The sequence below is a fragment of the Lycorma delicatula genome, chromosome 11 (assembly GCF_047948215.1).
Source record: "Lycorma delicatula isolate Av1 chromosome 11, ASM4794821v1, whole genome shotgun sequence".
In the NCBI taxonomy this organism is placed as follows: Eukaryota; Metazoa; Arthropoda; class Insecta; order Hemiptera; family Fulgoridae; genus Lycorma; species Lycorma delicatula.
In genome coordinates this window covers 55,449,586-56,013,695 of record NC_134465.1, presented here as the reverse complement: position 1 = coordinate 56,013,695, position 564,110 = coordinate 55,449,586, and the positions used below count along the sequence as shown (strand labels likewise).

The 564,110-nt window shown below is 30.3% G+C and overlaps 6 protein-coding genes, 2 long non-coding RNA genes and 1 other non-coding gene across 15 annotated transcripts; 5 read left to right on the top strand and 4 right to left on the bottom strand.

Annotated features, from left to right (window-relative positions):
* The first annotated feature begins 13,122 nt into the window (after positions 1 to 13,122).
* crim (QVR superfamily protein crim) lies at positions 13,123 to 23,805 on the top strand. Its single transcript, XM_075378241.1, has 4 exons — positions 13,123 to 13,248; positions 13,984 to 14,139; positions 16,656 to 16,809; positions 19,084 to 23,805. Exons 1-4 carry the CDS (start codon positions 13,176 to 13,178, stop codon positions 19,220 to 19,222), a joined length of 522 nt encoding a protein of 173 aa, XP_075234356.1. The 5' UTR covers positions 13,123 to 13,175; the 3' UTR covers positions 19,223 to 23,805.
* Positions 23,806 to 92,835: 69,030 nt separating this feature from the next.
* Positions 92,836 to 92,954, bottom strand: LOC142332664 (5S ribosomal RNA). Its single transcript, XR_012758377.1, has one exon. It is a non-coding gene; the product is annotated as a 5S ribosomal RNA (ribosomal RNA).
* Positions 92,955 to 96,295: 3,341 nt separating this feature from the next.
* LOC142332619 (uncharacterized) lies at positions 96,296 to 143,859 on the bottom strand. 2 transcript variants are annotated; one of them, XR_012758355.1, is made up of 3 exons: positions 143,739 to 143,859; positions 118,455 to 118,592; positions 96,296 to 96,544 (listed from the first exon to the last, which is right to left on the bottom strand). It is a non-coding gene; the product is annotated as an uncharacterized LOC142332619 (long non-coding RNA). The 2 variants fall into 2 exon arrangements; XR_012758354.1 differs by lacking the exon at positions 96,296 to 96,544 and adding an exon at positions 98,533 to 98,772 and having other exon boundaries at positions 143,739 to 143,858.
* Positions 98,302 to 119,007, top strand: LOC142332617 (very long chain fatty acid elongase 4-like). The gene is made up of 6 exons (XM_075379158.1): positions 98,302 to 98,386; positions 99,737 to 99,924; positions 106,066 to 106,146; positions 110,804 to 111,103; positions 116,313 to 116,462; positions 118,726 to 119,007. Exons 1-6 carry the CDS (start codon positions 98,305 to 98,307, stop codon positions 118,843 to 118,845), a joined length of 921 nt encoding a protein of 306 aa, XP_075235273.1. The 5' UTR covers positions 98,302 to 98,304; the 3' UTR covers positions 118,846 to 119,007.
* Positions 143,860 to 143,967: 108 nt separating the features above from the next.
* Positions 143,968 to 193,901, top strand: LOC142332618 (uncharacterized). Its single transcript, XR_012758353.1, has 4 exons — positions 143,968 to 144,141; positions 155,605 to 155,693; positions 159,044 to 159,302; positions 193,460 to 193,901. It is a non-coding gene; the product is annotated as an uncharacterized LOC142332618 (long non-coding RNA).
* LOC142332616 (arylsulfatase B-like) lies at positions 145,136 to 191,191 on the bottom strand. Its single transcript, XM_075379157.1, has 9 exons — positions 190,848 to 191,191; positions 165,036 to 165,195; positions 161,808 to 161,875; positions 160,036 to 160,194; positions 157,422 to 157,680; positions 154,841 to 155,007; positions 151,587 to 151,722; positions 147,066 to 147,236; positions 145,136 to 145,694 (listed from the first exon to the last, which is right to left on the bottom strand). The coding sequence occupies exons 1-9, from the start codon at positions 190,998 to 191,000 to the stop codon at positions 145,144 to 145,146; spliced, it is 1,824 nt and encodes a 607-aa protein (XP_075235272.1). The 5' UTR covers positions 191,001 to 191,191; the 3' UTR covers positions 145,136 to 145,143.
* Positions 193,902 to 208,443: 14,542 nt separating the features above from the next.
* On the bottom strand, positions 208,444 to 224,309 carry ND-39 (NADH:ubiquinone oxidoreductase subunit 39). Its single transcript, XM_075378349.1, has 7 exons — positions 224,154 to 224,309; positions 223,003 to 223,226; positions 219,076 to 219,369; positions 215,535 to 215,668; positions 213,192 to 213,356; positions 211,738 to 211,927; positions 208,444 to 208,908 (listed from the first exon to the last, which is right to left on the bottom strand). Exons 1-7 carry the CDS (start codon positions 224,191 to 224,193, stop codon positions 208,735 to 208,737), a joined length of 1,221 nt encoding a protein of 406 aa, XP_075234464.1. The 5' UTR covers positions 224,194 to 224,309; the 3' UTR covers positions 208,444 to 208,734.
* Positions 224,310 to 233,441: 9,132 nt separating this feature from the next.
* On the top strand, positions 233,442 to 273,852 carry LOC142332148 (E3 ubiquitin ligase Rnf121). 2 transcript variants are annotated; one of them, XM_075378415.1, is made up of 8 exons: positions 233,442 to 233,607; positions 239,171 to 239,350; positions 243,938 to 244,092; positions 247,375 to 247,603; positions 252,365 to 252,600; positions 255,171 to 255,319; positions 257,847 to 257,933; positions 273,628 to 273,852. In XM_075378415.1, the coding sequence occupies exons 1-6, from the start codon at positions 233,581 to 233,583 to the stop codon at positions 255,289 to 255,291; spliced, it is 948 nt and encodes a 315-aa protein (XP_075234530.1). In that variant the 5' UTR covers positions 233,442 to 233,580; the 3' UTR covers positions 255,292 to 255,319; positions 257,847 to 257,933; positions 273,628 to 273,852. The 2 variants fall into 2 exon arrangements, with proteins under 2 accessions (XP_075234530.1, XP_075234529.1); XM_075378414.1 differs by lacking the exon at positions 273,628 to 273,852 and adding an exon at positions 258,965 to 259,097.
* Positions 273,853 to 295,335: 21,483 nt separating this feature from the next.
* Positions 295,336 to 560,700, top strand: Synd (protein kinase C and casein kinase substrate in neurons protein Synd). 5 transcript variants are annotated; one of them, XM_075379108.1, is made up of 12 exons: positions 295,336 to 295,581; positions 470,886 to 471,126; positions 499,599 to 499,747; positions 507,700 to 507,888; positions 515,016 to 515,027; positions 520,602 to 520,652; positions 533,576 to 533,802; positions 535,342 to 535,462; positions 548,917 to 549,024; positions 554,526 to 554,698; positions 555,566 to 555,729; positions 558,944 to 560,700. In XM_075379108.1, the coding sequence occupies exons 2-12, from the start codon at positions 470,913 to 470,915 to the stop codon at positions 559,051 to 559,053; spliced, it is 1,518 nt and encodes a 505-aa protein (XP_075235223.1). In that variant the 5' UTR covers positions 295,336 to 295,581; positions 470,886 to 470,912; the 3' UTR covers positions 559,054 to 560,700. The 5 variants fall into 5 exon arrangements, with proteins under 5 accessions (XP_075235223.1, XP_075235224.1, XP_075235228.1 ...); XM_075379109.1 differs by lacking the exon at positions 515,016 to 515,027; XM_075379113.1 differs by lacking the exon at positions 548,917 to 549,024.
* The last annotated feature ends 3,410 nt before the right edge of the window (positions 560,701 to 564,110 follow it).

The following is a 564,110-nucleotide window of genomic DNA, read 5'->3' as shown; positions in this document are numbered from 1 at the left end:
CATCATCTTGAAAAATTCTTTAAAAGTTGATAACATTATGCGTGTATTAAAAGCGAAAGCATTTTTATGGGAGGTTTGTTATAATGAATTTATATTAGATTTACCTGTACAGTAAGATTAAAAGCCTATTAATAAAATATAATCAATTTATAAAGTCATATTACAATTATGTTCTTGACAGTTCTTTTATTTGGAATTATTGTCCATTTTTATCTGCCAAACAAAATAAACCTAAAGATTTATAAAACATTTTCAAATCTGTGACACACATACCTACTGGATTACCTATAATTTCAGTTGATTGTAGATTCTCTTCGGTGACTTTGTATGAAATGCATTATAACAATACACTCTAATAATAATTTTAATTTATTAGTTTTGAAGTAAAAATGAACTAATAAGCTACATATAAGAAATAGAATCAGTGAAAAAAAATGTGGTAGATTTAGTAAGAGAATTAAAGTAGTAAATAAATTATTCTTATTGCAAAAAAATAAAAAAGTTTATTCTATTCTGAGAATCTGTTTGATCGATTTGAAAATTATTCAATATGTGGTTTACAGCTACACAATGTGGTTTGTTTGGGTTATATGCATAAATATATAGATAATATAGTATATTGCTTTATATATGTGCTGATATACAATGAATGTGATTTATATAGTTGAGCCTACTGGGCTGATCTGGTGGTTAACTTGTCATTGCAAATCAGCTGATTTCAAAGTCTAGAGTTCTAAGATTCAAATCCTAGTAAATGCAGTTACTTTAATATGAATTTAATACTAGATCGTAGATACTAGTGTTCTTTGATAGTTTTTTTTTACTTCTGGATCCAACGTTAGGCATTCTTCAGAGGATGAGATGAATGATTTGTAGCGTGTGTGAAAATGCCATGCCTGACCAGGATTCGAACCCAGGACCTCCGGATGAAAGACCGAGATGCTACCACTCATGCTACAGAGGCTGGCTCTTTGATAGTTTGGTTTCATTTAACCACACATCTCAGGAATGGTCGACCTGAGACTGTACAAGACTACTTCATTTACATTCATATATATTATACTCATTCATCCTCTGAAGTAATATCTTACGGTGGTCCTGAAGCCTAAACAGAAAGAAAGACAGACACTTATATTTGAAAATACAGAAGCACATCAAGTGTACATTGTATATTCAATGGATATGAATAATAGAAGTTATAAGTGCAAATGTTTAGGGTAAATTATTGTAAACAATGCTTGAGACTGGTTGAAATTTTTATTTCATTAGGATAAATACAAAAAAAATTGAGATGGATACTGCTAAATATATAATTTATAAAATAGGTATAATTTTTATATCTATTTAATAATATATCTATTTAATAAATCATATTTGTTATAGGATACAATATATATTTATTTTTTAATTGATATGTATATGCGGATACATTAACAATTATACTTCATACATTTATTGTATTAATAAATTTTTAAGTCAAGTCAGTTGATTTTTTGTTCTAGATTAAATTAGTTTATTATTTATTTAATTGTAAAATCTGATGAAAACATTTCTGAAATTCATAATGCCAATAAAAAATTATCAAATTAATACGTTATGTAGTGTGAAACCACGTATATAGTTTAGTATTTTTAGACACTGATAATAATGTTAGATGTTATATTATAAAAAAATATTGTACAGATTTTCACAACAAAGATTAATCATTATCAAATAACTCAGAAAATAATCTTCAAATATAGTTTGCCTCCTGAAATTTGTGTGTCTTCTAATGAAAGTTATTTATTAATTATCTCAGAACTGTATATTTCTTTAATTTTTACAATATGCACAGTTTGATTTAATTTTTTACTGAAGTTGTTCCTCTGTATGTATCCATAAATAAATTTCTTCCAAATGAAAGGTGTAAGGAGTGTTGAAATGAAAAGTCACAGTTTGTAAATAGTGTTTTAAATATATTTTTAAGTTCTTTTTCATCTTGCATTTGATTTTTTAAAAGTTTTGTCCTCAACCGCTATAGTCATTAGCCCAGATAGAAATTTGTAGCACGTGAAAAATGCCTTGCCTAACTGGGATTGAACCCAGGATCTTTGGATGAAAGGCAGAGATGCTACCACTCCGCCATGGAGATTGCCAGAGATATGCGAGCTTTGAAAAAGTTTGCATTTCTTGTGTATCTTCTTGCATTTGAAAAAGCATAAAATGTTAATGTGAAATTGTAAAGCTTTAATTGCAAGCTTTCTAAACTTGCATTTGAAGCTTTGTAAACTTGCATTTGAAGCTTTGATATATGTTTTACAACGCATCGCATTGTGTAGTATTTTACATTAGCAAACATTGATCATCATTTTAAAAGTAACTGTCTCATTATAAAATGTTTTGTTATAAATTTTTGTTATCTATGGTTCATGCACCAATCATTCTTTATTATCTTTAATTCACAGATTCTATTGATATTTTCAGTGCAAATCAAGGCACTGGGAATATTCCTCAATAATCATTTGACAGAAGCTTGTAAATTAATTAATTTTAAGCAACTGTACCTTCTGCTCAAGTTTTAGCTCTAACTTTTAATTACATTTTTTGTGTATTTTTAAGTTTAAAATAGAATCTTCAGCGTAGTTTTTATTAGCATTGGATATCACCTAAAAACATTTTTCAGTTCCACTGTTTCTTTACTGTACTATATACAGAATCTGGCAGAAACAACTCCCTGATTTCGTACCACTGCTGGTGGAGTGCTAATAATACAGGGTGGAGTGTCGGCATGCCATTTTGTAGCAGATATCTTGCCATTTTAGTTACAACCATGGCTTGGAGTGGTGAGCATCGAACGTTCGTTATTGGAATGTATTTTAAAAATGGTGATTCTATTATCAACATGCAGCGATTTATTTCATTCACACTTTTGGCTAGGTTGAAAAGCACATGGTACCTGATACGAAGACAATTCAGTTATTGGTGATCAATTTTACAGCTACCGGTTCAACTTGGAAGAAGAAACCACCAGGTAGGCCATTAAGCATTCGAATAACCAAAAATATTGAAGAAGTGAGACAAGCAGTTACACAATCTCCAGTCACTCTGCTCTTAAACATGCTGCTGTGTTACAAATCTCTGATTGGACTATAAGGAGAATTTTACATGCAGACTCACAGTTTCATCCTTACAAAGTGATGGTCATGCAGCAGCTAAATGTATGTTCTGTGAGTGTGTTAACAGTTGGCGCATGGTTGCTGAATTTAGGTCATACTTTTTTGAAGAAGAAAGGCAATTGGTAACAGGTAAAAATATTATGGGATTTCTTGCTACTAAGACTTAATGAACTCTGAAATCAAGCCGAAAATCTATGGTTTCAACAAGATGGGTCCGCTACTCACACAACAAGACAATCGATGAATTTCCTCAGAGAAATGTTTTCGGAGATCTTATTTCACAATGAGGACCCCCTATGACCTGCACGGTCATCTGATCTTGCAGCATGAGATTTTTTCTCTGGGGACATCTGAAGGCTGAAATCTTTAAGCAAAAGCCAAGAACCCTAGATTGTTTAAAAGTTGCTATCCAACAAATCACTGCAATACCATTGGAAATGACAAGAAAATTAGTCGGAATTTCAGAGAGAGGTTAAAGACCTGTATTATAGATAGTTAAGGTTGGCATGCAAATAACATAATTTTTTTAAAATTAATAAAAGATATGTGAAAATGAATGACAAACATTTTTCTTTTCAATACATTTAACTTTTTATAATTTTGTTGTAACGTCTATTTTATTTACATTACAAATCGGGGAGTTATTTCTGCCGGACTCTGTATAATATATTTTCAGCATTCTTTTTGCAGTTTGCAACTCATTTAGTATTATTTTCTCCATGACTGGACAAAAATTATCTGAAATTCTTGTCTTTTTTCTTTGATGTAGCATTAACTGATGTCATTTTCTAAAATGATTAAAAAATTATCATTTTTTAAAGTGAAGGAACACACTTGAGCACGTGTTAAAGTCAAAGCTCTGTTGTATTGGTATTTCTTCACTGTACAGATTAATTAACGCATAAAACAGTGAGTTCAAGGTGCAGTGGATGAAGCTTTGCTAATAGGTATATTTTCAGAAATTTTTGATTTGAATTAAATTCTAATTCATACAGTCAAATGTGAAATTTCTTGTCAACTTTGGATGATATTATGATTGGGCACAGTTGTTTGTAATAATGTTGGAAGGTGTAGGAAATCTTCAAATTTAAGTATGTAATGAAGATACATTACAAATGTTCTCATCTTATTGCTGAGATGTTTTTTATACACTTTAATTTACTAATTGAACTCTTCTTTATGTAAACTATGTTAATGATCATAAAAATTTTTATGTCAATCAGATGTTTTTTTCACATTTAGAGATCTTAATTGAATATCTTTATTAAAAAATTAGGGTCAAATATATTGACGATTCTTCAGCTTCAGGTTGCCCTTTTTTCATACCTCATGTCAATAAAAGGTTCATCAGATTGTTGACAAATTATATTCTAGCTATTGCATATTGTAAACTGGATACATATTGCATCTAGTAAACTGGATTATTTTCACTCTTATAACAGCACTTTATACTGCAACGTTAGGATCAAACTTAGTAATTTACTTCATAAAAACAAGATAAACACATACCCAAGTATTAAATACAATGGAAACTTTATGCATAACAATATTAAAGTTCATGAACTGATTAGTCAAGATGATAAAAAATACGTGTTAACAAACAACTACAACAAAGAATAAATATGTTATTTGATAGTATAAAAAAATTTATTTGTAAATTATCTAGTCTTTATATAAAGTACATAATTAAATGCCATTATGCACATAGATTGCCATAATTACACTTTTTTTTTTTTATGGTAAAATGTATAATAGTTGTATATGTTAATAGCAATAGTTCAAAATAAATGTTAAATAATAATTGTTATTAATAAAAATATAATCAATTGTAAATAGTTTACAATCAAATCGTGAACTACAATTTAATTGTGAATGTAAAAACTAATTATTAATTACTCTTACTTAATGTAATTTACTGGTAATGATAGTTATTTTCATTGTTGTTATTACAATTTTTTATTTTTTTTAGTACTAATTTTTCTAGTTGTGAATATTACTTCACTTCTTGTTGGAAATGCACTACTGATATTCATAACCAATTTTCTCTTTTCTGTTTTTTTTTTTCATGTTAGTAAATTTTAAAAACCTCTTTGATATTTTTATATTAATCAGCTAAATTTTGGGGGTTATGTATTAACAGAAATTCCGATTTGTAACTATTCAACTGATTTATTGGAGTTAAAAATTTTTACTTTAATAATTTTATTTGTGGAAACAAACATATTACTGAGTATATTAAGTTTAGAAACAGGATTGATTTTTAAAGGTATTTTGAATTAATAATCTTTAAAAGATCCTTCTGTTTGATTTAACAGTGCGCCACACTGTCCTCTGTAACTAAAAATTAGTATTGCTTGAAGATCCATGCCTGGATCAATAAGCACATATGTCAGATGAGGTAAAGTCTATGAAACGTAGTTAATACATTTTTTTAAATTGCGGGGAACAGTGCGCTACGCCTTTCCCTATAACCAAAAATTAGTAGCGCCTGAAGATCCATGCCTGGATCAACAGGTCAGACAAGGTAAAGTCTATGAAACATAATTAATACATTTTTTTAATTGACTGGAACAGTGCACCACGCTGTCCACCATAAAAAAAATTAGTAGTGCCTGAAGATCCACATATGGATAAACAAGCGCATGAAGTCAGACAAGGTAAAATCTATGAAATGTAGTTAATTCATTTTTTAAATTGCAGTGAACACCATGCCATGCCATCTCCCACAACCAAGAATTAGTAGCAATGAAGATCCACACCTGGATCAACAGCCACATACAGTCAGATGAGGTAAAGTCTATGAAACACAGTTAATACATTTTTTAAATTGTGCAGAACAGCACTCCACATTGTCTAACATAACCAAAAATTAGTAGCTTGAAGATCCATGACTGGATCAATAGGTGATTCAACAGGACAGACGAGGCAAAGTCTGTGAAACGTAGTTAATACATTTTTTAAATTGCAGGGAACAGCACACCATGTTGTTTCCCATAATGAAAAATTAGTAGTGCCTGAAGATACATGCCTGGATATACAAGTGCATGAAGTCAGACAAAGTAAAGTCTATAAAAAACATATTTAATACATTTTTTATTGTGAGGAATAGCACCCCACACCATCCCCCATAACCAAAAATTAGTAGTGCCTAAAGATCCATGCCTAGATCAACAGGTCAGACGAGGTAAAGTCTGTGAAACATAGTTAATAAATTTTTTAAATTGCGGGGAACAGCGCACCACACCGTTCCCTATAACCAAAAATTAGTAGCGCCTGAAGATCCATGCCTGGATGAACTGGTCAGACAAGGTAAAGTCTATGAAATGTAATTAATACATTTTTTAAATTGCTGGGAACAGCACGCCATGCCGTCCCCCTTAACCAAAAATTTATAGCAGGTTTTCAGTTAATTTGTAGCTGGTCAAGGGTGCTTTAAATAATACTTTATAATCCATATGTAAAGATAATGATATCTCTTTTCCTTCTTTCTTGCTTTTACTTTTATTACAGGATGTTGGGTTTTCTCAAGAACTGATTGTAACTGGTTTTTTTTTGTCTTCGACTGATCAATTAAATATGACTTCTACAGGAGACTGCTTAGCAGATGCTAAGTGAAAACACCATGCATCTGATTAGCATGGTGTTTTCATTGTCAAAATCAGCTGAGTAATATTTATAAAGTTTTGAAAGATTAGTTTATAAAGTAAGAAGAAAGATAAATTTATTTACTTATTAAGTAAAAAGTTAAGTTCAGGACAGAATGGGAATATGAAATCCATTGAAAACCTGTGATCCATTCATAAGGTCAAGTTCAGGGAAATGGATTTCTCCAATAAGGAGAAAATAACTTCATCACGTATTTATATTGCTTGATGACTCTGAGATTTGCAAAAAATGTAGATTGGTTTCAGTGCCTAATAGGATTAGGCACTAATATATTAACAATTAGAAATATATTAATATAAATTATTTTATTTATTTTGTCCCTGTAAAGAAATAAACTTTGTATTGAAAAAACAACCTTGCTTCAGTTAATTTGCTCAGGGGTGTTATTTGTGGATTTGTTATAGGATTTCCTTATTGAGTTTGGCAATTACAGATTAATCAAAGTATCAAAAAAGGTTTTGTATACCTTTTCAATAGAAGAGGTTTTTTTTAAATTTAAAAAGGCAGCCTATCACCGTTCAGTAATATAGTAATTTTATTTTTCATTGTCATTTGTCAATCCAATTTATTTTCTATTCATCATTATCATTGTCATTATCATCATCATTTATGATGTATAAATCATCAAGATCTGGTGTTCTGCCTGGCAACAAGTTCCTTACTCTACTTCTCTCTCTGTTTATTTCTGTCCCAATTTTTCTCCTTTATCTCCTGCAGTTTTCAGTCATCACCTTATCTATTAACTTCATCCTTCTTTCTCAGTTCCTTTCTCTTTTTATTGACCTTCCAGTATAGTTGTCAAGATTCCACTCCCTCTAATCTCATGTCCTAACTGATTCCTTTTCCTTTTCTTTTGTCAACTTCCCACATAAAATTTCTGTGGGAATGAGGAAGTAATTCTGTTCATTACTTCCTCATTTCTGTTCATTACTTCCTCATTTCTGACTTCATCCATTTTACATTCTCCATCCTTCTCCATATCCACATCTCAAAAGCCTCAGTTCTGCCCCTCTTCTTTCTCCCATCATCCTGATCACCCATGATTCACTCTCGTACGGCATTAGGCTAACCTCTTTCTTAACACTTAAGTTCAAACATTTACTACATTGTTATTCCCTCTTCTTACTGAAGGCTTCCTTCCACCATTGCTCTACTTCCTCTATTTACATTGCACTCTTCCAGTTCTCTCACTGTAGTTCCCAAATACCTTTTACCTAATTTTTTACCTTTTTATGTAATTTTCTACCTTTTCTATTCTTCTTCACTTGTCCTTATTACTAAATCCTCTTTGTTGTTTACTTCCATTAATTTAGTTTTCCTTTACTTAACTTCATTGCATACTCTTTAATTCCTTCCTCCAGGACATTTGGACTTTTGACAGTCTTAGAAGCACATTGTGTCATCAGCTACAATTACCAAAAAATCAGCGAACCTTATGCATTCTATTTTTCGTTTTCCTATTATTCCTTCATTTCTTTCTTACAATATATTCCTTATCATATCTTCAGTCTAAATGTTTACACTAACAGTGAGAGGTAGCACCTTGCGTAACACATCAACCTAAACTCACCCATTGAGTCATTCTTACTTATTTTCATTGCTGCTGTTTGATTGAAATTTATATAGCGTTATTTGGAAGAATTTTCAGTTCCAATTTTGTCCTTGTATCACTGACTATTGTAATCATTAACTTTTAATCAGCCTCTGTGCTCTTTATTTCATCTTCTGTTTTTTTCCTCATGGTTCTGTTTATTTATCAAGTAGAATGCAGAAAGGAGAAAATTTTAATATTGTTATTAGCTTAAACTATTTATAGTAAATGTAATCATGGAAGTTAACAGTAATGCATTTGTATAATTAATAAATACATAAGAATATGAGTATCATGTGTGTGAATGATATTACCCATAACTGTTATAAGATTTTCTTTTATTTTATTGAAATTATTTTTATGAATAAATTTAGTAAAATGTTTGTACAATTACGATTTAGTAATAAAAAAAATTATATTGTTACTTTAGGCCATTGGTCTGAAAGCTATAATTTACAGCTGGAAAATAGGCATAATGTTAGGTAGAGCATAAAAAAACCAGAGAAATAAAAGGCATATCAAAATTATACTATAAATTGAAATACCTGCTTCCATTTCTGCAGTTATAATTTGGTTCTGTATCATGACTCCACAAGCAAAAACAACATGAGATTTATTTGTTACAAATGAATTAACAGTACAATTTTTCTTAAAAATTTTACAATTATATTCAGTAATATTCTCTTAATTCTTTCAAAGTTTTTTTTTTTACAAGTCGAAGGGGAAGTTTTCCCTTTTATCAATAAAAATTAAAATTCAGTTTTTAACAAAAACTAACTTGAAAATTACGCTATTAAATGGTAAAATTTGATATCACAGTAGGCTCAAGCTCTGAGTATGTACTAGTAATAGTTGTAAAAGCTCTGAGTATGTACTAGTAATAGTTGTAGCTGGTGTTGTCTGGTTTTTTTTACAAACTGCAGTATGTCAGTTGTGACTTTACAGCTTACAGAGCCCTGGCCTTAAGTGTTAAATTATTCATATTGTTTATTCAGATTTGTTTGTACTGATCAACAAAAATCGCAATTTTGTTGTTATTGTTTGATAATATCTTTATTTGCCATATTTTTATAAGCTTTAACTTTGTTAAAATTTTTATTTTGTTTCTTGTTGATCATTTTAATTTAAATCAAAAATCTGTTAATTTTATATATAATGTATTATGGTAAAAATGTTTGTTACTAATGTATGTATAAAATATTAATATTGTAACAAAAAATAAATTATTTGTAAAGTATAAATGAATGTGGTTTTTCTTTTCTTTATGTTCTATATTGTACTCCTGGTACAATATAGCATTCTGGTATTCTGCTTTTCTTACAGCAGAATTGATTAAATGTTTACTCGTATAATATTATTTGATAAGAAAGCTGCAAATGACATTGTAGAACTTTCACAGGATCTACTGTAGTAGAATTTTACTCTTTCCTGACTAATAAAGTTAAATGCTGTTTTCATTTTTTATAAAGTAACTAAGTAATAAAACTAACAAAAAAAATAATGTAGTGAAAACCTTTACACCTGATGGTAGTTTGCAGTATTTTCACATAATTATTTTTTTTATTTAAGTTTTTGCCCCACATAAATATCATCAAGATAAGAACTGTTGTTTTAGCCAGGTAGGTTTTTTCTTAATCATTTTAAGATTTTTTTGTAATATTAGTAAGAATTGTTTATTTCACATGGGGAAAAATCAGGAATGCTGATACGTATCCAATTTTTTGGTAATTTGTTAATCAAGCATTATGAAATATTTTGCAAACATTTTAACTGTAATGTAAATTGTGGTATTTGTTCATGATTGTTAACAATGATAATCTAAAAATATTAATTTTTATGACAAACCAAATTTCTTAATATAATGGAAAACTAATTGCATTAGCCACTTTTGGAGATCATTGCACAAATTTTTTAAAACAAGGAAAAAACTTGTTTTAAAAAATATATTAACTTGTTTAACTTCTTTTAAATAAAACTTGTATATTCTACCAATATCTATTGGTAGAAGGTAATACTTGTCAGGATAATGATTGTAAATTATGTTAATTTTACACATACATGTGACTTGACCACTAGTGGTACTACAATTTAATTTTAGGTCAGTTATCACAAATATAAACAAAATTTGGGAATCACATAGGGTAGGTTTGAAACTAAACAAAAGACAACTTTTCTTGTTAATATGGTAGTTAAGCCATTATTTTATAAATAGTCTTTCTTAAAAAAAAAAACTTGTCAATTGTACAATCTAACAGTGACACTCTTAATAAGCAACCATGATAAAACTAATAGATATGGCATCCTGACTCTCCGCAGGGGAAGAATCTTGTGACAATCACGGTCTACCATCTCCTTCGTTCCTAGCTGTGCAGAGGTTGTCTTTTAGACCCTCTAAACTTGATAAAAGTCATTATTTTGGCCTCTGTCAGGATGCCACTTCGCATGAGTTGGCTAGATGACTGAATTGCCACAGTAGATAACAAACTTTGAAGTGCCAAAGATATTGCCATGGAATTCCTCCCACAGGAAAATTTGCTGAGAGGAAGTGGTCCTCTGCTGTTTGCAAATAGGACATACAAGAGGTACTCACGGGTATCTGATGTCAGCAGAAAATGCACCGATATGCATATGATGCAAATGCCGCTTGACTGTGGACCACATCCTCGTGGATTACGTATGTTATGTGACCTTGCGTTGTAATTTTAAACAGCTCAGGAATTTTCATCAAATCGTGGGCAATTTATGCCATAAATTGAACACCCAACATTTAACACCAAAAATTCTATCCTCATACCAACAAAACAAGTGTTGTTGATCTCAACGACGACAATTTTCCTAAAATTCAATTTACTCAAAGTCCTCTTGATTTACTTAAAAATCAAGAAATAAATCCACAAATTAATTAAGCCTCTAAAGGAAATTTACCCTATTAATCTGTTCTGGTGTGCTTTCGGGATGCTGTAAGCTATTACCATGGGATAATTGCAATTTTCTTATGCAGTAAATTGACCTCACCTTAATTCTTATCTGCTGGCAACAAGGCACATGTGGGGAAATTGCAGTATGCAAGTAAGGGAAAGACCATCAAATACACAAATATCAGTATGCAAGTAAGGGATTTTGGCTACAAATAAGGAGCACACAGATAGTAGTGGGGATCAGGCAATGGCAGTATCTGCTGTGAGTTAGGTAGTATCTGTGGAGAGTACAGTACACCTAAAAGTGTCAAAGCTGATAAGGATTCTGTGCTACAGGTGAGACCATCCACTTCAAAATAGGCCAGCATACCCCTCATGCCTTTGTGAGTTAAATGGCCATGCTATAAGAGCTACTGTAATTGGTTGGTGTATGTAGAGAGGCCAAACAAATAATTCCTTATATTGGCAGCAGCCCTTTCAGTTGTTGAGGCCGCTAAATAATTGATGTTTGTACAGCCTGAACAATGAACTTAAAGATTATTTATTTTAGAGTTTTTAGTATTGCATGACTGAAAGCAATGGAAAATTACACAACTCTATGTAAACAGTTTTTCTCCTTTTTTGTTAATAAAATGCTTATGATGGGTTCCTTAGGGGAAAATAATACTTCAGTCAAATTTCTGGGTGAGGAATAATCAAAAGCAATTCACATCTTTCAAGGGAGCATGTAATATTATAAATTTTAAACAAAAGTGGTAAGCTAGATAATTTAAAACAAGAAATATTTTGAATTAGTGAGGTGAAACAGAAAGACAAACAAAATTTTTGGTCAGGGATTATGTAATTAACAAAACCAATAAAAGAAAAAACGCAGTTGGAGGATTAGGATTAATAATAAAAAGGAAACTAGAATAAAGTGCATTAGCACAAGCAATGCTGAAAGAATTATTTGTTGGAAAAAATAAACTTTAACTGCAGATTTATACGAACCCTTAAGCAGAAGACAAAGAGATTTATGAAGAAACATGACAAAAAAATATATTACAAGAGTTGATAGTTTAATTATAATGGCAGACTGAATTGGAAAAGTAGTTAAAGATTATGAACCAAATCAAATAACTACGCTTTTGAAATTGTGCATTAAATATAGACTTGTGATTGTCAAATGCCCTTTTAAAAAATCATAGAAGAAAAACGATACTTTAAACGGACATGCCAAATTATGGATTCTAATGTAGTATAACAGGCGAGTAGTAAAATGGTTGTGACCATTTAAAACTTTTGGTGAATTTAAAACCTCCAGGTTTAATTAATTTGGTTTTCTCAGGTGAAAACTGTGGAAAAAGTTTTTAATATTTTCCATGTACGAAACCGATGACTGACGACAAAGGAATGTAGTCTTTTTTTAACTTTAGCATAGAACTCGAAGGAATGACGAACAGTAACAAACGAGTAACTGATTTCTAAAAAAAAAACTCTTTCGACATATGTACAATGAGAACAATTATCTTGATTATGGTTACTCAAAAAACACATTATTAAAAGCAGGTTTATTTGTAATATTTTGATGCAATTATATTTTTTTTTTATAACTGATATAATTTATTTTAGTTAATTTGGTAAAGGTAAATTTTGGATATTGTTATTACTTTTATTTTGTTAATGACTTCTACGTATAATTTATTAAAACCGTATACCAATTATTAAAAAAATAAATTAAAAAAGCAGTTAAAGTCTTGTCGATTTATTAATTTTACAATCCAAATAACTGACTGTTGCAAGCACTGATGTAGGTTAACGTTTATGTCAGTGGTGTGAGCAGTTATATGTAAACAAGCTAATTTTATGAAACTAAACGGTTATAAAATGAAAAAAACAATATTTTTCTTGATAACGTTAACAATCATATTTACAACAGGTACTACTAATTTTTTCCTGTTTCGAGTGAATTATTTTTAATAGTTATATATATATATATATATATATATTAGTCACACAGGAGGGCGTGTCTGTATTAATTGTAATTTATTTAAATCGAATTATATATTCCTGGATGTTTCTATTTTATCTTACTATTAGAAGTCAGTGTGCTTTTCTTTGATGTTAAAGAAAAATCTGAAATGGTCATCGATTTAAGTGTAATTATGAACTATCCCTGTAGCTTCTAGATTTTGTAGGTTATTAAATTTGACAGTAGAACAGTTTCGAACTTATTGTTATCTCACTTATTAACAATTTCTAAATACTTGAAATCAGACTACTTTACGAAGCGTAACATGAACGTTAAAGTCTAATGTCATACAGGTTATAAGAAGGGCGCCTGTTAAATAATTGTTACAGTGAAAGGTTTTTTTTTACGTTTTCTTCCCGATAAAAAGTTACATCTGTTAAGAGGATTAAAGATTATTCCTCATTTTGTATAGAAAGATGGTTAAATTGAAGTTTTTTGGAGTCTTACATTTTTGCCCTGCTGTAAGTTTGTAGTAATAAATATTTTAATGATGTAGTAATATTCATTTCTGTTGCTTTCTTTGATGGCATTTATTTTTCACTGCTGATAGAGGTCCTTGATTTTTTTGTGTATTTTTTGCTCCTCTCAAAGTGTAAAAAGAAAATGATGGATAATAAAAGCTGATGTTTTTATTTTTTGCAGAGGTGAGTTGTTTTGGTATTGGTTCAACGTTATATTGTTACCAATGTATATCAACGCATCCTGGTTGTGGTACACAGTTTAATTGGTGGTTATATTGGAGCCAAGCATGCCCAGAGGTTGATGATACATGTGTCAAGATTATTGAAAGAAAAGGAGGTAAATTAAATAAAAAAATTTTGTGCATATGCACTTAAACAGTTGTTACTGGATTTATTTTTTTGTTTCAAAGTAATAAACCCATTAACACATACTTTTGTATTATGCAGTCTTGAAGTTAAAATACTTTTGAAATGGACACAGATGAGAGATTCATCTACTTTATAATTTTTCTATCGTTTTAGGAAGCTGCAATTTATTCTGTGCAAGATAATAAAACATATTTTAAATCAGAAAAAAATAATGTAAAAGACCAATAGTTTGATCAAAGTAATATTGATAATAATTATGCAGTGTACAAGCTGAACTTAAATGATGTTCCTCTGATGTCAGATGTTATTCATTACCTAAAAAAGAAACTTAACTTTTGCAGAAATGCAAAGGAATATTTTCTGGGAGAATGTTTCCAATTTTGATTTAATTCTTATCTCTTGAAATCCTTAGTTAAGTCTCATTAATGACTTAATTAAAATTTATTACATTTAAATCATAAAAAAACTGTTTTCACAAATTGGAGAAGGGAACTTAAAAAAAAATTTGAACTTCAAAAACTGTACAATTTATATAACATTTTTAAAAATATATGGTATGGATTCATTATCACTTGTAAAATATTTTATCAGGTAATGAATGCATTGTCATCCCTGTACATATAGGTTGCAGTTAAGCTACCTAAATGGGTGTGCCAATTTAAATAAATTATTATGTTGCGATTAACCTGTACATTTAAAAATGTGTGTTTACATTTATATTTTTGTAAATATAATATTTTTCTAAACTATTAATTGATTTCTGCATAATTATCTACATGTGTTACAGAATGTAGTCAGATGATCAACAACTTTTAAAAAAATATTTCTTTTATTTATGTGCATGTAATATAAAAAGTTCTGTTTAAAGGTTTGTTTTACGAAGAAGAAGAGTTTTTACTAATGCATGAGGCATGTTTTTTATTTAAGCAAGGGCTGTTTAAAATGCTGATTCAAGTTTATACTATGGAAATGGATAGTGCTTGTGTAGCATGATTATTTGTATCAGTAGAAACTTTTTGGCAATAACAGCCAGCCATTGTATTTCTGTTAGTTGCCATGTATAAGCTAATTGAAATGAATGCTAAAATAAATAGTGCTGTGAAGTGTTAGGTTTGAACAGTATTCTGTTTTTTTAATGATGAAAAAGAAATGTGTACCTGAAATCCATAAAGAAATTTGCATTATATGGGTAGAGTTATTGTTATTGGAGAAAATAAAGTTTTAAAATCTGTTGTTTGTTTTGAGAAGGTAGGAGAAATATTCGTGATGAACATAGTAGTCATCTTCTATTACGTAATTGCATGCAAATCACATAAAATTGTTTTCACAAATTAGAAAAAAGAACCTGATTTAAATTTCAAAAACTTAACAATTTATATAGTAAGCTTATCAAATTATGAATTCAGCATTTATTATAAAATACTATATCAGGTAATGCATTATCATTGTTACATGTTAGACTGATTACTGATTATAACATGAATGAAAAAATTCATGAAAACAGATATTTTCACAGTTTCTCAATTGCCAAATGAGTTTCAAACAATTTGTGTTCAGTGATCTACAAAATTTAAACAGAAGAACTGGGTTACAGAAAGTTGTGCACCGTGTAGGTTTTAAAAATTTTGATAGATAAACAGTAGGAAAAAGTCTTTCTACCAAAGTGGAGAAGTGAATTGCTTAACCACATTAGCGACTGAAGATGAAGTACTGATATCATACTCCAACGTTGGCACAAAGCAGCATTTAATGCAGCAGTGGCATCTATCATCTATCATCTCCAGGGTTCAAGAAGTTTAAGACTGTTCAGACAAGAAGTTTATGGCAATTGCTCTTGGAACAACAAAGGAGTATTGCTTATTGCTTTTATTGATCATGAAAATGCTGTAAATGACCTATACAAATTTAAAGAATTTTGATGTGTTATTTAGGATAAAACTTGTGGGTAGCTATTCAGTGCGACTTTGTTTCTGTATTTCTATGATTGACTGACTGCATACTATGACTTTCAGATCCATATATTTCAAAAACCTAGTGATTATTATCTTCTTTTCATTTAAAACAGAGGTTTGAAAATGAGGAATTGAAAAATGAAGTATTAATTTCTTAAAAAAAAATTGAGACCTTTTTAAAAATGGAATAATAAAGCCAGTAAATCAATATGGTAAAAAATTTGTTGTAATGAGTAGTGACTATGTGGAAAAATATTACACATTTGTAAGTCTACTTTAATCTATTAAAGTTTTTTCCACTTTACTAAAATGTTTTCCTCTTTGAAGAATTTGAAGAAACTTAAGGCTATGAAAAAAAAGGTAGTATAGCTTTTCAGTTAGTTATGTACGTATGTACATTTAAAAATAAAATTTCTGTATTCTTGTATAGGTTTAATAATAATCATCTATTCTTTAAGTTTGTTGTCATTTCAGATAATAATAATAATAATAATAATAATAATAATAATACTGTTAATTATTACTGTTTAAGCTGAAGAAATCATAACGAGAGATTGTTTGAGTTCTTTAAGAGCAGTTAGAACTGATATACCAGCCGATCACTATGAAGGATGTCGTCCTGCCGCACATGATGTTAGACTTGCACATTATGTCAATAATTCAATTAAAGAACTTGATATTAAAAGGTATATTCATATATATTTTTCTTTGCTGTTTGTCTGCCTTTTACAATTAAAATTGATGCTGTCAGATTTGCATATTAGAATTATAGAGATTTTATTAATGGATGAATGCTTATTTGTGTAAGAATATTAATCAGCTAACATAATGATTTGAAAATACATCTTTTTTACTATAATTTCAAGTGTAAGTTCATTGATGGCTGCTTTTTCTACATGATACTATTTTCACTATAATTAACAATCTGTTTTTCTAAGTAGTTTTTTTCATATGTGCATAAAGCTTTTCAAATTACTATCATTGTTTAAAGAAAACCTTAAAGAATAAGTTTATATCTTTTGTTTGAATATTTTACTTTCTTTACAGTCTATGACAGGTGTCATTGCAAACTATGATAGAGAGTGTATGCGAGGTCTGTTTAGAAAATAAATTAACTTTATTTTTTTAATCTTTATTATTAATTTTACAGATTATTGGTCCTTGTTCCCTTCAAAGTACTCCCCTCCCCTATTAACACACTTTTCCCAGTGGTGTTTCCACTTCATGAAGCAGTCCTGGATAACTTCATTTGAAATGGCCTTTAAGGTCTGTGACAAATTTTCTTTAATGTCATCAATAGTCCCAAAATGGCGTTCCTTGATCCCGAAGCCAGTTTTGTACTATTTCTTTACATTTTTGTTGTTGAACTTAATGCCATGCAAAGCTCCTTTCATCGAACCAAACAGATAAAAATCCATAGGAACAAGGTCAGGGCTGTAAGGAGGATGAGGTAAGAGCTCCTAACTCACTTTGCCAATAGTTTCCATTGTCAGTTTTGCCATATGAAGTAAAGCATTGTCTTCAAGAAGTAGAATGCCTTTCCTCTGCCATCCCAGACATTCCTCTTCAATGCGGGCTTGACTTTGTTCTCAGTCATGGCTGAGTAGTATATGTTGTTGTTATATATGGCTGAGTTGCTTTTCAAAGTAATCACAGAAAATCAGACTATCGGGACTCTAAAAGATGATTAACATAATCTTACCAGCTGATGGTTGCATTTTGAATTTCTTATGAACAGGCGATTCAGAGTGTTTCTACTGCATGCTTTGACATTTGGACTCTGGCTGAAAATGATATATGTATCGAAAGTTTCATCACAGGTTAAAATCCTGTTCAAAAATATGTCACCTTTGTTACTGAAACAGTTTTTGAGTTTAGTGGAAATGTGAAATCTCTTGGCTTTTGATACGATAAGCTCCTTGAGAACTCACCTTGCACAAATTTTAGTAGTTCAGTTTGTTTCGAATGATGGATTGAGGTGTGCCAATAATTATTCAACATTTTTCAGCAATTTTTTCAACTGTAAGTCATTGGTCTTCTTGGATAAATGAAGCAATATGAGAATCTAAAGTCGAGGTCGACACTGTTACTAGACGCCCATAGCGGTGCTCGTTGGTCACGCTTTTACGACCACTTTTAAACTTTTCCACCCACGCATAAAAACTCGCATGGTTCATGCAACTACTGCCATATTGTTTGTTCATCTGAGAGAATATTTCTGAAAATAAAAATCGGATCACAGAACGCTGTTCTTCAAAAATACTTTCTTCGAACAGACACGCCATCATAACTAAGATTTTAGGGGTTATGTTTACATAAATATTAATTGAACAGCTGATTAACACTCTTCGCAGGGTTGCCAACTTCTCTTAAAAAAGTTTCAATTGCCTGCATTTAGCGTTTCTTTCACTAAAAATGTTTGTCTGTTTAATTATTGAATGACCCTCGTAATTCAAAGAGCTCCTGCTTTCATCTCTCTTTTATCATTTCTTCTAGTTTGATTTAATCAGCATTTTTAAAAAAAAATCATTGGATCATGTTTTTTTTTTTGCTTTTGATGGTCACTGATTTCCAGCCTGGCTTTGAAGTAACTAAGGATAAAATCTCTGGCCTCTAACATCTTAGTGAACTCATTTCTTTTTGGGATTGGATATGTCTTAACCTATCTCTGGATCGCTCAGCTTAACGTGGTCACTGTACATATTTAGAGTGGAAATGGGGAAGCTAAAATGATTCTTCTGATGAATCCTTATATTTTTAATTCTAATTAAAAAAGCATTGAAAATAAAGTCAGTTTCTGCATCGATGCATAAAGACGTCATTAGCTAAATGCAAACCTCTCCTTAACAGTAATTTCTAAGGCCTTTTTAAAATATCATAAATCTTCATGGATAATAACAAAATTTGTTGATGCCTGTACATTTTGTTAAACTTAATTAAATATTTTTGATTTGTTACAGAAATCATTACGATTCAGTGACTTGGTGTTTTTGTTATTTTGACAACAGGTGTAATTCTGCAACCTCCTTATTTGCAATGAATTCTGGATTAGTATTAACTATTATTTCTATTTTATTACCTTTAATTTTTATTTCTTAACATTAAGTATCATTCGGTTTTTTTAATTAGAGTTTTTTTTACTTGTATAGATCACATTACACTGCATTCCACTATATGGCTGTATTATATGTATTATAATAACGTTGTCTTATGCCATTCCTTAATACTTAAAAGTATTAAGGAATACTTTTAAAGTATTCCTTCATATTTTAATTACTGTATAAAGTATTAAGTCAATCATGTAGAGTTAAACATACTTCAGTTTTGATACTTATTTTTACAAACTTGGAATTTTTACAATTAGTTTTTAAGCTGTCCATGAAGTTAGTATTGTATAAGTATTTTTTTATATTCTATTTTTTTTTATTTTAATTTTTTGTAATATAAGAATAACTAAAGAAAAATAATTTAAGCTTGTTAAAACTTTAGTTTAAGTATTATTACACAAAAAAGATAAAATAGGAAATAATGATAGTTGCCTAGTTTAATTGCTCAGTTAATGGAATCACTCAGCTCATATATATATATATATATATATATATATATATATATATACATACACACACACACAGACACACATACATACACACACACACATATCCTAGATCTTAGGTTCTATTCTGTCTTTAAATATGTTATTTTCCAAATTATTTTACTTGTTTCTAATGCATTAAAAAATGTCTTTTAATTATGCGTTTTTAAAAGAAAGTAATCATATTTTGTGTGAAGATATGAATATAATTATTGTTACTGCAATTATTACCTAGCATAGTGAAAAATTATTCAGTACAAGAGCATCTTCAGTTACTTTTACCTACAACTAGGATTGGCTTTTACCTCTGTTTATTAGATTTGATATAACTTAGTGCAGTGGTATGGAGTACTCTACTATCAGTTTTTGTTCATTAGTTTTCATGGTTTTTTTTTTTCATATTTTGAATAATTTTGACTTTAATATCACGTCAAGATGTATGTTACCTGATTTCAGGCTTACCATTTTAGAGACTGCCATAATTTTTAATTGAATTGTAATATAATATACTTACTTTCTAATACTTGTCACAAAGGCATTCAGAACTATTCAAAAGTAGTTTTATCTTTTACTGGATTTGAAGTGGGGTCCACCAATACTGCTTATTGCATTAAAAAATAAGTGAGCTTAAATAATTTTGTAGTCTCTTAATCTGTAATTGTAATAAATTTTAATATTGCTTACATAAACAGTTTTACTATTGTTAAATTAAATTAGCCTTTGATACAAAATGTCTCTTATTTATTAAAATAATACAGAATTTTGCTGTTGGACAGATTTATGGATACAGTTCTACATAAATCAAAGATAATTTTTTTTTAGTTATCTTACAATTCACGTTATTTAAAATTAGGTAATTTAAAACAAAACTTGATTTATAAAAAAATTGAAGATAAACTTAAACTTTTTCACAGTAATTATTTTAAAATTATTTATTGAATTATCATAGTGAAGAAATGTAAATATTTATTAATTATTGGTTTGGCAATGTGGATTTGCTTACATTCTTTGTGTTTTCATGTAATTATAGTATATGTCTAACCAGGTAAAATTCATTTTAATGTTATATAAGATGAAATGAATTCTAAATGTGTTTATAACTACATCTAGCTTTTCATATTGCATTACAGGAGTTATATTTTACTTATTTTAAAATTTCAACGCAAAGTCAATAAAAAGTAGAACCATTAGATCTATTACATGTTTTGTTGATTATCTGTGAATTACTGTCGTCTGTTGATCTGTCTTGGAACTCTGTTTCTTGCTTATTTAACAGTAAGCCTAATTGTCAGAGATGCATGTTAGCATTCCAATGTCTCTGTATCTTATACACATTATATAACTGATAAATGTTCTCTCTATTTTATTAATATGGTTATTTACGAAAACCATTGAAGATGATAAGTATGAAAACGTTTACAGTTAACCTTGATGAATGTTTCTTTTACAAAATTTTTGATATGTGTATGTGACAGTGATAGTGTATGAGAACACTGATATTGGTATTACAAGCTGCATTATTGAGTTACCAGAATTAAATTACAATTAAATACAATTTGGGTCTGTTTGAATGAAGTTTTTTTTTTTTAAGTAATTAAATAGCTCTTGTTTGAGATTTTTACATTATGTAAGTGCTTCCAGTTAATTGATGTAAATTTTGCATCGTGTTTAGAAACACAAAGTATAAAGTTTGTGTTTGTTAATAATGGTTTGGTGTATTTAATGTAGAACAATTTGTACATTTTTAATAATATCTGATTTTATTGTGATTTCCAACCGAGCTTCATTATTATTAATCTATTATTATTATTTTTCTTTTTGCAGTAGTTATTTGTTTTTTAATCACTATTTCTGCCAGTAGAAATTCATTTATTTTTATAAACTAAAAGTTTTTTTTTATATAAGGACTCCTTTGTTTATTTTAAGTTTGGCATCATCTTATACTTTTCTAACATCAAATATACTAAACCTATGTTTTTCAATTCAGTTCTGTGGTTTTTGAAATATTGATTAAAAAATATATTTTTATTAAACCTTAGTCTTTTCAGTGTTAAGATCTCGAAAGAAGAAAAAGTGTTATTAAAAAAATATGTACCAGTTTTCAATACATAGTATTAGGTAGATATTATCATGTCATGTACTATATAAAAATATGCTCCAACTATTTAAAAAAAAAAGAAAAATAAGATCATAATGTATAGGAAGAGAGGACTTTAGGGAGTTAGGACTTTAGGGAGAAAGTGTTGAAATATATGAAAAAAAAATAAGTACAATACCAAAGGCAGGTATGTCGAAAGACCTGGATTCCATTTTAATTAATTTAGAAGGCATCCAAAAAGTATGTAAAAGTATGACTAAGATAATATTTCATAATTTGTTATGCCTCCTTGATCTGTGAACATTGGTGAAAAAGAAGAATCTCAGTACATGTGAGCGTGTGAAAGCGGTAGATCTGGGAATTGGGTGCAATGTCAATCAAGAGAAATGTCTTGAGTAGCGGCGTAAGTGGTAAAAAAAGAAATTCATCTGTGGAATGAAATGGTTATTGAACGTCACTCATGCTTAATTGCTTGATCTTCAAAAAGTTGGTAAATTATTTTTATTTTTGCCTTTTAATATTTGTGGATGTTCTAATTTATAAATTATTCGGTTTTGTGAACAAATTTCCATCAGTATTACTACAGAAAAGAAACTGTAAATATTTGTTGATATTTAAAATGTGGGCTGAATATTTTTCTTTGTTTTGATTTTATAGAACAACATGGGTTACTGCAATAATTTTACAGTACTGTAATAAATGTTGTTAATAGTTTTCAAGTATCAAAAGTAACAGTAATATGAAGTTTTGAATTAGTTATTGTTTTTGTTGCTTATAGTTAAACTAAAAATGATACAATGCTATAGAGTACATGTTATTTTTTTGAAAAAAAAAAGAAAGATTACTAAAAATAATTTATAACTGTGGATAATGTTAGAACTTTAACTAAACAGAATTACCTTATGGTTATTTAAAAGCAGTACTGTTAACGTTATAGTTATATCTATTTAACCCCAAGTTTTTTAAATTTCTCTCTTCAGACCATTGCAATTTTATTGATGCATTAGGATTTTTCTCTCTCTGTAATCAATAATATATTCAGTTTGCCAATCTGCACCTATTAGATTTATGTATAACTAATGTTGCCATAATCGAAGCTGATTAATGAACCAATGATTAGGTTTGTATACTAATTAAGAATAAAATAATTGGAGACTATCCTATAAATACTTATATACAGCATTCCTTTCTATAGCAGCTGATAAGTCATTTATATTTTGTTGGATAGGTCAGCTTTTTTTTTTGTGGTGACTTATTTAAATATTTCCATTTCTAAAAATTTATGTGATCTTTAGATGTTTATTTTTCTGATCTTTTGGTGTTTATTCTGTGATCTTTTGATATTTCTAATATTAATTGTATCAAATTTAATCATTTATTAACAAACATTGTTTAGTTTTGTAATATATTTAAATAGTATTATTTTTGTAGTCTTAAAGTGATAGTATGTGTACTATGTACAAATGTAACAATATATCCGTCCATTAAGTATTGACATATCTTTTTTTTTTATTGTACTACATAGAAGGGATAATTATGTTACTTAATGTATATAGATCTGTTGGATTTAATTATGTATTAGGGAATAGTATTTTGCTTAAGGATTAATAGTGTTAGTTTACATTAAAAAAATTAACTTACCACTGTTTAATTATGTATATAAATTGCATTAAAGATGCTTTTTTTATAGTATTTTATTTTATTATTAAAAAGAGGAGTAAAACTTGATTCCAATATGTTATTTTCCAAAAGTCATGTTATAAAGGAACGTTTTGTTAATTTTAGCATGGTTGAGGATTAAAATAACTACTAAAATACAGATTGTTATTTATAATCTTTAAAAAGTAAAGTGCCTATATTTATTTCTGCAATGTAAAAACTTATAAAAAAGTAACATGAATTTTAAAAATTTGCTAAGATGAAATTTTGTGGATACTGGTGTTCTTTGATGGTTGGGTTTTAATTAACCAAACATCTCGGGAATGATTGATCTGAGACTGTACAAGACTATACTTCATTTACATTATACATATCATGCTGATTCATCCTCTGAAGTAATACCTCACAGTGGTTCCAGAGGCTAAACGGTAAAAGAAAGATGAAATTTTAAGTAATATTGTTACTTCGGAACACGATTCATTCCTTTTTTTTTTTTTAGTTATTTTGCCGGTAAATTTTTCCATTACAAAAAAATAATAAACATTTTAAAATATTCTCTGCTAGAGAAAATGTATTACGCTGTATAAATAATAATCTTCATTAAAGATCTTAAAAATTTGATTTGCACATTGTTTGTAATAACTTTGTGTATGAATTTAGTATCGTTACAGTTGCTTTCATCTTTGCCCTTTTCATATCAATTGCAGTTGATCATTTGCAAGGTTTGTTTTGAAGTCATTCATATGCTATATTAATACAGTTTTTGTTACTGTAATCAAAAGAATGGATATATTACATTTTGTTTTGGTTTTGTTGCATATGATTGTATTAAATGCATAATTTGACATCTATTACACGATTTAAATAATGAACATGTATGTAAAATATAAAGGAAAGGAAGATTAAACAGCACATTTAAAATGTAATAACTAGTTTTTTATTACATAATAAATATTTTTTTTTAAATTGAATTTAAATAACAATATTCTAGGACTATATTTTACATTAATAAAAGGTTTTCATTAGATTGGAGATCTTTCTCTTTCCAAATTAGGTAAATTCAATTAAAATTAAGATCTCAGGGAAATAGTCGTCTTGTACTACTTTAACCAAAAAGTTAATAATTTGCCTGCTTATAGATTGCTAGTGGAAGAAGACAAAGTATTAGTATTACAGATAAAGGATAAATTAATACTCGTATTTAAATCCTTTTAATAATCAATATATCGACAAATTTAAAAATATTGTCCGATTGCTGATAAAAATTATGTTTGATAAGTACTATAATTATTAATTAATATGATGATAATTTATTATTATAGTAAATTTTTTTATTACATGTATTAATCAAAAATAAGTGCCTTTTTGTTTGAATTCTAAATAACTGCGACAAATTATAATTTATTCAGATTTAAGTGTGAAGTCTTTATGATGAAAATAATATCTGAATGGAATCCAATAATCAATCAAAAGAATAATTTTTATTACAATTTAAAAAAAAATTAATATATACATGTATGCATATCTATATGCATATATACTTTTGAATTATTTTTTTGTTATGTTTTACTCTATTATCTGAAAAATAATCTATTAAAAATATAATAAATCAAGTTTTTAATGTTTTATACATAGTAAAATATATTTGTATTTGTTTTTTTATTAATATTGTATTTTATATATTTTTACAAATTATGGAATTTTTAAATTTTGTTAAAGCACAGTATCTTTTAATAAAATTTTGAAAGCAATTATTTTATTTTATTTCATAACATTTTCTCTTCCTGATTCTTGACAAATGTTCGAGTATTTTCCAATTTCATTTTGTTTCCTGTTAAAATTGTTGATGTTCATGGCACTGTATTAGTTTTAATTCAACGATATTTATGGCCAAACTTGTTTATTACATTGCATTTGTTTATTTAAATTCTTATCAAGTTTAACATCGTAGTTATAAATTATCATAATGCATCTCTTGCACAAGTTTTTAGCTTTTTTATAAATTTAATTTTGTAAATTGATCATACTTAAAAAAAATTATAATGGAGAAACTAGGACAGTATGCGACAAATAAAGGGATATTAGGTATATTAAAAAAATAGAGTAGGAGAGAATAAGCAATGAATTTTTGTATAAAAGAAGGAAAAATTGATTGATTAAAAAATACAGATACTTAGGTACCATGTTAATGGAAGATTGCAGAATTAAAAATAATATAAAAATAAATAGCTGAAGAAGCTTAGTAGCAGTTAAGGAAATCTTATGTGAAGTGTTGTATTGTGAGTGTATTTCTGTATGGTTATGAAACATGAACGCTAAGAAAAAAGAAAGTCTGGAGGCATTTGAAATGTTGGCATGGAGGAAACTGGAGAAGATTAAATAGGCAAGGTGAAAAACAGACAAGTTACAAAAAATCTATTAATTAGTTGGGTGTACGATTAGAGGAGAAGTACCGACTAAAGTAGTATTAAAAGGATCGATAGAAGGTGTAAAAAGGGGAGGACAAAAAAGAGTAAATATATACATTCTAAAAGGTCCTTTGTGTAACGGACCTAACCAATGTGTATATAACATCTCATAGTGAGAATATGGGGCTCAGAAAATCTGTACTTTACCAGGGAAATAATTAGAGATTCTCCTAAAGTGAATGTGGTGCGGTTTGATGTACAACAGAATCATTGGTCCTTTTTTTTCATTGAGCAATCGATAACGGCTAACATTTACCTGGATATGCTGCAACACTGCTATACCTCAACTAAAGGGCGTCCCATATAAAACGCAACCCATCAATCACTTATCCATGACATTTCAAACGTCAAGCTTACTCTCCTACTCGTTACTGAAATAGATTCGCCCAACATCGCGGCGACACAGTAGAACACTACCGATAGTAACAACAATGCAATCATAACGTCCAGTGTATTGCTAGAGACAAGATGGTGTCTTTGCTAGATGAACGTGTTTTCATTGTTGAGTCGTACTTCAGTACGAAATCAGCGGTTGCAGTGCAAGATTTATTTCGTCATAAGTACCCAGATAAACCAGCTCCTAACAAAACATCAGTATTAAGGTTAGTCGCAAAATTTAGAGAGACCGGTTCTTCTAATAACAAGGAACACAAAACATCTGCGTCAGTGTTGAATACAGATACAGTCGCTGAAATCAAAGACCGATTACTCACCTCGCCAAATAAATCGATCAGACGTTTGTCTGCTGAAATTAATTTGTCTAAATCAACCGTTCATCGGGCGACCAAACGATTACAATTACGACCTTATCGCATTCAAACGGTTCATCGACTTCTTCAGCCCGACAAAGAAAAACGGCTACAATATTGTCAACGGTTCCGTCGATTTCTGCGTGAGGGAATTAACGTTATGGATTCGTTATTTTTCACAGATGAAGCACGGTTTCATTCGGATGGCTACATAAACAGCCAAACCAGTAGAATTTGGGGCGCTGAAAATCCCTACGTTTATCACGAAAAACAATTATACCCGCAGAAATTGGGCGTGTGGTGCGCGATATCGCGGAAGAAAATAATCGGTCCTATTTTTTTCGAGTACACCATTAATGCAGAACGATATCAGGATATTTTATTTCAGTTTATCGCACTCTTGGAAGAGGAAGACGGACACTGCTGGCTACAACATGACGATGCGACATCGCACTACGCAGGTTCAACTTCTGATGTCGTCGAGGAATTCTTTGGTAATCGTGTTATCGGTCGAGGCTTGTGGCCACCAAGATCTCCAGATTTGACTGCGGCGGATTTTTTTCTACGGGGTTACCTCAAAGAAAAAGCCTACAGCAACAAACCACGAACACTTGAACGATTGAAAGTCAATATTGAACAAGCTGTAATTAATATACAGCCACAAACTTTGAAAAAAGTTGCAAGAAACACTGTAAAAAGAATTGAAACTTGTATTCAAGAAGATGGCGGCCACTTCCAACATTTACTCTAAATGTAAGGTAATTGATGGTAATAACAAAAATTACATTTATGTTTACACATGCTTTTTTATTATTTCAATACCTACCAATATAAGATTGGGTTGCGTTTTATAAGGAACACCCTGTATATGACTTGCAACCTAGGGTGGTTTTCCAGCAGGATGGTGCACCACCACATTGGTGATTAATAGTTCAAGAGATTTTCTGAATGAATCTTTTCATGGCAGATGGATTGGGTGCAATGGTCCCACTGCCTGGCCACCATGATCACCAAACATAACTCCCTTAGACGTTTTCTTCTGGGGTTATAGGACAGAGTCTATGCAACACTCGTAGCTGATCTAGACACATTGAGATTGAGAATGACTGAAGCTGTTGCTAGTGTTACCGAAGAAATGTTACAACATATGGCGTGAAATTGATTATCGGTTGGACATTCTACGAGCGACAAAAGGCGCACATGTTGAAGTTTATTGGTAGAAAATAATTGAAAATTTTTTTATTTTTTTTTGCCACAAACTACACAGCTGTAACTGTAATAGTTTTTTTATAATACATTTTTGTAATCATGGAATGACTTTATGAACACAGTGTATTTTATATTTTGAATCTGAATATATATTCAGAAACAATCCATCGTGTAACATTCTTACGTTACAACCCTTTAAATTTATTTGTTCCATTATTTATGGAAAAAACAATACGAATAAGTTAGTACGTCTGCTTATTCACATCTGATTTATATTGTGATGCATGCTGTAGACCTGTATTCGATACATAACAGTCAAACGATGTCATTTAATGTAAAGCCGGTCGAGTAATGAGTAATTCAACATGATGAAATTTTCTTCAGTGTCAGTTCAGCTCTTTGTATGACTTGTGTTCTTTAGTTGTGGTAGTGGTTTTGTCATACACATATAAAGATTGTTTCATAAGTGATGCCGTAAATTAAGTAAAAAATTCTTATGACCGAACAACCTTTGGTATTATTTTATTGAACATCAAGATTTGTTAAGTTTGTATGTGTGTGTTTCATTACAATTCATGGTGAAACAATTTTATGAACTATTTTAAGTAATTAAGTATTAATAAATTAGAACTTAATTATTTTTATAATTAAGTATTTCTGTAATATTTCAGTTTACTTCCATTCATTAAAACATTTTAAATTTTACAATCAAATAGATCACTGAAAAGCTCTCAATGAGGGCTTATTACTGCAGTTAAGAAAAAGTCCAAAACCCAATTTTTTGGGTTTTTTTGACACTTTTGGTTTGATCGATTGCAACCAAAAGGGGAGGTGCACAACTAGATGTTGCAACAGTTGTAAATTCAAAATTTCAATATCCTACGGCTAATCGTTTTTGAGTTATGCGAGATACATACGTCTTGCCGAAACTAGTCGAAATGGATTCAGGGATGGTCAAAATAGATATTTATGTTGAAATCTGAAATTTTTCGCGATCACAATACATCCTTTACTTCGTACAAGGAATTTAAAAAAAAATTGAAAAATAGAAGTTATTAATGAAATAAAATTTTATGTGCTTTTCATTAAAAAAAATTGTATATGTAATATAATAGGCGTACAAGGAACCCATGTAATGTCTGCATCAGATTTTTTGATTTCATGAAAATAATAATCGATTAGTTAAGGACGTCCGTAAATATCTTTGGATAAGGTATGCTAAAAATGTAAATCATTAAGTTTTTCAGTAAAACCGTCTACTTTTTTCTGTAGCTGAAAACCAGATAGCTGTTTACTGTACCTGAGGAAATTTTTTAATAGAAAAAGAATGCATATTATATTTTAGGATAGAAATACTGAATTTAATCTAAGCAATATATCAGACTTTCAATTAAAAATTTTATATATAACAAACACATTACTTTGCTGCTACTAGACAAAACTTCTGTTTACTGATCAGCAAACTACATATTTTTTTTTAATATGATTAATGTGTATGCATGTATATATTTGAGGACAAAAATTGGTGCGGCCTAAATTATCTACATACAATAAAAACGGGTTTAGGATCGTGATATACAGACATGAATTTACATGCGCGTAGATAGACATAACGTGTAAAATATGCATCACTAATAACATTAATGTAAAGTAGGTCGAAAAGTGTTTATTATTTATATGTTAAGATGAAATGTTAAAGAGATGTAGAAAAGGTACACGAGGATAAAAACGATGACAAAAGAAGAATTCGTTAAGGATAGATATTGAATGGTTATATTGTGTCGAGTTGACATACAAAACCGTATGCTGATGATTACTCTTGTAGTTGTACGGTGCGGGATTATACAGTGTTCAGATATGGAAGAAGGATTTCCGTGATGATGAGATGAAAATATTATATTACTAACGTTAATGTACTACGGAATATAGAATAGAAAAAAAAAGATTGATTGCTCCTAGTTATGATTCACACCTCTCTTCGTGTAATTCTCCTTTTCACCCGCGCACAATACACGCCGTATACTTAAGTTAACACATATACTTCTGTGTACTGCTAGGTCGCCTATCTTGTTATACTGACCTTAAACTATGTCCTACGAGTAACACTCATCGCATTTTTTTTCCATTTTATTTTAGTATCAAGTATATATTTCAGAGCCTATAAGATGCAAAAGAGGTACTTGCTGTCTGACCGATTTACCGTTTATTAAAATCAACAATTCTAACACTACAAAATGTTTGTTCAGTTGACAGAATGAAAGTTTAAAACGACTGATTCATATCTGTTTTAAACTGATTATCGATACAGTAACGCTAATCTTTTTTATTAATCATAGCGTACATAATACCGTAAATATTTGTTTCTGTGAATTCGCCATAGAAACTTCTGAAGTCTTTCCGTGGAAGTATGGAAATAAAATTTTGTAGCATATGAAAAATGTTATGCCTGTTCGAAATTGGAACCTGGGATCCTTGGGTACCAGAATATATAAATTGTAAATGGAATCCAAAAAAAATTACAATGAAATTGTAAACCGTACGGTAAGAGACTCGCAGATATCATTTCTTCCGGTCAAAAAACAAAAATTTCTGAAATAAAAATATTTTTAATAAAAAGATACTAATATCAAAAAAGTTAAGACACTACATTTCTATTATCAAAATCTGTTATTAATTTAGAATTTTCTTTAAAAAAAAAAATACATGTTAAATATATGTACACAATATTAGATGATAAACAATGTTTAAGCGTTCCATATAATATGCAAAAAAAAATAAAAATTTGTTACAAAACTTACCGGTCCGATTTCATTTACTAAACAACGAATAATCATAAGAACTGTATTATTTCTGTAAATGTGATATGTATTATTCGTAAATTTTTCCTTTTTTTATGGAACGCTTAAACATTGTTTATTATCTATTATTGTATATCTATTGTCTATTACATATATTTAACATAAATTTTTTTAAAGAAAATTCTAAATTAATAACAAATTTTGATAATAGAAGTGAGTGTCATACCTTTTTTGATATCAGAATCGTTTTGTTAAAAACAGTTTTAAAAACAAAAAAGGTTTTGCTTTTTTGAGCGGGAGAAATATCTGCGAGACTAACCGTACGGTTTACAATTTCATGGTATTTTTTTTATATCACTGGGTTTTGTTAGATTATTCTTTTTCTTTTTTTTTATGAATTACTGATTGTTATCTTATGGATTTATTATTAAAACGTATTGCCTCTCTAGAGCAAAAAAAAAAAAATGAATTTCACGGTGAGTTTTTTTGTAGATAGTCATATCATTCACTTCATACCATATTTTCCCTTTTTTAATTAAAACTAGTATATGAACTTTACGAATCGAAGATCCGTGATGTAATATTGCACTTATTACTTTGCAAGTGTAACCTTCGATTTTTATCGTTAAATTCGATTTTACCATCGAATTTATTTCTGTTTTATTTATTCCTTTTTTAATAAACTAGTATAATATCTTGTAAACTAATACTTTTATTATTTTTTTAAAGAAGTGATGGGAATTAAAAAAATTGTTTCATCTTCGGTACTTTCATTTACATAAAAGCATTTACTATTAAAACAAGCCTGTAGTATATTTTTTTTAAATTTTATTATTTCAAGTACATTATCAAGTTTTCGTACGCTCCCTAGTACTATCAAATACTGCTATCTAGTGGTGCGATTCGTAGAGGTACATTAAAAAAATGAATAAAATGACATATTCGAGTTCCATCATCAAATGGCAAAAAAAGTTGTCTAACAAAATTCGAGGTATTTTTTAAAGTATTGTTTATTACTAATCTAATTGAACTGAAATATAATATTTTCCCGCTTATTTTATAATTTTTTCCCCATTTTCATTTCGTTTGGTTAGGTTATGTTTGGAACTGTAAACGTAGTTCGTTGACTTCGTCGCCTCCTACCGACGAAGTTCTAACGACATCCGTGATATCTATTTATCTTGTAAAAATTTCAGAGTAAAAAAAAAAAAAATGCTGGATAGTGTATTAATTACCCAGCTTTATATTAATAAATCTAAATAGTTGACGTTTTTAAATTAATAAAATTAAAAATGAAACGAAATCATATACTGTAACAGTTGGAGATAGCGAGTGTTATGTTAAACTTTCTATGATACATAATTCTAAGAATTTCCTCCACTGACGGAATTACACTTTCACTGACGGAAAATACTGTCTGTTAACAGAAAATATATAAAAAATAAAAAAATCGAAATATAACAATCTAGCTTCCATGATAGTGCAATTATTGTTTCATGAGATAATTATATAATTAATAGTTATATATTTATGTAGTAACAACTGACTTATGTCCAGTTACAGTTACCGATGGATGATAATGAATTTTTGTAGCGTGTAAAAAGTGCCATGCCTGACAAGATTCGAACCCGGGACTTCCGGATAAAAGGCAGAGACGCTAACATTCCGCCATGGTGATCGGCAATAATAATTCTAACAAAGGAGAATTTGCTGATTTTCTATAAATTTATCGAAATATCATACCATATTTAAAATATTATTACTAAACAGTACAACATTATGTTTGTAATTTTATAAATAATGTATTATAAATTGTAAAACAAGAAAGTGCTCCAAAAAACCTATGAAAAAGTTTACTTAAAATTCTAAAACTAGATCGTAGATGATCATTTGGATTGTTAAACAATCATCATTAGTAGATACGAGGAAACTGATAAGTGAAAAAAAAAAAAAACATTAATTAACAAATAAATAATAATTACGAAAGTGCATTAAATATAAAGAATGATATACATACAATATGTTTTAAAAAGAATGATCCGATTTCAAAACCATATATCTATGCAACTGTGTGTGGTAAATGAAAGAAATTTCCATCATTTTATAGTGCGCGTCCTAGAGTTTCAAATACCGGCCGCCAGATTGGAATAGTAGCGCTTAAACTTAGGCAACCACAGTCGTAAATTCCATATAATGGAAGATTTTTGTGTTCTACAACTTAACAAGACAGAATCCGTAATAACAATTCAGCGTGCCTTCGACAGCATTTCAGGATCGATCTACAAACGGGTAAGAACATTCGTCACTGATGAAACAATTTGAAGAATTTGGATGTGTTTACACCTCAGGGTGCTCGCATTTCAGAAGTGAATGTAAAATGAATTCAAGACTTTTCAGCGAAATCTGAAAAGTTCACTGTCGTATTAACCGAGAACTTGCGATTCCTCATATAATTGTTTGGCTTGTGTATAGCATATAGCAATACCCAATTTGAATTTTGAAATAAAATTTCCGAATAAACGTGATATTTTAGATCGAAAGTGTACCTGATGTATGCAAAAGTTAGCCTTCAGCCTGTTAACAAATACCCCGTTTGAATTTTAAAAGTCGGACGATTGTTTGCAGAGATATTATAAGAGCCCCCATCCCATTGCACCTTTCAAAACAGAGCCCCAGGGACACCTTATTTGCTAGCAATTGATGGTGATGATCGGTCTAGCCTCGTACGAGGTACTAGTATACCTCACCACTCACACACGCCCCAAAGGGAAGCCCATTATTGTTAAACGTAAAACATTATTTAACGTAAATTTTGTTTTATTATTTTTGTAAAATTATTCATTCGATTGATTCGAATCATTCATTTCAACCCCAGCTCACACAGTGAAAGAGACTCGCAGTTCATTAATTCAATTTATTAAAGTTTTGCTTCAATCGGAAAATCTCCACTACTGTATATATTTTATTTTTTTCGAAATTAAAAACCTTCTCAGTTATGCCAAGAAACATGGGTAGAAATTTGGTTGCGATTGATCGAGTAGATTTTTTGTTTATCCCAAACAAAAACCCTCTTCTACTTTATATAATAGTATAAATGTTTTTTCCAGTCAAAAGGGTAAATTTAACTTACTAACATACAAACCATTCAGATCTCCAACTGACGCTGTTCAATGTATGCTGCTCTTTTTATCCTATTTTTAGCGTGGCACTAATTTATATATTTACCTTGCTACCGCCATATCTTATCTTTTTCCTCTACTGTCACTTATAGTCAAGATTCTAGCTCTATTACACCTTCGAAGAACCTTTGGAACCCCCTAGTAGATCGATAAGCGGAATACATACTCGATAGATATTGAACTATTTGAAATGCGATTTGCACGCGAAAATAAATCGAACGTATGTTTGCGACGGTCTCATTTTCTTATCGTCTACTTTACGCGTGTTGTCTGCAACATTTGGATGAATTTAGACTCCCAAAGTATAAAAATAATTACTTATCGAAGATCGGGAAGATCCGAGATGACTATCATAGAAATGGTCATCTCTTTGTGTAGTCTAAATCGGTGCTTTGTGCTTAATCTATGATAAATTAATTGTTTACATATTTTATTGTGATTAAACGACTAATAGATCAATTAAAATAACCTGTTACGGCAGAAATTAAAGACGATCAATTCCAAAAACAAATAATTAATTATGAAGAAATAATTTTGTGCCTGACTTCGTTTCCTCCGCTGTTAACAGTAGGACATATTTTTTTTTTTACGATTGACCTCGTGTTCTTCAAAAGGATGAAATAAAATAATATTATTAAAAATATGTAGTACAAATATCAATAGTACAGAAAGCAATAAAGAAAGTTAGCATATTCACACTGTCATTTATTTATCATCACTGTATTTATTACTTTCTTCTTCTTTGTTGATCAAAAAGAATGATTAAACATAATTCTATTTTGTTTGTACGTCATCATCTCCGGTGATTGCAGCGTACATAAATAATCTATTTCTAAATACATTCACACACCAAATTCGGTACAACATATCTTTTAAGAAACTGTAGCGGCCTTAATCATACATTTCATCTTCGTTTATCCTGTTTAGTTTATTATTATGATTTTAATAATCTTCTTTTTTTAACCTCCGGGACCACCGTTAGGTATTGTTTCAGAGGATGAGATGAATGACAAATAGCGTGTGAAAGTGCCATACCTGACCGGGATTCGAACCCGGGACCTCCGAATGAAAGGCCGAGACGCTACCACTCGCACCACCGAGGCCGGCTAATAATCTTCATCTCTCTCTCTTTTTCCTGTTTAGCCTCCGGTAACTTAAGATAATTCTTCAGAGGATGATATGTATGAGTGTAAATGAAGTGTAGTCTTGTACATTCTCAGTTCGACCATTCCTGAGATGTGTGGTTAATTGAAACCCAACCACCAAAGAACACCGGTATCCACGATCTAGTATTCAAATCCGTGTAAAAAATCATTGAGTTTACTAGGACTTGAAAGCTGGAACTCTCGACTTCCAAATCAGGTGATTTGGGAAGACGCGTTCACCACTAGACCAACCCGGTGGGTATAATAATCTTCATCTATATAAATAAAATATCACGTCCTGACTGACTGATAATCAATACCGAGTAGACTGCTGAAGATAAATTGATGAAAATTTGTGTATTCTTCTTATGGTGTAAGAGAGGAATAAGAAAGGATTTTTTGAAATCCGAATATAAAGGCTAAAATGAAGTAACAATGAAATTTACTAATTTTTTTTAATTTCTCGGTAACAAATGAAGATATAAACTTGATTTTTGGTATGTGTAATCTTCATGTGAATATTTGAAAACCAATTTTTGTTTCAATTAAAAAATAATAAGTAGAAAAATAATGTCGTTCTAAATAAATGTTGCTATTTACGTTTGAATAGCTGGCTTGATTTTTCTCGTGTTTTAGGTCGATTTCATAAGCTACCTATTGTAATAGGTACCATGATTCGACTTTCGGAAGATTTCGACATATCTCCGCGTTTCACATCCTCCAGACCCCAAAACCACCATCGCTTCAATATATATATATATTTCACTTTCTTGTAGACGACATAACTGGCGTAATTTTCCGCCAATCACTTTAAATTTTATACATAAAATATAACGATCCAAAATCTCGGTTGAGTTCGTTAATGGAGAAAATCGGACCATGGGGGTGGAAATGGGCGGCTTTTTTGAAAAAACAAAATATTGCTGCTATAACTTTCCTATTAAGTAAAATATCGAATTCGTTTAAACTTTCTACTATTCTTTGGATAAGTGCCTAAAACTTATCTTAAGTAAAGTTTTTTGTTCTCACCAACCATTGGCTCAGGGGATGGAAAAAATGGGGTTTCGAGAAAAAATCATACCTCCCTTAATAGGCACAGTATCGAATCGGTTTAAAGTGGTTTTCGTTACTCCTATAAACATTACCTAAAACTTTTATTTAAAACAATTTTTGATATGACCAACCCTTACGGCAAGAGATGACTAAAATGTTGCTGGAATTGTAAGAAGATGGGGCTTGTCGTATGCTAAGCATGTAAAACTTTTTTCATATGTAACCATTGTCGTATTGAGTAAATTTGAAGTTTTTCTTAAGTTTAAGGTGGAAATCTTTTTTATCCCCTACTTAGCACCGGTGAAATCTACCTCCACCTTCCGGCGTGCCGAAAGGGATTTTTTCTAAACTAGTTATTTGTTGTATTTTGATAGTCCTGTGGCGAATGAACCTTAGTAATTTTAAAAATATATTTGTTTTCGGATTCGACAAACAACTTTATTTTTTTTTTTGAGGGGCTGTAAGTGTTCATACTGTAAGTGTTTTTGTTTACAAACTATAGGTATTAAATTAATAAACATCAAAAATTAATTTAAATGTCAGGAAAAGATTTTTTAAAGTGTATGTTTGGAGTGTCGCTTTATATGGAAGTGAAACTTGGATAATCGGAGTATCTGAGAAGAAAAGATTAGAAGCTTTTGAAATGTGGTGCTATAAGAGAATGTTAAAAATCAGATGGGTGGATAAAGTGACAAATGAAGAGGTATTGCGGCAAATAGATGAAGAAAGAAGCATTTGGAAAAATATAGTTAAAAGAAGAGACAGACTTATAGGCCACATACTAAGGCGTCCTGGAATAGTCGCTTTAATATTGGAAGGACAGGTAGAAGGGAAAAATTGTGTAGGCAGGCCACGTTTGGAATATGTAAAACAAATTGTTAGGGATGTAGGATGTAGAGGGTATACTGAAATGAAACGACTAGTACTAGATAGGGAATCTTGGAGAGCTGCATTAAACCAGTCAAATGACTAAAGACAAAAAAAAAAGGTATTAAATTTACGGTAATTTTAAACTTAAAAAAAATACCTAACTGAATTCTTTTGCATTTTTTGTATAATTCATGCTTGATTATGATCTATATAACGAGCTAACATTATGAGCTAACATTGTGATCTATATAATGTTATAGAAAGAAGTAAAATCGTTCACGTTTAAGAATCAAAGGAAATGCAACAACATAGAATGAGAATAGGTGGTGCTTGAGGCATCGATTTAAATTGGTGATGGGGGAGAAATGTAGCAGAGAAAGATGTTTTTATATTGAACAATGTGTAGCAGTAATAATGATTGTGTATTAGAAAGTTAAAACTACCATTGAATTAGTTCCGCGTGTTTTTATGAGTACGATTAAGGTGGCTGTGTTCTGTCAAAATAATAATGATGACAATAATAACAATATGATTATAAAAAAATGTTCCTTTCCGGTTATCAGTGGTAAATATGCAGATATTATTGTTATTGTGTTATTATTAGTGAAAAGGGAAATTTGTCGATCAGTTTAAGACATGCAGCCACACATACACACACAAAACTCTATCACTCTATTACTCTCTCTTTCTCTCTCTCACTCGTACACAGATACCGAATTAAATTGCAGATTAAAATTACTGTCAGATTTCTAATCCTATTTTTTATTTTTTTTTGTAAAGTTAACCCTAAAGAATTAAAAAATATCAAGGTAAGAGTAAAAAATGCAGCAAAAGAGTTGTATAACGTTCTCGGGGTTTAATGAATTAATACGCTATAGGGTTTTTAAATATTAATTTAATTACTTAATTAAACAATTTTCAGGGTACAATTGTGAAAAAGATCAAAATATTCAGTAAGAAAAAATTATGTCCGATTTGATTCCTTTAATCAAGTGATGGACGTTTTTGCTATAAAATATATAAAGTAGTAAAAATGTAATTGAGAAAAATCTGATGTGGACACAATATGACTTCCATGTACGCCTATTATATTACATATATTTTTTACATATTTATATTTTTTATTACATTTTTTTTTTTATGTTATTGAATTATTCACAGATTAATAGTTATTAAATCAATATATTTAAATTTAAAAAAAAGTTTAAAAAAAATGAAATGTTCAGTAAAAAAAATTATGTCTGATTTGATTCCCTTGATCAAGTGATGGATGTTTTTGCTATAAAAGATATAAATTAGTAGAAGTATAACTGAGAAAAAAATCTGATGTGAACACACATGATTTCTTTGTACGCCTATTAAATTAAATATATTTGTTATATGTTAAAATTTTTTATTACATTTTTTTTTAATTTTTTTTGTTATTTAATTAATATTTAGGTACTTACGTATTAACGCCACGCTACAGCTTTAATAAAAAACAAAAATAGTCAATCGGATTTCGGTGGAAAATGGGCCGTTATAGAGTTTAACATAGATTCAAAACAGTCTCTTTATTAATTTTAATAAATGGTTATTTATATTTATTTATTTTATAAATATAATTTAACCAAACTTAATCTAAGCTCGCTTCGCTCGCTAACCTTGACTAATTAACAGTAGTCTTTTGATTATTTAAATAATAAATAATTGCAATAATTACTGAATTTATTAAATAAATACTCAAAAAATTACGGTGTTAATTAGTCAAGGTTAGCGAGCGAAGTGAGCGTAGGTTAAGTTTGGTTAAATTATATTTATAAAATAAATAAATATAAATAACCATTTATTAAAATTAATAAAGAGTCTGTTCATTTTCCACCGAAATCCGATTGACTACTTTGTTTTTAAATAAAGCTGTAGCTGCGGTGGCGTTAATACGTAAGTACCAATATTTATTATAATTTTCTTCTTTACAATCATAGGTTAATAATTATTAATAAATCAATATATTTAAATTATAAAAAAAATTTTTAAATAAAAAAGGAAATGAAGTCGGATTTTCGCCGATGTACCTTCACCTTGTAAGATACAAATATTTCATTAATTAAAATTTTATTGGGTTATAATTCTGGAACCAATGAAAATAAGTACCACTTATGGTAAATCATTGAAAAGCTCTCAATGAGGACTTCAGTTAAGAAAAAGTTCAAAATCCAAATTTTATGGATTTTGGACATTTTTAGACACTTTTAGTTCAGTCGATTGCAATCAAAAGAGAAGGTGCACAACTAGATGTTACAACAGTCCTAAATCCAAAATTTCAACATCCTACGGCTAATCATTTTTGAGTTATGCGAGATACATACATACGTTCAGACGTCACGCTGCCACTTGTCAAAATGGATTCAGGGATGATAAAAACGGATTTTTCCGTTGAAATCTGAAAACCGAAATTTTTCGCGATCATAATACTTTCTTTACTTCGTACAAGGAAGTAAAAATTAGATCAGTGGATCTGTAAAATTGCGGGAACGGTTGTATATAATATGATAGTTTCATAAATCTTATTTTTCTTGATTTGGGAAGAGGCTCTATATCTGGGTAATGGATAATAAGTGATTACGTGGGGAGAAATGCCCTGTGTAAAATTCAGCCAGTATAATAATATCCAAACAGTTTATGTACATAGAGTAAAAAAAAAATAATAATTTCAATTCTTACTGCAGCAGAATAAAAAAATAAAAAATTATATATATATATATCCAACGAAATGTATGTCAGTGATCTCATTTCACTTCCACTGATTCTCCATACCCCTTCCCCTTACACTTACGTTAGCCTAAATGTTTTCCATCGGTGTTAGTACAATAAGAAAAGTAATGGCAAAGTAATTTAACTAGGCCGTTATAACGTTCCGATTCACAGACCACCGACTGATCAGATTTTTATTGTCAACTAACAACTACCTACAACAATACATCATCTGGAATCTTTGTAACTTGATTCAGTTGTTGATCATTTTTTAAATTCATTTTTTTTCTCTCTTTTTACTGAATATATATATATTTTTGAAGCACGCTACTTATTAACAATAAATTAATAATTTAAATGGTATTTTAAATAAAATTTTAGATTCAAAATTTTTTTTATATAATAAATAAAAGCAAATAAAATTGACTATTTAAAAATTAGACCTAAATAAATAATAGCAGTTGATAGACTTGACAATTATGCTACTGAGTTGCGTAACTTTACCGCTTTTTCTCTTTAAAAATTTTTATTTTAAATATATCATACAGTTTTTCAATATTAATGATTTAATTAGGCAATATTTAAAGACTGCAATTGTGTAAAACGAAGATCAAATTCTTTAATAAAAACATTTATATCCGATTTGACCACTTCTTGATCGAATTATGTGTTTACCTTAAAAATTATGCAGTATTAACAGAATAATTGAGGAAAAACCGAAGTTTTAGTAAAACTGTTTGGGTTCTAACCGATTACATTTTTTTTCTTTGTTTGTTTAACCTCCGGGACCACCGTTCGGTATTGCTTCAGAGGATGAGATGAATGATTTTTGGCGTATGTGGAAATGCCATGCCTGACCAGGATTCGAACCCGGGACCTCCGATGAAAAGCCGGGACGCTACCACTCGCTCTACGGAGGCCGGTAACCGACCACTTGCTCAAAAACTAGCTCACAAATCATTTTCTATAACAGCCACAACATGAAAAAATGTAATCTGGGCCCACACGATTTCCTTGTGTTAAATTACCTAAACATATTTTTTTAAATGAAAAGTACATAAAATTTTGTTTCATTAATAATTTCTGATATTTTTTCATACTTTTTTTTTATTGTTATTATTGAATAATTATTTATCGTAAAACTTTTTTTACAATCAGAAGTTAATAATTATTAATAAATCAATATATTTAAATTAAAAAAAAGTTAACAAAAAATAAAAAGAGATGAAGTCTGATTTGAACCGATGTGCCTTCCCCTTGTAAGATCCAAATATTTAATTAATAATTTAATCTGGTTATAACTCTGGAACCAGTGAAAATAAGTACCACTTATGAAATATAGTTGAAAAGCTCTCAATTGGAATAATTACTGCAGTTAAGAAAAAGTCCAAAATCCACTTTTTTTTTTTGATTTTGGGCTTTTTGGACACTTTTGCTATAGTCGATTGCAATCAAAAGGGAAGGTGCACAACTAGAAAAGGTCTGAATGAGGGTTTGTAACTGCATTAAGAAAAAGTCGAAAATCCAATTTTAACTAGATGTTACAACAATCCTAAATCCAAAATTTCAATATCCTATGGCTAATCATTTTTGAGCTATGTGAGATACATACATACATAAGTACAGACATCACGCTGAAACTAGTCAAATGGATTCAGGGATGGTCAGAATGGATATTTCTGTTGAAATCTGAAATTTTTCGTGATCACAATACTTCCTTTACTTCGTACAAGGAATTAAAAACATATAAAATATTAAGGGAGATTATAAAATAAAAAAGAAACCCAAGATATTAATATCCTGTTGTATGATCCCTTATAAGAAAACACTTTGTAATTTTCACTCTAATAAAAATTTTGTTTAATGAAAACAGAACAGAATTAATGAAATGTAAAATTGCCTTCCACCTTAATTGCTTGGTTGGTAACCAGCCACAAAAGAGTAATAATTAGTATTATTCTTAAAATCAGTACCACAAAAGAATAATAATAATTATTATTATTATAAACGAGGTTTATATTGCCGCTGATGTAAATGAGGCTAATACCAAGTTAACTGAGTGTGTTACGAGGAACGTACCAGAAAGAGTGATACGGCAAAATGTTCACTGTTTGTTTTTCCGTTGGACTAAAACAGTGTATTAAGAATAAACCTGTTACCCACAGAAATTTTAAAAAGATAGGTTAAACTACAGATTATTAGCTGTTCTCAGAGTTTAGAGGAAAAGTTAAGAGTCTGTTAAAAATTGATATCGCCAGAAGGGCCAGGACTAGGAGGAAGAACTAACTATATGCAGTCAAATAATTTCTATAAGTACATAGGAGTCCAAAAGAATTAGACCACTAAAAGTTGGGAACGATGTGATTATTGAAGCTGACAAGCTTTCGAATGAGTTCGGCAAATATTTTCAGTCTACCAACCTGCTAATAATAGTGACAATGAGGGAGAAGTAAACAGTTGATGAGTTGATTTCTAAATCTTTGTTTCACAATGATATAATCTATCTGATACCTTGTAATATTAACAGACTTTTTCTACATGTTTATTCTTCTATTATGATTTTTAGACTGGGTGTTGGCAATTACTAAATTATACTTTGTGCAGAACTCAATAAGTCGTCCACCCTTTCATTCCTTTTGCCCAGCCCGTATTCACCCACAATATTTCCTTCCTTGTCTTTTCCGATGCTTGTATTTCAAACTCCAACTGTTTTTAAATTTTCATCCCTTTTATGTGTTTAATTGCTTTATCATTTTTTTCGTATACACACTACATTATCCTCATGGGCACATGTAGGTAGATAGATGTTAAAAGTCATTGTCAGCTTAGGTTTTGATTTTACCCTTATTACAATGATTCTATCACTAAGCTTTTTGAAATACTCTACTCTCCTACTCTCTTCCTTATCTTCTTGTTTATTATGAAACCTACTCCTTTCTTTCTTTTTCCTGTTTAGCCTCTGGTAATTACCTTTCAGATAATACTTCAGAGGATGAGTGAGGATGATATGTATGAGTGTAAATGAAGTGTAGTCTTGTACAGTCTCAGTTCGACCATTCCTGAGATGTGTGGTTAATTGAAATCCAACCACCAAAGAACACCGGTATCCACAATCTAGTATTCAAATCCGTGTAAAAATAACTGGCTTTACTAGGACTTGAACGCTGTAACTCTCGACTTTCCAAATCAGCTGATTTGGGAAGACGCGTTCACCACTAAACCAACCCAGTGGGTTACGAGACCTACTTCTGCCTGCCTTTTATTTGACATTGAGTTAATTAATCTAAAATCACCAGACCAAAAGTCGTTTTCCTCTTCCCACTAAACCTCACTAATTCCTACTACATCTACATTTAACCTATCCATTTCCCTCTTTAAATTTTCTAATCTACCAACCTTTTTTAGACTTCTAACATCCCACGTTACGACTCCTAGAATGTTATTTTTTAATTTTCTGGTGATCTCTTCCTTAGTAGTCCCCACCCAGAGATCTGAACAGGGGTCTAATTTACATCCGGAATATTTTACCAAATAAGGGGCCTCCATCTTTGTTACATGAAAATGCAGAGAGCTACATTTTCTTGGAAAAAAAACTGCCATAGTTTTCCATTGCTTTCGTACTCAGAAGATTGAGTGATATTGATATGGCCGTTGAAGTCTTCTGAACTACGCCCTTAACAACTACTGAAAGAGTTACTGCTCTCTTTCAGAAATCATTCCTTATTCTGGCTCTCAACAGATACCTCTCTGATATGGTTCCACCATCTGTCCATCTACTCTGTATTACAGAGCATTCAAACCCCCTCACCCTCGGCTAGATCTCATCTAGGAAGGGTGAACCTAGGTGTTATATAATATTGATATAATTTTCTTTGACGAATTTTCATTAAGGATGAATTTTTAATAATTGCAGGATTAATACACCCATTTTGGTAGATATGATATTCTTTTAGAGATGGATGTTTGTTTTTAAGTGATAAGGACCATCTGTCATCTTGTGCTGTTTTAGGATTTTAATGTTCTATGACAAGTCTATTTCTGGATGAACTATCTGAAAAGACTAGTTTTCTTACACTAGATCGCTAATTATTTTAGCAGTTACAGAAAGACCTTTTTCTTTTTTTCTGTATGGAAAAAGAACTAATGACAACAGCAGTCGATGCCTGAAACCCATAAGAAAAAAATCATTAATGAGAAGTTAAACAGATGTTTTCAGTGGTATAAATATAACACAATCCTGAATGTAGAGTGAACTAGTGAAATCTATTTATATTAATGAATGAATTAATGAATGAATGGGTAATGACTACTATTACTATATCAGAAGACAGCATCAAACTTATCGATTTTTATTATATGTTTAGCATTCTATTATGCTAGAGTTTGTTGATGTAAGATTAATAAAGTTATATGTAGAACATAAATAACTTTTATTCAATGAAAATAACATAAACTCGGTCATGTATTTAATTATAATTAAATTATTTCTCTGCATAACATAACTGCAGGGTGTTCTATTCATCTTTTGTTTTTCATTTCTTTTTGTAACACTATTAAATAGATCAAAGATCAAATAATTATCCTGCACGTGTTACATTTTTGTCAATTAATTTGTAGCTTCGTAACATTCTTCTTAATAATGATGAAAAATTAAAGGTGGTTGTGCTTCACTCCTTAAATACCTTTACTTTAACCAATGTAATTTTATTTTATTATATTAACTAATCTTTAAAAAAAAATAAAGAAAAAACTATTTGCCAAAAAATGCCTAAAAAATTCGAAAAATAGAAGTATGATTGCCTTAAGACCTATACTTTTCTCTTTATCTTTGCTCAATTGGAGCGTTTTATGACAAAAGTTTCCAGATATCAACCAATTTTTACGTACACATAAGTGTTTTTGAAAGCACCGTATTACATTACTAATACCTGGAAAATACAGAAGCTAATTAAGGAATAGAGATTTCTGAGAGTAGTATTACACGAGAATAACGAAAATTATGTGGTTTGCAAAAACAAGAAACACGTCGAGAGGAGGTTTGCGAATAGGGCACGCTCATAATTATCTGGTAACTCAAATAGATGCACTAGTTTGTGCTCGCTGCGACTGCCGATTGAAATTGCACCACGTACTTGAAGGTTGTATCTGTTAAGCGGCATTGCGTCGTAAGTTTAAACTAGGGGCTAACATGTGAACTATTCAAGGGATAATGAAATGTTTTTATCTTAGGCTTTCTAACGGTCGTCTGTTTATACGCAATAATTGAAATTACTGTAGTATGTATCAGTTATTCATACCAATTGCCGTATAGCAGTTTGAAATTTTAGTATTTTAATTGAGACATAAAATGTGATATGTGTTTCTTTACAAACATCTCGTGGCCGGGCGATGATAACACCAAAGTGTTTTTCGCTCAGAAAAAAAAATTAGCTTTAAGATGAATTAAATAAAAGATACTCGAATCTTTTTTACTTCCTTGTACGAAGTAAAGGAAGTATTGTGATCGCGAAAAATTTTGGTTTTTAAATTTCAACGGAAATATTCATTTTGATCATTTATGAATCCATTTTGACTAGTTTCAGCACGACGTCTGTACGTACGTATGTACATATTTCGTATAACTCAAAAACGGTTAGATGTGGGATGTTGAAATTTTGGATTTAGGACAGTTGTAACATCTAGTTGTCCACCTCCCCTTTAGATTGCAATCAACTGTGCCAAAAGTGTCCAAAAAAGACCAAAATCCCCAAAAATATGGATTTTGGACTAATCCAAAAATAATAAGTCCTCATTGACAGCTTTTCAACGATATAATAAGTGGTATTTACTTTCATTAGTTTCAGAGTTATATCCAAATAAAATTTTAATTAATGAAATATTTGGATCTTACAAAGGGAAGGCACATCGGGAATCCGACTTCATCTCATTTTTTTTCTATTTATATATATTCATTTATTAATAATATTAACCTCTGATTGTAAGAAAATTGACAATGATCGAATGAAAGTTTAAACTTGACAGAATGTTTTTTGATTTCATTTTTTTGTATAGAATTGAAGCTGAAATTATCCATAGAGTTTCCACGTTAATAAAATCATACTTGCTCCTAAATAATCTTTTTTTTGTAAAAAAAAGATCGCTAATTTTGTTTAATACACCTATATCAATTTATTTTACATAAAAATTAAAATGTTTTCTTTTACACAAAAAATATTACTTTATCAATGAATCTTTAAATAACTGTAATAATTTTTTTTATAAAAAAAATTACTTCCCGTCGACGTATACAATAATATATATTCAAATAATTTTTATTAATGCCTTCTGAATATGAATTATCTTGTAATAACTTTTCTGTATTTATTGTCTTTATCTATTTACCTTATATTAATTTATGTGTTTATATTTTAAACGATTAATAGACTTTAATCACATAATTTTTTTTATTTTATAATTAACTGTTTAAATTCCGCATTACTACTCTTATTGATGTTTTACCACAGTTTCCCCTGATTCATCCAGGTAAATACTAGAATATTCCTTTATTTTCTTGGAGCAGCCATATCTATTCACACCCTACTTGATCTATATAATTTATTATTATGTACCTATAAGAAAAGAAGATTTATTTATTAATAGAAAGAGAGACGCGGCTGGTGGGGCTATAATAAATCATCAGTGATAAGTAATTTGGTTCTAGGAGGAATTCTAAAGGGTAAAAACAATAAATTAAAATATAGTAGAATTAAATGCATAATTATGAAAGAAACAGAAGGTTAAAAGTTTGCACATATTAGAAAAAAATGGAGAAACACATCAAATTATCTGGGATCAATATAAATAACACCTGTTATTTTATCCATTTATTTGTTTATTTATTTATTAAATATTATTTTATATATATACACACACACATATATATATATATATAAGTATATACACACACATTTAATAATTTATAGCTGTCTACATTTATTAGTATGATGAACAGAGATTAGTAAGCTGTAATAAATTATTTTGAAAGTTTAATTAAGTTGAAGATTAGCAACCGTTATCGTTTGTGGAGATAATAATAATAATAATTTTTATAACTATAATTAAAATAATAAATGATAACACATAATTATAAATTAGATGATTATTAACATGAAAAAAAATCATTGAATTTCAAATAATTTATCGACATTCATTAATGAAAAAGAAATGTAATTTACGTACTCGTATTAAAAAAAAAGAACAGCTATTTCATATCGAAGACTAACCGAAGAATTTCTTCTCACATTTATATTCGACGGCTGACATTTAGAATGTATTAAATTAATTTTATTGTTTTGTTTATTTGTAAACGTTCGTACCGACCTGTGAACAGATCAGCCCATTTTTGATAATTTATAATAATATCCTAAAAATTTTATTTTTATTAATTATTAAAAATATTTAAAGTTTTACGTATCGTTAATTTTTTTAAAAATTATTACTAGTGGTCCCTTGCTGATCCACACCGTTATTTATTTTAGATAATGGCTAATAATATATTCCATTTACATCACGAATCACCCCCAATCCACTTACTTTTCTCTATCCTTTCCTACTACAGGTAAAATGCGTGCTCAAAACCTATTTCAAGACAATCTACGGGACGAATCGGACTGATTTTATTATTCTCCTTAAAATAGCTCCTATATACGTTATCAAGCATTGACACATGACTTCAAAGTGATTTTCCTGAGAGTAATAACCTCGGAAATTCCTTCAATTAAGTAAAAAATGAGGATTTTTTGAGGGATTCTCAAAGAAAACAAAAATTTGGGGCCGATGATGCTTGATGAGATATCTGTGAATCATTCCGAGTAGAATAAAAAAAATCAGTCTGATCCGTCCAGTAGAACGCCCAGACGGACTGGAAATAAGTTTTCAGCCCATTTTTACAAATACGTAATATATTTCGTAAATAAGACGTAATCACGATGTAAATGGTGTCATACTTTAACAAAATAAATAGAAAATTATTTTTTAAATATTTTTAAGAACTCTTATTTTTGTTCAAATATTACTAAATATTATCATTAAAGTTTTTTTAAAGAGTTTATTATACCATAAGATTGATTATTATAGCACTATCAAATTTGTTTTAATTGATAATTTATCATGATTTTAAAAACTTCTCATTATGAAAATTATTTATTTTAATATAAAAGTGATGATAAGATTTAAAAGATCTACTTTTCGTTTCCGATGTCCTTACTATTTCGCGGTCAGAAATGCGCTGATTATCCATCAGAAACTTTGCAACCAAGAGGCTTAGAGAGACGAATAAAAAAAATTAAAGCTTGAATACTCTACTTTTTGGCAGTATACTTTACATTTAAAAAATTATCAAATTAAAAAAAAATTCGGTAAGAAAAAACTTTTAAAAATTTGAAAGTTTTTCTTCATGTTTGATCGAGCGCACGGGGGAAACGAAATTTTTCAGTAAACTGCATTAAAATTGTTTGAGAGCTTAAGACTTTAGTTCTAATTTCTTATGTCTCTACGATTTTTCTGAATCGAAATATTCCACTTTCAAGAGAAAAGGCCACTTTTGTCTTTAATACTGTACATCTCCCGATCTAAGCAACGGATTGATATAAATTTATATGAAAACTAAAGAGTTTTGATCTAGTTTTAATGAAAAATTATGAGGTCTTATATGTAGCGCTGTAGTTTTTGGAGTTTATTCATTTTGTGCCGAGGTATTGAAATCATTAATGATTGAGACTGTAGCATGATCTTAGGTTAAGCTGAGAGCGGGTGATGCATGTTGCAGTCCCATGAGAGCAATTAAATGTCATTTAAAATGTAAGTTTCAACTCAGAAATACGGTATGCCACGTTTAAAAAAAATAATTGCTGTTTTTAAGAAGCGCTCTTAAAAACAGCAATTATTATTTTTAACAGATAGTTAAAAATGTTGGGGGCGCTAGAAAATTTTTGATTTTCAATGTGGGCGGTGGGCGAAAAAGTTTGAGAATCAATGTTCTAGATAAACTAGTTGGACCCTAAAATATAAAGATTTGCAAAAAAACCGATAACCCATTTTTGACATGATCATCATACTTTCCTTTTTAATATAATCTTTCTAGCTATATTATCCGAAAAGTAAAATAAATACATATATTGTTATAAAATTAAGAAAGATACGAATAGAAATTTGGGACTTATAAAATCGGGAATTATTTATAAAATAAAATTACAAGAAATTTCGGGAAAGAGGGTTATCTACGAAGAAGAAGACAAAAAAGAGAAAACAAAAAAAAACAGTAGTAACATGAAATTCAATAAAAAGGCAGGGTTAAAAAATACTGGCAGAAAAGGAAGGAAAAAATCGCTAAAAAACTGTTAAACGTGATCTACAGTCGAAAAAATCTGATGTGAACACCACATAACTTCCTTGTACGCCTATTAAATTATTTACACATTTTTTTTTTGAAATGAAAAGTACATAAAATTTTATTTCATTAATAACTTCTGATATTTTTCCATTATTTTTTTATTTTGTAATTATTGAATTATTTATTGTAAATTATTTTTACAATCAGTAGTTAATAATAATTAATAAATCAACATATGTAAATTAAAAAAAAAATTAAAAAAAGAGATGAAGTCGGATTCGAACAGATTTGTCTCCTTGTAAGATCCAAATATTTCATTTATTAAAATTTTATTCGGATATAACTCTGGAACCAATAAAAAAATGTACCACTTATGTTATATTGTAGAAAATCTCTCAACGAGTGCTGTAGTTAAAAAAAAATCCCATTTTTTGGATTTAGGGCTTTTTTGGATACTTTTGGTCCAGTCGATTGCAATAAAAAGGGTAGGTGCACAACTAGATGTTACGACGGTCCTAAATGCAAAATTTCAACATTCTACGGCTAATCGATTTTGAGTTATGTGAGATACATACGTACATACAGACGTCACGCCGAAACTAGTCAAATTGGATTCAGGGATGGTTAAAACGGATATTTCCGTTGAAATCTGAAATTTTTCTCGATCACAATAGTTCCTTTACTTCGTACGAGGGAGTAAAAAACGTGGTTGTAATAGATTGTTCGTGTTTGATTTCTGTAAATTCATACTTTATAAGTTACTTACTGCAACAAATCTTGTAAGATTACTTATTATATACAGTATTAATATTTTCGGAGAAAATATTTCAATAATTTATTGGAATAATCGTATTTTTTCTTTTAATCTATATTCCTAAAAACGGATATTTTTACGACTTTGCTTTAAGATTTATAAATTTTATTCAATTAAAAGAAATATTATATAAATGGATATTTAATAAAACGGATTTTTGTTTTAATTTTTATCGGTGAATGTGCAGTTCAATCCGAATTGTTACTAACTGTACATATATATATGTATACAAAATATAGGTTACGGTGGCGCATGTACCATTCTTAACAATTCTATAATACAATATTGTTAAGTCATCTCTCTACTAGTTTAAGAAATGATTTGCAATAAAATTCATTTTCATTATAACTGAACTGCTTACAGTAGGCCACGTTATTTTCGTTTTGTGTTGTGTCTTCTATTCTATTTTTTTTTCTAACATCATAGTACCATCTGTGTTAAGTTGTCCCGTTGTATTATTATTATTATTATTATTCTTTAAAGAGAAAAAAAATTGGTAATAATAAATCAATCAATCAAAATGGTAAGACACGGATGTAAATACTTCTTAATGTACAGTATTACGTTTTCAGTGTCAAGTAAATAAATAAATAGTGGTAGAATGATAAATAGAATTATATGTATGTAGATACTAACCTTTCTGTTGTTAATTATTCTTTTAACCCTAATACCCTAATGATCAGACATTTATCAATTTTTTTTATATTTAAAAAAAAATAATACAAAGAACTTTTTTACGTCAAATCATATGTAAAGAGTGATTCACGTAATGTTACCGGGGTTTTCTGAGCACATTCTAGTAGAGAAAATAAAAGTATGTATAAACATGAGTCCAGAAATGCTCTGTTAGTGAGTTACGACTAGCGAAAGATTTCGCCATGATTCCTGGGAAAAAGTAAAAAAGAAACCACACTGAAATTCTAGAAACTAAAATTAAGTATTCCAGAACTATATCTTTAGTAATTTTTATAATATCCGATGTTAAAAAGAAAAAAGTGTTGTCTGAAAATACATTTTACGTGTCCAATACAAAAACTTTCTTAAACGACTAATAAATGCATAAAATCTAGTAACAAAATTGGTAGAGAGTTTTATTCTGAGAAAATTAATGTAAGTTGAAATTAAAATTTATAAACTTTTTTTATGCATTATTTATATCTATTTTTATTTCCATGTACGAAGTAAAGGAAGTATTTTGACCGCGAAAAATTTCAGATTTCAACGGAAATATCCATTTTGACCATCCCTGAATCCATTTTTACTAGTTTCAGAGTGACGTCTGTACGTATATACGTATGTACGTATCTCGCATAGCTAAAAAAACGATTAGCCGTAGGATGTTGAAATTTTAGATTTAGGACTGTTGTAACATCTAGTTACTTCCCCTTTTGATTGTAATAGACTGAACCAAAAGCCCAAAATTCGAAAAAAATGTGGATTTTCGACTTTTTCTTAACTGCAGTAATAAGCCCTCATTCAGACCTTTTCAAAGGTATATCATAATTGGTACTTCTTTTAACTGGTTCCAGATTATAACCAAATGAACTCTTTTAATTAATGAAATATTTTGATCTTGTTAGGGGAAAATACATCGGTTCGAATTCGACTTCGTTTCCTTTTCTTTTTTTTTTAACTTTTTTTTAATTTAAATATATTGATTTATTAATAATTATTAACCTGTGATTGTAAAACAAGTTTTACAATAATTAATAATTCAATAATAACAGTGTAAAAAAAAATCAGATGTTATTAGTGAAGTAAACTTTTATGTACTTTTCATTTTAAAAAATGTGTATATGTAATTTAATAGGCGTACAAGTAAGTGATGCGGTGTCCACATTAGATTTGGTGAAACATCTGATTATTCGTTTTTCTTTTCATTTTGTTGATGGTTACATCATAAAAATTAAAAAAACATAGTGTTAGATAGATATAAGACTTACATTTATTTAAAGAGTAATAAAGGGACTTTTACTCTATCGTAATATTTCAGGTAAGATTGTTGAATTAATAATTATATAAATATTTGATGTTAATAAAAACTAATATTTTAGCAATTGTGTAACTGTCCACTTTATTAAAGAATTGGAGGATCGTATCTCACTTTCAAATGAAATAAGTTTAAAAGAAGTGCAGCAAAGATGTTTATATGTAATTTAATAAGCGTATAAGGAAGTCATGTAGTGTCCACATCAAATGTTTTATTTTTGTGTAAAAATGTGATATATTCTGCGGTGCTGAATAATTAATTCAGTATTAATACGTTGCTGATTGATTAATAATTTATTTATTTATTCTCTAGTAAAAATAATAAATTTTAAAAAAATCAGTTAAAATATCTAGAAATTGATTTTATAATTTATTTTCAATTATTTTACTATACTAAATTTGTAAATTATCGTAAAAAAATGTTCACTGTTGAATGATAGTTATTTTAATTAAAATGGTTAATTTTAACGACGATAAAAATAAAAGAGAAGTATATATAGTTAAAATATAAAGAGACACACTAGTAAAAGAATCAAAGAGATAGTGAAAGAATTTTTTTAAAGAAAAATACAAAATAAAAAAAAGAAAGAAAAGAAAACAAACAATAAAAATAGTAAAGCAATTACAGAAATGAAATGATAACAAAAAAGAATAGCAGAAAAAGTAAAAATAGAAATTCTTACTATCCATTGTGTTTTTTTGTTCATAAAATAGCCTGTATCGATTTTTAAGAATAATTTCTCAAAGAACGAAAGAAAGAAAACGAAAAAAGATGTAATATAATACATAATGAAATGTAATGACGATCGGTGAGAGTAGATTTTTCTCGTATAAGAAAACAGAGAGAGAGAAGAGAGCGATACTCAAACGATTTCAGACAGAAAGTATTAAATACTTTAAGTTTTAAAAATAATAAAAATTATATTCATCTAATAGTAATAATATTCATATTCTATCTTTACTGATGCGTTTGAAACATAAATTATTCGTTTCATAATAAATGCAAAAAGTTTTATTTATTTTAAATCATTTTTCTCTTAATTTATGAAGTTTTATTCTGAAATTTTTCTTAAAAAAAAAAAAAATAAAGAAACCTAAAGAGAATTTCATTATTTTTTTTATTTTTTGGGTTTTACGCGATTGTGAACTCGTAAGAAATGAAAGATTGATCCTGTTATTAACTGCCTTTAGTTAATGAAATTACACAGAAGTTTTGAACCATGTACGTGTAACATGGAAATGGAATTTTGTTGCGTATGAAAAATGACCTGATTATTTATTATAAATAATATAAATATTATATATTATTTAATATATATATATATTTATTTCTCCAACCAGTTTTCCAGCTATTCCGGGTTCGGGAGTGTGTGTGTATGTATAGATAAATCCAATTACTGCTAGTGGCTTGCCAGGCCTGACGTAACAGAAGATGTAGTGCAATGTAGGTGTAAATGTACCAGTAAATATTTAATCTTGAAGATATTCAGGTCGACCGCTCCTGGGAGCTGTGGTTAATTGATTTAAAGCCATATAAGAGTAACTTAGAACTCTCCACTTTGAAGATCAGCTGATTTTGCGATGACAAGTTTAACCATTAGACTAACAATTGACTAATTTCATTTATTATTGTTATTATTCTTTCATTATTTATATTTTAAATTATTAACACACACCATAACCATTTTTACTTCCATGTACGAAGTAAAGGAAGTATTGTGATCGCGAAAAATTTCGGTTTTCATATTTCAACGGAAATATCCATTTTGACTAGTTTCACCGTGACGTATTTCTTTCTTTCTTTCTTTTTCCTGTTTAGCCTCCGGTAACTACCGTTTAGATAATTCCTCAGAGGATGAATGAGGATGATATGTATGAGTGTAAATGAAGTGTAGTCTTGTACATTCTCAGTACGACCATTCCTGAGATGTGTGGTTAATTGAAACCCAACCACCAAAGAACACCGGTATCCACGATCTAGTATTCAAATCCGTGTAAAAATGGCTGACTTTACTAGGATTTGAACGCTGGAACTCTCGACTTCCAAATCAGCTGATTTGGGAAGACGCGTTCACCACTAGACCAACCCGGTGGGTATTCACCGTGACGTCTGTACGTATGTATCTCACATAACTCAAAAACGATTAGCCGTAGGATGTTGAAATGGACTGTTGTAACATCTAGTTGTGTACCTCCCCTTTTGGTTGCAATCGATCGAACCAAAAGTGTCCAAAAAAGCCCAAAATCCAAAACATCTGGATTTTGGACTTTTTCTTAAGTGCAGTAATAAGCCCTCATTGAGAGCTTTTCAATAATCTATCATAAGTGTTATTTATTTTCATTTGTTCCAGAGTTATAGCCAAATAAAATTTTAATTAATGAAATATTTGGATCTTACAAGGATAAGACACATCGGTTCGAATTCGACTTCATTTCCTTTTTTTAACTTTTTTTTTAATTTAAATATACTGATTTATTAATAATTATTAACCTTTGTTTGTAAAAATATTTTTTACAATAAATAATAATTCAATCATAACAATAAGACAAAAAAAAAGAAAAAATCAGATGTTATTAATGAAGTAAAATTTTATGTATTTTTAAAAAAGGGTATATATAATTTAATAGGCGTAAAAGGAAGTCATGTGGTGTCAACATCAGATTTTTTAGTCAAGTATCTTAAAACAGGGGCAGCCAATCGCGTTGTACATACAGGTACAGTGGCAGCAGTTTTGTTGGTTGAACTATCAAAATTGTGTACAATGTCACACTTCTTAAAAAATCAAAATTTTTAAAAATCCGAAAATGATTTTTAGATATTTATATGAATAATATAAGCAAAATCTAAAGAATATCTCTTTTAGTATAGTCAAAAATGAGAATAATTTGCAATCATTGTTCAAATTTTTTATCTATTTTCTCATCCGTTTCAAAGACTTATTTCAAAAATTTAGAAATCGGTTTTTAGATATTCAGATGAAGATTACACACAACAAAAATCAAGTTGATATCTACATTTGTCACCGAGAAGTTAAAAAAATTTGTAAATTTCATTGATACTCCTTTTAACTCTTTTAAAAATCGGAATTCTTTCTTATTGTGTACGTACACCGTGAAAAGAATATGCATACAAATTCTCATCAATTTATTTTCGGTAGTTTTTGCTGGGCGTTGAGGAAGGCGTGATCAGCGTCAGTCAGGACAAGATATTACATTTTTTTTTTGTAAAATAAAATTTTCTTAGTCTTGTTGAATAACATAGCACCAAATCGGGCCGATTTTCGTATTAAATAATTTCGCCAAAAAATAAAGTTTTAAGCCGCAAAAAAAACCAAGGTTGCTGAACTAAACCTGTACTTAAAACATCAACTTTTAAACTCCAATTTTTGCGATTGAAAATCCCAACTATGTCAGGTAATAATGTAGATGATGTGAGAACTTCTTTAGAAAAAACCGGCCTCACCGTTCTCGATTTAAGAATTTAAAAATATGTTTTGAATTTTTTATAGTTTATTACATTTTATTTGTTTTAAAGTTGTGACTGTTATTAAATATGGCCGAGGAAATGGGTTTCCATGCAGCCGTAGGTGTAGCGGCGTTTTGAGGAGAACAATTTTGAATGAGCCCACGACACTGTCGGCGGGATGGCGACTGTACTGCCGAGGGCATGGATTCCATGCAGCCGTGAGGTGTAGCGTCATCTCGACGATGGTTGAAAGCAAGTAAATGTCACGCGGGACTCTGCGATGGAGCTGAGTGAGAGTAGTAGGTCTGTCCGCCTCTCTCTGGTAGACCGGTAGACCAGACCGGTAATTAACCTAACTCTGGGGGTATGAACTGAATTGAAGTTGAGTTCATTATGGAAATTAGGACTAAATTTCGTTGTTGCGAACAACATTTTTTGGTGGTATGTTGTAGTTAAATTGCCTCGAATTCGAGACATTACTAGAATTGGCTCAATAAAAGCAGAACTAGGCACGGGGTTCGTGCTTCTGGGGAAACGATGTAGGACATTCAAGATGTCCGGACGAGGTCTACAGAGAAGGCAAAAGCTGAGTTCAAAAATCACCGATGCAAATGTCTACCGAGGCGTTTACGTCGGTGGCGTCCCAATGAGGCCTGGCTTATTACTGTGAGATGTAAAAAGTTAGACGACTCCCGTTAAAGCCCATCAGGGCTATTAACGGAGGGGGGGGGGGTGGCGAGGTAACCGGAAGCGTCACAAGGCGGGTGTCTTCCTCTTCGGGGTTGGGATGTTATTAAATATGTTATATGAGGTAACTGTCAAACAAGAAAGATAAGCAATGGGACCCAAATATTTTGAACGTATAATTTTCATGATAAAAACGAAATCTGGTCAGAGGATCAAACTTTTACCAATAGATTTAATTTTTTTTCAATTACGCTTTTAATAAATTTTTAAGGTGAAAACGTTATTTGACAGGGTGGGTCAAATCGAATCGAATTTTTTTTTTTAATCTTTTTGCAATTGTACATATAAATATGTCATTAATATTTAAAATTTCTATTTCTATTAGAATTAATTTAAATTTCTATTAAAATTAATTTATTTCTAACCAATTATTATCATTGTTATTTTTTATTCCCTTTAATTTTATGAGCATAACATAATGTTCTATCCTCAAGAATTAATTCTAAATCTTCTTTCATCTACGTATACACAAAATTTAATTAAACAATACTTGTATATAACATAATTTTATGGTATCTGTTAATTAATTACTCTATTAATTAAAATATTAACGCTATTACAATTTAATTTTATCACTTTGTATATATGATGTATGGTTTCCTCCTCAGTACATTAATTAATAAATAAATAACTTTTTTCTTTCTTTCTTTTTCCTTTTAGCCTCCGGCAATTACCTTTCAGATAATACTTCAGAGGATGTATGAGTGTAAATGAAGTGTACAGTCTCAGTTCGACCATTCCTGAGATGTGTGGTTAATTGAAACCCAACCACCAAACAACACCGGTATCCACGATCTAGTAGTATTCAAATTCGTATAAAAATAACTGACTTTACTAGGACTTAAATAAATAATAAACATAAATAAATCTATATATATATAAATATTAAGTTCGTTTGTGTACGGCTTCAAAAAATGAAAATGTTCAGCACCAATTGAGCTCAAATTTTAGCACGATATATAACCCGCATCAAAGATTGTTCTCATCTATTTTTAATAAATCTATCTATTTTTAATTTGTACAGTTTTTTAATAAATAAGAGAGTAATAAATCAGATGGAAATGTAAACAAAGGAAAACCAATCAGATCAATGCAAGATGGCCGCTGTCAAACACAACGACCAATCACAAAGAGCCCGTATGGCCGTTGCCAATGCAAACAAAATCACAACTGATTAAGTAACAAATTTCTTTGAATTATATTTAACAGCTAAAATATCTGTATTTTATTAAAACAAAAAAAAAAACACCAAAACAAAAAGTAAAGCCACCAAGAAGGATGACTTACAGTAAATAAATTAAAACACCCAACTTTCTTACAGTCCAGATAGACTATGCAAACAAAAAAAGTCGAAATAACCAAATACACAGAAAATAATATCCCTACATAATGACCAAAAAATCCTTTGTTAGGTTATTTTTTTACATATATATGACCAAACAATCGTGTTTGTTTTTATGTATTTTTCGCATCAGTCACATACCCGCGACCGCGAGAAAACAGTTTTTTTAACGGTCAGCTGTGTACCAGTGACCGCGCCATCTGCCGGTAGCGTGGGGAACACTCGTCATACTAACTAACGACAACCGCAGTCACATGTGAAACAATACCTGTTCCCAATTACATTGTTGATTAACAAAAAAAAAAAAAAACCTATCCACTTGCATCTGATTCAGATTATTATACAATCTGAATTAAATATTCACTTTAATCGAGGTACTTTTGTGTGATCGTGTCGTGATTGAGCTGCGCCTTTTACCAAGCTCTGAATTTATTAGAAAACGACTAACAGTGGGATATGTGTATTAATGACGCGTGCAACACTGCACATCCAAACCAAATTCGCGCATTATTCGCAATTATATTGACCGCTTGCTTCCCTTCATCTCCCACAGAGTTATGGGAAAGATATCGATCGCATATGGCTGAGGATATTTTGCATAGAAAATACCAATATACCAATATGACCATGGAATTTACAGAAGGCATTTACAACGAAGCATTGATAAATATTGAAGACAAGTGCTTAGCTATTGCAAATAAAGTTCTTAGTCAATTGGCAATGCCAGCACCCACCCGAGCTGCGATTGCTTCATTTGATGTGGATTTACGCCGTGAACAGAGTTACAACATTGGTGTTCTTCAGTCATATGTCCAATCAAACATTCCCAAATTAACGCGTGAACAGAAAGGCATTTATGAACGCATAATGCAAATGATAAATGACGGAGTTGGTGGGACCTTCTTGGTTGCGCCAGGAGGAACTGGGAAAACATTCCTCATTAGATTGATTCTAGCAACGGTTCGATCAAAAAATAACAATTATCCTACTGCGGAATATTAATCAGCCAAAACTCTGCAACGGCACGCGACTTGCAGTTAAGAAATTGATGAATAACGTAGTGGAAGCAACGATTTTAACGGGGCCTTTCAAAGGTGAAGATGTCCTCATTCCTCGAATACCCATAATCCCGACCGATACACCATTTTAATTTAAAAGATTGCAATTCCCAATTCGATTGGCATTTGCAATCACAATCAATAAAGCTCAAAGTCAATCTTTAGAATTGTGTGGTTTACATTTAGATGCGGATTGCTTCTCACATGGGGAACTCTATGTTGCGTGTTTCCGAGTCGGCAAACCAGATAGCCTTTATATCTACGCAGACAGTGGCAAAATTAAACTTCTATGAAACGTATGCTTTGTTTTGTTTCTCATTTCTCATCCATGCAACCACAATGTGCCACAGCGAAGCGTGGCGGGTAGAACTAGTATATATATATATATATAACAACATGTCGTTAGTGTTTTGTAATCAACGCTCAGAAGATAAATGTAAACTTGTATACAACATATTCTTCTTATGGTGTAAATTCACACTCGGAAGAATTTTTTTGAAATTCCGAGGGTTAAAATGGAATAGCAATAATATTTACTATTTTTTATTTTATTTTTTTTAATTTCTCAGTAAGAAATGAAGATACCAACTTGATTTTTGGTGTAGCTAATCTTCATGTGAATATTAAAAATCAATTTCTAGATTTTTTAAAATTCGATTTGGAAAGGGATGAAGAAAGGTTAAATTAAAAAAATCCTGAAGAATGATTGATGATTTTCCCCATCTCTGAAAATACTAAATAAGATATTCACTAGATTTGAACTTGTAAATTAAAAATTCTCTCAAATAAATATCTAAAAACCATTTTCGGATTTTATTTTCAATTTCAATTCTTTAAGGGGTGCGATGTTGTACTACGCGGCGGCTAACCCAAAACAGAAACTGCCCCTGTTACTGTTTGCATGATGCGACTAACTGAACTTGCCTCCAGTTATTTGACTAAAAAACATAAAATAAAAAACTAAAAATTGACCGCTATGGGAAAACGAGTAAGCATTAGCGCGGGCGAAACCGCGAAGGGGATGCGCATATATATATATATATATATATATATATATATATATATATATATGTGTGTGTGTGTGTGTGTTTGCGCGCGAGTGTGTGTAATAATAACAAAATTAATTTTGAAGATTGGAAAATAAATTTTGTTTAATGCAAGTAAAATACAACATGCATGATGAACACATTTGTACAATGTGCTTAGTGGATAATAGGTTCAAGAGAAGATACATTTATTGTTCTATTACAATTTGTGTATATTCTTTATTTTGTGTGTGTATTCATATGTACATAATATGCATTTTAGTTCTTAACTGCTGCAACCAGCACAACACTTAGTGTATTAAAATCATATTAGTGTCACTGGGCCATCTTTTGTTATCCATGGATCATTTTATTTCTTACAGTTGCCCAACCTGTCTCATTTACCATCATTTTTTTTACTAGTCAATGTTGTGTACCAAAATAATAATAATAATACCGGCTATACATGGATTATGGTCAATTTAATATATTCAACACTGTTATGATCATATTTTTAATCTGATGTACGTATTGGAATGTGCAACTGTAAAACGTTTCTAATTTTAATACACTTTATTACTACGCATTCTACTTTTAAAATATATTTTTGACATAATATTAATATTAAATTCCAGAATCTAAATTCTGTCACATTTGATTGAATTTAATTTTATTCACAATTTAATACGCTCACACATACATACACATACACACACACACACACACACACACACACACACTCTCTCTCTCTCTCTCTCTCTCTCTCTCTCTCTCTCTCTCTCTCTCTCTCTCTCTCTCTCTCTCTCTCTCTCTCTCTATTTCTTACTTCCGTTTAGTTGGTTGAAATTAATACAAGTTCCATGTATTAACTTGAATAATTTTTGTATATTTTAACGGGTTTTTCAGAAGACTAGCTTGTTTGTTTTTTTTTATGCATGATACCCTCTCAAGACATTCTCTCTTTCGAACAATTACGGACAAATCCACACTATACGTGTATATTTTCTGAGTCCCATACTCTAAAATTACGGCGATTCACGACTACATGAACATGTAATATCGCTTCATCAGGAAATAAATGCGCTGCAGCCAGTTTTTATTATTAGCAGAAATTAAATCTAACATGGTCTTTACTAATTGAAATCTTTGTGGCTTATCGTTAGGTCTAATATCATAGAGTAGTTGCAGTTTGTAAGAGTGAAGTTACAATCGCTTGCGAAGAATATTATGGGCAGTGCTTTTAGAGATGTTTAATCGACGACTAAGCTACGCTTGGAATTGTGAACGTTTTGGACTTCGTTGAAAAGATAGTCAAACTCTTTCTAAGTTTTCGGGACTTATTTTAGGCTTACGCGGTGAGAGTCCTTTCAAAACGATTATGGAGGTAGAAGAATTTTGTTATTTGGGAAGTAGAATTACTAAAGATGGACGAAGCAGGAGCGATATAAAATCCCGAATAGCACAAGCTAAACGAGCCTTCAGTATGAAATATAATTTGTTTACATCAAATATTAATTTAAATGTCAGGAAAAGATTTTTGAAAGTGTATGTTTGGAGTGTCGCTTTATATGGAAGTGAAACTTGGACGATCGGAGTATCTGAGAAGAAAAGATGAGAAGCTTTTGAAATGTGGTGCTATAGGAGAATGTTAAAAATCAGATGGGGGGAAAAACTGACAAATGAAGAGGTATTGCGGCAAATAGATGAAGAAAGAAGCATTTGGAAAAATATAGTTAAAAGAAGAGACAGACGTATAGGCCACATACTAAGGCATCCTGGAATAGTCGCTTTAACATTGGAAGGACAGGTAGAAGGAAAAAATTGTGCAGGCAGGCCACGTTTGGAATATGTAAAACAAATTGTTAGGGATGTAGGATGTAGAGGGTATACTGAAATGAAACGACTAGCACTAGATAGGGAATCTTGGAGAGCTGCATCAAACCAGTCAAATGACTGAAGACAAAAAAAAAAAATGTGTATTTTAATTAGTTTTTTTATGGAATCAATGAGTAACGTGCCAATAAAACCAATAGTAACAAATATTTATAGAAATAACTTTATGTAATTATATTACATTCAGTAAACAGAAAAAACCGTCACTTGTCTGCTTAAGAATACAACGGTACAAAAGACTTTCAATTTAATGGGTCATTCCGTGAGAACAGTCAACCGATTTAAATAAATTAAATACTTTTAAAAAAAAATCAGTACTGGAAAGTAAAATAAGATAAATCTGATGGAATTTGACTAATATTTGGTGTTTGATACAATTAGTACAAGAGGAATAATGCTGTAAAACTATTCTCTCTCAGTTCAAGATTTACTGCGCATTAATTAATGCAGAAATATGGGTAATTTAACAGCTACATAAATTACGAAAAGTTCAATAAGAACTTTGGTAAAAGGATTAGTCAGATCGGCTGAACTATTCTTGAGACCTAAACGAAAATTTTTGTTTATAATTTTAACATCGATTTAATATTCAGATTGGGTTTAACTATGTAATACGTACGGAGCAATATGGTTGCCTTTTTTAAATTAATATACATGTGCACATTTGAAACGATATATTAGTTTTTCTTCTTATTTTGCTCGATGATCTCTTCACATAAACTTGAAGCCTGTGCGTTCCTACGCACAAGCGTATTTTCCTGGTGGAAATAGAATTTTGTAACATAGGAAAAATGTCATGCCTGACCGAGATTCGAACCCGAGACGCTACTATTTCGCCCGGAGAGTGGCGGAACATTTATAAATTTATAAACATTTATAGATATTATATTTAGAAATAATAAATAATAATAGCAGTATTTTAGTTTTTATGGGAGAACATAGACTGTCAGATTGGTTGGCATATACTGATAGCTATGAACTATAAAATGTTAAAGATAATGATAAACAATCTCTGTTGCAGCTAGATTTAATACACGAATTGTTTATCTTTCAAAGTATTATTGCAATTTCATTTTTATTCTTTTTATAGTGCAGTAGTATTTTTATAAACATTATTACGAGTGAGAAATTTCATTGCTTAGATTATATGTACGGATGAATTACTTTTTTTTATTTTATGCTACTTTATTATTCTTATGAGAATATTTACGGATACCGGAAAACATGTCAGATATAAGTAAAAGAATAATAATTTACGCCATTAAAATTCCTTATTGATTGTACATAAAAATATCTATGAAAAAAAATTAAGATATTAACAATAATGTTCAAAATCACGAAGATTTAATAGAAATATGACGACATTTTGTTCGTTTATAACAGCGAATTAATAAACACGAATAAAATGAAATATGACTAAATCTCGATGAATGTTTTCAATCTTCATAAAATCGAAACCGATTAATATTAACCAATGACAACACACATTCATCCTAGCCTATTGCAGATTCCTCCTAAGTTATACTGCTTCCAACGCGAAATCCTCCCGACTAATCCAATACTGATTCCCTCAGAATAATCAGTAATCGTTCAGGTTAATCTCTGTGGCAGAGTGGTAGCGTCACGACCTTCCATTCGGAGGTCCCGGGTTCGAATCCCGATCAAGTATGGCATTTTTCATACGCTACAAAATTCCATTTCCATATCCCACGCACAAGCTTCAAGATTATGTGGCAATATCATCAAGCAAAAAAAAATCTGATTACACCAATTTATAACCAATCAGAAAACCGTATCTTCTTAACCAATAGAAAACATGAATACATTTGACCAATCAAAAAATAGAAAATTTAGAGTTATCACACCATTTATTATTGTTATTATTATTCTCGTATGATTATTCAGAATTAAATTTTATACATACAAATAATCCAATACAATTTTCTGGATTATAGGCCCATTGGCAGCCGCATCCCTTTTTTGTGACGCGTTTGTGTAATGTAGTCTAGTACAGACTCAGGTTGATCATACCTGAGATATGTGGTTAATTGAAACCCAACCACCAAAGAACACCGGTATCCACTATCTAGTATTCAAATCGAAATAATGGGGATGGAAATGGGAGGGCTTTTTCGAAAAAACAAAATATTGCTATAACTTTCCTATTAAGTAAAATATCGAGTTTGTTTAAAGTTCCAACTATTCTTTGGATAACGGCCTAAAACTTATCTAAGTAAAGTTTTTTGTTATTACCAACCATTGGCCCAGTAGGTGGAAAAAATGGGATTTTGAAGACAAAAAATATCATACCTCCCTTAATAGTCACAGTATACGACCGACGCCGACCCTTGACTGCGGGGCTCTGGAGACCACTACTGCCACGGTGTAGTGGGGATCCAACTGCTGCTGAGGGGAAGCCCGGTCGGACTTCAATAGACGAGCCGCAACTCCCCGACTTCTCCGGAGACCAGCTTCCGAACCCAACAGCTCTTCTCAGAGCTAACGCAAAAAACGGCCCTTTTCAGGGCCACTACAAGGTGAATTACGTTTGAATTACGAACCATCGAAGCCATTTGACAGCAACAGCCCTTCTCAGGGCTACCATAAGGTTAGCAATTACAACGAGCTTTCGAAACCAATCGACGATAAAAACGGCCCTTTTCAGGGTTACCATAAGGTTAGTAAGTGCCACGTGCCGTCGAAGCCATTCGACGACAATATATATATATATAAAATTTTTTGGCACGAAAATCACCAAAAATATTAGATTAATTTCATTGAAATTTAGATTATGTTGTAGTAGTGTATTTGATGTTGTACATTTTCAATATTTTATGAAGATTGGTTGAGTCGTTCATGAGTTACGTTCAATTTAAGTTCGAAAGAAAATTGAGGTTATGTTGACTGTGAAGTCGTATATTTTTCATACGCGCTTACACAGTGAGTCACAATGGTGAATGAGCTTAAACGTGTGTTTTTTTATTGTAGTGCTTTTTTGACGTGTAACTATTTTTTTATGGATCAAAGATTTTTTTTTAAAATTGTGTATTAGAATGCCTGATAGGCTTCTTTTTTCAAAAGGTAACAAATCAAAATAACGAAGTCGATTTTCTTAACTTGTATAAAAAATAATTTTTTTTACATTTTTAAATTAAAAATCACCTTTCGAAATAATCTTCTTTCACTCAGGAGTACCTTTTCTATAAATATGTATAATTAAATATAAACTTTTTTCACGACTTATATTAATGAAATTCATGAAGTTTAATAATGTTCTTATAAAATTAGTATCTAATATACTCGAAATAAATAAAGTTAATAAAAAAAAAAAAAAACATGTAATAAATGAGCATGCGTAAACTGTTGAATGAAACGAACGTTTGCGCTGCAGTCATCTTTGACGTTAAGGCGTGGAACAGTGTTGGTGCAGCCGTGTTGAATCTAGAGTGCTGTGGTATATCAATACAGTCGTGTACACGGCCATTTGGTGTGTATAACCGGGTGGTACACAGGCTAAGTGCGCCGGCGGCCCGGTCTATCGATTCATCGTCACAGTAAGTGGTACAATGAACTGAACTAAAACATTGAACCGAGAACGTTGTGCGCTATTACTTATAATTTTATGCATTCTATGCTGGAATGCTATGATATTGATATGGCGGATAACGCCATCCGTCTTGATACATCGTTATCACCGATACGAACATCTAGTTACCTTCTCTTAATAACAGGTAAACTAAATTTCCCTATTCGTAATAAATGGGATAATAATTTCAATAATTGACTACGCTATCTCATGTACATATAAGGTCATTAGTCAGAAGGATAATTTGACCTATCCAATACTACCATAAGTGGTTACATAAAGCTTAGGTGTTCTAAATAGGTGTGATTGGGTAAATTTTATGAGATACTGGCCAGTTCCTTTCACTTTAAAAACATAAATAAAAATTAATAATTAATAAATTATTCACATAAGGTATATAATACTTTTTTTTTAAGCTAACATATGTTCTGACTAGCTAGTCAGATTGATGATATATATATATTACATTTTTATGTTTACAATCATAAAAACCAACACTTTTTTGTAATATATAGCAATTGATGTATGTTTATATATAATTGACTACGCTCTCTCATGTATATATGATCACCTTAGTCAGAAGGATATATATATATGTGTGTGTGTGTGTGTGTGTGTGTGTGTGTGTGTGTGTGTGTGTGTGTGTGTGTGTGTGTGTGTGTGTGTGTGTTTTACAGTGCTCGTAATCGTAGTAGTAATAAGACAGCTTTGACAATTAATGTAGAACTTATACGCAGTTCAAACAGCACTGTATAACAGTATTCTCTTCGATGAATATTATTCAACAAATTTCAATTGAATGTCCATTTTTCTTGGACCTAAGTATCCTCCTTCATTTCTTTATAGTTACATTCCTCCTCTTATAATTTCCATAACCATCCGTCTATAATCCTTTCTCTTCTTCTTTACCTTTTTCCACTTTTCCCTATTGTCATCCTTTATTGAAGATAATTAATTTGCAGATACAATATGCCCAGATGAAGATGTTTCCTCTTCATCAAATTTTATATTTTTATTGTTCTTTTCAGTACATTTCTCATTTTTATACTTATTTTTACTTTCGTCATAATCATATTTCAAAACTATCATAACTTTTTACAAAGCATTTTACAAACTTCTTCTTCAATTCACTCAAGATTCTTAATTCTGTTCGATATCATTTAACTTATTCAAAAGCTCTTTTTCCTAAATATTCTGTTTAATTCTTTATCCATAAAGCTTCCATTCTATGCTATCAAATTTACTTAAGTATTTACTCAAATTTTTAAACTATGTAATTAAATAAATAATTTCACTTTTAATGGTCTTTCTTTCCATCAAAATTGATTCTTTTTCTTACCGACTGTTATCAAAGTGTTTTAAGGCAAAAATTATGGAGTATTAGTCAACTCATAAAAAAGTAATTTTTTTTATTATTATTTATTTTTACTTCCTTGTACAAAGTAAAGGAAGTATTGCAATCGCGAAAAATTTCGGTTTTTAAATTTCAACGGAAATATCAATTTTGACAATCCCTGAATCCATTTTGAATAGTTTTGGCGTGACGTCTGCACGTACGTATGTATCTCGCACAACTCAAAAACGATTAGCCGTAGGATGTTGAAATTTTGTATTTAGGACTGTTGTAACATCTAGTTGTACACCTCATCTTTTGATTGCAATCGACTGGACCAAAAGTGTCCAAAAAAGCCCAAAATCCAAAAGAAATTGGATTTTGAACTTTTTCTTAACTGCAGTAATAAACCCTCATTGAGAGCTTTTCAACGATATATCATAAGTGGTACTTATTTTCATTAGTTCCAGAGTTATAGTAAAATAAAATTTTAATTAATGAAATATTTTGATCTTACAAGTGGAAGGCACATCGGTCGAATCCGACTTAATCTCCTTTTGTTTAATTTTTTTTTTAATTTAAATATATTGATTTATTAATAATTATTAACCTGTGATTGCAAAAAACGTTTAACAATAAATAATAATAATTCAATAACAAAAAAAAAAAAGAATATGAAAAAATATCAGAAGTTATTAATGAAATAAAATTTTATGTACTTTTCATTTAAAAGAAATGTGTATATGTAATTTAGTATGCATACAAGGAAGTCATGTGGTGTCCACATCAGGCTTTTTAATATCATCATGCTTTGATGATAATTCTGTACTATAGAGTCTTTATTAACTTTCGGATGATACAAATTTTAAAAATGTACGTGTAATTATATAAATTACCTATAAATATATTTATTGACAACTTTAATTTTTATCAGATTTATTTTTGAAATAATATGATAGTTTTTTGGACTATTAAATAATTATTGCAACAAGTTTTTTTAGTATTTTATTTTGTGTTTTACTTTTTCCCTATTTATTGTGTGTTATTGTGCGTTTTGTTTGTTAATTTTATATTTTTATTTTTTTGATATTTTGTTTATATATCTATTAGACTTTGCATGTGATGTTATAGAATTAGTTTGTTTATTATCGAATCATTGCTTCCCCGGGTACCAATAACGAATCTTCGTTGTGCCCACCCCCCCAAACAAAATAGTTTTTTTCATTGATTTTGACTGTGATTAAAACGGCTCCTCTGCTAAAATGAATCAGTGTTTATGATTGTGCATGATTTCATAATAGACTAAACTAATTTGTTACTTTGTTACTAAAATTAATTTGAGGTTGTAACATAAAAATTTGTGATAAAATTGTCACCGATCAAATTTTTTCTTGTTATATTTAGAATGCAAATAAATAAATAAATATGTTTCAAACTCATTTTGTATACACTTTTTTGTAGTCCAGTGCGGAAGGATAGCGGATACAACGAAGTGCATTTTGTTGTACTTGTGTGTGGGCCCACGAACATCCATACCCTGGTAAAATAATGAAGAACATTATAAATGATTTCTTTATGCGCTTTGGGAAATCTTTACCATCATGGCAAACGTGTAGAAGAAGGCTTTTGCAACGGGAAGTGTTCTTGATGCTCCACGCAGTGCTAGGTCAAGCGCTCGAGATGTGTGCTGCTGTGGAGGCATCGATTCCAACGATCACTGATCAAATCAATGCGCAAATGTTTGACAGAATTCGGAATTCCAAGAAATCGACAATGCGAGACCGCATGCGGAAGGATTTCAAAGTTAAATATTTTTGTCCAGCCACGGTTAATAGTTGAGTGACAATGACAACGTGTTTATGCATGTCAGTTACTGCATGAACGTTTTCTGAGAGCAAACGATAAAAAAGAACGTTATGTTCTGTGACCAGTGTACGATTTATCGAAGCTCTCGTAACGAAATGTCTTTTTTTTTTCTACTTTTGAGTACGAGAGAGGATGATACGTATGAAGTGTAGTCTTGTACAGTCTCAGGTAGACCATTCCTGAGATGTGTGGTTGATTGAAACCCAAACACCAAAGAACACCGGTATCCACGTTCTAGTATTCAAATCGGAATAAAGGTAACTGCCTTTACTAGGATTTGAACCTTAGAATTCTCGATTTCGAAATCACCTGATTTGTGAAGACCGGTTTAAACACTAGACCAACCAGGTGGGTCATTTCTTATAGGTATGCATCATACCTAAAAGAAATGTTGGTATAGATGGTAAAATTAAAAAAAAATGTGTTTTTTATTTCCTTGTACAAACTTGAAGGAAGTATTGTGATCGCGAAAAATGTCAGATTTCAACGGAAATATCCTTTTTTTGACCATCTGTGAATCCACTTTGACTAGTTTCGGCGTGACGTCTGTACGTATGTACGTACATACTTAATGCGAGATACATAGGTACGTGTGTATATCTCATACCTCAAAAACGATTAGCCGTAGGATGTAGAAATTTTAGATTTAGGACTGTTGTAACATCTCCCAGGATAGCTGTGCACCTCCCCTTTTGATTGCAATCGACTGAACCAAAAGTCTCCAAAAAAGCCCAAAATCCAAAAAAGATGTTGACCGGACTTTTTCTTAACTGCAGTAATAAGCTCTCATTGAAAGCTTTTGAACCATATGTAAGTGGTACTAACCATATAAATTTATATAAGTAGTACTTATTTTCATTGGCTCCAGAGTTATAGCCGAACGAAATTTTAATTAATGAAATATTTGGATCTTAGAAGAGGAAGGCACATCGGTTCGAATCAGACTTCATCATCGTTTTTTTGTACCTTTTTTTTTAATTTATATATATTGATTTATTAATAATTATTATCCTCTGATTGTAAAAAAAAAATATGATTAATAATAATTCAATAATAACAATAAAAAAATTAATAAATATGAAGAAATATTGAAAGTTATTAATGAAATAAAAATTTTAGTGCTTTTCATTTAAAAAAAAATGCATATATGTAATTTAATAGGCTTAAAAGGAAGTCAGGCCCTTTGTTGTCAGTACAGAACAAAAAATTGATATATTCTCTCCATCCAGTAGGGGAATCACGAGATAATTAATTAATTATCAAAAATTATTTAATTAATTTAACAGAAATGAATATTGTATTTTTCAGATTAAATGTGTTGCACTATAATATGCCATTTGCATGTTCTTACTAATGTTTATTATTGTTAATCAGCTAAGCCAATTGAAATCAGCTTCATCCCATAATTACATAGAATAAACAAACATACAAACATACCTTTCTAATAACTAATATGCAATATAAAATATAAAAAGTAAATATTAATTACAGAATCATAATTGCTATATTGATTTTATTAAAATTTATAGTATAAATAATTTAATCAATTTTAATTACGTAGTTGAAATTCATTAGAATATTAATACTCATATAAAAGGTGTGCCTTCCATCACGATAATAATTATTGAATAAAATCTTTAATTTAAATAATATTCTTTTTGCATTATAAAAATAATTATGTGTGCTATATAATAAAGTAATTTTTCCAATATTATGAAAATAATACTGAATTTAGGGTATATATCTTAGATATAGATGTCTTAACAAAAGACAAAGTCACTCCTGAAAAAGATATAACCATTCTTAAAGAGTAACAAGTATCCCATTCAAAGTTTATTAACAAGTAAAGAATGAAGTTTGCCATTACCTTTTTTATTAAACCAAGTACGCTTTGTACATCAGTGTAACAAGTCCACTTGTAATATTCAACCAGTAACTCTCATTTCACTTACTAAAGAAATTTGCTGCGTAATGAACATCATTACTCTAAGAGATAGAAGAAAAATTATGATTAGTACCTCAAATGCTTTATTATATGCATCATAGTCATAAAAAAAACTTTAACATGTTGTAAAGCCTTGTTATGTACCTCTTTCAGTGGAAAATAAATCATTATTTATGTACTCACTCAATATGTAGAATATTTTTTTACGTGATACTATTCTTTTTCAGTCAACTGAACGTAATATATATATATATAATTAGTTTTAAGTTAACCTGCTGGGGGTTACTCTTGTGGTTAAACTTGTCACCACAAAATCAGCTGATTTTTGAAGTTGAGATTTCTAAGGTTCAAGTCCTTTTAAAGGCAGTTGCTTATATTTGGATTTGAATGGTAGACTATGGATATCGGTATTCTTTGGTGGTTGGGTTTCAATTAACCATATGCCTCAGGATTGGTCGACCTGAGTCTATTGCAGATAATGTTTACCAATACATTTACACTTGCTTTGCACTATATCTAAAGCTACGACAGGCCTGGCAATTAGTTAGCAATAATTCCATTTACCTATACACACACCCAAACCTGGCAGTAACTGGTAAACTTGTTGGAAAAAATAAATATATTAGTTTTAATTAAAATTAACAAAGTATTTTGTATTATTATAATAAAAAATGTCTCATGGTATGAGGTAGTAATGGGTAGATGTAAAAAGTATTTGAAGTGGTGCCACAGGTAACAATTAGAGTTACCTTCTTTAAAATTAATTATATTCACAATAAACTCGGTCCCTATGGTGAAGAAAATGAAGGTATAATTTATAAAGATGAATATTAACAGGTTTCATTGGAATCGTCACACTGATGAGCTACAATATATTCGGTTCAGTAAAAATGGAAAAGCTAGGGAAGGATTTTTTCATACTGTTAAACCATTTTCAGAACTGACATACATTTCACATCAATTTTCTCATGTAACATAATAAAAAATTTATTTTTGTCTATTTGTTGACAATTTTTTATTGTTATAATTCTATTTTTCTAGTAGTTTTTTGTGATTTAGACGTGACTTAAACTATATTCAGTTTGTTCAAATTTTATGAAAAACTATTAGACTTAAACTGTATTTGTTATACAGAGTGTTTCATTTTAATCGCACCAGACGATTTTCTCGTAAACTACGCACAATAAAAAAAAATTACCTAAACAAAATTTACTCAGATTGTGGAGGGGAGCACCTCGTGGTGATCTTGGATTTGACCTTGACCTTATTTCAAGGTAACACGATTTTTAAAAAAATGGAATGACCATTTTTGACGTCACCAATGAAAAGAGGAGAAAATTTTATATTGGAATATGTGGTCACACATATGACCTTAGAACATTTTTGAAGGTCGTACGGCTAACCAATCAGAGATAACGTTATAGGGATGATAGTGTTATACGAGTTTCACGTTTTTGAAGGTCATATAATATTCCTGAAATATTTATATTCCAGGCCATTTATATCGAAAACTATGGGAAAGAGTATAAAAATGACTACACAAGTTATGTGGAAAGGCGGGGTTGACCGTATGATCTTCAAAAAAAAGTTCAAGGTCCTCTACGTCCGTCCCCACTACGAGGTCGAATGTTCACGAGCTCTTAGGAAATTTGAGAGAATACATTCCTTTCTGGATCTCCGTATTAACTGGATGATCCGCGAGAAATGGTCTATAGTGCCTGGTTTTCTTCGCGCCCTTGTGGTATATAGGTCTGCAGAAGGAGTTTAATCGAGGTACTCGATCGTGGTAGGATCCCGGGTGGCTTAGGCATTGGAATGGTTGGAGGTAGGCGCATTGGTATCGTGCCATGGTTATATCGGTATTGTTTTTGATTCGCTTTGGGACTCCCGCTGGTGGGGGTGGCCGCAACGCCGGGGTTGGTAACCCGTGCGACTAGGAGCGTGGCTTCCCTTCGCCTGTGGCGGTCCTGATCGGGACTTGGTAATGCCACGCGAGACATCGTAATTGGACCAGGTGGGGGTGCGGAGTTTGAATCCGGCTCTTGCGCGGACCGGAATGAGGTTACTTTCCCCTAGTTAGGTGACCTAAATTGGTCGACTTATTTGGATGTAGGTCTGAATTTCTGTGTTGCGTAACACATAATTTTGATTGGTATGAGTGTAGCACTGATTTAACTTTAAACTCGTTCGTTTTCTGAGGCAATCACAGTCACGAACGGTGCTGTCAAATCTGGACTAGACGTGGAGTTCGCGCTTCCGCGGTTTCGGTCAGTTAGCTTCAGGGAATCATGTTAAGTTGGATGTGAAGATGTCCGTTTGTGGCCTACGTGAAGGCGAAATTTGATTTGTATTTTACTGGTGCAAATGTCTACCGAGTCATTTATGTCGGTGGCACCCTGACCGAGACCTCGCTGATGACTGTGAGATGTAATCAGTTAGAGGGTCTAAAGACGACCTCCGGTAAAGCCCCTCAGGGCTTGGAACGGAGGGGGTGGTATGGCGACCGGTAACGTCACAAGGTGCCTATCTTCCCTCAACGGGGTTGGGATGGGCTGAGTTAACCAGTCTTAGTTTTGATTGAATATAGTTTTGATAAAATATTCGAGGAACAAAGAGGCCGTTATTAATTGTCTTTACACCATTTATTATTATTTTTTATTATTGATTTCTTTTTTTTTTGTCTTCAGTCATTTGACTGGTTTGATGCAGCTCTCCAAGATTCCCTATCTAGTGCTAGTCGTTTCATTTTAGTATACCCTCTACATCCTACATCCCTAACAATTTGTTTTACATATTTCAAACGTGGCCTGCCTACACAATTTTTCCCTTCTACCTGTCCTTCCAGTATTAAAGCGACTATTCCAGGATGCCTTAGTATGTGGCCTATAAGTCTGTCTCTTCTTTTAACTATATTTTTCCAAATGCTTCTTTCTTCATCTATTTGCCGCAATACCTCTTCATTTGTCACTTTATCCACCCATCTGATTTTTAACATTCTCCTATAGCACCGCATTTCAAAAGCTTCTAATCTTTTCATCTCAGATACTCCGATCGTCCAAGTTTCACTTCCATATAAAGCGACACTCCAAACATACACTTTCAAAAATCTTTTCCTGACATTTAAATTAATTTTTGATGTAAACAAATTATATTTGTTACTGAAGGCTCGTTTAGCTTGTGCTATTCGGCATTTTATATCGCTCCTGCTTCGTCCATCTTTAGTAATTCTACTTCCCAAATAACAAAATTCTTCTACCTCCATAATCTTTTCTCCTACTATTTTCACATTCAGTGGTCCATCTTTGTTATTTCTACTACATTTCATTACTTTTGTTTTGTTCTTGTTTATTTTCATGCGATAGTTCTTGCGTAGGACTTCATCTATGCCGTTCATTGTTTCTTCTAAATCCTTTTTACTCTCGGCTAGAATTACTATATCATCAGCAAATCGTAGCATCTTTATCTTTTCACCTTGTACTGTTACCCCGAATCTAAATTGTTCTTTAACATCATATACTTTTTTAAATATCTTTAATTTCTCTGATAATGATTTTTTTTAGAAAAAAAATTCAAAATTTTTCAGATTATAAATTGTTATATTGTTATTGTTATATTGTTATATTATAAAAAGTACTATGTAAATTGATTAATAATAATGTTTTTTTCGTTTTCCGTGGCCAATCGTAATTTTATTCGTATGAAATAGAATATGTTAAGTAAATATAAAACAAAATTGTTGTATAAAATAAAAATATTTCTTATTGTAAAATATTTATTTTTAAGTTATTTCCATCGGATAATAAGACAGAGCGACAGAATAAAATCAAATGTTTATTCTGTTCGGATTTTCCATTCTTAGTTTATTAGTGTTATTTTCCAATTATCCAGATTCGGCCTTCCAAAGGTCAATTCGGTTAATCGGCGTTTCAGTTAAAACTATTATTCAACTTTAAAAGTTCAGGTTTAATATTAATTTTATTGATTAAAACTAATTGTAGTACAAATGATAACCACCCATAATAATTATAGTTAATTTACTATCCTGGTAAACTTAAGCCTAACTCGTTAATAAATAAATTAATTAATAGATGCAAGTCTGTAACGTTATTATTTTATGATTAAAGTAATGACATATTATGGTATCATACAGAACGCTGTATGATCACATACTCAAGACATTATCCAATCGTATTTCAATAACGGTTCTTATAATATTAATTCTATATTTCCTTATTATAATACTTTAATGTTTTAATTTTTATATATTTAAACCAATCAGTAGTAATTAGATATTCTATATGTGTGTATTAAAATGGTAGACTTTTTGAGACGACGGTCAATTTAATGATCAATTTTATTTGTAATTTACAAAATTATTCCTGTTAAAACATTCTCATAATTCATTTATTTAATAAATAATTTATTGAACTAAATCGATGTTTGGAAAACGTAATAAATTTCTACATTTTTATATTTCATAGTAGAAATTTTTAGTGTTAGTTGGAAACGAACTTCTTCGAAGTAAAATTATTTAATAAGTTCAAATTTTAATTTTTAGATCCCAGGAAATATTTTATTAAAATTATATTCATAAAAAATATAAATTAAAAAAAAAAAAAAAAAAAAAAAAAAACAGATATAGCCGACTTAAAAAAATTGTTCATCTATTTTTACTTAAAATTTCGACCTTATATTTTCATTAGTTTATAAAAATAAACAATTATTATTACATTTGATGTCTACAATTTTATTTATTTATTTTTATTACTTTCCCGTCTAGCGCTATAGCAGAGCTTATAGTTTTAGTAGGGAAAGCATTTTAATCGGTCCAATTTGTGAATATGCGATTTCCACCGGATTTTTACGTTTTGACATCTAAGGAACTTAAAAAACCAGATGGAAATTTTCCGGATATTCGTATGTATGTTTATGGGTTCAGTGTCGTATTCCTTTTATCTCCAGAACTAGTGGACCGATTTTGACCAAACTTGGTCAGATTACTTCTATATATGGTATATTGATGTCATTAAATTGTCAACTTTAAGGTTAAAGGGGAGAGGCTGTAGTGCAAGGTCATCCCCAGTATCTCGAGATTTCGTCTAATTTAGGTCTTATTTTTTAGGTATATTTGTTAACAATTAAAAAATAATAATAATATTTGCAAAAAGATATTTTACAAAATCGTACCCCTACCCCTAAAAAAAATGCTCTAACTAAAACCTAGTGGATATACTGAGTCAATAGTTCTTTCTTTTACCACAAGGAGCGCTAGTGTAACATCGACGTGCAGCTTTTGTAGTAGTACTACTATGGTGTTACGTCACATGTGAGCGGTGGAATTAAATAAATGAATAATATTTAAAGTGTAAAAAAGTGTTTAAAGTGGCCACTAGTACCACAACACCCGCGCGAATAAAATACGATATGCGTGCACGCTTTACTTAGAATAATTGAGTTAAATAAACAAAAAAATATATTTAAATAAAATTATAAATATTTTTAATTAAGTTGTGTGTGTAAGTCGTGAATCGGAAAAAAGCCGCGAGACGGGAAATATCCTAAAACTGTGTTGTAAGCTTTTTTACTTTGTATCTATTTTCTTTAGAGTAATAGTCAAAAATTGGTGAAAAGAGAAACACCGACTAATCAAGATTTTGTATACGAATAAATTTTAGTGAAAGTTAATATTTTTTATTTTTAAAATAAATATATCTATTGTGCTAATAATATGAGAAATGAGAAATGTTTATTTTCACCTTTAATTTTATGCAATTTGCTTCTTTTTTTATTCTTAGTTACACACTGCGAAAATAAGCGCACGAAGCATGATTTAGCTATTATAAATTGAGTCTACAGGTTTTTAGATAGTCTAGCCAATGAGTAGATGAGATTTCACAAATAATAAAACATATTTCACCGTACGAACATTAAAATAAAAATTATTATCATATTTACTATTAGGAAAAAGAAGGGCGAATTGAGAAATAAAAGAAAAACATAATTTATTTTTAACGTAAAAAAAATTATTTTGTTACCAAATTATTTATTTTATTTTTTACATATAAAATACATTTAAATAACATCATGTAATTGAATTACATTATTTTCGGTTAGGTCAGTGACCTAATAGTTGCAGACGATTTAACGTAAAATACTAGTCACTCCCTAAAATAACTAAGCTCATTCTAACTACAACAATCATCCTACGTCAATCTTACCGCAGAAAGTGAAAAATAACATGATTTTTTCAATGCATTCTTCGGTGAATTGCATACAAAGAGTGATAAAGATCATAATGATATAGATCATCTATGATCTATAAAAATCATAGATCCTTAGCGAAGGATCTATGTATTATTTACGAAAAAAGAACGGAGTAAATATATTTAACCCCGTTATAAAAAAATAAGCGATTCCCAGTTCAAACCGTAAATCTTTATTTTTTTAATGTAAATTCAAGTGTTGCTTTTTAAAAAAATGCACGAATTTCGATTATTTTACTTTCCCAGCTATTATAGAATATATAACAAGAGAAATTATTGTTCTCGTGTCAAAAATGACCCGTCGAAGTATCAATTTATTTTCTATCTAAGGGGACTATGAAATGACGATCCGGTAAATGCTTCTTTTTACTTCCTTTTACAACGTAAAAGGAAGTAAAAAGTGATCGCGAAAAATTTCGGTTTTCAGATTTCAACGGAAATATCCATTTTGACAGGTTTCGGCGTGACGTTGTACGTACGTATGTATCTCGCATAACTCAAAAACGATTAGTCGTAATATGTTGAAATTCTGGATTCAGGACTGTTGTAACATCTAGTTTAGCACCTCCCCTTTTGATCAACTGTAACCAAAAGTGCCCAAAAAACCCCTAAATCCAGAAAAAGGTTTGGATTTTGGACTTTTCCTTAACTGCAGTAATGAGTCCTCAACGATGAGTTTTTCAACGATATAACTGGTAATTATTTTCATTGGTTCCAGAGATATAACCAAATGAAATTTTAATTAATTAAATATTTGGATCTTACAAGGAGAAGGCATATCGATTCGAATCAAACTTTTTTTTAAATTTAAATATATTTATTTATTAATAATTATTAACCTCTGACTGTAAAAGAGTATTACAGTAAACTATAATTCAATAGTAACAACAAAAAAAAAACTATGAAAAAATATCAGAAGTTATTAATTAAATAAAATTTTATGTACTATTAATTTAAAAAAAAAAACATGTGTATATGTGATTTAATAGACGTACAAGGAAGTCATATGGTGTCATCAGATTTTTTTTAATCAGTGTCTGTATGTTTTGGCCTCTATCCACTAATTTTTTAAGGAAAGGTTTGATTATGTTTCACATTTCAATCTTTTTCATCGTGTTTTTTTCTTCGTATAATCAATATATGTGAAATAATTTTTTTCAAAAAACCACCTCCTCAAAAAATTAAAAATATATGAATTTCCATGGAAGAAAGATCCAGAAAGTCGCGCACATCAATGTAATAAAAAAAATAAAACATTAGGTAATAATATTTTAATATTTATTTATTTTCACAACATATGCTCAAAATGGCTGCCCCCAGTAATGTATGTACGAACTTTTTTTACTATGTTTGAGACATCTTCGTGGAGAACGTGTATACTGGTGATATTAACTCCGATCACACTGGAGCTCCTCAAGTGTGTGTGGCCTGTTTTTATAGAACTTTCCTTTAAGATAACCCCACAGGAGGAAATCTGAGAACAAGAAATTAGGTGAATGGGGGACTATAATCCTTTAGAGATGATACGCTCGCCGAAAAACACGCAAGAAATGCATAATTTCATTAGATGCGTGATATATGGCACAGTCCTACTGGAACCAACAATCACGTTCATCATCTTCAAGAAGTGAAATGAACTGTGTATTGATGTCTTCGTACACAACACTTCGAACATATCTGATTTAGTTTCAAAGAAAATGGAGCCCACCATTCGACGACGTGATAGGGCACACCACACTCCCATTTTCTGAGAGTGTAAGAAGTTTTCATGTAATACATGTGGATTTTCCTCGACTAAATTCTAGTATTTTGACCGTTCACGTAGCCACTAAGTTGAAACCATGCCTCATCAGTGAAAAAAACACGGTAAAGTTCTGCAATTCCATGGTTGTGAAGAAACGGCCGAAACCATATAGAGTACACTACGCGCTTTTCTTTATCCGGCTCCTTCATTCCTGAACACTTTTTTTTTTGTCTTCAGTCATTTGACTGGTTTGATGCAGCTCTCCAAGATTCCCTATCTAGTGCTAGTCGTTTCATTTCAGTATACTCTCTACATCCTACATCCCTAACAATTTGTTTTACATATTCCAAACGTGGCCTGCCTACACAATTTTTCCCTTCTACCTGTCCTTCCAAAATTAAAGCGACTATTCCAGGATGCCTTAGTATGTGGCCTATAAGTCTGTCTCTTCTTTTAACTATATTTTTCCAAATGCTTCTTTCTTCATCTATTTGCCGCAATACCTCCTCATTTGTCACTTTATCCACCCATCTGATTTTTAACATTCTCCTATAGCACCACATTTCAAAAGCTTCTAACCTTTTCTTCTCAGATACTCCGATTGCCCAAGTTTCACTTCCATATAAAGCGACACTCCAAACATACACTTTCAAAAATCTTTTCCTGACATTTAAATTAATTTTTGATGTAAACAACTTATATTTCTTACTGAAGGCTCGTTTAGCTTGTGCTATTCGGCATTTTATATCGCTCCTGCTTCGTCCATCTTTAGTAATTCTACTTCCCAAATAACAAAATTCTTCTACCTCCATAATCTTTTCTCCTCCTATTTTCACATTCAGTGGTCCATCTTTGTTATTTCTACTACATTTCATTACTTTTGTTTTGTTCTTGTTTATTTTCATGCGATAGTTCTTGCGTAAGACTTCATCTATGCCGTTCATTGTTTCTTCTAAATCCTTTTTATTCTCGGCTAGAATTACTATATCATCAGCAAATCGTAGCATCTTTATCTTTTCACCTTGTACTGTTACTCCGAATCTAAATTGTTCTTTAACATCATTAACTGCTAGTTCCATGTAAAGATTAAAAAGTAACGGAGATAGAGAACATCCTTGTCGGACTCCCTTTCTTATTATGGCTTCTTTCTTATGTTCTTCAATTGCTACTGTTGCTGTTTGGTTCCTGTACATGTTAGCAATTGTTCTTCTATCTCTGTATTTGAACCCTAATTTTTTTAAAATGCTGAACATTTTATTCCAGTCTATGTTATCGAATGCCTTTTCTAGGTCTATAAACGCCAAGTATGTTGGTTTGTTTTTCTTTAATCTTCCTTCTACTATTAATCTGAGGCCTAAAATTGCTTCCCTTGTCCCTATACTTTTCCTGAAACCAAATTGGTCTTCTCCTAACACTTCCTCCACTCTCCTCTCAATTCTTCTGTATAGAATTCTAGTTAAGATTTTTGATGCATGACTAGTTAAACTAATTGTTCTGTATTCTTCACATTTATCTGCCCCTGATTTCTTTGGTATCATTACTATAAGACGTTTTTTGAAGTCTGACGGAAATTCCCCTTTTTCATAAATATTACACACCAGTTTGTATAATCTATCAATCGCCTCCTCCCCTGCACTGCGCAGTAATTCTACAGGTATTCCGTCTATTCCAGGAGCCTTTCTGCCATTTAAATCTTTTAATGCTCTCTTAAATTCAGATCTCAGTATTGTTTCTCCCATTTCATCCTCCTCAACTTCCTCTTCTTCCTCTATAAAACCATTTTCTAATTCATTTCCTCCGTATACTCTTCAATATATTCCACCCATCTATCGACTTTACCTTTCGTATTATATATAGGTGTACCATCTTTGTTTAACACATTATTAGATTTTAATTTATGTACCCCAAAATTTTCCTTAACTTTCCTGTATGCTCCGTCTATTTTACCAATGTTCATTTCTCTTTCCACTTCTGAACACTTTTCTTTAATCCACTCTTCTTTCGCCAGTTTGCACTTCCTGTTTATAGCATTTCTTAATTGCCGATTTCTTAATTCCTGAACACTGCGAACATGATATTCACGAAAGTGTAACCGCTTCATCGCTCTCTGAGCACTTACATATGAAAATTGAAAGTGCGCTGATAGTCTCCTTAAACCTTTTGAAGGAGAACACTGCATCACATTCTTAATTTGAGCCAGTTTAACATCAGTTAAAATGGCAATCTCCCGGATGTTTTCTTTTCTGCAACTGATCCCCATTCTTTAGAACGGGCGATTAATCTAGTTTTGGTGGAATTGTTAGCCAATAACATATACGGATATTTCCCTACAAAATTCGTCGTTACAACACGTGCATAAGAACGACTAGAAAAATAGTGTTCAACAATGAAAATTCGTTGCTCTTGTGAAAACGACATGTTTACCGAGCAATAAACAGCGCTACCGCAGGCGTTGTGTGTTCAATATGCATCACAATGGCGTCTAGGTTTGTTTTTGTTAATACCTATGATGCTAACCCACCGGGTTGTTCTAATGGTGAATGCGTCTTTGCAAATCAGCTGATTTCGAAGTCGAAAGTTCCAACGTTCAAGTCCTAGGAAAGGCAGTTACTTTTAAACGGATTTGAACACTAAATCTTGGATACCGGTGTTCTTTGGTGGTTGGGATTCAATAAACCACACATCTCGGAAATGGTTGACCTTCCTTCCTGTTTCCTGTTTAGCCTCCGGTAACTACCGTTTAGATAATTCTTCAGAGGATGAATGAGGATGATATGTATGAGTGTAAATGAAGTGTAGTCTTGTACATTCTCAGTTCGACCATTCCTGAGATGTGTGGTTAATTGAAACCCAACCACCAAAGAACACCGGTATCCACGATCTAGTAAGAAATGGTTGACCTGAGACTGTACACGATTACGCTTCACTTACAGTCATACATATCTTCCTCATTCATCCTCTTAAGTAACATCTGACGGTGATTTCCGGAGGCTAAACAAAAAAAAAATACCCATGATGCTATCTTGCGGTAGTCAATAGAACTTTTTTAACTATATTACTATTTATAGACACTTTAATTTTGATGTGCGCGCTCATTAGTATTCCCGTTGTAAGTTCTTCAACTTAAATTAAAATTTGTTTAAAGTAAAATTAGATAACTAATAATCAAACACATAATTCTTCTTTATCACAATTAAATACCTTCTACCTGTTCCTACAGAACAATGATAAGATAGATAAGATGAATATTTATAATTGATTTGAAGAGAAATCCTAATAACAATTAACTCTTCTATATATATTTCACTTATTCTGACTGACACTTTGTTACAATATTATTACAATAGATTAATTTTTTTGTAGCGTATGATAAAATGCCATGCCTAACCGGGACTTGAACCCAGAAATTTCCGGATGAAAGTCAAAGATGCCACCACTCCACTATGGAGATCGTTATATTCAATTTAAAGTTTTACTTTCTCGATGAGTATAATTAGAATAGATATATTAAAGGAAACAATACAGTGATTATAAAAAAATTGCGTATCGGGAGTTTTGTAAATTTTTACGTTTTATGGTCCAACTAGTTCGTCTAGTTAAAAAAAAAAATAAAAATATTTATGTACGTACTTATGTGTTTTGCTGCTTTTGGCCTTATATTTCAGAATTGACCGAACTTATTTTCTTCAAATTTGGTTCAGATATCTATATATCTTTGGGGGCATTGATCATATTTTTTCAAAATTCGTTAAAGAGATGGGAGGATATCGCGGAAAAACCAATTACGATTTTCTTCAGAGCATTTTAAAGGAAACTTTATAAAAGCAAATTCGATTTAAATATTTTTCAAAAATTTTTTGAAAGTTTATAGTTCTTCATAGAGCTATTAAGAAATTTTACATTTTTTAAAGTTAGGTTCGGAACCCGAACCTAAAAATCAGGAAACCTTTTTGAAAATTTTTTTTTCTTATTTTACCTTTAATGAAGGGGTTGTTAGATTTAGAGAAAACTTTACATAAGCAACTTTTTTTAGCTTAAGCTATATATGAATACTAGCTCCCCGTCACAGGTTCGCCTACGCTATATGGTTATTTACGTTTCAAGTAGCGGTCAATCTTTTTATTATATGTTTATTAGTCAAGCAACCAGAGGCAGGTGCACCAAGTCACACGTGCAGTAACGGTAGCAGTGGCTGTGGTGGTTCAGCCACAGCCTCGTATACCTTCGTACCCCTTAAAAAAGTCGGAATTCAAAAAAACCTGAAAATGATTTTTAAATATTTGTCTGAAAATTATTTGCAAGTCCTAATCTACTGAATATCTTGTTAGTATAGTCGGGATTGGGGAAAAATTTACAATCATTGTTCAACGTTTTGTTTTACCATTCTTTACTCCGTTTCAAGGTCGAATTTCAAAAATCTAGAAGTTGGTTTATTCAAATGAAGATTACACTCGTAAAAAATCAGGTTGATTTCTTCATTTGTTACCGAAAAATTAAAAAAATAGCAGGGTTTCAAAAAAATTCAAAAATCCATTTTAATTCGTGAAACTCGGACCTTCAAAAAATTTACAAATTTGTTTTTAGATATTCACATGAAGATTACACACAAAAAAACAATCAAGCCGATATCTTCATTTGTTACCGAGAAATTAAAAAAAAAAATAGTAAATTTCACTGTTACTCCATTTTACCTCTTTAAACTCGGAATTTCAATAAATCCTTTTTTAGTGTACAGTTACACCGTAAGAAAAACAAATTTTCATCAACAACAAATTTATCTTCAGTAGGTTTTACTTAGCGTTGATTATGAATCACTCACGGTTGTCTTCAATTATAATACAAAAAGTTATTAATGAAATAAAATTTTATGAACTTTTCATTTAAAAAAAAATGTGTATACGTAATTTAATAGGGGTACAAGTAAGTCATGTGATGTTCACACCAGATTTTTTAAAGTTTTCAGTAATCAATGAAGTTATCACCTTGATTCATAGTGTGTGTAATCTTCATATGAATATCTAAAAATAAATTTCTAGATTTTTTTTGAAATTCGACCTTCAAAGAGGCGAAAAAACATTTTCAACAACGATTTCCCAATTTCCGCTAAACGAGATATTCACTTGATTTAAGCTTGAAAATACGCTTCATATAAAATCTAGAAATCATACTGAGGTTTTTTGAATTTCAATTTTTTAAGGGACGCAACGGCGGCTCAAACAATACAGCCACTTCTTCTGTATGTGCGTCGTGACTGGCTGCAACTGCCTCCGGTTACTTGACTAAAAAAAAATTAAATTAAAAAAAATTGGTACTTGAGCATTAACCGGCACTTATATTTCTTGGTTATTTTTTAATATTATTACTCCGGTAATTATGCATAATTACCGGTGAATTTGATTAAAATGGATATTTCCGTTGAAATCTGAAAACCTAAATATTTCGGGATAATAATACTTGCTTTACTTCGTACAAAGAAGTAAAAAAATGAGAAACGAAGTACCTCCCAATAGTGTTTGTCGGGTAACGTTAGGAATAGTAAAAATTACATTTTTACCCGTACGAAGGACATATAATCAATTATAACTAATATTTTAAAGATCGAAACCGATTATGTTTAAATCCGCTTTCTTCAGATCACTCAAAGTTTCGAGTCATAAACTGACCAAGCTGTTGCTCTGGAGAAATTACTCAAAATATATACTGATTTTTTTTTTTTTTGTAAATTGAACAGGCTTTAATTTTTATTTATCATTATTATTTTCAAAAGCATGAGTTTAGTGAACAAAGAGGAGTCCAGGGGCAGAGCCCCCTTGCTAGATGGGAAAGATGAGATAAATGAACCTTGACCGATTAAATATCTCCTTTCTTTCTTTTACCTGTTTAACCTCCTGTAATTACCTTTCAGATAATACTTCAGAGGATGAATGAGGATGATATGTATGAGTGTAAATGAAGTGTAGTCTTTTTTGTATAGTCTCAGATCGACCATTTCTGAGATGTGTGGTTAATTGAAATCCAACCACTAAAGAACACCGGTATCCACGATCTAGTATTCAAATCCGTTTAAAAATAACTGACTCTACTAGGACTTGAACGCTAGAACTCTCGACTTCCAAATCAGCTGATTTGAGAAGACGCGTTCACCACTAGACCAACCCGGTAGGTTGGTTAAATATCCCTTAACCGCGGCAAACGCAACTATGAAGCGAGAGCTCAGCCGTGACGGGATGCTACTATATATACAATCGTATTGATAGAATAATTACAGTTAGAATGGAAGAGTAAGAATTAATAGTTATCGTTAGAATGATGTTTGTTTATATATATATATATATATATATATACAAGTGCGCGTGCGGACATGTGCGAATATACTTTTGGAAGAACCAATTGAATACAGACATAACAACGGTATAAGTTAAAATGAAATTTTTTTGATAGTAAAAAGTAGAAATGTATAGAAAAGTTAAAAATTGAGGTGGGGAATTAAAAGAAATAAAACAGCGAAAAATAGTAATAAATGGTGGGGAGGGGAAAGAAGAGATACCTAGTAGTACTATGTTATGATCGCTACCACCACTCGATCACTACTAGGAGGAGCAGGAGGCGTCAAGAGGAGGAGTGTTGAGAGATACACGACGATGGAGCATTAGTTTTTAGGACATCGTCCATCGCGAAATAACCTGTACATAAAATAACGGGCGAAGAACAAGAATAACATTAAGATAAGAATAATAACAAGGCTACGGGAATCGGTGTCTTTTTTTTTTACAAATAACAGTCGGCACCATTCGGTGGCCAATGTCGCAAATCAAATACGATTTTACTAAACTAATCGTTTCGTGTTCTAATATTAAACATAATAATAATTATACGAAAACGAAATATCGATAAAATATCATCTTCGAATTAAAAATTTACCGATATTTATTTTTTATTTTTTTCTCACTGTGGGTAACTTCTACACATGTACATCTAAAACGAAATTTAGGATTTTAATTTTACGAATAACAACCCTGATTATATTAAAACGACACACAGGTAAGTTAATCTATATTATTTATTTATTTCTTAATAAATAATCTTAAAAATGATAATTAATTGGTTGATAACATACATTTTTGAAATGTAAGAAAAATTAAACTAAATATGCATTTATATATTTAAAATATCATCATATTTTATTAAAAAAAATCTAACAATTTTTTTCTTTTTTGAGAGCGATAAAATGCTTTTGCGTTATCATCGCTCGGAAAAAGCCATAAATGGTCCGTCCATATTGAAATATAAAGTGTTATAGATTATATAAATTACCCTTTATCTTTAAACTAGGACTGTTCCTTCATAAAAAAAGTCGTTTTATTCTCTTATTAATTTTTATCTAATTTTATATAGTTATGCGTAGAATTTTTTTTATTTATTTCTTTTTATTTTATTACTTTCTTATACGAAGTACAGGAGGAAGTATTTTGATCGCAAAATATTTCGGTTTTCAGGTTTTAACGAAAATATCCATTTTAAATCATCCCTGAATCCATTTTGACTAGTTTCGGCGTGACGTCTGTACGTACGTATGTATCTCATATAACTCAAAAACGATTAGCCGTAGGATGTTGAAATTTTGGATTTAGGACTGTTGTAACATCTAGTTTCTTCCCCTTTGATTGCAATCGACTTGACTAAAAGTGTCCAAAAAAGCCCAAAATTCAAGGAAATTTGGATTTTGGACTGCAGTAATAAACCCCACCTTTGAGTGGTTTTTAACAGTATGTCGAGTGGTACTTATTTTCACTGATTCCAATTATAACCAAATGAAATTTTAATTAATAAAATATTTGTATCTTAGAAGGGAAAGGCACATCGGTTCGAATTAGACTTCTTCTTCTTTTTTAACTTTTTTTTTTTAATTTAAATGTATTGATAAATTAATAATTATTGACCTCTGATTGTAAAAATGTTTTATGATAAATAAAAATTCAATAATTACAATTTAAAAAAAATAAAAAAAAATATCAGAAGTTATTAATGAAATAAAATTTTATGTACTTTTCATTTAAAAAAAATGTGTATTTGTAATTTAACAGGCGTACAGGGAAGTCATGTGGTGTCCACTTCAAATTTTTTTTTAATCATTGCACTATTATTTTTGTTTAATTAATTCCTTTTCATCTATTAATTATTTAATGATCGAAATATAATGGAATGTTTTTAACTTTTTCATTAAAATAATTGTTTAGCATAGTATCACTTGTTTTTTATGTATGAATGTGTCATAAATTATGAATTATATGTTGTACAAAAATTTTTGACTAAAGTTAAAATTGATATTATTAAAAACAGAGTTTTCAATTCGAATCGTACGTATTTTATGTAATTATGTTCAAATCATTACTTTTTATCAAATCGATTGATTTTGATGATTCTCTTTTATTTAGTAAAAATTGATGAAGTGGTTCTACAATTAGTTTCCCCCAAATATATTTTCAGTGGAAACTACAAAAAAAATATGAAACGAAAAATTATATTCTATGCACGAATAATTTGTGTTATTTTTTACCAATATCGTTTAATTTTGAACCATTTTATCGTAATCGTTATTGTAATTTTGTTGGAATTTTCCGAGAAAAAGTTACGTTAAAGTATTTTGTACGTAAAATTTAAAAATATATTTGAAAGGTTTTTTTATTAAATTCATTCGTTATATCAGAAAGCTTTAATTTAGTTTCTCCTCATACCTTTATATTATTTTATGATAAAAATTATCAAAACCCAAATTTCTCGTCATTTCTTTTGAACACTATTTTCATTTAAACAACGATTTTGTAATTTTTAAGGAAAAAAACTAAAAAATTCCAAACAAATAAACTTCAAAAATAAAATATCAAAAAAGGTTTTATAAAATTTAAAAATCCGATGTGGACACCACATGACTTCCTTGTACGCCTATTAAATTACATATACACATTTTTAAAAGCACATAAAATTTTATTTCATAAATAACTTCTGATATTTTTTTCTTTTTTTTTATTGTTATTATTTATTGTTATTTTTTTACAATGGAGGTTAATAATTATTAATAAATCAATATATTTAAATTAAAAAAGAAAAAATAAACAAAAGGAGATGTCAGATTCGAACCGATGTGCCTTTCCCTTGTAAGATTCAAATATTTCTTTAATTAAAATTTTATTTGGCTATAACTCTGGAACCAATAAAGATAAGTATCACATATGATATATCGTTGAAAGGCACTCAATGAGGGCTTATTACTGAAGTTAAGAAAAAGTTCAATATTCAATTTCTTTGGATTTCGGGCTTTTTTTGACACTTTTGATCCAGTCGATTGGAATCAAAAGAGGAGGTGCACAACTAGATGTTACAACAGTCCTAAATGAAAAATTTCAACATCTTACGGTAATCGTTTTTGAGTTATGACAGATACATACGTATGTACGTACAAACGTCACGCCGAAACTAGTCAAAATGGATATTTCCGTTGAAATCTGAAAACCGAAATTTTTCGCGATCACAATATCCTTTACTTCGTACAAGGAAGTAAAAATAATAAATTATATTAATTCTCGTTAGATTCGAATTTTTAAAATCAGTGCTAATAATTTTTTTTTTTTTTGCTTCTAAAAGTCGTAATTTAAAGAATAAATAATTTTTTTTTAAATTTTATTTCTAAAACAATATTTCTGTCGTGATTTTTATTATTTATTTATTTTAAATTATATTTATTTCAATTTTACTTCTATTTAAAATATTATTAAAATTATGAAAATAAACGTTACCCGTGTAAAAATGAGTTTAAAAACAAGACCAGAAAGAAAAAAGAGAAATGACATTAACTAAAATACTACTCAATGTGAGCTAAGTTTGTTAGAAATTTTGAAATATATATTAAATTATATTTTTATCTCAAGTTTTCCGATTATTTTTCTTGAATTTTTTATTTTTTTTTAAGTACGAAGATTACAATGTTTTCTTTGGATTCAGAATTCTAATTAAGTATTGCAACCCTTAAATAACTTTTCAGCAGTTACATTTTTAAGTATAAAATATTTAATTTACCAAATTCTCCTACCTCGAAACGATATAAAACTATCACACCCGTAAACCGCGAGAGGAAAAATCAACTTATTTTTTTATATAAAAAAAATCCGATGTGGACACTGCATGACTTCCTTGTACGCCGATTAATATACGTATACACGTTGTTTTGTTTAAATGAAAAGTACATAAAATTTTATTTCATTAATAACTTCTGATATATTTTTTCATTTTTTATTTTTGAATTATTATTTATTGTATTTTTTTTTACAATTAGAAGTTAATAATTATTAATAAATCAATATTAAATCAATTAAATTTAAAAAAAATGTTTAAAAAAATAGATGAAGTCGGATTTGAACCGATGTTCCATCTCCTTGAAAGAACCAAATATATCATTAATTAAAATTCTATTTCGCTATAAATTAGAACCAATGAAAATAAGTACCACTTATGATATATCGTTGAAAAGCTCTCAATAAGAGATTATTACTGCAGTTAAAAAAAGTCCAAAATCCAATTTTTTGATTTTGGGCTTTTTTGGACACTTTTGGTACAGTCGATTGCAATCATAAGGAAAGGTGCACAACTAGATGTTACAACAGTCCTAAATACAAAATTTCAACATCCTATGTATGGCTAATCGTTTTTTTAGCTATGCGAGATACGTACATACGTATATACGTACAGGCGTCACGCCGAAACTAGTCAAAATGGATTCATGGATGGTCAAAGTGGATATTTCCGTTGAGATCTGAAAACCTTTACTTCGTACAAGGAAGTAAAAAAGTAGAGTTGTGACATAAGGCATTGTCAAAAAAAAATAATTGATGTAAAAAACTTCGGAGTATGACAAACCTACTGAAATAATGGTCATTTAACATTTTTCACAGATGGTTGCAGAAATGGTCCACACCATCTCTTAAATAAATGTTCCCAGTAAAACACAAAAAAAAAATTAACAAACGTTTCTAACTTAAAATTATTTATTTTTCGGTATGAAACAACCACAAATTGGTGTGTACAATAGGCTACATTTAAAAATAGATGTGAAAAATATAATTAAATGACCACCATTTTTGGTTAGGGTTATCATAACCCGTTGTTTTTACGTCAAATTTTTTGGTTTTTCTATGCCCTTTAAAAATGATGTCTCGTAACCACATTTTTGTCCATTTATAATTGTTTAATTACTCCCATAAGACATCCGCGATATGATGGTCTGATATTAAAATATGTATCGTTTCGAGATAAGGACATTTACTATATTTCATTATTACTTCCTTGTACAAGGAAGTATTGTAATCGCGAAAAATTTCGGTTTTCAAATTTCAACGGAAATATCAATTTTGATCATCCCTGAATCCATTTCGACTAGTTTCGGCGTGACGTTTGTACGTACGTACGTATATCGCAAACTCAAAAACGATTAGGCGTAGAATGTTGATATTTTGGATTTAAGACTGTTGTAACATCTAGTTGTACACCTCCCCTTTTGATTGCAATCGACTTTACCAAAAATGTCAAAAAAAAACAAAAATCCAAAAAATCTGGATTTTGGACTTTTTCTTAACTGCAGTAATAAGCTCTCCCTCAGATATTTTCAACGATATATCATAAGCGGTACTTATTTACATTGGTTCCAGAATTATAGCCCAATAAAGTTTTAATTTATGAAATATTTGGATCTTTCAAGGGGAAGGCACATCGGTTCGAATGCGACTTCACCTCCTTTTTTTAATTTAAATATATTGATTTATTAATAATTATTAACCTCTGATTGTAAAAAAAATTTACAATAAATAATAATTCAATAATAACAATAAAAAAAATATGAAAAAATCAGAGGTAGTAGTGAAATAAAATGTTGTGTACTTTTAAGAATGTGTAATGTAATTTAATAGGCGTTCAAGGAAGTGATATGATGTCCACATCAGATTTGGTGAAACATCAGATTTAATATTAACTGAAAATTATAATTTAGAATCGTATTAAAATTTTATATACTTTTCATTTTAAAAAAATGTGTATATGTAATTTAATAGGCGTACAAGGAAGTCATGTGGTGTACACATCAGATTTTTAAAATTATTTTTGTACGCATTGTAGGTGACAATTTTTTTTAATAAAGTTTTAATAAAATCCTTCTGAAGAAAATCTTAATTTGATTTTTCGGGAAATCTCCCCACCCATCAGAACGAATTAAAAAAAACCTAATACGATCACATTTGGATCTCAAGAAATAGAAAAAAATTTTGGAATCAAAAAACATTTGGATCTTTGACTTATTCTTAAGTGCAGTAATAAGCCCTTATAGAAAGCCTTTCAACGATATATCATAAGTGGTACTTATCATTTGTCCCAGAGTTATCACCTACTGGGTTGGTCTAGTGGTGAACGCGTCTTCCCAAATCACCTGATTTGGAAGTCGAGAGTTCCAGAATTCAAGTCTTAGTAAAGTCAGTTATTTTTACAAGGATTTAAATACTAGATCGTGGATACGGTGTTCTTTGGTGGTTGGGTTTCAATTAACCACACATCTCAGGAATGGTCGAACTGAGACTGTATAGGACTACACTTCATTTACACTCATACATATCATCCTCTGAAGTATTATCTGAAAGGTAATTACCGGAGGCTAAACAGGAAAAAGAAAAAAGGTCCAAGAGTTATAGCCAAATTTTTTTTTTGTCCTCAGTCATTTGACTGGTTTCATGCAGCTCTCCAAGATTCCCTATCTAATGCTGGTCGTTATAGCCAAATAAAATTTTAATTACAGAAATATTTGGATCTTATAAGGGGAAGGCACATCGGTACAAAAAAAGTACGAAAATATGATTCAATTAAATTGTGGTTTCTTATACAGATACGAGTATAGGTGCATTGGCATCTCTGCAGAGTACTGTTGTTACCATATCACTTGGTGTGTTACCCTATAAACTGGTAATAAAAAAAAACTAAAAACATACGAGTATGTATATATATATATATATATATATATCTTATATGTATAACTTTTGTAGATCGAAAATCTCCAAAACTAGATAAATTTCATTGAAATTTAGATATGCTGTAGTAAAGTATCTGCAGTTATACACTTGGAAATTTGGTGAAGATTGGTGAAGATCGAAAGAATTCAATCGACCAATCGATTCGAGTTGTAATCGAAAGAATTTGACCGGGACAAGATAGAAGCAACGTCGTTATGATGCTGTAAGGTGGAACGCTGACGTTTCTTTATGTGAAGTATCTATCAGCCACATTTACTCCTATTAAAAAATAAAAATAAAAAAAAAAATTAAAAGAACAAAAAGTCTTCTTGCCCAGAACTGTCAAGGAATTTTTAAATTTATTATCATGACTTAGGAATTATTGTCTTAAACATTACTTTTATCCGCATGCTTTGTGCTCAGTGCGGAAATCTCGAAATGAATTTTATTTTTTTGAAAATTTCATATTTTTAATGCTCTAACAATATTTTGTTAAAACAATAAAGTCACATATATAACTTAATAATACCCCATCGCTAATGAGAACGTAAAGATATATAAAAAAAATTCCATTTTTTTATTTTTTTATTTTGATTTTAATATATTAACATCAGTAAATTTAGGGAATATTTCCATCATTAAACTTCCCGCTGATCCATCACAAAGCTTTGAAACTGAACAATTTGAACAGCCGTTATACAAAGTACTACTACTATTACTCGTAATTCTGATTTTTAAAGTATTATTTCTTCTTGAATAGAAACTTCCATCACGGACCTTAGTTTAAATTATTACACTTTTAAATTATCAACATCCTTTTAAACTCAAAAAATGTATTATTTCGTAACGTATTGCGTTAAATCGAAATTAATTTACGGTACTTACGTATTAACGCCACCGCAGCTACAGCTTTATTTTAAAATAAAGTAGTCGAATAAAGTAAATCGGATTTCGGTGGAAAATGGACAGATATAGAGTTTAACATAGATTCAAAACAGTCTCTTTATTAATTTTAATAAATATTTATTAAGTATTTAAAATACTCACAAAATTACGGTGTTAATTAGTCAAGGTTAGCGAGCGAAGGGAGCGTAAGTTAGTTTGGTTAAATTATATTGACTATGTTTTTAAATAAAGCTGCAGCTGCGGTGGCGTTAATACGTAAGTACCTAATTTACCAGTACTTATTTAAAATATTTATACTTTACAGGATAATCCAATTCACAATAGGTACATACATATATACGGATTTATTCTTTTGTCAATTTTTAATTTGAGATTACATGACTGCAAATGGATTTTGTTTATTATAGTAGTTTCAGGTTGCTGGACTACTCACTCGTTCTTTTTTTCTGTATTCCTTAGGATTTGTTACTAAAATTAATTCTACTATGACCACTAAACTAAATCATTTCTCTTTATTAGTGATAAAAATAACATAAATTCGATGATCGGTAGGTATACAAACGTGTACGGCCGTTGACAAGAGGTTATCTGTCAACATGTTTCGTATAAAATCAAATTACGATCTTCTCTTTTTTCGTTTTACGAATTAAATTTATTAAAAATTAAGATTTTTTTATAGACTTTACGTAAAGTCTCTAAAGTTTCTACAGAAATAGTTTTTTAAACTTGTTCGACAAACAATGTAATTTACTGAACCAAAATAAAAAACTGCCAACAGCACGCGGTATTCCCAAGCGGTCACCCATCCAAGTACTAACCGCGCCCGACGTTGCTTAACTTCGGTGATCAGACGAGAACCGGTGTGTTCAACGTGGTATGGCCGTTGACATGAAAATAATCTGTTTGCCAACAACTTAACTTTTTCTAGGTTGTCTATTAATTCATATAACATTCGATCTCTATTTTCATTTAAAATTTCAAAAAACTACATATTTTAATTTTTCGGCAGCAGCAGCAACAACAATAGTAAAGTATATAGATCAGCGAAAAAAAGTCATTTTTAACGATTTCAGTAAAAGGAAAACTTAAAAAACACTAAAAGTAGAATTAAATGGATTGTAAAGATCTACGAAACAGAATGTTCCCCAGTCCAAAATTTCTATTTTTCTTATAATATACGTGTGTAGCAAATACGTATGTTGGTCTTATAATTCTGTAGTCCGTAGACATATTTTCTACAAACTTGTTAGACTGGTAACACCGTCGGGATGGGACTAATATATTAATTTTTTGAAAAATCTGAAAAAAGGATCGGAGTGCAATGGCCGATATAAAATTACTAAACTTTACTCGGGCAATTTGGGAAACTATTTTTCTTACTATAATTGATGTATATTATTATCAGAATGGGCCCAAATTACTAAAAAAAAATTATTTAATATTCACCACAACCAAAAAAAAATTATTTTTTCCCATCCCTCGGCAATAAAGAAAATTGCGATAATAAAATTTTTTTAATTAAAATCGTTTATTTTCAATTTGTTTTAAATTTTTAATTTATTTCGAAATTTACCATTTCCTGTAAAATCTAAAAATCTTAATTTGTTTATAGCCCTCAGTCTTTAGTATTTTTTGGGAAAAAGGAAACAGCCAAAGTATTCTTCCTATTCTTAGAAAATTACAACTTTGTTTGTTCTATATATATATACACCAACTGTTGCCCGCAGTTTCGCTCGCGTGGATTTTGGATTTTACTGAAAAATTTTTTTCAAAAAATTCAGTAGAATATTGTTAAAATCCTACAATAATTTAAAGGTTTCCGTTGATGTTTTAGTGGATATCTGATTTTAATGTTTTTACCAGCTATTTTGTAATGAATAAAAAAGTTGGTTTATTTTAAATTGATATTTTTATTTGAAAGCCGCCATTTTGTTTCTAAAATCCTGGAAGGTTGAAATTTTCATAGAACATTTTTAGAACTTTCGTTAAAAGGTCTGTAAAATTTCGGTCAGGGAATGGGCGACTAAAAAAGCGTATACCTGTTCGTGGGACAATCTGTATATGAATAGCTTGAACGTAAAAGGGGATAAATCGTTTATAAATGATATTTGAATAAAGACAATCGATTTAAATTTATGGTTGCACATTTTTTTGGAATATTCAGACGATTTAACAGTATCATGCCTTACGTAATTACAGTATTAAGGATTTCATTTTTTATGATTTACACGAATATTTTTAAACAATAGTATATACTACATTTAATAGAGTAATACTCTCTTAAATGTAATTTTACCGCCACTCAAAAATATTAAATAAGCAAATCGTAAATTTTAATTTACCTAAATTTAAATACGATTAATTTACAAGTAGATTTTTTTTTTTTGCTGGATAGATAATTCATGGGAACACTATTTTATTGTGCGAAGAAAAGATATCTTGTACTCACAATAATGTTAAACGCCTGTACCGTTATTACGTATTTATGCTAGAAAATAATTATATATTATTTAGATCAAACCAGGAATGAAAATAAGATGCTATTCAACGAATAATATAAAAGAAATGTTCTTTCAATCAACTGGAAAGACCAAGGAGAACTGTGAAAAAACCTTCATCAGAACAGAATGACAAAATAAAAATTATTTAATAAATAAAAAAATATTATTATGATCCAATAATCTATAAAATAATTACATAAATTTATATACATACAGATAGATTAAATAAATTTAAACTATTGAGTGTTTCTTTAATAATTTAATTGTTTTTGTGTCTATTTTAAATTTATAATATTTTAAATAAATACTTGTGATGTATGGAATTGTAGGCTGTGTGAAAATCTATAAACATTGTAATCAATTTTGGGTTTCTAATTTGCTTATGTTTTGTATGTAATCTTTTTTTCTACAAATTGTAAAAAATTAATGGTATTTTTTCAAATATTAATATTTTCACAGCTAGTTTCAAAAATAACTTTCGGTACGCACAAATTAGGGGTGTTATACCAAAAATTACATCGCTTTCATGGAGGAGGATTAACAAATTGTTATTTTTTTAGTGTTTCAGTATTGAGGGTATTTACAGTACCACTTACAAAGAGTATTTAAGAGGAACTATAATCACCTTGCGAACTAGTTTTGAAAAAGTTTTGTAGTTGCCATTTTAGTTATACTCCAAACTTTTCTTATGTAAAATTTTTGTTTTTAAATACCCTTTAAATTAATGTATTGTAATCCTACCCTTTCTGTCTAAAAGTTTGAGTTCTCCCCATATTTCTGTATAAACCCCCAAGTCATCTGCCCTTGGCCACTTGTGTGGTGATGGCCTCGCCAAAAAACTAAATCACTTCAAAGTAGGGGCATTTCCTAAATTTCATTTTTCTACAATTAATGGTTGAAAAATTATTTAAGATATCTCAGAGTACACACACATGAGTACATATAAAACATGTTTTTAATTTGTAGACTGCTGTTTGTTTTTAATATATTTTTATATAAAGAATTATTTTCTTTAAAATGTGTTAAATATTAATATACACAAACTTTATAGCATTTTCTTGGTTGAATTCCATACATAATATAATGAAGTATAAGAAATTAACATATCACTTTTATTGATTTGTAATTTGACCAACATATGTTGAACAATTAAAAATAAATACATAATTATTAACCTTCATAATGTTTCACTCATATAATTCTAAGCTTTTTCAAGTGAAACACTCACAAACCTATTTATTTTTCAGTAGCTTACCTTACGATTCAATTGTTTATCTTATGATGATGATTTCCGTTCACATTTCATTTAAAATTTCTCTAGTGAGCAGAGGCAGAGTGTCTGATGCTCAGTGTTTCTTTCTGAAATCTACATTAATTTTTTATTTTTCTTATAACTGTGACGCAACTGAGATACAAGTTGTATTCTCTGAGAGTAATGGTTTTCATTATATAGCCTATTCCTGTGATAAACAGTGATACTTGTACCACTGAATATCATTTGTAAAGAACAATATATGTTGATATGCAACAATGTGTTTGGTTCATTAAAGAAAATAATGGAAACATTCCTCACACTTCTTAAAATAAAACTTTTGTTCTATTGCTACTGCATTACGATGAATAAAACAGTAAAATCATAAATTGGTGAAACATCCTGCAATTTTAGTTACATTTGTCTTCAGCAGTTAAAAAAATGTGGCCCAATGGGCTGGTCTAGTGGTTAACTCATCATCGCAAATAAACTGATTTCAAAGTTGAGAGTTCTAAGATTCAAATCCTAGTAAAGGCTGTAATCAAATCCTTTATATGGATTTGAATACTAGATCATGGATACTGGTGTTCTTTGATGGTTGGGTTTCAATTAACCACACATCACAGGAATGGTCCACCTGAGTTTGTACAAGATTACACTTCATTTACATTCCTATATACATCCTCATTCATCCTCTGAAGTAATACCTTGTGCTGGGCCAGAGGCTAAACAAAAAAAGAAAGAGAGTTAAAAAATGTTTGAAAATCTCATCCCTGTTATAATTCATTTATATAATCATTGTAATTATTATTTAATAATTTATTAAATTTTTATTTAACAGTTATAATTAAAACTTAATAATTCTTTTCTTACCATAGTAAGAAAATAGTTTCTAAAATAATTTTTTGCATACAAGAAACATACATTTACGGCAAAGCCTGCCGGTCTACTGGAATGTAATTTTGTAACTTTGATATATCATCTTGTCATAATTTATATCATGTCGAATCTCAAACAATTATTATTTCTTTACCTGGCTTGCTTTTATATTTGAAGATGGTAAATTTCCCTCTCTAAATTTAAACAATTTCTCTTAAACAACAGATAAAGTTGTTATATTATACTTCTCAAGAAGTTTGGTTGCGTTTTTCATTGAGCTAGATACACTGTTGTATATCATAGGATGCCAAATCCAGTGAAATATATTAAAAATGTTAACTTCAGTCAGTTCTCCACAGTGATTGGCTGCATGACAAATATTATTAATTTATGAGCAAGTAATAGTGATTAGTTCCAATTGTGCCTCAGATGCTTTAAATCAATCAGTCATAAAAAAAACTAAGAAAGATGGTTTAAAGCAACAAATTATCTTATCTATTTCTATTGGAAACAATGCATTATGCAAACTGTGTCTAATCACTAGGGAAAATGATAAGGTTACAAGAAATAAAATAATAATTTGCTACACATCCATAGCCTTGATGATAATTAACACATAATTAACATGTTATATTTTACAACCAAGGAGTTAAATGAAAATATTAAAGATATAAGCATAGTATATAAAAAGTAAAACTGTCTGCATTTTTTCTTTATTTCACAACTAAAAGGCTTTCATTGGATAATGAAGAAATTTAATAACAATATCAAGAATGGTTTTCAATTTAAGAGACCCTAATGAGTTTCTGTTGACATAGTATACTGTCCTAAATCAAATGAAACATAAAACTTGTTGCATTAAAATGGAATATTTCAACAAAGGAAAAGCAGTGGATTCCTTGATTTGAACACAGCAGAACATTGGAGCTATTCTAAAGGACAAACAAAAACTCTTATTATGTAGAAATTAAATTAAAATAAATATTGCTAATGATCATTACTAGCTCATCTTGATAGTAACTTAAATGAATGAATTTCAATAATACCTATTGTTGTTAAGATTCTACTCCAAAAGAGAAATGGTGTGAGGAAGGCTGCTGAGCATTGATTATTGACATCATTGAAAACCAGTAGTTTAAGATTTTAAATAAATAAAGTTTTGGAAATACCAATAGACTATATAAGAACTCCTAGAAGATGATTATTTATTCTTATGTTAACATAATTTTGTAACCATAAATTTTCTAAGTCCATGCTTCCCTAGGAGATGACTTAAACATTATACACTGCTCGGTACATTATTAATTTTGTAGTGTATTGTCAGTTAGCAGATGCATTGTTCATTATCTCACATTTCCATATAAGGATGAGAGGAACTGGCCATAATTATTAGGTGAGTACTTGCCAAGTATATTAACGAATTCTAACTAATGGAATTATTAATGTTTGTTGACTCAGTGTTTAGAGTAACAACTAATGCTTTGCTATTATGTCTGTAACATTAAATACAATAATGAAACTTTAATTTGCAATAAAACACACCCATCAACATAGTACATGTTAATACAATTATATTTTTAGGATTCTTATTTTGTTACAGGGAAGGATGATGACAAATATAATAAATTCAACACAAACAGTGGTTGGACAAATTTATGATTATTATTTATGGACTTTATCATTAGCCGGTAAGTTTTAGTATTATTGGTTGTATTTACAACATGTAAGAAAAATAAAACGTAAAAAACTTTTATTAGAATGCAAATAAAGCATTTACTTCAAAAGACTTAAATCATAAAATAACAAGTTGTAAAATTAATTCTAATTTTGTAGTACAGCTTAATTTGATCAGGACCTTTAGAAAGCTGGATCAACTGTAAGAGATTTGAAGGAAAATCTCCAGCAATGTTAAAACAAGAATGTGTTAGATTTTATTTTTTGTGCTGGCCTCCGTGATAGAGTCTCAGCCTTTCATTCAGAGGTCCCAGGTTTCAATTTCAGGCATTTTCACACACTACAGAATTGCCATTTCATCTAATCCTCTGATGCAATACCTAACAGTGGTCCCAGAGGCCTTTAAAAAAAAAATTCAAAATATGGTGTCAATTACAATCTAACTACAACAAGCAAATAAAATAAAAAAGCAACTAAAAATGAATGGTTCAAGAAATAAAATAATAAACCATTAATAAAATAAAATTTATGTTGCATGGGAAGGCAAGTTATGGCAGATTTATGCCAAGTTAAGGCAAGTCTTTATGGCAGATAATTCCGGAATGAGTAAAGGTATTTCTTTAAGAACTCTGTATCCTTCTCAGGTAGATTCTTTAATTCCAGGAGGAAAATAAATTTTTGTTAATGCATGTATTTATGATATTTATAAAAAAATTCCAGTTTCCTGAAAAGATATGAGCAAAACAAATTATGTGATATTCAAATATGAACTGTTTACATAAGGAAATAATTTTTACCAGAACATAACATCATTAAATTTAATTTAAATAAAATTTAATATCAAACATGATATTTCTTTCCCTAATATAGTTTCTTAGTTGACTGAAAGAAAAAAGATAACTGTATACTAAAAATTACAATCATCTTGTACAAAAAATCAGCTTGTTTTCAGACATCTATTAATTTGTAATGTTTGAATCTCTTATTGGAAATATTTAATTTTTTTACTTATTTAATAATATATACTCAGATTCAAGACCAAAGAGACCAAAGACCAACAAAAAATTACAATAGGATCTCTGAATTCTGTTGAACAACCTAGAATTCAGTTTTATATTCTCTATTTTTCTAACTTTCTCATAGGATCAATGTTTTGCAACCAGAATTTATAGTGTATAAATTAGATATAAAGGTAATATAAATTTAAAAATGATAGTTTAAAATAAAGAAGTGCTTCGACAAAGATATGACCATCATCAGGATTAAAAAATATAAAAAAAATTTTTTATCAGTAATAAAATGTGTAAAAAATAGTTTGAAAACTCAAAGAAGTGAAATAAAAATATTTTGTATTTTATTTTTAGACAGCAGAACAAGAGGATGGCTTATGGTAGATTCGCCAATGCCAACACTACTATACACGCTCTTATATTTGATAATAGTATGCATTGGACCAAGGGTTATGCGTGATAGAAAACCGTTTAAGCTTACATGGATACTTCTACCGTACAATTTATCAATGGCCATACTCAATCTGTATATAGCTATAGAGGTAATTAATTATGTTCATTTATATTTTATTTTATTATTACTTATATAAAAGAAGATATTCAATTAGTAGGTAAAAATAAAAAAATAAAAATACTGTATTTTGTAACAGAGTTTTTAACAGTAAATTTTAATTTTTCTTTTTCATTTCATGGTATTAATTTTTAATATCACCTTGTCTTTTAGTTAATAATTACATCCACTGAATGTTCCTTGAATATGTAAATTTTCATTGCATCAGTCCGGTCATCATATAAGTATATACAAGTGCAGAGAAGTATTAAGTTGCATTACTAATTTTATGAATCGCAACCTATTACCACTATTCAAAATCAAAATCATGAAGAACTTACTGTTACTGTATAACTGTTATTTTAAATTGCTTTGTGACACCTAAAACATCAGTTTATGATTTTAATGAATAAAAATTGCAAATGAGATAACCGAATAAGTGTGATGGAAATGTGTTTGTCATAAAAAAAAACAACTAAAAAATGTTTATAACTGAACATTCCAAAGAATATACTTTTTGGACGATTTTAAAGAAGCTTCAGCAAGTTAAGAAATATAGATTATAGCTGTTAGAAATTGTCATCACACTGTCCCAAAGAAAATAACATAATTTTTTGTTGAAATTACTGACATAGAAGCAAATATTTTTTTTTATAAGTAGTGTTGCTTTCTGTTTAACTCAAGGTAAATTATATAACGTGACAATAGCAGGTACAGACAAACCATGTGAGATAGTGTAAAATCTATATGGTTTGGCAAAAGACAAATAGTTTTTCTTTTCCAAACATTTTTGTGCTTTAAGGTTTAACATTTTTTTTTTTTTTTTTGAGAAAACTGTAGCTATTATTAGCTGTATACATATGCTTGAATATAGATACAAGGAGATATGAAACAGAGAATTTATTTTTCAAAAGCAAACTGATATGACATGATATTTCTACTGTAAGGTAATTTCTTGCCTAAAATATTGTGCCATGATTGCTTGCACAGAATATTATAGAACATAGCGTGGTCAATAAATATATAAAGATATGGTCTAAGCTACACACTTTTACCTTAAAGAATTTTTATTCAGTGTCTTCTTTTAAGTCACTATAGCAACGGTTCAGATAACAGAAGCAGCTGCAGTGTAACCACAGATTGATTAATAAAATAAAATCACATAATTTTTTGTTTAAATAGGCCTTTTTTGTTAGAGACTTCAAAAAAAGGTATACAAAGAATCAAAGAAACTTGCAACTAAACTGCATTACTACAACCAGAATACCATTTTATGGTTAATACTTCTACCATCCCCAATTATAATATGAATAATACTGCGAAAGCAACTTCTGAACCAAGTTAGCATGAACTGCAGTTATTTGAGGTTACTTTTAACGTTGTTACCGTCATTGCTACTATTAGCGCCACTACTGGTTGTGTATGTTATTCTGTTGTCTGTTATTGTCAGTTGTAAACTGTTCATGCTTCAGTGTAGTCTAGTTTCATTCTTTGCAGATGTGTTTTTCAAGATGCCTTGTTTGATTGAGGAAAGGATTACTAAAATGGAAGCAATGTGCATGTTTGATTCTTTCAAGAAACGCATCAAATTTGGGGAAAAATTTCTGAATACCAGTATTCGAGCAAAGAGTGCATTCACAATTTGGCTAAAAAATGGAATCAGTTTCAACCCAGCCAATATTGCCAATATTAAGGAAGAATTTCTATTGGCTTGAAAAAATGTATACATAAGTTATCATGATAAGAAGTAAAATATATATCTTACCATAAGAGTCATCATGATTTAAATTTGAAACCATACCTGTAACAACTGTACAATTTAGGAGAACAGACAAACCCAAAGGTCTTTATTGCGACTGGCTTTACAAAATCATTGTTGATAGACAGATAGCCCAAGTATTGTATTTCATGTCAGACAAGGCGTGATTTCATTTATCTGGGCACGTTAATTCACACAACACCAGATATCGGGTGACTGAAAATCATTACTAGATAATTGAGCTAGGTTAGCTAACTAGATATCACGTTAGGTTGAGAAAATCAGTGTATGGTGTGCTGTTTCTGGTAATCATGTAAGGGACCAATATCTTTTGAACGGACTTTCACTGCACCGTACAATTTTTGAAGAATTCTACACTCAGTTAATAGATCGTGAAAAAGAGTTCAGCTTCCACCAACAAGACGAAGATATATGTACACATCGAACAATTCACTTACACATGTGGGTTTTATAGAAGAACCAATTGAGAGCACAGGGTGATGGTCTCCATGTGTCCAAGGTTTGTCTAGTTGCGATTTTTTCCTTCGGGACTCCTTACACTGTTGGAAGTACCAACAAACTAACACAGAAATAAAAGAATTTTTAGGTTTGATTTGATTTGATTGGATTGATAAAAAAATGGTTTATCTGCCAAATAAATTTTTTAATCTATTTATCACAGTAGATGAATTGATAATTTAGTTGTAGAAATAAATATGTTGTATGCAGAAAAATTCAAGAACAGACATTATCCTAAAATCTCGGATAGATAAGTGGTACAGTACAGATTTAACTGGAATTAAAATGTTTTTAGATATATTGATATGTATTGAAGTCTTTGCCTTCAATGGGACATTACTGAAGGAATGACAAATTTTCGAAACAGATGAACAAAAATAGATTCAAAATACTTTTAAGTATGTCCCATTGCTCAGATAATGAACCTGCAGAAGCCACAGAGAAGCTTTATAAAGTGCAAAGTGTAACTGATATGATGTTAGAAAATTACAGAAGGCAGGAACTCTAGAACAAAGTGTTGTATCAACGAAAATATGGTTCCATTCTTGGGGAGGATCTTTTTTCAGCAGTGTTTGAAAAACAAACTTCATTGTTATGACATTAAGATATCTAAATTACGGGTACAGAAACTCTGCCGCAGTGAGGAAAAACATACATAGATTTGTCAAATGGGATCCTATAACACTCCACTATGGTGACCATAAAATGATACCTTTAAGTTGTTTTGTATTTATTTTTAAAAACTATTTCTCTAAATGCATTATACATTTATTGTACAGTTACTGGTAATAAAAAAATTATAATTACAATGTTCAAAGAGTGGATTGTTATACCAACAAATAACACAAAATCCACAACCATTTCCAGAAAAATATATCCTGATAAAAACACAAAAACCTTCCAGGTGTGAAATATGTTATAAGAAAACAGTTTCTTCTGTAGTGCGAGCAGATGCCCAAAGAAATATTAAAAAAAGTGAAAAATTATTGTCCTAGGTGTATTACTCTCATGTATCTTGAGTGTTACTTTTACAATCATTCTATTAAAGCAAAATAAGTGCAGATTTGTAATGAAAATCGCATTAAAATTTTCAATTAATTTTGTGAACTTAGTTTTGTAAGCTTAATCTGAATTAATGTGTTTTACAACAAGTTTTACATTTTAATAACTGTTCAAACCCATGACATGTTACGCATATATGTTGAATGAAGTTGTCGTGTTTAGTTTTTTGATTCATCATTACAAACAACAAATGGAGATGAGTGAAATTTCTACTTTATTTATAATTAACATAATGTGTTAATTATTATTTATTAATGTCAAAAAAATTTAATTTTAGGAAGTTTTATTTATTTGATGGTCAAATTTAGGTCCATTATTTTTCATAATTTTTATTAATGATATTTCTACTTGTATAGAAATTTATTAGGGACTTCGGAATTATATTTTCATTGGACTGCACATAAGATCAGTAGTTAGCAAAGAACATAAAAATTTGGGATTTATTATTAGAAACACTAATGTTTTAAGTCAAATCTGACAATTATCAATTTATATTACTTATTTGTTAGGTCTCATTTAGGAGAATATCTCTCATTTGGAATACTTTAATTAAAAAAAAAGATAGTAGGCTAATTGAAAGTGTAGAGATAAAAATTTGTATTTTAGAAAACATAAGTCTCTTCTTCCATGATTCATCAAGTGAGTCTATTGGAGGAACTTCAATTGCCTTTTCTACAGTACAGATGAAATCTCACACGTTTAATGTATTTATTTAGAATCATTAATGGATTTGCGGATAACTCCTGGTTATTAAGTAAAATAGATTTATATGTACCTGCTGTTAAAATTTGCTCTAGGCAAATATTTAATATTCCTAGAGCTCATATCTTGCAGTACATGAATTCACCATTATTATTTATAATGAAAAACTTTAATGAAATTTGTACAGAAATGGACATTTTAAACTGTAATATCAATGAATTTTTAAATACTATCCCTACATATTATCATAGGTTAAATAAATATGCTGTATTGAGCTGAATTCCAGTGTATTATTGTATTTAATGTTTTATGTATATAATTTTCATCTTTTTTTTGTTTACTTTTAATTTTTAAATTTTTTGTGTATTATTAATATTATTGTTTGAGGTAAAACCTCTGTTCAATGATTTATACAAGATAGTAATATTAGTTTGCTATATATTAATGGTAAGATTATATTATTATGATTGTATATGTATGTGTAGGTGCACTGTAAATGAATTTGCTCTGTAGTATACCAATGAATGAATAAATAAATAAATATGCAAAATTATGTATCATTAAGTTTAATTAATTTTGAGACATAATTTATGTCTCAAATTTTTTTCACGGTCATCATCAAAATTTCTTATTATGTAAAATTTAAGTCATTATTTTATTGGTGCACATTATAAAGATCTAGGTGAGAAAAAAATTCAGCACTGGTGGTAAATTTTGTCATTTCTTGCTCAGCAGACAACTTACAGTTACAGAGACACAAATTTATGTTTCTAAATTAATAGCAATAAATTTAAGTTGTATTTTTTAAGCAGCAGCAACTTGTTAAATTTGTCTCTTCTTCAATAGTCATGGGTTGAGCGTAAACATATATATATCTACCTAAATAGATATATATAACCAGAATAACCTCTGAAATTAGTGAATGTAAACCTGAACAGACAATTAATGCATCAAATGCAAACTTTTGAAGCACTACTGTGCATTAAACTACTCCGTAGTTCATTCTGCAAAATAAAAATAAGATAAGATCTAATGTAGAGTCTTGTAGGAATCCCTTTAAATCCTGACATCCAGTTTTAGTTTCACTTTCAGTACCTATTATGTCTTTTACTTCATCACATTGTTTCTGTTAGATAAATAAGATTCAAATCATTTAAGAGCACCACCACCTGCATTTTCAAGAGCTCATGTGTTCTCTCTCAAGTCAAATGTTTGAGACAGCTAAAATGTTATAAAAACAGCCCCCACAAAATATTTGAAAAATAAAAATAAAATTGAAAATATAAAGCATTCATCAATAATAAAATTCTTTAAGCTTTTAATTTTGTTAATAATTGGATTAATTACAGGTTGGGCATGTTATAAAAACAGCCCCCACAAAATATTTGAAAAATAAAAATAAAATTGAAAATATAAAGCATTCATCAATAATAAAATTCTTTAAGCTTTTAATTTTGTTAATAATTGGATTAATTACAGGTTGGGCTGTTTTGATTTGTGTTTGTTACCGAATCTATTATAAGCCATTTTATCCAAATGTATGTGTTATTCTTTGCTGTAATATTGGGACTGGAAATTTTTCCACAAGTATTTGATATATTTCTTATAGGATCCAGAACACATGTAGCTTCCATTATAGTAACTGCCTTGATTAAATGAAGCATTTTAGAAAAATAGAACTTCAAAGAACAAAACTATACTGCGCTGAAGTGTTAATAGTTTACAACAATACACAAGAATAGTAACATACACAACTAATAGTGGCATTAGTAGTAGCTGCAATGGTAATAGAGTTAAAAGTGACCCTCAAGTAACAGCACTTCGTGCCAGCTCGATTTGGTTTTCAGTCGCTCATCTGGTATATAGCTGCAAATTAAAATATCCTTTCTGTGTTAAACAATATAACAATTAATTGTAAAGTCACCAATAGATCTCATTGCATACATAAAGAAGTATAATAAGAAACATAACTAAAGGCAACAAAAATTTTATAATTAAAATTTTACATGATTTTAACAAAAAAGAATGTATAATATTATAATATTCTACTATAATGAAATGAAATTAATATTAAACATATTTTTATTTCAGCTGCTAATAGCTTCCAGTCGTCTTCGTTACAGTTATGTTTGTCAACCAATTAAACAAATTAATCATAAAGAAGAACTCAGGGTATGTAAATTAAATATATATTTATTCTAAATCAACTTTCGTATTTGGTATTGTTTTTGAACTGTTTATTAAACAACTTTTTTTCACAGCCTCAGTAAATATGTTTTAATAGAAAATCAAATGTATCTTTATTTTATCATTTTGGTTTTATGTTTTTACTTATTAATGATTGCAAAATGTCAAACATACTCCATGCTACATTAAAGGTACCTCGCTAAAAATTTATTCATATATAAGAGTATTATTTTTTTTTAATACTTTAAAAATACTATGTGTTTTAATTTTTAATACAATAAATTTTTTAATGCAACACAAAGTATGAAAGGTCATCTGAATAAATAAATAAATTATGTAAAGTTTATAGACGCAAAGTAAAAATCACTTTACCAAACCGATTTATTAAGTGTTACATGTTTTGTGGTTAGTAAGTTTTCAAGTTTTAAATATTACTTGTTTCAGTTATATAATTTTTTTTGAACTTTTATAATAGCTAGATTATGCATTATTTTATGTTTCATATCACTAAATACATTTTACTGCCATATGAAACCTATCATAATTATTTCACATCATATTAAAACATTTTCTTAAAAAAACAAATTCTTGTTATTTTAATGATTATTGCATGCAATTTATTATAGCTTTGAAAATCTCAGCATTGTTCAAAATTTCATATCCAAGTTGTTATTAAGAAAAGATTTATCAACTTTTACAAAATTTGTAAACATCTTATTAGCTAATAGATCTCTAGTGTTATTTTATTAGAAACTGTGATAAAAATTATTTCATACTATAGTTTTTTAAATTTCAATAAAATGAAATTAATAAATGTGACATTTTCAAAAGTTATATAATAATTTTGCAACTCTGTAAGAGACAGTCACTGAAGATGATCGCAAGAATGACTGAAAATGTTATGATGTAAATTATGAAAATATTTCATTTTAGTTTAATATTTGTATGATGTTTAAAAAGTTTGTAATTTTAATTAACCTGATAAACATTTAATGATAAATCAATCATACTATTGCCACCAACTAATTAAAATGTTATCCTTTCTGATGTTTTAAAATTTACTATAAAAGTTTTTTTACTGGAAAAATTTTATTTCAGCTTAGGGAAAATGTTTTTATTTTTATTTTTTATTGAATACCTCAAAACAGCAAAAATAAGCAATAATAAACATTAAATATCTATTAAGAATTATCAGGTTAAGCTCCTAATTTATGCCAATCCCCATGTAGGAGTATCTACTGTCTGCTTTTTGTCCAGAAGTTCCAGGTTAGAACCCTGGCCAGATGCAACCATTTTTTACATCCTTTATCCTTTTTTTTAAACTTATTATTAACTATTATAGTGTCTCAGCCTATTCTTTTTACAAAAGTAAATAAATGAATATTAGTCATTGATAGATATTTTTTCTCATTGGTTATTACACTTATATTGTTTGGATTTTGAGGTCATTTTTCTCTCACTCGTGTTATCATCTAAGAAAAGCTTATATTTAAAAATATTTTATCATGATTTTCAATCACATGATGTACTACAAAACTCATAGATTACTGAGTGATGATCTGTTGATCACAGTTTCCAATGTAGTTGCTTTTAACTGGATTTTAATTCCTTCCATTATTATACGTGCACGTACATTAGTAGATTCAGTTATAGTACATTTTCAAGGAGTGGATTGTCTGAAATTGGATAAAGCCTGTGAAGGGCTAACAACAAAACATGAGGCTATCTAATCTCAAATTACAAAAGATTTAGTTATTGTATATCATTCATCCCAGGTAGAAACAAATCAACAAAAGTCATTAGCAGCCTTATGGCTGCTAATGACTTTAATCCATATATTATAACAGTAGTAGTGAATCTATTACAAAAATAATAGTTGATCATCCATATCTAATTATTGAAGATATCTTTATAATCCTTTTGATTTTAGGATGCTTCTTTTCTGTTTTTTTTATTATTAAACATTACGCATGCTAGAAAGCATTGTACAGTGTAGCAATCAGTATTTACTTATTGATTAAACAAAGTGAGATCATACTTTAACTTGACATTGGAACTTTGTTTATTAGTGTGAAGCAATTATGGAGAAATCCACCTTCTGATCCTTATTATATTTTCTAGAAAGGTTTATTGCTATTACATGTATTGTGACTTATGTAAACAATTTTTCATAAAATTTTCCTTATCAAAATGGTGGCTGCTTTCTTTCTTAAGCAGAGGTAATGGAGAAGTACACTTGGAGAGGATGTTTTCTATACCAAGCCATCTCGTTTAATTAACAAGTTAACCATAAAAAGGTGTCCTCCTCTTCTGATTCACCCACCATTTTGAGTCTGTCTCTAATAAGATACTTCATTCTTTCATGAATCAGTCTTAAGTCTAATGTTTATCTTTTAGATTATTCATTTACTACTTAGTTATTTTCTCAGTACATTATCAAATACATAATTTTACATTGGTTTTTAATAAAAAATTTTATTGTTTTTTTCTCCCCCTCACCTTGTTTGAAAAAAAAGAAAAGAGGTGATATTGTAGAAGTTCCTCCTTGACAATCATCAGTGATGTCCCATATCCCTGGGAACAGTGTATGATACTGATAATTATTATTTTTTACAATGATTAAACTTTCTACTATCTGACAATTCCGTTTTATTCTTTATTTTAATTTTCACTTTATTATTCCAATTTCATTGTAGATTTCTATTTGTTAAACTTAATAAAAAATTAGCATGAGTTACTGTTAATAGAACTAGTCATTATAAAAACCTAATTTATTTCTTTTTCAGTAGTTAATTATTAAATAATTATGAATAATTGTTTGCCTAACATCCCTAATTTTTCTTTTCAATGCAGATATCATCAATATTGATAACCCTTTGGTTATTTCAGTATACTATATGCACAGTCAAAGATAAGTGCAATTTGATAGAATGAAATAATGAATTTTCATTTAATAATGGTTTATATATATAATTTTTTGATGGGGTTATATAAAAAATAATAGGTGAAAAGATATTGGTCAAGCTATTTAATTTTCAAAGATTTACTTCAGTAGGGAAGAAATGGAATAAGACATACATACATATAATGTCTTATGGATTTGCAAATTAATTAATTTATATGGATGTAGATATATATATATATGGACTACAAAAGGTTTAATTAAAATAAATTAATAATAATATGTCTTATGTATATAAGTCAGTTTCCCCTGCATGAAGATTCTGTAACATTCGAAAACAATTAGAAAATTTTGCTCTTGCAGTTGGTAGTAATCAGTTGATACAGCTACTTCTATATTGTTGTTAATTTCATTTTTGTATTTGTACTGAGAATAATAATTTTTAAATACAGGAAACAAGAAAGAATTTTTATAGTTCAGTGTTGGTAGAAAAATATTAAGTATCATCTATGAAGAATTCTATGTGAGATTTCATGATTCTCTATCAACAAATCAAGATTTGGAAAGGCTAAACATAAAAATTTCAAAATACTGTTAGTATTGGAGACATTTCTCGATCAGATAGTCTAAAAATAGTAGCACTTTAGAGAATGAACAACTTATTGCAGAGACATGTAGTAGAGCCACAAACAACAATCAGAAACAAATCTGTTGGGATGGAAATACCCAGAACAAGTTTATGAAAAATTAAAAAAAATTGAAGTTAAGTGTGATCAGCCTCGATCATGAAGTTCATGAAAATGATTCCAAGAGATGGGTGGAATTTTGTGAATAATCCATTATTCATTCTGAAGCAGATCCTTACATTTCTAGCTCATTGACATGGTCTGATGAAGCATGTTTCAAATAAAATATCATAATAAACTGTCAAAATTGTGTTAGGTGGGATGAGAATCATAACGTAATTAAGGAGAAAGAACTTAATGTTATCAGGAATTCATGTTCAGTGTGAGATTACATAAAAAAAGGAAAATTGAGACATTCTTATTACAATGGAAGTGCAGATGTTCTATATCTTGAAATGTTATTTCCAACCTATTAAACAACCCTGTTTGATGCCATCTAACACTGTGTTTGGCAGCAAAGATTGGACACCTTCTCACTCTAATCTTCAACTTAAACTATCTAGACCAAAGCTTTCCTGAACTGATAGGATGTTGAAGAACCAATTTAATGGTCACAATTTTAATGTGATCTGATACCTTATTATTTTTCTAGAAAAACATCAGACATGATATTTTCTACAGGTATGAATGGCTTCAAGCTCTCAGTTTAAAACTAAGTTGATTTTATAAATTGAGACAAAAAATGTTTGGCAGAGATGTTTAATTTAAAGGTTAAATGCAGTCATGAATGTTTAAGGGTAGAACAACCCTTTGTTTGGTATGTATTAAATATTTAACAGTAAAAAACCTTTTTAAAAACTGTTTCTGTTTTGTTCCCAGTAACTGGGGAAATTGACTCAACCTACCTGCATATATGTATACACGCATTATATTTTACCGTTTTACATATGTAATCAATAGAAGACTTCATAAATAATACGCATACCAGTGACTATAATTTTATCTTTCCTCAATCTTCAATTTTTTCTTCAAGAACATTTGCTGTTAATTACTGGTAAGAATAGAGAACAAAGTTACTTTATGCTTACTTATTTAATGAATTTAATTTTTGCAGATAGCCAACGCAGTTTGGTGGTATTATTTTTCAAAACTATTAGAATTTTGTGATACATTTTTCTTTATACTACGTAAAAAAGATAAGCAATTAACATTTTTACACGTATATCATCATTCAACGATGTTTTCATTATGGTGGATCGGAATAAAATGGGTACCAAGTGGATCAACATTTTTACCAGCGATGGTGAATTCATTTATACATGTATTAATGTATTCCTACTATGGCCTATCATCATTAGGACCTAATATAGCTAAATATTTATGGTGGAAAAAGTACCTCACTATGTTGCAACTGGTAAGTTTTCATTTTTAAATACTAAAAATATTTATACATACACATACAAAAAGGAATTTATGCCAGACATAGATACAGTATTATTCTAACTATAAGTCACACGTAAACAAGTTATAAGGTGTGTATGTGCATATGCCTACATATCTACAGAATATGTTATTATTAAAATACTGTTATTGAAATGGATTTAAGCTTTATCATAACATTAAAAAACAATATAATAAACAGAATTAGAAGTATATTTACTTCATTGCAAAGAAGAAATACACAAAATTCTTTATTCAGCTTACACTATGAGGTCTGTTCAGAAAATAACCAAACTTTACTTTTTTAATCTTTATTATTATTTTGCAGATTACTGGTCCTTCACCTTTAATGTATTCACCTCCCCTATTCATGCACTTCTCCTAGTAGTGTTTCCACTTCGCAAAACAGTCCTTCATTTGAAATGGCATTTAAGATCCATGATGAATTTGTTTTATTGTTATCAATAGTCTCAAAATGGCATCTTTTCATCACTGATTTTAATTTTGAAAATAAGAAAAAATCACAAGGAGCCAGGTCTGGAGAGTAGGGAGGCCGAAGGAGAACAGTCATTTGACTTTTGGCACAATACTGACGAATCAATAAAGCTAAGTGTGCAGGCGCCTTGTGGTAATGAAGAAACCATGAGTTGTCTAGCTACAACTCTGGTCTCTTTTTGCAAAATTTTTCACGTAGCCATTGCAAAACACCTTGATAGTATGCACGATTCACTGTTTCATCTTGAGGCAAGAATTCAAAATGCATCATTTCATTAAAATTGAAAAAAAGAGAACAACACTTTGACATTAGATCAAGACTGACATGCTTTCTTGGGGCATGGAGATCCTTTGCCAATCCATTTATTGACTGAACTTTTGTTTCAATCTCATAGCCGTAAACCCAGCTTTCGACTCCCGTTATGATCCTTTGCATGAGTGTTTCATCGTCATTGGCTTTTCAAGAGGTTGTCGATAAACGTCCACTTGATATTCTTTCTGCTGTTTGGTAATCAAACGAGAAACAAACTTTGCTGCGACTCAATGCACATTCAATTTTTCCATCAAAATGTCATGGCATGATCAAATCGAGAGGCAACCTCTTCTGCAAGTTCTGTGACACTCAATCGGCAATTTGCACGCACCAGATCATTGATTTTCTGAATGCGGTGTCATCAGTTAAAGTCAAAAGCCTTCCTGGTCGAGGATCATCTTCAATTGACTGACAACCACTTTTAAATCGTGAAAACTATTCGTAACATTACGTACAACCCAGAGTATCATAGCATCATTTTCATAAGCTTGTTTGTTTCAAAAGTTGAATGTCTTTGTGAAAGTTTCAAGTAAAATTGTACGTTATGTGTTGCTCTTGAAAATAGCACATTACAAAAATTGCTAATAACACTTAAACACGTTGCACTCAAATAACAATAACATGAGAACTAATCAAGATACAAACAATACAAGAGCAAGTGATTACAGAGGAAGTTATGCGGAACACCATGCTAACCAAACCTCACTAAATATCAAAAATTAAAAAATTTTGTTATTTTCTGAACAGACCTCGTATAATTAAATAAATACAACCAACCATTTAAAAGATTGGGGTCAAGTACATCTACTTATTGTTGCAAGCTTTAAAAGAAAACTTGCATAAGAATTTTATATAATTTTATTAAGCCAGTTTTATATGTTGCAATTAATAACTACTAACAAAATTCTTCCATAAAGAACACATCAAATTAATAATAAGCTAAATGCAAAGTTACCAGTTTACATAAAAAGGATTTCATATCCATGGATTTATCATCAATTATTAAATTGCTATCTCTAGCAATCCATTACCTTAATTATATATTAAAACTGATAGTGATCATAATCAACTTGATTAAATATCAGTTACCATTAAAGCTAGCCATTAAGATAGGCGAATTCAAATAATTTATCAGCTTCACAATTTACCTTCATTTATAAGCATGTATTTATATTTGTAAGTGTAATATTTTTTTAAATATTCAATTTTATTATCTATTTGTATTATTTTTAGATAATTGTTATATGTATTATTGAATGTTTATGTGCAATAAGATCATCAACATTTGAATAATTCTTTTTATTTAAAAAACAGCTCTAAAAACTGAGTGGTTTTCGTTGGTAATTCTTGTTTGCATAATTGCAATACACTGTCCTGTAAATTTGTAAACTGTAATCTGTCCAGTATAATTATACTCATGCCAAACTTGGAAAAAAAAGTTGTACATTAATAATGTAATTTAAATTAAGTTAGTAAAATCTATACAGAAAAGATGGCTGAAATCTAATACACAATTACTCATAACTTGCAAACAAAACAAATGTGAGATAAAAATACATTTTATGTGTTGCAAAAACTTAAATTTATATTTCCATGCAGTCACAATTTACAGCAATACATATCTCCCGATGTTGTACCAGTTTCCTCATTCGGTTTTTGAGGAATGATGATAGTCTTTTTATAACCACGACCTCACTGCACTCTTCAGCTCAAATTCATGGTGATATGAATACCTGTAATATCCCTCTTTAATTGTGTAAAGAAGTGAAAACACTCAAATCTGGGCGGTATGGAAAGTGAGGAATAGAATCGAATTTCAACTTCACAAAATCAGTAGTTGCACGTGATGTATTGTTACTCACGGTACTTCAATCAACAGTTTTATTATCATACTAAATGGCTTTTAGATGGCAGTGAATGTCACTAACATTCACTTTTTCACTGTAAAAAATTCAATCAATGCATGTTGTTTTAGCAAATTGATAACTACTCCTTAACAATGACAGCTAACAGAAAATGAGACAAGTGTTAATGAGTTTAGGAATTTTAGTATTAAGGAAATGAAACAAGTTGGGAATATCTGTCATTTTGTGCAACATTTTGTTTTATTACATTTCAGCTACCCCTTGTAATTTACATTTCTTATTTTTGGCACATTTGGTTTATTAAATAACAGAAATAAAGTTCATTTTGAACAAAGTAGTTCAATAAATAACATTAATAAAATATCTGCAGATAACAAAAATAATAGATTAATTAATGACAAAAATCGACCTAGATGATTATGATAAGAATATTATCATAATCTAATGTATAAACACAAAAATTTTATCAAAGTGATGGAATTTAAAAATATGGAAAGTTGTTTAAAATGAAATCATTACTTACTTTTTTCTACACGTCTATTTTACTAAGTGTAACATGAATATTGAAATATTTTAAGAAAACATAACTGATGTAAATGAGCCTGAAAACCGAAATTAAAATGCTACCATATATTCTATTTCTTTGTTAGTGTGGATAACAATAATAATTAAATTGTGAAATAAGAGAAAAGGACTTCATCGATGAAGTATACCACAACAAAAAAGAAAACATGGATGAAAGGAAAGAAGGTACTGAAAATGGCAATAAAACAATTCTTTCAGCCTAATAAAAGTACTGGAACATGTTATGAAGCCAATAATTATTACCTTGTGGCTTAAGAAATCATTCACAGAGAATTTTTCATTAGAAACCTAGAAAAAGCCTGTAGAAAATATATCATAAATCAATAAACAAAACAAAAGTAATATACAGTGCATTTGGAAAGTCATTGTGCAGTAGGCTTTAGAATTATATGATGCATTTTGACATCAGTTTTTGAGTTATGATTGAACCGTGCTTCATTTTGTTTCATGTTGTTTTGTTTATCAAAATCAATAGTTGTGAGAAACATAATCGTTCTTTCGGTAGAGGAGTGCATTCTCTCTCTTCTTGAAGAAATCTTTCGTGAAGGTGACAAGTATTCTGATACAGTGAAGCACAAGTTTCCTGAAAAATTTTCAAATACTCCTGTTCTTCACTGCAATGGAGTTTAAACTTTTATCAAACATTTTTGGCAACAGTCTCTATTGAAGACGGTAATGGAAGTGGAAGACCACCTAAACTAAATGGACATAAGCTGCTTGCAGATGCTATGGCTAAAAGTCCATTAAAGTCAATCCCTAATTTAGTGCAGCAGAAAGATATCAGTCTTGCTACCACTTGTAAAGCTGTAAGAGAAGTGAAACTTTTCCCCTCTATAGTAACATGCGTTCAAGAACTGAAACCTATAGATCATGCCAAAACACTAAATTATTGTAATAGTTTAAATGTTTTATTGACCAAATTTCCATAGATATCCTCAATATTACATATTTTATAGATGAATTGTGGTTTCATCTGAGAGGATATATTAATTTACAAAATTCAGAACTGTCAACAACTAACCCGCATGAATTACACAAAGTGAAAAGTAGAGATTGGGTCAGTGTAAATAGAACATGCATTGCGGGCCCAGTCTTTTTTGAAATTACAGTTAATAGTAATTGTTATTATGCTGTTTTAACAAACTTCATTAGTCAGTTAACAGAAGGGGAAATCAGTCACGGTTGATTCACGGTTGATTTCCAACAAGATGATGTCATAGCACATACAGCTAACAGGTCAATTACTTTTTTATGAAATGTCTTTGGTGAACGAATCATTTTGAGGGGTTTATGGCCTGCATGATTACTCAATCTGACTCACACAGATTACTTTCTATGAGAGACAGCAAAACAAGCATTGTATCACAACACACCATGCATGATTGACGAACTAAAAACTGCAATTATGGCATACATACGAGACATTCCTGTACATCAGATGGTTAAACTGTTTGAAAACAAATTGAAATGTATGCAGTGTTGTATTGATGTTGGAAGAGGTCGTTTTCAATACCTTTTATAAACTATTCCTGTTATTGTAATATCCATTTCTATAAAAAATGAAATAAAAATATAAAGTAATAATTAAGAAAGTTTCATCATTACACTTGCATAATTCCAGTGCAGAGCAACTTTCCAAATGCACTGTAGTTATTTTGTTCATTAGTAATTATATATCTCTTTACATCAGATATACTATTTAAAGAATAATTATATGAATGAAGAAAAAACTTTTCAAAATGTTATTTAATTTCAGTAGTAAAATAGTTTTTATTGTGTGCATTATTTAAAAATAAAAGACACTTTCTGATAACTTAGCCACATATTGTAAAATTAATAACTCGAAATTGTATTAATTGGAGAGTTTTGCCAATCCTTTTAATTTTGAATTAATAATAATCAATTTTCAAAAATTTGCTTTTCAGATACAATTCACTACAGCCTTAATATTGGGTATAAATGGAATTAGATCTGGATGCGATTTCCCGTTATGGATGCAGTATGCATTAGTATTATATATGTTATCATTCATAGTATTATTTGGAAACTTTTACGCAAAAGCATATATTGAAAAGGTAACATATTAATTACAACAATTATTTATTTTGTTTTTAATATTTGTTTAAATATAGCACTTCTTATTTTCAATCATAGAATAAGTACTTCACACGTTTCAAGGTTTTGGTTGGTAATCCAGCAAAATTATTTTTCTGCATAAAAGCTCTCCATAATTGTACTCCTTCAATGGTCTTTGAATGTTAATCCTTTCCAATTTTACTGTGCTTTTGGTTGATACCAAAATCAACTTCAGTGATTTTGGTATACTGGGTTATCCTATCTTAATGTTTAATTCATTATCTTCCTTTCACTCACATTAAATTACATTTGCTCATTTTACTCTTGTCTACTTTCAAATTAAATTCATCAGTAACGAATCCATATTATTGATTACTTTTTTTTCTAGAAACCTTTACGAAAGTCATGAAATATGAATACAGATAACAGAAAACAAAGTGGATATAGCCAAAAAAGAAAAAACTAATGGAAGAATGATTTTTTAACTTCATTATTTTAATTCTTCCATTGAACATTCGGAAGATTCTGGGTTCAAATCCTGGTCAAGCTTGGCATTTTTTCACATGCCCAAAAATCTGATGTGGACACCACATGACTGCCTTGTATGTCTATTAGATTACAAATATTTTTCATTACATATTTTTTATTTTTTTTTTTTATTGGATTATTATTTATTGTAAAAATTTTCTACAATCAGAGGTTAATAATTATTAACAAATCAATATATTTAAATTAAAAAAAAAAAAAAAGTTAAAAGAAAGGAATTAAGTCGGATTCAAACCTATGTGCCTTACCTTGTAAGATTCAAATATTTCATTAATTAAAATTTTATTGGGCTGTAACTCTGAAACCAATGAAAATAAGTACCACTTATGATATATTGTTGAAAAGCTCTCAATCAGGGCTTATTGCTGCAGTTAAGAAAACATCCAAAATTCAATTTTTTTGGATTTTGGGTTTTTTTTGGACACTTTTGATCCAGTCAATTGTAATCAAAAGGGGAGATGCATAACTAGATGTTATAACAGTCCTAAAACCAAAATTTCAACACATTTATGACTAATCGTTTTTGAGTTATGCGAGATACATATGTATGCACAGTCATCACACCGAAACTAGTCAAAATGGATTCAGGGATGGTCAAAATTGATATTTCCATTGAAATCTGAAAATTGAAATTTTTTGCAATTACAATACTTCACTTCCTTGTACGTAAAAATTCACTTTTTTTATTTAAAAAAAAATTGATAAAATACAATAAGTATATAATCTAGGAATATTTAACAATTTCAATGTAGATATAAAACTGGTACTATGTAAAGGCAAATACATTTAATGGAGATGTTCCAAAATTACTCAGTATACTTGATTCTTTAGTATGAAAACATTATTATGAAGTTTTAACAATTGGCACTAATTTCTACCATGTAAAGTTGAATTTTTTAATATTATTTTACAGTAACACAAGCTATAATACACATTTTATGTGAGAGCTTTAGTGTTGTATATGGAGACATAAATCTATTTTTTACCTTTAAAAAAATTTAATGTGATTCCAAAACTACATTAATTCATAAGGTTAAAAAATAGGTATCATTAAAAAGTTATTATTTTTTGTCATACAAAAACATCAGCTTACCAAAATATTTTACATAATACCTTGCATGGAAAAATATTAATAAATAGACTAAAAAAATCCTAAAAATTAAAAATATTTTTTTTCTTGCAATTGTCTAAATTCTGATTTTTAGAAGTAGATACCAAATGAAAAATAATACCAACAACTTACTAACACTTAATTTGCATTGACTTAATAACATCAAATTTTTTTTTAAATATGACATTTTAATTTTTAGTGCAGTTTTTTAAATTGGTTTTATTTTTTCTCTAAATTTATTTATTTTTATTGATTTTTACTTAAAAGTTGAACAGGCATGAAAATTAGTCCATTTGGTGAGGATAGATTATACATAAAATCATAATATACTTACATATCAAATTGAGAAGCTTCAAAGTCCATTAAAAAAACAATCCTCCAATGATGATTTAGCTAATAATTTATAGGTTAGGTGAGTACTTCTTTCACATATCGAACCACTCCAGGGACACATACTGGTTTTTCTTAAAACCTGAAATATGTCTCATTAATCAGGTAATGTAGAGCTTATAAAATAAAACATCAAGTCCCATCAAAAAATTAAAAGTAAATATTTTAAAAACATATTATTGATTAACTTCTATTAATATTTATTATATTTACAGGGTAAACGTGCAGTTTATGGAAATGGAGAACAACAATGCAATGGACACTGCAATGAAGACATTACAGCAATACCTAGCACAAGTACTTCATTTACAATTTCAAGTAAAAAATGGGATTAGATAATTATGCCAATGAATACAAATAAGTACAATATATGTGAATTACTACATCATACTTATGTTACTACTACTACTAGGTAAATCTTAGATGATAAACATAATTTTAATATAAATAAGTATTTGCAAAATGAGTAACAATGTAATGTACTATACTACCATTTAACTTCCAAAAAAAGTTATAATAATAATAGTTATATCAGAAAAACAAATGTATGTAGGTAAAACTGTAATATATATATATATATATATATGTAATTATAATGAATTACGTACTATTGTAAATTTAAAAACAAATATTTTACGAAAAAAATAATTACAACAAATTTTTATAAAAAAAAAAAAAAATCATTGTTTATGAGCAGCACATATACTATTTATTTGTTACCTTTAAACTTTAGTTATAAAATTAAAAATACATACATGTAATTATACTGTTTACAAAATAAACAGAAAATATTCAATTTAAAAAAAATAATAAAACATATGCCATCTCACTTTTTAGAGTTAAAAAGCCTTATGTAGCAGACATAGTATTGTCATATTTTAAGCCTGATAGAAAACATTATTTGTAACAAACAAGAATAGTGCTTTTGTGGACAGTTAAATGAATACAGTTACAGGAAATTTTCATTAGAAAAATATAACTAACTCTAGATGAGATACCATTTACAATTTATTATGACGGTAACAAGATTATATTCTTTATCTTTACAACTGCTTCATGTTTTTATAATATATAAAATATTTATAGAATAAAACATACTATAGATTATAAATTAATAATAAAATAGAAATTTGCTTGTAAAAATTAAATACAGTAAACCCTCATTAATCTGAACCATCTGAAAAGAAGGAAAGAAAAAAATTATTGCTGATTAATTACACTTGGATTTAATTAGTGGCCCTGCTAATATGATTTATTATATTGCGTGTTGAGAGCAGCTGTTGGAGACCTAACAAAAGACAAGTCACTCATTATTATAGCACACAGCCATTACTAATTAAGATTAACAAACATTACATGCCAAACTTACTAAGGAAAATAAGCAGTGAAGTAGTTTCCCATTGCCTTCTTAATTAACCTAATAATATTTGCACAAACTGTGTGAAATGTAGATATCATTCATCCTTTAAGCAAATTCTTCATTCTGTTTATCATAGATACTTTATATATAGTATATAATGAACATCCTTACTCTGAAAGAAAGCAACTTAAAATAGACATCACTTGTATTAAGATGTTTTTATTTAAACCATAGATATAGAAAAAATAAATATAGATAGTATTAAACAACACATAACCTGGAAAGCAGTATATGTACTAAGACATGTGTCCACTCATTATGGAAAATCAATCTAAAAAATATAATTTAATGATTAATCAAAATTGTGCTAATGATATTACATGTCCTGGTCCTATTTTTCTGTAATGAGATAATATTGTCAGGAATGAATCCCTTTCATTCCTGTTTTTTCTGTCTAGCTTTAGTTGTATCATTAATGCATGTGCACTGCGCATATATGGTTTGATTTTAAGCTGATTTTAAATTGGTTTGACATGATTTCAATAGACTGTAATCTTTCAAATACGCAAACTGTAAATACTTTGATTAATTTTACTAATAAGTAGATAATATCATTTTATCTTTCTCTTACCGAGTACAGACAATATATATAATGCAATCGTAATTAATTTAATATATATATTTACAGTTGAACTTCTATATAACAAATCGAGAATCTCAGGGGAAAATTAGTTAGAGGTATTCCAAATTCCAAGGTTTTTTCTTTAATTAATATCCCAGGTAAGAGAAGCTTTTTTCGTACATCACTGTCATCCATTTTAAAATGGTTTCGTCGATATCATCATAGTCCTTCCTTTTTACTTTCTTCTCATTAGATTTTCTTTACACTGTTCTTGTAGTATCATGTCCTGATTTTTAAAAATTGTTGACATTGAACTTTGTGGGATTCCAAATTTTTGCACGATATTTTTTTTTAACACCTTAGTCTAAAATACTAATTTTAATGTCATTATTTTAAAAAAATATGACATAAAAATTATTGTATGTTACTACAAAATGTATTATGTTAATATGCAGTATGTCACATTTCATTATATAGAGGTATGAATATGTTAGATAGAGGTAAATTTGTGCGTAGTTTTATTAAAATGTTACAGTGCAGTAAAAAATTTGTAAAATTGAGGTTTGTTATGTATAGGTTCAACTGTGTGTAGATATATATATATATATATATATATATATATATATAAATGATCAAATCAAATAAGAAAGGAGATCTTTTACTTAATAGTGATACATATGTGGTACAAGAGGCTGTAGTCATAGTTGCACTTCCAATGAGAGTATTGTTGTTTAGTATACAGTCACATACCTTAGGATGAACGTAATGGATGAATGGATGAAGTCATAGAAAATTACTTGCATTTTGGTGGATTTAATCTAGTAAATCTGGTATCAGATTTACTAATGAGAGTACCACGTCTGGGAGTTGATTATAGTTTTCACGTCAGATCAAACAGAATCGTAAGGTTCTATATGTTCTGCTAATAGAAACTACATAAATTTTGTTAAAGAAAGTTTCTTTAATACATTACCAGTTTTAAATATAATTTGATTACTACTAACACTAATCAGTCCAAATTAATGAGGATTTATTATATTTAATTTCCTAGACAATAATCTATATATGTATAATCATATAAAAAAGTAGCTTCCATTACGTGAAAGAAAAATTTATACATCATTTTATTATAATAGTAGTAATAAATTGGCTTTTAAGTAACAGTTATCTGTTAAATACTAACTCTGTTAATATTTAGGTTTTGTAATTACTTTTTTTTTAGTTTCCTATAACATTAAACTGGTGATTAAGTTTAAGATCGAATAATAACTAGTTCAACTGAACTAACAAAATGTATACAATCACATTTATTATTTATAACATACTTGTAAATTCGGTCTGCAATGTAGATTAAAAAAAATACCAAAAGAATTTACTGAATTAATATATAATCATATATTTTACAATGCATGAAGCTGGAAATGCTTCTTTTAATGTATATATATATATATATTATACATATATATATATATAAACTCCTCTCAATGAACATATAACATATGTTTATAATTTAATTTTTTTTTAAAGAAATCTAAATTATCAAAAACTGCACTAAAATCTAAAAATTAATGTTTTTTTACTTCTAAAATTTTTACTGTTAGAAGTCTGCATTAAATTAAAAACAAACAGCTTACCAACTCATAATTTGTACCAAAATTAAAAAAAAAAAATTAATTTAAAGGATTTAAATTTTGAAGTCAGTTTTATGATTTTTTTTTTTTAATTTTATATTATTAAAAATATTTAGATTTTATTTTTATTTAAAACATTTGTTAATACACCAAAAAATGCTGCCCACATCATAAAAAAGCTGTTTGCAATAAATGCAAAAGCCAAGAAACCAGGGTCTAGATAATAAAAAGGAAAGAAATGGAGAGAAATAATGATGAAAATAATGCTAACAAGCTTGAATAAGGCTTTATAAAATGCAGAAATATAATATGCATTATTTTGTTATACCATAATTTTTCTGACTAATTTTCTAAAAGTTTTACATGAAATTAGTCTCAATCACATCAGTCTAAAATAAATACTTTATTCAGATCATAAAATAAATGTATAGCACATTATATAGATCGCATCAGGAATGCTAGGTTTACTACTTCACAGATAACTAAAGGAACTGCTCCAGAATTTGTCTGGAAGGGTTAAGAAAAGCAATTTAATTTAAATAAATTTAGTATAATTACACTGATAGACAAAAAAAAATATTTTTAATGTTTTTTTATGTGTGAAACCATTTCTTGAATTGCTTTTTTGTGTACATTACAGATCTGTAAATATAATTTTTCTATCAGCCTTAGTTTTAAATAAATATCACTTAAAAAAAAAAATTAAGGGAAAATGTAGTTAAAATCTGGAAAATTTATAATTTTGCATGGCCATACATGTGTTAGAATGATTTAGCTGATGCATTTCTTTTATAAATAGCTTCAGGCACATCCTGAATTAATGTCTAACAGTAATCAGCTACCATGTTAGTATTCCATTTCCCTTTATAGCGGCTTTCCATCACTGAAATGTCTTGGTGAAAACATTCACCGTGTTCGTCACTTAACGTCTCCAAGGTTGTCTGAGAATAAATCCAGATGTGAGCGTGGAGGAAATGTATTTTCAAAGACATATTACATCTCATAGCTCTGTATGAAGTAAAAAGTTGATTAACAATATCGTGGTAATTGTCGGATTTTTGATTGCCAAGAAAACTTTTCCAAACGACTTTAAATGAAGCCCAAGCTACATTTTCTACATTATTTAACACTGAGTTAAATACATCTTCTTTGACCAACTCTCTTATTTGAGGACAACAAATATTCCCTCTTTAATTTTCCCTTCACTTACATTTGGAAATTTCTGCCTGATGTACAAAAATCCGGGACTATATTTCTTTATTGCTTTTATAAAATTTTTCATTAGCCCCAGCTTGATTGGGAGAGGGGGTAAAAATATTTTTTTGGGTTCAACTAGGGCTCCTGAATAATATTTTTCCCATTTGGAGTTAAGTTGTCTTGTTTCTTCCACTCTTTGTTAACATAATGTTTATCCCTAGCTCGGCTGTCCCATTCACAAAGAAAACACATGTACTTAGTATAGCCTAACTGCATGCCTAACAAAATAGCTATAACTTTAAAATCACCACATTGTTCCATCTATGTTTTTTATAATTTATTTTTTAAAGAACGTCTTTCATCACATCATATATCTCTTTCAGATTATAAGCAATTGTATCGAAAAATATTTGTTACCATTGTGTAATAGAACCATTTTTAAACTATACTTGGATGAATCTATGAGGAGGCACCAGTCCTCAGGTTTATGAAGTTATCCTAAGTGCAACATAAATTCATCAATATTTGTACAATAAACCAAAGTTCTGAGAAAGTTCTGAAGTACTGAGAAAATTCTTTTTGTCAGCTTCAAAAGTCCGAAATTTTGTTATTTTTTTGAAGTAATTCCAACTTTGCAGTCTTGATCCTAACAGTTCAGCTTGATTTTTTGATAAATCTAAATCCCTATCTGAGTCACTTAATTCACCTTGTGAAATAAGATGTCACTTATTGGAAGATAATTCAAAATCAAAATCATTGTTGTCTTCTTCAGTACTGTCCTATTCTTCATCGCTGCTTTCGAAACATACATTATAATAAGTGTTTCAGGAACTGGAATAATTTCACTGTGAGATACAGACCTGATTGCAAATTGCAATGAAGGATATTTTACAGTATGCTTAGATTATTTAGAAATTCCAGACACACTTGTTAAACAAAAGTAACAATCGGTTACATGATCCTTTGAATCACGCCAAACCATAGGTACACCAAATGGCAAAGCCTTCCATGTACCTTTCAGCCATCCTCTTAAATGTACAGAAAAATTAGTGAATACTATATGAGGAGCCCACATCTTATCCTGATTACCAAACTGAAAGTTCAAATGATATATTTTATTAATTAAAGGTGTAATGTTTTTTCTATCTGATTTTATGGTAAACTCACCACATACATAACAAAAGGCATCCACATCATTTACAAAATTTTGAGGCATTATGACACTGCACTGTTTTAATAAACTTAAGACAGTAAAAAAACTGAACAAAATTAATTCATTCCTAAATCTAGTGCTTAATACAAACAACACAGCTACATGTTTTGACCTGCACAGACATGATTAATCTTGTCCATGAAGGCTCACTCTTTAGTATTAGATATAATGTCATAATATCTGAATATGATATGATTTAATTCTTTGTCTGGTATTGTTTATTTATAACTTACAAATTATGTTAACAAAGTTAAACAATAAAAAATGAGCTAACAAAATACAATATAGGAGCTTAAAATGCTAAATATACATTGAAAAAAGAAAAAAAAATTTTAATTGAAATTATAAAAATTTTCAAAAATGGTGGGTGATAGAAAGATTCCGAGTTTATATTCATTTTCAGCATAAAAAACAGATTAAAATCATGTGTCGCCTGTTAGGAAAAAAAATTATGTTTATCAGTGTTATCTGATACTAAGCAAATATGATGTAAAAAGAATTATAAATATCTTTAACTGTTACATACAGATAATGTATTTTTTCATTAAACATGTTTTCCATTTAAGATACATTAATACAACTTACAACAGGACCACCAGAGGCTTTTTTTTGTAAATTAAAAAAAGTTATTACTGAAATCAGTACATTTGATCATGAGTTAGGCTTTAACATACACAAAAAATCTAACAAGTTAAATAAGAAAGGCCTCCTTTTATTGAAGTGGTAAAAGAAAAATAAGACAAATAATTATTTTTTTTTTAGAAAACACGGTGATGGAGCAAATAGATAAAATAAATTGAAAATAAATAATAACATACATTAACTAAAGTCTAAATATAATAATTTTAATGAAAGTGGAAAACTGAAATAAGATTAAAGAAAACTCAGGATGGTTGTTAAAATCAAATCATGAAAGGGAAGTTGAATGTGATATATGATTAAATAGCTCAGCTTTACCCAAAGATAATAGTAGAAACTTGGATGTCATTCAATAAGTTATTAAACTAAATAAAAACTTGTCTAATTTTCAATTTTAGACAAAAGTACATTTTTTGTTTGACACCTGTAGTAGATACAAAACAGAAGTAGGCACAAATAAACCTCACGAAGACCTTTAAAATTATGCAATAATTCTAAATATTTTCAATTCTTAATACAAAACTAGTGACCATCTAGCCAAAACTGACATATAATATGGGAAGAAGGAATTAAGTTTAAAGGGAAAAGTGAGTAGTGAGGAAGGATCAATCTACTTGAGAGATTCCACAAAACAAAACAAAGGTCCCTTCCATGTAGTAGGTGTCCATCTCATTTAATATTTCACAGGTGTACAGAGTATCTTTATCAAGAAGGATGAAAGCAACATGTTACTGATCTGCTACTATAAATCAATCTATTCAAATACTTGCTGTAAAAAATTTGTTGATTCACCATAAAGTATAGAATCACTAAAATAAAGAGTCAAACTTCTCTATTGAAAATTCTTGCCACCCAAACAGTTCAGTATCCAAATATCAGAAATGAAATACTGTACTGCAGAGTTATTTAAAAACCATTAAAAATGTAATCTAGTTTAACTATAAGTATGTAAAACTAACAAAGAGAGATTGGGGGGAAAATGATGCTAAAATTTTATTCCCAAATTTTGCAAAGAAAATTTTTAAAAAATCTATAAGTGCACATACAAACAAAAATTTGATATTTGTTCATTAAAATTAAGTACAGTTTTTATAAGTACAAAGAGACTGTATAAAATTTCAAGAATAAATAATAAATAAATTAGATATACAAAAAAAAATTGTATCAAGTTAACAGTAAAACTGTATCAAATCATAACAAAAGAAAAAAATAATAAGAGAAATTTTCACATAGAAAACAGTAAAATGAAATTTGCAACAAAGCTGATGGCTGATGACATTAGATATCTGGTAAGTGAAAGTATATAAAAAATAATAATAGTACATCAAAAACTTCAATTATATGTGTATGTATATACACACACACACACATACAATTTCACAAGCAATAAATTAAAATTTCACAAGCAATTTCACAAATAAGAATATAAAATAAACAAGCATTAAAATATCAGCAATGATTTTACGTAGTCAAAATAAAGAATCCAGAAACTTAAAATGTAAATTTTTAATTTACTGTTCATACAAACTTGATAAATAGAAAATGTAATACAACCTTTTAATAAACTCCAAATGATTATTTAGATAAAAGTTTAAAAAAATTACACTGGTCAACAAAATTAAATTTTTTGTTTGTTAAATGAGAGTGAATGACTAATTTTTATAGTACTTTTTATGGTGAATTCATATATGTTAATAAAATTTTTCTATCAGGCTCATTTTTTTGTAATTGAAATTTCTTTTGAAACAAAAAGTGTATGGTGAATGTAATATGACAATACATTACATTCATTTTGTACTCACCTAAAATCTATTTCTTTTGGATTTTCTGCTGTAGGTAGATCCCTCTTTAGATTCCAATAGTAGTCAGCTAACACTTCTGGGTTCAATTTTCCCTGGAATTGTGTTTCCTTTGTAGATATCTGCTGGTGAAAGTGTTCTTCATGCACATCACTGATAACACCGAGATTGTTAGGGAAAAAAACCTAATGTGAATGTAAGAAATGGATTTTGAGTGACATGTTACAACCAAATTCTTTGTAGTTTTGAAGGAGTTCACTTAGAAGTTCTCTGTAGTTACTAGCCTTATAGTTTCCAAGGAAGTTGTTTACCACATTTTGAAATTATTTCCACGTAGCAACTTCCAACTCATTGAAACATTCTTTAAATGTTGGATCACTCATTTTCTTATTTGTGGTCCAACAAATATATCTTCTTTTATTTTAGCATTACTTATATTAGGGAATTTGTTTTTTAGAAACTGAAACCCTGCACCATTACGATCCATTGGTTTAACAAAATTTTTGAATAAAACTAGCTTAATGTGTAGTGGCAGATTTTTCTGATTTTGCTAATGTCTGAGTAACAACATTATTCTCTCTTACAGTCAGTACCTCTCTCTTTGATCACTTCTATGAAATGGTTTTTCCTATCCCTGTTGTCCTTCTCGCACAAAAAGCAACAGAAATTAGTGTACTGAAGTTGCAGTCCAAGTAAAAGTTCTATTACTTTCAGATCTCCACAAATATGCCATAAATATTTCTCATACTGAAGCCTTCTCAATATAAGTTTCATATTTTCTTAAGACTCCTTTATGTGAACAGCATATGCTAATGGTGTTGATGGTTATTAATTTCCAATGTGAAGTACAACCAGCTTTTAAAGCTTTGACAAATCAATAAAAGGTCAGGATGGTGCATATGTCCCAAAGCTTCCAGTAAAGAGTCCACATCATTACAGTAAACTAAATTTCCATACTGAGAGAAAAAATGTTCAAATTCAGACTGTCTGTCATGGAAAGCACTTATTTTAGTGTTTTTTTTATTGTAAAAGATGCCATCCTTTCAATCTTGATGCCAGTACTTATGTTTGATTCTTTGATAAATTTAGATTACAAATCAGATCATTTAATTCTGACTGATTAATTAAATGGGGTTCAGTTTATCTATTTTCTAAAAAGTTTGGATCTTTTTCTTCATCGCCTGATCAGTCAGCACAAGATTCGACATTTCCATTTTCATCTAAGTTCCATGTTTCTGGTGGAAATGGAATTGGAAGCTCTTAGCTATATGGCACTAGCCACATGACAGAGTGAATATCAAGATACTTAACAGTACGTCTAGTTTTAGCTGTTATCCCAGACATCTTTATTACACAAAAATAACAGTCTGTGGTGTGATCCTTCAGTTCTCTCCAAACAATTGGAATTGCACTCACTTTACTGAACAACATATACCCACAAATACAAAAGGCAGCTACAAAACTGAATGTTACACACACAAGAACTCACACTTGAATGAGAATTAAAAACATTTGTTTAGTCTGCATGACAGTTTATAAATAAATAACGCAATAGAAATAACTGAGTGGATGAAATGTTTGTAGTAAGATGAAAATAGTTAGAATGAGTCACATTCTTGTTTATTTTAATTAGTGTGTAAATAATAAACATAATGTCTAACAAATCAATGTGATAACAATTAAGGAACTGTAATAAATAAAAGCTATTTATTTGATAAATAATATAATAAAATACATTCACAAAATGCTGTGCTTATAGAGTTCATGCATGATATTACCTGAAAATAAGAATGGTAATTACAAAAACACTAAGCATGTTAGAAGAATTCTGATTCCATATTTGAAATCAGCATGAAAAATAGTATAAGAATCAATTATTCACTCTCATTTAACAAAATCATTGTTGATCAGTGTTATTAATTAAAGATAAATAAATTAAATAATATATTCATTGTAAGAAAATTATGCATGTATGGCAGAATCAACTGTAGGTTTACAGCCAAAGACTGCTTACTTGAGTATACTACTACTCAAGTCTAACTTGTGGAGTAAACAAACATTTTTTTTTCTCGGCCCACAACAAAGTGTCATTATCAGCACCCAAACACTTTTTATACCTGCTACTTGGAGTAGAGAAATATTTTATAAATAGATAAATTTTACATTAAACTGAGATATTTAAGAGAAAATGCTAATTAGGAATTTCACGACAATGAGATAAGCCTTATAGAAATTATATATGTGGCCTGACAGACATATTAACTGAGTATTCACTTTTTTTAAGATGTTCAAAAAAAAGCAAGCTGTTCCATCTCTATGTTTTATTTATATAAGTTCAAGATCAAATGGACATGTTTTGATGAATCATTACATTATTGGTTATAGCATTATTTACATCTAATTTCACATTATCACCAGTTCCTCTGGTGGAAAGTATTAGGTTTCTTCCAGAATCACACATTAAAGATTTTTAAATGAAGATAATTAAAGTCAGAAAATAGACTAGTACGCTAAAAATAAAAGTTTTGTTAAATTTATTTTAATAAGTCAACAAGAAATTAAAATATCAACCAACAAATATATTAACTCTTAATTAGAGATCATATCATACAGTATTCATTTAAAAAACATCTGAAGAAGCATTATTTATTAATTATTGGTGCAGTTTTTTAAAGTCAGTATTGTTTATATATTTTTAATCTACTTCATATTTTTTAATTTCTTTGTAAAAAAAAAGCATGGTGCGTAGGTTTGTTTGCTGTAGGTGCTCATATTTTCATTTTGAAGTGAAGCATAAACTTTAGTGAAGTGAATTAATGAACTGTGATCTCTACCTCTGTAAGAGCTGGGTTTGACTGAATGATTCAAATCAATAGAATTAATAATATTACAAAAATATCCTTTATTTTTTTTTTTAAATTTCCTTTTTTGTGTTGAAAAAAAAAAGCAAGTTTATTGCAATTCTTTTTATTATTTTTTCATTGCTGTTGCAATTTTTTTTTAAGGTGTAAGCTTCATTTTATCTATAATTATATTTGTGTTTTGGGGACAAAGAAGGATACCATTGGAGAATAGAACTGTGTGAAAAAAACCACAACTCAAGAAATAGCTAAAAATGTTCAAGATTTTGAAACGTTTCATTGTAAAAGTTTTTGTTGTTGTTAGTACAACAAATTTATGAATGTTTAGTTACAATTGGCAAAAACATTTAACAAGACTATGTGTAATGAAACATAAATCATATAAAATTTTTGTGGCGTCTTTTTACTAACATATATTAAGTGTGTAATATATGCTAGTAAATGCTAAGTAAATGAAGAGGTATTGCGGCAAATAGATGAAGAAAGAAGCATTTGGAAAAATATAGTTAAAAGAAGAGACAGACTTATAGGCCACATACTAAGGCATCCTGGAATAGTCGCTTTAATATTGGAAGGACAGGTAGAAGGAAAAAATTGTGTAGGCAGGCCACGTTTGGAATATGTAAAACAAATTGTTAGGGATGTAGGATGTAGAGGGTATACTGAAATGAAACGACTAGCACTGGATAGGGAATCTTGGATAGCTGCATCAAACCAGTCAAATGACTGAAAAAAAAAAAATTAAGTGTACACAAACAGAAAATTATTAACAAGAAACATAAAGGTAAGAAACTTGGGTCTTAGTAAAATTAAAAGATAAGTTCAGAGGTTGCCATTTGGAATGAGCTACTGCCTGATATGTTGAAATATATATATTTTTTTTTATTAACTTTTGCTGAATTTATGCGAAAATAATTTAAATATCCATATGACATCAGATTATACATCATTAAACAATAAAAATTCAATAATGAGTAATGATAATGATTAAAATAAAAAGGATCTACAAATTGTCTACATTGCAATGACTTTTTATTTTCCTGTCTAGCGCTACAGTTTTAGAAGGAAAAGTATTGTAATCAGTCCAATTTGGGCATATGCGGTTTAAACCAGATCTTGACATTTTGACACCTAAAGAACCCAAAAAACCAGATGGAAATTTTCCAGATGTTCATATGTACATGTGTATGTTAGGTGTCACACTCCTTATATCTCCAGAACTATTGAACCGATTTTGACCAAACTCGGTCAGATTATTTCTATATATGGGGCATTGATGCCATTAAACTAAAGGTCAAGAAGGTGAGGTCATCATCTCAAGATTTTGCCTAATTATGATCTTATTTTTCTTAAGCAAATTGTTAACAAGTAAATAATAATAATATTTGCAAAAAAATTTTGCAAAATTTCACCACCACCTCAAAAAATGCTGTACATAAACTAGTAGCTAAGTGGGTATACTGTGTCAATAGTAACCTCTCTCACCACAAGGAGTGATAGTATAGCATTGATGTAAGCTCTTTTAGTCATCTCGTATGTTGTGAATAATGTTGTGTATGTAAGTGGATAACATTTAAAGTGTAAAAAATTATTTAGTCATTAAATTAAATAAACAAAAAATATTGTATTTAAATAAAATGATAAATATTTAAAAATAAGTTGTGTTTCTAAGCAGTGCATCAGAAAAATGCCTCATGATGGAAAAGTCCTACAACTGTTGTCAGCTTTTTTTCTATATTAAAACGTTTTCCTCTTAATTATTGTGAAAAAATTTAAATAGAACTACTGGAGGAACTTCCTCTACAAATTACAAAGATAATTAACAAAACTGATCCATTTGGTGAAACATGAAGTTTGGATTTATGATAAAATGGTGGATTATTTTGAGAGCCTCCTTTCTTTAATTCTGTTAAAAAATACATATCACATAAACAGAGGATTTTTTTTTTTCATCTAAATACTGGATTGCTTAGAGTAATGAAATAAATAGCCTAAAATCATTATGATAATAAATGTATTTCTATATACAATAAATTTCAAGAAACTTACTGGGAAAACTTAAGGTGAAAACAATATGAGTTATTATTATTCTCTTATACCAGACAGCCTTGGCTTGCATTTATCTACTTAAAATTCTTATCTGTACATTTTCTTTATCAAGAAAATAAAAAAAAAATGGTTTCTAACTTTAATGGTTCAAATAAACAGCTTTTTTCTCATTTGGACATCAGTTTTTTTTATAGACCCACTTATATATTACATAAAAATAAAATAAATTAAATAGATTTTAAAAATATATACATAAAACAATACAAAGATAAAACATATTGAAAAAGATTTCCATTTGTTCTTTCGATTTCAATTTTTTGAGATAGACACCAAATTTAGGTTAAGATGTAGATAATTTTTTTTTTAATTTGACATTGATTTCAAACAGTTAAAATTTAAAAAAATTGAATAACATTATTTTTTACTCTTACAAATTATTCACTATAATAAAATAATTCCATTTTCTCATTTACCTGTAACATATTTATGTATCTGTTAGAATATCTGTTTTAATTGTAAGTGCAGTTTATTGATAATAATTAAATAAAAAAGTTACTTAAAAAAAAAAAAAACAATAAAAAAGAACTTTTACCTGAATTCATAAAAAAACAAAAAAAACAAGGCTAATATGTCTTACCACATGGTTTTAGACAGTCCAGATCAAAATCAAACAGTGTAACTCCACACTAGCATTAGTTCTGCTGTAACTGAAGGAATGCCAATTAATTCAGTTACACTGTGGCCAACATAGATTGCACCTATGTGTGTTGTTATATCTTTATAATTAAGTTAGAAAAAAAATTAATTTTTACACAGCTAAAACATGCTTTGTTGTATATTATTTTATTAAGAACTTATTAATCAAGAAACATGTAATTTACATGTGGAAAACTGAAAAAAAATATTTTCTTGCTTTTTTATATGTATGCAATCTGTATAACTGACAAAGTAATTCTCTAAAATATATAGTTACATATTTTAAAATAAAGACTTTAATCTTTATCTTCATTAAATTTCAGGTTGTTTCAATAATTATCTAAGTTACAGTGAACATTAAAATAAAATAGCTGTAATCGGATAGAAAATGTCCAATATTAGGGGCCCCCCACATCTAAGCAGAAGGTATGTAACAGGGGTGTTCTCAGAAGTGCTGTAGGAAGCACCAACTTGGTCTGTTGTGTTCAAAAAGGGAGAACCCAGGCAATTTTAATGTGTGTTTCTAGGGCTGCGTCCCTACAAGTATGCTGTGCCACAGGACAATATCAAGTGATCCCATCAAGGTATGCCCAGCCTTGCACCTCTTTCGAACAAGGAGGCCAAGAGGTGCCTCCTTGTTCGAAAGAGGGTAGTAATGTACCTAGAGGTAAGCAAGCGAAACAAGGATATCACTCCTTCGCAGCTGGCAGGAGAGATGGGATCAGTTGAACAAGATTAGGACCTCCTAGAATTCCAGACTATCTCATGAGGATTAGGGTTTGGGTTGATGCAGTTCCTCACAGGTCATGCATGGAAGCTTCAAGTCACACCTGTGCATAAAACCCTCCATTAAATGAGGGAAGACACCACAAACCACACAATGTTTATGTGTGGACAGGAAAGCTTGTCTAACAGAATTTGGATTTTAACACCTGAATCATCATGGGGACTATGTTGCAGAATGAGCAGGTGTGGAAGGCAGTATTGACAATCTTGCTTGCAATTATCTTATATTCTGAAAAAGTTAAGGGACAAGTACCTCCTCTGATTTTCCCTTGGGGGTTATGTTTATAATAAAATAAGGTCTAGGAGAAGTAACAATAAAAAGTTTTTTATTCACATAATGTTGTTGGTATCAGAGGACCTCCCTCTTATTATTTGTCTTGGTTGACATTTTTTTAATTAGAAATAAAAAGTTAAATTCAACAAGGTAGAGATTTAAAAATGCATCAAATTTATTTTGCTCTGCTGTAACCATAAGCGATTAATTTCTTTAAATATTTTTCAAATCATTATAATTTACTTTATCATTAAATATAAAATGTGTTCAAAAAATGATTGATAAATATGTTATAAATTGTGTTCAATACGGAAAAATCCCAGGCAATTTTGATACATGTTTCTACAGTTATAATTTGGCTACAGGACCATCTTGAGTGATGCCACAAGGGTATGCTCGGCCTAGCACCCCTGACCTTATATGAAAGAGAGTGGTAATGTACTTTGAGGTATAAATTTAGACTAATTTATAAAATTAGACAACTCAGCTTGTTACTTAACAAAGCAGTTGGACAAAAGAGAAATTGATTTGAGATTTAAATTAAACCAGTTATAATAATCACTAAGGCCAATATAATTCATCAAAAAGCATAAGTTAGTTCTCATTTGATATTGTTAAACAGTAAGTCACCTGCAACTAAATTCCCTAAAGTTTTGAAGTAAACTTGTAATAAGGAGGACAAAAAAGATATCCAATCAACATACCTGGATGATCTGTTACTAGAACTACTTTTTGAAATTCTACCTCAATTATTAGTTTATTAATCTATGCATTATAAGGCTGGCCCTACCTCTTTCTGATCTTAGGTCAAGAAAATGTGGGGTATATTCCCCACCTCTAATCTTAGATCGAGAAAAAATGAAATAAGATTACTGCAGTAAATATTAACTTCTGCTAGATCTGCAAACTATGTCTATGAAAGGAAAAAAGAGAAAGTTAAACCAATTTTCTTCTATTTAAAGTGACAACTCATTGCATTTGTGTTTAATGCTTACACATTATAATGAAGACAATATAACATTATAACAATTATTAAGACAATATAACTATTATTTTTTAAAAGTAAAGTATTTATTGTTTGAAGTGGCAGGCATTAATGCCTTAAAATAGTCAGAGGGTATATATATATATATATATATATATATATATATGTATATTTATATGTAATATAATTTACTGAAGGATTACAGTTGAGATTACAGCTGAAAAATTGCAAGTGAGGGTAGAGTTCATAACATTATCACTGACAAGCGCAAGTATGATAAAACAAACTCAATATAGATTCCAAAAGAACTAACAGATCACATAAGGTGACAATACTTTGTATGTGCACAATTTGCTTTGCATGGTATCAGTTAAGTTATCCTTTTGTTTATATGTAAAAACGTGCACTCAGTCTTTAGTAGAAAATAAAATTATTCTTTAAAAAAAAAACCCAATGTTAGTCTCTTCTAAACCGGACAATGCAACTCAACACAATACTTTGGCTTAACAGAAAGGTATTATTATGCCTTACTAAATTACTGAATCACTTAAAAAAACTTCCTACCAATTTATTTAAAAGATAGAAATATTTTCTTTTATAGAAACAATATTATTCTGTCCATGAATTTTTAAATAATATTAATGAAAGAAAAAAAAGTTTTGCATTTTTAAACCCTGAATTATCTTATCTGCATCCTGTTCAATTTGTATGTAAATATTTATTTAAAAACATCATTAACACTTCTGAATTGTTAATTATTTTATAGTAATTTTTTTAATTCACTTTTTTTCTTTTTTTATATGAATTAATTCATCCAGTAGCTCTGAAGTTCGTACATTGGAATATGAAAATAAAATTTTGTAGCATATGAAAAACAATATGCCTTAACAGGTTTTGAACCTGGAAACTCTGAAAGACTGAGACTCTGCCAAGGCGGCACTCTTCCTTGTTATTATTTCATGTGTTTATTTTTTTAAATATTTTTAGTATGGTCTTTAATCATAAATATTTTTATTCTATAATTATTTAATTTGTGATGCTGCTCTGATCAATGGTTTCCCTAGAACCATCCACGCAAATGCTAAGACAGTTACTTTTTTATACATAGAGTAGAATATCAATTCATTTCCACTGATATCTACGGAATATTACATAACAATCAGAATAAAAGATTTGTTTGTCTAGTTCTTTTTTTTACATATTAAAAACAAATAACTACGTTAAATTTTTAACATAACTCAAAAACCCGCAGAATGAAAAAAGGTCTGTTATCAATAATTTTAATGGAAAGTTCAGAGTGATAATAGAATGGTAAAAAAACTAGGTAAGTCAAATTAATTACGAATCAGAAAAATTTATGAGGCAAAGTGGTTGGCCATTTTAGCACAAATACATTAAACAAAAAAAATTCATTAGAACAGTCTTGTTTACTATGTCATTTTCTGTGATTTACATAAATTATAAGAACTGTTTCTATACAAAATTATAATATACTGTTTAAAAAACAAATATGACAAGAAAACTTTATCACAATACTTGGCTACATGCTGCTATATAAACTCTTAATAGTTCATTAAATCATTTGGCTGGGAACAAATTGGATTGTCTCTTGATAGATCAAATTTAGCACACAAAGCTATTTTCAGTACTTTCTTGTCAATTAACACTTTGACAAAGATAACAATGTCAAAAGAGCTGTACAACATAACTATTTTTAGACACAGTATCATTTTATGAAAATCTTCAAACTAGTTTCACTCCAAAATAAATACCTTAATCTTTAAGGAAAATATGTCAAGAAGTAGTTTAAGGTACAGCCTTTCTAATAATAAATTTTTTCAGAAGTAAATGACCTTTATTTTTTTTTAAATCAACTGTATGAGGGTGGTCCTAAAAGTAATGAGATTAATTTTTACAGAAAAACTTAAAGCGCACCAAATGTCAGCCCTGCATGCATAGAAGTACTACCCAGATGTGTTGTCTACTTTTCATGACATCATAATTCTAATGTTGTAGCCATTGAACGTCAGCGATCATTTATGTAAAGTGTGCTGGGTGTCAATAAAATATCAATCAACATTACATAATTCAGTCTTATGTTGAAAGATCAGCTTCCAAAAAGTACAAAATGTTGAAAGAAACATTCAATTTAGAGTGTATCATGTGTAATATGTTTTCATTGGAATGCTGAATTTTTGACCAGACAAGAGAGTATGGAAGACATGGCAAAAGTGAAAAAATACTTCTAAATATAGTGAAAGCTGCAGCCAGCATGAGTAAGGACATACTGATCATCTTTTTTTATCATGAAAGATTCATTTACCAATATCAGGTACCTACAGGAACAACTGTAAATGCTCTCTGATGCAGTGATGTGTTGAAAATAATAGACTCACTTAAAATAGAAAGCCCAGGAAAAAAATTAGAAAGAACTTTTGTTGCATCACAATAATGCATGCCCCCATATCGCTTAGTCTGTGCATTTTTTAATAGGAAAACAATTAAAACAGTTTCTCAGCCACCATACAGCCCAGTTCTAGCTCCATGCAACTTCTGGTGGCACCAAGAGGTGAAACAGGAACTGAAAAGGTAAAAACCTGAATCTAGAGGTTGTAAAAGCCATGAAGACAAAATGGTTTCAAAAGATGGCCTGGATTTTGTGTTTGAAAAGTGGATAAAATGCTGTAAGCAGTGTGTTGCATTTAAAGGAGACTATTTTGAAAAGTAACATGTAAATATAAATTCTGAATAGTTTTTGCAAACAGCTGTTGTGTCATTACTTTTTAGACCATCCCTTAATAATTCATTTCCAAATGTGCCTTGTACTATAAAATGCATGTTTTTGTAACACTTCAAATATTATTTTTGAGTCAAAAATGCTCTATCATGTCGCATTTTTTAGTTATCTTTGTTTAAAGATCCCTAACACGGCATATTTGAGATATAATATATTTTGTTGAAATATTTATATAATTATAAATTATAATTACAACTGCTACATCTGTATAACACATGTCACTGGGTTTTCTTCAAAAAATAAAAGTAATATTGTCTACCCAAATGTTCAATCGGCTATGAGACCAATAATTCCTCATGGAGTCAATTTACTCATTCCACACAGCCCCAGCTTCCAGACAGGAGATTTCAGATTCTGAAGAGGATTGTTCTAAGCAATCCTCAAGCACAAGCTTCAAGAGATGATTTCATACCAGAAAAATGAAATAGTGAATCACATCTCATTTCACAAGTGAAACTTAACGATTTGGTTCGCAAGTTGTATTTATCAAAACAGTAAGCAGAACTTCTTGCTTCATGCTTGAAAGAGTGAAATTTATTGAATAAATATACAAAAAATTTCATCTTTTAAAAACAGAAATAAAGACCTGATGAAATATTTCACTAAGAAATATTTGTTGTGTTCCTGTTGTGATATAGAAGGTTTGTGTCTGCTCTGAGTATTGCTTACAATGGTGACAATTGTCAGTTATTCATTGACTTGTCAAAAACAAGTTAAATGCAGTGCTACTCCATAATTCAAACAAGAATCCTTCTGTAGTTGTAGCATATGTTGTTGGAATGAAAGAGACATGAAAGTATGTCATTAATTTTAAAAGCTGTCAATTACGACACTCACTTATGGAGTGTCTGTGGCACCCTCAAAGTTACTACTAATCTTCTTCTCGGTCTGCAAGGTGGCTTTACAAAATACTGCTGTCTGTTATGTTTGTGGGATAGTCATGCAACAAGTAAATGTTATGTGATTATAAAGAGTGGCAAAAAAGAAACAGTTTCACTTCTAAACAAAACAATATTAAATATGTTCCTTTAGTCAACCCACAGCATTTTTTTGCTACTTTATTTGTAAAATTAGGCCTGAAGAAGAATTTTTTCAAAGCACTGAATATAGAACAGGAAGGATTTAAATATTTAAGACAAGTGTTTACTAAGTTAGGCGATGCCAAATTAAAAGAAGGAATATTCTTTGGACCTGAAATTAGAAAATTACTCTATAATGAAAATTTTGACAAAAAGTTGAATAATGTAGGGCTAGCAGCATGGAAGTCATTTAAGGATGTAGTTAATGGTTTTCTTGGAAATATCAAAGCAGAAAATACTAATCTTTTAGTACAAAATCTTTTGTTGAACTATAAAAATTTAGGATGCTGAATGACATTAAAAATTCATTTTTTGCATTCCCATCTTGACTTTTTCCCACTAAATTTGGGTGCTGTTAGTGATGAGCAGGAAAAATGCTTCCACCAAGATATACTGCAAATGGAACAGCATTAACAAGACAAATGGGATGAATCAATGATGAGTGACTACTGTTGGTACTTTATTAAAAAAAAAAACAAAAAGAAAAGCCCCCAAGAAGGATGACTTACAGTAAATAAATTAAAACACCCAACTTTCTTAGAGCCCAGATAAACTATGCAAACAAAAAAAGTCGAAATAACCAAATACACAGAAAATAATATCCCTACATAATGACCAAAAAATCCTTTGTTAGGCTATTTTTTTACATATATATGACCAAACAATCGTTTTTTGGTCATTTAGCGTTCTTTGCTATGTAAAAGCAAAGAACAAAATTCACAAATGCTAACACTGAAACCGTGTGGTTTCAGTGCTACTATTTGTGAATCTTGTTCTTTTTTTTGAACTAAGAATTCGTTTTTTTTTTTGTTTTTCTAACCTTCGAAACCGCCGTTATGCATTGCTTTAGATGATGATATGAATGATTTATAGCGTATGAAAATGCCATGCCTGACCGGGATTCCAACTCGGAACCACCTGATTAAAGTCAGAGACGTTACCACTCGCGCACGGAGGTCGGCAAACATATTCGTTAGGAGCCGAATAAAAATACGACTTACCAATATGGCGTTGTGTGTCAAACCAATTTTATACGGACTATAATTACTTTTAATACGCGAAACCCTTTGCAATGATTAACTTAAACCTCTTCAAAAATTATTACTTTTGAACTAAGCCACATTTTGATATCATTGTTTTTCTTTAACACGGCTGGAATTCTTTTCGTTTAATGATAAGAAGCGTTGTCGAAGACAATAACCGAATTCTCTTCCAAAGGACATAATACACCGCTAAACTATTTCTAAATAATTCAAATTTGTGTAATTTTTTACGAATCGCGTTTTTATCAAAATCTCACCTTTTTCTCAATTGACCTGCGGGGTTTTGTTTTCTTTGGAGACCGTAATTCATTAGTAGATTCATACTCGAGAATCACGTTGTACACTGAAGCAGCACAACTTCTACTTACGTTAGCAGTTTATTAACATCTGAAATCAACGCCGTTTGATTATTCTATAATTTGTAAGCATTACTCTGCTTTTGTAAGCATTTAAAATGATGTGTTTTTTCGCACGACTTAAGGGCTTTTTTTTCGCAGCCCAAAAATCTTTATATATAAAAATGTTAAGTTCGTTTGTGTACGCTTCAAAAACTCAAAATGTTGTGCACCGATTGAGCTCAAATTTTAGCACGATATATAACCCGCATCAAAGATTGTTTTTACCTATTTTTCGCATCAGTCACATACCCGCGACCGCGAGAAAACAGTTTTTTTAACGGTCAGCTGTGTACCAGTGACCGCGCCATCTGCCGGAAGCGAGGGGAACATTGTCATACTAGCTAACGACAACCGCAGTCACATGTGAAACAATACCTGTTCCCAATTACATTGTTTATTAACAAAAAAAAAAAACCTATCCACTTGCATCTGATTCAGATTATTATACAATCTGAATTAAATATTCACTTTAATCGAGGTAGTTTTGTGTGATCGTGTCGTGATTGAGCTGCGCCTTTTACCAAGCTCTGAATTTATTAGAAAACGACCAACAGTGGGATATATGTATTAATGACACGTGCAACACTGCACATCCAAACCAAATTCGCGCATTATTCGCAATTATATTGACCGCTTGCTTCCCTTCATCTCCCACAGAGTTATGGGAAAGATATCGATCGCATATGACTGAGGATATTTTGCATAGAGTACGCCTAGAAAATACCAATATGACCATGGAATTTACAGAAGGCATTTACAACGAAGCATTGATAAATGTTGAAGACAAGTGCTTAGCTATTGTCTTCAACATTTATCAATGCTTCGTTGTAAATAAATAAACAAATAAAGTTCTTAGTCAATTGACAATGCCAGCACCCACCCAAGCTGCAATTGCTTCATTTGATGTGGATTTACGCCGTGAACAGAGTTACAACATTGGTGATCTTCAGTCATATGTCCAATCAAACATTCCCAAATTAACGCGTGAACAGAAAGGCATTTATGATCGCATAATGCAAATGATAAATGACGGAGTTGGGGGGACCTTCTTCTTGGATGCGCCAGGAGGAACTGGGAAAACATTCCTTATTAGATTGATTCTAGCAACGGTTCGATCAAAAAATGACAATTATCCTGTTGCGGAATATTAATCACCCAAAACTCTGCAACAGCACGCGACTTGAAGTTAAGAAATTGATGAATAATGTAGTGGAAGCAACGATTTTAACGGGGTCTTTCAAAGGTGAAGATGTCCTCATTCATCGAATACCCATAATCTCGACCGATACACCATTTTAATTTAAAAGATTGCTATTCCCAATTCGATTGGCATTTGCAATCACAATCAATAAAGCTCAAGGTCAATCTTTAGAATTGTGTGGTTTAGATTTAGATGCGGATTGCTTCTCACATGGGCAACTGTATGTTGCGTGTTCCCGAGTCGGCAAGCCAGATAGTCTTTATATCTACGCAGACAGTGGAAAAACAAAGAATATTGTATATCCACAAGTATTGCAAAATTAAACTTCTATGAAACGTATGCTTTGTTTTTTTTCTCATTTCTCATCCATGCAACCACAATGTGCCACAGTGAAGCGTGGCGGGTACAGCTAGTGTATATATATATATATATATCACATATATATCACAAATGGGCAGATATGTCATTCCATATGTAAAAAAAGTAATGCTACAGCATTTAACTGAATGGATGAAGAGAAACCATGGTAAAACCTTGATCAGAGCAACATCATAAAATATACAATTAATTATAAAAAATAAATGTAATTAAACTTCACATTAATTAATTTAAAATATAAACATATTAAATAATGTTAAGGTAAGAAGATACTAAATAAATACAAAATAATTCACAATTCAGAAGGTGTTAATGAAGATTATTGGGCATATATTTAAGTACACATTTAACAGGATGTACAAAATTCTTTCTTATTTTTAATTTGTATTATTTATAAATTCATGGAAAGGGTAAATATTGTTTTTCTATAAAATAAAATCTTTAATTTTATTTAAAACGCAACGGAAACAAAATAAGGCACACATAGTGAAGTATTTTGTTGTTAACGCAAAAACACTGTTCTATTATAATCATAAACACTGTAATCATAGTGAACAATATAGCCATAAACACTCTTTACCACCAGCTGTAGCTCAAGTTATCAAATCAGTCTTTGAAAGCCTATCAAATAGAAACCTTTTATGGAAATGTTTACATGGCAGTACCCAAAATCCCAAGAAATCTTTTAATAGTGTCGTCTGGAACAGACTCTCAAAATGTTTTCATTGGAATACATTAATATAATATTAACATTATTATAACTCATTAATACATAATATTGGTTTTAATTAATCAGTCAGAATTAAATGAACTGGTTTGTGATCTAAATTTATCAAAGAATCAAGCAAAAATAATGGAACCAAGACTGAAAGGATAGCATTTTTTATAACCAAACACTAAAATAAGTGCTTTCCATGCAGACAGTTAAAATTTGAAAATTTCTTCTCTCAGTATGAAAACTTAGTATATTGTAATGATATGGAGTCTTTACTGGAAGCTTTGGAATGTGCACCATCATGACAAATGGCGACTTTTTATTGACTCATCAAAGCTTAATTTGAAAGCTGTTTACTTCATATTGGAAATAAATACCCATCAATACCTTTAGCATACGCTGTTCACATGGAGTCTTATGAAAATATAAAATTTGTATTGAGCAAGATTCAGACAAATATTTATGGGATATCTGTAGAGATCTGGAGGTAATAGTGCTTTTACTTGTACTGCAACTTGGATGCACTAAGTTCTGTAGCGTTTTGTGTGAGTGGGGCAGCAGGGATAGTAAAAACTAATAAAAGAGCAGTGTCAAAGAGAGGTACTGACTATAGGAGAGAAGAATGTTGTTAGTCAGGCATTAGTAAAACCAGAAATTTATCTTCTACCACTACACATAAAGCTACGTTTATTCAAAAAAAATTTCAAAGGAATTTTTAAAGGATTGCAATGGTGCAGTGTTTCAGTTTCTAAAAAACAAATTCCCTAATGTAGGCAATGGTAAAATAAAGGAATGTATATTTGTTGGACCACAAATAAGAAAACTAATGAATGATCTGGTGTTTGAAGAATGTTTGAATGACTTTGAGGTTGTTGCATGAAAATCCTTTCAAAATGTGGTAAACAACTTCCTTGGAAAGCCAGTAACTACAGAAAACTTGTGAGTGAACTCCTTCAAAATTATAAAGAACTTGGGTGTAACATGTCACTCAAAATCCATTTCTTTCATTCACATTTGGATTATTTTCCCTAACAATGTTGGCGCTATCAGTGATGAACATGGAGAACACTTTCACCGAGATATATCTACAATGAAAATACAATACCAGGGAAAATGGAACCCAAAAATGTTACAACTACTGTTGGAATCAAAAGAGAAAATTACTACCTACAGAAAATTACAGCAAAAAATCAAAAAGAAGTAGATTTTCGCGAGTACAAAATGCATGTAATGTATTATCATATTACGTTCACCATACATTTTTTGCTTAAAAAGAAATTTCAGTTACAAAAAACTAAGCCCGATAGAAAAATATCTATTAACGTATGTGAAATTAGCATAAAAAATAGTATAAGAATCAGTCATTCACTCTCATTTAACAAACAAAAAGTGATGTACAGGATTTAATAGGAATATAAAATAATTAGATGTAATGAATGTAAACTTTTATTGGTAAAAGTAACATATCTTTTAAAAAGAGATTTGTGGAATATTACAATACTTACACCAACGAAGGAGAGGTATGTCTATTATGGGCGACCATTTGTTGTGTAGCCGTAGTAGTACTGATTGTAAAAATCATTTAGAACTGTTGGAAATTTGTAAGAACAGTAATAAAATGGCTATACTTGAAAAATATTGTATTTATAAATTTAAACAAAAGTATGCAATGAGTAATCAACAGATCGTTTTTGAAGATGATTTAATTAAGGACATCGTTGGTTATAACAGTTGGTCACAGTGTTTACGAACGAAGATGATGCGTGACGTTTTAAATTTGTTTTAAGTTTTTCAGTTATTAGGATTTATGTTTTGCAAATTTTATTTTTGTTTGATGTAAATTTGTAATTTTGTGCCGACTGATGTTGCGAGATCCCGTGAACGTTGATTTTAGTATTCGTTTTTTAGGTTTGTTACTATGTTTGATGGTTATTTTGTTATTTGAGGTTATTTGGCACAGTGGTCAGTCATGTTGATAAATTATTTAAATTTTCACAAACATATTTATTATAGTTAAATATATTCCCATAAGAAGTATAATATTACCTATTGGAGCTCCCTTAAAAGATTAGAATAAGTTTTCAAAATACAAAAATCAGCTGTGAATTTCTTTTGCACACATGAATTATTTTCAATTTTTTTAAATTTCTAATATCAGAAAATAAAATTCATTATCATATCCTTGTGATTATATCTATGAGTGTAAAATATTTGCTACTAAAAAAATTTATTAATATCAATTTTGACTAAATTAGACAACCTGATTTAGTAAAAATGGATATTAGCATCAGTAAATGGCTGTTACTATTCATATGAATTATTTTCATATAACTCTACAACAAAATTTTTTGTCTTATAAGAAAATACTTTATTATGCTTTAAAAAATTGCCCACCACTTAAAGTTCAATTAATTTTTAAATGAATTATTTTGTAGATATTTAGTATGTTCATTTAGTTTATTTATATTTTAAACAATTAGCACAGGCTTTAATCACATATATTTGATCTTTTGTGCTGCTCTGACCAATGTTTTACCATAATTTCCCTTGATCCATCTGGGCAAATGCTGGGACATCTCTTTTTTAATACATATTTCTTATTTATTTATTCTTCACATTATCTATATTATTATTTACCAATCAGAATAAAAAGTTATTTTTTTTATTCTTTCTTTTTATTCCACCAAAATCCTATCACTGGCTTCTAAGAGTTTTCTTCTTTTTTGTGAAAAAAACAGTGTAAAGTTAAATTTTTTTATCATTCAAAATAGGAATACTAAAACCACAGTAATACTCTGCTTCATTAATTTACTAAACTTGCCCTATTTCTAAGTGTAATAATATAATGATCTGTTTGTTTAAGGAATTTTTAATGTTACAATTAAATGAATTATTACACAAATGGTATAATTATTTAAGATTTAATAATAAAAATATTGATAATAAAATTATTAAAAAATTTTTATTACAATTTTTATTTCCTGAATTATTTTCAGTCGTGTCATTTATCCATGGACTCCAATAATTATTCCAGTATTTCGGATGTGCATGTTCATCAAAGTTTTTCTTTTCAGATTTAACTATATCTTTGCGATAGTTATTTAATAAATCTCTTAATTCGTAGAACTTATTTTTCTCGTTATCTATCATATTGTGTGTTTCACATGGATCATTTTCTAAATTAAATAAACAATATGTGTTGTAACAGCTTTCTAGACTTACTGACTCTGTGTTTCTACATTCAATTGCATTTTCTTTTCGTAATTCTAAAAATCTATTTTCTTTATTGTAATTAATTTTGTTTTCAAAATTATTTTGTTTATTAACTGTCATTAAAGAATTTAATGATTTCCCTGTTGGACTTAACATAACATTTGTTATATTATATTCCGGTATACCTTCTCCCGTACCATTTGTTCCATAATAATTATTTGCAAATGATAGTAAACTTTTTTCGTTATCTAGAACAAAAACAGAAAAAAAAATTAAATTAAAAAATAATAATAACATTTTTTTAAGTGTACAATACCTTACACAGCCTTTTCATTACAAAACCTCTCCAGCTTCAGTGGGCAGGTCTTTGCAATTCATTCATTAAAAGTTTTATTTTTATTTTGATGATAAACATTTATAAAAAAAAAAAAACTTTCTTCATTTTTAAAAATATTGGGGCCTTCATATCAATTTTTGGGTTTTTTTTATTGATTATTATGATTACCAGTTTAAGATTTAAGCATCAAAATATTCCAATTCCAAATAAAAAAAGTTTTGATTTTGTGGGCTCCCTTACTCATTGGGAAAAATTTATTAATTTTTTTTTTTTTTTTTAAGAAAAGTGATCCATAATAGTGATCCATAAAGTGATGCCTGCAGGCATCTTCTTGAAAAGTACCGAGAATTTTTGATACCTCTATGTATGTTTTATGAAGTAGCAATAAAGTGTTATAAAATATTAAAACTGAAGTGAGATAAAGCGGAAGAACAAAAAAACATATATTTCAATTTTAAGAGGTGTGGTTGATTTTTTAGAAAAAAGTTTGGTTTTTTATATGTACAATGTAGGTAACAAATTTGTTTTAGTAAAGTTTTCTCAAAAATGACTAAAGAAAATCAAAATTGGATTTTTTGTGATGTCCCCCATGCCCCTTAATACATAGAACTAGCTTTGATAAATTAATTTGTATGATACAATGAAGTTATCCAGTTATTTAATGTAGCTTTTTCATTTGGGGTCAAATAGGCAGCTGCATAATTGTTATAAACCACTTAATATGAATTACAAGTCACTCTCAATTAGGAAATAGCCATCTTTAGTTGCTGAATTAAATAAATGATACATATTTTATAATTATGTGTAGTATTGCCGTGGGATGGATTTTTTTCCATGTATTATGAGTCACACATATTTTATATCTATTCATAAAATGCTGTAATGTCGTAGTATACAGAATGCTGTACTGTAATTTACATGAGTTTGTAGATATTAAGAATGTTTTAATTAGACAACATTTTTGAGTATGCTATACTGATTTGATGTGAAAAAGTTCCTTTTTTATATGCTATAATTTTTTCTAGGACTACTTATAGAGATGTTTTTTTTTTTTTTACAGAAACTTAGAAATAGTAGTTACTGTACACTGCAATGTTGTAAAGAATTCTCAACAGATGATGAAGTGTGATTAGAGAATGAACAATATTCAAATAATTAGATACTTAGAGAAGATACAAACTTTAAAATACTTAGAGAAAATATTTTAAATAAAATAAAATTTTGATTTTTTTTTTTTACCTAAAAATTTTTTTAACATTATTACACATATGCATAATCTTACTTCTTATTAGTTTCCAGTGATCACTTATTACTGCTTCATTATTACCAGTTATATCTAACAATAGATTTCTTTTCCCTTTATCTAAATTTTTCTCATTTAATTTCTGATTATTTACAAGACTCTCCCATTGGTTTACTCCATCAACTCCATTCAATTGAGATATGTCTCCACCTGAAAAAATATATTAAAATAATAACATTTATGATAAAATGTGAAATCAGTTTTTAATCAAGCTATCATAGTTGATCTATTGGTGGGGGAAGTAAAAACAGTATCAAAATGTAAGATTTATGTAGAAAAAAATAGCCTTCATTTAAAATGAAATTTGCTTGAGCGAATATTGAATTTTTAAGTTTGGTAATTTATCTTTATCCTTTTGAGCTCAAGAAAACATTTTGTAGTTGCAAATATACAATTTGTGTAGTCAAGTCAACTTAAAATTCAATCTGTGAATTGAATGTACAAGTAGTTAAAATTAGACGTTAAATTTTTCCACAGTATTTAAATTCTTTTTTATATTAGAATTATCTTTACATACATTACACAATATGTATTACAAATACCATAAATATGAAGGCTGAAGAACTGAAGTCAGTAAAATATCTTACACTATTTATGACCCACAAACATCTATTGACAGCATATTGCACAAAATACAAAATAAAAATACCCATCTAGTGATAGAAAACATACCAGACATCTTACTTCACAAATATACATAGAAAAATCTGCAACATTTTCTGGGAAAAAAAAAATTGTATCACTTTTAGAAACTTTTACTATAGATTAACAAAATACAATGATAAATACTGGAACATGTAAATTATTTTTTTGTATTATTGCACTAAATATCATGCAACAAGAGACTGAATACATGGAACTATACATAACAGAAACATTTTTTGTAAATCTCCCAAAACCAGATGCACATACACAACCACTAACCATAACATGGAAATTTTATAAATAATAAGCAGTAGATTGCATTCAGGTAAAAAGAAAAAAATATACTTTCACAAGTAATTCATAAATATTTATATTTCTACACACTTCGACAAAATAAAATTAAATATGAAACAAACTAAATGTATGAAAAACAATGCGTTAAACAAATCAATCATAAACGTTTGATAACATCACATTATCATAGTGAAGTAATTTGCGTAAATTATTTTTTAAATTATTTATTTTCCTAACCATTTTAGGATGGTCAATTGTAACAAGAAAATCTGCTAAAAATTGTGCTGATAATTAATTTTGAAAGTTCTATTAATTTAAAAATGAGTCAATTTAAATTTTTACATTCCCAGTTTGTAGTTGAACCGATTAGTTATGAAGTGTTACATAAGGGAAAGTGTGCCGAGTCAATTTAACAAGACAGAGTTTTTGCAGATCTTGACATTTCATAACCTTTTTCTTCTCTAACAAAAAACAATAATTTTAGATTGAATAATTCTGGAAGGATATATGTGTCTATGTTGGCTTGTTTTTTGCTTTAATTTTCCAGATTAAATGAGTCGATCTAAATGAAAATTTAGCACGGTAATTTCTGTTTATTTAGTATTGTTTCCCATTTAATTTTGATCACAATTGGACAAGGATACTCATGTGTACTATAGCTCAAAATTTTACTCAAAGAATAGGTAAATTACTTTCACATTATCTATTCTACTTAGCTGGAATATTTTCTAGAGGTATTCAATCTTATTCATTTCAAATTTTTTTTCATTTCTAGTTTCTAAGTCCAGAACTTCTTGTACTAATTACATAATTTCATTACATTATTATGTTACTTTGGTTATGTATTAGGGCAATTTCTTTGAGGGGGATAATAATCCTAATTTTTAGTTTCCTGTCTAGATAATGATATAGCAGAAAGCTAATGCTCTAGAAGGCAAAGTATTGTAATCGGTTCAGTTCAGGCATATGCGATTTTCACCAGATTTTAACGTTTTGACACCTAAGGAACCCAAAAAACCAGATGGAAATTTTCCAAATGTATTCATATGAATGTGTTTGGTGTAGGCCTTTAAATAACCTTATATCTTTAGAACTATTGGACTAATTTTAACCAAACTTGGTCAGTTTACTTCTGTGAATGGGGCATTGATGCCATTAAATGTTCAAATTAAAAGGTCAGGGGGGTGAGGCTGTACAGCAAGGTCTCCTTCAGAGTCTCAAGATTTCGACTAATTAAGATCTGGTTTTTCTTAGGCACATTTGTTAATTAAAAAATAACAATATTTGCAAAATTACACCTCCACCCCAAAAAATGCTGTTGTGTGACGTCACAGTTGAGCAGTAGAATTAAATAAATAAATAATATTTAAAGTGTAAAAAAGTAACTCAGTCTGGCTGTCTTGAACTCGATCGCTTCGTTGACTCGGTACCTAGTGCAATAAGCCTTGTGGCTACACCAGTCTGTCAACCATGCAAAATTTGTTCTATGTAAGTTGTGAAATTACATTAGTTTAGTTAGTGCCAGCCGTCGCTGTTAGTACCGCCACATCCATGTGGCGCACACGCTTTAGTTAGAATCATCTAATTAAATAAACAAAAAAAATATTATGTTTAAATAAAATGATAAATATTTCAAAATTAAGTTTGGGTATATGTGTGTGTCAGTTGTGCATCAGAAACAACCCATAGTTGTAGAACTTTCTTAGAACGTAGCTTTAACTGTGTGACAGGAAGATCCTACAACTGTATAGTCAGCTTATTTACTTTTTTTGTCAGTTATTTTGTTGGATCTTCAGACTTGATTAACCAATTTTTACAAAATTTTGTACAGTGACTTCCGAATACAGATTATTGAATGAATTCCATTTAATTTTGGTTGGAACTAGTCAAGGAAGTTGGGAGATTTTGTCATCTTGGATTACATACCTCAAAAGTTTATTAAAACAGTAGGATATTTTTTTTATTTTTTAATATAATTCTTTATTTTCATATTTATATTCTCTAAATGTTTCACTTAATTTTCTAGCAAAGCAAGTCTGTCAAGGTAAACCCTTTATAGCTTGAGTTGCATTTCTGGGGTTTGCCAGGAGAGTGATTTAGGTCTGCCAGTTTTTACTTAGAAATTGTTGGCTAACATATTTAGAAATAATTTAAATCTGTTCCCACATTATTTTGTTGAAAAACAGTAGAAATATTAACAAATAAACCTATATACCTACACATGAATCTTAAACAATGGTTTCCACAACCAGGGAATATAAACTTAGGAAAAGTCAGGAATTTTTAGGAAAAAAATCAGAAAAGTTTGGAAAAATTGCAGAAAATATCAGTGAATTGCATTTTCAGAGGTGGTTTTTCCATTAACAAACCTCTTTTTGTTGAGGATTTACATGAAGAGATAGTAATTTATCAAAGAAGAGTTTTTATGCGATTGCTAATGCTGAGGACAGGGAGATGTTTTCATTATTAAAAAATGCTGACTAGTGAGAAGCTCTAGAAGATGATATGAAGAAGAATATCTTGTAGAAAAAAGAAAAAACTTCTCCCAAAATGAACAAAATAGAGCCCTGAAAAGAAAAATGCAAGCAGAAATAAAAAAACTGGAAGAAGAAAGGAAAATGTTGAGAGCTACAATCTTGGTAGAAGATTAATAGATATCTGCTAAAATTAAACTTTTAGAAAAGGGCAAACCATTAGGAACCGAAAGATATTGAAGCAAACTTGCCCTGTGTTTTATACTTATATAATAATACATATATAATGAGATCTCATATTATTATTTTTTTTATTTTGTGTTAAAATAATAAAATATTTTTAAAGTAAATGTTAGTAACCTTTGTTTTCTGTATAAAATAAATGTTCTGTTTTAGTTTTCTTATCTGTATTACTTTTAGTCACAGTGACTTTAGTTTTCCTTTAAGTTGTGTCATACATATATTCTTTGTTAAAAGAAATCTTTGCTTCTTAGCATTTTTATGCAAACCAAGTTATTAAATATTGTTTTTTTGTTTACTTTGCAAATGTAGGCTACATTTTGTGAAAAAATGTTATGTTATCTTAGCTGTGAGCCAATTCTTTTTAAAAATTGCTTTAGTTAATTTTTATTTCATATCTATGTTACTTTTTTAGTTACTATGATGTTCATTTTTATGCAAGAAACTTATTAGATATTGATTTTTTTATATCTTGCAATGTAATTTACTAAAACAATTTTTCATAAAAAATAGCCCAATTTTAAATGTAAATTGTAAAAAAGTTAAAAAATCAACTTTAAAAATGAAAACAAAATAATAAGTAATAAAAAAAGGTGAATGGCCAGCTTTGGGGGTGTTGGAGGCTGCAAAAAAGTAGAACATCTATATATTTTGCCGAGTAAATGGCAATAGCATAACATTATGATTTAGGAAATTTTTACCAAATTGGTCAGAAAATTCAGGAAAAACGAATCTTATAATTCGGATTCTGAAACATAAAAATAATATTTCTTAAGATAAAAGACCACACTGGATATTTCACACCATCTTTGGTATTATATATTGAATAATTTCTTTTTTAGTTTACCTGCAGCTACAAATAATGTAGGAAGCCAGTCGACCATATGAAACAAATTTTTATATATAGAAGACGGTTTTAATAAACGTAGAGACCATATTGCAGCTACCGTTCGAACTCCACCATCATGTAAAGACCCTTTCTCCTAGAACAAGAAATTTTAATTTTTTCTAAGTTTACATTTACATAAAAGTAAATCTTTTATTCAGACTGGTACATAATAATACATTATATAGACCGCCATCTTGAATAGTGGTAAGCATGCTACTTCTTGGATAAAAAAAAGAAACTACCCCAGCATTTGTCTGGATGGATCAAAATATGATTTTAGCAAATTTACGCGTAATTAATTATAGAATAAAAAATGATGCATTTGATTAAAAAACATTTTAATCATTTAAAATAAAATGAAGTAAAATAATACTTGAAAATACTAAGTGTAAAAAATAACAATTCAAAATGTATTTATGAAAAATATTTGATAACATATTTATGTATACATTGAATAGGATGCAGAAAATTTTAGTTTTTTGAATTTGTATTAAGTATTATTAAAAAAGCTGGAAAAGTATTGCTCAACTTTCCTGGCTAGTAGTATTAAAAATTTAAAGAGTTTGAGCCAAAAAAAGAATACATAAATTTTTTATAGATGGGGAATAAATTTTAAGAAAGATTTTTTTAAAGATATTTCTATATAAGTTAAGTTTAAACAAACATGCTGAACTAAAGTTTTCTCTTAATCTAACAACTTCCCCCTAAAGTCTAAAATAAGAAAAAGAAAATTTTAAAAAAAACCTTTCTGAATTTTAGGTCAAGGGTCGATAAATTAAAAAAAAACGTAAACATTTTCAGTAGCTCTTTATATGAAGTACCTTTTAAAAATATTTTAACTGAAGAGTGAAAAAACAAAAAAATTATATTTTAATTACAAGAGGTAGGGTTAATTTTCAGAAAACCTTTTTTTGGATTATTTATATATACATGTTGGTAACAGATTTTTTTTTTAATAATGTTTTCTCTAAAGGCCTCTGAAAAAATTAAAATGTTTTTTTTGCAATATCCATCCCACCCCCTTTACAAACATTGGAAAAAAGTTAATACAATTAACATTCTGTTTGGCGCTCTATCTAGCTAGGACCTGGATTCTTGGGGCTCAAATCAGCCCAGGCAAATCCTGGAGCCAACCCAGGGGCTCCTTGGAGCCTCCCAAGGCCAAAGGGCTATCCCATGACTAGAGCTCCCTTTGCTTGCCATTTCTACAATTTGCCAGAGGGGCCAGCGCCCTGGACTTCCATAGAGCTTGTTTCAGTCATCATTTCCATCTTTTCAGAGGACTCCACATCCTGGAGTACCGCACTGTATGTTATCTTCATGGTTGTGAGAATAATACTGATAAATAATTATGGTATTCAGGCCTTATAAAAATTGCAAAAGATATAATAATAGTAACTAAAGTACACAAACCTTTGACGACAAAAAATTCATAACTTATTTCTTTGCCATGGTGGCAGAAATATAATAATGAAGTAAAAGGAATAATCTATTTTTTCCTAAATGAATATCTTTAATTTACAACTTCAACCTCCTTGGGGACGAAGAAATAATGAATATTTTTAATTTATATATATACACACATTTCCAAATAACCGAGATGTATTAGATCAAGAGTGTACCTGATGCATGCAAAGTTAGGCCTCAACCTACTAACATATACCCTGTTTGAATTTTGAAAATCAGATGATTGTTTGCAGAGCTATTAGAGCACACCATTGCACCTCCCACAACAGTGCCCCAGAGGCACCATGTTTGCTACCAGTCAATGGTAATGATCATTCATGATCATTCAGTCTAGCCTCCCTTAAGGTGCTCACATACCTCACCACTGTAGCCTCACAAGAATTCCCTGCGGGAAGCCCACTATTGTTAAACAGAATTTTTTAAATTTATTTAATATTTTATTTGACGTAAATTTAATGTTATTATTTTTGTAATATTATTCATTCGATTGATTTGAATCATTCAGTTAAGATAGAGACTCTCTTAGTTCACAGTTTATTAAGATTTGTGCGTCAGCCAGCAAATCTCCTCTACTACATATATATATATTTTTTTTGTTGATATGATATATTTATAAAAATCTTATCAGTTATGCCAAGAAACATGGGTAAAAATTTGGTTGCGATTGATCGAGTAGTTTTTTGTTTATCCTGAACAAACAAAAAACCTCTTCTTTATATAATAGTATAGGTAAAGATTTTATTTAACGTAAATTTAATTCTATTATTTTTTTAATATTATTCATTTGATTGTTAAAAAAAAAACAGTGACAGAGACTTACAGTTCATTAATTCAATTCAATCTTCATTACTACATATATTTATATTTTCAAGATGAAATATATCTAAAAACCTTCTCAGTTATGCCAAGAAATATGGGTAAAAATTTGGTTGCAACTGATCAAATAGTTTTTTGTTCATCTTGAATAAACAAAAACCCTCTTCCTCTTTATATAGTAGAGTATATTTATGTATATATATATATATATATATATATATATATATATATATACACACACACACACATAAGAGTGTCCCAGTAGGGATGTTAGTCAAACCTAAGGAATTGATTCAGTATATTAAAATAAATAAATAATTCATGCGCAAATGCCCTATTCTGCTTCATTTTCCTTTTGTTTGTCAGGTTGTTTTGTTCTTTTTTTTTCAATAAAAATGTGTATCTTAATAATGAATTGAGATATATTTATATTTCCAATTTGATGTATATTTCCCCGTCAACATCTTCTGCAGTTTAAATAAATTTGAAAATTTATTACCTTTGTTGGTTGCCATTAAAATTTTACATTGATATTGTGAATAAAATATCACCTTACTTGTTCAAATAACTCTGGATTGGTGTATTTTTTTTTTGATTTCCTGAGTCATTCCCTTAAATTTGGCCAACCGCTCCCAGATGTACACACACAGAGACAGAGAGAGAGAGTAATTAAAAATTAAAGACACAAATTGCTCCGGAACTAAAATGGTTTAATTAATCAATGTAACTTTTTTTTATTTTTCAACATAATCACCAGCAACATTAATACATTTGTCCCATCTTTTGTCAGCCTATTTGTGCCTGCTGCAGAGTGATTTTGTCTTTTGTGAACTACAAAAATATTGCAATATATTTGTTTAAATTAATTGTAAATCAATAAATTAATGTAAATTTCAAAATAATTTAAATATAAATAGATTAATACATACACCACGTAGAGGCCAGTTTGAGCCATAATTTGTCGTATCCCATAAAGGTTCATATGATGGTGCTCCATTATCTGACATAAACACAATAATAGAATTTTCTAACATATTATTTCTATCTAAGGCTGTTACTATATTTCCGACTGAATCATCTAGACCTTTTAACATACCTGAAAAAAAAATAGTTAATTTTTTTTATTTAGTAAATAAAAAACTTTGTCTTTATTATACTTTAGTGATGTTGAATTACTCCGTAATGTGTAACCCATAATCTATTTTATATTACCTCAAAATATACCTAGTGATGGCGAAGAAAGCCTCAATAAGAAGAAGAAAATGCTATGTAGTAAAAATCTGAAGAATTAAGGAAAAGGTTAGCCGAATGCTATGTGTGGAAGTGAAGCATGGACAATGATAAAGAGGGGAGAGGCTGGATTGAGCCTTTTGTTTATTAAAAAACAGTTTTCTAAAAAAAAAGCTACAGAATTTACAGTTTTCACTCATTTTTTTTTCACTTGTGAGATAGAATTTCATACAAAACAATCAAGTTAGCTTACAATTTTTGGGTCGCAAGAATTTCTTTTCGGCTTCATTTCACTGGAGGAGATGAAATCTGGGCAAATTTTTTGCCAGCCGTAACTAATTAATGAAGCATTTCCAGACCTATGTTCATATGTACTTTTTTCTTTATTTTTACATGTAGAATGTGCTGCCAGTGTATCTGCATAACCTTATAATGTTAAGGTAATTTTTTTTTTTGTTTTCAGTCATTTGACTGGTTTGATGCAGCTCTCCAAGGTTCCCTATCTGGTGCTAGTTGTTTCATTTCGGTATAGCAAAAGGTATAAAGGTTAAGGTAAATAATAATATTAAATTTTAAAAAATTACTACAAAATTATTCACAATTCAGAAACTGTTATTGAAAATTATTTTAAGCACATATTGAATGGGAGCAGATAAATTAGGGTGTTTTATTACTTTTATTTCAAAATTCATTGACAGATTACTAATGTTTTCAAAAAAGGAACCGTTTAGTTAAATTTTAAATAAATTGTATAAAGATTTTTAAAAATATTTGTTAATTTACTTAAGCTTAATAAGGATTTTCTTTTAGATCAAAGTATTTTATTAGTTGCACGAAACCAGTTTTATTATCAGTGGTTTGATAGAGGTGCTGGATATTGTGATTTTTTTAAGTTTTTTTTTCTGGGCCAAAAATGCTTTGATGTTATCATTGCCCAAACACAATATATGCATATAAAAAAAAATAACTAAATGTTAAAAATACAGAATTAAAAACAAAAACAGCTTTAAAAACCATTAAAATGCATCTTAAACAGAAAAAACTTGTAGTGTATGCTAAGATAAAAATAAAAACACAAAGATATATCACCTTATATATCTGATTAAAATAATAAAATTACCATCTGCTTTATGGCAAATGGGATAAATAGCTGAAACTCAGTAATTAAAATATTTTAATATAAACGGACAGCCTTAAGGAATCTAAAACATAAGATAACCATTTCATCATCCCCCTAGAACAGTTTGAATGTTAATCCCCAGCTTAAACTTGTGACATAAAGCCGCATAACAGATACAATCCACAAGAATGTGGTGCACTGCCAGTCGGCAGTCACAGCGAGCCAAACTGGTGCATCTGTTTGAATCATCAGATATCCATGAGTGAAACTAATGTGTCCTACTCAACAAAGAGTAAGCGACCATTCTTTTCAGCAAAAATTATACGTTTATAAACATAAACAAACAGTTAACATAATTTGCCATCTTTTAAATACAATGTATCTGCTCGATTTTCATTTATCTAGTTCATCGTTTAACTTTCAGTTTTATTTATAATTTGTAATTATTAATATAAATTGACTAATTTCCATAGCAGAGTGATAGTTGAACCCTACCGGGTTGGTCTAGTGGTGAACACATCATCGCAAATCAGCTGATTTCAAAGTACAGAGTTCTAAGGTTCAAATACTGGTAAATTACTTTTATGTGAATTTGAGTACTAGATCATGGATACCAGTGTTCTTTGCTGGTTGGGTTTCAATTAACCACGCATCTCAGGAATGGTCGACCTGAGACTGTACAAGACTACGCTTCATTTACATTCATACTCATCATCCTCTGAAGTAATAAAAAATTATTCTTATGGTGAAATAAAAACTTCTTATGGTGGTTCCGAAGGCTAAACAGTAAAAGAGAGCAGTGATAGCATTTCTCCTTTTCATCTCGGTTCTGATTCGAATACCAATAAAGTTTGACGTATTTTACAGACTACAAAGTTTATTTCTTACAGGAAAAAAGCAGTAAGTTAACTATAATTGGGTTGGCTGAGTCCTGTTTTTATTAAAGAGAGAATAATAATAAAATATGTCATTATAATTAAATTTTCAGAGATCCTGGGTTTGAATCCTGGTCAGGCATGGCAATTCATACACTACAAATTTCCATATTCATATTCTCAGTGCAAGGTTCTATGATGAGCTAATTCATCAGTAAAAAAAAAAAAAACAAAACAAAAAGAACAATGAGTAAATAACTCTTACCTTATAATAAATATTTTTACCTGCAAAAAGTCTACGATTCTCATCTTTTATGTATCCAAACTCTTTATTATTTATTTTGACATCGTTTACTTGTAATCTACCACCTATATTACCAGAATGTGGTGGAAGTTGAGCTAATTCCAAAAATAGTGGATGATTTTTATTATGCTTATTTATTATATTTATCGCTTCATCTGTAAATATGTTTGTTGCATATTTTCCAGCTAATTCTTCCCATGCTGGCTTTTCATTTCTTCTTACATCTAATCCAGCTACATTCTGAAATAAAATTTTAAATATATGTTATGTACATATAATTTTTTTGTTACTTTCCCAGCTAATATAGCTAGAAACATTATACTAAACTGAAAATATAGTATTTCAAAAAATTATCAAAAAATCACCCTTTTTTAAAATAGTGCCTCAAGAAGCATTTTAGAAAAACAAATTTTCACCAAAACAAGAAACTAACTTTTTATATTAGAATTACGAATAATTTTATTTTAAATGTTATCCATAAATCCAAATTATTAATTTTATAAGTGAATTTTTATTGAGCATATGTATGTTGGCTTGTTTGAAGTTTAATAACTCTACAATTCGGTAACCAATTTTCTTAAAATTTGATAGGAAGATACCATTCTCAGTGGGATTTATTATATTAAATTTTAAATTAGGATGAATTTGAATTTTAAATTAAATTAGGAAAAGAGGTAGGAGTTTTTTGCCAAAGTAGAATTTTAAAATTTTACTGGAGCATTTTACAAAAAAAAAAACTTTCTTACAAAAATTAAAACCTTTTCACCAGAATACTTAATTGTCCAAATTTTTTTTATATGGTCACTCATTGAAAATTGGTATAGAATCTGTTTAACTGGGAGTTTTGATGCATTCACTCTATAATCCTGATGTTGTGTTGTCAGACTATCATCTTTTTTTGGTCTTTTACATATCTCTATTCATGGTATAAAATATGCTTCAAAAAAAGATTGTGAGAACTACTTATCACAGATGTTTTGTCTAGAAAATATAGTAGTTCTGTAGTGATAGGATATGTTTTTCCCAAAAATGGCAGAAGGTGGTCAATCAAAACGGCACATACTTTATTTTCAGATACTTTATTTGAGATATAAAATATTGTTGTTTTATTTTTGCGTTAAAATGCAAAGAAATGTTTTCCAAATCCTTTATGATTCAATTTAATTTTTTACTGTTAGTTGACAATATTGCTAAAGATAGGTTACCAGTTTGAAAAAATATAATTCCTGGTTCAAAAGTTAAAGTAAAATATATTTTATGTATCCTTTACGTGAAAATTAGATTCGCATACTAATTGAAATACATGTATATGTAAAAACATTTTGGATATTTCATGGAATCTTAAGTTATTAAAAATTGAAATTTTATCACCGATTAATTTCTGGAAAAATGTGATAATACAGCCTATGCTTAAACTCATTTATCAGTTCTCACTTCTTCTCCCTAAACTACAGCTGATTTTATGAGAACAGCGATAACATATTAAAATATTTGTAATTTTATAAGATTTGTTAAATATATATATTTTTTTATTCATTTATCGATATATGAAATTTAGGTACGTAAAACCTAATGTTTATAGGTTTGTTTTATTTTATTACAGGGCTCAGGAATTATATTTGAGGAGGACTTTGGCTTGGGTCAAAGGCTAGTAAACAGCAGTGGCGAGAAAAAAGATGTTGGATGAATCCAACCATTAAATGGTGATTAATGCCTACAGTTTCTGTCAGATGTGTTAATTGGTCGTATTAGACAGTTAGTCTAATTAAATAAATGGAAACATTTAAAATGAAGAATGATGGAATTGGCTATGGTTTTGGCTACATGGAATGCAAGGACAATGTTGAGCCAGGAAAGATGAGGTAGGTAACGGATGAGATGTTGAATTTTAAAGGAAGCCAAGGCTTAGTTGTAGAGTCAACTAAAATAAAGTATCATTTTATTACCATTACTATACTGTAACTATAGTTCAACTTTTACAGCGTATGCATTATTTTCTACAACATTTTAATAATTGATAATGAATCTATAGATTAAAAACTTATTTCTATATTAAGCTTGCTACTTTAGTGTGTCTTCATAAGTGATGTTTGTTTATAATAATAACTGTAATTTTTTTTACTTAAAAAATGTATTATTATTATTATACATGCATTCAAAGGATTTATGTTTCACATAAATTCAATGAAACATAAAAAATTGAAAACCACTGTTTTTATGTGTGATTGATAACATAACCACAATAGTTTTACGTCATCTGAAATGAAGTGTAATGCTTTTGCAAAAATAAAATAGCCTTGCTCAAAATAACAAACATCTTATATAATAACACAAAGGAAAATAAGTGTTGAACTGATTTTTTTCACCATAATTTTCCTTAGTGAAAAAAAATATAGTCACCATATCATAATTAAAAAAATGTATTTGATGTTCAAAGAATTGACTGTTGCCAACTTTTTTTAACTAAAAAAAATAGACTGAAGCCTATTTAATAAATAAACTACACTTAAAAGTCGGTTAATTTCTATTTTTGATTTACTTGTAAACTTTTGTTAATTTGTTTAAAATGTTTAAATAAATGAACGTTAACTTTACCATCGTTGATATATGTAAACCATCAAAGTAACCTATGTAACCGCTATAATAACCAAAATGTGAATCAAATCCTCGATGTGTTGGTAAATGCTCATTAGAATATGAACCAACATGCCATTTACCTACAAGATGCGTTTTATAACCAAGACGTTTTAAATACTGTAAAAAAAAAAAGACAAATTAGTTGTTACAAAACATAAATACATAATTTAAATATATTAGTGCTATATTTAACTTATAACCAATAAAAAAACCAATAAATAAAAAAGTCACATTGTGCCAGATCAGGTGAATAAGGCAGATGGTCTAACAATGGGATGTTATACTTGGCTAGAAAATTCTTGACTTCAAAATTCTTGTGAGCCAGTGCATTGTCCTGATGAAGAACCCATGACTTATTCTTCCACAGTTCGGTTCGTTTTTTCTTATTTTTTCGCAGAATTGAGCAAGGACCTCAAGGTAGTAATGCAAATTAATAGTTTGACCTTCAGGAACCCAGTGAAAGTACACGATCCCATGAATATAAAAAAAAAACAATTATCATCGCTTTGAATTTTGATCATTTTGAAGTATAAGTAATAAAGTTGTGCAGCAGCACTCTTGAGATGTGTGTGCAGGCACATTATCATGGCAAAAGTGCCCTTTTGTCATGTTTTTTTTTTTTTTTTTTTGCCAGGATGTGGATGTGTAGTCTGGCTAGACAAACCAAATGACAAACCAAATCACAGTTTTTAATATAATGCTTTTAAAATCTTACTCTAAAATATTTGTGATTATCTTCAATAATCTATGCTGCTGCTTTCATACTGTATGAGGGTCATTTGGAAAGTTTTCAGTCTGACAAAGAAAACACAACTTTTTAAAAAAATTTTAACAAAGTTAACTTGCAATATGATTCATTTAGACATGACTTTTCTACTTTATAATAGTCTCAATGTAGTGTGATTTACCCAATTCTGCTAAGTAGGCGATTGTCTCAGCCTTGGGGGACCTCATTTTTTCAGTTCTTGAAAGAGGAAGTAATCACTGGAAGCTAAATACATAAATACAGCAGCCATAGAAGTACTTCAAAGTGCAGGTCATTGAATTTTACAGCAAAAACTCAAGAAATGTGTACAGATGCATTATTGCAGTGAAAAAAGCACTTTTTTATTGGTCAGATTGGAAGTTAAGCCACAGTAATACCTTTTAATCATCCAAGAAGTGAAATGTAATACTTAAATACTTAAGTACTACTTGATCTGAAAGACTTTTCATGCCCAAAACATCTTGTAAAATGTAGTGGACATGATCTAACAAGAAGTGTGCAATGTCAGTAAGCTCGTGTATCTTCAGTGGTGATCATTTAATAGGACTTTGTAGGTTGTTGTAATGATTTTGTCAGTTTTAACAGTTTTTACACGCCTTGAGCATTCCTCAGATTGAATGGTTTATAATCACATTTAAATTCAGCAGGCCACCTTTTACCATTAAAAGCAAAAAAAAAGCGTAACTCTTTGTATCTGTTGGAGTTACACCTTTTAAAAGAAAGTATATTATAACAGTTTGAACTTCAATTTTATCAATTTTTTTGAAAATATAAAAACTTGTTTGTCTTATTCAATCGCCACAAACAACGTAAATGCACGTTAACTTCACAGCACGCTATGTAAAGGATCGTACTTTACAAATTGATAGTCATTTGGTCATAGTTGTGCTATATCTGTGTCAGGCTGAGAACTTTACAAAAAAACCTGATATAAAGATAAATAAATTTTAATTATTTACTTTACCTGCGGTAGTAAAGTTTCATTTAAAGGAATCCCTTCTGCTGTACCAGCTGAAAGAGGGTGATGTAAATCTAAAAAAAAATTTTTTTAATAATTATTTTATGTAAATTAGAAAATCTTTGTAAAAACTTATGAAATAAAATATATATATAACGAAGTTATATTTCATTTAATTTCTATGTTGATTATAACCTAAAATTTTATTTGTGTAACTTAAGTGTAATCTATGTATAAATATACATAGATGACACCTATTTTATTATTTAATCTATGTATAAATATACATAGATTACACTTAAGTTACTTAAAAAATAAAAATGAAGTAAGTTGCAGATAATCATGAAAAAATGATCTACCATAATATGATAAAAAACATTTCTAGTTGGCATTTTTATTTTTTAACCGACTTCAAAAAAGGAGGAGGTTAATTCGACTGTATGTTTTATTTTATTTTTTTACTGTATGTTACACAATATCTCCAACATTAGTAAACATATTTTGATCGTATTTTTTTTTAATCGAAAAAGTATACTTTCAGAATAGTCCCATATAAATTTTATCTGATGAAATGGCGACACAACCATCAACATTTTTCATTCTAAGACCGATAGTCTTGTCATCAAATTTTATGTGAGTACAGCTTCCAATAACTCTTGTTCCTCATGTATCAAGCCGAGGCAGTGAGAATGTTGCTCTTGTATTTAGTTTGATGAACGTTTATGTATTAAGCTGACACAATGAACATGACTCATTCTGTAAGAATCGATCGTTGTACGTCTCATTTGCTAGAGTCTACATTCTTAGTTATTAAGAAGTTTCTGCGGAAATATTCTTGGCATTTCTTTTTTTATTTTTCTTTATCATTCTTTCTTGGCAAAGTTGTTATTCTTGTAAACATTGTTGTCTCATTTGAGCAGTTTGTTTAGTAGGGTTACCCGTATTTTAGTTATATAATAATATATATATTAATTAATTATAATATATTAAATAATATATGTATATATATATATATATGGGTGTTTCTAAAATGGTGGGCTGGCTATACTTTTTTGGATTCTACTTGTAGAACAAAAAAAATATCCTTAGGAAAAATGGCAATTTCTCCTTCGTTCTCCCCCTGGCCACCAATTCTTATTTTTATATAAAACTTTATATCTCAAGTTCGGATAGAGGAATCACATTAATATTTTGGAAGTGTCTTTGTAATAAAGTTTTAAAATAAGAAAAAGATCAGGACTTAAATACCTTCACAAATTACAAAATGGCGGCCATTTTTATTTTTCAATCCTTTATATCTCTATAAATATAAGTTTTATCAAAATATATGTTTGCTAAAATATTAAGCCTTTTATTTTGAACAAATTGACATTTTATTTTTTTAAATCGGTTAACAAATAGCCGAGTTATGGCAGAAAATTTATGTAATTTTGTGTGTTTTCATGTCCTCTCCACTTTACGTTCAATTCGATTAAATATTAATTGTTTTTATTTATTTTTAATTCTAATATTGTAAATTAGTATCAAATTAAGTAATAATTTTCTCACGGAACGGAACGCAAAAGTGGCGGGAGTTTCATTTCTCCCTTCGAAAACGCAGGGCCTGGACAGTGTGCCTTGCTGCTGTATCACTCTATTAATCGGGCGTGTTAGGGGATTATTTTAATATCGGGTATGAGTTTAAAAGTTTCTTTTAGTTTTATGGACGGATTTGTGTATAGCGTTCCATATCCGTATGAGTCCAGCATTCTCACACCCATTTCTGGGTCCGACCGCGGGAGGCTAGGCTTTTAAAACCCATGCTCCCGACGTGATTCCCCTTCAGACCGTCCACTGAAGTCCTTTCGGTGCTAACGCTTTATTGGCTAGCAGGAATACGCCACAAGGGGGCACTAGTTATTTGGAGGGAGCAATGCGGCGTCCCCTTCTCCGGAGGGAGTCGCAATTGCTGATTTAATTTAAGTTATTTGATTGTAAGTATTTTTAGGAATGGATAGGAGAAAATCTTCATCCACTTCTTTAATGGCTGCCCTTCACGATGCATCTTTGCTGGGCTCTTTTGCGGACTCCAGTCTATGACGGTGAGTCGCGTAGTGGGTCTTCTTTTTCTTCTTCTTCAGATGACCTTTTCGTTCTTCTTTGGCCTACACTTTCCGGGACTCGGCAGTAATTGAAATTACATGCCAATAACCTTGCTTTTCCCGTGGCCTTGAAGGGCTGAACGAGGGCAGGTTTCTTCTTTCTTCGTTCTTCTATGCTGTTGGTGGCTGCTGGGTTCGTTCCCTCTTCTTCTTTCTTGAAGGGAAAGAAAATAGGGAACTTACAATTTGATAAAACATATTCGCGATCGCCTTAATTTTCTTACAATAAGATTTAATATTACATGATAATAAAACAATTGATATTAATTTTTCACTTTTGAATAATTTTACACAGCAACTATTACCGCTGATCATGTTAATAATGTAAAAATGAAGCTTCTTTCAACAGGAATGGTATTCAAAACTATCACATCCAGCGTATCTGGAGTGACGAGTACCCTCATAGTGCCTTCCAAGATACATATAAGGTGTAGTATATAGAGTGTTACCATACAAAGTGTTTCTAAAATCGTGGACTGGCTATACTTTTCGGAGTCTACTTGTAAAACTAAACAAAAAATATTCTTAGGAAATATGGCAATTTCTCCTTCATTCTCTCCTTGTCCGCCATTTTATTATTTTTATATAAAATTTTATATCTCAAGATCGGATAGAGGAATCACATTAATATTTGGTACTTGGTAATAAAATTTTTAAATTAGCAAAAAATCAGGACTTAAATACCCTCTTACAGTACAAAATGGCGGCCATGTTTTTTTTCCATCCGTTATATCGAAAAACATACATCAGAAACGAAAAACATATATCTGGACCCTTAAGAGTAAAGATTTGCACACAAAAACTGATACCCCATTTTTGGCATGATTATGTCATACTTTTTCCTTTAAAATGGCTATTCTACTTTATTCACTGGGAAAATAAAAACAGAATATTCATCCATTAGAAAAGGAGGAGATTATGGATGTAGTAAGGAAATGATTATTACGTAAAGAATCCGTGATATGTTAAGTTTTCTGGTACTGCTAAACATGTATTCATCACAGTGAAATCGATGGGTTTTTTTAAATTTAAAAATTTGAAAAATCTTTTTAATAAAAATAATTATTTCAATAGATTTTTGTTTTATATTAACCTGTGCGTATAGGATATCTTCCAGTTAGAAGAGCTGTTCTTGAAGGTGAGCATGTCGGTAAAGCATAATGACGATGTATACTCAAACCATGATAAGCTAATGCATCTATATTCGGTGTTTGTACTTCATCACTTCCATGGAATCCAACATCCATCCAACCCTACCGACAGAAATTATTAAAATAAATCTTTTTAGTCAAATTGAAAAAATTATATTGTATAACTGGTGTACAAAAAAAGAATATCAGGACTTCAATTTTTTATATCTTTTGAATGAGTTGTGCTGTGTTGATTTAAGACTAGAATTAATAGCAAACAAGATAGTTTTAGTTGCGTACGCTTGATAGCACCACTAACAAAGATGGCGACTCGTGAACAGAAGGGTTTTGTGTTTTGCATTTTAGAGAATCGCAATTGAAGATTTCTACGGAACTACAATGTGCGGAAGTTTAATTGTGATCCTCTGAGCGACAATAACATTCGTCTATAGCTAATCGACTTGAAACGACCGGATGCTTTGTTTAAAGGGAAGAATACGGAACGTCTACATAACATATAAATGAACTTTTTATTCTGAACGTTATGTAACAATACATTATATTACATCAGAAATTTGTTGATATCCTACTCAACAACAGCTAAACAAAGAATTTGTCCCTGGATTTGCCTAGATTGATAAAAAATCACGGGCAAAATAAATTATAAAACAAAAAATAAAAATGAATTATATAAAAAATTAAAGATAAAGAATGAGAATAAATACGTGAATATACTAAATTTAAAAAAAAGAAGTAAAATAATTCACAATTCAGAAGGTATTTATTCAGAAGGTAGTTATTTGAGAATATATATGTATGAATATGTTCGAACAGAGATGCAGAAAACCTAAAAGTTTTTAACATGTTTAATTAGTATTAATTAAAAATCCATAGAGTAATTTTGTTTCAGTTGTATTTTAATTATATTTCGAATATAAATTGATGGGAATGATGAAAACTGACATAACGAAAGTTAAATTAGAAACTAAGGAATCGGGAATTTCGGCTAGTGATCGATACATTTCGGTGCCTACTTTTTGGTTATAGTTCATTATTTTATGAAGAAAAATAACACATAAATAAATAAAAAATGTGTAAAAAAAAATTTTAACGCGCACTAAAAGGTAAAAAATAATTTTATGATAGTATGTCAGAATGGATTTAACAAACAAGCTTGATGGTGATATGTAAGATTATGTGAAGTGTGAAGTGAGTGGAGTGCACTCGTACTCCACTCTTTAGGCGATACATCACTCATATGAAAAAACTGGCAAAAACATAACGTTTTTAATTTGAAGCTATGACTTTCACATAATCTTATATATCACCATCAAAGCTTGATGATGTCAAATCCATTCTGAGATACCGTCCTAAAATTATTTTTACCTTTTAGTGCGTTTAATTTAAGAGTGGTATTTTAAATTTGTTTTACATATTTTTTATTTTCTACTTTTTAATTCTCATAAGTTTATACTTTACAGTTGCACTAGCGCATAGGTTTGAGAGTATTTATCGAAAGATCGGATCGGTACTTGTTCGTTGGATGATTGCAATCAAAACATAGGACTAAACTATTTAATTTTCGGATAACCAAGATCCGGTCGATCAAGAGTGTACCCGATTTGTTAAAACAATTAGCGCTCTACCTGATGATACATACGCCGTTTGAATCGTAAAAATCGGACGAGCGGTTGCCGAGATATTACGGTGGCACCCCATCGCATCTCCTACGCGCCCCGGGGGCACTTGAAAATATTCATACGACGGGTACCACTGGAAGCGGATGGGGTATTATCGTAGAGGTCGAAAAAATTTTTCAGAGCGCTAGGATCGACCGTTTTCGAGATATTTGCGATTTTCGTTTGAAAATTCGGATCGGGTTAAAAAGTACTAAATTTTCCCAAAACTTCGATATATATATATATGCGAAATATATATCGATATATAATAATATAACAAGTATGCACCTGACCACCATGAGACATTTACTAACGAATCGGGATTTTCCGCTAGTGATCGGTACATTCTAAGCTTCTTGCTAAGCTAAAAGGGACGCGCGCGCACACTTACATACAAATGCCGTTTAATAGGGTAGGATAATAATATCCTTTCTTGTAAGCCGGAGTATTATATTTTTAAGTTTCATGAAAAAATTTTATTATTTAGTTTATTGAATTGTTATTTTAAGAGTAAGTGAGAATTCTCGTTAGCAAAGATTGCATATTCGTAAATATAAACGTACGTGAGAAAATAAAGTCCTGGGTACGATTTCTGGTCAAGGAAGATGTTTTTCATAGGTTAAAAGAAAAGCTGTGGCATCTGGATGAAGTATGCGCTACTAAGTAAAATTATTATATTCATCTTCAGTAGGGGTATTGTAAAATATTCTCCATTTGATAATATCTCTTTAATTGTCAGCATTTTTTAATTTTCTTTCGAGTATAACTAGAATAATTATACTTTCCATTAAAATGGAAAATATGGTGATCGATATCAAAAATTGTGTATCGCGTTTTTTCTTAATCTTTACGTTTTAGGGTCCAACTAGTTCACCTAGATCAAAAAATCCTAGTATGTATCTGTGTCGCATTGCTTTTACCCTTATATCTCAGGATAACCGAACAGATTTTCTTCAAATTTCGCTTATATTTTTCTTTTCATGTTGGATTGATCGTATTATTTTTTTTCAAAATTCGTTAAGGGGTGGGAGATATCGAAAAAAACCCCGGTTTCGATTTTCTTCTGAAGCATTTTAGAGAATACTTTATTAAAGTGAATTTGTTACCTATATTGCATATACAAATAGTCTCAAAAAATCAACCTCCACGTCTTAAAATTGAAATACGGGTCATTCACGGGAACCGGATGTTTTTGAACAGGGTTGTACTCGGGCGTTCGTGGTGGGAGGGGCACGTGGCTGGTGTCTGACGTTTCCTTTCTTCATAGCATTTACATTTTAGTCGTTGAGATGGAACCGTGGACGCTAGACCAACGCCTGTACGCGTATGACAGTTTTGTGCGAAATGACGAATCCGTAAACTGCTGTTCAGCGAGATTTCCGCCGTCAGTTTAATATCAATCGTAATGCAAGTGTCCCTTCTCGTAACACAATATTGCATTGGGTAAACAACCTTCGAACAAGCGGTTCAATATTGAAGAAAAAACCACCGGGTCCCCGACGAACTGCTAGAGCACTCCGGAGAACATCGAACGAGTAAGGGAAGCCATTGTCAGAAGCCCACGCCGCTCTATTCAGAGGCATTCAGCAGCGCTTCTAATGAGCACAAGTACGGTAAGACGAATTCTGCATACAGACCTGCATTTCCATCCTTACAAGATAGCCGTCGTGCAGCAGTTAAACGAACAAGATTTCACGCAGCGATTACAATTTTGTCGACAAATGCTTACCGTTTTTTAAGAAAATGAAAATTTGTTATTGTTAATGAGTGACGAAGCCCATTTTCATCTGAATGGCTTCGTCAACAAACAGAATTGCCGGTATCGGGCAGAAAGAAACTCGCATCGGCTTCACGAGAGACCACTTCATAGCCCAAAGGTGACTGTCTGGTGTGCAATAGGAAAGGTCGGTGTTATTGGACCATATTTTTTTGAAGAAAATGACGCTGCCGTAACTGTAACAGCTGATCGTTACATCGCGATGTTGAATACGTTTTTCATCCCTGAGTTACGAAACCGGGGAATCGATTTTCAAAATGTATTATTCCAGCAGGATGGAGCTACAGCGCACACAGCGAGGCCAACGATGGCTGTTCTCCGTAACTTGTTTCCGGGACGGATCGTTTCCAGATTCGGCGACATTCCTTGGCCCCCTCGGTCCTCCGACTTGAGTAGTTGTACATTTTGCTGTGGGGGTTTCTGAAATCGCGTGTGTACGGCAATAAACCGCGTACATTGGAGGACCTAAAGATCGCAATTCGTTATCACGTCACCCAGATTGATGTAGACATGCTGCAAAGAATTGAGGCCAGTTACCGTGGAAGGCTACAACAATGTATTGCCCAAAATGTACATCACTTGCCGGACATAATTTTTCGTTCAGTAACAAATGCTTTGATTTAACAAGTGTTTCAGTACCAATAAAACTTTTAAGTAAATATTCAACTTTTTATGATTATTTTAAAAACATCCGGTTCCCGTGAATGACTCTGTATATGTTGTTTTTTTTGTTCTTTCACTCTATACCTTCCTCGGTTTAAATATTTTAAAAATACTTTTGAAAGAATATACTTCATGTACAAAATGTATCACGGATTTCTCCCGAGATGAAAAATATTATATACCAAAAAAAAAACATTCTTGTGAGGAATTAATTGTCTGCATTATGGACACGGCTGACCAACGTAAGGACAACCCTGAAGAATTAAAAAGAGCAACAAAAGCAGTACAGAAATGTGTTGAAATTGGCGGGCTCATTTTTGAAATTTATTATAACTGGTACGTGTTTTGGTCTAACAAAATTCAGTTTTTTGTAATTTTTTCTTTGTCTTATTTAGCTTATCTTACACAGTTTTGTTCATAATTAAATATTTTACAAGTTTTGTTTAAAAGTTTTATGTGTTTATTATCCATTTAACAAAGTTATTGTACGTCAAATAGGGTTTTTTTACCTCACTTTATTAGTTTTAACCCCTGATTTCTCAAAAACTACTGCAGACATGGTTCTGGAACCTATTTTAATCGATTCTGATCAAAAACCATAAGACATCACTAATTTTGCCACTTAATTAACGTCCTCATTTCACCGGGTTAGTTGATATCCGAGCGAAATCTTTCGCTACCGGTAACTCGCTAACGAAGTTTTTTAGGATATATGCTTATATGAAATTTATTCATTATTTTCACGAGTAGAATAAGTTATGAAAGTCCCGGGAGAACTCGTGATATACTCTGCATAAAACTATCGAGAAATGTTTATAATTTTTTTTAAATTGCAGACCTAAAATGCAGAAACGTCTTTTGAATTTTTTCGTATTTTAATCTTTATTGAAGGGGGTGTTAGATTTAGAGAAAACTTTACTTAAGCTTAACCTGAAGATGAATATTTTTAGAATTTTTTTTGTAATTTATTCCCACCTCTAAAAAATATAACATTTTGTTTTTTTGTTCTAACTGTTTTAATTTTTATTGTTAATTTTTTTTTGTATTTTTCTTTATCACTTGAAGGGTTATTAAAATTAAATTACCTTTAGCACCTACGAGGTGTGATCAAAAAATACGGAGAATAATTTTTTATTAAAAAAAGTAATAAGGTTACATAGAATTCGATTTAATGTCTTTGGCTAGCAATCCACTTGTCCCAACGTTGACTCCATGACTGGAGGATTTCTGGAAGGCGTCTTTCGGAAGGGCTTTCAGCTGCTCGGTCGTGGCCCTCTCAATGTCAGCAATGGTGTCAAAATTTTTTCCTTTAATCACAGTTTTAATTTTTGGGAAGAGCCAAAAGTTGCATGGTGCTAAATGCCGGATGTGGACAGACAGGAACACCTTTTTCGGCCAAATACTCGCGAATGAGAAGCGAGGTGTGACACGGCGCGATGCCATGGTGAAGAAGAAACCAATTGGTCGCTTTCTTCGTACGTCGTTTCGCAAACGTTGCAGTACACCCTTATAAAATTCAGAGTTTACAGTTGTTCCCCTTGGAACGAACTGTGATCGCACTATGCCCTCGCTATCGAAAAAACAACGAGCATGACCTTGATGTTGGATTTTGACTGACGTGCCTTTTTAGGGCGAGGAGATGAACTGGTTTTCCATTGGGAACTGTGCATTCTGGTCTCAGGGTCATGGCCATAGACCCAAATTTCATCTCGAGTTACAATTTTGGCCATGAAGTCCGGATCTGCATGAAGACGACCCTTCAACTCCGTGCAAATTGACACACGATTTTCCTTCTGTTCATCACTCAAAAGTCTGGGAACAAATTTTGCATTCTCTCGTCTCATTTGCAATTCATTAGTTAAAATGCTTTGAACGGATCCGTTCGAGATGTTAAGGTCTTCCGATAGCTCTCGAATAGTCATTCGCCTGTTTGAACGAACTATTGTTTCCACTTTTTGCACATTTTCAACTGTTTTTGAGGTTACTGGATGTCCCGCACGCTGCTCGTCTTCACCAGACTCATTTCCGTTTTTAAATCGGCCATACCACTTGTACGCAGTCTTCAAAATTACCACATTATCGCTGTACACCGATTCTAACATTTCGTGAGCTTCTTTGGCACTCTTTTGCAACTTAAAACAAAACTTAATGTTAATGCGTTGTTCAAAATCCATGTTGCGCGACAGACACGATAAACACAACCTCACTCTAGCAGCTCTGGCAACTGACTGGCAAGCTCGAACCTGTTACAACTTGTCCCTGCCTGTCTCAGTTGATCACGCTATTGGACCAATCACAGTATATGGATGTAGCGTCGGCAGTTGCCGCTATAAAAATTCATTCACCGTATTTTTTGATCACACCTCGTATGTTATATTCCGATCATAAAATGAGATACAATTTATTTCATTACTTTCATAAAAGCTATACTATATTTGTTCAATATTTTTAAACAACTCTCTTTGAAATCAACTTTTCTTAAATTTTCCCAATAAAGTAAGTCAAAAATTTAATAGGTCTATAATGAAAAATTTGTTATTCGAAATTTGTGAATTTTGATGCTTCAATCTTATTTTGGTTTTCATGATACTTGGGCTCCCAAATTTTAATCCTTTCGTTCTCAACATTTATAAAACTACTTTTGATGAACATTAGCGCTATTAAAAGTTTTTTATACGGAAAAATTAACAATAATTTTTTTTAGACTATTTTATATTACAACTTTGTAGAATCTGTTACAATTTTATTTTTTTTAACTTTGTTTTATTTTACAATTTTGTAGAATTTTTAACATTTTGCACGATACGGTTTTTGTTTTTTTATTTTTCAGTATGCCTCTTTGCGAGTCTATATAATTGGAGGACTTAATTTTTCAGTGAAAAGAGAAATTGTTAAAATCTTTAAAAAAAATAATGCGTGTGGTTTGATGTTTTTAAAATTTAAAGTTTAACCACCGGGTTGGTCTAGTAGTGAACGCGTCTTCCCAAATCAGCTGATTTGCAAGTGGAGAGTTCCAGCGTTCAAGTCCTAGTAAAGAAAGTTAATTTTATACGGATTTGAATACTAGATCGTGTATACCGGTGTTATTTGTTGGTTGGGTTTCAGTTAACTACACATCTCAAAAATGTTCGAACTGACACTGTACAAGACCACACTTCATTTACACTCATACTGATCATCCTCTGAATTAATACCGGAACGGTAATTCCGGGAGGCTAAACAGGAAAAAGAAAACGAAAAAAAAATTAAAGTTTATATTTATTAATAAACATTTCTCTTTATTATTTTCAAATTATTTATTAATCAAAATTTCATTATAATTACATCCAGTTGAATTGTTTTTTAAATTATTATTTTATTTATTTTTAACCAAACATTTCAAACTGTTATTATTTTACAAATTATAATTTGTGGACATCATGTCTGTATAATTACAAAAACATAAGAATTCCGGTGAAAGTAAAATAAAAGTAAATATCATTAGCAAAACTAAAATTACATTCCTCACTGGCTACACAGTGAACTATTATTAGTAATTTACAAATACGTATGTAATTTTACAGTTATTTCTAAGATCCTTCCGTATCACTTTTAACTTTAGCAATATTTGGTTTTTTAGATAGGATTAATAATACATATTCCTTTTTTTAACTTTATATTTTCGTTTATAATTTATACGAAAATTGTAATTACAATTTTTTTGTAATTTGGACAACGTTTTACAATTTTTCTATTACCTTTTGGTTTTGTAGTTAAGCATCTCTAAATAATCGGTTTTTTGAGGGTCACTACACTCATACCGGTTTATATGTTTTGTTGTCTTTTAAAAATTTCAAGATTTGCAGATAATTTTGCCTGGTTCTGAGCCATCGATTTAGTTATAACGTATAGTTATAACACAATGTGACATATATATATATATATATATATAAATACCGGTTTTCTGTGAGACTGCTACCCTATCGCGCAAAGACTACTCAACCGATTTAGCTGACATTTTTTCATGAACATAGTTTTTATACCTGGAAAGAACATAACACATATAGCCTTTACGAAATATTTCACAGTTTCAAGATGGTAACCGTTTTAATGGTTTGCGATATCAACCGGATTATTTCCCTTGCCGATAATTCATTTTATTACGGAAAAACCGTTGGTCAAATCGAATTCATAGACCACTTTGTATAAAATAAAATTTTCTACAAAAAAATCTTTTTATATAATGAAAATTTCTGAGGGGAAATATTTTCTTTCCGGATGATGCTGCCGTAGAATGTAGCTGCAATAACTAAGAAGATATAAAAGTACAGATGGAATAAGATCTCATTATTATCGAGATCGATTCAAAAATAATAAATTAGTTCTTAGCACAAGTAAATCTAATTTTGTTAATTTTCTGGTAAGGGAAGAAGCGACCTTCTCTCTAATTATACGAGAGGTTATCTCTAAAATAAAGACCGTTTGATTGTAAAAATATTTATTCTGAAAACTTTATCGTAAATATTTTTTATTTCTCTTAAATTACGTACCTTATACTACTTCTGTATATAATAACCACAAGACTAAAATAAGAAAAAAAGATTTTTTTTAAACTTTTTCTACATTTTAGGACCGAAGTCTATAATGTAAAAAATTGTTACATTTTTTTGATAGCTTTGTATGTGACGTATAAACTTTAAATAATTTTTTGAAAAATATTTAAACCGAAGGAGAATAGAACGAAAGAACAAAAAAAGTATATTTTAATTTTAAAAGGAGGAATTATTTTTTTTTCAAATTTAAAAAAAAATTATTTATACATGCATTGTAGGTAAAAAAATTTGCTTTAATAAAATTTTCTTTAAATTTCCTCAATAGAAAATCGAAATTTATCGCGATATCTCCGCCCGCTTAGCATATTTTAAAAAATAAAACTAATATGATTAATGTACCATATATAGAAATATTTGAAGAAAATAGGTTCGGTCAATCCTGATATATGACTAAAAACAGGGCGCCACACATACCTACCTACATATGGTTTTTTTTTTTTTTTTATTTAGATGAACTAATTACACGATAAAACTTAATGAATGATTTGCCAATAAAAACCAGAAACCTTATTTTTGACATGATCATCGTACTTTTCTCTTAAATATAACCACAAAAATATCATTTTAAGATAAAAATCATTTGTTAAATTTTATCTTCTTACTATTTCACCGTTTAGCAGTTAACAGGTACTTTTCTTTTTCCTGTTTAGCCTCCGGTAATTACCTTTCAGATAATACTTCAAAGGATGATATGTATGAGTGTAAATAAAGTGTTAGTCTTGTACAGTTTCAGGTCGACCGATCCTGAGAAGTGTGGTTAATTGAAACCCAACCACCAAAGAACACCGGTATCCACGATCTAGTATTCAAATCCGTGTAAAAATAACCGACTTTACTAGTACTTGAACGCTGGAACTCTCGACTTCCAAATTAGCTGATTTGGGAAGACGCGTTCACCACTAGACCAACCCTTGGGTTAGTTAACAGGTACTGTAGACTAATTTTGTAACTTTTTATTAAAAAAAAAAAAAAAAAGTTGACAGCACAGTTATAGGACTTGGGTATACACACATAACTTAAAAGTATTTATAATTTTACTTCGACATAGCAGTGGACTACAATAGCTAGTGTACAGTGTAGCACTGTACACTAGCGTTCCTGGTGGCGATACGGAGTATTATTGACCCAGTATACCCACTTACCCGGTAGTTTAAAGCATCTTTTGGGGTTGGGTGCGATTTTGAATTTCTTTTTTTGCAAATATTATTTTTTAATCGTTAACAAATATGCTTAAGAACCTTAATAATGCTTAATTAGACCTTAATTAAGCGAAATCTCGAAATAATAAGGGTGACCTTGTTCTACAGCTTCACCCCCTTGACTTTTTAACTTGAAAATTTAATGGCATTAATGCCCCATATACAAAAGTAATATCACCGTGTTCGATCAAGTAGTTCTGAAGATATAAGGTGATTTAGAGGCCGAACACCGAACACACATACTACATACGAACATTAACATCCGGAAAATTTCCATCTGGTTTTTTGAAATCCTTAGGTGTGAAAACGTCAAGATCCGGTGAAAACCGCATACGCCCAAATTGGACCGATTTTAGTACTTTCTCTTATACAGCTATATAGATGGGAAAATAATATTAATTGGATATGGATAGAATTTTGATTAAGGGAATCAAAAGTAATCTGAAGTTTTTTGATTCATCAAAATTTTGGTTTTTCAATTTATTATGTCAGAACAATATAATTTTGATTAAATATTTTTGATTTGATCTCCCTGGGTGCTTAGGAAGGGGTACATAGATCGTTGTAAGTTTAGATCAGTTGTTAAATTTCATTTTTTCATGTTTAATTGTTGAAAAGTTATTTAAGGGTTTCTGTATTTTTTAACACGCTTTGTATATATATATATATATATATATATATATATATTTATACACACACACATACATCGTATAAAATTGTCGTATCTTTTTGAAATGGTGTGCAATGTGACATAATATCTAATCTTTTAATCTTTAAAGTACATAATATACTCGTATTTATTATATCATAATAAATGGATATTTTTAATCATTAATTCTAATACTGAGCACCAGTATTCATATTGCATGGGAATGAGATGGTCAATAGCTAAAAATTACATTTTCTGAAAAAAAAAGTACTGCCTAATTTTTTTTTTTTTTTTAATATACTGCCTCATCCTAAATGTCGTTTGATATTATTAATTTTACTTTACCGGAGAGTATACGTTGCTAGATTACCTGTATTAAAGGGAAATGTATGGTGATCGCGTCAAAAATAGTGTATCGAATTTTTGTAAATCTTAACGTTTTAGGATCCAATTAGTTAATATATATATATATATATATATATATATATATATATATATATATATATATATATTAAGACCTATATTCCTCTGTTCTATTATATAAATATAAATAAATAATACAGAATAAAACTAAATTAAGTAGGATGACATATCATTATATTTACACAAGACTACTTTCACGATTTTCTCGCATCTTCAGTTGATCTAATCTATTAATTATTCTCGTAAAATTACATATTATAAATGCACAACATTAACAAAATAAAATCTTTATAAATACAATAAAACAAAATTTGTTAAAACTTTAGATATAAAGTTTAAAATCAATTCTAATCAAAATTGGAATTAAAATTAAAAAAAATCTCGGGTATACTTATGTATGCACGTAAGAAGGTATACTTCTTTGGCGTGAATAAAAAAATTATTTTTTTACGAATTCACACAAATTTGAACTGAGTCAAACGATCGATAGACGACATTAAATACCATTAATAAATAATACTTAAATTAAATTAAATAATATTTATTTTATACAATTTAAAAAGTACTAAAGTATTCGTTGTCATATAAAACAAAGTTCGTCGAATATATTTCGATTAATTTAGTTCCATTAATTCTTCGGATGACGATTAAATAGGCACGAGGATTATGATATGAAAAATATGATACAAATAGTTTTATTTTATAATAGTGTATTTTATCAAAAATATTGTTTTTGGTAAATTTAAAATTATTTATGCAAAATCAAGATTTTATCTGATGTGTGTTATTTTATGTCATTAAAATATATAATTTTACTCATAAAAAATAATACTTACATAAATATAACCTCAAATCTTGATACACAATTTTAAGAAAAAATAAATATACTCTGCAATATAAGTAAAGTTTTATGAATATGAACAACAATATTCACAGTTTATAAAATATCCGTCTTAAGAAATCCGTGTATATAAATGAATTTTATTATGACTCAATATCTGTTATATTTACAACGCGTGCTAATCACTTAATTGCATTGAACGACTGACTGAATTACATATCACTACAGGAATGTGCGTGCAAACTTATCCACTTTAGACTGCGCAAATCTTCATGGTGTGTTACATCGGCGCGCGCAACTTACGTAACTTGCTGAAAATACATCCTGATCAGTTTCTCCTAACGCATCAGAAGAAGTATAACTTAGTTTTTTCTTCTTTCAGTTTAAAATTTAAGATTTAAAATCAAAATTAAAAGTTAAAAATTAAAAATCCCATGTATAAAAATGTCAAATAATAAAAATATTAATTAAAAGTTAAAATGATAAATATGTTAAAAAAGAATGAATTCACGTGTGTGGTTTGAGTAGCCAATATTATATTACTATAATGCGAGAAAATCGTGAAAGTACTCCGATGATGTAAGGTGTCATCCTACCTAATTTAATCTTATTCTGTACTTGTTAGATCAAGTTGTTTATATATATATATATATATATATATATATGTGTGTGTGTGTGTGTGCGGGTTGCATTGCTTTTGCCATTGTATCTCAGTATTGACCGAATCGATTATGTATTTACTCGTATTTCTATGTATGGAGAATTGATCGTATTAGTTTCTTTTCAAAATTCGTTAACGGGTGGACGTGATATCGAAAAAGAACAAAATTTTAATTTTCTTCAGAGACATTTTAGAAAAAACTGTATTAAAGTAAATTTGTTACCTACAATGCAGATATAAATAACCCAGAATTTGTTTTTCAATAAAATCAACCTTCACTTCTTAAATTGAAATTTATGTTTTTTTGTTCTTTTGCTCCATTGTTCTTTTCCCCCCATTGGGTTTTAATATTTTAAAAACTTTTTTTGGTATTTTATATATATCATATATAGGGCTATCCCAACCCCGTAGGGGGAAGACCCACCTTGTGGCGTTACCGGTCCCCACACCACTTCCTCCGTTCCAAGCCCTAGGGGCTTTACCGGAGGTTGTCTTTAGACCCTCTAACTGATTACATCTCACAGTCATCAGCCAGGCCTCGGTCGGGATGCCACCGATGTAAATACCTCGGCAGACATTTGCATCAGTAAATACATATCAAATTTCGCCTTCACGTAGGACTCAAACGGACATCTTCACATCCAACCTAACATGATTCCCTCAAACTAATTAACCGAAACCACGGAAGCGCGGACCCCGCGCCTAGTACAGATTTGACAACACCGTTCGTAACTGCGAATGCCTCAGAAAACGAACGAGTTTTAAAGTTAAATCAGTACTACACTCGTACCAATCAAAATTGTGTTTTACGCAACATAAAAATTCAGACCTACATCCAAATAAGTCAAACATTTTAAGTCACCTAACAAGGGGAACGCAACCTCATTCCGGTCCCCGCAGGAGCCGTGGACAAACCCCCTCACCGCCACCCGATCCCATCATGGTGTCTTGCGTGGCAATACCAAGTCACGATCAGGACCGCCACCGGCGGAGGGAAGCCACACCCCCGGTCGTACGAGTACCATACCTCGGTAGCGCAGCCACCCCTACCAGCGAGACCCCCAAATTGAATCACAAACAATACCAATATAAACGTGGCACGATAACAATGCGCCTACCTCCAACTAATCCAATGCCTAAGCGGATTGGCTTAACCAAAGGTCAAAAAATGTCTAATATTTTCCAAAATTATAACGGACATTAAACACAAATGTTTCTTTGAAAATGTTTAAGTTTTTATTTTAGCCGTTAGTAGAAGGGGGGGGGTTGATTTGGAGAAAACAGTATTTAAGAAAATTTGTTAAGCTTAACTTATATATGAAAATTTTTAGGAAAACATTTCTTAAATATTCGTCCACACCTCAAAAAATACATATTTGTTTTTTTGGCTCTATCTCTTTTTTAATTTTTATTATTAAAAAAACTTTTTTTGTGTTTATAAGGGCAAATTAAATTTAAGTAATTTTGGCCACTGGCTAATTTAATAATAATTACACTGGGGAGCCAAAATAAGAAGCAATGTTTTTTTTTCATTAATGTCATAAAAGTTAATCTTCATTTTTCAATATTTTTAAACAATCTGTTTTTTTTAGTTTTTTTATTGTAACTTCTCTATTAAAACATTTTTTACTAAATTGTCCCGATAGATTAAGAGAGCACCCAAAATCAATAATACTTTTATCTGAATTTCAGTTGTTTTAATCTTATTTTGGTAATCATAATCAATTTGGTTTCAGGAGAAGATCAATGTGGTTTCAGGAAAAGTATAGGGACAAGGGAAGCAATTTTAGGCCTCAGATTAATAGTAGAAGGAAGATTAAAGAAAAACAAACCAACATACTTGGAGTTTATAGACCTAGAAAAGGCATTCGATAACGTAGACTGGAATAAAATGTTCAGCATTTTAAAAAAATTAGGGTTCAAATACAGAGATAGAAGAACAATTGCTAACATGTACAGGAACCAAACAGCAACAGTAATAATTGAAGAACATAAAAAAGAAGCCGTAATAAGAAAGGGAGTCCGACAAGGATGTTCCCTATCTCCGTTACTTTTTAATCTTTACATGGATCTAGCAGTTAATGATGTTAAAGAACAATTTAGATTCGGAGTAACAGTACAAGGTGAAAAGATAAATATGCTACGATTTGCTAATGATATAGTAATTCTAGCCGACAGTAAAAAGGATTTAGATGAAACAATGAACGGCATAGATGAAGTCCTACGCAAGAACTATCGCATGAAAATAAACAAGAACAAAACAAAAGTAATGAAATGTAGTAGAAATAAGAAAGATGGACTACTGAATGTGAAAATAGGAGGAGAAAAGATTATGGAGGTAGAAGAATTTTGTTATTTGGGAAGTAGAATTACTAAAGATGTACGAAGCAGGAGCGATATAAAATGCCGAATAGCACAAGCGAAACGAGCCTTCAGTAAGAAATATAATTTGTTTACATCAAAAATTAATTTAAATGTCAGGAAAAGATTTTTAAAAGTATATGTTTGGAGTGTCGCTTTACATGGAAGTGAAACTTGGACGATCGGAGTATCTGAGAAGAATATATTAGAAGCTTTTGAAATGTGGTGCTATAGGAGAATGTTAAAAATCATGGGTGGATAAAGTGACAAATGAAGAGGTATTGCGACAAATAGATGAAGAAAGAAGCATTTGGAAAAATATAGTTAAAAGAAGAGACAGACTTATAGGCCACATACTAAGGCATCCTGGAATAGTCGCTTTAATATTGGAAGGACAGGAAGAGGGAAAAAAATTGTGTAGGCAGGCCACGTTTGGAATATGTAAAACAAATTGTTAGGGATGTAGGATGTAGAGGGTATACTAAAATGAAACGACTAGCACTAGATAGGGAATCTTGGAGAGCTGCATCAAACCAGTCAAATGACTGAAGACAAAAAAAAAAGAAATCAATAATAAAAAAACCCATTTAAACGGAACCCCAATTTTTTTTTGAACTTTTATTATATTAAAATAAAAATAAGGCTTTTACTGATTTAAATGAAAAGTCCGTTCAAAATATTGTGTGAATACTTTCCCACCTTTCATTACTTTACAATTAATTAGACTTACTGAGTAATAATTTATTACAATTGTAATAGTAGTAATTATAATAATATTGCAATTAACATTACATTGTTCATCATTTATATTATATTTGCTTATACAGTATTTTTTTTTTTTTTAGTGTGAAGGACCGTAAAAAAAATTATAAAGAAAAGTGGATTCTGTTTTGTGAAAACTGTTTAGAAGAGTAAATGTTAAATGTTTTTAGAACGGTTAATATAAAGTTTCGCGTCCGAAATTTATGTTTTAGACTTACAAAATTAATTTATAGTAATGGTATTACTTCGTAGATTTTATTTCTTTTTAAGGGAAAGGTCTCCGGCCTTTCATCCGGAGGTCCCGGGTTCGAATCCTGGTCAGGCATGGCGTTTTCATACGTTACAAAAAATTGTCATTCATCTCATCCTCTAAGGCAATACCTTAACGATAGCCCCGGAGGTAAGAAAAAAGGGAAACACAAGAGAAAGTTGTAGGTTCGAATCTCAGTCAGGTTTCTATTTTTTTTTTTTTTTTTTTTTTTTTTTTAACACCAAGTAAATATAATTAATTAGACTTAAACAAATTAATGATACTTAAGAAAATATTTGAATTAAATGAATTTTTCGATAAATAATCATATAACATTATAAATACCCGTTGAAATAAATTATAAATATAGGTGTTAAGTGTAATTTATTTCAATCAAAAAAATTAATTATATACAATAATAAAAAAACAACGTTACTCTGTAATTAATTACTTTTCATTACTTAATGTAATGAAAGCAGTGAATAAACCCGAAATAGGATGTAAAAGACCTTGAATTTTTTTACACTTATTTCCTTACAGAAATGTTTGTAGCGTTTGTTTTTTTATAATAATAAATCAACCAACAAAAACGTAAAAATAAATCCAGGGGACGGCCGGTCTGGACACTAGCAGAACTCGCTTCGGTCGCCATTCCGGTCCCCCCGCACCGTTCGTTATCCTCGTGTTTGTGAGAATAATACTGATAAACAACTATTAAAATATTCAGGCTTTATAGAAAATTGAAAAAGAAATTAAATTAAAAAAAGACAGATTTAGTAATAAATAAAATACCTTTGACGGCGAAAAATTCGTAACTTATTTCTTTTCATGGAGGAAAAATTATAATAATGAAGTAAAAAGATTTTTTTTTCTCGATGAATATTTTTAATTTACAACTTCACTCTCTTTGGGGGTGATGAAGTATATTTTTAATATTCATAGGGAGATAGGGCTTTTGTCTGTGGCTTAAAACCTTCAATGGCATAATACTCGTACGAATGTATCCTGAAATGAAAGCAATCTATCGGTTGGTTCTTTGAAATTTTTCGAGATAAAATATATCTAAAAACCTTATCAGTTACGTCAAAAAACATGATGTAAAAATTTTGTTGCGATTGATTTGGTAGTATTTTTGTTTATTCTGAATAAACAAAAACCTTCTTCTTCTTCTTCTTCTTCTTCCTTTTTATAATAGTATAGATATACAGGGTGATTACAAATTAAATATACACTTTCGATAGCTTATTAAAAATTTATTTTTTTAAGAATTGAAATGATTCCTTACATTATTATATAGAAGAATTCTGTATTAATGTTCAATTTGTGCACCGACAGTTAAGAACACAGTAGTCGAATTCGTCCTAAACATGTGCCGGTCAACGGTAGCAATAGCATTTGTGATCCGTTATTTTAAGTCTTCGATATCAACAGGAGGGGTGGTACAAAAACTTTGTCTTTTACATGACCCAATAAAAAGTAGTAGCATTGCGTTAAGTCTGGACTCCTTGGTGGCCAGCGCTTAAACACCACGTTTTCCTCACTTAAACGGCCGATTCATCAACTTCCATCCAGTCGTTTATCTAGATAATTTCTAGCCAGTGACGCGAACTCCATCTTGTACAAATACGAAGTTGTCTTCCTCGGGTTGAGACCTTAGCCATTCGCTTAACATGTCCAGATAAATTACTCCGGTTACTGTTACGTCATGGAAAAAGAACGGCCCGTACATTCTTTTATGAGATACAGCGCAAAACAAGTTCACTTTAGGGGAATCGCGTTTATGTTGTAAGCTTTCTCTTGGGTTTTCTGTAACCTGTATTCTTACATTTCGTCGACATTTAAACTCTGTACAGACTATAATTTACAAGACGTCATTTTCTAACGTTTCTGCAAAATTTTTAAACACATTCGGTGGAGCAATTTGCAATTCTAAACTTGACGATCTAATCGGTTTGCCTGGGCAACGTTAATACGAACACGATCGATTTGTTCTTCTGAAAAAGAAGGTCTTCCAGCACTTTTCTTTTTGATAAAGAAACGTTTTTGAAACTGTTTATTCCAGTAGTAGATTGATTTTCTTTTTTGTGTTTATTTACCATGTTTTTTTTTTGGAACGTCGCTGCACGACAGTATCCAAGTTTGTTTTGACTAATTCGAGCACATAAAAAGCTTTCTTTACTGCAGTAGCGGCCATCTTGCCAGACTGGTAACATGACTCATCAGTCAGTAACATTAGCAGCAGAGCAGACATACCAACATAAAGTTTAAAAAATTCCCTGTAAAACTATATCATTTACTTTATTCGCATACACCAGTTTAATTTTTTATGAGCTATTGAAAGTGTATATTTCATTTGTAATCACCCTGTATAGATAACTGTATGCAGTAGTAATAAAAGCATGTATACAGTAAATTAATGAAATTTAAAAATTAAATTACGTCATTAATTAGAATTAAAATTTTTTATTTAACCTCCGGGTCAACCGTTAGACATGCTTCAGAGGAAGAAATGAATGAGCCTGTGTGAAAATGCCATGCCTGACCGGGATTCGAACCCGGGACCTCCGGATGAAAGGCCGAGATGCTACCACTTGGGCCACGGAGGCCGGCTAGAATTACATTAAATTAACTAAAATTACACCGTGGTTATTACTTTATCGTAGATAAATTTTATAATAAAACTAACCGATTTCTCGTCTACCCGTTTCTTAACTCTCGTTATATTCATTATTCTCATGCTTGTGAAAATAATTATATTAAATAAAAATTAAAGCCTGTTCAATTTATAAAACCTATCAAAGTATTATAAATTCTTCAGAGTAACAGTTTGGTCAGCACAGGATTCGAAACTTTGAGTGATGAATGCGAGTTTCAGAACGGTCAGGCTCAATCTTAAAAGGAATAGTTGTAATTAATCGGTTATCTGACCTTCGTACGAGTAAAAATTTTTTTCACGGTTTTTAATGTAACGCGACAAGCATTACGATGAAACCGTACTTCTTTTTTTTTGTTTTTAATATTTTTTGTAAAACATTTTGTAAACATAATTTAAAAAATGGATTTGTATGAGGTGTGGCTATTAAATAACGAGACTAATGCTGCTACAGAAGAACTGCCCATGCGCCAAATTTGTTCGACTCACAGTTGTGTAGCGTGATGAAGCCTTCTCTTTCGATTTTTGCTACTCCAGTTTCTGTAGCCACATTAGTCTGGCCGTGGCCTTCGTTTGGATAACATCTATTTTTTTTTTTTTTTTTGTTTTGCCGAAAATATAATAAGTGTTTTATTAGAATAAAGAATTGTCGTGAAATTTCATATAAAACTGGGAAAAACCGCTACTGAATTTTATTAAAAAAAGTATATGGCAATGAATGTTTATCACGTGCACGGGTTTTTGAGTGGTTTAAGCGTTTCCAAGATGGTCGAGAAGACTTTGAAGATGATCAAAATTCGAAGCGATGATAATTGTTTTTTTTTTTATATTCATGGGATCGTGTACCTTCACTGGGTTCCTGGAGGTCAAAATATTAATCAGCATTACTACCTTAAGATCCTTGCTCAATTCCGTGAAAAATAAGAAAAAAACGAACCGAATTGTAGAAGAATAAGTCATGGATTATTTATCAGGACATCAGTGTGAGCCGGTGAGGCTCACACTCCTTTGTTTGTCAAGACTTTTCTAAACAAGTATAACATCCCAGTGTTAGACCATCTACCTTATTTGCCTGACCTGGCACCATGTGATTTTTATCTGTTCCCCCAAGGTCAAATCTGCATTAAAAGGAACAAGATTTCAGACCGTTGAAGCCGTGAAAGAAAAATCGGCACGAGTCATGAAAGAGCTTACAGAAGAAGACTTCTAGCGCTGTTTCGAACAATGGAAAATTCGCATGGAGCGTTGAAGGGATAGAGAAGGGATGTATATTGAAGGGAGTAATAACTAAATAAGTATAAATTTAAAATAAAATATTTTACAGCAGTAGTCTAGTTATTTAAAAACCACACTTCGTATACTATATTTACACCTTTTCTCTCTGGAATGCATACATACTGTTTGTTCCCAAAGGAGAGTTAAGAGCAAGCTAAATACAGTTGCCCACCCGAGAACTTTCGAGTCTGCAGGTAAACACCTACGACAGCCAACATAACACTGGTTTCTTCACTGCGGCCACGCGGTTCCCCCAAACCCTTCCCGGATACACGTATGTCTGGAAGATTAATTATTTGATGTGTTTGAGTAACCCGCTCTTACTTCTTCGACAAAAGGCGATTGCCACTCCCAAACCGCGAATCATGTTTTACCCCAATTGTAAGTTCCCTTTCTCCTTTCCTTTCAAGAACGAAGAAGAGGGAACGAGCCCAGCAGCCGTCAATAGCATAGAAGAAAGAAGAAACCTGCACTTTCCCCCGTTCAGCCCTTCAGGGCCACGGGAAAAGCAAGGTTATTGGCATGTAATTTCAATTACTGCCGAGTCTCGGAAAGTGTAGGCCAAAGAAGAACGAGAAGGCCATCTGAAGAAGAAGAAAAAGAAGACGGCGAGTTACGACTCGCCGTCATGGACTGGAGTCCGGAAAAAGAGCCCAGCAGAGAAGCAATGTGAAGGGCAGCCACGGAAGAAGTAGATGAAAATCTTCTCCTTTATCCATACCTTAAAAATTTTTTACTTACAATTAATTAAATCAGCAATTGCGACTCCCTCCGGAGAAGGAGGCGCATTACTCCCTCCAAACAACTAGGGCCCCGTTGTGGCGTATTCCTGCTAGCCTATGAAGCGCTAGCACCGAAAGGACTTCAGCGGATGGTCTGAAGGGGAATTACGTCGGGAGCACAGGTTTTAAAAATGCCTAGTCTCCAGCGGTCGGACCCAGTAATGGGTTTGAGAACGCTGGTCCAAAACTGATATGGAACGCTAATCACAAATCCGTCCATAAAATATAACAAAACTTATAACCGACATTAAAATAAACCCTTGAAACACGCCCGATTATAGAATCATACAGCAGCAAGGGACACTGTTCAGGCTCTGCGATTCGAAGGGAGAATTTGTGATACTCCCGCCACTTTTGCGTTCCGTTCCGTCCAAGTAAAGACTAGCCGCGTGAAACGTCTGCCCTTTGGATTTATTTATTGTCATCGAAAAAAGTAAATTTAATTCGAAACTAGAGACGCTTAAAAGTGAAGGGCAAGTCTAAAGGAATGTACATTGTAAACCGTCTCACCTTTAAAATTACTTTTATCGATAAGGGCATATAAATATAACCTTTTTTTGTAGAAAACCAAATTTCAAATACTGAAAGTTGTTTCCAAATTCGATTTGACCTACGGTTTGGCTATAGTAAAGTTGAATACCGACAAACAATGTGATTCGGTTGTTGCCGCAAGCAATTGAAAAGGTGTAACATTTCGTAAAGGTAATTTAAGATTTATTAAAGTAAATGTTTTTTATAAAACTAATTACAAAATTTTATTTTCTATGATAATTTTTTAACCATCATCAATTTAATCATTTTTTTTAATCATTTTACTTTCCCGTCTAGATAGCGCTATAGCAGAACTATAGCTCTAGATTTTAAAGTGATGTAATCGGTCCAGTTTGGGCATATACAGCTTTCACAGGATCTTGACATTTTGATACCAAGGACCCAAAAAAACCAAATGGAGATTTTCCGGATGTTAATGTTCGTATGTAGTATGTATGTTCGGTGTTAACCTCTAAATCACCTTTCCAGAACTAATTGACCGAACTTGGTCAGATTACATATATATATATCCGAAATTGATGCCATTAAATTTTCAAATTAAAAGATCAAGGAGGTGAGGCTGTAGAGCAAGATCACACCCTCAGTATCTCGAGATTTCGCCTAATTAAGGTCACATTTTTCTTAGGAATATTACATTAAAAAAAAAAAAAAAAATATTTGCAAACAAACGTTTGCAAAACCGTAGTCCCACTCCAAAAAATTGCTGTTGTAGTCTTCTGCTATGTTATGACGTCACAGGTGAGTTGTATAACTAAATAAATTAATAATATTTAAAGTGTAACTTTGTCTGGCTGGGTCTCGAACTCGATCGCCCGATCGACTACGCACCTGGTGCGTTAAGCCTCACTGCTACACCAGCTGTCTACCGTATAAGCGAAATTCGTTTTATGTAAGTTGTTAAATTTATTATTAAATTATTATTTACATCGAGTTTACATCAAAAGAACTGATAACTTTAGCTTTTTTTTGTTTGTTATTATTTAAAAGAAAACTCTTGAAGTGGTCGCATTGCAACTGTATTCATTTAGGAATAAAGTAGAGCATTCTCTAATTGAAATATGAAAATCTAAATTGTTATAAGTTTTCTAATAATTTTCTACGTGAAATCCCGATCTCCATAGCAGAGCGGGTAGTTATTGATTCGGAGGTTCCGAGTTCAAGTACCGGTTAGGTATAGCATTTTTTATAATTCTGTTTTGGTATATAGATAAATTGCAGAATCTATTTTGCATTTTTACTTAATAATAATTTCTATTAAAATGTCATTATTAGCACAGAGACCTGGTTTGTATTCAACCAGTTTTTCCAGCTTCTACCGGGTCTGGGTGTGTGTGTGTGTGTGTGTGTGTGTGCGCGCGCGCGTGTAGATTAGCAGCTGTAATCACCGATACCGGCTTGCCAGGCGTGACGTAGTTGAATACGTAGTACAGTGTAAAATATAAATGTACCAGTAAACATGTAATCTTGAACATACCTAAGTTGTTCATTCCTGAAACGTATGGTTAATTGAAACTCAACCACCAAAGAACACCGGTATCCAAAGTCTAGCATTCAAATCCATGTAAGAGAAACTTCTTTTACAAGGCTCGACTTCGAAAGTCAGCTGATTTTACCACGATGAATTTAATCAGTAGACTAATCCGGCGAGTTGTACTGTTACCTATTATTTTTTTAATATAAGTAAATTATCTTATAATGATAAAATTATTTCGTTTCCAGACGATACAGTGCTAATTTTTTTCAGAATATTCATCGGAGAAAGTCTATACTTCTATTAATAATCAAATATTAATAGTAATGATTTAGTTGAAGGGTAGAATTTGAAGAAAACAAAATACATTAGTTTTACTGGGGACAGGGCAGCCAAATTTAAATAAAATACCAAAAGTTGCACACTAATTGTATTAATTTCTTAGGTATAAACTTGTGTAATTTTCAGATATTAGAGAAATTAAAAAAAATAAAATATCTCTGGGATCTTATGTACTATACACCAACCCCCATTTCTCAATAATTCAAAATATAATATGAAACTACTGTATATATATATATATATATATATATGTTTCTATCAGTCTATTAATAAACAATATTGTAATACATTTTGACTAAAATTGTTGAAATCAATACCGATTGATTTTTCACGTAGAAAATATAAAGTAGGCCTTATTTTGCCGAACAGTAGGTTTTCAGCGGCACACGTAGGGTAGATAGACAGTATTTTCTGTACGTTGTTGAACGCCATTGAATCCTGGCATCTATACTACCCAGGAACAACAACAACAAAATGTTGAAAATAGTATCTCAATGCGGCCCGAATTCCTGGAGCGATTTATACTCACTATTAACTGAAAATTTTGTGGACCCATTTCCCGGGTCCATAAGCAAACAGTAAAAAGTATGTGGGCGTCAATTAAAATGCACAAATAAGCGTGAGTGTAGCACGCGCAGAGACATCTTTGATTCATACCTGTATGAATAATTTTGGAGAACATGGTGTCAGGGAAACGACTTGTTCGACCAGATATATAGAAATGATCAGTATTTTCTGGTCGCCGGAATCACAACACACACGATTTATTACGCTTTAACTATGGCAGGTGTTCTTTAGGTTGGGTTTCAATTAACCACACATCTCAGGAATGGTAACAAAAATCTACTTTTTTTATCTTCAATCATTTGACTGGTTTGATGCAGCTGTCCAAGATTCCTTATCTACTGCTGGTCGTTTCATTTCGGTATAATCCCTAACATTTTGTTTTACATATTCCAAACGTTGCATGCCTGTACAATTTTTTTCTTCTATCTGTCCCTTCAAAAGCGACTATTCCAGGATGCCTTAATATGTGGCCTATAAGTCTGTCTCTTCTTTTAGCTATAGAAAATCTCCTAATATGATTAAAACATTTTTTTTGTTCAAATTTTTTCAAGTTCTTAATTGGACATTATAATTTTAAATATAAAAAAGTTTTACATTGAAAAAAATGCCGGCTCCGTGGTGCGAGTGGTAGCGTCTCGGCCTTTCATCCGGAGGTCCCTGGGTTCGAATCCCGGACAGGCATGGCATTTTTCATACGCTACATTTCCGTATCCCACGCATAAGCTTCAAGCTTGTGTGATGATGTAATCAAACAAAACAAAAAAAAGTACTAACATATAAATAATTTAATTATTAATAAATAAAAAAATAAAAAAACAAAGAGAATATTTATTTTTTTTTAGAGGTTGAGAAATAAATTTATAAGATTTTTTTCTATAAATATTCATATATAGATTAATCTTTAAAAATTTTTTCTAAATCTATCGTCCCTCCCTCTTACCAAGGGGTAAAATAAAAAAATAAAATTTTTAAAAACTTATCTACATTTTACTTCCGGGTTTAACTTTTTTTTTTAAATTGTACTAATTTCTTGATAGCTTTTTATGTATGAACTCTAAACATTCATAAACTTTTTTTTTAAATATTTTAACCGATGGGAGATAAAACAAAAAATATATATATCTTTCAGTTTTAAGAGTTTGAGGTTGAATTTTTTGAAAAAAAAATTTTTAGATAATTTTTTATATGCATTGTAAGTAAAAATTTGATTTAGTAAAGTTTTCTCAAAAATATCTGCAGAAAATCAAATTCGGTCTTTTTGCGATATCCCCCACCCATTTAATACGATCAATACCCCATTTATAGAAATATTGGGCCAAATTTGAAGAAAATCGGTTTGGTTAATCCTGAGTTTTGGTTAAAACTGAAGTAGTGCAACATAAGTACGTACATAAATACAAACATACGTATATCTTTTTAGTCTTTTTTTTTCTGTTACAGAGGTGGGGAATCCCATTTACGGATCCCTAATCAGTGTCGGGCTCGCTAAAATGTGCCGTAAGATGTTATTAATATGCTTATGTAAACCTGCGCACTACCGACTAAACCGCCAATCCTGGCTACCACCCTTCCTGGAACCGCTAGCGAAGCATTCCTTCTGGAAGGGGGGTTACACGCCCACTCACACACCATACATCAAGATACAGAAAAAAGATTATGAAACTACATTCAAAGAAAAAATCACACAATATATACAAATACAAGAGAAGAAAATCTCAAGAAAACAACGAGTCTCACAATAATATAAGTATTATATAAAAAAAATCATCAAAACCAATACAGCAAGAATATAAAATTTAAAGATACATTCATATTAATGAATGTAATCGTGTAATATTAATTACACGATCACTGCAATAAAACAACACTAAAAATACATACGACAGTAGTAAAAATCTGCAGCCAAACAGCTAATCCCCACAAAATGCAGTAAATACAAAATATTACATACTACAATAAGGCCCCAAGAAACAGAAAATTTCCCAAGATCAAAAAACATAAAATACATCAAAAGCAAAATACTGAAATATATACGTAAAAAAAATAATAATTAAAAAAAAAATGCATCATAATATTTTTTTAATCTAGATGAACCATTTGGTCCCTAAAACATTTAAAAAATCCCGATACGTTATTTTTGACGTGATCATCATAATTTCCTCTTTAATATTCCAGCTGTATTCATCGTAAAATTAAATTGTGTGTGTGTGTGTGTGTGTGTGTGTGTGTGTGTTTAATGTTTAAAAATACGTAGTCTGTTACAGTTAATTACTTACAAGATCATCTGCTACGATAAGTATTATATTTGGTTGATTTTGATTCTTGATGTCTTTACTATTTTCACATCGTACATAAAAATATCTTATCAATGAAAAATAAACATTTGTCGCATAAATGTATATAATTATTTTTTTAATATCACTTTTCATTATAAACACTCAGAACTTTAATAATTAAATCTAATAATTTATATAAAATCACTTTAAATTTTAAATACAGTTTATCTACAACGTGCACTTTAATTATTAAATGTACGTACTATACTGTCCAGTAGCTTCTAGTGAGTTTTAAACTAATAACACGCATAGCCTTAAGCTTCTGGTTGGCAATGATAGTCGTTTTTGTTATTTTATTAAAAGGTTGTCTTTTACTAAATTTATCCCCACTCTTCTTAAAAACACAGTAATGTATTTATTATATTCTTCCTTTTCCATAACCTCTCTCTCCTTCAGGTACTATTCACTAATTGTTTTTTTTATGTTATACGACTCCTTCCATAAAAAAAATATTTTTTATTCTTTTAATAACAAATGCTATATATACATTTTTTTTATTTCGATCGATAATTTTTATTTATAAATTACATTAAAATATTTCAGAATTAAAAAAAAATTGACAGTTCAACGAGTAAAGTTTTTAACAAAAAAAAAATTGTTTTACAAAAAAAAAGAGAAAGGTAATCCTGTTTAAAATTCGTTTTTTTTTCTTTTTTAATAGTCGCATCAATAATTAAAGTCATAAACGATTAAAGATCTGGGTGAATATACCGGAAGACGTCTCCGGCCGACCATTCCTGAGATGGGTGGATAATTGAAACCCAACCACCAAAGAACACCGGTATCCACGATCTAGTATCTATAAATCCGTTCAATTTTAATTTTTTATTAATTTATATATATTTATATAAACTGGATGTTAACAAAATATGGTAATTCTGAAATATTTAATTGTTAAAAAAAAAAAATAGCAAATTCTACATAAAAAACGGATCCATTTATTTGATATGAGACCATTAATTTGAGTGTACTATAGCCCATTTCTAAAATTAATTTTGAAAAAATATTAAATAACTGCCATTTTGATTAGGGTAGTTGTTTCCTAAACTTTTTAACGACAAAATGTTTATTTTTCAATGCCTTTTAAAATAATTTATCAAAATAATTCTTTCCTTTTCATTTAAAATTTTTGAGTTCGCTCCTGGGGTTTTTGGGGTGTGATGGTTTCACAACTAAAAAATATTTATTTATTTTTTTTGAAATAGAATCATTTACATAATTTTATCAATTTTTTTTTTCTCAGTATTTTATTGTTTAGAGATTAATTTAAGAGGTACTACAGACTTTTTTTTGAAACTAGATGGGAAAAACAATTAAATAGTTTCCATTTTGATTAAAGATTTCGAAGCCAAATGTAATTCACGTCAATTCTTTTGTTTTTCACTGTTTTTAGATAGATTTCATAAGAAAGCTGCCTATTTTAATGAGTACCATGATTCGACTTCCGGAAAATTTCGACATATCTTCACATTTCAAATCTCCCAGACCACCGTCAGTTCCAAATATTATATATACTGTCGTCAAATGGCTTCGACGGCACGTGACACTTACTAACTATGGTAGCCCTGAAAAGGGCCGGTTTTGTCGTCGATGGGCTTCGACAGCTCATTATAATTACTAACTTTATGGTAGCCCCGAGAAGGGCTGTTGTCATCGAATGGCTTCGACGGCTCGTAATTCATAACCTTGTGGTGGCCCTGAAAAGGGCTGTTTTTTGCGTTAGCTCTGAAAAGAGCTGTTGGGTTCGGAAGCTGGTCTCCGGCGAAGTCGGGGAATTGCGGCTCGTACATTGAAGTCCAACCGAGCTTTCCCTCAGCGACAGTTAGGTCCCCACTACAGCGTGGCAGTGGCAGCCCCCAGAGCCCCGCAGTGTCAGGTCGGCGTCGGTCGTCCTTCGCCGGCGCGACCGAGGCGGTTCTCCCCGAACGATCCCACGCTGGGCCGGCTCTTGCTGCTGAGCCCGGCGAGCGGGAATGTAGCGTCCGCGTCCAGCGGCTCCCTCGGCGTGCCGGCCAGGCCTGCTGCTCCGATGGAGTTGTAGGCATCAAGTTACGGCCGACCCTTACTGCAAGGGATGACTAAACTGTTGCTAGAATTTTAAGAAGATGGGGCTTGTCATGTACTTAACATGTGAAACTTTTTTCTCATGCAACCATTGTCGTATTGAATAAATTTGAAGTTTTTCATAAGGTAGAAATCTTTTTTATCCCCTACTTAGCATTGTCGAAATCTATCTCCGCCTTCCGGCATGCCGAAAGGGATTTTTTTAAATTATACTTCCGTCTAGCTGGACTCCCACTAGTTCGTTATCCTTATTCCTGTGAGATTAATACTGATAAATAACAGTTAAAATCTGTTCAGTTTACTTCAGAGAAGTAGTTTGGTCAGCAAAGAACTTGAAACTTTCTGAATTATGCAGGTTTCAGAATAGTCGGCCCCAATCTTAAAAATAGTAATTAGAGGTGTTATCCGTTCTTCGTACCCGGCAAACACCACAAGCAGGCGACCGTGAAACTTCGTTTCTAATTTTTTGTTCTATGTTTTTTGTTTAGTTACAGGAGGAGCGGACGCAACCAGTAACGTTGCATACAGAATAACAGCAGTAGTAGCTGTGTTGTTTGAGCCGCCGCCCCAAACACCGTCTCACCTTTAAAGAGCTAATTTTATCGATAATCAATAGAGATATCAAAAAACCGAACAAATCTTTTTTTATAGAAGATTTAATCTCAAATGCTGCAAGCTGTTTCTGATTTCGATTTTATCAATAGTTTGTCCGTAGTAAAGTTAAATATCGGCAAATTGAAAGAATTTTTGAGCGGTAAGCGATTTGCGAGAACTGAAAAATTCTGTGGCTAAATGGAATGGCGGCAGAAGAATACGACGAGGGTGTATTGAAGCTGATGTACTGCTACGATAAATGTCTTAATTCATGTGGCGATTATATAGAGAAGTAGTATAAGGTATCTAGTTTAAGAGAAATAAAAAATATTTATAATGTTTACAGAATTTTTTTTTTACAATGAAACGGTCTTTACTTTTAATTTAACCTTTCCTTTTTTCCCTTCCCATCTTCCCTTTTTCGCAAGTTCCCTTTTTCCTTTTTCCCTTCTTGTCTTCTTCCCTTTCCCCTTTTTTCCTCCTTTTCTTTTTCTCCCTATTTCCATTTTCCTCTTTTTTGCAAAAATATATCTTTCCACGTAACTAATATATATATATATATACTGAATATGAGCCATATCGTACCATAAATACAATTTTTCAAAATATCTTGACCCCAGCGCCATCTAGCCATCCAAACTAATTCAGAAACCTTCGTAAGTGTGCGCACAACTCACCAAAGTTTCATCGCAATCACATGAATGGTGTAGGAATGCATACGGAACGGATGGAAAAACCACGCTAGTATGGTAAATAATATGGTAATGTAATGTTTATATATAAAGTATAGGTATATCAGATATCACAACCCTACTCTTCCTATTTAAAAGTTTTGAGTCGCCTCTCCTCCCAGATGGATGCACGGTGTCATAGGCACTCAGAGCGAAAAATAGATCGTTTCGACTACGTGGAACATTTGAAAAGATGCATGAGTGAGAGGAGGGGGAAGCCACAGCTAGGCAGTGAACAGGAGAGAGTGTGTGTTGGCAACAAGAGTAGTGTCTTAGTGTTAGTGTAAGAACGATTAGAGAGAACGTGTTGGAATTCGAGACCGAAGACATAACAAAAATAATTCTGAATACGCAAGTTGAAGAAATGACATCAGAGCCGACAAAGAGAAATAGACTTCTAGAAACTATGACAGTATTGAAACTGGTTGAGAATAAAAAAAACACTAAGCATAATATATACATTAAGATTAAACAACAATGAAAATAATGCGTGATAGAAATGAGCTAACACCATAACCTTAAATTCATTGGAATAAAACGACTTTACGCTAAACGGCGTAAACAATTATAGTACTTTCTCTTATACAGCTATATCACTATATAGACGGGAAAGTAATATTAATTGGATATGGATAGAATTTTGATTAAGGGGATCAAAAGTAATCTGAAGTTTTTTGATTCATCAAAATTTTGGTTTTTCAATTTATTATATCAGAACAATATAATTTTGATTAAATATTTTTGATTTGATCTCCCTGGGTGCTTAGGAAGGGTACATAGATCGTTGTAAGTTTGGATCAGTTGTTACATTTCATTTTTTCATGTTTAATTGTTGAAAAGTTTAAGGGTTTCTGTATTTTTTACAGAAAAAATTGATGCACGGTGTCAGGCATTCAGAGCGAAAAATAGATCGTTTCGACTACGTGGAACATTTACTAAATTTAATTTTTTTGTGGTTAACTGATGAAAAGTTGTTTGAGGCTTGCCGTACCTTTGTTAAAATTCTGTATATACTTGTATATGGTATATATTGTCACGTGTTCGCGGCTCGATCAGGATATTGAGAGACTAACAATTATAAATGTTTATATAATTACAATTGATTAGTTTAAGAACATAAATAAATTAAGATGAATCAATAGTAATAACGGCAATAATAATTATAATAATAAACAATAAATTACATACAAAATAGAATTTCAAGGACAGGATTTATTTACAGGTAGTTAAATCATAAAAACCAGAATTCAATTCAATTGATTAAAGACATTATAACGACCGCTAACATTAAATCTTTAACGACTAGTATTAACTGCCAGATAAGATAAAACAGCATAATATTCAATAACTGCAAATACCTGTAAAGATAAACCTACCTTAACTATATATATGAATGAGTATAATACTTTATCCCTTTCTCTAATTGTTTTTTTTGTTTTGTCTTCAGTCATTTGACTGGTTTGATGCTAGTCGTTTCATTTCAGTATACCCTCTACATCCTACATCCCTAACAATTTGTTTTACATATTCCAAACGTGGCCTGCCTACACAATTTTTTTCTTCTACCTGTCCTTCCAATATTAAAGCGACTATTCCAGGATGCCTTAGTATGTGGCCTATAAGTCTGTCTCTTCTTTTAAGTATATTTTTCCAAATGCTTCTTAATTCATCTATTTGCCGCAATACCTCTTCATTTGTCACTTTATCCACCCATTTGATTTTTAACATTCTCCTATAGCACCACATTTCAAAAGCTTCTAATATTTTCTTCTCAGATACTCCGATCGTCCAAGTTTCACTTCCATATAAAGCGACACTCCAAACATACACTTTTAAAAATCTTTTCCTGACATTTAAATTAATTTTTGATGTAAACAAATTATATTTCTTACTGAAGGCTCGTTTAGCTTGTGCTATTCGGCATTTCATATCGCTCCTGCTTCGTCCATCTTTATTAATTCTACTTCCCAAATAACAAAATTCTTCTACCTCCATAATCTTTTCTCCTGCTATTTTCACATTCAGTGGTCCATCTTTGTTATTTCTACTACATTTCATTACATTTGTTTTGTTCTTGTTTATTTTCATGCGATAGTTCTTGCGTAGGACTTCATCTATGCCGTTCATTGTTTCTTCTAAATCCTTTTTACTCTCGGCTAGAATTACTATATCATCAGCAAATCGTAGCATCTTTATCTTTTCACCTTGTACTGTTACTCCGAATCTAAATTTTTCTTTAACATCATTAATTGTTAGTTCCATGTAAATATTAAAAAGTAACGGAGATAAGGAACATCCTTGTCGGACTCCCTTTCTTATTACGGCTTCTTTCTTATGTTCTTCAGTTGTTACTGTTGATGTTTGGTTCCTGTACATGTTAGCAATTGTTCTTCTATCTCTGTATTTGAACCCTAATTTTTTTAAAATGCTGAACATTTTATTCCAGTCTACGTTATCAGTATTATCTAATTGTTTATCAGTAATTTACCGAACAACTTCCTGCCATCACTGTCCATACTAGAATGCCTGTGATGTCACGTTTAATCTCGATTCTTACTCATCGCTTAATACTGATTTTGTACCCTTTTTCGAGAATCCTTATATATCCTGCGGAAGAATTATCGTCCGCACCCTTACATTTTCCAATAAATGCCTATTCTCCGATGAGAAGGCTCCGTCAACCCTTCTCATCGAACAACTGCTGTTGGAAATGTGTAATTGACAGTATTGCAAAGAACGATTTTTAAACGCACCTATTTCCCTGATAAAATGATCCCTTCTGCATTCCTTTTATTCTAAGGAATCCATACCCAGTTCCGTTATACTGGTCTTCTTACAATATGTACCATATAAGGTGGTATATATGTAAAACTAAACAAAAAATATTCATAGAAAAAATTGTAATTTCTCCTTCGTTCTCCCATGTCCTCAGTTTTGTTATCTTTATACAAAAATTTATATCTCATATTCGAATAGACGAATCACATTAATATTTGGTAAGCGTCTTGGCAATAAAGTTGTAACATTAGTAAAAACTCAGGTCTTAAATACCTTCGCAAATTACAAAATGGCGGCCATGTTTATTTTTCAATCCGTTATATCTCCATAAATATTGGTTTTATCAAAATGTATGTTATTTATAAAATGTTAAGCATTTTGTTTTGAACATTTATGACATTTTTTAAAATCTGCTTACAAATAGTCAAGTTACGGGAGAAAATTGACGTTGTAATTTTGTATCACAATTATTATGTCTATTATTGTGACAAAATTATTACTTAATATGATACTATTTTACAATACCACAATTAACAGTAAATAAAAACAATTAATATTTAATCTAACTGAACGTAATGTGGAGGACATGAAAACAGATACAAAATTATATCAATTTTTGACCATAACTTGGCTGTGTTAACCGATTTAAAAAAATAAAATTTCATTCTGTTCAAAGTAAAAGGCTTAATATTTTTTTTCAAAAACATGCATTTTGGTAAAATTTATATTTATGGAGATATAACGGATTGAAAAATAAAGATAATTTGTGAAGATATTTAAATCCTAATTTTTTTTAATAATTTTAAAATTTTATTAACAAGACAAGCTTACCAAAAATTAATATTATTCGTCTCTCCGAACATAAAATATAAACTTTTATATAAAAATAACAAAATGGTGGACAGAAGGAGAACGAAGGAGAAATTGCCATTTTTCCCAAGGATATTTTTTGTTTAGTTTTACAAGTATAATATGAAAACGTATACCAGATTACCATTTTAGAAACATTCTGTATATTTAATACAGGGCGTCCCGTATAAAACGCAACCAATCATCAATCACTCATCCATGAAATTTCAAAAGTCAAGCTTACTCCCCTACTCGTTACTGAAATGGTCTCGGCCAACATCGCGGCGACGCAGTAGAACACTACCGATAGTAACAACAATGTAATCATAACGTTCAGTGTATTGCTAGAGACAAGATGCTGTTTTCGCTAGATGAACGTGTTTTCATTGTCCAGTCGTACTTCAGTACGAAATCAGTGGTTGCAGTGCAAGATTTGTTTCGCCATAAGTACCCAGATACACCAGCTCATAACAAAACATCAGTATTAAGGTTAGTCGCAAAATTTAGAGACCGGTTCTGTTAACAACAAGGAACACAAAAGATCTGCGACGGTGTTGAATACAGATACAGTCGCTGAAATCAAAGACCGATTACTCGCCTCGCCAAATAAATCGATCAGACGTTTGTCTGCTGAAATTAATTTTTCTAAATCAACTGTTCATCGGGCGACCAAACGATTACAATTACGACCTTATCGCATTCAAACGGTTCATAGACTTCTTGAGCTCGACAAAGAAAAACGGCTACAATATTGTCAACGGTTCCGTCGATTTCTGCGTGAGGGAATTAATGTTATGGATTCGTTATTTTTCACAGATGAAGCACGGTTTCATTTGGGCGGCTACGTAAACAGCCAAAACAGTAGAATTTGGAGCGCTGAAAATCCCCACGTTTATCACGAAAAACAATTACACCCGCAGAAGTCGGGCGTGTGGTGCGCGATATCGCGGAAGAAAATAATAGGTCCTATTTTTTTCGAGTACACCATTAATGCGGAACGATATCAGGATATTTTATTTCAGTTCATCGCACTCTTGGAAGAGGAAGACGGACACTGCTGGCTACAACATGACGGTGCAACATCGCACTGCGCAGGTTCAACTTCTGATTTCGTCGAGGAATTCTTTGGTAATCGTGTTATCGGTCGAGGCTTGTGGCTACCAAGATCTCCAGATTTGACTGCGGCGGATTTTTTTCTACGGGTTTACCTCAAAGAAAAAGCCTGCAGCAACAAATCACGAACACTTGAACGATTGAAAGTCAATATTGAACAAGCTGTATTAAATATCCAGGCACAAACTTTGAAACAAAGTTGCAAGAAACGCTGTAAAAAGAATTGAAATTGTATTCAAGAAGATGGCGGCCACTTCCAACATTTACTCTAAATATAAGGTAATGGATGGTAATAATAAAAATTACATTTACATTTACACATGCCTTTTTATTATTTCAATACCTACCAATATAAGGTTGGGTTGCGTTTTATATGGGACATCCTGTATCATACAATGCAAAAAAAAGATGAGAAAATTTGTAATTAAAATTAGAATTGTAATAAGACAGAAAATTTTCATAGTAATTGTTAAAATATTACAAGTAAAATACCGCTATACTCGACCATGGTGGAATAGTAGACGTTTCTATCTTTCATAGTAAAGGTTCTGGGTTCGAATTCCGGTCAGGCTTAACATATTTTTAATACGCTACAAAGTTTATCTTTCATAAATAACTGTAATTTAGACGGTTTATTGTATATGCTAAAAATGTTTAAAAAACGTTTTTTATTTACCTTTTTAGCCTTCTTTTACCTTTTTATTTTTTTTTTTTACCTGTTTAGCCTCCGGTAACTACCGTTTAGATAATTCTTCAGAGGATGATATGTATGACTGTAAATGAAGTGTTGTCTTGTACATTCTCAGTTCGACCATTCCTGAGATGTGTGGTTAATTGAAACCCAACCACCAAAGAACACCGGTATCCACAATCTAGTATTCAAATCCGTGTAAAGTTTTTTATTTACCGATTTACAACAACGGGTTGTTGTCCAGTTATTGATGGATGATATTGAATTTTATAACGTGTAAAAAATAACTTGCCTGACCCTGACTTGAACTTGGAAACGTAGAGTTAATTATAATTTTCTTCTAAAAGCCATTCTGATTTAATTAGCTTATAATTTTTTTTTGGTTTAGTTGTTAACACATTTTAATTTCCTGTTTGATGTATATAAAAATAAATTATCGATAATCTTAAGGACCGATTAATTCCGTATAATTCCATACTTGAATCTGTATTACAGATCTATTATATTAAATGTTCTCTAGGGGGTTTGTTAATAAAAAAAAGGCCGGAAAAGGGTTATATAACATTTACGACTTTCCATTAACATATTTTTATTTCAAATAGCCCATAGGTTTTTAAATATTAATTACTTAATTTTACAATAATTTAGAGTACAATTGTAACAAAACTCAAAATATTAAATAGTGATATTTACGTTCGATTTAATTCCATTGATAAATGAAGTTGTTAGCATAAAATTATTTTACGATAATAAAATTGAGAAAAAATCAATATTTTTACTAAAAAGATTTTTGGTCTTGATCGATCCCTTTCATGAAATGATGTTTTTATCATCAAAACTATACTGTATATGGAGTATAATTGTTCAAAAAAAATTTTATTAAAAAATTTCAGTTTCATTTGATAACTTTCTTGTTCATCGACTACCCGAATATAACATTTTTAATAACAATCATAACTCAAGAAATGGACAAAGTGTTAGAAATTATGAAAAATTAAAATTCTTAAGTTAAATATTATAATTTTTTTTTAATGTTTGGATGCGGTGATGTCCGTTTTTTTTGGTGGGTCAAAAATCAGGCTGAAGTAGGAATTTACCAAGGTGGTTTGGAAATTCCATGTAAAGTCCGAGAGCAGTCACCACCTGAGGAGATCTTTAGTTAGTATCATCTTTTGGAAGAATGATCACCAACTTTCGAACTGATTAAATTAATTTCTATATAAAAAGTATATCACGAAGTTTTCTCCCGACTTTCATAACCTATTCTACTCGTGAAAGTTAAGGAAGACGTTCATTTAAATATTTATCTTGAACTCTTCGTTTGTGAGTTACGGCTAATGAAAAATTTCGCTCGGATTCAGTTACCCCGGTGAAATGAGATCGTACCGAAATTTTTCATTCAAGCTGCAAAATTGATGATTTCTTATGGTTATTAACCTGATAAATCGAATGAAATTGGTCCCACAACCGTATCTGCAGTAGGTTTTAAGAAATCTAGGGTGAAAACCAGTAAATTGGTGTAAAACTCCGTTTTTTTTCTCTTTTTTTTTTTCTCCTTGTGTAAAGTAATTTTGAATTTAGGACTGCTTTAACATCTAGTTGTGCACCTCTCCTTTTCATTGCAATCGATAGAACGAAAAGTGTCACAAAAGTACATAAAATTTTATTTCATTAAAAACTTCTGATATTTTTTTATTATTGAATTCATCGTAAACATTTTTTATAATGAGTGGTTAATAATTATTAATAAACCAATATATTTAAATTAAAAAAAAAAGTTAAAACAAAAAAGGAGATGAATTCGAACCGATGTGCCTTTCCCTAAGATCCAAATATTTAATTAATTAAAATTTTATTTTGTTATAACTCAGGAACCAATGAAAATAAGTACCACTTCTGATATATCGTTGAAAATCTCCCAATAAGGACTTATTCCTGCAGTTAAGAAAAAGTCCCAAATCCAAATTTTATGAATTTTGGGCTTTATTGGATACTTTTGGTCCACTCGGTTGCAATAAAAAGGGGAGGTGCACAACTAGATGTTACAAAAGTTCTAAATCCAAAATTTCAACATCCCACGGCAAATTGTTTTTGAGTAATGCGAGATACATACGTATAGACGTCACGCCGCTTCGTTGAAATCTGAAAACAGAAATTTTTCGCTATCACAATACTTCCTTTACTTCGTACAAGGAAGTAAAATACAACAATTTTCAAGGAACAAGGTTACTGCGTTGATTTCAAAACAATAAAACGTATAATTTGTACATCATTGCAGGTGAGGAAGCGATTGATAGATTATACAAACTGGTGTGTAATATTTATGAAAAAGGGGAATTTCCGTCAGACTTCAAAAAAAGTGTTATAGTAATGATACCAAAGAAAGCAGGGGCAGATAAATGGCTTTATATGGAAGTGAAACTTGGACAATCGGAGTATCTAAGAAGAAAAGATTAGAAGCTTTTGAAATGTGGTTCTCTATAAGAGAATGTTAAAAATCAGATGGGTGGATAAAGTGACAAATGAAGAGGTATTGCGGCAAATAGATGAAGAAAGAAGCATTTGGAAAAATATACTTAAAAGAAGAGACAGACTTATAGGCCGCATACTAAGGCATCCTGGAATAGTCGTTTTAATATTGGAAGGACAGGTAGAAGGATAAAATTGTGTAGGCAGGCCACGTTTGGAATATGTAAAACAAATTGTTAGGAATGTAGGATGTAGAGGGTATATTGAAATGAAACGACCTGCACTAGATAGGGAATCTTGGAGAGCTGCATCAAACCAGTCAAATGACTGAAGACAAAAAAAAATTTGTACCTGAAAAACAAGTTCTGACTGACTGATAATAGACGTCCAGCAAAAACTACTGAAGGTTAAGTAATGAAAATTTGTATACACATTCTTTTTACTATGTAAGTGCACATAATGAAAGGATTTTTTAAATTTCGAGTTTAAAGGGTTAAATAGAATAACATTATTTTTTGAATTTCTCGATAAAAAATGAAAAAAAAATATCAACTTGATTTTTTATGTAATTTTCATGTAAATATTTAAAAACTAATTTCTAAATTTTTCGAAAATAGACGTTTAAGAGGTGAAGAAAGGTAAAAAAAAAAAAAAAAAAAATTATGATTGCAAGTTTTCCCCATTTCTGACTATTCTAAACGTGATAAGATGTGGGCTTGCAAATATTCTTCAGATAAATATTCATAACTAAATTAGTAAATACAGGTGGTTAGCTAATGTATATACAGAATGATTCAAAGAAACGGGAAATTTAAAAAATTAAATAACGTTAATGAAAAATTTTTTTTTGAAATTGAATTTTATTTTATGTAATTGTACAAATGTTGCCATTTTAGGATACATACATTTTAGTTTATTTTTTAAAGATGACATCTTGCAGGTGACCTCCTCTTCTACATAAACACTCACGAAGTCTCTTCGTTAAATTGTTCATGGTTTGACGTAATATCTCAACTGGAATTTCCGCAATTGCTTCTCGGATCTTTGCCTTCAGTTCTTCCGTTGTAGCAGGTCTACTGTGGAACACTTTGCTTTTAAGGTGACCCCACAAAAAGTAATCGCAAGCTGAGAGATCAGGCTATCTGGGAGGCCGTCTAATGTCACCATTTCGTGAAATGACACGTTGTCCAAACAATCGGCGTACAGCTGCCATCGATATTCGTGCAGTATGTGACCTTCTTGTTGAAACCAGGCTGTGAAAGAATCGGTAGAAATCTCTTTTGTTGTTCCACAACAAAGGTTTCAAGCACGGCTACGTAATGAGCCGACGTCACTGTAATCGCAAGACCGTTGTCATCCTCAAAAAAATAAGGACCTATGACATAGCACACCACACGGTCACTTTCTGGCTGTGCAACGGACGCTGGTGTAGCTGCGTAGGATTTTCTTGCGCCCGGTATCTGAAATTTTGCTTGTTAACAAATCCACTGAGGTGGAAATGCGCTTCGTCTGACATCCACAGTTCGTGAACAAACTCTTCGTTATCATTTATCTTCTGAAGCATTACATTACAGAATTGTACTCGCACAACTGCATCGTTCGGTTTCAGTTCCTGGACGATCTGCAACTTGTATGGATGGAATTGCAAGTCCTTCACTAACATTCTTCGAACACTTGAACTATGCAATTATAAAGATGCTGAGAGACGACGGATTGACCGATGTGGACTTCGTGTAACAGCATCTTGTAAAGCTTGAACATTCTGTGGTGTACGGACTGTTCGCTCACGGCCTGGAGGTTTCTTTTTCATTGCCAAACCGGTTTCCTCAAAATTGGATATCCATGTTTTAATTGCATGTGCTGATGGAACACGGTCGAGCCGTCCCAGATTAAAATGACGGCGAAATTCTCTACGCGCTCCCTCCACACTGTCATCTTTTTGTAAAACGCTTTGATAGCAAATGCACGTTGCGCACCACTCCAAGGATCCATGACAACTAAGTGGCAGGTTAGGTTAGAGAGGCTGGCGCCACTTAATAAGTGGTACCAATCGCCCACGGCTACCAACACAACTTTCAAAATTTCCAGTTTCTTTGAATCACTGTATTATTCAACTGTAATAGATAACAAAGTGCGTTTAATATTGTCAGCGTTAAATTTACATAGTATACAATTATGTGTACGTATTTTAGCTCCCCTTCACAGCTTCGCCCGCGCTATATGGTTACTTGCGATTCCCGTAGCGGACAATCTTTTTATTTTATGTTTTTTAGTCAAGTAAAGGCAGTTGCAGCCAGTCACACATATAGTAAAGGCGACAATGACTGTGTTTATTGAACCACAACGCCGTATATCTTCGCATTCTTTAAAAAAATCGGAATTTAAAAAAAATATATTTAACTAAAGAGTATTTGCAAGCCGAAATTTAGTGAATACTTTCTTCACTTTAGTCACGATTGGAAAAATGTATAATCATTGTTCAAAATATTTCTTACTTTCTTAATTTCCTTTCAAGGTCGAATTTAAAAAAATTAGAAATTAGTTTATTGACATGAAAATTACACTCACCAAAATTCAGATTGATTTCTTCATTTGTTACAGAGAAATAAAAGAAATAACAGGTTTTCAACAAAAAAATTAATTAACGCTTGAAACTTGCAATTTCAAAAAATCTATAAATTGGATTTTAGATATTCATAATCATTCAGTTCAAACCCAGCTCACGCAGTATTAACATTCACAGTTCACAATTCATTAAAGTTTGTGCTTCAACTGGCAGATCTCCTCAACTTCATATATTTTTTTTCTTAGAGAATTCTGGACATGAAATATATCTAAAAACCTTCTCAGTTATGCCAAGAAACATGGGTAAAAATTTGATTGCCATTGATCGGGAAGATTTTTTGTTTATTCCGAACAAACGAAAACCCTCTCCTCTTTATATAATAGAATACATAAATACATATTTGTATACTTTATACGTACAAAACATTATTTAAACTATATTATTCAAATTAAGAAAAAAAAGCAATAAGGAACTTAATTTAGTTGCATCATAAGTTATTTTTGATAAGACAGGAAATGTTACTCTGTATTTAAATATATTCAGCAAAAAATACACGTGTGTGTATATATACATATAAATTATTTGTTTGTATAAAGACGTTAATAAAACGTGAATAAAAAATGTTTCTCTGTATTTTCCTCTTTTAAAATAAAAAAAAATATATTTAAATACATATACTTAACCTTGTATAACCTTGTTTCTAATCAGGACCTGTTATCCTTGAAAAATGAATTAAAAGGTTATAATTATTTATATATTTTAATTAAACGATAATTTTTCAATTATAATACATTGTTTTTTTATCGTTAATTCAATATGTATGTATAATATAGTATAGGAAATTAACTTTTAAATTAACTAGTTTTTGACAAAATTTCAAAACTCAGTGTTCTATCTGGATGTTTTTTTTGTAATTTTTATTTTAAATTAATTTTATTAATTTCATCTCTTTAATAAAATATACGAGTATGTAAAACGTATATGTTTCGGAGTTATATAATAATATTAAAAATAAATAAATAAAAAATTAAATTCTTTATTAGAATTAAAAGTAAAAGAGTAAAACTTTATAAAATGTGTAATACCAACTATTACATTCCCGGCGAATATAGCTAGATTATTAAAGGGGATAGTACGGGAAAATGGGGTACCAAATTTTTTGAAAATCATGTGATCTCATCTCTCGAGGTCACATAGGATGACGACAATCGCGCTTCCATATCTTTCATGGCAGTTACTTCAACCTTTCTGGATTTCATCAGCGGTACGACTTGTTTAGACTGGCTTGTTGTAGGACCGAATATTTCCAAAGTCAGTTCTAGGTCTGAATCTACATCAAAGATTATTTAAACGATGTCAGGGCCATAGCCGCTTAGCCAGGGTTTGCAAGGAGAAACAACTCTGTTCCTTCTATGGCAAGGATGGGTATCTGGCAAAGGATTGTCATTTTGGCAAAGATAGAAAGGACAAAGGTCCTCCCTCTTATCTGCATAAACTGCTCTCGAGCCCGGAAGTCGGCGAATCACTATTACTGTTCCGCATAAAAATGTGCGCAGGAACTTTTGAGCGGTAGAATAGGTATATAGACGGTTAGTAGGGTTTAATGTTTTCCTGGCTTCTGGGTATTCATTTGGTTTTGCTGATTTACGCTTTGTGTTTTGTTTGTAGTTTTATGTTTTACGAATTAAGTTATTTTTGATGCTTTGATTATTCTGCAACATTTGTTATTTTTATTTTGTTTCGCTTAAGTTTTAGGATTATGATTGTTGATTTTAATGATATGAGTTACGGGAGAGGCGGTGACGTTCGACGTGTTGTCCATGTGACACAAGTGGTGACAATCGCTATACCTCCCATCCTTGCCGACAAGTTGTTGGCTGCTGGTCGTGTACGCACGGGATAGGTGGCCTGCAGGGTGGTAAGTTGTTCGCTGGAGGATTGCTGCTGGTGTCCAGAACACTGGGCGAAGTCTTTTAGTGGCCCGGACCGGAGCGGACAATGTTTTAATTGTGGAGAGGCCGGCCACATCAGGAAGGACAGGACTTTTGACAGGAGGCCAGTTGTACTTCCTGCAGCGTGCATGGACATGCCTCTGGAGGCCGAGGTTGCAAGATTTCCCCTGCAACTTGACGTTCAGGGCTACTTCTGCACCCAGAATCTAGGTGGTGCCAGCATGGGACAGTCCCGTAGGTAGAGTAGGTGGGATGCTCTGGTGTCGTCTCACTTTCGATGAACCGGCGGGGACTGATCGTGGTACCACTGAGGGTGAATTCAAGTCCAAAGTCCCAGTTAGGGATCCTTAGGGAGTTCCTCATTTGAGGCGAAGCACCTGAATTCCTCATAACTGAGAGAAGGTTTTTTTAAAACTTAACTGTAAAATATTTTATAATTTTGGATACTATTTTATTTATTTATTTTTTTTTTTTAGAATAGTCATGTTGTACAGGCCATATTGGTTATTTTCTTCAGTTATTTTGACAAAAAACTAATGAAAAAAGTACAATATTTTCACACTTGAATCAGTGAAATAATTTAATGATTATTTTTATTGTCTATTTATTTATTTATACGATATAATAAATATACTCATAATATAAATATATGATTAAAACAATGCATAAACAAATCAGATATAAATAAAACTGAGTACATGCTATTTACTCATTATTTTGAGTTCCTACTCCATTGTTGGTTTGCATATGTTGCTACTCAAACAAGACGCACCTACCTTCAATACATTTGTACCAGATGATGTGAATCCATATGATCAACAGATATCGCTTTTAGTTCAAATGGTATGTGTTGTAAATGATTTCATTTTTATTTATTTCTAATCATGGTAACTTTCAATATTAATAAAATTAATTTTGAAAGTTAGCTAGCACAACTTCTGCTAGCTAATTTGTGCTCTCTTTATGTAGAGAGCATATCCAGAATGATGACTGAATTTATGTTATTTTTATTTTTTTTTTTATAAATTTATACAATAAGAATTTGTTAATAAATAGTATATATAGCAAATTAGACAATAGTAGCAGAACATAACTATTTATAAAATCTATTTAATCTATTTAGAGAAATCTATTTATAAAGTGATTTCTCTCAGAGTTCAATACATTGATTATTAAATCTCAGAACAAATGAAAATTATTTCACATTTAATGGTAAGTATTATTTACAAGAAGACTTAACATTAAGCTTATTTTTTAATGTCACATACATAGAAGACAAATAATAGTTGACAATTGTAGAACTGTTTAATAGTTAAAACCCTAATTTTTTCATAATAATATTGCACTAATCGTAGAAATAGAAAATATATTTCATTTTTTTAGATATTATCAATACGAGGGATAACAATGTATCTATAACGCAATGCAATTGTTTCAGACTTTGGCATACCTTGAATGAACTTTTATCATCTTTAGTATTCTAACATTAATATTCAATGTACCTTCAATAGGTTTTTTTAAATGTATGGATTAACGTTTGTACACTTGCAAGCAATAGCAGAGTTTTGTTGATTAGGCAATGTAAGGTAGTTGGTAGGGAGGAGGGAGAAGCATGGGAATGTCTTTTTAGATGCTAGTACACTTCAGGAATTTTATTAAGTTATTTATGTACAAAAGAATGTGCTGATACAAATGCAGAAAAATCTATAACAAAATAGAAAGGAAAAACTTATTTTTTTCAACAACAATAAATTTATTTCGGTAATTACTACTACATTTTTCTTAGTACTATAATCAAGAATACACAGGATAAAATATGCAATCAGTTTTTCATAAAACAGAATATTACATGAAAATGAAAATATTTTATCAGTACATATAAAAAGAAATATTAAATTTTACAAAATTTTGGTTACTTTAATAATCCCAAAATGAATAAATAACAACGGTTTAACAAGTACTCACTCGACACTTAACTGTTATGATTTATAGTACACTACATAGTATCACTTGAAGCTAATTATATCGGTTGTGGTGGAACTGGTCTAGTGAATTCTTGTAGCTCTTCATCATGGTACATATATCTTCTGTAAGGCCTATATACCCATGATACATACTCTTCCATCGGTGTTAAAGCAATACCCAAATCTTCTAACGTCGGCAAATCTGGTTTAACTACATCAGTTATACTTTCCTGAAAACAATAATATATTATGACCTCATTATTAAAATTTTCAAGGGACTAGAAGCAATTTTTTAGGGGGAATTTTATCAATCATTTGACTGGCTTGATATTATTCTCCATTCATTTCTATTTTATACTAATTTTTAATGTTTATATATTTACTACATCAAGATTTTCTGTTGTCTGTTCTACGTAGTCCAACCTTTGCATTCTCAAAAGTTTATGTTCTTGACATCTGTTTGTTATTAAATTAACTAAACCTTAAAATATAGCCAAACAAATCAGTTCATTTTTCTTCAAGATTTTGCCACAAATTTCTTTCTTTTTAATTCATCATAAAGCCTCTTCATTATAAACTTTATCATTTTAACAACCTACATCATTTTTAATAACATTCTTTAATCCAAATTTTTAAGACCTCTTCTTTTTCTTACTGCTTTTCCTATTATCTATACTACTCCCCTACAAAGCACCAGATTCCATTCAAATATTTTAAGCAATGCCTTTCTAAACTTTACATACTTGAAATGAGCAAACTTCTTTTCTACTTGAAAATTCCAACTCTTCTTGTTCGAGTCAGTCTGCTTTTGATCTCCGTCTTACTTTATCCATTGTTTATAATTTTTCTACCCCAAAAAAATTTGCAATTTCTGGTATATATCATGTTTCTCCTTTTGCAAGATTCATTCATAATTTCCTTTGTTGTTACATTTCATTACCTTAATTTTATTCTTGTTTATTAAACTCAGAACTCTCTCATGATAATTCCATGTCGTTCAATATTTCTTCAAACTCATTTTCAATTTCTGCCAGAAAAATTTCATAACAAATTCTATTTCCTTTCTTTGGGCAGCTACTCTACTCTCAAATTGTTCCTTCAATTCCTGAATTCCTTCTACATACAGTTGTACAACTGCTAAAAAGCAGTTGAAACAACATTCTGAATCATACTTTCTGAACTTGCCTTCCTTTATATTTTAGTATGTACTGATTTTTTTACAGATTGTAAATAATTAATTTTCTCTTATTCATTTTATTCACTATTTAAAAAAAACCTTTGTTTTTATCCACAGATTTTAGTTTTTTGTTGTTTCATTTGACATTTTCATCAATTTTCAATTATGAAATACCTAATCTATAATGCTCATTCTAGAGTGCCTTATTTTTCTTAAACCTGCCATTTACCATTTTCTGAGGGCCAGAATGGCACCTCCAGTATCCATGGTTTTGTTATAAAAGATACTCATCCAATATACCTTCTACAATTATGTTCTTTTTATTTATAAAATATATTAAAATAATGGTCACAAAATATAAACCTCATTTTTGAATTGTACTATAAACTACTGTGTAAAACAATTCAATAAACAATGGGATGTTAAAAATCTGTAAAAGACAGAATAATTTCCATTAGATGAGGTGGTAAACACCACTAACTCCTAGGAAAGAGTAGAGTTATTTCATGTTAACATAAAAACAGTGCTTTCATTATAATTACACTAACTACTACACAGAGAGCAATTTGAGACAACTGTATTTCTAACAGAAAAAGACTGCAATTTTAATGAATACTATCATTTTGTCATACCATTGTTAACCAAGATCATGAAATTGTACTGAATTTGTACAGTGTATTTTTGCACTGAATTCAGTGAAAAAATGCCTATATTTAACAAGAATTGATGCAGATACTTTTTTTTTGGTGGTGGTGAAAAACGCTTTTGTGTTATCATCGCCTAGGTCAAAAAGTACCAAAAAGGCCCATCTTGGATATTAAAATATTATAAAATAAGATAAAAACTAACATAGTAGTAATATTAAAACTAAAATAATAAAAAAGCGTAACCACTAGAATAAAATATGTAACATTAATAACAAAATAAAATTTATGTTTGAATATCATTAAATGTTATAAAGTATATTGATTTTTCTTAGAATTAACATTACCCACTCTAGTATATAATCATTTCCTAGGATGCACAATGTCCCTTGGTAATTGAAATTTGTGACATAAGGCCGCATAACATATGCAGTCCAGTCAAGGAAGTGGCGCACAGTAAAGCAGCAGTCACATCATATGCATACTGGTGCGTTTTCTCCCAACATCAGTTATCTGTAAGTAGCTCTGGTATGTCCCAACCAAAATTTGCACAGGACCACTTCCTCTCAGCAAATTTTTCTGCATAGAGTCCCATGGTAACACCAGATCTTTGATGTGACAGGAGTTTATTATCCGCTGAAGCGATCCAATAACTTTCTTCTTCAAAGAGTATAATTAATGGAATTAATTAAATCGGTAGTTGTAACTCAAGTGGTGTAAGATGCTCGGCTATATGTATCTTTAGCAGCGGAATCCCCATGTTCGTTACCCAAACATTCCCACATGACTAGGGACCCAGCAGAAACTATCTTGTGTGTTGTGACAATTCAATTCAGTGATTCAAATGTAGGTACTGAGATTCATCTGGAGGTCCCAGGTATTCGTACCTGAGATCATCTGTTATTTGTTCTTGACAGGCTTGACATTTCTCATGCATTATAAACATTCATCTCTTACCAGTGCTATAATTGTATTGCCTGAAAAAGAAGTAAGTAATTTCCCAACAAACGAATAGCTGATTCTAAATGAGAATAAACAAATTAAAATTAAATTTAGTGTAATATACATCTAGGGTATATAGTGCTCAACATTCTTTTCATAAAACATAACCAATTTCGGGAACTTTTATAAAAAGGAAGATACAGATTATTAATGCTTTATGATAATTTTTTTAAAATATGATTTCAGTTAAATTTTTATATTTTTTTTAATTATGACTAAATGTTCAATTTACTAACCCGTTCAATAATTTCCCAATGAACTCCACCTACTGGCCAACCGAAAGTCAGTTTTTCATTTAGAGTAACTTGTAGTTTGAAAATGAAATCATAACTAATATCATGTCTCCAATAGTCCCATTTTTCTACACTCCTGCGTAGTTCTGCATGGAACCAGTCAACCAAATCCGATAACTTGTATCTCTTAGGCCTGAAAAAATTAGTAAGTAGTTTTGAAGAAAATCATTTGAATGACTACACCCACATACATACATACATTATATACTTCAAAATTAATGAAGAATTAATTAATTTTGGCAGGAGAAGCTCACTTACAAATTACTTTATAGTCTATTTAGGATTTAATGATTGAGTTTCTTGACAAAAAATCATAACATGATGCTTGTTTTTTTAAGGGCCATTTCAACTTTGCTGCTAATTAATACTATGACAATAGATAATGCACAGATAACACATTTATTTATATCAGTAAACATCTGTTGGCAACAATAATTCAGTCACACTCATATTAGGTAACGCATGGCCTAATTGAAATGAGTGCTAAAATAAACATTAACCATGAAATAATAATAATGTAATGTGAGGTCTGAGATCTGAGCAGTAATGTGTTTCTTAAAAGTAAAAAATAAATCAGCTGTTGAAATCCGCAAAGAAATTATAACAATGTTTATGGACTGATGTTTTGTGTGAAGGTAAAGTATGAAAACAGCCTAATTTGTTTTCAGAAGGCATGAAGAACAACAAAAGTAATATGTAAATAATAATAATAATGTAAAATATAGTATAGCAATTGCCTATCTGCGATCACAAATAATTTGTTGGAGTAAGTGAATGAAAAAATTCATGATAACAGAATTAGTTTACATTAACATTTTTTTATTCACAAAGTATTATTACATAACAATACTGTTTGTTTTTTCCAACCAGTTTTCTACATACTGCCAAGTTTCTGTATGTATGTATGTATGTGTGTGTGTGTGTGTGTGTGTGTCTTTCACTCACTCACTCTCCACTCCTCACTCACTCGATCTCCACTCACATACTCACTCACTCACTCACACTCACACACTCTCTCTCAATGCTGCCAACCACACATCACTAAATATCTCCGTTGGTGTGCAATTAAAATCTTTCAGATATTTTTTGAACAGACCTCATATACCTAAATTTAGATATTTTATTAAAAATGTTACAGATAATAATAGGTTCATTAACCTTCACTACATCAAGACGCCCAGTTATTTTCATTATCTCCACACTTTTTATGTTAAACCATTACATATGTTCCAAACTGCTCTTGATTTATTTTGAGTCTGTTCAATTTCATTAGAAAAATATTCTGAATTGTTTATATTAATTTACTAAAATATTCTTTTTTGTATAAAATCATATTTTACAACTTTTGTTCTAAAAAAAAAAAAAATCTTAAGTTAAATCACAGAAAACATACATACCCAACTGCTTGTATAGTTTTCCCAACACAATCTTTATCTCTAATTGTTTGTACAATAGCTGCTGCAACATCACTGACAAACACAGGTTGCTTAATAGTATGTTCACCTTTCTTATACATCGCTAATCCACTACCAGCAGTGTGCCTCATTATGGAAGTATAAATTCTAAAAAAATATTACAATACAATAAAAAAAAACTAACAACAAAAAATTGTGCATCTATTAAAAACAAATTTTTATTAAAAAAAAATTGATACAGCTTATCATTAACTAAAAAGAATGTACTGCAGTTACAATTTACTCATACTAATTTAAAAAGAAAATAAATAGTTAACACATGAACAAAGATAATCGACCAACATGTTAAGTTTTTATTCTAGTAAAAAAAAAAACCTCCTCAAATTACATACAATATTTCTGGATATTTGTAAAAAAATTATCATTAGTCAATTTTTAAATTTCCCCTCAACCTGTGTAATAAAGGTTGAAAACTATTTCTACTCTGAAATATTCCATTTAAAAAACTATAACCAGAGTGGTTTCCAGATAATATTCTTCAATAGTAAAAAGTAACTCCCACTTTTGTGGTAGGGAATTTATAATCATTAAAACTCTGAAAACTCTTCCTGACTTGATTACCATTCACTGAATGTACGTTTAGTGCTATAACTTACATGAAGGTTGTAGATGACCTGACAAGTCCATCTACTGAAAATACAGATACCTTCAAGAATAACAAATATACTATAACATATTAAGAAACCTGAGAAGCGAAATGGTTTCCTGTCGCCTTCTTCGAAGTTATATATTTATCAGTATGAAGGGGTATAGAAATGCAAGTAATCTTCAGCCAAATAAGCAACATCTTTCACTCTGTTTACTTGAAGTACGATGGATATTATTGCTTTCAGAAAATACAACTCTAATTGGTTTATATGCCTATAAGCTTCTATTGGCTATATATGCCTATACAGCCACAAGAAAAATTAGGGTAAAAATAAAAAATAGATTAATACATCCTTTAGGATAGGTGTTATACAGATTGTTCCAAGACATGTTCCCCAAACTTCAGCTACTGATTCAGGACACCAAAATGAGCAAATAAATTCATATTGGCATGTCCTATTTTGCTTTCTTTTCCTTCTGGACGCCATTTTGTGATTTTCAACAAAAAAATTATTTCTCAGGAACAGGTAAACCTACCTAATTTGGCAAATCAAAGACTAGTGTCTTATTCTGCAAAAAAATTTTGAAAATGTTACCTTCAAAAATTTCTAAATGGCAGCCATCTTAATTTTTTAATCTTCAGTATCTTTATAATTATTTGTTTGATCAAATTATTACTTATTACATAACTTAAGTATTTTATTTTGAACAAAACCCACACCTCATTTGTAAAAATCCGCTGACAAACGATCAAGTTATTGCAGACAATTAACACCGCAAAAGTTGATCATTTTTATCTATTTATTATTAATAATTTTTATTACATTTAGTGTAGGAAATAAAAACAGGCAAAGAATTATCAGCCTGTATTACAGTGTGCAAGCATACTGCCAGGATAATTTTCTGCAGTAACTTGATAGTTTGTCAATGGATTTTTACAAATTAGGTGTCACTTTGTTCAAAATAGAATGCTTAATAAATTTTGCAATAAGTAAAAATTTGATCACACAAATAATTACAAAGATAATGAAGATTAAAAAAAATTAAGATGACCGCCTAAAAAGCCATATAAAATTTTGAAGGTAACTTTTCAAAATTTTTTATTTTGTATTATAAGACACTAGACTTAGATTTGTCAAATTTAATTCAAGTAAGTTTACCCATTCCTGAGAAATTATTTTTTTGTTGAAAATCACAAAATGGTGTCAAGAAGGAAAGAGCAAAATAGGACTTATGTCGATATGAACTTCTTTACTCATTTTGGTGTCCTGAATCAGTACCTTAAGTTTGGGAAACATCCCAGAACATATATAATTCATCTCATTTTTGGAAATCTGAAATTAGAGATAAGTCACTTAAAAAAGATTTCAATTCATAAGTTTAAACACTAAAATATAATTTAATTTCTATTTTATCCTAAGAAAATGCAACGTCCTAAATCTCTAATAAGGAATAAAAGTTATTTCCATCTTAATAACATCTGATTTAACGAAATAAAATAATTTCATATGTTGAAACATCTAAATTTCATAAAAATCAAAAATTTTATATTTTAAAATTTTCCTTAAACACCAGAAACATATTTAATTAAAAAAAACACAGTATAACTAATTTTTAATGTGTCTCTAGAAAGAAAGTACATAAAGCAAAAGATAACATAATTTATGAAATTCTTACTTTAGGAATTTATCATTTTCACCACACATAAAGGATGGTTTAAAAATAATTGCTTCAGGAAAAACTTCACGAACAGCCTGTTCTCCTTCCCATTTTGTTGCTAAATATCTTGATCCTTTAGGTAACAAATGAGGCTATAAATAAATTTAAAAAATAAAAAAATACATTAAAATGATACATAATATAATAACAAAAATCCAATTAGAAATTTAAGTCACTTAATCTAATTCAAATTTTACAAATAACAAAATTCCAATAAAAATGTAGGTAGGATGTCTAGCATAAAACAGTACAGTCACTTCAATGTCTACTTTTGTGAGGATAGTCTCTGTCTAGCAGTGGTTGTGAAAGGACATGTTTTGTAGTACTCTGTGTTGTGTGTGTGTACCTGAATAACAGTTCCAGTGTCATCACAAACATACCATTAGGAAGCCCAGTCAGCCAGCGATAGCATTGTATCTTTTGTTTGATCTTCTGGTCAACCAGAGAAGTTTTAGCATAGTTTACTTTTATTTTATTTTATAGAAAATTCTTTTTTTTACCAGTGTCTAATTAGTTAAGTACGTAAATTTTATTTTTAGGCTTATGACAAAGTAATTCTATTACTTTCAAACTATTTTATAGATTGGAACTGGAAATTTCCGGTGGAAGTTTGTAACCTTGGAAGCACAGAAGAAAGCCAAGCACAACCGAAGGCTACCAATCGAGGTTGGTAGCTGTGGACACTGATCCTGTGGAGCCGACCACAACTGAAGGCAGTCCGGCAACAGCAGCCACCACCATAGAAGTTGCAGGGGAAACCCCCTCACAACCACTAGTTGAAAAGCAGGAGAAAATCCCACTCATAATGTTGGACTGCCCTAGGGAGTGAGACAAAAATTAAGTATCTAGGAGTGGTCCTGGATAAACAGCTTACCTTAGGGGAACATGTAAAATATGTGACCCAGAGGGCAAAGGCCACCAAGGCTTCCCTACACCCAGTGCTTAATCAAGCCAGTCCCATTTTGCTGGTGACTTAATACTCACTCATATACAGACTCTATGTCTTGCCAATTCTGACATACACCTACCCAGTACCCAGCATGGTGGGGATTCTGCTGTGCTCTACATTCCAGAAAAAGCTGGAGGCCACCCAAAACGTGGTGCTGTGGATGATTTTTGGAGTGCCATGGTTTGTCAGAAACGCTACACTTTGCTATGACACGGAGATAAAAATTGTGTTGGATGTGTGCATAGCACAGGCAAGTAGAATGTTCGGTAGAGCAGCCATGTTTGAAAACAGCCATCTCAGGAACATCTACCAAGAGGACCCTACACCACAAGGTGTAAGGAAAAGGCTTCATGCCGTGTTAGATGAACCACCGTAAAAAGGCGGGACGAGGGTTTGTGTATGATAAACCAGGTGAGCCAACAGGGAACTTCAAGAAATGATTGCAGGACTTTAAAAAAGGTCATTAAAAAGAGATGCGTGTGTAAAGTCTCATATTGCACATAAAGTTGTTTCAGTTCATAAATATATGGATATACGGTTTTTTGTTTTCTGTTTTGTTTTTTTTTTACTAAAATTAAATCAATTTTATTTACTTTATTTCAATATCATACAATACTAGAAAGATGGAAAATATAACACCCTAACTAATGCTTAACAAATAATTAAACATTTAGTTGTCTTGTATTTTATTCAAATTAAATGTAAAATAAAATAAATACTTGAACCAATAATAGTACCCTATTATAATATCCTACAATAGTATAAACATAGATATAGATAAAATCTAATGTCCTAATGAGTGCTTAATAATAACTGAACACATGATTTTGCTGTATTATGCTCGGTAGGTGTCCTCAATAGGTGAGACACTGCTACCTGGCCAGACACTTTTCAATGTCTACAGTCAAGTTAATGGAAGTCTTCAGCTAAATAAACAAAATAAAATAAAATATTTGTTAAAACTTTTATTCAAAATCCATTGACTTTGTATTAAATTGATTCCATCCTAATTTAATATTCACTATTACTAACGGAAATATTCCTTCCCTTACCAGTGTTAACTACTAGTAGGCCACTTAATTATTCAAAATAATAAATTAAATTGTTTTAACTTTTATTGAAAACATCTGAACCTAAGCCCATACTATGCTAATTAATATTTTTCAAAATTATTATGTTTTTTTTATTTTTCTGCCACGCTTCATAAAAAAAAAAAATAAGAAAAAAACAATTACATTTTATAAAAACTTAATACATAGATAGGTTGAAACATGAGAGGTCTGTCATATTGTCCTTAACGAGATCTGTTATATTTTTCTTGCAATATAGAATATGCCCCCTTTTTAATGTCTGTTTCAGGTGAACCAGCACAATGATGGTAGCCACACAATTCCCCCAAACCCTTTCTTTCTTCAAACACTAGGGCCCCCACAGAAGGCAAATTCCTGTAGACCGAAAGGCTCAAGCATCAAAAGGACTTCAGAGGTCAGACTGAAGAGGAATATTGCTGGAAGTACAAAGCACATACATGCTTAGTCTCCCCGATAAGCCTCAGTCAATTATTTCTCATTGGTCTAAAGGACCGGAAGCAAATACCAAATCCATCCATAAATAAAATAAAATGAATAAAATCTATAACCACCACAAAACAAATAATAACCCACCAGATAAAATAGAGAGCCACAGCAGCAAGGGACATTTGTCCAGGTTCTGCATTACGTAGAGAGAAAACAAAATCCCGCTACCCTTGCATTCCATTCCATTTTGTGAGGAATTTCTTATTCACTTCAATGATATGGTCTGATAAAACATTTTTTAGATTGGATGGTCTAGTAAACCACCATTAGTTATTGATATGATGAAAATCTTATGGAATTTAATATAACAGGAATTTATTTTTATATGGGATCATAAAAGAGTGTTGGGATCTTTCTTCTTTGAAAGTTTAATGGGTGATTAATAGTTTAGATTTTACAGGATATTTTTATTCCTGAGACAAGCCTGTGTTTGACATCAGTCATCCCTGTTTTACAGCCAGACAAGGCAAAAGGCAACTCCTCTCTATGCAATTCATGTTAAAAACTACCCCAAACAAAGTTTTCCTTAAATGAATCCCCATTTCATATGACTTCAGATCTTAAAATATTTTGTAAAAGGTCAATTCTGAGGAATTGCGAAAAATATGATATTTCTTCAAATCTAAATGACCTCTGATGTAGTACAGTAATAAAAAATTTGTTTTAATTTTTTTAAGCGTTTTCTTGCTAGTAATTGGAAAATAAGGGTTTTAACTCACTTGGAATTATTTTTTATCTTTATACTTTCCACTACCCACATTAACCAAAATTTGCAATTATATTTCAACCCACAGAAAATATCTTAATCTAATGAACCTGAAATAGACAATTTCATTAGCAATACTTTCTATTAACTGTTATGCTATTGATTTATCCTGTTACATTATACTTTATGATAAAAAATCATCAGTATTTAAAAAAGAGGCAATATATTTTAATGCAACTTTACCTATTATGATTAAAAATTAAATACCTTAGGATTCTGAGCAGCGTTTAAGTCTGATATATGAATTAGTTTTTCTACACCAGCTTGTTTTGCAATTTTAGCAATACGTACAGCACCATCAACATTGACATCTTTAAAAGAAAAATTCTTAGTTTCCCAATCACGACCAATTAAGTTAATGACAACATTTGAATATTTAACAGCATTATATATAGATTCTTCATCCCTTAAATTAAATGGGAGAAAAAGAACTTGACCCAAATCACCAACCAATCGCAATTTTATTAGTTCATATGCATCACCTCTGTATGGTACTATAATCTGAAACATTAATAAAAATCACATAAACACTCAATAAGACAAACTTATAAAGAGCAGTTTGTATAATCCAGATCAACTAGTACTTTCATTTAGTCTGGATCAATATAAACAGCTACATCCCTTCTTTATGAAGTAATACCTTTTTACCGCTTATAATATTAAAATTTTTAAAAATCTGAAAATGATTTTTAGATATTTATCTGAGGAGTATTTGCTAACCAAAATCTACTAGATATCTCGTTTAATATAGTCAGAAATGGGAAAAATTTTCAATCCCTGTTTAAAATTTTTTTACCTTCTTCACCACCCCTTTTAAGTTTGAATTACAAAAAATCTAGAAACTGGTTTTTAAATAACCATGCGAAGATTACATACACCAAAAAAAAAGTTGAAATTTTCATTTGTTACCTAGAAATTAAAAAAATAGTAAATTTCATTGTTACTTCATTTTAACCCTTTAAATTCAGAATTTCAAAAAATCCTTTCGTAGTATGCACTTACACTATAAAAAGAATGTGTATAGAAATTTTCATCAATTTTTATCTTCAGCGATTTGTAGTTTTGCTGAGCTTTGATCATAAATCAGTTCCAACATGTCCTATTGTATATGTAAATGTATATAAATGACAAAAATATAAAAACTATTTACCGCCAAGAGTACAGAATTTAATAATGCTTCTTACCTTATGCTTATTATTTTTTAATAGCACTTTTGAGTTATTAAACCTCAAAATTAATTTATTATTACTTAATAAAAAAATTAACTTAATATCTTATTTAATAAAAAATTATAGGGATAAGTTAAGAAGCATTATTAAATCCTGTACTCTTGACGGTAAACGGTTTTTATACTTTTGTCTTTGGGATATTAGTACAGAGGGGAATATGGACTAATACAATAACAAAAGAATTGAAGACAAAAGTAAACCTTAGTTTGCCACCAGCAGTACAGAATTTAACAATATTTCTTACCTTAGTATATTGTTTCTCCAATCTTTACATTAAAAGCACTTTCAAGGGTTTCCCTCACCATCAGTTAAAGCTTTTTTTTTTTAAATTACACATTAAAATTAAAATATTAAAATTGTCACATATATTGTAAAACATGTAGTCAAAAATTAAAATAAAATAAAAATATTACCTGTGGCCAGCCACATATACAGTAGTACTGTACTAATATTATATGAATTTTACTTAATAATTTATACAAATATACTGCCATTTACGGCGGTAATGATAAGAAAATCATTATCAATCTCTGTCTGGATAATAATCATGTTGAACTTTTGTCTATATTTGTATAAATAAAACTTTTCTAAAATGTCTAATTTTTTATTGTTATTGCCACGTTCTTTTGTAATTTCACATATTTTTAAATTTGTAGCTGTCAGTGATGGAATGTCTGTTAATTATTTAATGGTGAGCAAGATTAGAGAAATCTAACTTATTGTTTTTATAAAATCTAAAGTGTTCTGCAAATCTTGCCTTAAATGATATATTAGTTATCCCAAAATAAATTTTATTACAATCATTACATGTTATTTTACAGACATCACACAAATCATTAGAATCATTACTATCATTATGGAATTTAAAATATTTTATTATATGGTTGTATGTTTTATATGCTGGTTTATATTTTTCATCTCTATAAACAATCAAATTTTCAATAATATTATTAGTATAGGAATATTTTATATAAATATTGTCATTGCCATGTTTTTATATAAAATATTCCTATAAGAATATATTATTGAAAATTTGATTAATGTTTATAATGATGAAAAATATAAACCGTACAACCATATAATAAAATATTTATATAATATTAAATATAATTTTTTTTTTTGTCTTCAGTCATTTGACTGGTTTGATGCAGCTCTCCAAGATTCCCTATCTAGTGCTAGTCGTTTCATTTCAGTATACCCTCTACATCCTACATCCCTAACAATTTGTTTTACATATTCCAAACGTGACCTGCCTACACAATTTCCCTTCTACCTATCCTTCCAATATTAAAGTGATTATTCCAGGATGCCTTAGTATGTGGCCTATAAGTCTGTCTCTTCTTTTAACTATATTTTTCCAAATGCCTCTTTCTTCATATATTTGCCGCAATACCTCTTCATTTGTCACTTTATCCACCCATCTGATTTTTAACATTCTCCTATAGCACCACATTTCAAAAGCTTCTAATCTTTTCTTCTCAGATACTCCGATTGTCCAAGTTTCACTTCCATATAAAGCGACACTCCAAACATACACTTTCAGAAATCTTTTCCTGACATTTAAATTAATTTTTGATGTAAACAAATTATATTTCTTACTGAAGGCTCGTTTAGCTTGTGCTATTCAGCATTTTATATCGCTCCTGCTTCGTCCATCTTTAGAAATTCTACTTCCCAAATAACAAAATTCTTCTACCTCCATAATCTTTTCTCCTCCTATTTTCACATTCAGTGGTCCATCTTTGTTATTTCTACTACATTTCATTACTTTTGTTTTCTTCTTGTTTATTTTCATGCAATAGTTCTTGCGTAGGACTTCATCTATGCCGTTCATTGTTTCATCTAAATCCTTTTTACTCTCGGCTAGAATTACTATATCATCAGCAAATCGTAGCATCTTTATCTTTTCACCTTGTACTGTTACTCCGAATCTAAATTGTTCATTAACATCATTAACTGCTAGTTCCATGTAAAGATTAAAAAGTAACGGAGATAGGGAACATCCTTGTCGGACTCCCTTTCTTATTACGGCTTCTTTCTTATGTTCTTCAATTGTTACTGTAGCTGGTTTGGTTCCTGTACATGTTAGCAATTGTTCTTCTATCTCTTTATTTGAACCCTAATTTTTTTAAAATGCTGAACTTTTTATTCCAGTCTACGTTATCGAATGCCTTTTCTAGGTCTATAAACGCCAAGTATGTTGGTTTGTTTTTCTTTAATCTTCCTTCTACTATTAATCTGAGGCTTAAAATTGCTTCCCTTGTCCCTATACTTTTCCTGAAACCAAATTGGTCTTCTCCTAACACTTCCTCCACTCTCCTCTCAATTCTTCTGTATAGAATTCTAGTTAAGATTTTTGATGCATGACTAGTTAAACTAATTGTTCTGTATTCTTCACATTTATCTGCCCCTGCTTTCTTTGGTATCATTACTATAACACTTTTTTTGAAGTCTGACGGAAATTCCCCTTCATAAATATTACACACCAGTTTGTATAATCTATCAATCGCTTCCTCACTTGGACTGCACTGAGACTGATGAATTGCTTCATCAATCTCTTCGTATACACAGTCTACCTCATCATCATCATGGGCGCTTGTAGGCATATAGACGTTAACAATCATTGTCGGTTTAGGTTTTGATTTTATCCTTATTACAATGATTCTATCGCTATGCGTCTTGAAATACTCCACTCTCCTCCCTATCTTCTCGTTCATCACAAAACCTACTCCTGCCTGCCCATTATTTGACGCTGAATATTATATACAAACAAGTTTATTTATATATATATATATACTTCAAGCATAATGAAACTAGCATTAATATAGGAACACTAATATTTTTATCAGATTAAAATTATAAATATAAAAGTAATATAATACAATTAATAAAAAACTAATCTTACTTGTGATCCAATTTTTCCCAACCTATTGCAAACATGTTCACCAAGAAAACCATTCGCTCCAAACACAGTAGCAACAATACCACTAAAACTAGAACGACCACCAGTACCTCTTTTCATAGAAGAAAGTTTTGCTGTTTTTAAAGGTTTCACATCATCTGTAGAATAGTTACATTGTTGTATCCTATGAATAAGTGATGCGACTGCAGGTAAAGCCACCTGCAATTCTGTACAACAGAACAATCACAGATGTAGCTTAATTTGTATAAATAAATCAATTTAGAACAGACTGCCACACATTATTCTACAAAAATTGTAGTATTTAACCTTTAAAACAATATTATTTAAAAAATATATCTGTATATACAATTTTTAGTTTTTGACAAAATCAGGAAAATATTATCCATTTCCAATTCAATAATATTGCATTTGGTCGTAAATGTTTCTATCTCCAAATAAATAAATAAAATCTCACAGAATATTAATTAAAAATAAGTCAAGAACCACTACAAATGTGATTTAAGAAAATAATTTACACATTCTATGTCATTTTAACAGCAAACCAGACTTTTTTTCAGTTTCCTAGAACTTAATGTAAATATCCATAAACGTAAAAGATACATTAAAAACAGATATGTGTAAAATCTTACCAGTTACTAAGAATAACATTTTGTGACCTCTAGTCATTAGAAGAAATACATAGCATGCATATTGTTTTTGTTATACTTACAAAATAAATACGTTAAGTAATAGAAACTACTAAATGGTGTATCTCTTTCAATAAAAACCTATGATCCCCCTAAGCAAAAAAAATTAAACATTGGGTAAATGTCAACAAACAAAAATAGATATGACAGCCCATGAAATGTAGACGTGAACATAAACAAATTGGTCATTTAGTTGAAGTTTAGGTTTTAATTTTACTTCATTAAAATCCAGTTAAAAATGTGATCAAAATTTTAAGCATAAAACTAGAACAAACGTATTTAGCTTCAATTGGTAATGTTAAATCATAACCTGCATTATCAAAGCTCCATATAGTAAGACTGTCTTAAAATTATGGATTTTATTTAAAACATATATTGTTGTTTATTTCCGTAAAAAAAATAAATTTAAACATTAAAAATAAATTCTGATAAAATATTTATACTCACTGGCCGCTTGAATACCACTTGGAATTGCAAGGGCAACCATAATTTACAGCAAGGACTTCTTCAATGATTATTGACTCCGAAGAAAATCAGTCGAAAAAACTGAAAGAATCGTTTCACAACACAGCTGTTGCAAAGCGCACGAAACAGTAAATATGGATCAGATTTTATAAAATATTTAGTCCTATAATTTTTCGTTTTTAACTAGTCATGAAATATTTTTAGCTATAATAATACTGATTCGCGGTACTTTTAGTTGTTATATTTAGTACTGAACAGCGTAAAATGGAAAATGAAGCTTTGTACATCAAAAAAAGTTCATTGCTGATTAAAATGTTGGATAATAGGAAAAAATTTTATGTACTAAAAATAATTGTAAAATCGCATAATAGTTTACTTATTTTTTACAATTATCCAACCCAGCACTATAAATACCAATTACTAGGAGATCCCAAAATAATAACAGAAGTAATAAGATAAATTAAATCATACGATGGCAATTAAAATTTAAAACTTGGCTTAACTTAAAATTAGAAACATTATTTAACTAAAACAACCCACCATAAATTTTAAAAAAGATAACATGGATTAATAACCATGAAGATTAAAGTTATAACCTACAAATACACAAATTGTAAGATCTCTAAACAATAGCATTAGAGTATAGATACTACAACTCAGCATGAACAATGAATGATTTAAAGCTATTGTAATACAAATCTAACAAGGGACTTAGCCAAATTATAAACCCCAACTATCACATTCAATTGTGACTTTGCTTCCTCAATCGCCCTGAGTATGGGAAAAACCCAATTCATCCTAATATTAAAAGTTGAAACATGAAAATTTATATTTGATAAAAAAACGTTTGCCTTTGCGGCTGCCATTCAATTAACCAAATAGAACATTAAAATACTCTCTTTGCTTATTTACAAACTGTAAATTGTAATTATTTAGTCATATTTACATTATTAATCTTGCCAAGATTAGTGAAATTATTACAAACACCAGTTAACAGAGACTGAAAGAATCACAAGAATCTTTTCTGAATTTTACTAATATTTTATGATGTATAAGAAAATAGCAATCCCAAAACACTTCAAATGAGTACCATTTATAAAGTTTCAAAAGCGTTAAGTGAAGTGAATTGTAGCAATGTTATTCTCATAAAACCTAGTTTTGATACCACTTATTGACAATGCTATTATGATCATTGAAATTCAGTTTGTTGTTAAAATGAATATCTAAATCTGCTATTGAGTTTTCCATTCTAAGTTTATATTACAAGGAGAGTAATCATATAAAATTAATCGCCTGGTTCCAGGGAAATTAATGCCAAAATGCTTTGCAATATTAAAATTTAATTTACGCTTCCTCTTACCAGTACTGAAATATCAGATTGCTGTTGTTTACAGTCAAAAAAGGATGGATTTTTTAATAAAATCATTGTCATCTGCAAATAATAAATATTGAGAATGTTTAAGGTTCCTTCCAATATCATTTATAAACATTGAAAATAAAATAAAGCCCAACCAAATTTGCCCCTTGAGGAACATTTGAGCAACCCCGAATTGATCATACTTTAACCTGTTGTATGAAACCATGTTATCCTTTGTATTTTTAACAGGATGTCATGAATGATACCAGATTATTTGAAAAACTATAATAATGGATTTTACTTAAAAGTAATTTATGATCCACCTGATGAAACGCTTTTTGAAAATCAGTGTACACAGCATATTGTCACATATTTGCCATTCAACAAGGATATTGAGAGACTAATAAATGTAATAAATGTAAAAATGTCTTATAAATACAATTTATTACCCTAAAAATATATAAATATGTAAAATACATAATAATAAATTTATATAACATACAAAATAGTAATTCAATTAAAAAAAAGATAATTGATTTAATGACAATTAAACTATAAATATCAAAATGCAGTCTGATCTACTAAAAACTTATAATGACTAATAGAAACTAATACTGCATTAACAATTTGAAACTTGTAAAGTTCATACAATTTACTTTCTGCAAGTATTATTACTTTTACTGTTTACACAAGTTACTGTTGACACTCCTAATAATGTAAGGATTGCAATACGGGGCCATACATTTAAATCAGTTCAGCCATTGAGCTGCTACTGTGGGACATACAACCTAAATACATTACACTTTTTTTGGGCAGTCATGTAAAAAGAATTACTCCACACTTTACGAATGAAAAGAATAATGTCACTTCCACTCCTACTTACAAATAACTCACTGAATGAACAGCTTATTGTTTACAAGCACTGTCCAAAATGGAATATTCATGATGCACTCTTCATCATTTTTACCAAACACTTTCTGTTACTACTTTTATCGCACGCTGCATCAAAGTCGGACTTGCAAAACTACTGACTGTCTTTCTACTGGTACCCAGCAGTATTTATACCTCCTGTCCTGCAGAACCAGTATCTGAAATGTCCTTTTGATTGTTCAAGCCTAATAATTTTTTATTTTCTGCACATTCTATGCTTTTCTATAAGTCCTTTCCTAGAAAGAATCCCTTTGTCACTCCTTCTAGATTCTTCTTTCTTTACTTTCTCTCTTATTCTTTTTGGAAGAAACTTGTTACAGTGGCCTCATTACAATATACTGTATTTGATTACCTGATTCTATAGTAGGTATGAAATCCATAAAATTTAGTAGAATGAACATCACAGAACATTTGGAAAGAATCCCATGTTGCCTACTCAATAATTTTTTTTTAATTGAGGTAAGATTTTATTAGCAATTTTTCAAAAGATTTGCTAAAATAAGATAAAATTACAATTAGCCTATAATTAGATATTTTGGATTTTCTACCTTTTTTAAAGAGGAGTGTGACTGTTACTTTTTATTTATTCAGATACATACAAAGTTGAAGAGAATTATTAAATGTTATATAGAGAGGCTAAACAAGGGAATCTCTGCATCCTTTGACTATACATATATATATATATATCCCTTATATTCTATATTACATTGTCTTAGGTTTCAATTTCATCTAAATTAATATCTAAAATATCTCATTTAGGCATACCAAGTAGCTTAATCAAACCACTGAGATTTCCAATTTCTTCACTTGACTTATAAACCAAATTTAAAAATGCATTACTTCTGAACAAGTTTTTCAGATCTTTTTTATTATAATGTGTGCATCTTTAAATCTGGTTGTTGCTTAAAGCCTTAAATTTTACCCCCATAACATATTGCATTATTGCAATTTGCTTGCTCTGCATTTATTTTATAAATATTAAAATTGTTGTAGCTGAATTCTTAATAACAAATTTGTAAAATGTAAGATTCTGCAATCATTATTTCTCCAGTAGATTTATTTATTTTTATTTAAGTTGAGGGGTCTAGGAGGAATGAGTCCTTTGAGAAACAAGAAAGTGACACTTCATTTTCTCCTGCATGTAATAATTTGATTGAAGACTTAACAAATTTTATAAAATAAACGTCTGAATATTGCAGTACTTCAAATTTTACTAATTTAACAGGCTGAAGAGAGTAGAGGAGAAAGAGGTCTGGACCTATCCTTCTATAACATACGTTTTCTTTCTAAAGGTTGAATTTTGAAAAGGCATTTTGAAAAATAAATATTCTTATTTTACAGTATCTTCATCTTTGGATGGATAAATCAGGGGAAGTTATGAAGGGTTACAGAAATCTATACTTTTATAACCATAGTGACAGTATGCTTCTGGTTCCATAAAATTAGACAGCAAAGCTGGAGGATGTTTGATAAACAGTTTTCTTGCAATCAGGCTTTATTTTTTATCTCTATATTAATCTTATTACTACAAAATGTTACCAAATGCAACCAAATAATGAGGGTATGGGGGTTACATAATTATAATATAGCCTATAACACTTGGAAAGGAGAAACTTACAAGGGTTATTTTTTTTTCAAGGTCTGATCAGTCACGAAATTAAAAAAATTTTATTTGTAACAAGTACTTACATAGTTACGCTATTTCTCTACATAGTCGCCACTCCGATTTAGACATTTGTCGTAGCGTGGTACCAACTTTCCAATACCCTCATCATAGAACGGAGCCACCTGTGTTTTCAGCCATGTTTCTACGCTGGTCTGCAGCTCGATGTCTGTACCAAAATGTTGTCCTCCTAGCCAGCGTTTCATGTGAGCAAAGAGGTGAAAATCGGATGGAGCCAAGTCCGGGCCGTATGGTGGGTGATCAAACACTTCTCAACGAAAACGCTGCAGGAGCTTCTTTGTTACAGCTGCAGTGTGCGGCCGAGCATTGTCATTGAGAAAGACAATGCCTGATGACAACATTCCTCTCCGCTTATTCTGAATTGCCCTTCATAGACGTTGAAGAGTCACGCAGTATGAGGCTGCAGTGATGGTCGTGATGCTCCATGAATTCCACCAAGAGAACTCCATTCCAATCCCAGAACACAGTAGCCATATACTTTCTGTTGAAGAAGATTCGCTTGAACTTCTTTGGTTTACTGGGAGAATGAGAATGCATCCACTGTTTGGATTGTTCTTTTGTTTCTTCAGTTTCGAAATGGATCCATGTCTCGTTCCCTGTGACAATTTTGTTCAAAAAATCCTTCATTGTGATAGCAGTGGAGAAACGTTAGGGAGGCGTCCATTCTCATTGTTTTGTGATGGTTGGACAGCATCTCGGGAACCCATTTTGCACACAGTTTGAGGTACTGAAGTCTCTCACTCACAATGGTGTAGACAGCTGACCTTGAAATTTCAGGAAACGAATCACACAATACAGAAATTTTGAACCTCATCTTCTCAAATTGCCTCATCCATTCGCTCAATGAGATCATCGATTGACACTCGCTTCCTTCCCTGACCTCCTGCATCATGAACATCTGCACGTCCTGCTTTAAAGTTCCTGCACCATTGTCGACCTTTGCTGTCACTCATTGAAGTTTCACCATACACATTACTTATTCGTCGTTGAATTTCAGCTACATTACACCCCTCAGCCTGAAGAAATAGAATTACCGCACGCACTTCACACTTGACGGGAGATGCTATTGTTGTAGATATGTTTACGTGCTAGCTGCGTGTTCAGAACTAAATGAAGTGACGCGGCGTGATTGAAGGCCATACTAGAGACGCTGCGCAACACATATGTGCAAAGGTTCATCCGAATTTTGCATGGGTTTTATTTCGCGATCAATCGGACCTTGAAAAAAAACCCTCGTACTTTAAAGCAATGCAGTAATCTTTTTATGTTTCTTAGTTAATGATATTATACCTGACAAAGAAAAACTAAATACTCATATTTTGATGGATATAGTGCAAACAAAAATAGTAATGTTAGTAATTTATTTTATAAAACAAGCCTCTACGTAAAGTGAATACGAATTATTTACAATCAATTTTATTTTTTAAATAATATTAATATCAATCTATCAGCTAGTAATAAGGAATGTCTAATCAAAAAGATCTTTGGATCAGAAGATAATATATTTTACTATGATGGGTAAGAGTGATTGAAACTCCAGACCTTAATTAGTTCTGTACATCCCATGATTTATCTGTCTTTTGGAAACAAAATCAAATTGCACTGTTTTTTGTTTTACTTTGAAATGCCTTAATAAAATATCAGCTTGTCACTACTATAAATAATTATTTGCCAGCCTCCATGGTGCTAGTGGTAGCTTCTCGGCCTTTCATCTGCAGGTCCGGTTCAAATCCCAATCAGGTATGGTGTTTTCACACACACTACAAATCATTCATCTTATACTCTGAAGCAATATATAATGGTGGTCCTGGAGATTAACTAAAAAAAAGATTACTTAGATTTTAAATATATATTTCCATCTGAAGTATAAAAGTATAAAGAGCTCCTTTAAAAAATCAGAACAATTTTTAAAGATACAAAAATGGGTTTTCAGATCATTGCTTGCTGTACATAAATATGAATCATGACTAGAGTAGGAGCATTAGATTCAAAATATGAATGTAGGGGCAAATGTATCCTGTCAATCAGACCAAATGGAAAAGGTCCCTAAACATGCCTTAATTAACATACTTTTTTCCTGTTTAGCCTCTGGTTATCACTGTCAGGTATTACTTCAAGGGATGATATGTATGAGTATAAGTGAAGTGTTGTCTTGTACAGTCTCAGATCGACTATTTCTGAGATGTGTGGTTAATTGAAACCCAACCACCAAAGAACACCGGTATCCACGATCTAGTATCCAAATCCGTATAAAAATAATTGCCTTTACTAGGATTTAAACGTTGAAACTCTCGACTTCGAAATCAGCCGATTTGCGAAGACACGTTCACCACTAGACCAACCCAGTGGGTCTCAATTAACATATTAATCGTCGAGAGCCTCACTACCATTCCATCATTTGTTTATAAACTGAATAAAATTTTACAATCATGTTTTTTTTTTACTATTTTGGCTGTCGGTCATTAAATATTGATGATTTTACAGAAAAAAATCAATCTAGTCAAAAAAAGTAGAGTGGAAAATTAAACACAAAAAAGTCTACAGACACATTCCGATCAGATCAGAAATAAACAAGCTTGCGCAAAAAACAGTTGCGCTCTAAATACTGCCTATTTGGAGAGATGAGGTAGCCGGCGGCACCATTTCAACCACTGATCTCTATATAACTGGTTAGGGAATCCCATGTAATGGAATTGTTAAAATTTGAAGTATAAACTAGCGCTACTAAATGAGTGGTAGAACTAAATAATATGAAATGACACATGCGTAGAGATAAGTGTAAAAGTTGGGATAAAACCGCTTTTAAACTGATGCAGTAGAAGTGTTCTGATTTTGTATTTTGAACACTGACATCTATATAATTAAATATCTGATCTCTATATAAATTTATTTCTGCTTGTGTTGCAAAAATGACTGTTCTTTTGGTGTTTTTTTTTTTCTTTGTTTAACCTCTGGGACGACCGTTAGATATTGATTCAGAGGATGAGATGAATGATTTGTAGCGTCTGTGAAAATGCCATGCTTGACCGGGATTCGAATTCGGGATCTCCAGATGAAAGGCCGAGAAGCTACCACTCGTGCCACGGAGGCTGGCTATTTTGGTTATCTGACTTAAGAAAAATATGTTTATTTTACTTCAAAACAGGACAAAGAAAGAAGGATGTTTCCTTCTTTCTTTTTCCTGTTTAGCCTCCGGGAATTACTGAATATAATTAGTTAAATTATTTATTGCAAATAATAAACTGTACAAAGCTTGGAATAATAATTTAAATATATTAAAATTACAATAATCTTTATCTGCAATTATATGAACATTAGTACATACCAACAATAATAATAATAATAAATACTTTCATTAACAAAGAAATAAATACATACACTATTATAATAACTATAATTTTACATTTCAGTTCCTACAAACCAAAGCTAACTGGAAAAATATTGCAAGTGAATTTAAAAAAAAATAAGTGGAATTTTCCTCATTGTCTCGTTGACTAGATGGAAAACACACTGAGATAATCCCTCCAGCTAAAAGTGGCTCATATTTTTTTAACTACAAAAATACACACAGCATGGTATTAGTCGCCATTGCAGATGCTAAATATAGATTTATATTGTTTGATTTTGGTACAAATGGAAAGATATCTGATGGAGGTGTTCTTCAGAAGGCAGAGTTTTTCAGAAAACTACAGGAAAATTCATTAAAAATTTCGAGAGAAGCTGAAGTTATAAATAGTTCACGAAAACTGCCTTTCGTTTTTGTGCAGACGATGCTTTTCCATTAAGAAGTGACATCTTAAAACCATACAGGCAAGGTGATTTGGACTGCATCGAGAAAAAAATTTACAACTACCATTTATCAAGGGCACGACAAATTATTGAAAACATATTTGGAATTTTGACTACATGTTGTAGAATTTTCCACACCACTATAAACTTAGAATTAAATCATATTACTTTCGTTGTCAAAGCAATTTGGGCTCTATACAATTGTTTAATGGTAAACGCTAGTCAAACATATGCTCCTAAAGATTCTTTGGACGTGGAAGACATTGACAATGTCCAAAGACGAATAATCAGAGCCAGTTTCACAACTGAGAATTCAAATATTTACTACTGCAAAGATCTCATAACACTGGAAATATACCACTCAACGCATGACAAGTGAGAATAGAATTCATGAATTACTTTTCAAATGAGGGACAAGTGCCTTGGCAACACAATTTCGACAATAAGGGCTACTTGATTTGTGTTTTTAATAATAATCAAAAATGTAAGTAAACTTCATTGTAAAACATATTTAATTAAATGGGGGCATAAAATTAAATAAAAAATATAAATAAACTTCCCTCTGTTTCATTTAAATTAGAGACAGATTTCCTCAGAGTGTCTTAATCTAAAAAGTCCAATAAAGGATAATAAAAGGTAGTGTTGGTTTTTATAAAAGATCTGTACCACACCCTCAGCGATGTGATTCATCCTACTTTTTTTTCTCTCCGGTAATTGGTTCTTACGGTATTTATTTAATTTACAACGGTTTCCCTTATGGGTTGTGATCGATCAATTTGTATATTTGGAGTAATGTATCATATGCTGCCCGTCTCTTCGACCTATCTTTTTTTTGATAGGATTTAATAAAATCTTCAGGTAATTCGCGGTTACTAGCCATTGCGCAAGAGTAAATTAAACACGCTGAATTATTTAAACTGAAAGCGTGCGTGTAACTGGTTTGTGTATGAATGTACAAGCTAGAAGCGAGCTATACACGTTCAATCATGCTTGCACAAGCGTAGCTTGTTCGTTACGTGTGTATCCACCTTAAGGGCAGAGTGACAACAGCAACACCAGTCACTAGTGGTCGCAAAATATAAAATAGCTAAAGTGTCAAATAACCAAGTGTAAAGTTTTTGAAGTTATTAAAAAATTTTAATTTATAAATCTTGGTTTGATTTGCCGTTTCAAAGTTTTTATAGTTTTAAATAATTTTCATTTCTGAATACCATGGGCAAAAACACAATAAAAGAATAAGAAATTTACATTTTCTAACTTTGAATTTGTTAACTATAACTTCAATGTATTCAATCTTAAATATCCCATAGTTAGTAGATGTTACTTATCAAAAAATATGTTTATAAATTTCTTGCCTTCTGAGTCTAGTTAATGTGAATTAAGAAATTAATGAATCTGAAAAATAACTACATTGACCAGTAAAGAAAAACTACTTTATTTATTTTTTTTTATTATTATACTTGGCACGGGTCTCATTATATATATTTTACTACGATGTCGCATATAAGGTTGCATTATTTCGAATCAAGTCAACATTACTGCTGTTCGGGAGTTGGTGATTTTTGATCAGACGATAGTCTATTTAGTTATGATTGTGCTTTGAATTTTTGTTGTTATTGTAATTTGTTTTTAGTAATATATTAGACAGCATGGAACCCTTAATTGTAGAGAATAAGGTATGTATATTTAAAAAAAATATATTTGTATATATTCAGAAATAAGTGAAACCGCATCGTAGTCCTAACCTATATAGCAGCTATCAGTTCGTTTTTAATGTACTATTTTTAAACAAGTTATGAATATTTTAATTATTTTTTATTGTAATTTTATGGTGTACATGCTTGTATATTATTTAGAAAGGTATTTAATTACAGAATGACATTATCTATAACTGTACTGTTATATTTTTTTTGTGAATTACAAATAAATTTTCAATGTTTATTGATTTAACATCGTTATAGTAATTTATTAAGCCTACAGTTCTGAAAAACTGGGAATTAGGTTTTTTTACCTGAATTTTAAGTGTTTGAAAACACTACAATTTACTGTTATTTTTTTCATTTATATTTTTAAGAAAAACAATTTTTGTGTTGTGGCCTTGTAAGTACTTTTTTTTCAAGTTTCTTGTTATTAATAAAATAAATTATCACATTTTAAGGTTAAGAAATTTTAATTAAGCCAAATGTAGCTAAAGTGTCACATATATTAAGGAAGTAAACATTAGTTTGAATCTTTTAGAAAAGTATTTTAAAATATATGGAATTTTTCTTTTTAATATAATGAGATGCATTTTTATGTAAGATTTTATATAACTCACTGTTGTCATTAATTATTGGTTAAGTATTTTATAAAAGAAGTAACACTGTGTTATTATCAGGCCAGTTTTATTTTTACAATTTAGTCCATCTATTTCTATTTCAGTTATAAAGATATGTTATCAATTTTATTTCACCTGAAAAAGTGAGGTTTATATTTATCTTAAAGCATTCTTATTCCTGTTGGCTTGTTTTTTGTTTTGTTTATTTTGATATTTTTTGCTTAGCAAAAGATAATTCATCTATAATAAATAACCATCTTAAGTTTTGTAGACTAGTATAAGTTTTCTAGGGTTTTTGTGTATATTTATTTATTAAACTAGAGTATTTTAAATGTTTATAATATTTATAGATAGTATATCCAATAGAGAAAAATCACTTTGTTTTTACATAAACTTGGCTAAAATGCAAGAGCCTTAAATGAACACTAATTAACATTAATAATTTATAGTATGTATTGTTTTCTATGTTTTTGTTCTATTTATTTTTTTTTTCTTTATTAAAGCTTTCACCCTTTAATGCAAAATATCATTCTGTGAATTATTTACATATATCTCAATTACAATCCAGTCGAAAAGTAACTTATGGACCTATATAAACATGATTTTATGTTGAGGGATTGTATTCTGTGCTATGCAAATAATGTTTTCTGCAAAGGTTGATAATCTTGTGTTGTGTGGAGTTTGCTTCTGTGACCCAGTCAGGCTGATAACCTTGAGACAAGAAGGTGTGTATGGTTCATTGTGTTTTCGTCGCCTTTGAATTGTTGAATTTCTGTGTGTGCTCCAAATGGTGTTAATTTTAGAACGGTGAATATTTCTCGTTAAATACATCTTCTGTGAAAAACAAGTTTTCTGTTAGTTTCCAAATATACCAGTTCCTATTCAACATAGTGTAAGAGTGTTAATCAAGAAATTTAGGTAGACGTGATCCAACCCACCGGGTTAGTCTAGTGGCGTCTTCCCAAATCAGCTGATTTGGAAGTCGAGAGTTTCAGCGTTCGAGTCCTAGTAAAGCCAGATATTTTTACACGGATTTGAATACTAGATCATGGATACCGGTGTTCTTGGTGTTTGGGTTTCAATTAACCACACATCTCAGGAATGGTTGAACTGAGCATGTACAAGACTACACTTCATTTACACTCATTACACATCATCCTCATTCATCCTCTGAAGAATTATCTTAACGGTAGTTACCGAAGGCTAAACAGGAAAAGAGAGAGAGAGAGGTAGACGTGATTGGTTTGGTAAAGGGCTATAAACAAAGCAGTTAACCGTCAGTACTGAATGAAGAAAATCTGCTAGACATATCAGCCGCTATGTAACTTAGTCCCAGCTAGTCCATGCAAAAGTCGATATGACAGCAAAACAGGTGTTGCAACTCCATCAAGTTTACCTATGAACACAAGGCAGTTTGTAAGGAGCTCAGTCTCATGCCATTTAAAATGAAAGTGGTTCAAAAGTTATTGGCCACAGACTGTAGAAAGAGAATTCAATGCTGTGAATGGTTTCAACAGTTTCTAACCGACTAATGTGATGATATTTTGAACTGTTTTCTATGCCAATGAGGTGCAGTTCCATTTATCAGGATATGTGCACACACAGAATTCATGCTTATTGTCTATTAACAACCCACATGCTGTGGGTTGATGAAAGAAGATTGGGCTGTGGATTGCAATATCCAGGAGAAGAATGTTAAGCCCAATATGCTTTGCAGAACAATAAATTATTGTGAAATCATTCAGCAGTTTCACAGGAGCACTAACTGAGGAAGGAATTAATAATACTTAGATTTATTAAGACCACACTTCCAGCCAGGCAGTCTATGACATTACTGTTTTCAGAATTGAATCATTACTAAGGGCTTGTAGCCACCTCATTCTCCAGACTTAGCCCACCAGATTTTTTTTTTTTTGAGGTAATGAAAAAAGTAATGTTTATCAAAGAAATCAAATCCCCTCAGCCACCAGTAACTTAAAAACTGCTATTCATGATTTCATCAAGAACTCTCCACTTGATCAACTTGAATTCTTTGTAAGATAGAAGAAGAGTATGCAAATAAGTGTATGTAATGAGGATCATTCCCAACCACTACTGTAAGGCGGCAACATGATATTGCATGTTGCTCTAATGCAGACATGGCCTGCGGGCTGGATCTGGCCTGTGAAAAATTGTTCAATATTACTTTTTTTATAAGCAAGTGAATAATGGAAAATACAGATTTTTCAAAATCTTGCCAAGAAATATTTTGTAATCTTCACCTCAACTTATATTTGTTAATAACCTTTTTCTTTAATGAATCTAAATAAAAGTACAACAAATTACATAATAAAATTTTGTTTACTTAAATGTATTGTGTTTGTAATTTAACATTTTTTAATTTTAATATTTTGTTCGGCCCGTGAAAAAAGTTTTCTTTCCAATTTGGCTCTGAGGCAAAAACTGTTGGCCACGCCTCCTCTAATGCATGCACTTGTATAGATTTTTCAAATGCAACATGTTGTAGTCTTTCAGAAAATCCTTCCATCTATATTCAGTTACCATAGTTATATATTAAAAAAGAAGCATTTATCAGTTTCAATTTAACATCCAGTGAATAATAGGTTTACTTTTTCCTTATGCTTATTGTAGTATAATATTCCATAAATGATAACATTATGAAGTAAAGTATAATATATTAATAATTATTTAGTGAATTTTAGGAATATAAATGATAAATGCTTTGATTTAAATTATTTGTTATGTTCTGCTGGTTTATATTTTATTTCACCAATATTTAAATTAATATCAGATATAATATCTCTATATACTCTGTTCATGTAAAGTTTTATATATATATATGTTTATAATGTAGTTTTCCTTAAACTTTATTACAAAGTATTGCGATGCATTAAAATATTGAACGTATGTAAATATAGTTGAAAAAAATTAGCATTATAAAGAGTTTTTCTATGTATTACTTCAGTTTGAGTTCCGTTCCTTTAAAAATTACATATAAAATTATTCCATTATGAAAGATTGCTTCTTCTATAGCCTCTAGTCCCTTTGTAATATGAAATTATAATAATGCCATGAATATTAAGGGAATCGTAATTAGCAGCTTACTAAGTAAGAAGCTAAGATTCTTCTACTTAGGTGCAAGCCAACTTTTAGAATTATCGTGGCACTTTCTAAAGCTGCAGCAAAAGAATTGTTCTCTTAGGAAGTAAAGAAACAGTGGAGATCTTATGTTTTACTAGCTTCTCATCGAAGAATCCATTAAATATTTCTCTAAACAACTTATAAGACTATAGATTCAACAGTTGGTCATAGTTCAAAGTTTGCATTGATATGTCTTAGATGTACAAATGCATTTCAAATTGTGATCAGTTTCCTAATTTTGCTTGAGTGAGGAGTTGACTTACTTTGACAAAGCTCATCCTTGGGCATTTGAAAATTACTTCTCTAAATCCATTTAGTGTGCAACCCATGAGCATGGTTTTGATTGAACAACATTAAGATGGTTAAAATCCATGCTCTTGTTAGATCGCTCATTGTAATAAATTTGTAGAGAAACCAGATGTTAGAAGTACCATTTTAAGGAATGCTACAAAATGGTGAAATTACTATTCCTGTTTTGAAATATAATTGTAGACAAAGCTACATGCTCTGATATTTGCTTGTTATGCAGATAATTTATTCTGATGAGAGGTAAATTCTCTGACACAATAGCAGTCTTTAAGATTTATTTTCAGTCAGTGCAAGAAGAGAAATTTTTCAATTAATTTTGTGAAGAGTTTAGTAACATTCGATCCAAAAAGTAAACTGAAAGAAGAAATGTTACTCTGGATAGGAAATTGACCTGTAGCTGCCATTTAGATTCAGCAAATATGACTATTATTATTGGCTTTCAAATGCTTTGTTGACAAGTCATTAAACATTAGCCATCAATCAGTTTGTGGCTTTATGAAATTTTGGTTAAATCACTTTTTTTATCATAAAATGTGGACTTATTGTATGGTGCTGAAAGCCAACGAGTGGTAGGTGTAGAAAGATGTAGCATGTTTCCTGCCTCTGGATCTTTTAAAAGCATATGATAGTTTCACTTGAAAAATATTTTTACAACTAATTGAACTGGGCCTTGCATTTTAGGTGAGGTAAGGACTGTATCCTACCACATGTTTTATCCGAGGTTTAGTTAGTGGGTTTCATTAATAACGTTCATTCTTCCGTATAAATAAGATAATAATAATATTAACTCTTATTTTGAAAATTAATTCTGATCATATAGTACAAGGAATTTCATTTTAATAACCTTTCATTCTAACTGAATAGAATAAAAAAAGGTAGTTGAAATTGATGAAAAGAATTTATCCGAATCTTTACATAGTTGCCAAGATTACTCAATAGGTGAGCTGGAACTGAGATGTACTGCATGTACTGGTTATCTACCCAAATCAGGGAAGGTAACAAGAATATGTAAATAGATGGTTAGAAAGTGTTTAGGATGGAAGCAGTTGAAATGGTCGACCTGAGACTATACAAGACTAAACTTCACTTACACTCATACATAACATCCTCATTCATCCTCTGAAGTAAAACCTGATGGTGATTCCTGGAGACTGAACAGGAAAAAAAAAGATGGAAGCAGAAAATTTCTAAGAAATGGTTTTGCAAGCTAAAATTGCATATCACAATCTTTTACATGATATGTACAAATTGCTTTACCTTGTAGTGTCTTAAATACTAAAGAACCATGCAAGAATTGATTAGGTTTCTTTGAGCAATTCCCTTACTCATTCTTATAATTTTAGAGAATGTGGAAGTATATTAATGTGGTAAATCATTTAGTCAGGTCTATGTTGAAGGTATGTGTTTAGTATAAAATAAAATTATTCATGTAGCTAAATCTGTTCATAATTTATTATCTCTAATTGTTAAAGTCAATAGAAGAGCCAGTTCCAGCAAGTGTCCAAATGAAGTTAGAACACATGCGATTACATGAACAACATAGAGGGCATGATGCTATGCATTTTGAAATGATTATTATACTTCTGGTTACGCTTATTATAGCACAAGTCATACTAGTTGAATGGAAAAGACGACATCATAAATCTTATCAGGTAACTTAAAACATTTATTAACAGCATAAATCTTATCAGGTTACATAAATTATTTATTAAAATTTACTCAATGCATTTTTATGGTAATTAATATGAACTTAATATTTTTATCAATTTAAAGTTAGTATTGGTTCCAAAATTATGATAAGGTTTTTTTTCATCAGAGTTCTGTGTGTGCCTACCCGTTGTTCTCACCATTTAGCTCTACCTGTTTTTCCTTCCTGAAATTTGCTAAACTACTATTTTGTACCAAAGTTTATAGAGATAAAAAAATTAAAATGAAGATTACCACTGCTAAATTGCCTCTCTCACATTACTAAATTAACAAAAAATTTATAGAAAATTCTTTTTCCCCAAAATTTACCCTTATTTTTTTCTGTCTGCCATATTCTTTTTTTTCCAATTAATTTTAATCTAAATAATGGATTGAGAGATATTTCAATGAAATCTGGTTTTACTCGACAAAAGCTACAAAATATATATATTTGAAAATTCCAGTATGATTGCCATTGAACATTTTTAATCATTAATAGGTCTGAAAATATTAGTTTTATTGAATTGTGTTTTTTTTTTTTTTAGATAAAACATTAGCCTTTTATTGTAAAGAAAACGTCACCTCATTTGCTCAAATCAGTTGATAAATGACTAAGGTATGGTCGAAATTGTCAAAGTTGATTGAATGATTGAAACTTTGAAAGAGATAAATAATATTAAAAATTAAAAAATACGACTGCCAAAAAAAAAATATTACTGACAAACATTACTGTTTAATATAGGGTAATTAAAGAGCGTGCGGGTGAAAATTTTGTGTGCAGTATAATTTTTTTTAAATTTTTTGAATTTATTTATACATCCTATGACACTCCTGGTACTGTAAGGATTCCAACATGGGATCACACATCTTTTTTGGTCACTCCCAGAGTGACCGGTACAGCTTTAAAGTATTACCTCAATCGCTCCAGAGTGTCGTGGCAGCAGATTACTCCACCATGACTTGCTCCCCTCAAGAGGCCCCCATCGGGGTCTCCCTTGGATCATAGGAACTTCCGCTTCTGGATAGCCGAGACGCCCCTCTCTAGGAGAGCTGCCCTTCCTGGCCATAACCTACTAGTTTCCAGGCATGCATTTCGCATGCCCTTCCCCTTAACACGTCCTCTCATACCATTAGGGTCCTCCATGCCATCATCGGAAGCTCCTCGACTTCCCTGCTCTTGTGTGTGGGCAAGCCAAAGTGTCCTAGGCATAGAGGTGCCTACCTGGCCCTAGACATTGCCACACATCACACATGGAGGTCACAGGGTCACACATCTAAATTGGTTCAACGGTTGAGCTGCTACAATGGAGCAAACATACATACACTCTAAATACATTACACTCATTTTTGAGGAGTTGTGTAAAAATTATGCAGTCTGATAATTTTGTGCCTACTTTCCCCCTCCTTTACTTTGAATTATAAATAATTAATAATTCCTATTATTAGTAAAAGTAATACAGGTACAAAATTGTCCAGTCCAACTATATCTTAATTCCATTAAAATGCCTTAATCCACTTATAAAATTTAAACTTTTATTGAAAAAATACAATATAGCAGACAAAGGAAAAATGAAGCAAGAGTTTTCCACTTTGAAGTAAGATTTGTCATTTGTCTACATGAATGTTTCTGTTTATTTTGATTGTTCTGGATCAGTCCCTTAAGTTTGGCCAGCACTTCTCGGAATACGCTGCATATCAGTTCTGTAGTAGATGAATACACTGTGTATAATGCATTATTTCCTACTGAAAGGGGTACATTGTTTTGTTGATTTACCAACTTTAATATGTTTCTAACACAAATATAAAGCATTTTAGGTAAAGGTAGTACAAGCAAAGAAGAGTTGCTTCTTTTAAGTTATTCTTTAGTAAGCACGGTAAAGGAAGTTTGTTATTTTTAAAAAAGATCATTGCATTTTTGGGAATTTTTTTATCTTAAGTAAGTGAGATTGCCTATAATAATTACAATTCATCCATATTTAATAAACTGATATTTAGAAAGTGGTAAAACTCCTGATTGTGCTTGTGTCAATATATTATATACAAGTTTAAGTCGTGCTTTGTTTATGTAAGTAAATAATCGATGATGTGTTAATTTTAAATTTTATTTATGTTATGTTTAAAGTAATTTTAGATAAATTGTTCCTTTTAAATATATAAACATAATTTATAGTGTTATTTTGTCTTTAAATTACTATACTGTATATTAAATGCATTTGCATAGATGTTAATACATTTTTGTTCAGGTGATTATCTTATGCTGTTATTGATTTTAATTACACTATTGCAATATTTAATAAAAATCATTTCCTGTAATATATTTAATTTATTTGTTTCATAAAGTTATATTGTAACATATAATACATATGATTACTTATTTTCATATATATATATATATATATATATATACATACATGCAGGTTTCCCATAAGTTTCCTTATATATAGAATAAATAAAAATGATTTTCATAAAAAAGTGTTTTATTTTTCCTTGTATGGACACTCATATATATATATATATATATATATATATATCCACACACCAAATTATTCATAAAGGAGCAGATATTAAATATTTATTTCTAATGAATGACAATAGATGGAGACATATATGATACATCACTGAAGAGTAGCAGGCATAGGTGGTACATACACGCTGTGTTTTATGTATCCCCACAGATAAAAATTGCAAGGGGGTAAGATCTTGTTGGGACGGAGCTGCCTGACGCCTTAGACCAATCGGCTGCAGCAACTACATAAGGGGGTAAGATCTGGTGACCATGAAGTCCACTTAAGATAAACAAGATCATGTTGCCCACTTCCGATCCGTCGTCCTGGAATTGTGTCATTCAGATACTGCTGTATCTCATTTATGAAAATAAAATCATCCCAATTTTTTAACTACATGTCATACCATTGATTACGGAATTCCAAGTTTTTTGCTTCTTCTGCTTGTGGATTGCCTAGGGCTACATTCAAAAGCAGTTCGGATACGCTCATTTCATCTGACGTGTGAAGACGATCAGTGCTTTTTCCTTTGCATATGCAACCATCTTCCATGAATTTCTTGTACCAATTATAAATCTGTTTATGATCGAGGCAGCTGTTTGTTGAACTCACAAAATGCATGCTGCACTGAAACAATGGATTCACTCATTGCATACTACAGCACACAAAATGACTTATTGTGGCATCACCACAGGAAAAGTCATTTTGTGTGCTGGAGTCACAAACTACAGCGCCACTGTAGGTATGGAATGGAACTAATATTTAAAACTTTGAACTTTCCTCTATTCAGTGATGTATCATACGTGTCTTTGTCATTCATTAGAAATAAATATTAAAAATCTGCTCCTTCTTTTTGAATAACCCGTTATACACTCACTCATGCGCGCACACATACACATGTATGTTCACTTGAATTTATGTTTGTATCAGAGTGTGCTTAAAACTCAAGAACTGCAGAACCAATCTGAGTGATTATTTATCAATGTTTTTATTGAATGTTTTGATGGTTTAAGTTTAACTTTATCCCAATAATTCTGTTGTTGAATGAGCAGGAAAATTTTAAATGGAAGTTTATCATATTTTACAGCGTCTTTATAGTCAAGTAAAAGTTTTTGACTAAATTACATTTTGTAACAAATACATACATGCATTGCATAACTGAAATTCAGCAAAATCACTGATTTATTGTTTTTGTATATTATTTATAAAAATATAAAATATTCCTTATATATTAGCAGTTTAACAGAAGATTTTATTGTATCATCTATTTTCAAAAAAAGGTGAGCGAGGGTTATGCTTCAGTGACCTTGTGTATTTTAATTTGCCCTCATTGTTTTGTTTTACGTCTATTTTACAAGTGCAGAATTTCAAGTAATTACTAAATCTGTTCTAATGAAGCTGAAGAATGAATTGATTTAATTTTATAGATGTAGCAGTTTTATATGATTAAAATCTGCACAATATTTGTTATTATTTTACTTGAAATACACCACCTTACAAAACAAAATTCAAAGCCTTTCCTCACTCAGCATGCACGTAATAAAAAAAAGACACATGACAAAAAAATGGATGTTATTTGGTAAACAATTTTAAACAATAGAAATTAAAGAATGTAGAATTGTTTATTAGAAGTAGCTGTAAAAGTTTTGAAATATCAAACGAGTTCTTTTCTCATCATTTAGAGGAAACAGTTTTTATGGTTTATATTTGCGGATGAATTTTTATAAAAAAATTCATACATAAATTTGTAAATAACATTTAAAGTGATTTTCATATGAGATATATTTTGCATTTTAATGGAGTTTCCCTTCTGGATAATAAATAATTCCTGTGCAAAAAAGAAACCCAGATTTTAACTTTTTTTTTTATATTTTTATATTTACATATATTACTTTTATATTTACATATTTTATTTGATTAGTTTTTTTTACAAAGCTAGAAAATTTTAATATGTTTATATTCTCGTACAGGATTTTTTACCCCTTACGGATTTTATTATTTTTTAATTTATTATATTTATCTTTATATTATATTTCTTTTGATTTTCAGCTAGTCACTTTAGCCGGAATGTGGATAATTCCATTAGGTTGTTGTTTAAAAAATCAGTGGTGGAGATTTATATTTTTGTGGTTAATATTTTCATGTATTACTGGATTAGTTGTAAGAAAAGCATTAGAAAAACCTATACAGGGGACAACACCAAGGTAATTTTATTTATTTTACATTATTAAATTATATGAGCAGTGTTTTATTATGCTATTTTCTTCATTTCTTGTATGTAATGCTTTTAATAATGTTGTAATAATGCCCATTAAATTTTCCATTATAGAATTTGTCACAAAAATTTATAGAATTTGTCTTTGATGAGTTATGTCTTGCAAACTATCTAATTTAAGAAGTTGAATTGTATGTACTTTAAACCTTGTTCTTTTTTACTCTATTTTTAAAAGTTACAATTTATTTAAAGAGCAGATTATATATAAAGAGTATTCTCCTTTCCTTAAAAAAAAAAAACAACAACAACATTTAAAACAAAATGAGGTGTATAATTAAAAAACCAAGCTTCATGTTCTGTTTACCTTAGCACAGTTTAAACAGTAGATAAGACAGATATACTTCACTGTTTTACATCATGCTTACTTTTTTATAAAATAAACTAAATAAATAAAAAATTATACAGTGTATAATTTATTAATGATTTCTATTCAGTTCAATTTTTGTGATATTAGTTGTAAGGTTTTAGTGATATTACTTGTAAGTCTTTAATAATATTAGTTTTAATTTTTATTTTATTTTATTTTATTTTTGTTTTTAACTTAGTTTAAATTTTTATTATATAGTTTGTATTAGTTTTAAGTTTGAGTATTTACGTTTTTTAGTTTTCTTTTTAGTCTTTCTGTTATCCAAGAATGGGCCCTTTTACTCATCTTGGACTTCGTTAAATTCTATTTACTTTTGGTTTTATTTTAGTTTTTATCTGTGATATTAGTTTTAAGTTTTATTTATCTTTTAGGCTAGTCTTTCTTTATTTTTTTTATAAAAAAAAAATTCCGGATTATGATAATGCACGCGTAGGTGGTTTTTGCCCTCAAAAAAAAATCAGATCAAAATACAACACAAAAAGTTATGATGTATTTTGTATTTTAATAAGTTATATGAAAACCTGTAAGTAATTTAAAAACTATTTTAATTAGGTCTTGTAACAGACAAATTTTTTGTGATGTATTTTTTGCTGAATAGAATCACTAATAAAATTGCACTGTATAATTTTCTTTTTATATATTTTTCTTTAAAAAAAGAGATCTAGCATGACACAAAACTTAATGAAGTATATCTGTCTTATCTACTGTTTAACTGTGCTTTACCTTCTTTCAACAAAACATTATGCTTGGATTCTTTAATTATATACACAATTTTATTGTAAATATTTTTTTATTTAATTTGCTCATATAAAAGTCACTATAGAAAGTTATTAGGAAACTGCATATGTTAACAAACTGAAAACTTTTTTCAGTTAGAGGTCATCTTTGAGACTATGGTCTGGATGTAGTGCTTATAATTTTCAGAATAAAGCAATTGCTTTTTGAGCGAGATACTCCTGAATATATATTTTTTAATGATGTGAGCAAGGAACTTCATATTTAATTGTAACTAAATGAAAGTAGTTTCATTCAGTTCGAGAAACTTTAAAGAAAAGGACTATTCACATTGTCTAGATATATATAAAAAAGGTTTTTCATTAGTTCTTTTAGAAGTATGTACCTCCTGTTTATAAAGGGAAAACGTTCAAGTAATATAAGCCTGAAAATTCTTAATTTAATTTCTTTTTTTAAGAATTTGTATCTCAAAAACATATTAGGATTTGATATACATATTTATAGAAAGATTCTGTAATGAATAAAATAAAAATGATTTTAAAAAATGATGGTTTCATATTTAAAGTGGTAGTAAAATTAATTTGTACTACATTAATCTACTCTTCTACAGTTTTGTTAAATTTTTTGAACAAAATGAAACCTCAGTTTCTTTAAATAATATTTTAAAAAAACATTGTAGCCTAGAATAATTCAATCTGAAGAAATAATTCTTGAGGTTTTTAACCCGGGAAGCAGCAAATGTCAAAATTCAACACTTGTTCTAAAATATTTCTGTTACTTGGATTTTTGAAGAACTTCAGTAAATATCATGGCATATTCTTTGATATTTTTGTCTTCATTGAATTTATTATTACTGATGGAACTATATTTTTATGTTTGTTGATATTTTTAAATTTTACTGTAACATCTGTTGGTGCAATAAACTCTAACCACCACTTTGTGTTCAGAGTTGTGTTTATATCATAATAAATTAGGATTAATTTTATTTTTTTATATGTAAAATTGTGTGATGAGTCTTTAAAAAAGTGATTTTGCATTTATATTATGAAAATTTTGTGATAGTAAAAATAATAATAAATTTTCAACTTAGTGATTTGTGATGACTGAAATTATGATTTGAATATTACCTCTGAATGTATTTCAGGTGATTTATTAGAAAATAATTATGATTTAATAATGTTTTCTACTAACAAGTTGCCACAAAACTCCTCTTCTATGATTTTATGTTCCATATTTATACATTCTGAAATGTTTGGTTAATAATCACCAAAACATGTTTCCTAAAAAGAATTGTCTTCTCAAGTTGATAGTAAAATCATTTTCTGAATCAATCTGCATTCTTTAAAAGTCAAGGTTTTTTTGCAATTGTGATAACATGATAAATTTTTGTAAAGAAATTATTTATCCAGAAAAAAATTCAAAATTTAATAATTGAACCATGTTTTAATATGACATTTTTGGTTAAATCACAAATGAAATCTTATTTGATTAATATTAACATTATGCGAGTAATTTCATTAATAAACAATATAAATGATTCCTAAATTAGTAGATGTTTCTGTAAAAAAAAAAAAGATTTTGACTCTTTGACCAAACTGAATGTAAATCAAGTGACTGTGAAGGGTGAAAACAGCCTCCGAAAAACTAATTTGGTTTGAAATGATACAGGAAGCTTCAGTGTCAAAGATCTTAATATTCACATCACCAATATGGTAGACTGCCTTTTTTTATTATTATTTACATTACTATTTGATAAATTTAGGAGCTAGTAGTAATGGCATTACTTAAAATGTCATTTCTTTACTTTTACCTTTTAATATGTGAAGATAATGAAAAATAACAAAATTTTGTGAGATAATGAGTATTTTGATAGATTGTTGCAGTCTTTGTATATAGAACTTATCACTTATTTATTATGAGGTAGAAGGAACTGATTTTGTTTAAGATTAATGTGCTGTTATGAAGGTACTGGTTATAAATCACTTTTCAGTTACTTAGAAAACCACTTGAATTGTATAAGAAAACATTATTGGTCTTCAGCAATTTAATTAAATTATGTAATTTAATTAATTAATTCTGTAATTTAATTTTTTTGTCTTAATTTTTCAGATTAGTGTACAAATGGTTCTATTTTATTTATAAATTAAGTTACGCTTTAGGAATTATAGGTTATGTAATTATGATGGCTACATTTTTTGGTTTAAATATTGTATTTGATGCTAAACCACAATCTTGGATGGATGTTGCATTACTTTTCCTGTTTTATGGCTTATATTATGGCGTACTTGGACAAGATGTTGCTGAGATATCAAGTGATAAAATGGCATCTCATATAGGGGTCAGTTTATGGTTTTATATTATTACTATTGACTTCATGTATTAGTAGTATTTTATTTATTATTACTGTTAACTTTATTACCTGTTTACTGGATAATGTACAAAAACATTACCATCCTCTGATTTCTATTATAGAATAGTAGTAACTGCTTTTGTATGGGAAGTTTTCAAGTTCAAGTCGCAGTTAAACACAGCATTTTTTACTTGGTACAGAATTTTCGTATCGTATTCCATTGCGAAGCTTTTTTATTTATGTAGTAAATTAATCATCTAAAAAAATAAAATATTGTATGGAAGTGTTTTATTATTATTGAATATATAATAAATTTTATTTCCATTTTTTTTTTTTTTTTTATGTAAATAGTAAATGTTTTTATTTTATTAAAAAAAATGAAAAACTGAGGTTTTATCTCACTTGTGATCTGTAATCCTTATAAGTTAAATTTTATGTTAAGCATCAAACTTAAGTTTATGACTAACGAGACTGTTTGCAACCAATCCTTTATTTTGATTTGAATTGGCTTCTGCATTTAACAGGATAGTTGTGGCAGCACTTGTAATGGCATTAATATTTTTATCAGCGGATATGCTTTAGGTGTTGAGATCTTTATTTTTCTTGTTTAGCTTCCGGTAATATTACCATTCAGATAATACTTCAGAGGATGAATGAGGTTGATATGTATGAGTGTAAATGAGATGTTGTCTTGTACAGTCTCAGTTCGACCATTCCTGAGATGTGTGGTTAATTTAAACCCAACCACCAAAGAACAGTAGTATCCACGATCTAGCATTCAAATCCATGTAAAAAATAACTGGCTTTCGTAGGACTTGAACGCTGGAACTCTCGACTTTCAAATCTGCTGATTTTGGGAAGATCGTTCACCACTTGACCAAGTGGTTAGGAGTTGAGATCTAAAGAGAATTTATTTTATCTTCTCTTTAAATTTGCTTCAACTAGTTAGTTGAACTTTTGCTTTGTCAAACCTGATATTTTCATTTATTCTAATGGGTCTAAATAAAGTAGTCCAGTCAATGATGAATTTGTGGTTTGTAAAGAAGTTTTTATTTTTAGTGTGCATTATGAAACAAGTGTACTTATTGTTAAACTTTATGTCGCGATATTTACCGTAAATCCTTTAATGATATCTATTTTGTCACATTCGATTATTAAATTCAGTAATGTCTTTCTCTCTTATATATCCATAATATATCTTGTTTGATTCAGTAAGTGTTTTATTCACTTTTGTTCATATTTACAGTTCACCCAATTATTTCATATGTACACAAGACTATCTCCATTCTTAGTAACACCAATATGTATTTTCTGCCAACTAATAAACAAGTTGATTTTAGGCACTGAGCAAGCTTGAGAATAATTTACTTATTTATGCAATTTGTTTCAATTAATAGACTTATTGTAACATTGATAAAAGTGAAATTGTAAATTGACTGATTACCAATCACTATTTTACCTATCAAGATATATATTGACATTATGCAAATTAGTTAAATCTATTATATTTCAATTTAGCTCCTTTTCATTGATAATGTCACTCTACCACTACTCCCTTTCTAAACTCATCTACATTTTTGCTATATTGCTGGAATGCAGCTCTTGAAATTTTATTATTGTCAATTGTCTTTTCATTATCAAACACTGAGAACATTAACGTGATATATATGATCTGATTTATTCATTATTATCTATATTAGCTGGATTTTCAATTAAATTTGTAAAATATTTATTACTGTTGTGCTAGTTAGTTTATAACTAGTTTAATCCTGGACTGTAGTAATTTGAAGGTTTTTTGTTTTCAGTCATTTGACTGGTTTGATACAGCTCTCCAAGATTTTCTATCTAGTGCTAATTGTTTCATTTTGGTATACCCCTACATCCTGTATCTCTAACAATTTGTTTTCCATATTCTAAACATTGCCTGCCTGCTCTGTTTTTCCCATCTACTTGCCTTTTCAGTATCAAAGCGACTATTCCAGGATGCCGTAAGATGTGATCTATAACTCTATCTGTTCTTTTAGCTAGATTATTCCAAATACTTCTTTCATCTTCAGTTTTCCACAAACCTCTTCATTCGTCATTTCATCCAACCATCTGATTTTTAACATTCTCCTATAGTACCACATTTTAAAATCTAATCTTTTCTTCTCAGGTACTCCAGTTGTCCAAGTTTCACTTCCATGTAAAGCTATGCTCCAAATATATACTTTCAAAAACGTTTTCCTGGCTTTTAAGTTAATTTTTAATGTAAGCAAATTATATTTCTGATTGAAAGCTATTTCGCCTGTGCTATTCAGTATTTTATATCGCCTTGCTTGATCTATCTTTAGTAATTCTACTTCTCAAATATCAGAATTCTCTTCTACCTCCATAGTCTTTTCTTACCCTATTTTTATATTCTATAGTTCATCTGCTTTATGTCTACTACATTTCAAGGTTGAAGCTACATTTGAAGGTTATGCATGGTTAAATATTATGGAATTCCTTGCATAATACACCAGTATTTTTATATTAAAATCTCCTAAGACTCATATTCTGTTTGTCAGTGATCCTACCTAAATATTATGAAGTGTTCACCAATCTATTTTTTCCTTTTCCTAATTGTTTTACAAGTTCAATGTCCACTTCTGATACAAATTTACTCACATAATAAAATTAATACACTTTCCTTGTAATATATATAACCTAACTAGATACACTTCTAATTTTATGTGATCTCTTTCAATTGATGACATAACTAACCGATTGAGAGTTATGTCTTTCACTCCTTGGCCATATTTAATCAATAATAATCCATTATAATGTATGTTAAGAAATGATAAAGAATTAAATGCGGTGTAGTATATATTATAATTTATGATCTATACTGTAAGTTGTCAATTTTCCTGAGCTTGAAATGTAAAATAAATAAAACTAAATTAACAATTGAAATTTCTTTAATAAATTACTTATCTTTAATTGTTCTTTTTATAAATATGGTCTGTTCTATGTCTACATTATTTAATTTTTGTAATTCTAATCTTACATCTTACTTTTTTTTATATTTAGTCATGACCTTAAGGATCATTAGATTAGCAACAAAATAACTTTTTCTGGTAGTGTTATTTCTCCTTCTACTCATCTCAAGAGTATGTTTTTATCTTTATGATTTGTGTAGTTGACATAAATTGAACCATTATTTATTACTGTTAGATGTAGTAATTACTGTGGATTCATACAAACATACCACATTATGTGTGAGAATGAGAGAGAAAAGAAAAACTAGGTACAAGAACAGTGTAATGAAAACATTTTGTAAAAAAGACAATCAGATATTACATCTGGTTGATAATTTGAATAAAATTTGTGATAAGGCCATTGAAATGGAAAGTAAAGTGGCTGTGATATGTTAAAAAAAAAAAATTAGACCAATATTTCATTTTATTCTGAGAGAATGAGCCAAATGCTATGGATATCTTGTCAAAAAGCAAAGAGATTTTACAGCATGAAAAGATTACACATCATGAAGCAGTGATGAAGTAAAAACTGTTGCTCCTGATTTGGAATATACAGTAGAAAAATTACTGGATGGTGATTAAAATTGTTATCACCACATAGAAAAAACATAACAGCACCAACATATTTAAAAAATAATCATGTAAAATGTGTAAGCCTTAAAATTTATGTTTAAAGTCTTAGACAAATAAATTTCCAACACTATTTCATTAAACTCGTGACTTTAAGATGTTTGAAATACTGAGATTTCACTTTTATTGGTATTGCAATTGCCTGAAAATATCCACATAAGAGACAAAATTAGCTTTTGAGATCTATATAGACACATAGGTATATTTAAATTATTTTTTTACATTCGTTGCTGTATTATATTTGTTATTGTTGTTCCTGCACTAGATAATTTTGAATACGAAAATTTACTCTTTCATTTTCTGCCGAATAAGGTTGATATAGAAATATGCATTATTTTTATAAACTTGGGCTTTGAATGAACTCAAAGTAATTCTCTCAGCTGTACTGTTATTACTTACTTTCATCCTGTATTCTAAGTATATTATGCTTATTCTGTTTTATGTCTTATGATTTTGTATTTATATCCATTAATTCCCTGATCAAAAATCATGCTTATCTTGCCATCTTAATCGCTAATTCTTATTATCTTATGATACACATGATCACATGGAGTATCTTATTTTTTAAGCGACTTTTTTTTATGATTAACTTTTGAATATTTCTCACCCAAAGATAAAGCTGGAAGAATATTTAACCTAAGAGAATCCTATCATATTGCATAAAAAATGAAGAGAAATGCATAAGACACATAGCTATAATTGCTGTTTTAGTATGTCTGAGATAATTTTGAAACATTTTTAAAAGTGCTTAATTGTGCATTAGGTATATTCTAGGTTGTTTATCACTGTAGTGTATTTATTTAAAAAAAAAAGAACAGTATACTGTCTAAACCAAGTAAATTTAAATAAGTTTAGAAAAAAAACTTTGGCGAAGTAATAAAGTCTTAGAGAAAGGTTTAGTGAATTAAAAAAAGAATCGGTACATTATTACGGTGTTCTTAGGTAAAAGAAAGAATTATACATCAAGTGGCTGAAACGCATCTTAAAATCTTTCAAAAGGTTAAGTTCAGGAAGTTTCTTGTTGTTTTTCATTTTTATAAACTATTAATTATTAATTATTGTTATTATAAATTATTTATTATTTAAAATAATTTTTATTTGATAAAGTTTTTTTTTACAGTATTACACTGCACAGGGAATTCCAACTAGACATCTTGAGCCTGGTGTATGTGCAGTTTGCGGTAACAGGTTATTAGTTCAGGAAAATGAAGAAGGTGTTCTAGAGAACACATATAAATTAAGCTGTGATCATGTATTCCACGAATTTTGTATTAGAGGGTGGTGTATCGTTGGTAAAAAACAGACTTGTCCTTACTGTAGGGAAAAGGTTGACCTTAAAAAGATGTTTTGCAATCCGTATCCTTTTTTTTATTTTAATTATTAATTAATAATTAATTATTATAATTTTTATTATAATCATTATTATATTTGTATGCATGCGTATGTGATTAGGTGAGAGAAGGCATGTGTGATTGTAAAATTAATTCTTTTCACTTACAGTTTTTGTGTTTTCTTTAGCAGAGACCTGTTATTTCATCAGAATCTTTTTTTCTACAATAAATAAATATATATATATATATAGGTATTATATATAATTGACCAACCTAAGTACAGAATAATAAATAAAGTTGGATGACACTTACCTTATTCCATTATACATGTAAAAGCGCTTTCGTGAATTTCTCACATCATCAGATTCATTACATTTCGTTTACAAATTATTCACATCAAATTACATATTAAAATTAAAAATTATTTTTTTTTATGTAGTATATATAAAAATTTTAAATAAAAATTGACTTATAGTGTCACTGGAAACAGCTATTCAAAATGCTTTCCTATTCCACCAGCACCTTGTCGCTATCTTCTTTGATATCAAGAAAGCATACAATATGGCCTGGCAACTTTGTATTCTTAACACCCTTAAAGAATGGGGAGTCAGGGCTGTATGCTTGCATTTATCAGGGGGTTTCTTAAATGACCGAACCTTCCATGATCATGTTGGAGATTCCTTATTGGGTAGCGTCACCTTGGAGAATTGAGTACCTCAAGGAAGTGTTTTAAGTGCCACCTTGTTTGCTATAGCCATCAATGTGTCCCGTAAGTGTTCCTGTACCATTCAGCTATACCAATTATGATGAAACTTTGATGAGCTGTTGTGCTCACACCTGTGAAGTTTTCTGTTTATTATAATGAATCTCATTTGGTGTTGTGCCATTTACTTTCAAAAACCATATAACTGATGATGAACCATTAGTGGTTGACCTTATAGTCAAATTCTGAACTACGGTTTGGCTAAGAACTAATTCACTACTTGTAGTTTATACGAGGTGTGATCAAAAAATACGGTGAATAATTTTTTATTAAAAAAAGTAATAAGGTTACATAGAATTCAATTTAATCTCCTTCAAAGTACTGTCCTTGGCTAGCAATGCACTTATCCCAATGTTGACTCCATGACTGGAGGCATTTCTGGAAGGCATCTTTCGGAAGGGCGTTCAGCTGCTCGGTCGTGGCTCTCTCAATGTCAGCAATGGTGTCAAAACGTTTTCCTTTAATCACAGTTTTAATTTTTGGGAAGAGCCAAAAGTCACATGGTGCTAAATCCGGTGAGTATGGCGAATGTGGTCAGATAGGAACACTTTTTTGGTCAAAAACTCGCGAACAAGAAGTGAGGTGTGACACGGCGCGTTGTTGTGGTGAAGAAGGAAGCCATTGGTCCATTTTTGTGGTCACTTTCTTCGTATGTTGTTTCGCAAACGTTGCAGTACACCCTTATAAAATTCAGAGTTTACAGTTGTTCCCCTTGGAACGAACTCTGTTCGCACTATGCCCTCACTATCGAAAAAAACAACGAGCATGACCTTGATGTTGGATTTTGACTGACGTGCCTTTTTAGAGTGAGGAGATGAACTGGTTTTCCATTGGGAACTCTGCATTTTGGTCTCAGGGTCATAGCCATAGACCCAACTTTCATCTCCAGTTACAATTTTGGCCGTGAAGTCCGGATCTGCATGAAGACGACCGATTTTCCTTCTGTTCATCACTCAAAAGTCTGGGAACAAATTTTGCACTCACTCGTCTCATTTGCAATTCATTAGTTAAAATGCTTTGAACGGATCCGTACGAGATGTAAGGTCTTCCGATAGCTCTCGAATAGTCATTCGCCTGTTTGAATGAACTATTGTTTCCACTTTTTGCACATTTTCAACTGTTTTTGAGGTTACTGGATGTCCCGCACGCTGCTCGTCTTCACCAGACTCATTTCCGTTTTTAAATCGGTCATACCACTTGTATACAGTCTTCAAAGTTACCACATTATCGCCGTACACCGATTCTAACATTTCGTGAGCTTCTTTGGCACTCTTTTGCAACTTAAAACAAAACTTAATGTTAATGTGTTGTTCAAAATCCATGTTGCGCGACAGACATGATAAACACAACCTCACTCTAGCGGCTCTGGCAGCTGACTGGCAACCTCGAACGTGTTACAACTTGTCCATGCCTGTCTCAGTTGATCATGCTATTGGACAAATTACAGCATATGGGTGTAGCGTCAGCAGTTGCCGCTATAAAAATTCATTCACCGTATTTTTTGATCACACCTCGTATATGATTTATCATTGTCAATTTGGAATATGCAATTTTCTAACATACTTCCTTCACAAGTTTAGAAATATATAAAAGCTTTACTGTTCAGCTGTTAAAATAAAGTTACCTGCTGCTATAACAACCTGTACTTTTTTACATATCTGCTTTTTTACTACACCTAAAATAGATATTTTTACAAAAAATAGATTTTATTACCATACTATTGTAATCTTTTTCTTTCTGTCTGTTTATTATCAGTGGATTTATATTATTATTTTTTTATTTATAAATACAGTTAAGTAATGTGTATTCCTTGACTTTTTTTTAAAATTCAGCTGGGAAAAACCTCATGTTTTGTACGGTCAACTATTAGATTGGATAAGGTGGTTGGTCGCGTGGCAGCCAGTTATATTAGGTCTAGTACAAGGTATTAATTACGTTTTAGGGTTGGAGTGACATAACGATAAAGTTAATAATAAATAAGGTGAGTGGTTTTAATTATTTTAAAGATTTTTTTTATTATAGTAATGTTTTAAGCTATTTGTAAAAAATGTAAATCTCTAAAAATAAATTAAAGAATTAGAGGATTTTTTTCTTGTCCTTCTTATTGATGTTACATCATATCAACTATTTAATATTTATGTTTGCATTAAAAGCAGATCTTAAAGTTTATTCCAAATCTGACAGCAATTGTCCCATCATTAGTAAAAATCTGTTTGTATGTATTCTGCAATTTCTTTTTTTGGAATTATTCCTACACCATTTATTCCTTCATATTACGTGCATAATACTTTGTATCATTGTTTATGTTTTTTCCTTCCTATCTCCTTTCACTTAGTATAATTATGTACATTCTGTTTGTTCTCATCTCCCTTTTTTTAACTTTCTAACACCTGTTTGCTTAAGTACGAGGGTTATTCAAATATAAACTGCAATTTTTCTGGGAGGACTGAGGAAAGACAGTGAATGTTGTGTGATGCTGTGGGTAGTTAGTTGGATATGTGTGGAGGAGTGCAACTGTCCAGCCACACCTATAGGTCATGTTTACATGTCGGTAGCAGAATGTCTGTGCATGAGGTACATCCACTGCACAGTGAATTATAATTCGATTTCTCACCAACAAAGTTATCAAATCCTCTGAAATTTTTACTCGACTTCAGGCACAGCTGGAAAATGTTACCCTGTTAAAACACAAGTGTTTAATTGGGCTAAAAAAATTTGGAAGTGGCTGTGATGCAGTGTACAATAAAAGTTACGAATGTCATCTGCAGACTAGCATCAGTAATGTCAACATTCAGGCTGTTAATGACCTTGTGGAAGGTGACCATCACTGAAATTGCTTCAGAGGTGTGCATACAATGTCATCAAGTACTTTTGGATACAGCAAAGAGTCGGCAAGATAGATTCCATGTCTTCTCACTGACGCACAGAGAAATTTCAGGAAAAATATCTGTCAGCTGCTTCTGAACTGCTTTGAGGAAGAAGGAGAGACATTTTTGAAGCATATTGTGTTCTGCAATGAAACGTGGACCTACCACTACACCCTGGAAAGGAAGAGAACAAGTATGGTGTGGAGAAAACGTGGAGAGGGGGCAAAAGATTAAGAAATGTTTGTCAGTTGACAGTTCTGGCAACTGTGTTTTGGGACTCAAAAAGTGTGCTATTGATTGATTTCCTGCTTGAATGAAAGATGGTAAGTGCAGCATACTACTGCCAATTATTGGATGACATCAGGGCTGCTTATTGTAACAAATCCGCCAGCAACCGATTTGCAACATCATCCTTCTTCACGACAGAGCACTGCCACATACAACAGCTAAGAATCACGTTAAACTCACTACAATTCATTGGACACCTCTTGAACACCCACTGTACAGTCCAGACTTGTCACCATATGATTTCTATATGTTTGGTTTGCTGAAAGAAGTTTAAGTAGAGGAAAGATTTGAAGATGATGTCACAGCTGTGCAGTTGGTTGTTGGGGTGCCATCTTGTTTTTTTTATGAGAGAATCAGGAAGTGAAGAAAATGTATTTCTGTTGAAGGAAACTACTTAGAAAAGGATTTATAGGACTTAGGAAAGAATTTATTTGTAATTTTATCTACGTAATATCAGTAAAGCTATATAAACAAATTACAGTTGATATTTAAATGAACTTTGATTATTCCATACGCATATTCATATTTTTTTTCCCCATCTCTTGCAGACTACTTAACAGGTAACTGTTACAACAGCTTTCAGGATGAATGGTGCATGCAAGCCTCCACCATTATCATCATGAAATTTGTGTAGTTTCTTAGTATGGGAAGTTTTTAAATTGTAATTGGCTAAAGTTTATTTTAACTGATTACAGTTTTCATAATTAGTGGAATTATAGTTATTATATAGTTTTTAAAAAGTTTATTTAAGAAAAATTCTAGGCCCAAAAATAAAAGATGGGCTTCAATTAAATGATGAAAGAAAACAAGAAAATATATTATAAAGTATTAAAAATTTTTAAGAAAATATTTTCTTAATGAATAATAATAGATTAATTTTTGATTTCTACAGTAGAAACAAAATTACACTGATTCACAGAAACAGAAAAAGACTTAGAGGAATTTGATATGTTTGCCAAAAATATTTAAGAAAAAGGTTGTAATTTTGAATTCCAGAAAATTTAAATAAAGAAAAGAAAGATCTCAGAAGAACATTGTGAAAGATTGAGAATTAAAATGTCAGAAATTAGAGAAAAATTTAAAATAAGGAATCTTAAATGTGACTCCTACTTGGCTGTAAAAAAATAAAATTTGAAAAATGATTAAGGCAATGTACAGACATAAAACTGAGAGCTAAATTTTTTTGAATACTTATGAAAATTTGGTTGCCTATGTCTAAAATATTTTGTTAGGTAGAATAATAATAGGGGCGTATTATAATTTATATTTAAGTTGTGAAATTGCATCTCATGTCATCGTATGATTGGTTTTGTAATCTAGTGATTAATGGCAATAATATTTTGTTTGTTTCAGATATAGACTGAAGTTACACAATGACCACATATATTTAAATTGAATTTATGATATTTTTTTTTTGGTTGCTTCAGGTATAAAGAACAGGTACCTTAGTTTTTTTTTGTTTTTTTATTGTATGTTAATTGTTTTGTATTATTTATATTGTTTTTTTTAATATTTATTTTTTGGATGCAAAATATTGATAGGACTGGATTATTATTGCAGTGCAATGTGTTAATTTTTAATTAAAGAAAGGAAAAACCTGGGAAATATTGTACATATAGAAATATGTAAAAGTCATATTATTGTGTAACCTAGATAAGTTATTGTTATATATATATTTTTAATTGCCCAAATTATTTATTTAGCTATATTATTTTGATTACAATGAAATTAAGACAAAAATTTAATTCCTGTATAGCTCATCTTGTTTAGTACATTAGAAGAATAAATCTTGAAGTTTCAGGCATGCCTGAATCTGAAAGCAGTACTTGCATATTAGCTGAAAATTTAAATGAATTCCTAAATATTTTACCTTAATCACAAATATTTTGTGTAATGATGACAGAGGAAAAGTATGTTAACCAAAACAGATCTGTCATTGTACAATATATACATTGTGTATACTAGTTACAGGATGCTGTTATTGATAAGGTATGAAATAATGTAAGCAGTCTTAAAAGAAACATTAATAACGTATAAACTGGTCATTGATGCTTTTTATTAATATTGTTACTGTTATAACTTAATAATTGTGAGCGACTTGACATGTGATAAATTATACTTCTAAAATTTTTGTTGTCATCAAAAACAAAACCCCATGCCATGCATGCTAGAGAAGGTTGTTTATGATAAAATTATTCACATAACCAATTATAATATGATTACTAAAAAATTTCTTATTTATCTGCCTGAGTTAATTAGGCAGGTAGCGTTAATAAGGCACTGTTTGTTTATTTTTAAGTATGTTTTTAAAAAATGGGGAATATAGGTTGGATAGATAATGTTAATTTTTCATCATATAATACAATAGATAAATACATACTCTTGTTGGTGGTAAAATATTATCTTGATTTTTCATAATTTATAGATAAATTATCAATAAAAAAATTTAACATTAATTTTTTCTTCTTCAGGTAAATGCCTCCATTATCTCTCCTTCAGGGGAAAAAACATTTGAAATTTGTGATTTTATCTTAATTTTAATTTGATTTTTATATATATTTATTTGTTATCATACATTGTGTATGATAATAATATAATATTAATTTTTTTTATGCTCTTTATTTTATCATTTTTATAGTCATTTATATATAAATAAAGTGCATAATAAACATTTTTTATATAAGTATTATTTTTGTGTATTTTAAAAAAAAATTATTTATGGTTTATATTAAAGATTATTACTTTGTCTTTTATTGCTCCTTTATGAAATTTGCAAATAAAAATAATTCTTGTTTAACCTTATGTATCTTTTGTGTTATGTAATGAATTATATTTGTAGTTTATATATGGTTTTACAAGTGAAGCTATACTATGCTTTAATGTATTTTAAATTTGCTTAAAAATCAATATATATATTTCCATAGAATTATTCATTCATAGACCATGCTGGCACTATGCTATGCTGTACTTGAGCACATAACAATGCAATGCACACATATGCAATGCTGTCCTTGAGTGTACGTAATATATACTACTTAACTTTTCAATATTGTTTAAATAAAATGCACTGGATTTTTGAATCAATTAAGGTTGAGTGTTCTAGAAGATATGTATTTAAAGGGGTTTATGTTGTCAATGTTATAATGATGTACATGTGTGTTTTTAAAATGTTACATGAAATTAAAAAGTGGATAGATTTTGCTTATGATGAAATATACACTGTTTACTTGCTTGGATTAGATTATGTAATGGTAAATATTTATATATCATCTAATATTGAAATTAACATTTTTTTGAATCATTGGAATTGAATTATTTTGTTACCAGTAATAACGTAGTTCTTGACATTAATAACAGTAATAACACAAGTATTGACATTTAATTAGAGCTCTCTAAAAGTAATTTCTAAAGTATATGAAGAGGATTTAGTATATGTTCAGCAAATATTCTGCTCACAACAATCGTGTATTTATTATGTGATATAATTCTTTTACATAGAAATTATAAAAGTATTGAAAATGGAGTCATATATAGACCTTTTAATGTTGATTTATAAACACAATTTTATATTTTAGCATTTTAAGCAAAATGCAGCTTTTATTAAGATCATAACATAATTATTCATTGTGTAGATCACATCCAAAATGATTACAATGAAATTGTAAACCATACGGTAAGAGTCTCGCAGATAACAAAATGATACTGATATCAAAAAAGGTGAAAGACTACATTTCTGTTATAAAAATTGTTATTAATTTAGAATTTTTTGTAAAAAGAAATACATGTTTAATGTACAGACAATAGATATACAATAATAGATAATAAAAAATGTTTAAACTTTCCATATAATAGGCAAAAAAAATAAAAATTTGTTATAAAACTCTTACCGGCCCGATTTCATTTGTTAGACGAACTCATATAATTAGCATGGGTAATCAAAGTCATTACCACAGTTTTGATTAAATTTGACAATTATAAATTTACTGCCACAAATTTATCATCTATTAGCATTTATATTGCATGTTGACTTATTAGTGATTCAACATCTTTTCTTCACTTACATATTTGTTTTGAAAGTAATTTTCACCTTATATCTCACTATGATTCTTGTTGTCTTTATTTTAAGTATTCAACATTATTTCAAGTTTTTAACATTTCAACATGATGAAAATTTGATTTTTTCATTGAATGTATGTTTTAACACAATACTTTTACTAAAGGATATAAATAGAAGAAATCAAGTAAATGCGTTTTGAATTACTTTCTTTCATATTCTGATCTTTTTCTATAGCAACAAATGTATTGATTATTTATTTACCTAGCCTTACTTCATTAATTACCGTATTTTTTATGTATAAAAACAATAAAAATACAATTTTGTGTAGTTTCTTAAAAATGTACATATCACAGTTACAGAAATAATACAATTCATATCTATCTATTCATTGTTTAATAAATGAAACTGGGCCGGTAAGAGTTTTATAACAAATTTTTCTATTTTGTTTTTATGATATAGAACGTTTAAACATTTTTTATTATCTACTATTGTACATCTATTGTCTGTTTATATAGCATGTATTTCTTTCTAAACAAAATTCTAAATTAATAACAGATTCTGATAATAGAAATGTAGTTTCTCACCTTTTTTATCTGCAAGACTCAACCATACAATTTACAATTTCATTGTAATTTTGTTTGATATCACTGCGTTTTGTTAGATTGTTCTTTTATTTTTTTTTATGAATTACTGATTGTTATCTTACGAATTTATTATTAAAATTTATTGCCTTTCTAGAACAAACAAATATACATCTTTTTTTAATTTTTTGACCAATTTGTTAATAGTCATATCATTCACTTCATACCATATTTTTCCTTTTTATAATGTAACTAGTTTAATGACTTTCACAAATTAAAGATTCGTAAATGTGATATTGTAATGATCGTGATGTAATATTGCACTTTTTTTTCTGTTTAGCCTCCAGGAATTACCATTCAGGTATTACTTCAGAGGATGAATGAGGATGATATGTATGAGTGTAAATGAAGTGTAGTCTTGTACAGTCTCAGTTCGACCATTCCTGAGATGTGTGGTTAATTGAAACCCAATCACCAAAGAACACTGGTACCCACAGTCTAGTATTAAAATCGGTAAAAAAGTAATTGTCTTTACTAGAACTTGAACGCTGGAACTCTCAACTTCCAAATCAGATAATTTGGGAAGGCGTGTTCACCACTAGACCAACCCAGTGGGTTAAATATATAAATATTGCACTTATTACTTTGTAAGTGTAACCCTTGATTTTTATCGTATCCGTGGACACACTTTTTGTATTATTATTATTAAATGAACTTTTTTTTATTTCTCCATCAGTTCTAATTCTAGATAAAAAAGTTTTGTATGCTACCTAGCAGAGTGATTCGTATCACATTTTTGTAACACTTTCCTACTGTTCATGTTTTTTATGTTTTATTAGCAATTTAGCAGCTATAATCTCTTATAAACTAATATTTTTATGGTTTTTTTTAATGAAGTGACGGTAATTAAAAAAATTGTTTCATCTTCAGTATTTTCATTTACATAAGAGCATTTACTATTAAAACAAGCCGTAGTATATTTTCTTTTAAATTTTATTATTTCAAGTACATTGTCATTCAAGTTTTTGTATGCTATCTAGTACTATCAAGTACTGCTATCTAGTGGTGCGATTCATAAAGTTACTTTTTTGAGGAAAAGTGTGACATATTCGAGTCCCGCAGTTCATCGAATGGAAGAAAAAGACTTTTTGTAATAAAATTCGAGGTATTTTTTGAAAGTATTGTTTATTAAAAATCTAATTGAACTGAAATAAAATGTTTTCATGCTTATTTTTTTAATTTTTCCCCCATTTTAATTTCACTTTTAGGTTAGGTCATGTTTAGAATTATAAACATAGTTCGTTGACTTCGCCGTGCCGTCCAGTTCTTCTGCAGACTATTACTGGCGAAGTTCAAACAAACTTCTGAATTAGGGATGGTGGGTTTGCTATTTTAAATGTAACAAATAAAATTCTAGCATTTGCATTAGGGCAGATATTATAAAAGAATATAGTATGGTAGAATTCTTTGAAAATTTGTAAAATGATCATAAATTTAAATTATATAATTACTGCATAATATTGTATTTTAAAAATAATTTTATTTTATTATGAGTTATTGATTTTAGAGTTTTTATTATTTAGAAAAAAAAGAGCATTTGCACTGATGTTAAATTTTGCCCATCAAAATGTGTAAAAGAATTGTTTGCCATCGATATAATGGCATTTATTTTATTTTAACTACTGTAATTCTATGGTAAAATATTTTCTTTTATCTCTGCTTTACAAAGGTAACCATTCTAAATAAAATGTATAAAGGCCTTATAAATTTTGAAGAAACAAAATTTACATTTATTTTTCTTTTACACTGGTAAAAATAATTTTATTTTATTTTAACTGAAAAATGCTGGATGAAGTAGACCTTTGAAAGTGTTCCACCAAGTTGGTGATTTTAGCTTTTTAAAAATTTTTCTGGTGGATAATAATAATAATTGTATTGATTGTTTTGAAAACTGCTCGATTCCTAAATCTAACATTATTCTGGAGATCATAGTATAAAAGTGGCAATAAATATCCAGAATTTTCTTAGATGGTTATTATTAGATGATGATGATGATGATGATAATAATAATAAAGAATGAATTGATTTAATTTTTTTATTATTCATAATTTATTTTTTATAATGCAATGAAAAACTCTTTGGACTTAATCATTTTCAAAAGTAATGGTTATTCATCTTTGTAAAACAATTTAAATAAATAAATTTTAATTTAGACATTACATGTGAAACCCTTAGACACACCCAAAGCAATGGTCAATAAAAGTGTATTTTATTGATCATAAAAACAAAAATTTTTAATGATCAGCTGTTTGAAAAAAAGACATTACTATTCGTCATATAATGTTATCTCTAGTCACTTATTATTTTCATGTGAAACTCTAGACACAACAATAACAAAAAAAATAATATCACAAAAGTCAATAAAAGAAACAAAAATTTTATAACCAATCTTATAAAACAAAACAATAAAATTATTAAATCTTTGATGTGTTAATCGGCACTGCATTTATCACTGCTTCCTTTTTCATTTTCTGTTGCTTTCCATTATATCATCGTAAAAGTCTCTGTGTTCATGTAGTACATACTTTCAAAACATAAAAAAAGGAAGATAAAGCGAGATGAACTTTTTATCTTTCAAAAATTTCTTGCCATATATCTCAAAGACAAAGCATTGTGTTTATAAAATTTATGCCACCAGTTTCAGTAATTTTTTGAAAAGTTATTTTGTATATATTTAACTGTGAATCAACTATTTGACTCTGCAATGAGTTTAGCATACTGCTCTGGTGGATGGTACACTCTGTCACAACTTTTTACATTTTCTTTTTATTATTGTAAATTCCCTATTGCGTGGAAGAAAACTGTAACCACGGACAGGAAAGTATTGATGTATTTTCTTAAATTTGTTGGTTGCGGCCAAATTTAACAATAACCTTATGACAGTGTTGTTACGGTTCTGCAGAGTACATACTTCATTTGGACTTTTGCGAGCAACACTCTCATGATAAAGATAAAAAGATGACTCATCAGTTTTCATATTTTTAATACCAAATACATAAACCCACAGTTACCTGAAATAAAAAAACTTCCTGTATAGGAATTTTAGTTAATGTAGATTTTGCACGTAGTCAATTGTAATTCCCAAAACATTATCATATTCTTTAGATTTACTTTGAACTTCCTTCATGACAGAATAAAATTATTTACTTATTCTGATATGAACTAACTTTTCAGCAGTCGCTACTCTCTTAGCAACATCATTAAGTTACTGGTTTTTTTTATTGTTCAACTCAACAACTCACATTTTCCACATCTTCCAAAATGAAGATTAAAATGTTATTTAAATATTTTATAATAAAAGTATACTTAACATTTAAATCTGGATACTGTTGTTTAAAAAGGTGGTGCATTATTTTCAAATTTAAGTTTGAATTTAAACTGGAATTTTTTCCGATCAGAACTTTGAATATGCTCAACAACTTTGTCATATATACTACTGTCTAAAGTGCACCGACTCTCTCCTGTTTACCTCTTCCATCTACAGGGGTTTTACCAAGTGCAAGTAATTCACAAATCCACCTAACTTTACCAGCTGTTATACCTTGCAAGTTTATTAATGCTGTTTTACAAGTTCTCAGTCGCCCTGTTGATGTATTTACAAAATATTTATAAGAAATGTCAAGATTTTGGTTTGTCAGAAAGAGGAGGCCTCTTACATTCAACAACAAACTTTTCTATCAGTCCTTGGAGAAACATATCTTGAATATCTTCTGATTACATATTATTTAACTTAGCTATTATTTGTGCTTTTTCATTATCATGTAATTTACTGAATCATTTCAAAGAACACCTACAGTCATTATAGCAGGCAGTGAATTGCTGTGTATATAAGGTGATTACAATTATTTTATTTATTGCAGTAATTTTGATAGTCTCTGGCAGAGTGTAATACCTTTTACTAGCACAATTTGAAGTGAATAACAATGCCCTCATTTAGTCAAAACACTTTAGTCACATTTTACATAGATATAGTTTCATCTCAACAAAAGAATAGTTTTACAATGTATTTGTATTTTTGTGTTATCCAAAACACTAGATAAAGAAAATTATTAAAAAAAAAATAGTTTGCAATTAATAATAATCAGTGATAGCAATTTTCATTAAGTTGGCAAGTTGATTTGTTTCTATAATTAAAAATTATTGATTTTTTTTACTGTTTAATTTCTGCTTATCTAATAATTTTTTTGGTAATTATTTAGAAAGATGACTGGTATTCAGAAGTCAATCATTTTGGATTTTGTTGTTATGGTCATCATGTTAATCATCAATAAACAAGAAAAAAATGTCATTTTACCATATTTTTAAAAAAAGTATCAATATGACAATCAAAATCATAATCTCGGCAAAATAAAAAATTAAAAATTTCAAGATAATGTTCTTTTCTTGTGCCATAACAAGCTGTATTTGCATGTGTAATTCTTCATATTCTCTCGAAAGTCTGTGTGTGTGCACCTATGTCATGATGCATAAAATCATATCGGTGACTGACAGTCAAGACCTCATTTTCACCTCCCTAATGGCGTTGAATTCTTATCTACCCATGACATGTGTATCTCCTGACAAAAAGTTGTCCAATTGGTAATAATAGTGGAGGACATATCTTGCTTTAAAAAATTTTGCCAGTGGAGACAAATGATCAAATAAATAAGCGATGAATTTACACTGTATTCTAAGGATATGAGCATATTCTCAAACCAGGTAACCTTCAATACACTCATTTGTAAGTTGCAACACACTTTTATGCATTTGTGATGAGCATTCATGCGTACATGAACGTAAAAGCCTCTTTTGTTCGCCACATCATGGATCACTTTTTCCCTGTTAAATAACTCTGTAACAAATCTTTATTATTGCAGATTTTGAGCAACTTGTTTAATTTAATGTTAACATTTCATTACAGTCCAACAAACACATTTCATTACAATTTTAACTGAAATCAGTCGAAGTATATTTAAGAATGAAACAGTAAAAATTGTCTGTATTGAATGTTTATTATCCGGAAAAGTGATTATCTCTTTTCAGATATTATCATCTGAATGTTTTTTATTAAGTATTTTTAAAATAAATTGTTTTTTTGTAAACATTTTACAGAAAAATAAAAATTTTAACACAAGAGAATATTGATACAAATTCAAAACATTACCCTCGCCTTTACAGGAAGTGATTTTATGATTTTTCATTTTAAAATCTTTATAAGTCAAAAACTACTATAAAGTGACACTTTTTATTTATTTAGGCTGTATACAAAAAAGACAAATAATTGGTGTAAATACACAGATGTAGAGATAAAAAAAACACAAAAAGGTCTTTTAGGTTTGTACACAGGTTTAAAAACACAAAAAAAGAATCTGGGTTATTCAAGAAATTTATATCTAAAACTTGTATACTAAAAATATTGTTATCGTTGTTTATAACACTTATGTGATTTTGCTGTATTACATCATCAGATTTAGTTTGTTTTCTTTATTAAACTATTTTTTATTAACTCAATTTTATTCTTTTTTGCTTTATATATTCAAATCTTTTAATTTTCATGGTAGAATGTTTTGAATTTTAGTACTAATAAATTCAAAATTCTTTCGCCCAACCATTTTATAACATTTAGGTAATATTATATTTTTATATCTGTTGTTACTATGACTTTTCCTGAAATTAATTTTTAATTTCTCATACATGCTATTTAGACTAAAAAGGAATAGATTTTTTTTACTATAAAATATTTTCTTGTTTGTAAATTTTGTATACACCTTTATTTCTACAAAAAATTACTCTGATTATCCTTTTTCGTGTATATTTTGTTATTTTCTATTACCTTAGCATATGCTTCACCCAAGGTGTTAATTATATATCTTATTATTGATTCAAAGAGTGTATATAATATTTTAAGCTGATCAAGTTGTAGAGTGTTTCGTAATTTAGCTAAAATATATAAGTATACATTTTTTACAATATATTTTATATGCATTTACCATTTTAAGCTTACATGTGTGTGTGTGTGTGTGTGTATATATATATATATATATATATTCCCAAATATTTGATTTGCCTTGTGATACTACTGTATTTTATTATAGTTGGATTGTTTTCAATCTATTCATCTTTAATTTCTAGATATACATATAAAACATGTGCGATATTTAAACATAGATCTTAAATATTTTAAAAATAAATTGTTTATTACAAACATTTTTCCATCGGTGAAATTAATATTTGTGCACCCGTTTTATTATCTGTATTTGTTTAATCAAACTAAGCAAAATAGAATGAATTAGCGTGTTTAACCATAATGTGGTATATAATTCTTGTCAACCTTTAATAGTGTTAAATGAAAAATGTTTTCAATTATTTTCAGTAAAATTGATTTGTATATGAAAAAAAAGAGAATGTTAAGGGCTTATTTAGTGATGTAAATAAATAGAAGGTTTGGAATATATTAACACATGATTGTACTGTTTTAATTTGTTTCAGTATTTATTTAATAGTGTTATATGAATTAATCACTTTTTCAAAATAAGGGTGTTTCTAAAAGGATGCAACCCCTTTATTTTCAACATGAATTTATTACAAAAATATTAATGTTAATTAAATACTATAACAATATTCAAATTACCTTTAATAACTTTACAATAGATGTTCAAAATGATTTTCTCTGATCCCAATGCAGATTTGTACACATTTCATAATATTTGCAGCCACTTTTTATAATGTTTGAAATATCTTACTTTCAATCTTAGCCTTCAATTCATCAAGTATATAAGGATTGTTCTTAAGAAACTACACTTTTTAAATACCCAAAGGAAAAAGTCTGCTGGTGTAAGATCTGGGGATCTTCGAGGCAACAACCTATTTTGATATAAAATGATAACCAAAAAATTCCTGAAGCATACCCAGTGTTTCATTACCAGAATGACGTGTTGCGTTATCCTGCTGGAACCAATATTCTCATTCATGTAAATCTAATATGTCAATAAATCGTTTGATTAAGTTGTAATAAACCACACCATCTACAGATTTGTCAAAAAATAAAGGCCCTATTACACAACGCCGAGAGATTGCACACCAATTTTATGTGTGTGTAATGGTCATTCATTGAAAATGTGAGGATTTTCAGCGCTCCATATTCGGCAATTTTGGTTGTTAATGTAGCCATCCGAATAAAACTCTTGTCTTGTCACTGAAATAACACGATCCAAAATTTCAATACCACTCATCAACAAGAGAACGAAACCAATTACAATACTTTAATTATTTTCCGCAGTCTACTGCTTCCAGTTCTTGAATGACATCATTGCGACTGTAATTATTTACTAGCCCCGAAAGCTGTAGATAGCGAAAGCTCAGCCCATGAAGATAACTTTCTGATTGATTTTCTGGGCAACCAAGTCAAATGTTCTTTCACTTCCTCCAGAACTTCTGTTGTTAACAATGATATGGTCAACCTGTGCTTTTCCGATCATGTACACTGCTAGTCTCACAAAATTTATTAACCAAACACGATATTGTTGACATATTAGGAACTGAAGAATTGGGAAATTTTATCCAAAACTTGTCTTTCACTTGTTCGTAAGATTTATACACACAGTAAGTCTCAATAATAAACACATGTTCATCCTTGGAAAATTTCATAGTTAACACAATAGAGACAAATTTATACTGGTATAGCACTAGTGCATCATAAAAAGGACATTTTAACTGTTACAAGCTGCTAACCTTGAGTATAGTGTTACAAACTGACGTGTAGAGAGAAATAAACTTTACCTATGTATGTGTCTACCTTCTTAATCTTAGGGTTAAGTCCTTTTTGAAACACCTAATATAGTATATATAGCAGATTATAGTTTTAATGTAGAAACATAGAGTCAAAGTGCCGATCTCCATACCAGAGTGGTAGTATCTTGGTCTTTAATCAGGAGGTCCCAAGTTTACAATCAGGCATTCTTCATACACAACAAAATTCTCACCTTTTCATGCACAACCTTACGTGGTGGTTAATTCTTCAAGCAAAAATGAACATTACATTGCATAGCATGTCTTCACTTGTGAAACCAGTTCAGGAATTATTTTTAATTAATTCTTAGCGGTGGAATGTAATTATATATTTATTTTATACACAGTATTTTTGTAATTGGTTTTATACTTAATACAGTTTTTGTGTTTATTTAAAAAAATAATTATGTTCATTAAGATTAATCTTTATTAATAAAATATTTATTTGTTCTTATTTTTTTTATTTTACTTTACTTTTTTTTAATTCTTAATATTGAATATTTATAAAGTGCCTTATTAGGCATAACAGTTTTTACATCAGACAGTTTTTACTATAATTATTCTTTATATTATCTAATTTATACTTGTTTTAATAAATATTATATGTTAATTGCTGTCTTCTATTAAGTAATTAAATTTCTTGTTGTCATGTATCAGTTGTTTAGATTATATTATTATTAATTAATGTAGATATTTTGTGCATCCTTATATCAATTAGTAAAGTAATTCATTAGTAATTCAGTAATTGAACTACCTTGTAATTCATACCTAATCTGAACTGACCAGAAATTATTGTTAATATTCGTTCTTATTTACACCTACAGTATTGAATTTTCTTATTCCGTTGTTCTGTAATAGAGTATATTCTTAACCTCTTTGTGCGTGAATTATGAAATAGTTGAAATAAAAATTTTCTATGTGATTTTCTGATTGCTAGAGCCCACCTGGATACAAACAAATTTTTTTCAATTTTTGTACAAAATAACAGACAACGTTGTCATATGACACCTGCATGCAATAAGAAATATAAAAAAAATTCAAAAGTTATCTGGAAAAACGTATGTTTTTGGTAAAAAAAAATATTCACTTTTTATATAAAATTTCACTTTCCAAATCATCATCTGATGAACTGTATAGTTTGTTTTCCAATTCAGAAGGATTAAAATCACCTTCACTTCTGTTGCTCTCTTAGAAATGTATAGATGGCTGCATCATCCAAGATATTATCATCCATTTCTAAAATGAGAAAATAAACAAAAAGTAAAACAATAGTAACCGTATTATTTTAAACAGTGTACATATGCATATAAATCTATAACTGATTGTAATTTAACTATTCTAATATCATAAATGGCATCTGTGGAATATACAAATACAGAAAATAACTTTTCGTATCACATATGTAGTCTTATCTCTATAAAAAAAATCAGGAAATTTCAGGTAATCTATACTCAACAGCAGTGACTTGACAGGAATAAAAATTGGCAAGAAATAGGCAACATGGTTTAGGGTTTGTCTGATTGGTTAGACCTGCCATCTATGATCCTCTGAATATACTACGACGAGGTTCATCTGATCAGAGTACATTTACTAGTTACTAGTAGAAGATATATGAAATACTAGACCGTGTCAAATGACACAATCATGCATGAAGAGGTTATAAAAATTCTTATATAAAATTTTAATTTTTTTTTATCTTAAATTATTTATAGTAGTGAAATATTTTTGGAGAAGTAAATGAGTAAATTTTTTATATAAACTAATCACTCTCCAATAAAGTGTTATAGTTTTCCAAAATTTACAAATTAGCTTTTAATAATAAATTTGGTGTTTTAGTATCCACAAGAGAGTTGCTTTTTTATATTTCTGCTGAATATTTTCCATTAAACTTGTGTTACTTCAACCTAATCAGTTTAGCCTATTTGAGCTGGAGGAGATATCCCATCTGCCTCATTTGTCAATCTATGCAGGTTACAAGTTACACGTGTTAAATTATAAAGATTAACACATACTGGAATTCAATAAAGTAATGAAGATAGAAGAATTTGTTCCATGTAATTCAGCTAATTTGTAATTCTTTAGTAATTATTAAATTTTACTATAAACTAGCAAGGATATCTGTACTTTAGATATGATATTTTAAATCTAATTTTGACTTAACCGTATTTATACCGAAGATAAAAATGTATGTTTATGTGAAATAACAGGGGAAAACTTGTCAGATTATAAAGAAAATTCTTTTCTATTATATAATTAATAAAGAATCACCTACGAGCACATCAAAATAGCAAGTTTAATATAAAACTTACCAATTTATATAATAAACTTTTTTAACCTATGGATTGATAATCAGTTATTTTAAGTTATGCATTACCATCATTACATACAAAATCTTATAGTTTTCATGGCCAGTTGAATTAAATAGTAGTTACAGTTAAATAAGTATTAAACAAGTATGTTGATCTAAATAATTTACCCATTCACAATTTACTTGTTCATTCATAGATTTGTGTTTATTTTTATAAGTTTAACGTTTTTCCAAACATAATATTATTTAGTTTTAAAGGTACTGTTGAACAAAATGTGAACACAAACTTTGCAAATAATTTGTAATTTATGAACTATATCCATGTCCATCAACATACTGACCTTTGAGGTAGTATGTGGAGCAAAACCGTGTGTATGGATATAGGCATTCCTAAATAGCATGAATTCATGGAAGAATTTATCATCTGAGTAGGTTTATAAATTTTCTGTTTAGATTTTGAACATTGTTTAATACAATCTGATCATAGATTGCTAAACGAGACAAATTACAGAAAATCAGTTTTAAGTAATAGCGAGACTTGCTTGGTACCTTGCGTGCAAGTTTTGAAATCTCTGACTTTTATACAGCAGAAGCTGAAGTCTAGGCCTATAGTTTTGAATGACTTAAGTTTTTGTTTCTGCCATTTGTTCTGAGCAAAAATAATTTTCTATTTCCTCACTAGTGTGGTTTCACGGTCAAACATTTCATCTAATTTGACTTAGTCCTGTTTTTTATTGCAATTTTTATAATTTTGAATGATGAGAGCCCCTACATTGTTGGCTGAATTTCTGGTTTCTTTTATAAAATTGTAATTCACATTGCATTTAGAAAAATTTACTTCGATGAGTAAAGATTGCACAAAATTTGTTTGCCCTGGTGGCAGAATCTACACTGGAATGTATGAACAGTGTGTTCATAGAAGGTTGTCGCATCCATCAGATTGAAGAGTGTGAGCAAAATATTCTTTTTAGTTGCAGCACTGTCTGCTTAAGTCAGTGAAGAATTTGTGCATTCTCATTTTAAGTACAATACTTCAGAAGAAAGATTTTGTATACGCATTGTGACGACATACATCATCAGATCATTTTCATATTATTTTTAGATTACTCCATATTTGTTACTTTTTGTCAGTGTGTTACGAGGTTATAATCAATATTTGAAAAAGTTTTACTTTATTTTAATATAAAAGTTTAAAAAATCTTTGTTTAAAAACCTCTTAGTTTTATAAATACATTATTATAAAATTTACTGTACGATAAAGATTTATTATGATTTAAATATTTTGTTTAATTTTTTTGTCTGCTAATAGAACTTCAAGGACCTCATAAATATTATTTCATGTAGTATTTCTTTTTCTTCCAAAAGTTCTTTACTCTTTCAGACTGTTCGGCTCTCTTTATTCAGTCCTTTCCACCTATTATATAAAATGTTTAATTATTCATTTGTGAAAGATAATATTTTTATTTTATTAATGTATTTATGACCTACATATTTCTCTTGTTTATATTTCATATTTTTCTCAAATGATGTACTTATTTCTTTTATATCTTTTAAATGCATTTTAGTTATTTATTTTCTCTATTAAAAAAGAAACAAAATCCAATTTAGTTTGCTGTAGATTTATTTTTGTTTTTAATTCTTTGGCTAATATTGTTTTGTCATTCTGTGTATATTTGTATACTTTGTTTATCGATCTGTAATAATATGTATTTATTTTGTGACCAACGGTGAGATTAGATATTCTGTGGATAATGGAATTATTATATGTTGATTTTCTAAAAACTCATGTAATTATTTCATTAATATCTATTTTTACATCAATAAAATGCATTTGTCAATTATCAGTTCCTATAGTAAATTTTATTTTGTTTTTAAATGAATTTAATATGTTGTCATCTATGCATCTTGTCCTAAAAAAGAGTGTTATATGTGTGTGTGGTTTACACAATGTATTTTTCTCAAAATGCTTTACAGAATTATTATTTTTTACATTTTGTTGAACATCGTATTCTTTTAAACATATAAATAAATGTAGAAAATAAATATTTCTAGATTATTTTATAATTTATAATTATCAGTTATAATAATGAACATTTAATAAATATTAACAATTTATATAGTTTATATTGTAAATATAAACATAAACACCAACTTATAAATGAATGGATTATTTTTTATTATTTTTAATTACTGCACAATTGGTTGTATTATAAAAGATTATTGTATAATTTGGTAAGTGTTGTATTAAGGTTGTTAATTTTTTGTTACTTTTTTTTTATTAGATGATTAATTTATGATATAAGCCTGATCACGGAATATTAAACGTAATTAATTTTAGAATTACCAAAGTCTGATTTTCAGGTTTGAGGTTGCCAAATAGGATTAAAAATTTTGCTGTGAGTTGTAATCAGCTTACATTAACAGGCGAGGCAGGTGTTTGATGCATTTTCAGCCCATAAATATTATGTGTAATTATTACAATTGGCCAAGGTCGGTCTGAATCAGCAGGTTCACCTATGCATTATTTGACTTCCCCAAAAAGAAGAAGGGTTGTCCTAAGTTTGTCTTTCTCTCTCTCTCTCTCTCTCTCTCCCCCCCCCCCTCTCCCTCTTACTACTCTCCCCCCTCTCCCCCTCTCTCTCTCTCTCTCTCTCTCTCTCTCTCTCTCTCTCTCTCTCTCTCTCTCTCTCTCTCTCTCTCTCTCTCTCTCTCTCTCTCTCTCTCTCTCTCTCTCTCTCTCTCTCTCTCTCTCTCTCTCTCTCTTCTCTTTCTCTTTCTCTCACTCACTTTCTCTCTCGCTATTTCCTTCTTGTTTATTCAATTATATTTATAATATTTAAATTATATCTGTAAATACACTAAGTTGTTCATTATTAGAAACACTGTATTAATTATCTATACTTTATTATATAAAAAACTTCTCTAGAAATTTACTTTACTGTATTAAAAGTATTAATAGAAAAGTTAGTTACTATTAAAAAGTTTAATTTTGAAATTATAGTAAGTTTATCCATTTTTAGATGTTAAAAAAATTTTTTTAAGAAATCTGTCTAATTGTGTTGAATTAGTAGGTCATAATAACAGATCTAAAAATAAGTTTTTAATAATTAGTCAAATTAATATTTTTACTCTTACTTTTTCTTGAATCAAAATAAATTAATAAATGTTTTATTCCAATCTGTACATAATAATAAATTAAAAATATGTGATTAAAATCCATTTTAATTATTTCAAATTTAAAACATGAAATAATTTTAAGGTAAATACATTAAATTCTTGAAGATATTAAATATTAAAAATAACTATTAAATAATTTACAATTTAGAAGGCTTGTAGTAATTGACATATAGCAGTAAGACATAGTTCAATAATTGGTATTAATGTAGTAGGTGATCTACCCCTGTGGTTAGTTCTGAGATGGCGCCACTGAGAAGCTCTATTGAAATAAGACAATAAATATAAAAATTCATGAATAAATGGGCCAATTTAAGAATAAATGGAATTATTTTTATGTAATTAATACTGAAATCATGAATATAATCCAAGTTAATTTATTCTTAAATTTGTCCATTTATTCATTCTTTTTTGTATTTTCTTATTTCAGTGGCGCCATTTAAGAACTAACTAACTGCAGAGGTAGATCGTCTATTACATTAGTACCCAATAATTTGTAAAAAATGACAATGGAGAATAATAAGGCTCTTTTTTGTAAGTCAAAATATTGTGCTCAAGTAATTCAAAAACAGTTCTGTTATCTGGTTTAGTAGAAATGGATATTGTTATTTTTTAAGTATAAGTGGTAATTCTTTTTAGCAAAGCCTATCGCATTCATAGATTTAAATATTAGGGTAAGTTAACATATTTATTATTACTTTCACTCTCCTCTGTTTATTTATAATTCCATGTTTAGATCTCCAAGATACAGAATATATATTTGTCGCATTGACTTAAACAATTTTAAGAGTATACGTAACTCTTTTTTAAACATATGTCAGAAAAAATCAGTATAGATAAAGAGGAGTTAACAAATAAAAATATAATTAAAATTTCAGTTCTTCAACTGAAAGTATTAAGCAAAATTAAAAAACACAGTAATATTATAAAAATAGACTATATGGTAACAAGCAGGCAAATAACTCTGTGGTGATACATTTTTTATGGCTCTATTAGCTGTAAATTACTCCATGTACAGGTGACACTTTACAAGTAGATTTGGTTGCTAAAAAGAAGTGATTTTGGAGCAAATAGTGTTTGGAAGCAGGAATTTTCTGCTAGGTCATGCTTAGCTCCATGAGCTGTATGTTGTGTAAACAGTGTAGTGATAAAAATTATTTTGTAACAGTAATTGGTTGGTTTTAATTTTATAATTATAGTCAATAAAAAAAAGTTAAACTTAATTGTTTGACAACATTCCTAGATTAAAAAAAAAAACAAAAAAAACTGTAATTATGCAAATGAAAATAATTTAAAAAAATAAATAACCAGATTGTAATGAAAATTGGACCAGTATGGACTTGGTAGTTGTGCAGCGATTCTTATTGCCAGTACAACTTATAGTGAGTGAAGCCACTTCCATTTACTAATGCTGTGCCTAGTTCATGGAAGCCCAAGCCTTACTAATGATTTTTTAAACAATATAATTGACTTTACAATAGCATCTATTAAATAAACTCTTTATAGTCAAAAGATTGTTATTGGGTTTTACGTAATACAATAGTTTCATAATTATTCATGATTTGGTGGTAATAATGGCTACTATAATAATGATGTAAACGTTTATTCTTTTATCTGTGCATTTATCCAATTTTTTATAATCGTTACAATGTTTAAAGTAAAAAAAAAGGCAATGATTAGTTTGAGAGTTTCACATATTAGTATTATGTAGAGGAATCCAACAACAAATTAACATAATCTGCATGTAAACGTGATTTAGCTTCGGAGAATTTTGTTATGGGTAATGGTTGTGGACGTATTTTCAGACATTTTGTACAGAAAATAAATTCTTTTCGTATATAGTATATGGCTATAAATTTTATATCGTATAATGTTAATTAAAATTAAGAAATAATATATATTATATATGTTGATTTGGATATGTTTGTTTTAAATCTGAAAAACAATTTGACAATTCTATATGTATCTTTAATATTCATATGGAATTGGAATATACATATGTATATACCTTTTTAATGATGTATAGAGGCTCTCACCATGGACTATTCTGTAGTCCTCCACCTCTGCTACTAGTAAGCCGTAGGCTTCTGTTAGCAGTCCTCTTAAGCCCTCACACTTTGTTCATACAACACTGTACATGGTACTGTCTCCCTTCAGCCTTCCTTGGAACCTAAACTGACATACATATTTTTATCAGTTGCTGATTCTATGGCATTCTAAGGAATTTTTTTATACCTTTCTAATAATTACTCTATTTTGTGGCTAATTTGTTCTCTAATTACTAATTTCATTTTATATATTTTTCCTATTTGCTATCTTATTTTTTACTTTACTAACATGATCTATAGTCCTAATATGTAAAATGATATTCCTAACTGGGAATCTGACTCAGAAATCTTCCTTTACAGCAGACTAATCCAAGTTACACCCACAGACAATCTTCCTCAGAGACTATTATTTTCTTTCTTTGGTGGAATCTTCTTAATATATTTAGTGAACTTATACACTATCCTATTGCTGCAAATGCCTTTAATCTAAATTTTATATTTACCTCTTATAATTGCTGCATGAACTACCACCTTTCTTCTTCAATACCTTCAGATAGGTATGAATTTTAATAAATGGTGTCAAATATTTATAAAAAATTATAAAGAAAATATCTACACAAAATTTGTATAAACAAATTTCTGTTCCTTATTTTCATGAAGATTACATATATATATTTATGGCATGGTTTATACTTATATATGATAAAATTTTGTTTGACAATTTGTAATCATTTTATCAAATTTTTCATCTTTCATTAGATTATTTAAAATCTTAAAAGTATTTATTTCGTAAATAAAAAATGTTTTTAATACAGATATCAAGTAAAACATTTATATATTGTCTTTTTAAATTAGTGAATAAATTTATAAAATTTAATAAGTAAATATTAATGTAGTAATTCTGCTTATATGTTGTGTGTATTTATAATATTGTGACATTTATTATACAATATTTAAAAATAATTGTGAATTATTGTATTATATATTTTAGTATAATTTTTATATTAATTTATAACAATAATTATTTTTATTTTCACTAGTCCTTATAATTAAGTCAAACTAAACCAGGATTTGTATTCAGTTGGCAGTTTATTTCTGTTAGTTAATTAAGGAATTATTTTTAAATATTACCATGTTGCTTTCCTTTTTCCTATATGTTATTTCCTATTTTATTTTTATTTTTTTTTATGAATTTAATGCATATTGTAACGCTTATTTATTAAAAAAAGTACAATTATAGATTTTAGTTTTTAGTTAATATTTGATATATATTTAAATTTAATTATTCTGTTTTATTGATTGAAAATTTATAAAAAATTGTATTCTTATATTTATAAGTAATTTGTGCCAGTTGTCCACCATAAAATTTTTCTTTCTTCAAAAAGAAGAGCAAAGATTTAGAAAAAAATGATTTTATTTAAAATGTAATTATTGAAATATTATTATACCTTAGTTCCAGTTCTTTCTTTTTTATCAAATCTTTTTACATTCCCCTTGTTTTTTTGCAATATCATGCCTAGCTTACAATCTCCTGCCACTTTCCACAAATACTACCTATTTTCCAGATTATTTCATCTATATAATTTTTCAAAATCAATTCTTGTCATCATAATTTTATTCTAAAATCGAAACTTCATCCCACCACCAGTTTGGGTTCAGACAGCATACTAACTTCTTATTTGTACTGTTTTTCTTGTCTTAAAGAGGCCTTTAAAATATTGTATCGCATAAAGGGTTACCATTTAAAATATTTGAGTTGTAACCTCTCGGCAAAAGCTGAAATAGTTGACTGATACCTTATCATGAAAGTTACAGTATTCTATCTGGAATGGTTTTAAAGTTGTTGAGAGGTTTTCATACTTTTGACTCACTCTGTCAGAAGAATTCCTCAGATAAGTCAAATAAATAAATAGAGAGGAAGTAATAGTTAGGAGAGATTTAAATGCACAGGTAGGAAGGGAGAGGCACAATGAAGAGGGGCTAGTAGGATCTTTTGAGTATGGATACAAGAATGAAAAAGGAAGGTTATTGATCGAATTCTACAAGAGAAATAGCTTGTTTGTGGGCAACTCATGGATTCACAAGAAGAATTCAAATAAGATAACTAGGTATGGTTGGGGAAATGGAGAATGAAAATAATAAGTAATAGATTGATTTTTAATTGAGAAAGGACACTATAAAGCATTGTTAAATGTTACAGTCAGGCCCAACATTGCTTTTGAAAGGGACCATAGACTTATTTTATCAAAGATAAGATGTGGGAAGGTCATAAAGTTGACAGAAAGTAAGAGTAAATAGCATTAGTGTTTGGAAATTGAGGGAACCAAGTGCTAGTGGAGAGTTCCATGATGGTATTAAAAGAATGCTACTAACAGATGAAATAGGGGTGTGGAGGAAGAGTGGATAAGGTTCAAAGATGTTTTTGTGGACAATGCAGTGAGGGTGTGTGTGGAGTTATAAATGAAAAACCAGAGGAGAAGGTATCACCTTGGCGGAATGAAAGAGTAAAAGAGGCAGTTTTAAGGAAAAAGTAAGCATGGAATAAGTGGAGAGGAAACAAGGAGGGTGAGAAGAAGAAATTGTACCAGTCGTTAAAAAGGAGTGCCAAAGAATTGTTAAAAAGGAAAAATAAAGATGTTGATCAAAATTTGTAGAAGGGTGAGAGAAGGTGTAATTTTGGGAAATTTTACAAAAAATGACAGTCTCTAAGAGTTTAATGTTGTAATGGAATCATTTACCTTGTAAAGAAATACAGTTTTCTTATCTATGACTTAATATTTTGAATCAGAGCTATATTATTAAATGTTAGTTTGTAATTAATTAGTGGACTGTTATAATTAAGAAAAGGAGATTTGATTAATAGTAACCCCCAACCTCCTAGGCAGAATAATGAAGTTTTCATCTAGAAAAGTTCAGGGTGTAATCCTGGTCTGGCTTGACAGTTTAACAATTTTAATATCAGATTTCCTCTGGTATAAGTTGGTCTCAGAAAGGATTTTGTAAAAATCTTTTCCTTTTAAACAAACTTAATAAAAGTAATGATAAGTAATGACAAAAAAAAGTGTGTATTTTTTTGGGTGCTTAATAAGTTTGTATAATATAGAATTAAATGAAATGACCTCTCTTTTCGCTTATTCCTACATTACTACCAAGTTTACGTAATTTTATATTTTTTACAATTATTATGGCTTGGTTTCAGTAATTAAAATAATTTTTTTTCACAACATTTTATATTTCCACTAGGATTATCATAATATATTATTTTCTGCCCTTCTTATCATTGTTGCCCTTAACAATTATAATTGACATGTTTCAGAGTACCTTCATTCTCAAACTACTTTTAGTACTTAAGCACAGTGCTAAAAGTAGTTTTGAGAATGGAGGTACTCCAGAATACATCAACCATGAATAAGATTTTATTTATTTTTAAATACAGTGAAACTTTTTTTTTTGACTGTGATCGTAGCTAGCTGATCCAGGTAGTACATACTATATTTTATGATTTGATGGAATTTTTTCAATGCCATTGAAATAGTTAAAAAAAATAATACATTTATTATTGCAATTTAATAAAATCCATGACTTTTGTAAAAAATCAGCTGAAAAGAACTTTGCATATAAGGCAAAAATAGTTGGAAAAAATTCCTTTTATTTAATATATGTATATTTGTTTGTGTTTGTTATGTACATTTTTGTTCTGTTTGAGCAAGGAAGTGAGCTTCTTGCTCAAATAATCATGTTTAGATTCATCAGATTAGATCATTAGCAATACCTTGAATATTCATGTTTGACTCATCCAAAGTGTAGCATAATTTACATCAGACTTTACCGTTAAGATAAAAAGTAAACGTAGACAGTTACCTGTTTTGTCATGTTTATCATAACCATTTATAGATGCATTGTCCTGTTAAATCTCATGAAATATTTGATCTGGGTCATGTTATTCCATCTTGCCCTTACTGCATTCAACTGTATTGATCAACATTTTTCATTTGTAACTCCATATTAACATCTGTGTAACAAGTTACTGGATCTAATGATAAAGTTACCAAAGTGTAATATACTATATCCTAATTTGTTCATCATGAACTGTTATGTGACAAAAGTTCTGGTGATAAAGACCTACATTTACTATTTTAAATTGATATTTCCAGATAGAACTGTTTTCACCACTTGAAATAAAGCAATTAGATTTAATCACAATCAGAAATTTTCTTCAGAATTCAGTGACAATATTCCTATGTGTTGCTCTCTGCATCTTCAGTTCTTGTACAAATGTTACTCTATGTTAAATTTATAAAAATCTTATAACACAGTTCTACCTCTATGATTGCTGGACAGTTAATAGATATTAAAATAATTGAGGATTGGACCTTTGGCCTGCTGGTTTCAAATTGCTCATTTTCTACAAGAAAATGATCACGGAGCTCTTTTTATAGTATGATTTAATATTGAGCTGCTAGTAGTTCAAAATTAACTACACAGCTAGAAAAGGCAATGAGTACTAAATTTAATAGTTTTTAAATGATACTGGTCAATTATTATAATAACAGATATTGAATAAAGAATTAAACATCATCTGTTATTTTGGTTGACATTTTTATTTTTACTCATTTATTAAGATTCTAGTGTTGAATAGAGTTGTCTAAAAAGGGTTGGGAGAGGATGTAAAATGGGATTTTTTGGGGAGATATATAAAAGCTGTTGATTTTAGAAAAAATTATAAGAGCTCTGTGTTTTTGTTTTGCAACTATTTACAAAATTAATAAAGACAATTTTAAGTTTCTGCATTTTTTAAAAAACAAGATGCAATAATTTCTTTAAAATACTTTTCTCTAATAATTCTTTTAAATTAATTTATTAAAACAATTTATGTAACGTTTTTAAGTTTTTATTTATTAAAATTGATCAAGTGAACTATATGAATATAAAAATTTTGTATAATTTTTTTTTTATTTCGTTTAATTTTTGCACATATCCATATATTTTTGTAGAATGAAAATGCAAAACTTAAAAATGTCATTACACATTAATTTTTTTTTAATATACAAAACAAAATTAAAAACCAAATTTCAGAGAATTTAAGATTTAAAAAAATTGTTATAATATTTTTTTCTTCAAAATCAGTTGTTTTTGAATTGTTTATAAAAAATTTCATTTTACCCCCTTCCTTTTATCCTTCTCAAATCTCTTTACACTGTCATATTTTTCAATGTGTACAAAAGTCACTTTTTTATATATGTATTTATGACTTATGTATATCAGTAAGTACGATAGTAATATATAAAATACTATTATTATGATTGCGTAATGAGTTATTAAAAACTTATATGTTTAATATGTAATTCTTTGTGTTGGATGTGTAACACATGTCTTAATATGTTAATTATTTATGCGTTTGTGGAATACATATATGTTTTTGCACATCAGAATTTTAGTTACTTTGTATTATCATGAATAATAATATTATTCTAGATATACATAATGTTATTATTTTTTGTACATTTTAATGTGTTCATTATAAAGTGAAATAAAAAATAAAATTGCTATTATTATTGGTTTGTTTTATAAACTAGATGTGAATATTCACAGTTATGTCTATGTTTTGTTGTTGGGCCCTCCATAATTTCTCGGTTATTGGAAGAAGGTTTATCAAATTACTCTCAAATGTTTAAATTAACTATTACAAAATTCACAGAAAATTAAACAAAATATTAAATTTGCTGCTACAGTTCAATTTTTAAATAAAATTAAAAGGTTGACTTACTTGATATTACATTATCACTTTAAATAAATCTAGTTACAGTTATCAGAAAATAATTTGAATAGAAATTATTTGGCTTTTAGCAAGTGAACCATATTTTTTTTAACATTATAATTTAAAATTATAAACAATTTGAAGGTGCTAACATGGTATCAAGATATATATATATATATATATATACAAACCCTTATGAACATACAAATAATATATTTTATTTAAATCTAAAAATAAGATAATATTAAAAAAACCAGTTAACAAAAAAAGTTTACTTAAAATCTAAACCTGAACGGCAATTTAAATTTTGTTGAATAATCGTCAGTACACTCTGTAGAAAAAATAGTTAAAAAAACAATTACAAAAAACAGAAAATTGATAAAAATAAACAAAATTAATTACAAACTAAAACAGTATTTACAAAACACTATAAAACAAGTATTTGAATTTTTGAGTAAGAATAACAATTATAAATAACTGTTTTTGTTCTAGGCAGTGAAAATATAAAATGTAAACTTATTTTAAAAACACCTAAATTAAAATTCCAATCAGTCTGCCCACCATGATTTAATGCACTTCTCTTTTATAGATTCAGTAGTAAGGTGCCTAAAAAAAAAAAACACAGCAGGAACCTTAAAATAATCAAGAGATATTCCTGCTCATGTTCTTTGATTGAAAGTCTTCACAAAAGAGTTTTTAACAAATTTAAAATCCAAACAGATTATTGGACATTGGTCCCTTATTTATTTAATAGTGAGTTTCTGCTTTACTATTGATAAGGTAAGTTTCCCAGTTATATGATTACTATTTTTGTGTAAATTTTCTAAAACCCTAGTTTCAAATAAACTGATTTTGCAACCAGTTTCCTGTTACAGTTTGGCTACAGCTGATTTCTCTGATTTGTATTTATATAGAGCCAAATGCTTGTTTATTTTAGTTTGCCCTATGTACCGTAATTTGGAATTATTGTTTTTAGAAATCAATTGATAATTCCCCCATTCAATGGGTTTTATCTTTTGCATATCTGAGGACAGAAGCTAATTTCATAGAAAAAGTCACGGTAATGTTAAAGTTGTGATTTTCAAAGTGTTCTACCAACTTGATATGCATAATTAATGATACTGTTTCATTAGTAGTCATTTAAATCTGGACAAGACAAACTACTGAGATTTCATTGAGCTTCTAGAGAATTTTCATGTTTGATAACTGTAAATAACAAAGATGGACCACTGAATGTGAAAATAGGAGGAGAAAAGATTATGGAGGTAGAAGAATTTTGTTATTTGGGAAGTAGAATTATCAAAGATGGACGAAGCAGGAGCGATATAAAATGCTGAATAGCACAAGCGAAACAAGCCTTCAGTAAGAAATATAATTTGTTTACATCAAAAATTAATTTAAATGTCAGGAAAAGATTTTTGAAAGTATATGTTTGGAGTGTCGCTTTATATGGAAGTGAAACTTGGACAATCGGAGTATCTGAGAAGAAAAGATTAGAAGCTTTTGAAATGTGGTGCTATAGGAGAATGTTAAAAATCAGATGGGTGGATAAAGTGACAAATGAAGAGGTATTGCGACAAATAGATGAAGAAAGAAGCATTTGGAAAAATATAGTTAAAAGAAGAGACAGACTTATAGGCCACTTACTAAGGCATCCTGGAATAGTCGCTTTAATATTGGAAGGACAGGTAGAAGGAAAAAATTGTGTAGGCAGGCCACGTTTGGAATATGTAAAACAAATTGTTAGGGATGTAGGATGTAGAGGGTATACTGAAATGAAACGACTAGCACTAGATAGGGAATTTTGGAGAGTTGTATTAAGCCAGTCAAATGACTGAAGACAAAAAAAAAAAATAACTACCATTTTTTTTTTTTTTTTAGTGAAAAAGCCTAGTTTGTTACTTTATTTGTTTGACATCTTTTTTTAAATCTTAAGTGAGAGTTTTGTATGAAATAAAAAAAATTGTAAGAATTTTTGAATATTTTAGCATGTGAAATATCCTTTGGAAAGTCTAATTGGATTCAAACCCAGAACCTTTAGATGAAAAGCAGATATTTTTATTACTTCATATCAGAAGTATAATCTGTATTATTGATTATGTGTACAGTGTAGCATTAAAAGCACAAAAAATTTTTATAGATTAAAATTATTAACTTGGAAACAAATTTTCATTACTTTTTAAAAATTTTATTTATTTATTTTTTATTTTTTCTAATGATGGTCTTTCAGTGATGAAAATTATTTAAAACTATAAACTTATTAAGCTGCAAACTAAACCAGATTTAATGAAGTTAAAATCTGTTTTCAGAATTTATATCATAATACCGGGTGATTCAAAAAGGATTTTATAGCTTTAAAAGCATATAAAAATTTATTTAGATAATTTTATAGTTCGCTTGAAGTCTGATTTCATAGCAAAATACATCAAGTTTTGACTCATTTAGTACATTAGTACTGAATTTGGCCACCAGTGTTGTTAAAAATGGATAAACTGGTGCAAAACATGCTTGTATGTTTTGGTTTCATGATTTGCAGTCAATTTAAAGAATGGATGTAATCATGCAGTATAGCAATTCATAGAAATAACAAAACATTCCCTGTGTTCAGATTAATTTGCACATTAGTACAACTCTATTTAAAACTGCTTCCTGTTTGACCAGTATAGAACATTATGCAATATTGTACAGGTACTAAACAATCTAAGGAAGTTGTTAATTTGATTATTAATAGAGAAAAAATGAAACCATAGCTATCTAAGGGTTTATTAAAGGTAGTACAGATTTGAAATTACCTTTATTGAAAATTGAAAAGCAGCCATATAACAGGTAACTAAAAATCTGAGTTACTCCCTGAAAAATAAAATAATTCAAAAAAATAGAAATACTAAGAGACTTTGGGAGATGATTAATGAATTGACAAAGGTGAAATTCAAAAAAGAAAATAAGTACCACGTTACAGAAGGTAATAATGAAGTAACTAATTTTGAAAATTGAGCTTACAAATTTAACTCATATTTTACAAGTGTCTAGATTTTATAATACTTTCCACATGGAAGTAACTCCTAGACATGAATATATATATATAAATATATTAATATTTATAAAACATGTACAGTAAAACGTTTTGGGGTTCCTGTATTACCTATTCAGATTAAGAAGTTAATAGAATAAATACTTGCTGGAGAAAATCAGCACCATATAAATTTAAATGAATTTGCATTTAAAAATTTATCTGGTCCTTTCTTGATGTAAATTTATAAAGTTTTGTTGAAGAAGGTAGAAAATGCGGCTGTCTGAAGAATATCACTTTAGCTGGTTCATGTCATATCTTGAAACTAGTAAGCATTTTGTTATGATTAGTGTCATAAAAGAACTTTGGAAATATATTGAGGTGTTTCCCAGGAACTCTTTTGGAGCAAATCTTCCTTTTAATTTGTATTAATGGTTTACACCCACTTTGCTGATGACAATTGTTACTGATTAATGGATTAATTTACATGAAATATATCAACTGTCGGTTGAGCCTTCTGGGGAATCAGAAATTTCTTTACAAGAAACCGATCTTGATGTTCAATAAAATAGTACCAAAAGTCATTCTGTCAATCAGCTGATTTCAAAGTCGAGAGTTCTAAGGTTCAAATCCTAGTACAAGCTTACTTTTATACGGATTTGAACAGTAGATCATAGATATCTGTGTTCTTTGGTGGTTGGGTTTCAATTAACCACACATCTCAGGAACAGTCAACCTGAGACTGTACAAGACTTCATTTACATTCATGCATATCACCCTTATTCATTCTCTGAAGTAATACATCACCGGGAGTTCCAGAAGCTAAACAGAAAAAGAAAGGTCAACCATTCCAGAGATGTTGGTTAATTAAAATCCAACCACCAAAGAACACCGGTATCTATGATCTAGTATTCAAATCCATATAAAAGTAACTGTATTTACTAGGATTTGAACCTTAGAACTCTTGACTTTGAAATCAACTGATTTGTGATGACGAGTTTATCACTAGACACACCCATTGGGTTAATCTCCATAAACTGTCTACTTTTAAGGTCTTTGATTCGCAGACTACTAACACACCCATGTCATCTGAATTATCATATAGAACTCAGTAATATAAACCTAGTACACAAAAATATGTAGAACAGTACAGTCGATTGCGCACTTCTACACATAATAAATAAACGCAAAGATAAACAAATTAAAAACACATAGCAGAGGTCGCACATTTAAAATAAATTGTACTAAACACAGCATACAGTTTTTCACATATGCATTACCCAAGTATTCACAAACATACATGTTGTAGTGTAATTATTACTAGGTTATTCAGATTAATAAATGAATTTTAAAGGGTAAATTGATAAGGATTAAACTGGTTGTATAGCACATTTTTTAAAGTATATTTAAAAAAAAAACATTTTGTCTTTTTGTTGCAATATTTTGTTAAACATTTGATTACATTAGACACACCTTCAAACATTATTATATTTGAAAAAATGGACCAACAAGAACAAATGAATATCAGAAGATTACTATTTTAAAAGACAGATAATTATAGCAAAATGTGTATAATAACAAAATTTTCTCTAAATCTACATTATAAAGTAATAATGAGAAAAATGTTTTTCAAAAAAAAATTTCTGGAATTTGAAGTAATGTTGATTTATTGGACTTAAAAAATAAAATAAAATTCCAAGAATAACATTATAATTTTTAGTGGACATACAATCTTACTAACCTATAATATGTTTTGGTGATTAGCCCGACACCTTCTTTAAAGTAATATAGTAAAAAGGCCTGGTCTTAAATTCAGTAGGGATCATTATTTTTTAATATAAATTTATTAATATTATTATCCATTTTTCTGATAAAACGAGCTCCTGAGATGAAAGAGCTTTTAGCATCAGTGGGAGTGGTACCTCATGAATTTTCTTGGACACGGTGATTGTGAAAAATTACATCATCTTGAAGATGTGCAAAATTTGAGTGTAAAACTGGATTCTTCCTACTTTTGTGGATAAATTACTTTTAAATATAGACTTTTCAAAAAATAAAATAAGTAACGACTGCCTCAGTTATTGCAGAAATTTACCCACATACCAAATTGGTAAAACCATATAAGCAATAAATCTGCATAGATAGAGCAACATTTTCACAATAAATATTGTGAAAAAAACTTTTCTGGATTCAGGAATACCAAAAAATTGATTTTCCAGTTAAGCTCTCCAAATGTCTGTTTGTTGATTGATTGACTTTTTCTTCTGTCTTGATTTTTGTTTATGTTTTGTTTGATTGGATTCTTTCTAAACTCTTACTTACATGAACAAATATTTCTTTGCTTTTTACTACTTTTCTCCAAAAATTTTATAATTTATCTGGTTTTTCACTAATTTAAGAAAATTATTAAATAACATTCTGGACACAATACAGCATTCAGGTTAATGAACAAAATAATTCATTATAAATAAGACAATTGATGGGTAAACACAATACTCTTGGATTACATAAAGTTTACTGTTTTGAATACACAATGTTCTATATAGTTTGAATAGAATGCAACTTCAAATAAAGATGTAACAAATCACAAAAATATCAGCATTGACCACAACCTTTGTAGATATACAAAAAAATTGACATCTTAATACAGTCAAGCATTATAAAATATATAATTGCACAAAATTATTGGTGGTTCTCAGTTTTTTTTCTATGTACCACTCTTGTGTATTACAGATCAGTAACATACATGAACTATTAAATATGTAATATGTCATTAGGACAGTGATAGAGTTATATCCCAGTAGTAAAGCAACAAATATAACAAACTTTTTTGAAAGTATCTGTTTATTTATAGAAAAAAAATCATGTATTACAATTTTTCTATTTACTACACATATTGTAATCATTTCTTGCAAATAAATACATTTATTTACTTTACAAAGAAATCTTACATTACTGATTACAATATTTATGAAACTAAACATTCAGTGAGAAGGATGATGCTGCATGCATAAAACAAGGGAAGAGATATCTGGTTCAGTTGAACTTAATTTTAACACAAATTTTGGGTCAAGGTTAAGTTTATTGTAAAATTAATTTTTATTTTAGCAGGAAATCCGATTTCACAAAGAAATGTGTAGAAAATGGAATTAAAAATAACGGTGCTTTTCTGGACAGCAATAGATATATTCATTTTTAACCTTTAGTTAAAATTCATATAATATTAATTTAGTAAATTCCACTTTCAAATTTCCATACAAGATAGTTCTTTCAAAGATTTTGTTAAAGTTCCATGAATGATATCCAATATGAAAGGGTTATTATGTCCATAGGAATTCAGAATATTTTTTTTTTAAATATTCATCAAAGATTTAGGCAGTGACATCTTATGTTACTGATGCCATTATTATATTTCATTTCAATTCTGTGTACTGTCACAAAACTTTCCAAATTTATAAAAGGCTGCAGTTATTTGAAACACAGTTATTCATCATTTGACTTTTTTTTATCAATGCCTTTATTTTGTCTACTGAAAGTCGATTTCTTGTTTTACCTTAAAAACTTAAATTTAAGTCGGTGAGGTGATTGAAAATATTTACCAATCAGGTGGAAATAATAGAATTAGTTGCTGAAGGGGTTTTCAAGTATGACTGTTAAGATTTTTTTAAAACTATTACAGTTTGCTGTTTATTATTTATTTATTATTTTTTTTAAATAAATGTGTGTGAAAAAAATAATTTGCTAATAATTTAAGGTCATCACATATCTTGTTTACTCTTCTAAAGTTTTTTTAAGACTATAAAAATACAAATAGTAATTTTAGATTTTTTTGTATAGTATTATTTCAAGAATCTCCATTTTGTTATAAGCTGGATCCCTTGAATATCTGAAATATTAACATTTTACACAGGAAACTGGGTTTTATAGTGCTTTATACTCATAATCTGCCTGAAGTTTAGTTGAAATCCATGTAATGAAAAGCTGATTAAAAATGTGTAGTTGGCCAAGATTCATGAAATCCCTTTTTTCCAGAAGTATCAATTATGATTATTTTATTATTGTCTTTTATAACAATATAGGATCACTTTAGTCAGTCCATTATCCAAGTCTCTTCGATGGGACTATTTTGTACCTTGCAGTCCTCCCAATACTTTTTCATACATTCTGATCTTTGTGTCCTTTCTAGTGTAGAAAATGTTCATGTTGTGAGTTTTTTCCTGTAAATGTGAAGGAAGTGTTTTTGTTCTTAATTTTGTTGTTTGATTTTATCTTACCTGTGGTGTCTTCGGGTATAACACCATTGAATGGTCAAAGAATGATGTTGATGAAGGGCAATTTTGCTGATCTTCTTGAATGTTTCCAGATCTCTATAAAAGTATGATCTTCTCCCACTCCTTTGTAATACTTTATCTCACCCAGTGCTTGGTAAACTTTTATTGAGGTAGGGTTGATGTTTTCTGATGGTGTTGTTATTGGGGCATTGGTGTTGAAGTTTAGGATTTCTGTTGGTTCTTTGCAATTTAGGAGTATGTTGAAATATATAGCTAGGATTTCTGCCTTGTCTTTATTGTAATGGACCAAATTACCATTTTCATTCTTTATTAGTAGTAGGTTTGGGGGATTGTATTTTTGGAGCTGATTTCTGAAAGTTTTGTAGTAGTCTGTGTTTTATTCAGTACTTCTTCTATTGACTTCAGTATGTCTTTATGGTCTTGCCTTTAAAATTCTCCTTAGGGTATAATATAATATTGCATTATATTAATATTATTATTATGATTAATAAATTATTAATTGTTATAATATTATATTATGTTATTATGATTAATGGCTTAGTCATATAAAAATCTAACAATAATTTTTGTACCTACTTTTAGGTAGACTTTATAAGAAAGCTACCTGTTGTAATGGGTACCATGATTCAACTTCTGGAAAATTTTGACATATCTTAGCGTTTCACATTCACCAGACCCCAAAACCACCGTCATCTCAAAAGTTTATATATATACATTTGTATATATATATATTTTTTTTTTTTCACTTACCTGTGGATACAGTAACTGCCATAATTTTGCGCCAATCACTTTCAAATTGTTTCTTAAAAATAATTTGTTCCAAAATCCTGGTTAAGTTCCTTAACGGACAAAATCTATGGGGATAAAAATGGGGGGGCTTTTTCGAAAAAACAAAATATTGCTATAACTTTCTTATTAAGTAAAATATCAAATTCGTTTAAAGTTCCTACTATTCTTTGGATAAGGACCTAAAACTTATCCAAGTAAAGTTTTTTAATATTGCTGACCATTGGCCCAGAGTGTGGAAGAAATGGGATTTTGAAGACAAAAGAAATCATACCTCCCTTAATAGGCACAGTATCGAATCAGTTTAAAGTGGTTGTTAGTCCTCTAAACATTATCTAAAACTTTTGTCTGAAACAATTTTTGATATGACCAATCCTTATGGAAAGGATGGCCAAAATTTTTCTGGAATTGTAAGAAGATGGGGCTTGTCGTATTCTAAACATATGAAACTTTTTCTCATGCAACCATTGTTGTATTGAGTAAATTTGAAGTTTTTCTTAACTTTAAGGTGGAAATCTTTTTTATCTCCTACTTAGCACCAGTGAAATCTACCTCTTCCTTCCGGTGTGCCAAAAGGGATTTTCTTTTTTTTTCTTCAGTCATTTGACTGGTTTGATGCAGCTAGCTCTCCAAGATTTCCTACCTGGTGCCAGTCATTTCATTTCGTTATACCCCCTACATCCTACGTCTGTAACAATTTGTATTACATATTCCAAATGTTGCCTGCCTGCACAATTTTTCCCATCTTTCTTCCCTCCAATCCTCTATTACTCTCTGATCAAGCAACATTAATTAATTGATCAATAAAATTTATTGCTGCAAGTATATAGTATAGTAATAATTAGACATTAATGCAGTGTGCAGAGATACTGTAATATGAAAGCCATTTGGAACGTTCTTGTCCTGACAAGTAAAAAGATCTTTCAGAAATTTATTTATTTTTGAACATAGTCACCTTGCAATTTGATAATTTAGACCAGTGATTCTCAACCTTTTTAGCTCCAAGACACCCAAAAAGTAAAAAATATATATAATGAATATTTCATGATCCCCGCAACACCAACTCAATGAAACCTAATTAAAACTATTTAGCTGTATTGATAGCAATGGGTATGAGCATGCATGTATGAAGTGTAAAACATGAGTAATTTACAGGTTCAAACTTGATGTGTACGTTCTCCTTGCAATTTGGTCTGCTTGCATAATATTTATTGTGAGAGCATCATGTTCGAACATGCATATGATACGTTTAAATATGTAGCAGTATAAAAAAGGCATAAGGGATTGCAGAACGTCAGTTTAGTCTTCAATACAAAACGTAGTGCCTTTATTTAAGTTTTTAAAAGCATAGTTTCATTGAAAATGATAATTGAGGCTTTACTTTTTTAGTGAGTAGTCAAACGATGTAACTGTTTTGTTTTTTCAATTAGATTCTTATGTAAAATGGATAAATTTTTGGAAAAACAAATCTTCTATTCGTAAATCAAGTCGTACTGATAAATGTACACTTGAAACATCTTATCTCATAGCATTAAGAGTAGCTAAGATGTCCAAACCCCATACAATAGCAGAAAACCTCATATTGCCTGCTGCAATTGATATGGTCAGTATTTTAATAGGCATTGAAGAAGCAAAGAAATTTTGCTTTCTAATGAAACAGTATCAAGGCGAATAAATGACATGGCTGCCAATTTTCGCAATCAGATAATTCAACAAATGAGTTCAATTGAATTTTTTGGTATTCAATTTAATGAATTAACAGATGTGAAAAAATTTGTCAGTTGTTACATTTTGTGAGATATGAATGTGATACGTCAAAGAAAATAAATATGTTGTTTTGCAAATCAGTTCCTGGTCATAAAACAGGACAACCCTTTTTGATGTTTTTTATGATGCTACTAAAAATGTAATATAGAATGGAAAAATGTATTGCAGTATGTAGTGATGGTGCAAAGGCAATAACAGGAAAGAACAGTGAATTTCTGAAAAAATTATAAGATCATCTTATACCAAGGACAGAATGGATGCCTTGCTTCCTCTACAGACATGCTCTTACCACAAAAAATATATCAGAAAATCTCAAATAAATTCTTTGAAAAGCTGTAAAAATGTTTAATTTTACTAAAAGTCTACCACTACAGAATAGACTGTTTGCTAAACTGTAAAATGAAATGAGCAAAAAGAAAATCTTCTTTTCCATACAGAAGTCAGATGGTTATCGCGGAGAAAAGTGTTTACCTGTTTATTGGAATTGCAAGATGAATTTTTCCTGGATAAAAAACACCATTCTCCATGTTTTTACAGGATAATGAGTATATGTTGCTGTTGGCTTATTTAGGTGATCTACTTTTGCATTTAAATAATTTGAATGTGAATTTACAATGATGTGATAAAAACATTTTATTAATGACAAAATTTATGCTTTAATTATGAATCTTGATATCTGGGTTACTTGCCTTCAAAACAAAGATTATAGTATGTTTCCTCTCACTTCTGATTATATTGAGAAAAATTTGGGTGAAGAAGACACTATTATTAACCACAGTTTGGATAGCACGAAGATGAATTTGCATAAGCTAAAAATTCAGTTGGCATAGTATTTCCTGGAAGATAAAAATTATTTGTCGAAGAGATGGGTACTGAATCTATTTAGTAAAACATTTCTGCAGCTCCTAAGTTACCAGTTGAGATTCACAACTAGCTCATACAAATATTTGTCAATAAACTGTTACAACTACAATTTAAATTTGAAGATTTAGATACGTTTTGGTTTGCTCGATGAAGTGAATATGAAAATTTAGTCCAAAAGCATTGAAAATATTAATCCCTTTTGCCACATCTTATCTCTATGAAAAGGGTTTTTTGTGTATGGTTGCACTAAAAATTAATGTAGGAATTGTCTTTTATCAGATGAAAACAATTTGCTTTGTGTTTGAAACAAAGATTTACATAGAGAGAAACTTTTAAATGAAAAACAAATGCAACTATCTCATTAATTTATTTCCTTTACATGTGTACTTATAAATATAAGTAAAATGTTTACAATAGATGATTCTTTTCTTCTCAGAAAATGATTTCATTATTGTTTGTATGTAAAGTTATAGGTTAATTTTACGACCCCGAGATTGAGAAACTGTGATTAGACCAATGATTTTCAAACTTAAAAGACCATTCTTAAAATAAAAGTACTATGAGTATACTTTATTACTCAAGTAATACTTTACTTGAAAAGTAAGTATACTTTTTATTACTCAAGAATAATGTAGTTTGGACAGATTTGCAAAATATGCCGTTGTCTCAGCTTTGACCTCATCATTTGAAGAGAATTTTCATCTAGTGAGCCACTTCTTCATGTTTGGGAAGAGGAAGTAATCATTGTGAGCCAAATACAGTGCATGTGGAAGCACTTCAAAGTATAGGTCATGGAGTTTTGCTGCAGCAATCTGAGATATGTGAGCAAGCACATTCATTATCGTGGTAAAAGGACATTTTCTCTTTGGCCAAATGTGAATGTTTAATTGAATAGCACTCTTCAGTTTGTCCAATAGTAAAGCGTAATACTCCTTGGTGATGATTCCAGCACTTTCCAGATAGTCTACGATCATCATACCCAAAAATCCCACAAACCTTAGCTATAACTTTTCTTGCAGATGGAACTGTTTTTATTTTCTTTGGCACACCTTCACCTGCTCCCACCCACTGTTTGGTCTCTGGCACTCTGTCAAGAATCAGCGGAATCATGTTTAAATAAGTGTAAAACCTTGAAAAGTATTCATTGAATGAGTTTTTGGTTGGCTGTTAACAAATCTGACACCCACTAAGTGGAAAGCATTTTCATACTCAAAATATTGTGTAGAATGTAGTGGATACAGTCTATTGGAATACTTAAAAGTCAGCAAACTTCCGTAGCTTCAAATGATAATCTTTTTATATGGAATTGTGGATTTTTATGTCAATTTCATTGGTTGTAGCAATTCTCGGATGTTCTGTGCATTCATCATTGTCATAGTCTTGAATGGATATATGACCATATTTAAATTCAGCAGCCCATTTTTTTTTTATTGTCGAAAATGAAGGGCAGGAATACCTGTAAAGTGGAATCTAATTTTTTTGTATATTTGTTTGGATTAAATTGTTTAATACTAAATACTCTATAAGAGTTCAAAGTTTAATTTTATCCATTTTTCAGGAAATGTTAAAACTTGTTTTCTTTAATCTATCGCAACTAAACATATGAGTATGAAACTTCACAGCATGCTCTCAAAGGAATGTATTTGAAAAATATAGTAATTTGATTATAATTGCACCACCTCTGTGTTACCCTAGAATAAAATATTTATTGACGAACTAAATGTAGTCATTATTACAAATTATAAATTACTGAAACAATCAGTTTTGGTTAACAAAACTTTTTTTACATCTACATAAACCGAAAGAATTTCTTTTGCATTTATATTTAAATGCGGCGCCATAGGCTACTTTTCTAGAATTGCAGGCAGTTCAACTTTTCACCGTTAGAAGCGCCAACAATTAACATAAGTATAAATGAGAACTGAGAATTACTAATTAAAAAATATGAGAACTTGAATTTTCAATATTTTTCTTTTAAATAAACACTTTGTTACGTACAATTTTTATAATAAATAACGTTACTTTAAATTAACAAACCTTTTTAATATTTTCATAATTGTGTGGAATTATCTTTTTAATAATTACTAATTCACACTCAAAGCATGGTGTCTTAATTATAATTATTATTTATGTTTATAATACACTTACACGAAAACAACATTGTTATAACAGATAAAATACATGACAAATTTTTCATACAATACTTTACGTACATTGCATAATATTTTATTGTCACTAAACACACACTACATATAATTTAAAAAAAATATTACCATTGATTAAATTCAAGTTACATGATATACACAAACTTTTACCATTTTTATTTTTGGAAGAGAAATTTAGGTTAACATTCCATCTCGATCGAGGACTCAGTTGCTCATCGGAATTCTTGTCGTTCGTATGTCGTGGAGTGTCTTGATTGAAAATTATGACAATTTTGTGAATATTTTGTAGTTATAATATTGTGATATTATATTTAGTGAAAACAATTTTTAATTATTTAATTTTATGATTGTGGTTGTGATTTTATGAAGTTTTATCGTTATTTGTGTTGGTTTACAACAAAACGTTTTGGATTTTTGAGCTGGATTCTTTTATAAATTCTTCCTATTCAAGGTATAAATATTATAATTATTTTACCTTTTACAGTATGTCATTTTTATTTTCTAAAAGTCAGTAATAATTCCTCTTTTAATTATTAATAATGTGTATAGTTATTCATTTTGTTTTGCGTTTTTATATCATTAATTTAATTTCTAGTTATCTTAATACATTTAATATATACACTTAATTATGCGAGTGTGCTTTGGTCAGTTGTGCAACAGAAATTTATAAATATGAACCGTTTGTTACTTTGGACTTCGATTTTCGTTTATTTAGTTATGTTCGATTGTAGAGAAGCAAATTTGTTATAAACACATGTAGGGTGTTATGTTTTTGTAATACCATATATAGATTGTAACTGACGTATCGTATCCCGGGGTTTATTTTGATTGCACGGTTAGTATCAGAGTTACAAAATTAATTGACTATTAGTATAATTAATTTTACTTACTGTTGGTTTTATTAGTCTTTGCTATTATCCAGTAATTTTTAATTATTTTTATTTGTAGTTAATTTCTTATTCCTCATTTCATTGTTTTATCTTAATAATAATTTATCTTCTGCTCAAAATTTGGCTGCTTAAATTGATAGTGTCGTACTTTAAAAATGATTTGATTTATTTGAATACAATTTATGATTTAAACATTGGATTGGTTGACAGATTCATATAAATATTTTAGTTTTTCTGTTATGATGTGCACATCAAACTTTCTTCATGTTACACTTTATAAATTATAAACATTTTGTTACTTTTTGAATGCATCATAACATAATGTATTAGAAGTGCTTATATTTATTGTGTGAAAATTCATATGTGATATGAATTTTTTAAGTGTTATTTTTTTATTTTTATTTCATTGGTCATGATTTGTACAATATTCTGTAATATACATTTCTGTAAAACTAAACTGTAATAAAACTTTTTACATTTTTTTGTTGTACATGTTTAGTTTTATTTTTGCCTTTTTGAAGGAATTTTCATTGCCATTGGATTTTAAAGGGCTGATGTGTGAGTAGTACCACACCCATACTCTGAAATTTACTCCATTAATGATTTTGAAGTATCATTAATAATAGTTGGATTTTCTGTGAACTATCCATTAGATTATAAATTTTAAATGATCTGATCCATACTCATACTACCCTAGACAGCCAATGAATCCCCTTATCACTATACTCTCTTGATCTTTCACGTCAGTACAAGTCAGCAGCATGATTATAAATTAAATAATTTTTTCTACTTGACTCTTCTCTCTAACCATAAAATAGCTGCTGTACATTTTCCATTACACAGTTTAATAACAAGAATTCATTTTATGCCAAAATATTTATTATACTATATGATATAAAATATGCAGCTATTATATGGGTAAGTATAAGTGGTATTATTCATTATGTAGTACATGAATTGAGCCCATGTTATGCTGTAATCATTGTTTTTAATAAATTACAAAATGGTTTAAAAGATTTAAATAAACCAACAAAAATTTATTTTGAATATAAAACTACTATATTATAGGAGTTATAACGTGTTAAAATACTACTCTCTATCTGTTATGTACTTATTTTGTACAAAAATACCTTTCAATTAATGCATCTTTGTGATTCTGATTTTGTCACGTTTATTTATTCGTTATTTTTATTAATTTTCATTTGCAGTTACTTTGTATATTTATTTTGTCATGATCCTTATCCTGATCAAAGTTTTCCTGTGGTTACCCTTTTTTTCTTTCAGAAAAATGCTTGAGTGTGGTGTAATAGTAGCACTCTTTTTTTGGTGCATCTATATGATGTATAATGTTAATTTATCTAGAATAAAGTATTTATTTTTGAAATATCTGTACCTTTATTAATTTAACATATCTATTTCTCTTAATTGTATTGAATTCTATGTGAATTACTGTTTTGGTTATTGGTAATGTATAACTAGAAGTGGTTTTTATGCAATTTTTAAAAATAATCAAGTCATTAATTCAATCTCGTGTTGAGATGATTTGGATATTTTAATTTTACTGTAAAATTGCACTTGATAATGTTTGCATTGAAACACTAATTAATATATTTCTGATAGTTCCTCAACAAGACAGTGAACTTACCTGACTGGAAAAGGGAGATTTAATTTTACTGCAATCCTTTTATGGGTGTTTGTTCCCCTTTTTCACTGTTTTTTTAAACACTGATCTCTTTAAGATATCAAGTGATTCTTTTTTTCTTAATAAGCTTATTAAATTATTGGGTTGTAGCATTACCTATGGGCTTATTTTTGAATTTTAATAATGGTGTTTACTAAAAACTCCAATGAATGGGTTTTTATACCACTCTGGTTAACGTGGGCTAGTTTATCCTTTAATACTAAAAATAGTGCCTTGTATTCGACAGGTTAATTTATTTTTGATACTGGTCAGTCTGGAACTTTTTGTGTAAATATGCAAAAGAAACAAATATGTTTCCAATATATTTTGAAGCGATGCATGATTAAAATTTATATTTTTTATAGAATACTGCCATTAAAAGTTTATGAATAATTTTATCAAAAAATTGAACTTTAAAAAGATTGAAATTATGTTGAGTTTAAAGGTAAAAAAAGTGTATAAAAACTAGGAGAATTAATTTGAAATAAATCATAATACAAAAATTGTGTAAAAGGAGAAAAAAAATAAAATGAGTTGCTTCATAATTTTTTTGACTGTACCCCAGTGTATTAGAAACTAATTGTATGTATAAGGTTTTCACTAATGATGGATTTGGAGTTTTTAAATTTGTGCATCTTACTTTGTTCATTTTTTTTGTGTTAGGAGTAGAAATTTAAATATTTGTGCTTTTAATTTTTTTGTAATGAATTAATTTATTATTAATTCACCATATCAGCTTTTGAAGGTTGTATGTGGGAATATGGAAAATTGAATTTTGTAGCGTATGAAATGCTTGACCAGGATTCGAACCCAAGACCTCCGGTAAAAGGTTAAGACACTACCGCTCTTGCCATGGAAATCAGCAAAATTCTTTACAAAACACCAGAATCATGGATGTTAAACGGATTGTTTTTGAAAATTTTATCTTGATTAGGATGCTGAGTTAAAATAATTGGATAAATAAGTTCGATAATGTCAAATATATATGAAAGATGTTTTGGACAAATTTTTTAACCAAGGTCATCTTCAGATCAACAAATACCATGCATCATAGCGCTTTCTCTATGTTGGAACTCTCTGTGGTGATGACACTTTCATTTTAAATTTAAAAAAAATATTTATGTACGTTTCTTAATCCATATTATGATTTTTTATTAAATATTCATCGCAGCCATGTGTTCTTAGAACACATTCACTCATCAGAATTTTGCAACCTGGAGAAATTTTGCATATTAATTGTAAAATTACAGTGAAGTAAAAAATACATATCTGTTGATCATTGCACAGTTAACAACTTTAAACTATACTGCTGATACTGGTATATTTTCCTTAAAAATTACAAGTTATTGCCTGGCATGGCAATATTATTATTTAAATTTTTGCTACTAAAGGCGTAAGAATTTCAGCCCTAGGCTGAAATTTTATCTTGTCATTTAAATATTTAATAATCATTTTTATTTTCCTGGGCTACACTGTATACAGTTATAATTGTAGTACTATGCATGTATCTGTGTAGTACAACCATATAAGGAAAAGTATGGTAAACAGAATAGATTTTACATATCAGGATCTTAACGTATCATGACTATATATAATCAAAAAACATATTGTTGAAAAATTCTGTAAGTGTGTGTGTGTGTGTTTATACATATTTATGTATGTTGGCCTGTTTTTTTGCTTGATATCTCCAGACTGGATGGACCAATTTTGATGAAATTTACCTCAATTATTTCAATAGGACATTGTTATCATATAACTTTGATTAAAATTGATTCAGGAAGCAGAGAAATTATGGATCCCATATTTAAAAATTTTATTCAAAGGGTAGGTAAATTTTTTCACATAATTTAATGGCCATTAGTTAGCTAAGATACTTTTAAATTGTTATTGGTCTTATTCAAACCCTCGTAAAGGGGTGGGGCCTTTTTAATTTTTGTCTTTTCTGGACAAGGCTAAACAGGTAAAAAGAACGTCTCCATTGATCCCATAACACAAAAGGTTTCTCAAAGTAGAATAATGTTTTTACTTATTCCTTACTTGCATATTTACATTCATTAATGTTCCAGATAAGTTTTCTCCTGGTTAAGTTTTAACTCTATACCAGCTTTTTATTTTAATTATTATTATTAATATATTTAGGTCAGTGTAATTTTTGGAAGTATTTTATAACATTGTATTTAAAATGTTAAATATAGGCAGTGCATATATATAATATTAAATTTATTGTTAGTAGTGTTTTTGTAGTTAAAGTGTGAGGACCTTATAAAATCCTATAATTTTGTGTTATGACTGATTATAGAACATGAATTCCATAATGCATAAATGTATGTAAATCAAAATGTATAATATACTTGTATCTTTCATCGAAAGTCAGTCAGTGGATTAAGAGATCTGTGAAAAAATATTTTTATTTTCTAACATGACTTGCATTCTATAATTACGCTCTGATTAAGAAACTTGCAATTGTTTCGCTGGTAGTATATTGTTATTTTGTAGGCCTACTAAATATTAATTCACAACTTTTGGTTTTACGAATTGATTTTTTTTTTTTTTTTGAAAGAATTACATGCAAAATTATTTAATCCATTTTACAAGTATTTATTTAAAATAATACATTTATGAAAATATATCAACTGCCTCTTAAGTATTTCATTTATTTATCTTCTCAACTAATTTCTTTTACTTGAAATTTTAAAGTTTCTGTACAAGAACACTTAATTATGAGTTTATCATTTTAGATAAATACGTAAAATTTCAGCTGTGCAGTTAGTATAATTTTCAAGTTTTAGGATATATAGTGTTGATAATGTTATTTTATAGTAAGACTCATAGTGACTATTGTAATACTGTTGTTTTTTATGTATTAAATTTTTTTCCATTAACATTACCCTTTAAAGGCATCATTGTTTAAGAATGATGATAGTTTTTTGAATTAATAATTATGTTCAATCTTATGTTTTTTAAAGAATTTAAAAAAATGCATAATATTTTTTTATTCTTATTTCTTAATTAGTCATTGTTTATTGAGGTCAAAATAATTACATTTGCACTCAAATTATGAACATGTAAATGTTTTTTTGTATGAGAGAGTGTGCGCGCGTGTGCGATTGGTAGATTTATTGGCTTAATACAGTTCTTTATTTTATAATGTGAAAAAGATTTATTTTTAAAATACGAATAAATGTTTTAATTCATCTTTTGACATTTTTATTGCTTGTGTTATCAGTGATCCATTAATATTGCTTGTGTTATCATTAATATTTTATGCATAAGTTGATATGTTAATATATAGAAATAATTTTTATTTGTGAAAATTTATCATTACTATTAAATAATGATGTTCATAATCTAATCTGGAATGGTTTTATATATATATATATATATATATATATGTTTGTATGTATGATTACAAAAATGTCTACAAACACTTTTTTGGTGTAGGTCAAAAGTACTAGTAGGCGTATAGTACTTGTGATCATATTAAGTGTTTGCCTTCTAATATTGAGGGGATCTTGGGTTAAAATTTATTATCTGCGAGTTGTCTTACTACTTTGCATTTGTAATAGCATTGTAAGTGGTCATGTTTGCTTATTATCATTAGAGAGTTGTGTAATTGTGTACACTGTGATTGAAGATTATTATTGATATAAAAATTAGATTTTAACAAAAACTGATATTGCATTTTCTACTTTCATTTCATTCATATAAAATTTTCATAGATTTATTTTCTTATAGCTAATTGCTAAAAAAAACAGAGGTTTCAATTTGGCTCATTGTAGCTTATACATTTTTTTATTCTTCATTTTTTGCGTGATGAATTAATTCGCCACAGAGTGTCGATGAAGCTTGTTTGTGGGAATATCTAAATGGAATTTTGTACCATATGAAAAATGCCACGCCTGATTGGGATTCCAATCCGGGACATGTGGATTAAAGGTCGAGATGCTACCACTTCGCCACAGAGATCTTAGTTTGTGTTACTTCTTTATTATTTTTTTATTTACTTTACTACATCTTAGTACTTTTTTATTTATTTATTTTTTACTTTTCTGGCATCATAGCTGTAGAGCTATGCTGCAAGATGGAAGTATGGTAATCAGTCAAAAACTGGTGTGTATTTTTTTACATTTTTTATGTTTCATTACCCAGGGACCCAAAAAACAAAAAAAAAGTTGTAATGTTCGTAGGTACATGTGTTGGTATGTTTAAAGCTTAATAATTTTTGATTAGGATAAATGAATTTTGCTAAAATTATTGCCCAACTGGTGTTTATGTTGGGCAATCTATATGTAACATTTTGGTGTCAATATCTCCAAAGGATGGGTAGATAGTTTATTGGGGTCAATTTTCTTAAAATTTTGTAAATATTACTTCATTTTATATTAAGTTGTGTAAATGTGTGCATGCTTTTCTTACCAATAAGTTTACTTTTTTCTTTTTTTTTGAAAAAGCTGTTCTTTTATTTAACGGTTTTTTTTTTGTTATCCTAGATATAGTAAGTAGTGTGACTAAAAAGAAAAAAAAGGTTTGGGTCTGCATTGAGACTGGGGGAACCGATGAAAGTTTAAAAATATCGTTTTTAGCAGTTAAAAAATTTTTTTTTTAGATTTTTTATCAATAAAACTTCATCTTAATTCACCCCTCAGCTCCCCAAAAAAATGTCTGATAACTTTTTATTGGTTGTATCTTTACTCAGTGGAATTATTTGTTTCTTTCATTTAGCGTAGTAAACGTAGAAGAATAAGAATTCTTGAAAAGTCATTTTGGTGTTCGGAGCAAAAAAATGTTCGGTTTATTTAAATATTTAATAATAATAATTTTACAATAAAACTTCATCATAAATTAGTCCCACTCTAAAAAATAAATATTTGGTAAATTTTTTCATGTATAATTATTTTTCTTATATAGGAATAAACAACCAATAGTAGTAGGAAGGTAATACAAATTTGTTGTCAGTTTTTTTTTTATTGAATTTTTTAACATTCATAAAAAAATCAAGAAGTACTGGATTGTTACTTCTTGTTGCAGTCTGCATTGTTGTATTTTTTCTTCATCTTTTGCTGTTGCGTTTCTTTTCACTGGCCCTTTTTCATGTCCTTACATGTTTATTTTTTTTTTACCAGTTGTTATTTTCATTTAAAAAAATGAATCAAATAGAATAGCTGGAAGCAGGATAATAATCTATTTCTACACTTTATCGCATTCAAGAATATGGTACACGGTTTTTAAGCACAATACACGCGAAGTAAAAAAAAACTACCCTCCACCAGCACGTCAGGTTCAGCACTACGGGAGGGATAGTGATCTCTCTCTCACGCAGCATCGCGTGCAGCTTTCTATGTGCGCATACGCACAACACCGCTGGAACTGTGAAGCGTACAGTTCCATACAAAGATTTTTGTATTTTTTTTTTTTCATAAAATAGGGGATGGCTACTGACATTAAGCTTAAGGATTATAATATTTCATAATTATTGTACATTATATTGTACAAGTATAAAGAAAGAATTAAAGAAAAAAAGGACTCATTATATTAGATGTTACCGATAATATCAAGTGGAAATAGTGGTGCTGCAGTTCCACATTGCCTATACGCGAGCCGCCACTTTGTTGTTTGAAAAGTATGTATTAAGCATTGAGCCGGTCAGAAATGAAATGCCATTTGAAAGGAAAGGAAGATAATTTTCTCGGCTACCCTTTTGGTCGATTGATGAACGCTGAATGAAGAAAAACTAAAAAAATAATTAAATAAAAAGTTAATAAAATTAGAAAAAAGTAAGATTGAGTGCGATTACGGGATCGCCTCCTTAAGATGCATTCAGAAAACGGAAATTAAAGTAATAAAAGATAAGTAAATTAATGATAAATACTATTAAGTTAATTATTTAAATGTATATAATCGGAACAAAAATTTACAATAAGAGTTGAACAAATTGATGTGGACACCACATGACTTCCTTGAACTCTTATTAAATTACATATGCACATTTTTTTAAAATGAAAAGTACATAAAATTTTATTTCATTAATAACTTCAAAAATAAAACCATTTTTAAGGGGGGGGTGAAATTTAGCAAAAAGGTTTTTTACAAAAGTTGTCTATTAATATTCGCAAAATTATTAAAAAAAAAACATATATATATATAATAATAACCTTAGTTAACGTAAAATCTGGAGACGATTTCGTTTTTCCTTCCTGTATCTTCCATCCCATGACTTTATAAATTGAAAATTTAATAGCATCAATGCTCCTATTATAGAAATATTATAGCCAAATTTGGTGAAAATCGATCTAGTAATTCTGGATATATAAGGCGATTTACACGCAACATACATATATAAATACGTACGCACATTTTGTCGGGGAAATTTCGACGTCATTTTTTTGGTTTTCTAAGGTCCGAAGCGGTCAAGAGATTCGGTGAAAACCGGAATGATGATTGGGCATTCCGTTTCGTATGATTATTGGTCATTTTGAAGGATCATCACCCCCTTCTATATAGCTATAGCTAGCTGCTATGTAGAAAGTATAGTGACGGACAAAATGAAAAAAAAGATCATTTTTTTTTTTGTTCACCTTGTTAGATTGAGTAAAAATAGGTTAAGTAAACAAATCTTTGATCTGTTCTGTCATAGGAAAACAGAAATAAACTAAATTAAAGAAGTTAAAAAACAGAAAAAGAAGAACTTTAAAAATACGTATAATAGAAAAAGATATTAAAAATAGCAAAAAACTTTAAAACCAAAATTATTATGTAAAGGTTTCCTTTACAAGAACAAAAGGACAGAAAAGAAAATCCGAAAATGAAACGATCCGAAGAACGCAAAGAACAGCATGCAGAGAATGTAGAGGTTATAGGAAGAAAGAAAACTGCGAAGAACGAAGTGAAAGGAGTTCGGAATGTGGTGGTCCTTAACTGGTCAAATTCCAAAAGAAAAAAGAAAAAGATAAAGAAATTAATGAAATATAAAATAGTTTAATAGTAAAAAAAGTATTTTTAAATATTTAATATTTTAATTTGTAATAATACATGCTTAAAATTACCTTTTGAAAAATAACACTTGAAAACGTCAGTTTCAAATGACGGTATTCGGGTTAACAAACTTTCATTTTAGATAAATTTATAATCTGAAAAATGTGTGTGTATTACTGGCTAAAGACATTATTATAAATTTTTTTTAATAGATTCTTCATAATTATAAATACTCTAGAAAAAATTATTTTTCTTGGAAAATAAGTCGTATAAAAAATAATCATCTTTTTGAAATTATCCGATAAAATTAAAATGGTTATTAAATTATCGTTGTTATTATTATTATTGTAAAGATTTTTGCTTATTGATTTGAAAGAAAACAGATACATTTCATTAATATATATTATATATAAATATGGACAGTCAAATAAATAAATTTTAAGTTTTATTACTGTGTGTTAATTCAATTGAGTTCAACTGATAGAACAATACCACTAATGAAGATAAGATAAAGTTAAACCAATAAGTTTAAAAAATCGACTTAGTATTACAAAAGTATAATTATTTCAACAAAACAAATTAAAATAAAATTCCAAATATCCATTTATAGTAAAAGATAAATGTATTCTATAATTATAAGATAGATAAAACGGAATACGATCTTGAAAAACCAAATTAGGTCTATTCTTCGATTCTGGTATGTTTATTTGTAATAGTCACGATAGAAAAAAAACCTTGTCTTTTTAGAGTATTTTCTTTCTTACGAATCACGTGATAGAAAAAAATTGAATTTTATATTGTATTAACCTTTTTGTTATATTAGGCGTTATTCTTGAGCGTTTCAATTCATTAAAAAAAAAGACTGGAAAATACAGTAAATTACGAAAAAAGGATATTTGGTTTTTTAAAATGTTTTTTGTGGTACTGGAAATTGGACGTTCTTCATGGTCATTAAAAATATCTGATGTGGACACCACATGACTTCCTTGTACGCGTATTAAATTACATATACACATTTTTTGCTGCACTTTATTTAATCTTATTTCATTTGAAAGGGAGATACGATTCTTCAATTCTTTATTAAAGTGGATTATTACACAATTGCTAAAATATTAGTTTTTATTAACATCAAATTTGGCCGTAAAAATTTATATATTAATTTTGTCTCGCATCGTAAGTGAGAACTTGATGGATCTCGTATCATGCACACATCGGTTCTAAAGCGACTCTTATATACGTATTTTTTTTTTAACTTGTTTTTTATTTAAATATATTGATTTATTAATAATTATTAACCCTCTGGTAGTAAACATTTTTGAATTAAAATGAAAAATACATAACATTTTATTTCACTAATAACTTCTCTTTTTTTTGTATTTTATTATTGAATCATTATTTATTGTAATTTTTTTTGTTTGCAATTAGAGGTTAATAATTATTAATAAATCAATATATTTAAATTAAAAAAAATATATGTATATGAAGTCGGATTCGAACCGATGTGCCTTCCCCTTATAAGATCCAAACATTTCATTAATTAAAATTTTAATTTGGCTATAACTCTAGAACCAATGAAAGTAATTACTACTTATGAAGAGGTCTTATTACTTTATTTAGAGGTATTATTACTTTATTTACTTTATTTGAAGAGGTATTACTTTATTTAGAGGTCTGATTGTATACACATTTTTGGCCCCGTCGATTGCAATCAAAAGGTGTAGGTGCACAACTAGATGTTGCAGCAGTCCTAAATACAAAGTTTCAACATTCTACGGCTAATGATTTTTGAGTTTTGCTAGATACATACGTACAGACGTCACACCGAAACTAATCAAACTGGATTCAGGGATGGTAAAAATGGATATTTCCGTTGAAATATGAAAACTGAAATTTTTCGCGATTACAATACTTACTTCGTACAAGAAAGTAAAAAAAGTTATTAAAAAAATTAGTTTTTAACTGTTTGAACGGAGATTTCTATGTCGTTTCTCATTTTTAAAATTTTACCTTTTACGGAAAAAAATTATATTTCGGCTCTTTATAAAATTAGGAATTTTTTTCATTTACCTACGTTTTTAAAAATGCATTTACGGTACGTACATAGGGTCAGAATTTAAGTTAATGATGGGTGGACAAATCTTTGTGTAGGAAAAAAGTATTTTCTTTAAACCCCTGCCGGCAATCTCATTCTAGTCGCCTCGCATCACTATACACCCTAATAGCTATCAAGGAGGGGTCGGGTCCAGCCAGTATTGTGTTTCATTTTGCGGCAAATTACTCTATTCTTTCTTAACTTTTCAATTATTATTTGTTTTTTTGCTTACAGAATTTTTGTTTTGTTATTCTCTTTTAGACGAATAAATAAGTAATTGAGATTTAGACTTTAGGGTAGTATCAATAATTTTCAATTAAAAAATCATCTGAGAATTTTTTAATTTTTGAATATATACTGGTAAAAAAGTCAGGAGCAACTTGTTTATTTAAAAATGAGAACAATTTTAGTGACTACTTAATTAAAAATTTATCAGTATTTCGCAGTAAAAAATTCTAATGCGTATTGAGTTTTTTGTTATTGAGTCAAGGTTTTCATGTTTTTACTTCCTTTTACGAAGTAAAGGATGTATTGTGATCGCAGAAAATTTCGGTTTTCAGATTTCAACGGAAGTATCCACTTTGACCATCCCTGAATCCATTTTGACTAGTTTCAACGTTATGTTTGTACGTATGTATCTCGCATAAATAAAAAGCGATTAGCCGTAGGATGTTGAAACTTTGCTCTACACGGTTATTCTATGAGAATTTTTCATAAATTCAATATCAAAAAACTTTGACGAGGATATCACTCTTTCAATTTATATTCATAATATTATAGTGACTAATTTCTTCTTAACAAGCTTTAAAGAAGTCACTTTTAACGCCCAGCACCCAGATTCTTGTTTTCCAACATATATTTCCAGCTAACCGATTAAAGCAGCTGGAAACACCTCATTCCTTTTTCTTTTGTACATTTTTCACTTCTCAATTTTCCTATTAAATAGTATTAGATCGACTGCAACCTTTCAGTTACGGCACCTGACGCGGATGTTTTATGTTATTACCAACATCCACATATCTATTGCTCCCGAACTCGAGAGAAGTTTCCCCAATTTTCAAAATTTTCTTATTCTATTCTGCATCACGGTACTATAAAAGGTACCGTGATGAAAGAGACACACTGCAGTTATAGACCATATTTGGCCTCTGCTGCTCACGTCTGGTCATTTCCTTCTTTTTGCGATTTTTTAAGTTTATTTATTTATTTAAGGGCATCCGGTATCCTGTTTTTTCCAAAATTAAATTTTTTTTTTCATTTTCGGTTATTTTAAATGTTATTTTATGCGGATAAAACAATAAAATAAGCAAAACAATTTAGTGGCAAAATTGATTTTTTTTGCCACTATAACTGCACTGCACTGTCTAATTATTATGAAAGGGAAATCTTTAATGTATCACTATACTGTACATGAAACTGTGTTAAAAATCTGATTCTGATAAAAATATATCTGTTGGCGTTAATAGAAACATGGCAGCGATGTGCCCATAAAAGCCTGAATGGTGTTGTCTCAGCAACTCGTAAGGTCGTCAACATAGAAATTCTTAGTAAGTATTGCCAGATTTGTAATTATGTAAAACATACCCATAAAAAGAAAAACCATTTGGAAAATGGGTAATTGTGCTAAAAATTACTCAGATGTCGCCGGTGGAATGGAATCGGCAGGAACTGTAACCATAATTAAGCGTTCAGTTACCCAATTTGGAATAAAAGAATAGTAAAGGGTTTAAAAAATGAAACAGCTAACACCTTATGAGACAACAAATTAAATACGGGAACTAGAATATCTCGGGCATATTCAAAAGCGAATGGGCTCACGATTGAGAAAAGTTCGCAGAGACTTAAAGAACGTTGTATTAGAAGATGGTAAAAAAATTCTAGGAAAGGGTCGATTAAAAGATTAAGTTATCAGCGAAATTTAGGGCTGCTGTAGTGTTGCTATGAGAAAAATACACATAATGTAGAAGACTTGAAGCGTGTAATATTGGCTATTTATTTTCATAAAATCACGACAGATGAAAACCCTTCACACGGACTTTGAATAATGAAAATACGTGGTGCAGATATAACCTAGCTAAAATAAATAACCACCGGGTTGGTCTAGTGGTAAACGCGTCTTCCCAAATCAGCTGATTCGGAAGTCGAGCGTTCAAGTCCTAGTAAAGTCAGTTATTTTTACACGGATTTGAATACTAGATCGTGGATACCGGTGTTCTTTGGTGGTTGGGTTTCAATTAACCACACATCTCAGGAATGGTCGAACTGAGACTTTACAAGACTGCACTTCATTTACACTCATACATATCATCCTAATTTATCCACTGAAGTATTATAAGTCTTTCTGTTGTTATTCTTCTAGGAAAATATTTCCATAGTCTCACAAAGAACTCCAATGAATTTTACAACAATGTTTTACGTTCTAGAGTACCAAAACGTGTTTTTTTTCGGATTGAAAGCTTTATATTGTGATGCTTATGATGCTGCCTTAAGGTACAATGATGGGAATGCAGGACGTGTTTAAGTTATTCAAACGTTTGGAAGAACCAAGTGAAAACATGTTGTGCGCGTTAAAAACAGTGGATTATCATCGAATAAAAACTGCCGATGAGAGAGCAGAAATAGTTTATTCACATGCAACAAAGAAAAACAAAAAAATTACTCGACTAAAATATAAGGAGGATGAGGAAGAAAATCCAGAATATGGTGCTGAGATACATCCACCTGCGGTAAGCGATGTTTTTAATCGTTTTCCGAAAATTGCATGTTTTTTTAATTATAAGACCGATTATCTTATGAATCGCTTAAAGTAGGAAAACGAGATTTTTACAGTGTGTTTGTGTATGCAAGACATAGCTACTGAGTTTTTTTTAAAAATCTAATGATCTATATTTTCTAAGATACATAACTTTTTGTGCAAAAAATCTGCTTCAAAAATAGGAAAATTGAATAAAAATTATAAGTGAACAAAATTTTGTAGTAAAATGTTAAAAACAACACAGTAGCTGAAAAAAATACGTTAAAAGAACTGTACAAAATTTCCCTGTTGAATCCTTATTGTTTCCTTAGGTAATAGGTCTTAAAGTTAGAAAAATAGCATTACCGAGATACAAGGTACCAGGTGCTCTTAAAGAGTGAGAAGATGGTGTATCGTTACTCTCAGATAAAGCAATATTGCGTAGCGCCTCGTCTGTTGTATATCAGGTGAATTATATGCGTCACTGCGATAAGAAAGGTGTGGGTGTAATCTAAAAGATTCAAGTCGTAAATGGAAAATAGTTTACTTTACTGGTTGTTTTTGCCTTTTTTTCGACTATAAAAATACCTATTTAAAAAAAGCCTGTTACATGTTATTGAATTTGGAAAGAGGATCATAACAAAGTTGTTATTTAGACTAAGTAACGGGATTATAACCTACGGGTATGTTTCAGCGCGCAGGCGATCCTCACACAAACAAACAAAACACACACACACACAATGCCATTATAAATATAAATATCACTTTAGAATTATTCCCTTTATCAAAAGGAAAGAAAAAACAAACCCAAAGGCAAAATTCATTCATTATTCCGAATAATTATGAAGTGTAAAAAAGACGTAATGGAAAAGAAAAAACAAAGTAATGACAGAAGAGGATGTAAAAAAAGATAAGAAATCAGAAAATGTAAACGAGCGAACAAATAAAACGTAAGAATATTCAAGGGGTGGCTAAATCCGATCTATATACAAAAAAACAAAAAAAAAAAAAACAGCTAACACTCCTTGCTACTAGACAGAATAAAACTAAAATAAAAGAGAATAGAAATAAAGTAAAAGAGAGGTCCACGAGGAAACGGAAGACCGGGAGGGACAGAGAAAGAAGTATCGTTACAGATGTGTAAAGAGAGAACGAAATGTTTTAACAAAGGAGGGGTAAGAATGAAAAAAGACGGATTCCTCTTCCTAACCCTGCTCTATCTATAACATCTGATCCTCTTTAAGTAATCTGTAATATTTAGTAGCATCTGGAAGAACACAAAACTAAAAATAATTTTTTTTATATCATGCCTAATATAAATAATAATAAAAAAAAAAACTTATAGTTTGTTACATTATTAAATTTTTATTATTATAACTATTATTTATTTTATCCTAGCAGGAATTTCAGGGTCCTATATATCCTTTTCATTGACGTGACAGAAAATGAAACAGGATTTTTGAAATCGTATTTTTCTGATTTCTATCTATGTAAAGCCTTCGTGTTTGTATGTTCGCTTAAAACAAATCAACCGCCGCCTAGCTGATCCGAATGATTATTTTACAGTTTTTTTTTTTAACTCGTTCATATAATTCTATCAACGAATTATCAGTGAAGGTTTAAGCTCTTTATTTAACGAGACCGTGCTGTATTTTATTAAATAATTTTTTCTTAGTAATATTTTGTTTGACTAAAACACGTTCTCTAAAATAAATGCGTGTAGGTTCTGGTGAATGAAATTTAAAAAATGGAACGTTTTTGTTTTTCGTTAAATTTTTTTTTTTGAATCGCGCATCAGTGTTCTATATATATTTAGATCAGGTTTAATAATAGAACGTTTTATAGTTTCTCTACTTGTTATTGGCGGGTGACGTAATTTTACGTAGCAAACTCTACATACCGTTTATTTTAAACTACTTAAAAAAGGAATAGTAAAAACCAGTCGTTCTTAAAAATGATTTTGTTTAATTATCGATATTAATATATCGATATTAATTTCGATATTTTGATATGTTAGAAATTAAATTATTTTTTATGTTTTATGTATGATTTAAATGTTGGTAGACCTAGAAGAAAAAATCTGATTTGGACACCACATGACTTCCTATTAAATTACGTATACACATTTTTCTTAAAATGAAAAGTACATAAAATTTTATTTCATTAATAACTTCTGATATTTTTTCATATGTATATTTTTTTATTATTATTATTGAATTATTTTTTATTGTAAAAGTTTTTTTACAATCGGAAGTTAATAATTATTAATAAATTAATATATTTAAATTAAAAAAAAAAAGTTAAAAAAAAGGAAATGAAGTCTGATTCGAACCGATGTGCCTATCCATTGTAAATCCAAATATTTCATTAATTAAAATATTATTTGATATATAACTCTGGAACCGATGAAAATAAGTATCACTTATGATATGTCGTTGAAAAGCTCTCAATGAGGGCTTATTACTGCAGTTAAGAAAAAATTCAAAATCCAAATTTTTGGGGGTTTTTTTGGACACTTTTGGTCCAGTCGATTGCAATCAAAAGGAAAGGTGCACAATTAGATGTTACAACAGTCCTAAATCCAAAATTCCAACATTCTGCGGCTAATCGTTTTTGAGTTATGCGAGACGTATACGTACGTACGTACAGACATCACGCCGAATGTAATTAAAATGGATATTTCCATTGAAATTTGGAAACCGAAATTTTTCGCGATCGCAATACTTCATTTACTTCGTACAAGGAAGTAAAAAAATGCTGATGGTTAGAAAAATATCCGTAAACAAGAAATGCAAAAGCTAGTACCATATGTTTTGATAAAAATAAGAAAGTGAATTGAGAGTACGACGTAAAGAGATTGCTACCGAGCACGAGCTAAGGTTCTGAATAACGAAAATATTATGTTTTACATTAGCTTTTCTAAATTATTCGCCTGAAATTTCACCCGAAAACGATTACGCTGTATAGATATTCCTTTAGAAGAACTAAAAACAAAATCCTTCAGTTTTGTCGGTGAACTGTAAGCGTTGAACACTTACGTGAAGCTTCTTTCATTGAAACAAAAACCTATTATGTGTTCTAGTATTGCCGATTAGATTTCAGTAAGTATATGAATAGGATTTGTTGAGCATGTTATTATCTCTTAGAAAGTTAGTAACGATGGTGGATCTGTCCATTGACCGAATTTTTGCCAAGCATGTCGCGCCTGGTAACGTAAAATCTAAGTACAATACTCAGTCACAGATTCACTGTTGTCAGGTATAGTGCCATTAATTGAATTCCAAACGATCTAAGAATGTTGGGTTCAAATCCGATGGCGTTGCAACAGCTCTTTTAAAAGCTGATCTGCATGTTAATACTTAACGGCGGTAGGTTAATGTTCGGAAATAATACACGTTAGTATTTCAATTGAAGTTATAAAAATACGTATTCGAAACGATTTTATAAGATGATAACGTATGACATGTTGTACACTCGTGTTAAAAATTTATTACTGCGGTTCTCTTTTGAAGCGTAAACTTAAAATCGATGTTGTGATTTTTTTAAATTTTGGTTGTTTTCTATATTTATTATAAATATAAATTGAATTAAACCATACAAATTATTTTGAATCTTTTCTTATAAAATATTTTACATCGACGTTAATTTATAAATTTATGTAGCGACTAAATTCTTAAAAGTCTTGTTAATAATAGTTGCTTTTTACATTTCAAAACGTAAAAAGTGTTTATTTTATCAGTAAAGATTTGATATAATTTTATCTATAAATGTTGTATATATTACTTTTTTTTTTTAAAGTGGAGAACTCTTTTTTACTCGCTTACAACGTCGTATATTATTGAATTTATATGGGTACCATTGAGCTTTATCTAACGTAACTAATCTAATTATAATAAAAGAAAAGCCGTAAACTGGATTATTTATATATATGTGATCAATGGAATAATACTATCACGTAGTAAACGGATCTTAGTTGTAATCTCTGTACAAATGTACATTTGACAACTGTGCATTTTAGCGTCGTAGAACCGAATTGTCGTAGAAATATTTGTTATAGCATATTGTATTTATTGTAAAATTTTGATTTATCATTAATTACGTTTAAAATTGTATATCTATTAGTCCAATTACAGTTTCTGCAGATTAATTTTATGCTGTGAAAAATGCTAAACGTGACCATAACTTGAGCCCTGGTATGTATATGGTACTGCTTTGCTACGGAGATCGGCGTTTTTATTATTGTTATTGTATTTTTTCTGCTATTCCAGTTGTTCACCTTCAGTAACCTATAGATTGGGAGCCTAGTTACGGACTGTAGGATGCTTTCCCAGGTTGTGGATGGGGTAAAGGTTATGATGGTCAACTACGAATAAGGAGCGATCGGAAGAAAGAGCTGCAGATAGGCAGCGGCAGTGTCAGAGGTGATTTAGAGTATCGTCTAAGGATACAGCTAAAAACGTATATGAAGCCTATAACGATACTGTGCTAATGGCGATTCTCGGCTACCTGTAAACGATATAGCTTCTATCGAAGCTTTCATGTCTTTGAAAAATAGATGACCATAATGTACGTCGGTGCTACTATAAAATGGGTATTAGTGAAAGATGCCGCATCAAGAAAGCTTTCATTAGATAGGGCATCAAACTTTACGGAAGAGGGTCGACTGATGGTTGATAACAGAGATAAACAGCTTTTAGTTTTTCATTATAGTCCGGCTGATAGCTATGAAAATCTATTTTTTTAGTCAAAAAAAAAGAATGCAAAAAAACTTAGGAAAATACAAGCGTATATTGCCATTGCTGCACTTTAATGAAATATTGTTAAAGTGAACATTTTTAATATAAAGCCCTGTATAATCTTACCACTTGCCTAATATCAGTTTTCTGATCCCGGCCCCAAAAATTGAACCCACGTGTTGGTCTAGTGGTGAACGCATCTTCGCACAAATGAGCTGATTTGGAAGTCGAGAGTGCCAACGTTCAAGTCCAATAAATACTTTTATACGGATTTGAATACTGGATCGTGGATACCGGTGTTCTTTGGCGGTTGCGTTTCAATTAACCATACATTGGTCGACCTGAAACTGTACAAGACTACACTTCACTTACACTCATACATATTATCCTCATTCATCTCTGAAGTAATACCTGATGGTAATTCTCGGAGGCTAAACAGGAAAAAGGAAAAAATTGGCAGCTCAATGCTTACTAAAATTGTTAGCATATTAGTGGACCTCCCGTCTGCTCCACAGCGTTATTATATATTTTTAAAATTGGCTAAAATCCTGCTCCATTATTATACGTCTCACCCCCAACCCTCTTGTTGACACTTTCCTTCCCTACCACAGGTAAAATATGTTCTCAAAACCTATTTACAGACTGTTTGGGCGTTCTACTGGATGAATCGGGTTGATTTTGTTTTATTCTGCTCAGATGGTCTGTAGATATGTCATCAAGCATCTATGGACCTTCAAAGTGGTTTTCCTGTGAGTAATAACCTCGGAAAGTTCCTCAATTAAATAAAAAATGAGGATGTTTTGAGTAAGAGGTGATTCCAATTTTGGGCCTGATGACGCTTGATGACATATCTAAGGGTGATTCTGAGCAGAATTAAAAAAAAATCAGCCCGATCCGTCCAATAGACACCCACTGTAAATAGGTTTTCAGCCCATTTTTTTTAATATATAAGATGTAATTTTTGTTTAATATTAATTCTTTTTTTGTAATAGTAAAGCATAAATTAAATTTTTTTGTGGGGTCTTCACTCCAATATCAACTTCATCCTTATCCGCAATAGTCCTCCGCCATAATTTATTGTGTAAATTATGAAAGCGGGTAGACAACAATTAAAGTATTGTTTGAAGCAAAGATTTATGTTTCCTATAGTAATCAATGCATATTCGTAGGGTGATTAGATACGTCTTATTTCATCTGATTAAAAATGTTCCGCGTTCTTTCGAAGAATTTTGAGTGGTACGGATACAAACTGCTCTGAGAAAGCTTTCTTCTAGATTGGGTTGTTTTTGCGGTTTTTCCGAAAGGGTGCGCCCTTTTTCCTCATCCATCCATCTTCATCGAGCCCTTTATCTCAGTTTTCGGGTCAGTGTGTAAGAATCTACCTACTCCACCCATAGAACCTGCTTTTAATTCTTTCTTAGAGTGATTTGATTCTGTTGTGGGGCTGCCCGAGGTTGTGTTGTGAAATTTTGGTATGCTCCTAATTTATTTTGTAGAGGGAAATTATAGATATCACTCTCCTCCGTCGTTATATTAAATTACAATATCTTTAACGAGATGATTAATCTTGGATGGTGTCTGGGCGTCAGTTTTTACTTCCTTGTACGAAGTAAAGGAAGTATTGTGATCGCGAAAAATTTTAGTTTTCAGATTTCAACGGAAATATCCATTTTGACTATCCCTGAATCCATTTTGACTAGTTTCGGCGTGACGTCTGTACGTACGTACGTATCTAGCATAACTCAAAAACGATTAGCCGTAGAATGTTGGAATTTTGGATTTAGGACTGTTGTAACATCTAGTTGTGCACCTCCCTTTTTGATTGCAATCGACTGATCCAAAAGCGTCCAAAAAATCCCAAATTCCTAACAAATTTGGATTTTGAACTTTTTTTAACTGCAGTAATAAGTCCTCATTGAGAGCTTTTCAACGATATATCACAAGTAGTATTTATTTTCATTGGTTTCAGAGTTTTAACCAAATGAAATTTTAATTAGACATATTTGGATCTTAGAACGGGATGAATTTGTTCGAATCAGATTTCATCATCTTAAATATATTAAATTATATATTATAAATAAACAAGTAAATTTAAATATATTGATTTATTAATAATTTAAATTTATTGATTTATTAACCTCTGATTGAAAAAAATATGAAAAAAGCCAGATGTTATTAGTGAAATAAAATTTTATGTAATTTTAATCTTAATTCAATAATTTTACAGATAATAATAATTATTAATAAATCAATGTATTTACATTTAAAAAAAAGCTAAAAAAATATACGTACGAGTATATGAAATCGGATTCGAACCGATGTGTGCATGGTTACGGATCTGACACGTTCTCACTTAAACGTGAAACAAAATTAATATTTAAACTAATATAAAATGCCGATACGGACACTACAAAAAAGTGTGATTTAATGTGTTGTCCACCACAGTGCAATTGTGTAACTATCCACTTCATTAAAGAATTATTTATTTTTTTGGAACTCTTTTTCTATTTAGTCTCCGGAACCACTGTAAGGTATTACTTTAGAGGTTGAATGAGGATGATATGTATAAATGTAAATGAAGTGTAGTCTTGTAAAGTCTCAGGTCGACCAATCGTGAGATATGTGGTTAATTGAACCCCCCCCCCCCCCCCCCAAAGAACACCGGTATCCACGATCTATTATTAAAGAATTAGCGGATCGTATCTCATTTTCAAATTAAAAAAATTTAATTGAAATGCAGCAAAAATGTGTTTGTAATTTCATAGACGTATAAGGAAGTTATGTGATGTCCACATCAGATTTTTTAAGCTTGTAATATGGAATTTTTGAATCGAAGTAACTGTTGATCACGAAATATGTAATTTGCGGTTTGCTGAATTCATTGCGATCCCGTTTACTACTACGTACGTATAATTTATTTTGTTATTTGTTAATGTTTATGGCCGTGAAATGTTACGAGATATCGATGGTAATATGCGATGCGATGTGATGTCTTGTTCTTTTTAAATTTTATCTCTGATTGTATGGTACGGTATCCGTTAACACGTTAACGCATTCCATACATACCTGTACCTTACTCTTCTTCCTTTATCATTATATATTGTATTGCATTGCATTTCCTATATATATATATATATATATATATATATATATATATATATATGAATGTCTCTGTTCTTGTTGTGTTCTTTATGTTTTGTTGTTTTCGTCACGCGCACGACAATTTATATGGATGTGTTTGATGGTACATAGACTAAGGACACAGTGGTGTTTTGTACAGGTATTATCGCATCACATTCGTTGCACTCCCCACTCGTCCATTCTTTGGAGAGTCCACTGTCCAGTCTGTTTTTATCGGTATCTGTTATTACATTGTAATCAGTCACTGACACCGAACATGTCTTTGTATTTTTTATTGTTATTATTATGTATTGTTTTACGTTATTACATGTTTGTATGTATTTATTTTTATCTTTTTGTACACCGATCTTATAATGAAAGGAAAAATCTTTTAATCAAAACGTGATTGCATATTAATTTCTGTTCACTACAGGTAATGACCCGGCCGATTCGGTTGACCTAACATAAAATATTTACACTAATCATGTATCTTCCTCTTAACGATTATACTTTCGTCGAATGTACCTTTTATTCTTCTTTATTTCCGACGGGCGGTTTATATATTTCATTCAGATAGTTGGACACGCCAAACAGTCGTGAGGATGCATACGATTTTCCTTAACCAGTTGTTGTGATATTTTTTTAACGCATGTAATTTTCGTGCGGTACCAGGTCCCATTGTCCGGTGTTCGTGTTTCCACTGGAGCATTACGGGACACCCGTTTCTTTTAAGCTTTCGTTATCTCTTTCTTCTAATGCTATGTGTCAATCAGTGATAGAACTATTTATATTACTTAGCAGTGATATGAGCTGTTAATATCAAGTGTGTATTTATGTGTAATGAGCTGTTAAATGTATATTTTGTTTATGCCCCGACTGTACCTTTTTTTACCTTGTTTAGCCTCGGGGGAATCACCGTCAGGTATTACTTCCGAGGATGAATGAGGATGATATGTAAATGAGATCTTGTACAGTCTCAGGTCGACTGTTTCTGAGATGTTTAGTTAATTGAAACCCAACCACCAAAGAACACCGGTATCCGTGATCTAGTATTCAAATAAAAGTATTCAAAGTATTTATAAGTATTCAAATACTTATAAAAGTAAATGCCTTTACTAGGATTTGAACGTTGGAACTCTCGATTTCGAAATCAGCTGATCTACGAAGACGTGTTCACCACTAGACCAACCCGGTGGGTAAACTGTACCGATTCTATTACTCCGTTATAGCACCAAAGTGACAGTAAATTTGATCTCTTTTTCATCTAGGATCTGACCACAAAGAAGGAAAATCTTTCTTTTTCTTTCTTTGCACAGAAGGTAAATATAGAGGGGAGAATAGGATGCCTCATCATTAATGTTCGTAATGGACATACATAACTGTTCTGCACCCGACGTGCTTAAGAAATTTTCAGGTGTTTATATAATATTCGAAGAAAAGCTTTCCTCAGTTTGAGATTTCGGGTGGAGTGTTTTTATTGTTCTCTATATCTGTTTTAACCTTCATTTTCTTTTACGAAAATCTTTATAATGAAATAAAATTAATATTTTATTTCATAAAATATTAATGACAATATTAAATATTAATTTCATAAAATATTTTATGAGAAAACTGATTAGGGAATAATAAAGTAAAACCATCCTCCAGTTATTTATCTTCGTTACGGAGTTTTATGGGTAAAGATTAACGCGGTTAGTACAAGCATTCAAACCCACCGGGTTGCTCTAGTGGTGAACGTGTCTTTCCAAATCAGCTGATTTGGAAGTCGAGAGTTCCAGCGTTCATGTCCTAAAGCCATTTATTTTTAAACGGATTTGAAATACTAGATCGTGGATACCGGTTTTCTTTGGTGGTTGGGTTTCAATTAACCACACATCTCACGATTGGTCGAACTGAGACTGTACAAGACTACACTTCGTTTACATTAATACAAATCATCCTCTGAAGTATTATCTGAAAGATAATTACCGGAGGCTAAACAGAAAAAAGAAAGGGTACAAGCATTCAACTAAAAAAATCTCTTGTTTTTTAATTAATAAAATTTAGACGGGTATGATTTGCTTCTTAATAAAAAAGCTTTTCTTTGTTCGGTTGGTGCATGCGCGTGTTTTCAAGTACGCACCTCTGTTATTTTGTTGTAGTGATAAAAACCAAGATGATTCGTGTAAGGTTATTATCGCAGTATGTCGTTAATAAGATAAGGAGCAGAACTCACCAAAACAACTCTCTCTTTATTTGGTGATATACGCGTTTATATACACACAAAATCATACGACACATAGTTACATGTATTAGTTACATATCTACATAGAAAAAAAGACTAGAAGAAATCAAACCACATCCACATCTGTTGAAAAAAAACATCCGTGTTCCATTTTCTTTATAATTATAGAATATATATAACAATATTATTAATAAGCACTGTTATAATAATAGTTATAAAAGTAAAGTAGCACTATATATGACAATTAGATGTGAAATAAGACAATTTTTTTTATATATATATATTTTTTTTATATCTAACCTACTTTTTTGTTTGCTGATTGATGTTATCAAGCTAAAAAACAACAATAATAATAATAATAATAATAATAATTTTTATTACAAGACAATTGTATGGCATCTTTATAGCCCAGTTAAATCCCTTTGAAACAGTCTCCCTTGATTTGCCGTAACTAATGAGTGGCCCTTTTAGAAGATGACCAATTAAAATCTGACGGATTAATATTATTTAAAAAATTGGAGCTAAATATGCTCGTTCAAAGGTACAATACTGAGAGTTGATGTACAAAGCCTTAGCAGCACTAAAGAGGAATTCTTAACTTAAAGTTCTCTGTTAGAAATTCCTTATTCACTTCAGAAATGTTATAAATATCAGCTACTGTTGATATCAAATTTGGAGTAAAGAGACGTTATGTAAGTCATAGTTTCACGATTGGAAGATTTACATTATTAATTTGTTTTTTTCCCCACTCTTTGATCCGGTCTTTCTGATGGTTTTACGAACATAAAACATCTGATATTCGGGAAACGTTGGTCATTGTCGCTTTTTCTAAGAGTAATGATTTTAATTGTACAGTTACAGCTTGTACTGAACAAAATGAAATTGTTACTTTTATTGCTGAACATCTCTTCATATTTTTATTAGGAATAGCGAGATGATATACACCTATTTATTATTCGGAAAAGTGTACCGGGTGATTCAGAAAGGACTTCACAGTTATAAAAGCGTATAAAGATTTATTAAGATAACTTACAGATTCGGTTGAAGTCTCATTTCATAGCAAAACATCAAGTTTTATGTCGCTTAGTTCATTAGTACCGAATTCGGCCATCAGTATTGTTAAAAATAGACGTATTTACTGATGGGAAACGTGCTCGCTGTGTGTTTTCTTTTCACGATTTGCAGTCAGTAACTGGAGTTCAACGCAGTTTTCTTTGAGTGTTCGTTAGGGAGCCTCTTATTAGGAATACAATTTATTTTTGGCACCAAAACTTCATCGAAACAGGTTGTTGTTCTTCTAGACAGAATGGCCCGTTCTTCTTCCAGGAAGTAACCGTAAATGGTATCGTTTTTCTGGACATGCTTCAAAATTTTCTAATTCCTCAATTAGACGATGATAACCAAAATTGACGCCATTACTATCAGAAAGACTGAGCACCAACTCACTACTACTTAGAAGTCCGAAACTTTCTTACTACTAGATTCCCAGATGGGGGGATGGTCGTACAAGTCCAATCGCATGGTCATCTCGTTCCCCAGATTTGACACCGCTTGATTTTTCCCTTTTGGAGTTTCATTAAGATCCAGTTTATGCACCACCTTTGCTTACTGATTTTGTCGAGCCTAAGACTACGAATATTCGCGCCACACCTGGAGGGATAACGCCCGACTTGCTGGCTACAGTCTGGAATGAAATCTACTCCAGGTGGGTGGGATATTTGTTGCATTACAAATGGAAGCCGTATCGAACCAAACCAAATGTGTTTTTTTATGAAATGAAACCTCAACCGAATTTATGAGTTATTTTAATAAATTGTTTTTTTCTTTTAAAGTTGTGAAGTCCTTTTTGAATTACACGGTATATAAAATAGTTCAACTCATTTTATTTTTCACTCTTTATTACCGAACACGGCGTGGAATGCTTAATATATATTCGATTATGGCTGTTTTTTTTTTTTAGGAGTGACATTGCGTGTTGATTTCTTGCAATCGTGTCAGGTTTAATAAAAGGTACACTTATGTACTTTTAAACAAACAATAACTTTTTATGAAAATAGTGTGAATACTTGTTTTTTTTTTAAATTCATTTTTGAAATAATATGTATTGAGTATTTTTCAATAATTTAAAAAAACTTAATTTCAGAAGCTCAAAAGTATGTAAAAAAATAAAGTGTTAAATTTATTTATTAGGATTTCATGAGAACGAAATGTTAAACAATTTAGCTCTGCTAATTTTGCAATTTAAAATTGTTAGAATATTATAATTTAAAGTTAGATCTCTTGAAGAGAAATTTATTTTCTTAGGTTTGTAGGATCGCTCAAAATTACCAGAAATAGAATCCCTTAAAAATAACAAACTTAGAAATAATAAACTTAAAATCGATTTGAATTTAAACGAATCGTTAACGAACTTGGTCGATGTGTAAAAGTGTAGTGTATTTTTTTATAGATAAAAACTAGTGTTTCAGTTCTATAATTTTTTTAAGTATCTCTAATTGAAAAAACTACCAAAAACTTTGACGTCAACTTCAAAAAGTCGTAGGTTAAGAAAAAAAATTGAACAGTATTTTTTTCTGCAAGTCAATTTGTTTTTTTGTTGTTTTTTTTTTAAATATATTAATTTTGTTAAAAGTTGTTGTTTATGTTATGTTATGTGCATAATAATTGTATATTGTTCGGAGTTTCTAATGGTATTTTTTCTCCCAAAATAAAAAAACCATTGAAATAGGCGTATTTAATGAAATATAAGGCTTAATAAACAAAAAAAAAAAAAACGTACTGGTCGATTTGAGAAGTTTCTCTTTTTTGAAATCTGTTAGTGTAATATTCTGTATAGTAATAATTTGTGGTTGTATCTACTAATTAATTCTCGTTAAATTAATTAATTATCTGGCTCATTTAGATACTTTCATAGATCGCAAAATTCCGAGATGGATTTCCTTAAAAAAGCCAGATCCTAGTCTCATGTAACCGGTGAAAAACTATGTGTTACAGCATATGTTTAAATTTGGATACACAAAAACGTTGATAAATAACACGCTGTCCTCTTTCTGGGTAAAGTTATTCCAACCTTTTGAAGGATACGGGCGGGTATCCACTGCCTCATGGGGACATAATTCCTGTCTTTCGGGTGGAATAGTGATTTAGTTCCGCGGTGGGCAAACCTGTTTTACAAACTATATTTTTTCCTTATTTCTTATCCCTTTTACCCCATTTTGGATTATGTGATGGTAGATCCAACTCCTTTGGGTCCATACTACGGATGCCTGGCTCTATTTATCCGTTTAGTCCTCTTTTGTATTTTATTTGGAACGCCTACTGGCTGATCCTGGAAATCAGAATTCTAGTCTATGTAAATTTATTTTGCTGACTAATCAATTATTAAATCTATTAACTAACCAGGAAAAAGGCGGGCCCATGGCCCGCCGAGAAAATGTTACATGGTTTATTTTCATTACACATTATTTTCTTAAATGTTTTTACAAATTGAAATTAAATAACGTTCATGAATTTAGCGTACTAACAACAAAAAACTTTTACATCGAAATGGTTCAAAATCCTGAACATTCTCAGATGTTTCTTGAGTTTTGATTTTTTGACACGGTTCTAACTTCATTGTTTTCCTTTTTTATCCCCAAAATACAAATATAATTTTAGATAAATCGTTCGTATCAAGAAGTATAAATCGTTCGAACAAATGAATCGTTGGAGAAGTATAAATCGTTCATATAGAACGATTTTATACTACTTCTCGGCGCACCATCATTGGTCGCTCTGCGCCAATAACAGCTAAAATAAAAATTTTAGCACATACAACAAACAAACGAACAAACCCATGCACCATCCTTTTTTACTTCCTTGTACGAAGTAAAGGAAGTATTGTGATAGTGAAGTGTTTCGGTTTTCAAATTTTAACGGAAATAACCATTTTGACCTTCCCTGAATCCATTTTTACTAGTTTCGGCGTGACGTCTGTACGTACGTACATATCTCTCATAACTCAAAAACGATTGGTTGTATGTAGGATGTTAAAGTTTCAGCAATTATGTAAATTGCCTTACTTTATTAGGAGGATCTTATTTCACTTTCAAATGAAATAAGTTTAAATGAAGTGCAGCAAAAAATATGTATATGTAATTTAATATGCGTATAAGGAAGTCATGTGGTGCCCACATCAGATTTTTACGGAGATTGAAACCGGACGTTCTGATCCACCTTACGGTTAACATTATATGTATGGTTAGGATATATCCCTTTCTCCTTAGGGGGCGGATGAAGGAAATTCTTCCTATCCTGTTGTAGTAATATTTATTTTAATTCGTGGTGCTTTTTTTTTATTGTAGGTCACTATTTATCGTGATTCATCCTCTTCCCTTATCTTTTCTGAATTTGTCTTTTCAGTTTACTATTTATATATATTTTTTATTTTTGTTTCTAAACATCAGTTTAAAAAAAAAAAGTGACATTCACTTTGAGTTACTTCGTATTTGAACGGTCTTGTGCAGGCGGATTGTCTGTAGAATTTTTCGGACACTTTTTCCTGTTCAATAATTGTACGCAAAACCGAGATGAGGTTCTTGTCGCAATATAGAGGGGCTTTTTACCCCTCCTAATATATTACCTGTTATTCGAAAGTAGTAGCTTTTCCTTTAGTGTTTGTTTATCTTCATTACTTTTAATATAAATTAAATTCAAGGTCGTACAATAATTTTATTTTATTTTATTTTTTTTATAACGGTTATTGTAGCGTAATCCTAATTTAAATACTATTAGTGTTTTAATGTAGCGAATAATTCGTATTAAAATAAAACGGAAATAGAAAGTTTAATTATTATTGCTGATGTGTATTAGGATTAAAAGCGGCGATGTAGTGAAAGCTTGGCTTCTTTCCTTACTTTTGCTACCGTTCTTTTCGCTGTTAATATCTTTTCTACTGTCAGTTGTAATGAATTAATACTATGCCAAGTAGTAATACATACAATGGCGTCGTTTAATTACCGGTGTTGCTTAGAGGGGGGATGGTGAAGAAGCGGATTGACTTCTAGTTATGTTTTGGCGCTGTTTATCTATTTGGTATTCCGCGTTTATCTTTAGTTTTATACTGCTATTACAATTGACGATATTCGTATTAGAATTTTATTCGCTTCGTCGCGCTCTACTGTTTTTGCCTTTTCTTCTTTTGTAGCGTCCATTTATTTATTTGTACTTCCTCATAACTTGATAGACGGCATCGTTTTGTTACTGTATTGTACAAAATGTCTCTGTAGTAAGGTAGTAAATTACTCGATTTCACTCGCGAAACATGTTTACAACTTAATCCGTATTACATTTTATGTGCATAAAATTCCTGATTTACGGGTTTTGTTTAGTTCATAGTGTAGTATATTCGATCGGAAAAAAATTCTTTATTAAAGAATTGGAGAATCGTATCTAACTTTCAAATTAAATAAGTTTAAATGAAGTGCAGCAAAAAATGTGTATATGTAATTTAATAGATGTACAAGGAAGTTATGTGATGTCCATTCAAAATTTTTTAATTTAATTATCGCTCCAAAATTGCATGTATTTTTAAATATTTTAAACAAACGAACGTAATATAAGTATAGTGTAGTATAGTAATATATTATAAGTAGTTATTTTAGTTTAGAAAACAAACAAACCGTATTATCTGCTAAATAATATTCACTTGTTGTCCTCTAATAAAAGACGTGTTTGAGCTTTAGACTTACTAAAAGAAACTAAAAAATGTAATGAAAATCATGAGAAAAACGGGTATAATAAGGTTGACCTTGCTTCTTAAAATCAAATTTTTTCAAAAAATCAACCCTCACCTCTTAAAATTGAAATATATGTTGTTTTTTTTGTTTTATTATTCTATCTTCTTTCTGTGTAAATATTTTTCAACAATTTTTGAAACTCTATACTTTATATATAGAGCTATCAAGAAATGTCTATATAGAGCCTGAACCTAATTTGCAGAAAAGTTTTTTGAAAATTTTCTTTTTCTTATTTTAATCTTTATTGAAGGGGTTGTAAGATTTAGAGAACATTTTACTTAACTAAGTTTGTTAAGCTTAACATATATATGAATATTTTTAGAAAAAGTCCTCTTAAAATTTATTCCCTACTTCTAAAAAAATATATATATATATATTTTCTTCTTTGGCTGTAACTCAATTTTTATTATTAATTGCCGGGAAATTCATTCAATAATTTGCCAGCCTTTTTAATTTACATGAGGTTTAAAAAAAGTAAAAAAAAATTCCCTCTCTTTCTCATTGTCTATGTTGATGACGTAGCCTACTTATCTTTCGTATTAGAATATAATAGGGAAACTTAGTACATGAATATGTTGGGAAGAGCTCTTATCTATTCATATAAAGCAGTTATTGATTATTATCTCGAAAGAAAGAAAAAAAGAACCGACTTACTCTTGTACCTTGAAGGAGACATTTTTACTCTTTTTTTCTTACGTATTGTAATGGACGTAAGAAGACTTGTAATTCTGAAAGATTTAGTTTTATTTACTTTTAACTGTTTATACATCCTTGGCATTAATCGATTTATTTTAATCAATTTTGGAAAAAATTTGTTGTGTCGTAAATTATTATCCAGGATCGTTCGAGTGATATATGTTTTATAGGATACAAACATTTTTGGAAGAGAATTGATGTTGTAATTTTATGTCACAATTATTAGATCTATTATTGTGAGAAAATTATAACTAATTTGATACTAATGTACAATTCTAGAAGTAACAATAAATAAGAATAATTAATATTTAATCGAATTGAACGTAAAGTGGAGAACATGAAAACGGATACAAAATTATAACATCAATTTTCTGCCATAACACGGCTATGTTAACTGATTTAAAAAAAATTAAAATATCATTTTGTTCAAAATAAAAGGCTTAATATTTTAGAAAATAACATAAATTTTGATAAAACTAATATTTATGGAAATATAACGGATTGAAATATAAACATGGTCGCCATTTTGTAATTTGCGAAGATATTTAAGTTCTGATTTTTTTCTAATTTTAAAACTTTATTACCAAGAGGCTTACCAAATACGACGCTTACCAAATATCATAAAAGAATGGTGCGGTTTCAGTAATTCATAGGAAGATTGTAGGGAAATTTCTAGATGTTATATTGGGTCCCTGAAAGCCTACAACCCAAAAGTTTGTTTATCAGCAGTTGTAACCACAACACCCGTTCTAGTATTGTTGTTGCAGTGAGTTCAGTGAGTTACTATGTTCTCGGATAAAGACAAAGCAAAGTGTGTTTTATTGATGGCCGAATTAAAATCCGTAATTTTAGTTCAACGTGCGTTTCGATGTGAATTCGGAAGAGATCCACCACACAAAAATAACATAACACGTCGGTTCAAACGATTCGTAGAAACCGGATCGGTTAAGAAACTGAAATCAACCGGCAGACCAAGTGTACAAGACGAAACGGTTGAACTAATTAGACAATCGGCAATTAGAAGTCCTGAGAAGTCCATCCGCCGTCGAAGCGTCGAATTAGGTATTCCAAAATCAACAGTTCACAAAGTTTTACGTAAAAAACTGAAAATACACGCTTATAAAATACAGATACTGCAGGAATTGAAACCCGATGATGGTGTAAAACGTTACAATTTCGCTGTTGAAATGTCGGAGAGAATAAGTGAAAACGAATCATTTTTAGACGATATAATTTTTACAGACAAAGCTACATTCCATGTGAATGGATGCGTTAACAGACACGATTCACGAATATGGGGCTCTGTAAACCCACACACAATTATTGAGAAACAACGCGATTCGCCTAAAGTTAATGTTTGGTGTGGTGTGAATAAAACCCATAAACTGGATCGGAAAAGTGGTACGATTTTAAACAGAAAAATTTACTTACAAATGATAAAAAATTATAAATTTGAAAGGCATCCTTCTAAAACATATTAAAAAGATTTGTACAACGAGTATTTATAAGAACGTAAATCAATATATCAATAGCTTATAAAACCTCATGATGATAACAAACCTCTTACAATATAATATATTGAATATAGTTATCGACATATCCATCAATTTATACAACATAATAACAATTGACTATACATAAGAACGAAAAGTAACCTTTGTTAAATATTCGTAACCTTTGTTAAATATTAGAACTAAAAAATCGATTAGTAAAGCAAGGTTAGTAATAGATGAACGATTATAAATTCACACGATAAACATACATCCGTATTACATAAAAGTTCAAAATACAGCTAGTATAAGAAAAAATAAATCAAAGACGATGAATTATATACGATACTTCTTTTTAAACTGCAATAAAATTAATCAAACAACAATCCAGTTGTACTTTTCCGGCATTTAATAAAAAGTTACTAATACCCTAGACCTCACACTCCTTTCTTATATAGAAAAAAATAAAAATACTGATTCTTACAAAATTCTATAATAGAAAAGAACATCAAATCACCATCCATGTTAATACTATACAATAAACGAAAAAAACACACATATATATTCTCAAAAACACAGAGCCATGTCCCACACAGGAAATAGTAGGATTAAGGTAAATTGATGAGTTAGATATGTTTACATAATGTAACCGATAACGTCTTATAATAGACGAGTTAATAATTTTATCTTAATATTAGTAACTTTGTTTTATCGGTAATATTCACAATAGTACAAGCAATCTGTCATCAAAATAGTCATCAAAATTTGAAAATCCTTCCCTACCGATTGATCTTTTGTCCATGCGTTAGAGGTGATGAGGGAAGTTTAACTCCAGATTTTTAACATCCCCCCTCTCATAGATTTTTCGAAAAACTCAATATGTTTTTCTCTGAATCTATGCATTTTAGAGAAAAGTTTTACAAACAAAAAATGTACAGGACATTCTCCTCTACAATTAATGTCTTTGAAGTTATGCCGTAAAATTTGAAATTGAAATACTAGGCGGCGCTGAAGTTGTAAAAAATGTTGTAAACGAGTAGACCGGTTTCGAACACGTGCCCAATTAACAACATTTTTTTCACTTTCACAAGCTACAGCTCCAAAACGGTAAGACGTACAAGAAAATTGTTTAAATAAAATTTGTCTGGTTTTTTGAGATTAACAACTTTTCCAAATGAAATACAGATGAAAAAATATTTTTTCCCGTGAAAAAACCAAAAAAACACGTTTTTTACAACTTCAGCGCCACCTAGTATTTCAATTTTAAATTATACGGCATAATTTCAAAGACATTAATTGTAGAGGAGAATGTCCTCTACATTTTTTATTTGAAAAACTTTTCTCTAAAATGCATAGATTCAGAGGAAAACGCATTTCAAAAACTCGAGTTTTTCAAAAATCTATGGGAAGGGGGATGTTACAAATCTGGAGTTAAGCTTCCCTCATCACCCCTAACATATGGAAAAAATATCAATCGGTAGGTAAGGATTTTCAAATAAAAATACAAATTGACTGTACTATAAATAATTTGATGATTAAGCCCGTTCCGAAAATAACTAACAAAATGTTTTACTTGAATTCTTGAATTCTGTTAACATCACAATAGAATATAATAGTGGAGTTGATGTAGTAGTTTTGGAGATTTTCAAGCCACAAAACTTTATACATAAGCATATATATACAGAGTGCATTACAAAGTTCTCCCGAATCTTTCATAACCTATTCTACTTGTAAAAATAATGGAAAAAGTTCATGCTAGTGAAACCGGTGAAATGAGGTCATACTGAAATTTTTAGAACGTTAATCAAAGGGCAAAATTGGTGATTTCATATGGTTTTTGACCTGAAAATCGAATAAAATACGTCCTACAACCGTATCTGCAGTAGGTTTTGAGAAATCTGGGGTGAAAACCAATAAATTAGGGTATACAACCCTTTTCTTTTTCCTGTTTAGCCTCCGAAAATTACCGTTTAGATAATTCTTCAGAGGATGATATGTATGAGTGTAAATGAAGTGTTAGTCTTGTACATTCTCAGTTCGACCATTCCTGAGATGTGTGGTTAATTGAAACCCAACCACCAAAGAACACCGGTATCCACGATCTAGTATTCAAATCCGTGTAAAAATATCTGATTTGAACGCTGGAATTCTCCACTTCTAAATCAGGTGATTTACGATGACGAAATAACCACTAAACCAACCCGGTGGGTTAAGGGTAAACAACCATGTTTTTTTTTTATGTTTAACGTACAATAAGTTTGTTTAATGGATAATAGGCACATAAAACTTTAAAATAAAAGTTGTAGAGAATTTAATTCTAAATAAAATGCTGTAAGGTAAGTTGAATACAAAAAAAAGGTAAAAAAATTCTAATTTTATTTAGAAACGGTACGTTACTAAATTTGTCAGAAAATTACTTATTTAAAGTAAACAAAAACCAAATTCTTTTTTGGTGATGTGAAAAATTTGTAAAAACAGAATTTACAGTTAAAAAATTAAAAAAAGCTGGAAATTACACAAAAATTGTAAAATAAAAGTAAATAAATAAGAATTACTTAGATAATAATTTGTTTATTAATGACAGAAATACAATAATAAATTAATTATTTGAAAAATTATTATTTCAAAGTCGGCAATAAAATAATAACATCTGATCAACAATGCGCAATATTGTATTAGTGTTTAAATCATTCTGTAAGGTACATTAAGTATATCGGGTACTGTGAACTGTGCTGTTGTTAGCGAATGAATTTTAGTACGAATGTGATCGGTTTACCACTGAAATAATGCCGTACTTATTTACAAAATAGAAATAAGTTGATATGGTATTCATTTTGGGTATGTGTAACGATTATGTTACACCTGCTACATAGAATATGAAATACGTTTTACGAATCACAGGATTCCAGATCCAAAAACAATTAACACTACTTTCCGCAATCTTCGGGAAACAGGTTCACTTCCTAGTCGTATCAGCTATGAACTAACTATATGCCCAACACGACGCTGTTGATGATGAAATTATTATGGATGCAGTTTAGCGCAGTCTAGCCGTCAGTACACATCTTTTTAAGAGGATCAGAATTTCGCATTCAATGGTTTGGAGATCACTTAAACATAAACATTTTTATCCTTATCATAAACACCCACTTCAACATCTATACCCAGAAGACGATCCGCTTCGCTTGGAGTTCAGCAACTGGTTGAATACAAATAGACAATTCTAGAAGTATGGTTTATTTACCGACGAGGCAAATTTCACTCGAAACAGCATCAACACCGTATCCAAAAAGTATACATGGACAGAACTATAAATCCTTACGAATCGGTGGAAGGCAATTTTCAACACAGATTTACAATCAATGTATGCTGGAGTTACCTTCGCAATCAGCTGTTTGTACGGTTCGTATTACCTGGCCGGTTAAATGCTGATATCTACTTGCACTTTCTTCAAGAAGGATTGTCGCAGCTGCTTCAAAATGTTCCTCTAGCATTAAAACGCAAAGTATATCTACCAAAAAGATGGCGCGCCTCCCGACTTCTCTTTTCGTTTCCACTCACTTAAATCATCAATTCTCTGAAAAATGAATCGGTCCTAAAGATCCACATTACACCCAACAAATCGTCTAATAAAACACCTTTAAATTTTTGCGTCTGAGGATGGATGAAAATATTGTATACAAAAAAAAAATTCTCGTGAGGAATTAATTGTCCGTATTATCGATGCTGCTGAACTACTTAAGGACAGTCATGAAGAAATGAAAAGGGCAACAACAGCACTACAGAAGCGTGCCAAGAAATGTATTGAAAATGGCGGGCTCATTTTTGAACATTTATTTTAAATTGTTATTATAATACACTTGCGAACCGCTTCTATATCGGATTCGAATTTTTCTTACTTGTCTTTGTTTTATTCAACTCTTACACAATTTTGTTCAAAATTAAATTCTCTACAAGTTTTTTTTAAACATTTTATCTGTTTATTACAAGTTTAACAAAGGTATTGTATGTCAAACACAAAAAAAGGGTTTTTCACCCCAATTTATGCGACTTCACCCCAGACTTCTCAAATACTACTGCAGATACGGTTCTGAGACCTATTTTATTCGATTTTTCAGGTCAAAAAAATTCAGCAATTCTGCTCCTTAATTAATGTCCTGAAAATTTCCGTACGACCTAATTTCATCGGAGTAGCTGAAATCCTAGGCAAATCTTTCATTAGCCGTAACTCGCAAACGAAACATTTTAGAACATATGCTGATATGAACGTTTTCCATTATTTTCACGAGTAGAATAGATTAAGAAAGACTCGGGAGAATTTGGTGATACATTCTTTATATATAAAGAAACACCAATTTAAGGAAATTGTATTGTCGTACTTCTCATATCTCAAAACGTAAAGAAAATTCATTTTCACATCCCACTCCTACCAAGCGACCGTAAGTAAACCTAATTTTTCTTCGAAAAGCCGGTAAAAAATCATTTCTTCAGAATATGTCAAAAATTGATTTGTAGAATCGATATGGTGATCGATTATCCCAGATTCTGAGATAATACTAATTCGTGTATATCCGAGCAGAATAGAACGTAATCGATATTCACATAAAATGTACCTTATTTGAACACTGTTCACACTACACATATTTTGCAAATATACTGGATAATTAACAGCTTACTTTTTTTTTTTATTTGTATTCTGTTTCTTAAAAAATGTATTAATTACGGATGAATTAAAAAAAAAATTACAGCACACATGTTAAAAATCCTCTTTTAAGAATAAAAGAAATAATCCTATAACACAAAGGAGAAAAAACAAACAACCCGATACATAAAGAAAAAAAAGAACTTGAGATAAACTGATATACTAAAGTATGTCAGTACCAGAAGTTTACATCCTGATAGACCCTCCTCAAATCGTTTATTATTCATTCTTTTACAACATCGCGCACATATTCCAGCCTAATCGGAATATAAGAATATAACCTTCGATCATGATGCCATAAATTCCATTAAAGAAAAAAGTAGAAACCAATAAAACCCTAACTGATACAGTACGACTTTCTTTGATCTGTTATATTGTAAACAAAATGCAACTGAATTTATGGATTTTATCCATGTGTTACCTTTCTTAAAAAAAGAAAACAATTATTTAGTCCCAAAATAAAACATAACAACAATATTTACCGTTATCGAAGAATACAACGTAACATTTTTTCGCGTAAAACAGTATACTTCGACTTACCAGAAAGAGGTTTCTGCTGCTATTTATAATAAATACTAACCCATTTAAAAGACCTTCGCTCCAATTTACTCAAAACAAAATTAAGTCATTTTCTTTAACAAAACCAATCATATTTTGTTGCCAATGATTTGTTAATAATAATAATAAAAACACAATCCTGAATTCGATTAACGTGTAACAATAAAATTTATTTAATTTTATTTAATTTGGACTTTAAATGTGTACTATTTTCATACATATATATATATACACACACTAGCATCCCCGTTCCGTCGCGGCTTCGCCCACGCTATATGGTTACTTGCATTTCGCTTCGTTCACTCATCCCGTCTAGCCAGGGAACTCTGTCCACTGAACCCCCCTGAGTTCATTAAACTCATTCTTGTGAGAATAATAATGATAAATAAAAATTAAAGCCTGTAAAATTTAGAAAAGATATCGGTATATTGTAATTTCTTCAGAGCATCGGTTTGGTCAGTACACGACTCGAAAATCTGAGTGATCTGAAAAATACGGATTTCAAAATAGTCAGCCTCCAATCTTAAAAATGTATTTAGCCCGGTTATTAGCGTTACCCGACAAACATCAGTAAAAGGTGAGACCATAACTTATTTCTCATTTATTTTAATTTTATGTTTTTTAATAAAGTAATGGGAGGAAGGTGCTACCAGTCGCGTCGGACATAACAGTAACATTGTCAATAGCTGTTACTGGATGAATGAGGATGATATGTATGAGTGTAAATGAAGTGTTAGTCTTGTACATTCTCAGTTCGACCATTCCTGAGATGTGTGGTTAATTGAAACCCAACCACCGAAGATCATCGGTATCCACGATCTAGTATTCAAATCCATGTAAAAATATCTGGCTTTACTAGGACTTGAACGCTGTAACTCTCGACTTCCAAATCAGCTGATTTGGGAAGACGCGTTAACCACTAGACCAACCCGGTGGGTTCGATGTTTGATATATGTCCGGAGATTTCGTAACGGCCAGTTTTCAGATTCCTTTAAGCGATCGAATTATTGGGCTTATCTGTAGGAACATCTTGAACATAAATTCTTTAATATTGTCATTGCACTTCGATATCTTACTACTTAGAAAGCAAGTTGGGATCGCTAATTCGCACACTTAACGCGTATTCAAGGTGTTGCTTTGACTAAAGTAATAATAATTTTGTTTCTATGTTGTTCAACATAGTATTAGAGTAATACATTGATTATTATTTGAGGTATTTTAAAATAAAATATTGGACCGTTTTCCAATTACCATGAAAGATCATAAACAGTTCGGATGTCTGAATTGTTTCATGAGATAAGCAGCGGATTCATTTTGTGGTTTATACTATCTTTCATTTTCTTTTTTCTGTTTAGCTTCCGGTAACTACCTTTCAGATAATACTTCAGAGGATGAAATGTATGTAGTCTTGTACAGTCTCAGTTCGACCATATTGAAACCCAACCACCAAAGAACACCGGTATCCACGATCTAGTATTCAAATCCGTGTTAAAATAACTGACTTTACTAGGACTTGAACGCTGGAACTCTCGACTTCAAAATCAGCTGATTTGGGAACACACGTTCACCACTAGACCAACCCGGTCGGTTATGGTTTACACTATCTATCGTAGTCTATAGTCATGCGCATGTAATACACTTCAACTACAAATGCTAAATTTGGTTTCTCTAAGAGTAATGATGTTCATTTCTTATGTTGTACTGAATGAACATGTCATTTGAAAATGTTAATGGAACGTGGTATTTCGGTGAGCTTGGCGGAGGGAAGAAGACGAAAGGGAAAAAAATGATTCTTTAGATTACCTTATAAATTTGGGATCTAGCCTATTCTTGAAAATAATTACTTCATTTCCATGAGCATCTTGTATATTCTTTGAAGTCGCCTACAATCGTTTAGTAATTTCAAGTAACAGAGGTGTAGTTAATATATTAAGTATAAATACTATTTCTGTTTGTTATCGTGTCGGTTGGTTTGCGTGTAGGTTGACAGTTGGAAGTTAATGACTTTATTGTTATAAAACAAAATGACATATCAAACATTATTATTTTATTCTGATTATACATTATGCTTACTCATTATTATCAGTAGTTTGTAATATAAATATTATTTGTTTATTACTTTTTCATTCCATTTTCTTCATTTTTTTTTGTTACAGGTGAATAATTCAGGTTATTTAATGACGGTGCATACAATTAATTATTCATAGATCGGTAAGAAATTTAATTCATTATTAATATCCATCAAAATATTTTAATGGCCATACTTGGGTCAGAGTATTACGTTAGAAAAGGTTAATAGGGTTGTTATTATCCAATAAATACCTCAGCTCCGAGTCTAGCTTTTTATGCGGTCACCAGATTGGAAAAACAAGTTTTCGGACAGGTGTGTAAACAGATCTACCCCCCGTAATTAAACTTCACAAATACCCTGAGGATGCATTACCTGAAATAAATTTTAACGACGTTAACGTTGATATTAAGGGCATCTAACAAAATTACTTGGAAACCAGACGGGAAAGGATGAAAGATAAGTGAAAGGGCTGGTTGTTAATAAGGGACGATCTACTCGAGGGTTTACTAAACATTACGATTCCTACAAACAGTTACATCAGGTTTGTTCCAAGCAAGGGCATCAATTTCACCAGTAATTTTTCAGGAGATTGGATTATTTTTACTCAGGATGTGAACAGAACATTATTGATAACGATTTTGGTTTGACAGGGTCCTTTTTTTTTTACATGTCTAAGAGCCGCCTGAGAATAGGTTAAAAGTTTCTTCGAAACATTCGCAATACGAAACATTGTGTGGCGTGTGGAAATATCCGACGGAATTATCATTAAAGGTTATCAACATCAATAAGGTGGGTTATGTGCCATAATGAACTGTGCAGTTATTTTTTTACACCACAAATTGATTTTTTTTGTAAACGAATTAAGGCTACAACTTCGACGTAAAAAAACTAATTATTTTTGCAAATTTTAATTTTGATAATCAAATTTTTTCTTTGGATTTTGTAATTTTGCCGACTTGATAATCTAGATTGTGTACCCTTAATTCATTCTCGATAATTTTTTTATTTAACCTGTGTATTTTCATTTTATTATTGATATTAGTTAATAAAAAAACGGAACAAAAATGAAAGACAATACTTTTTTTTTTTTAACTCTAATTTACAATCAGGTGGAAAATTTTTTTTATATACTATGTTTTTCTCTCTGCCTGTCTAATTTGGGCGTTTTTACATCAAATTTTTTTTTTAGTTATTGGAAATTTTTCAATTAACCTATTCTTCTCGAAGAAGTGTGAAAAACTCGTTATTTTTCTTTTGATAATTTGATTAAAAATTACGTATTTAGTAAGCTAATGCAATCATTACAATAGAGGTGAAGCTGTTATTAGAGGAAGAATTGTTTAAAATAACAACTATAAAAGGGGACCATTTACGTGCGAGTGTGGAATGGCACGTGTCAAGCATGCGTAGAAGAACGGTGTGTTTATGTGATTTACATGCCGAATACTTGGAGCGTTTTTACTCGTATTTCTGAGACAGTTGAAGTGCAAACCTTTGAGTGTTCGTCCTTATAAGTTCCATTGACAAGTGCTTTATGTTATTTCTAAAACTTCTTTTTTATGTTACATTATTTTGTAATCGAATTGGTATTTAATATTTTATTTGTTGTAATTTTATACATTTTTTTTAGAACGATCTTAATATTCAAAATTTCGATATATAATTTTTATTACATCTATTCTTTAACAATATAATTAATAAATATGCAATTTCAAGTATGGATATGCGTTACTGGATTAAAACATTTATGACGTATTATAGAATTTTATAATTGTCATCCATGTTTATGGAAAATGGAGAGTAAAGATTAAACGAATCGTAGTATAAAAATGACAACTTACGAAGAATTGGTGGTCTTATGTAAAAAACGTATATGGAACGGAACGGATTGCAAGAATGGCGGGAGTTTCAATATTTCTCCCTACAGATGGCAGAGCCTGGACAATGTCCCTTGCTGCTGTATCTTTCTATTATAGGGCGGATTTCATCGGTTATTTAGTGGCGGTTATAAATTTCAAGTTTTATTTATGGACGGATTTGGTAATTTGCGTTCCTATCCGTATGGACCAGCGTGAAATTTATTTACTGGTTCTGACTGTGAGAGACTAAGCTTTTGAGCATAGTAATCCCGGCGCGTATATAAAAAGTAGATTAAAAGTTTGTTGTGAAAAAATTAAGATGATACGCAGCAGTTTTCGGTAAGAATTTAACAAGGGAAAGTCAATGTAAAATGGGCGTTCGCGTTGGTATTTGCTTGGCATTTCTCCCGCCACCACCTCATTCGGTCTTCTTAAACGACTGAATGTCTGTGCCAAAAACGGTTACTGAGCCTCGAAACAGTTTAGCGACCAGTGTCCTAACTAGCTCCTAGAGCTAACCTAAAAGCGTGAGCGGAATAAGAGTGGTACCATACACCTCTCGTTTGCATGTCCCACCGGCCACTTGTCATATATCATTAAAATGGGTAGGCGCACCACGTCAACTACTAAAACATATATGACTATCAATAATTAAATTTATCTCGTCAAAGACAGCAATTCGTTGCCACGCCTAGGCCGCTGAATGCCAGCAAGTATCTGTCCTCCATTAAAGCGCTTGGAGCCTTAATCTGGCTGGTAGTCAGGTATATCTCTCGGTTAGCTTCCTACAGCAGCGCGGTAGGAGTGTTTTTCCTTAGGAAAACTACTGATGTCGGTTGAACAAAGCAACCGCATCAGGGAACTCCCACACGATCCGACAATGCGGCTCTCGCCACGTTGAATCGCCGCTTGTGAGTGGCCAATTTTCCCCTTGACCTCTAAGTTCCAGGGCGGTTTGAGTTCTGGCCCTCCCCGCAGATGCACAGCTCTTCAGCTGCCAGGCGGAACCGAAACAATATTGGTTTAAATTTACATGGTTGGAGAGCACTCGGGCTCCCGTTGCTCTTCGCTTTGGTATAAAAAAAAAACCGGTCCAACTAAATTTAATTAATTAATCGTCAGAAACATCATGGTTTATTACTTTCCCATCTAGATAGCGGTAGTAGATCTATAACTCTAAAAGGGAAAGTATTGTAACCGGTCCAATTTGGGCATATGCGGTTTTCACCGGATCTTGACGTTTTGACACCTAAGAAACCCAAAAAACCGGATGGAAATTTTCGGGATGTACGTGCGTGTGTTCGGTGTCGCTCTCTAAATCACCTTATTTACCCAGAACTACTGGACCGATTTTGACAAAACTTGGTCAGATTACTTCTGTATATGGAAGATTGATGCCATTACATTTTGAGCTTAAAAGGTCAAGGGGATTGAGGCTGAAGAGCAAGGTCACCCTCCCTCAGTATTTCGAGATTTCGCCTAATTAAGGTCTTATTTTTCCTACGCACATTTGTTAATTAAAAAATAATATTTGCAAAAATGTTTTTGCAAAATCGCAGCCCCACCCCAAAAAATGTTCTAATCTAGTGGCTAAGTGGGTATACTGCATCAATAGTACCCCCTCTCATCACAAGGAGCGTGTACATCAGAAAAAAGCCGCGTGATGGGAAAGTCCTACAACTGTGTTGTCAGCTTTTGTTTAAGTAACGTTAAAATTTGCAGTATTACAATACAATTTTTCTTTTATTTGGTAATCTGCATATAACATTTTCTTTTGATTTACTTATTTTTGATGTTCACCATCTGACTAAAAATGCACAGCAAAGCTCGTTTGTTTTTACTACTAATATGGTCGCGGTATCATTTATCTTTATTTTTTACTACATAACCGAACCTACTATACGAAGAAAAATACAGAGCTAATAAAAATACCGCACTCCAAACATTTAGTATTTTAAATCGGATGAAATTCTTAACATGGACACTATTTGGAACATGTAAAATGTGATTTTTTTGCCCAAAAAACAATCGCGCAAGTATTTCCCGTTCCAGGCATGTCTATTTTATGATGAAATAACTACTACTATTTTTATGAAAACTACGTTTTGGAGCGACGAACTACCTGGAACGTCGCATTTCAAATCGTCCGCGAGTAGGTAGATGGCATTCCAAATATCTATGTTAGTGCTTTGTTTAAGTACTGTAAAGTTCACTTGCTAATATGAAGGCTAAAATCGTTATGGAATGCTGTTCATAAGAGAATATACCGGCTAATCATTTTCTTGGGAGTTATCGTTCGTCATTGACGTCATACTGGCGCTAAATATTTAATCATATTTTTACTTATGAAAATATCAATAAATCTGTGACGTAATTTATCGATTCTCTCCGTAAAATTATTATTTACATATTTTACTCGGGTTATCGGAACGAACATAACTATTTTTTTTTTCTTTTTAATCAATCATTGCTGACTAAAGTGGCTGTTAATTCCGTTACGGTCAATATTTGGAAAACCTTTATACCAGAAATCTCCAAATCGGGTAAAGACACTGAAAAGAAATTACGAATTTGATGAGGCATCTTTTTTAAGTTTTATATGGTAGTTTTGGTTGTGTAATAGTTATATATTTAAAAGGATTAAAATAAAGTATATTTCTTTAGTTTTTCTTATTTTTAAAAATAATTAAATGAAACTGAGAAAGACTGAGAATAAAATAAGATCATCATTAATTTTTTATTTCCTTTTATGAAGTAAAGGAAGTATTTTGAACGCGAAAAATTTCGGTGTTCAGATTTCCCTGAATCCATATTTAATTTCGACGTGACGTATGTGCGCACGTACGTGTCTGCATACAGAAGAGCGGGAAAGCGTAAAGACCGACTCCCGATCGGAGGTCCCCTGTTTGGGGTATTTCTGATTTGAGGCAGGCAAATAAAGACCGACACCCGGTTAGGGGACCCCTGATTTGAGGCAGGCGATTGAGATGACCTAGTCCTCCCGGCTGACCGGGTGTTACCCCATGCCGGCTCCGGCATGGTCGCCCGGAAGGTTAGAGGCAATGGCACCCCTAGGACCGAGTGTGCTTCCACGGCGGGTCCGAGACTAGGGGATGGGAAAAAAAATTATCTCGGATAACTCAAAAACGACTAGCCGTAGGATGTTGAAATTAGGACTGTTGTAATATCCAGTTATGCACCTCTTTTTTTGATTGCAATCGACTGAACCAGTAGTGTCCAAAAAAGTTAAGACTTCTTAACTGCAGTAATAAGCCCTCATTGAGAGCTTTTCAACGATATATCATAGAAGTGGTACTTTTCATTGGTTCCAAAGTTATAGCCAAATAAAATCTTAACGAAATATTTGGATTATACAAGGGGAAGGCACATCGGTTCGAATTCGACTTCATCTCCTTTTTTTAACTCTTTTTTTTTAATTTAAATATATTGATTTATTAATAATTGACCTCTGATTGTAAAAGAATTTTTAAAATAAATAATTATTCAATAATAACAATAAAATAAAAAAAAAAAAATAAAATATGAAAAAATATCAGAAGTTATTAATGGAATAAAATTTTGTACTTCTCATTAAAAAAAAAAAAATGTGTATATGTAATTTAATTAACGTACAAGGAAGTCATGTGGTGTCCACATCAGATTTTTACTATTATTATGAAACGAATTTTAAGCTTCAAATTCATTTAAAGATCTAACGTGATTAATAATTAAGTTAAAGTAGTTTTTTTACTTTTTTATTAAGCTGAATTGATTTTCTTTCATACTAAAACTTAGTATTATATTCGCAACTTTTTTTATATGCGATTTTATTCCTATTTATTTTGTTTGATTACATTTATTAATACTGAACTAAAATATAATACTGGAAAAAGAAATGGTTTTGACGTCATTTTAGTGCTGCACGAGTAAATTATATTTAGTTATGTTCTTAAGAGGTTAAATGAAATTAAAAATGTTATTGTATATCGGCTAATAATTTAAACAGACCTCATTTGTTATACAATTAATACTAGTATTTGTTAGTACTCGTAAATTAGATGTATTATTAAATTTCCTTGATTTTTACATATTTCTTTTTTTTTTTTTGTTTTTTAATTATGTAATATATCATCTGGTTACGTCACGTGTAACATGTATTACATACTTAATACGTAATTTTCGTTTGACATAAATAATCGCTGACATTCCCGATGTTTTTATCGTGCTTAGTTTTGTTTTTTTATTTCTAAAATTATCTTTATTTCGTTATTTTAGACGTAATTGATGTAATAAATTATATGCTAATGGTAATTTTTTCTTCGAATTTAAAATTCTTAACAGTTTTCTGATTACTGATTAATAAATAATTTTCGGCGAATAGTGAATTGAATTTTGTTTTATCGTCTGTGAAAATCGGAAAACTTTATTGAAAGTTATTCTGAACAGATTTTTTTTTTGTTTTTATCCTGCTCCCCGACTGTAAATAAAACATTTTGACATGTTAATTTTTTTATATTTAGTTCGATATGTCATCAAAATTAATACATTGTAGAATTCTTCTACTAATTAACTTACATCATTCCCGGAGGATAATGTTAAATATAGTTCCGTAGTACTCATAAATGACTTTCTTTAAATCTTGTTTCTCGTTACTATTCGTTAGAATGTGCTTCACCGGCCCAAATTACGATTTGCAAAATTAATAGTATAATTCCGTAATATTATAAAAACTGATCCGTTATTTGTTATTTAAGTTAACCAGATAATAACATTCCCAGACGTTTTGGTTAGGCGTTTTGATTCGTGTTTAAAAACTGGAGTCTATATGTTTTAACGACAAGGTCAGTTTTTTTTTGTATCTTTAAGTGCAAGAAAACTCAGTTACCAGACGGACATAAGATAAAAACATTACAAAGTAAAAGGTCGAAAATCTCATTAATTTCTGGCAAGTTTCTTCAAAAAATTAATTTCCGTTAAAGGTGTAATCGGCTTTTGGGTTAAAAAAAAAGTGTATTCAGATCGATCTAAACCAAATCCCTGAAAAAATTAAGCTACTTTTCCCGTTTTCAATTAATTTATATATTTTTAATCCTCGTTATTGGTTTTGCGGCTATGTATAATTTGCCAATCGATTCCTGGACCGCTTAAATGTGGTTGTACATATTTGGATATCTACTGTGAATTATTGATTTTCATATATTTACATATTTTAACCATTCATTACCAGTTTTGGTAATGAATGAAGATGCAGATAATGCCCGCTTTGCGAATTTTTTCAGTCTTGTAACGGTTTCTACGTGAAAAACGTTTCTTTTTACTGCCTTGTACGAAGGAAGTATTGTGATAGCGAAAAATTTCGGTTTTCAGATTTTAACGGAAATATCCATTTTGACACCATCCCTGAATCCATTTTGACTAGTTTTGGCTTGACCGTCTGTACGTACGTACGTATCTCGCATAACTCAAAAACGATTAGCCGTAGCATGTTGAAATTTTGGAATCCAAAAAATTTGGATTTTGGACTTTTTTTAACTGCAATAATAATAAACCCTCATTGAAAGCTTTTGAACGGTATCATAAGTGGTACTTATTTCATTGGTTCCAGAGTTATAGCCAAATAAAATCTTAATTAATGAAATATTTTGATCTTACAAGGGGTAGGCTTGTAAGATCTCAAGATCTTACAAGTTTAAAAAAGGAGACTTCATCTCCTTTTTCTTTAAACTTTTTTTTAAATTTATATTATTGATTTATTAATAATTAACCTCTGATTGTAAAACAATTTTTACAATAAATAATTCAATAATAACAATTAAAAAAAATAAAAAATAAAAAAAATATCAGAAGTTATTAATGAAATAAAATTTTATGTAATTTTCATTTTTTTAAAATGTGTATATGTAATTTAATAGGCGTACAAGGAAGTCATGTGATGTCCACATCAGATTTTTTTAATTTTAAGTCTGCCAAATTTAATAGATATTTTAAAAAATAACTTAAAATATTGATAGAATCTAAATTTCCTTATCTATGCAATATCAGTGTTTGAGGTTAAATCGTAGCAGTTTTTCTGCCTTTTTTCATTCATTTTTTAAAAGTATATATCGCATTATAAAACCTTTATTTTAATAAAATTAAAGATTTTTATTAATTAAGTTTAACCTTTTGTTGGTACAATTATACAATTAGTATTGAGTGTGCGTGTGCGTGCGCATAACAGTTTTATTGGTTTTTATTAATCTTTTATTCTTTTTTAAAATACTTATGCCTATTACGTATGTGTTATACATATTACACAATACGTATAATGATGGGTTATTAGCTACTATATTTATAGCAGGTGGTTTTTTTTATAAGGTTCACCTTCGTCAAGGTCATTCTATACAGCTTTTAATTTTTCACTTAATAACTACACTACCTTTAAATTATACTTTGTGGGTGTGTGTATATGCGCGCGTGCGTGTGTAATATTGTGTTTTCTGTGTTTAAATAATATTGTGATTTTATTAACGTATCACAATATTGATGTGATACATTAATGTTTAATTGATTTGATGATGGTACACATCAAAATAATTGATAAGGATTTACATCTCGTTCACATCTAAATGAGCGTTACACCAACCGGTTGACATTTATTTTTAAAACATTTTTAGGGTTGGATATTTTGTTACCCATAGTCGGTGTTGGCAACTCTTTGTTAAAATGTGGTTAATTCAAATTAATTTAAATCGACTGTGCTGTGCGGCAATATTTTTATTAATTATTTTAATCAAATTAAATCAGAATGCTTGGTGAGTTTATATACGAGGTGCGACAATAAAGTAATGAGACTGATGTGAAAAAAAATGTTGCTAACCGTTTTAGTCATGTTTAGTGTTGTCTCCTTCAAAGTAGTTTCCATCGGATTGCACACACTAATTCCAGCGCTTCTGCCATTGATGATAACATTTCTGAAACTCATCTTCTGTAATATCCACCAAGACCCTCGTCACAGCTTTTTGGATATCTTGTGTGTTTGAAAATGGTGTCCTTTGACCGCCATTTTGACTCTTGAAAATAGAAAAAAGTCGCACGGAGCGATATCTGGTGAATAAGGTGGCTATGGTAGTACTGAAATTTGTTTTGAGGTTAAAAATTGCTGTACTGACAGAGCAGTATGGGATGGCGCATTATCGTTATGCAGAATCCAGTTATCAGCAATGTTGGCACGGACACGAAGAACTCGTTTACGAAGTCTTTCTAAAATTTCTTTGTAGAAATATTGGTTAACTGTTTGTCCAGGAGGCACCCACTCTTTACGAACAATTCCCTTAGAATCGAAGAAGCACACAAGCATGCATTTCACTTTTGACTTCGACATGCGAGCTTTTTTTGGTCTGGGTGATCCCTTTGAGCACCATTGCGAACTTTGGCGTTTTGTCTCTGGATCGTATTGAAAAAACCAACCTTCATCACCAGCGATAACACGGCTCAACAAATCTGGATTGATTTCCGTTTGCTCTAACAGATCGGCTGCCACATTTTTCCGTGTTTCTCGCTGTTGTTGTGTGAGATTTTTGGGGACCATTTTTGCACAAATCTTTCTCATACCAAGATCTTCAGTTAATATTAGACGAACCGTTTCTCGATCGATGTTGAGTTCGTCTGCAATCATTTTCACGGATAATCTTCGATCAGATCGTACGATTTCACGTACCCTGGTGAAGTTGACATCTGTCCGTGGTTGATGGTCGTCCACTGCGGTCTTCTTCATCTTCAACATTCGTTCTGCCTTCACTAAAAATTTTATGCCACCGAAAAATTTGAGCTCGACATAACCTCCTCTCCAAAAGCCTTCTGAAGCTTACCATAAGTTGTCGTCGCGTTTTCACCCGATTTAACGCAAAAAGAAATGCCATACGTTAGGCAATATTTTGCGGTTTCATTTCTGTGATGAGAGACACAAACACGTGTTCACTTATTACAGCACAACTCATGACTGAGCAGTTGAATCAATGTGTGCCGCTTGGACTAGAAGTAGCTTATAGACCAAGGTCAAAGATGGTGTGCCTACGCAAGCTGCAGGGTTGCCACATCTTGCAAAGAAAAATCAGTCTCATTACTTTATTGTCGCACCTCGTATACTGTTTGTTATTCGTTTAAAACTATTGGATAGATGTAAATGGTTTTTTTTTTTACCATTTATTTATTGATTTATTTATATATATTCTCATAACTCAATTATTGGGTGACGAGTGACGCTTAAATCGATAGCTTTCGGATTTTTCACATAGTTTTTTTTTTGTTGCAATGCTTTAAATCATCATTATTAATTTATTCGCCCTGAAGCAACGTTCTAACACAATGTCCGTCTCCATTCTCTCCTATATTCTCAGCTAAATTTTTTAGATCCTAATGACTTCTCGTTTTTGCGCCTTCTAGCATTTTTCTGATATATTCGTCTTCTCTAATGATTTGTACCAGCCGGTTAGCGTTTCCTATTTTGAATTGTTTTGATTAGACTTCTATTCTTGATTACTTTCTACTTTATTTCTTCACTTTTCCCTTTTTCTTTCCGTTTAATTTTTCCGTTGCCCTTCATACCTCCAATCTCCAAATTCTTCCAGATTTTTTTCTTTCTTTTTTGCGTCCGTGTTTTACATTCGTAAAGAAGTGCATTTCAGACTTAACACTATACATTAAGTGCTTCATCATATATAATTTCACTTTATCTTGTATTTATGTTTGTTTGTGTGTCCCTATGCGTTCCTGTACCATTCATTCGATTTCTATGAAACTGTGGTGAGTTGTGTGCACACCCGTGAAGGTTTCTGATTCAGTTTGGACCCGTTAGGTGGCGCCGGGGGTCGAGATATTTCGAAAAATTGCATTTACGGTCCGATTTGGCTCATAATCAGAATATATTTTAGTTACGTGAAAATAAATAATTTTGCGAAAATATTGACCCGCTAGGTAGTGTTGGGGTTGAAATATTTAAAAAACTTTAATCACAACTGTCAGAGGAAGTCGATATTGACATAGACAACGATCGATATAGACCAGAGGTTCCCAAACTTATTTTTCTCATAGACAACTTTCAAAATTTTGCTGGTTCCGGTGGACCCCCTGCAGCTACTTTTCTACCATATTTCCAGTCGACGGAAAATGTGAAGATTAGATCTAACTATGAAAATTTGCGTTACGGCTGAGTTCCACGAACTAACAGCTTCCGAAAAAAAAGTAAGAATTGATTGGTTAATTTTTGATTGACTATGCTGTGAGTGGATGTCAAAAAACTAAAGTTGGCCGATCAAAAAAAATGCTTCCATCCAACTTTACATTTTTGACATCTACTCGAGAAAGCAATCGATTCTCACTTATTTTATTTAGAAAACTTCCCATTCAGAGTGGCAAAAAGCAAAAGAAAAATAGTATATTTTTTTTTGTTGCATTTATTCAAATATGTAATCATTACGCTATTAATTATTATTGTTATCATATTGCAATGTAATATAATAAAATTGTCGTAATATAATTAAAATTAAACATTAATAACGTAATGTAACTTCTACAATGACAATCAGGAAATAGTTACAATTTTAATGGGAGGGATGTACTTGATGGATTGACAGCGAATTATCAATATTTGGCTTCAGTTTTGTTAGGAATAAGCGCAAATCTCCCCGTTCTGTGATATTGAATCTGCTCCTTTTTTTTTGATAAAAGGTTTGTAACGACACTAAAACTTTTTTCGACAAGATATGACGAGGGAAACGCTATCAAAAGCTTTCTCGCAATTCCCCACAGTCCAGGATATTTTTCTGGTATTTCTGCCTGCAGCCAAAATGTTTGATAATTTCTCTTTTAAATTTCACCTTCAGCTCCTCATTAGTGCTAAGCTCGAGTAGCTCCTCTTGTAATATCACATTCTCCACTTCCGTTTCATCAAATGGATTTATGATCCGTGGTGGTATTTCCATCGTCAGAATATCTTCAAATTTTGAAGTCATCATGCAGGGCGATTAAATGTAGAACGTATGTCTGAATATCCTCATCAAGGCATTCTACCTGTGACAAGTTTGAAAACTGGGAAAATACGCGCCGACTAATATTTTGCTTCATAAATTTCAATTTTCCAAGAAAAGCTGAAATTACACCCTTTGTTTTTATTAAATTGAGACTGTCCCCTTGCAATTGTAAGTTACAGTCGCTGAGCTTCTCAAAACATTATCTGCCTAGATTGATACGCAAAGTCAAGCCAACATTTTAGTTCTTCACTATCGAAACCACATGAATTTTTGTGGACCCCGCTTACGAATTGTGAACCCCCATTTTTTTGTCACGCCAACGTAGACCCCAGTCGAGTCTCCCGTGGACCCCTGGGGGTCCACCTGGACCACTTTGGGAATCAATGATATAGACGATGACAATCGATATAGACTTTATCTTCTGATGTATAAAACTACATTAAATTTGGTAAAAGAAGTTTTACGTTATTTATTTATACGTTTTTTATGATTTTAATTTTTTATGAGTTATACTTTTTTTATGGTTTTTTAAATAAGTTTAATGAATACAGAGGGGCCCAGGGTGCAGAGCTCCCTGGTTAGACTGGAAGGGCAACGACGGAAGCAAGCCTTGATTGGTTAAACATCCCTGATCGCGACGGGAAATGCAAGTAACCATATAGTGCGGGCGAAGCTGCGACCGGTCTGCTAGTTACTTAATAAATGTTTCTTAGCTATAAGTATCCTTATTTTAATTTTGTTTTCACTTTTCCAATATTCTGTTAACATGGCACCTAAATATCTGTAACATTTTATTTAATCAGTTCTTTTTTTTTGTGTAGACAGACATTCATTATCTTATTGTCTTCTATCCTCATTAGATCAGTTTTCTAACATTAATTTTCATTCTAAATTCTATCATAATTTCTTTCTTCGACAATGGGTTTTTCTCTTAAAAGGAGCAATTGGTTGAAGCTGCGGTTAGACAATTTGCATCTCTAATCCTGGCAAACTATTGTTAGAAAATTATTATTTTTTTAAATATTAATATTTCATTTTTCCTTTTGTTACTGTGTGTATTATTGCATAGGTAACCTCATGGGTTACCTTTCAAAAGAAGTTACATTCAGAAATATGCCCTTCCTTCTTATTTGTGCTGGATACGCCCTTGTGATTGAAATAGGTATGTATTCTTTTCAAGGCTATTCACTTAGAATGTTTAATAGTTACTCGTTTCTCTTAAATAAAAGTACAGTTATTTTTTTTATTTTTTGTCATAGATCTATGATGTATTTTCCCAAATAAAATTAATGGAACTCAGTTCCTTTTAAAATAAAGGGAACTTTTTTCTTTTGGTATAAACATTTTTTTTTTTTTAATGTACACGTTGAGAATGCATTTTACTGGAAAAATTTTGACAAAAATAAAATTTAAAAGCTCATTTCCGCGTAGTTTTCTTTTTTGTTTCTAATAGATGATGAGGATACACACTTATTTTATCAATACAGTTTTTGGTATATTTGTACTTTGTAGCTAAGGATGATTTTTAGCAAAAGAGCTCTTAACATTTACGATTAAAATGATGAAGACTTTTAAATTAATTTTTCTCCCGTCTTGCAGGAACATCTATTTGTAATTTATTTCCTCGAAATAGTAAATGTTTTAAGGTGACAAAAATTAAGGCAAATTAGAAATAAATTTTAATAAAAAATGGTTTTTTAAGGAATTAATTTTTTGTATTTATATTTAATGTTCGGTTACGGTTAATATGTAAGTACGCAGAACAAATCAGCTTGTCCTGTCCGTATTTTTAAAATGTAGTTTCGATATTGACCTGTTATGAAATAATTCTTTTACCGATGTTACAGGAGACTGATGACGGGACTGCTTTCTTAAAGCCTACAAATTTGCACGATTTCCATCTCTCTCTCTCTCTCTCTCTCTCTCACACACTCTCTCTCCCCCCTCGCTGTCTCTCCAGCATTAAATAATCTGTTGTTATTTTGTACTTTTCATTCGGCTGACTTTTTACCGGTTCTTTCTAGAAGGACGAAATTTTGTTGTTGATAATAAATCGATTCAGGTTTTGAATTTTCGCATAAAAAAATTATAGAAGTGAATCGTGTAAAAAGTCATAAATACTAAAACATAGAGGAAAATATTTTTTTAATTTTCCTGAAAAATTTATTTTTCATGATTTGTATGGTGTTCTCTGCTTTTTTTTTTTAAAGAAGGTTCTGAATGGATATGTTGCATATAAGGTGCCTTAAGGCGCTTTGTAATCCGGGTTTCAAATAGATGTTAAACATCTGGTGTACTTATGCCACTAAATCAAGAGTCGCTTGCTCTGAGAGTAATGATGTACATTAAATTGCAATTCCTGCATTGAAAAAAAATGAGGTGTTCTTTGTGCAGTTTAAATACATTTGCATTTCGGAAGATATGATTTGCTGGTACTAAATGGTATGTTTGTCCTAGTACAGAAGGCTATGCGAAACCGCTTTACTTTTTTCGTAGTACCTAGAAAACCTGGCATACGATGATGGTTATTCTTCAGAATGCTAATGTCAGGGAGTGACATTGTTTTCACTCCTTGTATGTCGCCTGTAATTATTACAGGCGACATATGATAATGTCGCCTGTAATAATTATAATATTGATACCTATTATGTAGTCAGTTTAGCGCTTCTTCATAGGAGATTAATGTTTGTAAAAGTAACTTTAAAAAAATGAAAAACTTTATTTTTTATTTTAATTTTAATTAATATATTTAAATTTGTTATATATTTTCTTAAGAAAGTTGTTTTTTTTTTTTTTTTTAATACTGATTAAATTGAAGAAATATTGATTTAAATATTTATATTTCGATTTTTTTTAAAATATTGATATTGTCCTATATATCGTGAAGTTTTTTATACTTTTACCCTTAAAAAGAGTTAAAAGATAAAGCATAGCGTCTGTTTGATGCAAACCCTTGAGTTTAAAACGATCATATTTCTTGTTTAATTGCACACCATTCCTTTAAAATTAAAAAAAAATTTAACGAAAATATTTTGGAACAGAATTTAAGCAGAAAGAATTAAATTAACTAACTGTTAACAAAGAACAGTTATTTAATGCAAACAGATTTTTTGAATAGGTTTGATTTTACGTAAAGGTCGGAAACTGGGGTCAATATATAGGACTAACTGCGTTTGTCAGTCCCATTACTACTTCATAATGAATAATTAAACAATAAACTTAACTTGATGGATTAATAGTTCCATTACGTAGTAGTAATTTTCATCATAATCACATTAATGTCAGAAACATGCCGTAATATTCAGTCGCTCTGTTCGGTTGTATATTATGTTGAACATGACAAGCGCTTTCATCTAGTTTAATTTTACTCCCTTTGCTTTGTACTTCATATTTTATGGATATGAATTACATAGAAAATGTAAGTGGATTTAATAAATGAATCGATACAGAATATTTAAGTCGCTATTGTAATTAATCTATTTGTTGCGGTATGTAAATATCGATAAGATTGGAGTTCAAATAGGAACCAAGAACGAAAACAAAGAACTGTCGGGAACCCCGATAGGCTTGATCGAAACCGAAGGACATTAACTGGATTTCCCAAGACTACCGCAACGATAGAATCAAAGTAGAAAAATTATTAAAAATCATATTCGTTCGGCTCCATTTTTTAACTTTCTGTCCGTGGATCCGCAAAAAGAAATTTTGCTACACGAACTAATTATATTACCCAGAAATAATACCTTTCGTTTCAGCATCGTATGTCGAGTGATACCCTACCTTAGAATGTTAGGCTTTAGTCTCAGATAATAGTGCGATCTGTCGGGAATATTCCGACTCAGTCTTTTGTAGAAATCTTTCACCAATGGATAAATGAAAGCGGTATCTCGTTAACATTCACCCCCCCCCCCCACACGCGTAACTTACACGACGGTACTCGTGTTCCGCTAAGAGAGGCCTTTCTTATTTATTTTGGTATCCTCATTAAAATGAAGAATTTCAGAGGAATTTTGGAGCTTTGTTCAACATTTCTTAAAAATATAGGTCAGTGGTTTTCAAAAAATTCATTGGAAATTTTTATGAGTGGTATTACGGGTAACCCACCCGTAGGGTTGGTCTAGTGGTTAAATTCGTCATCGCAAATCAGCTGATTTCGATGTCGATAGTTCTAAGGTTCAAATCCTAGTAAACGCTAGGTTTATGTGGATTTGAATACTTGATGGTGGATACCGGTGTTCTTTGGTGGTTGGGTTTCAATTAACCACACATCTCAGGAAGGTCGACCTTAGGCTGTACAAGAATACACTTCATTTACATTCATACATATCATCTTCTGAAGTAATACCTTAACGGTGGTTCCGGAGGGTAAAAAGAAAAAAAGGAGTGAGAGAAAGTTATTACTGGTGATTATGTAGGGGGACTCTCAAGCCCTGTTCTACTAGTAAAAATAAAAGACATGGGTCGTCAAATATTTCGTTATTTAATTACAACTTGCGAAAAATTTCGCCCTGAATTTTGCTCCAATTGTAAAATAAAGCCGTACTGAAATTCATGGAATTTAAATTAAGAGCTAAATTTGACGGCTTCATATAGTTTTTGACCTGAATAAAATACTTCTCAAACTGCATCTTTAGTAATGTTTTAGAAAATTATTGTTAAAAAAAATTTTTTTAAATGAATTTAAATGTCAGGAAAAGATTTTTGAAAGTATATGTTTGGAGTGTCGCTTTATATGGAAGTGAAACTTGGACAATCGGAGTATCTGAGAAGAAAAGATTAGAAGCTTTTGAAATGCGGTGCTATATGAGAATGTTAAAAATCAGATGGGTGGATAAAGTGACAAATGAAGAGGTATTGCGGCAAATAGATGAAGAAAGAAGCATTTGGAAAAAATATAGTTAAACGAAGAGACAAACTTATAGGCCACATACTAAGACATCCTGGAATAGTCGCTTTAATATTGGAAGGACAGGTAGAAGGAAAAAATTGTGTAGGCAGGCCACTTTTGGAATATGTAAAACAAATTGTTACGGATGTAGGATGTAGAAAGTATACTGAAATGAAACGACTAGCACTAGATAGGGAATCTTGGAGAGGTGCATCAAACCAGTCAAATGACTGTAGACAAAAAAAAAGAAATTGTAAAACACAAAAAATTGGTGACCGATAATTCTTTTTTTTAAGTTTGTCGTGCAATAACTTTGTCCCAGTTAACAAAACAGTTTTGACAAAATTTGTAGAGAATTTAGTTTTAGAAAATCTATTTAATAAGTAACGTTAACGGAACTTGAAGTATTTCACAAAAAAATCTAAATTTGGCTGGAAATTGCTGTATTATTATTTTAAACCAAACATATGTTGTATGAACGTTTTTTTTTAATTTCCATTTTTAGAAGAAGAAATAAAATTTGTTCCAAATCCTAGTAAGATACCATGTATAACTTGTTTCTGAAATACGCGTAGAAACTTTTGTATTACATTCATATCAAAATAAGAAAAAAACTTTTTTCTAAGTGAAAACCGTTTAGTTTCACATCTATCCACCACTTTGTGTTTTTATTGTACGAATTCATATTTTGAACCGATTGAAATATTTTTATAAAATTTTGTTTAAGGGAATCGGTCCTTGAAATAAGACGATTTTTGTTTAATTTTTTAATTTATTCTCCAGGTTTTTCTCATTAATTTGATATACGTATAATTTATAGATATTACAAAATTATTTGCTGCAAAAAAATGAACCAATAAATAAATCTTAGTTAACGTTTTATTGGTTGTAAATTAGTGGAATTTTGGTTTCTTCCATTTAACAGTATACGTAGAAGAATAAAAAAAATACCGATTTTTTTCAATACTTACAATATTTTTTTAGTTTATTTAAACATATAATTATAATTTTACAGTAAAATTACATCTTAAATTAAACCCACCCCAAAAAATAAATATTAGATAAAGTTTTCTTTTATCATCATTTTTCAACTATATAATAATAATTAACCGATGCCAGGAAGTATTACAACTTTACGGTCAGTTTTTAAAATTATTTCTGATACTTTGTTTTTCACATTTTGGCTGTAATTAAAAAATGTTATATGACGTAGCTTTCGAGCAAGAGGATCAAACGAAAACCCATAATTTTTTAATTGTTTTAGAATTTCATTCTAATAAAGTAAAATTTTGATGATAAAACGTCATTTGGTCAAGAGGCCAAACTGTGGTTCAAATCTTTAGGGTAAACACATCTTTAGATCAAAAGGTCAAATCGGATCCCATTTTTTTACAAAACATTTTGATCTTTTTCGCATTTGTACTCTAAATATTGCATAATTAAATAATTAAAATTTATATACTCTATGGAATGTTGGAAATAAATATCTGTTAAGAGAGCACAGCCGGGAAAATTTTGCAACTTTTGGCTGGTTTTTTTAAAAAATAATAAAACAAAATTTTAAGAAAAATAAAAAGTACAGATATAAAGTTTTTTTTTGTCTTCAGTCGTTTGACTGGTTTGATGAAACTCTCCAAGATTCCCTATCTAGTGCCAGTCGTTTCATTTCGGCATACCCCGTACATCTACAACCGTAATAATTTTTTTTTACATATTCCAAACGTTACTTACAATTTTTCCCATCTACCTGTCCCTCCAATATCAATGCGACTATTCCAGGTTGCTTTAATATGTGGTCTATAAGTCTGTCTCTTCTTTTAACTATATTTTTCTAAATGCTTCTTTCTTCATCAATTTGCCGCAACACCTCTTCATTTGTCACGTATCTACCCATCTGATTCTTAATATTCTCCTATAGCACCACATTTCAAAAGCTTCTATTCTTTTCTTCTGAGATACTCCGATCTTTCAAGTTTCACTTTCATATAAAGCTTCGCTCCAAACATATACTTTCAAAAATCTTTTCCTGATATTTAAATTAATTTTTGGAGTAAGCAAATTATATTTCTGACTGAAAGTTCGTTTCGCCTGTTCTATTCGGCATTTTATATCGCTCCTGCTTCGTCCATCTTTAGTTATTCTAGTTTCCAAATAACAAAATTCTTCTACCTCCATAGTCTTTTCTCGTCCTATTTTTTGTACTCTGTGATCCATCTACTTTATTTCTACTACATTTCATTACTTTCGTTATGTTCTTGTTTATTTTCATGTGATAGTTCTTGTGTAGGACTTCTTCCATGCAAATCATTGTTTCCTTTAAATCTTTTTTACTCTCAGCTAGAATTACTATACCATCAGAAAATCGTACAATCTTTTATTTTTTACTCTACCCTGTTACTCAGGATCTAAACTGTTCTTTAACCTCATTAACTACTAGTTCTTGGTAAAAATAAAAAAGTAACGGTAATAGGGAACATCCTTGTCTGACTCCCTTTTTACTACTGCTTCTTTCTTATGCTGCAGTTTGGTTCCTGTAAATATTATCAATTGTTCTTCTATCTCTATACTTAACCCTAATTTTTTTAAAATGCTGAACATTTTATTCCAGTTTACGTTATCTTTATAATACCTTTTCTCAGTCTATTAATGCCATGTATATTTGTTTATTATTCTTTAAACTTTTTTCTACTATTAATTGGAGCGCTAAAATTGCTTCTCTTATCCCTATACTTTTCCTGAAACTAAATTGATTTTCTCCTAATACCTCTTCTACTCTCCTCTCAGTTCTTCTGTACAGAATTCTAGTTAAAATTTTGGATGCGTGAGTGGTTAACCTAATTATTCTGTATTCTTCACATTGCTTTCTTTTGTATCATGATAATAACACTGTATATAATACGAGGGTTATTTTTTTTTCTAGGTCCGATCGGCCATGAAATTAAAACCACAGTGAAAATAAATAAAAAAATATTTGTAACTAGTACTTAGATAGTTACGCTATTTCTCTACATAGTCGCCACTCCGATTTACACTTTTGTCATAGCGTGGTACCAACTTTCCAATACTCTCGTCATAGAACGGAGCCGCCTGTGTTTTCAGCCTTGTTTCTACGCCAGTCTGCAGCTCTTGGAATTAATGGAACGTGGCACGACCATCACTGCAGCCTCATACTGAGTGACTCTTCAACGTCTACGAAGGCCATTTCAGAATAAGCGAAGAGGAATTTTGTCATCAGGCATTGTCTTTCTCCATGACAATGCTCGGCCGCACACTGCAGCTGTAACAAAGAAGCTCCTGCAGCGTTTTCGTCGGGAAGTGTTTGATCACCCACCATACAGCCCGGACTTGGCTCCATCCGATTTTCACCTTTGCTCACATGAAACGCTGGCTAGTAGGACAACATTTTGGCACAGACATCCAGCTGCAAATTGGCGTAGAAACATGGCTGAAAACAAAGGCGACTCCGTTCTATGATGAGGGTATTGGAAAGATGGTACCACGCTGCGACAAATGTCTAAATCGAAGTGGCGACTATGTAAAGAAATAGCGTAACTATGTAAGTATTTATTACAAATTAAAAACTTTCTATTTTCACTGTGGTTTTAATTTCGTGACCGATCGGACCTTGAAAAAATAACCCTCGAATTATAAAGATTAATGATTAAAATTTTAAGGCCACCATGTTTAAATTTAATAGGAGGAAAAAATTTCCATTTTTTTTTTTTTTTGATAGATATTGACGATTTAATCACCAAATTTTATTTGAATATTTCACTCCGTACTTGAGATATGGATTTGTATTGCAAAACAAAAGTCAGACAAAAAACTGTTTACGGTTATATAATTAGAGAAAAATTAAAAAAAAAAAAGTTTTCTGAGGAATCGCCTGTCAAACTTTCTCCGGGTTATTTTAAGGATACTTCGTATATTTTCGGAAATTTTGGATTGTTTACTGTAGCCAGCGAGTTGAGTAGAATTACAAGCAGTCGGGGAATTTTCTTTTTAATCCTTTAATATTTTCTTGCAGCAACCTCCCGTTATGAATTGAACTAAAACACTCGTACGGACTTTTTAATATTGATAACCTTGCGTTCGCGTGCGTGTTTATATACTGATGAATCGCATTATTAAAAGTAGTAAACGGCGCACAGCATTCCATTATCTGTCATTAACTTTTTAGCCCGTTGCAGTATGGCAGTTCAGTGGACGTATGCAATTAAGTTATTGCTTGATGAATTGTTTCCCGTCAGCTTCAACCTCCGTCATCCTTTTATTGTACCCCCACCACCAGTACTTTCCATTTTATAATATCCTTGCCCAGTTATGAGTTATTATTATTATTGCTGGAACATATTTATAGATGTTGTTCATCTAAAGGGTATTACCTCCTTCCCTCCTTTTTGATTACTAGTATTATTGTTATTATATACTTTTTAATATAATCAAATGTTGAATTCGGTTCGGTTGCTGAACTTTCACCCTGAATTTATTTAATATTTATTGTACAAATATATCGTGATGTGAGATGTGCTTTTATGCATGCAATTTTTCAATTTGCTACTTGTTAGAAGAGAATATAGTGTCACAGGATATGCAGGACAATAGTTGTACACAATAATAATAGTTTGCTTTGCTATATCGTTTATTTATAATGGGATAACTTAAGGAGGATAGGCTACCTAATAGTAATAAAAAAAAGTTTTAACGATGTTAATGGTAACTGGTATATGTCTATTTTACCGGATTTTTAATAAATAATGTAAATTTGTTTCTGTATTTATTCTTTCACATTAAATACGTATTGTCGAAACGCCGATGAAAATTAAATATTAAATGATTAAAAATAAGATAGTGATCTAAAATTTTAGTAAGAAATAAATACAATTTGAAAAAGTCTTTTACCGCTTTGTCAATCTCCGAGGCGGAGTGGTAGCATGTCTTGATCTTGAATCTGTAAGGTCCCGGGTTCAAATCACAATCAGGCTTGGCATTTTTATACGCTACAAATATTTCATATCGTATTCCACGCTCAAGTCGTCCGACATAGTATTTTGGTGAATTATTTAAAAAACAGAATGTGTAATGAAGCAGACTTTTAAAACTCGCTGAAAATCAAGAAATACTTTTTACTTTCTCATCTAGATAGCGCTGTAGTAGAGTTATAGCTCTTGAAGGAAAAGTATTGCAATCGATCCAATTTGGGCATGTTTTTTTCACCGGATTTTGACGTTTTGACACCTAAGAAACCCAAAAAACCGGATGGAAATGTTTCGGATGTTTGTGTTTTGTGTCGCTCTTTAAATCACCTTATACATCCACAACTACTGGACCGATTTTGATCAAACTTGGTTAGATCTATATATGGGGCATATATGCCATTAAATTTTCAACTTAAAAGGTCAAGGGGGTGAAGCTGTAGAGCAAGATTACCCTCAGTATCTCGAGATTTCACCTAATTAAGGTCTTATTTTTCATAGGCACATTTGTTAACAATTAAAAAATAAAAATATTATTTTTATTAAAATAACATATGTACTTTCCATTATAAATTCTTCTGAATTATAAATTATTTTATATTTTTTTTAATGTAGTATCTTTATATATTTTCCTAAAATTATTTCATGTGTTTATATTTTAAATAATTATTAATTACATCTTTTATTTATTTTATTTTTGTATATTCTTTTTTTATAATTGTGTATTCCAGTGGCGGGTTTACCACCACTGGTTTTCTCTTATATATCCAAACAAATGCTGAAGCATATCTATCCATTCTTAACGTGATATATTATAATGTATTAGCATGTATCGATCAGATAAAAGTATTATTTATTTAGTGTAGGGAATTAAGGAATTTTTTATTTTTAAGTGTTAAGTCATGTTCTTAAAAAAGTTTAGATCAAAAATATATGTGATGTGATATACGAGAGATATCTCTAAAGCAAAGACCACTGGAATATTTCTCTCCTTAAGGATGGCGAACCTGTGTCGTTCATGGCCTCGCTAGTAATGTACACACTGCATTGTTGTCTGTAAGTTGTCGCGTTGTAGTAACCTTGATTACGTTATAAAATGACTGTGAAATATGTGGAGTCATACGTTTTTTAAACCATCAAAACGTTAAGCCGGCTGAAATTCATAGGCAGTTGGTTGCTGTGTACGGTGATAATGTAATGAATGAAAGACACGTCCGAAAGTGGTGTGAAATGTTGAGAAATAATAGAATTAATGTTCATGATGAAGAACGTTCGGGGAGGTCCGTGATAATCACCGAGGACTTGTTGAAACGCGTCGATGATGAAATCAGAAAGATCGTCGCTCATTGATTTCCGACCTGTCCCTTCTTTTTCTTGATGTTTCAAGAGCTGTTATTGGTCGCATTGTTCATGACCATTTAGGCTTCAGAAAGGTTTGTGCACGTCGGATGTCGCACGTCTTAACGGAACGTCACAAAAAAATCCAGATGGGATCTTCTTTGGAATTTTTCTATAATTACCGTTCAACGTGCTTTCCGCTTGAAATTCTGTTCTGATCCCTCGACTGAAATAACATTTGTAGATGGTATAAATAGTTTGAAACCACTAGCTGTATTTGTAAAACTAAATGTTTTTTGTGCCGTATTCCGACGGCAAGTTTACGGGCCGCCGGTTTTTTTCGCAGAAGTAATTGTGTCTGGAATGAACTATAATAATATGCTATAACTATGGTCCTTTCCTCGACTGCAGTACGAACCACATAACTTTATTTGGCAACAAGATGGTGCGCCTCTTTTAATGGCATAACGCTGTACGTGATCGGTTGAATGAATTCGCCCGGCCACTGGACTGGTCGCCAGGAATCAGATGACAGGGCTTGCTTGCCGTGAACTCCACGTTCGCCCGATTTGACCCCGTACGATTTTTTCTTTGAGGGTTTATAAAGGTTCAAACTTATGTGCTACCGTTACCAGCTGAATTATCGACTTGAGACAGAGGATTGAAGTAGCTGTCGCATCAGTTACTTTAGAAATGCTGATTAAAGTATGGGATGAAGTCTCCTATCGGCTGGTTGTGTGCCGTATGACAAATAGTGCTCACATTGAACTTATAGGAAAAACTAAGTTGCTCTTTGATTTCATGTATAATTTATCAATACGTGAAACTTGAGAAATATTACATAATTTTAAAATTCGGATATTCATTTTAAAACACGTTATCTGAGAGATATAACTTAATTAAAAATCTACGTATTGCACACATAGTTATTTGTATTTCTTGTAAATATATTTATGCTTTGTTTGCATCTATCTGAAATATTTCATTGTCAGCACTTGTAATTCGTTATATACATCTATCTACATATGTAAAAAATGTATTATTTTTATTATTAGTTCAGGCCATTTTTGGACCACGTTTACATAATATGGCTTTTCTATTTTCCTGAAACTTCGTCATTACCTAAGCAAGCTTGTTTTCCTTTTTTCTTCATTTATTTTCAGATTTCTTTTAGGATTTATTTTTTCTTGAAACTTAGATTCATCAACCGATTTCCTAAACGTGTTTCATATATAGAATTTTTGTTTATCTTTTGTTCCAAGATGTCTTTTTCTATCTGTTAGTACCGATTTGTTTTTGTCTTTTTTACTTAAAATATATTATTTGACAGTCTGTTATTGTTTATTCTGTTTAGATGCCTGTAGAAATTTATTCTTATTTTCCTCATTGTCGTTTCGATAAAGTTTAATTTTACTGAGGCTTATTTTTTTCCAAAAAATGAAAACAGTTTTACAGATATTTTCTTCCGGAATAGATAAACCTATTCGATTGCAGATAAGATAAAGACAGTATGTAAAATTGTAATTCTTTTTTATCCAGGATATTCCGTTTTTTTTTTGAAGGAAAGTTATGATATGATTCATAGTTTTGTGCGAATAAATTTGTTTATAAGTTCTTTTCGTCGGGGATTTTTTTCGACTGTTAAACCTAGTGGGATATTTTTTTTTTGTCTTCAGTCATTTGACTGGTTTGATGCAGCTCTCCAAGATTCCCTATCTAGTGCTAGTCGTTTCATTTCAGTATACCCCCTACATCCTACATCCCTAACAATTTGTTTTACATATACCAAACGTGTCCTGCCTACACAATTTTTTCCTTCTACCTGTCCTTCCAATATCAAAGCGACTATTCCAGGATGCCTTAGTATGTGGCCTATAAGTCTGTCTCTTCTTTTAACTATATTTTTCCAAATGCTTCTTTCTTCATCTATTTGCCGCAATACCTCTTCATTTGTCACTTTATCCACCCATCTGATTTTTAACATTTCTTCTATAGCACCGCATTTCAAAAGCTTCTAATCTTTTCTTCTCAGATACTTCGATTGTCCAAGTTTCATTTCCATATAAAGCGACACTCCAAACATACACTTTCAAAAATCTTTTCCTGACATTTAAATTAATTTTTGATGTAAACAAATTATATTTCTTACTGAAGGCTCGTTTAGCTTGTGCTATTCGGCATTTTTATATCGCTCCTGCTTCGTTCATCTTTAGTAATTCTACTTCACAAATAACAAAATTCTTCTATCTCCATAATCTTTTCTCCTCTTATTTTCACATTCAGTGGTCCATCTTTGTTATTTCTAAGTGGGATATTAATATCTCTGAACGACGGATAAACAGTTAAGCGTAATTCACATTATTCGCGTGTTGACGTAAAGAATTAGGGGTGAAAGTTATAAAGTTAATTTTCTTTTATTGAAAAACATCTCTTTATGATAAACGTACCTCGTTTTGTAACACGAGAAGACATTTATATTTGAATTAAGGAGTATGAGATAATATTGTCATGTAAAAAAAAAGAGATGGCTTTACGATTACAATTTGGAAATGAATGTTTGTTTAGTAGAATTAAAAATTATGTATGTGACAGAACAGTTTCCTGAAGATCTAAGAATAGGTTAGGTGTAAAATGATTAATTTTGAATGATGGATAAAGTTAATTTTCGGAATAATTTTTGAAAATGTAAATCGTGTAATACCTTTTTTTTCTTAATAAATGAGAAATGGATGAAAAATCAATTAGAATGACTTTTACTAAGCCCAGTGTCTTTTATTCGACTATGTTTTGCAGTATTGTAATAAAATCAATTGAGCACATTTTGTACATTTATTTGTGATCATAAACCGTATCAGTTTGCTTTAAATAAGTTATATTTATTCGGGAACTTAGTCGAATTACGCCGGGTTGATTTTTCAATTTACACGCCTTCTATTTAAACTAATCGGTCTATATTTTAATGGATTTACTAATTTAAAAAGCGTCTCGGCATTTTGAGTGGAAGTCACCGGTTCAAACCTCGGTTGGGGATGGTACTTTTCATTTGCGACCGATTTCCACCGGGCTAATGACCGTAATTATTGATGCTCGCTCTTTATTATGAAAGAGCGTTATTTCATAATAACTGTCGTAAGTTTTTTTAAAAAATGTTTGGGGAATTCGAATTTTCTTCTTTTTTACTTTCCCGTCTAAATACCGTTATAGCATAGCTATAGATTTAGAAAGGAAAGTATTGTAATCTGTCCAATTTGGGCATTTGCGGTTTTAACCGGATTTTGACGTTTTGACACTAAGGAACTCAAAAAACCGGATGGAAATTTTCCGGATGTTAATGTTCGTATGTACGCGCGCGCGTGTTCGGTGTTGGGTTCTAAATCACCTTATATCTCCAAAACTACTGGACCGATTTTGACCAAATTTGATCAGATTACTTCTATATATTGGGCATTGATGCTATTAAATTTTTAACTTAAAAGGTCAATGGAGTTAGATTGTAGAGCCAAGGTCAACCTCAGTATCTTGGGGTGTCGCCTAATGAAGGTCATATTTATCTAAGATAGACATATTTGTTAACGATTAAAAAATAAGAATATTTGCAAAATCGCACCCCCACCCGATAAAAATGCTCTAAACTACTGCTATGTAGTGAGCGGTAGAATTAAATAAATGAATATTATTTAAAGTTTAAAAAAGTATCTCGGTCCGAACTCGATCGCCAGCTTGATTCGGTACTTTAAGCCTCGCGGCTACACTAGTCTGCCGACTTACTAGCGAAATTTTTTCCACCTAAGTTGTGAAATTACATTAGTCTAGTTAGTACCGACCGTGGCCACTAGTACCGCCACACTCGCGCTAATTAAATACTCTATGTTCGCGCGCTTTCGTTAGAATAATTGAATTAAACGAAGAAATATTATATTTAATAAATTGTGCATTTTAATTTTGTGTAAGCCGTGCATCAGAAACTTCCTACAACTGTGTTGTTAGTTTTTTTTTTTGTGTAAAAGTGGTATGTGCGCTCGAGGACTTGATCGATAGTTTCGTTTGAGTCCAAAAGTATTTTTTAGTCGATCGATAGGACAAATAGCATTTAAAAAGAAATATTTAATTCATTATTTAACGTTTCTTCACTTTAAACGAATTTATTGAAATGTCACGAGAAATACTGCCATATGTCGCTTGAGAAAAACCGATTAGAAAAATAGTAGGGGAAGTAGTGACACCCAAATATAGTTTAAAGGTATTTTCATAATGATTAATTACTGTATTTAACACGTTTTTACGTTTTCCATTATTAGTTTTACGTTCAACTATTCTAATTATCCAGTAATACGTTTAGCGAGTGAAATTAAATCTGCCAAATTACTCCTAAGCATTCTGTAACCATTAATTTAATATTAAAAATTTATTTTTTTGATTTACTATCGTTACAACTTAGTACGTCTTGAAAATTGCCCCTTGTCCTTGGAAATACTAAAAATAAAACTATAAATGTAGTAATCGCGGGATTTATAGATTTATTTAAAAATTATTGATTTATTTAAAGACATAATTATAATTCGGGATACTTAGAAAGAACTAAACGAAAGATTGTAACTGGAATAAAGGAGAATTTGGCTTTTTATAAATATAGATCAGGGAAATTGGCTATAGCCCAGAATTTCCCGGAAAATGATACGAAAGTAGTTATTAGAAATAATTATTTTTAAAATCAAGTATTAGAAATTTATTTTATCAAGTGATGTAGAAACTTCATGGTTGAATAACTGTAGTCCTATATATAATTTTGAATTTCGTTAAAATATTTTTATGAGAACATTTAACGTATTTATCCCCTTACTTAAATTTTGTTATTGGAGGAGATATTTCTTTGATTGGTTGAGGTTCGTAATATCTCTTTCTTTTGATAAATTTTATCTTATCCACTACGGTCAAAAAATTACATTCTTATTTGGGATTGCATAAAACGACAATTTTTGTTCGTATTTTTTATTTTATTCTATGGACACTATCAGATTGATAAATATTGATTATTATTGATGAATTTCAAAATGGCGGTCGTTAAAATTTTTCAGTCTTAATTATCGTAGGAATTATTAGAGTTATCAAATTGTGTTGTATTATAAAAATTATGAAGCATTTTTTTTTGTGAAGAAAATGACACCGTAGTCGTTAAACTCCGACTACAATCAACAGAATTATTGCAAAAAGTAGACCTAAACCGATATGGCGGCCATCTTGTTTTTTTATTATCGTGGTTTATAAAAATTTTATTTAGTTATCAAGTGAGTCATGATAATAAAAAAACAAGATGGTCGCCATATCGGCTTAGGCCTACGTTTTGTAATAACTTTGTTGTTTGTCGTCGGAGTTTTACGACTAAGGTGTCGCTTTATTCACAAAAAAATGCTTCATAATTTTTATAATATAACACAATTCGATAAATCTAATATTTCCTAAGATATTTAAGATTGAAAAATTGAAACGATCGCCGTTTAAAAATGTGTCAACGAAGATTATCGTTATTTTCTTTCTATTAAAAAATCGCCAATCGTTCTTAAAAAAAAAAAAAAAAAAAACAGTTTTTCGTTTTTCTTCAGTATGTTATGTGAAATCAGTTCCTAGAGTGTGGCCTCGCCTTTAAAGGACACCTATATATAGGGTTATCATAAAAGAATGGTGCGGTTTCAGTAATTCATAGGAAGATTGTAGGGAAATTTCTAGATGTTATATTGGTATTCCTGAAAGACTCCAACCCAAAAGTTTGTTTATCAGCAGTTGTAACCACAACGTCAGTTCTTGTATTGTTGTTGCGGTGAGTTTAGCGAGTTACTATGTTCTCGGATAAAGACAAAGCAAAGTGTGTTTTATTGATGGCCGAATTAAAATCCGTAATTTTAGTTCAACGTGCGTTTCGACGTGAATTCAGAAGAGATCCGCCGCACAAAAATAACATAACACGTCGGTTCAAACGATTCGAAGAAACCGGATCGGTTAAGAAACAGAAATCAACCGGCAGACTAAGTGTACCGGACGAAACGGTTGAACTAATTAGACGATCGGCAATTAGAAGTCCTGGGAAGTCCATCTCCCGTCGAAGCGTCGAATTAGGTATTCCAAAATCAACAGTTCACTAAGTTTTACGTAAAAAACTGAAATTACACGCTTATAAAATCCAGATACTGCAGGAATTGAAACGCGATGATGGCGTAGAACGTTACAATTTCGCTGTTGAAATTTTGGACAGAATAAGTGAAAACTAATAATTTTTAGACGATATAATTTTTACAGACGATGCCACATTCCATGTGAATGGATGTGTTAACAGACACAATTCACGAATACGGGGCTGTGAAAACCCACACGCAATTATTGAGAAACAACGCGATTCGCCTAAGTTAATGTTTGGTGTCGTGTGATGAAAAATTGTGTAATTGGGCCTTTCTTCTTTGTTGAAAAAACAATTAATGGAGTTGTGTATCTTGACATATTAACCGATTATTACTTTCCTCGGCCGGATGAACTCGAAAACATTCATCGATTTCATTTCCAACAAGATGGTGCTCCCCCTCACTTCAATGCATCGGTCACGGACGCTTAGAACGAAAAACTTGGAGATCGATGGATAGGCCGGCAAGGACCCGTACTTTGGCCTCCAAGGAGTCCAGACCTGACACCTTGCGATTTTTTCTTGCGCGGGTACATCAAAAGCGTTGTTTATACGCAAAAAATTTGCGACCTAAACCGCTTAAAAAACAAGATTAATGAAGCAATGACAACCATTAACGAAGAAATGTTAACTAATGTTTGGAGGGAAGTTGAGTATCGTTTTGACATTTGTCGAGCGACTAAGGACGCACATATTGAAATTTATTAATTATGTAAAAAAATGTTTGAGTCAACAAATTTGAAAAATAAAAAAACATAAACTGTAATTAATTCTGTTTTAATTTAAACCATGTTCAAAACCGCACCATTCTTTTATGATAACCCTGTATATATAGGTGTCCTTTAAAGATCTTCTTCATTGACCAATGATGGTTTAACAATCGAGGAATGGTCATGTAGTTTTACATTTATTGAAAGTTAAAATTTGTAAACTATTTTTAGGCGTTTTCTTGGATTTCCATTCATTTATACAATTTTTATTTGTTTAAAAAAAAAAATATATATATATATATATATATATATATATATATATGTATATATAATAAAAAAGTTCGATTTAAAAAATTAAACTTTAATTAAAATTAACTAAACATTACGCTTGATTGCGGCCAAATATACATAAAAAACAGTACAGTCCAATTTAGTTGGATATTGATGTAGAGATAACGTTATCAAACGGCAGAAGCTAATTAAGATTTTAGAGTACCATTTATTATAATTTTATGATCGGTTAACAGATATCCGATTTTTTTTTTTTTAATAAATATGACAATAAAAATTTAAGATAAAACTACGCGTAATTGTACATTTATAATAAATATTAATTAGGATGTAGGATGTAGAGGGTATACTGAAATGAAACGACTAGCACTAGATAGGGAATCTTGGAGAGCTGCATCAAACTAGTCAAATGACTGAAGACAAAAAAAAAAAAATATTAATTATTTAAGTGTATTTGTGATGTGTGTTTTGTGTGTGTATATTTGTTGAATGTACGTATGTATTTGTATTGAATGTATGTAAGCCGACATGTTGCCTCGGCTTTTAAAGGTTAGACCTCTCTTCTATAGTGTCTTTCCAACCGTTTGGTCACGTTTGGGGCCCAACAATTTTCATTTTTGGCCCCCGAAATAAATAAATTTGAAAATTTTATGTTCGTAAATTTCCCGAAATGTTGTTATCTAAATCTTTCTTTTCGTTTAATATGTAATAGCGTTAAAAAATATTTGTTTATTACGTAAACTTTTAAGTATTTTATTACGAACAGAATTATAACTTGTTTTTTTTTTTTTACATCAAACAGCCGAGTTGTAAAGGAAGATGTTGTTATGTCTTTGCTCTTAAAACTATAAAAACATTTTACGCCAATTTATTCTTTCTCTCAACCTTTTCCTCTTCCTCCCACTCACTTCTCAATCTTTACTCGCTTTCTTTTTCTCAGTATCTATCCCTTCCTCTCTCTCTCTACACAATCGATTTTGCCAAAATCGATTCTGGGTATGTAAATCACAGTAAGCAGTGCATGTAGAAAGGGTAGAACCTATCTATTTTAAGGGGTAAAAGTTGTATCTATTAAAAAAGAAATTAACTCCCAATAAAAATTTAAATTTCTAATACTTCCTGAGCAAATTGATGGAAAAAAATCTGACAACAAATTGTAGGATTTTTCCTTCACACGGTTAAAGCCGAGATCCGGGAAAATCATAACTGTGGCTTATTTCTAATACACGACTTACACACACATACACAAATTAATGTGCAATATTTATTATTTTATTTAAATATAATATTTTTCGTTTATTTAATTCAATTATTCTAACTAAAGCGCGCGCGCGCTTACCGTATTATATTCACGCATTGTAACGATACTAGCGGTGACGGTCGGAACTAACTAAATTAATGTAATTTCACGACTTACATAGAACAAATTTCGCTTGTACGGTCGGTAGACTGATGTAACCGTAAGGCTTAAAGCATCAGGTACCGAGTAGACCGGGGATCGAGTTTCGAGACCTAGCCAGATCGAGATATTTTTTTACAATTTAATTATTATATATTTATTTAATTCTAGCGCCCGGTGACCTAACAACATAACAGTAGTTTAGGGTATTTTTTGGGGTGCGGGTGTGATTTTATAAAAAAAGCTTTTTGAAAATATTGTCATTTTTTAATTGTTAACATTTTTTAATGTGTGTAAGAAAAATATGACTGTAATTCGGCGATATCTCGAGATACTAGGGTGACTTTCTCTACAGCCTCACCTCCTTGATCTTTTAAGTTGAAAATTTAATGACATCAATGCCCCATATATAGAAGTAATCTGATCAGAATTAGTCAAAATCGGTCCAGTAGTTCATACGAACATTAACATCCGGAAAATTTCCGTCCGGTTTTTTGGGTTCCTAGGTGTCAAAAGGTAAAGATCCGGTGAAAATCGCATATGCCCAAATTGGACAGATTACAATACTTTCCCTTCTAAATCTATAGCTCTTCTGTAATGCAATGTCGTTGGAGAAAATAACTTTTCGTTAATAGGTGAACACAATGTGGACAGAAATTTTGGTTTAAGGCGTAGCATAGTTTGAAATCAGATTTTATTTAGCACGTTTCTAGCATTTTTCCGAGAATAAATGGACACATTTCAATTTATTTAAGAAGTCAATATGTTTTCGGATGAAGCTACATGATAATAGGATGTAAGGGAGATGTGAATGAAACAAAGTATATACAAAACTGAATATATATATATATAAGCTGTGAATAGCGATATTGAAAGTTAATACCATACGTAGAGCGATGTGATTTGTTTCAAGTTATCGGAAGTGAGTAGGCTTTTACGGTGGTGAAAACTGGAAAGTTATTATTGTGTTGTTTTCTGTAATACCAGTTTTGTACGTATATTATCTTAACGTAAGACAGTATGTAAATACGATGTATTTAACTGGTTTGAAAGTAATATTTCATTTCAAAATTGTTTTTATATAAAAATGACTCGATTAACTGGATAGCCTTGTTTTAATCATTTTATTAATACAGAATCTTCTTTTTTTTTCTGGATTCAAAATATGATTCAGAATTTATAAAATTTTAAGCGATAATATTACGGAAATGGAATAAGAAATTAATCAATCATAATTTAAACTGGTTTAATTAAAAACAAAATTTTTACTTTTTATAAGCATAGTTTTATTTATCTTCCGATTATCGGCTTTTTATTCCTGCGTGGTTTAATTTCTTTCTTTTTTTCGTTACTTAAATATGAGCGCGCGCTCTTGTGTATGTAATTAATATTGTATTCTGTTATTTAGCTTTTTAATTTTCCCTCTGAAATAGTCGAAAAATATTACTTTAAAAATTTATTGTGTTTTAACGTAGTATGTTTTTTAAAACTATTTTACTTAACACAAGGTGGTTGGCTTACCGGGTTCGAATCCCGGTTAGGCATGGAAAAAAAAAATCTCATCATCTAAAGCAGTATCTAACGTTAGTCCTGGAGATTAAAAAAAAGAAATAAAAAGGGTTGGTTTACAAAAAATAAACGCCTGCTCTTCTTATGAAAAATATCGTTGGGATGAATGTGCCAAAACTCCTTCCTTATAAATGGAAGTGAAAAATGTTTAGAAAATATTATTAAAAAATTGCGGATAATGTGAGCCAAGGCTTTGTAGAATGACTTTATAGAAATTAAAATAATTTTTATTTTAATAATTAAACATTTTTTTTACCTTCGGGATCACCGTTTCACACCATGCCTGGCCGGGATTCGAACCCGGGACCTCCGGCCTTCAGAGGATGATGATGTAAATGTTAAATGAAGTGTAGCCTTGTACAGTCTCAGGTCAACCATTCCTGAGATGTGCGGTTAATTGAAACCCAACTATCAACCACCAAAGAACACCGGTATCCACGATCTAATATTCAAATCCGTATAAAAGAGGCCCGCAGCTAGTTAGCGTTAGAGTGACGAGAAAAAACGATTCGATTTGTTTCAAGATCGTTAGTTGCAAGAAAGTTTTCATCGCTTCCGTTTAATATGCGTGAGTTATCAGACGAGTTATAAGGAAAATTTTCGATTGACAACCCACGGAACCGATAGTCGATCTTGTTTCGATACGGACGGCTTACAAAATACAAGAAACTAGCCTTTTAATAAAAAATGCTAAATTTGATAAGAAAAGGAGTGCAGAGAAACGATGTAAAAAGTCGAAAATCATATTATCGAGCTTCCAAACTAATTTTATCGGGAATATCGATAACAAGTTTAATTTTTTTACCCAAGTTTTCCGACAAATTTTCTGGACTTTTCTTGACGTGCTCGAATTTCAGAATGTCTCATCAGGTTATATATTATTTATCTATAACAATCCATTATTAAACAGTCATTAAAAAAACTTCAATTTCTTTTATGCAGATAATTAATTGTTATGTTTTTTAAAAAAATGCGTAAGTCGTATGAGAAAACGTTTTTACAATGAGACTATCGATGAAACCTTACAACAATGAAACCTAACGTCTCTGACTAAATCATGTTATGTAACGATTAAGGACATTCCTGAAGGTAGTTACTATATGCATCGTACATGTCACAACTTTTATTACTTGAGTTGCGCTTGCACTTTATTCGAGATAAATTTTGACTATTCCAGTTTTTTTTCTGTTAAAAGTAATGTTCATTATTCAGTCAGCCTGTGTTCATAACCCGTATAACAATTCGATTTGGCCTGCTGACATGTAACAGAAGATGAAGAATAAGAAGGCGGATTGATCAGTACTTTTCTTAGGAAGCCTGGATCGGGATGCTTGTTATTCTTAGGGATTTCTATCTTTTACGTCCTTGTACCTGGTGCTTTGTAGACGTAGCCAAAATAATATTATGATTCCAAGAATGAATTAATAAAAAATAAAATGTGTTTTGTATTGGCACATTTTTTTTTAATGAAAATTAGGTGAACTGTTCTCGCTATGTCACAGATTTAATTGGAATATTTTTTTAATTTTTACTATTTTTGTAGGTAGCCGAAAAGATTATTTTTCGTAACGGATTTCGCTTATGTTGAATAATTTTTTTCCTTTTGAGATGATTTTGTGTGACTTTTAAAAAGAAACTCCATGTTTCATCGCGTAGTATTATGTAATTAGGAATATTTTATTATTGGTTTTTTTCGTGTAATATTGTGAGTCGCCCATTAAACCGAGTTCTTAATTCAATTACAAAGCAGTATGGTTCTGGTGAGTGAAATTTAGGAAACTGTAAGAGTTTTCTTACAGGTTTTCCATTTATCAAAATCGGATATTCGATAAATAATTAATAGAGAATTTTTATTGTACCGAATTTTTAGTATGTAGACGAATGGTGTAATTTTTTGTAACGAGTGTTATCTGCGTATTTATCCTTGTTTATAATTAAAGTTCTGTCTAAGGATGCATTATATTTTCATGTTATTTTCTACATTTCTTACAAAAGACCTATTCATTACTTTTAGTTATATGTATTATTTCAATTTTTACCATTCTACTGGATTACAAAACTAGTGGAAAAGAACATGCAGAACAGAACTTCATTTTAATCAGTTCTTAATTTAAATTATTTACTAATCAACTGCTCCCCGCCCCCTTCTTAATGAAAAATAAATTTCTGGGATATACATGCACAAATATATTACTGTAGATTCCGGATAATCGGACCACTTCGAGACCGGGGCTAAAAAATGTCCCATAAGCGATATTAACGAAAAATTAGGAGCTATTTACAAATACGGTATACGGGTGTATTCGAATTATTAAACTCAAATTAGCGATTTACTATTCTGAATTTTATTTTTTATATTAAGATTACATGTTGTTATAAATTACAATATAATAAAAATTGAAATACTCTACCGTATAATACGTGTCTAATAAAATATATTTTCTATCTTTTACATTACATAGCTACGTATAATAACAGGCCTATTACATTTAAAAAGAAGTACTGTTCAACTTCAATGCATTACTAAATAGTTTTTGTAATCTTACATAATTAAAAAAAACAAAACGATTGATAAACAAATAGAGGTACAAAATACAGTAATGATACTATTTATGATCAGTAAAATAAAAAAATACTTTAATGTCTCTTACTTGTTTAAACTTTTTGAAAAAAAACCTTTTATTTTGCTTTGTCGTCTCCCTTTTAATACTTGGCGTTTTACAAATTTCGCACAGACTCGTAGTTCTTCTACCGGGCTTCCTTCACTGTCTTCTTGTATAAAATATTGTTGAAGTCCGTCAATGGATCTTTTTGCATCTTGCGTAGATACGAATTTGACGTCGGGTTCGTCATAATCTTCTTCAATATCATCCAGCTGTTGAGTACTAGTAAAGTTTTTAATTATTTCTTCATCTCCGGTTTCATTTTCATCATAGCATTGTATTTTTTTGGTTATATTCGAAAACTCATCAAAATTTTTAACCTGGTGCTGCAAAAAAACGTAATCATCGTCAGCAGTATCGATTGTTTCAGTATCATCATCGGGATTGACTTTTAAACCATTTTTGGCAAAGCACGTTTTTCATAGTGCTACTTTTCACTTCATCCCAACCATCGGCTACGAACTGAATTGAATGCAAAAAATTTACCCGTATACTAACATCTTTAGGTGCAGCCGAGGAAATCAACGTATTTCCTTTAATTTCTTGTAAAATGTAACTTACACAGTGAATAATAAACTTTTTTATTATTCCTATGTCAAGCGGTTGAATTAAACTCGTTGTAATCGGTGGCAGAAACATAATTTGAATGTTTGGTAAATCTACATTAGGATGGGCAGCAGACCTACCGGGTTGGTCTAGTGGTGAACGCGTCTTCCCAAATCAGCTGATTTGGAAGTCGAGAGTTCCTGCGTTCAAGTCATAGTAAAGTCACTTAATTTTACACGGATTTGAATACTAGATCGTGGATACCGGTGTTCTTTAGTGGTTGGGTTTCAATTAACCACATATCTCAGGAATGGTCGAAGTGAGACTGTACAAGACTACATTTCATTTGCACTCATACATATCATCCTCATTCATCTTCTGATCTGAACGGTAATTACCGGAGGCTAAACAGGGAAAAGAAAGAAGGATGGGCAGCATAGTTATAAATAAACAAGCAAATCTTTCTTGAAATTTTTTTTTGTAACTCGTTGTCCCAAGCAGTCAGCCAATCACGAAAAGTTAGTCTCGTTATCCAGGCTTTTTTTTATTAAAATACTAGTGTACAGGTAAACTTTCCATTCTATCCCGTTTAAAACATCGTGGTTTACTTCCTCTAACGATAACAAGAAGTTTTAATTTGTCACTGCTAAACGTATTCGTGCTATAAAGCACATTAGTTCGATCCATTGGTTTTTTTTTTTAGCCAGATAACGCGATGTGATTGGAACAGAGAAACCCATACGGCGTAGCGCGATAAAACAGAGACCCCCTTTCGTCTGCCTTATAGATGTCATCGGGTAAATATTTCTTCATTATTTCTGGAAGTTTAGAACTCTTCCATGATTCGTCACTGTCAATATCGGCGCTTGCCTTTTTACCGTGAGCTGTTTTAAGATTTTATTTCACGTCTCCATTTACAACGCAACAACAAACCGTCTGTTGCTTTGAAACCACAGTGTCCCATTTTTTTGCAAGCTCTTCTGCTTTTTGTTTCAGCATAGGATCACTGACACTCCTCGACTAGTAACGGTAGAAAACCATTCATTTAAAGCTTTCTCAACAAGTGGTTCCTGTCCTTCACGTTTTCTTCTTTTTTTTTTTGAGAAATTCCTTCTCCTTCACGTTTGTTAGACTTTTCATTTCTTGCTGTAAAATCCGAGCTATTGTAGTTTTTGATGCTCGCAGTAGTTCTGTAAGTTTACGCTGACCAATGTTTGGTGGATAGCTTTTTATTTTGTGTAGCAAAGTAATTCTTTCTGCCGATATCATGTCTTTACGCGGCATGGTGACGAATAGGATATAATTATGGAAACCGAATTTTAACTAAACTAACACTTCAAAGTAAAAAGATAAAAGTGATTAAAAATAATTACGGAAAAACGTAACGTTTGGACCGTTAAGCCGGCGTAATTTTACATGAATTATACCGACATGTTTCTGTTTTAACAAAAACGCCCCAATTAAACGGCTGCCTCGAATAACCGGTGGTCCTATTAACCAGAATTCACTGTATAGTAATAATCGTAATAAAACAAGAAAAATAAATTTGCTTTAATTTTATTAAAAGCTTCTTTTTTTAAATTTACATTCAGTATGTATTTAAACAAAAATGTTCAGTGGTAAAAATGAAATTTAAAACGTCTTTCCTAATATCTTTTTATTTCGATCGTAAGAAAAGAAAGGCTATTCGTAGGGTTATTCGAATGGTGTTTATTTTTCCATGTATTCCATTATTTTTTATTGTGGAAATTTATCGTGTGCGATAGCAAACAGTGTGGCAGTACGGATCGTTGATGTTACTACATAATATACCAGTGAGTTCTCTTCTTCGTCCGTCTTAAATAATACGAATAAAGAGAGATCCGAAAGTCGTGCACATCAAAATTAAAGTGTCTATAAATAGTTATATAGTTGAAAAAGTTCTATCGGCTACCGCAAGATACCACCATGGGTATTAACAACAACAAACCTAGACGCCATTTTGATGCGTATTGATCACACGACATTTATAATAGTGCTTTATTTATTGCTCGGTAAACATGTCGTTTTCCCAAGAGCAACGCGTTTTCATCGTTAAACATTATTCTTTTAGTCTTTTATGCACGTAGAGGAATTTCGTGGGAAATATCCGATGTGGCAGTACCTAACAATTTGACCAAAAAGAGATCAAAACAAGATTAATCGCCCGTTTTGGAGAATGCGGATCAGTTGTAGAAAAGAAAAGAACCGGGAGATGGCCGTTTTAACTGATGTTAAACTGGCCCAAATTAAGAATGTGATGCAGTGTTCGCCTTCAAAAGGCTTAGGAGACTGTCAGCGCACTCTCAGATTTCATATGGAAGTGTTCAGAGAGCGATGAAGCGGTTTCGTGAATATCATGTTCGCAGTGTTCAGGAATTGAAGGAGCCGGATAAAGAATAGCGCGTAGTGTACTCTACATGGTTTCGATGGTCATTTGTTGACAACCGTGGAATTGCAGAGCTTGACCGTGTTTTCTCTACTGCTGAGGCGTGGTTTTACCTTAGTGGCTACGTGAACAGTCAAAACACTAGAAATTGGTAGAGTGAAAATTACGTATGATACATAAAAACTAATTAAGCTCTCAGAAAATGGAAGTGTGGTGTAACCGTATCTCGTCGTCGAATAGTGGACCCCAATTTCTTTATAACTACAGTGAACAGTGTTGTGTACCGAAACAACATTATATATTTTATTGCGTTTCTTGAAGACGATGAACGCGATTGTTGGTTTCAGCAGGACAGTGCCAAATGTCACACGTCTAATGAAAATATGAAAAGCATATCCAGCATAAGATATCTTCTTGTGTGGTTATCTTAAAGAAAAGGTCTATAAAACAGGCCCCGTACACACTGGAGGAACTAAAGATAAACATAAACGGAGATTGATAACAGTATACACGTGCTCCACAAAGTGGCCTCAAACGTGCTAAAAAGAGTTCGTACATGCATTAGTGAACGGGGCAACCATTTTGAGCATATGTTGATAATAAATAAATTTTTGAATATTATTATTTAATTTATTATTATGAAAAAGGGGAATTTCCGTCAGACTTCAAAAAAAGTGTTATAGTAATGATACCAAAGAAATCCAGGGGCAGATAAATGTGAAGAATACAGAACAATTAGTTTAACTAGTCATGCATCAAAAATCTTAACTAGAATTCTATACAGAAGAATTGAGAGGAGAGTGGAGGAAGTGTTAGGAGAAGACCAATTTGGTTTCAGGAAAAGTATAGGGACAAGGGAAGCAATTTTAGGCCTCAGATTAATAGTAGAAGGAAGATTAAAGAAAAACAAACCAACATACTTGGCGTTTATAGACCTAGAAAAGGCATTCGATAACGTAGACTGGAATAAAATGTTCAGCATTTTAAAAAAATTAGGGTTCAAATACAGAGATAGAAGAACAATTGCTAACATGTACAGGAACCAAACAGCAACAGTAGCAATTGAAGAACATAAGAAAGAAGCCATAATAAGAAAGGGAGTCCGACAAGGATGTTCTCTATCTCCGTTACTTTTTAATCTTTACATGGAACTAGCAGTTAATGATGTTAAAGAACAATTTAGATTCGGAGTAACAGTACAAGGTGAAAAGATAAAGATGCTACGATTTGCTGATGATATAGTAATTCTAGCCGAGAATAAAAAGGATTTAGAAGAAACAATGAACGGCATAGATGAAGTCCTACGCAAGAACTATCGCATGAAAATAAACAAGAACAAAACAAAAGTAATGAAATGTAGTAGAAATAACAAAGATGGACCACTGAATGTGAAAATAGGAGGAGAAAAGATTATGGAGGTAGAAGAATTTTGTTATTTGGGAAGTAGAATTACTAAAGATGGACGAAGCAGGAGCGATATAAAATGCCGAATAGCACAAGCTAAACGAGCCTTCAGTAAGAAATATAAGTTGTTTACATCAAAAATTAATTTAAATGTCAGGAAAAGATTTTTGAAAGTGTATGTTTGGAGTGTCGCTTTATATGGAAGTGAAACTTGGACGATCGGAGTATCTGAGAAGAAAAGGTTAGAAGCTTTTGAAATGTGGTGCTATAGGAGAATGTTAAAAATCAGATGGGTAGATAAAGTGACAAATGAGGAGGTATTGCGGCAAATAGATGAAGAAAGAAGCATTTGGAAAAATATAGTTAAAAGAAGAGACAGACTTATAGGCCACATACTAAGGCATCCTGGAATAGTCGCTTTAATTTTGGATGGACAGGTAGAAGGGAAAAATTGTGTAGGCAGGCCACGTTTGGAATATGTAAAACAAATTGTTAGGGATGTAGGATGTAGAGGGTATACTGAAATGAAACGACTAGCACTAGATAGGGAATCTTGGAGAGCTGCATCAAACCAGTCAAATGACTGAAGACAAAAAAAAAAAAAAAATTATTTAATGTCTTATTTTTATTTCCTTGTACGAAGTAAAGGTTGTGATCCCGAAAAATTTCGGTTTTCAGCTTTCAACCGAAATATCCATCTTGACCATCCCTGAATACATTATGACTAGTTTCGGCTGACGTCTGTACGTACGTATGTATCTCGCGTAACTCAAAAACGATTAGCCGTAGGATGTTGAAATTTTGGATTTGGGCCTGTTAACATCTAGTTGTGCACCGCTCCCCTTTTGATTGCAATCGATTGAACCAAAAGTTTTCAAAAAAGCCCAAATTTTAAACAAATTTGGATTTTTTGTTAACTGCAGTAATATGTGCCCTTATTGAGAGCTTTTCAACGATATATCACAAGTGGTACTTATTTTTATTGGTTCCATAGTTATAGCAAAATAAAAGTTTAATTAATGAAATATTTAAATTTTACACGGGAAGGCACATCGGTTCGAATCATATTTAATCTCCTTTTTTTGCGTAACAAAAAAAAGTTTAGCCGTATGATCTTGAAATTTTGAAAAGAATGAAGGAAATGACCAGACGTGAGTAGCAGAGGCCAAATATGGTCTATAATTGCAGTGTGTCTCTTTTTCATCACTTTTTATAGTACCGTGATGCAGAATAGAATAAGAAAATTTTGAAAATTGGGGAAACTTCTCTCGAGTTCGGGAACAATAGAAATGTGGATGTTGGTAATAACATAAAACATTCGTGTCAGGTGCCGTAACTGAAAGGTTGTAGTCGATCTAATACTATTTAATAAGAAAATTGAGAAGTGAAAAATGTACAAAAGAAAAAGGAATGAGGTGTTTCCAGCTGCTTTAATCGGTTAACTGGAAATATATGTTGGAAAACAAGAATCCGGCTGCTGGGCGTTAAAAGTGACTTCTTTAAAGCTTGTTAGGAAGAAATTAGTAACTATAATATTATGAATATAAATTGAAAGAGTGATATCCTCGTCAAAGTTTTTTGGTATTGAATTTATGAAAAATTCTCATAGAATAACCGTGTAGAGCTACGTTTCAACATCCTACGGCTAATCGCTTTTTATTTCTGCGAGAAACATACGTACAAACGTAACGTCCAAACTAGTCAAAATGGATTCAGGGATGGTCAAAGTAAATACTTCCGTTGAAATCTGAAAACCGAAATTTTCTGCGATCACAATACTTCCTTTACTTCGTAAAAGAAAGTAAAAACATGAAAACTTTGACTCCATAAAAAAAACTCAATACGCATTACAATTTTTTACTGCGAAATACTGATAAATTTTAAATTAAGTAGTCACTAAAATTGTTCTCATTTTTAAACAAACAAGTTGCTCCTGACTTTTTTCCCAATATTTATTCAAAAATTAAAAAATTCTCAGATGATTTTTTAATTGAAAATCATTAATACTACCCTAAAGTTTAAAACTCAATTACTTATTTATTCGTCTAAAAGAGAATAACAAAACAAAAATTCTGTAAGCAAAAAAACAAATAATAATTGAAAAGTTAAGAAAGAATAGAGTAATTTGCCGCAAAATGAAACACAATACTGGCTGGACCCGACCCCTCCTTGATAGCTATTAGGGTGTATAGTGATGCGAGGCGACTAGAATGAGATTGCCGGCAGGGGTTTATAGAAAATACTTTTTTCCTACACAAAGATTTGTCCACCCGTCATTAACTTAAATTCTGACCCTATGTACGTACCGTAAGTGCATTTTTAAAAACGTAGGTAAATGAAAAAAATTCCTAATTTTATAAAGAGCCGAAATATAAATTTTTTCCGTAAAAGGTAAAATTTTAAAAATGAGAAACGACATAGAAATCTCCGTTCAAACAGTTAAAAACTATTTTTTTTAATAACTTTTTTACTTTCTTGTACGAAGTAAGCATTGTAATCGCGAAAAATTTCAGTTTTCATATTTCAACGGAAATATCCATTTTTACCATCCCTGAATCCAGTTTAATTAGTTTCGGTGTGACGTCTGTACGTATGTATCTAGCAAAACTCAAAAACCATTAGCCGTAGAATGTTGAAATTTTGTATTTAGGCCTTTTGTAACATCTGATTGTGCACCTCCCCTGTTGATTGCAATCGATTGAACCAAAAGTGTCCAAAAAAGCCCAAATTTCAAACAAATTTGGATTTTTTGTTAACTGCAGTAATATGCCCTCATTGAGAGCTTTTCACAAGTGGTACTTATTTTCATTGGTTCCACAGTTATAGCAAAATAAAAGTTTAATTAATGAAAAATTTGATATTTACACGGGAAGGCACATCGGTTCGAATCAGATTTAATCTCCTTTTTTTTAGTTTAATTATGTTGATTTTTTTTTAATAGCTATTAACCTCTGATTGTAAAAAAACTTTACGATAAATAATAATTCAGTAATAACAATAAAAAAAAAATATATATATATGAAAAAATATCAGAAGTTATATTAAAGAAATAAAATAAAAAAAATGTGTGTATTAAATTTAATAGGCGTACAAGGAAGTCATGTGATGTCTATATCAGATTTTTTTTATTACTCTGATGTGCGCGACTTTTAGATTACTTTGTATTTGTTAGAATCAGAGTGTCAACCGATCGGTGTCGGTTCGAGAAATATTCTTAAAAAATTTTTTTCTGGTTTTCAGTACTTCTGTTTCTGGTATTATGAGGATTGAATTTTTATTCCAAAAATAGAACATATAATTGCGTGATATTACGACATTAGTCGATTAAAAATGAAATGCAATTTATTTCTTTATAAATAGAAGAAAATAATTTTTTTTTAGGATTACGTTGAAGTATGCGATTGCGTTAATAAATAATGAACGCTTATTAATTATTAAACAGTTCATTATGTTAATGTTATATGTATTTTTTTTCTTTTCTGCTGATTACAGTGAACCGAGCTATATTAACATTGAAAAATACTCTAGAATAATTTAAACAATTTGTTACAATTAAAAGAATTGTGTAAATTTTTCATTGACGCTGTGGACTTAGTTTCATTATTCGTTGTTAAGTTTTAAAATTATTCTAGCGTAGACGAACCGAGGTCCTATTAATAATTATCGTTGGCCATCATTTTTTATTAAACAATTAAAATATGGTTCAAGTTATATTATTTAATCTTTGCATAAAAAAATTAAAATAATTTTTTTAAATTTTGTTATAAAATTGTTGTGGACACCACATGACTTCCTATACATAAAATTTTATTTCACTAATAACTTGTGATTATTTTTTCATTATTTTTTTTTATTGCTATTATTGAGTTATTATCTATTTGCAATTTTTTTTTTACAATCATAGGTTAATAATTACTAATAAATCAAAATTAAAAATACTAATATTAATAATATTTAAATTAAAAAAAGGTTAATAAAAAAAGGAGATTAAGTTTGATTCGAACCGATGTGCCTTCCCCGTGTAAGATCGAAGTATTTCATTAATTGAAATTTTATTTGACACTGACTCTAGAACCGATGAAAATAAGTACCACTTATATGATATATATCGTTTGAAAGCTCTCAATGAAGGCTTATTATTGCGGTTAAGAAAAAGTCAAAAATCAAAATGTTTTGGATTTTGCGATTTTTTTGGACACTTTTGGACATCTATTGCACACATTTTTTGCACATCTATTGCAAACAAAAGGAGAGGGAGGTGCACAGTTAGATGTTACAACAGGCCTAAATCCAAAATTTCAACTCCCTACGGCTAATCGTTTTTGTGTTATGCGAGATACATACGTACGTATAGACGTCACGCCGGAACTAGTCAAAATTGATATTTCCGTTGAAATCTGAAAACCGAAATTTTTCGCGATCACAATACTTCCTTTATTTCGAACAAGTAATAATTTTAATAAAACTGCATCAATTACTTTCCACTCTAGAAAACAAATTCTAGTTCACTGTTTTCATGATTAATAGTTGTTTTCCCACATTATAAGAAAAATGACCAATGCCAAAAAAATATTACAAATTTGTATATATATATATATATATTAAACTTAGGAATTCTCTTTTTCAGGAATTTGAGTCGTACTAATTTTTCTTTACTTTCCCTAAAGAACTTTCTAGGAATACCGTATTTCAGCTTTGTAACCTACCGGGAATAGAGTAAAACTAGTGGAAGGAAATAACTGCTACGTTAAACGTTTTCAATGGTCTCGAAACTCGTTAATCCGGTCGGTCTTATAACAAATTTATATACAGGTTGTTCTTTAAAGGTGAAGCCAAACTCTAGGAAGTGATTCTACTTAACATACTGAAAAAAAAATTCAGTGAACATAGGTCCGAAACGATATTTTTGCCTGTCCGTCATTTTGTGTTTCTTAGAAAAAAATTATTTTCCAAGAACGGTTGGAGATAACGCAATAAAATTTTGTAATTTATTTTAAATTAACGTTTTTTTAATAGGAAAAAATATAACGATACTTTTCATCGACAAATTTCAAAATAGCAGTCGTTTCTATTCTTCAATCTTAAATATTTTTATTATCGTGATTCATTGGTAACTAAATCAAATTTGCTGATTAAAATTGCTAATTTTAGCAATTTTAATAAGAAATCACGATAATAAAAAAAAACAAGATAATAAAAATAAGGTCGGTTTAGACCTACGTTTTGCAATAACTCTGTTTTTTGTCGTCGGATTTTTACGATTAAGGTGTTTTGTTCGCAAAAATATACTTCATAGTTTTTTTAATAAAACATAATTTGATAAATCTAATAATTCCTAAGGTATTTAAGATTGAAAATTTGAAACGACGCCCGCTCTGAAATTTGTCAACGAAGAATATTGTTATTATTTTTCTTATTAAAATATGTTAGTTTAAAAAAATAAAGTACAAAATTTTATTGCGTTACCTCCAACCGTTTTTGAAATAATTTTTTTCTTAAAAAACATAAAATGGCGGTCAGACAGAAAAATATGCATTTTTTGGATCTATGTTCACTTTTTTTCAATATGTTAAGTAGAATCACTTCCTAGAGTCTGGCTTCACCTTTTAAGGACACTGTATATTACTTCAGGTTGCTTGTTTATTTTGTTGCTGAAATCCATCTTCAGGTAATAAAAAGCTGAAAGAAAATTTTTTTATAAAAGGTAATCTCTGTTTTCTTAGAAAAAGGTAAATATTGCAGTATAGTTATTTAAACTGAAGTTAATTTTTCTTACATTCAATTTAGGGAGTAAATTATAAAAATTGTTTTGTGAAGTTGATTGTGGAGTCCGTCAGAAATTTAAATTAAACGTTTCTCGAGAAGACTGCTTGTATCGACTATTATTTTTTTACCGCAAGATACATTTACATGTGTCGAAAATATTTAATTATTATTTTTTTATCATTATACTTTATACGTGTAATTGTTATTTTATATAATTTTGACAGTTCTAGTTGTTTTTTATAAATTATATTGCACGTTTAATTTCATTTTTACAAAATAGGCGAGGTATAAATTTGTGCTGATGTCAGTGATATTTAAATATTTATCATGAATTCATTTATGTCAAAGTAGGCTTAATTATTGTAATAATTTTAGTTCATCGAATTCTATATGTGAAACAACCTACGTGAAAATAATTTATTCGAATCTTTATATCTGCATTAAAAATAAATTACAGATTTTGCTGTTAGTTCATTTACACGACTGTAATTCCTGGAGGCTAAACAGGAAAAAGAAAAGTTCTTTTACACGAATAGACTGACGTACTAAAGTCGATCCATTAACAATTAAGTTTATTGAATTATTTGTTCATTTTATTTTTATTATATCTATTAATTCCTTTGTTTGTTTGACAATTAATAAGTATTTTTTGTTTGTTTTTTTTCAGGTAAATAATTACTCGGAATTTTTGGCGTGGATTTTATTTACTGGATAGTGCTTTGATCGGTAAGAAATTTCATTCTTAATAATTGTCGGTTGTTAATCGTGTTGTATTAGGATGTCGGGCTTTACTCGGTCAGACTTTTTATACAAAAAAATTTCTTAGCATCTGGATAAGAAACATTCCTTCGGGTAGGATTCTTCGAATCACAAAAATATCCAAGAGATCGTCGATTTGCATCCGATGGGAAATTAGCAAAATTCTATGCAAAACTTCCGAGCAGGAAAAGATGATGAATAAAGCTGCAAATGTAAAGCGAGATCTATCGGGATATGGACCGGATAATTACTCGAAAGAGTATCTCGGGATCCCTCTCTTGTATGTTTGTACTGGAACCGGAAGCAGCGTTTTATCGGTCAAAGAATTTCTGTAGATAGGCTAAAATATATCCTGTAACAAATTGTTTTTCGTTCAAATATCCACCCGTTGCGAGGAGGTTTTACCTCATGGAAAATCCTGTCCTGCCCGTTCTCAGATCAGTGTCAAGTTTAAAAGAAATCTGATTAAATAAAGCTAGGCCGTAATGATAGTAATCTGTCTTTGCGAGTGTGTCGTATGGTAATCGAGAAGTCATTTTGATTTCTGATGTTGCTTTGTTTAATCGAATCCAATAAATAATAATTAAACGATACAGATAGCTGTATCGTCGCTAATGGATCAGCATACTTGTCACTTTTGCATCGTAGGATAAAAGCGACATGGTAAAGGATATGAAAAGTGTTCTATCGATCGATTCTACAGATTATGCGTTTACAATAATCGTCGGGAGGGTTTTCCTAATCGTTATCTGTGAATTTATTTCAGGAGCTTTTATTATATACAGGAGAAAAATCTGTTTGTCTTAGAATAAATAGCAGTTGATCAACACAAATCATTGGCCAATTAATGCTTAAACATGTTTAAATTAACTCGTTAATTTACCGATGTAACTCTCGACTTTCCAAATCAGCTGATTTGGGAAGACGCGTTAACCACTAGACCAACCCGATGGGTTTTACTCATTTGACTTAAAAACAATATATATAACTAATAACAAAATAATAAATTACATAACAAATATAATTTAGACAAACAAGGAAAATATAATCCAGGGTTGGTCTAGTGGTGAACGCGTCTTCGTAAATTAGTTGATTTCGAAGTCGAGCGTTCCAACGTTCAAATCCTAGTAAAGGCAGTTACTTTTATACGGATTTAAATACTAGATCGTGGATACCGGTGTTCTTTGGTGGTTGGGTTTCAATTAACCACATATCTCATAAATGGTCAACCTGAGACTGTACAAGACTACTCTTCACTTTCACTCATACATATCATCCTCATTCATCCTCTGAAGTAATACCTGACGGTAATTCCCGGAGGCTAACCAGGGAAAAAAAAACAAGGAGTATATAACTTAAATTGCAAAAACTGTGATTTAAAATGTATTGTATGACTAATAGATCCTTTTCAGTTAGAATCAAAGAGCACATTAACTGTATAAATAAAGATAATGAAGAGCGTTCCAACTTCACGAATGGGGTTGCCAGATTTTCGAAATTACATATCGAGATTTCAGAAAAAAAACAAATTAAAATTTTTAAATTTATTAAAATAATCAGTAATTCATTTCAAAGTCTTTTTTAATAATATAAAAAAACAACAAAAACATAAATGTAAAAAAAGGGTTGAAATTGGATTGAATGATGGAAATATACAGTTTTTTAAATTAAGGTAAAACTAGATCTTTTTAAAATATACTATCAAAACAAATGTCTTTTTCTCGAAAATAAACTATTTAGTGTGCGATTTGTGGACAATCGGGAATAGCTGATTACATATAGGGAATAGAGTTTCAATATCGGGAATATCCCGCCGAAATCGGGAAATCTGGCAACCATGTTTACGAACCATATCTTGGAATACAAACAATTATAATCCAAACGATTTTATTGATTTATTGAATATACTAATGATTTTTATAAAACTAATATGTTAGAGAAATTTTACGTTTATTTATACAATAACAAACTGATGAACGGACAAACTAAATTTGATAACGACATTCTATTTAAACAAATTATAAACAATAATTAATGATTATTAGGTTGGCCAACCTGTTTACATTTCATTTCCATAAACTGTTCTAATTTCATATTATCATAACAATTGAGATTCCTTTAATAACATGGCATGTTTTTACTTTGATTACTATGCCTTTAGTAATGAGATTTTTATACAATAAGAATCAATTGTTATGATATAAAACATTTAAACACTTTTAAAATTAACCAAGTGCATATTCCTGATAGTGGACGAAGGTCCGAAAGCGCTTGAATAAATTTAACACTTTATAATTGTTGGTAAGTTGTATTTTTTATTTATATTTTAAAATATTTTCTATATTGAAAATTCTCTATTTTTATGTAGCTAACAACTAATAATGTGAAGAGAATTGAAAAGTAAGGAAAATTTGTAAATAAATATGCTATCTACTATTACTACGAAGTCATTATTTTATTTATAAGACAGAAAAAAACATAATTTGGTCATAAATAATTTATAATAAACAGTAAAACGTTTCCTTCTTTTGAACTACATTTACGTATTTTTTTTCTTTTTATAAGCTCTTAAAGTTACGTATCTGGTGAAACAGAATCTAATTATGATTCATAATTAATTAATAAGTATTTGACCCCGTTCTATTTTATCGATTATAATTATCGATATTATTAAGTGACGTCTAACAGAGTATTAAATCAGATCGCGTTGGATCGAGAGATTTGTAGGAGTGATATAGATTGTTAGAGCTACCTTTCCCGTGCGGATGGTTGGTGGTCTGAGGTTCGGTCGAATCTGTTAAACGTAACCTGTGTCTAACAGCTTCTCGATTTGGTTCCACGTAGCCGTTCCTTTGTGGGGTTATTTTTAACAAAATATCCTAGCCTGGCGGTGTGTGGATGTAAAAGCGTGAAGGCAAACACATTGGAATATAAGGGATAATGTACCTATCTAGGGGCTCCGAATCAAGAGTCATGTGTACTATGTTCCGGAATTTATACGAATAGGTAAAAAAAAAGATGCGAAGTTACGTGTGGTTGTTATTGCTTGTATTGTTTAATTAGGTTTAGCTTTTCTAAACACGTTGGTCTGGTTGTGTGCGTGTGTGTTTTGACGATAACCTACATTGCGTAATGAGTGCAGAGTACTTTGATTGGCGATTAAATGAATTAAAATATCGTGCCTGTTGCATTTTTAGAACGGAAGGTGAATCGTGTAGATTCGTTTGTATATATTATGTTTTTTGTTGCACGTTTTGTCTTCTTCATAAGGTTGGCATGAGTTATATGTTTTTTTTTTTTTTTTAATTACTTTTGTATGTTATATTTTTTCTTTTTTAGTCTTTAAAATTTTAAATAAAATAAATTAAGCTTTTTTTTCTTTTTTGTAGAAAAGTTGAGGAAAATGCGAATGTAGGTAAATCAAAACTTGTTTAAAAAATATTCAAACAAAGTAATTAAGATTGCAATTATGCAAAATTTAAAAATATTAAAAAAAATTACCGTCCGAGTGAAGTCAGTCTCTGTTTATAATATATTTTTTCATGACAGAAAAGGGTCATTAATTCATTACTTTACATACCAAAAAAAACCGTTGCTAAGAAACCAGTGGATCGGGTTCAAAATTTTAAGCGAGCTTATTACCTACGAAATTTCAGATCGGTTTCATCACAAAGCTGACATGTAATACTTTTGTCATTGGCTATTTATTGTTATATAGTGGAAAAGTTATACATGAAAAAAATTACTTAAGATTTCTTTTTTTGGGGTGGGGGTAATCTATGATTAAGTTTTATTGTAAAATTATCATTATATTTGTTTAAATAAACCAAAACATTTTTTTAAAAATAAAAATAATCAATTTTTAAACTTTTATCGGGTCTCTAATCCTCACTATTGCACCCAAAGTATTTTTTTGGGGGGGGTGTCTTGCACTACTGCTATGCCTAGGGAAGACATAAAAAAATGTGCATAAATTCATATATAGAAAAATATTCGTCTGTCATAAAGTGACTGTAATCGGGAATAAGCCTGTTGTTGCTTTGAAATACGATAAAAAGATAGCTTTTTTCGATGTTTTGGGGAAGAGGGGAATTTTTTCGGGTAAAATACTTTAAAAAATGTTAAGATAGGCGTGCACGCATGTATTGAGCTTAATATAAAGTAGGGTTATGTTTGGAAAATTTTGAGAAAATCGATCCAAAGGAACTTATTTATTTTATAAAACACCCTGGACATATTAGCCCCATATTATATAATCTATGATGAAGTTTTATTGTAAAATTATCATTATATTTGTTTAAATAAACCAAAAGATTTTTTTTTAAATAAAAATAATCAATTTTTAAACTTTTATCGGGTCTCTAATCCTCACTATTGCACCCAAAGTATTTTTTTTTTTTGGGGGGGGGGGGTGTCTTGCACTACTGCTATGCCTAGGGAAGACATAAAAAAATGTGTATAAATTCATATATAGAAAAATATTCGTCTGTCATAAAGTGACTGTAATCGGGAATAAGCCTGTTGTTGCTTTGAAATACGATAAAAAGATAGCTTTTTTCGATGTTTTGGGGAAGAGGGGAATTTTTTCGGGTAAAATACTTTAAAAAATGTTAAGATAGGCGTGCACGCATGTATTGAGCTTAATATAAAGTAGGGTTATGTTTGGAAAATTTTGAGAAAATCGATCCAAAGGAACTTATTTATTTTATAAAACACCCTGGACATATTAGCCCCATATTTTTACCAATAAATTGCCTCACATACTCTAGTCTCTGTACAAAATTCCATCAAAATCGATTTATTCAGTCAAAATTTATTAAAGCTTCTCACTAGTTCAACACAGTACATACCTACGTAAATACGAACATTAATCCCCTTTTTTATTTTTTATTCTTTGGAGCTTCTGGGTCATGAGACATCTAGAAAAGCAAAAACTTCTTACCTCACATGTTAACTGATTACCATACTTTCCTTTTTGCAGCATGAAGGAAAGTCGTGCTAGAGGAAGGTCTTTCCTTTAGAGCTGTGGTGCCAGATCCATAACAAATACATTAACAGTAATAAATTTTAATTATATTAACTTAAAAATAATCATTTAAGTTAATCATATTAACTTAAAAATAAAGGAATATAATGAACATTTATTCGTGATTTGTACGTCATATGGATATCAGATAATAGGGTTTTACAAATTGAATAACAACTCAAAAACGGTTAAAGATATCGATCTGAAATTTCGTAGAATTGTACGATTTGAAATTTTTTCTGGTGGGATACTATTTTCGTTTATTATTTATAAAAATTACTATTTAATATTTCTAATTTAATTAAAGAGGACGAAGGAATAGGTTCAAAATTGTCAGTTGCATAATTTTTGCGTTCCAGTTTCAGCTACAATTCACCTGTTTATGAAAACATTTGAAGAAATGAGATGTCATTTTGTTAAAAATAAAAGGTTTTATGTAATAAAAACATAATTGAATAAAATTAATATTGACGAAACTATTAATTGATTAAAAAACTTTGTATCATATATGTTATTGAGCATACGAACACCAAATTTCATTAAAATATCCTAATCCATTCTTTAGATTTGAATTTTTATTAAACACAAAATGACGGATAGAGGGGAAAATGAAGCAAGGTAGGATATTCGTCCAAATGAATCTGGTTTGTTTATTTTCTTGTGTTGAATCAGTCCCCCAAGTTTGTCGTACACCTACTGGAAAACTGCTGTATATATTTTTTTCCTTACCTATCTTAATTTTGGTTTTTATTTAGAGGAAATGAATCCACGGAGAATCATATTTTTTCAATTTTGGAATTTCGCCAACTATGGTAGTATCACTGTTTATTGTATAAATGTAAAAATGTTTTCATTCTGATGGTAATACAAAATTATTATCGTGTATGAGTATTTATTATCGATTGTTACATAATTTTAATTTTCCACCTACCGGATGTACTTATCCGGTTTGTTATTCATTCTTTTAATGTTTAAATGCCTCTGTATGTGTGTATTTCCCATTTTATTATTAACGATAAAAGACTGTTTAGTGATATATATATCTATATATATATATTGCTTGGACGATTATTTCCATTTTTGGCTAGATTTCAATTCTCCGACGTTCTGTTCTATATATAAAAAAAATAAAATAAAAATTTCTTTACTTTTCTTTCAAATCGATGAAGTGTTCCGAGCCAAATTATCAACAATTTGCATTTCATTTTTTTTTTTTATTATTATTATTTAGTTAAGTAAACTCATGCAGTGTAGTTTTAAGTAGAATAAATTTAAAAATAAAAACGTAATTATACATCGATATTAATTGAGTCGATAATGCTATTTAATATGCTGTTCCACCTATAACAAAACGAAATTGCTCCATCATTTGCCTCTCTCTTTTTCTGTTTAGCCACCGTAACCACCGTAAGTTATTACTTCAGAGGATGAATAAGGGTGATATGTATGAATGTAAATGAAGTGTGGTGGTCTTATACGCTCTCAGGTCGACCGTTCCTGAGACGTGTGGTTAATTGAGACCCAACCACCAAAAAACACCGGTTTCCACGAACTAGTATTCAGATCCATATAAAAGTATTCAAAGCCTTCACTAGGATTTGAACCTTAGAACCTTCACTAGGATTTGACTTCGAAATCAGCTGATTTGCGATGACGAGTTCACCACTAGACCAATCCGGTGGGTTTCCATCATTTGACTGGTAGGATAATGGGAAACAATGATAAAACTTAATGGTGCAGATAAATATAAAATTAGAACTGAAAAGTAGAAATGATTATAATCCACATAAATAATAGTTATAATAAAGTGGAAAAAAATACTATTCTCTAATAACAAATATTAGGTAGATTTCATAAGAAAGCTGCCTTTGTAATGGGTCACATGATTCGACTTCCGGAAAAGTTCGAGATATCTTCGCGTTTCACATCCCGGTTTGGGATTTAAAAAATCACCCCAAAACCGGTGGTTTTGGACCCCAAAACCACCATCAGTTCGAAAGTTTATATATATATATATTTCACTTTCTTGTGGACACAATAACTGGCGTAATTTTGCGCCAATCACTTTCAAATTTATAACTACCCAAAATCTTGGTCGAGTTCGTAATGGGCAAAATCGGACCATGGGGTTGGAAAAAATGGGCTTTTCCGGAAAAACAAAATATCGCTATAACTTTCTTATTAAGTAAAATATTGAGTTTGTTTAAAGTTCGTACTATTCTTTGGATAAGGGCCTAAAACTTATCTAAGTAAAATTTTTTGATATCACCAACCATTGGCCCAGGGGGTGGAAAAAATCGGGTTTCGAAGACAAAAAAAAAAATCATACCTCCCTTAATAGGCATAGTATCGAATCGGTTCGGTTTAAAGTGATCGTTGCTTCACTAAACATTACTTAAAAAATTTGTCTGAAAGGATTTTTGATATGACCAACTCTTACGGCAAGGGATGACCAAAATATTGCTGGAATTGTAAGAAAATCGTATGCTAAAGGTTGTATGCTTGTCGTATGCTAAACATGTGAAACTTTTTTCACATGCAACCATTGTCGTATTGAGTAAATTTGAAGTTTTTCTTAACTTTAAGGTGGAAATCTTTTTTATCCTCTACTTAGCACCGGCGAAATCTATCTCTGCCTTCCGGCGTGCAGAAAGGGATTTTTTATTTGAAATCCAATACATCAAATATTTGATGTATATATATTGTATATATTGATGTATATATATTTAATACATCAAATATTTTTATCCTGTGCTTTCACGTATCCATCAAGTCGAAACCATGCCTTGTCCCTATCTCCCATTACAAAACCAGTTCTTCCACATCTGGCGTTACAGATGACATGAACCGCTGACATAAAGCAACACGTTTTCCAATGTCTGCAGGTAACAACTCTTGAACGACACGAATTCTGTACTGATGCATCTTTAAACACTTGTGCAAAGCCGTGTGGGCATTACCGATGGAGAGATTAGACTGGATAGATAGGCATCTTACAGATTTATTGGGATTAACAGAATGTGTAGCTTGCATGTCGATCAGCATCGGTGCTGTGGTGTTAGCAGTTTCGATCGGCCACTTTTGGCTGGGTCTGCCACATTTCCTGTCTCTTGGAACTTGTTCATCCGCTTGATGAAGGACTTCTTTGGTGCATCCACACCGTACTTTCCTGTGAAAGAATTCTGGGTCTGGGTATAACATCTAAAGTATTGGGAGACAATGAATATTCTCTACTGCATTGTGTTTTTCAATTTTCCTTAGTTAAACCAGCAACAAATGAAGGAAACATTCTTCCGTAACGTTACGTCAATTTTTGAACACTGTATTAGAGAATCATCAGTATACATTACGATAAAGTATGTATATTTAACAAAAAGAATAGATACTGATTGTGTTTTATTAACAGTTTTTTGAAATGTAAAGTAAAAATAAAAAATACTAATTTTATGCAAACCCTATGTAAAGTGTAAATTTAACTTAAAATCATGGAAACCAGTGAAACTTATACAGATTGCTCTTCATGACTGCACACCTCTTATGTGGGTTGGATAGATAAATGGTACCATGAATCTTTAACCGATGAAAGAAATATCTGCTCCCATGAAGAAAATGTATAGGAAGTTGTAACCGTTTATTGTTCTTATAATTAAAAAACTTCACGAGAAAATTCTGTAGTTCGTCCTAAGTATCCTAAATTTCAATTATTTATAAATCAATTTATTAATTGCCTGTCCTTCAACGGGTTTAATTTTATTGGAAGGTAAAGGCCAATTTTTTAAACTGTCGTGTAGGTAATGTAATTAAAGTTTTGAATTTTTTTTAAAAGTTTTGTGTTGTTATAGGAGGGCAATAATAGAAGGTTCTAATTGAAAAGTATTTGTTCATACATTTATAATTATTAAATGAGGATGCAAAAAATTAAGGATTAAAAAAAATAAATATTTAAAAACTCATCTATAAAATAATATTATTTCTATTAAAAAAGTGTATTTTTTTCTCTTTTTAATTTAATTTAAAATAAATGAAGGAAGGTGTAGAGGATTGTTAAATAATTCATTAAAGACTATAACGAAAGCGTAATGAGATCCTTTCTTGTCGGTCGAATCTGTGTAACAGAAAAAAAGTTCTGTGTTCTGTTTCGATTGAATGTACTAAATAGGATTTTTTTTTGCTCTACTTTTCTATTATTTAATAACTGCATCAAACGCAGAGAAGACCATTGTATATACTACCCTCAACTAGTTTTTCCTCTGTATTAGCACCAAGCTAGAATTTAACGTTTTAGATAGATCTATTTATTGAAGTAATAAATATTTAATAATAATAACGTGAACTCGGATCACGATTCGTGGTATATTTTAGGAAAGATTAAATTAGGCAACTCTGATTTAGTTTAGATAAATATTTCAAACGGTAAGCTTATTTTGCAGCTACTAGACGGGAAAAAGAATCCACAAATTGGCGATCGCACCGTTGTAGATTTTGTCCTATCCGTGTATCGACTCGATGTAGATCTACATGGTCCTCTAACTTATATTCATATGGGAAGTGAGAAAGGACGAATTATACTAAAAGGAATCACCACGCGAGTTAATCTTACTGAAAGGTTTACTTTAAATATTCTTTTGGCAATATACCAATCCTGCTTGCAATTCTTAGGTAAATTTTTACCCGTGAAAGGAGCAGCTTAGAGAAGTAAAGGAGAGGAAGAGGAGGCATCCTTAAGGAACATCCCTGCAACCGATCTATGTAATTGTATTAAGGTGGAAATCGAACGATTACATTGTTTTACATACATCTTTTCTTTAAATGATAAATATTAAAGTATTATTTAGCGTTGACGTCCGAGAAATGATTTTTCGTCAGGTCGTTTAAATCTGTATTGTTCTTAAACAATACATCTATATAAATAAAAATGTAAATGTTCGTTCGTTCAAAATCTTAAATCTCCGAAAGTTCTTCAACGATTGCTTTGAAATTTTGGCACAACGTTGACCCACGCGTGTTTTTATATAGCTACTATTTATATTTCTAAGGTGTCACACCTGTGACAGGTAAAAACGTTTTTTTTTAAAAACCAGCGCTATCTGTCTATAAGCAACACTGGATCTAAAAGCAACACACACTATACTAAATATTTTACGATTCCATTTCAGTGTTTCCGATGTGTGTGTCCGCTTATTTTTTTGTCTTCAATCATTTGACTGGTTTGATGCAGCTCTCCAAGATTCCCTATTTAGTGCTAGTCGTTTCATTTCAGTATACCCTCTACATCCTACATCCCTAACAATGTGTTTTACATATTCCAAACGTGGCCTGCCTACACAATTTTTCCCTTCTACCTGTCCTTCCAATATTAAAGCGACTATTTCAGGGTGCCTTAGTATGTGGCCTATAAGTCTGTCTCTTCTTTTAACTATATTTTTCCAAATGCTTACTCTACTCTCTTCCCTATCTTCTTGTTCATTATGAAACCTACTCCTGCCTGCCCATTATTTGAAGCTGAGTTAATTAATCTAAAATCACCTGACCAAAAGTCGCCTTCCTCTTCCCACCGAACTTCACTAATTCCTACTACATCTACATTTATCCTATCAATTTCCCTTTTTAAATTTTCTAGCCTACCAACCTTTTTTAAACTTCTAACATTCCACGCTCCGACTCGTAGAATATTATTTTTTAATTTTCTGGTGACCCCTTCCTTAGTAGTCCCCACCCGGAGATCCGAACGGGGGACTAGTTTACCTCCGGAATATTTTACCAAGGAAGGCGCCTCCATCATTGCTATATGAAAATGCAGAGAGCCACATTTTCTTGGAAAAAAAGCAGCTGTAGTTTTCCATTGTTTTCAGCTGCGCAGTACTCAGAGGACTGAGTGATGTTGATATGGCCGTTTAAGTCATTCTGACTCACGCCCCTAACAATTACTGAAAGAGCTGCTGCCCTCTTTCAGGAATCATTCCTTAGTCTGGCTCTCAACAGATACCTCTCCTATATGGTTGCACCTTCGGTGTGTCCGTTATAGACTAAAAAACTACTGGACCGATTCACGCGCGGGGAAAAAGGGAGAAAAGGAAAAATCGGAAAAGGGAAAAATAGAAAAAGTAGAAGGGAAAATGGAGAAAAGAATAATGGGGAAATCGGGGAAAAGGAAAACAATGGAAAGAACATGGGGGAAGGAGGGAGAGGGGAAAACGGGGTAAAGAGAAAGGGAATGTGGTAAAATGAAGATGGGGAAAACGGGAAAGGTTAAATTCCCTAATGTTCATTTTATTAATGTTTTATCAAACTTTCAATTGTGTTCATTTTATATATATATATATATATATATATATATATTTTGCTAGATTTGCGTATATGTATATATATTCAAATCTAGCAGTAGCGAAGCATTGCCGGGTCTGTTAGTAATTAATATTAATTAATTTTTAACGTATTTTAATATACGTATTTAATAATACAAAATTTAAGTAAATTAACCGGTCATTTTGATTTACGAGTATTTATTGAAATCACGAGTCAGTATGTTAACCTCTATTGATATTTAGATCTTACCTTTAAAATAACGTGGAAAATTAAATCACAGAAAGTTTCCGAACTTATCTGCGCATAAAAAAAATAGTTTCTCGGTGTTTTATTGGTCAATTATAATTAAAAAAAAGGAATCGAAATAAAAGCAACTTTACACATTTAGACTATTTTATATAAGAAAATAACATAAACATTTCTAAGAATAAGACCATCCGATGCTAGGTTCGTTAAAAAAAAAACTGGTGTAAATTGGTTTTCCGTTTGCTTCTTCAACCGGCTAGCCAGTTTTTTTGCAGACAATATTCAACTCTATTGTAATTTTCGTTTTTTTTTTACCACTTTTGGGATCGGGTGTAATAATTTGTTCATCATTACTCTCAGAGAAAACAAGTCTGACTAGCTGCAGCATATACTTTAAATGTTTTGCATGGGTTGCAACCAAAATAAAAATTGGGATTATCAGTGTTAAATGTAGTGTGTACCTTTCTGTTACAATACGATACACTTTCTAATCGCTAAGGTAAAAAGAAATTACGTAAATGTTTTACTATTTCGCCAGAAATTTTTCTTTTAATTTAATTGCACTCTTTTGTTAATTGCCAAGTACTGATAACTGGAGGTACACTAATTTAGCATTGAATTATTTACCGTTGGTATCATAAAGTGTTAATTGAATAATAAAAACAATGGCATAGTTGAACGTTTTCATAAGTGTCTCGATTGAACGAGTGACATATTTTATAATGGTAATTCAGTGTTGTATTTATTTTTTTTTCTTTTAATATGGTCGTTCGTCAGTCAATTGATCGATCGTTGGTTGTTTATTTAATTGATTTAGGATGTGTGCGTGTAGTTTCTTTTATTTTGTTGTCTACTCGGTATTTACTTCTGGTTATTATTTGCTCTGTAAATGGTATTAGCTTCATTTCTTTACTTTATTATTCTTGGCCTTGTATCGCCGTGCGTCTACCTTCTCTTCTCCCTCTACCGTCATTTCTCCATTCTACAATCTCATACTTCTTTTTCCCTCATTCTTGTACTATTTGAAGAGGCCATTTAAATGCTTTTTTTCGTTTTCTCTCTTGTCTATTTATTTATATACATTTCACTGTTTTAAACTTTAAATCCAATTACTGGGCTTAGCATTACCGTTGTAATTCGATATACGTCATCAGTTATTTGCTTGTCACGTGTGTTTTATATACTCTCGTGTGTATTTCTTGTTTTCTTTATCGTATTCTCTTTCAGTCGCTAGGACTTTAAATATGTATAATTTAATAGGTGAATTATCTTGTTCTTCTTTATTTATCGATTCTTCATTATCGTAGAGGACGGAATCGATTGTAAACTTACTTTTTATTTTATTAGAGCGCTATCCCTGCCAGTACTGCTTAATTGTGATGTCTGATAAAGCAGGGTAACATTTGATAAATATGATAAATAGCGACACACCGATATATATATATATATATATATATATATATATATATCTTAATCACTTATCGTATCAATTATTCTATTCAGGGTTATACATAACTGGTGTACTAGCTGTTTACTGTACTAGGCTTTCTATTTAGAAAGAGAAATATATAAAAATTTACAAAAGAAAAACATTTTTCCTTTATTTGTATAAGCATTACAATATAATGGTTTTTTTTTTTTTGGCTTGTAATGGATGAGTAAATGAGAAACGGGCGATTATAAAGACCGTTTTTCTCCTGCTAAGATTGGGACGTGTTTGACCTACTATCGGTAATAATAAATTCTTTATTATAACATTTAATTATGTTGGAGCGGTGGACTGGTGAAGAGCGTACATGTTCTACAAAACATTCCACAAAATTTGGTATAATTTACGACTGTACACCGGCTATTTCGTCCACATTTTTGTGTATATTGAACGATATACGCGGTATTCAGGGTACAGGAACGATAAGTGATTTAAGACATACAGGAGGTCTGTTTAGAAAGTAACCGAACTTATTTTTTTTAATCTTTATTATTAATTTTACAAATTATTGGTCCTTGTTCCCTTCAAGTATTCCCCTTCCCTATTCACACGCTTTTCCCAGCGGTTTTTCCACTTCGCGAAGCAGTCCTGGATAGCTTCATTTGAAAATGATTCGGCCTTTAAGGTCCGAGACGAATTCGCTTTAATATCATCAATAGTCTCAAAACGGCATTCTTTCTTCACTGATTTTAATTACGGAAATAAGAAAAAATCGTAAGGTGCCAGTTCTGGTGATAAGGAAGTCTGAGGGAAGACAGTCATCTGATTTTTGGCACAAAACTGACGAATTGATAAAGCTGATTGTGCGGGCGCATTGTTGTGGTAAAAGAACCACGAGTTGTCTCGCCACAACGGATTTGCGAATTTACGTGGCATTTGTGAAACGCCTTGATAGTACGCACGATTCACTGTTTCAACTTGAGGCAAGAATTCAAAATGCATAAGATAAGATATCGTTCTCCATCAATGGAGGACGTGTGACGTCTGGCGTTGTGGCCAGACATCATACGTCTCTTCTTTGGTGACCCATTCGAAAATTTAGAGAAATTGGTCGAAGAGAAGTTTTGGTGAATCCACCATATAGTTCTGGCTTTGCACCGTCAGACTATCATTTGTTTCGGTATAAAATTGGGTTCAAAAGATACCTATGAAAATCACTTATCGTAGTTTTTCATCCCTCTAACATAGAGGTTCTACCGTAATGGGATTTATAAGTTTACCTCAAAAATGGCAGTAGGTGATCTATCAAACGGCATATACGGCTTTAATAAACCTCATTTAAAATTTTTTAATTCTTGTAAATAATTTTGCATTAAAATACAAAGAGAAGTTTTCCCCGATCCTGTTTTCATAATGTAGCTGAATCTTTGTTTAAAATTAATGATAGGTTTTGGCTATACTGAAAGACCTTTGAACTGATCATTGTTTTTAATTACGAATATCATTATATTACATAGTTAAAATCGCTTCTGTTGGAATTAATGCCAATTTGTTCCGTTTTTTCATTTACTTTTTTTTGTGTGTTTTTGCGGGTCTGTTTTATACTAGTATGCAATTATAGTTCAATTATAACTGCCTTACGTAAAATGTTAATTTATAATAGTCATTGTTTACATAAGACTTGTCATTTGTCGGTATATTATCTTAATATGCCACATTTCCTTTCCGTTTATCAGTATTATTGCGAAGTTTTATTTGTCTTTATATTCCACTTCAAAGTTTCGTATAGAACATGTAAATTGCAAAAAAAAAGTAGACCTACCGAGCGTGGAGTCCCATACGAAATTTCACGATAAAAGAGGTTATGAAAGCAAGTTATTTAAATATTTGTTTTCTTTTCGTTATTTTCTTTAGCTAATTATCTTTTTATCTGATCAGTAAAAATATTCAGTTGAGAGGGGATGGCCCCAATTAATGAAAAGGATAATCGAGCGAATAATTATTTCATTTGTTATCAAACAAATTAAATAATTATTCGCTCATGTCTGCTAGATCACACTTTTATTCTACGTACTTTTCCGAACCTATTCTTGTAATTTATTTGCTGTACTGAAATGTTTGAGGTAAAGGCCTTTTTGAGTCTATATTGAGTCAGCTATATAATAATAATATATACGTCTAGCTAAGGTATGAATTTTTATTTTATTACAGATTAATTAAAATTAGATATTTCACTGTTGGAATTTCTTCCTTGTTTTTTATCTAAAGTATACTAATTTTATTACGTTCTTATAAACCAAATAGTTCTACACTCATTTTCTGTTTATACACATAATTTATTTATTTGTTAATAACGGATATTATTAGAATTATTTGATTATTTTTCTTTTTCTAATGGTTTTAACAAATCATCGTGTTACATTTTACATCAAAGTAGAAATGTATTAAAATATAAAAAGCTTATGTAGGTTAAAACGCTGAAGTGAAATAATGTAAATAATAATAATAATTTTCGTTTACTACCTATATGATATTGTTTATTCATACAATCTAATAAAAAAAAAAATTCATTTATTTGACGTCATTACTAAAGTTACGTTTACGTATGTGATTGTAATAGCCGCCTATTTTATTTCATTTATTGTTATTGTAATATTAATACCATTCTGGTATTGTTATTGGTAAATGATTGAATAGTAAACCACAACCTTATTATGTTGATAGATTTAGAAAAAAGTAATTTTCTTTTATAAAATGAAGATGAAAATTTTACGAAATATCTTATTTTTTGTGACTGTATGTAAAAAGAAAAAAATTATTCAAATAGTTGTTATACCGTGTTTCTGAAAATAAAACATGACTTCTAGTACGAAAATCTCGAAAAACTTTTTCTAAATAATTATTGAAAATTCTGTACGCTTATTTTTGAATCTCGTAACTGTTTTCGATGAGCTACGACCACTTGAGAGTTGTAATTTTACTTTTCAGACTATTGGAGGAAAAGTATTGCTGTAGTCAAAAAAGACCCGTGAAATATATTTATTTTCTGATTCAGAGGGTCATGAAATGTCGGCATCTGGCAAATAAGTGGTTAAAAACCAACTCCTGCCAAATCTGGATGGGTGTTTTAAGTAAGTAATATTTTGTCTAATATCTTTAGGAAGGGTTGAGATAAAAATTTGAGATTTGGCAGGATGACTTCTATATTTATGAGGCATTCATTTTATGAAATGTTTTATAAATGTCGTTGAGGAAATAGGAAGATACTATGGTAGATGATATCATAGATACGTAAAAATGTCGGGTGGGTAATTATTTTTTCTTATAATACCCTTTTAGTGGTACTAGTAATATCTACAAAAAATTCTTTACTTCTCTCTTTCGTTCAATAATTTTAAGCATATCTCAATCGATGATGAATTTTACTGATTTATTCAGATTTACTACTTAAACTACAGTTTGTCTACTGATGAACTCGTCATCGCAAGTCAGCTGATTTCGAAGCCGAGAGTTCTACGGTTCAAATTCTAGTAAAGGCAGTTACTTTTATACGGATTTGGATACTAGATCGTGGATACCGGTGTTCTTTAGGGGTTGGGTTTCAATTAACCTCACGTCTCAGGAACGGTCGACCTGAGACTGTACGAGACTACACTTCATTTCCATTCATACATATCATCCTCACTCATCCTCTGAAGTAATACGTTACGGTGTTCTAGATGCTAAACAGAAAAAGAGAGAGATTTACTAGTTAATTGTTGGTAAGAGGCTCGGCTGATAAATTTTGCACATATATGCGTAACGTGGAAATGAAAAGAGATATTGGAATGTAATAAAAAATGAATAAAAGTACAATACCTTAGCTACCTGTGCCTTTTTTGTATCAAAATAGAACCTTAAACCAGCCTCTTACCTCACGTACTATTATTCTATAAATTATATTGATTAACTTTCGTACGAAAAATGTTTTTACATTCTTTTTTAATTTGAGAGTTTGCGAATTGCACAATCCTTTTCTTTTGGCGAAATGTTACATACCGTGTAATTTTGCATTTTTATGATGCTAATGCGAAATTTTATTTAAAACTACAATCCTGATCGTTGTAAAAGTTACATTTTTCACATTTCAGTTTATTCCGTGTGAAAATGAAAATGAAGAATCGAAAACAACTAAAGTTTAATAAGATCTTAAGTCTTTTTTAAATATCAAACATTTTGAATATATATTTTTTTTAATATTACAGTATATAAGTTTACAGATTTGGCTGGGGAACATGATGACACTGAAATTTTGTAACTATCGAATACGGGAACTTCTTGGACCGAAGGTCCGTTACTCTTTCATTGTAGGTCGAGATTTTATGTGCTGCAATAAGAGTAAAAATGGTATTTTTTTATTTTTAATCTGTCTGAGACCAAAATTACAAAGAATGAATGGTAAAGATATATTTCGGTAATTTTTGAAAAAACTTTACCGTGTTTATTAGAAGCAACAGTTATTCTTCCTGTGATTTAAACCCAATTCGTTTAGTGTCACAGAACTTTTAATTTAATTTTCGCTAATTAATTAAAATTTTTTAATTAATTACATGGCGTGGTGTTTTTATTTGTTGTAAACGTGCAAATTCTTTTTAATTATGTTTCGTTAAATACGTAGATAAATAGCGAGCGGCCGTGGTGAGTCGATATGAGTTCCATCACCCGCTACATTACTTGGAAACGAGGGTGCTGTCGCCGCCTGAATTTAATTTCCGTTTTCAGTCGATATTACCGTACACGCGTATCGGCGATATTGGTGTACACATATTAGTTGCCCGTTAATCGGAACGATGTAATTTACTTCAAGTTAACCGTTGAATATCGTCGAGTAGTGGATGATGAGTTTCTGACCTCCAATTTGTTTAGCGGTTTTAAGTAATTAATTATAGTGTACAGATCGGAAATGTGTTTCACATATTTCGTTTAATTAAATTTTGTGATATTAATTTCTCAAACTCATTATCGTACTTGTTGCAATGTAGGCTTCCACGTATCATTTACTTTTTCATGTTAATTTACGTAAATCTGTCGTTTGTGTATTAAGCATTGTCTTATCGATACAGATCTTGTATCGATATATTACATTTAGATTATTCTTTTTTTTTTACTTTCCCATCTAGATAGCGCTATAGCAGAGTTACAGCTCTAGAAGGGAACGTATTGTAATCGGTCTAATTTGGGCACATGCGGTTTTTACCTTGACGTTTTGATACCCAAGGAACCCAAAAAACCGGATGGAAATTTTCCGGATGTTAATGTTCGTATGTGGATGTTCGGTGTTGGCCTCTAAATCATCTTATATATTCAGAATTATTGGACCGATTTTGACCAAACTTGGTCGGATTACTGCTATATATGGGACATTGATGCCATTAAATTTTCAACTTAAAAGGTCAAACGGCTGAGGCTGTAGAGCAAGGCCACCCTCAGTATTTCAATATTTCGCCTAAATTGAGATCATATTTTTCTTAGGCACATTTGTTAATTAAAAAATAACAATATTTGCAAAAAAAAATATATTTTTGAAAAATCGCATCCCTCGCCCCCAAAAAATGCTTTAAATTAGTGGCTAAATGGGCATACTGCGTTAAAAGTAATACTTGTCACCACAAGGAGCGCTAGTGTCGCAGTCCGCCATCTTGGAATTTCCCTTTTTCTCTGAGGGAGATTCCCTTTACTCTCGGCCTCTTGGACCGAAAAATGTGGAATTCCACAGGGTTGTCGACCAGATTATTTTTTACAATTGAAATATGTTAATTATTTATTTTATTTATTTAATATTTCAAAGGTTGGTAGCACTGACGTACAGATGTTGTAGTCGTTTAATTTGTTGTGACGTCACTGGTGAGCGGAATAATTAAATAAATGAATAATATTTAATGTGTAAAAAAAGTAACTCGGTCTGGATGGGTCTCGAACTCGATCGACCGGTCGGCTCGGTAGCTGGTGCGTTATGTCTCGCACGAGTCTGTCGATTGTACTAGCGAATTTTGTTCTGTGTAAGTTGTGAAATTATATTAGTTTAGTTACTATCGACTGTCGCCAGTAGTACCGCCACTCCCGCGCGAATTAAATACGGTATGCGTGCGCGCTTCAGTTAGTCATTGTATTAAATAAATGAAAAAATATTATATTTAAATAAAATGGTGAATATTTTAAATTAACTTGTGTATGTACGTGTGTATAAGGCGTGCATCAGAAACAATCCACAGTGGTAGGACTTTCTCGGAGCGCGGCTTTAGCCGCGTGACGGATAAGTCCCGTCAACTACAACTGCCTTCATATTTTTTTTAATTACTTAATGATCTGAATTAATCGCTTTTTATCCAGTTACGTTTATTATCTCTAAGGAAACCCCGGTAACAGTTAAAAAGAATTCTAACAAGGTTTTTTAGAAATAAAAAATATTTCAATTCCACTAACAGGGGACGCAGATCAGCTGTTAAGTAGATGACTTGCGACGACGAGTTTACCACTAGACCTGCCGATGAGTTGAGGACCCCCTCTTTGAAATCCAGAATAATGTTTTTCTTGGTACTGTTAATATTTTACTCAGAAATCCACCAAAATGCAGGTACATTTTGATATTATAACAAAATTCTCATGATGAAGACGATTTCATCTAATTTTTGTTAAAAGTTTTCCTGGTGGATTCTTGACGGATTAGCTAAGGAGCTAATTAATTGATAAAAATTGTTTCTATTACAGAGATCATGATGTATCTATTCAAATGTAAAATTTAAAAAAATGCTTTGGACATAAGTTATTGTTTATTTTTTTCTTTTTAAACGGTACATTTAAGTAAACGCAAAAAAACTAATTTTCATTTATATGTGGCCTTTTATGAATTTTTTACGAGCATATCCGATGGAATCTTTTCCTATGAATAGAGGAAGGGACAGAATTCTTATCGTAATTTTATACATTAAATTAATGCTTTATATGGGTGTAGTGATGTTTCACTATGGTCAGTCTCTTTGATGAATAAGAATGAAGATGGGATTTGTTAGGATGAATCATATTCCTTATCATTTCGTTGGACTTTGCGTCCTCAGGAAAAGTACAATCGAATTAGTGTTTCGTGTGGTATCGAGAAGGATTTCTAGACCCGGTTTTTATCGATTAGGGCTTCAGACATATCGTAAAATCGCCGGTTAAGAAATTCAGAGAATGTCGGTTCTGCTTTAATGAGGCGGCGCCCAGGTCTTGTAATTGATCAGGAGGCAAAAGTGTCTTCATTTATTTACCTAGGATCTGTTACGGGTTTCTTCCTGTTGGCAGAAAAGGATCAAGGTTGCGAAAGGAGTAGATATTATTATCTGCTATCCGCAAAATGATCGACAAAGAAGAACGAACTCGCCCGAAGGAGTACCGCACAGATCTTTGAACAGTGAGCACGCGTCCCGCTCATAATCCCTCATGAGATCGATCGCGGTATCGTTCGGATGTAAGCGACAAACTACCGGTGGATAATTTTTATCTTTTAATAAGAATCTACTTTTTTAATCTGACATCGTTATTAATTAACATCGTTTATCAAAATTTTCTTTTTCGAAAGGTTCATGGTGTAGTTACACGGTTTGTTATGCGTATATTTTTATGAACTAGTTGAATTTTATCAATTTTTTTTATTATTTCGGCTTAAATATCGTTGTTGTTTTTGTTTATCGCCTCATTGTGACACTTTATTAATGAATTTTTCTTGTTAATTAGTCGAGAATGTGCCACGTCTGAGTTTGTTTGTTACGTCGCCTGTATTATATACTTTCAAAGATATTTAGGCTTTTTTTATAAAATATGGGTTAGGTTGTTTTATAAATACGCAGTTGTTTATTAGTAATACTTTTATCTTAGCGGCTTGTATGATGTCTTTTTTAGGCCGGTTAAGAAATGTTTTTTGTTCTATTTATGTAGGTATAGATTTAAAAAAAATATATATATATTTTTGTGGCAAATTACACACCTAGTTTGTTATTTTTATAGATTACATTTACAGCCGGTGAATTTATTCCGATTGTTTTATAAATAGAGAACATCGTTATATACTTACGTTATATAAAAGGTAAATATTTTATCATCTTAATGTTTTATATGAATACTCAACTGAAGCACCCGGAGTTTGTTAATAACTTTACAGATGTATGTCATCTGTAACGTGGAGTCTAGATGATATAAATCTTCTATTTATTTAAGTTCGTCGAAATGATTTGCTGAATACATCCTAATCTTGTAAATTTTCGAACGGTTTGAAATAACTAACGAAATTTTTTACGGTTTTTTTTATTTGTGGTGTAGTCCGGTTTGAATTTTTAAAATGTTTTAAAGAAACCAAACAGTTTTTTCTTTCTTAAAAGGTTTTAACTTCCTCGTGATTGTAAAATTGAAGACGTAGCCAAAAATTGTATCACAGATAAGATAAGCAGTTAAAATTTTCATATAAATTAGTTTGGTGCCGGTATAAACCTGATAAATATTTCAGTAAAGAGCTGCTTGCTTCATTTTTCTATGAAATATTGCCTTACAAGTAAATATATTTTAATAACTTTACACACTACAATTTAAAAAAAAAATATATATATATACTGTTATTTCTTTAATGTTCCGAGACGGGAACCGTGTACAGAAAGATTAAGAAGACCGTATTTAGCTAATAAGCACTTCAGCTTGTCCTTCAAGGCGGGTTATTTATATAGCTACCGGATTTGGTCCTACGGCTACACAAAAAATTCCTTTCGGCACGCCGGATGGCGGAGATAGATTTCACCGGTTCTAAACAGAGGATAAAAAAGATTTCCACCTTAAAGTCAAGAAAAACTTCAAATTTATTACCCAATACGACAGTGGTTGTTCGTGAAAAAAAGTTTCACGTGTTTAGCATACGACTAGTCTCATCTTTTTACAATTCCAGCAACGTTTTGAATAATCCGTTGCCGTAAGAATTGATCATATCAAACATTGTTTCAGACAAAAGTTTTAAAATAATTTATAAAAAGCCACTTCCCAACAATTATTTTATATGTGTATACTTTCGGATACCATCTTCAGGAGCTTAAAAAACTTTTATATTATTCTTAAAATTAAAAACAAAACTAAAACTCATTTATTGTACGTAAGTCATTACGTAATAATGTATAACAGTGGTCGTCGCGTAAAAAAAAAAATTATGTCGACTTAGCTTCAGTCACAATAAAAGTTTCCACCTTTATAAAGTTGGAAACCGTTGGATAACGGTGGAAACTTTTATTGTGACTGGACGCTAAGTTGACATAACTTTTTAAAACATGACACCACTGTTGTACATTTTTACATTTTACATAACGACTTATATACGATGAATGAAATTTATTTTTTTATTTTAAGAATAATATAAGTTTTTGCAGTGCCTGAAGATGGATTTGGTATCCGAAAGTACTGAACACATATAAAAAAAATTGTTGGCAAGTGGTTTTTATAAATTATTTTATAATCATCCCAACGGGCCGTGTCTGATAAAATTATTAAAAGATTTAGGTAATGTTTAAAGGACTAACGACCACTTTTAACCGATTCTGTACTGTGCCTATTAAGGAAGGTATGATTTCGTTTGTCTTTGAAACTCCATTTTTTCATCCCCTGGGACAGTGGTTGGTGATATAAAAAAGCTTTACTTAGATAAGTTTTAGGACTTTATCCATAGAATAGTAGGTACTTTAAAGGAATTCGATATTTTACGTAATCAAGACATTTTTGGCGATATTTTGTTTTTTCGAAAAAGCCTCCTCCCCATTTCTAACCCCATGGTCCGAGTTTGGCCATTATCGAACTCGACCGAGATTTTGGGGCGTTACATTTTATGTATCAATTTGAAAGTGATTGGTGCAAAATTACGGCAGTTATCGTGTCCACAAGAAAGTGGAAAAAAATTATATATATAAAACATTTGAACTGACGGTGGTTTTGGGGTCTGGAGGATTTGAAACGCGAAGATATATCGAAATTTTCCGGAAGTCGATTCATGGTACCCATTACAATAGGTAGCTTTTTTATGAAATCTACCTAAATTTCTTGCACAGCGTACTAAGCAAGTACCACAAACAGTAACTCTATAGAACTTCTCGCTTTGTAAGCCCCGATCTGCTTGGTCTCTCGCTAAACCCGATAAACCTCTATCCTACGAAGAAGAGTTTGAGGGTAAGGTAAAAAGGTAAGGAAATTAAAACAGACATCCCACCTACAGAAGGACCGTATAACGGTTGTATGGATCGTATTAATGATTCGATGAGATCTGCCATTATCCAAGATTGCTATATGGAGAGGACGTTTACCTTGTTTAAATTTCCGAAATGTCACCATAAAAATTGTAAATATGATTTTAAATTAACTCCTTCTCATTCTTCTTTCCCTTTTTCTTATTCCTTGAATCTGAGCATTTTGTTTTTAAATAGCGATTGTGACAAGAGAATTAATGTTTATTAATATATTGACAAAGTTCTTCTCGTCACAGTATGGCCGGTATTACGTTCTTATTCATCTCCAACAGCAGCAGTGACTTTTTATTTGTATATGATGCGTGCGACTTTATTAGTTTCGTATCAGTTAAGTCACGGAATTGAGTGAAAACGTCAAGTTTTTTGTATCGTTTAAAAAAATCGCTAGCATACATAAACGTCACTTGTAAAAGCGTATGAGAAAATTGTAATTTAAAAAAAGTTTACAAGCATTTTTGGGGTAGTATTTTGACGGTGATAACGATAATATTCATAAAGGGTGTCCTTTTACCCCGGCAAATGACTAAAGATTGATTTTAGAAAGTATAATATCACAAATAAGAATTTCAGCGGGAAGTCGGTTTTCAAGTTCGTTTAGGTTTTTATCATTTTTTCGCCGTTGCAGTTTTTCTTACAACTAAGTTCGTCATTTTTTCTTTTGTCTTCAGTCATTTGACTGGTTTGATGCAGCTCTCCAAGATTCCCTATCTAGTGCTAGTCGTTTCATTTCAGTATACCCTCTACATCCTACATCCCTAACAATTTGTTCTACATATTCCAAACGTTGCCTGCCTGCACAATTTTTTCCTTCTACCTGTCCTTCCAATATTAAAGCGACTATTCCAGGATGCCTTAGTATGTGGCCTATAAGTCTCTCTTCTTTTAACTATATTTTTCCAAATGCTTCTTTCTTCATCTATTTGTCGCAATACCACTTCATTTGTCACTTTATCCACCCATCTGATTTTTAACATTCTCCTATAGCACCACATTTCAAAAGCTTCTAATCTTTTTTTCTCGGATACTCCGATCGTCCAAGTTTCACATCCATATAAAGCGACACTCCAAACATATACTTTCAAAAATCTTTTCCTGACATTTAAATTAATTTTTGATGTAAACAAATTATATTTCTTACTGAAGGCTCGTTTCGCTTGTGCTATTCGGCATTTTATATAGCTCTTGCTTCGTCCATCTTTAGTAATTCTACTTCCCAAATAACAAAATTCTTCTACCTCCATAATCTTTTCTCCTCCTATTTTCACATTCAGTGGTCCATCTTTGTTATTTCTACTTCATTTCATTACTTTTGTTTTGTTCTTGTTCATTTTCATGCGATAGTTCTTGCGTAGGACTTCATCTATGCCGTTCATTGTTTCTTTTAAATCCTTTTTACTCTCGACTAGAATTACTATATCATCAGCAAATCGTAGCGTCTTTATCTTTTCACCTTGTACTGTTACTCCGAATTAAGTTCGGTACTTGGAATATAATGCATGCAATACATTCATGAAGGTAATGTAATGTATTACTGTTAAAAAAAAATAATGCATTAGTGTTTAAAAATTGTTATATTTTCTTGTACTATATTTTGAAATTTTATTTTGTAATTTATGTCTTTTATAGCTTTGCCTCGATTTTATTGAACATTTTCATAATTTGAGACAGTGCGACATTTTATTGTTTTTCTCAAGCGATAGGAATTTAATATTTAAATCGATGGTAGGAAAGAAATGTTTTTGCGTTCACTGGTTTTGAAACTGGTTTTTTTTTTGTTCATTATTTCAACATTAATATTTTATTAAAGCATAGTTCTTTTCATTTATTTATTCTTTTATACAAAAAAATTTAGGGTAAAATGTTTTTTTTTTTTTTTTTTTTTTTTGTAAAGATTGTATTAAAGGTTTATAAAAAAGGGTATATAAGGGTTTTTTTTTATTCAAGGATATAATAGTTAAAAAGGTAAAAAAAATTATTTTCTAACAAAAAATGTATACACGCATGAATACTTATATAAATCTGCTTTAAATGCATTTATAAATGGTTACCAAACGTGGGTATTATAATACCGTAACGTAATGCCTGCATGTCTCGAGTTATGTTTATCATACCAATTGAAGCTGTGATGAAATTGTAACATCGCAATTAATACTTTAATAATAGTACGCATTGAAAAATAAATAATAGTATATTGAATAAAGTTAGTTAATAGCTGACGCGTTTCTATTACGTAATATATATTATGTAGAGTTGTTTTTTTATGTTCTTATAATATAATCCTTTTATTGCTTTTTAAGTCGACTTTTATTTACTTATTGTCAGAGTTTATTGGTTTAAATAATGTAATTAAATATAACTTGTTAATTTAATAAGTAGCGTAAAAGTTACCCATTAAGAAATTTTCAAATTATTTTTTTCCGGCTAATTGAAATTAAAAATCTCATGAAACATAATTATTGCAGGCTTATATATATATATATATATATATATATATATATATATACATCCTATCAGTAGGGGGATCTATAAACCTATGGTGGGGATAAAATATTGCTATCTAGGATGGGTAGATCAGTTAATTTCTTAGTATGCAAGAGAATTCTGTATGATGTGTGTATGCAAGTGTATTGTCACCTGAGGAAGCTTAGAGAATTCTAAGTGAAACGTAGTGTATTTAATTTATAAATTTGTTTAGTTGATTGGTTAGCCCAAGAGATTAATAACGGTAATATTTTAAAGTAAAATATGTTTTGTTTTTTTTAATTTAATTCTATCCAATCAAGAGGAAAGTAAACTTAAATAAATTACATTTAAGTTAATATATATATAGTGTTCAAAAAGTGACAGAACCTTATGAAAAAATGTTTCCATCTTTTGTTGCTGATTTAATTGAGGAAAAATGGGTTAACACAATGCAGCAAAGAATATTCATCGTTTACTAATACGTTAGATATGCCAGTTATGCCCAGACCCAGAATGGCTTTGCAGAAAAGTATGGTGTGGCTGCACAAAACAAGTTTTTCCTCAGCGGTTGTACGACAAGTTCCAAGAGACGTGGAATGTGGCAGATCCAACCGAAAGTGGTAACACCAAAAAAGTTGATGGACGTGCAAGCTGCATATTCTGTTAGTCCCAAGAAGTTCTGTGCGTCGCCTATCTAGCCAGTCTGGTTTATCCATCGGTAGTGCCCACATGGGATTGCGCAATTGTTTTAAGATGCATCCCTACAGAATTTGTGTTGTTCACGAGTTGTTACCTGCAAACACTGGAAAACGTGGTTTCTATCAGCGGTTCATGTCATCTGTAACGTCAGACGGGGAAAAACTGGTTCGGTAACGAAAAATGGTAATGAGACATGGTTCCACGTTGATGGATACGTGAATGCACAGAATTAACGCATTTGGTATACGGAAATCCACATCAGCTGCACGAGTCTCCTCTGCACGTACAAAAGCGGGTTTTTGGTATGCAGTTTCACGTAGGCGAATCTTCATGACATTCTTTCTGGGAACAGTGAACAGTGAGCGGTACATACAGATAGTGCAACAGTTTGTAAACATTATACCTGCAGACCGGCTAGAGTACATCTGGTTTCAGCAGGACATTGCTACGCCTTGACTTTGTTGGATCACTGTTTTCGTTGACAAGTGATTTCGAAGGGATTGCGGCCCCCTCGGTCTCCTTTTTTTATCTTCTCCTGACTTTTTCTTGTGGGGATACCTTAAGGATGCTGCATCCAAAGCTCATCCTCACACCATTCCCGAATTGTGGAGCGAAATTGAACGATGTATCGCAGCAGTTCCTCAACAAACGATTCAACCTGTGTTTAATAGCATGCAACGTCATATTCAATTATGTGGATCGCATAATGGAGGCCGCTTTCAACAACTATTGTAACTTACTCATTTTCCTATTAGGTTGCGTCACTATTTTAACACTGTGTGTATATATATATATATATATATATATATATATATATATATATATATATATATATACAGCCTGCATGTGTGTGTGTGCGCGTGCGCGTTCTCTAATAAAGAACAACCGTTGTTCATACTATTTTATTTTAACTACATGGATTTTCGTGATAGATTTATTTTACTTGAAATTTATTTCCAGCAAGTAAATCAGAAAAAAAAAACTTCTGCCGTATTGGACAGCAAAATCTGCTTGATTTGAAAAACCTTTTATAAAATATATTTAAGTTTTACTTCTAAAATTTTCATCTCTTAAAAAAATTTTATTAAAAAAAAAAAATTGGAATCCCCATTTCCGCTTCAATATAAAAAAAGCGGGCAAAGTATTTCATGAATTTTCTGGCTACGCCGGTCAGTTCATGCAATATCTTTTACAGTTCCTTTCCGACTTTGGCAGAAATCTTTTGCTATTCAAACAATAAGGGTCTGATTTTTATTTCTATAATAATATAATTTCATCTTTTTATAAAGCAATAACAAAAATCCCGGTCAGGCATGGCGTCTTTTTTTTCATACGCTACCAATTTCCATCGGGCTAATGAACTGTTGATACTCGCTCTTTCACAAAAAAAAAACAAACAAACACGATTAGAAAACGTTTTTGGTAATTAAAAATTAAATTTTTTAGTGTTCTTATTAGCATACTATTATAGTAAATGTAAAATTAAAAATTTATCCTTGGAATGGAACGGAACGCAAGGATAGCGTGGATAGATTTCCCTTGCTACTGTGTTTTTCATTTATCGTTAATTATTTATTTAATTGCGGTTATAATTATTTTGTTTTATTTATGGACGGATTTATTTGCTGCGTTCCGATCCTTTAGACCGGGGAGAAATATTTTGACCGGGACTGACCAAGGGAGACTGGCCGCATATGAGCTTCGTTCTCCCGGCGTGATTCCCACTTCAGTCCGTTCCCTGATGTTCTTTCGGTGCTATAGCTTTCCGGCCTAGCAGGAATGCGCCTTTCTGAGGCCCTAGTGTTTGGAGGATGCGCATTTCCGGAGGGAGTCGCATATGTTGACAGTAACGTAATTGGAAGAATTAGGGAAAGATGATGAGTGGTTTGTAAGATAGAGTTAGGGAACTTTCTTCACTCGTGCTGCCTTTTCAATACTGCATCTCGGCTGGATTCGGTCGGGTCGAATTCCTGTGATAAAGGGCCGGTCTGTAATTCTTCTTTCTCTTTTCTCCTTTAGCCTGCAAATTAACATTTAAACAAAAATAAAACACATTAGTAATTTAATTATTAATGCAAATTATTAATTTTTATTAATAGTTATTATTTTTTAGAGGTAGAATAAATTAAATAAAGTTTTTTCTAAAAATATTCATATATATAGGTTAACAAGTCCACTTAAATATAGTTTTCTCTAAATGTAGCACTTTCTTCAATTAAAACTAAAAAAGAAAAAGAAAATTTTCAAAAAAATGGTTTTGCAATCTAAGGCCCGGGTCCACAATTTTAAAAAATGAAGATATTTCTCGATAGTTCTGTATATGAAATATTATTTTCAAAATTTTTTGAAAAGTATTTAAACCTAAGGAAGGTAGAGCAAAAGAACAAAAACCGTATATTTCAGTTTTAAGAGACGGGTTGATTTAAGAATTTTTTTTGGTTGATTATTTATAGATGCATTGTAGGTTTAACATTTACTTAAGTTTTCTCTGAAGAGAAACCAATCGAAATTGTTTTTTTTTTTTGTTATATCCCCTACCCCTTAATTAATTTTGAAAAACTAATATGATCAATGCTTCATATATATAATTATTTGAGCCGAGTATTAAGAAAATCGGTTCGGTCAGTCCTGAGATATAAAGCCAAAAGCATTGCGTACATGTATATACATAAGTACATACATACATATGTTTCTTGGTCAAGATGAGCTAATTGAAATAAGGTCTAGTTTTGAACGAGATGAACTGAAATGTAAAGATATACAAAAAACCCAATTTTTTACACGTTCACTATACTTTCCCCTATAATTGCTGTTCCCCTGTTTTGATTGTATTCGCGGGAAAAGTAAAAGAAAACGTTTTTAGGAAAAGCTGGTTTTATTTTTGTCTCTGAGAAAACAAAGAGAAAACAAATAACATATATATTTTCAATATATATTATATATTTAAATAATTTAATTTAATAATTAATTTAATTAATTAATTAATAAAAATTATATTATTATAATTAATAATTATATTATTAATAATATTAATAATTATATTATTTAAATTAATTAATGTAATAATTTAATAATTATTATAAATAATTTTTTTATATTATTTATATTATATATTTAATATATATTATATATATATATACTACATGGCTGAGATTTTTGTTATGTAAATTACTATTTCTTAATTTAGATACCTTTTCGATAAACCATGGGTTTAAAAATGTGTATTCATCTATCCAAAAAAAATTGTAAAATGATTTTGTGAAGATTCTATTTAGCCGATTTTAATAAATGAAATAAAAAAAATAAACAAAAATTCCGTCTTTCTAAATTTCATTTTGGGGAATCGAATAGATTATCCTCTTACAGGACATGAATTTATAAAGGCAAAAAAATTTAACACGCGAAAAATTACAGAAAAATGCATCGCGTTTTAATTCTCGTGTTATCTCTACAAATTTACGCCCAAAATAATTCTCAAAAACTTATGTAAAAAATTCATTCGGATCGGTCCAGCAGTTGTTTAGTTTTGAAAGAATAGATAAAAAAGTGTATTCCGATTTTATATACATTTTATCTGGTACAGTATTGAATAAATTAATGGAACTTTGCACAAAAATTGAAGTAGACTGTGCGTAACTAATAAAAAACAACTGTGGCAATTACGTTTCAAAATTTTTCAGTCCCGTTAATAGTTAAAAATCTTAGAAAACTTCGGAACTTATTATGGAGTAAGTAATAACCATAGCATTTCAAATTTACTTTCTATAATATTAATTTTAATTGCAGTGCAGTTAGAAAAGAGATCTGCCGTTTTAAAGAAAATTAGAAGTATATTTCAATAAATAATTAGTCCTAATGGCTTTACGGGTAGGTTACTTCGGTTGCACACGATAAGCTCTTTAATTTCCATTAAAATTGCACATTGGGCAGAGGTTTGTGCGATTTATATTAGCGTTTATATAATATTATACAGCGTATTTAATGGTTTCCTGATGCCATCTGATGTCGAATAAAACAACTAACTAAATAACCGATTACTAAAAGGAGGAGGTTTTCAATTCATTCTGTATGTATAGTTTTTTCTGTTGGTTTTACCGATCAAATTAATTAAACTTTCTTTAAATGGTGTAGGATGATCCTCCGGTGATTCCGTTCTATTGCTGCATTAAATTGGCTTAATAGCAAAAACGAACTGGTTAAAAAGTTTTTTCTGCCATGTACAACACACTGCGTGCTCTATATGAGTACGTAAAAGATTTCGTAAGAGTTTTACGAAAGCGAGGGTCGCTTTCGTAAAAATCTTTTACACGGTGTCTATAGACATTTGAAAGTAGTGCAAGAACAAAAATTTTTACTCCTTAATGTAATTAATTAAGACAACTAGAATATAATTAATAGTAATAATATATATATGTGCAGGTTCCCGAAAAAATACAGTAGTAAATTTCCATTTTTAAAAAACATTTTGGTAAGATTTTACCTATTTTTGGAGTGCTCTTTCTCTTGGAACTCGCACTTTTGAAGTAAAAGCAGTGTTTTGTATACATACTTTTAATGATAAAAGTAAATAATTGACGTCAAAATAATGTATGATTTAAAATTTTTATTTTAATATATTTAAAACAGTTCATAGGTTTAATGGTTTGATAACGAATTCTTCTTTTCCCATCCCGTAAAAATCTGATGTGGATACTACGTCACTTCCTTGTACGCCTCTTAAATTACATATTCACATTTTTTTAAAATGAAACGTACATAAAATTTTATTTCATTAATAACTTCTATCTTTTCTTTTTTTTTTTTATTGAATTATCGTAACATTTTTTTTTTTTACAATCAGAGGTTAATTATTAATAAATCAATCTATTGAAATTAAAAAAAAAAAGGAGATGAAGTCTGATTCGAACGATGTGCCTTCCTCTAAGATTCATATATTTCATTAATTAAAATTATATTTGGCTATAACTCTGGAACCAATAAAAATAAATACCATATATAGTTGAAAAGCTCTCAATGACGGGGCTTATTACTGCAGTTAAGAAAAAGTCAAAAATCTAATTTCTTTTTGGATTTTGGGCTTTTTTGAACATTTTTGTCAAGTCGAATGCAATCAAAAGGGGAGGTGCACAACTAGATGAACAACAGTCCTAAATTCAAAATTTCAACATCCTACGGCTAATCGTTTTTGAGTTATGCAAGATACATACATACACACATACGTAGAATAAAAGAAGATGAGGCAAGACGACTGGGATACTGAGGGTTGTAGTTTATAGCAGGGCTGGGAGGACAGCCCCGTTCCTGATGGCTCACATGCCCTGGTGTGTGGGTTCCGAGATGGAGCGGGGACTCCTGGGTCCGTTAGGTGTGAATGAATGAAAAGACCGAGACCCTGCCGGCGATGTGGGTGCCCGGTTACGCTTTGGCGGCTTCGGCTCCTGCGCCGTCGGTTTGAGGCTGGCAAAGGGAAAGACCGAGACCCGGTCTCCGGTGAGGGGGGGCTGGGAACGGCATAGCCGGGCCTGGTTCATCCGTTGGAGATTAGAGGCAGGCAATTAAAAGATCCGGAAAGGACACGTCCCCGAGTCGAGTATACTTAATTGGATATCCGGCTCGGGATGTAGGGAATAAAAATACGTACGTACAGATGTCACACCGAAACTAGTCAAAATGGATATTTCCGTTGAAATCTGAATAGCGAAATTTATCGCGATCACAATACTTCCTTTACTTTGTACAAGGAAGTAAAAAGGATGGTGCGTGGGTTTGTTTGTTGTATGTGCTCACATTTTTATTGTAGCTGTTGTGTTCGCAGAGCGGACCAATGATGATGCGCCGGGCGGCTGCGCGCAGTGTACGAACGATTCATACTTCTCGAATGATTCATTCGTTCGAACGATTTGTAGTTAATGATACGAACGATTTATCTAAAATTATATTTGTGTTTCGGGCATAAAAAAGGAAAACATTGAGTCAAAGTTGTGTATAAAAATCACAGCTCAAGAAACAGCTAAAAATGTTCAGGATTTTGAAGCTTTCGTTGTAAATGATTTTGTTGTTGTTAGTACGCTAAATTAATGAACATTATTTAGTTACAAGTGGCAAAAATATTTAACAAAATCATGTGTAATGAAACATAAACCATGTAATATTTTCGCGGTGAATCGTATGCCCGCTTTTTTCCTAGTAAAGAATAAATATACTATACTTTCTCTAAGTATACACATTTTATTTCCCAAAGAGTAGAATAGATTTTAAGATTCTCACTTCGTAACGTATATATACAACGGAAATTTTAAATTAAATACGAATACAGGAGGTACTGATTTCGAAATTCGTTTGAAATTGGCGCAGATTTAAAAAATTGTATTGAGGGCGTAGTGGAAAAATTATTTTTACCTTTTCAGTGCTATATTTTTTATAGATTCCTTTCGATTTTTTTTTGTAATTATTTTGTCGTTAAATTTTATCCTTGATAATACGTATTCCCTTAGCTAAAAATTAGGGTACCAAATATGGTACTCGGGTAAGAATCTCCATTCAACATATTACTGTTGGGAGAAATTATGTCTAATCGTTCATTCATAAAAACTTAACCAATTTTAACTGAAAAACTGAACTTAATTCAGAACTTTATTTATTTATTGTTATGTGGATAATTATATTAATTTTTTTTTGAAAATTTATTAAATAAATTAATTTAAAAAAATCATTCAGATCTGGTCAGTCGATTCAAGTTGTAAATGAACATCGGTACAAATACTTTCAAGTTGTGATTTTTTTTTTTTTTAATTTTAGGTTCGTCTATATAATAGTATAATTTAAATTTTAAATGATTTGATTATGTTTAATAATAATTTGTAACGGATTTTGTTTTATATCTTTTTTTTGCCGGCAGTAGATTAATTTCAACGGCTCAATAATTAAATATGTTTGTGAAGGATATGTACCGTTTTAATTTACACACCGTCGCTAAAAAGCGATTCAATGTACGACCAATTAAAATTTATTAACAGGAAAACATTTTGTATAAATAGGAAATGATATTAGATCGTCTTAATTTATAATAGATAAATTGTTATTCGTTAATTTTAGGAAGACTGTCACGTGCTGGCGTATCCGATTTTTTGTTTTAAAAAATGAACAGTTTGGCGACGTCATGTGTCGTCGTGTAGTCGTTTGGGTTCAATATTACTGTTGTTGTTTCGATTAATAGTTAGTCCTTTAGCGGGTGATGACCTCATATAGACATGGGCAGCTTGAATTTAATTAAGAGGTGTGGTGGTGCGCGGTACACTGCTAAGGATCGGTTCTGTTGTGAAGAAAGAAGGATAGGATAGGTTGAATGAGTAAAGATCTGTCTATAGAACGGGTGGTACCGAACGGAACCCAAGGAGAACGAACGGTCGCTGACTGGAAATTCTTCTCTCTCTCACTCTCTCTCTCTCTCTCTCTCTTAACGGCTACTGATAGTATAAGAAAATTCGTTTTACCTTGAATTAGCCTGTTATCAGTTTTTCCTTCTGCTGAGCCGACAACTTAATTGCGAAAAAAAAAATTAAATTTTATTCGATTAAATTTTCTTCTCACAATAAGTAGATTAATTTTTTTTGTGTAAGACAGAATCATCAGAGATAATACGGCATATTTATGTTACAAGTTTTGTTATAATTCGCGCTTTCAATTTTTTTTAATTTTTTTATTATGCATGAACCGATGTACACACAAATTAACATGATCTGATAATTAGCTTTTGTTTTGATATTTATTTTTTTTCTTCAGTCATTTGACTGGTTTGATGCACCTCTCGAAGATTCCCTATCTAGTGTTAGTCGTTTCATTTCGGTATACCTCCTACATCCTACATCCGTAACAATTTGTTTTACATATTCCAAACGTTGCCTGCCTGCACAATTTTTCCCTTCTACCTGAACCTCCAATATTAAAGCGACTATTCCAGGATGCCTTAATATATGACTTATAAGTCTGTCTCTTCTTTTAACTATATTTTTCCAAATGCTTCTTTCTTCATCGATTTGCCGAAACGCCTCTTCATTTGTCACTTTATCCACCCATCTGATTTTTAACGGTGTGCGCGCCCGCTATAGTTAGAATCATTGAGTTAAATATTAATCAACGAGAAAATATTATATTTCAATAAAATGATAAATATTTTTAAGTTTTTTTGTGTAAGCCGTGCATCAGAAACAAGTTACAGTTGTAGGAATTTCCCGGAACGCAGCTTTTGCCGCATGACAGGAAAGTGCTACAACAGTGTTGATAGATTTTTTTTAATGTAACTCAAAAACAAATTTTAAGGCTATTTTAAAGTAATAGATTACACCTGATATTTGCTGTTTTAGATAATGAATTGTTATTTTTAAAAACTGAAAAAAGCTGGTGTGCTTGTTTCGATGAGGTGAATAGAAATCTACCGCTGTTTTTCGGAAACGAAACGGTATTTGAAATGATCGCTACAAGTAACTATTCAGAAGAGGAAACCAAGTAATAAATAGATTACTATAATTGTTGTTGTGTATTGCTGTTCGTAATACAAAGCTGATCATTTCCTTTTGTAAGTTACCATCTGTTACAGATGATACAGACCGGTAACAGCGAACAACCTAGAAGGACATCTTTTTCGGCTTGGCGGTCCCCCAAACTTTTCTAGGTGCACTTGTGCGTACAAGAAAATGAGAAAATAGTTTGTGGTTGAAAACTTCTTAGTAAATGAAATAACTGAAATATGAAATAAGGCGATCGCCGCATCCCCCTTCTCGAACATTGTTTTATCAAATGTAAGGCTAACCATCCAAAGGATAGCGTTAAAATTTATTTTTCTATGGATCGGTCTCGACCTGTCTATCTTCCACATAATAAGGTAGACTATTAACCCTTTAAAGTTAATGATGTTAAATTTTGATTTATTTTGTAGGTTAGTTAAACGCTTTCGTAGAAATAGCGTGTTTAATTCTTTTAAGACGATACACGCAGAACCGTAGAGTAAATAACGCTTACATTCCGGGCGAAGCTGAGTAAAATCACTAGTTGTTATCATATTTAGGTGGGGTTGATCTTCCTTTTTTTGCCTGCATAGGTTCTTTTCTCTATATTAGTCTGTGTATGTGTTTGTGTATGTGTGCGCGTTTGTGTTGTGTTGCATGAGGATAGACTCTCGAGGTCAAGGTAGCCTACAGTGTGTGTGTGTGTGTGTGTGTGTGTGTGTGTGTGTGTGTGTGTGTGTGTGTGTGTGTGTGTGTGTGTGTGTGTGTGTGTGTGTGTGTGTGTGTGTGTGTGTGTGTGTGTGTGTGTGTGTGTGTGTGTTGAATGAGCAAGCACCAACTCTATAAGATACCACACGCCACATTGTAATAAACAGGTTCTATATATTTTTTTTTCTCTCTTTTTTCTTGCTTTATTCCTTCTTCTGCTTCTTGGTTGGTCGGTCTGGTGGACGCCGGAAGCGATTCCACATTCCTCTCCCACACGGGGACACCTAACTAACAAAACAACTAACTGCATATTTTTATTATTATTAATAAGGATATAAAGGAAAATAAAAAGTTGAAATGGAAGAAGAAGAAACAGAATAAAAGGATTGTGACACATGGGGTACAAGATGGGTGGTGATTTTTTTTTTCAATAAAACTGATCAAATTTCTTTTGGAAATTATAAAAAAGGATTTCCTTTTTTTGTTGATAATATTGTGTAACGGTTATGGTGACCTGAGCTATGGTACTAGTCACTCCTGAAAATGGTATAACCATTTCCAAGAATAACAAACACTACAAGTTCACTACGAAATGCGAGGTCTATGTTTATGCCGTCGCCTTCTTCACCTAGCCGATTTACTTTTATGTATCGGCACCGAAATGGAGGTGTTTTTCAGCCCTTTATTTATTATCTTCATTTTGTTTGATGACACAGTGATTATTATTACTTTTAGAGCAAAACACTTTTGAGTTATGGCCTGTCGTATCGTAGATGATTTTTTACATAAGAAGTATTGGAAAAAACATACTATTCTACATATTAGTATTTCCACTGAGTAAGGTAAATCCTTGTTGTGATAGTTAATAAAAACAATTACTCAATCTTTATAGTCAGAACCGGTTTATTCAGTTTGATAATTTTTTATAATGGAAAAAAATGCATCTAAGTCATAAGATATGCTACAATTAATAATTATGAAGGTTACAAAACAGGTTATCAACGAAAATACCAACACTTACTGAATTGAGCTCTTTAATTTTAAATCGCACATCGATTTAGATTTTATGGCCGCAGAAGAATATTTTCGTTTAAAAACGGGTAAAATTTATAAAAAATTGAAATAAAATTCGGTCTTTTTTCATTTTTATCGTAGAGAAAAAAAATTAAAAAAAAAAATTTCTTGACTTGTTTTGATAAATCAATATATATATATATCTATTTTTTTTTTTTAGTTTTTTGGAAGAAAAGCAAAATATTTTTTACCCCTATTAGCTCCATTTAACTCCCGCTTTTAACAAGAAATGGTTATGTTATGACTTAACAGATTTTTTAAAAGTAATTTTGATCATAGAAAAAAAACACAAACGACTTTTTGTAATTTTCTTTTATATGTATATTTTGATTTTTTTTTTGCTGAAAAAAACTTTCATGTTCACAGTAGATCTTTAAATATACGATAAGTTCAAAATCCTTTCTTGTTAAAAGCGGTGTTAAATGAGGCTGATACAGGGTGTCCCATATAAAACGCAACCCATTAATCACTCATCCATGAAATTTCAAAAGTCAAGCTTACTCCCTTACTCGTTACTGAAATGGACTCGTCCAACATCTGAACATCGCGGCGACGCAGTAGAACACTACCGATAGTAACAACAATGCAATCATAACGTTCAGTGTATTGCTAGAGACAAGATGGTGTTTTCGGTAGATGAACGTGTTTTCATTGTCGAGTCGTACTTCAGTACGAAATCAGCGGTTGCAGTGCAAGATTTTTTTCGCCATATGTACCCAGATAAACCAGCTCCTAATAAAACATCAGTATTAAGGTTAGTCGCAAAATTTAGAGAGACCGGTTCTGTTAATAACAAGGAACACAAAAGATCTGCGTCAGTGTTGAATACAGATACGGTCACTGAAATCAAAGACCGATTACTCGCCTCGCCAAATAAATCGATCAGACGTTTGTCTGCTGAAATTAATTTGTCTAAATCGACTGTTCATCGGGCGACCAAACGATTACAATTACGACCTTATCGCATTCAAACGGTTCATCGACTTCTTCAGCCCGATAAAGAAAACCGGCTACAATATTGTCAACGGTTCCGTCGATTTCTGCGTGAGGGAATTAATGTTATGGAATCGTTATTTTTCACAGACGAAGCACGGTTTCATTTGGATGGCTACGTAAACAGCCAAAACAGTAGAATTTGGAGCGCTGAATATCCCCACGTTTATCACGAAAAACAATTACACCCGCAGAAGTTGGGCGTGTGGTGCGCGATATCGCGGAAGAAAATAATCGGTCCTATTTTTTTCGAGTACACCATTAATGCGGAACGATATCAGGATATTTTATTTCAGTTCATCGCACTCTTGGAAGAGGAAGACAGACACTGCTGGCTATAACATGACGGTGCGACATCGCACTACGCAGGTTCAACTTCTGATTTCGTCGGGGAATTCTTTGGTAATCGTGTTATCGGTCGAGTCTTGTGGCCACCAAGATCTCCAGATTTGACTGCGGCGGATTTTTTTCTATGGGATTTTTTACCTCAAAGAAAAAGCCTACAGCGACAAACCACGAACTCTTGAACAATTGAAAGTCAATATTGAACAGCTGTATTAAATATCCAGCCACAAACTTTGAAAAAGTTGCAAGAAACGCTGTAAAAAGAATTGAAGCTTGTATTCAAGAAGATGGCGGCCACTTCCAACATTTACTTTTCTAAATGTAAGGTAATGGATGGTAATAATAAAAATTACATTTACATTTACATATGCTTTTTTATTATTTCAATACCTGCCAATATAAGGTTGGGTTGCGTTTTGTATGGGACACTCTGTAGATGTATATTTTATTTGTTGAACATAAACCGAGATCAATTTTTTTTTAATTTTTGGTAAAATTACTCATATGAACCAAAAATCTTCTCTGCCCTTAGAAATAGCTGAGTGAATTTCAAATCATTCTTTACTCCATACTGATACATATATCACAATTCAATGTTGTCTTCGTAGGTAGTATTTTAATGTTTTCACTCAAAAGATTTGTAATTTTATACTCAAAAATATCTTCATTCATAGGATCGGATTGAATTTAAAAAAGGCACGTAAACATTTTTAAATCATGGTGTAGTAACTCTTGAACAATAAGCCAAAATATATTTCTATTATATATATATATATATATATATATATATATAAATTGTTTATCTTTTATCGATTTTATATAAGGATTCATGCTTTTATAAAGCCGTTCTTGTAATGCAAATCAGTTTACGTCTATCGTGTTTAGAAGAGATCGGTAACAGAGAGGTGTGAATATTAAGGTTGACGGCCTTCCTTCCCCTTGATGTTTTAAGGTCATTTTATGTGTGGTAGTCATAAAATTGGAATGCATATATTTATTTTTAATTAATAAATTTAATTCTTTATCATTTTATTTCATTCTTTTTACTGTTAAACATGTATTGATCAGTGTTTTATTGCGGATTATTACAATCTTCAAAGCTAGTAATATTTTCGGAATTTAAAATAAATATAATAAGTATTTTTACGTGCTTTTTTAAATTAATTCGTGTCTAATAGGTGAAAATATTTGTAGAGTATGGAAATTTGTGACAATACGTAGCATTTTAGAGGAAATTAAAATATCGGTACGAATTACGGTTTAAAATACGCATATATGTTAATGTATCATTCTGAAATTTAGTGTGGTTACTTGTTGTATGAAGCTATACCTGATAGTTCTAGAAGCGAGAGTGTGATCATGTTCAGCATAACAAGTGCTCATGAACGTCTTGGTGCCCATCTGCACCGAATAAATTTGTATCTTTCACCTAGATGTGTTATTTGAAGGCGAAAACAGTGTTATGAACTTAGAACATGTAGTGAATGAATGTGATTATTTTAAAAATTATAAAGGAATGTCTGTTGGCAAGATCTATTGGCGAGTACTGCAATTAATTACTGTATCAAACAGTGGTGGCTCGCGTATAGGCACTGTGGAACTGCAGCACGCCTTATTTCCACTTGATATTATCGATAACATTTAATTAAATGAGTCCGTTTTTCTTTAATTATTTCTTTATACTTGTACAATATTTAATCCTTAAGCTTAATGTCGGTAGCCATCCCCCAGTTTATGAAAAAGATACAAAAATCTTTGTATGTAACTGTGCTCTTCACAGTACCTGCGGAAAGGTGTTCAGCTGTTGTGGGCATGCGCACATAGGAAGTACAGTAAAAGAATGTATTTTACTTTTCACCAATACAAAATATGTTCATCATAATCTCACTTTAATTTTCTATCTATTATGCTGTTTCGTTATTAAGTCGAAACAGTGTGCACCATTTTTTTATGAGTTACAGTTACAGAGATATTACGGCTTAAAATAATTCAATTTTTTATTTATTTATTATATCCTTTTAACATTCTATGATAAATAATAATACTTCAAATTAAAAACGTAATAATATTTCAAATTTAATTAAAAATTAAGAATGTCACGATTTATAATTGGCCGAAGTAAAGTTTTCGGAATCAGATCTGTAAAAAAACAGTTTTTTTTTGCATTTGTTTATTCCTTTTGTGAGCAATTACACGTTGACCATCCAATTTATAATCGTAAATGAGCATTGAATTTTTGCAGCTCTGTAAAATGCCAAATCTGACTGTAATTTCAACCTTGGAATTCAGGAACACGAATCTACCGGGTTGGTCTAGTGGTGAACGCGTCTTCCCAAATCAGCTGATTTGGAAGTCGAGAGTTCCAGCATTCAAGTCCTAGTAAAGGCAGTTACTTCTATACGGATTTAAGTACTAGATCATGGATACCGTTGTTCTTTGGTGGTTGGGTTTCAATTAACCACACATCTCAGGAATGGTCGACCTGAGACTGTACAAGACTACCCTTCATTTACACTCATACCTTATCATCCTCTGAAATAATACCTGAAAGGTAATACCCGGAGGCTAAACAGGAAAAAGAAAGCCACGTAATTCAAACGTTATAATACAGCTATACAACTTTTTTTTTAACCATAAATAAATCTACAACCTAAATATTTATAAATAGCTTACAGTTATTTTCCGAGAAGAGATAATCCTAGAAGCTGATCGCAAGTAATTTGTATTCGGATAGTTAATACGGCATTTAACGATAAAAATTAAGTTTTTTTTTTCCATAATGTATTTAATTTGTCAAATTTTTTTATTATTAAAGAATAGATTTTTTTATCTCTAATATTGTATTATAAAAACAAGGAAGGACTGTTCCGTAAGAGATACTAGGTATGAGAGAAGTGAAATGGGTGTGTATTGCCAGGAGGGGGAAGTTGACATTCCATTAACCTGCTTTTCGGGTTCGGGAACTTTGTTAAAGCACTTGTTATCACCTGAAATAACTAACGCTTTGTAGTAAGAGTGAAGATTTTTTTTTTAAATTTTATTTCCATTTTTTAACGACGTGAATTGCACTTTACAAGCGGTGTACATTAAAGCAAGGTTAAAATTATGTTATGGTTAATAACGCTATTTTTATTAATATATTTTAACAAAAATAAAATCTTAACGTAATAAGGTATTTAAATTTTAAATGATATAAAAATAGTTTAGCCGTAGCTACAGACTGCACTAATGATCTATAACTATCCTTACCATTAAATTTAAACTACTTTATTATTTTAGAGTTTGTGAACCGATTTTAACTCAGATTTACGTGACTACTACGAATTATGTTTTAACTAAATTTGTTCCGAAGTCTGTTCGTTAAAAATAAGATTTTTTCAATGAAATCTAGTTCAGAATATATTTTAATAAAAAATATGTGATAATAGAAAAATTTGTTTGAGTTTAGAACGGAGCATCTATCTCTTATCTAGGAGATATATCTGGTCACCGATCTATTTTATGATATACAAATGAAGTGTACAAAAAAAAAAATCAGCAGAAATTAGAAAAATAGAATTTAATATTTTCTTCAAATTTCTTTCTTACTGTGATGATTCATCCTCGTAGGTTATAAAAAAAAAAAAAAAACATATTTAAAATTAGAAATTCGCTACGACATTTTTCATTCATCATCTTCAAATACGAGTATTTTAACCGTATGCTACAATAACTGATCAACGATTTAATTTTGAAGTATTGAACGGTATTGTATCGTTCAATACTTATTCGATACAAATAAAAAGAAAGAGAAATGTTCATAGATATGGAAACGTTTCGTATTCGATTTATAGCTTGCGAAAATTTTCGCCCTGATTTGTACTTAAATATAGTAATACTGAAACTTTTGACATTAAAATAAAGGAGTAAATTAGATGGTTTTATATGATTTTTTACCTGAAATATTGAATGAAATAGGTCCCTGAATTGTATCGCTAGTATTTAAGTAAAATTATTGTAAAAAAAACAAACAAAAAAATGGTGTCGGAGAAGACAATTTTTTTAGGTTTGTCGTACATTAACTTCGTTAGATTATCAGTAGATAAAATTTTGTAGACACAAAATTCGTAGAGAATTTAATTTTGAGAATATTGAAGTAACGTCAACTGAACATGAAGAAAGGGTTTAACAAAATTTACTTATTAAAAACAAAACAAAAACGTGGCAGAAAAATAGTGTCTTATAATTTTAAACAAAAATCATTTAAAATATTATTTAAATATGTATTTAAGTTTTTAGAATTTTATTATTTTTATTTATTAATTTGTTAAAAAAGTATTACAAACCAGTTGAACTATTTTTTTCCTTTTTTTTACCTCCGGGACCACCGTTAGGTATTGCTTCACAGGATGTGATGAACGATTTGTAGCGTGTGTGAAAATGCCATGCCTGACTGGGATTCGAACCCGGACTTCTGGATGAAATGCCGAGACGCTACCACTCGCGTCACCGATGCCGGCCAGTTAAACTGTTTGAGTTATCAATGCACCAGATATTATTTATTAGCCAAAGTGAATACTAATTAAAAATTCTAAAAAAAATTATTCTGTACAAAACTTATTTCAAATTTTTTTACCTGTAACATTTTGTCCCAAGGAATATTTTACAAATATATTCGCCATTGGTGTAAAAAAATTAAAAAATGCTGACTAAACAATTGTAGGACTTTCCTGTCATGCGGCTAAAGAATTCAAATTCAGTTACTTTTATGCGGATTTGAATACTAGATGGTGGATACCGGTGTTCTTTGGTGGTTGGGTTTTTAATTTACCACACATCTCAGCAATTGTCGACCTGAGATTGTACAATACTACACTTCATTTACATACATACATGTCATCCTCATTCATCCTCTGAATTATTATCTGAGTGGTAATTACCGGAGGCTAAACAAGAAAAAGAAAGAAATACCTTTTGAAAAATTAGGTTGGAAACAATAACTGCATGTTTCATAGTAATTTGAAAACTGCATTTAAAATTTTACTACATTTATTACACTATCTAATTTAATACATCTTGTAATTATTCATTAAACTTTTTATAACATCAGTTATATCTGTCATCTAAATACAGTGGCGGCAAGTAGCTAAAATTAGTGGAGGTGCCGCTTCAGAAAATTTTTTTCTGATTCTTTCCAAGGCCATGGTTAAAGATTTCTGTAAAATAAAAGAACCGAATATAAATGAATCAAATAGAATCGCTGTAAGCAGGATAATAATTTAATTCTACACTTATCACGACCAAGAATGTGGTACACGATTTTTAAGCACATTGTGCATAAACCGAATAAATAATAAAATGTTGATACATATAATATTTTTTTAGTATTATTAGATAAGAACTTAAATAAATGTCCGCTTAAAAACACTATAGCTCAGTGGTGCTTAATTGAAATTTCCATGTATACAGAAACAAATACATAAATTCGTTTTCACTAATTGCCTTCTCTTTCGTCTTCCATAATGTTTTTGGATAGATTTGGCAATCAAAGAGCCCTTGGCTTTCGCTTTCTTCTGATCGCTACTGAAAGAACAACTAAACCATTTTCATATTTCTTCGATTGACTAAATTAGAAAAGGGTACGAACAAGGGATGCTCCGTACAGACGCAGAGTAAAAAAAACTACCTTCCACCAGCATGCCAGGGTCGGCATTGCGGGAGCGACAATGCTCTTTTTCTCTCTCCCTCGCAGCCTTTAGCTTCCTATGTGCGCATGCGCAAACAACCAAACGCCACGCCTCAGGAACTGTGATACGCACAGTTCCATACAAAATTTTTTGTATCTTTTTCATAAACTAGGGTTTGGCTACTGATATATTAAGCTTATGGATTATATATTGTACAAGAATAAAGAAATAATTAAAGAAAAAAAGGACTCATATTAAATGTTATCGATAATATGAAGTGGAAATAGAGGGCGCTGCAGTTCCACAGTACCTGTACGCGAGCCCTCATTTTCTAAATCGGAGATTTATATGAAAGAAATAAAATAAAATTATGTTGTATTTCTGAATTTCATTTTTTTTTTGTGGGCGAAAAACGCCTGGGCGTTATCATCGCCCGGAATTTTATTAATAAAAGGGTAAAATAACTAAAAAATAATTTTGGAGTTATGAACATTTTTATGAACTGGTATAAGCTACCTCAACTGTATTTATTGTCAGCTACTCAATATTATCACACGAAAAATTACTTTAAAATATAACACGCTTTCGTTTTAAGCTTACTTTTCACCTAATTGTCGTGTTAATATTAAAACCACTATTTTTATTTATTTGAAAACCATTTTCAGAGTAATAAAAAATGAGTTAAAGGATCATTCGGATCGGCTCAGCGGTTGTTTAGTTTTAGAGATCACTACTAGTAACGTATATTCTGATTTTTATATTAATTTTACCTCTTATTTTGTAGGGTAATTTAACCGACCATTGTCAGACTACTAATTCACTGAACATAAAAAAACGGTTTTGTTAGCTGCGATACAAAGTTTTTTAATCTCGTTAATAGTTTTGATCCTGGAAAGCTTCGGGAGTTGATAGTATAAATGATGTAATAACTACAGCTTTTAAAATGCACTTTTTATATTGTTAATTTTAATTACATTGCAGTAAGAAAACAACGCCGCATTAACTTGTCATTATAAAGAAAATTGGAAATGTGTTTTTCAGTAAGTAACTCGTCCTAATTTCTTTTCAGATAGGTTGCGTCGGTTGTACACAATAAGCGCTTTAATTTTAATTAAAATTGCACATTGGCGGCAGGGGTTCTTATAATATTATATAGCGGTGTTAAAGATTCCTGATGACATCTGAAATCGAGTAAATCAACTAATTTTATTAATAACTGTCATTTTGTAATAAATCTAAGCTGAAAATTAGGATTCAACATTTTTTTCCTTTTGAAAATGATGTCGATACTGTTAACGGGCCCGATCGATTATTGTTGCTTTGAAAATGTGTACCCTTTATTATCCTTTTGTTTTCTCCTTATTTCACTAGAAATTATATGATTTTGTTTTATAAAAGTAATCCATCCATTTCTACTCTTACCCCCCGGGTAAGCAGATTAAAACCGAATTGCTTCATACTAAACACAGTTGTGATGAATAACTTTTTACTTCCTTGTACGAAGTAAAGGAAGTATTGTGATCGCGATAAATTTCGGTTTACAGATTTCAACGGAAATATCCATTTTGACTAGTTTCGGCGTGACATCTAGTAGGTACGTAGTACGTTTGTATCTCGCATAACTCAAAAACGATTAGCCGTAAGATGTTGAAATTTTTGATTTAGGACTGTTGTAACATCTAGTTGGGTACTTCTCCTTTTGATTGCAATCGACTGGACTAAAAGTGCTCAAAAAAGCTCAAAATCCAAAAGAAAAATGATTTTGGACTTCTTCTTAACTGCAGTAATAAGCCCTGTCATTGAGAGCTTTTCAACGATATATTATTAGTGGTATTTATTTTTATTGGTTCCAGAGTTATAGCCAAATAAAAATCTTAATTAATGAAATATTTGGATCTTACAAGGGATCCAAATATATCCAGTAAGATCCAAGGGATCTTAACGTATGATTGTAAAAAAATGTTAACGATGAATAATAATTCAATAATAAGAAAAAAAATATCAGAAGTTATTTATGAAATGAAATTCTATGCACTTTTCATTTTAATAAAGTGTGTATATGTAATTTAATAGGCGTACAACTAAGTCATGTGGTGTCCACATCACATTTTTTAACGAAATGAAAAAATGAAAACCTAAAGTAAATTAAATTCTGTTTTTTCATTACCAAAATTTTAAATATCTTATTTTTACAAAAGATTTTCGTAGTGACCGCCATGCGCATCTATGCACTTTTGTGCTTCAGTGATCATATCCGGAGTTACCTGTCTCAAAACATTGTTGTCAATGCCGTCGATTTCTTGTCGAATGTTCGTATTCAGTTCATCGGTAGTCTGTGGATTTGATTCGGAAATTGTATCGTGAACTAGATGCGTACACATCTGATTAGGATTTTCAGTCATCCGATACCTGGTGTTATGCGAATTAATGCCCAGATAAATGAAATGTAACGACATTATCCGTCGACAATGTTTTTGAGAAGCCAGAAGCAAGAATTACGACATTTCGATTTGTCTATTCTATTAAGTTGTTGCATGATGTGGTTTCAAATTTAAATCAGGAAGAATCTTACCGGTAGATAATCATAATACAGTAAATAAACCAATCAGAATTCACAATCATCCCAGCATATCGCAGTTCACACTTAAATAGCGTCGCCCCACCTGATTAGTTTAATACTTAACCAATCAGAATACAGTAAATAAACCAATTTGCCTTCTTGTGTTAACTTATCTCTTGATATATACGAATATTTGATGCTTTCTTTTAAAAGGATCCAAAACTTATATAAGCTTCCGCTAGTACAACCCTTTCCTTAATCGAATAAGGGATTAAAAAAACAACGCAATTGCTAAGAATGAAACTACACTGCACTGAAGCCATGTACATTTTTTAAATAACCAACGATAGGCGAGAGAACTGACATACACAACCAATTGACAGCGTTACAGATGTCACTTAAAAACTTTGGTTGTGTTTAAAGTTGCTCATCCCACATGTTTAAGATAGTCTAAATTATTGATCAGTAATGTGAATTTCCCACATTTGGTAAATATCCTCGATCTCATAAAGAAATTTTTGAGAGGACGGTTATCCGCCATCGGAAAGGTCATAAGGAATTTGAGTGGGTTTTTCCATATACCGAGCCGGGGTCGAACTGGAGTAAGCAGTTCTATATTTATGTGTCGAGTAGTGATGATTGATTCCAACGTGGTGTTGTTCTGTTGTCAGGAGTTTTCTTCTTTTTTTTAACAGTTTGTTTAGTATTTTTGTAAAATTGGTCAAGTGAAAAAGTAGACTTTTTGCAAATATTTTAAGTGGAGATACAGTTTCCAGTTCGCACAGGATTATAGTAAATTCATCGATCGAGTTAATTAGGATGGAATGGTCGGTCATATTTACGCGCGATGTATTTGCACAAATACAAATACAGACTACCGCCTAAGTCGTTCGAGTTTTTTTATGAAAAAAAAGAAAGTATTAATTCAAGTGGAAATTTTCTTCAGCCTGTAGTACCAACTGTATACTAATATATAAATTCTAAATCGAAGAGAATTGCTCGTTAAAGTTCGTCAATGGAAATTTGATTGCATCTTGTTGTTATTGTTTATATTGAATTGCAGTTAATGAAATATAGTCGTAACGGACCCCTGTCGGTATTTAGTGGCCTAAAAACCTTTTAATGGTGTTACATAGACCATTTAGACCCTCTGGCAACAGTTTAAATAATTTAACCTATCCTAATTCATAAAAAAGTTTTGTTAATTTACTATTCTATATATTTAACTGCATTTTTAACTAATTATTTTTAAAAAAATAATAAATACAGTGTCAAAATTATTTTGCCTTCACTTATTTTTTCTTAATTACTTTTTTAAATAACTAATAAGCCTACAGCTATTACTCTTAAATTAGTTAAAAAATTTAAAATTATTCTCCTGTTTATACAAAATGACTGATTTTGTAAATAAAAAATAGATCGTGTTCTGCTTGTCTTAATTTGGTTTTTTTCACTGTATGACCCGGTCTTTCTTGCGATTATTCCGCATGCCAAACATCTGTATACAAATGATATTTATCACAGTCGCTTTCTCTAAGCGTAATCATGTTCTTCCTGTTTCTTTGAAGAATATAGTGAAGTGCCATTTAAAGGGAGGACTATCGTGCATTTCAGTGAAATTGGCTTACTGGTATGCAATAGTAATTCGACTCTGTGATGTATGCAACGGGACATCCCCCCCCCCCACCATTATGTTAGAAAATTTTTTTTACAGCAAAAAAGTGAAGTGATAAAAATTAAAATACTCGTAAATATTAACATGAACTTTTTAACGGAATAATAAATTGACAAATCCCTCCGATATCTTTTCAAAAATACTTCGTTTTCATGCATTTTTCCTTGTAATTTATTTTGGGAAAAAGCATTTTATTAAACACCTCTACAGGCTGAAATTAATGCAAAATATCTGATGTGGACACCACATAGATTTAAAAGTACACAAAATTAAACACATTTTTAAAAGTACATAAAATTTTATTTCACTAATAACTTCGATATTTTTTTCATACATTTGTTTTATTGTTATTGAATTATTATTTATTTCACTTTTTTTTTACAGTCAGAGGTTAATAATTGTTAATAAACAATATATTTAGGTTAAAAAAAAGTTAAAAAAAAAAGTCGGATGAGAACCGATGTGCCTTCCGCTTGTAAGATCCAAATATTTCATTAATTAAAATTTAATTTGGTTATAACTCTGGAACCAACGAGTACCACTTATGATATATCGTTAAAAAGCTCTCGATGAGGGCTTATTACTACAATTAAGAAAAAGTCAAATTCCAATTTTTTTGGACGCTTTTGTTCAAGTCGATTGTAATCAAAAGAGGAGGTGAAATCCAAAATTTCAACATTCTACGGCTAATCGTTTAGAGTTGACGTCTGTACGTATGAACAGACGTCACGCCGAAACTAGTCAAAATGGATTCAGGGATGGTCAAAATGCATATTTCCGTTGAAACCTGAAAACCGAAATTTTTCGCGATCACAATACTTCTTTGTATTTCTAAGGAAGTAAAAATTAATGAAAAGTTTAGAATAATTGTGTTTTCGTGAATTTTGAGACTCGTAGAAATTTCCGATAGGTTAGCTATTAGCGAAACAAAAGTATGAACGTATATTTAAAAATATTTTAATTAAGTAGGGTGCATGAATTCTCTGTAACATGAAATAATTTTGTACAATATTTTCTGTCATATTATATACTTTCTCACATTCATAGGTAATGAAATATTTGTGGTCATAAATGATCTTTTGATTTTATTAGGTTGTATACAAAACACAGTATTGTAAAATTTTTATTTACAAATTTACAGTAGAATCTGTATAATTGACTTGTATAATTGACTCAAGTATTGTGACTGCGAAAAATTTCCGTTTCGAGATTTCAACGGAAATATCCATTTTGACCATCCCTAAATCCATTTTGAAAAAAATCCAAAAGATTTGGATTTTGGACTTTTCTTATCTGCAGTACTAAGCTTTCATCAAGAGCTTTTCAACAATATATGTATATGTATAATGCATAATGATTAAGCAATGAAAATTAAAAAAAAGATAATAAATTTAGAGATGTTACGATAAATAATATTGTAGATAAAGTTGTTACGATCCCTGGCTGTAGGAAGGTTGAAATGTTGTAGTTATATCAGCGTTGCCGGAAGACCCAATTTGTTGATTCCTGAATGACGTTGTTTTTTAAATTGATATCAGTTCTCGTAGATTAAAATATAGACGTATCGGTTGATTAGATTAAGAGGGACGGTTTAAAAATCATTGAGAGCTTTTCAACGGTATATCATAAGAGGTATTTATTTTCAATGGTTCTACAGTTCTAGCCAAATAAAATTTTAATTTATGAAATATTTGGATCTTACAAGGGGAAGGCACATCGGTTCGAATCAGACTTAATCTCCTTTTTTTAATTTAAATATGTTGATTTACTGATAATTTTAATCTGTGATTGTAAAAAAAAATTAGGATTAAATAATATTCAATAATAACAATAAAAAATTCAAAAGTTATTAATGAAATAAAATTTTATGTACTTTTAAAAATGTGTATATGTAATTTAATAGGCGTACAAGGAAGTCATGTGATGTCCACATTATATTTTTTATAGTTGTTATTTTCAATGTAATCAACCATTCCTAATTAATACGTACTCTGCGGTAAGATTTGTGCAACGGTTTTTTAAACAGTTTTGGGTTTAAAACTCTGTGGGGTCGTTATTTTTTAATTTATTTTTGATAGATTTCATAAGAAAGCTATCTATTTTAATGGGTACCATGATTCGATTTCCGGGAAATTTCGACATATTCTCGCGTTTCACATCCCCCAGATCCCAAAACCACCGTCAGCTCAAAGGTTTATTTATATATATATATATATATATATATATATATATATATATATTTCACTCTTGCGGACACGATAAATGCCATAATTTTGCAACATAACAGTCACTTTTTAACAGTGACAAATTGTTCCTTAAAAATAACTCGTCCCAAAATTTCGGTCGAGTTCGTTAACGGCCAAAATCGGACCATGGGGATGGAAATGGGGTGTTTTTTCGAAAAAAAAATATAACTTTCTTAAGTAAAATATCGGATTCATTTAAAGTTTTTACTATTCTTTGGATAAGGGTCTAAAAATTACGTGAGTAAATTTTTTTTATATTACCAACCACTGGCCAAGGGGGTGGAAAAAATCTGGTTTCGAAGACAAAAAGAATCATACCTTCCTTAATATGCACAGTATCGAATCGGCGTAAAGTGGTCGTTAGTTATCAAAAAGTTTTGTCTGAAACAATTTTTGATATGATTAACCCTTACCGCAAGGGGTGATTAAAATGTTGCTGGAATTGTAAGAAGATGGGGCTTGTCGTATGCTAAACATGTGAAACTTTTTTCACATGCAGCCATTGTATTGAGTAAATTTGCAAGTTTTCTTAACTTTAAGGTGGAAATCTTTTTTATCTCCTACCTAGCACCGGTGAAGTCTACCTCCCCGCCTTCCGGTGTGCCAAAAGGGATTTTCTTTATTACATATATTGTTGTTTTTTTATTACATATATTGTGTGTACAGCTGTTCACTAAATAGGGGACAGTATATTTAGTCAAAACGTTAAATTTTTATTTTCTTATAAACTTTACCGTTAATAAGAACAAAGTTATACGGGTTTATTTACGCGGTTTAATATTCATTATTTCTCTTTTTTCTTTTATACGAGTAATATGCATCCGTAAGCCGAGCATTACGAAAACAGTCGTTTTTATATGAAGGGGAAGGGAACCTCACGAATTTTCTGACAGCGCGATTATGCTTTCATGAAAGGAAAAATTTTAATAAAATTGTTAGAACCGTTTGTAAGAAAATAATTTTTTTACATTTGTAAAATTGTACCCTAAATTTGGGAAGTAAGATTTTGTTCGGGTGGTAATAAAAATGGTCTGGAATTTTAAGGAAGAAGAAAAGAAAAATAAGTTGATAGGCGGGGAAGGGGAAAAACAAAATATCGTTTCATTTATTGGGAATTCTACTAGAAATAAATTATTTAAAAGCTAATTTATGAATTCACCGATCGGCCAATCATTGTTTGTTATCGGAAAGTTTACCGACAGTACTACATGTTGTGGTGCATTTTTTGTGTACGGACATTTTTTTGGCTTATTATATTACGTTTTAGTTTCTAGTATATTATAATATACAGTTTTTTTTGTTTCCTTTTTGTGATTCTGGGTGGGGTTATTGCTTACAGCTATAACATACCGGCAATAATTGGAGCATGCTCTTCTGCGGTCAGTAGGTAATATTGCAGGAAAAATCTGAGTACATTCACACATCGAGCGAGTGAGGTATGCAGTGTACGCAATTTATAATAGGTTATGTGTAAGATTCTGTATTCGTTTTCTTATTATAATTATTACTATCATTACGTGTTAATTAATAGAAATAATTTAATTATACTATTTTGCCGTTTCATTATCATTTATACTACGGTATAAATCTAATTTTATGTTTTTAGCCTTTACAAGAGAGAATTTTTTTTTGTGTTCAATTTTTCCATTAGCGAATACAAAAGTATTACCGATTATATTTTAACATTATTCAATGGATCCCAAAATTTTGGCTATTTCAAAGTTTTATTTTTCTATTAAATAATATATATTTTCTTTTTCGTTTGTTTCCCGGTAACCGCGAAAACTACTGAACCAATCTTTACGAAATTTTAACTACAGCTTTTTAATTACCCCCCCGCCTCGGAATGTTTACCACACTTCAAACCTCATAAGTCTCGCTACTATATAAATCATAAATAAAGAAAATCTGATGTGGACACCACATGACTTTGTTCTAAGTCTATTAAATTACATATACAATTTTTTTTTTTAAAGTGAAAAGTACATAAAATTTTATTTCATTAATAACTTCTGATATTTTTACATTTATTATTGTTATTGAATTATTATTTATCGAAAAAGTTTTTTTTACAATCAGAGGTTAATAATTATTATTAATAAATCAATTTATTTAAATTAAAAAAAATGAAAAAAGGAAGAAAATGTTGCAAAAAAGAAAAAATAAAAATATTAAGAGAAGATGATAAATATGAAGAGGAAGAAAACGTTAAGACCCATAAAAGAATAAAAAGATTAGAGAGGTGATGAATATAAACAGAAAAAAATTTGAAAACTAGAGAAGAACATGTATACAAATTAAGATCAGAAAAATTGTATCAAACCACATTGAGCGATTAAATGATTGGCGACAAAAAACAAACGAAATGATGATCAACTCCGACTTATGGAGAATATTGCCCGACATTAAAATAGGATTAATGAATTAAATTATAAGAAGTTTTCGCAATTTACTAAAGATCGGCAATGTACGCCTCTGTGTATATGTTATTTTTGTGAGGGCCTATTTTTCAATCACTCTGTAAACTTTTGTGGTGATAAAATTAAACAGAAATTAAACTAGAAAATCCAAAAATAATACGATTTTAAATTGTAATTTTCAATTAATATTAAAAAATCACATGTTTCACCAAATTTCTTCATATACACATGTAAGAATGCCTATTAAATTATATATACACATTTTTAAAAGTACATAAAATGTTATTTCACTAATAACTTCTGATTTTTTTCATATATATTTTTTTTATCGTTATTATTGAATAATTATTGTAAAAAGGTTTTTACAATCACGGGTTAATTGATTTATTAATAAATCAATATATTAAAAAAAAATAAATAAATAAATTAACAAAAGAGGTAAAAAAAAAAATAAGGAGATGTTGTCTGATTCGAACCGATGTGCCTTCCCTTGTAAGATAAAAATATTTCATTAATTAGATTTTTATTTCCCTATAACTCTGGAACCAATGAAAATAAGTACCACTTAAGATATATCGTTGAAAAGCTCTCAATGAGGGATTATTACTGCAGTTAAGAAAAGTCCAAAATCTCTCGTTTGGATTTTAGGCTTTTTTGAGCACTTTTAGACCAGTCGATTGCAATCAAAAGGAGAAGTGCCCAAATAGATGTTACAACAGTCCTAAATCCAAAATTTCAACATCTTACGGCTAATCGTTTTTGAGTTATGCGAGATACAAACGTATGTACCAGACGTCACGCCGAAACTAATCAAAACTGATATTTCCGTTGAAATCTGTAAACCGAAATTTATCGCGATCACAATACTTCCTTTACTTCGTACAAGGAAGTAAAAAGGTGTTCATCACAACTATGTTTAGTATGAAGCAATTCGGTTTTAATTTTCTTACCTGGTGGGTAAGAGTAGAAATGAATGGATTATTTTTATCCGGTCAGATCCATCATTCGTGTATAGCCTCCTTAAACTTTTTTTTTTAATCTTCCTCACCACTACCCGAAAAAAATATTCCAAATAATCGGGGTTTTTATTGTTTTGTCCCAATAGAATGGCAATTTCTCTATCTCTGCCCGGTCGGCAGTGGTGTGGACGTTGACTTTAATTTCTCCTTTCATCTTTTTCAGATTTGATGTGATTTAATCCCCTCTTTACTCACTGCTCGAGTATTTTTATTTTATTCGCATGGCTTTTTATTATTATAATTATTGCACCATTATTTTCTGATTCATCGTTATCTATTTAGTAATAAAAAAAATCAACGTAATGAATTTTCTATTTATATAAATGGATGTGTGTTTGTTCCAGCATAACTCTAAAATGCCTGGAACAATTTCAACCATACACATATGACTACTAGCTGGAAAAAAATACTGTGGTGACATCCCTAGTATGGTGGTTGTGAAGGGGGGACATGTTAAAATAATCGAAAATGACCAATATTAGCATCGAATCCAAAGTTCTGGGATCTTAGGTTGATTGGTGACAGTCCGGATGATGTTTAAGTCTAAGTTTAGTCGAATAGAACTCTGTAGAACCTTCTAGAAGGTTGCGAAAACGAATAGAACTTGGTGTCGGAGAACCTTCTGGAATTATTTTAGAAATCCTTGCGTCCCGGTCTTGGACTCATGTGATGTTCGAGGAAATTCCAGCGTCCATTCGAATCTTTAGATGGTCGTATTTAAGGGAACTAACTCGGCAAGTGTTCCAGTTTATCGTTATTCAGTGGATGTGACAGTTTCATTTCGCTCTTTTAGTTGATTATTTAAGTATTTCCTATTTTGTTTGTTAGTGATTTTATACTATAGATAGATTCCTTTTCCTTTCTAATAGAAGATTGGAATAAATAAAAATTCTGGCTTCGCCGGGTAATCAGCTAATTAATTTTTTTTTAGTAGATATATTTATGGGATAAAATTATATATAAATAAATGAAATTACTGTTATTTGCTTCTCGTTAATTCCAGAACCCAGTATATATTATTTTCTTCACTTTTTCCGAATTACCCACCTTAGTTAATCCAGTTACATGTTACGCGTTGTGGCTTATTTTCTTTTTTTCCTGTAAGCTTTCATTTTTTCAGACATGTCTTTCTTTTCTTTTTCTGTTTTGATGTGTTGTCCACGTTTTTTGACTTCAGGTACTCCTGCACTCTTTGATTTTAACTTTTTAATATTTTCTTTAATTTGTTTCTGTCTAGTGGTGGTTTATTTGTTATGCTTAATTCTAATAAATCTTCTTGAACCATTTGCTCATTGTTTTTCTAGAATCAAGGAATTAAAGATTTCTTTTTTAAATCTGTTATTTACTTGTTTTGAAGAGATGGCTGTAGGAATTTAAATCTTCTCTTTCTTATTGTGTTTGAAAGTCTTTCTATCTTATTGTGCAAATGTTATTGGGAATTAGTTTTTTTTTTGTGGGGGGAATTTCGGACGTAATATTTCCTAATGATTTTTTTCTAGATTATCCATTATTACATTATTAACGTATACGCTACGTACAAGTTTGTGGTTTACTATAATGTTATGTTATATTTTAACGTTGCAAAAATGATTTTTTGATCGTATTTGTTTTTAGTCAATTGGAATGCGAGTTCCATCGTTTGGCTTCTGGATTCGATTATGAGCTTTTGCAGTGCGTTCAAAATAACTTTTCCAGTGCGAATAATTATAAAACAACTTTTAATTGGCGAAATTCTGTATTTTTGTTTTTAATAACTTGGTATGTTGTTTGTACTTTCTGTTCCACTGAAAATTAACAGGCAATTTTCCTACATAGATTCCTATTACATAACATGTATTATTTTCAATAAATCAAAATATAACTTAAAAACGCAATTTTGGTAAAAATATCTTTATTTATTATTACTATTTTTAAATATTTGATTATTATAATTTATTTGTTTTATTTTAGTTTAAAATGGTTTTAAGTGTTTAGCCGAGCCGTACTTAGCAGTTGATTTTGGCAGTTGCATAGGTTTCATGAGGTCATGATACCTATGCGCGCGCGCTAAGTCCGCGAAATCAACTTCTTTGGCAAGACTTATTTTATATTTGTTTCTTCTGTAAATATTATTTTCTTGTTTAAGATAATTTATATATATGCAAAGACAAAAAGTATGCGCGCGCGCTAAGTCCGCGAAGTCAACTTCTTTGGCAAGACTTATTTTATATTTGTTTCTTCTGTAAATATTATTTTCTTGTTTAAAATAATTTATATATATGCAAAGACAAAAAGTATTTTAAGCATCTAAATTTTTTAAATTTGTCTACACACGAAAATGTATAATTATATTTAAAAAAAGAACTATTATGTATTTTTAATAATTAGTCAGTATTAAAATAACTTTTAAAAATGAATATCAGTCCTGATATGTTTAATTAACGGCCTTTTTCCTTTTTTTTCCAAATTATTATCTTCATTATTGTGTACGTTATGCAAAAATTTTGAAAATTTCGGCGAAGATTCTCAGTTAAATGCCACTGGGAAGTTTCGCAGTGATATCAACTGTTTTACTCCTCAAATAGTTCTACATGTATTGTCAGTTGATTCGTTCTTAGTTTCATTTTGTTTTAGCTTAGAGTAGAATTAATACCGTAGCAAACTATTGAAACTGTTTAAATTTTAAATATTTAAACAAATGGAATAACAATTTTTTTCTTTTTCTTTAGATTATTGTCTGTGATTATAATTAAATAGATAAAAATGAAAATTGTTAAACTCTTTATTTTATTACAAATGTACAGTTGAGGAATCAGCTTTTAATCTGTCCGCAAATAACGGGAAAGTTCAGTAGCAGCATACCGCTATATATGCTTTAAAATTAAGTTAACGGTGGGAGATATTTACCCAAAGATCTTTTCTCACAAAAATTTTTCATTAGTTATTGTGAATGACAATAAAATAATGAGACCTACTTTATTAAAAAAAAATCTGATGTGGAAACCACATGACTTCCTTTTACGTTTTTAAATTACATTTATAAATTTTTTGCTGCACTTTATATGAACTTATTTCATTTAAAAGTGAGATTCGATTCTTTAATAAACAATTTTTTTTTGTTATTGAATATTATTTATTGTAAATTTTTTTTTACAACCACAGGTTAATAATTATTAATAAATCAATATATATTTAAATTAAAAAAAAAAAAGTTAAAGATCTAAAGATCCAAATATTTCATTAATTAAAATTTCATTTGGCTATAACTCTGGAATCAATGAAAATAAGTACCACTTTGATAAGTCGTTGAAAAGCTCTCAACGAGGGTTTATTACTGCAATTAAGAAAATGCCCAAATTTTTTTTTTATTTTGAGCTTTTTAGGACTAACAGTCCTAAATTTAAAATTTCAACATCCTATGGCTAATCGTTTTTGAATTATACAAGATACATAACGTACGTACGTACAGATGTCACGCCGAAACTTGTCAAAATGGATATTGCTTTAAAATTTGAAAACCGAAATTTCTTGCGATTACAATACTTCCTTTACTTCGTACAAAGAAATAAAAAAAAAAAATAAATAAATAAAATAAAAATAAACCGGTCGACAAAACGTATTCAATTGTTTAAATGTTGACTTTCTAAACTTAAATTAAATAATATAAAAATAAACGGCTGACGAACCCTTAATTTGCGTCAACTTCAAAAACTCAAAATTTAAAAAAGAAAAGTATATATATATTTTAATGCGGTTTTTCAGAATCTATTTAATTTTTGTTTATTTTATTTTATATCCTCAAATCTTCATTTTACTTCAAATAAGGCTACAAAAATACGTTGCTTGTATTATCTGTATAAATAAAAGCCGTTGTAAAGAAATTCGAAAGTGGAGAGATTTGTAATTTGGTAAAAGAAGAAAAGATTGCAAAGTACAGGCAGATGAGGGGATTGTTCGAGCGTTTAGTAATAATCTCCGAAATGCGAGTATTTCTTGTTTCTTTTTCTTAGGTTTCCGCAATTAAAATTTAATTTATTTTTAATTTTTGCACTAAAATATTTTGTAATAATTATTGGTTGTTTCAGTAGGTTGGGGGTTCTAAGCAGGACGATTCCGTTGGGTGTTGTTTTTTTGTGGTCGTTGACAGAATTTGTATGCGATATATACGCAAAATGGATTTGTATGCGTCGGTGTACGTCGTATTAGTGGTCCGTTCAGCACTCCCAGATGAATTCCGCTGTTTTTTTTATCGTGTTTAATTTATAAACCCCTTTATAAACTTAATTCTTATTACGTTCCTGTTTATTGTTCCTTTACTTGTTTTCCGAAAATTTAAATTTAAAATTTAATCATGATTTGTGTTCAGTTGTGTTTTATCGATCTTTTTTTTTTTTAATATTTGTCAGTTTGATGATATACAATTTATTTTAAATGGTTTTTCTCGATAATTTTTTTTTTTAATGAAAATGTAATTTTAATTTTATACTAAAGTTTTTGTTTTTTGCTTGATGATATCGCTACATAAAATAGAAGCGTGTGGGTGGGATATAGAAGTGGAATGTAGTAGCGTATGAAAAATTTTAGAGCCATGGCTTACCGGGATTCGAACCCGGAACCTCCGGATGAAAGGACGATTCCGTCATAATTACATTTGGATATAGGTTATGTATTTTTCGAAATAAATTTTTTCCGTTGAATTTTTCATCGGGGAAGAAATATTTACGAAATCTAAACAAATGCCGCGCGCGCGCGTATCGTTAAATACGTCATTGGATACTTTCTACTTGTTTAATTAATGTTTTGTTAAATATATATATATTGTGAGAATTTTGTTATTATTTATTTTCTACAAATTGCTGCGTACAGTATTTCAAATAAATACTACTTACACTGTGATTCACTTTATTGATACTATCATTAGGATATTTTCCCAGATGATTAAGCCTGCTTGACGATATGTTAGTCTCTATTTCTCCGTTAGGAAAATCACTTAAATATTTAACCGAGAAAAGGCGTAATTGGAAAATGTATTATACAGTTTTATTAATGCATAATTAAATATTATACTCGGATGAGTTCGAGGATGAATATTTCGGAAATGTGTGTATATATATATATATATATATATATATATATATATATATATATATATATACACACCGGGTTATTAAAAAAGAAGGAGTAGATTTTATATTTATTTCTAATAGACGAAAATAGATAGACACATATGGACCCACCGGCTTGGTCTAGTGGTGAATGCGTCTTCCCAAATCAGCTAATTTGGAAATCGAGAGTTCATACATACATATACCACCTTAAATGCATTACACTCCTTTTTGGACAGTCGTGTATTAACCGTGATATATTAGATCGAACGTGTTCCTGATGCGTGCAAAAGTTAGCCTTCAACCTACTAACAAATAACCCATTTGAATTTTGAAAATCGGACGATTGTTTGCAGAGATATTATAAGAGCATCCCCATTGTACCTTACAAAACAGCACCCCAGGGGCACCCCGTTTGTTAGCAGTTTATGGTGATGATCGGTCTTGTCTCCCACGAAGTGCTCGCATCATGTCACCACCCTAGTTTCACACTCATTCCTTACGGGAAGCCCATTATTATTAAACAGATTTTTTTTCAATTTATTTAATAGTATTTTATTTAACGTAAATTTAATTTTATTATTTTTATAATATTATTCATTCGATTGATTTGAATCATTTAGTTCAAATCCAGCTCAAACGGTGGTAGAAGCTTATAGTTCATTAATTCAATTCATTAAAGTTTGTGTTTCAACCAACAATTCACCACTACTACATATATTTATGTAACCTATGACACTCCCGGTAACGTAAGGATTCCAACGCTGGGGTCATACATATAAATCGGTTCAGCCGTTGAGCTGCTACAGTTGAACATACATAAGTACACCCTAAATACATTAAATTCCTTTTTTGGGCAGTTGTGTAAAAATAAAATTTGTTTTAAAAATTGTTTTTATTGAAATTAATCTTAATTTTCTTGATGCTTATTGAGAAGATAAAAGAATGTAAGAAACGGTAATAAAGAATGGAAGAAGTAGTTCACAATAAAAAAAATTACCAAGATGCATTTGATGAAATCAAAACTTGTAAAAAATAAGTCTTGTTAGAAAAGAAAACAAAAAAAAGTCTAGTTAGTGATTCAAATTTAAAGAAGTTTAGCTTTCCGGAATAAGTAATGGTTCATACTAAGAAATTATTTCTAGAATTTGGTTTGGTGATTTAAACAGTTTTGGGAATAAAAATGATGTTTCGGTGTCCGGTTAACTTAGTTTGACACTCTACGGACACTCATCGGCAGAAGTGCTTCTACTGGTTTCATATAGACGGAAAAATTTTTTATTTCTAATTATTCTGTAATAAATTGTTAACTCAGAAACTGAACTTAGTGAAATAAAATAAAATGGTGAACTCAATGGCGGCTCGTAGATAAAATTAATGGGGGTGCTGCTCCAGAAAATTTTTTTCTGGGCCTTTTCAAGGCCATAGTTAAAGTTTTCTGTAAAATAAAAAACCGAAAAAAATGAATGAAATAGAATAGCTGGAAGCAGGATAATCTAATTCTACACTTTATAATATTCAAGAATACGCTACACTGTTCCTAAAATTCGTATTTGGTTTAACCGAATAAATAATAAAATGTCGATACAGGTAATATTTTTTAGTATTATTAGATAGTAACTTAATAAAATGACCGCTTAAAAACACTATACTTCAACGGTACTTAATTAAAATTTTTATGTACACAGAAACAAACACATAATCAGTTTTTATTATTACGTTCTCTTTCGCCCTTTCAGCTTGTTTTTGGACAGATTTGGCAATCAAAGAGCCCTTGCTTTCCGCCATCTTCTGATCACTACCGAAAAAACAACTAAACTGCTTTCATAATCCTTCCAACGATTAAACTAGAAAGGAGAACGAACAAGGAACGTTCCATATGCACGCAGAGTAAAAAAAAAACTACCTTCCACCAGTGGTCGGCACTGCGGGGGCGATAGTTCTCTCTCTCCCTCCCTCGCAGCCTCACGTGCAGTTTCCTATGTGCGCATGCGCACAACAGCCAACCACCACGCCACAGGAACTGTGAAACGCACAGTTCCACACAACGATTTTTCTATCTGTTCCTTAAACTGGGGGATAGCTATTGACATTAAGCTTAAGTATTATATATTGTACAAGTATAAAGATAGAATTAAATAAAAAATGATTCTTTATATTAAATGTTATCGATAATAATATAAAGTGGAAATAAAGGGTTCTGCACTTCCACAGTGCCTTACGCGAGCCGCTACTTGTTGTACTCAAAAGTTCTACATTACAGAAAATGAATTGTATAGATAGAAAAAATGCAGAAAAAAATTTAATTAAAGATTCATATAGGTGTAAAAGAAAAACTCAACAAAGTAGAACGGATTGAAGAAAGAAGTGCTGAAAAGTCGGAAAGTATGAAAACTTTCTGGAAGAAAAGGAAAGAAACTACATGAAATAATATTTGTGATCTATCCGCGGAGAAAAACGGTAAAATTTGACCAATTTACCTCTTTTTGATTTTTTTCTTTAGTTACTACTTTTTTTTTAATTTTACGGTTTAAGATGTCGGCAGATCATTTAAAATATGGTGAATTATGCTTAAAAATGTTAAATCTATCTATGGATTTCATAATTTATAATTAACCGAAATATGGTTTCGGAAAGTTTTAAAACAGATTTGTTTTTGATTTACCTAAAAAATTCATCTTTATAAAACTATTATAAAGAATTTTATAGTCCGTTTTCGAGATTTATTTTCTTAATTCGACCCTAAATAGTGATGGATCGTCCTACTATTACAAATTTTTTATAGCTTTCTTGGATAGATCGATCTGGGAAATAAAATATTAAGAAAAATATTAAACGTTCTTTGTCAGCCATATAAATTGTTAAAAGAATTATTTTTCTTAAGTTGGTACACAGTCCGTTGTGTAAACTAATAAGATTTGTGAGAAAATTTTCATTTTTATTTTAAAACAGTAATAAAAGAAAGAGTAGGAAAGTGTAGACTAACTCTTATTATATTAGCATATTATTATTATTATTAAAATAGAAGTGTGTTTGTATGGTTCGGGAATATCTAACATTAGACGATCGGAGTGGGGAAGTAGTTGTAAGAAGAAGAAGAATTTACTGGAATGGGTATTTGTGAATAATATAAGTGTGGGAATTAGTCTGCCTGTAGAGAGTGAATGAATTAGAGAATGAGAGACGAGAAACAGAAACGACTAACTCACCTAATGTTGAGCCGAGTAGAAATAAACTGAACTTCAGGTGGTGTGGAATAAATAAAAATTAAACGCTCACTATCTGCGTGTTTCACAAACACGAATACAATAACCTAGCTTCAACCTGTGCATACGCTTTCTCTGCATTACCGTATTATTATTATAATATTAGTATAGATTTAAATAATTTACTTTATTTCTTTATGCCCTCTCCCCCCGCTTCTGCTAAGTATTTTTCTTCCATCTTTTCCCCCTACTCGTGCCTGTACCTGGCTATTGCTGTTTACGGTAAATCATCCCTTTCTCTCATATTATTATAATCGAGTGGGATCTGCTAGTTTATTTATCAATAATTATGTACGGGCTTCGACAGATTTCTTAGAGTAAATCTATACCGTTCATCTTCGTGTAAACCATATACACCGATAAACTGCATAACTTTGAGGTTGTTTCGGGGCGATAAAATAAGAAAAAAAAGCGGAATCGAATAGCATAAGTATCCGCTTAGTGGGAGAATTTTCCTACCTTCCAAAAAATATTATTTTATTTAAAAAAAGTACTGGTGTTATAAACCACGTTTGCAAAAGTTACATGCTGTTATTTGATATTGTTTTCGTATAAGTGAACTGTTCTTTCGTCCAAATAAAATAACGGTTCGAAGATATAAACAATAATTGAAATTTATAATACCTTCCCCAGTTTTGAAATATTCATCTAATTAAGATTTTAGCGTAATAAATATTTTTATATTAATGATTAAATATTTTCAGGAAAGTATAGGGACAAGGGAAGCAACTTTGGCGCTCAGATTAATAGTAGAAGGAAGATTAAAGAAAAACAAACAGATATACTTGGCGTTTCTAGACTTGACTTACAAAAGGCATTTGATAACGTAGATTGGAATAAAATGTACAGAATTTTTTAAAATTTAGGATTGAAGTACATAGTTAGAAGAACAACTGCTAACGTTTTACAGAAACCAAACTGCAATTCGAATAACATAAGAAAGAAACCGTAATAAAAAAGGATGTCCGACAAGGATGTTCCCTATCCCCGTTACTTTTTAATCTTTACATAGAACTAGCAGTTAATGATGTTAAAGAACAATTTAGATCTGGAGTAACAGTGCAAAGTGAAAAGATAAAGATGCTACGATTTTCTGATGATATACTAGTTCTAGCCGAGAGTATGGAAGATTTAGAAGAAACCATGAACGGCATGGATGAAATTACTTTGCTTCTTCTTCCCGAAAGAATACGAGAACAGGGGTTCAGGTTAGAACCCCTACCGGGGGTTAGACTTGTTCATGTCTACCGTTTTGTGGTTTGTGTGAAAATAATCGAATAAACCATAAAGCATTCAGTTAGATTCCCATTGGGAATCAGCGGTTTAGTTCTAATAAAAGCCAAAATCACTATAGATACGCGAGGAATAGATTTATTTTGAAAATTAATAATATTAAAAGATATTTTTAATTAATAAAATTGTTTATTGCAGTAATTAATTATAAAGGCGTTTCCGACTTATCTACCCGTTATTTTATTATAATTCTTTTTTTACTTACGAATATTCACATATTCGTTTAATACTGTTTTAAAAGCCATTATGAAAATAAGTGTTAATTTTCGTTGCTCTTTTTAATTGGTCGGTTAGTTTCTTAGCATAGAATAGCGTGACATTGTTAATTAGTATCTCATTGTACTTAAGATTAGCACATTAATTAACGCCAGCACTTATTAAAGTGTTTAGAATGTTTTTTTACTGTTGAGAATTCTGAAATCTTTCTTATCATATTCTGATTAACTGTAGACGGTTTTAAAATGAAGAAAGTTAAAGGAAGATTTTTCACATTTACCATTATTAAGAAATACAGACTGCCCCGTAATATTTCATACATAGACGAATAAACATTTTTTTTCCGAGAACCATTTTTATTTATGCAATATTCTTTACTATTACCGTTGTTTTGAAAAAATTTCGATGCGTTTCGAAATGAACTGAACAACACGTTACCCCGCAAGATTCCAAACAGTAAGAATTTTTTTTTATGAAGACCCTGGTGTATCAAGAAAGGATACAAAACATAAATCATCTCAAGGAATGTATTATCAATACCATTACAATCATAGCACTATGGCCTTCATAAAAAAAGTTTATTTTTCTTATGTACGGAAACTTATGGGAGACTCTGTATTATGTTTTAAGTCTGGAGAAAAGTAGTTTCCATGTGAATTAGTGATATAACACCTCCCCCTCCATTACAGGAATTAAAGTTAATTTTTATTTATATATTTTTCTTTAAGTTTAGCTTAGCTTTATGATTTGCAATTTTTTAACCGTTAAGAATAAGGTCCTATTTTTGTAAAACGTTTCTGACACGATTAATATAATGAAGAAAAATATGTGTACAAATTGCTTTGACGAATTAAATTGTATAGAAAATGTACTTCTTATGAGTCTGTTGTTGTTTATCACCTTGTAAATTATTTGCTTCGAAGCGTTCTTATAAAATGTTAAGCTTGTATTCATTATTAAGATTTATTCCGCTTATATATATTATATATTCCCGTCAGAAATATAATAGCATTTCCTAGACCTGTATGAGAAAGTCAGAACAAGTTTTCCAGTTAAAAAAATTTATACTCTGAAACTATTATTTTTGCCGCCGATCATTTAGACCGATATTTTATATATATATATATATATATATATATACACATGTACACGAGGTCTGAGGATAAACTAATGAGATTGGTTAAGAAAAACGTTTTATTTACAATCCAGTTACACATGCGCTCTTATCACCTTTCAAATAGTTCCCTTGAGAAGCCACGCTTCAAACGGTTCTTCCACTCTTCACAGAAGTGTTGGAACTCAGAATATCCTTTTGATGATCGGTTACATTTTTCGTTATGTTTTCTACTGTTCCAAAATTGTGTCCTTTGAGGTGCGTTTTTAAAGTCGGGAACAGGAAAATTCTCAGGGACTCAAGTTAGGTGAATAAGGTGGTTGAGGAACTAAAGGATAGTTCTTCTTTGTCAAAAACTCATTAATTGAGAGTGCAGTGTGACAAGGTGCTTTGTCATGATGCAGCATCCACTTATCTGTGATGACTAGCTCAAGCGAGCGACTCTTTTCCGCAGTCTTTCAAGAATTTCTTGGCAAAAACTACTTATGGACAATGCCATTACTATCGAAGAAACAAATTAGCACGGTTTTGATTGGATTCATGATACTGCATCGTGACAGTGTACCTTGTTACACTGCACTTTCAATTAATGAGTTTTTGGCAAAGTGCGTCCGCTAGAACGAGCAATAAAATCTTATACATACTTACGTATGTACCGATTATACAGGGTCATTCACGGGAACCGGATGTTTTTGAAGTGGGTTGTACTCGGGCGTTCGCGGTGGGAGGGGCACGTGGCTGGTTGGTGTCTGACGTTTCCTTTGTTCATAGCATTTACATTTTAGTCATTGAGATGCAGCCGTGGACGCTAGACCAACGCCTGTACGCGTATGACAGTTTTGTGCGAAATGACGAATCCGTAAACTGCTGTTCAGCGAGATTTCCGCCGTCAGTTTAATATCCATCGTAATGCAAGTGTCCCTTCTCGTAACACAATATTGCGACGGGTAAACCTTCGAACAAGCGGTTCAATATTGAAGAAAAAACCACCGGGGTCCCCGACGAACTGCTAGCACTCCGGAGAACATCGAACGAGTAAGGGAAGCTATTGTCAGAAGCCCACGCCGCTCTACTCAGAGGCATTCAGCAGCGCTTCAAATGAGCACAAGTACGGTAAGACGATTTCTAAATACAGACCTGCATTTCCATCCTTACAAGATAGCCGTCGTGCAGCAGTTAGACGAGCAAGATTTCACGCAGCGATTACAATTTTGTCGACAAATGCTTACCGTTTTTGAAGAAAATGAAAATTTGTTATTGTTAATGGATGACGAAGCCCATTTTCATCTGAATGGCTTCGTCAACAAACAGAATTGCCGGTATCGGGCAGAAAGAAACTCGCATCGGCTTCACGAGAGACCACTTCATAGCCCAAAGGCTATGAAGTGGTCTCTCGTGGTCTGGTGTGCAATAGGAAAGGTCGGTGTTATTGGACCATATTTTTTTGAAGAAAATGACGCTGCCGTAACTGTAACAGCTGATCGTTACATCGTGATGTTGAATACGTTTTTCATCCCTGAGTTACGAAACCGGGGAATCGATTTTCAAAATTTGTTATTCCAGCAGGATGGAGCTACAGCGCACACAGCGAGGACAACGATGGCTGTTCTTTGTAACTTGTTTCCGGGACGGATCGTTTCCAAATTCGGCGACATTGCTTGGCCCCCTCGGTCCCCCGACTTGAGTAGTTGTGATATTTTTCTGTGGGGGTTTCTGAAATCGCGTGTGTACGGCGATAAACCGCGTACATTGGAGGACCTAAAGATCGCAATTCGTCATCACGTCACCCAGATTGATGTAGACATGCTGCAAAGAATTGAGGCCAGTTACCGTGAAAGGCTACAACAATGTATTGCCTAAAATGGACATCACTTGCCGGACATAATTTTTCGTTCACGAGTAAGTAACAAAATGTTTTGATTTAACAAGTGTTTCAGTACCAATAAAACTTTTTTAAAGTAAATATTTAATTTTTTTTGATTATTTTAAAAACATCCGGTTCCCGTGAATGACCCTGTATAAACATTGCAGAATCTGTGTTCAGGATACTCCCAATACGTAAAGAAAAATTCTTCTACCTCCTTCAGACACCCGCTTATAAAATATGATAGGGCGCAGTAGCGATTTTTTGGAAATTCGCTAAAAAAGTATTTTTTGTATTATTTTATATATTTATTGTATTAGTTTCTCTGTTAATATATCAAAACTTAATCAAAAAAAATCTCTAGTGGGAGAGATATATTATCATTTATTTAAATATTAGTTATGTCAGTAAAATAAAAGTATTTGGTATGCTTCATCAGTGCTACATAGGATTTGTATAGAACAGTTTATAAACATCAGACCAGTCTTATCTTTTAAAAAAGTTTATTCTTAAGAAATTAAGAGGAATAAAACAACTTGCTCCCGGTAAAACGAAAAAAAAAACAAATATTACCTAAAAACCTCGTTTTTTTGGTTCTAACTCCGGTTCTTTTAAATTTGCTTGAAAATCAATAGAGCTCTATTTCCGATAGGTTTATATAATCTCACCAAATTTCGTCAAAATCTGTTTACGTCCGGTAGAACCGACAAAAAGATCTTATATATACATATATAATAAATATGTATATAAACATTACCGGGCGAAATAGCGATTTCCAGATTCTTATCTAAAAATTAATACGGACTTTAACCACATCTACTTTATATCTTTTAATTTTGTATCGTGTCTGCGGTCAAGGTTTGTTTCAGTTTTCTATATGATCTGGCTAAATGCTGGGTAGTTACTTTTTCTTTTACCTATGGAGTAACACACTTACCTATCACAATAAATACGTTAATAAGTATTTATTTTCGGTATATTTGGGATAGTGATGAGTTCGAAGGTTAATAATTTGTTTCATAATAAACTAGTAATAAATTTAAGGTTTCTCAACTTATCCTTCAATCATCTTTCTTTTAATTTACGCGATTATTTTATTTCTAAAAGTGAAGAAAAGAAACTGGTTTTTTTTTACTGCTTTTCTTCAATCTAACTCGACTTCATGCCAGTCTAAGAAGCATGAAAAAGTCTAAAATTAGACGTCGAATAATTAACCTTTTCTCATAATCAAATTTTTAGTTTTTAACTCTATTCTCGTTTCCATGTAATGCCGATTTAGGTCAAGAATGGTTATTATTAAAAAAAAGTTTGTAATTTTAATTAAAATGAATCATCATTCGTTGAACAAAGTTATTTTATTTTTAATGACACTTTTTTGTACATTAAATCGTCTACTTTTGTACAGAATTGAATTTGTGCTTAGTTTTATAAGTTCTTAATGTTTAAAATTAGAAAGTAAGTAAATTATTGGGATGAACTTATAAGTTACTTTAACGATTTGTTATGTCACTGCCTTCTTTATATTTTTAATTTATTTAATTTTATTAAGCTATTTGCAAATTATGAAAAAGTTGAAGAACATGCTTGCACTCTTTTCCAGAAAATAATGTTTATTTACTCGTATTAAAAAAAATTTGATTTGGACATCACATGACTTCCTTGTACGCCTATTAAATTACATGTACACATTTTTTTTGCTGCTCTTCATTTAAACTTATTTCGTTTGCGAGTGAGATACTATCCTCCAATTCTTTAATGAAGTGGACAGTTACACAATTGCATTGTGGTGGATACCATATTGCATCACATTTTTTTGTGGTGTCCGTATCAGCATTTTATATTAGTTTATATAATAATTTTGTTTCACGTCGCTCAACTAGTCATGTGGTGTAAGTGAGAACGTGTCGTATCTGTAACCATGGACCCCATCGGTTCGAATCCGTCTTCATATACATATATATAAAATGAAAAAGACAAAATTTTATTTCACCAATATCTTATGATTTTTTTTTTTCATTTATTTCATTTTTTTTTATTGTTATTGAATTATTATTTATTGTAAAACTATTTTTACAATCAGAGGTTAATAATTATTAATAAATCAATAAATTTAAATTATAAAAAAGGAAACGGCGTTCTTTAGTAATAAATCAAGACATCAGTTCAGTTGTGATTGAACGTGTTTCGTTTCGTTTGTCTGAATCAGTAGTTGCGAACCCACCGGATTAGTCTGGTGGTGATCGCGTCTTCCTAAATCTGCTATTTGGAAGTAGAAAATTCCAGCGTTCATGTCCTAGTAAAGCCAGCTATTTTTACACGGATTTGAATACTAGATCGTGTATACCGGTGTTCTTTGGTGGTTGGGTTTCAATTAACCACACATCTCAGGAATGGTCGAACTGAGACTGTACAAGACTACACTTCATTTACACTCGTACTTATCATCCTCATTCATCCTCTGAAGTAATAACTGAACGGTAATTACCGGAGGCTAAACAGGAAAAAGAGAGAATCAGTAGTTGCGAGAACGGTTCTTTCGTTCGAGGAACGCTTTTTTTTCGTTCAGAAACCGTCTTTCGTGAAGGTGGTAAGTATACTGATTTAGTGAAAAACAGGTTTTCTGAAAAGTTTCCAAGTACTCTTGTTCCTCACCGCAATGCAGTTCGAACTCTTATCGGAAACATTCGGACAAAGGCTCTGTTAAAGACGCTGATCGAAGAGGAAGATCACCTAAACTAAACGAACAGAAGTTCTTGATATTTCGAATGCTATCGTCGAAAGTCCATCAAAGTCAACGCGCAAATTAGCTAACCAGCAAGATATCGGATTTATTACTGTACATAAAGCTGTAAGAAAAAACTGAATTATTTCCCTTACAAATTAATGTGTGTTCATGTACTGAAACCTACAGATAATGCCGAAAGATTAAATTATTGTCAATGGTTTAAAAGTTTTATTGATCAAAATTCCGTAGGAATCCTTGACATTACGTTTTTTTTTTGTTTTTTTTTACATATGAAGCGTGGTTTCATGTGGGAGGATGTATGTATTAATTCACAAAATACGCGTCTGTGGTCGACAAATAACCCCCGTGGTCGACACGAACAATCTTTACACGAAGGGAAAATTGGAGTCTGAGTCGGTATGAGTAGAACGCGCATTGTGGGTCCAGTCTTTTTTAAATATACAGTTAACAGTGATCGTTATTGGGCTGTTTTAACAAACTTCATCGGTTTGTTAACAGAAGTGGAAATCAACTACGATTTGTTTCAATAAGATGGCGCCACTGTGCACACAGCTTACGCAGGTCATTGGTTTTTTTTACGAAATATCTTTGGTGAACGAATCATTTCGAGAAGTTTGTGGCCTGGACGATCGCTTGATCTGCCTCCTCCCGATTACTTTCTGTGGGTGGCAGCGAAACAAGCAGTGTATTCGCAACAGATCACGCACTACTTACGAACTAAAATCGCAGTAATGGCATACGTAAGAGACATTCCAGTACATAAGCCGGTTATAAAGTGTTTGTAAGCAAACTGAAACGTGTGCAGTGTTGTATTGATATTTGAGATGGCCACTTTCAACACTTTTTATAAACGATTTCAGTTATTGTAATATTCGTTTCTATTAAATAATGAAATAAAAATACAAGTAATAATTAAGAAAGTTTCATCATTACGCTTCCATAATCCAGTGCAACAACTTTCCGAACACTCTGTATTTGTGTTTGTATAATGCCTTCATTGTAAGGAAAAAAAAATCACGTACATATTTACTAGCTTTCCTTCCTTTTAACTGTACGATAAACTTTTATCAGATTCATAGTCTATTTCGTTTTTATCAAAACCTTATACAAACTATTAGGAAATTATAAACAGAAGTCATTATGTAGTCATGTACGCTCCTATTATCTATTCTGATAATATGACTGTATTTCCTATACGTCTTATCTAATCGAATAAAGTAAAGACATCTTGTAATATCGACATTGACATAAGGTTAGGATATGATCATATTGTATTCAAAATCATAAATACCGAAAAGAAATTTAGGTTGGTTTAAAACGACTGGTCTTCGGATGCGTTTTACTTAAAAACTGTAATTTCGAAAACAGTAGAAAAAACATTTTCTTTATGTTCAACGTATACTTTCATCATACGGTCTCAATTTTTACTTCATAATTTTATTTTTAAAAATAAAATGAAAAACTAGTGAAATATAATTTTGTTGCCAAACATATCCTTGGAAGTATTGCAATTTCTATTTATATTAACGCAGATAAAATTTAGCGGGTTTTAATTTTTTTGTGAGCTTGTTCCCAAAATGTTACTTACGGACCGGACTAATTTAGAGAGAAAACTTCTGGAAGAATTTTGTAAAGAGTAAAACTAGTTTTTACCGACATTTCGAATAAAAGTACGGTATTATTTTCGGTCGCACAGTGGGATTGAAGGTTGAAAATGAATTTTCTTTATATTTTGCGAAATGAGGAGTATGAGATTACCATTTCTATATAAAATTCTGTGGCTCAAAAATTTCCAAAATACCTTTCATGTATAATATTTTGTAGCTCGAAAGTTTCAAAAACTACTAAATTAATTTCATTTAAATATAATCATGTTCTATAGTCTATCTGTACTTGTGCGTGTGAAAATTTGACGAAGATCGGTTGAGTCGCACGCCCAATTTAAGGTCGACAACAGACCTCAATTTGAGGTTATGGTGATTTGTTGGTGTATTTTTCATGCGTGCTTATGCAGTTATTCATGGGGGTGAGTGAGTTTAAACTTAATGCTTGTATATAGGTGTACTCACTCGTTAATCGAACGTTTGTATGCGTTGTACTCTGAAAATCAGTGCTTACTGAAAATCAAAACTTACAAAATCATTTGTTAAATCAGTGGTTCCCGAACTTTTCCGAGTCGCGGCGCCCTTTTTCAATTAAAATTTTTCCATGGCGCCCTATCCTGAATAAAAGTACGACTACTCGTAAGAGATAAAAATAAATAAAACTTGTGTAACTTCATTATTTTTTTACTTTATTAACATTAAATTAATAATCATAAATGTCTTGGTTTTATTAATTATGAAGCTTTTACAATATTTCGCGGTATCCCTATGAAGAGGCCGCAGCTCCCCGGGGCGCCGCGGCTGTTTGGGAATCATTGTGTTAAGTAATATATTGTTCTTACTATTCATCCTACTGGAAATTTTGATATGAAAAAAATACACTAAATATAAAACGTAATTCTTTAACACAACACCTCTAATTAAATGAAAAATATTAAATTAAACTATATTAAGAATAAATATCACCCAATCCAATATCGTTCTGTTATTAATAGCATTTTTACATTGAAAAATATGAATCATTTTCAATACTAACCTCTTTGTATTATTAATATCATAGTCTAAACTTTCACTTGTTTAAAGTTAAAACTATGTTTATGTTCTTTCTTATGTTTCGACAAGCCCGTAACTCTTCATATTTTCTATATTTGTGGACTTCAACCGCTTTTTTTTAAATGTTAAGAGGTTTGTCCGATATACTGTTCTGGGCAATCATTGCACTGAACACTATATATCAAATTGAATTGTTTAAGTTTGTCAATAGGTGATTTTAATTTTGAAAAAAGATAGTTCAAAATTGTTAATTACAACTTTGAATTCTTTCTTTAAAATATTTCTGAGGTTTTCGGACAAATTTTGATATCTACCAGAGTATGATATTAATACAAGAAGGTAAGTATTAGAAATTATTCATATTTTCCAATGTAAAAATGCCATTAATAACAGAACTGATATTGGTGGATTGAATGACTTTTTTTCTAATATAATTTAATTAATTATTTTTCATTTAATTATAGATATTGTGTTAAAGAATTACGTTTTACATTTAATGTTTTTTTTTTTTTTTGGTTTATCAGACTTTACAGTTGGATGAATAATAAGAACAATATATTATTTAACATAATTTTGTAAGTTTTGGTTTAGTTTTACGTGAAAAAGCGTCGGATATGAAGCGAAACGTTGTTGAATCATTTTTTATATTATTATTTTTTTTTTGTATTTTTTGTTATTTATTAATTAATATTTAATAGTTGTATAACCTAAAGAATTTTTAAAATAAAATATTTATCATCTACATAAAACAACCAAGAGGTTTCTATATATATATATATATATATATATATATATATATATATATATATATTTTATGCAACACATTCTTGACTCTTGCGCGAGACCTGAGAAGACTTTTAAGTCGTTGAACATGCTGCTTTCTACTCAATCTGCTCCTAGAGCTTCCAAGAGAAGATTAATAGTGTCTACAGTTATATCTTCTGTTGTGTATTCTGCACCGGTTTGGGGCACCGCCTTAGATGTTAAAAGAAATTTAACTCGTCTTCAAAGTTTACATCGCCGTACGCTGTTGGCCGTGATATGATTTGGATATCGGACCGTTTCATATGACGCAGCCTGTTTGCTCGCCAATTTAGCTGCAAGTGAAAGAACGAATAAAGCGATATGAAGGTGTGGGGAAACGTGATGCGATGGAGGCTACGAGAAATTCCTGGAAAATGAAATGGACGACAGTTGGAAGTTCTAATTAGATCAGGCGGCTAATTACAGACATAGATTTTTGGGTAAATAGGGGTCATGACGAAATTAATTTCTTCATGACGCAAATGTTAACAGGTCATGGGACTTTCAGGTATTATTTGCATAGGTTCGGCAGACTTAGTTCTTCCACCTGCATGTATTGTAGTAGGGTGGATACTGCGGAATATACAATCTTCGAGTGTGAGGAATGACGCGTTTTACGTAAGCAGCCAGAGAATTTAATGCGTTTTATTTTGGCATCACATGAAAATTGGAGGGCTTTTAATTCGTTTGCCACTAAGGTGTTACGCAACAAAGTCGAGGAAGAGCGCCGGCATGGAGTTTAGAGTTAGGGAAGTGGCGGATAGCCCCGGTCGTGAGGGCCGGCATGCCGAGGTGTGTCGGTTACGATGATCGACCGGCGACTCTGGAGTCCTTAGGCTGGGACGGGGCAAAATAAAAGACCCAGACCCGGCTGATGGATTGGTGGGCCGGGGGCGTATTGGTCAAGTCCGGTTCTCCCTGCTCAGTGGTTAGAGGCGTGAGGCATTAAAAAATATAGACCGAGACCCGGGAACGACATAGTCGGGTCCGGTACACCTCTTCTCGGAGATTAGATGCAGTCGATAAAAAAGATCCACCAGGGGGAGCAGAACTGCCATGCCGGACGTACTGCCGGTAGGTGGGGAGGCCCTCTTAAGAGTTGAAGGACGCTCTCTTGGGCTGAGCTTTACTTGATTGTATGTCCGGCCCAGGGGAGTAAGGGATATTGAAAAAAATAGAAGTGAATTGTTAAATTGTTTTAACAAACACGTATTTAAGTTTAATATACATAACTTTGTGGTTTATAATACCTTGAAATAGATTACCTTATCATCAAATTTTAATTTGCGTTAATATCTAAATAATGTTTTTTCTATTTAAAAAAATAATTTCTCGGAAATTTTTTTTTTGTAATATTATTCAAAATCATCAAAACCATCAAAAATTAATTTAAATGTCAGGAAAGGATTTTTGAAAGTGTATGTTTGGAGTGTCGCTTTATATGGAAGTGAAACTTGGACAATCGGAATATCTGAGAAGAAAAGATTAGAAGCTTTTGAAATGTGGTGCTATAGGAGAATGTTAAAAATCAGATGGGTGGATAAAGTGACAAATGAAGAGGTATTGCGGCAAATAGATGAAGAAAGAAGCATTTGGAAAAATATACTTAAAAGAAGAGACAGACTTATAGGCCACATACTAAGGCATCCTGGAATAGTCGCTTTAATATTGGAAGGACAGGTAGAAGGGTAAAATTGTGTAGGCAGGCCACGTTTGGAGTATGTAAAACAAATTGTTGGGGATGTAGGATGTAGAGGGTATACTGAAATGAAACGACTAGCACTAGATAGGGAATCTTGGAGAGCTGCATCAAACCAGTCAAATGACTGAAGACAAAAAAAAAGTAATATTATTATTATTAATAATAAAATTTGGAAATAAATTAAGGTATAATTATGGCAATATTTTCTATTTTATCTTTGATTAAAATTATGTATTTAATTGTATTATCCAAATATCCGTACTAGCCAGATATTTCTGCGACATTTTTTTCCCCACCGTTTTGTAAATAAGTTCTTGTTCTTTTTTCTAGAGTTAAAATAAGTTCGCTTAGTTTTTCGTCTGTTAAAAATCTAGTAAAAGTAATTATAAAATACATTTTTATTGTTGGATATTAATACTAGTAATTTCTTGTGTTTGGAGAAAATGGTGTATACCGAAAAATGATAAAAAGAATATTTTTATGAAGTTGATTTTTCGTTAGGTAAATGCTTAAATTAGGTTATAAGAGGTGTTCTTTGGTGGTTGAGTTTCAATTAACTACACTTCTCAGGAATGGTTGACCTGAGACCGTACAAGACTACTCTTCATTTACATTCATACATATCATTCTCTGAAATAATATCTTACGGTGGTTCCGAAGGGTAAAAAGATAAGTCTGAATCGCAGTTTATTTTCCGGATCCTATTATTTATAATTGTAAAAAATGTAATTACGAATTTTTTATTCTGTACGAATCGTTTATCAAAAGAAAAAATTAGTATAATTTTTTAATACTTTAAAGCGTAGTAATTTGTTTAAAATGTATTTATTTGGACTATTATTACTTAGTACAAGGTGTGTTTCTTTTGTATTATTCGTAATGTTTTGTTAAAATGTTATGTATTAATCAAGAATGATAAATATGCAGTAGTTATTTTTAAAATATATAAATTTCTTACGTAAAACACTGTCAGTAATGACAGTTTACCTTAATTGTCCTATTTAAAGTATGACCTTGGTTGACAATTATTATTATTCTTACTCTTCTATAATCGGTGTGTTTTTTTTTCATTTTTTATTTGTGTAGCTGTATATTTATCTGTTTTAAATGTTTTTACAAAGTTTTACCGGGCGAAATGTCAACCGAATTAGAGAATTCTCATTACTACTAATAATATTATGTGCCTTATTGTATGGTTACTTACGCAATAAGCTCGTAACATTATTACGTAAACTAATAAAAATTAACCGTATTTTATATTTTTTTTTAATCTTGTAGGAAGTTAAAAATAATTTATTTTTTCCGCATGATAACATTGCCATAATTGATATCGGGAACTGATTAAACTACAATTTTACTTTTTTGAGATATAATATCGGCTCTGTATTACCATTATAATTAATTTGTCGTCAGTTTTTTTTTTTTTTAAATTATTAATACTGTTAAAATTTTGCGCTCTGTTTTTTATTACAGTAAAATTTCAACGTATAAATTTAGTAGTTAAATTTATTTGGGAATTTGTTAACATTTTGATTTTGTAAAAAAAAAAGATTCATTCTAATCTTAATTATTGCTAAATTAGTCGACAGAAAATCTGAAATTTCCTGCCTAAATGGGGTTAGTAGTAGTTAGCACACATTCAATCCTATAATTGTGTCGTACTAAACAGAGTGATTCAGTAGGAAAGGGAAATAATTTGGCAACCGATTCTAAAGCTTGAAATAAGTAAATAAGTTCATAAAACAAACGTCCGAAAACGCTTTGTTATCAAGTTTCGGTTAGCGATATAGTTTGCTCGGATTTCAGTTCTTCCGGTGAAATGAGGTCATACTACGATTTTTAAGACCTTGATGATTTCTAAAGATTTTTGATCTGAAAAATCGAATAAAATAGTTCCTAGAACTGTAGTTTTCGTGATATCCAATGTAAAACAGAAAAATTCGGCTACGTTTTCACATTTTTTTAAGGTTTAAAATACAATAACGTTTTTAAATGATTAATAAATTGCATTAATTTTATTATCAAAACTTGTAGAGAATTTAATTCTGAGAAAATTGATGTAATCAAATGTATGAAAAACCAAAAAAAGAAAACTGTTTTTGTTAAAATAACAGAAAAATATTATGAATTTGTAAAAATTAAACAGCTGTTGTTAAATTATATTTTCGTTATTAGGTTCGCGACAGAGAATGTAAGGAAACGAGTTGAAAAATGTATGGATGTCAATGAGAGAATTTTTGAATTGTAAATTAATACAATATAAACCACAGTGATAATATAAACCACTTCCTTGTACGAAGCAAAGGAAGTGATCGCGAAAAATTTCGGTTTTCAGATTTCAACGGAAATATCCATTTTGACTAGTTTCGGCGTGACGTCTGTACGTACGTATGTATCTCGCATAACTCAAAAACGACTAGCCGTAGGATGTTGAAATTAGGACTGTTGTAATATGCAGTTATGCGCCTCCTTTTTTTATTGCAATCGACTGAACCAGTAGTGTCCAAAAAAGTTAAGACTTCTTCTTAACTGCAGTAATAAGCCCTTATTGAGAGGTTTTCAACGATATATCACAAGTGGTACTTATTTTTTTTGGTTCCAGTGTTACAGCCAAATAAAAATGTAATTAATGAAATATTTGGATCAAGGGGAAGGCACGTCGGTTCAATTTCGACTGTATCTACCACCTTATCTTATCATCTTCATTACCACCGAACTGTTAAAACAATTTCCTCTACCTAAATAGAATTAAAAAATTTTATTTTACCGAAACTCTGTCGATGAATTTAAAAAAAAGAACGGAATTTTTTATATCTCGCACATATACTTAAATACAGAATGAGCAATATAAAACCGAACTCATAATGAAACCGCTACCCAACACTATTTATGAAAGACTCTCACACAACTAGCGCGACTAGTGGATGTATATGTTACTACTGGTTGTTGCTGCCGTTTGTCAGGTGGTTTCGTGTCAGTGCAGTATACGTTTTGTTGCAGTGTAGTTGTGTTTGTGTAAAATGCCTTATTCAATCCAAGATAGGATAGCTATAGTGGAGACGGCCTATATTCGTTCTCGATCGTTTGAGGAATCACGTCAAATATTCTTCAAACGAAATATTTCCGAGTGCCTGCATCCCAGCGAAGAGTAGCATACACGATTTTGTTAAAACAATGGCGTACAACAGATTCGGTTTCAAGTGCAAAACGAAATAGGCAATCTTACGTTAGGACTCCACAGGCCATTTCCGATATTGAAAGGAGAATTACTGCCGGTCCAAAAAAATCGCCACGCAAGATAGCCCAAAAATCTGGCGTTAAATACACATCTTGTCGTAAAATTCTTCATGAATTTTATGAAACCGTACCGTGTTACAACTGAAGGAGAAAGACAAACCGAAACGACTTGATTATTGCAACTGGCTTCTCAAAAACATTGTTGGTGGATAGATAGACCCGATGTCGTATTTCATGTCAGACGAGGCACGGTTTCATTTATCCGGTCATGTCAATTCGCAGAACACCAGGTATTTGATGGCGAGGAATCCTTACGAAATATTCAAGCGTCCACTTTACGATAAGAAAATTGCTTTTTGGTGTGCAGTTTCTAGTAATCATATAATGGGACCAATATTTTTTGACCGTACTGTCAATACACAAGTTTACCTCACAATTTTCGAAAAATTCTATGCGCAGTTTACTGATAATGAAAAAGAATACAGCTTTTTCCACAAGACGGAACAACGTGTCACACATCAAACGTATCGCGTTCATGCAGCTTTCACAAATGAACGAGCTGTCAGCAGAGGACGGTGGCCTCCACGTTGCCCAGAGTTGACTACTTGCAATTTTTTCCCTTGGGGAAAAGAAATCAACGCAATTGACAACAACATTTTGCGTCAGACGACTCTCAATATGATCAGTCGAGCACAAAAGTGCATCGATGTCCAGAGTGGTCATTTTGAACATCTTTTGTAAGAAAAAAGGTAAATAAATGCAACGTTTAGATTACGTTTTATGTTTTCCTTATTTAATTTATCCGTATCATTCATAAAATTTCATTCCAACATAACTACTGATTCTGCAGCGGTTTTGTTATGGGTTCGGTTTCATGTTGCTCACTGTGTATGTAGTAAAATACTTTTCTTTAAATTCTGAATTGCAGACTTTTGTTTGTATTTGGTATCTTCGTGTACTTGACATAATATTTCATGTGCTTATATTTTAAATATTTAATATTGATTATAACCGCATCTATGTTATGTTTAATTGCTTCTCTTATCAAATTTTTACCACTGTTTCCCAAGATTCACCTAGATCTGGGTTCACCTTAGAACTGGACCCACAAAAGTTTTTTTATTTATAACTGAAATATCAATTATACCTATATCTGGCGTCATAATCTACTTAATGCATTTATTATGTACCGATCAAAATAAAATATTTGTTCAATAAATGTCGAGCTGAAAGAAAATTCACATTGCGATAAAATGTTTGGTCATAGATAATTTATTTTTATATTTATGTTAAGACATAAAATAAAAAAAAGATTGAATTTATTTTTGGTGAAAAGATTATTTAAATTCATTAAACCGAACAGCGATAATGAAATTACAAATGTGGATATTGAAATATTTCTACTGATTGATCGACGCAAAACCGTTCGAAAATGAATCGGTATTCGGTTCTAAAATTAGCATAAACACAATCATATACTGCTGTTCTCTGTCTTTAAGTATCATAAAACGTAGTTGGATGAAATTCTGTTACATTATTTTTACCCAAAACCTTTTAATTTTCTTTACATGCAAGATAAAGTCGGTACAAATTTCCTCTCAGGTTCGCGTAGTTTAAAGAAAAAACAAAAAAAAAAAATATATAGATTTCACTCTTTTTTTTTTTTTTTTTATTTATTTTGTCTTCAGTCATTTGACTGGTTTGATGCAGCTCTCCAAGATTCCCTATCTAGTGCTAGTCGTTTCATTTCAGTATACCCTCTACATCCTACATCCCCAACAATTTGTTTTACATACTCCAAACATTTCAATTTCACTCTTAATGACAATCATTTTGAGAAAAATAATAAAATCGTAATTTGAGTTGTTACGTTTAAAAAATTAAAACGTTATTAAAATAATATTTTATGTGGTGGCTGTTTCAAAAAATTCTAAGAGTTGGCCAAAGGAAAAGCTACTTCGCTAGCCTTGCCCGTTGCAACACCCTTCTGTTTCAGATTCACCATTGGGTTTTTAAATATTAATGATTTTATTATTTTTACTTAAAATAAATTATGAGATACAAGTAGGAAACTATTGTTGAAATCGATTTTAGATAATAAAATTAAGGAAATAAAAAATTGTAATTGTTATGGAGCTAGCATTGTTACTAATGTAAAAATTATTAACCCTTTATATATTTACCTTTAAAGAAAAGTTTTAATTAAATTTCGTGTGTTAATATAAAATCTGTTTAATAGTATTAGAAAAAATTAATAAATGTGAAATCTGGTATCACTTTACCCACTTTTCTGCGCGGCTGCAGATAGGAAATTAAGTAGTCAGACAATTTGATTGGTTATATTTTAATTTTCGCACATAATTTTTGCATTCCACTTTAAAAAGTTGTCATATCATCGCAGCTGTTTACTAACCAATTTTAACAAATGAAGTGTCATTTTGTTAACAATAAAAGACTTTATCTAATAAAACTGATATTTACAGAACTATTAATGATTAAAATTTTAAATAGCTGCAATTTTGAAAATTGCAAAGGTAAATTTTTCAAACTTATAATTTTGTAGCAGATGTTGTTTTCCAGTTATATACCAAATTTCATTAAAATATTTTAATTGGTTCGTAAGATAAACAATTGTTATTGATGAAATATAAATGCAAATAGCGGAAAAATAAAGCGAGATTGGCATTTATCTACATGAAGGTTTTTTTGTTCATCTTAATGCATTGAATCAATCCCTTAAGTTTGGCCAACTCATCCAGGGACATCCTAACGGGATAAAAAAATATGAGTATCATGATGCCTCCTTGTCTGATGAGTTTGTAATCAGGCCAAACCTGGGGTATAATTAATGTATAACCAAATTTCAAATTTTTTCTCTCGTTTTTAATAAGAATTGACTTAAAATTTTGGAATTTTAAATAACTTAAATACTTTTATTGCCTTAAATCTCAATTTTCTACAAACACCTTACAAAAAGTAAAAAAAAAAGAAGAAAACTACCTTTCCCCTTTTTTAATTTTAGCCAAGTTTAATGCATCATCGTGACACTCGTAGAGGAAGACACCCATCTTGTGACGATCACTGTCAACACACCACCCCTTCTGTTCCTAGCCCTAATGGTCTTTACCCTAGATGTTGTGTTTTAGACCCTCTAAACTTGATAATACAACAGTCATTTGGCCTCTATCAGGACACTACTGATGCAGATTCCTTGGCAGACATTTCCATCAGTGTATTTACACAACCTACTATTGCCTTCATATGGCCTCTTCCAACCACGACCACCTACCATAACTTACAATCTTCAGCTACCAAATTAACCAATTCGCAGAACCGTGATTGCTGTGCCTTCCTCTAACACCGAAGGACTTCACACAAAAACTCTTCCTACATTGAAATTCAGTTAGCTCTGCACTCGGATCATATTTGATTGAGACTTTAAACACCAAAAATACTATCCTCATACCAGCAAAACAAGTGTTAATTGCAACAACAACAATTTGTTGTTGTCTTCTTGATTTACTTAAAAATCAAGAAACAGATTCACACATTTAATAAGCCTCTAACGAAAATATATCCTTATTACTCTCTGCTCTGGTCCACTTTCAGGAGCATGCCTACACTCCCTCCACATTGTAGCTCCATCACAGAGTTCTCCACATATTCATTCTCATCCTAAGAGCGGATATCCCAGCTAACTGGGGCTTGATGCCAAAACGCCTATCTTCACTATCTCGGTTTTTGTTCTACCCTTACAACTATCAAACCTCATCAGCTATCTTCTGCAGGGCTAAAAATTTAAAGAAGCCAGCTACTATGTTGCATTCCCTTCCGGTTTTCCGATTAACTTGCAGATCAAACCACAATTGATCCTCACAAGCTCTCTAGCTACTTTGGTATGTTCAGCTTCGTACCTGGAGCAGACATATAAGACATGACGCACATCATCAATGGTACTGGACACCCGACACAAGCCTGAATTAATCAACTAAATCTGGTCAACCTCTTTAACAGCACCATGTCCAGAAAGAAACTGTAATATACCGATTGTGGGAAATCAACCTAACTACCTCCATACTTCTCACATCAAAAAAAAAAACTGTAATGTAAGAAAAATACTGTGTAATGGCTGTCAAATAATTCACTCCACCTGACCTGTCATATATAGAAACCTTGGTCATCTGTTTTTTTTTATGCGCCCAGAAGTAAGTTGGCCTTTCCTTTTCTGTTTAGCCTCCAGAACCACTGTAAGGTATTATTTCAGAGGATGACATGTATGAATGTAAATGAAGCGTAGTCTTGTACAATCTCAGGTCGACAACTCATGAGATGTGTGGATAATTGAAACTCAACCCCAAAGAACACTGGTGTCCAAAATCTAGTATTCAAAAGGTAAGTTGGCTTACCTTCTTAGCATCATAACATAATTGGTGCTCAGTCACAAAATATCAGTGGGTTTAATACCAGAATTTTGGATCAATCTATGTACTTTGCTGTTGTAGCTATTAGCTGCTATATATAGCAGCAATGGAGCTATAGTCGGGAAAGTAAAAAGTTTTTTTTTTTTTATTAGCTAAGATAAATGTACGATGAAAATTTTCATGAAATTCCCCTCTGCTAAAGCACCATATTTAATGGTTTTAAGTTGAACTACTGCATGATATGAGTTGAGCAGAGTCCAAATCTAAGTATATAGTGGATATACTAATGATTTATACATAGAATATTGTTATAAAGATTTTATTACTTTTGCGTTTAAAAACATTGAGAATGTAAAAATTTGGGAGGTGGATTACATTATATCTGTAAGCTGTTTAGTACAGCAGTGTTATATATGTCTGATGTAGCTACTTTTGACTGCAGTTGTGTTGTGTTTAAGCGGTCTGTTTACATAACATTTTACAACTGTTATATTCTACATTTTGTATAGTTTAATTTACATATAGATGTGTATTGTAAAGTGGTACAGTATTAACTTGTTAACTACCTTCTCTTTAACGTCACTTGGTGTTTTTGATATCTGTTTTATTACATTAGTATTATTTATTTATTATTTTAATTCTTTAAAGCAAATCCTCTTAGTGTGCTATAGTATCATATAATTTATGTGAGGAAAATATAATGTTTAATATTCTCTGTTCAGTCAAACATACCGAACAGATTTTTTTGCGACTAATAATAATTGCTCTAACACATTTTTTCAAAGTTAAAAATTCTTTCACATTATCTAGTAGTTTTCATAATAATTTAGTGCATGTTTTGATACTTTGAAATAACTTGAAATTATGTTTTTTTAATGTAAATATCAATGTTTTTTTTTATATTATCATTATAAATTAATAAATAATTTATTCTGAGTGGTATATAATAGTACAATTTATAAAACACATCAAGAATGAATAGATATGCTACTCCAAGGATAGAAAAGGCACTGCCTTAGCATTCAACTAGATAAATCAAGGGAAATTGTTGTAAAACCTTGAACAGAGCAGTTCAATTTGTTAATCACAGAATAAAAAATAAATATAACTAACTGGTTTATGACCATATTAATAGTTTAAAAAATATAAAGCCATGATAAAAAAATATTAAAGAAAATACATGAAGATATTAATTATAAAAATACTAAATATAAAAATTGACTACAAAATAAATCACAATTCAAAGAGCAGTAATGATAGTTATATGAGTACATATTTAAGCTGAAATAATCTAACACTGAATGCTCAGTTGTTATATGTTGAACATATTCAGAAAGTTCAAGTTTATTTTTTATAAATTTTTAAACTGTTTAATAAATTATTTAGTTGGTGAAGCAGTTAAAGACAACCACAAAGTGCTACTCTACAGTAAAGATGCTATATACGTTCAAAAAATATTGAACAATTAGCATATCTACAAGAAACGTTCAATAAATTAACAAGACAAATTAATGTAGAGAATAAAATTATTTATTGAATGACAATGAAACTTACGTTACTTTTCAACATAGTCTCCAGCAACATCTAGACACTTGTATCACCATTCTTTGAGCTTTCTGATTCCTGCAGTGTAGAAGTCTTTTCCTGCTGTTTGAACCATTCAAGTACCACTTTTTTGACCACCTCATTGTTGTCGAAGTTATTGTCATGTAAAAAGTCTTTGAATAGGTCGAATGTAGAAAATCACCTTCCGCTTCAAACCGTTCTTTAAGGTCAGATGAAATGCAAATCCGGATCTTTTAATGGGCCTGAGTCAACTATAATTGTCTTGGAACCCATCTTGAATGTGTTTTGCAATAATTTAGGATGTCATGAATGATTGAATGCACAGTTCCAATACTAATATTATGCAAACTAACAATTTGGGAAATTTGACTCGGCTATCTTCGCAAGTAAGATCATTTATGCGATTTTGCAGTGTGGTAGTTTAAACTCAAGCTGGTCATCCAGAGTGATTGAGATTAGTCATACTTGTTCTGTTTGAATTAAAGTGTTCCACCCACTTATACATGTTACTGCTGTTTAAACACTTTTTGCCATAGTGTTACAACATTCTTGAGTAAATTACGCTGGTTTCACACCTTCTGATAGCAAAAATCCTATCACTGAACGTTGCTCTTCTGATGTGCACCAATTCAAGCGGAGCTGACATTCTGAAATCAACAAAAGAGGTTATATTTAGAATAATTATGATCGAACAGCTGATTAAATGTGTTCCGAAGGTTTCCAACTTGACCCTCAAAAAGTCCCATTATCATTGAATTAGTTGTTTTATCTCTATATCAGTTTGTCTTGTTAATTATTGAATGTCCCTTGTACCAAAACATGTTTTTTTGATTGTTTAGTTACCATGTTAACTAAGATGGACTTTAAATTTTAAACTTAGTCTAGTGTTTAAAAACATTACAAATTAGAACATGATGAAGTACCTCATAAAAAAATTTCATATCTAGAATGTCACCGGCAGATAGTACTGAAGTACTTTATTCAGGAAAAAATCATGGAGTTTGAAAATGTCAGGCTGTTATTTTATTGCATAATTCATTGTATTTTACGAGGAATTAGGAAGATCAAGTTTTATTTTGTTGACGTCTATTAGTGAAACGTTATATCCATTATACAGACAAGTGAGCCACAACTTCATTCTGCTGGCAAACTCATGAAATCACAATGAGATTAAACTGATTGTACTGTCTGGCTGTTATCCTAGGCATGATCTAGCAAGATCTGATATATTCCCTCAGAACCGTAAATTGGATCGGGTATCACGAAAAAGAATATACTTAAGAAAGGATGATATTCCCACAAAATACTACAGTACAAGATAATAAATATCATATAAAAGACAGTGCCATAATCCCTTTGAATGGATACTTCTCTTTCTCAGGAAATCAGGAATTTTTATCCATGGTGGGAACAGTACATTATTGATTGATAATTATATATTAATTTGGTTAAATATTTACTGTGACTAAAGTTGATTTTCCTCAAGAAAATGAAGAAACATTCAAGAACATTATGTTCAGGTTACTTAAGAAACAACCAGCAATCTGAATTTCAAATCATTCAGGCAAATTCTCTGAACAGTTACTGCAATATTGTACATCACATGTATCATTTATCATTTTGTCTCTAAGATAGATAGATGTTTGTATTCCTGTACTGCTCAGAAGTAGTTACATAATGGTCTGGGAAGGGAACCAACTAATATCTATTGTAGCAAAGTAAAATAAAAATTTTTCTTTTATCTTATTGTACTATGTTGAAAAGAATGATCTCTTTTTTCATTTTTTGATCAAAAGTATTGCAATTATAGTGATAAAGCTTTTCAAAAGGGTTTTTTTTTGTTGTAGTTGGAAGAAAGTATTCTTTCTATATAGGAATTTTGATTTGTGTATCATGAGCTATATCAGAAACTGGTCCTTTGTAAATACAAGAGATTTTTTTTTTAGTTACAGTGAAATGAAACTTTTTTCATATTCAAAGGAAATTGTTATGTGAATGTTACCTTCACCATTGTTATATTTTACAGTTTGTTTTAATAAAGTGTTGATTCATTGTATTCAGTGCTTATTACCAGTACTTATTATTTTTTAACATGGCTTCAAACAAACATACAGTCTAATTAAAATTCATAAGTGTGTGTTTTTAGTAGCAGAGATTAAGAGGAATGGTTGACTTTATCTAATAAGTGCCTCACTTCCAGGTGCAGTCAGTGAGTAGGAAACAGAACCTCCTCTGGATAGATCTATGATCAGAGATGCCCTTCGAAATTATTCAAATAACTAACATGAAGTAATTCTACATATATTCATATACATATATGAATATATATATTCATTCCTTGTAGATTAGGAAGAGAAAAGCTTCCAAGAACATTTCCGGGAAGGGGAGCAGACTGTGTACAAGGATAACGGATTGGTAATGAGACATTTTTAAATCTGTCCAGAGTTTCCAATAACAGGAAGGTCCAACAGAACAGTGTATAGTTAAGTTGGACAGATTTATCTACATAGAGTTTTCCTTGAAAAATTATATCACTCATCTAATTATGTGAAACAGTATAGTTTTCTGTTATCTTGAGAAAAACTTACCCACTCTTTTAAAATGAAATATTAGCTAAAATTTTGCTCACTTCATGTGTGTAATCGGTATTCATATTGTTACTTCTTACATAGTGTTATTTAGTTAGTGATACAAAACATTACAAACTGAGAAATAATATAAAAAAAATTGAATTGATTAGTTGATCAATTAAAGTTTTATTATTATTGTGAAGTTCTCTGGATAAGTTAACTTTATGAGATAGTTATTAGGAAGTTATTTGGATCAAATTATTTAGTAAGTTATGAAATTAATTATGAGAACATATCAAATATAAACGAGTTTATATTTTTTTAAAGTTTTATTTTGTGCAATTTAATAGTCAATCGTACATAATTTTTTAACGTAATGATGAATCATATTATTGTGAAGAGGTACCAGAAGGGGAATTAGAATTGTATGCGTATGGGTAAAATAATTTACTATATATAACCTTGAAAATTGGAAGAAAAGTAATCTTATGAATTTTTCATATTGGTTCCTAAAATTTCTCAGAACAAACAAAAATCAAACATTGATATAAAAATACATTTTATATTCTCTTTTTTATTTTATAATAGTGTAGTTTAAGATATACATTGTATGCAATTAAAAAGCTATATTCTATATTTTATTTTTACTTTAGGTTGGACTATAACAGAACTATTTAAATAATTCATTAACCCATCCTTAGGCTACTATTGTTTTAACATTCAAATTATTTATATTGATTATGTGTGTGTGTGTGTGTGTGTGTGTGTGTTTGCGCGCGTATGGGCACTTATAAAGGTAGTGTTGTTCTGATAGATCAATTACCTTGTTTATATGCAGCCATGCATAACAGATTTTTACTTAAAGCAATGGGACTTCTCAAGGCCAAGGAATTTTCACATAGTTTATTTCTAACAATAATGAGTATTATTATAACCAACGATGAATGATCATGGGTGAATGATTTTTTTTTTGTAATTAAGATATTCAAATATAATATATAGAGTGAATTCATCATTTGATGGTTGCACTTAAATTTTATTTGTTAATTTTCATTTTATTGTTTTATTATGATAGTACACTACTTAATTAATGACTGAAAACCCAATCTCAGTGATGTCAATTTAATTCCAATGACCAAGCAGTGTAGACGTTGAGATCTGGGTAAAAATAAATATTTCCCTTTACATAGACGTGAATTCAGGTGGCATTGTAGAAAATCTGATATGGATACAAGGCTACATTCTAGGAAGAGTAGTTGTTATATTGGTTTTAATCAATATGCAACTCTGCCTCAAACTTTCAAAACTCTCACTGATCTGAGATCCTAGAGAGGAATTTGCTTTCAACAATCCCACAGGTAGTGCTGTAACCCACTTCAGAGCAGTAAAAAAATGCCTTGATAGCTCCTAAAATGTGTCAGATTGGACTTTGGGTAAAGTCAGAGTGGCTGCTGACACAAGCCGCCATGTTACCTGAGAAAAGAATCGAAAAGTGTTGTAAAAGAGAATGATGATGAATTAATAGATGGCCTAACTTACTTGTAATTGGAATAGAGATTCTATGCTGTGATTGATTTCTATACATCACACTGTCAACCTCTGTGGCAGAGTAGTATTGTCTCTGCCTTATTTGGTAGGTTTTAGGCTCAAATCTCAATGGGTATAGAATTTTCCATTTTCTGAAAACCTCTATTTTTCATTTCTTCTAGTAATTTTAACATCAAGAGGAGCACATCACTATAATAATTTGTTTAACCCAAGAAAAGACTGAAAAAATCGGTGTTTAAAAAAGTTTTACAAATCACATTGTATTGTCGAATTTTCTTAATTTTGGGTGAAATCTAAGAAGTTATTTAATGATTTTCTTTTGTGTGACATCACAGATAAAAAAGTATGAAATGCAGCTTATGTTTAAATATTGCTGGAGTAAAAAGAAAATTGATTGTATCTTATTTGTAAGTTGTAGAGTATATTTAGGGATTTCTTGGTTTTAAAATTTAACTATTTATTAGCGACTTTGATGTTCTAATAGGTTTTTAGAATCAGCTCTAATACATCTTGTTAATCAATTTACGGGGTATGATTCTAAAGTAAGGGCTGATGAGTTACTAATAACGATTGGCAATACTGATTGGTTCGCGCATACACAATAGCTTGGTTGGGCATGTTAACCACCAAGTTGCTGTCAATTGATTGTTGTTTGCTTTTGTGAGAAAGTGTGCTAAAATAAGCGTGGTAATGACAAATCCCACCTTGTGAAGTTCGATAAGTGTTTTAGTTCTCTAAATCCAAGGGGACAAGATGCTGTTAAAATTCTCTATGTATTCATTATGAGAAATGTATGGACCTACCGAAATGAGCAAAGGAATAGTAGGCAATGGTGTCATGAGTTTAAGGAAGGCCATTCAAATGTTCACAATGGACAAATAAGTGACAGGCCTGGTGCTCGGACAGATGATCCATCACATCACAAGTCTATTGTGAAACAGGAACGTGTGTTGTACTATTCAAAACCGCTACAGGGAATGCTGAGATCAGGTTGTTCTTCATGGTAACGCACATCTACACATGGCTACAGAAACAATTAAAAAATTCAGGTTGGAGACATTTGATCATCCCCTTACAGATCAGGGCCATATCTTCCTTCATCTCAAAAACTAGCTTGTGTCTCAATGATTTGAGGAATGTGAAGAGTTGAAGATCTCTGTCCAAAAGTGGTCACAATTCCAGCTGGCAGAATTTTATGTAGTGGGTTTGAAGAAGCTTGTTTCACAGTATCAAAATTGTTTGTAATGAAATGTGATAATGTAGAAAAAGAAAATGTTAATATCTGAAATCATTAATAAATTTTTTATTTTTCAACTGTTCTCATTTTCTTACCGATCACCCTTATTTTCGAAATGTACCTTGTATATATTTACAAGTTTATTTACATAAAATTAGAAGGCTATTTTATGAAAGTGCAATATTATTTAAATATTAAATTAATAGTTAATAATGGGCAAATTTATTACATAATTTTATTAATAAATTAATTTCTTTGTTTGTTGCAGGTGGAGTGGGTGCCGTAGCAATAAACAATGTCTCACCATAGTGATGACATGATGCTTATTGCATCCAGCGACTCTTTTTGGGAGCCTGGTAATTATAAACGTACAACAAAACGAATTGAAGACGGTTATAAACTTTGTAATGATTTAATAACATTAATACAAGAACGTGCTGATATAGAAAAAGCGTATGCTAAAAGTTTAAAAGGTTGGGCTAAAAAATGGAATGAACTTATAGAAAAAGGTCAGCTATTAATTTTTTGTTTCAGTTTATTAGCTTATTGTGTCATGTTTTTAATTTAATAACTTTTTAATAGTTCTGTTTACTGAATCATTATTTTTTTTTAGGTTTCTGTTGTTTATATTTTACACCAGATGTCCGGTAAAAGTACTTGATTAAGTTATAAATAATCTAGTTTTTTTATGTCTGGTTTGCCGTCACTTATCCGGTATACTTTATTCTGTGTTAATTTCTTTCTCTCTTCAAACCTGTGCCATTACACATTCTAAATTATCTCTTTTGTATGTTCTATTCTTCTCCCTCTCAATAGAGGCAATGTATGTGATGTATTGTTTCATGACAGAAATGTATTGTTTCAATTATTAATGTTTCATTAATAATTGTTGCCCAGTCGACTTGTTGTTGTGCAACATTATATTTGGTTTGGTGATGAAGACAACACAAAAGCATTTTATTCCTCTTTTATTCAATAGTAAGCGTGTTTTAAAAATGCTTATTATTATTTAGGATAAGATGTATCTCTTACCTCAGTGAGGGATGGCTTGTTTCTCAATTCTTGTTGTGTCCAACTATTCAGTGTAATGCCTAATATACACATTGTGATCTTAATCTTATGTTTTATTTTATTAACTTTTTACTATGATCAAATTGATTGGCTGCTACCCACCATTCTCATTCTCTATTTATGAATTATGTAAACTTCCTTCTTTTCCATACTGGAAGCTCAGTGTGTGATGGAGGAGATGCCTATAAGTTAGCTTTTGCCTGAATGCTTTTCTATATATAGTGTAGACAGTTTAAAGCTTGGCTGGACCAGATATATTTTAATGCAACAAGCTATTCAATGCTTCTTCCAGCCACCATTCTAATATATGGATTATAATTTACTGCATATACCAGCCTGGAGATCCAGAGATGTAACAACAATCAGCTCAGTCCATTACGCGAGTAAGGATGTACAAGACCCCCAAATCAACAAAGCTGCACTATATATCTAGAGACTTCCAGAATATCATACAAATCAATCGTGCTTAATAAATCTAATACAATATCACATTTCAGAAGCCTCTAATTTTTTCCTTGTTGATTTATTATTGTTATAAAAATTGTTAAGAATTACTATTTTGATTGTTACCTCTATATTTATTATTACCAAACTCTTCTACATTATATTGAAAAGAAAGTTTTAGAAAACTGTAAAATATTAAAAAAACAATTTTTTCGAAATAGTGTTTAAATAGTGTGAAATAAATTAAAAAAGAATCTGATATTTACAAATTTAATTTTATTCTAATTTTATAATTCTAGTAAATACTCTTCTTAAAAATTATGTCTTATTTAATTCCCCACAACTAATCCCTTTATAATTGTCACCTAGTTTACTTGCTGCATGTTTTGTTTCCTATATAATAGAACCTGACAAAGGGACATTTAAAATTCTTATTTTTGAAGAAATTAAATTTAAACATATTACTTCAGCATTTACAATCAATGTTTATTAGTTTACAGTTTGATAAATCATTTAATTTTATAAAGAATTTTAATTATTGTTTGTTTGTTTTTTTTTTTAACTTTTTATTCATTCTTAAATAGTTGGTGTTCAAACATATTAAATTGGCTGGAAAAGTGCACAATAATTCACCTTCTTTAATTCTTGTAATTTCTTTATCTTATTTACTTTTTGGTTGTGTTTTTTTTAATGACAATAATAATATAATAGCTAATTTAATAAACAAATACAGTATTCCATGTAAAATTACCTAAAGCTTGTTTCGAGTACCAGGCAATCTGTGAAATGAGTAAGAGATGGGTGGATTTATATGTATACAAATCTTAGGGTATATTCTAAACATTATACATACAATCTGTTTTGCTTTCGATTAAAAAATACTTATTCTACATATTACAAAAGTTATATGTACATAGAGATTTACTCAGTTTATTGTATAAAAGATTTAAAAAAACTTTATTTTGTTCACTGAATCATTATTCACTAGTAAAGTTTTTATGAATTTATTCATTGAATGCGGGTATGTTTTTCAAGTTTTTGCTTTGCAAATAGAGTAGGTCATAGTATTCAAGTAACTATTTTTTTTATTCTCTCTAATGGCCCCTTGTCTCATCAATCCATCTTCTTTTTAGTTATTGGAAAATTTGATTGATCATTGTACTGAATACGACAGCGGATTGGAGCACAAGAACATATTTCCGACCACAGTCTCACTGAATTGTGAGTTACTTTAATACAGCAGTGAGAAAGATATAGAAATTGATTGATTATTTTGTTGGGAGGATTCTTTTAGAAAAGTATTGCCGTTAGACGTAAAGTAAAATACAAAAAAATATTTTTCATACTAGTAAAACAAATTAGAAAGTTTTAATATACAGCTTCCACATTCAAGTAGATTTTTTTATGCTAATGTGGTCAATGTGCAGTTTATTTTTAATAATTAATTTTAATGTATTTGTAAATTGTATAAACTCTTCCCAGATTTACCTGAATTCTTTTTAAAGCAGGTTGTGAGGGTTTGAATTTCAAATAAATGTATACTGTTACTGAGCATGATTGTAATCTGTACTCATTGCAAGTTATATCTTTTTTGTGTTTGGACAGGAGATTAAATAACAGCTCTTGCTCTCTCTTGCCCCTCTCCCTCTCACTCTCTCTCCCCACAACTTTCTGTTAGTTATTGTACGGTCACTATCCACGGTAAATGAGTAAAATCTCAGCTGAGCCCTAACAATTTATATGGATGCACTAACTCTGCAGAATTTTTGGTTCTTCAAAATGTATGTTATTGAAAAGTGTACAGATATCATATCAACAGTTTTTTATTTCATGTCAAAAATAATGTGAGATAAATTATTTTTTTTTAACAAAGCATGGCCACATAAAAAAGAATTAATAAGTGGAATCTGTTGAAGAATAGCATCAAAAGTTGAAATTTCAATGGGAAATTCCGATTGCATGCGGCTGACTGTCACCTTACACCATTCGGTTACATCAGCTTCATTAGGGAAAGCTTCAAAGGGAAATTGCTACTGTAGTAACTGTCTTAGAGGTCTGAAGATGTATCATGTTTATTCCAAAAATATTGTTAGCAAATCGATCTGTGTAGACCAGGAGTACCTTATGTAGTATAACATAATGGTCAGGATCTGCCAACTCGAAACCGAGTTTCATTCGTTTCTAATCTTGAAATTGACTCTTAAGAGAAGAAAATTGATACAAGGTGCATATAACTGGTGGAAGAAATTTTTATAAAAAAATTCCAAGAATGTTTCTGTAAATTTCTGGAATTTTGGCAAAGCGATGATAAGACTTCTTTGAAAAAAGACAAATGTAAAAAATTTTTAATGTTCACAGTTGTAGACAAATTGTATTGCAGGAACCTTTTTAATGCCACCTTGTATTTTAATGTTTATAATTTTTTTTAAATTTATTTGTTTAATTTTTGTTTGTAGGGATATGCAACAATTATTTCATTCATGTAGCTTAACACACTAAACAAATTATTCTATTTAATTACAAAATAAAACATACATTTTTCAAGTTAAACCATTTTGAAGGCATTTTCCAAAAAAATCAACAAATTATGCTGCAAGACCAAAATAATCCATTGATGTAAAATGTCAGAAGCAGGATTAAACAATATTATTATATAGACGTCAACAGAACAAAATCTAACAGAAAAATTATGATGTATCACTGGTAAATTACTCCTCTAAACGGTAGAAGTCGTTTTTTAGTTAAGAATGATTTTAAGGTTGTTTTCTCAGTTATGAACATTTTTCTTTCATCATGTACGAAATATGATACTTTATTTGATACAGAAGGTCCTATATTAATTACATTTTATTTACCTGTATTTTTATGGGCAGATAAGTATACATCTTCATTGCCAGGTAAATAATAATTAACCCACCGGGTTGGTCTAGTGGTTAACGCGTCTTCCCAAATCAACTGATTTGGAAGTCGAGAGTTACAGTGTTCAAGTCCTAGTAAAGCCAGATATTTTTACATGGATTTGAATACTAGAACGTGTATACCGGTGTTCTTTGGTGGTTGGGTTTCAATTAATCACACATCTCAGGAATGGTCGAACTGAGAATGTACAAGACTACACTTCATTTACACTCATACATATCATCCTCTGAAGAATTATCTAAATGGTAGTTACCGGAGGCTAAACAGGAAAAAGAAAAAAAAAGGTAAATAATAATTACTATATCATTTTGACTTTTTTATTTTTGGAATAATTTTGATTAAAGTTCTCCCACTGAACGCAAAAATTAAAGTCTTTCCTATTCATAACTACAACTGACAGCTGGTAAATTATTATTTTTCTTAGTAGAGTTAAATTGATTTAAAATTTTTCCTTATAGAGTACATAATACAAATTTATACTCTATAAGTAAATGGCACTCTTGGGATGTAAAAATATTCTGTAAATTTTTATTATTTAACAGATAGTTGCTAGATAAAAAATACCATTATCAGATAAAACCTCAAATTCCATAAAATTAAAAAAATGTTTCATTTAGAATCTTATCACCTAAATAAAACAATAATAATTTTAAAAAATAATCTTTTATGACGACAAACTAAACTGAATTATATAATGTTTTTTTTTAAATCTTACTTCGAAATATTTTCAATATCTTTGTGATTATCCTTAGTCAACAAGGTTTTTAAAAGTGTTTTATTATACCTGATTGTTACCTGTTGTACTTAATTTCATTTCTTGGTAAATCCATCTTTTAAAAAGTTTCAACTCTACCAAAAATCCCTCACGTTTTATTGATTTTTCAAAGAAAAATATGGTATTACTTTCGGTCAGAGGTGGGAATGGGAAATTCACTTAAAATTTAATTCCCTTTTATATATATTATACTGCACTTTTCTTCAAAAGGTCAGTAAAAAATTGATTGAGATATATATATATATGTACAGATATATATATATATATGTACGTATAAAATTTGTGGTTCAGTATCCCCAAAATTGCTAAATCAATTTCATTGAATTTTAGATATGCTGTAATAATGTATCTGAAGTTATGCATGTGAAAATTTGATAAGATTGGTTGAGTCGTTCTTTAGTTACGCTGAATTTTAAGTCGACAACAAACTATTATTTGTATTTGTATTATTTGTTTTTGTGGGTTATGTTACCAGTGGATCAGTGTTATCATATTGTACTATACATTCAAAGTCAACATAACCTCAAGATTATGAAGTTATGTTGACTTAGTATAATTCTCATACTTGCGTTTGCAGTGAGTCACAGTGGTGAGCGAGTTTAAACTTTATGCTTGTGTGCAGTACAGGGTCTACTCTTTATTTTTAATTATTTCGTCAAATTTAATGTTCTTATAAACAGGAAATATATTTTAATATTAAATTAAAAAAAATATATATAACCCTTTTAGTTTTGTTGTGTAATATATGTTTTGTATATTTCTTGCGAAAAAAATTACAGTCTTCTTGCACAGAATTTTTTTTTGGTCCTTAGCGTCTTGCTTTATCTCCTTACAGCGTCTTTTGTAATATCTTTATGTATCCTGGTCCTTTTTCCTATATTTCTTTCATTTCCCTCTAATCCTTAACCGAAAATAATTTCTTTATCGTATATTATATGTGACCAAGTATGCTTTTCTCTTTCTAATCGTCTTTATATTCTGCTCCTTTTCTAAATAATTTCTTCTGAATACTTTTTTTAATTTCTGATTTTTTTTCAGTCTGTTTCATTTTCTCCATTTTTAGTGATATCCAAATTTAAAATTATAAAGTACATTTCTTCTTTCTTTTTAATTGTCAGTGGATTTATATCAATGTGATAACACACATTACGTGAACTGTGTTATCTGTTAGTTGTAGTTGTACATGGACTGATTATCTAACTACAGGTTTTCTGTTGCATCACTTTAAATTATGAATGTAAAGAATTCATATATCATATATTAAATACTGAAAATGCAGAATAATTACGTATAATAGTTTTGGTGCTATATTTATATGATATTTCGTAAGAAAAAATTAAGTAAGAAGAGAATAATAAATAGGTATTAGGGTGGAGCAGTTATTATATTTTTAAACGTAATAATGACGTTTCCTTATTGCAGTTCAATTTTTTGAACTGATAATAATACTCTTTCCTATGGAATGTAAGCTTAATGTGTTACAAACGATAGAAAAGGAATGAATGAGGAAGAAGGAATAAGATGGAAAAGAATCTTTGTGAGCATTTTAAAAGAAACAAATTCATTTAATTATTATATTTAATATTGTTGTGACTAAAGTGTTAAAAATCAAATTTTAACTGTAATTTTAATACTTTGAGTCGACTTGGACATTTGACGTAATGGATGGTAAGATGATAATAGTAACAATAATCATGTCGAGCTACGTTCAGGTACAGTAACCACATTACCTTTAAATGATACAATAAATACAAATAATATAAAAAAGTTTTTTTTTTTTTTAGAGTCTTTTATGATTTTATTATGTATTATACCGTAACAGACTTTTTTTTCCTTTTTTTTACTTATTGTGGTAATTAAGTTCTTCAGGTAATTTTGTATAAAATGATAATTGATTAAATACAGACTACAAAGATTTGTGATCTATATTCGTTGCATTATATCATTTTACCTTCTGTTGTAAAATTTTCTTAATGGAGATTATGGTCTTATATTTTTACCTTTTATTGTAAAAAATGATATTTGTGAAGGATTTTATTTTGTATCGGCCAGATGTTATGGGATTACAGATTATTCTTTTCCATCTAAGAAAAATACACAGTCGGCCGATAAATGGTAGCGTATTTTATTCCTAAAAAAAATTGTGAGAAAATGTTCATTTTAAATGGAATTGTAAACAAAATTATAAATTGTATTTTTACTTGACAAGTCTAGAATATTTGATGTAGTAACATCCTAGAATATGAAAAATATGAAGTAAGGAACTCAGTGTCGTCGGTTGAATCCACATTTAATGAAGCGGTTCCGGTCTGTTTAATAATAAATTCGAATTAATAATAGAATTTAACTACAAATCTCTCGACCAGTTAAACATACGATTTAAAATGTAAAAAATTACTAATGTAAGAATTTACATTTAATATGTTGAGCAAAGGCTTCACAAAATAATCTATGTGGTCTGTTCAGAAAATGACCGAAAATGTTTAATTACGCGCCAGAGGAGATATTTAGTGACGTGCGATTGGCAGCATTGTGTTCCGCATAACCTCTGTTACCACATTTTCTTCGATTGATGATATCTCGCTTAGTTTTCGTGCTATTGTTATTTGAGTTCAACGTGTTCAAGTGTTAGTGTTAGCTATTTTTGTAATGTGCGATTTTCGGGAGCAACGGTAAAACATAAAACTTTGCCTGAAACTGGGAATAACTTTCACAGGAACGTTTCAACTTTTGAAACAAGCTTACGGAGATGATGTTCTGGTCGTACGCAATGTTACAAATGGTTTTCACTATTTAAAAGTGGTCGCAGTCGATTGAAGATGACCCTCGACCAGGAAAGCCTTCGATTTCAACCGATGATGCCTACGTTCAGAAAATCAACGGCCTGGCAAGTACAAATCGCCGATTGACTGTCAGGAACCTTGCAGAGGATGTTAGCATCAGTGCTGTGACATTTTGATTGAAAAACTGAACCCGTATCGAGTCGCAAAGTTTGTACCCTGATGACCGAACAGCAAAAAGAACATCGAGTGGACGTTTGTCGGCATCTTTTTGAACAAGCCGATGACGATGAAACATTCACGCAAAGGATCATAACGGGAGACGAAAGCCGGGTTTACGGCTACGACATCGAGACAAAATTCAATCATCACAACGGATTGGCAAAGGATCTCAACGCCACAAGAAAGCTCGTCAGTCTTGATCCGATGTCAAAGTAATGCTCTCTGTTTTTTTCGATTTTAATGGAATTGTGCATTTTGAATTCTTGCCTCGAGATGGAACAGTGAAACGTGCGTACTATCAAGGCGTTTTACAACGGTTACGTGAAAAAATCCGCAAAAAGAGATCGGAGTTGTTGCAAGACAACTCATGGTTCCTTCACTACGACAATTCGCCCGCTCACTCGGCTTTGTCAATTCGTCATTTTTGTGCCACAAATCAAATTACTGTCCTCCGTCAGCCTCCTTATTAGCCAGACCTGGCTCCTTAGGATTTTTTCTTATTTCCGAAATTAAAATCTGCGATGAAAGGACGCCGTTTTGAGACTATTGATGACATTAAAGCGAATTTGTCACGGACCTTAAAGGTCATTTCAAATGAAGTTATACAGGACTGCTTCGCGAAGTGGAAACACCGCTGGGAAAATTGCGTGAATAGGGGAATGGAGTACTTTTAATGGGACAAAACCCAATAATCTGTAAAATTAATAATAAAGATGAAAAAAATAAACTTTTTTTATTTTTTGAACAAACCACGTATAGACTTAAAAAAATTATGATATATTCATAGACTGTGAGATTTAATTTAATTTTCTTGTATCTTTTTTTATCCGTATAACAACTGTTTTATCTTTGTATTGAAAATATTATAGCATTTATAAATTATTTACAAACTGTTATACATTTATATGAAACGTTTAGTTTTACCCAGATTATCATTTTGTCTTGATATTTTTTAATTTCGTTCAGAGCCGAGTAAAACAAATTAATCTGTTAATTAGCCTTCTCTATCTGGCTTTTTTTATTCAAGGGTTGTGCAGAAATAATTAGTTTTTCACGTACCGACCTGATGTACTAGTGCCTTTTGAAAGTGGCAAAGCAATTGTTAACATTAGTTGGCATCCCATGTCATACTTATTAAAAACTGAGGAGTTTAGTGTTCTTCCGTTGCTTTCTGTAACTAGTCCAGCCTAAATTTAAATATAATTTTTATATAAAATATTATTTAAAATTTTAATTTTGCATCTTCATCTTTTTAACAAAAGAGTATTTTTATAGTTTTTAAGCAAAATATTAAAAAAAAAGTATTAATAAAAATAAAACACCTTTTTCAATGAATAGAACACATTTTTATTTTTTGTTGTCCAGTTAGGAAGTAAAAAAAAACTTGTTGCGCAACTTTTTTTGTACTAATCTTGTGACTTTGAAGAACCATTTACTAGAGTAAAGATTTGGAAAGATATCTTCTATCGTTAAACTTAACAGAATAATTACATAATTATCGTTTCACATTAACACAAAAATAAAAAAAAAACACACCTTAGAAAAAATACAATACAGTGACGCGTTTCGAAACATATCTTCCATCATTAGACTTAACAGAGTTATTGCGTCATCGTTATCTCATATTAAGTTTAATTAAAACGTATTTTAAAGGTGTCAAGAGTTCACTGACCCGGTTATGTTATTGTATAAATTTTTGTCCGACTAAGACAAAAGAGATCTACACTCAACAGAAGAAAAAAAAACTGAATTTGTGAAATAATAACTGCATTGGTGTACGTATTACATAGGTCAAGACGGGAGAAATCTCTTAAAACAGTTTCATACTACATACACCCATATTTAATGTAGAAAATTCCACTAATACAATACATAAAATAAAATTAAATTACGCTCGCCAGTTAATTTTAAAGAAACGTAATCGCACCGATTTCAACATGATTTTATACCGGTGCTATTGTTATTTTTTGTAGGAATAAATTACTACTTTTTTCAATAAAGGTTACTCATTTCTAAGCGATGGATGAGTCATTACTAAAAAGAATAGTTTTTTATTCTTCTAAAATACAACATCAAATCGGACCACAGAACTGTTGTCGTGTAATTTGACACAATACTTTGGTTTAAAAAGAGCGCTTCATTATGCTTCTATTTATATTTTTTATAAACTAACGAGCCATTTAATAAACAATCTTCCCGCTAATTTATTTAAAGGTTAATTAAAAGATATTCTTTTACAGAAGCATTACTCTGTCGACGGGTTATAAAATAATACAAATTTAAAAAAAAAAATTGAATTTTCTGCATTCCGTTCTAAGTGTTCATAAATATGTGTTCAAATAACTTTTTCATTACGTTACATTTATTTATTTTTTATATTTTGTAGGTCCTCACTTATTTATTTTAATATTATTTCACGAGTTTATATATTTTAAATAATTGATAAGGATTTCAGTCATCTTTTTTTTATTTTATAATGTCTATTTTTTTATGCTAGTTTAATCAAGGCTTTATCACAATTTCCCTTGAAATTGTGGCATATGTTGCCACAACAGCAGGTATATGTTGGGACAGTTCCTTTTTATAGCCATAGAGTTTTATACCTGACTACTTGCGCGCCCGCGTGTGTGTGTGTGTGAGAGTGAGTGGGCGCGTGTTATAAAAAGATCAGAATAAAATATTTGTTTGATAATAAACAATTTTTTTATTTTCGGTAAAATTACGCAACAACGGATGCTCGTTCTACTGTATTTAATTATGACGGATCATTGGACGGGTGAAGACCGTGCGATTCTGATTAAAATATTTTACCAAAATGGTGATAGTTTAATACCTTTACAAGAGTCGTTTCAACGCCACTTAAATATTCATTGAAACGATGCGATCCCGCCAGCTTCTGCTATTAAGATCTGGGTGTAGAATTTTTAAGAATTCGATTCAGCATCGAACAAGAAACTTCTTGTTAAACAAAACGATCTGTCCGTTCGTCATTCAGTACTAATGTTTGAAAATTCTTTGTAAATATTTTCACATGCATCCAGTATAAAATTAAAATAAACATCAAATAACGCGATCGAGTTAATCGTTACGATTTTTTCCGCCAATTTTTGAAGATGTTATTCACAATATGTTAGCGAGCGATGAATTATATTTCCTCTTATATAGATTAGTAAATAAACAAAACTTCCGGTATTGAAAACGAAGGATCTTAATAAAGTGCATCGAGATCTGTACTGTTCAAAACCCACAGTATGATGTGTAACAGCATCCTTAGGAATAATCGACAAGTTTTTGTATGAGAACAATGACGGGAATGCTGTTCCCGTCATATCAGAGCGGTTTGTTCGAGTGATTGAAAAATTGTTTTCTTCTCAAATAGCGGAAAAACTCTTTAAATCAATAAAAGACTTGTGGTTTCAACAGCATTTGACGACGTCCGGTGCCACAAATAAGCGATCAATGTTTATCGTTAAACTCTTGTTTCCTATAGTAAAACGGCGATATTACCTGGTCTCTGAGATCGCCGGATCTCATATCATACGAATTTTTTAGCGAAGTTATTTCAGCGAAACGTGAAAAAACAAAGAAGATAATCGCCAATAATCACCTCAATTTCTATGGATATAACTGGTATGATGGTAAACTCAACTTGAAGAATGTTTAAATCGATTAATTTAGGTAAAATTGATTAAAACCCACCGGGTTGGTCTAGTGGTGAACGCGTCTTCCCAAATCAGCTGATTTGGAAGAGACTGACTGACAGCTGAGACTGTACAAGACTACACTTTATTTACACTCATATATATCATCCTCATTCATACTCTGAAGTAATACCGTAACGGTAATTCCCGGAGGCTAGAGGAAAAAAGAAAGGTAAAATTGATTAAAGGTAGAGTTAAATGATGTTAAATAAATTACAGATTTATAATAAAAATTTTTTTAATGTGTAAATAAATTTAAAAAAATTGTTTAAATGGTATGTTTTATTGGCTCACTCATTACCGTAAATTCATCGAAATTATAGAATTTTAGTTGTTAATTCAATGTTTGGAGGAGAAGCAGGTTTTTATTACGGCTTTTAATCTTGGGAAGAAATGAAAAAAATCTTAGAGGCTCGTAAAGTATGGGATCTGAGAAAATATTGGAGAAATTTAATATATATATTTATATACAGGTCATCAAAAAAGGTTGCGTCAATTTAAAAAAATCGTATCTCAGAAACTACTAGAGATAATTCAAACGAATATTTTTTTCGTAAATTCAACAACTCGGAAAGTTTTTTTTAAATATCTTAGAATGTTTCAACATGATCTCCGTCGATCACAGGCGTAACTGTGTCAATAGCAACGGCAATCCGTTGTCTATGTTTTGGCATAATTTTAGGATATGGGTATCTCAGAGCAATCCAATGAAATTATTGAGTAAGTCAGAGAATCCCCAAAAATAAACGTTTGGTGAAGGTTTGATGTTCTGTCGTGTGATCGGCCCGTTCTTTTTTCATGAGCCTAATATCACACGTATATATGTATATATTTATTTAGTCGTGCTGCAACTGTACGTTTTCCCGCAAGTTGACCAAACTGAACGTGAAAGTAACGTTGCTTTATTGTTTCAACAAGATGGTGCGCCTCCACTCTTTGGCCTTGGCGTTCGACGCACTCTCAGATTCCCTAATCGTTGATTGGTAGGGCGGGTCCTGTACTTTGGCCTCCAAGAAGCCCAGATTTCACATCCACAGACGTTTTCCTATGGAGATACGTTAAAAACATTGTCTACAGTAAAAAGATCAGTACTGTATGACATTTAAGACGACGTAACATCGCTGCTATTGCCACAGTTAGGCCTGCGATGATCCAGCGGACCTGAGCAGAAGTCGATTATAGGCTGGATGTTTGCAGAGCGACCAACGGAGCTCATATTGAAACATTCTGATGTATCTAGTAAACCTTTTCAGTTGGAGATTTAAAAAAAAAAAATTACTCTGATATAGTTTACTCTCAAATAGTTTCCTGAGATACGATTTTTTAAATTGTTGCAACCTTTTTTGATGATCCTGTGTGTGTAAATTATAAAAAAAATTATAATGTAAAAAATAGATTTTTTTTGAAGTCCATATTAATTATTTGAATACAAACTAAACAGTATTAAGGTAAATACAAAAAAAAATACTACAAATTATTAATTCACTATCAGAAGCCGCTATTACTTATGTCCGTGTATTTATGTATACGTTGAACGGATGCAGATATTTTTTTTGTTTAATTAGTATTTTTTATTATTATTAATTTTTTGGTTGATGAAATTACACAGAAGCTTTAAAGCTTGTACGACGAATATGGAAGTGGAATTTTTTAGCGTATGAAAAATGCCTGCTTGACCGGGATTCAAACTCCGGATGTAAGGCCGAGACGCTACCATGTTTTTAATTATGTTTTAAATAAATTTGTGAGAAGATTTTTCAAATGTTCCGGCAATTTATTGAAAATGGCAAAGGGTGCATTATAAGGCCATATTGTGAACCGAAGTATTTTTTGTGTTGAGTTTTACGAAAACATTGTCTGGTTTGGTAAAGGTGGGTAATGTTATTTTTTATCAGTAAGTGACTATTCTTTTTAGCAAAACATTGGATACTCATAAATATAAATACCAGGATAAATATCATACTTATGGACGCCAGATAATGATCCGACGTTACAATTTTGAACTTAAAAAAACTCGCCCTATCTTTTTGAGCGTGCTCCAAGATATTTGATTATAATTTGTACGAGAATATATGTAGGCATAATAAAGGCCTGGAATTTTTGTTAAGGCGCCTCAGTGCAAAACAGTACGACTTGTTTACAACGAAATCTACTATCTTGTGCAAATTAATGTGAAGAGGTAATTTTTAGTTAGTTATGTTGTATCACTGATTCCATATTTAGTACAGCTGTTTCCTTCCATTTCACATACTACCTGAAAACATCTTGTTTGTTAACTACTCAGAAAAGAAGCAAAATAATAACACTCAATTAACATACTCGTATGATTCAAAGGTTGATAGCAACGGACTGTAAGGTTAGTGTAGGTGTAGTTAATAAGATAATTAGACAAAATCTTGAGACTGGTGCAATTTTACCTCGGCTAAAAGGTCGCTGTGGAAGCACCTTAAAAGATGATGTTATTTTACGTAGAATAAGCAAAATTAAACCTCAGAAAAATAATTTCGATTTACAAAAATTCTCAGATTCAGTCTGTGTGAAAATTCGCGATTCTACTGTACGCAGAAGACTTTTGGAAAGTGGTCGCAAGGCACGAAGACCTATAAGAAAATAACTTACGAACGCCGTGAAGGTGAAAAGGCTTCTTTGGGAAACTGGAGAGCTGAGACTTTGAGAAAAATCCTTTTCTCTGATAAGAGTCATTTTCTAGTTCAGAGCGTAACTGTCACATGTACGAAGAAGCGATGATGAGCGGGTTTCGCCAAAACATATCAAATAAGTTGTAAAGCATCCTTTAAAGATGTTTTGCCGTTCAACTACTTTGGATATAAAACTTTAGTACCCATCTCTGGAATGATGAACAGTGAAACGTACATCCCATTATTGGAAAACAGGGCTCTCTACTAGAACTTCAAAAACTTGCAGATTGACTTGGAGTCGTAAACGCTGTTTTCAACTAGATTTGGTTCCCTGTCACTCATCAAAGAAAGTTAAGGTTTTCATGTCTCAAAAAGGGATTCAGTGTTTAGACAGGTCTGGAAATTCACCAGACCTGAACCCAATTGAAAATTTGTGGGCAATTGTGAAGAAAATACAGAAGGATGGACGCACTACCAAAGAGAAGATGATTTGTACTGTGATAAAGGGGTGGTTTCACGATCAAGAAATTGAAGAAATATTTAAAAAACTTATAGATTCAATACCTAAAAGAATTGAAAGGGTTATTAAATGAGCGAGGAGGACATATTGAATACTAAAAAAACATCTGTAATAATCACTGTACATTCTTTATATATAATAAATTTAATTATTTTTGAAAATATACTTTTATTCACATTAATTTGCGGAAGACTATTTAATCATCCCACGAGAAGTTGTGATTTCTTAAACACCCAGATATTTCCCTTTGTTAGCAATAGAAGTGCTAATGTTATCATTAATGATAATTTTAACTATTAATAGAAACGTAAACTAATATTTCAGACTGTGGTCGAACATAGATCGCTCTTAATGTTGGCTAGATTTCCTGGAAATTTTTGCGACGGACATGGTGATATAGTTACTGAATACGCGTTATTTATCTACGATTTATTTCTGCTTGTTCGTTTATCCGAATTTCCTTTTCCATTGCCGTGTAAAAAGTATTGGCTTGTGGCGGCTGAGATTCTAATCGGATAATTTCAGATTTCTTAATTGTTTCTTACAGATGGTATTCATACGTACAATGATGAATGTATTTTTTACCATAAATTAAATATATAAAGGTATTCTAATTTCTTTTTTTTTTTAGACATGATCAATTTCTATATTAATGAAAGTTACAGTTTTTTCTTTTAAATAAATTGTGTTAATATCTACTATAACCTGTTATAAAAGTGAATGTATCGATCGGAATGGTACGTAGTTGAGTAAAATCCCATAACAATGATAGAGAGTTGCGACTGAATGATTGTGAACGGTAGGAATGTTAAGTTCCAAGGAAAAGGAAGATACAGGTTAATAGTTTAGAAGTAATATTAATCTGATGATTCTGTCGAATGGCTATTTGACTGAAGTATTAAGCAAGCCGGACTACTATTCTTAGTTAACTCGGTCGTGAAACAGTATTGTGTATTTATATATCGGTTCACGCACAATGAATGAATCGCTTGTTTGAGTAAGTTATTGAAATGAGAAAGTTTTTGTACATACCATACTCTGTAGTTTACATATAAAATTAATTTTCTAGGCACATATTTTTATATTTTTATTATTCTAAAGTTTTGTTAACTTACATTCCTTCATTTCATTTATATGCATTATTTAGTATCTTTAAACGCAAATTGACTATTTGTCGACGTTATTATTTCTATTATTATTATCGTGATTCTTTTAATATTTATAATGTATACTTTTGTTTGTTTCATTTAAGAGAAAGTGCATTCGTTACCGGTTGTTTGGCATTATATTGGCAGATTTAGAATACAATATTTAATGTATATATGCGACGGCACGTACAAAGTATTTATGATGCGTACTAATTAATCGTTTAATTTTTATTTTTAACATCTCTTATATCTCTGCCTCCCTATCTCTTTTCAGTCTTTCTCTTTTTCCCCTCTTTGTACGCGCATATCCCCTATTAAAAAAAAAAAAACTAATAATTTTTATAGAATTTTATATTCTTCTATCAAAAATAGACCGGATGATATTTTTAAGTTTTATTTTTTTCATTTAAACGACATTTCTGCTTTCATGTACAAAGATTGTTTGTAATATTCGGTTATGTTTAAGGAATAATTTTGTTTTTCTTTGTTGACGTAACCACAAACGGTTGCAGATACTTAAGAGGCTCCGGTCTTCTTCCTTCAAAAAAAAGATAATTAATAAAAGTAACAAGCATCCTATGCCAGATTTATTAAAATAAAGTAGCATTGAAGTCTTTTAACTTATTTACTGAGCGGATTAAGCTAATACAGCACAGCCAAAAAAATACTAAACCCAATAATTAATATTCTTAAAAAAATCTCTTCGTTGACATAATATACTTGGCTGTATTTTGTAGGTGAACAAAAACTATATTTATATTTATTTATTTTTTCCACTATAGATGCTGGAAATGTCCTCCATCTGCTGCTACACATTCCTCAACACGTTTCTTCATGTTAGTTGCTACTTTTCGGATGGTCGCTGGACTTATAAAGGATATTTCGTCTTTGATATTGTGCTTGAGTCGGTCGATTGTATGAGTGTTGTTCTTATAGACATTATCCTTCAGATGTCCTCAAAGAAAATAGTCGGGGGGAGTTAAATATGGCGATCTAGACGGCCATATTCCACGAGATATGATGTGTTCCCCAAAGAATTCGCGCAACGTTATCGTTATGCTGTTCGCAGCATCATCAGCCATTAACAGTGCTGCGTATCGCATGATAATGTCGTGGTAATGTTCAACTATTATTGTTTCCGTGAAAAAGATTGAGCTTACAATTATTTTCACGAAATCGCACACCAAACTCCAACCTCCTGTGAATGTAACGGGGTCTCATAGAAAACGCGTGAGGGTTTTCTGAATTCCAGTATCTGTTCTGGCTTTTTATGTAGTAAACCGTGAAACCGTACTTAATCAAATTAGAAAACGTAATCCAAACCCGAAGAGTGCTGGGAATAAAAAGCAAAAACCATTGACAATAATGTAATCTTTTTCCCCTAACAGATTTGGAAGTTCATGTAAAACATGAATACGATATGGACGGAGTTTCTGCTTTTTTGTGGCTCTGCGAATACTCCCGTAAGACATTCCAGTTTGTTGACTACAGTTTCCGTACCGACTTTCTTGGTGAACGTAGCAAGGATACGCAGATACTTTCCAAGAACGCATCGCTTAAAACCGTAGGTCGGCCGGACTGTTTACATTTATTCACACCACCCGTCTCTATAAAACGAGCGACTACGCGTAAAATCGTTGATTTATTAGACACCCGTGATTCAGGAAAAACTACCCTAAGTCTTCTTGACGTTTTAACAATGACTGCGATTTAAAGTAACTATCAACAATGAATACACGTTGAGCCTGGGAGCATGTTTGTCCCCAGGGAATACATGTTTGTCCGCTCATAGCTTACTCACCATTGTCATCAAAAAGGAGGGAAATTGCTTGGCTATCGTGTACTACTCTTGTATCACACGATCACCCGTTGTCGTCACATACATTCCCGCCAGCAAAAAATTAAATTTTCCTTCGCAATATGTTTTCGAATTTAGGCTTGCATATGTTTTGGCTCGCTCTGTATAATAGGTCATTCTCGATATACGAAACCGCATTTGTTACTTACTATACTTTTTTTCCAGTGCTAGAACTTGCATCTTCATTCAGTTGATGTCTGGGATTGGCTATATGATGAACATTATCAACTCTTACGAGAAAGCAGAATTGTCTGGCTATGTGTGTATCAGTTATTTTTCAATAATAAAAAAGCGTGTGACATTTCGTGTATACCAATAATAAATTAACATATTCCTGAGTAATGATTTACTTTTACTATTGTCTTCACTCGGTGGAGAAAATTGAAAGTGAGAATTACATATTTTAGAAACATATCTTTGATTGGAAGGTTAACTTCTATGCGTATTTTAGCGATTAAGATGTAACGGGTAAAATGATCGGTGGAATGAAAATTTGTGGAAATGAAAAAGAGATCAGCTTAGGATTACTTGAATCTACTCTTGAGTGGCGCACAGTATGTGAAAGAAAAATAATTTATTGAAGCATTTATTTGATGAGCTGTAAAGATATTTTTTTTAGCGGATTTTTATAAATTTACCTTACCATTTTGGGTACATAATTCCTTCATGAGTAATCATTCCTTTCTTATATCCTTAATGGCTCATCCGTTCCAGTATGGTCTCAATGGTAGGCCATGCTTGATGAAAGAGTCCTTTGAAAGGATCTTTAAAGTTGTTGAGTTCTTATTATTTAGTTGGTTCTCAATTTCTTATGATTTATACATAATTATGGATTTTCACCTTGAGAATCTTATTCTAAATTAAATGTGTTAATTTAATATGTACACATCAAACGGCACAGATCGAAAGTAATAGGTTTAATGAATATGTTACATCATTAACCCGTATTTTTCCGCGCTCTGATGCACTGGTCGTAAAATGATTTCTTATGTTTGTAGATTCTTCTGAATCATAAATGATTGTTGACCCTCAGGAATGTTTATTTACGACTGAAATATTGCGGAAACGCAACTTTAACAGGAAAGGGTGTCCAAATTAACACAAACTGATTAAGTTTACTATATTTTTACCAATCTAAATAAAAACTAAACAGAACAGAAATTAGAATACAATATAAATGAAATATTTACAATTTATTTCATTATGCATTGAATATATCAAGTTTATTTTTTATGGTAATCAATAAAACATTTTGGGCGAAGTCCAATTTTACCTTATTACACAAAAATACTGTTGTACTTTTACACTTTGGGCAGCAGATTCTTCTGTTATTTACATTTTTTTTTCAAGAAGATGCTTGTCAACTGAGTGTCACTGAGTTGTTGCAGTTGAAAACCCTGTTGGTCTCTGAAGTTGTGGAATAGCGATTTCTTCCGTGTTATTTGACTTTTGACAATAATAATGCGATAACTACAGGTCAATGAAATTTGAGTCGATCAAGTTGTTCTTTGTGGACTAATTGATAAATCTTCCACGAATTTATTAAAGCTACAGCAAGAAAGTTGGAAAAGAAAAGGCCACCACCATTTTTTTCCTTTTCATTGTTATTCGATAGTTGCTGTCACCTTTGTGAATCAACCCCACCTGTATAGCGATTGCATTGCTTGATGAGATCTGGCTGTTGGATTAAAATATTCATTTTTTCACCTTAGAATATTTTGACATTTTTTAGAAATTCAGTGGACTGAAAATTTGTAGTTAGAACAGCAGGAAAGTTGTCATTTTCTAATAAAAATTGAATCGGTGGTATCAGATTGATAATTGTACGTCCCATGAGGTTCCTTACACAAAAAACGAGAATCTTAAGGGCAGTTTTGAATTCTATTTTCATTAACTGGTTCCAGTTACGAAAAAGCACCGTCCTTCAGTAAACTTAGAAATTTATACGAACTAAAAAATCTATCAAAATAAATGCTGTGCTTTCCATGATTTTCTACAATGTGCAATAAATTTTGAACAGCTGAAGCACCTAATCCAAGGCCTAGAATCTGTTTCTGCTTCTTTTCCTTGATGAAGAGAAAAGTTGAAAGTGTATCCTTGCAAAGAACATAAACACCACACTTTCTAGCCAAAACACACAGTTTTTCCTTTACACGAATGGCGACCAAATTATGTTATCATCTGTTGAAAGGTGGTGAACCAAAACACCATACTTGCCAAAGTTTGTATTCAAAAGATCAATGTAAGTTTGCACTTTAGAGAACTTGTTTTTAATATTTAACATATCATTGTCAGCCAAATTTAAATTTCTTTTTATATCTCTATACTGCTGGCAGCTCATGGCTTTCCTTATGAATATTCATCGCTGCTGAAATTGCGAAAATGCAACATTAATTTTTTTCAGTCTAAATATAGACGTAATGAATAACTGATAAGATAAGTTTACATAGAAAAACTACCGCTATTTTTGAGTACGTAATCATCAATTAAAATAATATTTTACATCTGAGTTTATTCTTATATAAATTATTTATAGGTCATCTCAGAAGAAGCAAAAAATGATGAACAATAACATAAAAACACTTAATTACAAACAAAAACGTTTTTCTATTGTTTAAAAATATGCAAAATTTTTATCAAAACAGGCTACTTAAATACAGTAAATAAACATTATTTCATATAATAATTATGCAAAACAAATTACATTGCGTTATCCAACTTAAGCTGTATATTAGTTAAAATGATTTGGCTTCTTATTTCATTTACCCTTTGTCCATTAGTGTTAAAAGGTTATAGGTGATGAGGAGTGACCTCGATGGTCGCCTTTCATATTTCTTACTGTATCACCTGGAACTTAATATCGAAGAAAACTCCCATCTGCAGGTGCCAATTGACGTAAGAGATTGTGAGACTGAAATGTAGCTAGCTAGTTGCAAACCTGTCAAGCCGTCTAACAGAGATAATTCATACCATGGTATTTTATAATTAATAGCATTAAATATTAATTTAAGACTGCATATTTTATAACAAAAATGTCTGATTTGACATGTAGACAATATCAACGTGGTTATCTATTTTATACTATCACTTTGTATAAGAGCTTAGTTTCAATTCTGATGTTTAAGTGGATGCTCAGTTTCTTATTGCAGATTTTTTCTTTGGATAAAGTCAGTTGATCAATTTTACCAGTTATAAATAGATATTTATATTAATATTGTTAAGCACGCGCGCTTAACACACACAAGATTTAAAATTCATTATACATTTGATAAGTACTCAAGTGACTTGTCAGCATAAATAAAACTATACTCAATCAATGGTAACAAATATTTATGCAATAAAACTGACTTATTAATATGTTTATGTTTATATAATTCAAACATTTCAAATTAAGATGTTTTGTTGAATGACGTTAAAGAAATTTGACATTATTCGTACAAAAAATTTGGTAATAAAAAAAAAATTAAGGAAATAATGTCTGGTTATTTTAATTTAACAACTTTCTTACTTGATGATAATTAACTATAGTATGATATCATTGCTTAAGGAGTGATATCATACAACAAAAATTACGTTGAAGTGTACAGATGTAATTTAAAAAATGTGAAGGTCGCTGAATATCATCAATAAATAAATACCTGCTTATTTGTAAACAGCAGTATCTATATGAATATCTTTACTTGGTCAGAAGATTTTTGTTGACTGCAGTAATGCGTTAATGTATTATGGATGTATTCATATTATAAATTTCTGCAAATAACAGAAGGAATTTGTCATGACTAGAGCACTTATCCTTTTGAATTTGTAATTTACAAAATGAAATGGGAGTATAAATAGTATTCTGTTGTATCCAAATATAAACAATTGAATAATCATTTTTTATATATATATATATATATATATATATATATATATATTTATATTATATTTTGTATTGAATATCATTCTTTTTAATTTAATTGTAACATCAAATATTTAAAAATTAATATATTAAAAAAGAAGTAAATCTACTTAAGCAAAATTAAAATAAAAAATAGTAAAAAATAATTTTGTATTTACAAAACTGAAAGATTAAGATGATTTCTGTTGAAGTCAGTCGTCTGCATTTTGTCGAAAAAATAAAAAATTAAGTTTATTTTAATAAAATGTTCAGTACTTATGTGTTAATGTGCGGTGAGGTGTGTTTGTTGAAGTGTATTTTTATGTTGTTTCCATTAATTTTATTTATAGTTAAATTATTAATTGTCAACAATCAGTTTACTTCAGCCAGAAGTCATTGGTAGAAAGGGTTGTCCTTTTGATTTGTTGTTTGGGGTGATTTTGTTCCTGTAATCTTTTGATATTTCGCTTATGTGCTTCAATCTCTGAGTCCACATGTTACCTTGGTTAGGCTTTTACATGTTAGAACCTAGATGCTTGGATTTTGTGATATGATTTACTTTGATGAATTGGAATAAATGATGATGGATCCCTTCTTAATGGTGGTTTTGAAAGCATTCGATATTTCGCTAAGGGATCTGTTGGAAATAATTTACAGGAAGGATTTTTTTTTTGTCTGTAAGGTCCACCGAATATTCACTTTACAGTGGATTATGTTATTCAATAGAAATTTCATTTCCGGTTGTAATTTGCCATTTGGTGTAGATGCTAAATCGATAAATACGTTACAGTATTGTAATAGTCAATCAATAAGTTGTCATGAAGGATCAATTATGCCTGTTGGAGATATACACTTTGTGAGTTCAAAACTGGTCATCAGAGATTAGAATTCATAACAAAATTTTTCCTGTTTGCATAAGTTCCAACCAAAAAAGAAAACAAACATCAATAATTAAAACATTATGCTCATTTGCTACCTTGCTACCTCTGAAGAATTATTGTTATTATGGTCTTTGTAGCGCATTAGTGAAATTGCATTAAAAAAATATTTTTATTAACCTTGTCATTTGACCATTGAGTAAATCATGTCTTCTACAATATTTACTGATCTGTTTGGAGTTTAAAAAACAGAAATAATTGAAGGTTGCCTTATTCTATTTCCCAGTCACTTTTCTCGTAATTGGGTAATTTCATTTCATTATTAAAATTTATCTTACAAAAATCCCGTTTTGATTAATTTCCAACACAAAAAAAAATTTCTAAAAAAGTCTCCTAATTACTAATCTTTTCTCACTGTTCTCTTCAAATTTGGGCCTTTATACCTACAATTTCTCATTTGAGTCCGCCATTTCAAATAATAGTTATTTCAGACAGAAAAGTTTTTGCAGTTATAAATAAATCTGTATATGTAATGCTTTGTCAGTATACAGTAATTTCCATCTTTCTTTTGTTTTTCTCTAATTGTCTCAGAATATATATATATTTATATTTTTTTTCAATTTATGGAAGACCATTCTGTCTTTAGGTTAATTGATCCTTAGCATTTTCAAGAGCATTTCCCTGATACAATCGTAGTTATGCTAAAATTAATTCTTTTTTAAGTAATTTTTTATCTAGTAACTCTAGAATGGACAATATTCAGTTCTTGTTTTATTAGTTTGTTGTATTCAGTTCTTGTTTTTGTATTATTCCAAAGTAAAATTGTTTTACTGTTGTTTTTGAATTTGTGCAGTTCTATTTCATGTGGTATCAGTGGTCAAAAGAATGATTTCATCAGTTGGGGGACAGGTCCCTCTTGTGTGAAAATGTAATGCAAAATTTCCATTATGCTAGTTTTGTAAAACTTGGTTCAACCCTTACTACATATGTTGCAGGCAAATGGACTCATATGGAGATAATTCATAATTATGAATAATTTGCTTTCATAAATAAATTATTTTGCCTTTCATAATTTTCTTTAATCTTTAAGTGAAATTTGAAGATCTTATGAAATATAATATTTTGAGCAGTATTCAGCAAAATTTAAATTATAAATGTAATATTGGATATATGTATGCAGCATCGTTGGATATATGTGTTGGCTGCATATATGTTTCACATAAATTAAAATTATATAAATGATTCAAGGTTTTTTCATGATGCTTGTTGAATTTTAAATGTATTTATCATGGCCAGTTTCTATTTAATAACATCTAGCATGGTTTCTCTTAATACATTTTTTTATATACCTACTTATTTATAAATGAAAGCAATCAATCCATTAAGTACTATTTAAATTTTTTATTAGAGCTATTATTTATTTTATTATTATTTTTTTTTACTTCATTATTTATCAAATTGTTAATTATTTGAATGTATTTTTAATTTTATTTTAGTTAAACATTACTGCTTTTCAGCAAAAATTCTAGCCTTTATAACATTAAAATAATTTATGCTCTCCATACTTGCTGCTACATCATAATACATGTATCTATTTCATTTATTTTACACAGCAAGTAAAACTAGTAATTAAATTATCATGCCATGTCATGATTGGACTGTAAATTTGCTTTTAAGCAGAATTATCTTTTCCCTTTGTTGACCTTAAGTGAATGATTGATCAAATATGTGACATTTGCATAGAAAATGATTCCTTCTTCAGTGCCTCTCTAATTTAATAACTGGTACGCCCTTCCTCCTCCTTTATATCTTGTATATATTCAGTGTAAACTATTTTTTTAAATCATCTAAATTTTTTTAAATGTTTATAATTCTTGAATCACTTTCTCAAAATTGGTAGACGTATGTATGAAGGAGTTTGGCTTTACTCTATTATTAGTAAGAAAGTATCACAGAGAGAGCTTCTCTTACAGAACTGTACTAAAATAAATGATAAAACAAGTCTCTTTTATCTTAGCACAGATCCACTGTGCATATTATCTTTTGTAGTAGAGCTTCAAATTTTCACAAGAATATGCAGCAGCATTCGGGATGTGTAAATGGAGATTTCTGCGTATTCTTTTGGTTTTACTCATAAGGTACAAATGTCAGTTATTACCGCATGCTGTGCTGACATGAAGCAACATTAAACAACAACATTCAGTCGTAAAGAACATGGTGTCCATTGTGGTGAATGGATATATGGAACAGTGCATTGTAATGAAATTTTGTTTAAATGAAGGTGTAAACTCAGTGAGATTTATTCGCAACTCCTTGCATAGTATGTGTAATGAGACTCGTAGTTGCAGTAACATATTTGAGTGGTGCAAACGTTTTAATGACGGCTGTACATCAATGAGTGATGATCCCAGTTGAAGTGGTTCGGAACCTACTGTAATCATTCCCATGAACATTCACTGAGTGAAAGAAATGATCCTTGGTAATCGATGGCTAACTTGTCAACAAATTGCAGAAACAATAAATGTGAAAAAAATGCCCTGATGCAATCACTAAAAGTGTTCTGTTTCTGCAGTACAATATACGACCACATACAACCCACCGCATGACATGCACACTGCAAGATCTTGGCTGGTAGTCATTGCCAAACCCCCTTTCTTTTAAATGAAATGTACAGTCTCAGTCCCTTTCTTTCTTGTACAGTCTCAGTTCGACCATTCCTGAAATATGGTTAATTGAAACTCGACCACCAAAGAATACCGGTATTGACGATCTAGTATTCAAAGCCGTATAAAAGTAATTGCCTTTACTAGGACTTGAACGCTGGAACTCATGTCTTCCAGTTGCCATACCCCCCCCCCCAGACAGTCCAGACCTCACTACCAGCAATTTTCACCTGTTCAGGCCATTAATATTGTTCCTGGGAAGCTGGGCATTTCAATAGCAATGATGAGTTGAAGCAATCGGTCCTATCTGGGTTTTGATATAATGACAAATCTTTCTACACTATTGAGTATCCAGGCATTAGTGAAACGCTGGGATAAATGTATAAATGTAGCAGGGGATTACATCAAGAAATAAAAGTATTTAAAAAAAATACTATTATTTGTATTATTACTTATTAGTATTTAAATATATGTCATAAGTGTGTTCTATGTTTATTTAAAGCCCCTCATACAAGTGGAATCTCTGATCTTAATGAGTCGGGCATTTTTTTTTAATACTTTCTTGAAAATCTATTAATTCATCCTGTAAATTGTAATAAAAACTTCAACCTCTGTGCTGGCAGTAGCTATTGCTGTTATACTAACCAGGCGGTTTTCAAAAATATTTATATATGTTTAATGAGTTTAATTGACCTACTTCATGTTGTAGTTGCTCATTAATTATCCATTAGTTATTCTAATTTAATACAAATTTATAAGTACATAATACATCGTATTTTATTCATGTATTCTTGTAGATGTCATTAAATTTATTTTTATTATATCTCTTGCACTCATATACTACAAATGATATGAATTTGAATAATGGTGATACAAGTTGTGTGGGATTTATTTCTATGTATTTACATTATGTTATATTTAATTTGATGAATTTATTAAAAAAATTCTATTTATCTCATCAATGTGTTAATAGTTAAAATTAAGTATATTTTTGTTTTATTTTTATTTATATAAATGATGTAAGTGTTTAACATTTTTTATGTGTTCATAAATTATTTATTTATGATTATTTTTTGTTTTTTAATATTTATGGGTGAGTAATTATGTCATCTTCATTATTAATATTGTTGCAGCAGACTACAACACCATAATTTTAATATTTAAATTATATAAGGAAATATGTTGATCAATTTTTATTCAGTGTTCACTATTATAATCTTTGAAGTAATATTTTGGTTGGAATTTATTGAATTTTGCTAAATTAGATAGTATGTTTTACAGATTTTTGAAATGTGACATTGTGTAAATTAAAGTGCATCGTATAAAGCCTAATTTAATAAGATAAAAAAAATTAAATATAAAATTAATTTTTTTAAAGGAAATTAAATAATGACAGCTTAGTTTCCAAATCAGATTTTATCTAACTTTAAATAAATCAAATTAGTTCTTGTACATTGTACTGATTGTCAGGAATGGATTGGGGTGTTTTCCGCAAATAATAAAATGAACTGGTTCAGCTTTTTCGTGAAAGAGTGAAGGAAAAGTGTGAAAATATTCGAGTAGAATTACATCCAAAATTAATTAATAAATAAGAGCTCATTTTTGCTCATTTAATGCATTATAGTTTTATGAAATAATAATGAAGAATGTATGTTATAGTAAAAAAGTTTTTTAAAATTAATTTATCTTTTGATTTTAATTAGTTTAAGAATTATTGTAAAGTACAGGTGTCGTTGCCTTCTGCATTTCTTCCTTGCAATATTTGAGTTAATTTCTCTCCTTTTACTACTTTTACAAATGTTGTTTTTTTTCTGATTCAGTTATCTGTTTTCTTTATTATTTAAAAAATTCTTTTTTACTTTTATTTCTGCTTCCAGAAGTATATGTTTCCTATTAATATTAGCTCTTGGCAACTTATGTGCCTTTTTTGTTGCGTTCTGCATCTTTCTTCCACGAGTATATTGTCCTTGTAATAACTGTTTTGACCTCTTGGTACGAAGGAGAGTCTACACATTTCCATACAGACTCTTTTGTTAATGGTTTTTAAACAAAAAAAAAAAAATTATTCGTAAAAAAACTAAAATCTTTTTCTCATTTAGCCTATGTACTCGGTCCATGAGATGCTAACCATTGCTAACCAACATGAGATGCTAATCATTCCTGAAAGTGGCAGAGGAAAAGTAAAAAGTAAAATATTTATCTATTGTTTTCTTCACCGAGCTGAAATTCATCTTAATTCTGTTCACTACAGGGATTGTTTATTTAGTGATGATCATTACTTTTAAAGAAAGCAACTCGTATCTATTAGTGCTGTTTGTACTTCAGGTGTACTATAGCTTAGCATTACATACATTGTCTCTCCCCACTAGAAGTGAAAGAAATACTACTAGAGATAGTACTTCCTTGTATTTACAAAGTAAATTTTACTACACTTTTTTAAAATTAAAATTATAATAGTGTTGACAAGTTCTCTACATCATTACATTTAATATACATAAATAAGGTTGTATAAACTCCTCCCAAATTATTTAATCTTTTAGCTGCTGTATTTGGAGCTTCTCTAAAAGCAAAATTTAAAAACAACTCAATATGTGCTGTGGCTTTAACTGTGTTGTCTGTGGTGTAACCTTTCTTATTCTATTGATAACATTTTAATTGTGTAGTTCCTGTTATATCCTGGAATAACTGTTTCATATATCAAATATATTTAATGCATTCAAATATTTCATTTATTCAAATCATCATCGTAATTTACAAATTATTTTATCTTATACACTTTTCACCATGGGGGAACAGATTTTATTTTCTGTACTTTTGTGTTCTAAGTCTTTTAAGTTAACTTATTGTTCTTTCCTTTTCTGTATACACTGCTACTAGCACAACATCTTTGGTAAAATTGTTTATCTCCACCTATACATTTTTCAAAAAAGTATGATTTGTAGTGCAGAATTTTGTTCTTAATTTTCAACAATAACTCTGGATACTAGAAAGGTACCATCTTGATATCTCAAATTGAAACAGAGCTGTGGTTGACAAAATTCTTTTGATATCTATTCTTTCTTTTAAGGAAACCAAGAGAATGGAAGAAAGAATTGATTAACTCGTAGAGGATATGTTTCTGATTGGGTTAGTTTACAGAATTACCTTAGACCAGTATCTTATCTGAATACAGTTGTTATAAAACTTATATTGACTAAAAAATATGTATTGCATCACAATCTATCTATCTGTTTGTTTAATCATTACATAAGATCATTTTATTATTATTTTTTTATTTTAAATCTCCAACTACTAAATTGAGGGTCCTGGAGTTGATTTGTAACAATAATCTATATTTTCATGGAAGTAGTTTTTGAGGTCTACCTTGAAAAAAATACACGATAAAAAAAATATTGATTTAATTTTTTTTTTGTTTAAATATATTTGTAATTGTATGTTTATTGTATCTACTTTATTAATTATTTTTGTAAATTTGTTTTGTAGGTCCAGAATATGGTACAACAGAGGCTGCGTGGAAGGGTGTTCTCGTAGAATCAGACAGATTATGTGATTTACACTTGAAAGTTAAAGATAATTTAACAAATGATGTAATACAACAGGTTAAAACATGGCAAAAAGACACATACCACAAGGTAAAAAGTCTATCACATATTTATTCAATGTGTATTATTAGTATATTTTTTATGTATTGTTCTTTAATATTTTCCTTCATTTATACTTTGTGAGAGTAAACCTTAACTTAAAATTATTGCAGTTGAAAGGAAATTATAATTGAATAAAAAAATGTTAATAGCTACTTAATAATTTTTCCGGCTGAAGGTTTCTCTGTCCTTCTCTTGTAACTTTTGCGCTTGGCCAAGGTAGCATTTTAGAGGTGTAGTGTGAGTAATAGGTAGCTCATTCCACTTATGGGTTTGAAATTTAAACATATATATTTAAATACAGTGATTGATTTCAATTAAGAAAATTATAAAATTAATACATCTACAACAAATACTGTCCATTTCTATCAATTTGTCTCTAATTTTTTTTCTCATAAGGCATTATTCAACACATACTATGCAATTATTGTATCTGAATGGCAGATATAAATATGATTTTGAATCCAAAATAATTAGTATATTTTATTGATTTATGTAAATAAATTAATCAAATATTAATTTATTTAAATAAATCAATCAAATATTAATTTATTTAAATAAATCAATCAAATATTAAAATATTTGGGAACATGTATTTCATACATGCATTTTAAATAATATAAGTGTTTTGATATTGGTATTGAGTTTTGATATGCTTTATTGATTTTAATATTTGTTTTCACAAAATTCTTGTTTTGGTAGGGATTCCTTTTTTCTCATTATAATTCTGTTACTTCCATTATGGTTGCCAGAGACCAGTGGATACTGTGAGTGTATCAGGAACGAGTAAATATCCAATATCCTGGACCTACTTTGGATTTACCACAACATTTATCTTGCATAAATCTTTTAAGTATATAAGGAAATTACATTCTTGGGACGTATTTGTTTTGCTTATATATATAAAACACATGTTGTGAGTGATTCATAATCAGCACTCAAAAAAAACTACTGAAGATAAATTTGTATACACATACATTTTTTTTAGATTGGAGGAGGGGAAAGCTTTGCGAGCCACCACCCGCTTGTAAAGATGGTAGTGTCAACTCTCACCGGCTAAAATCCCTCCCCCTTAATACAGCATGCCCTGATACCCACCCATCGACATTACTCAGAGGCATGTTGCACTTACCATAGGACTTCAGACTAGCTCAGGGAGTCCTTGATACCTCAACAGTAGCTGACTACTACTGAGGGCACCCAATCACCTCTTTGTCCGGGCTATCCCCTCTCTATTCCTACCCAACAGCATATACTTTTTCATTTTTAGTCCTTCGCCACACGTTACTCTTGTATCTTTGCATGTAGGACTGTTGTGATTTTAAAATATTTTTAAAATGAATTTTTCAATTTTATTTGAAACCATACAATTTTTTAAAATTTATTGGTAACAAATGAAGATATCAACTTGATTTTTGCTGTGTGTAATATCTTTATGTGATTATCTAAAAACCTGTTTCTTGAGTTTTAAAAATTTGACCTTGAAAAAGGTGAAGGGCAAACAATTTTGAACAATGATTGCATATTTTTCCCATTTCATATGATTATACTAAACGAGATATTCACTAGATTTGGGCTTGCAGATACTCTTCAGATAAATATCTGAAAACCATTTTTGGGTTTTTTGAATTTCAATTTTTTAAGAGGTGTGACAGGTGCATGGTGCAGTGGCTCACCCAACACAGTCACTGCTATTGTTACTATATGTGCAGTGCAACTGGCAGCACTTGCCTCTGGTTACTTGACTAAAAGACATTAATTAAAAAAAAGAAAGAGAAATGAAGTGCATTCACCTGATAGTGGTGTTTGTTGGGTAACGCTAAGAACCCAGGCATTTTTACCCGTACGAAGGTAACCAGCTATAAGTAATATTTTTCAGATGGAGGCTGACTGTTTTGAAACCTATATTCTTCAGATCTTTCAAAGTTTCAGGTCCTGTACTGACCAAACTGTTGCTCTGAAGAAATTACAGTACACTGATATTTTTTACATATTGAACAGACTTTAATTTTTATTTATCATTATTTATTTTTATTTATCACAAGCATGAGTTTAATGAACACAGAAGGACGTCCAGGGCTCAGAGCCCCCTGACTGTTATGGGAAAAACAAATAACCATGTAGAGCAGCTGAAGCTATGGCAGGGATGCAAATACGTAAATATATATATGTGACATATCCATAGACCATGATGCCCTTTTAAATTTTTGTTAATTTTTAAAAGGAAAAAGTGGTGATGAAGGCCAATGAAAAAAAAGCCAAATTAAAGAGAAACATTTAAGAATTTCACCTTAAGTCAATGACCAATGTAAGCTCTTCAGTCATCTCCCTGAACATCAGTACAGTTCAATTCAATTTTCACCATTCTCTGCTGAGAAAATCCAATATGAAATTACCCCTATGAGCCACTGTTTTAATTGGTAAGTGACATTAACAAATACATGTTCATATTTTGCTCCACAAATCCCTAAAAGTAAAAATCTAGAAGAGTAAGACTAGGGATTGTAGGAAGCCATTGTTTGCCATTCTATCTGTTACTGGGGCAGCGACTCACTGAGGAAATTACAAACACATTTAATGTAGTGTGAAGAAGCATTACCCTGTTAAAATGTTATACTATAATTTTCCATGCAAGGGTTCAAGTATGACATCTCACAACATAAAGTGTTCCATAAAATAGTCTGCTTATTTGGTTTCGGTTAGGAGCACAAAAACTTTAATTTTTAGGAAATTGCATTATGATCAGTTGATTCATGTAGATTTCTGGCCCTGACATTTTGTCTGTGAACATTTCTAGAAAAATGAAAAGTGACTTCAAAGCGACTTCTGTACAGTCGTCATTTCCAGTATAAGGAATGGCAGCTTTATGAAGCTAATTTTAAGAATATTTACTGAAATTTTGTAGTCATTATTTCTAAAAAAAAAATAAACATAATTTTGAGATTTTTGTCTGACTCCTTTTATATATAACACTCAGAATGTTGAAAAAATACAAAAAAAATATATTTATATATATATATATATATATTTTATTTTATTTTTGAACTAATTATTTGATGGCATTTTTGCATTTTCTATTCATGCATTTGTATTTTTTTTTATTCTACATTAATATTTTTAATTTTCAAAAGTATTCTTTACAGCAATTCTCTTTTTATTTGCTTTAATGTACTGTAATCATTATTTTCATATAGGTTTGTCATCTATATTTCCTTTTCATCATATAAGTAGTGTTCATTACATACAATATTCATACATTATAGGTAATAATCCTTATAGTTCTTTTACAGAAAATTTAACAAAGGCTTCTTTTCTCTTGTTCGTTTGAAATCTGTACTTATGAAACTGAACCCACTTCATTTTTTAATGTTAAACTTTAAAAGAATTTCTTTTTTCCACATTCCAATTGCCCAAGTTTCAACACAATAATGTTCAGTACTCTGTACAAATACTTTGCCAAGTGCACCTGTTTTATGGAGAAGTTATATGTGTTTTCTTTTTTATCTAACTGTATTATTATCAGAAGATATCAAAAGATGATATAAATTGGGGAAAATTAAATATAATGCAGTTGAATATTGTTTTGTCTTCTGACTGCATGTATAAATTTTCATCATTGTCAAAAGCAAACACTACATGTATTATGTATTAGATTGAACAGGATCATATCACCCTCTGTCTCTGTTACATTTGTATGTACTCATATAAATACAGGAAAGTTTAGAACATGCTGTCATCAACACCAGATAATGCTTACAATTCATAACATAACAGGAATTCAGAGATGCAAAATAATATTATTCAATTACTTCAATACAGATTCATGGTATACAGCTTCATTTTTTGTTTTTTTTCTTTTTCATTTATGTCTACTTCAATAACTTTCAATTTTAAACTAATCAAAAATATTAGATGTTTATATTTCCCTCAATATATCACTTCAAAAAGTAAAACATTATAAATAAAAATATCTAACATTCAGTTGAAGTGATGTCATCAGTTGAAAACATTAAATTGTGTAGTTTTGTATACAGATAAAATAATATGTAAAAAATCATTTTATTGGAATGTTATAATAATACATGTGTAAGTATGTATTATTATTTTATTATAAAATAAATTAATGTAGGATTTGTCAGGTAAAATGTTTTGATAATATTCTACAAAAGAAAATCTAATTGTCTGTATAAGTATTAATCTGGTATTGTGAAAACTTCTATTATTTCATTAAATAATAAATAAAGGTTGTACATAAAATTTTTCTTGGTTGGTGTTACAAATGTTTACTTTTTCTTTCATAATGCCTATCTATTGTAAGTAGTTGTGATAAGTAGTTTTGTCACACAAGGAATAATTAGTTTGCAACAATTTAACAATACAATAAATTTACAATACAGATTATAATAACAATATAAAGACAATCACATTTTGTAAAATTTAATAATTTTTGTAATTACAAGGGACATTTAACAATTAATGAGACAAATTGATGTAGAGAAAAATAATTTATTCAATTACAATGAAACGTACACTACTTTTCAACATAATCTCCAACAACATTTAGACACTTCTTACCGTTCTGTGAGCTCTCAGATTCCCGCAGCATAGAAGTCTTTATCTTGCTATTTGAACCATTCATGTACAGTTTTTTTGTCTGCTTTGTTGTCGTCAAACTTCTTGCTTCGTAAAAAGTCTTTGAGTGAGCCAAACAAATGAAAATCGGACAGGATGAGGTCTGGGCTGTAAGGAGGATATGACAACACCTCCCAATCGAAATTCTTGAGCATTTCTCTTTTTCTCTAAGTGATGTGGGAGGGTGTGTGTTGTCATACAAGAGAATCACACATTTTGAGAAAGCACCCTGAAATTTTTGCCGTATCGCGGGTCTTACTTTCTGTTGGAGCATGTTAGAATAGTACTGTTCACAGTACATTGTTCTTCTAAATAGTCATAAAAAATTGAGCCTTGCTAGTCCCAGAAGACCATTAACATCACTTTACTGGCTGACATGTGAGTTGAATTTTTTTTTGGTGGGGAAATCCGAATGTCTCCATTCAAGACTTTGCCATTTGGAGTCAGGCTCGTATTGTGTATCCACATTTCTTACATAGAAAGTCCTTCAAACCACTTGTTTCTTACCTTCTGCTTCAAACCGTTCTTTGAGCGCAGAACAAATTCGAATCCAGGTGTCTTTATGGGCTTGAGTCAACTGTTTTGGAACCCATCCTGAACACGTTTTATGATAATTCAGCTCATCATGAATGATTGAATGCGCAGTTCCAACACTAATATTACACAAACTAGCAATTTGGGAAATTTTGATTCGCCTGTATTTGCAAATAAGATCATTTGTGCGATTTTGCAGCGTGGTAGTCAAACTTCAACTGATCCTCCAGAGTGATTGAGATCAATATCACTTGTTCTGCCTGAATTAAACTGTTCTCCCCATTTACACAAATTCCTGTGATTTAAATCCTTTTCATCATACTGTTTCAACATTCTTGAGTAAATTTCCGATGGTTTCACACTTTCTAATAGCAAAAATCTTATCACTGAATGTTGCTCTTTTGGTATATACAAGGCTCGGCTGATAAATTTTGCACATACATGCGTAGCATGGGAATGAAAAGAGATATTAGAATGAATTAAAAAATGTATGAAAGTACAATATCTTAGCTACAATTTATTTTTCTGTTATTTTGCTACTATTTATTTTTCGATATAATCCCTATTTACACTGATACACTTTTCCCAACATGTGACAAGTTTTTGCATTCCATCACTGAAAATTCTGGTGGTCTTTCTCGGTTCCAAGTGGCCACAGCTTCCTCACCTCATCATCAGTGATTTAATGATTACACCAGAGATGAGATCCCTCTTGAGATGAGGGAAGAAGTGGAAGTCGCACAGAGCCAAATCCGGCGAGTGTGGTGGATGTGAAATAGGCTCAAACTTCAACTTGCAAAGAGCCTCTGTAGTGGTGTGCGATGTGTGAGGCCGCACATTGTCATGTTGCAAGTTTATGGGCTTGGTGGTCTTTAAAAAAAGAACGCGACATTCTTGTCATCTGAGGTGTCTTTAACGTCTCAATTTACCGTTCGGAGTTCACATTTGTCCCATATTCCAGATATTCAGTAACATAAATGTGTTTGGTGTCCCAAAACACCGTCAAATTGTATTTCTTCACTGAGGCTTGAGTTTGAATTTTTTGGTTTTTGGCGATTTGTAATATCTGTATTCCATGCTTTGCCTTTCTTCTTCCAGGTCATAATGATGTATCCAACTCTCATCCCTGGTCAGAATATTGAAAAGGAAGTCATTTCCTTCAGCACGATAGTGCTGTAAAAGTTCTTCGCAACATTTGACACAACGCTGCTTGTGTTCTACCTCAGTTTGTGCGGTACCCATCGTGCACAGATTTTACGGTAACCCAGTTGCTCAATAATGTGGCCTACTTGTTTTTTAGATATGCCTAACTGAATAGCGATGTGTTGCTGGGTGATTACCTGGTTACTTTGAAGCAAATCGTCCACCTCTTTATGATGTTTTTCGTCAATCGCAGAAACTGGTCGTCCGTTGCGAGGTGTGTCCTCAATTGTTGTTTTACCAGCTTCACATTCGCGAAATTTCAACGCCCACCTATTCATAGTACTCCTGTCAACAATTTCACTACCAAAAACTGCTTTTAAACGATGAAAAATATTCGTAGGATTCACATTTTCTGCTATTAAAGATTTGATCACTGCGTGCTGTTTTAACTGTGTTGACGTATTGATTGTACTAGACTCCAATTTAACTGCTATTGAAAACAAACCAGTAAACGGATTTCACCGCATTATTACAGGTTTGTAGAGGGAGATTTTAGCTATTATGTGCTGCCACACGCAACTCAATAGTACCTTTTATCTCCATGTAGCACACTAGTGTGCAAAATTTATCATCTGAGCCTCATACGTTGCTGACATTCTGAAATCAACAAAAGAATTTATCTTTAGATTAATTGTGATTTAACAGCTGATTAAATATGTTCTCAAGTTTGTCAACTTGACCCTTAAAAAGTTTCATTATCATTGAATGAACCATTTTTTCTCTACATCAATTTCTCTTGTTAATTATTGAACATTCCTAGAATTATTAAATCTTTAAAAATATAATTATTTAAATTATTCATTTTCACCACTTAAACCAGTGTTTTTGGTGACAGTGTTTTTCGATTCTGACATCATATGAGTTTCATCATATAATTGCTATGCCTTGAACCTTATAATGAAGATTTTTTCTGGTCAGATGTTTATTTAACTTCATAGAAAACTGATAATCACTTGTTGTGAGGTCTGGGATGTGTGAATAAATGGTCAAACTTTTATTTGAAATATTGAAGAATGTTAATTTGTCACAAAATATTTCTATGTATGGAAGAAAAAGTGTGTAAGGATGGGTTTTATTATGTAGTGTGTGAATTCTCACTTTAACGTACCATATTACTTGTTTTTTTGTCATCCGATGTAGTTTTTCAGGATCTCTCAGTACCATTGAAGGTGATTCTTCAAGGCAGAAAGTCAGTGATTACCTTCCCGATCCCATAAGACAGTTGCTGTGGTATAATTTATAATCAGTAAAAGGAAAAAGAGTTCGTGATGAATATAAATTGTTTTATCTTTTTCTTAAAGGAATTCAATAATTAAATATTAAAAAAATGATTAAATACTTGGAATAATTTAGAGTTGTTGCAATCATTTTAAACAAATATTACAAGTGCAACGTTATTGTGATTAGGACCAGTAAATTCAACATATTCTGTAGGCCCTACAGGCACTTCAGTACTCCCAATTGCCAAAAAGATTCCTCTTACATTTTTAATTAGTATTGTCATCTTTACAATCTGAATACCACAGTATTCCTTTTTCTTTAATTATTAATGTTTTTATGTATTTTTATTACAGTCAATGATTCAAATAAAAGAAAGAAAAGAAATGGAGGATGCATTTAAAAAGGCTCAGAAACCATGGGGGAAGTTATTGGCGAAAGTAAATAAAGCAAAGAGTGATTACCATGCGGCATGTAAAACTGAAAAATCAGCATCTAACCAAGAAAGAAATGCTACAGGGGATAGTTCTTTATCAATGGATCAGGTAATTACATTATTATAAATATTTCTGGGTTTTCCTGAAAACATAGACTGAAGTAATATTGAATACATAAGACTTCTTAGAGAAAATATTGCTAAGTTCCGAAATTACTTTCTTAATTCTGATGTCACTTTATTTGTAATAAGCTGTAACGTCATGAAAATAGAATACTAATTTCATTTTCTTGATTATCTCCCATTTTTAATCAATTCTGGATCAGATGCTTCTGTTTTTCAGATTTTCTGCATCTACTTATTAATAAACTTGCTAATATTATGCCCTTTATTCCACATGTTGTGAAACATTCTACTCAGCTGCTCTGTAAAAGGTATATCATTATTTACCTTCATTGAATGTTTTAATTGGGTAAGGCAACATTTTCCTTGGATTAAACATTATGTCATTGCTATTCATCAATTTAATTTTGTTGCACTACCATTTTAAAATCAGAAGCCCTTCCATCATTTCCTTGTTTCTTACTTATTCCTTATTTTTTCCAGTACATTCTACAGTAATTTTAGTTGGAGCCTTGTAAAATTCTGTTCTGATATGGCCATTTCACTTGGTCTGTTGCTTGTGAGGAATAATTACACAGTGAAGCTATGCATGCCTCTGTCCCCTCTCTTCATGCCAGATAGATTGTTTATTGTTATTTTCTGATTCATATCATACTTTTAAAACTGATATCTTAAGATCCTGTGTTCAATTCTTTTCTTGGATGTTTCATTTTACATTATTATGATATAATTGAACGAAATGCTGCTAAGTAAGCTTATAAAGGTTTAATTAAAATGGCAACACTTTTCCAGAGATTTTATGGTATTTGAAGAACTTAAAATTAAAACTCCTCTTGCCTATGATAAAGTGAAAAAATATTTTTACCCATTTAATATTATTTTTGTTTTACTTGCTTTTTTTTTTAAACAAAGAGAGATTATACACAACAATCTAGAATAATTTGTTGAACTAGTAGAATGTTATTGAAAATTCGAGAAATTTAACCTTACATTAACTTTCTTTTCCCTAAGATATCTTAAAATATAGTTAACCTGCACACTTAATGATTTTTTTTTTTGATTGGTATAAAAAAACTTTTTAATTTAAAAAATTTACCTAACTTTTATTAATAGATACAATACTTTGTTTTTCTGTAAATAGAAATTCATTTAATTTGTTGCTGTTATGTATATGTCTCAATCTTTGGTGGCGATGCATTTAAAGCACCTGAGGTACGACCAACAATAATTACAGTTGCTTTCATTGAGAGCTTTTCATTAAACAGTTTTGGTGGTAACAGAATCCACATGTACTGATTAAAATCCTCCAATTCAGCAGACTTCTCATGTGATACGCAGAATTATATTCAGTTCTGTGAAGAATGTGTCAAAAATCATCTAATTCCTCATTTTGCCTACTAAGGTGGTATGCTTGTTAATCCTAATACAGGCAATTTCAGGGTTGACTTGTATAAGGTTGCTTATACAATCATTTCATTCGTGTATTTATCATACATATCCTTTTGATAAAAGATGAAAACTGTTCTCACCCTGATAACAAAACGTCATTCAGATGAAGTATTTCAGGTTTTTAGAATTAAATTCAAATTTTAGAACTAAGTGCTTGTACTAAGTAAGTGCAGTTCTCTACTTTTCATATAGCACCTCCTACGATTTCACTACCTAAAATAATTTATAAAAAAAATTTATCAGCCCATGTAGTATACAACCTAACTATAAAATTGCTGTAGATTATGTGTTCTTGATATATGGTACAAAATACACTATGCTTACAGATATATGGTGCATATTATCTGTAAGCAAAACTTTATATACCAAATCTTAGTATTATTGGATGCAGTGACTTAACAAATAATTGAGAAGTTCTAAAATGTAGTTGGCTGTATTTTTTCTAACAGCAATATCTTCCTTGTATTAAATATTATACAACTTGGAAAGCTGGAAAACAATAGTTGTATAGCTGCTATTTGCGTTAGATTATATCCCTTTTCGTATAACCTCTCTATTTTAACTCTGTCTTTTTATTTTTATTTTTTATTCTTATTTACATCTGATCTTGTTCATAAATCTGATTTACTACAATCATCACGTAATATGAAACACAAGTTCTCATGTTTAATTTTAAATCTCATTTGTCTCTTAGAATAAGAAGTACAGAGGAGAAAATTCCTATCAAGCTTGTTAAAGTATAAACCTGGAAATTTTTAATGTTGAATTAAGTTATATTATCACCTGGATCAGTTTAATCAATTATACTGGTACATTTTTTAGCTTTTAATACCGTGCACTTGTTTATCATAGTGTTAATAACAAAAGTGAATTATAATTTCAAGGTGACGTGTACAGTAATAATTGACTTTGGCATTTTGGTTTCTGTTTTTATTGTTGATTTTTTGGTATTCATAATTATAAATCCTTGGGATCGTAAATATTTTTTTTTTTTTGTAGGGAAACTATTTACTTGACAATCATTTTGAATTGGTCAGTTATAGTTTAGCACTGATAATATAATGTTTGTTTTCCACTTACAGGATTTTACTCATTATACAGTCTTCAACCACCAGGTAAACTAATCCTGGATATTATAAAATATATTTCACCACTAAAACTACCATTTTTTTCTTCATTTTTTTAAAAATCACAAATTTAATTTTTCTGTTTTGTAGCATAATTTTTTTTTATCAGCAATTTTCTTCTTTGTAAGTTTGTTTTTTTTTTAAACAGTTGTTTATTACATATAAAAGCAAATACAAAGTGCTTCTTTTAAGTTAATTTTTTGATAATTCATTATGAAATGTTCTGTACAGTTCACTGCAGTAAAATATATTACTATAATATCTTACACAAAACAAATATATTAAAAATTGTTATTAGATCTGTTTTATTACCAGTAACAATAACCAAGTACAATTAATTAGTTTTTGTTCAGTATAGTGTCATATAATTTTATGACCATAAGTTATAGTTTTATAAAACACATTTTGCATATTCTGTTTATTCACACTCGTGCACTTGTGTATGTGTTCACTATGTTACTGTGTAAAATTGTAAATGATTATTTTATTTCAAAATAACTGGAAAAAAAATTATTAATAAAATTTGATGTGAAGCATATAGTTACTACATATAAATAATTTTAGTTTCTGATACACATTTTGAAGCATATGCTTCTGCCATCACTTAGCTATAAAAGTTAATTTATAAAAATATGTATCTATTAAAGATAACTTCATCTTTAAAATCAATAATCAATGTTTTTGGCGTTTTATTAGACCTCAAATTCTGTTTTGTTGTTTGGATTAGGAAAACGCATCAGACCTGGCTCTTTCTGTATGATAAGCTAAATTTTTTTCTAGCTAACTTTTGCATTCTTTTCAAATCTCTTGTCAGGAGTCAATTTAAGTATAATCACTGTCTTTAGCATTGGTCAAGGTAGGAAGTAAATCTTAAAAAAGAAAAAGTAATAGTAATAATAATGTGGGCTAAATATCATGATTTTCACTGTAAAGCTAAACAATACCATACTGGAAAATTTGTTATTGAACCTATTTCTTAAGTACATTTTATTTCTGTGAATTTGAATATTTTAGTTTTATTTATCATGATGGTGGTTAAATGCATTATCTTAATGCATAACCTTGTAACATTGCAGTATAAAAATACATCTAATGAATTCTATATTTACTGCTGCTTACCTTTCTTAGCTTCATTTTTATTATCTGTTGTTGACGTGTTTCGGAACCACTCCATTGTCAAAACTTATATCAATTTTTGTCATTGTCAAATCTATAATAAGTTTTGACTGTGGAGTGGTTTCGAAACACATCAACAAGAGATAAGAGGATTAAGCTAAGAAAGTTAAGCAGTACTAAACATAGAAACTTTAGTGTTCATAGCAGAGAAGATAATAGTAATTTTCTTAACAATAACAATTTTAAGGAGTAATTCCTTTGGTTGAAACCATGTTTAATAAACTTATTCCCCTAGCTTATAAAAGTTACATAATTCCTGTTGTATTTTTTTATGAAAGATGTCAATTTTAGTTGATACCATGGCAAGATGCTGTTTTATAAGCTTTTGATACTAAAAAGTAAATTTCCTCTGACATCTCTCACAGCTGTATCACATCAAACTTGCCATTTGCCAAACAGACCTTTTGACACTAGAAGATTGTTTCCTTTAGGGATTTCAGGTTAACACTTTCTCCACATTATTTTCAGTTAAATCGGTTCAGGGCCTCTGTTTCTTGTTCATTGAGCATAGCAAATTCAATGACTGAAATCTCTGCCTGTTAAAATCAAGCTTCCTGATTGCTTCTTAATTAAATGTAAGTAGTTATATATCAAAGAAGTATCATAAACTATGGTGCAATTTTTTCTAACATAGTGAGACACTAATAAAACTATGTAGGTATATAGCATATCAAATTGTTTGCTGTTATATAAGTAGATATTTATATAATCTAAATTAAGTTAATAAAGAGATGAAACTTCTTATTTGTTGAAAAGTTACATTTTTTGTACAATACATTAAATATGTTTTGCCTCACTAAACTAATATTACCTTAATTATTCCTTAAAGCAGATAGTTTATTATTTTAATGCAGACAATTGATATCCTGCAGTACCTTCCGAAACTCAGTATTGCATTCTCTTCAGTATAAAAATTTAGGATAACTTAGTGATAAAAATTATGAGTGTTTTTAATCCAAGAGTTGCTGGTTTGCATCCAACTCCTACAGGTTAAATTTTGTAACCTATTGATTGATTCTTTAGAAAATCCAGCTGTAGTCTACTTCATTTAAGTGGTTCGCTGATGAAATAAGTTAGAGGTTTAATGTTCCCATACAGAAAGGCAAATTTCTGTTGCCTTTTATCCAGAATTAACACTTTGTTTTCTCTTTCTCCTACTCTCTGTTTAGACGCTGATTAAATATTACACCTGTTTATGATTTTTACAGTAATCTGGTTAAAATTTATAATAATTACATTTAATTGAATTTGAATTTCCATATTGTTAGTATATTTTGATTACTGGGTTTCAAATGATTTGTACTTTGAATGGTTTTATTATTACTGTTAATAAAGAACAGGGTTTTTTTTAACTGACTGATGAATTAATTCACCACAGAAGCTTACAAAGAAGGTTGTATATGGGAATATGAAAATGGCATTTGTAGTGTATGAAAAATACCATGCCTGATTGGGATTTGAATCCGGGACCTCTGGATGAAAGGCCGAGACACTTCCACTCCAGCACAAAAATTGACAGTTTTGATATTGATGACTGTAAACAGCATCCACTTACAAACTGAAGGTTTGTAATACCTGGAGAACATTTGATGGAGTAACTTTCTGTTATTTGAGGAATGTGAAATTAGGATAATGTCGATTCCAATTTCTGTTGGCATGTTTATTAAATCAATTTCTGATAATCACCAAAGTTAAAATTGTATATGAGGGTTGTTTGAAAAGTTTTCAGCTTAACATGAAGATGGCAGCACTCATCAACAAAAGTTAGGGAATGTATTTGCGCATGCGTTGAAATATACCCACTAAAATTTCAGCCATTTTGGATGCTCAGTTGTTGTTTGATAATCATTTGAGTAAGTCATTGTGAGTGTTTTGAAAATTGAAAAAATTTAATATTGTACCATGATTAAATACTTGTATTTGAAAGGCAATACGCCTATGCAAATTAAAACCAAGTTGGACACTGTTTACAGGGACTCTGTCCCATTATTTGCCACTTTGAAAAGATGGGCAGCTGAATTTAAACACGTTCATACCAGCTTGGTTGATGATGAGCGTTCAGGACAGCCAGAAACTGCAACCACCACCAATATCATCGAAAAATTCACCAATGGTACTGGACGACTGACAAATTATGGTTAGAGAGATAGCAGAGGCTATGGGTATATTGAAAGAACTTTCTTGTCATATATTAACTGAAGAATTGGACATGCATAGGCTATTCGCATGTTGGATGCCGTGTTTGCTCACTTTGGACCAAAAACACATTCAAATGAACATTTCCAAGGCCCTGCTGGAGCAGTTAAAGCAAAATAAGCAGATTTTTTACGTTGATTCATAACTGTAGATGAAATGTGGATCCACCACTACACTCCTGAGATGAAACAACAGTCAAAACAGTGGACTGCAAAGGATGAACCTGCTCCAAAAAAGGCGAAGACGGTTCCATCGGCCGGGAAGGTGATGATGGCAACTGTTTTTTGGGATAGTAATGGAATTTTGTTTATCGATTATCCTCAAAAAGTTAAAACAATAACGGGACAGTGTTAACGCATCATTACTTGATAAGCTGAAGGCAGAAATTGCAAAAAAACGACTACATTTGAAGAAGAAGAAAGTGTTTTTCCATCAGGACAATGCGCCTGCTCACATTTCGATGGTCACCGTGGCTAAAATTTACAAATTGCACTTTGAATTGGTTGACCACTGCTATTCACTAGATCTGTCCCCAAATGACTTTTTCTTGTTTCCTAAGCTTTGCTTGGAGGAAAGAGGTTTTTATCAGGAGGTTATTGCATATGTAAATGCCTATTTTGCGGAGAAAGACGCCAGCTACTATTTGGAAAGTTAAAGAGGTTAGACCATTGCTTTAAAAAGTGTATCAACTTGAACTGTTGAAAAATAATACTATATTTGACAGAAAAAATATGTCTCCTATGTTAGGCGCAAAACTTTTCAGACAACTTTCATACATTATCTTTTTGTATAGTGTTGGCATTTAATAGTGCAAAATAAAGAATTTTTTTTAAATTGTGAATAATTTTTGTATTCGTCAGTAGTTTAATCATTCTAAATATGAAAATCTAGTACATGAAAATAATCTCTTTCAGATCAACTCAAGTAATTAATCCTTTTTTGCATTTCTCTGTGATAAATATTTTAAATAAATTATAATCAACTTTTTAAAGAGCTATCTACGTTGTCAGTTTATCCATGTAGTTTTTTTTTAACATCTATTAATTTTAATGTATTTTAAATTTAATTTTAAAAAAGCAATATGCTGTTAATAATTTATGTTATTTTATATCAGTTCATTACAAACTTAATGATTCTTAAAAATATTTTTTGTTTCTTTTTTCAGAGAGCTATATTGGTAAGATTTAATCAGTTATGGATTTCAGAAATAACGGTCAATTAACTTTCTTTTTTTTTAAGTTGGTACTTTAATTATTTAATATTTCTGTAATCATTGTAACTGATTTGGCTTTTTAACCGTATAGGCAGTTATTTATTTTTTGCTTTTTAATTTATTAATGTGGTAAATTAAATAATGTGTACTTGTTCTTAATATTAGAGTGCATAGTAACGTAGTTGATTTCATTGGGTTTCATTTCCCTAAATATTAATGTAATTAATAATTTTATATATTGTCCTAATCATTAATTCAGGGTGAAAATAACAATCATTATCATATCAGGTGTATACAAAGAAATTGAAATGTATACAATGGTGTATCATTGAAACAACATACATTTTTCCTGCTAGTAGTGTAGTCTTAACAGCCTAATGATTTCTTCAAAGTTATTTACTGACACCTGCATCATTCTGTATATTTTATTCTTTGGTATATTTTTCCCATGGTAGGTAATAAGAGAAGTGGTCAACTTTAGAAAATGAATATGCTGTAACCAATGATGCAGTTATTTACGGTTATAATCTAAATTTAAGCTAATGAAAGGATGAAACTTCCAAATCATTGAAAAATTGCATATTTTTTTAATATACTGAATTCATTTTTACCATACTAAACTAATATTACATTATTTATAACTTAAATCAAGCCTAATTTAATTATAACTTACATTTATTACTTTACTACATAAACATTTAATTATTTTAAACTTAGCTATTTATTTATGGAATTTAAGTGATTCGAGATACCACCCAAAGTTAGGGTTACATCACGTCACATGTTTGACTAAAAATCTGTATTTAGTCTATTTACATATTTTTCTCTTAGTAATTTACAATAAGATAAGGTAGTAATGATATTGTATTACATTTTTAATTAAATATACAATAATAAAAAAAGAACATCTTTTTGATATTTCATCCATTGATACAAATTATAAGAAACTGATTATAAGCTTACTATCCTGAAGTATTGGAAAAATCTTCTATATTGATAAATCCAAATAACCGTTTTTTAAAGAACTTCAGGAAATGGTTGAACATCCTACTTTTGTTTATGTGCACAGGTTACCTGTTATACCTTCACAGAAAAATAGGATTGTGATCCTTAAAACATTTCAATTCATGTTTTAGTTAATAAAAAATATTTTTAGAGCACAAATTTGTTCTACTATCATTCATTTTATTTCTCTCATTAGTTATGTAAGTGTCCTCAAACCTTCCCATGCATAAATTATTAATATATATGTATGTGTACAAAAAATAAAATTGCCCCTCTCCATACATACCACAAGGCTGTATGTTACCTGTCAGTAACTCCAAACATACTTTCTGATAAATAATCCTTAAACCTGGAGTGAGCGATTCTTTGTATTCCAGCTTTTCATAAGATGTTTAATAAACATTTTATGGTCTACAATGTCAGATAGCTTTGTAATATCAGTAAATAATGTCACAGTTGTTTTATATTTATTAAGAATATTATAAAAAGGTAAAATTAAGCAGAGCATCTTCAGAACTCTTTCCTTCCCTAAATCTAGATGTACTTGCTAAGTTTTCATTCATGTTGTAAATCAGTTGAAAATAAAATTTATTTTCTTTTATTTTCCAAAATTTATCAAGATTCTTTTTATAGAAGTTATTATAATTAATTGATTTTCTTTTTCATCACATTTGAGATCGGTTAGAAAATCATTGTTAATTTATCCATTCATTTGCAGTTTTGTTGCAGCGTATTTTTCGTTTGACCCTATAGGTGTTTGCATTAATTCTCAAACTGTAAATAAAAATTATTCTATAAAATTAACTAATGGAAAATATGTTAATATTTCTCATTAGTTAATTTAAAAAGATCTCTGTTGATGTAAGACATCTCAACTAGTTAATGCTAGTTTTTTGACATATGGTATATACCAGATTAAATTTTTCAAAACTATTAATAAAATTGCCAGTATTTGAATTATCTACAGTTAATGTGATAGATTTCAATGCTTGTTTTATCACTAAATTATAGTGATATAAGTCATATTGAATTACAGTGAATTGCAATGTTTTGAGTCTGGATTATTACTAGGAAGATATAACCCTATTTTTCAGTAGCTATTCATACCAGCTGTATGTTTATACAAGCTGTTGTTTATAGTAGTTAATATATCTGTTGTTATAAAAAATAAATCTCAGAAATAGGATTAATTAGCCAAGATAATATTGGAATGATGCAGTTAAAGTGAAAATAATTTTCAAAAGTCTTTATTAGACCAGCCAGGAAGTTTAGGCGTCATTAATGGCATGCTATTTTTTTTTTGTTCTGTTATTTTATAAACATACATCATATAATTTGGTTTAACTCTGGGTTTTAGCTGATAGGTTCATTAATATCTAATTGCATCAGGAATAGATCGAGGAGTTTTTCTGTGAAAAGTGTAAATGTAAATGAAATAGGAACGAATCGGTGTGAATGCAATGATTCATTCAATGAACATTGGGATGAATAATTTTTTAGTAAACTGTTCTTTAGTAATTCTTTTTTCTCACTGACCCTGTTTTATCATTTTTGAATGATTTAGTCTTGTCATTATACTTAAAAAATAAGTTTTTTTCTGAAAAATCTCCTATTTTGATATTCTTCTATTTTTGTTTTCCCCGTTACAAACTTTGTTTCCTCTGGTAAGTAAAATGTCATGTTTATCAGGTTATTAAGGATCTGTAAAGAAAGTAAGCCAATATTATTCTGATTTGTAAATAACTTCTATTTACTCTTAAAACACAAGCAGGAGTGAATTTACATCATTTGTTCCAGTTGGCTAAAAAATTGTGAAACGAGAGTCCTTTGGAAATATTTCTTTTTAATTTATGTTTAAATGTCTATTGATTTTTTTTTTTATATAATTTTCCATCTTTAAGAATGTCAAAGTGAACATGACTCACAAAATTAAGTTGTCAGCTTTTCCTGGTCACAGAGTTATTTCCTTTTGAAAATTTTAAGTTTAACAGTAAAAAACCAAGTTACCACCCTGGTTACATTCATCCACACTCATATAAATTGTATCTTACATAAAAACATAGCAAGTTATAAAGTCAAGTTTTTCCACTTTTAGGTATCCTTGCTTGCATCAAACAAGTTTAATGGTATAAAGATACTTAATGAGCTATTTAAAGCTGAACTGAGCCGGTTTGAACTGCAGTAATTTGAGTATCACCTTTAACACTGGCTACTGTTGTTGCTGCTATTAAAGCAACTACTGGTTGTGTACTACTGTACTCGTTTATTTTTGTCAGTTGTAAACTGTTCATGTTTCAGTGCAGTATTGATTCATTCTTTGCAGTTGTGTTTTTTAAAATGCCTTTGGTAGGAAAGGGTCATGATAATGGAAAGGTATGTGCATCTTGGATCTTTTTAAGAAACAACAATAATTCACAAAAAAATATTGAATACCAGTATCCCAGCAAAGAGTAGCTTACATGATTTAATGATTGTTAAAAAACAGTGTACAATGGGGGGTCAGTTTCATTAGCAAAATGAAATAGGCAACCTTCCATTTGGACTTACAGGTCGTTGCTGACCTTCAAAGAAGAATTTTTACCAATCAGAGAAAATCTATGTGTAAGTAATCACAAAGATTGGTGTAAAATGCACATGTTGCCGAAAAAATCCTTCATGATTTAAATTTTAAACATATAGTGTTATATCTGTGCACCAACTTAAAGAGAACAAACAAACTGAAACATCTTAATTATCATGTCTTGCTTCTCAGAAACATTGTCAATGGACAGATAGATCTATTTCATGTCAAATGAGGCATGATTTCATTTATGTGGGCATGTTAATTCACACAACACCAGGTATTGGATTATTGAAAATTGTAATTGTATCACAGATGCCCACTTCACGATAGAATCCATGAATCAAATTCCCATATTACCAATGAACTGAATGTAAACATTCAACAAGATATTGACAGCATTGACTATAATATTTTTGTCACATGACTGTCAATATGATCACTTGAGAAAAAAAGTGCATTGCTGCATATGTCATTCACTTTGTACATCTTTTGTAAAAATATGGTAATTATTAAAATTTTTGTTAATGTAAATGCAAAATTTAATTTATGTTTTCATTTCATTCATAAAATGTTATGTGTCAAGTGTATATTTAATCCATTGCGGTTCGGTTTTAAGTTGCTCATCCAATATTTAACTTAATAAAAATTGATTACTTTGGTAGTTTCCACTTGTTAATCAGCTTTTTTAATTCTTTCTGTAATCTTCTATAAGATCTAATAAAAATAATAGCGTTCCTAGTGTGGTTTACTTGCTCTGTTGGGAAATCTGCCCCTGCTCTTTAGCTTATTAGATGAATACTTTTCATTAATTAGATCAAGTGTATATATTACATACAAAATTCTCTTTTTTACATGGTTATGTATGTAAATTTAACAGTTCTTAGCAACTGGGTGTTCTATTTAAACAACACGAGATACAATTATAATTCAAATAAGGTATACTACCTGATGACATATAATATAATTTACTGTTTACTTTCAGTTTTATAATTCCTAAGAAATCTTGATGAGAACCTAATTATGCTTGTTAACAGTGTTGCATTGAATTGCTATTTTAGCATAATTTTTACTTAATATCACATTTTCAATTTTCATTAGCACTCTTTATTAAAATGAAGTTTTGTTTGTTTTACATTACTACTTATATAGGTTAACTATTCAGTTATCAGTTACATAATAAGCTGCTTATTCCAATAACAATAACTGTCAGTTACTTTGATAGATTCATCACAATTAAATATACACATAGATTGTTCTGGACTCAGAACTTAATTTGCCCATTTTTTCAAGACAGATACAATGTGGAGGATTGTTTTTATTTTATTGACTGGATTCAGTGATATCCTATAAAAAAACAGGTGATCTGGAATAAATATTTGCTGTAGGATGGATTATATATATATATATAGACAAAACAGTCAATGGCATATGTAAAAAACTAAATACTTGTAAGAGGTGAATAATTCTGAAATTTTGACATTACTATTGTTCAGTAATAGTAAGTTGGAGCTTTATTAAGTGTTAGAAAGTTAGTAATTATTTATGAAATCTCTATTCCCCCTTGTTTACAGGAAGATATTCATTTATATATATTTAGAGTAATTTACATAAATTTTTTTATTGAAGTTGATATTTGTAGATTATAATTTTTCTATTAAATAAATAATGTAGTGTTAGAAAAATTATCATTAGTATTCTTATGTGTAATAAATTGATTGATGTAAAACTTGTTTTGTTAGATTAGTTTTAAATTTATTATAACTGAAGTAGTTTTTCGTATTCATTCCCGTCATTGAACTTATATTATATTTTTAATGAATTTTCTATTCTAAATTGGTTTAGTGATAGATTTCTGTTGTTTCATAATAAAAAATTATTGTAGTACTTTAATTTCAAAATTTATTGAATTTATAATTCCATGAACTATATTATAATAACTTTCTTTTTTATTCATGTTTTTAATTCCATAGGATAAGGACGTTCAGGTACAGAAAGAAACAAGTACAAGTAGTGGCAAAGTGGTAAGTGCTTGTATGGCAAACCAAAAAAAAATAAAATGTTTTTCTTTTGGTCATATAAATTTATTACATTGCTAGCCAGAGCTGTAGCTAGCTTTTTCTGCAGCAAATTAATCATTTGTACTTCAGCCTCTTTCTTAAAGCAGAAATAAATTTATTGTGTTAGTTTCAGAGATCTTTTTTTAGCTCGAATTAGATAATTCATTGTTTTCTCTCTGTTCAAAGTCTTGTCTGTGCTTTACACTTCATATTTTGTGTTTTCATCCCTCTTTCTTTCATTGTTCTATTATTTCTTCATATAATCTCTGTAAACCCATCATTATATTTTTTTCTTGTTTTGCCTCTTTATTATATCTGTATTTATTATTTAAACTTTCTTTGTTCTTTTTATTTTTAATTTATGAGGCTTTTTTGCAAAGTAAAATAAGTAATATATCATAAAAGTTCTATGATTTTTAAATTCAACAGTTGTTAGTTTAAATCTCGTTTGGCCTACTTAAGATTTTTATTCTAACTGATGACTTCTTGAGTAGTCATAATTAATTTTTTTTATGGATAAGCTTGTTGAAAGTTAGTAGGATATACTTTTATACAGGGCTGTTGATGAGATTTTTGTGCAAGTTATTGGGCGAAAGTTAATGCAAACATTCTTCATCAGCCCTTGAATCCACTAGACTACTTTATTCTGTTATCATGTATAGTTATAAATAAATAAGTTTTGAATTGTGTGCTGCTTGTTTATATTGCTAAATAAATATGTTAAATATATGTAAATTTTGTTTAGATAAATACAAACTTGAAAACATATAGATTATTTCTCTGTTTTTATGATATTTTATCAGAAGTTCTTGTTAAAAGAGTTTGTTTAGATAGTTGTTTGTTTGATTAGGTAAAGCTATCATGTTTTACTTCATTTAGGTTTTATTATATTTATATTGGCTGTATTAATAAACATGATAAAACTAACCCTCACAAACACAGCCAAAGGTAAAATTTAGAGGCAAACTCTCAGAACCATTTGAAATCAAAACAGGACTGCGCCAAGGTGATGGGCTCTCACTTCTATTATTCAACTGCACTCTAGAAACGATATTGAGGGAATGGCTCAAAAGATGCCTTCAAAAGTAAAAATAGGCCATAAAATCAAAACAAAAACTATCTTGGTTATGCCAATGACTTGGCACTGCTAGCAAACATTATGGACCCAGCTAAATCACAGATATTAGAACTTCAAAACACTGCAGATAAAATTGGCCTCAAAATATCATTTGGAAACATAGAAATTTTGCCCCAAAAACCAACATGATTAAAAGAAGTAAACATAAACAGTAACGAAATCAAAATACACGGGTGAATCAAATGTATAAAGTAATTTTTTTTTAAATAAATTTATTGATTAATAATATACACAATTCATACAATCATCATTTTTCTATATAGTCTGCACAATCTATATACTTTTGTCAAAGATTTGGAAGCTTGAATATTCCCTGTTCATAAAATGTTTGAAGATGAGTCATCAACCAATTGCACACGCGTTCCTCGATGGCTTCATTGTTTTCGATTCGTTCCCCTCCAAGCAATTTTTTCAGTGCATTTTTCCCCAATTAATCGCTTGTCAAAATTGCAGTGTGCAGCCTGGTATTGTCATGGAGAAGGATGACATCTCTAATGGGGTACCCCATCTTTTGTTTTGGTAGGCGGCTTTTGTTGATTGTAGCAGCTGGCAAAATAGTAAACCGCATTCACCGTTCGTTGATTGAGAAAATGGAGAAAATCAGTGAGTAAAACTCCCCTTGAGTCAAAAAAAATTGTTGCAAGAATTTTTCCGGCTGATAGACGAGTTTTGGCCTTCACTGGGCAGCTCTCATTCTTCCTTCACCACTTCTTACTCGCCATTTCTGACTTCGAGTGTAATGATGGACCAATGTCTCATCACATGTAATGATGAGCCTCTAAAATCATTCCCTTCTTGCCAAAATCGATTCAGAGGTCTCGCAGATCTCCAACCTTTCATGTTTTTGATTTTTGGTCAACAACCTTGGAACTCATCAAGCATTAATTTTTCTAAAGCCAAGATTTTCAGTGATTATGGATTCAGCACTCCTTCAGTGCTAACAGCCACTTCTGATGCAATTTCTTCAAAAGTGAATCTGCAATAAGCTCTTGAACGGCACAGATGTTGTCAGCTATGAGACTTGACCGTGGGTGTTGATCATGAATTTTGTTTTCTACACTTTCTCACTCACTCTTAAATTGTCTGACCCACGTATACTCTTGGTTCTGGGACAATTTCGTGCCCCCAAACTGTACCTTTAAACAAATTAAAATTTTTTGCGGGTTTAACGTCTTCATTAGTTAAAAAGGTTTTGATTATACGTTGTGCCACAGACAATGGAACCTCTTTCTCACTCATGGCTGTACTGATGATAGAGGAACCCCCCTCCTCTGAAACACACCAAACATTAACACACCCCCTACTTTACTATCAAGCTTGAAACTGCTTACTGTGTAGAATAGCAAAATTACTGTATAAATTTGATTCACCCTTGTTATAGCGCAGTTTAAATACCTTGGAGAAATAATAACAAACAACCTAAACAACAAAAACCCTGATCCAAATAACAAGAAACAAACTAGCTAAAACTCAAAAATTAACCTGGTACACTAATAAAAAGAGCCTATCAATAAACGCAAAAATAAGACACTACAATAGTTTTAAAACCAGAAACCACTTATACAGCAGAAACACTGTTCCACCAAACGAACAATCAAAGACAGACAGACTCCACAAAATTGAAAGAAGAATTGGAAGAACCTGCATCAATAAAAACTACCAGAAAAACAGGCAGTGGTGAGTTGTGCCCAACAAAGTCGTGTACAAAGATCTAGAATCAATCACTAATACCATGCATAAGAGGAGAATAGGATTCTTTGGATGTATCATGAGGATGCAAGATTTAAGACTTCTGAAACAGCTAGTATAGTACAGTCTCGACTCAACAAACACCAAGACAGGATACTGATAGATCAGAGAAATAAGAGAAGATCTGAAGGAAATTGGCCTTACACCAAAAGGCACCACAGATAAGATAAAATTAAACAAGAAAATCAAGAACAAAAACTCTCACTTCACACTCACTACATGAAAATTTTCAATACTAGAAAGGACACAAAGATTGGAACATATGGAAAAGTACTGGGAGGATCGCAAGGCCCAAACAATCCCATCAAAGAGACTTGGATAATTGACCGACTAAAGTGATCCTTTATGGTATAAAAGATAATAATACTAATTAGCTTTATTTATAGTTTTAGTAAGCACTTATTCTAAGTATCCAATGATAAATGGATGTCATTTTATATAATAATTAATAGTAATTAGCTATAGTAATGTTATAACAATGTTCCCAAAACTACTAAAGTTTTTGTATAAATTAGAAAATCAGATTTTACTCCAAAAAGTTTAGTCTGTTATATAAAAAAATGTTTATGTGCTCCCAAAAATTTTAGTCTAGCATCATTTTACCTTTGGAGAAGAAGTCAAGTGAAATTTTTCAATAATTGTAACTTGAAACTAAAGTGTTCAGACTTTTTTTTCAAGTAGTTCATTTTCTCTACTAAAAAAGACTCTTTGATAGCCAAGTTGCTTTATCCCATTAATGTACGAGAGGAATCTGAATTGTAATTCATACTGGAAAATATGGGAGTACAAAATGTTATACAGTGACAGGTGCTGCCATTTTGTAGTTTCTTTTCCTTCTTTCAAAGGACTACTTGTAACCCTGCTATGTAAAGAATCTCCCTACTTAGCTGTCATTTTACGAAATAGAGGTTTAGAGAAAATGATTTTAAGTTATTGTAAATTTCTTTTAATATCTTTGAACTAAATAAAGGAAAGATGTAAAATGTTTAGTCTCATATTTCTAGTGCAATTTTTATTTAAGCCATGTACAATTAGTTTTCCATTAGAGTTATTACGATTTTAGTATTTTTAAACTGGATAAGTATTTCTTTATTTGTTTGATCAGTATTTACTTGCTACTCAAACTTCTTGCTGCTTTTGCTTTTAGTTTTTTATTACTTTCAGCCTATGATATAGATTTGTTAATAATTTTATTAAACATTCTTCATACCTTGAAATTTCCAATATTGCAATTAATGAAACCTCCAGTACAAAGTATAAATATTTTACGTATCAACAAAAGTTAATTAACATTTTATGATGTGTTAATTTAATGTGATGTGTCAATTTAATCACGTAAAAACTATTACATCAAAATTTAAAAAAGTCTTGTTTTATAATAATTGTCAATAATAAAAACTGTTCAGTTCATAGATTTTAAAACAGTTACATGATTATAAAATTCACTATACTTGTAATTCTAACAGTTACCAACCTAAAATAATTCTTGATATTAGAAAAGTAAATTTTATATTCATCTTGCTATTCTGCTAGCTATGAATAGAACAGAATTTTTATTTTTGACAATTGTTATATAAAAATGTTTTTAGCAATTTTGATATATTAGTTTATAACAGTGATCCTTTAATGATGATGTGATGTCAAACAAACAGTGAATATTTGATAAGTAAACAATCTATACTTTCTATCGTTGTGGTTTCATTATTCTCGATGTAGAATTAATTGTTAATATATTTGAATGTTTAGTGGTAATTTTTGTATTTTATTACACCATTAAATTTTATTTATTTTTTACTTGTAAAAAATGTTTTTCTTGTGTCTGCTTTAAGTAGGCAAGGTTCAAAATTGGGTAGAAAGACTTGAAATTGTGGCATTGTACACCCCATAAAAGTAATGTAATATCTGAAAATTAACTTTATTAATAAGGAAATATAAATTTTGTGTTAGGAGGTATACATGACTTGTTTGCCCCTGATTGGAAAGAAGATTGTGTATTATGCATAGTTTTTTTATATTCAAAAAACTGTTTTCCTGATATATTCTGATGAGAATGGAAGCAATTAAATTTTTTATCAGTAATATTAATTTGATGTTTGATGTATAGTTTCACAAGATATTAATGATAATGTTGTAGAGTTAAGAATAATGAATAAATTACCTACTACTAGTGTTCTGAATTAATTCTTTAAACTTATTGGTCGATGTATATTGTTGTCATCATATATTATGTTCATGTTGGAGTTGTATTTGAAGAATTTGCAAATTCCTAATGCTTTGATTTTAAATAAAATTGTATATTTTTGAATATTATTAATTTCGTTTGCTACTTTGTAGGTTTCAATGTAACTTTTAGTTATTTTTTTGGTTTATTATATGATTTATTATTACATACTTCAAATTTGAGGATAAATATCTGAGGAATGAATGTTAAATTTTCATAAATAGTATACGAGGCTCGGCTGATAAAATTTTTAACATGTATGCGTAGCATAGGAATGAAAGAGATATTGGAATGAAATAAAAAATGAATAAAAGTACAATACCTTAGCTACAAAATATTTATTTTTCAATATAATCCCCATTTACACTGATACACTTTTCCCAAAGTCTAACAAGTTTTTGCATTCTGTTATTGAAAAATTCTGGTGGTGTTTCTTTTTGGAAACAAGTGGCTACAGCTTCTTTCACTTCATCATCGGTGGTGTATCGATTACCACTGAGATTCCTCTTGAGATGAGAGAAGAAGTGGAAGTCGCACGGAGCCAAATCCTACAAGTATGGTGGATGCAGAATAGGCTCAAACTTCAGCTTGCAGAGAGCTATCAAAGAGTTCCACAGTATCTATTGTGCCAGATTTTACGGTATCCCAATTGCTTGATAATATGGCCTACTTGTTCTTTAGATATGTCTAACTGAATAACATTGCGTTGCTGAGTGATTCGCCGGTCACTTTGAAGCAAATCATCCACCTCCTTTTGATGTTTCTTGTCAGTCTCAGAAACTGATCGTCTGCTGTGAGGTGTATCCTCAACGGTCACTTTACCAGCTTTATATTCATGAAATTTTAACGCCCACCTATTCACAGTACTCCTGTCAATAGTTCCACTACCGTAAACTGCTTTTAAATGATGATATATATTTGTACGACTCACATTTTCTGCTGTTAAAAAATCAATCACTGTGGACTGTTTTAACTGTGTTGACATATTGGCTGTACTCTACTCCATTTTAATTGCAACTGAAAACAAACCGGTAAATGGATTTCGACGCACTATCACAGGTATGTAGAGTGTAGAGAGGGATTTTAGCTATCATGTGCTGCCACACCCAACTCGATAGTACCTTTTGCACACCTTTTGTACCTTGTGCAAAATTTATCAGCCGAGCCTCATAAAAAATTTTACCTGTTATTTAATATGTATGTGTTGATAACTGAAAAATGTTTCTGACACTTTAGAGAGTTTTTTTTTTTGTAGATCTGAGGGTCAGTCAAATATAAACCAGACTTGTGTTTTTAACATTTATTAGTACAGAATAAAAACACAAAACATTTATTGCTTTTCTAATTAGTCTCCCTGAAGTTCTACACATTTTTCCAAATGTGTGGGAAGGTTGTGGATCCCTTCTTCATAAAATGTTTAAGGACATATCACAAGCTGATTGCTCACAAAATCCTTTTCTTTGTTGTCGATCTGAAATTGATGTCTTTCCAGTGCTTCTTTCAATGGTTCAATTAAAGATAAATTTCAGCGGGATAAATCTGGATTTTACAGATGTTCTAAGGTTTCCCTCTCTCTTTTTCTGTTTAGCCTGTGGAACCACTGTAACATACTACTTCAGAGGATGAATGAGGATGATATGTATGAATGTAAATGAAGTGTAATCTTGTATAGTCTCACGCTGACCATTACTGAGATGTGTGGTTAATTGAAACCCAATCACCAAAGAACACCAGTATCCACGATGTAGTATTCAAATCCGTATAAAAGTAACTGCCTTTAGTAGGATTTGAAACTTAGAACTCTTGATTTTGAAATCAGCTGATTTGTGATGATGAGTTAACTAGTCTAGCCCAGTGGGCTTCTAAGATTTCCCTGTTAATTTTGTACAGTTCATGTTGAGTGCTAATATCTGTGTAAAGCTGACATCAACTTAAAGGAGAATCACATCTCTAATTGGCTGATGGCACCACTTTGAAAAAGAAAGCTTTCACTTTGTCTGAGGGTGCACAACATTCATAGTTTCCAGCTGACAATAATTTTTGCCTGTGTAGGACAAGTCTATCGTGCTGCTGGGCTACTTCATACTCACAGATTTCACTCAGGAGTGTAATAATGAACCCATATCTCATCACATTTGATTATTCAATGAAAAAAATTATTTTCATCGTTGAAATTGATTCAGGAGCTTCTGGAAAATTTCCTGTTGATTTTGTGTCAAAAGTTTTGGAACCCACCTTGCACAAACTTTACAGAACCCAAGGTTCAGCCATTTGATTTCAATAAGTTCATGCATGAATTGATTGAATGTTATTAACTGTTGCACATTTCCTTGAATGCCTATTGCGACTCTCATTTTGTATAGCTTCATGCCCTTTTTAAATTTTCTGGCAAAGTCATAGAGTTCAAAATTACTTAATTTCTTTCAGTTATTAAAAAAAAAGATTCCTAGAAGTGAAGTTAATCGATCATAAAAATAATTCTCAACAACACAATTTTCTAACTTGTCCTAAGTGAAATTTTGAAAGAAATAATGATTCTGGGAGAGGATGCTGTTGACATCCTAAATGTTGAAAATGTGAAAAAATAAAATTTTCTTGGAGTAATGTTCAATAATTATTACAGACAATAATATCTGTATATTAGTTTTCAATAGACTTAAATAATTTTGGGCTTACTATAAAAATTGTTTCATATACAAAATAATTCCAGAAGAGATAGAGACTAAAAGCTGAAAGTGGATTGAGACAAAGAAATTGAGTTTAAAGAATCATTAATACAGTACAATAACTGGGGTTATTGGAATTCAATTTCTTCATCATTACCATCAGGATAGGTGAATAATTAGTAGCAGTGTTTAATTATAGCAACTCAAGACCGTTTTAATTTACAAAATAATATTTTAAAGAATAATTGAGAACAGATGAAGGCAGAGCTTTCACATAATGATAAGAGTGTATATTGGCTGTGTAATTGGCATATGGCAGTGAAATGCCACTAGAATGCATAATTCTACCAACCTACATGAAAATAATTTTTATGTGGCTACAATATGATTATTAGAATCAGTTGTCATAATTGTTATTTCTTCATAAAATAATATTAACTTAAATAGTACCGTATTACCTACCTGCTCCTTTGTGCTCTTGTATTATATCTATAGAAAAGTGTTGATCTTTAGTGGTAAAACATTGTCAAAATAATGTCGTTTGATACAAACAAAGAGGAACACAATAATGTGTTAGATTGTTGGAGGAGGAGAAAAACTATTGTAAGAATCTGATGGAAATTTTAGGATAAAGTTAGCACCTACTAAAATAAAATAACCTTTACAATATTTAGATCATGTTTATAGAATTTTGCTTTCATAACCCTTTGATTATTTTAATTTTGATATGTTTTGGTCAGGTTTTAGGTAAAGTACATCCATGTTAAATCTAATCATTTTAAAAATTGAAATTTTCTTTTTTTTCTTTCTAATTTATAAAACACATTTTTTTGGCTAATGTACATTGAGAAAATATCAAGGCAATAATGTTATACTTTTAATTTTTTTATCACTATTATAAGCACTGAAAAAAGAAAGTGTCAGTTTCATGAAAAATATTACTACCTTGATTTTGATATTAAAGTGAGTTTCGAAACAGTTCCCTTTAATAAGCCTTTGTTTCATCATGATTTTAAGGAGAGGGCTATAAAAATATCAGCTTTAAAAGTATTATACTTTACTACCAGAAGATCTTGTTCATTTAAATTTTCTTATTTATATCACTATCCCAAGTGAAATAAATTCAGTATTAATTGATGTGAAATTTGGACATTAATTAGTGAATAGCTCAAGGAACAAAAGTTATACAGGTGATTCAAAGAAACGGGAAATTTTGAAAGTTGTGTTGGTAGCCGTGGGCGATTGGTATCACTTGATAAGTGGCTCCAGCCTCTCTAACCTAACCTGCCATTTAGTTGTCATGGATTCTTGGAGTGGTGCGCAACGTGCATTTGCTATCAAATGACGGTGTAAAAAACACTGTCATTGTTTTTTACAAAAGCAATGACAGTGTGGAGGGAGCGCGTAGAGAATTTTGCAGTCATTTTAATCTGGGACGGCACGACCGTGTTCCATCAGCACATGCAATTAAAACATGGAAATCTAATTTTGAGGAAACTGGTTCGGCAATGAAAAAGAAACCTCCAGGCCGTGAGCGAACCGTCCGTACACCACAGAATGTTCAAACTTTACAACATGCTGTCACACGAAGTCCACATTGGTCAATCCGTCGTCTCTCAGCATCTTTGCAATTGCATAGTTCAAGTGTTCGAAGAATGTTAGTGAAGGACTTGCAATTCCATCCATACAAGTTGCAGATTGTCCAGGAACTGAAACCGAACGATGCAGTTGTGCGAGCACAATTCTGTAATGTAATGCTTCAAAAGATAAATGATAACAAAGCGTTTGTTCATGAACTGTGGATGTCCGACGAAGTGCATTTCCACCTCGGTGGATTTGTTAACAAGCAAAATTTCAGATACTGGGCACAAGAAAACCCTACGCAGCTACACCAGCGTCCGTTGCACAGCCAGAAAGTGATCGTGTGGTGTGCTATGTCATCTTAGTGTGTTATAGGCCCTTATTTTTTTGAAAATGACAACGGTCTTGCGATTACAGTGATGTTGGCTCGTTACGTAGCCGTGCTTGAAACCTTTGTTGTTGAACAACAAAAGAGATTTCCACCAATTCTTAACACAGCCTGGTTTCAACAAGACGGAGCAACGTCACATACTGCACGAATATCGATGGCAGCTGTACGCCGATTGTTTGGACAAAGTGTCATTTCACGAAATGGTGACATTAGATGGCCTCCCAGATCGCCTGATCTCTCAGCTTGCGATTACTTTTTGTGTAAAGCAAAGTGTTCCACAGTAGACCTGCTACAACGGAAGAACTGAAGGCAAAGATCCGGGCGGAAATTCCAGTTGAGATGTTACGTCAAACCATGAACAATTTAACGAAGAGACTTCGTGAGTGTTTACGTAGAAGAGGAGGTCACCTGCAAGATGTCATCTTTAAAAAATAAACTAAAATGTATGTATCCTAAAATGGCAACATTTGTACAATTGCATGAAATAAAATTCATTATGTAAAAAAAAATTTCATTAATGTTATTTAATTTTTTTAAATTTCCCGTTTCTTTGAATCATTCTGTATAATGCTGATGTGTGCTTTTACCCTAGGGGTGGATGCCACCTCTTCTCAAGGGTGGAAATTATTACATTCAAAATAACTGCAGAAATCAATGGAGGAATAAATTCTAAGCAAAAAATGTTCAATAAAAATTTTTTGTAGAGTTAATACTTTCCAAGTTATTTGTGATTAAAAATGTTGATATTTCATCCAGCCATTTAACAATTTTTCATGAATAACTCAAAAATCTTACATTTTATCAAAAAATTAGTTTAGCAAAAATGAAGCTTACAAAATAATGAGGAGATTGTTTTTTTTTTCTATTTCTGTAGATTCAATTCGAACCGAGTTATGTCTCGTAGAAAGTAAATTTTTGTTCGCCGAAAACTGAAGTCAAACGTTTCAAAGTTAAATAACAGAATAATGAAACATTTTGCAAGGAAAGCTTATAGGATATTTTTCAAATTACTTGAAAAGACCTTTAAAATTAGCTGTGATAAAAGTCATTAGCATGAAAACTAACGGAGTTATGATGAAAATAAAATTTTGTCTTGCTTTTTCAGAGAAAAGATCAGCAATGAAACAAATGACTTTTCCGCAATAATTGAAATTGAACGTTATCCTTTTACAGTTTACTTTATCTAAATACTAACAATATATTCTAGAAGTTTAATCAGTTTGAAATGCCTAAATTTGAAAAAAAATAAGGTTGATTTAAATGTGAAAACGTTTTTGAAATTTCTTAAAAATTTATTTTTTTCACAATGATTCAAAAACTAAAGAAAATGTGTAAAAAACGCTAGAGTACAAAAATTTAGTTTTTTTTTTACTGAAAATTTTGGTTTTTTTTTAATTTCTGTAGAATAAAAATTGTTGATTGAGATGTCACTGTTAGAAGTTTGTATTTGAGTGTGAGGATCACCTTCCATAAGCCTTTTGAACTAAAAAATTTTAAAAACGAAGTGCTCAAGAAATCTGAACTTTACATGCCTTGCTTTACAAGGCATGTAAAGTTTCCTTGAAATTTCCTGTAAAATGTTTTTTGAGTGATTTGGTAGCTTAAAAATTAAGGAAGGTAGTGTTTAAAAACCAATTGCATTTTTTCGGTGAAATTTTCGAAGCATGTAAATTTTTATATTCTCGACAGTTTTGAAGCATTTATGAATACATGGTTTGGAATATTGCAATAACTTATGAATTACATTAACAACTGTAAATTTATAATTCATTATAAATGCACCATTAAAACATTTTAAACTGTTGAAAACGAAGTTTTTTTTTGTCATTAAGGGTGGATTCTAAGAGTTGCAATGTTGTAACACATCATAAATTATGTTTCAGAATATGGAACAATGTTTATTCTACACATTTAAATGATTTTGAACTACAAAACACATCTATAATTTTAACAATTTTTTTCATAAGGGATGGTTATTAAGGGTTGAAACGTTGCAATAAATCATACATTGTTTATAAACAGTAAAGGGATTTTAATTCATTATAAATGTACATTAAAACAGTTGAAAACTATTTTTTTTTTAATTTCTTCATAAGGGAGAGGGGTGGTTTCTAAGGGTTGAAATGTAGTAAAACATCATAAATTATATTCCAAAACATAAAAGAATGTTTATTCTACATATTTAAACATGATTTCAATCTATGTTTTTTTTTAATAAGGGGTAGTTTTCACCCCAAAAAACAAAAAGCACACATCAGGAAGATATAACTTTTGAAGCAGAAGGTTAGATAAGTTTAATTACAAATTTTTATAAAATCAATGTTGTCTGAAAGAATTCTGAAGTAATACTCTATTTTTACCATCAAATACTGGACTATACTATTAGTCTTTTAATTATACTAAGTCTAATAGATAAAAATTAAGTTTTGTTATAAGAAACGGTTACTAGAAAGAAATGCCTTATTTAAAAACAAATCATTATAAAAATTATACAAGAGGTAGATTTGCCAAATACTGCCAAAAAAGAACTATACTTGATTTTAAAATTATTTTAAAAAAAAAGTTTAGTTATATGAAAAGTTGAAATATTCTATACAATTATTCTTATACATGGATTTAACAAATCTAGTTTGGTTTGATGGATTAGATGAAATATAAACAAATAATTAAATTTTTTGTTTAGCAGTTCAGTATGGTTGGCCACAAATGAGAGAAGTGAAAGCTACTTAAAAATAATACTTGATTACTTTTCTTATTTTCCTACATGTGATTTTCTTAATCGAGTGATTGTATTTTTCACTGTATACATTCTTAAGAAAAATAAAAGTTGAAAACAATTTAGTGTTATTTGGAAAATTTACCTTCGGTGAGATTTTAGTTTTTGTTATTTGCACATTATATTTAGTCTTAATCTATAACTGTCAGTCGCATCCCAAAATAAAGTATTCATTCTGCTAATATTTCTTGTATTAGTCCTTTTATTTTATTAAGAAATAAAAAAAGTTGTAAATATTCTTTTGTAAATTAATTGATTTTTACTGTTTACTGTTTCATATTTTTTCTTCTTCCAAAGCATTTATAATATTAATTTTTTTAATTAGACTATATATCACTTTATCTTTTAACCTTTTTGTTTTTTAGGTTAAAAAGATGCAAGATCGTGTACAGAAAACAAAAGAAGAAGTTCAGCGTGGTAAAGAAAAATATGAAGTCGCACTACAGGAGTTGAACAGTTATAATCCTAAATATATGGAAGATATGACTGTTGTATTTACTAAATGTCAAGAGATGGAAGCCCAGAGGTTACAGTTCTTTAAAGAAGTATTATTTAGTATACATAAATGTCTTAATATTTCGCAGGATCCTGTGTAAGTATTCTTTTTAAGTATATATTTATTTGTAATTAAAAAAAAAAAAATTGTATTGATTACATTATTTTATAAACCATAAGTGGAGTGCTTTTTTCTTCACAATATAATTGTTAATCATAACAGCTTGATTATTTTATTTAATTTGAAGAATTTTAATATAAAACTACACTCATTTTTTTATTGTATTTTTTTTTATTTAACCCTTAAAAAATACTCATTGTCATTTATTTATCTAACAGTCCCTTACAGCATGTTTGTCTCTTCTATTTGCAGTTGAATTTTTAAGATCCTAACAGCTTCCTTATCCGGTTTCTCATTTTTGCATCTCCTGTCCCATTTGATATTCTCCTGTCTCCTCCGTGCTCAAATTTAAAATGCCTCCAGCTTTATAATGTTCATTTTTCACATCTATATCGAAGAAGGCTAAAGATGACATTTCTCAAGATTTTCAACTCAAATTCCATCATACTACGTAGTAACTGTTTCTTTCTGTTAAATGCTTCCTTAGTGATCGAAATTCTTATTTTTATTTCATTTTCACTTTTACAGCCTTCTGTTAACATGGTATTGTAGTATCTGTATTCTTTTATTGTTAAATTCTTTCTTTTGACAAATATTTATTGTCTTACTGTAATATTTTACTTTTCCTAATATTTATTTTTTATTCTATATTCTATCATAATTCACCTAATTTTGAAATCGTCTCTTTTTCTATTTTTGTTTCATTTTCTTAAAAAAAAAAAAAGTGAACCTTGCATAGCTTCTTCTCCTTCTTACTAAACTCTTACAGAATTATTAATCACATTTTCAATATAAATATTAAACAAAGTTGGTGATAGACAATTCCTTTAACGTACTTCTTTTCTAGGTCAAACCAATCAATTTGAGTATCCCTATTTTTTTACAGACATTTCCTGATTCACATACAGTTAATTTTCTTCTCTTTTCCTAATTTATTTTCTTGCCTATTAATCTTTCAGTTAGTGTGTCCTAATCGATTGCAGTTGAATGGTTTTCATCTGTATAAAATACAACTTGATTCTGTACTTCTTTCTGTATACCTCTTATAAATGTTTTTTATAAACCTAACTTTACATGTCTTATTTTCCTTCCCTTTATGGATCCATACTATTCTTCTGTAAGCATTTGCTCTATTTTTTTAATTCTTCTGATACCATGAATGTTGATTGTTTTCTAAAATAAATTTTAATAATAAAACATGCTATTGTGATGTGAGCATTAAAGATATGAATAATATATCGTACACAGTATCACCTAGTAATATTTAACTCTGGTGACGTAAGGGAATTGGCTTATAAATTTCAAGATGCCATTTCATTAGCTTTTACAGGTCAGGTTATTAGAGATGTAGTTTATTATTCTGTCCTGAAAATAATTGTAATGATGAAATTAATTAAAAAACTTTGATAATTAATTTACATTTATTATTTTATTTTTAATATTTTTAAATAAATTGATTAAGAATTCTATTTTATTTTACGTTAATTAATAATTTTTAAAACTTTGTCATTGTAGTCTTCCACAAATCTACGAAGAGTTTTACCATACGATTAATAATGCCGATCATGAAAAAGACTTGAAATGGTGGTCTAATAACCATGGTGTTAATATGGCTATGAATTGGCCACAATTTGAGGTAAGTTAATTGCAGTCTAATGTGTGTTATTTTATGGAATGGAAGTTTTTTAAATGTTTTCATATTATTGGTGTTGTTTTAATGTGTTTGATAATTTTTTTTCATTTTATTTTATTTTTAAAAGTAGTAGTATTAAACCTTTTAAGGATTATTTTGTTTTCCCTAAGCAGTGGGCAATTGACTAGTGAATGCTTGATTTTAATTAAATGTGATTAATAATTATTTTGTGAAATTTTTCTTAAATTTCAGTAAAATATTTTGCCGCACATTTTCTGTTTTTTTTTTTTGTCTTACTTTTTCCATTCATTGTTTGATAACTTTAATATAATTGTTTGTTTCTTTCTGTTCTGTGGAATTGTTCTTTAATGCTGTGTTTCATTAGTTTTATTTATTTAAAAATAGTTTTAATTACATAAAAGGTTCTGGAATACCATGATCAGAAACGTTCTATAAGCTGATCTTTCGTTTTCTCCTCACTTCCCTTACCTCTTATTTTGTGGATGTATGCCTGAAAGTTGGATCAGCAGCCATCCTGGTTCTACCTGTGTTGACCCTCTCAATAGCCAGTATGGCAGCTGATTCTTAATTGGGATTCAGTAGGATGGTGATTGTTTATTTTTTTTTTATGTTTGTCCAATTAGCTTATTGTTACAAATAATTTTGGGGAGTGGAAATTATCCTAGTACTCTTGGACAGTTCCACCGTTTCCTATCCAGGGGTTACCGAAAGACCCAGACTAACAGCAGAGTTGCCTCTGAGTAAAACCTGGCCTCAATCTTCATAAAATCCAATCTAAGTATGTAAAATTAGTAATGAATCGAAGAATCCATGATGTTAATTATTTATTTTTATGTAACTATAAATAGTGAAATAACACATGTCATCAGCAGATATCTGTTTTCTCTTCTGGAATTCTTATTTTATCTTAAATTTTTTCTTCACCTTTTCAGTTGCACCCTCTACATATGAATTAAAATAAGAGTGTAGGAAAGATTATGTCCTCCGTCTTGTTATTTTTTTTTTACTTATTTTTCTTAGTTTTTACTTTTTATACAGAAAAGCAAATTGGTTGCATTGTGTATTTTTGCAGTATTCAACAAAAAAATGATTTATCAGTGAAATGTTAATTCCATCCTGCTGAAGTTAAGAGATGATTTACAAGATTTATGGCCATGCATGTTAGGGGTCTTAAAGTATTTATATGGATGGTGTTTTTCTTATTTTTGACCCCTATATGGGTTGATTTTCTGTTTCTTTTCTGTTATCCTAAATCATTTCTTCCCTGGATATTCTCTGGATTTATTTCTAAATGTTCACTAAATCTGTGCTAAGGATATGAAGACCGTAATAGGTTGTTCATGTGTCCTTGGTATTTTTTTGTGGTTTGGTGAAAGGGTCCTACCTATGATGACCTGCCCAAAAAAGTATTTATTAAATAAAGCCAGGTCTCATAATCACTTGTACTTATTATACTATATCTGAGCATTACACAGATTTAAATTATTCTTTCTTTTTGTTTCAAATTGGGTTTTCTTAACATTTTTGTAGATCTTGTGCCATTGAAAACATATCATTCTAAAACATCTCATTGTATTAAAATCAATTAACCTTTTTAGGATATCAATTCTCTTTCATGAATCACAGATGCCTGGCATTTGTAATACTGACAGTTTTTTGAAGATGACTCAAGACTCAAAATTTTTCACTGAGAAGGAAATTTGGTTAAGAATCAGTTTTTACGCCATTTTATTACAGGGTTTATTGTACTTTAGCTTTAGCTAGTGTCATTGTTATTTTTCAGCAGAAAATCAGTCCGCTCTCATTACCTTCAATCTTTGAATGAGTCCATAATCTTTTTTTTTTTGGAAAAATGAGACTAAAAGCCTCATAATCTACTCCTAAACTAGTGAAAACAAAACTAATTTGAATTAAGAGCTTTAGTTGGTAACTGACCTAGAGTATAATTAATCACATGTTTTATCAGCAACTTCATTTCTGGATGAAAGGTATATTAATTTAAGAATAATAAAAATTTTAAACTAAAAAACAGTAATTTATTCCTCTTGGCTGAAATTTAGGTATACGTACGGGATTTGGTTAAAACATTAAAATAGGAGCCAGCTGCATAAAATATCAGATAGGTTTTGTCTTATATTATGAATTCCTTTAGTATTTAGTGTCTTAATTTATTAAACCACAGAAATAATGAAATCTATGTAAAGTAAACAATCATATTTCTTTGATATTAACAAAACAACTTTTACTTTCACCCTGTTTTGTATTAACATATTGCAACAAAGCAATTATTTGTACATATATTTTCCATGTCGAAGTGATTTTTTTCTCACCTAGTTAACCCTGCACTACATATATATATATTAATTTTTTATGGAAACAATTCCGGCAAAGAAAATTAATGCCTGGTACTGGTATGATTGACGTAATCAATCAAGTCTTTTTGAGTAGTATAATTCACCAATATACTGATTGTTACACGTGTGTTCTTATAGTCCAGAGGTATTTTTTTTTAAATATTCCAATGATTTATCTATTTTACGATACAATTTTCTCTTAAAGCATAGGAATCATCTTAAAACTCAAAAAAGATTATTATGTGCATCTGAATTATTGAATTTAAGTATAAAAATATTTGTGCCACTTGAATGAGAATTTTTTTTCAAAAAAATTTAATGTAATAATATATTAATTTTTGGTTATTTTCTTTTTATTTGAATAAACTTTATTTTTTATTACTGCTTCTTTGAATATTCTTAAAAACTAAGTAAATTATTTCTATTTCCTGAAAATAATAATAAAATCTAGTCAAGAATAGTTTTTTGTAGCAGACACTGTAAAGGGAAGTAGTTATACCAATTCAGGATATTATAAAAGTTGGTTGATTGTAGTTTTTTCTGACCAAACAATCCATGAGGTAAAGGAGCACAATAATAATACAAGTAATAAAAAAAGGTGTAAGAGGACTGGTTGCGTGGGGTAAACACCAGATGTGCGAAATTCACACCTGGTGCTTTGTAGGTTAGGGATGGGAAGGGCAGCTCTCCAGTTGAGGAATGGATTGGCTGTCCAGAAGAGGAAGTCAGCATGAACTGATGATGCTAGGGAGACCCCGGTGGGATGTCTCTGCAGGGAGCAAGACAGAGAGGGCAGGCTGCTGCCATGACACCCTGAGGTGACCGAGTGATGCTTTATTGCAACTGGTTGCCTTAGGGGTGTTTAAATCAGAAAAAAGTAATAAAAAATATTCTTGATGTAAAAATTAGGAAAAATTAATTTTTTATAACTCGCTAATTATAATAAAAAACAGAAAGAATAATAAGATGTGCGATAGAAAAGGTCAAGGTTAATTTGAAAACAAGCAAATACAATTATAAATATTTTTATGAATTCAAAAAGTACCTTCATTTTCTCTCACATGTCATGCAAATTTAAAAGCCTACATCAAATTATAATAAATAAGAGAAAATTCAAATTCTGACAGTTTTAAGAAATTCTCTGCCAACTAATTCCAGTACAACTTTTTTTTTTTTTCATTATTACAATCTTTTTAAAGTATAAAAATAATTTAGAAAAATATGCAATGAATACAAATAAATAAACAGGTAAGATATTTAAACTAAAACTGAATTTTCTAAACAATATGGGATATCACTCAGTCTGATCAGGAAATACCAAGTTTCTTAATTAATGCTCAGGGGGATTGTTTAAAAAACTGTTCAGAACCAAAAAATGTATTTTCTTTATCTTATTTATTTTTTAATGATTAATTCACTGCATAAGTTCAAAGCTTGTGCACTGGGAATATGGAGTGGAAAATTTACAGTGTATGAAAAATGCTATGCCTGACTGGAATTTGAACCTGAAACCATTTTTTTGAAAGGCCGAGATGCTGCCACACTGCCAGGGAAATTCATCTTTATTATAATGAAAATTGGACCTTTATATTGTATTGTAACAAAAAATAATTTTTAACATGCACTATTTCTTTAAATTTAATGGACCCAAAAATAACAGATAACAGAATTGCAGGCATAACAATAGGTAAAGAGTATTTTGTCACAGATCTGTGTGGATGTAATGGCAAATGTGTTATAGAATAATCATCCTTAAGGTGATTATTTCTCCAATTATTAAATACAGATAATTTGTTAGTAAAATTGATAATTTTGGCTCATTTTTATAAAATTCCCGCAGCATTTTATAAAAATTGTTTAAGCATTGAATTTTATGTATCCAACTTTTATGAAGTCTTTGAAGAAAATTAAAGAAATAAGCATTCAAAAAAAAAGTTTGTTATAGTGGGGGGGGGGGGGTAAATTGATCAAAGATTAAAACAAATTCTACCGTAGTCATTTTTTATGATGCAGAGATGACTAAAAATATCAAATTAAAAGTAATTTTATAGACCTCTTGATAGCTTTTGTTAAAAACCAGTATTATTTTTTTAGATTTTTCTAAAACAAAAAAAAAACTATCATTTCCATTTAACTCCCCCACTTTTAAAGAGATGAAGTTGCAGACTTTAACAAATTTTTAAGTAATTATAATTGTGTTTTAAAAAAAAAGAAAAAATCAACCAGAATTTTTTTCATGTAATATTATATATTTTTTCTGCAATAAAATTATATTTCACTGGAATCATTATCTTTTTCAATAATAAAATAAGATATCCATTATTAATGAAATTTTTATTGGGTTAGTGGTCTTTAGAAAATACAATTTTATCTGCACCTTTTTGCTTAATTTCCAAAAATAAATAATCAGAAAATCAAGATAAAAACACTAATGAATAAAAAAAAATAATGGTAGTTATTAACTAACTGAAATATAAATACAGGGTATAACAAAAAGAATCAGAGTGTAAAAGCTATTTGATAGCTCTTAACTTTGACTTACAGTAATGAATCACAAATAAATTAAAAGAGTAACACCAGTTTTCCACTACAAGTGTTCAATATGAGCACCTTTTATCATGTGGCAACACATTCAACCCACAAGAGAGTTTGTCCCACACTTTAACTAGCTTGAATGAAGTAACAGAAGTGAAATTTGCTTCAGTCCTATGCCTGAAATCAGGGAAGATCAGTAGATGGAGTTACATACACAAGGTTCTTTATAAAATCCTAAAGAAAAAAATCACAGGGGGTCAAATGAGATGGCATTAGAGGCCTTTGTATCAAGCAATGGGTCTGTGCCAGTTGATCCATCAGTCAGGGAAAATGTCTTCCTACTGATCCCGTATAAAGTTTTGGCAGTGATGAGGTGTACCACCTTGTTACCAGATAGAATTTTCCGGTCTAGCTTGCAGTTGAAGAAAGAAACATGTATACAAAATATTCAGATAAGCAAATCCTGCTAATTTGCTTCACCGAAAAACAGTGACCCATAAACTTGCTTTCAGGATATTAGAAAGAAAATATTTAATTTTTGGGAGTCCCTGTTGCATTATAAAAGTTCATGGGGATAATACAATCATAATAGTACAATCAAGATTATTGTCAACTTCATGCTGGAACATTTTGACTGTGAAGTCAGCATGCACATCATAATACTTCAAAGCCTATAGCTGTAAATGGTATGGATGTGTTCCCTTAAAACATTCCAAACTGTTATCGCCGCTATCATTAGTTTGCAGCTGGCCTTCCCTACAGATATCTTAGGACCACGCAAAAAGACTTCTTGACGCGTTCAACATTTTCTTCAGACACGCTTGACTGTCCCATACTTTTCCCTTTTCATAGACATCTAATCGTATCAAACCGATTATGTGATCCATGAACATTATTGTCAGTAACAAATCAGAATTAAACTTTCTACAGAACATGATTTGAACTGTAACTACTAATTCACATTTAGCAAACTGAAAAATACAGAAGGCTTTAGAGTAGCCATCTTTGCTAGTGGCGTCAAGCGGAAAGATAAGGAATCAATCTACAGCCATATGTTTAACTAAAATTGTCCTTTTTGCTTAAATAAATACTGTAAATAAGCACTGTAAATCTTATCCAAGAGGATATTATTACAAATTAAAACCATGATATTCTTTTTTGTATACCCATTGTTTCATAATGAAGAAATAAAGGGAGGGAAAAGGTGCTTTACCCTCAAATACTAAATATTTCATGAAATACAATACTTTCATGAAACACTTTTGAGTAAGAGTACAAAATTAACAGCAGTTTTAAGGAAGGTTATGTTAATAAACAGGATTGTTGTGAATATCTATCTATTTTCACTCTTAGTGTTCATTCAAAATGATTCAGTGGGTTTATTACACCTTGTACTCTTTATTAGGGTTTTTCACGTAGTTGAAAAATTATAATTTTACTTGTGACTTTATGACTTGATTATTTTTATCATTTGTATCACTTGTTTGTTTGCATCTTGATGTGTATGCTTTATTGTTTTATTAAGTTTTTTTAGTGATATCTTCGTATATTGTTCATTTAATGCTGTTATTTTTTTCTTCTTTTATTATAGTTTTCTTCTATAATTTTTTTCTTCGTTGAAGCATTGTACAGTGTATCGAATTATACAAAAAAAATCGGAATAATTTGTAATAATTTTGTTTAAAAATACGAACTTTTCATATTTTTTTGTTAATTTTCCATTTTGTGGTTCTACAGATTGGTAAAAATAATCCCTTCCATATTTTTTATGTATTAAATGAATTTGTATGGTTAGGATAAATTTTTTTTTTTGTTTTTTTTTTTTTAATTCATGGAGCCAATTTTTGTATTTTTATTAATTTTTTTCTCTAGTTATTTTAAAGATTTAAATAATATGATGAATCCATCAGAAAAAAATTCTTCAAAATAGTTTTGTTATGTAACAGCAAAATAGTATTTGAAAATCAGAAATGCAGAGAATTTATTTTTTTTCATTTGCAAATTTGAATTATTATTTTTTAATGACTTGTTAAAATAAAGTACGACATTAGTTTTGGTTACATGGTACAAATGTTGCGGGGGGGGGGGCGGGGTTAAAATGAATTTTCTTAATGTTTTGAGGTATGAGTATGAAAATTCTATTCACTTAAATTGGGGTATCCTTTTATTTATAGATCTATATATAAAATTCTGTGGCTCAAAAATTTCTAAAACTACTAGATCAATTTCATTGAATATGCTATAGTAGTATATCTGTAGTTGTGCTATGCTGTAGTAGTGTATCTGAAGTTGTGCATATGAAGATTTGATTAAGATCGGTTGAGTCGTTTTTGAGTTTCACTCAATTTAAGTTGAAAAAATTTGACAAGGCAAGTTAGAAATGTGATTCGTTATGAAGCTGCAAGTTAGAACATTGACAGCTCTTTAACTACAGTATCTATTGAAAGTAATATTAAACCAAATTAAAAATATATTAAAATATAAAAACTAAATAAAATTAACAAGAAGTCTTGCTCAGAACTGTGCAAAAATTTTTTTCTATAATATGTTTTTAGAGCGCTGTTGGTTTTTCACTATCTTTTTTTGTGTTAAATTTTTTATTCCCTTTCTAAAAAATGTTTTTTTTTATAAATTTCCCTCAAAAATTTCACTACATTATTTTATCAAGAAACATTGCTCATTCAAATTTTACACTTAATTTTTGGCTTTTTTATAGTGAAGAAGCATTCTTCATCTAATTTTCTACTTTGCCTTTTGCAGTAATGAGTTTTGGAGGGCAGGAGAGGTGCAATCCTTTTGAAAAATTAGAGACCCAATAAAAATGCTTTGAAAATATTTTTTTATTGTTGTGCATCCTAAATTATCCATTTATTTAGAAACTGGAAGGTATCTTTTGTTTATTATATTTTTAAATTACACTCAGTTATGTATTGAAAATATTAGTCATAGTTGATCATTGATGGCCTTGTATCTCAGCTATAAAAATAACTAATTGACAGGTCAGTCTTTCCTTTTGTTTGGTTATAGATTGTATACACAAACCAACGTCTTAGGGTTTTTCATTTTTTAAGAAAATGTTTATTTTAATCCAAATAGGTTCAATAAAATAAATTAACAGAAAATAAATAAATTATATCAACAATTTGAACAAATAATTATTTAGTTTAACATTATTGACAAAATGTTCTGTAAGAAGTTATGGTAGTTAAGAGGTTGAAATTGAAAATTGCTTTACAAGACTCAAATCAGCATATGGCCATGTAGGCCAGATCTAGAAAATATTGTACTTTGTGTTTGATTGTTTATTCTGATGTAAATAAAATTGTTCTGTTGTTATTATTATCATTATAACATTGTCAGTTATGTAGTTAGTATTTATTTCCATTAGTAATAATAACTTTTCTCTTACTCTTAGTATAAAATTTTTGGATTTGTCTTGTTAGATGGCAAATTTTTATCGGATGATCAATTTGATTTAATCTGCAACAAAAATCAAACTATATTGTTTCACTTTAAAGCATTCTAATAATATCCTTTGAAAACTTAATAAAGCTTATCATAATTATTAGTAGGTAATCCATAAAGTGTATTAAATAAAATCTTACAAAAATTCTGAAACGGTTAGGTTTTAATTCGTATTTAATCATTTATTTTTACTTAGCTTTTGGTAGATTTAATTTTAAATTTATTAGCATATTATGGTTTGGTTTTTCATGTAGTTAATTTTTTGAATATTTATTATGCTATCTCCTTGCTTACTTGCTCTGTTACTCTTTTTCTCTCCTCTCTTTATTCTTTATGTGAACCTTACATTGCTCAGCCAAGTTCTTTCTGGTTTCTGTATTTTGTTAGCTTCTCTAATTTGCTTGCAGCAACTTTTACGAGTCAAGAATTTTGTGTGTAATGGTAGTAAAAAAAACAAAACAAGATTTTATGTTTTAGTAGTTAATGAATAAATCACATTTTAAAATTTACTTCTTAATACAATAAAAGTTGATATTATTCCAGTTTCATTCCTTTCTCTTATAATAATAATAATAACAATCATAAAAGAACTCTATTCAACCAGCATAAAATACAATTGTTAGAAAAAAAAAGATAAACTTTGGTAAATATAAATTAAAACACAGACTGTGTTCATAATATAGAATGACGCCATTAGCAAGAAATAAAACAAAGAAATAAGTTTTGTAGTAAATAAGTGCCCAAAAAAAACAGTTAAAAATTAAATTCTCTTAAACGAAGAGCTTTTTGCATTTCATTGTCCTACATATTTAACTAAAATAAATCAATTCTGCTTTTCAAATGTTCCATAATCTCATTTTCCTCTATAACTGATTATTTAAACTAAAGTTTTCTGAAGTCTAATAGCAAGAGACATTGACTGCAAAGTGGTTGACATCTTGCATACCAAATAGCAAACAAAATTTAGCAGAGTGGATATTCCTAAATATGATGCTTATGAATTGTGAATCATTCATTCACAATATATTTCTTTCACCCCAAAACTCAAAATAATTTCCCATAATTATTTCTTCATGTGTTGTTTTGAGTATAGTCACCCTTGTGTTTTGATTGTTAACACTGAAACTCATAATGGAGGATTAAAGTATGTATTTTATTGTTATAATCGTAGATAATAGTAAATTATCAGAACTTTCTGAAGAGATGCAAAATTTTTCTTGGAGTATAATAGGGTTAATTGATATAAAGACAAAAGGGTGAAATATGTATGAACTTAAGAAATGGAATGTTTTATTAAAAGCGTTTCAATCTAAGATAAATAAAATCAAGCAGGAGAAAATTTACCAGAGCACTTGTTGATTTGTAAATAAGTAGAATATAACTTTTGCAGATGAAACTTTTAATGTATTTATTATCATACAATAAATGGTTGTTATTATTATTATTATTATTATAATCCTTTGTGTACCCTCTTCATCTGATATCTCCTCACACATATCTTCATTTTTATTAATCTATTTTCCAACTGCAATGACTGCCTTTCTATCCCCAAGAATTCTCTCATCTGACTATTACATTTATATTCCATCACCAACCAAGCCTGAAATCATCTGACTTTCCACACAATACTCAATTTAGCCAAATTATGCAGGAATCTGCAATCTGCCATTTTATAAACATGATTAAAATGCGATTTCAGTACATTCAGCCTCATCAAATTATAATTTTATTTTTTTTATATGTAGCATAATTTTTATATGATTTAAATATATATGATGAATGTGAACTGTTGGAATTTTTCCAGTTCTTCAACTCCTAGAATCCCCCCTTAGAGATCTGTACATAATGTCACAAATTCTTTATTGACCGAGTTAAATATTGAAAAATTGTCCACTTGCTAAATATTAGTATGTTTAGGTAGGAAGTCGCTCTATACATTGGGAAAGGCAAATTTCACTATTCAAACATTTCTTTCTGATGCGACACCAAACGCAACATAGGAATAAATATCTCCTGGTTATTTATATTTATCTGTTCAGTATATGTATTTTATTTTTGTATATCTTCCAGTTCTCAAATCTTCCCAGTTTACCTGTCATTGTAGACACCATTATTTACATTTAATATTAACATCCAGAAGTCATAATTTTTTGGAGGGTCAAAAAATCTGAGCCCAACCAAAACATCATTTGTCTATAAAAGTGTTCTAAATCATATAATTTACGTTCACTCACTAAAGATATGTTGTTATAAGAGAAAATTTCTCAGTAACAGATTATCAAAAATTATTTTTACATTTGTGTTAGTGTTATAATATTCCTATAGCTCTGCGGTGAATATAATTGATTTTAATTGAAAATTTTAAAATCGATTAAGTAGAGATAATGATTACGAATTTTAATGTGAAAGTATATCTGAAATATTTATTTTAAGCACTGTATTATGTTTTATTAATGGCTCATTTTCAATGATTTAATGCATTTGTCTATTTGTTTCTAATGTGTGCTAATCTTGTTTTAGTTCTACATATTTTTTATGTCTCTGATGTATACTTAATTCTTTTCTTAAAATCTATAACTATTTTTAATAAACCAGTTCCTGGATACTGTCAAATTTAAATAAAATTGGGTCTAGTTTGAACAGTTTTTATTAGCATTTTTAGCGATTGATGATCATAGCAGTCGATGCTACTTAAAAAATCCACAACAGGCAGTTTTAGAAAGTGGATGAGTATCGAAAAAAAGTGGTATATTAATTCTATTAACATACCTATCTATTCAGAGATTAGTCCATTAAAACAGATGTTATTCAGTCCCAAAGACGACACCACTATATTAACTTCTTTATATGAATATTATTTAATAAACATCATTAAAATCAACTCTCAGATGAAGAAACTATAATCCCTGTCAGAAAAATGGTTATGATACCTGATATTATATTAAATGAAAGTTAAACCACAAAAACACAGTAAATAGATAAGTTAAATTTACCATATTAATTCTTAGAACCGATTTTCGCAGATCCCACATTTTCTGTTGGTATGTAATTCTATAATTACATTAAAATAAATTGTTTTTATAATTTGTGAGTTTTAAATTTGTCAAAAATGTTAATGTTTTATAAATTTTGAAGTTACGGATGAATACACAAACTGTTGTCCAGTAATGGACAAATTCAAAATTCACAAATTATAAAAACAATTTATTTTAATGTAATTATAGAATTGAATACCAACTGAAAATACAGGATCCTGTGAAGTCGATTCTTATAATTAATATGGTAAGTTTAATCTATTTTGGTGGTTTAAATTTAATTTAATATTAAATTTTATTAATGTAGTGGTTAATATGTTAATGAATTAATACATACTGTATATCAAAGGTTTTACTTGTATAGTAGATGTAAGAAGAAATGGAGTGGGTAGTGTATAGCAATAAAAGTAATTGTTTCTGATGTAAGTTATATTGTTTGAGATAACTGCACCTCATTTTCATGCATTAAGTGTACTTGTAATCTGTTCCATCGATGGATTATTGGCCAAGAAATGTTGCTAATTAGAACCTGATAATAGATTGATGATTTGGGCAATATCAAGGAGCTGCTAGCATTAAAATGTTGGCCAAGCCTTAAACTCATTCACAGGAAAGTTAATGCAAATATATATGCCAGTCTGATCCACAAGTTGTCATTTGTTTGTGTTATATAATTTATCTGTAGTTGATAATGACACCATCATTTCCACTAATATGATAAAAAAGATCAAAAACTTAGTAGGATCTTTAATATGGTAAATAAAGGACAGAATAAATTCATCTGACCCATAAGTACCTCTTAAATAAAAACCTCCTTGGAATAAGACACTGCATCACAATGTGTGTAGGTTAAATATAACTGCCCCATGAAATTCCTTTGGATACATTGACTTATAATAGAATCATTTTTAGAGCACTGGTAACTTTGGCTTACATTTTTTTTATTTATGTCTTTATGTCTTCCTCATTAAATAGCATGTTGAGCAACAATTGCTTTGTGACTTATATCAGTTAACACTGATGTAATATAGTCAGCCAAATGAATATACAGATTATTATAAAAAAGAGAAGAAATTTTAATAATAAAGTTTAAATAACTTGTTTACTCTGCATTTAAAAAAAATCACAATCACAGTCTCTCTAAATAAATTTGAACATTTTTTTATTGTATCGTAATATTCAGTTAATTGTCATTTTATTTGTTTTCATATTAGTTATTTGACTTATTATTCTTTATTTTCAATTTTAATATCATTTGTTGTGTTAATGTTTTTTATTTGCTGTATGTAAGTACTATTGGTCATGTAGCTATTTGTAGTCTTTAAGTCCACGTTACCCACTATTTCTTTTATTAACGTATTTTTACTTGTCTGCTAATAAAACCAATATCATCTCTGTATCCTATCATGTATCTTTCTCCTTCAAATTATTATACTTTCTCATTTTTTTAAATTTGTTAATTTCAATTTGTCCTTTTAACTTTTCCTCTCATTTCTTAAGTTATTTCATTCCTTCCTATATAAGAACTTGAATTTCTTGGTTTATCCCTATTTTTTGTGTCGAATATAAATATATCATGTCGAGGATCTGTATATACAATAAAACAATATTAAATATACAAATAATGTCTGTTATTGACAGATTGACAAGTTTTTTGATGATATTGTATCGTAAATTTGTCTTCCTACATAAAGAGTATTCTATAAAAGCAGATAAAGAAAAGTAAGTTAATTTTTTTTTTTCTGTAGAAACCACTGTATCGATGAAGACAAACAAAACATTTCCAAGATTGATGCATTTCTTTGAAAATAAATGTAAAAACTTGTTTTATTATTTTATGCATTGTTGTTGATTTTATTGTGTCGGTTATTTGTGTGTTAATTAGTCTTTATAAATGTGTTGATTTTTCCTTTTTATTTTATATTTATTATGCATTTTTATTGCATTTTTGTTTTGGTTATTTTGTTTTTCTTCTTTTTATGTTTGCATGTTGATCGCATTGCTGCATTTTTGATTGGTGTGTATGTATGTTGTGTGTGTAATACAGGACTATACTGAAGAATTCAGGGACATTGCTAAAGGCAAATCAAAGGAATCAATTCCAGCTGGAAGCATCACATTAATTAATCAACGACCTGTTGGAGAAGATTTGCATGTAAATACAATATTATTTGATTAATTGTAGTCATGTAATATAAGTATCATTATCTTATTTATTATTAGTATTATTTTTATTATCCCAATCATAAGTTAGTGTTAAATTTTTTTATTATTACTGAGATCCATAAGTAGTATAAATTTGATCCATAAAAACCAAATTAATGTAAAATGTTGCAATTTTTTTTTAAATTCACGTTGTTTCTTATTATAATTTTTAATACAATAAAATATAATATTACCCATTACAGTGAGCTGATCTTAACTTTTTGTTATTTCATTGCTGTTTTACATCTCTGAATATGCTCTTTTCCCTTAGCTATGTATTATAAAACTTATCATTAAATTATTTATTTATATATCCTGTTTTTTTTTTGCCATACTTTTTTTTATTAATACCTTCATAACATAAGAAATATTTTTTAATAGAATTTATGTAAAGTACTATGGAGATTGTAATCTGTTTCATCCTTTTAAATTTTTAATTATTTATTTTGCTGTCTTATATGAGCCTTACAAGATATGAAAATCTTATATAGTAGCAGAATTGATAAAAAAAACTTTTTAATGACTATTAGGCATCACAAAAGAATAAGCTTGTGTTTGAAAGATACATCTTATAAAACCACTTGATGGAAAGTGTTTATTATTGTACAATATTAAAGCTTGTTGTTTTCATCGTTATTATTTTTCATCAGTATTTATTTTATGAAAATGAGTAGGAATTATGGAAAATTTTATATAAGAAAAGTATATCCCTTTTTCTACTTGTTTTCCAATAATGCGATTTCAATGTAATGTAGTTTTATTAAAAAGTTATAACAAAACGTCAGTAATTCAACCAATCAAATTGTTACAGGCTGTGCACTTTATTTTAGTACATAAGCATTATATACCAATTTGTATATTCTAACAAAAAACATCTGAACTGCTTACTTTTTTTTGTGAAATGTAAAAAAAAGAGGTTTTTATCATTGTGTTGTATTTTATTCGTTTGTTTATCATAATTTAAAAACTGCATTGAAAATGTGAAAGCTTTTCACAGTGGATAAACAAACAAATGAGCAAATTCATACTGGAGGTGATGAGATACATTCATTCAAGTATTTTTCTTAAGATTGTGGTAAAAATGAATGATTAGCCTGATATGTCAAGATTTATGTTTTTAAACTAGGATGAAATACGAGTAAAAGAAATTTATTTCTGCATAAGTGATTCTGATAAAGATGACAATGAGGCAGATGTTATCTGTCCTGTAACCACTAATGGTGAAGGTTTTAGTGTGCTGAAGACTGAGGTACCTTGGTTCCAACATCAGTATGATTTATGCCCAATGGACTTCTTTTAGCTATAAAAAATTGTAAATCCTTGCAGCAATGAAATATTTTGTTCAAAAATGGTGCAACAAAAAATTTGCTAACTACTTTAAACTTTTCATTTGTGAAAAAAATAAATTTTAATTTTTTGGTTGCTTATTAAACAATATTGTTGACTTTTTTTAAATAAATTTTCATGTTATAATGCTTAGAATATATAATAGTTAGTGTTAATTATGTTTAAGAACATAATTTATTTATATTCAGAAAAATTGATTTCGAAAGCCAGTTTCTGTACAAAGAGCATTCTAAACAGAACTGCTGTTTTGTCTCGCCATTAGAATAAAACGTTTTTTTGCTGTGATCTACCTGGTTTGAGACATTATTAGAGCATAAACACGGCCTTCATTATTTGTTTATGAAATAATGTATATTAATTAAAAGTATATACCATATATGTACCACAACAATGTAGTTAATGAACATGGTTGAGTACAAAAAATTGGCTCTTTACCAGTTTTTTTTTTTTTTAAATGGTGGACACTATATTGATACTGATAACCAAAAAAATTTTTAAAAGTAATAAACTAAGTTTTTAAATACACTTAAAGACTAAGGTTTTATAACTTTTAAGTAATATATTTTGGACACCAATTTGCTCTCCAGGAAAACAGATGAAAAACAGGGTTCTCTTACGCATAAAATAAGATAACTAATGGGTATCTTAAAGCAAATTGCAACTCACAATAATAATACAGAAAACAAGGTTTAGTTTAATCTGAGATCATTTTCTTTCCATCCATTGGTTTACAAGATATAAGTCTTCAATGACAAGTTTTTTTCTTTTGTGACATAAAAATATTTTCTTTTTCAAAAATAACATATGTCAGGTTATTTGACTTAATGTCAAAAAATATCAGGTTTTCCAAAATGGGTTTTAGGATATTGTTTTTTAATAAAAAGACAAATACATGGAATATATTTGATTTCTTTGTTTTAAATGAGAATGCCATCAATTACAATTAAACATGAAGGAAAATATCCATTTTAGCTCCATTGATAGGCATAATACAAACAAATGATTACAATAACTCTATAGTTTTCAATAATATTTATCTAATACGAGTGCTCTAATAAATTTGGCATGATATCTGGTTTGTTGATATAAACTCTTTTCAAATAACCCCAAAGAAAAATTTCAACAATCTGAAGACCTTGGTAACCAATTCACATCATTGTTTTGTAAAATTATAAATACAGGGAATTTTGTATGTAATAAAGGTGGCTGTATTCACTTGTAGCACTATCATGTTGAAAGTGAACATCAAAAATGTCAATACCATTAAGTTGTGACCACAAGAAATCTGTTAACATTATATTATAATGCTTTGCATTCACTATATCACCATTGCCACAATCATCATCAAGGAAAAATAGGCCTTTTTTTTATGATTCCTGTAAACTACAAACCACACCAAACTGTACATTTTGTGCCTGAAGTGATTATTTGTGAATAATTGAAAGATTTTCTTTCTTCCAAATAAGACAATTTTGTTTACTGACACTCCCATTTAAGATAAAATGAATCTCATCACAAAAGATGATTTTATATGAAAACTGAGGATCTGTTGCTTTTTGTTCTAACATCCAAATAACAAAATTTCTATGTTGCAAATGAGCCCTTGCTTTCAATTCTTGCGTTAATGTAATTTTATAAAATGCAAGTCCTAATATAAAATTATCCATAAACTGGTTTGAGCAATGCCTAATTCTTGATTATATTGTGAAATTGATAGGTCATTTGTGATAATTTTTTAATACAGAAGCAGCGTTCTGAGTACAACATGCTGTTTTTAGTCTCCATGAAGGTAGTTCATTTTGAATTGCTTGTAGGACAATAAAATGCCCAAAATAATAATGACTTATGATGAATCTTTTAATGAATTTTTAAGAGATGAATCTCTTAAGAAAAATATTTTATAATAAGTTATTTTCATAATAAGTCTTATTGATTTCAATTTTTTCTTCTTGTGACTGTAATGTCACATTTATGACTTGATATATGATAAATGAAAATCTTTCTGAAAACAAAACAGTTTGTTGTTATCAGGATTCAAAATCATGAAGTCCTTTTTTGATAATAACTCTGTGCTGTAAATATCAGACTAAAATTACAAGTGACAGTTTTGTACTTTATATGGAGTCAAATCTGAATGATATAATTCAGTTTTTATTTATTTATTTTTATTTAAACAATTAACTAAAAGATTATTTTAATGTAATACTTTATACCAAGGTTTTAAATAAAGTTATTTAATCTACTCACCATAAAATAGTACTAAATTTTAAACCAGATAGTGTTTGTTAATAATAATCTACTAAATTACTTTTTTGCTACATACATAATTATAACATTGGTTTTAATATTTTCATATTTCATTTTTAGTTTTATAGCTTCAGTAATGAATGAAATCTTCTTATGTGTGTGTTTTTTTTTTTTTTTTGCTATTGTAAATGTTAGTACGTTGTATTTTTAGTCAATTAGATGTTTTCCTTTTCTTGATAAACTTTTTTTTTAGCATAAATTTTCGTATTATATATAAAAATGCATTATATACAAGGGACATTCAATAATTAACAAGACAAATTGATGTATAGAAAAAAAAATTTATTCAACGGCAATGAAACTTACACTACTTATCAACTTCTCCAGCAACATGTAGACAAATGTCCCACTGTTCTATGAGCTTTTCGATTCCTGTAGCATCAAGTTTGGTCATTCATGAACTGCTTTGTTGTTATTTAACTTCTTGCCGCATAAAAAGTCTTTGAGCAGGCTGAACAAATGAAAATTGGTTGGGGCGTGGTCGGGCTGTAAGGAGAATTTTTTTTTTTGGTGGGGTTTTTTCTGGGTGAAAAATGCTTCTGCGTTATTATCGCCTGGTATGGAGGATGTGGTGATCTCCCAATCCAACTTCTCAAATGTTTATCCTGTTCTCTGAGCGATATGGGGGCGCGCATTGTCGTGCAAGAGAATCACACCTGATGAGAGAGCACCCTGATGTCTTTGCCTTATTGCGGAACTCACTTTTTGTTGGAGCATGTTAGAATAGTACTTACTGTTCACAGTATATTGTTTTTCTAAATAGTCACGAAAAATTGGACTTTACAAGTCCCAGAAGACTGTCAACATACTGGCTGATACACGAGTTTTGAATTTTTTTGTGGGCTAATTCAGATGGTTCTTCCCTTCAGGACTTATCTGTTTAGATTCAGGCTCTAGAAAGTTACATTACGTTCTGCTTCAAACTGCTCTGAGTTCAAAAGAAATGCAAATCCGGGTGGGTGTCTTTATGGGATTGAGTCAACTATTTGGAACCCATCTTGAACTTGTTTTGTGATAATTCAGCACATCATGAATGATTAAATGTGTGGTTCCAACACTAATATTACAGAAACTAGCAATTTGAGAAATTTTGATTTGCTTGTCTTTGCGAATAAGATCATTTGTGTGATTTTGCGGCACAGTAAGTAAAACTTCAGTTGGTCTTCCAGAGCGATTGAAGACCACTTGTTCTGCCTGAATTAAACTGTTTCATCCACTTATACACTCCAGTTTAAATATTTTTTACCATACTGTTTGAACATTTTTTAGTAAACTTCGGCCAGTTTCACATCTGATAGCAAAAATCTTATAACTGAAGGTTGCTTTATTTCAGCGTGCACATTTCAAGCTGAGCTGGCATTCTGAAATCAACAAAAGAGGTTATGTTTAGATTAATTATGATCGAACAGCTGATTAAATGTATTCCCAAGGTTGCCAACTTGAGCCTCAAAAAGTTTCATTGTCATTGAATGAACTGTTTTTTTTTTTACATCAGTTTGTCTCGTTAATCATTGAATGTCTCTCATATAATAAAAAATGTGTCTTTATATATATATATATATGTAAGGAAAGTATATTACTTCCTTAATATGATTGAATTTACCGCACAAGTTTGATGGTTGTGTAAGTTAAACACATGATGGTGTACAAGAGAATTTTTTAAAGGGAAAATTATGTTCTTTTTTGTTTTTTAAAGTAAATATTTTTTAATATTTTGGTGATAATTCATGGCAATATTCTTTATTTATTTTTTTATCATATTTATTTTTTAATTTTATTTGATTTTTATTGTTTTAGGAATTCCCTCCTGTAAATAATAAAACAACTGGATCAAAGAAACAAGTTACATCACAAGTAACCTCAGCTAGAATAATACCTACTGATGGTACAGACACAAATGGTGAACAGAGAAAACAAAGTAATGCTGAAAATAAACCTACTGAAAATAATGGAACTGCAGCAGCTATTACGTAAGTAATATATTCTTGAGAATTCGATTTTCATTTATGTGAGATGTTCAGTGAGTAATGTCTCTTTCAGATCTGCCACCATAAATATAGCTTAAATATTCTCACAGGTGGTAAAAGAAAATATGATCCCTCTTTTATCAAATAACTCTTCCTTGCCCTCAGAAGTATGAATTTTAATTCTTTAGTCAGAATATGTTAGTGCACGCGCGCGTGCTCGTGTGTGTCTTGTAAGTTAACAAAGAGTTAGAGAAAGTAGCTTACAAGTTCAAAAAAGTTGGGTGCTTTAAAGATAGGTTAAAGGTATTCTTCAGAAGAATAATAAGTAGGAGTTGTTAAAGTACAAAACACAATTGACAAACAAACATTATTATGCCAAGCACTATATAAACTGAACCCGGCTTTAAAAAATAAAAATACAATGAGCATTCGAAAGCCCTTTGTAGTTACAAAGAGTCAACATTTGCCGTTCATCTCATGAACACAAATCACTGATCTACTGACTTCAGGAGCATCAGTCACTGAAGATCACTAAAGCAGTGGCCGAAAGTGTTATGATTTGAATTTTAAAAACATTCTATTTATTATATTTAGTTTAGCATGTAAAAAAAATTTTTTATAATATAGTTTAAAAAGTCTACTAACAAATTTGATCAATTCATCAAACTTCATTTTCTTAAAAACATGTATACCAAACAAAAATTAAAAACAAATTGCTACCACTTAAAATTGAGATAAAATTGTTTAAACATCATATTTTCAAATAAAATATGATATTTAAACAATTGAATATACAATATGAACAGAATGAATATACAACACGTGAGGAGCACAAGTTTTATTAGTTCTTTGTTAATTTTAATGTTATAGCAATGGTAACAGTCCAAGAGGTGGTGAAGTTAATCCATTTGAAGAAGAAGAATGGGATGAAGATGCCGGTGATCCTCTTGTCGATAATGGTGAACCAGGTGTCCCAGTGCGTGCGTTATATGATTATGAGGGTGCTGAATCTGACGAGCTCAGTTTTAAACAAGGTAAATTTATTAATATTATTTTAATTTATTAAATGTTTAGGAAACTGAATTTCCTAAAAAAAAACCTATGGAGAATGAAAAATTATTATCCAAGAATTGGATCATTTTGATTAGAATAGAACCCAAACTAGATGTGTAAAAGCGAGACAGTCTTGTAATCTATCTTTATTCTTTTCAACTTCTGTATAGAAGATCCAATAAATGAACTGAAGGAAAGATTAAAAATATTGTAACATTCCAAAAAACTTGATTTAGGAAGATTTGTAAGTAGGTATTTGTTTTATAAATAGAAAAATCAGAAAGAATGGACAAAGGAAGAAAGATATTAAAGGAAATTAGCAGAAAAAAGTAAAGTATGTACATATTAAATATGTAAAAAGTAGAAGAATATGTAAATATAGAAAAAAGTAAAGCTTAAATATAATTTTTTTAAATTTGCTATTATATTTATATGTTATATATTATCTATATTGTTATTATAAAGGACTGAATACGTAGCTATTTCTCATATTATTCCTTTCTGTGGGTCGGTAGTTCTGCATTTTAGTTTATGACTTAGACTGTTAAGACTTAGAACAGACATAGATTTTGATCTTTCTCTGAGGTAGCCCAGGAGCCTAATCTTCCTCACAATTACTTTCAGTAAAATTATTATCTCTCTTCTATTTACATTCCATTCTTTAATATTATTTTATCTTTTGGAAATTTATGGAAATTTTGGAAATTTTACAAACCCTGTTTTCTTTTCAAAGAATCACTTTAATGGATTCCCTACAATTGCTCTGTTCCCTAATTTAAAATTTATGTGTTTAGAAAAATAATTGTTTCATTACATATGTAATAATTTAATGATTACTTTAAATTTATTTATATTAAAAAAATAAAAATAATTAGATTACTAAATTACTACGTCAGTAGAGTTGCTTACCCTTTGAGAACCAGACCTATCTTGGAGATAGTTAAAAAAAAAATTGCATGCTTGATAAAAAATTGTACAGTGCCTTATGGTGACTATTTGTAAGATTGTGCTAAAAAATATTAATAAAAAATTTAATAATTTTTTAGCACAATTTTTTGGTAGTTTTTTTTTTACACTAGGAAAGCCAATGGAGTATCAACTAGAAATTTTTTTTGTGGTCATATGTTATTCAAAAATCTTTCTGAAGATTAAAGAACCGAAAAACAGAATTCAAAAAACAAAAATATGATTAGACGGTTAACTCAAAATCAAGAAATAAGTTTACTATGGGAATCATGATTTTTGGCAAGAAATTGATAAATTTTAGTCAAATTTGTAAAATTAATTTTTTTAGAACTGTCTACACAAATCATTATCAGATCAATCAAATCACAATCAATTTCACTTGTTTGAAATGCACTGCTCATTTTATGTATTATAGCAACTCGCTAATAAATATTGCCAGAAAAAAGAAAACAGAATTCTAAGATGAAAAGAAAATGATTATAGTATTACTATCTAAACATAACAAACAACTAAAAACAATGATAAACGCACAATGTTCTCGGCTCATTTCCATGCTGTGCAACAACCAATTAATACAGTATTGTAAAAAAAAAACTAAATAAATAAAATAAAACATTCCTTTTCATTCTGAACAGGCTATAATTTCACGGCCAACTCGAAATAATAATAACGAACGTTATTTACATATTATGCAACGAACATTAAATACATTAAGAATTCTCTAAAAATAAAAACATATTCATTAAGTTCAAAATAATAATTATTTTTTATGTAGTCCAGTTATTAATTGTGATGTGACATGCAACTTTAAACAATAACCTCTGTCAAGGAAACTGCCATGACAACCAAACGTGTGATCAGTTTACAAACGTCATTTTGACACTGATGAAATTTTGCAAAAATTTTTTTTCTTGCATAAAATGTGATTGATGAAAAATCGCCAGTTGGTCTTTTTCGCATAAAATAAAACCTGATAAAAAAATTATAATAATGTATGCTGGTTACAACTCATTATCTCCACTTCAGTCACTATACGTTTACTTCAAACACGAGACCCAGAACTTTTGCATCGTACGTTCTGTAGTTCTGAAAAGGAATTTAATAAACAGGTTATGATGGACAAATACTAAATTTTGGCAGTTATGTAGAAGAGTGAAAAAATTGTATAGATTTCATTGAAACACACACAGGTGATATCCAGCCCTGCAAGTGGACCTCATTGTCGAAACAGGAACTGGTAATTTAATTAACATTATTATTCTCAGAAAGCGTGCCTTTCTAAACCCACATGTGTCAAAGTCAAATTAAAAACTGAAATAGATTGTAATGTAAAATGAATGTACTACTTTCTGTAGGATTCAATATATTTTATACATTTTCCACCCACAGGGTTTTTTATGTCACCCCATGGTCATTTTGAATAAATTCATCCACTTGCTTTTAATGCTTCTCAACAGGTGCAGAGACTGGTCAACCACTACAAGGTTCATCCTCAATATTCGCTTTTTAAGATTCAGATGCAAGTATTTTGAGCTGTCAACCTTCTAAAACTAAACCCTAAACCTCAACTCTCATTTTAATTAAAAATTACTATTATAAATCTTCATAAATAGAAATTTATACAATTTACATAACATCTTAAATATGAGAGGCGGCTGAAATATAATACACACTGGAACATAATGAGAGAACAAAAATGTGGCATAAAGCAACAGGTGCTTCCATTTTATAGTTTCATTCTTCTAAAACTAACACTCCAAAACTGTTGATCAAAGTACTGTAAGTAGTTTGTGGCTTTATGCCACATTTTTGTTCTCTCATTATGTTGTGTGTATTATATTTCAGCCGCCTCTCATATTTAAGATGTTATGTAAATTGTATAAATTTCTATTTATGAAGATTTATAATAGTAATTTTTAATTAAAATGAGAGTTGAGGTTTAGGGTTTAGTTTTAGAAGGTTGACAGCTCAAAGTCGAGGTCAGACCAATTAAATTTAATATAACATTGTCATAAATACATTACCTGGATCTGTTGAACAAGGGGTGGCGGTATATTTATTGCATAAACCAAAGATGCAGCAGCATCTTTTAGTTCCTGATTGATGAAGCTACATTAGATATCTGGAGGGTTCCAGAATTAACATTTGTTTACTGGTAGTGAAATTCATATATTTCTATTAGCACGTAATTATATTTATGTTTTATCAGTTTTTTTTTATATTTTGCAGGTGATGTTTTTGAAAAATTAGAAGATGAAGATGAACAAGGATGGTGTAAAGGAAGAAAAGAAGGCCGTGTCGGATTATACCCAGCCAATTATGTTGAACAAGTTGCTTAATATAATTGTAATAATAGTATATTGTAATAAAGAAAATGTATAACAATAATTTATAATCGTTATAATTATTGTATTACTATAATTATAATTAAAATTATAAATTATTGTATCGATAACATCAACAATAAAAACCATACATACTCTTGTTCATTACATGACACACTCGTATCATACAACGTTTCGACATTTTCATTTTCTTCTTCATCATTGGAATTTAAATAGCATGATTAATAACAGTGTTTACCATTACATTATTATCTTCATTATCATCATCATCATCATTATTCATTACAATCATCATTATCCATTTTATTATTATTTCTTTTTTTTATCATAAATATATTTCATTGTGTCATATAATAATATATATATAAATAAAATTATTATTAATAAGTATATATATATATATATATATATATATAAGAAAACAAAAATAAGCTCAGCGAAAATGTTTATATTATGTAATTAATTAATTACGAATTTTATTATTATACATAAATATATTTATGAATAAATTATTGTACGATTATTATTGTTATTATATAATTTTTTAATACAATGAAATCCTCTTTTACCAAATCTGGTTTAACTGGTGTACATATACAGTTTTATCATATTTTTAGAACATTTTTTTTTTTAATTGTATCTACACACTGAAAAAATTATTTGTTTAAAAGAATATATGTATTTTGCCATAAAGATACTGGAGTACATATTTTATATTGTTTATTATAAATAATCATTTGTTCACACATATTAAATTTTAAAAATCATTTGTTCACACATATTAAATTTTAAAAAGGAAGTCTACTTTATAATGAAAGTAATGTTTTTTACATTGATGTGCAGTATGATTATTTTCCATAATTAGTCCAGTTGCTCTGATTATATAAAATGAAAAATTACACACAAAATTAAATGGAAGAGGTTTAGATACTATTCTAAATCTAAAAAGGATTTAGATACTATATTAAAATACTATTCAATTTCTCTGTTACAAAAATTATCAGTAATCTATTGAGCACAGTTATTTTTTATAAGATTAATAGTTTTTCGGCATAGTAAAAAAATATTTTAAAGCTGTTATATCTGTAACATCTATAAAAATTAAATCTTATCATTATGATCAGTATATGTTCCTAAAATTAATTTTTTTTTTACTTCACCTCTTCTATGTTTTCATAAAAGAAAAACTGACTAGGAATGATTTAGATTCTACTTACTTATAGAAAAACGTAATAAATTTATTATTTGTAAAAATACAGTAATTTTTTTAAATTACCATATTTTAATTAAATATCAACAAATTTGTAAGCATCTATCTATAACCCAGAGAAGGAAAATTCTCACTACAGAAAAAGCAACCGGCTAGCCATTCTCTTGTAAAATTTTTTTCCAGTGTTAAACTGTATAGACCGGTTATAACCATTGACTCTTGGTCTATAATCAATTATTCATATGAGATTAATTGTAATAAAGCAGAAAGATTAAGAGTGGATCTAATAGAAGTATAAGTGGAATTTCCAATTGGCACGTACTATGGTACAAAGAATAGAAATAAGGGAATAAATTTAAAATCAAAAGACAAAATAAAGAAAAAAATTATCCACACTTAATATATATATATATATATATAAAAACAAACAACAAATCCATTACTCTCTTAAACTAATAATTACCTCCAGTTTTAAATTAAAATAGTTGTCTTTACATATACTGCTTAACTGTGGTCTTGATTTCTGAAACCTATATCAGTTTAACTTTTATAATCTTTGCCACTTCAACACTTGATTTATAAAATTTAGCATGATAAAAATCATGCTAAATTTTCAATATATCCTTATTTCAAATTGTCTCTAGTTGTTTATTCTTTTATAAATTGGCTGTAAAATAACTCTGCAGTAACTTATTATTTAAAAATTAATTTTAAAACTGTTAACGATTAGCTGTTGATGTCTCAGACCTCTTAACAATTGTAAAATACTTTTCTTTTATTTAGTTAGAAGATTCATAATAATGAATATTCTATTATTTCTTTTGCATTTTAATGAGAGTGCATTAGAAATACTAATATCGATAAATAATACATTTTTGACTTTAAATATCAAATCAAGAAGATTTCTTGATTTGATATTTAATGTTGTTTATTTTTTTTATATAAGAAATATACATTTTAATTACGAATAATGGTTTTAGTAATTATTTCAAAGTAATAAACGATTCATTTTCAAATTAATTTTTAATTATTTAAAATTTTTTTTAATTTCAGTGGTATTTATTTCATCAAATAAAATATATTTTAACTTTATTAAATGAACTTTAGGTTATTTTTGTAAAAATATATATTCTTTTTGTAATATATATATATATATATATATATATATATATATATATATATTATATAGTTGAAATATTGAAAATTTTTAAATATTTAACGTAATTTGTAACCGTCTAAACCGTTTTCTGAGATTTTGTAAAGTACCTTCATAATTTATAATACTTGGGTCTAACTCAGGGATCTACCCATAAGTATACACAGTATTTTTAAAAAAATCATTTTTCCACCAAATAATTGTTCATAAGATTTTTTAAATCAAATTCTAATTTAAAAACAAATACATTTTCAGAATATGATTTTTTTAATATAAAAATTTATTTTAAATATGAAGAAATCTGGTCAATAATATAAAATAATTAACCAGTGAATAAGTTTAACCAATTAATTATCTTTGAATGTTCTGTTTTGGAAATGAAAAATTGCACACTAAATCATAAGTAATATATAATACTTATTTAGAATTCTGATAATTTCTCTGATTATTTGAGGTTCTACTAAAATTTATAATTTTTTATAATTTAATAATAAATAAATAATGCATGAATACACATTTTAAAAATGTAATAATTTAATGCTAAACTTTCGGCATATCCTTATTTAAAATTGTTCCTAGTTGTTTATTCTCTATAAATCGGTTGTAAAATAACTCTGCAGTAACTTATTAAAAATTAATTTTAAAAACTGTTAACAATGATTAGCTATTGATGTTTCAGACCTCTTATGAACTTAACTCTTATTAATTTAATGACTGTTTAATTTTTTTTTTTAAGTGTGTATATATATATATATATATATATATATATATACAAAGTTATATTTAATACTGCATCTGTTTATTTTATTTAATTTAATTCTATCTGGTCGGAAGAAGTAACCTTATTTATTAAAGTGAACAATTTAAATTATATTGCCAGCCAAGTTCTAGAAGACTTAAGAGACATCTATTTTAATGCTATAATTGTTATAGTACAGACTGTTAACTTTAGTATTAAAGTAGATTTACAAATTTAATAAAATTATGCAGTCTGATAATTGGTTGTAACAGTATTGGTGTTATTAAAAGATAAAACAGAGTTTTGAATGTGCAGCTTCATTGAAGTGAAGGCAGTTAATTATTAGTATATCTTTATGCAAAGTCAGATTTTATTATATTTTTGTTTTAGTATATTATTTTTATGCTTTAATACACAGCCATAGCCCAGAAGGCCTTAAATATTACTTAATATTATCTAAAATATATTAAACTTGTTTGAAATTTGAGTAACATTTGACTTTAAAAAAATTAAGTTAAGTTATTTTTAAATAGTTTATATTACAAGAACGGTTAACCGTTTTTTAATGTAGCTTACCAGAAATAAATATTGGAACCAGGTAAGATGGCCTTTTTTTATAAAATGAAGACATCAAATATTGTATAGCTCTTTTAATGTTGATGTTATTGAAATAGCAGTGACCATCAAGAAACCACTTTAAATAAAGGAATAAGTAAGTTTTATTTTATATAAAAAGTCACTTGATTTTCTTGGGGTGTAAGGAAAACACCACCTCAGCTTTGCAGTAAAATGGTGTGGTGAGCTCTTGGGTTCAGTCAGCAATGTGTGAGTGAATATAGATTAAAATTGTGTTTAACAAAACATTATCTGCTGACTGCTCATTTCACATTTCTTATGTTCAAGAAACTGTCAGCAGAGCGTATGTTACAGTTGATAGATCAGTTATTTTAAAATTTAAATAAATGGTAAACTTGTAAACTGTACTTACTTTCTGAACACATCATATACATCCTATTGCATTATATCTCAGTACATTTAAAAATTACATTCAGGGGGATTTGGAGATAAGCCATGCTATAAAAAACAGCATCTTTTATCCCTACGTATAATTTTACATGGGGGGAAAAGAATAATACCTATTTCTTATTTTTTAATATAATCCTTTTTTTTCATTTGTTTTTCATTAGGATTAATGATATTCATCACCTTTTCTGTAATTAATTTAAATTTTTATCTTTAGTATATTTTAGAGTGTTCAATTATATAAATTTTCTTTCAGTGAAAATAGCTTTTCTTAGACATATGTCTTTTACCTTCTCAAAAGGATAATGTATAACTATAACTATATCAAGGTATATAAAAGCTTTTAGTTTTTTCTTTGTTATTGTTTTATTAAAATTAAAAGAGGTTGTTACACTGTTTAGATAAAAATTACATATGAAGTACATACGAGGGATAATTTTGATAAAAAATGTTATCATTAATTTTAAGTTTTTTTCAATGAATGAAGAAACTTAGAAGTTTATTTTTATCTAAAATAGAAATCTAATGTGGGACCATTTAATAAGATAAAATGTTAGCCTTTAATTTTACATAACATTTTAGTTGCCAACAGTAGTTTTGTCATTCACATTTTATTTTATTTGAGATCACATTTCATATAATTTTATTTTGAAAATTGAGGATTTATGAAAAAATATAAAAATTTAAAAAAATAAGTCAAGCAAAAAATTATTAAAGAATAGTTTTACAGTGGTATATTTTTCACTACTAAAAATTGTTTGATAAAGTAGATAAATTATAATGACGCTAAAAAAATCATAATTTCAAAATGTAAAACTTTCTTAATAATAATCAAAAATATATTTTTAATACCTACTATATTATATTTATTATATATTTATATTTGTTTTATTATTATTTATATCTGATTATTATTTAGAATC

Excerpts from the sequence above, each read along its gene's own strand:
- crim (XM_075378241.1), top strand. The coding sequence starts at position 13,176 with ATGAAACTAAACGGTTATAAAATGAAAAAAACAATATTTTTCTTGATA. Across the intron at positions 13,249-13,983 it reads AACAATCATATTTACAACAG|AGGTGAGTTGTTTTGGTATT; the intron begins GTACTACTAATT and ends TATTTTTTGCAG. Across the intron at positions 14,140-16,655 it reads GATTATTGAAAGAAAAGGAG|CTGAAGAAATCATAACGAGA; the intron begins GTAAATTAAATA and ends TTACTGTTTAAG.
- LOC142332617 (XM_075379158.1), top strand. The coding sequence starts at position 98,305 with ATGATGACAAATATAATAAATTCAACACAAACAGTGGTTGGACAAATT. Across the intron at positions 106,147-110,803 it reads ATCATAAAGAAGAACTCAGG|ATAGCCAACGCAGTTTGGTG; the intron begins GTATGTAAATTA and ends TAATTTTTGCAG. Across the intron at positions 116,463-118,725 it reads CAAAAGCATATATTGAAAAG|GGTAAACGTGCAGTTTATGG; the intron begins GTAACATATTAA and ends TTATATTTACAG.
- LOC142332616 (XM_075379157.1), bottom strand. The coding sequence starts at position 191,000 with ATGAAAAGTGATATTAAAAAAATAATTATATACATTTATGCGACAAAT. Across the intron at positions 160,195-161,807 it reads ATGAAACTTTACTACCGCAG|TATTTAAAACGTCTTGGTTA; the intron begins GTAAAGTAAATA and ends TTTTTTTTACAG. Across the intron at positions 145,695-147,065 it reads TCACTGGAAACTAATAAGAA|ATAACGAAAAAAGTTTACTA; the intron begins GTAAGATTATGC and ends TTTTTGTTCTAG.
- ND-39 (XM_075378349.1), bottom strand. The coding sequence starts at position 224,193 with ATGGTTGCCCTTGCAATTCCAAGTGGTATTCAAGCGGCCA. Across the intron at positions 219,370-223,002 it reads TGGGAAAAATTGGATCACAA|ATTATAGTACCATACAGAGG; the intron begins GTAAGATTAGTT and ends TTAATGTTTCAG. Across the intron at positions 211,928-213,191 it reads AAAACTATACAAGCAGTTGG|GCCTAAGAGATACAAGTTAT; the intron begins GTATGTATGTTT and ends TAATTTTTTCAG.
- LOC142332148 (XM_075378415.1), top strand. The coding sequence starts at position 233,581 with ATGGAACCCTTAATTGTAGAGAATAAG. Across the intron at positions 233,608-239,170 it reads CCTTAATTGTAGAGAATAAG|TCAATAGAAGAGCCAGTTCC; the intron begins GTATGTATATTT and ends TAATTGTTAAAG. Across the intron at positions 252,601-255,170 it reads AAAAAGATGTTTTGCAATCC|CTGGGAAAAACCTCATGTTT; the intron begins GTATCCTTTTTT and ends TTTAAAATTCAG.
- Synd (XM_075379108.1), top strand. The coding sequence starts at position 470,913 with ATGTCTCACCATAGTGATGACATGATGCTTATTGCATCCAGCGACTCT. Across the intron at positions 520,653-533,575 it reads GTACAAGTAGTGGCAAAGTG|GTTAAAAAGATGCAAGATCG; the intron begins GTAAGTGCTTGT and ends TTTGTTTTTTAG. Across the intron at positions 535,463-548,916 it reads TGAATTGGCCACAATTTGAG|GACTATACTGAAGAATTCAG; the intron begins GTAAGTTAATTG and ends TGTGTAATACAG.